This window comes from Oncorhynchus kisutch, linkage group LG6 (genome assembly GCF_002021735.2).
Source record: "Oncorhynchus kisutch isolate 150728-3 linkage group LG6, Okis_V2, whole genome shotgun sequence".
NCBI classification, from domain to species: domain Eukaryota; kingdom Metazoa; phylum Chordata; class Actinopteri; order Salmoniformes; family Salmonidae; genus Oncorhynchus; species Oncorhynchus kisutch.
Window position 1 is genome coordinate 45,242,942 of NC_034179.2, and position 576,716 is coordinate 45,819,657.

Genomic DNA, 576,716 nt, shown 5'->3' on the forward strand with positions numbered 1-576,716 from the left:
AAGTTAGAGGTGCGCTATTTGATAGATTTCCCCCGCTTGGGCTTCCAGTGGGGAGACCTGAGGTCAACATGCCCCCGTCCCCCTCCCCATCTTGTACTTCTGAGTGGGAGACCGTCCCAGGCAGTAGCCTGCCTAGCTCACAAACTAGAATAAAGGTGCCCACTCCGACAAGGTTAATTTACCCACAGTCCCACACGGTGACATGATATCCGTGACTTGTCATGCAAATGAGCGATAGAAAAACAATCACACAAATGTCACCATTCCACATTTTTTTGTGCAGGCGCACCATGGGCGTGCGCCCATGTCGCCCATGTACCTAAATCCGCCACTGGTTAGGCTACTATGGTGAGCAAGCGTTGCTCCTTTTTCTTTTTTAAGAAGTATCATTTACCCATTTATTTGTCTCTGCTTACATATCGTCCTCCTAAAAGGTAAGCTATATCCTATAGGCCTATGCAAAACATAGCAAGTGTTGCTGTCCGGTGCATCATGACAGTGAAACCTATAACATTTGAGCGGTTTGTTACTGTATCACTGTGAAAAGTAGGGATTTAGTTAGGGAAACTGACAGATCAATAACGTTACATTGCCATACTGACCAATAAAACTCATATTGCACTGAAAAAACGTCAGAATATCTTCAAACGTTTGGCTGATGGTTTCATTGTTTGATTCAGGTCTAACGTTAGTGTGATTGAGGGGGTGGGTATCATTTGTGTAACGGTCCAACAGGAATCTGTTCCAAAAACATTGTAAATAACATCAATGCATACAAAGTTGTATAGCAGCAGAATAAGATACCGGGTGGGCTATTTAATTAAGTTTTTCACTCGCCACGTTTATTCCTAAAAGTCTGTCCTCACTCTGGTAGCCTATTCATTCACCTCAGCCGAGAATTGAAACATTAGACAACATTACATGTCAGTTATAATACTAACTCAGCACTACAAGTAAACACTTGTTAAGTTTTTTTTCTTCCTGTTAAGTTAAACAGCCGTTACCTTCCCAGCTACATCAGTCAACTGAAGAGTAGCCACTTTCTGCTATGCTCTCTTCAACAACTTGGTGAAAAAGAACAACACATACACACTGAACTATGCTCAACTCTCCTGTGCTAGTCCAGCCAGGCTTCCAGAAGCTTTGCCTTCACACAGCCTACCCAACCGCATTGTCCGAAAGCACTTTTACATTTTTTTTTTACAAATTGCAATGATAAAACTGGGAGGGCCAAAAATCTTAATCACATAAAGCCTATTATTTGGCAGAGAATACTATTTGTAGATCAGTGATTTTACTCCTCACTTTGCTCAAGCTGATCCTCTCCAACGGACTCAGAAATTGCAGCTAAAAAATGGTGCAGTTAAAGGGGTCAATTAAACCAATTTAAGTATATTCTAGAACATTCGTGGGGGTAGCCTCGACCGGGACTTGAGCCCTGATCCAGCGACTGTCAATCCAACATCTTAACTCATATTTCCCAAACTCGGTCCTCAGGACACCAATGGTGCGCATTTTGTTTTCCCCCAACACTACACAACATATTCAAATGATCAAACCTTGATTAGTGAATCAGCAGTGTAGTGCCAAAACGTGTTTGTGAATCCCTGCCTTGACAGTATGGAAATAGGTTTGGACCACACAAACCCAACAGTTGCTAGCCAGCTAATACAATCCAACTTTGTTCCGTTGTTGTTGAGTTCGTTCTTGGGCAGGGGTGGGCAATTCCATCCTCGAGGGCCTGATTGGTGTCAGTTTTGCCCCAGTTTACACACCTGACTCCAATAATCACCTAATCATGTTTAGTTTAGAATGCAATTTGATTAATCAGCTGTGTTTGCTAGGGATGGAGAAAACGTGTCACACCAGTCCCCGAGGGCCTTATTGGAGTTGCCCACGACTGTTCTAGTGGCATGCTAACGTCTGCATGTTAGCTAACATTTGTGTCTTCCTTTCAAAGTAAACACACCTTAAGCGTGTGTTTAGGTAGAATAGCTTAAATACCTACAAAATGTAATTGATCTGGAATGTTATACCAATCTATTTATTTCCGTCAAGTAGTGTACGTTTTAGTTTGTCAGTTTTAGCTTTGTTGTTTAAAAAATATATACTTTCAGCTGTGTTTGAATCTGTTGTGTAGTGTTGGGGCAAAAACCAAAGACAACAGAGCTAAAACAAACGGACAAACTAAAACGTACACTACTTGACGGAAATAGAATTGTATAACATTCCAGATCAATTACATTGTGTACGTATTTCAGCTATTCTACCTAACGCAGTGACGAATCTGGGAATGTGCATGCGTTTAAATGAAAACAATAGCATATGGTTATTTCCGGGAAGCAGGAACAGTCTTTCCGGTCTATGACACGTCCAAAGATGGCAGTGCAAATATCTAAGAAGAGGAAGGTTCGTACCGATGTATCTTTAGTTTTAATGTTTTCAGTTCACATATAGAAAACACCCTTATAGTTAAGAAGTTAGTTACTGCGGTAACATGTCCTGTGATTAGATGTACAATTTTCCTTCGTTTAAATTTTTTTTTAAAGCTACGGCTGGTGACCTAGCATGCTGGGCAGCACGCGCACATGATCCCATACTGTAGTGTTTAAATCTATTCTTCATTGACCAGTGTAGTTTTCTAAAGATGTTAACTAACTAGTTACTTTGCTAACCCACTGGTACCTTTCTTATCTACAGCTTCAAAATGTCAATCAATCCCCAACCTGCAGGGTATTCTCCTGGCCATGCAAGTTTAGTTCGTACAATATTACTATGCCAATTTTCCATAAATCAACAACATGCCACCGTGATGCCAGATAATGTGTGCGTCGGTAAAATAAGTTGCCTCCGGATAGATGGGGTTTTCTCGGTTCGACCCCAGGAGAGTTAAACTGTATTTTCTAATGTGATCGAAGTGTACATGTTACATTCCAATCTTTACTTTGGTTAGAAGTGTCCTTGGTAAGTCTACTGATTGTTGTAATGAGCAGCTAGGATGCTGTATTTCAAACGGGCCCTGCTAAATTACTTGCTGATTACCTCACTCACACTCCTCCTGTCTTCATATTTTTACAGTTTGTCGCTGATGGCATCTTCAAAGCTGAACTGAACGAGTTCCTCACCAGAGAGCTCGCTGAGGATGGCTACTCCGGTGTGGAGGTTCGTGTCACCCCAACCAGGACCGAAATCATCATCCTGGCTACCAGGTGAGATCAAAACCACAGGACTAGTGGTGTACTTGCACAGTCTACTCCAAATCAATGCCTGTCAGATGTTTTGACTTCAAAAGTAGTCTGTCAAGATGAATCCACACTTGGTTGTGCATGTCCAGCTACATGCCCCCCCCCCCACTGCTGTTGAGAGCCAGTGAATTGACTCAAACTGTTGAGGTGCCAACATACCAAATACTCTTTCTCCAGGACACAAAACGTTCTTGGTGAGAAGGGGCGTCGTATCCGTGAGCTGACTGCAGTGGTGCAGAAGAGGTTTGGCTTCCCAGAAGGCAGTGTTGAGGTAAGGGAGGCTTGGTTTCAGACACCCATTGTCATGTTATGGGCATGATAGATCTCTATATTTTAGTTTTCATTGCTTCAGGATCATATTTTAGGGGTGGTGGATGACTATAAAGTTAATATTTGCTTGTGGCTCATTTCTTGTCAAATACTACCAGAAATTCTATCATTGTCATCTGGTACCCTAAACACTTTCTACTCTGTGAAAGTTTGCAACATACTGTGAGTGTGGTTATATAACTCTCCTTGTCTGTTTTTCTTGCCATCAGCTGTATGCTGAGAAGGTTGCTACTCGTGGTCTGTGCGCCATCGCCCAGGCAGAGTCCCTGCGCTACAAGCTTCTTGGTGGTCTGGCTGTCCGTAGGTGAGGATTTTTGCCCTGTGTTTTCTCGTACTAACTATGGTTAGTACTTAATTAAAGGTTTGTATTAGTTACTTTTTTATTTAACTAGGCAAGTCAGTTGAGAACAAATTATTATTTAGAATGACGACCTACCAAAAGGCAAAAAGCCTCCTGCGGGGACGGGGGCTGGGATTAAAAATAAAGTAAATAAAAAAATATAGGACAAAACACACATCATGAAAAGAGACAACACTACATAAAGAGACCTAAGACGACAACATCGCATAGCAGCAACACAACATTGTACAAACATTATTGGGCACAGACAACGGTACAAGGACAAGAAGGTAAAGACAATACATCATGCAAAGTAGCCACAACTGTCAGTTAGTGTTAATGATTGAGTATTTTTCTCTCTCAAGCTTTAAAGCAATTTTCCTGCAATTCTACACATTTTGCCATGGAGCTGAGAGAAAATGTTGCACTTTTAAAGATGTCCTGCAATTCTATGCTTTTTTCTACGGCTAATGCTGTGTTCTTTTGATCAAACATAATTAACCAGATCAATACTGCTAAATTACCTGTTTTTGGAATGTTCAATTCTCCCTGACTAGTTTTGTATTTTGTTGATTGTTAGTTTCCAAAGATTATTTATATATATTTTTAAATGGTCCATTTATCTTTCCTACATGCTCAGTCTGGTTTTAAGTTTACACTGAAAGTGTTTTTCATCCTGAGAAGTTGTGTTTTTAAAGTCTTTTTTTTTATTTAATAATTTTTTTAAACTAAATTTAATCGATTTTTTTTTTTAAACTAAATTTGGAGATGCAACTATACTGGCCCTCCCAAATATTTCAATGGCAAATCTCTGCTATATATTTTTTAAATGCAACTATTTAGCGGGTAAAATGTATAAGCACGGGCAACATTTCAAACTCAGATGTTTGTGGAGTATGTCAAGTGCTGTGAAAATGTTACCTTATGTTTCCAGTTGTGTACTGTAAGCTTTTTGGTTTAAGCCCTTTTTCACTTTTTAAAACACGAATGAATATTTTTCCTGTACTTGAACGGACATTCTTAATACCCATCCTGTCAAACCTTGAAAAGATAGTGAAGTGATGCAGTGGTATGGCATACCTCTTGTGACTTCAGTTATTCTTTTAGGTGTTAGTTGAAACTGGAAGATCCCAGTGTTTGAGCGCAATCTCATCTTTTACAATATTTTACACACTACTCTAAAGGGTGGGATGAATAGAGTTTAGGAGATCAAGACTGCGATTATCTGTTGTATATTATTTTTCATGCCACTGTCTGGCATAGTTGAAGACCTGGGACTTGTAAGAATATATGGTGTTTTAATTCTGCTTGTTTTGGTGTTGCAGAGCCTGCTATGGTGTCCTGCGCTTCATCATGGAGAGTGGATCCAAGGGTTGTGAGGTGGTGGTCTCTGGAAAGCTCAGGGGTCAGAGGGCCAAATCTATGAAGTTCGTGGATGGCCTCATGATCCACAGCGGAGACCCCGTTAACTACTACGTCGATACTGCTGTCCGCCATGTGCTGCTCCGTCAAGGTGAGGTCACCCTGGGGTTTTATGCCTGATTCACACTATAGGCCCAAGCTGTCTGGACTGGCCTCTTTACTCATCCACCATGGTTGCTGTCCATTCCAGCAGTTCCAATGTGGCAATGTCCCAAAGTGTGTAATGCTTGCTTGTTTACTTCCCTTAACTGATTTGAAAGGAAATGACTGCTATAAGACATGGTGGAAACTCCCTCTTCTGTATTTATTTATTTTATTTTTTATTTTTTTTGGAAGTATGCAATGAATGCACACTTCAAGAGGCGATTATTATTGGGATGCACACAGTGAGAAGAAATGACCCAAGCTATCTCCATATGGTTCGGATCGGCCCTATAGTGTGGATCGGGCATTAGATGGGCCAGGTCAAGACTAGTGTTGCACAGTATACCGGTACCACAGTTGTAGCATGATACCAAAATGCCATGATACTTGTGTTACCAAAATTTTAGAATACCGTAGTACCGTTTCATGATACTACCACATTTTTCAGCCCTACCGATTTAAAGAACCTGCTGGCGTCGGTTATAAACATGTTATCAAGTCAGCACCTCAGAAGTAAATGTCAGTTGGCTTTTCATAGCCGATCATTAAGAGTATCTCTACCACTCCTGCTGTCTCTAGAGAGTTGAAAACAGCAGGTCTGGGACAGGTAGCACGTCCGGTGAACAGGTCAGCATTCCATAGCCGCAGGCAGAACAGTTGAAACTGGAGCAGCAGCACGACCAGGTGGACTGGGGACAGCAAGGAATCATCATGCCAGGTAGTCCTGAGGCATGGTCCTAGTGCTCAGGTCCTCCGAGAGAAAGAGAGAATTAGAGAGAGCATACTTAAATTCACACAGGACACCGGATAAGACAGGAGAAGTCCTCCAGATTTAACAAACTGACCCCAGCCCCCCGACACATAAACTACTGCAGCATAAATACTGGAGGCTGAGACAGGAGGGGTCAGGAGACACTGTGGCCCCATCCGATGATACCCCCGGACAGGGACAAACAGGAAGAATATAACCCCACCCACTTTGCCAAAGCACAGCCCCCACACCACCAGAGGGATATCTTCAACCACCAACTTACCATCCTGAGACAAGGCCGAGTATAGCCCACAAGGATCTCCGCCACGGCACAAACCAAGGCGGGGTGCCAACCCAGACAGGAAGATCACGTCAGTGACTCAACCCACTCAAGTGACGCACCCCTCCCAGGGACAGCATGAAAGTGCACAAGTAAGCCAGTGACTCGGCCCCTGTAATAGGGTTAGAGGCAGAGAAACCCAGTGGAAAGAGGGGAACCGGACAGGCAGAGACAGCAAGGGCGGTTTGTTGCTCCAGAGCCTTTCCGTTCACCTTCACACTCCTGGGCCAGACTACACTCAATCATATGACCCACTGAAGAGAAGTCTTTAGTAAAGACTTAAAGGTTGAGACCGAGTCTGTGTCTCTCACTTGGGTAGGCAGACCATTCCATAAAAATGGCACTCTATAGGAGAAAGCCCTGCCTCCGGCTGTTTGCTTAGAAATTCTAGGGACAATTAGGAGGCCTGCGTCTTGTGACCGTAGCGTATGTGTAGGTATGTACAGCAGGACCAAATCAGAAAGATAGGTAGGAGCAAGCCCATGGCTCTAGTCTCTTGTATGTTCATGTGCAATAATATCCACATCACTTTCATGCGCATATCACGTGTGGCGGCTGTAATCAGCCAGCCGCATCCTCTACCAGTCCTCACTCACCTGCTGCCCTCTGCCTGCTCTCATCTATTCCTCCATCAGTTTTTAAAATATAATTTTGCCTTGATGGCAAATGGGGATGCAGACCCTGAGTCTTGATTTGTTACATTGGAGCAGCAGTTAGAGCAAGCAATGTTGACACATTGTATAAATTTATCACCTGTTATAACCAAGAGCACAGGCCAGTCTGAATAGATTTTATAATTTCACTGTCATGCAGCATCTGAGTGCCAGAGAGGGCATAGAAAATGGCTTGTCTCTCACCAAAAAGGTTAAAAAACATGACCCTTATTACCGGAGATGCCTTTAGTGCTTTCCATTGTGATTCACGTGATATTTAATTTCACAAACCATGTAGCAGGCTGTTTTAAACTAATCCTGGGTCGCAAATTATTGGTTTGATAACCAACGTTCAGTCAGTTTACCTAGCTAGCTAACAACCTGGTAACTTAACAGCAAATTTGATTAGCACAGGAAGAAAAGGGTCGGAAACTCATGAGATGTGCTTCAAAGGCAGATTTCATATAGGGCTAATGTAAGCCTAAACTACAGTGGGGCAAAAAAGTATTTAGTCAGCCACCAATTGTGCACTTAATTCTCCCACTTAAAAAGATGAGGCCTGTGATGTTCATCATAGGTACACTTCAACTATGACAGACAAAATTAGAAAAAAATCCAGAAAATCACATTGTAGGATTTTTTAAAATGAATTTATTTGCAAATTATGGTGGAAAATAAGTATTTAGTCACCTACAAACAAGCAAGATTTCTGGCTCTCACAGACCTGTAACTTCTTTAAAAGGCTCCTCTGTCCTCCACTCATTACCTGTATTAATGGCACCTGTTTGAACTTATCGGTATAAAAGACACCTGTCCAACCTCAAACAGTCACACTCCAAACTCCACTATGGCCAAGGGCCCACTAGGACACCAGAAACAAAATTGTAGACCTGCACCAGGCTGGGAAGACTGAATCTACAATAGGTAAGCAGCTTGGTTTGAAGAAATCAACTGTGGGAGGATTATTAGGAAATGGAAGACATACAAGACCACTGATAATCTCCCTCGATCTGGGGCTCCACGCAAGATCTCACCCCGTGGGGTCAAAATGATCACAAGAACGGTGAGCAAAAATCCCAGAACCACACGGGGAGCCCTAGTGAATGACCTGCAGAGAGCTGGGACCAAAGTAACAAAGCCTACCATCAGTAACACACTACGCTGCCAGGGACTCAAATCCTGCAGTGCCAGATGTGTCCCCCTGCTTAAGCCAGTACATGTCCAGGCCCGTCTGAAGTTTGCTAGAGAGCATTTGGATGATCCAGAAGAAGATTAGGATAATGTCATATGGTCAGATCTTTTTGGTAAACTCAACTCGTTGTGTTTGGAGGACAAGGAATGCTGAGTTGCATCCAAAGCACACCATACCTACTGTGAAGCATGGGGGTGGAAACATCATGCTTTGGGGTTGTTTTTCTGCAAAGGGACCAGGACGACTGATCCGTGTAAAGGAAGGAATGAATGGGGCCATGTATCGTGAGATTTTGAGTGAAAACCTCCTTCCATCAGCAAGGGCATTAAAGATGAAATGTGGCTGGGTCTTTCAGCATGACAATGATCCAGGACCTTGAAGCATTTCAAGGTCCTGGAGTGGCCTAGCCAGTCTCCAGATCTCAACCCCATAGAAAATCTTTGGAGGGAGTTGAACGTCCGTGTTGCCCAGCAACAGCCCCAAAACATCACTGCTCTAGAGGAGATCTGCATGGAGGAATGGGCCAAAATACCAGCAACAGTGTGTGAGAACCTTGTGAAGACTTACAGAAAACATTGCCAACAAAGGGTATTTAACAAATTATTGAGAAACTTTTATTGACCAAATACTTATTTTCCACCATAATTTGCAAATAAATTCATTAAAAATCCTACAATGTGATTTTCTGGATTTTCTTTTTCATTTTGTCTGTCATAGTTGAAGTGTACCTAATGATGAACATCACAGGCCTCATCTTTTGTGGGAGAACATGCACAATTGGTGGCTGACTAAATACTTTTTTGCCCCACTGTATATACAAAATCAATCTTTCTTTTGCTCAAATTCTGTTTGGTGCCTAATGTTTTAAGCTGTGAGCAATGTGCGTGTGTTTGTGGGAGAGGGTCTGTGTTAACTGAAGAGTAAAGAACGTTTCATGCAGTGTTTTACCCTTACTGCCACAATGGCATGCAGCTCATTATGCATGTATATTCCTCCAACCAAATCACAGGTAGTCCTTTGCAAATATGAGCAAATCAGCCATTCTATTATACAGTGAAGTTAAATTGAATATGTTGTATTGAATAGGTGTGACTTTGACCGCTTTTTGCATAGCACATACGTAGAACGTTTAGAAAACCACAGGGTTTGCACAAGGTGCTTAAAGTACTTGAATTTGGAACTCAAAGTATTGGAATAGCTTAAAACAGACATTTTCACAAGTTGTTACTTAAAGTACTTGGATTAAAATATATGTTCATGAAAAATATTAGAAAAATGTATTTGTTTTACAAATTAATTTCCAGGCAGACTACTGAGTTTTATTTCCTCACGTGTTTCATGCTGTGGTTGCCAGGTGAGCTCCCTCATCCCATCCACTCAGCCAGGCAGGTACAGAACTGACTGTACCTGCCTGGCAACGTCACATCGATAGCTAAAATGCTAGGCAAATGTAGATATAATCCTACCTTTTGTGGGTGTGGAACATTTCTGGGATCTCTAATTTCAGCTCTGAAAACAACATTGGACCAACACTTTACACGTTGCGTCTTATATTTTTGTTCCGTATAGTTTACCCACCTTTTTTTACAACCCCATACATCACTGGACCCAATCTCCCCACACTTCTCTGCAACAACCTCCAGCTTTGTTGCCAATAGCCCCATTTATAAAGCGATATTCTGCTTTATCAAGCGGCGGCCATGTGCCTGCTGTTCTGGTGGCCGTTCGCATGCCATTTTCCCCTCACACAAGCCACCCGCTCTTTCCCAACTAGCAACACTAAAGCTGCAGTCGGACGCAATATGTTTTTCTGTAACTATTAATTGGTAGATTCCCAAATACCCAATAAAAACAGTCATTTAGCTGGAATTGTGAATAGGAAATGTGTTCACCAGTAGGCATGTCTCAACTCTGCTCTTCACTACTCAAATTACAATCATTAGTACTGACTTAACACTCATATGTAGTGAAACATCGTATTATTTAGTAGAACTTGTAAGGTAGTGATGAATACTGTTTTTCCCCCCATGAGGTTGTGGCAATATATTGCCACCTGGTGGCAACTAGAAACAATTGCATAATATTAACTGTTACAAATTGATGGTCCTTGAAAATAGATATTAGTACTTGAAAGTCCTTGACTTTCCACTGTCTGTACGAATCCTGAAAACGGGAACACGTGTCTGTGGGGGGTGAACAGGACACTAGGCTGCTGATTTCCCCCTATGGTATCAATAATGCTTGGTATCGTGATAATTGGCCTGGTATCGTTAGTACAAGGTTTGTATAGTGACAACACTAATCAAGACTAATTGTCATCTTATGGAACAGGACCAGAAATGATAAGTGGTGAACTGGTGTCAAATATTTGAGGTGCAATCTGTTCTGCCTGTCCAAAGGTGTCCTGGGGATCAAGGTGAAGATCATGCTGCCCTGGGATCCCAGTGGTAAGATCGGCCCCAAGAAGCCTCTCCCCGACCACGTGAGCATCGTGGAACCCAAGGACGAGCAGGTCCCTTCAACCCCCATCTCAGAGCAGAAGGGAGCCAAGCCGGAGGCCGCTGCCGTCGCACCTGCGACACCCGTCCCTACAGCATAACCATGAGGGAGCCCCAAACCAGAGTCACAATTTTCCCTGTGTAAGGCAGGTTTAGCGACGTGTTAAAGAGGCAGGATAAGTTCCAGTACAAGTTCCAGTACAGCTTGCACAGTGCTGCTTTGTCGTTCCCCCTGAACACAACCCTGTTTCCTACTATCTCGGTCTGTCTGCATCCCACAGCTGGCAGGGACGCTTGGTTTCAGACACCACTTCGCCCGTTGACATAAATCTATGCATTTTGTTAGCATAGCCTAAAGGGAGTGCTAAAAATGTTAAGGTAGCAAAATGTCTGATCTAATTTTCCCTATTAAAAAAAATAAAAATATTGAACAGGTCATCATGAGTCATCTGGAAATTCTCCAAATACCTTTTTTCAATTGTTGATAAAAATAATTTTAAAAATAGTAAGTGTCTGTAAATGTTTTCGTTACACAATGCTTACTTTAAAACGGAGCCTTTGCCTTTTTAAAGTCACTTTGGGTATCTTGATACACACCCCAGAGCATCTAGAATGTAGTTGCAACCTATTGCCAAACTGTTACTTTTACTTCATTTGTCATAATGGTGGTTAAAAAGTTAGCAATTTACAAGTGGCTGTGTGAATTACAATGCATGAGTAATGTATAATTTTTTTTTTATCTGGAACATTTTGTATGACAAAGTATGGACAACTGCTCATGCCAAAATCATGGGTATTATTATGGAGTTGGTCCCCCCTTTTGCTGCTACAACAGCCTTCACTCTTCTGGGAAGGCTTTCCACTAGATGTGGGGACTTGCTTCCATTCAGCAACAAGAGCATTAGTGAGGTCAGGCACTAATGTTGTTCGATTAGGCCTTTCTCGCGGTCGGCGTTCCAATTCATCCCAAAGGTGCTCGATGGGGTTGAGTTCAGGGCTCTGTGCAGACCAGTCAAGTTCTTCTACACTGAGCTCAACAAACCATTTCTGTATGGACCTCGCTTTGTGCATGGGAGCTGTGTCATGCTGCAACAGGAAAGGGCCTTCCCCAAACTGTTGCCAAGAAGTTGTAAGCACAGAATAATCTAGTATGTATGAATGTATACTGTAGCATTAAGATTTCCCTTCACTGGAAGTAAGGGGCCTAGCCCGAACCATGAATAAACAGCCCCAGACCATTATGCCTCCGATCAGGTAGCGTTCTCATGGCATCAACCAAACCTAGATTGGTCCGTCGGGACTGCCGGATGGTGAAACGTGATTCATAACTCCAGAGAACTCGTTTCCACTGCTCCAGAGTCCAATGGAGGCGAACTTGATAACACTCCAGCCGACGCTTGGCATTGTGCATGGTGATCTTAGGCTTGTGTGCGGCTGCTCTCCCATGGAAGCTCCCGACGAACAATTCTTGTGCTGACGTTGCTTCCAGAGGCAGTTTCGAACTCGGTAGTGAGTGTTGCAACTGAGGACAGACTATTTTTATGCATTTCAACACTTGGCGGTTCAGTTCCTATACATTTCCACTTCACAATAGCAGCACTTACAGTTGAAGGGGGCAGGGCAGATATTTTACAAACTGACTTGTTGGAAAGGTGGCATCCTATGACTGCCATATTGAAAGTCACTAAGCTATTCAGTAAGGCCATTCTACTGCCAATGTTTGTCAATAGAGTGTGTGGTTGTGCTGCATTTTATACACCTGTCAGCAACGGGTGTGGCTGAAGTGGCAGAATCCACTCATTTTGAAGGGATGTCCACATACTTATTACCTGTGTCAGTATTTACCATTACTCATTGCATTCGAAAAATCAGGGTAATTGACTTCTAACTCATGTTTTAGTTGGGTGAAAGACAGCTTTGCATGGTGGTTAAGCTTTGAATCTATAATTCTATAGTTTTCCCAAAATGATATTTTTCCTGTGGATACAAATAAGTTTAAAAAAATACTTCGTTTTTTGGGATATCTGTACTTCACTGTTTATTTTTGACAACTTTTACTTAACCACATTCCTAAAGAAAATAATGTACTTTTTGCTCCATACATTTTCCCTGACACCCAAAAGTACTCGTTGAATTTTGAATGCTTAGCAGGTCAGGAAAATTGCCTAAATCACACATTTATCAAGATAACATCCCTACTGCCCCTGATCTCACTAAAAACATACTTTGTTTTTCAATTATTCCTGAGTGTTGGAGCAAGCCCCTGGCTATCTGGGGAAAAAAGACGGTGCTATCTATCTGGTGTGCTTTTTATAAGGAATTTGAAATCATTTATACGTTTACTTTTGATACATAAGTATATTTAAAAGCAAATACTTTTAGACTAACTCAAGTAGTATTTTACTGGGTGACTTTCATTTTTTGAGCCATTTTCTATGGTGCTCCGGTACTTTTATCCCCACTGATTGTTCGTGGCGTTATAAGTGGATGAATTGATACACTGCCTGCCTATTGACAAGTGTATCACATTGTAGAAGTTATTCAAGCTACAAAATGGCAGCTGCGTCCGAGCCACTGTATGGCAGATTTACCATGTATTTCTTTGGGGCTAAATTGCCTAACTATGGAAGAATGTGAAACTGTTAACACCTTCATCAGTGCCTAAATTATCACTGAAGGATCATTCCCCGCGCATACTCTTTACATTAGTAATTTTACTTTTTACCGCAAAGACCTCTGGGCTGCTATTTTCTTTTTCGCGGTGAATTGTGGGCAATCATTGGTCCTCCGAGCTTTTCGAGTCTGCTGCTCCACCATTGGAAAAGATGGCTGCCTCGGCTCCATCGGCGGGTTTCTCCGATTTGTGCCCAAGCTACGCCGTGATATGCTCTTTTCTAGAGCGTTATGGAGCTTTGCTGGATCTACCGGAGCTCACATTTCCGCAGTTGGAGAGATATCTCCAAGACACATCTTCAGGTACAGTTTGAAAAGCGCGAGCTACTGTGGGGGACGTGCGACTCCACACCATTGCATAGTGTTCTGTGTCGTTTGTCCCAGCTAGCTAGTTGTTATTGTGTGTTTTCCAAACGTTTTCTATGCATTTTTGCTGTCCCAAATTCATACGAAAGATCCCTGGTGAGTCAGATACTTTGTTTTTGCACTGTTTAACTCCGAACTTTTCAAAGACTGAAAGACTTCGGTGTAATTTTTTGATTTTAAAATGATAGAATTTATTTTCCAGCCTTTATCTGCCATGGACCGAATTGCACGATATCACATCCTACAGAAACTGCTTTGAGCCTTTGCACAAATATTAATTGCTGTTAACATTTGAAAGTATGGGGCACACCTGTCCTTCGGGTTATGACGTATGTTGTGATAAGGGCAATTGTCCATTTGTATTTACCGTTAAGTAATATTTTTGCTGTGGTTAGCTCGCGCTGAATTGCGCACGCGCACACCTGGTCTTCCTGCTCAATGGACTCCTTCAGTAATTAAGTTCCAATTAGCTTGTATAGTAGCCACAAAGTCCAAATTGTCAACAAATCTTAATGGTTAGGTATAAAATAAATTATGATTTCGATGCATCAAATAAAAAAAACATATTTGGGTGAGATGTAGTGATTTGGAGGTCCCAGGCAGAGCACCCCTGGGAAGAGTAATTTAACTGTAAAAATGTATTACCTTTTAATGTGCCGTGAACATTCACTTTTTGAAGTTATTTGCTGAGAGAGAATTTTTTACCATCGTACATTAATCCCAAAATAATTCTAGCATCTGAACAGTGCACTGTTCAACTGCCAACTTTCCTTCAATTCACAATTGACTGAAACTATCTCATTGGAGAAAGCATCAGAGTGATCGAAACATTGCCACTCTGTCTTACTGTATGTAGCCCATGTATCTGATGCAAAAATCTTTTTGGGCAGTCTATTTCTTCATTTGATTGTTACAAAGTGGAATTCAAATGGATTTAATTGTATTTTGGCAATGATCTACACATTACTCTAAGTAAAACAATTCTCTCTATTTTTTTAAAGGTTAATGAATAAAATAAACTACACTGCTCAAAAAAATAAAGGGAACACTAAAATAACACATCCTAGATCTGAATGAATGAAATATTCTTATTAAATACTTTTTTCTTTACATAGTTGAATGTGCTGACAACAGAATCTCACACAAATTATCAATGGAAATGAAATGTATCAACCCATGGAGGTCTGGCTTTGGAGTCACTCAAAATTAAAGTGGAAAACCACACTATAGGCTGATCCAACTTTGATGCAATGTCCTTAAAACAAGTCAAAATGAGGCTCATTAGTGTGTGTGGCCTCCACGTGCCTGTATGACCTCCCTACAACGCCTGGGCATGCTCCTGATGAGGTGGCGGATGGTCTCCTGAGGGATCTCCTCCCAGACCTGGACTAGAGCATCCGCCAACTCCTGGACAGTCTGTGGTGCAACGTGGCGTTGGTGGATGGAGCGAGACATGATGTGCTCAATTGGATTCAGGTCTGGGGAACGGGCGGGCCAGTCCATAGCATCAATGCCTTCCTCTTGCAGGAACTGCTGACACATTCCAGCCACATGAGGTCTAGCATTGTTTTGCATTAGGAGGATCCCAGGGCCAACTGCACCAGCATATGGTCTCACAAGGGGTCTGAGGATCTCATCTCGGTACCTAATGGCAGTCAGGCTACCTCTGGCGAGCACACGGGGGGCGGTGCGGCCCCCCAAAGAAATGCCACCCCACACCATGACTAGACCACCGCCAAACCAGTCATGCTGGAGGATGTTGCAGGCAGCAGAACATTCTCCACGGCGTCTCCAGACTGTCACGTCTGTCCCGTGCTCAGTGTGAACCTGCTTTCATCTGTGAAGAGCAAAGGGTGCCAGTGGGGAATTTGCCAAACGTCCTGCACTGTGTTGGGCTTTAAGCACAACCCCCACCTGTGGATGTCGGGCCCTCATACCACCCTCGTGGAGTCTGTTTCTGACCGTTTGAGCAGACACATGCACATTTGTGGCCTGCTGGAGGTCATTTTGCAGGGCTCTGGCAGTGCCTCTCCTGCTCCTCCTTGCACAAAGGCGGAGGTAGCGGTCCTGCTGCTGGGTTGTTTCCCTCCTACGGCCTCCTCCACGTCTCCTGATGTACTGGCCTGTCTCCTGGTAGAACCTCCATGCTCTGGACACTACGCTGACAGACACAGCAAACCTTCTTGCCACAGCTCGCATTGATGTGCCATCCTGGATGAGCTGCACTACCTGAGCCACTTATGTGTGTTGTAGACTCCGTCTCATGCTACCACTAGAGTGAAAGCACCGCCAGCATTCAAAAGTGACCAAAACATCAGTCAGGAAGCATATGAACTGAGATGTGGTCTGTGGTCCCCACCTGCAGAACCAGTCCTTTATTGGGGGTGTCTTTCTAATTGCCTATAATTTCCACCTGTTGTCTATTCCATTTGCACAACAGCATGTGAAATGTATTCTCAATCAGTGTTGCTTCCTAAGTGGACAGTTTGATTTCACAGAAGAGTGATTGACTTGGAGTTACATTATCTTGTTTAAGTGTTTCTTTCATTTTTTTGAGCAGTGTATATACCTTGATTAGCTAAGTACTCACCCCCATGAGTCCGTACATGGCAGAAACACCTTTTGGCAGCAATTACAGCTGTGAGTCTTCTTGGGTCTCATAACAGCTTTGCACACCTATGATCGACCGGCTTGATTCGGTCTTGAAATGGTGTGTTTTACATTGGATAGAAGTAGAGAATCAGCTAGAAAATGTTCTCATACACCACAGTTGAACAATGGGAAAGTAATTCTGCATTGAAAGTTGATAAACTTGTAACCTCACTTTTGACAAAATGGCACATTTCCTATGTGCGGCTATGTACTAAACAACCAAAGATTTCAACACTAAAGGCTAGTTTATACTACGTGTGTGTTCGTAAATTTAATCTGGAGTAGAGGTCGACTGATTATGAATTTTCAACGTCGATTATTGGAGGACCAAAAAAAGCAGATTCCGATTAATCGGACGATTTTAAAAATAATAATTTATTTGTAATAATGACAATTACAACAATACTGAATGAACACTTATTTTAACTTAATATAATACATCAATAAAAATCAATTTTGCCTCAAATAAATAATGAAACATGTTCAATCTGGTTTAAATAATGCCAAAACAAAGTGTTGGAGAAGAAAGTGGAAGTGCAATATGTGCCATGTAAGAAAGCTAACGTTTAAGTTCCTTGCTCAGAACATGAGAACATATGAAAGCTGGTGGTTCCTTTTAACATGAATCTTCAATATTCTCAGGGAAGATGTTTTTTAGGTTGTAGTTATTATAGGACTATTTCTCTCTATACCATTTGTATTTCATTAACCTGTGACTATTGGATGTTCTAATAGGCACTTTAATATTGCCAGTGTAACAGTATAGCTTCCGTCCCTCTCCTCGCTCAAACCAGGAACACAACGACAACAGCCACACTCGAAGCAGCGTTACCCATGCAGAGCAAGGGGAACAACCACTCCCAAGTCTCAGAGCGAGTGACGTTTGAAACGCTATTAGAGCGCACCCCACTAATTAGCTAATCATTTCACATCGGTTACACCAGCCTAATCTCGGGAGTTGATAGGCTTGAAGTCATAAACAGCTGCTGGCAAACTCACGAAAGTGCTGTTTGAATGAATGCTTACGAGCCTGCTGCTGCCTACCATCGCTAAGTCAGACTGCTCTTATCAAATCATAGACTAAATTATAACATAACACACAGAAATGTTAGCCTTCAGTCATTAATATGTTTGAATATGGAAACTATCATCCTAAAAACAAGACATTTATTCTTTCAGTGATATACGGAACCATTCTGTATTTTATCTAATGGGTGGCATCCATTAGTCTAAATATTCCTGTTACATTGCACAACCTTCAATGTTATGTCATAATTACGTAAAATTCTGGCAAATTTGGTGGCCCAAACTGTTGCATATACACTGACTCTCCGTGCAATGAACGCAAGAGAAGTGACACAATTTCACCTGGTTAATATTGCCTGCTAACCTGGATTTCTTTTAGCTAAATATGCAGGTTTAAAAATATATACTTCTGTGTATTAATTTTAACTTCTTGCGTCGAGCAATCCCGTATCCGGGAGCGTAATCATAGCCTCAAGCTCATTACCATAACGCAACGTTAACTATTCAAATGAAATGAAAGAAATATATTCACTCACAAGCTTAGCCTTTTGTTAACAACACTGTCATCTCAGATTTTCAAAATATGCTTTTCAACCATAGCTACACAAGCATTTGTGTAAGAGTATTGATAGCTAGCATTGCATTAAGCCTAGCATTCAGCAGGCAACATTTTCACAAAAACAAGAAAAACATTCAAATAAAATAATTTACCTTTGAAGAACTTCGGATGTTTTCAATGAGGAGACTCTCAGTTAGATTGCAAATGTTCAGTTTTTCCAAAAAGATTACTTGTGTAGGAGAAATCGCTCCATTATGTTCATCACGTTTGGCTAAGAAAAAATGAAAATTCAGTCATTACAACGCCTAACTTTTTTCCAAATTAAAAAGTGTAGGCTCATTCCTGGCGCATTCACAGCCATATAAGGAGACATTGGAACACAGCGCCTTCAAAATCTGGGCATTTCCTGTTTGAAATTTCATCTTGGTTTCGCCTGTAGCATCAGTTCTGTGGCACTCACAGACAATATATTTGCCATTTTGGAAACGTCAGAGTGTTTTCTTTCCAAAGCTGTCAATTATATGCATAGTCGAGCATCTTTTCGTGACAAAATATCTTGTTTAAAACAGGAACGTTTTTTTATCCAAAAATTAAAAGAGCGCCCCCTATATCGAAGAAGTTAAGTAAAGCATTGATGTTTATGGTTAGGTACACATTGGAGCAACGATACGCACTGCATGGATAGATAAACTAGTAATATCATCAACCATGTGTAGTTAACTAGTGATTATGATAGTTTTTTTATAAGAAGTTTAATGCTAGCTAGCAACTTACCTTGGCTTACTGCATTCGCGTAACAGGCAGTCTCCTCGTGGAGTGCAATGTAATCAGGTGGTTAGAGCGCTGGACTTGTTAACTGTAAGGTCGCAAGATTGAATCCCCCGAGCTGACAAGGTAAAAATCTGTCATTCTGCCCCTGAACGAGGTAGTTAACCCACCGTTCCTAGGCCGTCAGTGAAAATAAGAATGTGTTCTTAACTGAATTGCCTAGTTAAATAAAGATTAGAGGTGTAAAAAAAAAGTGTCCAAAAATGCCGATTTCCGATTATGAAAACTTAATCGGCCCTAATTAATCGGCCATTCCGATTTAATCGGTCGACCTCTACTGATGTGCAATATTTTGCTCTGGGTGTAAATAAACTGTTGTCAGATTGTCCATTCGTAAATTTAGTGTTTTGCTCTCGGCGTGCACACTGGATGCTCTGGCCGAAAAGTAGGTCAGAACGCTTGGATCAACCCTAACAGCAGTCAAGCTAACATTGACTAGCTTGCTAGCTAAACTCAGCAAAAAAAGAAACGTCCCTTTTTCAGGACCGTCTTTCAAAGATAATTCAAAAAAATCCACACACAAAAACATGCAGTGAAATTGCAGAGAGCCACATGAATTCACAGAAATACTCATAAATGTTGATGAAAATTCAAGTGTTATGCATGGAACTTTAGATACACTTCTCCTTAATGCAACCGCTGTGTCAGATTTCAAAGAAACTTTAAGGAAAAAGCATCATTTGAGTTTGGCGCTCAGAGCCCAAACCAGCCAAAATAAATATCCGCCATGTTGCACAGTGAACATTAGTCATAAATAGCATTATAAATATTCACTTACCTTTTGATCTTCATCAGAATGCACTCCCAGGAATCGCAGATCCACAATAAATGTTTGCTTTGTTCGATAATGTCCATCATTTATGTCCAAACAGCTTCTTTTGTTAGGGCGTTTGGTAAACAAATCCAAAAGCGTTTTCAGGTCCAGTCGGACAAAGCTCAAAATGTTATATTACAGGTTGAAGAAACTTGTCAATCTTTAGGATGTTTTTATCATAAATGTTCAATAATGTCCCAACCGGAGAATTCCATTGTCTGTAGAAAAGCAATGGAATGAGAGATACCTCTCATGTGAAATGCGCGTGACTGAGAACGAGGCTGCTGGCAGTCCCCTTAGTCAAACAGCTCCCATCCGGCCCCCCTTCACAGGAGAAGCCTGAAACAACGTTCTAAAGACGGTTGACATCTAGTGGAAGCCTTAGGAAGTGCAACATAACCCATATCCCACTGTGAATTCGATAGGGGCCGAGTTCAAAAACTACAAGCCTCACATTTCCCACTTCTTGTTTGGATTTTTTTCTCAGATTTTTGCCTGCCATATGAGTTCTGTTATACTCACAGACATCATTCAAATAGTTTTAGAAACTTCAGTGTTTTCTATACAATACTACTAATAATATGCATATATTAGCATCTGGGACTGAGTAGGAGGCAGTTTACTCTGGGCACGCTATTCATCCAAAACTGAAAATGCTGCCCCCTGTCCCAAAGAAGTTAACCTGTTATGGCTAGACGTTCTGCTAGCGGACAATTGCATTACACCAAAATAAAGCTTAACTTCTTGTTAATCCAGCTACCGTGTCAGATTTCAAAAAGGCTTTATAGCGAAAGCAAACCATGCAATTATCTGAGGACAGCACTCCACCATACAAACACATGAAAATCATATTTCATTCAACCAAGCAGGTGCGACACGAAAGTCAGAAATAACGATGTAATTCATGCCTTACCTTTGAAGATCTTCTGTTGGCACTCCAATATGTCCCAGAAACATCACAAACGGTCCTTTTGTTCAATAAACTCTTTTTTTTAATCCCCAAAATGTCTATTTATTTGGCGCGTTTGATTCAGAAAAACACAGGTTCCAACTCGCCCAACATGACTACAAATGATCTAACAAGTTACCTGTAAACTTGGTCCAAACATTTCGAACAACTTTCCTAATCCAACTTTAGGTGTACTAAACGTAAATAATCGATACAATTTAAGACGGAATATACTGTGTTCAATAGTGGATAAAATCAACGTGGAGCGCACACCAAACAAAAGAGTACACTTGGCTTGACATTCATTCTGAACAGCCGTACTTCTTAATTTCTCAAAGGAAAAACGTCAACCAATTTCTAAAGACTATTGACATCTAGTGGAAGCCATAGGAACTGTAGGTGCCTCATAAGCTAGTTCCCCATAGCAAACCAATAGAAAACAGTCACCTCAAGTGTTTGTTTTTTCCGGGATGGTTTGTCCTCGGGGGTTTGCCTGCCAAATAAGTTATGTTATACTCACAAACATTATTTGAACAGTTTTAGAAACGTTAGAAAACACTATCCACATTTTAAAATGATATGCATATCCTAGCTTCTGGGCCTGAGTAGCAGGCAGTTTACTTTGGGCACGCTCTTCATCCAGACTTGAAAATACTGCCCCCTGTCGCAAACAGGTTAATGCAGCTGGTGGCCACACCAGAGACTGACTGTTACTTTTGATTTTTGACCCTCTCCCCCTCTCTGTTCAGGGACACATCACTCCATTTTCTGTTAGTTACATGTCTGTGGGACTTGTTCAGTTCGTCTCATTTGTTGTTGAATCTTATGTTCATACAAATATTTACACATGTTAAGTTAGCTGAAAATAAACGTAGTTGACAGTGAGAGGATGTTTCTTTTTTTTGCAGAGTTTACATCCAGACACAAATGAAAGATCTGCTCACTCTGACAATTTTACTCACCCTGGCAGAGCTGGTTAGGCTGATTTTTATGTTGTCCAGAGCATTGGTGACTGCAACTGTGCTGCTGGCAACAATCTAATTATGCTTTTAATTGCCAATATTTACTGATACTGGCCATATTCAATGGGTGTTGAGCGTTTGTAAATTTTTCAGCCAGCTAACATTAGCTAGCTAGCTAACAGTTTCACTTTAACTTGAAATGAAAATGAATTTGACTAAATTAGAAATGTGTAAAATCTGACAATGTAGCTAACTAGATTCTCTTAGCCATATACATGGATGGACACTTCTCCCTCTTTGTCACCGATACCATGTTTGCCCTTAGTTTGAAGATGTCGTCCGGAGCCTTCTGTGTGTTCTCTTTTCGACTCCGTCTGCATGTTTGCAATCAAACGCCAGAATATTCTCCAGCTTTCTAGCTATCATAATCTTATTCCACTGATTTCAAAACTCGGTCCTCCAGATGGTGGAGAACAACACTTATGCAGTTTTACTACTTGATATCTTTCAAAAAAGCCACGTTAGAAAGGATTACCTACACATACTTGGCCAGCTCATATTATAGAGAGAAACATGCTACATGGCAGATCAATCCGAGCTCATCTCTCTGCATTGTTAGCCCACTCATTAGCTCAACATATTATGGCTAGCGGGAAGGTTGATGTTTTTTTCCATGGCTAAATCAACTTGGCTCATCATTTTAACTTTTATTCGTATTTACAGATTGCATACAAGTTTGTTAAGGCACATGTAATTTCACATTCGAGAATATATTTCTGCCCCAAATTTTTTGTTGATTTAAATTGTTTAAGTTCAAATGGAGCTCCTGTGAAGTAGTGACGCGCCACATATGCCTAGTTTCCTGAAACGGTTCACAATTGTGCAGTATTTGCCCATCATTATTTTTAAAAAATGTTCATGCTCTGTCAAGGTGTTGGGGATTATGGCTAGACAGCAATTTTCAAATCTTGCCATAGATTTTCAAGCAGATTTAAGTCAAAACGTTAACTTAGCCACTCAGGAACATTCAATGTCTTCTTTGTAAGCAAACTCCAGTGTAGACTTGGCTTCGTGTTGTAGGTTTATTGTCCTGCTGAAAGGTGAATTCATCTCCCAGTGTCTGGTGGAAAGCACACTGAAGCAGGTTTTCCTCCATAATTTTGCCTGTGCTTAGCTCCATCCTGTTTTTTTCCATGAAAACCTTCCAGTCTTTGCCAATGTCAAGTATACCTATACCATGATGCAGCCACTACCATGCTTGAAAATCAGTGTTGTTGGAATTCACCCAAACATAATGCTTTGGATTTATGCCAAGAAGTGTGTTCTTTTGCTGTTTTTTTCCTCAGTATTACTTTACACATGCATGTTTTGGAATATTTTTATTATGTGTATTTTCTCTAATTTAGGTAATTATTGTAGAGTTACTACAATGTTGTTGATCCATCCTCAGTTGTCTCCCATCACAGCCATTGAATTCTGTAGTTGGCCTCAGAGTGACATCCCTAAGCAGTTTCCTTCCTGTCCTGCAGCTCAAGGACAACTACATCTTTGAAGTGTCTGGGTGTTTCAATACATCATCCATAGCATAATTATGAACTTGTCCATGCTTAAAGATCTGTTCAATGTCAGTTAATAAATCAATCTACCAATCACTGCCCTGCTTTGAGGCTTTTATAAAGCACCTCGTCTTTTGTAGTTGAATCTGTGCTTAAAAATCAGTACTTGATGGACCTTAGATGTATGTATATGGGACAGAGGAAGGTGTAGTCATACAAAAATCATGTCAACCACCAATTATTTCAAACAGTGAATCCGTATAACCCATGTGATTTGTTACGCCAAATTCGACTTCTGAACTAACTTATGCTTGCCTAAACAAAAGGGGTGAATACTTATGCAACTACTTTTTATTAATCACATTTTATTAATAGAATTTTCTTTTCACTTTGACATTATGGAATATTTTGTGTAGATCGATGACTGTAAAATGAATATCCATTTAAATCCTTTTTTGTAACGCAACAAAATGTGAAAAAAATTCAAGGGGGTGTAGACTTTCTATAGGCACCGTACATGGGCTACACATGTCCGTTGCCTCGGTGTCGGTGGCACTCTTATCAGCAGCACCTGAAATGTGTTATTTAACAGTATAATTACCCCAAAATATTTTCCATGGAAGTGAACAGGGCATTTCCATTTCTTTTTCGTATGTTATCAGGTTACCTTCAGACGAGTCCCGTGGCTCTTGTGTGGGTAGAGCAAAATGGAGAACATCGTGTTCGTGAGGTTCTCATCTTTCCATAGAGGGGTCATAATAGTGTGCTCTGACGCTACAGAGGTTTTCGTGAGAAGACCCGTATTCTGGATGTCTCCTGGTCTGACAAACACTGCTCTAGCTCGGTCGCCTTCCACCTCAGATGTGGAAGGTCAGCATTGCCAGATTTGATGGATTGAGACGGAGCCCATGCAAAAAAACTTATCTCAAGCTTAAACCGATGGATTTAGTTTTTTAAATTTATTATGCTTCGAGTGGTACATACAACATACAGTGGGGCAAAAAAGTATTTAGTCAGCCACCAATTGTGCAAGTTCTCCCACTTAAAGATGAGAGGCCTGTAATTTTCATCATAGGTACACTTCAACTACGACAGACAAAATTAGGAAAAAAATCCAGAAAATCACATTGTAGGATTTTTTATGAATTTATTTGCAAATTATGGTGGAAAATAAGTATTTGGTCACCTACAAAAAAGCAAGATTTCTGGCTCTCACAGACCTGTAACTTCTTCTTTAAGAGGCTCCCCTGTCCTCCACTCATTACCTGTATTAATGGCACCTGTTTGAACTTGTTATCAGTATAAAAGACACCTGTCCACAACCTCAACCTCAGTCACACTCCAAACTCCACTATGGCCAAGACCAAAGAGCTGTCAAAGGACACCAGAAACAAAATTGTAGACCTGCACCAGGCTGGGAAAACTGAATCTGCAATAGGTAAGCAGCTTGGTTTGAAGAAATCAACTGTGGGAGCAATTATTAGGAAATGGAAGACATACAAGACCACTGATAATCTCCCTCGATCTGGGGCTCCACGCAAGATCTCACCCTGTGGGGTCAAAATGATCACAAGAACGGCGAGAAAAAATCCCAGAACCACACGGGGAGACCTAGTGAATGACCTGCAGAGAGCTGGGACCAAAGTAATAAAGCCTACCATCAGTAACACACTACGCCGCCAGGGACTCAAATCCTGCAGTGCCAGACGTGTCCCCCTGCTTAAGCCAGTACATGTCCAGGCCCGTCTGAAGTTTGCTAGAGAGCATTTGGATGATCCAGAAGAAGATTGGGAGAATGTCAAATGAAACCAAAATATAACTTTTTGGTTAAAACTCAACTTGTCGTGTTTGGAGGACAAAGAATGCTGAGTTGCATCAAAAGAACACCATAGCTACTGTGAAGCATGTGGGTGGAAACATCATGCTTCGGGGCTGTTTTTCTGCAAAGGGACCAGGACGACTGATCCGTGTAAAGGAAAGAATGAATGGGGCCATGTATCATGAGATTTTGAGTGAAAACCTCCTTCCATCAGCAAGGGCATTGAAGATGAAACGTGGCTGGGTCTTTCAGCGTGACAATGATCCCAAACGCACTGCCCGGGCAACGAAGGAGTGGCTTCGTAAGAAGCATTTCAAGGTCCTGGAGTGGCCTAGCGAGTCTCCAGATCTCAACCCCATAGAAAATCTTTGGGGGGAGTTGAAAGTCCGTGTTGCCCAGCAACAGCCCCAAAACATCACTGCTCTAGAGGAGATCTGCATGGAGGAATGGGCCAAAATACCAGCAACCGTGTGTGAGAACCTTGTGAAGACTTACAGAAAACGTTTGACCTCTGTCATTGCCAACAAAGGGTATATAATTATATAACAAAGTATTGAGAAACTTTTGTTATTTACCAAATACTTATTTACCACCATAATTTGCAAATAAAATCATAAAAAATCCTACAATGTGATTTTCTGGATTTTTTTTCAAATTTTGTCTGTCATAGTTGAAGTGTACCTATGATGAACATCACAGGCCTCATCTTTTTAAGTGGGAGAACTTGCACAATTGGTGGCTGACTAAATACATTTTTTGCCCCACTGTATGTTGTTGTGACCACACCACGTCTCGTTAACCATAAGGCATACGCCCCCGCCCCTCTTCTTACCAGAAAGATGTTTGTTTCTGTCGGCGCTATGCGTGAAGAAACCAGCTGGCTGCACCGATTCCGTTAGCGTCTCTCGAGTGAACCATGTTTCCGTGAAGCAAAGAACATTAGTCTCTGATGTCTCTCTGGAATGCTACCCTTGCTCGGATTTCATCAACCTTGTTGTCAAGAGACTGGACATTGGTGAGAAGTATGCTAGGGAGTGGTGCGCGATGTGCCCGTCTCCGGAGCCTTACGAGAAGACAGCTTCGTTTCCCTCTTTTACGACGTCTTTGTTTTGGGTCGCAGGCTGGGATCCATTCCGTTGTTCTGGGTGAAAGTCATATTCCTGGTCGTACTGATGGTGAATTGACGTTGCTCTTATATTCAGTAGTTCTTCCCGACTGTATGTAATGAAACCTAAGATTAAATCAAATCAAATCAAATCAAATGTATTTGTCACATACACATGGTTAGCAGATGTTAATGCGAGTGTAGCGAAATGCTTGTGCTTCTAGTTCCGACAATGCAGTAATAACGAACAAGTGATCTAACTAACAATTCCAAAAAAAACTACTGTCTTATACACAGTGTAAGGGGATAAAGAATATGTACATAAAGATATATGAATGAGTGATGGTACAGAGCAGCATAGGCAAGATACAGTAGATGATATCGAGTACAGTATATACATATGAGATGAGTATGTAAACCAAGTGGCATAGTTAAAGTGGCTAGTGATACATGTATTACATAAGGATGCAGTCGATGATATAGAGTACAGTATCTACGTATGCATATGAGATTAATAATGTAGGGTAAGTAACATTATATAAGGTAGCATTGTTTAAAGTGGCTAGTGATATATTTACATCATTTACCATCAATTCCCATGATTAAAGTGGCTGGAGTAGAGTCAGTGGCATTGACAGTGTGTTGGCAGTAGCCACTCAATGTTAGTGGTGGCTGTTTAACAGTCTGATGGCCTTGAGATAGAAGCTGTTTTTCAGTCTCTCGGTCCCAGCTTTGATGCACCTGTACTGACCTCGCCTTCTGGATGACAGCGGGGTGAACAGGCAGTGGCTCGGGTGGTTGATGTCCTTGATGATCTTTATGGCCTTCCTGTAGCATCGGGTGGTGTAGGTGTCCTGGAGGGCAGGTAGTTTGCCCCCGGTGATGCGTTGTGCAGACCTCACTACCCTCTGGAGAGCCTTACGGTTGAGGGCGGTGCAGTTGCCATACCAGGCGGTGATACAGCCCGCCAGGATGCTCTCGATTGTGCATCTGTAGAAGTTTGTGAGTGCTTTTGGTGACAAGCCGAATTTCTTCAGCCTCCTGAGGTTGAAGAGGCGCTGCTGCGCCTTCCTCACGATGCTGTCTGTGTGAGTGGACCAATTCAGTTTGTCTGTGATGTGTATGCCGAGGAACTTAAAACTGACTGGTATAGGGATTGGTTGAATATGTCCGTAAACACACCGGCCAGCTCGTCTGCGCATGCTCTGAGGGCGCGGCTGGGGATGCCGTCTGGGCCTGCAGCCTTGCGAGGGTTAACACGTTTAAATGTCTTACTCACTTCGGCTGCAGTGAAGGAGAGACCGCATGTTTTCGTTGCAGGCCGTGTCAGTGGCACTGTATTGTCCTCAAAGCGGGCAAAAAAGTTTAGTCTGCCTGGGAGCAAGACAACCTGGTCCGTGACTGGGCTGGGTTTCTTCCTGTAGTCCGTGATTGACTGTAGACCCTGCCACATGCCTCTTGTGTCTGAGCCGTTGAATTGAGATTCTACTTTGTCTCTGTACTGGCGCTTAGCTTGTTTGATAGCCTTGCGGAGGGAATAGCTGCGCTGTTTGTATTCAGTCATGTTACCAGACACCTTGCCCTGATTAAAAGCAGTGGTTCGCGCCTTCAGTTCCACACGAATGCTGCCATCAATCCATGGTTTCTGGTTGGGGAATGTTTTAATCGTTGCTATGGGAACGACATCTTCAACGCACGTTCTAATGAACTCGCACACCGAATCAGCGTATTCGTCAATGTTGTTGGCTGACGCAATACGAAACATCTCCCAGTCCACGTGATGGAAGCAGTCTTGGAGTGTGGAGTCAGCTTGGTCGGACCAGCGTTGGACAGACCTCAGCGTGGGAGCTTCTTGTTTTAGTTTCTGTCTGTAGGCAGGGATCAACAAAATGGAGTCGTGGTCAGCTTTTCCGAAAGGGGGGCAGGGCAGGGCCTTATATGCGTCGCGGAAGTTAGAGTAACAATGATCCAGGGTCTTTCCACCCCTGGTTGCGCAATCGATATGCTGATAAAATTTAGGGAGTCTTGTTTTCAGATTAGCCTTGTTAAAATCCCCAGCTACAATGAATGCAGCCTCCGGATAAATCGTTTCCAGTTTGCAGAGAGTTAAATAAAGTTCGTTCAGAGCCATCGATGTGTCTGCTTGGGGGGGGATATATACGGCTGTGATTATAATCGAAGAGAATTCTCTTGGTAGATAATGCGGTCTACATTTGATTGTGAGGAATTCTAAATCAGGTGAACAGAAGGATTTGAGTTCCTGTATGTTTCTTTCATCACACCATGTCACGTTGGCCATAAGGCATACGCCCCCGCCCCTCTTCTTACCAGAAAGATGTTCGTTTCTGTCCGCGCGATGCGTGGAGAAACCCGCTGGCTGCACCGCTTTTTCTGAGTCGTTTTTTTGGGTCGCTGCATGGGAACCATCCCGTGGCGCTGGTTGTAAGGCAGAACACAGGATCCGCATCGCGAAAAACATATTCTTGGTCGTACTGGTGGTGAGTTGACGCTGATCTTATATTCAGTAGTTCTTCTCGGCTGTATGTGATGAAACCTAAGATGACCTGGGGTACTAGTGTAAGAAATAACACGTAAAAAAAACAAAAAACTGCATAGTTTCCTAGGAACGCGAAGCGAGGCGGCCATCTCTGTCGGCGCCGGACAGCCATAGGGTTACCTGGGTTACCAATGTAAGAAATAACACGTTTAAAAAAACTTTAAAAACGGCATAGTTTCCTAGGAACGTGAAGCGAGGCGGCCATCTCTGTCGGCGCTGGAAGTACTTACAAAGCATGTAGAGGTCAAATTTTTATCATAGGTACACTTCAACTGTGAGAGACGGAATCTAAAACAAAAATCCAGAAAATCACATTGTATGAAGTAATTAATTTGCATTTTATTGCATGACATAAGTATTTGATCACCTACCAACCAGTAAGAATTCTGGCTATCACAGACCTGTTAGGAGGGCTTCTTAAAGAAAAACTGTTCTCCACTCATTACTTGTATTAACTGCACCTGTTTGAACTTGTTACCTGTATAAAAGACACCTGTCCACACACTTAATCAAACAGACTCCAACCTCTCCACAATGGCCAAGACCAGAGAGCTGTGTAAGGACATTAGGTTTAAAATTGTAGACCTGCACAAGGCTGGGATGGGCTACAGGACAATGGGCAAGCAGCTTGGTGAGAAGGCAACAACTGTTGGCGCAATTATTCGAAAATGGAAGAAGTTCAAGATGACGGTCAATCACCCTCGGTCTGGGGCTCCATGCAAGATCTCACCTCGTGGGGCATCAATGATCATGAGGAAGGTGAGAGATCAGCCCAGAACTACACGGCAGGACCTGGTCAATGACCTGAAGAGAGCTGGGACCACAGTCTCAAAGAAAACCATTAGTAACACACTACGCCGTCATGGATTAAAATCCTGCAGTGCACGCAAGGTCCCCCTGCTCAAGCCGGCGCGTGTCCAGGCCCATCTGAGGTTTGCAAATGACCATCTGGATGATCCAGAGGAGGAATAGGAGAAGGTCATGTGGTCTGATGAGACAAAAATAGAGCTTTTTGGTCTGAACTCCACTCGCTGTGTTTGGAGGAAGAAGGATGAGTACAACCCCAAGAACACCATCCCAACTGTGAAGCATGGAGGTGGAAACATCATTCTTTGGGGATGCTTTTCTGCAAAAGGGACAGGACGACTGCACCGTATTGAGGGGAGGATGGATGGGGCCATGTATCGCGAGATCTTGGCCAACAACCTCCTTCCCTCAGTAAGAGCATTGAAGATGGGTCGTGGCTGGGTCTTCCAGCATGACAATGACCCGAAACACACAGCCAGGGAAACTAAGGAGTGGCTCCGTAAGAAGCATCTCAAGGTCCTGGAGTAGTCTAGCCAGTCTCCATGCCTGAACCCAATAGAAAATATTTGGAGGGAGCTGAAAGTCTGCATTGCCCATCGACAGAAAGGTTTCTGTACCAAATATTAAGTTCTGCTTTTCTGATGTATCAAATACTTATGTCATGCAGTAAAATGCAAATTAATTACTTAAAAATCATACAATGTGATTTTCTGGATTTTTGTTGTAGATTCTGTCTCTCACAGTTGAAGTGTACAGACCTCTACATGCTTTGTAAGTAGGAAAACCTGCAAAATCGGCAGTGTATCAAATACTTGTTCTCCCCACTGTAGACTTGGCATTGATAGGGGCTCCCCTTTAGCACCTCGGACTCAGTGCCCGCCTGCAGGGAGAAACTTTGTAGCGGGGCAGGGGAAAAAGAGGGTGTTTGGGCTAGTCACATTAGAAGGGGTAGGAGATAAGGAAATGTTGGACAGGCAATGAGGCATGGCTGAAAACCTGCAACATCGGCAGTGCATCAAATACTTGTTCTCCCCACTGTGTGTGTGTGTGTGTGTGTGTGTATATATATATATATATATATATATAGATATAGATATAGATATAGATATAGATATAGATACTTGTTCTCCCCACTGTGTGTGTGTGTGTGTGTATATATATATATATATATATAGATATAGATATAGATATATAATATATAGATATATATATATAGATATATATAGATAGATATAGAGATATAGATATAGATAGATAGAGATATAGATATAGATAGATAGAGATAGATAGAGATATAGAGATAGATATGTATATATCCCAATCTGATCTTCCTTCCTGTTTTTTTTGTGTTTTTTCTCTACTTATTGGTTTGGTGTAGGTTTTAATTTTGTTTATCTTTTCTTGGGCAAGTATAGTGGGTGCTCTTGGTGGGTGTCTTTTTGGTCCCAGTTGTTGTTGCTAGTCAATTTAGTGGACAACCCCATACGTGTTTTTCAGAACCCCTCTTAGAACCCCACCTGTAATTTTTTACAAATTAATAAAAAATGAAAAGCGGAAATAGAGCACAAAACAGAGATTAATGACAGTGATAAGAGAGACATGAGGATGGATCAACAACATTGTAGTTACTCCAAATACTAACCTAGACTAAACAAAAATAATTGCAATGTGAAGTGTTGGTCCCATGTTTCATGAGCTAAAATAAAAGATCCCAGAAATGCTCCAATCTTTTCAGCATTTTTACTTAATTGGTTTACATTTGTTAGTGAGCATTGCTCCTTTGCCAAGACAATCCATTCAACTGACAGTTGTAGCATATCAGGAAGCTGATTAAACAGCATGATCATTACAGGTGCACCTTGTGCTGGTGACAAAAGGCCATACTAAATGTACATTTTTGTCACAATGCCACAGATGTCTCAAGTTTTGAGGTAGCACGCAATTTTGCAGTACATCCAACCGGCCTCACAACCGCAGACCATGTGTAATGGCGCCAGCCCAGGACATCCACATCCGGCTTCTTCACCTGCGGGATCGTCTGAGACCAGCCACCCGGACAGTTGGTGAAACTGGGTTTGCACAACTGAAGAATTTCTGCACAAACTGTCAGAAACCTTCTCAGGGAAGCTCATCTGTATGCTCGTCATCCCCACCAGGGTCTTGACCTGTGCAGTTCGGCTTCATAACCAACTTCAGTGGGAAAATATTAATCTTCGATGGCCACTGGCTTGCTGGAGAAGTGTGCTCTTCACGGATTAATTCTGGTTTCAACTGTACCGGGCAGATTGCAGACAGTGGCGTCGTGTGGGTGAGTGGTTTGCTGATGTCAATATTGTAAACCCCACCATGGGGCACTCTGTTATGGTATGGGCAGGCATAAGCTATGGACAACTAACATTAATTGCATTTTATTGATGGAAATTTAAATGCGCAAAGAAACAGTGCTGAGATCCTGAGGCCCATTCTCGTGCCATTCATTCACCTCAATCACCTAATGTTTCAGCATGATAATGCACAGCCCAATTTCGCACGGATCTGAACACAATTCCTGCAAGCTGAAAATGTCCCAGTTCTTCCATGGCCTGCATACTCACCAGATGTCTCACCAATTGAGCTTGTTTGGGATGCTCTGGATCAACATGTACGACAGCATGTTCCAGTTCCCGCCAACATCCAGCAACTTCGCACAGCCATTGAAGAGGAGTGGGACAACATTCCACAGGCCACAATCAACAGCCTGATCAACTCTGAGATGTCGCGCTGCATGTGGCAAATGGTGGTCACAGCAGATACTGACTGGTTTTCTGATCCACACCCCCACCTTTTTGTTTTTGGTATCTTTGACCAACCGATGCATATCTGTATTCCCAGTCGTGAAATTCATAGTTCAGTCAATTGAAATTAATTAATTCAGCCCTAATTTCCTTATATGAATTTTAACTAACTAAAATCTTTGAAATTGTTGCATATTTATATTTTAGTTTAGTTTAAAAGACAGTGAAAAGAAGGAAGCCTGTAGAGAATAAAAATGGTTATCCTTTTTTAGATAAAACCAATACTATATACACTGCTCAAAAAAATAAAGGGAACACTTAAACAACACAATGTAACTCCAAGTCAATCGCACTTCTGTGAAATCAAACTGTCCACTTAGGAAACAACACTGATTGACAATAAATTGCACAAGCTGTTGTGCAAATAGAATAGACAACAGGTGGAAAGTATAGGCAATTAGCAAGACACCCCCAATAAAGGACTGGTTCTGCAGGTGATGACAGTTCCTATGCTTCTCACTTCCTATGCTTCCTGGCTGATGTTTTGGTCACTTGACTGCTGGCGGTGCTTTCACTCTAGTGGTAGCATGAGATGGAGTCTACAACCCACACAAGTGGCTCAGGTAGTGCAGCTCATTCAGGATGGCACATCAATGCGAGCTGTGGCAAGGTTTGCTGTGTCTGTCAGCATAGTGTCCAGAGCATGGAGGCGCTACCAGGAGACAGGCCAGTACATCAGGAGACGTGGAGGAGGCCGTAGGAGGGCAACAACCCAGCAGCAGGACCGCTACCTCCGCCTTTGTGCAAGGAGGAGCAGGAGAGGCACTGCCAGAGCCCTGCAAAATGACCTCCAGCAGGCCACAAATGTGCATGTGTCTGCTCAAACGGTCAGAAACAGACTCCACGAGGGTGGTATGAGGGCCCGACGTCCACAGGTGGGGGTTGTGCTTACAGCCCAACACCGTGCAGTATGTTTGGCATTTGCCAGAGAACACCAAGATTGGCAAATTCGTCACTGGCGCCGCGCCCTGTGCTCTTCACAGATGAAAGCAGGTTCACACTGAGCACGTGACAGTCTGGAGACGCCGTGGAGAACTTTCTGCTGCCTACAAAATCCTCCAGCATGACCGGTTTGGCGGTGTGTCAGTCATGGTGTGGGGTGGTATTTCTTTGGGGGGCCGCACAGCCCTCCATGTGCTCGCCAGAGGTAGCCTGACTGCCATTAGGTACCGAGATGAGATCCTCAGACCCCTTGTGAGACCATATGCTGGTGCGGTTGGCCCTGGGTTCCTCCTAATGCAAGACAATGCTAGGCCTCATGTGGCTGGAGTGTGTCAGCAGTTCCTGCAAGAGGAAGGCATTGATGCTATGGACTGGCCCGCCCGTTCCCCAGACCTGAATCCAATTGAGCACATCTGGGACATCATGTCTCGCTCCATCCACCAACGCCACGTTGCACCACAGACTGTCCAGGAGTTGGCGGATGCTTTAGTCCAGGTCAGGGAGGAGATCCCTCAGGAGACCATCCGCCACCTCATCAGGAGCATGCCCAGGCGTTGTAGGGAGGTCATACAGGCACGTGGAGGCCACACACACTGCTGAGCCTCATTTTGACTTGTTTTAAGGACATTACATCAAAGTTGGATCAGCCTGTAGTGTGGTTTTCCACATTAATTTTGTGTGACTCCAAATCCAGACCTCCATGGGTTGATACATTTGATTTCCATTGATAATTTTTGTGTGATTCTGTTGTCAGCACATTCAACTATGTAAAGAAAAAAGTATTTAATAAGAATATTTAATTCATTCAGATCTAGGATGTGTTATTTTAGTGTTCCCTTTATTTTTTTGAGCAGTGTATATTCAGGGAACCAAATAATTTATTAAAACATACTGTTTTACTATGAAGGTCTACATTATTACAGGGATGCAAACTAGTCACCTTTTGGCAAAATTTCTCAGGCTACCTATTTTAGATTCAAAACTATGTGATTCGTGTAGATCGGATGAGAAGTTTGGTGGGGCACTTGGATCACTACTGGCTGTATCCAAGGCTCAGACAATCGTTCATATAACAGAATGCAGCACGCGACTGAAGAGACAACCAATTTGACGATTTCCGCATCACCGTGCGCTTTGGAAAGACAGCGTGTGAAGTCAGTTTTCCGGTTACAGCAGCTCGTCCCCTGAACAATAACACAAAGTTAGATGAGAAGCCTGCCCACGGAGACCGGTGCGAGAAGGTGATGGCGCATACTTCATGAGCTGTAAACGAAAAACAACTGGCATTTGGAAAGTTTGAGATGAGGGAGAAAGTGTGGTGGAACAAGCATTGTTAAGTATCTTGCTAGCTGGATCGAATTCTCCGTTAGTTAGCCAGAGAAATGTTGAACAACATTAGCCAACTTCACGGATCAAGTAATTGAGTTTATGGTGTGAAAATTAGCTGGCTAATGAAGGCAGACAGCTAACGTTACAACATCAGGTGAGGTAACATTAGTAACCTAACCAATTCGCTATAGTATTAACTGGTATATGACTCCTTGCCGTTCCTCAAGTTATAACGCATTAGGTGCTTACTGGACCCTGGCAATCTGTGAAATGTTAACTAGCTAACAAACTAACTACTATCAGTGAACTTCTGTTTTCCCTCAAAAGTATGTGGTTAATTTTCAGAATGAGAGAATTAGGTGAAAATTATGCATTGCTTGCTAGGTCACGGAAATCAGAAAAGCAATCAAATTAATCGTTTACCTTTGATCTTCGGATGTTTTCACTCATGAGACTCCCAGTTACACAACAAATGTTCCTTTTGTTCCATAAAGATTATTTTTATACCCAAAATACCTCCGTTTGTTTGCCGCGTTATGTTCAGAAATCCACAGGAAAGAGCGGTCACGACAACGCAGACGTATATTCCAAATAATATCCATAATGTCTACAAACATATCAAATGTTTTTTATAATCAATCCTCAGGTTGTTTTTAAAATATATATTCAATAATATATCAAACGGGTGTGTAGGTTTTTCAATAACACCGGGAGAAACAATGGCCGCTTTACTCTAGCGCAAAACTCACTCTGAGAGCCCCCACCTATCCACTTACGCAATGTGATCTTTCGCGCTCATTTTTTCAAAATACAAGCCTGAAACTGTCTAAAGACTGACACCTTAGAGAAGCCATAGAAAAAGGAATCTGGTTGATATCCCTTTAAATGGAGGATAGGCATGCATAGGAACAGAGAGGTTTCAAAATAAGAGGCACTTCCTGATTGGATTTTACTCAGGTTTTCGCCTGCAATATCAGTTCTATTATACTCACAGACAATATTTTTACAGTTTAGGAAAATTTGGAGTGTTTTCTATCCTAATATGACAATTATATGCATATTCTAGTTTCTGGGGCTGAGAAATAGGCTGTTTTAAATGGGTATATTTTTTTTGCCAAAAACAAAAATACTGCACGCAAAAGGTTAATAAGCAAGTGGATTCGGGGATAACGTGTAGCTGGACCTGGCTTAAGCTGGATGCAACTATAGAGTTGAATGCAACACTACAAACCTTCCCTCGTTCACACTTTTTCAATACAGTGGATAAAAATGGGTATGCCTGAAAGAGATCAATTATGCCAACAAAGGGTATCATGCTCTGCTGGCACGTTGTAAAACAGATGTCCACAGGCAGAATGTGTAATGTAATAATGTGTAGCCCAAAGATATTGCTTTTGTTGTGTTGAACATGACAGTAACACTTTTGTGTGTGAGTGAGGTGATACTCTTTTTTTTTTTTATACTCAACGTTATTTCTGCACACATGTAGCCTTGTGCACTTGATCGATGTCTACTGTAGTGGCCACTGTAATAGAGCAAATATAGAATGCCTGTTTTGTTTCATTCTATTTCTACTTTGTTCCCCAAGTGCAATATTTCTATAATAAAGGCTGTCATGGTAACTGCAATATTAGTTTATTGTTTTTTTCTCAAGACTGGAGTGTCATTCGCAGTAAAGTCTAGGCAACAAATAACATTGGATTGCTTTCTTACATTTTTTTTGCAGTTTGTTAGGTTCACTTTAACCTCCCTTATTTATTTATTTTTACACAGAATGATCATGTAGTTCATAATATTTTGTTTTAATTAGTTAACCTGCATTTCTCCCTAGCAGAGATTTTTTTTGTAGGTTTCAGTGTAAAAAAAAAAAAGTGTCACCAGTTTGCATCCCTGACATTAACCTTAACAACACTCTGTAGGTTAGCACCATGGTGTAGCTGGAGGACAGCTAGTTTCCGTCTGTCCTCTGGGTACATTTTAATCCAAAACCGAGTAGGCTCATGGTTCCTTCCCCCTTCAATAGACTTGCACAGTAATTATGACAACTTCCAGAGGATGTCCTCCAACCTATCAGAGCTCTTGCAGCCTGAACTGTTGTCCACCCCATCAAAGGATCAGAGAATGCGCATAAGCTACAGCTAGATAGCACCGTAGTTCATCAAAACTGGTGAGTAGTTGACTCTGAGCGAGACAATAGTTTAACAGTTTTGAACATATTCATTTATTGAAAAATGAAGGAGAAGTGCGAGGGAGAGAGATCTCGCTAAATGTATCTTATTTAGCTAGCGAATGCAGCTAGCTAGTTTAGCCTACTCAAACACCCGGCTCAGAGAGGGATGCCATGTTAGCTAGCTGTCTATAGATGTCTAACACTGGAACTCTTTCAAGTTAAGAACCTTTTTGTTTTATTCATTTATTGCCACCGGGCCTGCCGGTGTAACTGCTAAATGGCTTGCTTGTAGCGGGTTTACTAACATATCAGGTCAAGTAGCTATGTTGACTATGATGTTCTCTAATATGGTGACGACAATGTAGGCTGTGTGCAGCAATTATGATATGAAGGTTTGGCTTGGAAAGTCTTGTTTTTATTTTGCCTGGTCACAGACAACTGATGTGTTGTGCACTGAAGTCCCCAAGCATAGGGAAAAGGTGAGAGCGCATAGATGCGAGAAGGAATACAACGAGCATAGTGATCATGCTGTTTATATGTGGCTGCTATGGAAGTAAACAGTGTTTGCATGTGATCAGGGGTGTATTCATTCATCCAATTCTTCTGTTGAAAGATATTTCTTCAACGGGTATAAACACACCTGAATTTGTCCAATAGAAACTATTGGACTAATCAGCTAGATGTATGCAAGACAATTTTAAATGGGTCACTGTCTAAGGTGTAGTAGCCTAAATATGTTGGTGTTATATTGAGCTGGGTGAATGGAATATGAATGACAGTCATCCAATATGCTGTAATAGAAATAAGGCCATGCTCATAAAAACTAAATTGTCCTCCCTCATCTTAAACAATACCGACTGCCACTGATTCCAAAACCTGCATTTTGTTTGCAAGAAGGCACAAAAGTTCAACTGCAAAAAATGTGGTAAAGAAGTGAACTTCATGTCCTGAATAGAATGTGTTAGGTTTGGGGCAAACACATCACTGGTACCACTCAATATTTTAAAGTATGGTGGTTGCTGCATCATGTTATGAGTATATTTGTCATCGGCAAGGACTACAGAGGTAGTTTTTTTTTAGGATAAAAGAATGAATAGAGCTAAGAATAGGCTAAATCCTTGATGGGAAAACCTGTTTCCGTTTGCTTTCCAACAGACGCTGGGAGACCTTTCACCTTTCAGCAGGACAATAACCTAAAACACAAGGCCAAATCTACGCTGGAGTTGCTTACCAAGAAGACGGTGAATGTTCCTGAGTGGCCTAGTTACAGTTTTGACTTAAATTGTCTTGAAAATCTATGGCACAACTTGAAAATGGCTGTCTAGCAATGATCAACAACCAACTTGACAGAGCTTGATTAATTTAAAAAGAATAGTGCAAATATTGTACAATCCAGGTGTGAAAAGCTCTTAGACTTACTAGAAAGACTCACAGCTGTAATCACTGCCAAATGTGATTCTAACACCTGGAGGTGTGCGAAACCTATGTAAATGAGATTTCTGTATTTCATTTTCAATACATTTTCTTAATCTAAAAACATGTTTTCTCTTTGCCGTTATGGGGTATTGTGTGTGTGTGTGTGTGTGGGGTGGGGGGGGATAATATACCACTGAAAAATTATCCGTTTCTCTGGTTACTATTTATAGGTATGTGTTTGGGTACAACAATGTTTTTCTTGTTTATTTTCTATAAACTACTGAAAACATTTCTCCCAAATTCCAAATTAAAGTATTGTAATTTAGAGCATTTATTTGCAGAAAATGACAACTGGTCAAAATAACAAAACATATGCATTGTCAGACCTTGAATAATGCGAAGAAAATAAGTTGATATTCATTTTTAAACACAATACTAATGATTTAATGTAGGACGAGTTCAGAAATAAATATTTGGTAGAATAACCCAGATTTTCAATGACTACTTTCATTGGGAGAAATGTTTTCAGTAGTTTATAGAAATAAACAAAAATGTTCATTTTACCCAAACACATAGTGGGGCAAAAAAGTATTTAGTCAGCCACCAATTGTGCAAGTTCTCCCACTAAAAAAGATGAGGCCTGTAATTTATCATAGGTGTACACTTCAACTATGAAAGACAAAATGAGAAAAAAAATCCTGAAAATCACATTGTAGGATTTTTTTAAATGAATTTATTTGTAAATTATGGTGGAAAATAAGTATTTTGGTCACCTACAAACAAGCAAGATTTCTGGCTCTCACAGACCTGTAACTTCTTCTTTAAGAGGCTTCTCTGTCCTCCACCCGTTACCTGTATTAATTTAGGCACCTGTGGGTGCAATTATTAGGAAATGGAAGACATACAAGACCACTGATAATCTCCCTCGATCTGGGGCACCACACAGGATCTCACCCCATGGGGTCAAAATGATCACAAGAACGGTGAGCAAAAATCCCAGAACACACCTAGTGAATGACCTGCAGAGAGCTGGGACCAAATTAACAAAGCCTACCATCAGTAACACACTACACCGCAAGGGACTCAAATCCTGCAGTGCCAGACGTTCATTGCACAAAGCCTATTATTTGGCAGGGAATACTATTTGTAGATTCTACAGAAATAGGTCAATTAAGGGCAGTTCAAGGGGAGAGTCTGACCATGGAATTATGTTGTAGTGAACTCTGGGTAGCCCCGACCAGGTCTCACTATGTGTTGGCTTAAGATTGCTTCTTCACGTTTCTCTATATCAAGTCCCTCGTGTTTACCCACCTCTTCATTGGCCTTACTGGCGGCATCCCACTTCTGACGCAACTGTCAAGCCAACACCTTAACCATTATGCCAAGTAATCCAAACCTCTTGGCGTAATGGTCAGTGTGTTGGCTTAACAATCACGTCAGATCCCGTTTGCCCCAGAAGGCTACATTAGTGCTCACCAGAATGTCAAACATCGATAAAATGAATGCATAAGTAAGCTATTTACCACTGGTAAAGTTGTATGTTCCGTTTAGGGACCGGGGAGAGAAACTAATAACTCCCAACAGTGGGAAGTTTGGTCCTGTGCAAAATGTCCTAATGTCATCAGTTTGACCAGTTTTAAGAAATGAAAGCTGAGAAAACGAGTGAACACGTTTCTGGTAAATGAACACGTTTGTCTTGGAGGCATATTTTATGTGGTTGAAATACTGTCTGCTTGCGTACAGTGCATTCGGAAAGTATTCAGCCCCCTTCACTTTTTCCACATTGTTACGTTACAAACTTATTCTAAAATTCATTAAATAGCCCCCCCCCATCAAACTACACACACATAATGAGGAAGAATAAACTGTTTTTAGACATTTTTGCAAATTTATTCAAAGTAAAAAACTGATCACCTATAAGTATTGAGACTCTTTACTCAGTACTTTGTTGAAGCCCCTTTGGCAGCGATTACAGCCTCGGGTCTCTTTGGGTATGACGCTGCAAGCTTGGCACACCTGTATTTGGGGAGTTTCTCTCATTCTTCTCTGCAAATCCTCTCAAGCTCTGTCAGGTTGGATGGGGAGCGTCGCTGCATAGCTATTTTCAGGTCTCTCCAGAGATGTACGATCTGGTTCAAGTCCGTGCTCTGGCTGGGCCACTCAAGGACATTCAGAGACTTATCCCGAAGCCACTCCTATATTGTCTTGGCTGTGTGCTTAGGGTTGTTGTCCTGTTGGAAGGTTAACCTTCGCCCCAGTCTGAGGTCCTGTGCACTCTGGAGCAGGTTTTCATCAAGCATCTCTCTGTACTTTGCTCCGTTCGTCTTTCCATCGATCCGGACTAGTCACTAAGTCTCTGCCGCTGAAAAAATCTTCACAGCATGTTGCTGCCAGCACCATGCTTCACCGTAGGAATGGTGCCAGGTTTCCTCCAGATGTGATGCTTTGCATTCAGGCCAAAGAGTTCAATCTTGGTTTCATCAGACCAGATTATCTATTTTCTTATGGTATTTCGGGCCTTTAGGTGCCTTTTAGCAAACTAAGCGGACTGTCATGTGCATTTTACTAAGGAGTGGCTTCCGTCTGGCTACTCCACCATAAAGACCTGATTGGTGGAGTGCTGTAGAGATGGTTTTCCTTCTGGAACGTTCTCCCATCTCCACAGAAGAACTCTAGAGCTCTGTCAGAGTGACCATTGGGTTCTTGGTCACCTCCCCCGATTGCTCAGTTTGGCCAGGCGGCCAGCTCTAGGAGGAGTCTTGGTGGTTCCAAACTTCTTCCATTTTAAGAATGGAGGCCACTGTGTTCTTGGGGACCTTCAATGCTGCAGACATTTTTGGTACCCTTCCCCAGATCTGTGCCTCTACACAATCCTGTCTCAATTCCTTCAACCTCATGGCTTCATTTTTTTTATCTCTGATATGCACTGTCAACTTTGACCTTTTTATATAGACAAGTGTGTGCCTTTCCAAGTCATGTCCAATCATTTGAATTTACCACAGGTGGACTCCAAGTAGTTGAAACATCTCAAGGATGATCAATGGAAACAGGTTGCACCTCTGCTCAGTTTCGAGTCTCATAGCAAAGGGTCTGAATACTTATGTAAATAAGGTATATCTGTTGTCTTATTTGTAAATCTGTTTTTGCTTTGTCATTATGGGTATTGTGTGTAGATTGAGGGAAATAATTTTATAATATGCCTGTAAAGTAACAAAAAAGGGAAGAGATCTGAATACTTTCTGAATGCACCATAAGTGTCAAAGATAATACATTACGCGTTCACATTTTCTCAAGAAATGCTTAAAGAAATGTAATATTTCTTAACTCCTGTTCCTGAGACAAAATGAACATTTGTTGTGTAATTTCACTGCAAGAATTGCATCATTCTGCAGGAGTTAATATTATATTAGCTACATGTGAAAGGTTACAGACCTACAGTCAGTGTCCGTATTTCAGTTACTATTACATTTAACCCATATGAACATAAATATTCTGTTTATTCGTGGATACAGGGATACTCATGAGCAGGATATCAAAGGTGTATGTAAACAGCTTATCCCAAATAAGACCTTAAGAGGGATATGAGCTACTACCCACAATACTGTGCACATGTAAACTACCCCTAATTTACCCATTTACCCAAGTCTGCTTGAGCAAAGTGAGGTTTATAATCACTGATCTTCAAATGGTATTCTCTGTCAAATAATTAGTAGGGCTCCGCCTTATACTATGACAACATTTATTAAGTTTGTTTTGGTGTTCAGCGGTTTTTTTCCCCTGTTTTTTTCGTCTGTTCGAGCTAAACAAAAATCTTAAGGGCTTGTTGAAGTTCGGTAGCCGAAGCCTACGCCCCTTCGTCGGTGATTGATCAACATTAGGGATTCTTGAAATGTGGGTTGTCATTCAATGACAGACGACTAGTTTTTATTACATTTTTTTCACTCGAAATACTGCACCAAACATCTTTAACTTCTTGCGTCGAGCAATCCCGTATCCGGGAGCGTAATCATAGCCTCAAGCTCATTACAATAACGCAACGTTAACTATTCATGAAAATCGCAACAAGAAATGAAAGAAATATATTCACTCACAAGCTTAGCCTTTTGTTACAACACTGTCATCTCAGATTTTCAAAATATGCTTTTCAACCATAGCTACACAAGCATTTGTGTAAGAGTATTGATAGCTAGCATTGCATTAAGCCTAGCATTCAGCAGGCAACATTTTCACAAAAACAAGAAAAGCATTCAAATAAAATAATTTACCTTTGAAGAACTTCGGATATTTTCAATGAGGAGACTCAGTTAGATAGCAAATGTTCAGTTTTTCCAAAAATATTATTTGTGTAGGAGAAATCGCTCTGTTTTGTTCATCACGTTTGGCTAAGAAAAAACCCCAAATTCAGTCATTACAACGCCAAACTTTTTCCCAAATTAACTCCATAATATCGACAGAAACATGGCAAACGTTGTTTAGAATCAATCCTCAAGGTGTTTTTCACATATCTATTCGATGATAAATCATTCGTGGCAGTTGGGTTTCTCCTCGGAAGCAAATGGAAAAATACATGCAGCTGGAGATTACGCAATAATTTAGACGGAGGACACCAAGCGAGCACCTGGTAAATGTAGTCTCTTATGGTCAATCTTCCAATGATATGCCTACAAATACGTCACAATGCTGCAGACACCTTGGGGAAACGACAAAGTGTAAGCTCATTCCTGGCGCATTCACAGCCATATAAGGAGACATTGGAACACAGCGCCTTCAAAATCTGGGGCATTTCCTGTTTGAAATTTCATCTTGGTTTCGCCTGTAGCATCAGTTCTGTGGCACTCACAGATAATATCTTTGCAGTTTTGGAAACGTCAGTGTTTTCTTTCCAAAGCTGTCAATTATATGCATAGTCAAGCATCTTTTCGTGACAAAATATCTTGTTTAAAACGGGAACGTTTTTTTTAATCCAAAAATGAAAAGAGCGCCCCCTATATCGAAGAAGTTAAGTAAAAATAGCCTTTGATCAAAACATCACCCATAGTATTTTTACATTATTAAAATGCATACTGCACCAAACATCTTCAAGTAAAAATAGCCTTTGAATGATCAAAACGTCACCCATAGTAATTTTATGTTATTAAAATGCTCTGATTTTTTTATTGTACCCTTTCTCTCTAACTATCAGAAAGCCTGAAAGAACAGGCTGAGCTTATGTTAATGAGCTTGCCTTGACTGAAAGCTCTTTGAAATGCCCTTGTGGTCGTTGCCAGGTAACAATGTAAACAATGGGCCACATGTCATTGATGACAAGGTAAACAATGGACCACATGTCATTCTTATCCTAAATAGTATGCCTCAACCCATTTTTTTTTGTGTAAAATGCTCTCATGTTCAGCAGGGTGGATCATAGACTGTTGGATATCAGACAAACCGCAGCAATACACAATTGCATTATTGTGTTTTGTAACTAATTACAGAATACAGTTAGTTCACTGATACACTTCAATAATTAGTAAAGTCTCAGTCACCTTAGACGCTTTGATATGAATGTACTCAAAAACAGCATACAATAAGTGTACTGGACAATTTATTGGTGCTGCTGCATTAGCATTTTACAAATGGCCATATGTTCAGAATTGTGTGTATTGATCAGACCTTTTATTATTTGATCATTTACAATTGGCCAGCATAGCCAAAATATTGATCAACATGAACACTCATGAGAAATATACTTTTTTTTCTTACAACCATAAGCCTAATATAGGCACCTGGCTGCCATGCAGTGTGCAGGACCTATTGATTCTTACAATTTTTAACACTCATCTCCCATCTGAAATCTTGAAAGAAAAATGACAAAGCAACAAAATGTGATTATCATATTACGTAAAAGTGAATTACTTAGTCCTTAGGAAATGCAACCAATTACAGAGATTGATCAAGCGAGGAAGGGGAACCATGTACCTTGCTTCAATTAAGTATGCTTCAGTCAGCCACTTTGCTTCAGTCACCTCCAAGGTTGAAGCGGGATACTAATCCAGCTATGGCGTCCTTGTCAGGGTTCTCACACTGGGCAGACGAGTCCTGAGATGGACAGCCCGCACAGCTTCCCCACATACGACGATGGATCAAGGGTGACCTCATTGAAGAGGAGATCCAGGAGCCTGTCCACGTAGCCTGTCATGTTTTTGAAAAGAGAAATGTTTGTTAAATGGGTAGTACATTTAACTTCCTTTTATTTAATGTTCTGAGTTACTGTTGTAGTGGTCTACTCATTCGATAATGTATTTTTGAAGTACTCAATTTGAAATATGCAATATTTGGTTGTGCACTTTTTTTTAAAACTTCTCAATGTTTGTATTTGGAAATGTTGGTATGCTCAATTGATGCAGATTTGAAATGAATAACTATGTTGGGTCTTTCTGCACAGGCTTCACAGCATATCCCCCCCTTTGCCTTTGGGAAAGCTGATTTTGTACCACGGCATTCCTGTTGCGGTGGTTGCCTGAGAAGCTGTGCAGACAGATGTTGAATTCTCTAAAATGCCTATCATTACTGCTTGATGATAGTGGAAAGACAAAAGGTGATAGAAAGTGAAATGACTGTTGGCTTGCTAGCTAAGTCACACCACAGATGAAAGGTTACCGGGGCGGCAGGGTAGCCTAGTGGTTAGAGCGTTGGACTAGTAACCGGAAGGTTGCAAGTCAGTTAACCCCCAAGCTGACAAGGTACAAATCTGTCGTTCTGCCCCTGAACAGGCCGTCATTGAAAATAAGAATTTGTTCTTAACTGACTTGCCTAGTTAAATAAAGTTAAAAAATACCAGTATCTTTGGTCTTACACTAGTAGCTATCTTACGGTCTGTAAACAAAACCAAAGCAAGGTATATATGTGATGACGTTTTTTAGGCGGTACATATTTAAATTAGTAAAGATAAGATGCTACCAAAGCCGGAAGTAAATCCTTGATAATGCCTGCCTCCTATATCTAAGTTTTGGACACTGGGGGAGGGGACCGGTAACTTTATGATCAAACTTTATCTTTTATTTTTAAAAGCTGCAGTCACTTTTCATACTTGGGCACCTTACTTTGAACTGGATTCATCCAAATATTGTCAACCTAGAAGAAAATAACATGATTTTGATTGTTTGGGAACAAAACACTCATGCGCAACCAGACGATTGATTGGAGACCGCTTGAGTCAATTAAAAAAAAAAATCTAGGATTTTCTACCTGCAGCAAACCTAGTGGATAATGCTGGATATACCGGTCACACAAAACAAAAACACTAAAAACAACTGGCCTTACCTATACAATATCTGAATGTGATGTGTTGTTGAGAAATTGTGCCATTATCCCACCTCTCCCCTCAGTTCCAAAGCTCTTGGTGGACCTTCATGTGAAGTTGCTGAGGAAGATTGGCAAGTCGGTGTCCGCAGACAGATGGGAGAAGTACATTGTGAAGGTAAATAGAGCTCAACAAGGCTGGTCATTTTTCTGCACACTCCGATACAGTTAGGCTTAACTTTATAGATGATTAAGCTGTACCCCTGCACACTGACTCAGTACCAGTACCCCCTGTATATAGCCTCGTATTATTATTTTATTGTTACTTTTTATTCTTTTTTACTTTAGTTTATTTGGTAAATATTTTTTAAACTCTTCTTGAACTGCACTGTTGGTTAAGGCTTGTAAGCTCTGCACTTGTTGTATTCGGTGCATGTGACAAAGTTTGATTTGATTCAACTATCAATATTTAATTTGAATAACAATACAGGCAGCAGCATAACTCTGGGCATTCTGAAAGATGGTTCTGTATATTTTAGAGGTTAACCAATGGCTGATGGAATGTGTTTCCTTACAGGTGTGCCATGAGTTCAACAGTACCTGGGCATGGGAACTTGAAAATAAAGGATACAAAGACATGTCTGTGGAGTGTAAGACTGGAATCCTCAAAGTAAGTGGCCAGTCTTTGTAATTAGTAGGCCTAACCTCTAGGGATGCACTGTTTATTTTCTATCAAAATCTCAATATTGACATGTCCGTTATATTGCAAGAGTTTGCCATATACAGTGCATTCGGAAAGTATTCAGATCCCTTGACCTTTTCCACATTTTGTTACATTACAGCCTTATTCTAAAATTGTTTTAATTTTTAGCTACACAAAATACCCCATAATGTCAAAGCGAAAACAGGTTTCTAGAATGTTTTTTCAAATGTATATTTTTTTTATTAAAAACATACATTATTTTCATAAGTATTCAGACCCTTTTCTACGAGACTCGAAATTGAGCTCGGGTACATCCTTTTTACTTGATCATCCTTGACATGTTTCTACAACTTGATTGGAGTCCACCTGTGGTAAATTCAATTGACTGGACATGATTTGGAAAGGCACACACCTGTCTGTATAAGGTCCCACAGTTTACAGTGGATGTCAGAGAAAAAAACAAGCTATGAGGTCGAAGGAATTGTCTGTAGAGCTCCGAGAAAGGAATGTGTCGAAGCAAAGATCTGGGAAGGGTACCAAAAATGTCTGCAGCATTGAAGGTCCCCAAGAACACAGTAGCCTCCATCATTCTTAAATGGAAGAATTTTGGGAACACCAATACTCTTCCTATAGCTGGCCAAACTGGGTAATCGGGAGAGAAGGGCCTTGATCAGGGAGGTGACCGAGAACCCGATGATCACTCTGACAGAGCTCCAGAGTTCCTCTGTGGAGATGGTTGTCCTTCTGGAAGGAAGGTTCTTCCATCTCTGCAGCACTCCACCAATCAGGACTTTATGGTGGAGTGGCCAGATGGAAGCATAAAAAAGGGCATCTGAAGGACTCTCAGACCATGAGAAACTAGATTCTCTGGTCTGATGAAACCAAGATTAAGCTCTTTGGCCTGATTACCAAGCATCTGGAGGAAACCCAGCACCATCCCTATGTTTGAAGCGTGGTGGCAGCATCATGCTGTGGGGATGTTTTTCAGTGGCAGGGACTGGGAGACTAGTCAGGATTGTAGAAAGATGAATGGAGCAAAGCACAGAGATCCTTGATGAAAACCTGCTCTGCTCAGGACCTCGGACTGGGGTGAAGGTTCACCTTCCAACAAGACAACGACCCTAAGCACACAGCCAAGATATAGCAGTAGTGGCTTCTTGACAAGTCTGAATGTCTTTGAGTGACCCAGCCAGAGCCCAGACTTCAACCCGATTAAACATTAAACAGGAGAGACCTGAAAATAGCTGTGCTGCAACACTCCCCATCCAACCTGACAGAGCTTGAGAGGATCTGCAGAGAAGAATGTGAGAAACTCCCCAAATACAGGTATGTCAAGCTTGTAGTGTCATGCCCAAAACGACTCAAGGCTGTATTCGCTACCAAAAGTTCTTCAGGCCTTTTACTCAGTACTTTGTTGAATACTTATGTAAATGTTGTATTTCTGTTTTTGTATTTATTTTTGCTAAATAAAAATAAATGTTTTTGCTTTGTCATTGTGGGGTATTGTGTGTAGATTGAGGTGAAAAAAAAAACAATTAACATAACAGGCTGTAACGTAACAAAATGTGGAAAAGGTCAAAGGCTTGAATACATTCCGAATGCACTGTAGCTACAATTAGGCTAGTTCTGCATGCAAACATTTCAACATATATTTCCAAACAAGATGCAGGTGGTAAAAAGCACCCCTCTATTCACCTAAATAAATCTACATATTTTATGTGTGATACAAAAGTTTTCTCTGAAAATAGTGGTTACCAGTGGTGTTGGTGGCGGCACAGATCTTGTTCAGTTCACTCAAGTGTGTTGTGTTGCTAGTCATATCGCAATATTCCATTTAAAAAAAAATTCCATATCTTGCAGCCCTACTAACATCGGATTTTTGTTTTTGCCAAAGGAAACCTTTCTCATACTTTTTATTTCTCTGTCCAGCACTTATGTGAGTGCCAGTTTGATGACAATGTCAAGTTCAAGACTGCAATTAATGAGGAGGATCCTGATAAGATGCGGCTCCATCCCATTGGCAAGGACAAGGATGGCCTAATGTACTGGTTCCAACTTGACCAGGATAACAATGTGAGGGTCTATGTGGAGGAGCAGGACGACCTGGACGGGTCCTCCTGGAAGTGCATTGTCAGGTACTATGGAACTTTTGGGGGGGGGCCTTAGGGGATGAAAGAGGCATACTGTTGTACTGCAGAGCCTAAATGTCAAGTCTTATATTCCATGTGGATTATAGATTACTTGGTTCATATGTAATTTTACCACAAGACTTCTGAGAATGTCTGTCTGCTAAACTGGAAAGATTGAATTGAATTATCCATCTCTATGTAGAGACAGAAACAGCTTGGCTGAGATCCTGGCACAGCTGAAGACTCAAATCGACCCAGCACTGTTGACAAAGAAAGAAGGAGAGGAGGAAGATGAGAACAAGAAGACTGGGGGAGAAGGTAAAGTTATATGGACAAGGCTTGTTATGTCAATAATGTCATATGCCATCTGTTTTTTGCTGTTTACTCAGACATATTTATGATATGGCATGAGTGCAGTCATTTGCCTTGAATCTATTTTATCCATGTATTTCCCTGACAGATGCAGTTATAAATGTTGTACTTGTATTTTCTATTTATAATACCTTCGTCCATTAGGGGAAATTAAAAAGACAGAGGATACCTCCGGGGATGAAGAGGACAAACTCTCCAAGGATACAGCTTCTTTAGTGTCCCCAAAAACAGAGAATACAGAAAGAAAATCCCCAAAAGAGGAATCAAAGCTGGACGATTCAGATGCCAAATCCCCATCGAATGGCCTCAAAGACAACCAAGTCGAGTCAGAGTCAACAAGACAATCTGAGAAGCCAATGGTGGATGACAAGGCCACCATTAACACCCAGGCCATCAAAGAAGAGCTGATGGAGGTGTCAGAATCCAAGGAGAGCACAGCCACAAGTGCTACAGAGCCTCTTGCGGAGAAACATTGTGTGACGCCACAGACAGAACAGACTGAGGAAGCCAAGAGGAAGACTGCAGAGGAACTCCAAAGGGTGATGAAGAATGACCAGCAGGCCAAAATCCCCTTGAAAAAGAGAGAGATGAAACTTAGTGAAGATTTTGATAATAGTAGTGGCGGTGGCAGTAGAATCATTGTGCGTAACCCATCTGTTGCTCCTGTCAAAGATGCTCCTAAAGTTGAGGAGACAAGTAAAGAGGTCTCTGTTGCCCTGGTGGGGACGATGGAGACTAAAAGTGATCAAGTGAATGGTGATGCTCAGCCTGTCACAGAAAAAAGTGTCAATAAGGGAATGAGAGAATCTCCTAAAGAGATGGGAATACAGAGAGAATCTGCTGATAGCAAAGAACAGCAAACAAAAGCTGTTGCTAGGGAAGAATGTGAAGCAGCAGAAGCTAGTGAAAAAGAGAAAACAAATCTGTCCCTGGACATGGACAAAAAGGAAAGGGAGATGGCAAGCAATGCTGAGGAGCCCATGGAGGTGGCCATGGCCGATGAAACGAACCTACAGAAAATTGTTCCAGCCCCAAAGGCAGAGAAGGAAAGCAATGAAGCACTGAAAAAATCATCCCTAAAAGAGGCTAAATGTTCATCCCCTCTGACAAAGCCATTGACTTCATCTAAGGATGCAACAAGCACACCGGAAAAGTCTTCTGATCTTAAAGAAGAACAAAAAGTCAAGGTATCCAAGTGGGATGTGAAAGTGCGTCGTACAGAACACAAGACATCCACATCAATAGAAACAGATAAAACCCCTTTATCTAGTAAGTCACAGAAACCAGATGAAACTAAAGGAACAGATTCATACATTGCATTTCAAGAGGTAAATTTGGCTGCCTTTAAGGAAACAGTTGTCCCTAAAGACAGTTGTCCCCTTTCTGTAGTGAAAGAGATGGAAAAAACATCCATCATAAAAGCCACAGAAAAGTTGTTGAACCCTAAAATCCCAGAAACAGTCATCACTAAACAAACCGAGAGACCTGATCCCATTACAGATAAACCAGAAAGCTCAAAACGCCCTGAGTCGCCAGCAGTCATAAAAAATACAGAGAATCCATCTAACAAAGAGAGCGCAGAGAAATGTGATGGTTCTAATGATATCAAAACATCTTCTGTCATTAAAAAGACAGAGATTTCAGAAAAGAGTAAAGATGCCAAGAACCTGGCCAGCTCTAAAGAGACCAATACGTCCTCATTACTTAAAAAGGCAGACAAACCAGTTCCCAATAAAGAAGCAGAGAAACTGGAGAGCACTAAAGAGACTAATAAATCGTTGGTCATTAAAATGACAGTGAAACCAGAGGCATCTAAACATACAGAGAAATGTGATACCCCTAAAGACATTATGTCAGCTCTCACCAAGGAGAAACCTGCTGTCAGTGCTGTAAGCACAAATACAAATGTTGCCCCTGAGGTGAAGAAAAAAAACGTCCTGGAGAAAAACTCTAAGAAAACAGCCATCTGTAAAGATGAGACGAGAGCTGTTGCAGCAGTGACTGAGACACAATCTGGCCCTAAAGACGTGGAGATGGCAGACATCTTTGAGAAATCAAACCAATCCCAACTGGAAGGACCCAAAAAGGTAGAGAAATTGGGTATCCCTAAAGACACGTTGAAATCGACAATGCCTAAATACGCAGAGAAATCTGCTAAACTGGCTACGCCTAAAGACGCAGAGAAATTGGCTACGCCTAAAGACGCAGAGAAATTGGCTACGCCTAAAGACGCAGAGAAATTGGCTACGCCTAAAGACGCAGAGAAATTGGCTACGCCTAAAGACGCAGAGAAATTGGCTACGCCTAAAGACGCGGAGAAATTGGCTACGCCTAAAGACGCAGAGAAATTGGCTACGCCTAAAGACGCGGAGAAATTGGCTACGCCTAAAGACGCGGAGATATTGGCTACGCCTAAAGGCGCAGAGATATTGGCTACCCCTAAAGGCGCAGAGATATTGGCTACCCCTAAAGACGCTGAGAAATTGGCTACCCCTAAAGACGCGGAGAAATTGGCTACGCCTAAAGAAGCAGAGAAATTGGCTACGCCTAAAGACGCGGAGAAATTGCCTAAATCGGCTATGTCTGAAAATGCTGGGAAATCTGCTACCACTACAGACCCTGAGAATTCAGCTAAATCAGCTACACCTATCCCTGAAGACACAGAGATATTGGCTACTCCTGAAGAAGCGGAGAAATCGGTTAACACTAAAGACACTGAGAAATCGGCTACCCTTAAAAACACAGAGACTGCTTCTAAAAAGATTGAAGATTTCACAATCTGTGAAGGACAGAAACCAGATGCCTCTAAAGAAACTGAGAAACTGGCAGACATAATGCCAGCTGCAGCAAAAGGAGAGAAACATGTCGCCTTTGAGGATTCTAAGCAATTACCTTCTCTCAAAGAGTCTGTCCCAGTGGGGAGGAAACAGGAAGAGCCTATGGAAATAAGTTCGGAAAAGTCAACAGATGACAATGTAATTATTAGGGGACATGCCGATAAAGGCTGGACAAAGAACTCTGTTAAAAGTGGAGAGAATTCTGAGAGCGAGCCTATCAAAGACTCAAACCGCATGGACTGTAATGCACCATCAGAAAAACAGGCTACCAGCAAGAAGGCATCATCTCTCACTGATGCTGAAGGTGAGACCGACAAAAGCCAGGTCAAAGTAATCAAGGAAGATGCCACAACCCAGGGATGCCCTAAAGAGGATGAGAAGGAAGATGATCAGGCTAAGAAAAACGACCAAAAGGAGGATGATGGTGCTGAGAAAGATAACTCAACTGCAGCAGAGAAACTGGGTGAGGCAAAAGCAAGTATAGGTTCTGAGAATAAAGAGGATGAAAAAAAGGATGCAGGAACAACATCAGAGATTCAAGAGGAGGGGATTCGCCTGAAAATACGTGGAATTACTCATCGAAGGAGAGCTGAGCTCCAGAGAACGGAGAGGGACTCGGGGTCCGATACTGGTGAGACTGGGAGATCCCTGCGGAGGTCACCCAGGATTTGCAGGCCAACCGCTAAGGGGGTGGAGTTCCAGGACAGGAGGCTGGAGAAAAAAGAGACCACGCCCCCTGAGGAGGAAGAGGACGAGGAGGAGGAAACTGTTCAGAGGAAACCAAGAGAAAAGGTTGATCAAGATGGACAGTCCAAATCTAAGGTAAGTTCTTTCAGTAACTGCAGATATTTCTACATTAATATTACAGGTGGATTGTGAATGCATGTTTTTGGATCAACAGTATCTTTTAAATCAGGGATCCACAGTGTCAGGTCAGCCTTCAGTAACTTATGCGTATGCTGTGCTACATTAGCCTCATGAAATCCAAAAATGAGGTGAGCTCTTCTTTTGTTTTCAGGGGCGACGGAGGAGAAAGACCCGGTGGTCCAACACTCGAACACGACGGCGCAAAAAGAATGGTTCTGGTGATGACAATGAAAGCGAATCAAGCGAAGAGGAGAGTGAGGAGGATGACAGTGATGAGAGCTTTAAGGTGGAGAAGGGCAAGAGGAGGTGGAGGAACCGGAACAGAGAAAGGCACAGCGACGACTCTGACACATCCTCGGATGATGACCTCCCTCCTAACGAAGACCCCTGCAAACACTGCGGCCTCCCCAACCATCCCGAGCTGGTGGGTCCTCATTGAAAAGCATTTAATTGAAATGGAATTGACCCCAACCCTGGTGGGCTGTAATCACGGTTATACTAGGCTGTATCACGGTCTCATAGGGCGGCGCACAATTGGCCCAAGCGCCGCCGGTGTAGGCCATCATTGTAAATAAGAATTTGTTCTGAACTGATTTGCCTAGTTAAATAAAGGTTGAATAATTATATATTTTTTTAAATATACTATATTCATAATATTTATCTCCACTGACAGATAAGACTACCATATAATGTGTTCCAGCTAATCCCCCTCCGTGTTTCCTCCACAGATCTTGCTATGTGACTCGTGTGACAGTGGCTACCACACGGCCTGCCTCAGACCCCCTCTCATGATCATCCCAGATGGGGAGTGGTTCTGTTCACCCTGCCAACATGTAAGTAACATCCAGATGCTAAACAATCGGTACTCACACTACAGTTTGGATGCTAGCCACATCACTATGTTTTTAACTAATGGCTTAATTATGCACTCCCCTACATATTTATTTGGACAGTGAAGCTAATACTTTTAATTTGCCTCTACTCCAGCCTTTTGGATTTGAGATCAAATTTTTATGAGGCGACAGTACAGAATGTCACCTTTTATTTGAGGGTATTTTCATACATGCAGTCAGGTCCATACTGGCACCCTTGATAAATATGAGCAAGAAAATACTGTATAAAATAAATAATACAAATACTGCGCTACAGTATATTGTATGCTCCCAAAAATTGGGAGAGATTATAAATGTATTTTTTACCAAGTAATAAATTTAAAAAACCTCAGATGGCACCCCTGTTTTCAATACTCTAGCACTCCCCTTGCGAAGATAACGACACAGCCTTTTTCTGAGATTGTCATGTCATTTTTATTGTAAATAAGAATCAAATATATTTCTGAACATTTCTACATTAATGTGGATGCTACCATGATTACGGATAATCATGAATGAATCGTGAATAATGATGAATGAGAAAGTTACAGATGCACAAAGATCATGGCCCCAAAACATGCTAACCTCTCACCATTACCAATGGTGAATAATGATGAGTGACAAAGTTAGAGGCATAAATATCATACCCCTAAAAAATGCTCATGTTATTGGTAATGGTGAGAGGTTAGCATGTTTTGGGGCCCTGATCTTTGTGCATCTAACTTTCTCACTCATCATTATTCACGATTCATTCGTGATTATCCGTAATCATGGTATGTGTTCAGAAACATATTCTATTCTTATTTACAATAAAAGTGACTTGTAAATGACAAAACAAGCTGAAATTGCATCCAACAAGTATGTAGAGTCACTTGATGTCAACATTGCGTGTTAGGAATATGGGACCAAATACTCAAATTTTGAATAAATGTTATACACTATCAGTGAATTTGTCCAAATACTTAGGACATCTTCAAATTGGGGGATTAGATCAATAAAGTGCTTTAATTTCTAAATGGTAAAACAGATAGTGCCTAAAGAAAGTATTCACACCCCTTGACCTTTTCCAAATGTTCTTCTGTTATGCTTTAGTCAAATAATAAGTTACATGGACTCACACTGTGTGCAATAATAGTGTTTAAAATGATTTGTTTATGACTAGCTCATCTCTGTACCCCACACATACAATTATCTGTAAGGTACCTCAGTTAAGCAGTGACTTTCAAACACAGATTCAGCAACAAACACCAGGGACGGTTTACAATGCCTTGCAAAGAAGGACACCTAATGGTAGATGGTCAAAATAAAATAGAAAGCACACATTGAATATCCCTTTGAGCATGGTGAAGTTATGAATTACACTTTGGATGGCGTATCAATACACCAGGTCACTACAAAGATACAGGTGTCCTTCCTAACTCAGTTGCCGGAGAGGAAGGAAACCGCTCAGGGATTACTCCACAATTTTATCATGAGGCCAAAGGTGACTTTTTAAAACAGTTGCAGAGTTCAATGGCTGTGATAGGATAACTGAGGATGGATCAACAACATTGCAGTTACTCCACAATACTTGCATAATTGAGAGTGAAAAGAAGGACACCTGAACAGAATATAAAATATTTCAAAGAACGTGTCCTGTTAGTAACAAGACAGACACTAAAGTAATACTACTAAAAATGTGACCAAGCAATTATCTTTTTGTCCTGGATACAAAATGTTTTTGTCCTGGATACAACACACTGCTGAGTACCATATTTTCAAGCATAGTGGTGGCTGCATCATGGGTATGGGAGGACAGGGGACTTTTCCAGGATAAAAATGAAATGGAGATAAGCACAGGCAAAATCCTATGGGAAACCCTGGTTCAGGCTGCTTTCCACCAGACACTGGAAGACAAATTCACCTTTCAGTAGGACAATAATCTAAAACACAAGGCCAAATCTACACTAGAGTTGTTTACCAAGAAGAATATTTAGGTTCCGGACTGGCTGAGTTACAGTTTTGACTTAAATCTACTTGAAAATATATACCAGACCTGAAAATCGTTGTCTAGCAATGATCAACAACCTTGAAGAATTTTGAAAAGAATTATGGGCAAATGTTGCACAATCCAGGAGTGAAAACGTCTTTGACTTAACCAGAAAGACTCACTGCTGTAATCGCTGTCAAAAGGTGCTTCTACAAACAGTTGGATGTGAATACTTATGTAAAATAGATTTCTGTGTTTGATTTTCAATAAATGTGCAAAAAAAAATCTCAACATGTTTTCACTCTGTCATTATTGGGGTATTGTGTGTGTGTAGATGGGTGAGGGGAAAAATAATATTTTAATCCCTTTTTCAATTCAGGCTACAACACAACAAAATGTGGAATAAGTCGAGGGGTATGAATACTTTCTGTATGTATGAAAATAAACTCAAATTAAAGGTGGCATTCTGTACTGTCGCTTCTAAAACCCAAAATGCTGGAGTATAGAGCCAAATTAAAAGGTTTAGATTCACTGTCCAAATAAATATGTAGGGGAGTGTATGTGTGGTGTTCTGTCATTCTTACCCATCTCCTGGTGACCCCCTGCAGAAGCTACTCTGTGACAAGCTTGAGGAGCAGCTTGCTAATCTCGATGCTGCCCTGAAAAAGAGGGATCGCGCTGAGCGAAGGTGAGAACCTCTGAACCATGACCCTTGGTGTAAAACAGCAAATGACAACAGGAAGATAAATACATTTAGTTGGGTGGTTCTTATTAAATAATATGAGGCTCAGTCCACAACGCATGCAATTCTACACTGAATTGCATTGGTTCGACAATAGAATAGGTACAATCACCCTGATCTGTGTATCGATCTCAAACATTTAATGGAGCTTACATTGCTTGACATTTCTTGTTGTACAATGGCAGTGGGCCTCTGATAATGGGAAAACTGTTTTGTTTGTTTATTCTATCATAAGTTGTTTTAAATAAAATTATTGTATTTTTTCCCTCCAGAAAAGAACGTTTGGTCTATGTTGGAATAAGTGTCGAAAACATCATCACTCCCTCTGTAAGTAGCATTTGGTTGTTATGGTTATATACCATCTTGAAAGTCCATTGCAAAACATCCAGAATTCAGTGTGTGTTGGACGTCCTTGTAAAATGGTCTGTCACACTGTTCACTGCCCTGCCTAGACTGATTGCTTCCTATAGTGTACTGACACGTTGCCTATTCTCATTTCAGTTGGAGGTAGAGGAAGAAAAAGAGGAAGAAAAGGAGGAAGAAGTGAAGAAGGAGAAGAAAGAGAAGAAAGAGAAAAGCAAGAGCTGGGGTCGAAGGTCGACAAGGGCAAAGAAAAGCATAAGTTACAGGTATGAAGTCTGTACTAAACTCAGGGTTATTAGAAAAGTCTGGTGTGTGTGTGTGTGTGTGGTTGGTCTTTATTGTTTCAGTATGGTGGCTGTTAAACCCCTGAATAATTTCGACATCTTGTTTGCAGGTTTGATGAATTTGATGAGGCTATCGAGGAGGCAATTGAAGAAGACATCAGAGAGGCTGATGGTGGAGGTACAGTTGGACATTATGGAATCTGGCAACAAAGTCACAGAATTATGAATTTAATTCAATGTCTATTAGTTTTGTTCTGAAATGACTTCTGGCTGTAGCATTTCACCTGTGCGCCCCCTGGTAATTGTGCATTGTTCAAGCTTTAAGAAGGGTTATGAAGAGTCAAGTGGCTGCGAGGCTGCGTGAGGCTGCGTTTCATTTTAGATCTGTCAAGGAGCGTGAACGAGGGCAAAGGAGGGAACATCTACCCTGAATGAAACACAGCCTGAGAGCCTTTTTAACTCATGTCGCCTGCAAACAATCTTTCATTCTTTAGTCTTGGGGGGGGGGGTGCTAAGCTGACATTTGGAATTGTTTTAAGATTGTCATACTATGTATAATTTAGCTATTTGAATTAAGGATCCCTTTAGGAATAGAAACATACACTACTGTTCAAAAGTGTGGGGTCACTTGTTTTTGAAAAAAAGCTTTTTTTTGTCATTAAAAATAAAACAATTATCTGAGATACAGTCTAGACATTGATAATGTTGTAAATAACTATTGTAGCTGGAAACGGCTGATTTGTAATGGAATATCTACATAGGCGTACAGAGGCCCATTATCAGCAACCATTACTCTAGATGGAATAGCTTTTTATTTTAACACATTTAACCCCTTTTATGGGGGGGGGGGGGGGGTAGGCACTTCCATTCTTTAAAAAAAACTGTACCGGATACGTTGACGTGCTGCGTGACACGTGTGGGAGTCGAAGAGCAAAACAAAGAACACCATAGTGTTCATGAGTCTCTCCTTTCCATAGAATAGTTTCGGGATGTCTCATGGTCTGACAAACACCTCTCTAGCTCTGCTACCTTTCACCCAGATGTGGAAGTACGATCTCTAGCTTAAACTGACAGATTTTGATGGGAATTCTTTTGTTATGTAACTTTGATTGATGCACCGGTTTGTCAATTGACTAGGAGGTTAATGTATGCCTGTTGGATTGTCTAAATGTTGACGTATGCTGCCCTCTACAGGAGCTGGTCGGGGCAAGGACATGGCCAACATCACAGGCCATAGCAGAGGGAAGGACATGTCCACCATCCTGGCAGCAGGCGAGGTTGGTGAGGGCAAGGAGAATGGACGCCCGCCACGGCCCAACGCCGGCCAGCGCAGGAAGAAGCGCCGGCGTCTCAACGACCTGGACAGCGACAGCACTGTGGAGGAGGAGGAGAGCGAGGATGAGTTCCGTCTCAGTGACAGGTAGGGTCATCAGGTGGGTGGGAGGTAAGGGTGCATAAGTCAGGACAAGGACGACAGGGTTGTGTTCATAAGGCACCAAATGGAAGACGACAGACTGAAACACGGAGTGACTACGTTGACTTTTAAAAAATGTTTTCTGTTGGGTGCCATAATGAACACAACCCAAGGTACCACTTTATTGACAGCTATTACAGCCAGAAAGGTGTGACACAAAGAGGTGTTGAAATAATTGATAATTTTCTCCTCTCCCCCTGCACACTTATGCGTAGTACGGAGGAAGAGGAGTTTGTGGCTTCAGACAAGAGCGACGCAGAGAGTGAAGCGGCAGTCGACTCTAACGACGACAGTGACTTCGGCAGCACGCGACGCAGAACTGCCAGGACAAGGAGGCCGGCCAAATGTCAAAGGAGCACTCGGCCGCGAAGGCGCCGCAGAGCGAGAGGGTACTCAGACGATGAAGAGGAGGAGACGAGTGATGAAGATGAGGACGAAATGAGTACGTTGGTGTCATCAATTCCTCTTTGTTGTTTGAAGGGACATCGCTCTCCAGAATTAGACTTTGTTAGATGTTTTCAGATCTCAAGTGGTCTTTTCCTGAGACAAGTTCCAGTCCATCTGTTTTGTGGATTCTGTTTTATGCCACAACCCAAAATAATTTGAAAAGGTCCTTTGTGGCGCTTATGTTTTACACTAATTTGTGGTTTAGGCCTTCGTTACAGTGGTTAGACAGCTGTTTGGGTGGGACATGATGGATCATCTTGATATTATAAAAATCTTATGGTCTGAAAACATATGACATTAAGTATTGATTTTGTAATTGTCCTTTTAAAGACCAATAGGTATGTGTTGGCGGCCCTGTGACGTGGCTCTCTGTGTTGACTGGATCTCTCTCTTTGCTGACCTTTTTAACTAGTCTCAGAGGGTTCCAGCGAGTTCAGCGACAGCGACCTGGACTGTAGCCAACGCCGATCCCGCCGTAGTCATACAAAGAGGCAGGTCAACTACTGCGAGTCGTCCGGCGACTCCGATGGCTCAAAGGCCGGCACCAACCGGGACAAAGTCAAACCGCGGAGGCGCCTCACCAGCTCCGACAGCGAAGGTCAGCCAGACTATTTTTTCTAGACACGCAGTCTTTGCCTCACTGCCACTGCTATTAGCGTATGTTTTCTGTAGTGTGTCTGTAAGTCATATGAATTAGATTCTTAAGCAAGTCCTCACTGGCCATTACTTTAACTGATATTAACAATATGGTTTTACCTAACCACCGTTTCATGCCTTGCTCTTTCAGCAAGCTCCTCCAGAGGCTCGGACGACGGCAAGAGGGAGAGGACTAGGTTGAAGAGGAGGGCTGACTCGTCTGAGGAAGAGTCCCAGCAGCGCCGCAGACGCCTCTCGCTGAAACGGAGGCGAGCCTCCGAGGAGGACGATGACGATTCCGATGAATCATCGGAGGGAGAGCGTCCGGTCCGCAAGCGTGTGAACCGCATCGACTCGGACGACTCTGACAAGGAGGAGGAGAAGGAAGAAACAAAGGAAGAGGAGGAAGGGGGGGTGCTGGGGAAGGGAGCCAGCCCATTGGACTACAACCTGGTGGAACTGCACCCCCCTACCAACGGACAGAGTCCCATCAAGGCCCTGGAGGGCCTGGCTCACATTGGGCCCCAAAAACCTGGAGCCACAGCCGTCACCATAGCGCCCAACGGACTGGAGTTGGCGCCACAGGACGATGATGAAGATGACCTGCTGGGGGTCACAGACCTAGTGGACTTTGTCTGCAATAGTGATGTGTTGTAAAACAAAGTTGTATGTTTGTTCATTTCTGTAGTATTGTATTTTTTTATATATTTTTTTCTCCACTGAAGTCGTCCACCGTTTATTCCTGTCCTCTCCTCTTGTGTTTTTTTTGTTTGTTGTTTTTTTCAATTCATCCTCCTTGTCCCCTCCTCAGTGTGGCCCCATCCATCCATATGAACTGGATGCCTTACGGGGAGAAGTTAATTCTCTTCACTCTTCGCACCTCTCGCAGTTGGATTGTACAGTCATTGAGAGCACTAACTCTAAAGGTTGTTTTGTGGTACGTGAATTAGCCTTGTCTTATCCTCTGTACTCCGTCACCGATGGACATGCGGGTCAGATACTTGACTACAAATGAACCTACCTGTTTCTCCAGCCAACTTCCAGGGTTTCCTACTCAGGGGTATGTCCACTACCCCACATGACCCCACCATACAAAGAATCCATCTCTCAACTTCATGGTTTTGTTCATTAGGCCCCAAACGGAAGAAAGCAGACAAACTGGGAGGGACTAACTAGACTTGTCCAATAAACACTCATTTTTGTTTTCTGTTGTGTGACTTAATGAACACGACCCATGAAAACCTGTTCTCTTGAGAAGCTCCTCAGTGTTCCGGCCTGGGAAAGAGGATGTCTTATTGTAGGATATAATTAATTGTTTGTAGGAAGTAGATGTGTTTTAGCTCAGGTGGGCCTAAGCTTCAGCAGACAAAGGAATGGAGGGGTGCTCAACAGCGACAAAAGTCACGAGAATGGCTGACCAAATTTTTTTTTAAATTGGTAAGCCATTCTCGTAGATTTGTATTGTTTAATCTGTATACCTCTTTTAAGATTTCTAAATTTGTATATGAGAATAGAAGATGGCAGAGGTAAGGGGTCAAACTGCTTCCATTTACAACTTAAATTTACGTTTGTTTTGTGGATCAGCTGCTGGAAACCAATCATTGTTTTTATCCCCCACTCTTTTCCCCAAACATTTAATATCAATGTCTTTCACTTTTTTTGATATTTGAATTCTACATTTTAATCCTCAAACTATTTATTTGTTTTGGTGTGTTAAATTCTATTAGTCAGTTGTTTGACTAAACCCTTAAACAGGTTTCCCACCCACCTTAAGACCATATACAACTTGCATTGGATGAAAAGCATGAGTGCAACAGAGTTTCCCTTGAGAAAACCGGACACAGAACCATCATGCTAGAAACAGCTTTTTTTAATGGACAGATTGGGTGACCAGAACCCACAACCATTCCCATACTTTCTTGTAATTACAATCTCCAAAAGAGTATTTGTCACAGATTTGTTAAATTGTTTTTACCCAAAGTATTGTACTGTTCTACTGTCACGTAGAGTTTAAGTTGGAAGTTTACATACACTAACAGGCTGATTACACCGCTCGTGTCGCGTGTGCTGCAAAATATATTTAGAAACCTGTTTTTCAATTATTGCACCCACACTGCTCGCTCGCGCCAACAGATCGCACTGCAAGTACTGCCCATCTCATTGGTTTATATAAGCAGGTACCCACGTGGGATCTCCTAATTGGTTATACCCACGTAGGTAACTGACTGACAAACGAGGTCAGTGTTGTTAATGCATCTGATTTATGAAAGTTGCCAATCGCAATATAACATAAAGAGAAGGAAAGGCCTGGAAGGAGGAGAGATGACTAGAAATGATTCGGTTGACTGTTTTACATGTGGATTAATTGGAGGAGTAGAGGACCTTGTGCATTTCAGGTCAAATAACTATGTTTATATCCCAGGACAAATTAGCTAGCAACAGCAAGCTAGCTAAATAGGACAAATTAGCTAGCAAATGCAAGCTAGCTAGCTAAATTGACATAAATGTTTAATGCTTTTCGACCCGTCTCCAAATTAATATAATTGGTTCAGAGTTTGTTTTGATATTTTAACCTGCGTGTCGTGATAGCATTTGGTGTGGGTGTACAAAATACATTTATGCACGATGGCGCACGCGCACAGCCGGTTTGGGTCATTAAAACTCATTTTTCAACCACTCCACAAATGTTTTGTTCACAAACTATAGTTTTGGCAAGTCGGTTAGCACATCTACTTTTGTGCATGACGCAAGTCATTTTTCCCACAATTGTTTAGACAGATTATTTCACTTATTCACTGTATCACAATTCCAGTGGGTCAGAAGTTTACATACACTAAGTTGACTGTGCCTTTAAACAGCTTGGAAAATACCAGAAAATGATGACATGGCTTTAGAAGCTTCTGATAGGCTAATTGACGACATTTGAGTCAATTGGAGGCGTACCTGTGGATGTATTTCAAGGCCTGCCTTCAAACTCAGTGCCTCTTTGCTTGATATCATGGGAAAATCAAAAGAAATCAGCCAAGACCTCAGAAAAAAATGTGTAGACCTCCACAAGTCTGGTTCATCCTTGAGAGCAATTTCCAAACGCCTGAAGGTACCACGTTCAACTGTACAAACAATAGTACACAAGTATGAACACCATGGGACCACGCAGCCGTCATACCGCTCAGGAAGGACACACGTTCTGTCTCCTTGAGATGAACGTACTTTGGTGCGAAAAGTGCAAATCAATCCCAGAACAACAGCAAAGGACCCTGTGAAGATGCTGGAGGAAACCAGTACAAAAGTATCTATATCCACAGTAAAACGAGTCCTATATCGACATAACCTGAAAGGCCGCTCAGCAAGGAAGAAGCCACAGGTCCAAAACCGCCATAAAAAAGATCGACTACTGTTTGCTACTGCACATGGGGACAAAGATCATACTTTTTGGAGAAATGTCCTCTGGTCTGATGAAACAAAAATAGAACTGTTTGGCCATAATGACCATCGTTATGTTTGGAGGAAAAAGGGGGATGCTTGCAAGCCGAAGAAAACCATCCCAACCGTGAAGCGTGGGGGTGGCAGCATCATGTTGTGGGTGTTCTTTGCTGCAGGAGGGACTGGTGAACTTCACAAAATAGATGGCATCATGAGGGAGGAAATTTATGTGGATATATTGTAGCAACATCTCAAGACATCAGTCAGAAAGTTAAAGCTTGGTTGCAAATGGGTCTTCCAGATGGACAGTGACCCCAAGCATACTTCCAAAGTTGAGGCAAAATGGCTTAAGGACAACATTGTCAAGGTATTGGAGTGGCCATCACAAAGCTCTGACATTAAGCATATAAAGAAAATTGTGGGCAGAACTGAAAAGGTGTGTGTGTGTTTGAGCAAGGAGGCCTACCAACCTGACTCAGTTACACCAGCTCCGTCAGGAGGAGTGGGCCAACATTCACCTAACTTATTGTGGGAAGCTTGTGGAAGGCTACCTGAAACGTTTGACCCAAGTTAAACCATTTAAAGGCAATGCTACCAAATGCTAATTGAGTGTATGTAAACTTCTGACCCACTGGGAATGTGATGAAAGAAATAAAAGCTGAAACAAATCTTTCTCTCTATTATTCTGACATTTCACATTCTTAAAGGAATTTTTACTAGGATTAAATGTCAGGAATTATGAAACTGAGTTTAAATGTATTTGGCAAAGGGTATGTAAAACTTCCAACTTCAACTGTATATCCTGTTTGTTTGTTTATAATCAAATGTTTTCATGAAGTGGTATTGACTGTTCAATTAATTCATTATTGATACGAAACAATATTAAGGCAGCTCCTCAGTGCATCATGCCAAATTACAGGTGTCATTTAGTCAACATTCAAATCTGTTCACCACCACATTTACAAGACTTTCCTTTTTAAATAAAAGTTTGATTGTATATAATGTGACCAACTAGAGTAGACCAATCCTGGTCTTCTCACATCTAATGTGTGCGCATGCACCTGTTTCTAAAAACCCTAGTTTAGTTTTTGTATACTGTATACATATATAAATATTATTTTAAAGTGTGTGCTGCCAACACTATAAATGGATTAAATGCCCATGTTTTAGACAAATGTTTTAATATGCTAATATTTAAAGGGATTTGTTATGTGTGAAATCACTGAGTATTTACAGAAAACTCTGCCTATTTTCTTTGTCCATCAAATCATGAGACTTTAGTTTAATATAACCATGTCAGCATTTTAACCATTATCTTGCGTTGCATTTTTATAATGTTTGTCTTTCTATATCAAACCCTCCTTCACGTGTATTGTTTTCCTCCTTAGCAAACCATCAAGTGGCATAATGTTTCCTATGTACCTTCTAGTCAATACTGTGTGTAGGTTCAAAACCTGGAAACTAGATGTACTTACTGATTACTACCTGTCGTTGTTCATCAGACTATTTTGAAGTAATTCTTTTTTGTCTTTCTTCCCTGGTCTTTTCGTAACCCTCTGCCACCACCAGTGTGCAGTGTTGATTGTAGAGAACACTACGCTTGTTCTAGTCTCCCCTCTACATCTTACTGAATCAACTAAATAAACCTCTCTCTGATCTCAGAAAGCCTACCCTTTTGTCTGTTCTGAAATATGAGCTCATTTTGGTTTTAAGGTTACATTTTGAGGTCAGTTTTTAAATTACTGACTTTCTGGGCCCATATAGGAGTGCTGTCCATATCTTATTCATTATTATCTACAAGGTAAAACTGATCCTATATTAGCACTACTATTCTGAGACTGAATACAGGCCCTCGCCTCAAATCAAGAGCATTATGAATTAAAGGCATGCTGGATTGATCTTTGTTTGGAAAATGGTCTAGAAAAACCTCAGTAGGAACTAAATTGACGTGTCTGTGTGTAGTTTTTACTGTAATAGGCCTAGATATTTAGAGGCATTTTTTTTTATAATTGAAAAAACAATTTGGCAATTTTTTGCAATTCTGTCTCTTTATAATTGTTTTCCTTGTAGAGGAGTTGTGATATTGGCACAACTGTTTCGTAATGAATTAATCGGAGACCTGGCATGTTTTGTTGGATATCATTTTGTTATGTGCGGACCTATGCGCCGACCGCCCTACGGATTTGCGAGGTTCAATAACCACAGACCTCTAAATTCCTTTGCTCAGCAGTGTTCATTGAGTCCTGCTACTGGACAGGAGAGCATAAACCAACCATTGGAGGCATGGACAATACCTGGGAGGACTGCTGGGTTGTGTTCAGTAGGCACAAAATGGAAGAAAATGTGGTGAATTGGGGAGATACGAACTGAACTTGTCCAATAAGAAACGCTTGTTTTTGTTTTCTGTTGTGCCCCAATAAAGAAGACCCTCGTCAGAATCCTAGGAACAGTTCAAGATAAATGCGCTCCAATTAAGAAATTAGGCCTATTTTGTAAATTTGTGTTTTGTAAAATAGTTTTGGCATGTGTTCTTCACTGATGGTAAACTCATCTTATTATTTTTGGTTGATCACAATGTTTGATACAGTTTGAAGTAAAGGATGATTTCCAAGGCTAAATGCTATTTCTGTGCTTCCTGCAATGCACTCAACTAACATGGTAATATTGACTACAGTTACCACAAGATTAGTTGGTCTGCTTCTACTGGCAGTTAAATTGTGTGAATTTGACAAAAAATTACTAGGGTTGGTTTACCATTGTTTTGGGATGAAGAAATGTACGATTTCTGATATGATGTTCCCAAGATATGAAATTTCTTAGCTGTATGCATGAGTTTGACATAGTTAGTGGGAATTTTTTTTATCAATGGTAGAAGACAGTCGTTGGGAGGGGCAGTGTCAGTCAGCCACTACAGGCTGTCCTCTGCCTGGGGGTTGGTGCCAATGATTCAAAAGTGTTTGTTCATTATTGTCTATTACGGGTAGATATGGAGGACTGAGGATGCCACTACAGGTCCGGTGTATAAATATAAGCCCCTCGAGTGGTCGCCTATGTTTTCTGTTCCTCTTCAAGACCTTTTTGTTAACTGTCCTGTATTTTCTTTCATAAATACGATCTTGTACATTTGTCATAATAAAAAGGGTTTTACCTGGTATGGTAGGCGTACTTGTTTTCTGTCGGCGAAAGGGAGAGGACATCATTGTGGTGTGAAATATTGTTCAAATTTATGTGAAATTATTAGCTTTATGACTAATGCAGGCGTATCCACATAAACCTCTGGAAAAAGTGATGAGGCATGTCCTTAAAGATGCATTCATGGAAGTTGAATTGCTTCTTTTTTTTCAGAAATGTTGACTCGTGTTGACTGTATGGTTTATTTACATATTATATATTGATATCTTAAATCATATTCAGTCTCTTTTTTCGAATGGGTGTGGAGATTTTTATGTCTATTTAGGGGATCCTTTTCGGCTCAAGGGCACGCCTAGTTGTAAATGTTCAGTATAGTTTTTTTTATAACCCACCAATTGCAGAGCTCAGAGGATAAATGGGATGCCCGTCCAGGTAACCTCAATTTGGCTACACTCTGTCACCTGCAGAAACTGGTTTGGAAGGTAAGGCGAGGTAGGACTAGAAGGCTGTGTTAAAGCCGTGTTCACATTGGCAGTTTGAAGTAACTCAAATCCTATTTATTTGCATATTTGAATCTGTTCTTTTTCCTGCAGCCTGAACAGCCAAAAAGCGCATGGAATCTGATATTTCGCGTCACATTTCAAACCACCTACATATCTGATTCCTGGCCATGTGACTTGTCTGTATGGTCAAATATGATACATTTGCAACCAGTTTTAGCGTATATTGTTGCTTGCTAGCTACTCTGTTGACAGTTTGACAAGAACATGTGGTAGTTAACTAGCCTGTTAATTGTTTACAAACAAATTAGTGAATGTGCTCAGTGTTGCCATGTTCGCTGTTTTCCTGAAAATTAGGCTTTTTTGAAAGTTACACCGTGGCAGCCATGGCATTTGCCTTAAATATTTATTTCACTGTGACCTGCTGACTGTGAGGCAGGCTGTTGCTGAGTGAGTGGTGGGGAGGGCTGTGTATGGGGGGTGATACATGCCAGAATTAAGCCTAGGCAACCGTACCAACGCGTGGCTGTCGTCTACCATTGAACACCTGACTGACATGACACCAAAGCCTTACTAACGTCTGCGTGTAACTAACATGTCATACTAACGTTTGCATGTTAGTTTATATGAATTAAATCGCAACCATAAATGTTAGAAACATACCGTTTTTCTCCATGCAAAACAACATTCTGAAGTAGCCACCTTGAGCTATAGTGTAGCCTTAGGCTTGTGTATTTCCTGTTATCGCTAATTGCAGTGAAAATATGTCCAGTCTAATAGGTAATCTGTCTTTCCCTTAACACCTCATGGAACGGTATGGTATCTTATCTCGCTGTATACAGATCTAAATGTTGTTAGCCAATCACAGACTGTGTTTCCAGTTCCCAGTAGCCTACACCAGACAACCAATAAGAGTTGTGTCTGTGCTATTCGGAATCCTTGATGTCCCTACCTCAATTAAGTATAAATATAAAATGGTTAAGTTTACTGTTAAGGGTTATAGTTCAGGGTAGTGACGTCCCAAGGAATCAGGATAGCAGTGACTGTTCATAGAGTGAGGGACGGGCACGGTATTTGAGAGCTTGGCGGCGACACAGACATTTATTTGTTTTGTTTTTTACAAGCGGCAGACACATTTTCGAGAGTGTCTGCCCCAGATAGTTTCCTTAGAAACTATGAAAACAATTACCAAGATGTCCTTGATCCGATTGAGGAGTAAGTAGGCTATATTTAAGTGATATTGTTAGGAAGTATTTAGGCCTACTGTGTGATAAGGCAAATTTGGTTTATTTGAAAATAATTATTTTTTGTTGAATGTTTTTATTTTATTTAAGTCAGTTAAGAAAAATGTCTTAACTTAATTCTACACCAGCCAAACCCAGACAACACTGGGACAATTGTGCGCCGCCCTATGGGACTCCCAATCACGGCCAGTTGTGATACAGCCTTGATTCGAACCAGGGTGTCTATAGTGATGCCTCTAGCACTGAGATGCAGTGCCTTAGACCACTGCGCCACTCGGGAGCCCACTCATAAAGCATGTAGGCAATATTATTTACTGTGTCGATAGGGGAGTAGGCTAGTTTACAATAATGTAATTTGATGTGCTTGTATTTCTTTCATGGATGAATTATATTGTAAATGAAAATATACATGTGGTGCTATAGGATATATAGATATTTTACATTGTAATAGACTACCCCTACATGCCATTGTGTGCTGGAGTTATGGGTTTATTTTTCCACTGTCACTAGTCCTACACATTCACATTCAAACTGAATTGAATGGGGGATGCATAACTACTTTTCACTGAAGAAGGGAACGAGGTACGACGTACAACTTCGATTGAAGAGCTTAACAACGTAAAACTTCGATCGAAGAGCTTAAGAGCGAAAGATAACGTGTCTAACTTGCAGCATTTTGCAATTATTAGGAGACTAGATACAAATAGCTAATAGTGGCTACCAATGTTCTAGCATTCATTTATTGAGGCAAGCAGATCAGTGATATCAAGGTGGTACCCAAGCATATGCCATGTGTATACGTGACACACAAATATTTATGGTCATATTTTTTATGTTTTATTTTGTTATTTCATGGAGCCATCCATTGTATCATTTTCTAGGCCTCCCAGGTATTTACATTTAATGTATGTAAATGATTACTGCCGCTAGGGGGAGCTGTGATGTCAATGGAGTGTGTTAGTGAGATCTTGGAGAATGACTACTACTGAAAACTTAACGTTGCTCCGCCTCATCATTTTACCCTATTAATTCAGGTATGTAATGTGCAAAACTGCAATATGACTCTCAAAATATTGAGGTAACATGGTTTATTACATAGTCTGAGTTTAGTGATGTTTGAAGGCAATTGACGGGAGTTTTAATCAAGATAAAAACAGGTTGGTATTTTCCCCATTGTAACTAATGGAGTTTGGCTAGGTTGCTAATGGTTTACATGTAAGAGAAGGGATTAAGATGGCATCCGAACATTCTGTACTTTTATTCAACAACGTTTTAGATCCAATTTGTTTTATTTTGTATGAACAATGGCTCAGTTTACTTAAGGTAATATATGTAAATATGTGATGTCACAATCAAATTTGTTAGTGTGAATATTTGTACGAAAATAGCTTTTAACAGTTCTCTAGCTTGATGGTAACCAATTTTAGTTTGGCTAAGCACTAGGCTAGTTGATTTCAGGTCAATGTTAGCTTATATATTAGTGGTTAATAATGTAATGGTTGTAGCATTATTTCACATAGGCCTCCAGTAATTGACACTGATAGTATAGTGAGTTCATATATACTATGAATACGTAGATGTTTGGATGAATGGACCAACTGGACTGCCACAGGCAAGTCCCTTGACGGGTATCAGGAATTGTGGGAGGACAATCTGAAGGTAATTATCTTTGCACACAAAAGCAGCATCCAGGCCTCCAGAGTACTCCCCCTATCGCCTGCTGTATATGACATGTGACGTGTCAGTGCCACATTACATGACGTGAACACTACGTCTACATGATGTGTACGTGTCACGTGGCGTAAATGCGTCGTCAGTTTGACGCCTTAGAAAAAAACTTCTCTCCATTGACAGTCCATGTTAATTCATGGCAGTATTTTATGGCGCTAGAAAGACGTTAGGTGACTTGGTAAGAATTATCAGTAGCTTCACGATGTGTAATTCTGGCACTTATCACCCCATTTATCTGTTCACCGTCTGCCCTGGTCCGTCTCCCCTATTCGGGACAGGTACCCCCACCACACTCCCCCCTCTCTCCCGAGCTTTCTCTTGCCTCCAGCACACATGCACTGTTGTGGCAAGTGACACATATTTTATTTTATTGTGCATTTAGCTATTTGCCTCAACTCCTGCATGCTTTGTTGACTGAACTTTCTTGTTTACCCAACCATGGGACAGACTGTTTGTTCCCACACTCGGAACTCTGACTCTCTATTGGTTACACAGACTTTTGGCCTCCCATCCTATTCTAATCCACCTCTCGCTGGCTTTGTATTCATGTTACCTGATGAAATTGCTGTACAATATGATCTTGTTGCCATCTAACGCACATTCCAATGTCATAAATCAACACTGCAGAGCTCTCCCTGTCCTCTGGTTTGTATTGATTGTATTACAGCTAATGATATCTGGAAATGTGCATGTACACCCATCTACTGTTGCTAGCCCCAATACTGACTTGTGCTCTGATATCTGCTTTATTGATTTCTGCTCTTGTGAAAGCCAGGGTTTTCTGCACGTTAACACTAGAAGCTTATTACCTAAAATGCATCAATTGAAAGCGTAGGTTAACAGCTCCAATCCAGATGTGTTGGTCATTACTGAGACGTGGTTAAGGAAGTGTTTTGAATACTTATGTTACCTTTCTGGTTATAACCTTTTTCGGCAAGACAGATCTTCCAATGGTTGGGAAATGGCAATCTTTACCTAGGATCTCCTTCAGTGCTTGGTTGTCTCCATCAAGTCTGTCCCATAACAATTTGATTTGCTAGATTTAAGCATTACACTTTCAATTAGCTCTTTGATGTTGCTCCGGCCTGTACCCTACCTGCCCTAAGTTCTCTCCTGGCCCCTTAGACTAAGTCTGAATTTATCCTGCTAGGTGACCTAAACTGGGATATGCTTAAACACCCTGACCAACTCCTAAAGCAATGGGACTCTCTAAATCTTTCTCAGATTATTACCAATCCCACAAGGTATGACTCCACCCCAGAAAAGGCTACTCTCCTCGATGTTATCCTCACAAATAATCCTGATAGGTATCAGTCTGGTGTTTTCTGTAATGACCTTAGTGATCACTGTTTTACAGCCTGTGTTTGTAATGGCTGCTCAGTGAAATGACCTGTCCTGATTTGTCATAGATGCTTGCTAAAAAAACTTTAATGAGCAAGCCTTCCTTCATGAAATGTAAAATGGTATTGAATCAGCTTGAACTCTTCTGTCGAAGACGCTTAGACTTTATTTCTTTTGAACTTTTCAGGGGTATTGTTACCAAACATGCCCCCATAAAGAAAATGAGAATTAAAACGGGTTCAGCCCCTGGTTCGACAAATGATCTTGCTGAGTTACTCCACCTCAAGAATTCCATCAGGCAAAAGGCTCGGCACACTTGGACTGACTGGCTCTCATTCAGGCAAATGAGAAATAAGTGCACGCAGGCTATCTAGAAGGCCAAAGTTAGTTACTTTAAGGAGCAGTTCTCTCTCTTTGGGTCTAACGCAAAGAAGTTAAACAAAACATTTAAAGATCTGGAGAATAAACCCTCCTCACAGCTGCCCATGTCCCTTAATGTTGATGTGGTTGTTACTGACAAGAAGCACATGGCTGAGCTATTTAATCACCACTTAATCAAGTCAGGATTCCTATTTGACTCAGCCATGCCTCCTTGCCTGTCCAAAATGTCCTTATCTCCCACCCCTTCTAATGTGACTAGCCCCAATACCTCTTTTTCCCCTGCCCCACTACAAAGTTTCTCCCTGCAGGCGGGCACTGAGTCCAAGGTGCTAAAGGGGAGCCCCTATCAATTCCAAGTCTATCTCTGACCTTTTAAACCTGTCTCTCCTCTCTGGAGAGGTTCCCATTGCTTGGAAGGCAGCCATGGTTTGACCTTTATTTAAAGGGGAGATCAAGCTGATCCTAACTGTTAATCAAATCAAAGTTTATTTGTCACGTGCGCTGAATACAACTTGTGTAGAAATGCTTACTTACAGGCTCTAACCAATAGTGCAAAAAAATGTGTTAGGTGAACAATAGATAGGTAAAGAAATAAAAAGACAGGCAATATACAGTAGCGAGGCTATAAAATTAGCCAGGCTACATACAGACACCGGTTAGTCAGGCTGATTTGAGGTAGTATGTACATGTAGATAAGGTTAAAGTGACTGCATATATGATGAACAGAGAGTAGCAGTAGCGTAAAAAGAGGGGTTGGGGGGAGGCACACAATGCAAATAGTGTGGGTAGCCATTTGATTACCTGTTCAGGAGTCTTATGCCTTGGGGGTAAAAACTGTTGAGAAGCCTTTTTGTCCTAGATTTGGCACTCCGGTACCGCTTGCCATGCGGTAGTAGAGAGAACAGTCTGACTGGGGTGGCTGGGGTTTTTGACCATTTTTAGGGCCTTCCTCTGACACCGCCTGGTGTAGAGGTCCTGGATGGCAGGCAACTCAGCCCCAGTGATGTACTGGGCCGTACACACTACCCTCTGTAGTGCCTTGCGGTCAGAGGCCGAGCAGTTGCCGTACCAGGCAGTGATGCTCTCGATGTTGCAGCTGTAGAACCTTTTGAGGTTCTCAGGACCCATGCCAATTATTTTTAATTTCCTGAGGGGGAATAGGCTTTGTTGTGCCCTCTTCACGACTGTCTTGGTGTGTGTGTTTGGACCATTCTAGTTTGTTGTTGATGTGGACACCAAGGAACTTGAAGCTCTCAACCTGCTCCACTACAGCCCCGTCGATGAGAATGGGGGCGTGCTCAGCCCTCCTTTTCCTGTAGTCCACAATAATCTCCTTTGTCTTGGTTACGTTGAGGGATAGGTTGTTATTCTGGCACCACCCGGCCAGGTCTCTGACTTCCTCCCTATAGGCTGTTTCGTCGTTGTCGGTGATCAGGCCTACCACTGTTGTGTCATCAGCAAACTTAATGATGGTGTTGGAGTCGTGCCTGGCCATGCAGTCGTGGGTGAACAGGAAGTACAGGAGGGGACTGAACACGCACCCCTGGGGAGCTCCAGTGTTGAGGATCAGCATGGCAGATGTGTTGCTACCTACCCTCACCACCTGGAGGTGCCCCGTCAGGAAGTCCAGGATCCAGTTGCAGAGGGAGGTGTTTAGTCCCAGGATCCTTAGTTTAGTGATGAGCTTTGAGGGTACTATGGTGTTGAACGCTGAGCTGTAGTCAATTAATATTATTCTCACATAAGTGTTCCTTTTGTCCAGGTGGGAAAAGGGCAGTGTGGAGTGCAATAGCGATCGCATCATCTGTGGATCTGTTTGGGCGGTATGCAAATTGGATTGGGTCTAGGGTTTCTGGGAAAATGGTGTTGATGTGAGCCATTACCAACCTTTCAAAGCACTTCATGACTATGGACGTGAGTGCTACGGGTCTGTAGTCATTTAGGCATGTTGCCTTTGTGTTCTTGGGCACAGGGACTATGTTGGTCTCCTTGAAACATGTTGGTATTAGACTTAATCGGGGACAGGGATATGTTGAAAATGTCATTGAAGACACCTGCCAGTTGGTCAGCACATGCCCAGAGCACACGTCCTGGTAATCCGTCTGGCCCCGCAGCCTTACTCATGTCGGCTACGTGATCACACAGTCACCTGGCCACTAGGAGCGCCGCCTCTGGGTGAGTGGTTTGCTTATTTCCTTATACAGCTGACTGAGTGCGGTCGTAGTGCCAGCATCTGTCTGTGGTGGTAAATTAAACAGCCACGAAAAGTATAGCTGAAACTCTCTAGGCAAGTAGTGTGGCCTGCAATTTATCACAATATACTCTACTTCAGGTGAGCAAAATCTAGAGACTTCCTTAGATTTCGTGCACAAATAGATTTTGTTTACAAATATTCACAGACCGCCCTCCCTCGTGCTGTTCTATCTTGCCGGTGCAGCGTGCATCCCGCTAGCCGAATATACATGTCGTCATTCAGCCGCGATTCCGTGAAACATAGGATATTACAGTTTTTGATGTCCCGCTGGTAGGATATTCGTGATCGTACCTTGTCTAGTTTATTGTCTAATGATTGCACATTGGCGAGTAGTATTGACGGTAACGGCAGCTTTCACACTCACATTTGTCGGGTCCTGACAAGGCATCTGGCTTTTTGTCCTCTGTACCTGCGTCACTTCCTCTTGCAAAAAATGTGGATGTCAGCCCTGCCGGGTGTTTGGAGAATGTCTTGTGCATCTTGTTTGTTGAAGAAAAAAATCTGTCTAATCTGAGGTGAGTGATCGCTGTCCTGATATCCAGAAGCTCTTTTTTTGCCGTAAGATACGGTTGCGGAAACATTATGTACAAAATAAGTTACAAATAACGTGAAAAAAAACACATAATAGCACAATTGGTTGGGCGTCCGTAAAACTGCTGCCATTTTTTCCGCCGCCATTTTGAACTATAGGCCTATTTCTATTTTGCCCTGTTTATCAAAAGTGTTGAAAAAACTTGTCAATAATCAACTGACTGCCTTTCTTGAAGTCTGTAGTATTCTCTCTGGTATGCAATCTGGTTTACGCTCAGGTTATGGATGTGTCACTGCAACCTTAAAGGTCCTCAATGTCACCATTACCCTTGATTCTAAGCAATGTTGTTCTGCTATTTTTATGGACTTGGCCAATGCTTTTTATACGGTAGACCATTTCCTTCTTGTGGGCCGGCTAAGGAGTATTGGTGTCTCTGAGGGGTCTTTGGCCTGGTTTGCTAACTACCTCTCTCAAAGAGCGCACTGTATTAAGTCAGAGCATCTGCTGTCTCAGCCACTGCCTTTCACCAAGGGAGTACCCCAAGGCTCGATCCTAGGCCCCACGCTCTTCTCAATTTACATCAACAACAACAGCTCATATAGTAGGAAGCTCTCTCAACCATTTATATGCAGATGACCGTCTTATACTCAGCTGGCTCCTCCCCGGTGTCATGACGTGACTGTCATTAATGTGATGACGGCTATTTTTTTCAAATCAATTATCTATGTTTAATTATTAAGTGATTAAATTAATCATGTAACAATTAACTCATTGTAACTTGGGGCACCACGGAAAAGTTAATGAGTTACACTGAATTACACTAACAAATGAATATATCTCAATCAGGTAAATATAAATCATAAAGGTACCTAATATTTCATCATTAATTCATCCATTAATATTTAATATATTTACACAAATATACATGGAACTCAAATATGTCCAAATCGGCTCTAACAAAATATATTTATTAACTAAACTAAATACAATTAACAATGGTGTGTGTGTAATCATTAGTGTAAGTGAGTGGTTTCATGCATAAATGTGATAATGAGGGGTGTTGAAAGGTGCCAACGTAAACAAACAAAAACAGCCGAGCCCAGGTGTGTCCCATTTCGCTGATGACCCTCCCGGCTCCACTCACCGACACCCTATTAAAAACCTTGAGTGTAGGGGGCAGTATTTTGATGTTTGGATGAAAAACATACCCAAATTAAACTGCCTATTTCTCAGGCACAGAATCTAGAATATGCATACAATTGTCAGATTAGGATAGAATACACTCTAAAGTTTCCAAAACTGTCAAAATATTGTCTGAGTATAACAGAACTGATATTGCAGGCAAAAACATGAGGAAAATCAAACCAGGAAGTGGCTTCTATTTTGAAAGCTCCATGTTCCATAGCCTGCCTTCACTCCATTTAAAGGGATATCAACCAGATTCCCCATGGCCTGAACAGTCTTTAGACATAGTTTCAGGCTTTTATTTTGAAAAATGAGCGAGAAAGCTCATATGGCTGGGTGCCAGCATCGTTTTGTATGCGCAACAGCTTGGTGCAGCCATTTTCTCTCTCTTTATTCAAAACGCTACATTCCCGGGTTGATATATTATCGAATATATTTTGTAAAAACAACCTGAGGATTGATTATAAAAAAACGTTTGAAATGTTTCTACGAACATTACGGATACTATTTGGAATTTTCGTCTGCGATGTCGTGACCGCTCGAGCCTGTGGATTTCTGAACATAACGCGCCAACCAAATGGAGGTATAAATCATCTTTATGGAACAAAAGGAACATTTTATTGTGTAACGGGGAGTCTCGTGAGTGCAAACATCCGAAGATCATCAAAGGTAAGCGATTTCATTTATTGCTTTTCTGACTTCCGTGACCAATTTACTTGGCTGCTAGCTGTTTGTAATATTTTGTCTACTGAGCGAGATGTGCTTACATAAACGCTTGGTATGCTTTCGCCGAAAAGCTTGATTGAAATCTGACACTCCAGGTGGATTAACAACAAGCTAAACTGTGTTTTGCTATATTGCACTTGTGATTTCTTGAAAATGTCATATTGTTTTGTAATTTAATTTGTATTTGGCGCTCTGCAATTCAGCAGTGGTTGACGAAAATGATCCCGCTAACGGGATGGGTGCATCAAGAAGTTAAGGAAAACGAGCAAAGAGAGCGAATTCGGCAGACAGAGTGGGAGGGTCGTCACATTTCAGAATATATCGTTATCGTACCAGTCATCCATTAATCATTATTACCTTATATCATTCTCATTCTGAACGTTGCAAAATTCTTGGATATCTGCATGAACTCTAGTCTAAATGATGATTCAGCAATACACTAATTGGCTTATTTATTTATTTTTCTAACTAAATAACCACACAGAAATACATAAACACACACACGGTATACGTTGAATTGATTACTAACATAATTAAAGTCCCTAGTGGACTAACTCGATATGATGGCTTGTTACAACAATGGAAGGGGAGGGGTAAGATAAAGAGTGGGCTGGTACATACATGTGGAAGCTATGCTTATGAAAATTAGTACTTTGTACATGAACAACCGCTGATTTGAAAAGAAATGCAACACATATATTTGCGCTTGTATGCCTTTGTCTTCTCTCTGAAACCACTTGTCCATCTATGGTGAGTAGTTTGATGTAAGTCTCTGGTTATGTAAGTCTCATGTTGTCCACCAGAGGTCACAATGTCCTCAGTTGTAGTATCTCATTTAGAAGGCTAAAATAACCTTGCTTTCTTTTCCCAAGTAGTTTTGTATTTAATCATATGTTTTACAACATTTAGATGTAAACAGATTTACAGTTATTTAGAGTTACAGTTATTCAGTTATACCAGCTATACTCCTCTGTAAACTGGTCATCTCTGTATACCTGTCGCAAGACCCACTGGTTGATGCTTATTTATAAAAACCCTCTTAGGCCTCACTCCCCCCTGAGATATCTACTGCAGCCCTCATCCTCCACATACAACACCCGTTCTGCTAGTCACATTCTGTTAAAGGTCCCCAACGTGCACATACCCCTGGGTCGCTCATCTTTTCAGTTCGCTGCAGCTAGAGACTGGAACGAGCTGCAACAAACACTCAAACTGGACAGTTTTATCTCAATCTCTTCAAGACTCAGTCGTGGACACTTACTGACAGTTGTAGCTGCTTTGCATGATGTATTGTTGTCTCTACCTTCTTGCCCTTTGTGCTGTTCTCTGTGCCCAATAATGTTTGTACCATGTTTTGTGCTGCTGCCATGTTGATTTGGTACCATGTTGTCGTTATGTTGTGTAGCTACCATGCTGTGTTGTCATGTGTTGCTGACTTGTCTCTCCTGTCATGATGTGTGTTTTGTCCTATATTTTAATTTTTTATTTTTAATCCCAGCCCCCTTCCTCGCAGGAGGCCTTTTGGTAGGCCGTCAATTGTAAATAAGAATTTGTTCTTAACTGACTTGCCTGGTTAAATAAAATAAATATGTGTGTTAAGAGAGCAATACAGCTATTGACTGAGTCATGTTAGCGAGAGGCAGCAGCATGCGCACATGGTGACAACTTTAGACCAGTTGTAGGTAGGCTACTTGGATTGTCATTATGGAGGCAACTATTTCTAACTCTTTTTTTTCTTCCATAAAACATTAATATTCTAGAAAATATGAACATCAATATTAATGGAGACAAAGCACTGGAAATGACTTTGGGCACACTAGAGTACATTACATAAATTTGCTCAGTGGTGGTTTAAACTGCATTCTAATGTTGACTTTGATTAAAGAAAGTGGTGTCAAGTAAATTACTTTATACATGCTCAGTTCTTGGCTCACTGGGGCTCCCCGTGAGGAAATAGGTTTTGGATCTCCCGCGCTGGTTCTTTTTATGAGAAAGTCCTCAATGAAACTGACAAATGTGGAGAATCAAGTAGCCTATTAATGTATACGCCATTGTAGGCTACCAATTTTATACAATAAACATGTTGAAATGATATCACTGGAGTCATTACAAATCAATGTGCCACTTGTGTAGCCTACCTGGAGCTGGCAAACCAATGTAATAAATAGCCTATAAATTCAGTTTATTGTAGTTTTTATGTAAATAATATGTTTTTAGTTGATTAAATTGTAAATTAACAAAGCTCTATCGCAATTGCCAATCAATTGTTAGAACGCATTAGGTTGCCGGTAACAGTAGTCAGATTAGGATACTGTTATGCTCCTCGTTTGTAGAATGACCGGACCAAGGTGCAACGTGGTAGGAGTACATTTTCTTTATTAATGTTCCACCCAAATAATTATAAACACAATGAACGTAAAGCTTCGTAGTGCAAAAACATGCAACAAACAGAAACAAGATCCCACTGAAGGTGGGAAAAAGGGCTTCCTAAGTATGATCCCCAATCAGAGACAATGATAGACAGCTGCCTCTGATTGGGAACCATACCCGGCCAACAAAGAAATATACAAACAAGAGTGCCCACCGAAATCACACCCTGACCTAACCAAATAGAGAAATAAAAAGGCTCTCTAAGGTCAGGGCGTGACAGATACAGGTAAAACAAAGAAAAATCTACAAAATAAACACTGGCTGTTGTCAACAAGCATATCTACATATTATTAATATTTAATTCAGTGATTGAAATTACAACCCCATCCTCAGTAGCCTATTCCAGCAGGCTATTGGGCAACACAAGCACTTTACCTCAATCACCTTGCTATTCATGTTGAATAAATGTCTCTCTTAATTTTTAGCGAAGCAAACTAAATTGTTGAGTTTACCTCTTGCCTACTACACATTGTCTGGGCTACTGCCCAGATTTTAGTATGTAGACTATGCCTATTGAAATGACAAGTCAATCCTGTGGTAAATTCAATTGATTGTACATGATTTGGAAATGTACACACCTTTCTATATAACGTCCCACAGTTGACAGTGCATATCAGAGCAAAAAACCAAGCCATGAGGTCAGAGGAATTGTCCGTAGTTCTCCGAGACAGGATTGTGTCTAGGCACAGATCTGGGGAAGGGTATCAAAAAATGTCTGCAGCATTGAAGGTCCCCAAGAACACAGTGGTCTCCCTCATTCTTAAATGGAAGAAGTTTGGAACCACCAAGACTGTTCCTAGAGCCGGCCGGCCAAACTGAGCAATCGGGGAGAAGGGCATTGGTCAGGGAGGTGACCAAGAACCCGATGGTCACTCTAACAGAGTTCCCGAGTTTCTGTGTGGAGATGGTTGTCCTTCTGGAAAGATTTTCCATCTCTGCAGCACTCCACCCATCAGGTCTTAATGGTAGAGTGGCCAGACGGAAGCCACTCCTCAGTAAAATGCAAGACAGCCCGCTTGGATTTTTCCAAAAGGACTCTGACTCGCACCTCACAAAAGTGAACAGTTTAAACACTGTTTAGTCATCTTTAGGACCAGAGTTTAAGCTAACAAGTTCTACAGTGAAGGATGTTTTCCTGTGTTGTTTATTTAGTTAATCATGCTCAATTATGGAGATGGGATCTGTAAGGCCAACTGTACTGGACGGACAATCCATACAGTTTACCGCCTCCCCCAGAGACTATAATACTGATTTTAGGCTAACATGTTACATTTTCTCTGGTGGAAGAATTGCCCAGTAGAGGTTAAACATTTGTATTTTCTCATTATTCCTTTTGGGTGTTACGAATATGTGCTATGTGGGAATATTGTGATGTTGTTTTCTGAGCTATTCTCTATATTTCAGATAATTTGATTTAAATTGCGAAACATTTACATTGAATGGGCCAACTCTTCACATGGAATGTTTATTTTCAAAATTTTTAACATGATTCAATCCTTTAACTTAATATAAGCTTCTGTGCAGCTAAAGCATCAAAAAGGTATATTTGTCTCAAATGACTGTACCTACAAGCAGAAATATGTTTTGTAGATGCATTCAATGTACCGTTCACCCATCTTAATAGCGGCAGTGATCAGTTAGGACCATTCGAGATCAGGTGGGACCATTCTAGCCAATGAGAGAGCAGATATGCATATGAAGAACAGGCAATAGAGAGAGAAGACTCATCGTTGTGCCTTATAGCATCTGTGACAGCATGTGCAACGCCATTGAGGCTACCTCCATTTTAAAGTTAACATTTTCTTATTCATTGGCTGATTGCTCTCAACTCAGGAATCCCCACCCAGTTGACTACTTTAAAATGGTGGAAGCCCTCAATGGCAATGTACATCCTAAAACTGGTTATATCCATGATGAGTCCTCTAGCTCTATGACAACAGGCACAACTGATATATAAATCCCTTTCTTTCAAAGTTGCTGAAATACCACATATGCGGCAACATGCATCCACTTGACAACAGTGCATTAATAAAAACCTAACCATTACAAAAATTAGATCAAATAAGCCTGATATAGCAAATTAGCAATTTTATTTAAAAAAAATTACCCCTTTTTTTCTCCCCAATTGGTAGTAGTTACAGTCGTCTCGTCGCTGCAACTCCCATACAGACTCGGGAGAGGTGAAGGTTGACAGCCATGTGTCCTCTGAAACACAACTCAACCTAGCCGCACTGCTTCTTGACAACGCACATCCAACCCGGAAGCCAGCAACACCAATGTGTCAGAGGAAACACCGTACACCTGGCGACCTGGTCAGTGTGCACTGTTTGGTCCGCCACAGGAGTCGCTAGTGCGCGATGAGACAAGGATATCCTTGCTGGCCAAACCCTCCCTATCCCGGACAACACTGGGCCAGTTGTGCGTCGCCCCATGGACCTCCCGGTCGCGGCCGGCTGCGACAGAGCCAGGGCTCGAACCCAGAATCTCTGGTGGCACAGCTAGCACTGCGATGCAGTGCCTTAGACCACTGCGGCACCCGGGAGGCCCAGTAGTGACATTTTTGATGACCAAATTTGACACTTTCATTGACCTCCATACAAACATTCCTCACTTTGTGGGCTTATGTTCACGGACACATGTTGGGCGGAGTAAAACCTCACTTCGCCACTTCCCCTCTGCCTATGGCAACTTAAACAGGACAGTTGAAGCACTGCCAAAACCAGCACACAAGCAAAGATTATGGTACTCCATCATATGGTACAGAACCTTTTCGGGTGCTGCAAACGCCTGGCTCCAAATTTGCTTCACAGAGATATAATTATTTTTACTTTAAGGAACAGTATGTCACACTGCCTTATTGAGGCATGTATCAATGACTGATGGCATAAGGGACATGTCTGGTCATCCTTTCAAGTCTGCTCAGTCCCGCCAGTCATCTTGAGTATGTTGTATTGATGTAGTAACTGAAGGTTAATCTCAGTTCATACTGCAACAACATGGTATGCCAATGCTGTGGTCATCTAGAGTACAAGGTTCATTTCAGTTCATGTGCTCATGACAGCTTTGGAAAAGGTTATTTCAGTGACTAAAATGAATGCTTTTGCGTAATGAGGAAAAGTCCAGGAACACTTTTCCCATATTAAAAGCTTTGATAGGACGCAATCATTCACAAAACCACTCATAATGAACATTTCCAGCACACAGTCCCATATCAAAAGCTTCCATGAGGTACATTAATTTGCGTTCTTGTCCTAAATTGTTTTCAACCACTGGAAATAACTAATACTATGGCCCGTTTTAGGGCGTCAATATAAAAACATTTGTAGAAACTGTTTCAATTGCATGGGCGACATGTAGCCCTTAGTACAGACAGAATGCTGGGTTTGGTTAGCTTTTTTTAAATATTTTTTAAGTGGTGGGCACTAATATCAAGAATTCAATAGATAAGATATAGATTTTTCATATTGGTGCCCCTTACTAGTTTTTTGGGTTGAGTAAAATTCTCACAAAGTTAAGACTTAGTATGTGTGAAAGCCCTTAGACCTAGTCAGGCTAAGGTGACCATACTATGACCAAATACTAATGGCCGCCCCAGAACCCACATAGAAAGAGGGCCAAATCCACAATCTCAGGTATCTGTGTTACTGAACATTTTTCTTCTGGACAACAGGGATGTCAAGGCCCATTGTGCTTTTCCCAGACAGGAGTGGGATGACTTTGTCAAAGAGCAGGATGCACATTGCCCTGCCTGTAAATACAGAGAGATTACAGGGTCCACTTAGGAGCAAGTTTTTCTCTATAGACCAACCCTGTCCTGAGCCCCAGGGCAGGGTGAAACTCAATTATCTTACCCCCCCTAAAAAAATTTTTTGCCTGGTCCAAGATTGTCATGCCAATGACAATAGCCGTTGGCTATGCAGCACAAACCAATCTGGAACCAGGCTACCATTTCTTTATCCTAGTGGAACCAGACTGATCTCGCGATAGCTCACATTCTCTTTCACTTCATGTAATTTAAAGTATGACGAAGTGAGGTAAAATGAAGTCCAGGCTACCATTTTCCTACAAACAGTAGGCAAAATAGCACCTATGACTGGTCCCAGCCAGTAGACAAAAGCGTATTCCAGGAAGGTGTGTCCACTGCAGGGGAACTAGATGGAGAAGGCCATGATTGGGCTGAAAACAGACCCTGAAATATGACCCCTGAGATGTGGGGGAAAACAGCAAAGGCTGAAGGTTGACATCTCAGTAGGCTAGTTCTTCTCACATTCATATCATTTGTAGACTAAAAATGAACGCAAGAAGTCCAAACGGATATATTTCACTAAAACATGATCCTTTCAAACCTTGCTTACATTTGTATACGATCACATACAGTGGCTTGCGAAAGTATTCACCCCCCTTGGCATTTTTCCTATTGTGTTGCCTTACAACCTGGAATTAAAATAGATTTTGGGGGGGGTTGGTATCATTTGATGTACACCACTTTGAAGATGCAAAATATTTTTTATTGTGAAACAAACCAGAAATAAGAAAAAAAAACAGAACTTGAGCGTGCATAACTATTCACTTCCCCAAGCCACCTTTTGCAGCAATTACAACTGCAGGTCTCTTGGGGTATGTCTCTATAATCTTGGCACATCTAGCCACTGGGATTTTTGCCCATTCTTCAAGGCAAAACTTCTCCAGCTTCTTCAAGTTGGATCGGTTCCACTGGTGTACAGCAATCTTTAAGTCATACCACAGATTCTCAATTGGATTGAGTTCTAGGCTTTCACTAGGCCATTCCAAGACATTTTAAATGTTTCCCCTTAAACCACTCGAGTGTTGCTTTAGCAGTATGCTTAGGGTCATTGTCCTGCTGGAAGGTGAACCTCTGTCCCAGTCTCAAATCTCTGGAAGACTGAAACAGGTTTCCCTCAAGTATTTCCCTGTATTTAGCACCATCCATCCTTCCTTCAATTCTGACCAGTTTCCCAGTCCCTGCTGATGGAAAAACATCCCCACAGCATGATACTGCCACCACCATGCTTCACCGTGGGGATCTTGTTCTCGGGGTGATGAGAGGTGTTGGGTTTGCGCCAGGCATAGCGTTTTCCTTAATGGACAAAAAGCTCAATTTTAGTCTCATCTGACCAGAGTACCTTCTTCCATATGTTTGTGGAGTCTCCCACATGCCTTTTGGCGAACACCAAACGTGTTTGCTTATTCTTTTCTTTAAGCAATTGCTTTTTTCCTGCCACTCTCCCATAAAGCCCAGCTCTGTGGAGTGTACGGATTAAAGTGGTTCTATGGACAGATACTCCAATCTCCGCTGTGGAGCTTTGCAGCTCCTTCAGGGTTGTCTTTGGTCTCTTTGTTGCCTCTCTGATTAATTCCCCCCTTGCCTGGTCCGTAAGTTTTGGTGGGCGGCCATTTCTTGGCAGGTTTATTGTGGTGCCATATTCTTTCCATTTTTTAATAAAAGATTTAATGGTGCCCTGTGGGATGTTCAAAGTTTCTGATATTTTTTTAGAACCCAACCCTGATCTGTACTTCTCCACAACTTTGTCTCTGACCTGTTTGGAGACCTCCTTGGTCTTCTTGGTGCCGCTTGCTTGGTGGTACCCTTTGTTTAGTGGTGTTGCGGACTCTGGGGCCTTTCAGAACAGGTGTATATTTCCTGAGATCATGTGGCAGATCATGTGAGACTTGGATGGCACACAGGTGGACTTTATTTAACTAATTATGTGACTTCTGAAGGTAATTGGTTGCACCAGATCTTATGTAGGGGCTTCATAGCAAAGGGGGTGAAAAAATATGCACGCACCACTTTTCAGTTCATTTATTTTTTTCATTTCACTTCACCAATTTGGACTATTTTGTGTATTTCCGTTTACTGAAATCCAAGTAAAAATCCATTTATGTTACATGTTGTAATGCAACAAATTAGGAAAACCCCAAGGGGATGAATACTTTTGCAAGGCACTGTATGTATATCTCTCTAATATGCATGGAAATAGTTTGGAACAAATTTCCAAAATTAAAATTACTTGGAGCTAATTTGTTGGTGTTTTTACAGTCTTTTATTTACAACAAAAAGTTTTATAAAAACATGGTGTTTTTTGCTCAGAACTTGGGGGGCCAAATCAAATCACCTGCGGGCTAAAACTAGACCCATTTATAGTGTAATCTAGTTATGAAAATTTGATCAGTAAGGCTGGTCTGAATGGATCTTTATATTCTTTTTGTAAACTCATAATTCACATCGCTTCCTATCTCACTCTTCAGCATTAGCAGGTATTTATAGGGTAGTGTCATAATGTTACGCCATCACCTTAGCATCACGTCTCTTCCTCTGTTCTTATTAGCAAGGGTGAGGAATGTCATACCCCTGTTAATTTCAGGCTATGAGCATGGCACATCGCATTTCTGTGTGGGAATTGTTGCTCATTTCGATAGCTTATTTTAGAATTCATTGTTGCTGAGCCGGTAACTGTAGAATTATTTGCGCAAATCGATGCAAGGGGTGGACCCCGGATACTCGGACTGATCATCATTGTCTGTTGTATTTCAATTAGCTGGGGATAGGTCTCATCTCCCAGCTTACTCAAGCACAAGACTGTTGGCTCCTTGCCCAGTCGACGTTTGCCACTTAAGTATCACTCGTCCCTGGCGGCATATTGATTCCCTCATCATGCTGGCCGCATGTCTAAGCCTTCATCCAAAGTTAATATAAATTAATTCACTTCAACTATCAGATCCAGATGGAGCATTGTAAATGCATGTTCACAAATAGTCTGAGGCATTTTTAGACCCACTAGGACAGTCTGATAAACAATATGTTGTCTTGTGTCACATTGCATATTGAAGGAAGTGCACAGAGATATCCAAATCTATCAGGGCTTACATGGGTCTTTCTATCAATAAAGGGCCCAATGTGTGACACCAGGGTCACATTTTAAAAATGGTTTGATATGGTTTTCCTGCAGCTTCACATGTTAAGTTACAGGAATAAGTGTCTAGATAGGCACAATGAGACAATAACTCTGAGCAACAACAAAACATCTACACGTCATTCAAAATGTCAAATGAAACATGGACACTGTATCTTTCTTTGTCATGCCTAGTAGCCAGGTCGGTTTATGTGTGAAAACTATATGTCACATTCTTGCTTACACTGTCCTTGTTTCCTCCACTCCTTGCCTCTCCTTGAAAGTGCATTGGACCCCGAAGGGGTGGAACCTTCCCTCTTCTCCCCCAATGTGCTTTGAGAGGGAGGTGAGGAAACAAGGGGAGAATCACAATTGCATTTCTTCATTCCTCACGTCCTCTCTCCTCACCTCCTTCTCAAACCCCATTGAATAAGGTGAGGGGGGAGGGACCTCTGACCTTTCTCATCATGCTGTTCACAGCTATATGATTGGATATGAGTGGACTCGGAGCAAAGGAGCGACAGTAAAGGCCATTACAATTAACAAGTGTGCCCTCTGCGGTCAAGGCGGGAAATATCAACACCATTACAACAAATATCTTAAAGGTGCAATATGCAGAAATTGCTCTGCCATTTCCTGGTTGCTAAAATTCTAATAGTACGCCAAATTTGATTTTGTGACAAAGCAAGCAATTTGTAGAGAATCATTGTACCATCTAAACCGCTGTAAAGTATCTCTTCAGCTTGTGTTCAAAACCGAAAGTAAAAGACGCAAAAACAAAAATAGTGCACATAGAACAGATCTACCACTTCTTAGACTTGCTTTCAATGAGAGTGACAGAAATATGAGTTATAGATCTATGTGAATTTGGTCTGGCAGCCCAAATAAACTGATATTCCAGCCTTAATGTGGCTGTTTGCTAAACAACATATTTTCTTGTGTCAAACATTATTTTGCAATTTAGCTATCCTCTATAGGGAAAAGGGTGCATCTCTGCTGTTGGTAGTGGCTCAACGTATGGAATGTCATGTAACACTGGCATGTCATCAATGGTTGTGCCCTGCCGGGCGTGAGAACTCATGTGCACTGATCTACACAGGATGAGTGCTGTTTAGAGCTACTTGGTTGCATAGGACTGGACTGGACTTTTATTTCATTTATTAGGATCCCCATGAGCCGACACCAATGGTGACAGCAAGTCTTACTGTGGTCCGACACAAAACGAAATTACAGACATTAGACAAAATACTTTACATACATTTACAAACATGAACATGTAGTGTGCGTGTGTGCACATCTATCAGTTACACATACATTTCAGTACATACACAACAACAAGTAGGTCACATGAGGGAGAAGCGTTGTGCCGTGAGGTGTTTTTTGTTTACTTGTGCTATATAAGATGAAAGGGAGTTCCATGCACTCATGGCTCTGTATAATACTGTACATTCCCTTGAATTTTTGTGTGAAAAGATCCCTGGTGGAATGTCTGGTGGGGTAAGTATGTGTCAGTGCTGTGTGTAAGTTGACTATTCAAAAAACATTTTTTTTTTACATAAAAACAAGAAGTGATGCAGCCAGTCTGTCGTCAATTCTTAGCCAAGAGAGACTGGCATGCATAGTATTAATATTAGCCCTCTGATTCCAATGAAGAGCAAGATGTGCCACTCTTTTCTGGGCCAGCTGCAGCTTAACTAGGTCTTTCTTTGCAGCACTTGACCGTATGACTGGACAATAATTAAGATAAGATGAAACTAGAGCCTGCAGAACTTGCTTTTTGGAATGTGGTGTCAAGAAAGCAGAGCATCTCTTTATTCCTGACAGACCTCTCCCCATCTTTACAACCCTTGAATCTATATGTTTTGACCATGACAGTTTACAATCTAAGGTAGCACCAAGTAGTTTAGTCTCTTGAACTTGTTCAACAACCACACCATTCATTACCAGATTCAGCTGAGGTCTAGAACTTAGGAAATGACTTGAACCAACTATTTTGGTTAATTTAAGAGATTCTTCACCTGTTATAGAGAGACACCACTGTTCTCAACGCTACTCCCACCGGCTTTGGTCTTTGTCAAGGTAAAAATGTAGGCTATGCTGTTCCTCGCAGTTCCAGACAGGGCAGGTCACAGGCAAGTAGTGGTGATAAGGGTGAAGCAGCACCCACTGAAAAATCAGAATAATAAAAAATAAATAATTATTTCATTATTTATTTCTTCACAAAAGTAGTGTACTGGGCCTTAGACTAGACTCGTATTAGCAGACCGATATAGCCATCTGTAGTGTGAGCAACCCCCCCCCCCCCCCCCCCCCCCCTCAATTTTATGGTTTGGTTATCATTGGAACAATTTGTTCTTGTTACAGGTGTCACCCATTCCAAAGAATGGGTGACACCTTGCTGAACTGATCCGAGCAAATGCTTCTTCCGTGTAAGCTTCAAACATCCTACCCTACAAACAACGGTTTGGTCCCGTCGCCACTAGTGACGTGTTTTCATGGATGCCAAGGGAAGCCAGGCTTCCCCAAAACATTTGCCAACAAAGAAAAACCTATACAATCATTTATCTTTTCATGGTAAAAAAGTAAATGATATATTTGGCTTCTCACCCATCACATCACATCAAAACCAAACGTCATTGACAGAAAAAAAATGTAATTGTTGCATCTCGTTATGTTGTAGCAAGCTAAATTAGCCATGGATGGCGTTAGGGATTTGGACATGTGGTTTTTCTTAATTCTTCATACTGGCCAATGATTTTAACTGTAATTTTGGCAAGTATTCTTGCCTGAGAGGATGGAAGTTCAATATATACAGTTGAAGTCATTAAAACTAATTTTTCAACCACTCCACAAATTTCTTGTTAACAAACTATAGTTTTGGCAAGTCAGTTAGGACATCTACTTTGTGCATGACACAAGTCATTTTTCCAACCATTGTTTACAGACAGATTATTTATCTTATAATTCACGGTATCACAAGTTCAGTGGGTCAGAAGTTTACATACACTAAGTTGACACTGCCTTTAACTTCTTGGATATAGGGGGTGCTCTTTTAATTTATGGATAAAAAAACGTGCCCGTTTTAAGCGCAATATTTTGTCACGAAAAGATGCTCAACTATGCATATAATTGGCAGCTTTGGAAAGAAAACACTCTAAGGTTTCCAAAACTGCAAAGATATTATCTGTGAGTGCCACAGAACTCATGCTACAGGCGAAACCAAGATGAAACTTCAACCAGGAAATGGGCAGAATTTTTGAAGCTCTGTTTTCCATTGTCTCCTTATATGGCTGTGAATGCACCGGGAATGAGCCTGCCCTTCCTATCGTTTCTCCAAGGTGTCTGCAGCATTGTGACATATTTGTAGGCATATCATTGGAAGATTGGCCATAAGAGACTACATTTACCAGGGGTCCGCCCGGTGTCCTTTGTCTAAATTGGTGCGTAATCTACAAGCTGCACGCAGTCATCCACTGATTGAGAGGAGAGAGGAGGCTTTCAACGAACAATATATCATGAAGAGATATGTGAAAAACACCTTGAGGATTAATTCTAAACAACGTTTACCATGTTTCAGTCGATATTATGGAGTTAATTTGGAAAAAAGTTCTGCGTTTTGAAGACTGAATTTTCGGGGTTTTTTGGTAGCCAAACGTGACGCACCAAACTGAGCAATTTCTCCTAAACAAATAATCTTTCAGGAAAAACTGAGCATTTGCTATCTAACTGAGTTTCTCCTCATTGAAAACATCTGAAGTTCTTCAAAGGTAATGATTTTATTTGAATGATTTTCTGGTTTTTGTGAAAATGTTGCCTGCTAACGCTAAATGCTACGCTAGGTGCGCTAGCTGTTACACAAATGCTTGTTTTTCTATGGTTGAGAAGCATATTTCGAAAATCTAAGATGACAGTGTTGTTAACAAAAGGCTAAGCTTGAGAGCTAGCATATTAATTTCATTTCATTTGCGATTTTCATGAATAGTTAACGTTGCGTTATGGTAATGAGCTTGAGGCTGTATTCACGATCCCGGATCCGGGATGGCTCGACGCAAGAAGTTAAACAGTTTGGAAAATTCCAGAAAATTATGTCATGGCTTTAGAAGCTTCTGATAGGCTAATTGACATCATTTGAGTCAATTGGAGGTGTACCTGTGGATGTATTTCATGGCCTACCTTCAAACTCAGTGCCTCTTTGCTTGACATCATGCGAAAATCAAAAGAAATTAGCCAAGAACTCAGAAAAAATTGTAGACCTCCACAAGTCTGGTTCATCCTTGAGAGCAATTTCCAAACGCCTGAAGGTACCACGTTCATCTGTACAAACAATAGTACGCAAGTATGAACACCATGGGACCACACAGACGTCATACCGCTCAGGATGGAGACGCGTTCTGTCTCCTAGAGATGAACGTACTTTGGTGTGAAAAGTGCAAATCAATCCCAGAACAACATCAAAAGACCTTGTGAAGATGTTGGAGGAAATGAGTACAAAAGTATTTATATTCACAGTAAAATGAGTCCTAGATCGACATAACCTGAAAGGCTGCTCAGCAAGGAAGAAGCCACTGGTCCAAAACCGCCATAAAAAAAGACCTCTGTTTGGCCATAATGACCATCATTATGTTTGGAGGAAAAAGGGGGATGCTTGCAAGCCGAAGGACACCATCCCAACCGTGAAGCGTGGGGGTGCTTTGCTGCAGGAGTGACTGGTGCACTTTGCAAAATAGATGGCATCATGAGGTAGGAAATTTGTGTGGATATATTGAAGCAACATCTCAAGACATCGGTCAGGAAGTTAAAGCTTAGTCGCAGATAGGAAATGTAGATTTTGGCCACTAGATGGCAGCTGTGTATGTGCAAAGTTTTAGACTGATCCAATGAACCATTGCATTTCTGTTCAAAATGTTGTATCAAGACTGCCCAAATGTGCCTAATTGGTTTATTAATACATTTTCAAGTTAATTGTGCACTCTCCTCAAACAATAGCATGGTATTCTTTCACTGTAAAAACTACTGTAAATTGGACAGTGCAGTTAGATGAACAGTCATTTAAGATTTCTTCCCATATCAGAGATATCTATGTCCTGAGAATTTATTTTGTTACTTACAACCTCATGCTAATCACATTAGCCTACATTGACTCAACCGTCCCGCGGGGGGACACCGATCCCGCTTAATATAACTATTTTTTCAGCACTTTTGAAATGTACATCGGCAGAATTGGAACATGGGCCGTTCCTACAATGTTCTCCCTGTACATCAAGTCAGAATCGTAGGATAAATAAACGGGCATATAAGCAGACAATACATTCCCAGGACATAGCCCTTGTAATTTTCAATGATTACATTTCTCTAAAACCAATTCAGAACAGTAGGCTAAATTAAGGGGGGAAAATAGACCAAATTATTAGGGTGAGGCACATGGGCTACTAACAGCTTACTACACAACATATACTTCTTATTACTTTTTTAGCGACAGTATACATATCTCCCTAGCATATTACATAATTTATGCAGCAGCATACAATACATGTTTGGACTCACCTTGTTGTGCTGTGCTCACTTGAACAGGAAGGAGGGGCAAATTTTGTCATCAAACTATGTCATCAAAGTCTGGCATTCTCTGGATTGATGGTGCTTTCAAGACAACTGGGAACTCGGAATATTCCCAGTCGATTCATGATGACGCCAGTGATCTTCAGGTCGTAGCTCAATAAAGAGGCTTGAGTTCCGAACTTACATTTCCGAGTTGGACGACCGTTCAAAACGTATTTTCCCATTCGGAGCTCATTTTTTTCCCTGAGTTCCCAGTTGTCTTGAACTCACGGAAGTCAGATTTCCCAGTTCTGAGTTAAGTTGTTTTGAGGTGCGGCAGAAATCATGCTGGATTGATAGCATGGCCAATGTTGAATATTTATTATTTGTGTCCACATGAGTAACAGAGAACTGAGCCAATCACGGCACAATTAGAGAACGTGACCAACCCCTATGCTCCGTTTTTTTACTCTGGCTGCCCTACCACCACAGAAAGCACTGAGCTAGGCTGAAAACCCTGCATTTTGGAGCTGCCTTAATAAAGAAAGCAAAAAAGAGGCCATGTTTTTTTTGTACAGAGGCTTTATTAAATTTATTTTTTATTTTTTACATTGTTTGCAAACTGGTATGTGACACGTGTTTGTGCCAAAATAATATGGAAAACAGGCAACCCCCCCCCCCCCCCAAAATACATATATAAAAACGTACCGGCAGGTAGCCTGGTGGTTAGAGTGTTGGGCCAGTAACCGAAAGGTTGCTGGATTGATTCCCTGAGTTGACAAGGTAAAATCTGGCGTTCTGCCCCTGAGCAAGGCAGTTAACCCACTGTTCCCTGGGTGCCAAAGACGTGGATGTCAATTAAGGCAGCCCCCCACACCTCACTGATTCAAAGGGGTTGGGTTAAATGCGGAAGACACATTTCATGCATTCAGTTGTACAACTGACTTGTGTCATGACTGGCCTGTTTGGGTCAGGTTACCGTGGATCACACTACAAGAGACATATCTTTCTCTCTTTTTATGACACCTCACACCCATTGTAAATCTTAAAGCAGCAGACAAAATCCCTTTGTCCTCTTACTGTGGAGGAATGGCATGTATGATGGGCCTATGGCAAACCTACCTCACAATAGTAACATGCAATAAATGGACTTCGGGACAATATGTTTCGTCAGCCAAAATGGTAGTAATGACGATAGATGGAACATGAAAATGAATGTCATTTTTGTTATGTTATTAAAAATTAAATAAACCATTATAACAAAAACATCGTAACTTTTTCGCAATATGTACCTGATGTTTGCGTAATGTACGTTGTGTGGAAAATGTTCAGATCAAAGAACGTTTTTGTCAAGATGAAATGTGAAGTTAGTTGTCTAAATTGGATCTGAGTCAAATCCAGCCTCGCCTCGTAACTAGCTATGCCCAGATAACTTGCCCTAAAGGCGGAAACGCCCTTTTCTGACCCAAGAGTATAAAACATTTAAGTTAAGAGTAAACATTATGACTAGGGACCACGAGCTGCAGCCAAGGTCCGATTTAGTTGTAACCCCAAAACGCAACATGAGGTTGAAGAAGACAAAGGAACCTTTTAACAATCTATGCTATATAAGTAAGTAGCTGTGTCTAAGAGGGTGAATTCAGGCAGGACCACCCGGTTACCACTCTCCAAGGAATTGTGTGTCTACACTGCTTTCAATCCCACGCTGGAACCATCTATATGGCTGATTAGCCGTCCTCAGAAGACCCCTCTTCCAGAACAACTGCGAGGAAACAGAACGCTAAGAGAAAGGACACGGACATTGTGTGGACAATCCGAACGTTACATCCGGAAACAACAGAAGTGTCGCCATCAGAGGAGACGTTTGAACTCTGTCCATGAGGAAATACCCCCATCGGAGACCTTCGACACGTAATTACATCATTATATCCTGACCCATAAGAACGGCAGTTCGGGGCAAGGTTAGGGCTAAACTAAGCATAGTTTACAAATTTACCCAAGTGTGCTTTTCCCTCCTGCACTCTCTCTTTCTCCCTGAAATCCCCATTTTGTGTAACACCTGTCATATTGTGTTGGCCCGCAAGGAACCTGTTTCATTGTACTAAGTTCTAATCAATAGCCCAGGCTGTGTGTATGAGTATCTTATATTATCATTGTAGCTTGTTAGTAAATTAATAATAATCTCAATTGGTGTGATATGGATTTATTTTGTGAAACTCTGGTTTGTGCAGATTCCCGGATTATGCGACGTTCACAATGAGACTGTAGAGGAAATTTATTTATTTTATTTCACCTTTATTTAACCAGGTAGGCTAGTTGAGAACAAGTTCTCATTTGCAACTGCGACCTGGCCAAGATAAAGCATAGCAGTGTGAGCATACAACAAAGAGTTACACATGGAGTAAACAATTAACAAGTCAATAAACAGTAGAAACAAAGGGGGGGTCTATATACAATGTGTGCAAAAGGCATGAGGAGGTAGGCAAATAATTACAATTTTGCAGATTAACACTGGAGTGATAAATGATCAGATGGTCATGTACAGGTAGAGATATTGGTGTGCAGAAGAGCAGAAAAGTAAATAAATAAAAACAGTATGGGGATGAGGTAGGTGAAAAGGGTGGGCTATTTACCAATAGACTATGTACAGCTGCAGCGATCGGTTAGCTGCTCAGATAGCTGATGTTTGAAGTTGGTGAGGGAGATAAAAGTCTCCAACTTCAGCGATTTTTGCAATTCGTTCCAGTCACAGGCAGCAGAGTACTGGAACGAAAGGCGGCCAAATGAGGTGTTGGCTTTAGGGATGATCAGTGAGATACACCTGCTGGAGCGCGTGCTACGGATGGGTGTTGCCATCGTGACCAGTGAGCTGAGATAAGGCGGAGCTTTACCTAGCATAGACTTGTAGATGACCTGGAGCCAGTGGGTCTGGCGACGAATATGTAGCGAGGGCCAGCCGACTAGAGCATACAAGTCGCAGTGGTGGGTGGTATAAGTTGCTTTAGTGACAAAACGGATGGCACTGTGATAGACTGCATCCAGTTTGCTGAGTAGAGTGTTGGAAGCCATTTTGTAGATGACATCGCCGAAGTCGAGGATCGGTAGGATAGTCAGTTTTACTAGGGTAAGCTTGGCGGCGTGAGTGAAGGAGGCTTTGTTGCGGAATAGAAAGCCGACTCTTGATTTGATTTTCGATTGGAGATGTTTGATATGAGTCTGGAAGGAGAGTTTGCAGTCTAGCCAGACACCTAGGTACTTATAGACGTCCACATATTCTAGGTCGGAACCATCCAGGGTGGTGATGCTAGTCGGGCATGCAGGTGCAGGCAGCGACCGGTTGAAAAGCATGCATTTGGTTTTACTAGCGTTTAAGAGCAGTTGGAGGCCACGGAAGGAGTGTTGTATGGCATTGAAGCTTGTTTGGAGGTTAGATAGCACAGTGTCCAAAGACGGGCCGAAAGTATATAGAATGGTGTCGTCTGCGTAGAGGTGGATCAGGGAATCGCCCGCAGCAAGAGCAACATCATTGATATACACAGAGAAAAGAGTCGGCCCGAGAATTGAACCCTGTGGCACCCCCATAGAGACTGCCAGAGGACCGGACAGCATGCCCTCCGATTTGACACACTGAACTCTGTCTGCAAAGTAATTGGTGAACCAGGCAAGGCAGTCATCCGAAAAACCGAGGCTACTGAGTCTGCCGATAAGAATATGGTGATTGACAGAGTCGAAAGCCTTGGCAAGGTCGATGAAGACGGCTGCACAGTACTGTCTTTTATCGATGGCGGTTATGATATCGTTTAGTACCTTGAGTGTGGCTGAGGTGCACCCATGACCGGCTCGGAAACCAGATTGCGCAGCGGAGAAGGTACGGTGGGATTCGAGATGGTCAGTGACCTGTTTGTTGACTTGGCTTTCGAAGACCTTAGATAGGCAGGGCAGGATGGATATAGGTCTGTAACAGTTTGGGTCCAGGGTGTCTCCCCCTTTGAAGAGGGGGATGACTGCGGCAGCTTTCCAATCCTTGGGGATCTCAGACGAGATGAAAGAGAGGTTGAACAGGCTGGTAATAGGGGTTGCGACAATGGTGGCAGATAGTTTCAGAAATAGAGGGTCCAGATTGTCAAGCCCAGCTGATTTGTACGGGTCCAGGTTTTGCAGCTCTTTCAGAACATCTGCTATCTGGATTTGGGTAAAGGAGAACCTGGAGAGGCTTGGGCGAGGAGCTGCGGGGGGGGGCGGAGCTGTTGGCCGAGGTTGAAGTAGCCAGGCGGAAGGCATGGCCAGTCGTTGAGAAATGCTTATTGAAGTTTTCGATAATCATGGATTTATCAGTGGTGACCGTGTTACCTAGCCTCAGTGCAGTGGGCAGCTAATTAGCGACGGTGGTAAAATCGATATTCTGATGTTCTTTTAGTTAATTTGGGAAATAGAAACTCAATAAAACCACACTTTTCCTTGGTGCCCCAGGTTACTGAGTTAATAATTACCTGATTAATTTAATCACGTAATTATAAACAGTTAACCATTCGATGAACAGCAGTCACATTACTCAATCCAACGTTACGACACTAGGTATCCCCCTTTCCCTGAATGACAGGTCGCCACTGGCTGTATGAGACAGACCGCATTGGCAACATGAAAGTGGGGAGGGTGACATTCGCATTCACACTACTTTCTTTTTCTGCATCAGACCTGCCTAATTCTCAATTGAAACATATTTTTTTGTTTATTAGGATAAATTACACATTTTGTTAACATATGACCCCAAAGTGATCTGTTCTTGCAATTTGTAGTCTGACATTTCATATTTACACATGATCATTTTTTGTATCTCACATACACACTTTCCCAGAACTTTCCTTCACAAATGATTCCTCACTTTCAGAAGAATGTCACTGAACATAATTGACCAAGAGGCCTAATACACAAAGCAGAGAAAAGCATTGGTGAGGGACTTGATGTTCCTGCAGTCACTGTTGTCATGACGTTGTCCTCTTTGAGTACAGCGAGCACCATCCCCCGCTCTCTGCTTCTACAACCAGACTGCTGTGGTCAGAGGTCATAAATTCATGAGAAGACCTCATGGACGCACAGTTATAGAGTCGTTTTTCATGGAGACAAAGGAAATCCTTCCACCTCACAGAACTTGAGGTACGAACACATTTCATGTTCCAGAGAAAGTGTAAAAGATTGAAGAATCCAGCTACGAACTGGTCCGTTTGGCACAACTTGGGAAGCTCAAGAGAGACGGTGTGGCCACATTACCATAACGCTGTTTATATAATAGCCTCAGATATGAGGTTTACATCTAATTGTTGTATAAGATGAGTGAGTATGATACTGTTTGTATAATTGTGTAATATGATTGTGGACTGTTGAATGAAGAAAAATACAATTCCCTTTTGATTTGAACTAAATCAGAGGACTGCCCCTGAGCCCAGTTAGGGTCAGACATCCTGGGACAGCCCTCTTCTGCCATTCTGAATAAAACCCAACTTTGAGAAATTATCAGCAGACCAAGCTTACCTCAATTACGAGAGGGCTAAAGGTGTAGACCATTGCTGAATTGTTTTAACCATACCACGTGGTTAAACTCTTAGACTATCGATACTGACAGAATAAAAACAAGTCTTTGATATTGATTACTAGTCTGCAGCTAGGAATTCTGCATCATTGAACGCGAAGAACGACAACCGCCGAAACATCCATTCTATAACGAACGTCACTTTGAACTAACCCCTCTAACCAAAACAGAGAGGGAGAGCGAGACGGACAATTCTACAAAACAAAGACTTCACCAGCGATCAAGACGACACACTGAGCGTGAATATATATATATTGATTGCAATTGTTCCCGAATGAGTGAGCGTTCATGTGTAAAGGATTAGCATTTTAATTGTTATCATTAACTCTGTTGTGACTTCTTGGTAAAACCCCCACTCCCCTTTTGTCAAACAAGCCGCCATGCTGGGTCAGCCCACTAGGGCACATTCTATCATTTCATGTAACCATATTTACTGTTTGTTTATGCATTTCTGTGAATTACTTAGTTTGTAATAAATAAATGATTTAAGACAATTGATGTATGGATGACTCATAGTGAAGACTGGGTTCGTGCAAATAACCAACAATTTACAATGTTTGGAATGAGACTAACGTGAGGTAAAATAAATAAATCATTAATCAGAAGACTATTGATCAGATATGAAAATATCTGAAAGGTTATGTTGGGAAAATATAACTTTGTAATCTGAATACTTTCCTTGGTGCCCCAACTTCCTAGTTAATTAAAGTTACATAATTATTCAGTTTAATCGAGTAACTAATTACAGAGAACCTTTGATAAAAACGAAGTCTTCAGTTTAATGATAGTAAAGACACAACACTGTGTATCAGGCTGAGCTGTGAGCAAGCAGCAGTTGTGTCCCAGTCAGACTCCCTGTGAAGAAGACAGTTTCTCAACCACCCTGTGGAGCAATTCATTGCATGGGCACCACCACTATTAACTCTGACAGGATGTTACTGTTGAAAATGCTAATCATGGGCTGTCATGTGCCTTTTACTGATGAGTGGCTTCCGTCGGGCCACACTACCATAAAGGCCTGGAGTGCTGGTTATTGCTCTGACGTGCACTGTCAACTACGGGACCTTATATAGACTGGTGTGTGCCTTATCAAATAATGTCCAATCAATTGAATTTATTACAGGTGGACTCCAATTAAGTTGTAGAAACATCTCAAGGATGATCAATGGAAACAGGATGCATCTGAGCTCAATTTCGAGTCTCGTAGCAAAGGGTCTGAATACTTATACGGTATTTGTTTTTTTATTTTTAATACATTTGCTAACATTTCTAAAAACCTGTTTTCACTTTGTCATTATGGGGTATTGTGTGTAGATTGCGGAGGATTTATTTTTATTTAACCGTAACAAAGATTTGGTTGCTCAACTGTTTCTGCAAAGCAGCATTTGTCAAAAGGGTATTATGAGTGTGTGGTTACAATAAAGATAGCTCATTATCCTACTTCTATCAGGTATACTCTTCTTAATTCTAATGTTTCTCTGCATCCAGGTGTTGGTGTAGTGTGCTGTTGTGGATCAAACGGAGTAGGCAGAAGTTGCCCCTAGATGCTGATCTTGGGCCAGTGTCAAGATGGCGCCGACAGACATTACATCTCTGCTTGTAGCTACTAAGCAACTTTGCAGCATTTTTTTTTTTTTTGTGTGTGTTATTTCTTACATCATTAGCATTCTACCCACTAATGGTTAAGGTTAGGATTGAGGGAGGGGTTAACTTCATCCCGGTGAGGATCAAATGGTCCATGTGCATGGAACAGGTGCCTGCTGGTGTCACACAGGTCTTACTGGGTTACCTCTGGAGCAGCTTCAAACAACTTCAAACGCACCTCATGTACTTCAAAGACTAGCAGAGAACAGACAGATTTCCAACAGGGTTTTCTGTGAGACTTGGCAGTAGACTCCTATGTCACTGTCTAAAATGACATATTTCATTGTTAGAGTCTTAATTAACCACTGTTGGCTACATAATTATGTAGCCTTCTAATGGATCCATTTCAGCTAGGTAGGACACCGTAAATAACAATGATTGGCTAATCAACAATAAACCATATACATAGTGTACAAAACATTAGGAACACCTGCTCTTTCCGTGAATAGACTGACCAGGTGAAAGCTTTGATAGTTTATTGATGTCACTTAAATCCACTTCAATCAGTGTAGATGAAGAGGAGACGGGTTAAGGAAGGATTTTTAAGCCTTGAGACAATAGTGGAGGTGTCATAATACCCATAAAACAAAGAGGTCAAACAGGGAAATGGTTCAAATCGTTTTTCCACCATACAGTACATTTTTCCCATAGGGGATTTTAGAAACACTTAAAATAAGGGTTGTGCTTTGTGTATGCTTACCCTGGCGTGACATTTTTATAACCATGTAAATCTTTCTTGGACAAGGTGACTTTTATCAACATATTTACCTTAATTTACTCTTAGATTTGAAAATGCTTTTAAGCATCAAAGTAGACATCATGCAAAACTACAAATCCCTGCAAGCTCCTGCACATCATCTCTAGCTGACACCTTTGCTAACAGGTATTGTGCCAATTAAAAACTTGCACAAGACAGTTCACAAACTTGTCAATTTAAATACATTTTTATTCTTTACTACATTTAGATAATTAATCCAGAGATTTACATTTTCGCAGACACTCTTATCCAGAGCAATTTACAGGAGTGAAATCATGCATTTTTGCACTGGTCCCCAAATTGTAACCAAACCCACAACCCTGGTGTTGCAAGTGCTACGCTCTACCAACTGAGCCACATGGGACATATGAAATGTTTTACCCCGGAGCGGATAAAATGGGCCATGTACATGGAACAGGTGACTGACTGATTCTTACCTTTGCCTTGATTCGTCAGTCCCATCCAGATCATCATGGCATTTGTAGTTATTGATGATAGCCACATTAGTAGATAATTAGCATTTTATTTGTTGGGGGAAAATACAGGTGAATATATTGAGAAAAGTCACATTGTCTTAGAGAGATTCACACAGTTATCAAAACGTCACGCCAGGGTAAGCCTACATTAAACACAGCATGTTTCTAAAATCCCCTATGGGAAAAATGAATGGTGGAAAAATTATTGGAACCATTTCCCCACTAGGTTTTATGGGTATTATGACTGATACTGTAGTACTCAACTGTGACATGGATTGTGTATGTGTGCCATTCAGAGGGTGAATGGCCAAGACAAAAGATTTAAGTGCCTGGAGTCCATGCCCTGACGAATTGAGGCTGTTCCGAGTGCAAAAGGGGGTGCAACTCAATATTGGGAAGGTGTTCCTAATGTTTTGTACACTGTGTATGTTAAATTTGCAAATGTATTTTGCTGAACTTCCAACAGAATGTGCATGTTTGTCAGCAAGTCAGCATGTGTTTGCATGCTTTATTCATGGCCAAATCCATTTAACTGGTTGATTTTAAATGTGCGCACACATACACCATCCACATCTTTGTTTGATCGAGCGGTTAATTAATTGATTGCCTTGTCGGGTCCTTACTTCAGGCCTGTCCCTCATGCCCATGAATGGAGATCTCTCTCATAATGTAACTGTAATTGCTCCTGGCCTGGCAGTGGTCTTATTGATGTGTTCATATCAACTCAAAAAAAAAATCATGGGATGATGGCTACTCTTTGAGTGAACAAACTGTCTTGTAAGAGTTGATCAAACACATTGTTACTATTTCAGTGTGGTCCCGACTTGGCCTCTGTGCAGCCCACACCCATTGAGAGTTGAGACAAAAATGTTTCTCAATAGTCTTCCCAGTGTCTGTGACCTTTGTCATCGTACATATAGTACAGTGGGAGAGGTTCCGTTCCTCCCTGTAGTGTCCGGGGATTGTTCTGGGCTCATATTCATCAAGCGTCTCAAAGTAGGAGTGCTGATCTCTAATCAGTTTGCCTTAATACATCATAATGAATCAGATTTATTATGGACAGGGAGGGCCTGATCCTAGATCAGCACTCCTACTCTGAGACACTTGAAAAATATGGGCCCTGTACTCTAACAATTGTTTACAGACAGATTATTTCACTTACAATTCACTGTATCACAATTCCAGTGGGTCAGAAGTTTACATACACTAAGTTGACTGTGCCTTTAAACAGCTTGGAAAATACCAGAAAATGATGTCATGACTTTAGAAGCTTCTGATAGGCTTATTGACATAATTCGAGCCAATTGGAGGTGTACCTGAGGATGTATTTCAAGGCCTACCTTCAAACTCAGTGCCTCTTTGCTTGACATCATGGGAAAATCAAAAGAAATTAGCCAAGAACTCAGAAAAAAATTGTAGACCTCCACAAGTCTGGTTCATCCTTGGGAGCAATTTCCAAACGCCTGAAGGTACCACGTTCATCTGTACAAACAATAGTACGCAAGTATGAACACCATGGGACCACACAGACGTCATACCGCTCAGGATGGAGACGCGTTCTGTCTCCTAGAGATGAACGTACTTTGGTGCGAAAAGTGCAAATCAATCCCAGAACAACAGCAAAGGACCTTGTGAAGATGCTGGAGGAAACCGGTACAAAAGTATCTATATCCACAGTAAAACAAGTCCTATATCAACATAACCTGAAAGGCCGCTCAGCAAGGAAGAAGCCACTGCTCCAAAACTACCATTAAAAAAGCCAGACCGGTTTGCAACTACACATGGGGACAAAGATTATACTTTTTGGAGAAATGCCCTCTGGTCTGATGAAACAAAAATAGCCATGCTGGCTAAGTGTGCCTTGAAATTTAAATAAATCACAGACGGTGTCACCAGAAAAGCACCATCACTCCTCCTCCAAAATCTCATATTTGGACTCATCAGGCCAAAGGACAGATTTCCACCAGTCTAATGTCCAGTGCTCGTGTTTCTTGGCCCAAGCAAGTCTCTTATTATTATTGGTGTCCTTTAGTAGTAGTTTCTTTGCAGTAATTCGACCATGAAGGCCTAATTCACGCAGTCTCCTCTGAACAGTTGATGTTGAGATGTGTCTCTTACTTGAAGTCTGTGAAGCATTTATTTGGACTGCAATTTCTGAGGCTGGTAACTCTAATGAACTTATTCTCTGCAGCAGAGGTAACTCTGGGTCTTCCTTTCCTGTGGTGGTCCTCATGAGAGCCAGTGTGATCATAGAGCTTGATGGTTTTTATGACTGCACTTGAAGAAACGTTCAAAGTTCTTGAAATGTTCCGTATTGACTGACCTTCATGTCTTAAAGTAATGATGGACTGTCGTTTCTCTTTGCTTATTTGAGCTGTTGCCATAATATGGACTTGGTCTTTTACCAAATAGGGCTATCTTCTGTATACTACCTCTACCTTGTCACAACACAACTGATTGGCTCAAATGCATTAAGAAGGACAGACTTTTCACAAATGAACTTTTAACAAGGTACACCTGTTAATTGAAATGCATTCCAGGTGACTACCTCATGAAGCTGGTTGAGAGAATGTCAAGAGTGTGCAAAGCTGTCATCAAAACAAAGGGTGGCTACTTTGAAGAATCTCAAATATAACACACTTTGATTTGTTTTTTGGTTACAACATGATTCCATATGTGTTATTTCATAGTTTTGATGTCTTTACTATTATTCTACAATGTAGAAAATAGTAACAGTAAAGAAAAAACCCTGGAATGAGTAGGTATGTCCAAACTTTTGACTGGTATTGTACATTTGTATAGACTACCCCTAGGCATTTGAATTCACTGAATTCAATTCTCTTCCCTTTAATTCAAATTCGAATTGTAACTCCGTATCATGTTTACTACTTCAATTCAAATTTAAGAATTTAATTGGAATTCATGAGGCATTCTCAATTGAATTCTGAGCCCAACCCTGGTGTCCACTGAATTAACTAGGTCCATGACATCTCTGAGTTGAATCTTCAACTCTTATCTCACTATTGGCATAGCTGCCATCACCATTATTTCCAATCTCTATTAAACATGCCCAGCATATGCTTTGCAATGGAGAAATCAGTTATGAGATTATGGACTATAATCTCGGATTATCTGGGTAATCCGCCCAGTAAATGGCATCTTTCAAAGCACGGCTCTCTTTATATTTTCATGTACAGTGCCTTAGGAAAGTATTCAGACCCCTTGACTTCATCCACATTCTGTTACATTACAGCCTTATTCTAAAATAGATTAAATAAAACATTTTCCTCATCCATCTACATACAATACTACAAAATTAAATCTGTTTTTTAGACATTTTTGCAAATGTATTAAAAATAAAAAACAGATACCTTATTTACTTAAGTATTCAGACCCTTTGCTATGAGACTCGACATTGAGCTCAGGTGCATCCTGTTTCTATTGATGATCCTTGAGATTTTTCTACAACTTGAAATGAGTCCATCGGTGGTAAATTCAATTGATTGGACATGATTTGGAAAGGCACACACTTGTCTATGCAAGGTCCCACAGTTGACAGTGCATGTCAGAGCAAAAACCAAGCCATGAGGTTGAAGGAATTGTCCATAGAGCTTCGAGAAAGGATTGTGTCGAGGCACAGATCTGGGGAAGGGTGCCACAAAATGTCTGCAGCATTGAAGGTCCCCAAGAACACAGTGGCCTCCATCATTCTTAAATAGAAGAAGTTAAGAACCACCAAGACTCTTCCTAGAGCAGGCCGCCCGGCCAAACTGAGCAATCGGGGGAGAAGGGCCTTGGTCAGGGAGGTGACCAAGATCCCGATGGTCACTCTGACAGAGCTCTAGAGTTCCTCTTTAGAGATGGAAGAACCTTCCATAAGGACTACCATTGATGCAGCACTACCATTGATGCTGCCTTTACGGTAGAGTGACCAAACAGAAGCCACTCCTCAGTAAAAGGCACACAACAGCCCTCTTAGAGTTTGTCAAAGGGCACCTAAGTACTCTCAGACCATGAGAAACTAGATTCTCTGGTCTGATGAAACCAAGATTGAACTCTTTGGCCCGAATGCCAAGCGTCACATCTGCAGATCGAAATGTAAAGGTAATTTCTGATTGAGCTGACATATTTAGCATTTACCATGAAGGCAGTCTCAACTAACACTGCAACATTGCCTTTACATTTCAATCATCCTTTAACGCTAAACTTCAGCAATACAGATTAGATCCAGCCCTAAATATTAGGTGTAAAAATGTTACTATGTTTCAGTAGACATGCTTGGCCTATTGTAGTATAACGAACCTTGCCTAGGTAGGCCAGCTTTGATTCAAATTATCAAAGCTAGATGATTAGTTGATTAATTGAATGAGCTGTGTAGTGCTAGGGCAAAAACCAAAACGTGCACCCCTTGGGGTCCCGAGGAAACCCTGGGTTAACCCTTTTAGGGGGGATTGTAACAGGTTAGGCAAGGTTTGTTACATTATCCACTCCGTTTGAGCAGTGTGGTCTGCCTATGGTGGAGACCTGCAATGCGGGCTATACTGTCATTAGCAGAAATGGCTACAATTTCATGGTTTAATTTATTTTGTAAACTAGCCTATTGTTCTGAATTGATAGTGCCAATAAACAAAAAGACGCACTGAAACCTGCTTTTGGTGTGGTGTGTGTCCACCTTTTCACTAATGTTGCAGAGTTTGTAATACTCCCTAGGGACCCTTATTTTGAAAGTTGATTATGCCACAGAGTAAAGCTGTAACTTTGCAGCTGTAACCCTTATGTAAGACAAGACTGAAAAGCTCGATTACAATTTCATTCCATAACCCCTGCCACCCCAATACAGCTTGAACGCACTCACACACTCTACGTTTTTTTCATACGAAATATAGTCAATTAATATTGAGACTCGCATTGTTGTCCGTAATTAAGAGTCTATAATACTCGACACACTGTCAAGAGATGAGTACAGAGTCGGGAAATTGCAATATTGTATCCAACACCCGTCATTGTATCCATTATTATTCAACATCGAAGGACAGTGAGCGTGAAGGTCCAGAAGAAAGGAATTGCCTTCGACTGTACACGAAAGAATATCTCCATTGGCAACAGTTGGCAGTCGATTACTATTAGACATAACAGGATATCCTAAGTGTTCGTCGTGTGCGTTCGTTAACCGCGAAGAGGAACTGCGCACTGCGGCTTCCCCGGGAGTGAAAATCAAGCCAAGGATTTGGGGGAAATCAAACGGAACCCTTTGCTGGGGTAGGCTATTTAAACGTATACAGTGTCAGATAAAGGATTTCGATAGGGAATAATATCTGCATGCATGTGTGTCATTTATGAGAACTGAATATAACCTATGGACTTTCATAAGATACGAACTTCAGTTACATAGGATACACGCTGTTATCTCTGGCTCGTTCCTTGAACAGACACTGCAATTCGTCAATATGTTAGAGGATTTCCGATTTTCTGCAAGTCTTGGCGTGTTATAGACCGAGGTAAAGTTGTTTTTATATTCACACATTCGGACATTCAGTAGACATTCAAGACATTCGCCAAAATCCATTTAAAAAAAAAATGTAAAAGTCAATAACTAATTCACAGTTTGTTTTGAGTAGAAATTACAGCTTTGACTTGATAGAAATACATCAAATCAATAAAATGCATTTAAAGCGGTATAAACAATAAATAATTCACCGTTTATCACATAAATATCAAACTAGGTATTATTTATTTTATAAATGGCTAGCATACTGTTACAACCTTTGTTTTGGGGAAAAATACCAGTTTAGATTTGATAGAAATACATACAATCAATAAAATGCCGTCTGAAGTGGTTTAAATCAATAACTAATTCACCGTTTTGTCACAGAAACATCAAACTATATATGATTTATTCTATAAATGTCTAGAATACTTTTACAACATTTGTTTTGAGGAAAAATTCCAGTTTTGATTTTATAGAAATGCATAACATCTATAAAATGCCATTTAAAGCTATATAAATCAGTAACGTTTTCACTGATTATGACAGAATCATCAAACTAGGTATGATTTATTCTATAAATGTATAGTATACTTTTAAAACCTTTGAGTAGCAATTCCAGTTTTGATTTGATAGACACAAAAAATCTCAAATATTGCTTTTAAAGATGAAGAAATCTAATTCAGTGATTGTCTCAGAAAAAAAGTGAAAATATTAATTTATTTGCAATATCTTTAAAGAAATGCACTTGAAAGTGACAATTTGTTCTATATGAAATTAGACAATGTTTACAATCTTAAATTGTATTTCAAATCAATGTTTGCATTTTTAGTGCAACAAATAAAATCACATTTTATTGGTCACAAACACATGGTTAGCAGATGTTAATGCGAGTGTAGCGAAATGTAGCGAAATGCTTGTGCTTCTAGTTCCAACAGTTCAGTAATATCTAACAATTCCCCAACAACTACCTAATACACACATATCTAAAGGGGTGAATGAGAATATGTACATATAAGTATACGGATGAGCGATGGCTGAGCGGCATAGGCAGGGTGCAGTAGATGGTATAAATTACAGTATATACATGTGATATGAGTAATGTAAGATATGTAAACATTATTAAAGTGGCATTATTTAAAGTGGCATTGTTTAACATGACTAGTGATTAATTTATTAAAGTGTCCAGTGATTGGATCTCAATACAGTATATACATGTGATATGAGTAATGTAAGATATGTAACATTATTAAAGTGATCAATTTATTAAAATGTCCAGTGATTGGGTCTCAGTGTAGGAAGCAGGTTCACTGAGTTAGTGATTGCTATTTAACATTCTGATGGCCTTGAGATAGAAGCTGTTTTTCAGTCTCTCGGTCCCAGCATTGATGCACCTGTACTGACCTCGCCTTCTGGATGGTAGCGGTGTGAACAGGCAGTGGCTCGGGTGGTTGTTGTCCTTGATGATATTTTTGGCCTTCCTGTGACATCGGGTGCTATAGGTTTCATGGAGGGCATGTAGTTTGCCCCCGGTGATGCGTTGTGCAGACAGCACCACCCTCTGAAGATCCTTGCGGTTGAGGGCAGTGCAGTTGCCGTACCAGGCTGTGATACAGCCCGACAGGATGCTCTCCATTGTGCATCTGTAAAAGTGTGTCAGGGTTTTGGGTGACAGGCCAAATTCCTTCAGCTTCCTGAGGTTGAAGAGGCGCTGTTGCGCCTTCTTCACCACACTGTCTGTGTGGGTGGACCACTTCAGTTTGTCGGTGATGCGTATGCCCAGTAACTTAAAACTTTCCACCTTCTCCACTGCTGTCCCTTCGATGTGGATAGGGAGGTGCTCCCTCTGCTGTTTCCTGAAGTCCACGATCATCTCCTTTTGTTTTATTTATGTTAAGTGAGAGGTTGTTTTCCTGACACCACACTCCGAGTGCCCTCACCTCCTCCCTGTTGGCTGTCTCGTTGTTGTTGTTGGTGATCAAGCCCACTACTGTTGTGTCATCTGCAAACTTCATCATTGAGTTGGAGGCGTGCATGGCCACGCAGTCGTGAGTGAACAGGGAGTACAGGAGAGGGCTGAGCACACCCTTGTGGGTCCCCAGTGTTGATGGTCAGCGAAGTGGAGATGTTGTTTCCTACCTTCACCACCTGGGGACGGCCCGTCAGAAAGTCCAGGACCCAGTTGCACAGGAAAGGGTTGAGACCCAGGGACTCCAGCTTGATGATGAGCCTGGTGGGTACTATGGGGTTGAATGTTGAGCTGTAGTCAATGAACAGCATTCTTGCATAGGTATTATTTTTGTCCAGATGGGATAGGGCAGTGTGAAGGGTAATGGCATTTGCATCATTTGTGGACTTGTTGGGGCGATATGAAAACTGAAGTGGTTCTAGGGTGGCCGGTAAGGTGGTGGTGATATGATCCTTGACTAGCCTCTCAAAGCACTTCATGATGACAGAAGTGAGTGCTATGGGGCGGTAGTCATTTAGTTCAGTTATCTTTGCCTTCTTGGGTACAGGAACAATGGTAGCCATCTTGAAGCATGTGGGGACAACAGACTGAGATAGAGAGCGATTAAATATGTTTGTAAACACACCAGCCAGCTGGTCTGCTCAAGCTCTGAGGACACGGCTAGGGATGCTGTTTGTGACAGCAGCCTTGCTAGGGTTAACAAGTTTAAATGTTTTACTCACGTCAGCCACTGAGAAGGAGAGGGGGGGGGCTTAGTACGTTATTTTCTGTAGACCCTGCCACATACGTCTCGTGTCTGAGTCGTTGAATTGTGACTCCACCTTGTCCCTGTACCGGTATTTTGCTTGTTTGATTGCCTTGCGGAGCGAATAACTACAGTCAAAGTCTGAAGTTTACATAGACTTAGGTTGGAGTTATTAAAACTCGTTTTTCAACCACTCCACAAATTTCTTGTTAACAAACTATAGTCGGTTAGGATATCTACTTTGTGCATGTCACAAGTAATTTTTCCAACAATTATTTACAGAAAGATTATTTAACTTATATCACAATTCCAGTGGGTCAGAAGTTAACATACATTAAGTTGACTGTGCCTTTAAACAGCTTGGAAAATTCCAGACAATTATGTCATGGCTATAGAAGCTTCTGATAGGCTAATTGACATAATTTGTGTCAATTGGAGGTGTACATGTGGATGTATTTCAAGGCCTACCTTCAAACTCAGTGCCTCTTTGCTTGACATCATGGGAAAATCAAAACAAATCAACCAAGACCTCAGAAAAAAATGGTAGACATCCACAAGTCTGGTTCATCCTTGGGAGCAATTTCCGAACGCCTGAAGGTACCACGTTCATCTGTACAAACAATGGTACGCAAGTATAAACTCCATTGGACCATGCAGCCGTCATACCGCTCAAGAAGGAGATGCGTTCTGTCTCCTAGAGATGAACCTACTTTGATGCGAAAAGTGCAAATCAATCCCAGAACAACAGCAAAAGACCTTGTGAAGATGCTGGAGGAAACGGGTACAAAATTATTCATATCCACAGTAAAACGAGTCCTATATCGACATAACATGAAAGGCCGCTCAGCAAAGAAGCCACTGCTCCAAAACCCCCATTAAAAAGCCAGGCTATGGTTTGCAACTACACATGGGGACAAATATCGTACTTTTTGGAGAAATGTCCTCTGCTCTGATGAAGCAAAAATAAAACTCTTTGGCCATAATGACCATCGTTCTGTTTGGAGGGAAAAGTGGGAGGCTTGCAAGCCGTAGAACACTATCCCAACGATGAAGCCCGGGGGTGGCAGCATCATGTTGTGGGGGTGCTTTGCTGCATGATGTACTGGTGCACTTCACAAAATAGATGGCATCATGAGAAGGAAAATTGTGGATATATTGAAGCAACATCTCAAGACATCAGTCAGGAAGTTAAAGCTTGGTCGCAAATGGGTCTTCCAAATGGACAGTGACCCCAGGCATACTTCCAAGTTGTGGAAAAATGGCTTAAGGACAGCAAAGTCAAGCTATTGGAGTGGCCATCACAAATCCTTAACCTGTCTAGGACATACATCCCGCTAGGGGAACGTTTGGCCGGAAATTGCCTGATATGTCATTATTAAAAGTAGGGGGGTAGCCTTAATAGGTTTTAACCTAAATCCTGTAGAAAATTTGTGGGCAGAACTGAAAAAGCGTGTGCGAGCAAGGAGGCCTACAAACCTGACTCAGCTACACCAGCTCTGTCAGGAGGAATGGGCCAAAATTCACCCAACTTATTGTGGGAAGCTTGTGGAAGGCTACCCAAAACGTTTGACCCAAGTTAAACAATTTAAAGGCAATGCTACCAAATACTAATTGAGTGTATGTAAACTTATGACCCACTGGGAATGGGATGAAAGAAACAAAAGCTGAAATAAATCATTCTCTACTATGACTCTGAAATGTCACATTCTGAAAATTAAGTGGTGATCCTAACTGCCCTAAGACTTGACATTTTTACCAGGATTAAATGTCAGCAATTGTACAAATCTGAGTGTACCAGCAATCTACCTCACCAAGAAAAGTGAGAAGAATAAGAGCACTATATTGAAGCTGCCCAGCAACACCCGTTGGGGTCTCCTGGACGGGAAGGAGTCTCTCCAAGAAATGGCCATATCACAGTCTGCTGATATGGACAGCCCCATCAAGAGCATCCTCCTGGATGATGTATTTTGGGAGAGAGTGGTAAGCAGCCTGAAACTACTGAAACCTATAGCAGTAGCCATTGTACGAATTGAGGGAGACAATGCCATCCGTTCTGATGTTCAGACACTGCTTGCAGATGTAAGAGAAGAAATGCTAGACTTCTCAGCAGAGTTGCAAAGGAAAAGCCATGTCTCAGACTGGCCAATAAAAATATAGGATTAAGATGGGCAAAAGTTCACATACATTGGACAGAGATATGGCGTTTTCTTTGCAACTCTGCCTAGAAGACCAGCATCCCAGAGTCGCCTCTTCACTGTTGACTTTGAGACTGGTGTTTTGCGGGTACTATTTAATGGAGCTGCCAGTTGAGGACTTGTGAGGCGTCTGTTTCCCAAACCAGACACTCTAATGTACTTGTCCTCTTACTCAGTTGTGCACCGGGGCCTCCCACTCCTCTTTCTATTAGAGCCAGTTTGCGTTGTTCTGTGAAGGGAGTATTATACAGCGTTGTACGAGATCTTCAGTTTCTTGGAAATTTCTCGCATGGAATAGCATTCATTTCTCAGAACAAGAACAGACTGACGATTTTCAGAAGAAATTTCTTTGTTTTTGGCCATTTTGAGCCTGTAATCGAACCCACAAATGCTGATGCTCCAGATACTCAACTAGTCTAAAGAATGCCATTTTTATTGCTTCTTTAATCAGGACAACAGTTTTCAGCTGTGCTAACATAATTGCAAAAGTGTTTTCTAAGAATCAATTAGCCTTTAAAAAGTATAAACTTGGATTAGCTATCACAACATGCCATTGGAACACAGGAGTGATGTTTTTTTGATAATGGGCCTCTGTACGCCTATGTAGATATTCAATAAAAAATATGCTGCTTCCAGCTACAATAGTCATTTACAACATAAACAATGTCTACACTGTATCTTTGATCAATTAGATGTTATTTTAATGGACAAAATGTGCTTTTCTTTCAAAAGCAAGGAGATGTCGGTAGTGTACAGTCGTGGCCAAAGGTTTTGAGAATGACACAAATATTAATTTTCACAAAGTTTGCTGCTTCAGTGTCTTTAGATATTTTTGTCAGATGTTACTATGGAATACTGAAGTATAATTACAAGCATTTAGTCAGTGTCAAAGGCTTTTATTGACAATTACATTAAGTTGACGCAAAAAGTCAATATTTGCAGTGTTGACCCTTCTTTTTCAAGACCTCTGCAATCCGCCCTGGCATGCTGTCAATTAACTTCTGGGCCACATCCTGACTGATGGCAGCCCATTCTTGCATAGTCAATGCTTGGAGTTTGTCAGAATTTGTAGGGTTTTGTTTGTCCACCCATCTTTTGAGGATTGACCACAAGTTCTCAATGGGATTAAGGTCTGGGGAGTTTCCTGGCCATGGACTCAAAACATCTATGTTTATATATCGACTTAGTTATCACTTTTGCCTTATGGCAAGGTGCTCCATCATGCTGGAAAAGGCATTGTTCGTCACCAAACTGTTCCTGGGTGGTTGGGAGAAGTTGCTCTTGGAGGATGTGTTGGTACCGTTCTTTATTCATGGCTGTGTTCTTAGTCAAAATTGTGAGTGAGCCAACTCCCTTGGCTGAGAAGTAACCCCACACATGAATGGTCTCAGGATGCTTTACTGTTGGCATGACACAGGACTGATGGTAGCACTCACCTTGTCTTCTCCGGACAAGCTTTTCGCCAGATGCTCCAAACAATCGGAAAGGGGATTCATCAGAGAAAATGACTTTACCCCAGTCCTCAGCAGTCCAATCCCTGTGCCTTTTGCAGAATATCAGTCTTTCCCTGATGTTTTTCTTGGAGAGAAGTGGCTTCTTTGCTGCCCTTCTTGACACCAGGCCATTCTCCAAAAGTTTTCGCCTCACTGTGCATGCAGATGCACTCACACCTGCCTGCTGCCATTCCTGAGCAAGCTCTATACTGGTGGTGCCCCGATCCCGCAGCTGAATCAACTTTAGGAGAAAGTACTGGCGCTTGCTGGACTTTCTTGGGTGCCCTGAAGCTTTCTTCACAACAATTGAACCCCTCTCCTTGAAGTTCTTGATGATCCGCTAAATGGTTGATTTAGGTGCAATCTTACTGGCAGCAATATCCTTTCCTGTGAAGGCATTTTTGTGCAAAGCAATGATGACGGCATGTGTTTCCTTGCAGGTAACCGTAGTTGACAGAGAACAACAATAATTCCAAGCACCACCCTCCGTTTGAAGCTTCCAGTCTGTTATTTGAACTCAATCAGCATGACAGAGTGATCTCCAGCCTTGTCCTCGTCAACACTGACACCTGTGTTAACGAGAGAATCACTGACATGATGTCAGCTGGTCCTTTTGTGGCAGTGCTGAAATGCAGTGGAATTTTTCGGGGGGGATTCAGTTCATTTTCATGGCAAAGAGGGACTTTGCAATTAATTGCAATTCATCTGATCACTCTTCATAACATTCTGGAGTATATGCAAATTGCCATCATACAAACTGAGGCCAGACTTTGTGAAAATGAATTTGTGTCATTCTCAAAACATTTAGCCACCACTGTATGTTATGGTTCACTCTTAGTTTTCCTTATCTTCACTGTGGAATGTTGAATATTGACTGTGGAATATTGATCTTGATCCTCTTGGTCCTCTTGATCCATCCACCTGTCTTCTTTGTTAGTCAGGCCTGACCCCTTCATCCCATAGTTTTTTCCTGCAATCTAATTTAATATGACTGAAGATGCAGAATTTTCTGCCAGGCCCTTTCTAACAAGGTATAACATACTCGTTAGAACTTTGACCACCCGTGCTCTGGACGGACTACATGCCCTCTATAAAATCATAACTGGAATCTTTCCTAAAAACAAAGGTTTTAAAACTATGCTAGACATTTATTGAATAATCATAACTAGTTTATTGAATAATCATAACTAGTTTGATGTTTCTGTGACAAACAGTGAATTAGTTATTGATTTTCCGCTTTAAATGGCATCTTATAGATTTGATGTATTTCTATCAAGTTAAACTTGAATTTCTCCTCAAATCAAAGGTTGTAAAAGTTTTCTAGACATTTATAGAATAAATCATATCTAGTTTGACGATTCTGTGACAAACAGTGAATTAGTTATTGATTTTTACATTTTTAAATGTCGTTTGGTGAATGTCTGTTGAATGTCCAAATGTGTGAATATAAAACCAACTTTACCTTGGTGTATTATAGGTGCTTTTTTGAGGGACTTGAACAGCCGTCCATGTAGACTATTTTACTGTATCAGGTAAACATTATTGTTCCCTGATGTAAAATCCGTGCCATAGGGCAGGCTATACATTGGCTATACATACAGTGGGGCAAAAAAGTATTTAGTCAGCCACCAATTGTGCAAGTTCTCCCACTTAAAAAGATGAGAGGCCTGTAATTTTCATCATAGGTACACTTCAACTATGACAGACAAAATGAGAAAAAAAATTCCAGAAAATCACATTGTAGGATTTTTAATGAATTTATTTGCAAATTATGGTGGAAAATAAACTTTTGTTATTGATCAAATACTTATCTTAATACTTTGTTATATACCCTTTATTGGCAGAGGTCAAACGTTTTCTGTAAGTCTTCACAAGGTTCTCACACACTGTTGCTGGTATTTTGGCCCATTCCTCCATGCAGATCTCCTCTAGAGCAGTGATGTTTTGGGGCTGTTGCTGGGCAACACGGACTTTCAACTCCCCCCAAAGATTTTCTATGGGGTTGAGATCTGGAGACTCGCTAGGCCACTCCAGGACCTTGAAATGCTTCTTACGAAGCCACTCCTTCATTGCCCGGGCGGTGTGTTTGGGATCATTGTCATTCTGAAAGACCCAGCCACGTTTCATCTTCAATGCCCTTGCTGATGGAAGGATGTTTTCACTCAAAATCTCACGATATATGGCCCCATTCATTCTTTCCTTTACACGGATCAGTCGTCCTGGTCCCTTTGCAGAAAAACAGCCCCAAAGCATGATGTTTCCTCCCCCATGCTTCACAGTAGGTATGGTGTTCTTTGGATGCAACTCAGAAGAGTTGAGTTTTTACCAAAAAGTTATATTTTGGTTTCATCTGACCATATGACATTCTCCCAATCTTCTTCTGGATCATCCAAATGCTCTCTAGCAAACTTCAGACGGGCCTGGACATGTACTGGCTTAAGCAGGGGGACACGTCTGGCACTGCAGGATTTGAGTCCCTGGTGGCGTAGTGTGTTACTGATGGTAGGCTTTGTTACTTTGGTCCCAGCTCTCTGCAGGTCATTCACTAGGTCCCCCTGTGTGGTACAATTTTGTTTCTGGTGTCCTTTGACAGCTCTTTGGTCTTGGCCATAGTGGAGGTTGGAGTGTGACTGTTTGAGGTTGTGGACAGGTGTCTTTTATACTGATAACAAGTTCAAGCAGGTGCCATTAATACAGGTAACGAGTGGAGGACAGAGGAGCCTCTTAAAGAAGAGGTCTGTGAGAGCCAGAAATCTTGCTTGTTTGTAGGTGACCAAATACTTATTTTCCACCATAATTTGCAAATAAATTCATAAAAAATCCTACAATGTGATTTTCTGGAGAGAAAAATTATAATTTTGACTGTCATAGTTGAAGTGTATCTATGATGATAATTACAGGCCTCTCTCATCTTTTTAAGTGGGAGAACTTGCACAATTGGTGGCTGACTAAATACTTTTTTTGCCCCACTGTAGGTGCCTTCAGGAAATATTCACATCCCTTGACTTAAAAAATATGTTGTCTTACGTACAGCTTAAATTTAGATTTTTTTGTCACTGGCCCACAGACAATACCCCATTCGAAATGTTTACAAATTAATACAAAAAATTCAAAGCTGAAATGTCTTTGATGCCTAAATAACTTCAGGAGTAAAAATGTGCTTAACAAGTAACACTGTGTGCAATAATAGTGTTTAGCATTATTTTTGAATGACTACCTTATCTACTTGAAAATCTGGTGCAAGACCCAGAAATGGTTGACTAGCAATGTTCAACAACCAATTTGACAGAGCTTGAAGATCTTTTTTACTTTTAAACTTTTTACCCCATTTCTCCCCAATTGGTAGTTACAGTCTTGTCCCATCGCTGCAACTACTGTATGGACTTGGGAGAAGCGAAGGTCGAGAACCATGCCCCCTACGAAACACGACCCTGCCAAGCTGCACTGCTTACTTAACCTGGAAGACAGCCGCACCAATGTGTGTGAGGAAACACTGTATAGTTGGCGAACGTTGTCAGATTTCATGCGCCCGGCCCGCCATTAAGAGTCTCTAGAGCTGGGACGAGGATCTCCCGGCTGGCCAAACCCTCCCCTATCCCGGACAACGCTGGGCCAATTGTGCGCTGCGTCATGCGTCTCCTGGTCGCGGCCAGCTGCGACACAGCCTGGGATCGAACTGTCGTGATGCCTCAAGCAATGCAATGCCTAAGACCGCTGCACTACTTGGAGCCCCGAGCTTGAATAATCTTTAATAGAATAGTTGGTAAATGTTGCACAATTCAGTTGTGGAGAGCTCTTGGAGACTTGCCTGGAAAGACTGTTGTAATCCCTGACAATGGTGCTTCTTCAAAGTATTGGCTCAGGGGTGTGAGTACTTATGTCCATTAGATATTCCTGTATTTAATTTTCAATAGATTTAAACATTTAAAAAATCTATTTTATCCATTTTGCATTCAGGCTGTACCACAACAAAATGTGGAATAAGTCTAGGGGTATGAATACTTTCTGAAGGCACTGTACATCAAGGCGGCTACAGCCTACAGGCAAAGAGCATAGAAAATGTTCAGTAATTTTCATCGTAGTGTATAATGTCATTGGTTGTCAGATAATGATCACCTTATGTAGGCTAGGCATACAGTGCATTCGGGAAAGTATTCAGACCTCTTGACTTTTTCCACATTTTGTTACATTACAGCCTTATTCTAAAATGGATTAAATAATATAATTTTCCTCATGAATCGACACACAATACCCCATTAATGACAAAGTGAAAAGAGGTTTTTAGACATTTTTGAAAATGTATTAAAAATAAACAACAGATACCTTATTTACACAAGTATTCAGACCGTTTGGTAGGAGACTCGAAATTGAGCTCAGGTGCATCATGTTTCCATTAATAATCCTTGCAATGTTTCTACACATGGATTGGATTCCACCTGTGGTAACTTAAATTGAATGGACATGATTTGAAACGGCACACACCTGTCTATATAAGGTCCCACAGTCAGAGCAAAAACCAGCCATGAGGTTGAATGATTGTGTCAAGGCACAGATCTGGGGAAAGGTTCCAAAAGGTTTCTACAGCATTGAATGTCCCTAATGTCCCCAATACAGTCGCCTTCATCATTCTTAAATGGAAGAAGTTGGGAACCACCAAGACTCTTCCTAGAGCTGGCTGCCTGGCCGAACTGAAAAATCGGAAGAGAAGGGCCTCATTCAGGGAGGTGACCAAGGACCTGATGGTCACTCTGGTAGAGCTGCAGAGTTCCTCTATGGAGATGGGAGAACCTTCCAGAAGGACCACCATCTCTGCAGCACTCCACCAATCAGGCCTTTATGGTAGTGGCCAGAAGGAAGCCACTGGGGCGAAGGTTCACACTGCAACAGGACAACAACCCTAAGCACACAGCCAAGACAACATAGGTGTGGCTTCGGGACAAGTCTCTGTATGTTCTTGATTGGCCCAGCCAGAGCCCGGACTTGAACCCGATCGAATATCTCTGGAGAGACCTGAAAATAGCTGTGCAGCGACGCTCCTCATCCAACCTGACAGAGCATAAGAGGATCTGCAGAGAAGAATGGGAGAAACTCCCCAAATACAGGTGTGCTAAGCTTGTAGCGTTATACCCAAGAAGACTCAAGCTGTAATCACTGCCAAAGGTGCTTCAACAAAGTACTGAGTAAGGGGTCTGAATACTTATGTAAATGTGATTTGTTTTTTTATTTGAAATAAATGTGCAAAAAATCTAAACCTGTTTTTGCATTGTCATAATGGGGTATTGTGTGTAGATTGAGAAGAGCAAAAAAAATTGTTTAATCATTTTTAGAACAAGGCTGTAACGTAACAAAATGTGGAAAAATTCCTGTAGAAGCCCACTAGCCCACCAATCAAGATAGAAGTTAGCGAGTAGGGAATCCCTCATAGAGAAATCCCATATTCGGAGACTGTCGCTGTAGTGTCTTAACCCCTATTACTAATGGATATAATAAGAAAGACTCTGAATACATGGAAGTGAAATGGAGCCTCACATTTACTAAAGCTAGTTAGTTTTTATAATTCATTATCTAGGCCTAGAGCAGTTGTGTAATGTTTGGGGGCCAGGGTTAAGGTTAGACTTGACTTCCTTTTACCTATTGTCCTTCTCCACTATCTTTACCTTTTGTGATGAAGTTATGCGATAGTTCTAACCGGGACTTGAACCCAGGACTTTGTGAAATCCTAACCCTTTGACAAAATCTCTATGTGGGCTTGGGTTAAGGCCACTACAATATTAACACTATTTCTCCATTTACTCTCTCCCTTCCCTTCCCATTCCAAGCTCCTTACGCTCCTCTCACCCATCCACTTCTTCTACCTCTTCCTCCTCTCTCTCTCTCTCTGGTGTGTGATGGCGCTGTGTGTGTGAGCCATGGGCCCCTCTCCGACCACCCTGTCTAAGCTCAAGCTGGGGAAGCTGCGTGTGGTGCGCCGGCGGCTGCTACAGCGCTACGAGCACCAGCCCTATGTCTCGTGCCTGGCCGGCCTCTATGGCTGTCAATGGAGACGTTACCAGAGGACCCGCGCCACACCGGGAGACTGCTGCTGCAGCAAGGTTAGAGAAGTCAGGGACTGTGGTTTTACAGGATGGTTAAATAACCTTGACAGTGCAGAGACTATACTCACACACACACACGCACTACAACAATGTACTCTCTCTCACACACACCCAGCCTCACAACGTGAGTCAAACACACACTCTCTTTCTTTATCTCCCTCACTATCGATATCTCTCTCTAGCATTGCTTACATCATTTGTACTGTCATGGTTTTACAATCATTGTTAAGCCAATGGGGAGCTTTTTCCTCGCATTCCTCCCTCTCCTCAGAGTTCAAAGGGCACGCCGTAAACTGTATGGAAAGAATTCTAGGGTATAAATACATACGGTGAGTGCGGAAAGTATTCAGAACCCTTCCCTTTTTCCACATTTTGTTACGTGATATCCTTATTCTAACATGGATTACATTTTTAAAAATCTGAAGGGGTCTGAATACCTTCGAATGCACATTCACACGTTTTGAATTTCCCAGCCCTGTGAAAGACTGGCACGCTTCTATGTTTTGTAAGATTATTCAATGCTGCAAAACAACAACTTGCTGTGTGACATTCTAATCATTGAATAATGGTAGCCCAGACTTGAGTTGTTTACCTCGTGTTGGGGTCAAACATACAAAGAGAAGTGATCAGTGTGGAGGAGGTTTTGGCTCTGTCCTAAATCGCTGCCTTGCAACCAAAATGTTGTCGGTCCAATCCCAATCTCTGTTCATTTCTTGGTATTGTACATTTTCATGCCAACAGTATATATATGGGTTATGAATTTGATATGAAGTCTGTGGGACTTATTGTGTTTCTCTATCCTGCAGTTGGAGTGTGTCAGCTTTGCTCTCCTCATCATGACTTTCTGTCTCACGCTGGTCTTCCTCTACTTCTGGAGTGAAGCTCAGAATGACTACAATGATTTTGACTGGTAGGTGTGCTAGTATGTATTTGTAATGTGTACACACATCTAAGTACTTTATTAACAAGCACGCAAATATATAAATACTCAAGGGCACACACACAGACATTATACACACACAGACTAACAACATTACCATACTGTATAGTCACGACTAGTGTCTCTGGTGCTGACTGTTCGCTCTCTAACTGCTGCACTCTCTGCTTTCTTTCTGTGTGGCTCCTGCTCTCGCACTCACATGTGACACACACACACACACACACACACACATTGTCTCTCTCAACTCTTGTCATCCTCTTTCTCCCCCTCTCGCTCTTGCTTTCTTCCCCTTTTCTCACCTTTCCAGGTTTAACTTTGGGAACCTAGGATTCTGGTTCCCCTGGTCTGTGGTGTTGCTGGTCATTGCTGCTGCTTTCTTCAGCTATGTCACTCTGCTGCTGGTGAGGGGTGTATTTGTGTGTTTTTTGTTTGTTTGAGGGGTGTATTTGTGTGTTTTTATTTGTTTGAGGGGTGTATTTATGTGTTTTTTTGTTTGAGGGGTGTGTTTTTTGTTTGAGGGGTGTATTTGTGTGTTTTTTTGTTTGAGGGGTGTATTCGTGTGTTTTTATGTTTGAGGGGTGGTTGGCATCTGTCTGATATGAGGTGTGTGTGGTTTGAGTTGTAGCTGTTGGCTGTGTGTCTGCTGTCAGAGGGACAGAAGCTGTACCTACACTGGGGCCACAAGGTAACGTCCGCGCTCCTTTGAACTTCCTGCCTACTTCTCTACCTCATGTGTCCTATCCATCACTTTGTCCTTATGGCCCATAAGTTGTATAATCATCCCATCCATTCTTCTGTGACAAGATGAAATTAATGATTTTACCTAGAAGAAATTGCTGACTGCCTTGTAGAAGAAAAGTTCAAATAAATGCTGAATGCTGCAGATTTATGGATAGATCCTGAAAAAAGAAGTGAACATTAATTGTGCTCAGCTCAGTTCAAAGTTAGGTGAATGAAGTGCTCAGTAGTGTGAGTATGGTATGGTGCTAATGGTTGTATGTTATTCTAACTCTGGGTGTGTTGCCAGATTGGCATCCTGGTGACTCTAGCCTTCTCCATTGTGGCCACAGCAGTTCTGTCTGACCTATGGAGCAAAGAGTGGACCACTCTCCTCCTCTCTTTCCAGGTGGGGCCTCCCTTCTTTCATCTATATAGTCATCACTATCTCTTTATTCTCTGTCTTTCCCCCACCTTCTGCAATTTGTTTATGTTTTGAATAGGTGACGGCGCCATATTTGCATGTGGGAGGAGTCTTGTTGATGACACTGCTATCTTGGCCAATAGCCTTACATTTCTTCCGCATCAATAAGAAAGGTGAGACTGAGTAGGTGGGGCATGTTTGAGCAGCTGTATAAATAATATGCAAATTACAGAGTAGAATTAGGCAAATACTGACATCATACCTTGGGCAAGGACGGAAACTTCAGGGAGGTTTTCTATCTAAATCAGAGGAGGCTGGGAGGAGCTATAGGAGGATGGGCTCATTGTAATGGCTCGAATTAAATCAATGAAATGGTACCTATAGCTCCTTCCACCAGCCTCCTCTGATCTCAAATGTATAATATGTCTGCATATAGTCAATACGGCGGTAGATATTCATGTTTTGTTCGATTTGAATGATTTGTTTTACAAAATGTGTAGTCTGGTGTAATTTCTTTGGTCTTAAGGAAATTAATCAACCAGAAATGGATATCTGTATCCCATAATAAATAGTGTGTGTGTGTTCCAGTAGGGCGGACGCTCATCATGGGGCTGTACCTGGCGGTTCTGTGTGCCCTCTACTTAGTGCCCCTGGGCATGTACTCACCCTGCCTCAAAAAAGAGGGTGCTCTGGGCCCCGCTCCAGCCCTCATTGGGCACAGAGGGGCACCCATGGTGGGTAGGCCTTGTCAGCAATAACATTAATGCCAACCCATTCTTATCAACTATTTTCAAAACTGACTGGAAACGACTATTTATACAAGTTATAAATAGTATACTATACTATATTGGTAGTAGTAGTTGAAAAAGAGAGAGGTCTCCGATAGAGGTGTCGGGTTTCGATTATAGGTGCAATTGTCCCAGAGTCCTGGTAAGAGGACTGATAATGCCTAGTCGGAGACAGGGATACAACTCACACTTTAATGCCACACCGAACAGACAGTCACACAGCAAGCAAGAAGAGGAGACTAGCTGTAATGATAGTGTATAGTGGTTTTCTGTACGACAGAAGGAACAGCGAATACTGTATATATTACAACAGAGTGATGGCAGTATTGGCTATGCAATAGTAATAGCAGTGATGCAATATATACAAATCAGCAATGGCATAGCAATGGGTTAGCACACAATAGTAATGGTTGTAATAGCGTTAGCAAGGTAATATTATTGGCTGGTAATAAATATACAGTAATACACAGGGGTTAGTAAGCTAACATGCTACAAAGCTGTAATGCAGGCAAACAGGCTACATAGCAGAAATGGTAGCATACTGTAGTGATGGCTAGAATAGCATAGGCAGTATACAACAGGATGATATTAGTGACTAGTATAGTATACAACATGTACGGGGGAGCTAGCATGCTAGGCTAGCAGGCCACGGGCTAGTAGGCCTAAGGCTGTAGATAATAACACACAGTAGGTTGGACAGTAAGGGCAAGTTAGCATCAGCGTTAAAACTACAAAGGCTAACATGCGGCCATGTTGAATGTGGCTATGACCATATCAGGAAGTGACCGGGTCACTAGTTTGCTGAACTGATGTTTATGCCTGCTATTTATCATCTGTGCTGGTAGCGCCTCTGTTTGGGATAACTATGTTAGAATCATGTTTATGTGTATTAAATCTCAGCTTGCTCCAGAGAACACTCTCATGTCCTTTGAGAAGGCAGTGGAGGCTGGTGGGGAAGGTCTGGAGACTGATGTCACCATCAGGTCAGTGGTGGTTGTCAACCCTCCTCACACCCTGTCCATCTTGTGTACCGAAGACTAATGTTGGGACATGCTATCTCACCAGTCGTGGGTATTATGAAACAAGCTTGCTATGTAAGGTTAACTCAACATACTTGTAGCTGGTGAGCTCATATCATCAACAAGCCATTGCCATCAGGTTCTTTCCCATTTCTTTCCTGGGCATTTTTATTGGAGTAAAACATTTGTTGAAGGAGACTGACATACCTGAATAAATTATAGACAGATCGATAAAGTACCTGGGTCTCTTTGACGGAGTTATCGTGATGCACTTCAGTCAACTCTGTAACTGTCAACTCCATAACCATCAACTCAGTAACTGTCATGTCCTCCTCTCGTTGTCATAGCTACGACGGGGTGCCCTTCCTGATGCACGACCACACCCTGAGGAGGACTACCAACGTGCAGAAGGTGTTCCCCAACCGGACGGATGCCCCTGCGGCCATGTTCACCTGGGGAGAGCTGGAGACCCTCAACGCCGGGGACTGGTTCCTCTATGTGAGTCACCAACCGCCGCTGTGGTAGTACCTCAGTAAGACTCAGGGTCACGTAAAATAAGCCTAGTCTTGAACTGCTTTTTAATTAAGATCATGATCATTTCACTTCATGGACATGGTATGATGGGATACCAATGGAAGTAGTTACGACAATATAGTAAGATGATGGATAGTGAAGGTAGACATTTTGTCACTACACCAAAGTACTATTGATGGGGGTCAGGAGGTTATTGATTGCTCAACTCCAATTGGACAACCAACGACTTTATGGAATACAATGTGATATTACATTGTCTCCTGCATTGCGCCATGAAATATGATTTGCCATGATGCCAAAGCATTCCGTATACTGATTGTCTCTCTCCCCCTGGTGGTTCTGCAGCGCGACCCGTTCGGCACTGCCTGGTCTATGGGCGCCGAGGACCGGGCGCAGGCACAGAACCAGTCTGTGTGCACCCTCAGGGACTTCCTGGAACTGGCAGCCCAGAGGGGCAAACAGGTGATATTTGACCTATACCGCCCCCCTCGGGGCCACCCCTACAGGGACACCTGGATCACACGCACCCTCGAGGTCATCCAGAACGAGTCCTCCATCCACTCACACCAGGTGAGGGCACTGTGGGACGATGTTATAAAGAGAAGTAAGGTGAAGTTGCCCCTAGGTGCTGATCTTGGGTCAGTTTAGCATTTTCCTCACTAATGGTTAAGGTTAGGATTGGGGGAAGGGAAGCTGATCCTAGATCTGCACCTACGGGAATCTTATTCACTTTGTGTCTGTGTTAGGGCCTTCATGGTCCAAAAAGTTGGACCCATTCCAAAATGGACCTGGGGCTTTCCCATCTGGACCCGATATGCATAAATAAATGTTGACAATATAGAGACCCGGTCCAAACAAACTCGAGGACAACTAGAACCATTCAGTATAGACTTTTATATAACTTTTGCCCCACATGGAGGCTCTATGACTGTAGCCTATTGCCTCTTTGACTTATGATTGGCCAACAACAAGCTACAAGCGGCACTCTCGTGAAAAGCAAAGAGCAGTTGCATAAATTATACAATTTCTCTCTCTCTCTACTGCAGCAGTCACGTTCTGATCTATATGGGTCCTTCCAGGATAGTCAGTTAAAATTACACCTACTCGAGACCTGTGACAATCACAGGAGATTTGACCCAGACCCGTGAAATGTTTTCTAATTCTAGATCCGACCCCGCTCGGGTCTCGGATCGGGTCTCAGGTATTCGGGTACAGGTGGATCCGTAAAGACCTCTGTGTGTGTGTGTTCTCTGTGTGAATGTGTGTGTCAGGTGCTGTGGCTGCCCCCAGACCTGCGGAGCCTGGTCCAGAAGATGGACCCTGACCTCCAGCAGACCTCTGGGTCCTGGAGTCCAGTGGAGGAGCTGCAGCAGAACCACATCGTCCAACTCAACCTGCACTACAGCTCCATGTCTACAGAGATGATCAGGTGTGTCTGTGTTTGTGTGTGTATGTCTGTGCGTTAACTGGCTATGTGTTTGTTCATTATCTGTCTGTGATGCCTCCCCCAGTGAGTATGCGGCGGCTAACATCAGCACCAACCTGTATGTGATCAGCCAGCCGTGGCTCTACTCTCTGGCCTGGTGCTCCGGGGCTCAGTCTGTCACCACCAATTCCCCACAGCTCCTCTACAAACTCACCAGACCCCTTTTCCTCATGGTGAGAAAAACAACCTGGGACAAATATTTCTGCATCCCAATAATCTATCTTTTCACAAGAAGTGTGCACTTGTTCACTACTCTCCACAAATGTAAAAACATTGTATTTTGGTGTAGGTATGAGCTAGAGGGAGTTTCCATCATACTGGTATTTTATACTGGTAATTTTCTTCCATATCCATGAAGGGAAGTGAACACGTGCACACTTTGAGTGAAAGGACTGATTATTGGGATAAAGGGCCCAAATGCAGCCTATATTCTACCTTCCTTGAAGTATCACAGATCTAAAATTATTTGGATTGGTGAAAGTAATACACCTAGAGACAATGGTTGTCTGTCTTTCTCAGACTCCAGATGAGTACAATCTGATGTGGGTCCTCACCGATGTGGTGTCCTTCATCCTCATCCTCTTCATCTTCATCTTCCACTGGTGAGTGAGCCCACCAGAATACAGAGAGCAAGGGTTGTCATAAGGTGCCTTTTTAATATGCCTACATAAAAAAACATAGATTGGTTATGTGATTGAAATTTAAGCTTCGGATGAAGGTAGGTCTGTTTTGGATATAACGGTGATGTCACTTCCTGTAGTGTTCCTTCCTGTCGTCACTGCTTATAGTGATGACTGTAACTGTGTTTGGTGACAGGTGGCGAGAACGAGGCTTGGCTTTCTATTCGGGCAGCAAACCCACTCTAGAACACGGCACCTACAGCAAGTTCAGGACAGGTGAGTTAGAGGGTGTCAGTAGGAGTAGGAGACCCAGTCTTTACTCCATGGCTAGCTTTGGTAACATATGAGATACATGTACACACACACGCACGCACTAACCCTATATAGCAGGGGACATGAATTATATTCAGCCGCCGGCTGATTTTTGTCTTGAGCGGATGGTCAGGGGGCTGGAACATAATTACAAATCATTTGTAGACTGGGCTTCTTGCGGTCAATTTGCAAACATATATAATAACACATAATACTTTTAAACCTTGCTTACATGTGTATATGATCACATAGCTTATATCTCTCTATGATGCGTGGGAATTCAAATCACTTGGAGTTGATTTGCTGGTGATTTTACAGCCTTTTATGTCCATCGATAAAAATAAATAAATGAATATTATTATTTTTGCTCAGAAAACTTAGAGGGGCACAAATAAAAATCACTCGTGGGCCAAATTCCGCCTGCGGGTCGCCAGTTGGGGAACCCTGCTATATAGGCTTATAACAGAGATGGGTTGAAATGAAAATGACAATGTATTACATGTATTACTTAATCATTATTACATATGAATGATAATGACCATTGCCAACCCCTAACCCGCTAACCTCATCCCCCTGACAGAGATGAGTGATGTGTGGTCCATCTCCAGTGTCAACATCCTGGGAGAGCCTGCTGGAAGCCCTCTAGCCACTGAGCCTAACCTGGCGACCGTTTCAGAGCACTGAGAACCAACCAACCAATCTCCTCTGTGAGGCTCAGTTCAAACAAACCATTCCTCCCCCTCACTCTCACAACACCCCTGGGCCCAACCTGGCATCTCACCAGGACCCAACCTGGTAACCCGGAGCTCAACCTGTCAACCCCTGTAACTTTTAGTGAGAATGAGAAATAGTTCAATGATGTGAGGCCTATCTGAGCTATAAGTGGCGCTGATGTTGTCACTTGCAGAAAGGATTTCATTGCATAGAAATGAATCCGTAAATCCCAGATTAAAGCCCACACAGCCTCAAGGACCATAACCAACTCTTCACACTACAGACACCCTCTGATGCTGGGAAGAGATGACTACACTATTGAACCAGGCCCATGGAAATGGATTACTCACTGCATTAATATCAGAAAAAAAGAGACCTTCCGCAGTAGATATTCTCAATTTATTTTGCCCTCCATGGGTTCCTTTCCATTTCAGCAGCCACTGCAGTGTTGAGTTACGTGAATTACAAACACTTTACCATTTCCTTACTGTGTGAGAGTAGTGGTCGATAAGATGTGTGCATATGACCAGACTGGAGTTCAATTAGTACGTGTTTGTTTTCTTTCGAATACTTATGCTGTGCTTGATTGAGCTTTCCTGGCATTTAGAGAACTAATGAAGTAGTCACAAAAGTGCAAACTCCACCCATCTGGAATCTGGCACTCCAATCAAATGGTCAAAGTATTGCAAAGAAAAATGAATACTATTAGAACCCAGGTTTGAATATGACACAATGATTCTGTTTATTTCTCGAGATAAATTAATGTGTTTGATTGTAGTCTGTTTTATAAGCACTTTTAGAGCATTAGGCGGCGTAATGAGGTGACACCCAGAGAACCTTGCAACATACTGTATAATCACTGCAACAACATAACAGTGACCTACTGAGAACAAGTAGACTATGTGTATTTCCATGGTCCATATTGAGTTCATTGTTTTTAACAAATTTGTTTTGTCTTTTCAACACAAATTAAAATCCTTCTGGCAAGGATAAAAAACTAAAAAAATGTTATACAATGTTTAGTCCTTTTGGCCAGATTATAGTAGAACTCTTACATCTCCCTACAGTTGATTCTGCCTCAGCATTACTGTGCCAAGTCAATGTGAATAATGCCAACTTCAGCTCTGGTAGCTGAGAGAATGATTATTATTCTATAATTACTATTGAACCTGTTAGATTCCTTTATGACTGAGGACATATTGATGAGTAACTCATCACAAAGCTACGGTGGTCCGAAAGGGCAAAGTAGCTTCTAAAAGCCACCGTACAAAGCCTTAGGAATACCTACAAAAGAAAAGTATGTTCTGCCAAAGAATCACAGTATAGATACAGTACAATTCTGATTTGTCATCTACGTACGACACCTGTAGTGTCTCTTGGTTGTAAGATCGTCTTCGTTCTACTACGACATTTAAGAGCTGTATGTTGTTTTAGTTACTCTCTTGATTGTAACAGGATGTTATATCATATTAAAAGACCATTTTCAAACATGCCAATTTGTAATTTTGTCTCAACGTTTCAATGGTGTCATTTTGTTCATTTCCCATTCTGTGATAGACATTTTTGTGTTCCATAGTGTGTGATTTGCAAAGTTTCTAACAATTGTCATGTAAGAAAATAAAGAGGCCCTGCTAATCCAGAGTTAGAAGACCGGCAACAAATGTCCAAAATTAAGCTGAGAGGAAAACACTCAGTTGGCAGTGATAGCCATTGTATTTAGTATGAGCCTATTTCACTATGAAGTCATTTTAAACAATGTCGTTATTGAGAGGGGAGAACGCGACTTCTTGCGTTAACATGATCAAAAATGAACTGAACATTTTGTTTCGTTTAAGTTGGTTTGATTGTTTTCTTATTAAATGGCATAATACTGAAATAGGCTCATTAATCTTTTGGGGTGCTGAACATTAGGCATTAAAGGAAATATTTGTAATTTCTACAAAACAAGAACAGTTTGAGCTAATTGAATATCCACTATACAGAACGGCACACAATGTAAATGAGGGCTCTATTCAATCAGATCTCCTTTAGCCCACATCTGCATAGCAGTTGTTTTGCCGGTGGAACTGCATTAGAACTGTCAAATCCACAAGCGGCTCGTGGCATCATACCTAAAGTGGACATTGCCATTGGCTGCACGGAGTCGCATTAACAGAAATCCCATGCCTGCCTTGTTTACAACGTCTAACACTGGAATGTGAGATGTAATCTACACCTCCATTAGGATGATAGAAATCCTCATTATTTTATTTTAATGATTTTTACATTGGAGCGTAATAATTTCTATATAGCCTACACTTTCTCGGTCTGAACTTCTAATGCGAGTGGGGTGGGTGTGACTCCGTGACAAAGGTCGCAAGAGCAGTTGCTCACCGATTTGATGGCTCCAATGCAGTTCCACCTCCAACACCGCTAAAATCTCTGCTATGCGGTAGTCTGCTATCGCTGATTAAGACTTGATCTGATTGAATCTAGGTCTAAGATTACTTTTAAAGGTAGACTAAGCAATATGTTTCACTATACATAGTGGGGTGACCAGTGACGTAGCACATTTTCACCCGCAAGGTTTGACCATCACCCAAAATGAATGTTGTTTTAGGATTTTTGCCATGGAGCAGAGAGATAAATTAGCAATTGTATAGCTAATCTCAAACTATTTTACACATTTTGCCATGAGGCTGAGAGAAAATGTTGCTGTCGTTGATTTTTGGATTCTTGAAAGACTGGACTACTAACAGATACTAAAAACAGACATATTTTTGCCTCTAAAAACAAAAGTTCTATCCAAATATTTGTAAAATATAGAAAAGAATTCATTTGAAAATCCTTCCCAAAAACATAACTTTGCAGACCATGTAGTGCAACAAGACCATGTTTTTTTGCACTACATGTAATGAGAACATGAATAAGGGGACCTTATGGTGTAGTTGACCCTGCTCATTCCTGAATCATTTAGGAAATCTGACGGAGTTCACCAAATCTCCGGACACATCTCTTCTAGTAATCACAGTTTTGAGAGAAATACTCTTTAAAGTTTACAGAGGGCTATTGCAAGAAACTACATTAGAAAATGTATCAGGTAATATCCATTATTGCCTGTTTTTAGAATTGTAAATCGTTTTTGGGAGTTTTGAAATTAGGATCCTTTGCTCCGTACAAGGGCATAGAGCCATTGTATTGAAAGTATTTAGAAAATTCTAAAACAAATATTTTCCTTAGGTAATTTGGCTCAAATAATGCAACAAAATCAATTGGTTTCAAATATTTTAAAAAATAAGTTTCCCTGCTGGGCAAGGATAGTCCCGACTGTCAGCAATCCCTGAGCTAATTTCCTGATATTCTACACATTTTGCCATGAGGCTGAGAAATAATTTTGCAATTTTAAAGCTACACTGAACAAAAATACAAATGCAACTTGTAGTGTGTTGGTCCCATGTTTCATGAGCTGAAATAAAAAGATCTGAGATATTAACCACACACAAAAAGCTTATTTCTGTCTGTAATAAAGCCCTTTTGTGGGAAAAACTAATTCTGATTGGCTGGGCCTGGCTCCCCAGTGGGTGGGCCTATGCCCTCCCAGACCCACCCATGGATGCACCCCTGCCCAGTCATGTGAAATCCATTGATTAGGGACTAATAATTCATTTCAATTGACGGATTTCCTAATTCTGTATGAACTGTAACTCAGGAAAAGCTTTGAAATTGTTGCATGTTGCGTTAATATTTTTGTTCAGTATTATTCTAAAAATGTTTTTCATGGCTTATGATGTAAGCGCGGGAGTGTGTGCGATGCCTGTGGGGGTGGCATCCTGCTAACGGACATCAACACTAACATAACTTTAATATGCCAAAACTGGCAGTCTTGACACATTTCTGTTGTTGATATCTGTATGTATATGATACTGTATTTTGTCATTTACCGGAGTTCACCTTCAACACTTAAAAATCATTGACTGCTCCACAATTATAAAAAGCAGAGTCATATGATACAGAATTTATTTACAGAATAAAAATTTGCTTCAATAATTAATTAGGCAAACAGCTAAATCTGTGCTCGTTAGAAATATCACATGATTAAATATTGTCACATGATTAAATAAGGTTTTTACAGTGATGTGGTATACACACTGTATGCAAAGTCCTAGAGACAGCTAATGTCCAGAGGTCAATCTGACTGTACTCATCAAATGTACTTCATCAGTACATGAAGTGTACTAATAACACTGATTACTGTAGGTATGAATAGATATTGAAAGAAACTATTTAGCCTGCCTATGACAATAAGGGAAATGTTGAATTAAACTCTAAACCAAAATAGAATAGCGATCATAGTATATATAGTATGGACAAGCCTTAGTTGTAATCTCAAAATTGGACTTAGACATTTTATAAACAAAGCTCCTGATTAGTTGCCATGTAACAAGTTGTAATTTAATTGTTGTTTGTGCATTTGAGTATAGGTCAAGTAAAGGCAATTTGGTGATTGTTAATTAAGACAGGACCCAAGATATAAAACAACATCGGACAATCAGCCAAAACATTGTCATGGCCAAAACGTCAATCGTCACAATTCCCACTGAAAATACAAAAAGAGAATTCTAGTCACACCGCCGCCGTCTTGTCTCCATCCCCTTAACCAACGATCCATGTACATTTCTTTAACACAAGTGCGTGGAGATGCATTATATTCATTCAATGTCTCAGACATTGCATTCAGACGACGTAGCAACATTGTGCCTGTAGTCTTGAGATGAGCGGTATCAGTAGAACAGACTCATAGACCAGAGATTCCCAAGCTTTTGCACTTCCCACTCTCTTTCATCCACAATATTTGGGAGAAAATCAGTCAAGTGAATCTATGTGTGTATGTGTGTGTGTGCATGTCATTGATTTGACATGTTATGGCGGAAAGGTTGTATGTAACCCTCTCTGTTTTAATGAGACACGTGTAATAGATCTGAGATCCCCTGAAGCCTACTACGGTCAACAGCGGGATCAATCACTTTACAGCTCACTTGCTGTTTCCACGGGAACCGCGCTGTTTGGTCATGGTGGTCAGCATCTGGCTGATGTAAGAGGTCAGGAGGTCGTCCATCTTGTAGCCCTGTGGTCACACAGACAAACAAGGTCAAAGGTACATTCATGTTTTTCCATATTTCATGGTTGCCTTATGAATCAGACCTGTGTTCAAATAGGTGTATCTGTAAAATACTATTGCATGCACTTGATTGAGCTTGCCTGGCGCAATGGAGCCAACAGAATAGTCTCAAAAGTGAAAACCTGGTCAACTGTCACTCCAAGCTGGCCTTATCAAACACTCAGCATTTAAACCCAGGTCTTCTATGCATTCATCATTTCAAGTTCCACAAAGCTACAGAACCTCAGATGTACACCATAAAAAGGCTTTTCTATCTGCATACAGGCCAATTTCAGGCTAAGACAATTACTATGATTTTTGGGCACATGACACCTACAGTCTAGTCAAGTGTGATTTAAATGAAACCCTATTTTTCACTTCAGCATCTTGAGAAGACTTTGGTTAATAGACGGGTTGGTTGTTTAGCAACAAAGCCGATTCGTGTGCAACTATGGGGCAAACAGATATAGACAGGTGTGTGCCTTTCCAAATCATGTCCAATCAATTGAATTTACCACAGGTGGACAAGTTGTAGAAACATCTCAAGGATGATCAATGGAAACAGGATGTACCTGAGCTCCATTTCAAGTCTCATAGCAAAGGGCTACTAAATAAGGTATTTCTGTTTTTATTTATTTTTAAAATATTTTTTTCACTTTGTCAATATGGGTTATTGTGTGTAGATTGATGAGGTTAAAAAATAATGTTATACATTTTAGAATAAGGCTGTAACATAAACTGTGGACAAAGTCAAGGGGTCTGAATACTTTCTGAAGGCACTGTTTGTGTAGAGGGTGAGGAATCTAAAATAGGCTAGCCCTAAATACTGTATACCAACACTGCCTGAGAGCCATTGACATCTCATGTCATAATAATTTCATAATGTCCAGTAGCTCACCAGTGAGGTCTCACACAGCAGCTTGGTGCCTCGGACCATGTTGCCGATGGTGATGTGGAAGTAGGTGTTTCCACTACTCCAGTTAGAGATCTTAGTGAACGCGTGAGTCATTAAGATGTCCTGTTCAGGTGGGAATTGGAGAAATACACGTTTAGCACACACACAACTTCCATGACACACACACACACACGCACACACACACACACACCTTTGACTTGGGGTCGATCAGGCTGACACCATGTTTGTTTATTGCTATCAAGAGGGTCTCTGGGAAGTTTGGATCAGTGGTTTGCTGTTGAATAGGAGAACATCTGTTAAGTGGTATCTTATAAATCTATAACGAACAACTTGAGTTTGTGAACTATTTTTTCTTAATCATATAAATAAATACTGTGATTGAGGCAGACAATAGGTAAATGTACTGTATACACAGACAAAGATAATACATAAAGAAAACAACAACACATCAAAAGAAAGCAGCAAGGAATTCACAGCAACTCTCTGAGCAGGTCAATAGCAATAGTCCATGACCTGAGATAGAGTTGAGTTTTCTGACCATTGATCAAGAAAAGTTAGTTGAACATTGGAACAAAAACCTCCTAAAGTAACAAACAGCACTCAAATGCACACGGTAACTCTAATGCGGCAGGGTAGCCTAGTGGTTAGAGCGTTGGACTAGTAACCGGAAGGTTGCAAGTTCAAATCCCCGAGCTGACAAGGTACAAATCTGTAGTTCTGCCCCTGAACAGGCAGTTAACCCACTGTTCCTAGGCCGTCATTGAAAATAAGAATTTGTTCTTAACTGACTTGCCTAGTAAAATAAAGGTACAATTAAATGCACTAAAGAATAACCCCACAAACAAAGATTATTCTGCCCCGGTTCTGCACAATAACCTGAATTCATACGGAAATCTATACAGCATTCCTGTATACATCTTTACCTTGACTTCAAAGAAGGCCGAGCCAAATGTAGGCCACTTGAAGATGACTTTGAGGAATGATAGCTTGGCCTCCTCTCGAGTCTTCCCCGACTGCTTGTTGAAGAACGCCACTATAGACTGTGAGACAGAAAAACAAGCAGCAGCAGAGTTTGCGACCAAATCTGATTTAAACCCTGGTTTCTTATGCACTCCCACTGACCTAAAGCTTAGGCATTTATTTGAGAAGCTAGAGCAAGTCTTTAGGTCTCGGGCAAGGTTACACTTCACGCAAGCGTAGTTCACTAAACTACTGTACCTATGCTAAATTAGCACAAAATCCTTGCTCAGACAATTTAATTAGCATGTTGTTTATATATTTTTGATGGCACAATGACTAGAACCATGGTCCCGATACAAAAATGTATTTGTTGCTGCGAACTTCCCGCAAGTAAATAGTGTGCAACAAAATCAAGTTTCAAGTTTTATTAGTCGTATGTACGGGATACAAATGATATACACCGTCCAACGAAATGCTTACTTGTAGGTTCCTTCAAATGCAACAACAATAAGAAATAATACAAGATACGAATATGAACATAAAGTAAATGGCTCAGTAGAATAGAATAAACATTTTAAGCATAAGTATAGTACCGAAAGGGACAATTATAGTCTAATATTTAAACGTGTTTTGGGGAAGGGGGGATTGTGGGGCAAGTGTTTAAATTGTGCAGTATTTAGCAATCATACGATTCTGGTAGCAGCAGTTGTGATGTGTGTGTAGCATGAATGTATATGTGTATGTGTGTGTGTGTGTGTGTGTGTGTGTGTGTGTGTGTGTGTGTGTGTGTGTGTGTGTGTGTGTGTGGATGCATGCATGTGTGCTAAATTAACGAGAATCAGAGCAGGTGGTCAGTCCAGTTCAGTGCTCAGCAGTTTGATGACTTGTAGATAGAAACTGTCTCAGAGCCTGTTGGTATCAGACCTCATGCTCCGATACCGGTGTGTGTAGGCTTCTTGATGATGTTGCAGGCTTTCCTCATGCGCAGTTTTGAGTAGATGTTCTGATGGGTGGGAGCATGGTCCCAGTGATGTACTGGGACATCTTCACCACCCGCTGGAGGGCCTTGCAATCCTGGCACCACAATGCAAGTTCACCTACCTCCTCCGTATAGGCTGACTCGTCATTGTTGGTTATCAGGCCTATAACCATGGTGTTGTCAGCAAATTTGATGCAGTTGTGGGGGAACAGGGAGTACAGCAGAGGGCTGAGGACATACCCCTGGGGGGTCCCTGTGTTAAGAGTCAGTGTGGAGGTGTGGTTGCCAATCCTCACAGCCAGTGTTCTGCCCGTCAGTAAGTCCAGGATCCAGTTGCAGAGAGTGGTGTCCAGACCAGGGCTCTGAGCTAGGTGTCGAGCTTGGAGGGAACAATAGTGCTGAATGCTGAACTGTAGTCAATGAACAGCATTCTCACATAAGTGTTCCTCTTGTCCAGATGGGTTATTGGCCGTGTGAATAGCGATGGAAATGGCATCTTCTGTGGATGTGTTAGAGCAGTAGGCAAATTGGAGTGGGTCCAGTGTGCCTGGCATGCTGTCCTTGATGTGGGTCATGACCAGCCTATCGAAGCACCATTTGATGACGGGGCGATATTAATTTTGGTATGTCACCTTGTTTTTCTTGGACACTGGGACGATGGTGGTGTCCTTGAAGCAGGTGGGGACTACTGCCTGGGACAGGTTGAAGATGTCCAAGAAGACGCCTGCCAGCTGGTCAGCAGACACTCTGAGGACGAGGCCAGGAATGCCATCTGGGCTGGCAGCTTCATGACTATTCACTGTTTTGAGAGTTCCTCACGTCAGCCTCGGAGAGTGAAAGCACCTGGTCCGGAGCAGCGAGAGTCTTCCCCGATGGCTCGGTATTGTCTGCCTCCAAACGAGCATAGAATGTATTAAGCTCGTCTGGGAGCTATAAATAGTGCCAGAAGTTTTCCACTAGTGGTGAATCTGCCGCAATAATAATACTTATTGCCACTAGTGGACTCCAGCAAAAATTTGATTTTTTCTCTCACTACTTTCATTTATCTGCATGTCCAGCCCTTATATTTTGCCTCACAATTAAGTGTTTTAACATTTTCTTTTCAGGACAACCAGGGTTAAAAGCAGAACACAAAAAAATTATGTTCACCAAGCAAACATCTGATAAAAAAGAATTAAGTAAGTACAGAAATTGTTTGCTCAGCGTGAAATTAATATCCAACTAGTTAGTGACAACCGTGTAGTTTGTGACAGAAACAATGTGAGCTTATTAGAGTATTATAGACACTATGTCCTGGGATTTCCTGCGATTGTCTATGTAGAAGAACTCCTTACCTTCTATCTACTCATGTGTGGCTTATGAGCGTCACAGACCAAAACAGCATTACATGTTCGTGAGTCTCTCAGCTTTTCATAGATGAGCTCAAACCATTCAGACTTTACAGACGTTTTTGTGAGAAGAACTGGATCCGGACCCCTTCGGGATCCACCCTCACAAACACCACTCTGGCTCAGGCACACAATGTTTAAAACGGGTTAGAAGTCCAAATCGTGGAGATGAGTCAACATCCCTATGGTGTTCACATTTCTCTCATGTAAATGTCGTAACTACATACAAATATTTAAAAATATTTATTTATTTAGCATTCTGATGATTTCATGTTGTATTGGATTTATTTTTATCTGTTAAGAAATTGAATACATGTTGTTTAGTGTATTTTCAAAATGTTGTATGTTGAGTTTTGTTTTCTCTGTGAGAAGCAAGTTAATTTAAAATTATGTGATTTGGTTTATGTAGATAAAACATTTAAATGTTTTTAATACATAAAGTAACCAAAAACTTGATGTAATTTCCATAATCAGTAGAATGTTTCCTAGAATTGTTTGCCAGAAGTTCACAAGTCACCGCATATTTGCCGTAATAGTTTGCCACAAAACCAATTTGCATGTGGAAATTTGAGCTTGCTGCATATTTGCGGCAAATTGGACAAATATTTGCCACAACTGTTTGCCAGAAGCGGTAAGGGTATTCACAAAGAATGGGATCTACATTCAGGGTCCCCCTCTTATTCTTTATGACCTAAAATGCAAAACTGATCCTAGATCAGCACTCATATAGTTTTTCTCGGTCAGGTCATGCGGTCCAGATAAACTAGTCCTATCAGAATTCTGATTTTACAACTCACCCGTTTCCAGACCTCAGGCGAGAGGTGTCTAATCTGGTCCTGAGGGATCAGCTCCTTCAGCATCTTGGGAACGTTGGGAAACTGGGATTTGTCTTCCTCGAACTTCACCCTGTAGATCAGAGCTCCCAGCTGGAAAACCTCTTCTCGGGAACACTTGTGGTAACCACGGAGATATTTGGGAAGCTCCTGAAGAGAGAGCAGTGAGTAGGGTCAATACACTTAAACAAATATGCAGACAGTCTAGCACATATGAGCACACACACAATAATGCTCTCATGCACTGTGGGTAAAGTACTTATGTAAACATATTTTAAAGTACTAAGTCATTTTTTAGGGGTATTTGTACTCTGATCTGGCAGACTCACTAAACACAAAAGCTTCTTATGTAAATTCTGTCTGAGTGTTGGACTGTGCCCGTGGTTATACGTAAATAAAAAATTCATTAAAAAATGATGCCGTCTGGTTGAAGGAATTTTACTTTTGATACTTAAAGGTGTTTTATGTCACATGATCTGTGAAGACTTCAAGCATTAATTCATGAATTATGGACAACTCATGAACTACAGTGCCTTGCAAAATTATCATCCCCCTTGGTGTTTTTCCTATTTTGTTGCATTACAACCTGTAATTTAAAATTATTTTTATTTGGATTTCATGTAAATGGACATACACAAAATAGTCAAAATTCGTGAAGTGAAATTTAAAAAATAACTTGTTTCAAAAAATGTAAAAAGGAAAAGTGGTGCGTGTATATGTATTCACCACCTTTGCTATGAAGCCCCTAAATAAGATCTGGTGCAACCAATTACCTTCAGAAGTCACATAATTAGTTAAATAAAGTCCACCTGTGTGCAATCTAAGTGTCACATGATCTGTCACATGATCTCAGTATATATATATACAAACACCTGTTCTGAAAGTCCCCAGAGTCTGCAACACCACTAAGCAAGGGGTATCACCAAGCAAGCGACACCATGAAGACCAAGGAGCTCTCCAAAGAGGTCAGGTACAAAGTTGTGGAGAAGTATAGACCAGGATTGGGTTATAAAAAAAATATCTGAAACTTTAAACATCCCACAGTGCACCATTAAATACATTATTAAAAAAATGGAAAGAATATGGCACCACAACAAACCTGCCAAGAGAGGGCCATCCACCAAAACTCACGGACCAAGCAAAGAGGGCATTAACCAGAGAGGCAACAAAGAGACCACTGATAACACTGAAGAAGCTGCAAAGCTCCACAGTGGAGATTGGAGTAACTGTCCATAGGACCACTTTAAGCCACACACTCCACAGAGCTGGGCTTTACGGAAGAGTGACCAGAAAAAAGCCATTGCTGAAAGAAAGAAATTAGCAAACACGTTTGGTGTTCACCAAAAGGCATGTGGGAGACTCCCCAAACATACGGAAGAAGGTACTCTGGTCAGATGAGACTAAAATTGAGAAATTTGGCCATCAAGGAAAACGCTATGTCTGGAGCAAACCCAACACCTCTCATCATCCTGAGAACACCATCCCCACAGTGAAGCATGGTGGTGGCAGCATAATGCTGTGGGGATGTTATTACATCGGCAGGAACTGGGAAACTGGACAGAATTGAAGGAATGATGGATGGTGCTAAATACAGGGAAATTCTTGAGGGAAACCTGTTTCAGTCTTCCAGAGATTTGAGACTGGGACGGAGGTTCACCTCCCAGCAGGACAACGATCCTAAGCATACTGCTAAAGCAACACTTGAGCGGTTTAAGGGGGAACATTTAAATGTCTTGGAATGGCCATTTAAATGTCTTGGAAAGCCCAGACCTCAATCCAATTGGGAATCTGTGGCATGACTTAAAGATTGCTGTACACCAGCGGAACCCATCCAACTTGAAGGAGCTGGAGCAGTTTTGCCTTGAAGAATGGGCTAAATCCCAGTGGCTAGATGTGCCACGCTTATAGAGACATACCCCAAGAGGCTTCCAGCTGTAATTGCTGCAAAAGGTGGTTCTACAAAGTATTGACTTTGGGAGGGGTGAATAGTTATGCACGCTCAAGTTTTCAGTTTTTTTGTCGTATTTATCTTCAAAGTGGTAGGCATGTTGTGGAAAACAAATGATACAACCCCCCACCCCCCCCATTTTTTAAAATTTAATTCCAGGTTGTAAGGCAACAAAATAGAAAAAATGCCAAGTGGGGTGAATACTTTCGCAAGCCACTGTAGGGAGTAAAACATATTTTGATTGAAGTCATGTATTATATTGAATGTAGGCTACCTGTTCTGCATGTGTTCATATTGTGTAGAACTACCTTGGCTGAGAGGGTATGCTATTGGCAGTGGTGTAGGCCTAGTGGAGAGTAAATGCAAATAAACGCTGTTTACCCACTTTTTTTTTAATACATTGAAATTAAATGGGAGCATTACTTTTTTTTACTGTGACCGCCAATCAGAGTTTACCCACCTTTTTATTTGACTACTAGGCCTACATCACTGGCCTATTTGAAGTTCATGGCAATACACATAGCCTAGTCTAGTAAGTTGACCGTGTGTGGAAGGGTGACCATCCCACTTTTCCTGGGACAGTTTCAGCCTCATTTCAAGTGTTCCGACTTTTCATCTTTCAAAAAAGGTCAATTTGTCAGCAAGACCATCAATTAATCTAGGCCTAATCATTGGCAATTACTGAATGTCATTAGGCACACTTTCTGGTGTTTTGTAACAGATGTATATTTCCATTCATCAAATGGCACGAGTATACATGAAGTTTGGATGCTGGAATTATTTTGGAGTGGATAAACAACTTTTTGAAGTGATTTGTTCGACAATCAGATGAAAATATCCTGACTGGTTGTGTTCATGCCACATTAAAAGATTATTTATTTATTTTGACCATTTAAATGACTCTGCGCACACACACACACACACACACACACACACACACACACACACACACACACACACACACACACACACCTGGTAGTAGTGAAAGATGGAGTCGGCCATGGAGTCTTTCCCTGGCATGGTATTGGTCCACAGTTTCTTCATGAAGAACACCTGATAGCTCAGTGAAGGCACTATACCTACAGATGGACGAGAGAGAGAGATTCAGGACATACTTCTCATTTTAATACATCTACATAGATGGCAAGTTCCCAAACCCAGAAAGGAGAGCCACACACTCTAGGAGCTCAGATGCAAAAATGTAATATCCAACGTTTCGACAGCCAGGCTGTCTTCACCAGGGTATAATGAAGACAGCCTGACTGTCGAAACGTTGGATATTACATTTTTGAACCTCCTAGAGTGTGTGGCTCTCCTTTATTTTCAGGTTTTCTACTCCGCTGGCCAGCACCTCGCCTAAATAGGTGTGCGTTTCTTTTTCTTCTAGAAAGTTCCCAAACCCAAGCTTAACCTTCACCGAGCATTAACCCTTGCCACAACGTGTTGACATGACACACCATGTTTGATGAAATGTTTATGTGGCTAAACCCTGAAGGCCGCACTGGGTGCTGAAAGTTGGATCATCAATTCATCCTTAGGATTAATAGGATGGTTGACTTTCTGTCTTTCTTTCTTGTGGACCAAGCAAATGTCAGATGCCTACAGGAAAGTTGAAAGGAAGCTTCTTTGAGGCTTTAGAGAACTCATATTTTGATCAGAGTGACACAGATCTAAGATTAAATATGGTTGTTTCTCTGAGAAAATACCACAAATATCTTGTTGTTATTGAATAAAGCACATTTTTGTCTTGGAGATTTAAAGGTGATAAAGAACAGATCTAATCATGGATAAAAAACATTTTTACCTTTACTTAACTGGGCAAGTCAGTTAAGAACAAATTCTTATTTTCAAGGAACAGTGGGTTAACTGCCTTGTTCAGGGGCAGAACAACAGACTTGTACCTTGTCAGCTAGGGGATTTGAACTTGCAACCTTTCGGTTGCTAGTTCACCACTAACACTCTAACCACTAGGCTACGCTACCTTTCTACTGAATCTAGGGCCCTCTACAGTCAAGACATGTCTTTACCGTCCTTTGCGGGTCTAGCTTTTTTGATCCAGTCGGTCAGATGCCTTACAAAGTCAAAGAAGAAATCCCCCTCAGGCACACTGATGACCTGGAAACAACCAGCAAAGGTTAAAGGTCAAACATAAATATTGATACAGTTTATCTAGAATTTGAATCACCCTCACATTCAGACAGTAGTGAAATCTTACAAAAATAAAATTGGTGTAAACTCCTAGTGGAGGTAGAGAGAGGTATAGAATCTTTCAAAACAGCCCTGTTTTGAATGATTAAGATCTGTGACTCATACTGTAATATACTGTATATAATTTGGATAAATATTATGAAATTATATATATTATTTGGGTGTATTTTTGTATGTTATAAGAACACAGTCTTGTACTGATCCAGAGGGCAAACTTTTGCATGGGTCATAATGACGTAATTTTCTGGTTATAAAGTTGTTTTCTAGTTGTGGAAACATCAGATTACAACCAGACATGACCAGATTGCAAACAGGAGAAGTCTTTTTTCATGAAGTCATCAAGAAGTCAGGGAAATATGTTATATGTTGGTTGTTATCTGGTCATATAAACAGATTACAACCAGTTAAATACGTCATGTTTAAAAAACATAATTTTACAACCAGTATACAACCTGACCACAAAGTTTTAAAAAACACGTCCTAATGATGCATTCTTTGTTTGAAGTCGTTTCTTTGTGGCTGTAATATCACAAAAGGACGTGGCAGTTTCACCACTGTGGATTTCAGATGTAATATCGGTCATATACTAGTAGTGTACCTTGTCAGTGATCTTGACAAACAGGCTGAAGCCCTCAGAAGACTTGAGCAGCAGTCTGCCTGAGATGTTCAGAGAGAACTCTTTGGCCTTGGTGCTCGACTCCACCTTGAAAGCCTGTAAAAACAAAGCTACATTTACACTATTTGCAATAAAATTGACCACACAATACGTTCCAGGTTAGAATAAGTCAGCATGTGTGCTGTATTTGTCTCTGTTACCCAGCAAACACACAACATTGTCTCAATGTTGACTTCACATTTTGGGCTTCATTCACAATCAACAACATTGATGAGGTTGACCTCTCACCTCATCTGTGTTATCGGGGAAGAACACTTTGTGAAAGATCTGGGTGGTCTTGTGCTGGATGGCCTCCACCTCCACCAGGTGAGGCGGGTACTTCCTGGATCCATTACTGTATTAGTAAGGAGAGAGCATTATGGGTACAGAGCAGTATGGGTACTGTAGTACATCATGCTACAATTAGTTGGACTGTTAGTTCACCCAGAGGAAGACAATAGAAAGACAAAGGAAGGAATATGAGTAAGATGGCATGGATCTTGAGTGGCTCTCGAGTTAAGAGCCGAATCCTTACTTGAGATCCACACACATAACTCAAATGCTTTTGTAAATCTTGCATGGATCTCAAATTAGGATTGGTCCCTTGCGTAAATACATCAGTCTTGTTCTCCTCTGTTTACATAGCTGAGAAACTCAATTAAATAAAATGATACTTTTGCCAAAATGGTTGAGCCTGTAATGTGTGTATATGTCAAAACACTTAAAGTAAATATACTTTACAAGCGGGTAAGATATACCGTAAGGCCTTCTGGAGTCTCTGCATGCAGTCGGGGGCGAGGTGATGGTGCTTCTTAGCCTGGAGGAACTTCTGGACGTGGGGTAGCAGAATGTTACTGGGGGGGAACAGACCTGTACAAAGCCACAGCAGCTCCCAGCCCTTCTCCTCACTGTACCTACACACCCGCCCACACACACACACAGGCAGGCAGACAAACACATGCATGCAGGCAGACATGCCACAGCCACATACGCACCATGGTCAATCCCCATATGACAACAACATCCCTGAGAAAGTACATGTGTGTGTAGACTGCACAGTCAGACATACTTGATGTGGTTCTCTGTGATCTGTTTGAGGATCTGACAGTAGATCTCGTCTTTGAGTGGCTCTGCCTTCAGCGCTCCCTCAAAGATCTGGTCGGTCAGCTCGTTGACCGAACGCGCTCGCTTGGACGGGTAGTCACCCATATACTTCATCAGGGGTGCAGGGGAGCGGTCAAGGACCATGACAAAACATTGACCACAAGGCTACACACGCTAAACACAGACATAAAACCATGATGCATTACTACATAATGTACAGTGCCTTCGGAAAGTATTGAGACACCTTGACTTTTTTATCAGTTTGTTAAGTTACAGCTTTATTTTAAAATGGATTCAATTGTTTTTTTCCTCATCAATCTACACACAATAGCTCATAATTAAAAAACTGAAATATCATATGTACATAAGTATTCAGACCCTTTACTCAGTACTTTGTTGAAGCACCTTTGGCGGTGATTACAGCATCAAGTCTTCTTGGGTATGACGCTACAAGCTTGGCACACCTGTATTTGAGAAGTTTCTCCCATTCTTCTCTGCAGATACTCTCAAGCTCTGTCAGGTTGGATGGGGAGTGATGCTTCACAGCTATTTTAAGGTCTCTCCAGAGTTGTTCTGTACACAGCCAATCTGTAAATAGCACACCCAACTACCTCATCCCCATAATGTTGTTTATCCTCTTGCTCTTTTGGACCCCAGTATCTCTACTTGCACATCATCATCCTCACATCTATCATTCCAGCGTTAATGCTAAATTGTAATTATTTAGCCTCTATGGCCTATTTATTGCCTTACCTCCCTAATCTTCTACATTTGCACACACAGTACACAGATATCTCTACTGTGTTATTGACTGTACGTTTGTTTATGTGTAACTCTGTGTTGTTGTTTTTGTCACACATCTTTGCTTTATCTTGGCCAGGTCACAGTTGTAAATGAGAAAATGTTCTCAACTGGCCTACCTGATTAAATAAAGGTGAAATAAAAATAAAATAAACATGTATTTAAAATGGATTGTGTAGATCAATAAAGTTACTTTAAGATGATTTGGGTATGAAGTATAAAAAAGTTTTCGATACACAATGGCTGCAAGGCAGTAAGGATATCAACGAAGGCCAGTTGAGCCTCCTGGGAGAGCTCTTCCTGGGCCAGCACCTTCTTCAGCAGAGGCTGTTTGAGGGGCTCCCTGGTGCAACACCACAGACGCTCCTTCCCCCGGCCCTTAGTGATCATCACCCTGCTCAGAGTGCTCTTAGGAGGGGGTCTAGAGGGGGGGAGGAGAAGAGTGAGTGTGTAAGAGGTGAGTGAGTGTGCGTGAGTGTGCATGTGCGTGTGAGTGTGCATGTGAGTGTGGCTACCTGAAGTAGTCGTAGGAGAACTCCTCTAGGGTGTAAGGCTTGACCTTGTCTTCACTCTCAGCCAGGGCCGTCTGGGACAGGTTGATGGACTCTCTTCTCTGGTCTGGAGTCATAGTTACCAGAGCCTAGCAAAGAGAGAGAGGGGGGAGAGAGATGCAGAGGGAAGGGAGCAAGAGAGAGAGGAAGAGTGAGATGGAGAAAAAAGGGACGAGAGATGGAGAGGAGAGGGAGCAGAAGAAAGAGAAAGAGAGAGGTGGAGAGGGAAGGGAGCAGAGAGGAAAAGAGAGAGAAAGAAAAACTTCAAAAGAGAAACTACAGAATAGGAGCTGTAAAGGCAGTATGGAGCTTGGCAATTCCTGAGGTCATAATCACCATAACGTCACATTGCGGTATAAATCCCCCAAGTTTCCATAGATTTCCAAAAAGACCCATCAGTACAGTTTCTAGAAGTTCCTGTAAATTTGGAAAATGACAGGGAATTTTGCAACCCTAGTCATGAGGTCACTCACCACGATGTCATACTGCGGCCGGGTGACGGTGGGAAGGACGTAGACGCAGTCGGCCGGAAAGTCCCCCCGCTGCTTGGTCCTGTCGTTGACCCCGTGAGCCCACCCCGAGGTCATGACCTGCTCGCCACAGTGCTCGTCCAATAGGATCAGGTCGCCCTTGGAAAAACTGAGGAAGGTGGAGTCCTCTCCGCCCGCTAAGGGAACACAACATTCAATACAATGGAAATTCCATTCAAATAACTTCATTATTCCCTGTGATGGAACATCATGTGTGGTGGTGCTGAAAAACAGGCCTCTGTACAAGAAAACACCAACAAAACCACAGTAATTTACCCCACTTTCCCTTGTTTGCTTTGAAAATCATGACCTGTTCTTAAAAAGTCTTTCCAATGTTGATCAATGTGCATTGCCCCTGGGTAATAAACCTAATAAGTAAATAACGTACAGGCAAATAACGTCTCCTTTGATAGTAGGTTACTTACAGGGGTTGGGGCAGTCCAGCAGCGCCACCACAAACTTTGACCTCTTCCTGAGACCTTCCAAAAAGGTCACAATAAGCTCACAGATGTCCTCTGCATTGTTTGAGGTGAACGTGTACTCGTCTCCTTTGATGGTGGCCAGCGAGAAACTCTGGCCCTGGAGCTTACCCCCTCTGTCAAGGGAAATTATTCTTACAATATCAAAACAATGATACAGATTATAATATTGTTGTACTTATATTTTATATGGGTCTAAACATGTGAAAATACAATTTTTTTCCATATTTTTGTTTGTTGTATAAAATCACAAGCTTTGTATATTACAAAAAATACATATTTTTTATCATTACAATCCTTACTGCGAGCATGCGCTGACCAACTAGCAAGTGTTTTCACTGACATTTTTAACCTCTCCCTGTCTGAGTCTGTAATAGCAACATGTTTCAAGCAGACCACCATAGTGCCTCTGCCCAAGAACACTAAGGTAACCTGCCTAAATGACTACCGACCCGTAGCACTCACGTCTGTAGCCATGAAGCACTTTGAATGGCTGGTCAGGGCTCACATCAACACCATCATCCCAGAAACCCTAGACCCACTCCCATTTGCATACCGCCCCAACAGATCCAAAGATAATGCAGTCCACACTGTACTTTCCCACCTGGACAAAAGGAACACCTATTTGAGAATGATATTGATTGACTACAGCTCAGCGTTCAACACCATAGTGCCCTCAAAGCTCATCAATAAGCTAAGGACCCTGGGACTAAACACCTCCCTCTGCAACTGGATCCTGGAAATCCTGACCGGGAAGGGTAGGTAACAACACATCCGCCACCCTGATCCTCAACACAGGGTCCCTCAGGGTTGTGTGCTCAGCCCCCTTCTGTACTCCCTGTTCACTCATGACTACACGTCCAGGCACGACTCCAACAGCATCATTAAATTTGCCAATGACACAACAGTGGTAGGCCTGATCACCGACAACAACGAGACAGCCTATAGGAAGGAGGTCAGAGACCTGGCCGTGTGGTGCCAGGTCAACAACCTCTCCCTCAACGTGATCAAGACAAAGGAGATGATTGTGGACTACAGGAAAAAGAGGACCGTGCACGCCCCCATTCTCATTGACGGGACTGCAGTGGAACAGGTTGAGAGCTTCAAGTTCCTTGGTGTCTACATCACCAACAATCTAACATGGTCCAAGCACACCATGACAGTCGTGAAGCGGGCACGACAAAACCTATTCCTCATCAGGAGACTGAATTTATTTGGCATGGGTCCTCAGATCCTCAAAAGGTTCTACAGCTGCACCATCGAGAGCATCCTGACTGGTTGCATCACTGCCTGGTATGGCAACTGCTAAGCCTTTGACCGTAAGGAACCTCAGAGGGTAGTGCGAACAGCCCAGTACATCACTGGGGCCAAGCTTCCTGCCATCCAGGACTTCTATACCAGGTGGTGTCAGAGGAAAGCCCTAAAAATGGTCAAAGACTCCAGCCACCCTAGTCAAAGACTGTTCTCTCTGCTACCACACGTCAAGCGGTACTGGAGCAACAAGTCTAGGTCCAAGAAGCTTCTAAACTGCTTCTACCCCCAAGCCATAAGTCTCCTGAACATCTAGTCAAATGGCTACCCAGACTATTTGCATTACGCCTCCCCCCAACCAACTGAATGAAAACATATCTAATTATCATTGACGAATAATGACTACAGTCTATTGAGAGACAGGAATAGTAGCAGCAATACCTGCTACTGGACACAGCAGTGATCTCTGGGAAAGAGAGTTCCAAAAGGACCTGCTCCTGCTCATCCACAAAGTAGACCCCGGTCCAGTTCACTGCTACAATGACATCATTCTTAGGCAGGCTGGGACCTGAGGGGTTCAAAGTTTACTTAGAGGTAATTTCAACCTACGTTTAGTCATGATATCATGGATACGATACAGGTCTTTCTCAGAAATATCATTAGTGTTACATCCCTTGTATTAAATTGGCCAAAACTCCCATAAATATCAACAGTAGACTTACCTGAAAACTTGAAGGCCTCGTAGAAGCGTGAGAAGAGTAAAGGCCACTTGAAACGAGCAAAGTCAACCACGTCCTCTTTCACCTTCTGAGTGTCCAACCTCTTCTGGGTGTAAACTCCCTGAGGCAGAGGAGGGGTTAGAGAGACTGTTTGAAAACTGGGTGTGTGAACATATGTACTGTTCATAGGACAATATAGTCAAGTTGTAGTGGTAAAAACAAAGGTGGATAAACACTGAACGCTGATTGATATGATGGCGACGATTAACAAATGCTAATTCAGAAAACAATAATTTGGCGTAGTAGACGCTTAAACGCTATTCACTAAAGCATAAGCAGTGGAAAAAGTGCTTACATGTGTTTACCTACGACATCCCTGATTATAGTGACAAATAGTTCAAAGGACAAATCCTGTTGTAAGAGCATGAGAAACAGATTTGGGGACAGAAAGTGAAGAGCACGGAGACTGATCCTTGGGGGACACCTACCTTTTTGTGGGAAGAGACAACTAGCTGGGCCCACTTGTCAGTGGTCTTGGCTGAGCTGATTTCACGGTCAGGGATGTAGGAGGGGATGAGGTTGAGGAGGCGCTCTTGGAGGATCTCTGAGCCATATTCTACGTAGTACTGCTGAGACGCCAGCTCCGCCAGATCCTCGTCCTGAGCAAGAGAGAGGGAGATTGAGAGCGGATAGATGGAGTGAGAGATAAGGGGAAGCTTCAACACTTTCATATTTGACAAAAAAAACATCAGGCATGAATGTGCATTCACATATACACTGAACAAAAATAAAAAGATAACATGCACAATTTCAAAGATGCAGTTCATATAAGGAAATTAGTCAATTAAAATAAATTCATTAGGCCCTAATCTGTGGATTTCACATGACTGGGAATACAGAAATGTATATGTTGGTCACAGACACCTTAAAAAAAAAGAAAGTAGGAGCGTGGATCAGAAAACCAGTCAGAATGTGGTGTGACCACCATTTGCCTCATGCAGCAAGACACATGTCCTTCACATAGTTGATCAGGCTGTTGATTGTGGCCTGTGGAATGTTGTCCCACTGTGCGAAGTTGCTGAATATTGGCAGGAACTGGAACACGCTGTCGTACACATCCCAAACATGCTCAATGGGTGACCTGTCTGGTGAGTATGCAGGCCATGGAAGAACTGGGACATTTTCAGTTTCCCGGAGTTGTGTACAAACCTTTGCGACATGGGGCCGTGCAATATCATGCTGAAATATGAGGTGATGGCGGAAGATGAATGGCACGACAATGGGCCTCAGGATCTTGTGCATTCAAATTGCCATCAATTACATGCAATTGTGTTTATTGTCTGTAGCTTATGCCTGCCCATACCATAACCCCACCGCTACCATGGGGCACTGTGTTCACAACGTTGACATCAGCAAACCGCTTGCCCACACGACGGCATACACGCTGTCTGCCATCGGCCTGGTACAGATGAAACCGGAATTCATCCGTGAAGAGCACACTTCTCCAGCATTCCAGTGGTCATCGAAGGTGAGCATTTGCCCACTGAAGTCGGTTACGACGCCGAACTGCAGTCAGGTCAAGACCCTGGTGAGGATGACGAGCACTGTCAGACGGTTTCTGACAGTTTGTGCAGAAATCCTTTGGTTGTGCAAGCCCACAGTTTCATCAGCTGTCCGGATGGCTGGTCTCAGACGATCCCGCAGGTGAAGAAGCCAGATGTCGAGGTCCTGGGCTGGCGTGGTTATACATGGTCTGCGGATGTGTGACCAGTTGGACGTACTGCCAAATTCTCTAAAAGGTTGTTGGAGGTGATTTATGGCAGAGCAATTAATATTACATTCTCTGGCAACAGCTCTGTTGGACATTCCTGCAGTCAGTATGCCACACTCCCTGAAAACTTGAGACATCTGTGGTAGTGTGTTGTGTTACAAAACTGCACATTTGAGTATGGCCTTTTATTGTCCCCAGCACAAGGTGCACCTGTTTAATGATTATGCTTATGATTATGATTATGTTTAAATCAGCTTCTTGATATGCCACACCTCAGGTGGATCGATTATCTTGGCAAATGAGAAATGCTTACTAACAGGGATGAAAACAAATTTGTACACAGAATTAAGGGAAACATATATTTTTTTGTTCATATGGAACATTTCTGGGATCTTTTATTTCAGCTCATGAAACATGGGACCAACACTTTACATGTTTAGACATTTTTGTTCAATGAACATCAGCATGAACTAAATTCAACATAAAAACGCCATCTCACATCATTCATCAACCTGTAAAAGAGCAAGGAAGAGTGGAAAAGACAATCAAAGAGCAATTCCCCAAATCTCTCACCTCTAACCTCCCTCATCATACATGCCTTCATCCCTCTGCCCTCATTCCCCACTCACCCTCTCGCAGCGGTACTCGCCGAACTTGACTCCCCGGACAGTCTGCTGGTAGATGAGGTTGGTGGCCACACTGTCGTCGCCAGGATTGTGCCAGGGCGTGAAGATCTCCTTCCTGAAGAAAAGGCGCCAGGGAGCATTCCTCTCCTGGGCACCCTGCTCCTTGGCATACTGCTCGCACTGCGACACGGCATCCATCACATGGTCGCTGCCGCTGCCCAATGAGGATACCTGGGGGGAGAGGGGGAAGAATGGACATTCAACATTGTTAATAAACGTGGACTCGATAGCATCTCAAACAAGTTTGTGAGACCGTAAGCTTGAGTGAGTTATTGAGTAAGCAAGAGTGAGTGTGTCCCTGCTTGTATACATGCGTGTGTGTGTGCACATCTACACAAGTCTCTCGCTCAGATGAAGCGAGTGAGGTCCAGTCCAGTACCTTGTCAAACAGGGCGATGAAGAGGGAGAAACCGAAGCGGTCTTGGAGGCTGATCTTGTCGGCCAGGGAATTACACAGCTCATTGGCTGTGGTGGCTGAGTCAGTCAGCAGGGTCTTAGTGGTGCCATCCATGAAGGTCACTGGCAGCATGATGGGTTTCTTCGACTTAGTGGCCTGGGGGGTGGTGAGTATTTTTGATTAAAAAATAACTCCAGGCTACGCTTGAATGTCTAAAACCAGATTGTAAAAATATGGGCACCCTTGCACTTTTCTTAAATAATTCTACATTTTTACATAATTTGGTTTAAATTGATATGATGTTTTATTGAATGTAACCTTTTTTTAACTAGGCAAGTCAGTTAAGAACAAATTGTTATTTACAATGATGGCCTACACCGGCCAAACCCAGACGACGCTGAGCCAATTATGTGCCGCCCTATGGGACTCCCAATCACAGCCGGTTGTGATACAGCCTGGATGTAGGGTGTCTGTAGTGACGGCTCCAGCACTGAGACGCAGTGCCTTAAAACGCTGCGTCACTTTTCAACATTGCAGAACCAATTATATATTTGTTAACTTAAGTTTACAATTTTCATGTAGAAAATAAAGACAAACGGCATAGACAAGTTGATTTTCACCCCGGAGCTAGTACTTAGTTGCACCGCATTTGGCAAATATAACTACCAACAAATGCTTCTTGTAGCCATCAATAAGCTTGCTGCACGTTACTACTGACAATTTGTCCCACTCTTCAGCAGCAAACCGAATGATAATAACACCCTCCCTACAATCAAAGACGTGGGAGGTTTGAGAATGCTGTGAGATTGATTTGCTGCCTCTGGTACTGGGGGACTTGAACACGTGCAAGGCATCGTGAAATCAGAAGATTATCAGGTGTCGAATGTTCAACCCAGCATCCAAAAACTGGGTCTCCATTGAATGTTGTGTGTCTTCCAGCAGCACATCAAAAAGCACCCAGGAATGGTTCAAGAAGCGATGCTGAACTGTTCTTGAATGGCCAGCGAAGAGTCCAGATCTGAATCATATCTAAAAACCTATGGAGAGATCTGAGCACAGCAGTTGGCGGAGGGCACCCCTCAAACATTGAAGAATTAGAGCAGTTTGCTGCTGAAAAGTCGGTGTTTGTCAGCAGCACACTTCGCCAAAGGCTGTGCAACCAAGTCCTAGCTCCGGGGTGCAAATAATTTAATCTTTGCCATTTGTCTTTATTTTCTCAATTAAAATTCTATACTTAGGTAACAAAATTGTATTGGTTCTGCAATTCAGAAAATCCCATAACAAGGTGTGGTGACCAAAAGTTGAATTTAAATTTCAACACATTTTTTTAGAAATAGGAAATCATTTAATTGCAAGGGTGGCAATATATTTGCAGTGGTGTAAAGTACTTAAGTAAAAATACTTGAACGTACTGTCACGCCCTGGTCTTAGTATTTTGTGTTTATATATTTATTTGGTCAGGCCAGGGTGTGACATGGGGTTATTTTGTGTTGTGTTGTGGTATTGGGGGTTTTAGTAGGTATTGGGATTGTGGCTGAGTAGGGGTGTCTAGCATAGTCTATGGCTGCCTGAGGTTCTCAATCAGAGTCAGGTGATTCTCGTTGTCTCTGATTGGGAACCATATTTAGGTAGCCTGGGTTTCACTGTGCGTTTGTGGGTGATTGTTCCTGTCTCAGTGTGTTTGTATTCACCAGACAGGCTGTATTAGGTTTTCACTTTTACTTTTGTTCGTATTTTTATCCATTAAACATGTATCGAACTAACCACGCTGCATTTTGGTGTGGTAGATTTGGTGTGTAGTACTCTCCTTCAACGGAAGAAAGCCGTAACACGTACTAATTAAGTATTTTAGGGGGGTATCTGTACTTTACTATTTATATTTTTGATTACTTTTACTCCACTACATTCCTAAAGCAAACAATGTACTTTCTACTCCATACATTTTCCCTGACACCCAAAAGTACTCATTACATTTTGAATGCTTAGCAGGACAGGAAAATGGTCTAATTCAAGCACTTAAAGAGAAAATCCCTGGTCATCCTTACTGCATCTGATCTGGCGGACTCAATAAACACAAATGCTTTGTTTGTAAATGATGTCTGAATGTTGGAGTGTGCTCCTGGCTATCCATACATTTTAAAAACAAGAACATCGTGCCGTCTGGTTTGCTTAATATAAGGTATTTGAAAAGATTTATACTTCTACTTTGGATACCTAAGTATATTTTAGCAATAACATTTACTTTTGAAAACCAAATACTTTTTTACTCAAGTAGTATTTTACTGGCTAACGTTCACTTTTACTTGAGTAATTTTATATTAAGGTATCTTTACTTTTAGTATGACAATTGGACACTGATCTCAATGTAGCATTTTCCACCTAATAATATGGTTCAGAACTTCCCCCATGATTCACTGATCTTAGACCTGTGCGTACCTGCAGCTCGAGCCAAGATGGTGGCTGGGTCCTGGTGCAGTTCACAAAGGTCCTCCTCAACCTCTCCTCGCAGTATGGAGCGTAGCCTGGCGGACCACTGATCATGAACGTACGCAAATACTGATGGAGGGAGAAGGGGGGGGGGTCTCAGGGGTTAAAGACCAATGAGACATCCTGGGGCACATTCAGTGGATCCACTTTCAATTCATCAGGAGTAGACCAAGACAAACGAGACGTGTGTGTGTGTGTGTGTGTTCGCACCCATATATGCATACATGTGTATATACGCTGTGTGTGTGTTATCGTCGTAAGACGAGGGTCTTACTTTGACAAACTTCTCAGAGGGAGCGAAGCAGCCAGCGCAGAGAGAGAGCAGGATCCAGCCACGTGCATGGCTACTCTTAGATGGGTTCTGGGTCAGCTGCTTACAGATCTGACAGTAGATCTCATCCCTGGTAATAGACACAACAGCCAGCCAATAACAGTGATGGTTAGGGCTCCCCATATTCAAACTAGCATACCACCTAGAATACACGTCCAATATATTACTTAATAATTTCTTCGTGACAGGTGCAAACAATTACATTTACGTAATTTAACAGATGCTCTTATCCAGAGCGACTAACAATTGGTGCATTCATCTTAAAATACTGTAGCTAGTTGAGACAATAACATATTACAATTGTAGTACATTTTCCCTCAACAAAGTATTTATCAGCTAAGTCTGTGATACTAGCAAAAAACTCAGTGGGAGTTATTTAAGATAGTGTACTCTTTAAAGAGGTAGTGTTTCAGACATTTTCGGAAGATGGGCAGGGACTCCGCTGTCCTGAATATTGGGGTACCAGAACAGAGAAGAGCTTTGACTGGGCTGAGTGGGAGCTGCCTTCCTGTAGCGGTGGGAGGGCCAAGCGACCAGAGGTAGCAGAACGGAGTGTTCGGGTTGGGGTGTAGGGTTTGAGCATAGCCTGAAGGTAGGGAGGGGCAGTTCTCTTGTTGGTCCGTAGGCAAGCACCAGGGTCTTGAAGATGATGCGAGCTTCGAATCGAAGCCAATGGAGTGTGGGGAGGAGCCAGGTGACATGGGTTGAACAGGTGGGATGCGGCATTCTGGATAAGTTGCAGCGGTTTTATGGCACAAGCGGGGAGTCAACAGAGAGTTGCATTAGTCTAGATGGGAGATGACAAGTGCATGGATTAGGACCTGGCCGCTTCCTGTGTGAGGAAAGGTCGTACTTTACGGATGTTGTAGCGGATGAACCTGCAGAAGCGACTATCTGCTTTGATGTATGAAGAGAACGACAGGGTGTTGTCCAGGGTCACGCCAAGGGGCACCGTGGAGTTATCAACTGTGATGGAAAGGTCTCAGAGCGGGCAGGCCTTCCCCGGGAAGAAGAGCAGCTCCATTTTGTCGAGGTTGCACTTAAGGTGGTGACAAACATCCAATCACTATGGTGGAAGCTCAGATCATCAATGAAGGAGGGGAGGCATGGAAAGAACAGATTAAGAATGCAGAGTAATTGGTAGAATAAGTCAAAGGGTCGTAGGTCACCTGAGGACGGGCCTTAGGATGCCGTTGCCGATGATGAAGTGCAGCTTCTCCAGGTTGGAGGTGGGCCGGTCCTCCAACATGCTGTTTCCCTGTAGGCTGTAATCACCGTCCATCAAACGCCGGGTCACCTATAGGGGAGAAGAGGAGGCGGTGCCAACAGGGAACATTGGTATTGGTAAATGCTGAGTTGGCAACGGGGGGGATTTGGATTACAGGGGTACCCACAGATGCTGAACACCCCCATAACAAATCAGAGTACCCATATAATCTGTCAAATATTAACATGGGAATATCTATAAGCAGCAACAAGAATGTTGATCCAACCCACTATTTTTGGGATTGTGTGGCTCAGTTGGTAAGAGCACGGTAATGCTAACTGCCATATACTATCATTATGATGTTTTTTTACTATTATTATTATGAAAGCTATAATGAGACACAAACCTCCTCAGTGATCTTGGACTTCCTCTTCAGTGTGAGAGAGACCAGCTTGTGTCTCACACTGTTCTTCTTTTGCCCACCACCACCGTCATTCGAGCTGTTCTGTAAGAGGGAGAGAGAGGGGCGTAGTTGAGCTTTATGTTGTCTGTAAGTCTGTCTGTGTCCTGGATGACATACACAAAAAAATCCACCCATTCTACCAACGTCCTCCTTCTCATCTCCTCAATAATCATTATGAAATACTAGCAGCCTATGACTGAAGGCAAACAAGAGTCGTCTTGGGTGTGGGGTTTGATGTGGGTCTTTGCCATTCAATTACAACAAACAAGTGCAGTAGTGAGTACAGCGAGGTAAGCTATGCTAGCGTTGCTATGGATAGAACAAAGATTTGAAGTTGAGGACTTCTCCCCTCCTGACTGACACACCATCTCAAGATGGTCAGCTAATTTAGTTCTATGTGTAGGCTAAAGCCTGACCTAGCTAGCATAGCTTGTTGATAGCTGCAGCTGGCTATCATATCTAGCTGATATTTCTCTGCCAAATCAGTTATAGCAAGATAGCAAGAGCCTGGAATGTGTTTCATAAGTAACTCATTCTACAGCACCTTGCTACGAAAGTAGCTTGCAACTTAGTTTCAACGTTTCATCACGTACTGTAAATTTACACGTAATGTAAATATAAGCGCAACATGTAAAGTGTTGATCCCATGTTTCATGAGCTGAAATAAAAGATCCCAGAAATGTTCCATACACACAAAAAGCTTATTTCTCTCAAAATGTTGTGCATAAATTTGCTTACATCCCTATTAGTGAGCATTTCTCCTTTGCCAAGATAATCCAGCCACCTGACAGATGTGGCATATCAAGAAGCTGATTAAACAGCATGATCATTACACAGGAGTATTTCTGTCTGATTGGCGCCCACCCATGGCTGCACCCCGCCCAGTCATGTGAAACCCATAGACTAAGGCCTAATTAATTCATTTCAATGGACTGATTTCCTTATATGAACTCTAAATTGTTGCATGTTGCATTTATATTTTTATTCAGTATAGTACTGGGTTGGACCCCCTTTGCCTCCAGAAAAGCCAGAATTTTTTATGAGCATGGATTCTACAAGGTGACAGAAACGTTCCACAGGGGTGTTGGTCCTTGCTGACACGATGGCATCACACAGTTGCTGCAGATTGGACAGAGGTACATTCGTGCTGTGAACAGCTCGTTCCATCTTATCCCAAAGATGCTCTATTGGATTTGGTCAGCAACAATGTTCAAATATACTGTGGCGTTCAATCTTTGCTCAATTGGTATTAAAGGGTCTAACATGTGACAGGAAAACATTCCCCACACCAGTACACCACGGCCATCAGCCTGTACTGTTGACACCAGGCAGGATGGGACCATGGGCTTACACCAAATCCTGACTCTGCCATCAGCATGAAGCAACAGGAACTGTGATTCGACGGACCAAGCAATGTTTTTCCACTCCTCAATTGTCCAGTGTTTGTGATCGCATGCCCACTGTAGCAGCAGCTTCTTGTTAATTTTAGCTGATAGGAGTGGAACCTGGTGTGGTCGTCTGCTGCAATAACCCATTCATGACAAGGATCGACGAGTTGTGCACGATTCTTGCCATTCTCCTTCCACCTCTCTCATCAACAAGCTGTTTTCGCCCTCAGGACTGCCGCTGATTGGATGTTTTTTGTTTGTCGCACCATTCGCGGTAAACTCGAGAAATCATTATGCATTAAAAGCCCAGGAGGGCCGGCCGTTTCTTAGATAATGAATCCCGACGCTCAAAGTTGCTTAGGTCACTCGTTTTTCCCATTCTAACGTTAAATCGAACAGTAACTGAATGTCAAATCTGTCGTTCTGCCCCTGAACAGGCAGTTAACCCACTGTTCCCAGGCCGTCATTGAAAATAAGAATTTGTTCTTAACTGACTTGCCTAGTTAAATAAAGGTAAAAAAATAATATATATATATATATATATATAGCAAGCCACAGCCACGTGACTCACTGACTGTAGGAGCAATCTATTCTCGTGAATGGGATGTACCTAATAAACTGGCCACTGTGAGTGGAAACGATTTAAACTACTGTGAGTTGAATGACCTCAGTCTTCAGTCAGCTCAGCTGTTCTACAACATAATATTCTATAGCTGGCTCATTGTGTCTCGTCTCAAGTCCGCTGATAGATCTTTCCCGGGAGACAAATCCCAGAACTAATATCCCTACAGGTGTAAACTACATGTGGACATGGCACAAACGTCGCCCACCTTGAGTGTTGATACATCAACCATTTATTTTAGTTGGGTTACAAAGACAAAATATTTTTTTGCTGTAGATCTCATATTGATGTGCTTATAAAGACAGTATGCCTCCACTTTACCAAACAAATCTAAATCAGTTGTGTGTAGAGTACAACTTCAGCTGTCTAACCAGAACTAGAATGGCATTTGTATTTCTTTTTGCCCTAATCTAAGGATTTGGCTGTCTAACACATTGACATGCACAGCTCTCTGGGTGAGGTTCTGTCTTCAGTGGGTGAATAAGTCCCTTTGTCTATATCATGTGGTGAAATGTCATTCAGGAGCAGAGCCCCACCTGTTTTGCATGTTATTTTGGCATTAATATGTGTCACATATCAGTTTACATCAATGTAAAAATATATAATCATAAAAACTTATTTGGGATTGTTGTCCCTTCCACAAGACGGTTGAGCTAACATAGGCTAATGCAATTAGCATGAGTTTGTAAGTAACAAGAACATTTCCCAGGACATAGACATATCTAATATTGGCAGAAAGCTTAAATTCTTGTTAGTCTAACTGCACTGTCCAATTTACAGTAGTTATTACAGTGAAATAATACCATGCTACTGTTTGAGGAGAGTGCATAATTTTGAACATGAAAAGTTATTAATAAACAAATTAGGCACATTTGGGCAGTCTTGATACAAAATTTTGAACAGAAATATGATGGTTCATTGGATTGGATTAATATATAACTGCTGCCATCTAGTGGCCAAAATATAGACTGCACCCGGCTGGAATAGTACATTATCACCTTTCTCTTGCATTTCAAAGATGATGGTACAAAAAAATACAATATGGTTGATTTTTTTTCTTTGTATTATCTTTTACCAGATCTAATGTGTTATATTCTCCTACATTCCTTTCACATTTCCACAAACCTCAAAGTGTTTCCTTTCCAATGGTACCAATAATATGCATATCCTTGCTTCAGGGCCTAAGCTACAGGCAGTTAGATTTGTGTATGTAATTTGAGAAAATTGGGGGGGGAAGGGGCGGATCCTTAATAAAGCCTCTAAAAAACTGTGTCACAGCCTGCTGTGACCGGGTGGCCCAGCGTCCTCCGGGCTAGGGGAGGGTTTGGATGTCCTTGTTTCATCGTGCTCTAGCGACTCCTTGTGGTGGGCCGGGCGGCTGCAAGCTGACTCCGGTCGTCAATTCGATAGTGTCCTCCGACACATTGGTGAGGCTGGCTTCCGGGTTAAGCGAGCAGTGTGTCAAAAAGTAGTGTGGCTTGGCTCTCGACCTTCGCCGAGTCCGTGAGGGAGTTGCAGCGATGAGACAAAATCGTAACAACAAATTGGATATCACCAAAAAGTGGATAACGCCATGAGCCAGAAAGGTTTTAATACATTGGTCATGCTGTCAATCCAGCATGACTTCTGCCACGTTCAAAACAACTGGAAACTCGGAACTGGGAAACCTAAGACTTCAGTGAGTTCAAGACAACTGGGAACTGGGTAAATACAGAAAATAATTTTGAACTGTCATCCAACTTGGAATTTGGGCCTCTATCTAGAGCTCACAAGAAGGACCGTCGCACCACTTTCCTATTCAGGGGAACACAGCACAGCAAGGTGAGTCCAAAAATGTAATGTATGCTGCTGCATAAATTATGTAATATCCCTGCTGTTGGGACAGCTTTATGTAGGCCAAAACAGTTTGTGGGCACCGTTTGTCACGTTATAGTGCAATGAATGTATTCTTTAGTGTTGTGTAGCGGCTTCCATAAAAAAAAATATGTTTAGTTAGCCCCTGCAAGATTTACATGCTAAAATCACCCCTGAATGTTATGGACATGTGCAGTCAGGTGGCAGAAGTGGTGGAGTGCATGACACTCCATCCTGGATGTGACAGAGTTTGCCTTATGGGTCCAGCAGGCAGAGTTCAATAAATACAATCAGATGTGAGATGCAGGAGGGCCCTCTTCTCAAACTGAGTAGCATACAGAGTAATATAAGAAGATTGCAATTGCTGAACTTCTGTAGATATTCTAAACAAAGTGTAACAGTGTGATATAGAATAAACCATCCATCACATAATACTGTACAAGCAGTGTTCTGCTAATACAGTGCATTCGGAAAGTATCAGACCCCTTTTCTTTTTCCACATTTTGTTAAACCCATTTTTAGAATAAGGCTGTAATTGTCGTCGTCCCCCCCCCCATCAATCTACACATATACTTATACTTTACTTATTTTCCACCATAATTTGTAAATAAATGTATTAAAAATCCTACAATGTGATTTTCTGGATTTATTTTCTCATTTTGTCTGTCATAGTTGAAGTGTACCTATGATGAAAATTACAGGCTTCTCTCGTCTTTTTAAGTGGGAAAACTTGTACAATTGGTGGCTGACTAAATACTTTTTTGCCCCACTGTATATCTATTATTTTTTATACATTGTTTGCCAACTGATATGTGACATGCAAAACTTTTTTATATATTTTTTTTGCTAAAAATGTAGGGATCAAAACAGGTAAGGCTTAGCCCCACCTGACCTGAATGACGGGTGCCACTGTTCACAAGTAATACAACAACTGATCTATTACCTGTGTGATCATATAGCCTACCTCAAATTTGGAAATATATATATATTTTTATCCTGAACAACAATTTATTGGCAGGGCAATTCAAGCAAAACCAATATGCGGTAATAATGATTTGGGCCTATAGCCTACTTTACAAACATCATTGCTACAGTACTGTTTTTAATTGGTTAATGCTGCATTTGGCGTATGTTTTTAAGTCATTGTAAAAAAAATCTGAGTTGTAGATCTCGACTTGCACTTTGACTCAAACGGATTTTGACTCAAAAGGTTTGTGACCACTGTTCTAGTGTTTTCCCAGTTAAGACTATCAACTTTTCCCTCTACTGTGGCAATTGTGATCGAATCAACGCAATATTAACCACTTTCAATGTAACATACAGAAACAAAACAAACTACTGTAGGCAAGAGATTTGTTGTAGGCAGAAAGCATCAGAGTAGGATTCTATTGTATTGGCACGCACTACTCAACACGTACTCTATACAGACCAGTGCGGCATAAACAATCAGAGCTGCAGTAGGCCAATATGCACATTTTGTTCATATACTTTGTTAGTTAGTGAGTTATTAGCCCAGTTATAGATCATTTGTAGTCAGAAATAGGGGAGTAATTGCTTCCTACAAGAGCACAAAACGTGTACATTTCTAGACATCTTTGAAAAGCAAGTCAGGTATAGATCTTTTTTTTCTTTCTTAAAGGTGGCAGTGTTGTATTTTGAGACAGACTTGAATAAGCTAAGTAGCCAATAGGCAGAGAGTAGCATAATTTGTCTGATTCTGTGTAATAATGGTATGGGAATAATAATGCATTTTATTTTGCAAAGTGGTTTCTTGCATCAAATAACCCAACAGCGGAGCAGGTTGAGAGTTTAAAGTTCCTTGGTGTCCACATCACCAACAAACTATCATGGTCCAAACACACCAACAGTCGTGAAGAGGGCACGACAACACAGTTTCCCCCTCAGCAGACTGAAAAGATTTGGCATGGGTCCCCATATCCTCAAAAAGTTCTACAACTGCACCATTGAGAGCATCCTGACCTGTTGCATCACCGCCTGGTATGGCAACTGCTCGGCATCCGACCGTAAGGCACTACAGAGGGTAGTGCGTATGGCCCAGTACATCACTTGGGCCAAGCTTCCTGCCATCCAGGACCTACATACTAGGCGGTATTAGAGGAAAGCTCAAAACATGTTAAAAGATCGCAGTCACCCATGTCATATACTGTTCTCTCTGCTACCGCACAGCAAGCGATACCGGAGTGCCAAGTCTAGGTCCAAAAGGCTTCTTAACAGCTTCTACCATCAAGCCATAAGACTGCTAATCACTCTACCCCTACCTACATGTACAAATTATCTCGACTAACCTGTACCCCCGCACATTGACTCCGTACCGGTACCCCTCATATATAGCCTCGTTATTGTTATTTTATTGTGTTATTTTTTATCTTATTTTTTACTTTAGTTTATTTAAGAAATATTTTCTCAACTCTATTTCTTGAACTGCATTGTTGGTTAAGGACTTGTAAGTAAGCATTTCATGGTAAGGTCTACACCTGTATTCGGCACATGTGACAAATAACATTTGATTAGAACATCATTTTCAGTTACCTCCTTGTCTGAAGGACAAGTGGATAAACAGGTTAATGTCAAGCCCTGTGTTCAATACAGCCCTCATGGAATGTAGGCCTATATTGAAAATCACACTTTGGATGCTACTGTAGGCTGAATGATAGAACAGCTATTTCCATGTTAAAATTTAATGGGCTGCATTTTCTCCATTGTTTCTGATGGAAGGCCACTCTGGTAGGCCTGCAGTATGATCAAATAGCCACCGTAGTCTACTTGACCACTGTTAAAACTGTAACTTAAAGCGAGTACAACCTTAGTGTTCACAGTAAACGCGCGCTAGAAGTTGCAAAGACTTTTCACAACATTCAAATTTGGGCCCAAAAAAAATCACAAACACCTTTTTGCACACCTCCCCCAGACTCCTCAACCCCACATTTTCTTGCGTCCTCCCTTTCATCCCTTCTCTACCCACCCCACCACACTCTCTCTCCTCTTCTCACTCATTTATCTCCCCTTTACCCCCTCCCCCACTCTTCCCACCCACATTCTATCCCTTGTCTCAACTATCTTTAGGAGAGGGGAAGCTGATCCTGAATCTGTACCTAGGGGAGGCTTCACTTCGGCGCTCACCCTCACCTCTCCCTCCACAGTCTGGAGCTCCTGCAGCTCTCTCTTGTAGGTCCTCTTGCTCAGCGTCTCGTAGATCTTGGTCATGACGGGGATCTTCTCTGAGCCGTCACTGATGGCGGTGTGGTACTTCGGTTCAGGCAGGTCCCCCATGAACCTCAGCACCGTGATCCATACCGCAAGGGCTGCCTGGGGGATGGGGGGATTGGGATTGGTTTTCAAGAGATTGTTTGGCCAAATTGCTCAATTATAGTGCATTCGGAAAGTATTTAGACCCCTTCCCTTTTTACACATTTTGTTACGTTACAGCCTTATTCTAAAATTGATTAAATTAATGTTTTTGCTCATCACTCTACACACAATACCCTATAATAACACAGAGAAAACAGTTTCTGACATTTATGATAAATGTTGATATTTTTTAAACAGAAATATTTGTATTTTATTTACATAAGTATTCAGACACTTTTCTATGAAACTAGCATTTTAGTTCAGGTGCATCCTGTTTCCATTGATCATCCTTGAGATGTTTCTACAAATTGATTGGAGTCCACCTGTGGTAAATGAAATTGATTGGACGTGATTTGGAAAGGCACACATCTGTCTATACAAGGTCCCACAGTTGACAGTGTATGTCAGAGAAAAAAACAAGCCATGAGGTCGAATGAATTGTCCGTAGAGCTCAGAGACAGGATTGCGTCTAGGCTCAGATCTTGGGATGGGTACCAAAACATTTCTGCAACATCGAAGGTCCCCAAGAACACAGTGGCCTCCATATTTCTTAAAAGGAAGAAGTTTGGCCACTCAGCCAAACTGAGCAATCGTAGGAGAAGGACCTTGGTCAGGGAGGTGACCAAGAACCCGATGGTCACTCTGACAGAGCTCCAGAGTTCATCTGTGGAGATGGGAGAACCTTCCAGAAGGACAACCATCTTTGCAGCACTCCACCAATCAGGCCTTCATGATAGGGTGGTCAGAAGGAAGCCAATCCTCAGTAAAAGGCACATGACAGCCCACTTGGAGTTTGCCAAAAGGTACCTAGAGAACTCTGGCCTGAATGCCAAGAGTCACATCCGGAGGAAACCTGGCACCATCCCTACGGTGAAGCGATGGTGGTGGCAGCATTATGCTGTGGGGATGTTTTTCAGCTGCAGGGACTGGGAGACTAGTCAGGATCGAGGGAAAGATGAACGGAGCAAAGTACAGAGTGATCCTTGATGAAAACCTGCTCCAAAGCGCTCAGGATCACAGACTGGAAGGAAGGATTACCTTCCAACCAAACAACGACCCTAAGGACACAGCCAAGACAATGCAGGAGTGGCATCTGGACAAGTCTCTTATTGTCATTGAGTGGCCCAGCCAGAGCTCGGACTTGAACCTTATCGAACATCTGTAAAGAGACCTGAAAATAACTGTGCAGCTACGCTCCCCATCCAACCTGACAGAAAGGATCTGTTGAGAAGAATGGGAGAAATTCTCCAAAAGCAAGTGTGCCAAGCTTGCAGCGTTATACCCAAGAAGACTTGAGGCTGTAATCGCTGCCAAAGATGCTTTAACAAAGTACTGAGTAAAGGGTCTGAATACTTATACTCATTTTTTATTTTTTGTATATATTTGCAAAAAATTCTAAAAACCTATCTTGCTTGTTTGTAGGTGACCAAATACTTATTTTCCGCCATAATTTGCAAATAATTTCATAAAAAATCCTACAATGTGATTTTCTGGATTTTTTTCTCTCCATTTTGTCTGTCATAGTTGAAGTGTACCTATGATGAAAATTTACAGGCCTCTCTCATCTTTTTAAGTGGGAGAACTTGCACAATTGGTGGCTGACTAAATACTTTTTTGCCCGACTGTACATATATGTATATATATATTACACACATATATATATATAATATATATATATACATACATATATTATATACATATAGTATACATATATTATATACATATTATAGTATTTTGCTCCCTGAGTCAATACATACTAGTCACAACTTTGGCATCGATTACAGCTGTTGAGTCTTCTTGGGTAAGTCTATAAGAACTTTGCACACCTGCATTGTGCAATATTTGCCCATTATTATTTTCAAAATTCTTCAAGCTCTGTCAGATGTTGGTGATCATGGATGGATAGCAATTTTCAAGTCTTGCCATAGATATTCAAGCAGATTTAAGTAAAAGGTGTAAATTGGCCCCTCAGGAGCAATTCACTGTCTTCTTGGTAAGCAACTCCAGTGTAAGTTTGGCCTTGTGTGTGTTGTAGGTTATTGTCGTGCTGAAAGGTGAATTCCTCTCCCAGTCTCTGGTGTAAAGCCGACAGATTTTTTTTTTTTTTTGCCTGTGCTTAGCTCCATCCCGTTTCTTTTCATCCTGACAACCCAGTATCTGCTGATGTCAAGCATACCCATACCATGATGCAGACACCACCATGCTTGAAAATAAGGAAGCAGTTAGTGCCTTGTTGCATACAAAATGTATGTTTTCAAATATTTGTATTCTGTATATTTGTTTTTTTGTTTTCACTCCGTTAGGTCATTATTGTGGAGACACTACAATGTTGTTGATCCGTCCTCAGTTTTCTCCCATTACAGCCATTAAACTCTGTAGCCATTTTTAAATCACCAATGGCCATCCCTGAGCAGTTTCATTCCTGTTCTGCAGCTCAATTCATCTTTGATGTGTATTGGTAGTTTAATACAGGGATTCCCAAACTTTTTCCACTCGGGCCCTCCTTCCAGCATTGGGGAACAAGAGGTCTGAATAATTGTGTAAGGCACTGTCTGTATTGGATTCCTGACCCAGTAAGCAGTATTTGGACAGACAGCCATCTTTGGTTTGGTTTAACTGGCTGCAGTCACCAAATGTTAACTTTAGTATGTTTGCCCCCCCCCCTCCACACACAAAAGTTCAGTTAGGTATTAGCATGTTCTTAATTTCGTGCCCAAATGATCTGAAATTGATTGTGTGTGTGGGGGGGGTAGCCTTAGTGGGGTTAAGGTAATATTCAGTTAGACACTCATGACTCAGGGCTCATTTGCAAAGCTGTAGGACCACAATGGCGAACACACACACGATTGGTAAAAGGTCAGAAATAAGAGGTCAACTCACCAGCTGGTCACCCTCATCCTCATGGAAGAGCAGAGGCTGCTTGAGCGGGCGCCGCACGTATTTGTGTGTGGTGGTGCCCTGGAAGTACATGGTGGCGAACTTGGAGAACTTGTACTCAGACAGGTCCTCTTTCTCGTCGTCAGGCAGAGGGAGAGCTTCGTCTAAATCCTCCTCCTCCTCGGCCCGCAGAGCCACTTCCAGGTCCTACAACACACCCATGTAAACAGACACAGAGACATGCACAGAGGGAGGGTCGCAGGCACGCAAAGAGGCACATGTGCGCACACACACACACAGGCACACCAGTGGCATAGTGCAGTTTTACACTGATACAATTTTTTTGAGGTCTGAGAAAAGGATCTTGTTTTGCCATGGGGGAGAGAAATGTACATTTTATAGCTAATCTCATGTTATTTTACATATTGTGCCGTGAGCTGGAGAGAAAATGTTGCTCTTTTAGAGCTCAGGGATTCTGGAAAGATGAGAAAATCTCAACATTTTCCACAAAAATATGGACAACATTTTAAATATATATTTTGATAGACCAAAGTATCAGCCTCCTAATTATACTTTTTTTAAATCGTAAAGTGCAACTAACTGGATTTATGTCAACTCTGCCAGACACCATAAGGCATTTCATTTTTACAATTATTCTCCAACAAGTGTTTAAAGGCCTTTGCTGTTTAATTTGAACAAATCTGTAATACAAATCTCAAAACTTATTTTTGTTTTGGTTTATAGCACTATTAAGAGTTCCAGCATTTTTCTATATTTTTTCTAGAAATACTTCCATTGTTTAAACATATGTAGCAGAACAGAGGTCTTGTGGTCTTGTGGCACTACATGTAATGAGGACATGAATAAGGGTGTAGTTGACCCTGATGAGAGCTGTTTGGGGGGGGGGGGTCCTTGCGGAGGCTGCGGGTGTGTGTGCCAGTGAGCCAGTGAGGCACACATGGAGGCAGGGATACAGGCTGGTGCATCCCCCGACCCACCCACGCACACAGACAGACATATACATCAAGGCACACAGACACACACATCCTACATCTAAACCCATACCCATTACATCTATACCCCTACCCCTTGCACATACTCCACTGTACCTACACAGACAGTATCTACTGCCCTACTCCCCACCACCCCCCCTAACCCCCCATCTCACCTCGAAGCCGGCCGGCCCCTGTCCCTCCAAATTGGGCAGTGCCCCTGTGTTCCCCAGGAAGCCAAACATCTGGTCCACCATGTCTGAGTGGTCCACCGGCTGCTGCCTCTCTCGCTCCACCTGTTGGGTTGAGGTTGAGTTATAGGCACAGAGTAAAAACAAAGGACAACATCAAACATATACAATGGGGCAAAAAAAGTATTTAGTCAGCCACCAATTGTGCAAGTTATCCTACTTAAAAAGATGAGAGAGGCCTGTAATGTTCATCATAGGTACACTTCAACTATGACAGACAAAATTAGAAGAAAAAAAATCACATTGTAGGATTTTTAATGAATTTATTTGCAAATTATGGTGGAAAATAAGTATTTGGTCACCTACAAACAAGCAAGATTTCTGTAACTTCTTCTTTAAGAGGCTCCTCTGTCCTCCACTCGTTACCTGTATTAATGGTACCTGTTTGAACTTATCAGTATAAAAGACACCTGTCCACAACCTCAAGCAGTCACACTCCAAACTCCACTATGGCTAAGACCAAAGAGCTGTCAAAAGGACACCAGAAACAAAATTGTAGACCTGCACCAGGCTGGGAAGACTGAATCTGCAATAGGTAAGCAGCTTGGTTTGAAGAAATCAACTGTGGGAGCAATTATTAGGAAATGGAAGACATACAAGACCACTGATAATCTCCCTCGATCTGGGGTCAAAATGATCACAAGAATGGTGAGCAAAAATCCCAGAACCACACGGGGGGACCTAGTGAATGACCTGCAGAGAGCTGGGACCAAAGTAACAAAGCCTACCATCAGTAGTAACACACTACGCCGCCAGGGACTCAAATCCTGCAGTGCCAGATGTGTCCCCCTGCTTAAGCCAGTACATGTCCAGGCCCGTCTGAAGTTTGCTAGAGAGCATTTGGATGATCAAGAAGAAGATTGGGAGAATGTCATATGGTCAGATGAAACCAAAATATAACTTTTTGGTAAAAACTCAACTCGTCATGTTTGGAGGACAAAGAGTGCTGAATTGCATCCAAAGAACACCATACCTACTGTGAAGCATGGGGGTGGAAACATCATGCTTTGGGGCTGGTTTTTCTGCAAAGGGACCAGGACGACTGGTCCGTGTAAAGGAAAGAATGAATGGGGCCATGTATCGTGAGATTTTGAGTGTAAACCTCCTTCCATCAGCAAGGGCATTGAAGATGAAACGTGGCTGGGTCTTTCAGCATGACAATGATCCCAAACACACCGCCCGCGCAACGAAGGAGTGCCTTCGTAAGAAGCATTTCAAGGTCCTGGAGTGGCCTAGCCAGTCTCCAGATCTCAACACCATAGAAAATATTTGGAGGGAGTTGAAAGTCTGTGTTGCCCAGCAACAGCCCCAAAACATCACTGCTCTAGAGGAGATCTGCATGGAGGAATGGGCCAAAATACCAGCAACAGTGTGTGAAAACCTTGTGAAGACTTACAGAAAACGTTTGACCTCTGTCATTGCCAACAAAGAGTATATAACAAAGTATTGAGATAAACTTTTGTTATTGACCAAATACTTATTTTCCACCATAATTTGCAAATAAATTCATTAAAAATCCTACAATGTGATTTTCAGGAATCTTCTTTCTCATTTTGTCCGTCATAGTTGAAGTGTACCTATGATGAAAATTACAGGCCTCTCTCATCTTTTTAAGTGGGAGAACTTGCACAATTGGTGGCTGACTAAATACTTTTTTGTCCCACTGTAACACAGGGTACTCTATGTGTAGCTTGGACAGCATGAACCGATCTGGGACTGACTATTGCATATGCAGGTGAGGAAGAGAACCAAAATGGGTAATACATTGATCATGTCAATAGTAAAAACGTAAGTCAACAGAGTACGATATGAAAGTTTACCAGATAAACTAAACTAAAGACAAGATATTGGGTAGTAGTAATATTGAATAGGTTAATTAACATCTCTGGGATATGTTGGACGCTAGCGTCCCACCTCGCCAACAGCCAGTGAAATTGCAGGGCGCCAAATTCAAAACAACAGAAATACCATAATTAAAATTCCTCAAAAATATAAGTATTTTACACCATTTTAAAGATAAACTTATTGTAAATCCAGCCACAGTGTCCAATTTCAAATAGGCTTTACGGCAAAAGCACATCAAACGATTATGTTAGGCCAGCACCTAGTCACAGAAAACCATATACCGTAATTTCCGGACTATAAGCCGCTACTTTATTCCCACACTTTGAACCTTGCGGTTTATACAATGACGTGGCTAATTTATGGATTTTTCCCGCTTTCACAAGATTCATGCCGCCAAAAAACGGAGCACCGTCACATAATGTGACGTAAATCGAGCGCGCTCAAACTTCCCATCATTCTGATTACGGTAGTAATTTTGTCACCCTCATCATGGCAAAGACACGGAGAAATACATATGATGCAGCTTTCCAGTTGAAGGCGATCGATCTGGCTGTTGGAAAAGGAAATAGAGCTGCTGCACGGGAGCTTGGCCTTAATGAGTCGATGATAAGACGTTGGAAACAGCAGCGTGAGGAACTGACTCAGTGCAAAAAGAAAACAAAAGCTTTCAGAGGGAAGAAAAGCAGATGGCCCAAAGTATTTGCAGCCACTCGACATCAGTGTAAATCGTGCATTTAAGGTGGCGCTCCTTGTTCAGTGGGAGGCTTGGATGACAAGTGGGGAGAAATCCTTCACTAAAACGGGCCGCAGGCGAAGAGCAACTTATGGTCAAGTCTGCCAGTGGGTCCTGACAGCGTGGAGCATTGTCAAAAAATCCACTATCATCAACGGGTTTCGAAAGGCTGGACTGCTGCGTGTTGAAGGGGCAGCATGAGCTCAGCGGGGTATTTGCCTCCGGATGAAAGTGACGAGAGCGACAATGAAAACGATCCAACATCGGATGAAGCAATTCTGAGGCTATTCAACTCCGACACCGAAGGAGATGACTTCAGTGGTTTCAGTGCACAGGAGGAGGAAGATAGTGACCAATGACTTTCTTGGTAGGCTACTGTTTTAATTTTTGTTACAAGCCGTGTTTCGTTAAAGCCTATTTATTTTTGTTACAACGCCGTGTTTCGTTTAAAGGCTGTGTAAAGTTAATTTGTTTCAATGTACCGGTAGGCACCTGCGGCTTATAGACATGTGCGGCTTATTTATGTACACAATACATATTTTTTAATAATTCAGTGCGTGCGGTTTATATTCAGGTGCGCTTAATAGTCCAGCAATTACGGTAGCCTTTTTCCAGCCAAGGAGAGCCCTCACAAAAGTCAGAAATAGCGATTAAATGAATCACTAACCTTTGAAGATCTTCATCAGATGGCACTCACAGGACTTCATGTTACACAATAAATGTGTGTTTTGTTCGATAAAGTTCATCTTTATGTCCAAAAACCTCATTTGAAATTGGTGTTTTATGTTCAGAAATGCATTGTCATCCAGTGAAAGTGCAGAGAGCCACATCAAATTACAGAAATAATCATAATAAACATTGATAAAAGATACAAGTGTTTTACATGGAAATTTAAGATAAACCTCTCCTTAATGCAACCGCTGTGTCAGATTTCCAAAAAACTTTATGGAAAAAGCACACCATGCAATAATCTGAGTGCAGCGCTCAGACACAAAAACAAGCCATACAGGTACCCGCCATTGTTGTGGAGTCAACAGAAGTCAGAAATAGCATTATAAATATTCACTTACCTTTGATGATCTTCATCAGAATGCACTCCCAGGAATCCCAGTTCCACAATAAAGTCCATAATTTATGTCCAAATACCTCCTTTTTGTTCGCGCATTTAGTTCACAAATCCAAACTCATGAAAAGTCCAAAAAGTTATATTACAGTTCGTAGAAACATGTCAAACGATGTATATAATCTATCTTTAGGATGTTTTTATCATAAATCTTCAATGTTTCAACCCGGACAATTCCTTTGTCTATGGAAATGCAATAGAACGCAGCTAACTCTCACGGGTGTGCGCGAGACAGAGCCCATGGCACTCTGCCAGACACCTGGTTGAAACAGCTCTCATTCTTCCCCCCCTTCACAATAGAAGCCTCAAACAAGGTTTTAAAGACTCTTGACATTTAGTGGAAGCCTTGGGGAGTGCAATATGACCCCATATGCAATGACTTGAAAACTACAAACCTCAGATTTCCCACTTCCTGGTTGGATTTTTTGTCAGGTTTTTGCCTGCCATATGAGTTCTGTTATACTCATAGACATCCTTCAAACAGTTTTAGAAACTTCAGAGTGTCATCTATCCAAATCTACTAATTAAATGCATATTCCAGCTTTTGAGCCTGAGTAGTTTACTCTAGGCATCTTATTATCCAAACTACTCAATACTGCCCCCCAGTCCCAAAGAAGTTAATAGGCTATTTTAGCTTGTGAGCGCTACTTCTGGTTGAAATCTTTCAAAACCTCCACATAACCTCTTTATGGAACAAATCATAACTTACATTTAAGTCAAATTTGTGACTTAACATCAATTCATGACGAAGTGAAAATTTGACTAAAGTGGAAGTTAAGATTTGCCCCTAAGTAAACCATTAGGTGCTTCAGGAACCTGTTCCACCATCTCCTTCTTTCGCCGTGCCTCCTCCCGTGCCTCCATCTCCCTCTCCTCCTCCTGACGGGTCAGCTCGGCCAGGCGCTCCTTGTGACTCCTCTCGGCCTCGGCCCGCGCTCGTCGCACCGTCATCTGGTTCCTCAGGCGCTCCTCCTCGACCAGACGCTGGCCTTCTGCCTTTTGGCGCCGCCGGTGCTAAGAAATGGGGGAGAGAGTTGTTTAATCACTTACAAATTCTCATAAATGTTCTTAAATGTTACTAGAAGCTGGTAAGACGAGGGGTGGGGATGCGTGTCTTTTTCGCAATAACAGCTGGTGCACGATGTCTAATATTAAAGAAGTCTCAAGGTATTGCTCACCTGAGGGAGAGTACCTTATGATAAGCTGTAGACCACACTATCTACCTAGAGAATTCTCATCTATATTATCCGTAGCCGTCTATTTACCACCACAAACCGATGCTGGCACTAATGCCACACTCAACCAACTATATAAGGCCATAAGAAAACAAGAAAAGGCTTATCCAGAAGTGGCACTCCTAGTGGCCGGGGACTTTAATGCAGGCATACTTAAATAAGTTTTACCAAAGTTTTTACCAGCATGTCACATGTGCAACCAGAGGGGAAAAAAACTCTAGACCACCTTTACTCCACACACAGAGTTGTATACAAAGCTCTCCTCCGCCCTCCATTTGGCAAATCTGACCATAATTCTATTCTCCTGATTCCTGCTTATAATCAAAAACTAAAGCAGGAAGTACCAGAGACTCACTCAATACGGAAGAGGTCAGATGACGCGGATGCTACGCTACAGAACTGTTTTGCTAGCACAAACTGGAATATGTTCCGGGATTCATCCAATGGCATTGAGGAGAATAGTCATCAGCTTCATCAATAAGTGCATCGACGATGTCGCCTCCCCAGTGACTGTATGTACATATCCAAACCAGAAGCCATGGACTACATGCAACATCCGCATCGAGCTAAAGGCTAGAACTGTCGCTTTCAAGGAGCAGGACACTAATCCGGATGCTTAGAAGAAATCCTGCTATGCCCTCAGACGAACCATCAAACAAGCAAAGCGTCAATACAGGATTAAGATTGAATCCTACTACACCGGCTCTGACGCCCGTCGGATGGGGCAGGGCTTGAAAACTATTACGGACTACAAAGGGAAACCCAGACGCGAGCTGCCCAGTGACGCGAGCCTACCAGACGAGCGAAATGCCTTTTATGCTCGCTTCGAGGCAAGCAACACCGAAGCATGCACGAGAGCACCAGCTGTTCTGGGTGACTGTGTGGTAACGCTCTCGGTAGCTGATGTGAGCAACATAAAGCTGCAGGGCCAGACGGATTGCATACCACCCCAAAAGATCCACAGATGACGCAATCTCAATCGCACTCCACAATGCCCTTTCCCATCTGGAAAAAAGGAACACTTATGTGAGAATGTTGTTCATTGACTACAGCTCAGCGTTCAACACCATAGTGCCCACGAAGTGCATCACTAAGCAAAGGACCCCGGGACTAAACACCTCCCTCCGCAACTGGATCCTGAACTTCCTGACGGGTCACCCCCAGGTGTTAAGGGTAGGCAACAACACATCTGCCACGCTGATCTTCAACACTGGGGCCCCTCATGGGTTTGTACTTAGACCCTTCCTGTACTCCCTGTTCACCCACGACTGCGTGGCCAAACACGACTCCAACACCATCATTAAGTTTGCTGACGACACAACAGTGGTTGGTCTGATCACCGACAACGATGAGACAGCCTAAAGAGGGGAGGTCAGAGAACTGGCAGTCTGGTGCCAGGACAACAACCTCTCCCTCAATGTGATCAAGACAAAGGAGCTGATCGTGGACTACAGGAAAGAGGTGGCCGAACAGGCCCCCATTAACATCGACAGGGTTGTAGTGCAGCGGGTCGAGAGTTTCAAGTTCCTTGGTGTCCACATCACCAGCAAACCATCATGGTCCAAACAAACCAAGACGCTTGTGAAGAGGGCACGACAAAACCCCTCAGTAGATTGAAAACATTTGGCATGGGTCCCCAGATCTTCAAAATGTTATACAGCTGCACCATCGAGAGCATCCTGACCTGTTGCATCACCGCCTGGTATGGCAACTGCTCAGCATCTGACCGTAAGGTCCTGCAGAGGGTAGTGTGTACGGCCCAGTACATCACGTGGGCCAAGCTTCCTGCCATCCAGTACCTATATAATAGGCGGAAAGCCCATAAAATTGTCAGAGACTCCAGTCACTCAAGTCATAGACTGTTTTCTCTGCTACTGCACGGCAAGCGGCACCGGGGTGCCAAGTCTAGGACCAAAAGGCTCCTTAACTGCTTCTACCCCCAAGCCATAAGACTGCTGAACAATTAATCAAATGGCTAATGGACTATTTACATTGACACCCCCCCCCCCCCCCATTTGTTTTGTACACTGCTCCTACTTACTGTTTATCTGTGCACAGTCACTTCACCCCTACCTAGATGTACAAATGACTTCAACTATCCCCGCACACTGACTCTGTACCGGTACCCCCTGTTTATAGCCTCGTTATTGTTATGTTATTGTGTTACTTTTTATTATTTTTTACATTAGTTTATTTGGTAATATTTTCTTAACTCTTCTTGAACTGCACTGTTGGATAAAGATTGATTTGATCAGATTTAAATGGCCTTACTTTAGGCCCGTTGCCTTGCTTTGTGTCTATCTCTGTGTGTATGCATATGCCTATAAGTAGTGTAGCATCCTACCTCTGCCCTGAGTCTCTGGGTAACCCTCCGTGCGATCATGCCCCGGGCGTATGCCTGGATGGTGATCACCGCATGCAGCTGCCTCCAAAAAGACCGCCTCACCATGAAACCACGGCAACGGGCCTGTATTTGAGTGACGCAAGTCCTGGCCAATTGGTAGGTGACAAAGAGTTTTCTTGCTCTATAGAGGGCTTGTAGGCGCAGGAAGCCGACCCTCATCTGAAGAGGAGACACCAACAAAACTCTCAAACACCAATAAAACATTCTAACAAAATAACTACACCAATATAACACAACTATAACGTTATAGCAACATAACTACAACCCACAATTCAATAACTGTGGGACGGTCTTTTAAGGTGTGTTCATTAAGGGACTAAACGTCATTCCTGCCCAGGGATATGTCCAAGTGAACCATCCAAGAAATGGACAGTTGTGAAATGTCAGTAATCATGGATATAGAAGAACTCACCGCACTGTAGTCCTTCCTGCACCGATAGCCGCGCCACATCTTCTGAATGAGTGTCACTGACCTCCTCATCCTCAGGAAGTTAGTCCTGGAAAAGACACAGGGGGAGGGAGGGGTGGGGAGAGGTGCATATGGAAACATATTATATAATACTGAAGCTCTCAAACTAAATATTTGTGAATTGAAATGTCAAGACAATTCAACGGTAGTATCTGAATTCGATCTATGAGGGACAAGTTAAACGTTGTCCCTAAGTACAATATGGATAAACAAAACAAAGATCGTAACTTAAAGAGGATCCTTCAAGGAATCCCCACCCCTCCAACACCGCATGTCCCCTTTCCCCCCCTTCTCACCCTCCCTCGTGCCCCTCCTCTTTCCTCTCCCCCTTTCTCCGTCCCTTCCAGGCTCACCCTCCCCTCTACTCCCTCCTTCCTCACCTCTCCTTCATTCCTCTAACAGCCTTTTGGATGAGGATGGCCTTGTCAGTGATGGTCTTGTCCCTGTCTATCTCCAGCTGCATGTCATGGTGGTCCTGAGAAGGAGAGGGAGAGCGGTGGGAGTGAGAGAGAGAGAGTGCACTTTATTTGATCGTAATATGTGTAACAATGTAGGTGAAAATATGATATGTCGATTTGCAATCAATTAAATCTAGTCACCTTAAGAAAGATCTTGGTCTTCCCAATCTCCCAGTCGTCATCTCGTCCAAGAACAGCCTCCACTATCTTCTGACACGTCCCTCTCAGGTCATCCTATGAGAAAACACCAGGGAATGAATGACACCTAAATGAACTAATAGCCATCCTGAAGTAGAGTAACAGAACATAGTAATATAATCGAAAGTGACAGCAGGGTTGTGTTCATTAGGACAGAAAACAGATGTTCTAAAACGTTTTTTAACAGAAAACAAGTGTTTCTTATTGGAGGCCCTTGTTTCATTCTGTTTTTTTTTCTCTCGTTTAGTGCCTAATGGACAGGGCCCAGCTCTGCTAACCTGTCTGTTGGCAGGTTTGACTCCGGGCATGAGAACACGGTAGCGGTCTACGAACTCTCCGAAGGTGTATCTGATGGGGTAACCAGCGCGTCTGATACGAATGGTCTCCATCATCCCAGAGTACCTCAGCTGACGCACACACAGCTCCCTGTCAAACAGCTAGATGGACAGACACACAGACAGATTAAAGAGAACAGCTGTAAGGGAATGGTAAACGAACATCGTGACACACACACAGGCACGCACGCAATCACACACACAATCACACGCACACACACAGGCATGTACACACACATGTACGCACACACACAGGCAAATACACCCCCACCCACACTCTTTTATACTAGTGTCAGGTTGGACTCACCATGGGTTTCTTGAGCTCGTTGGGTTTGATGCAGCGGACAAAGAAAGGCTGACATACATTGAGGGTTCTCATCAGCAGCTCCAGAGAAAGCTTGAACTGGCTACTCAGAGTAGGGGATCGCTTCCTGGTCTCCATACCCTGGCAACACACACACACACAGAGAGCAATGCATTTGTAATTTTAACAACCTGACCCTGACACTTTGTTTGCTAATCTGAGGGATGGGGCTGGGAAAATTCAAACACTCTAAAATTCATAGACCGAGCTATGGATGAAAGGATTGCCATGTATAAGTCATATTCTTCAAGAATCAATATGTATACCACAAATTGAATGACAATGACAATTGAACAACAGCACCCGCAAATTGGCTACCAGTGCGGCAAGTGCCACTGGTTGCTGGTAAGCTTTTTTGACTTGGACATACATTTTTTTCCAACACATGCTAACCTTTGTTTAACCAGCTAACAGCTGCTCTTAGCAAAAATGTGTTTGGAGTTACCTTTTTAATAGGCTATGCTAGAGATTACACTTCCAATTCTAATGTGGGGAGGTCAAAATAATGAAAAACTCTCTACCAAATGTATTCATTTTAAAAATGTTGATTTTATTTTTGAACCTTTATTTAACTAGGCGAGTCAGTTAAGAACAAATTATTATTCATAATGATGGCCTACCAAAAGGCAAAAGGACTCCTGTGGGAACGGGGACTTAAAAATGAAAAATATAGGACAAAACACACATCACGACAAGAGAGACACCACAACACTGCATAAAGAGACACCTAAGATGACAACATAGAATAGCAGCAACACATGACAACACAGCATGGTAGCAACACCACATGACAACAACATAGTAGCAGCACAAAACATGGTACAAACATTATTGGGCACAGAAAACAGCACAAAGGCAAGAAGGTAGAGACAACAATACATCACGCGAAGCTGCCACATCTGTCAGTAAAAGTGTCCATCATTGAGTCTTTGACTGAAGAGATTTGTGTGCTTTGGGGACATTTAACAGAATGTGACAGGCAGAACGGGTGTTGTATGTGGAGGATAAGGGCTGCAGTAGGTATCTCAGATAGGGGGAATGAGACCTAAGAGGGTTTTATAAATAAGCATCAACCAGTGGGTCTTGCGATGGGTATACAGAGATGACCAGTTTACAGAGGAGTATAGAGTGCAGTGATGTGTCCTATAAGGAGCATTGGTGGCAAATCTGATGGCCGAATGGTAAAGAATGTCTAGCCACTCTAGAGCACCCTTACCTACCAATCTATAAATGATATCTCCGTAATCTAGCATGGGTAGGATGGTCATCTGACTCAGGGTTAGTTTGGCAGCTGGGGTGAAAGAGGAGCGATTACGATAGAGGAAACCAAGTCTAGATTTAACCTTAGCCTGCAGCTTTGATATGTGTTGAGAGAAGGACAGTACACCCTCTAGCCATACTCCCAAGTACTTGTATGAGGTGACTTCCTCAAGCTCCAAACCCTCAGAGGGGCATTCTTCTTACCAAACCACATGACCTTTGTTTTGGAGGTGTTCAGAAGAAGGTTAAGGGCAGAGAAAGCTTGTTGGACACTAAGAAAGCTTTATTGTAGAGCGTTTAACAGAAAATACAGGGAGGAGCCAGCTGACTATAAGACTATCATCTGTATATAAATGGATGAGAGATTCCTACTGCCTGAGCTGTTGTTGTTGATGTAAATTGAGAAGCGCGTGTGGCCTAGGATCAAGCCCGGGGGTAATCCCTTGGTTACAGGCAGTGGCTAAGACAGCAGATGTTCTGACTTTATACACTGCACTCTTTGAGAGAGGTAGTTAGCAAACCAGGCCAAAGACCCCTCAGAGACACCAATACTCCTTTGTCGGCCCACAAGAATGGAATGGTCTACCGTATCAAAAGCTTTGGCCAAGTCAATAAAAATAGCAGCACAACATTGCTTAGCTTCAAGGGCAATGGTGACATCATTTAGGACCTTTAAGGTTGCAGTGACATATCCATAACCTGAGCGGAAACCAGATTTCATACCAGAGAGAGAGAGAATACTATAGACATCAAGAAAGCCAGTCAGTTGATCATTTATTTGTTTTTCCAAAACTTGATAAAAAGGGCAAAATAGAAATTGGCCTATAACAGTTAAGATCAGCTTGATCTTCCCCTATATAAAGAATCCACAGTGGCTGCCTTCCAAGCTATAGGAACCTCCCCAGATAGGAGAGACAGGTTAAAAAGGTCAGAGATAGGCGTGACGATGATAGGGGCTGCAACCTTAAATAAGAAAGGATCTAAACCATCTGACCCAGATGTTTTTGGGGTCAAATTTAAGGAGCTCCTTTAGCACCTCTGACTCAGTGACTGCCTGAAGGGAGAGGTGAAAAAGAGGGAGGAGCATCGGGACTAGTCGCATTAGAAGGGGTGGGAGATGAGGAAATGTTGGACGGCTTCCGGATAGCTTGAGTGCACTCCTTTCTCATTTTGCCTGAATGAGAGCCAGTCAGTCCGAGTATGCATGCGCCGAGCTTTTCGCGAAATGGGATTCTTGAGGTGGAGTAACTCTGCCAGATCACGGTCGAACCAGGGACTGAACCTGTTTTTTAATTCTCATTTTCTTAATGGGGGTGTTTTTGATAACAATACGACTGAAAATATTTTTTAAAAGAAGGTCCAAGCTGATTCTATACCATTTTACAGGGGTCAGTTCATGAAGGACGGCTTGATCTCATTGCCATTATCTGATAAGACAAGACATGCACATTTAGTTTTTTGATAACATATGATGGGGGTCCCTGGGTTGCTGGGACGGGGTCACTGGGCAAGAAAAGGTTGAAGACCCCTGGTGTAAACTCTAAACACAACTCTAAATCACAGTATTTCTCAAATAGTGGTTTCGGACCTCCTGCTGGGTTGTGGCCAGTTCCTGCAAGGTCGCAGTGACAAATGACGTGGTCAGATTAAGAAAAACATATTTGAGAATCACTGTGTTAATATTAGTACCACTGGGGTGAAGACTGAAAAGAAAGAGGGACAGAAACAGGTTTGAGTTCCAGAGGATGGATGGATGGATGGATAGAGAGGAGTTTGGGGAGAAACACAAGATACACAAGGTGTGTTGGTAGCAGTGAGATCTGGGTTTACCCAGGGATGTGAATAAACTCTGGATGACTGACAGGGTGCGTAGCCATCTTGGTACTCCTCTTCCATAGCAAAAAAAAGTTTTTGGAAGCAATATACAGTGGGGAGACAAGTATTTGATAACCTGCTAAATCGGCAGTGTTTCCTACTTACAAAGCATGTAGAGGTCTGTCATTTTTATCATAGGTACACTTCAACTGTGAGAGGCGGAATCTAAAACAAAAATCCAGAAAATCACATTGTATGATTTTTAAGTAATTAATTTGCATTTTATTGCATGACATAAGTAATTGATACATCAGAAAAGCAGAACTTAATATTTGGTACAGAAACCTTTGTTTGCAATTACAGAGATCATACGTTTCCTGCTGCCAGGGCAACTAAGGAGTGGCTCCGTAAGAAGCATCTTAAGGTCCTGGAGTGGCCTAGCCAGTCTCCAGACCTGAACCCAATAGAACATCTTTGGAGGGAGCTGAAAGTCCATATTGCCCATCGACAGCCCCGAAACCTGAAGGATCTGGAGGTCTGTATGGAGGAGTGAGCCAAAATCCCTGCTGCAGTGTGTGCAAACCTGGTCAAGAACTACAGGAAACGTATGATCTCTTTAATTGCAAACAAAGGTTTCTGTACCAAATATTAAGTTCTGATTTTTTGATGTATCAAATACTTATGTCATGCAATACAATGCAAATTAATTACTTAAAAATCATACAATGTGATTTTCTGGATTTTTGTTTTAGATTCCGTCTCTCACAGTTGAAGTGTACCTATGATACAAATTACAGACCTCTACATGCTTTGTAAGTAGGAAAACCTGTAAAATCGGCAGTTTATGTAAATGCATTTATTAATGTCTACATTCGGTTTTGACACTTATTCTGTTAGACACCTTAATGCATATTTTTAAAATTATATGTGAGCTAAATAAATAAATAAATATATATATTTTGAAGATGACTACTAATGTTACTGTCCCCACTACAACAGAAAAAAATACTTAAATACATGTTATTTTGTTCTTGAAACATTTAATTGAAATGCTATATAATTCCATTCGTTCCTATGGAGGACTGCTATTTCTTGGGAGTGCCAATATGGCCAACCGGTTGCTTCAAAGCCTATCAATGGCCAATGCATAGCATCAGCAATCCAGGGTTTATATACAGAATTGTTTTACCACAGAAAGAATGGCCATTGTTTACCTTCGGAGAAGGAGTGGTGGGAGGCAGATAGCCACACAGAAACTGGGGTCAGACAGAACAAGAGAACACAACCAAAATGAGAGAAAGAGATGAAGATAGGCATGGCTAACACCACCGCTCCCCTAATGCTAAGGGACACAATAGTAGTAGGAATAGTAAAGAAAAGTAAGAATTGAGAGAAAACTTCGGACTATAGGTCACAAAAGATGTCATAACCATAGAAAAATAAGTGGGTACACTTTTAAAATGGCTACCGGTTCACCCATTACAGACCTGTTGACTTGAATGGGGAGGCACGTTCTAGTTATTGTATTTATATAGTCTAAACCCTCTCTGGAATTCCACCATCGTGACCTACTCTAAGCCTTTCGTCCTTATGCTTAGTGGACACAGCCTGGTGGAGTGAGTAGGAAAAATACATTCAAGGTGTCATCGTAACATCCTCACTATGTGACCACCAGACACGTCATCTCTCACCATGGTGACGTCAGCCTGGAAGATCTGCTTGATGAACTTGTTCTTGGAGGAGTGGACCAGCTGGATAATGTCAGTGTGGAGGCTGTCACGATTCTTCTCCAGGAAGCCTGAAACACACAGGAGTCAGCCATGTCCAATCCCAAACAAACCCCTAGCCCCGGCCCCTTAACTATGCACTTGTGGAGATATGATAGATGTAAGTCATCAGAGGGCAAGGTGGAGCCATTACCACATTGCTTACACATGGCATATCCTCTCTGATCTTCACAAGTGCCTAGGGTGTAGGGGCTAGGAGTTGATTTGATATGGAGCATATGAACAACTAATAGACTTGCTGGAGTTCAATACCTGGTCTTCTGACCATGAATCTACCTATAGAATCCAACCAAGTCCTACTACATGGAGCATCAGGGACTTCATTATGTGATAGCAATGAATTGGGTTGAGTGTGAAGCCAATGCCTTACAATAGGCCTACCTCTGGTCTCGTAGTGGACCACCCCAGCAAAGTGCTGGATGCCAAACTGGGTCTCGTAGGTGTTCTTAGGGGGGTGGTAGTTGGTGTTGAGTTTGTGCTGGGAGTTGAGTTTATACAGCATGGTGGACTCTGTTCCCTGTGAGACACAAACAGAGAAAAAACATTTAGGCTGTGTCTGAAATTATACCCTTCACTATATGGTCCGCTGTAGCTTAGTTGGTTGAGCATGGTGCTTGCAACGGCAAGATAGTGGGTTCAATTCCCGGGACCACCAGTACATAAATTGTATGCATGCATGACTAAGTTACTTTGGGTAAAAGCAGCTGCTAAATGGCATATACAGTATTATAATAAAGGGGCATAGGATTAGGGTGCAAATTCGGATCAAAAACAATTCTATGGCACTTTTTTAACCCACTCAGGGGCAAAGGCATATTTGTTGCGCCATGGTATTGGTGTGCAATACGGGGATCCTCTCTGCATGTCTCTTAGATAATTTGTCACAAAAACCGGTCCCTCAGTACAGAGTTGTAAATAACAAACATTCAGTTCCTCCAACTGTCCATCCGCTCTCACAAAACCTAAACACAAATATGCATATTGATTTACATAAAATTTTAATTTGCCAAATTGGTACTGTACCTTGGGGAACTTGCTCTCCTCGTCTATGAGAGATATGATGTTCATGGGTTTATTGCCGATCATGTCCAGGGCATCCTGGTTGTCAGTGAACTCGATGTGCTGCCAGTTGATGTCCTCTAGGTTGTACTCCTCCTGCTCCAGCTTGAACACATGCCTCACAAAGAACTGCTGCAGGTTCTCATTGGCAAAGTTTATGCACAGCTGCTCAAAGCTTCAGGGAAGAAGAAACGTAGCCGGTTACTCAACAGCCAATCAATTTAGGGGTGTGGCTATCCTTACTTTGATGGTCAAATTTGTCCAGTTTGTGTGTGGTTATTTGTGTGTATGTCTGTGATTCTCGCTGGCAAAATGTATGGACAGCTGCTCAAATCAACAGGGAAGAAATGTAGCGAGAGCCAGTCCCTAGACAGCCATTAGAGTATAAAGCCCTTCAGTGAGCATGTCAACCGCACAAATCAACAAAAGAGGCTGTCTCTATTGTCTGACTTTAGTCGGGCACATACCATTGTCATCCAATTTTCCAATAGAGAATGGAAATCATAACAATTATGTAATTTCATGTTCCACATACAACGTCCCCTAAACAGAAAACAAAGCTTTTAGACCTTTGAATTTGAACCAAATGGCTACAACATCCCCAAAGCTTGGGTCAGTCAGAGGTCTCACCTGTTGACAATGAAGTTCTCGAAGCCAAAGATGTCGAGCAGGCCAATGGACCTCCTTATGATCTTACTCTCACAGGACGGAGGTCTGAAGATGGCCGCGTTGATCTTGTCCACAATCCACACAAACAGCCTCCCATAGATACCCTGGGACAGGAGGGACAACGTTCATTTACACCATGAGTGGGTGTCGTAGATGCTCTCGGAGGAACAGCTTTCATTAGACAGAAGGGAACTTTGACCTTCTGTGAGGAATCCGATTTAGGAGTGTGTGTGTGTGTCCTCACTTTGATAATAAAAGGTGTCTGTGTTCACACGCATGTATGTATGTATGTATGTATGTGAGGGTCCTGACCTTGACGAAGGCGTCCCTGACATCCAGGCCCTGTTCCATGCTGAGGGGGGTGGACACATTTTCGCCCCGGGTGATCAGGGTACGAGTGGTTAGACATGACATCACGTCCTTAATGTCCACCTCAACAACAACACAACAACATACTGTAGTAGAGTACAACAACAACACAATACACAAACACCATACAGAGTGACGCAGTCTACAGTACAAGCCCAACATAGAGATCTTGTACAGGTAAGCATCTACTACCCACCTCCATCAGAGATGCGGCAGTGGACAGGTCTGGAGATCGCACTACCACGCAGGCATCCAGGTTGTCATAGCAACGGGCTGTTGGAGTGTATGTGTTATAAAGGAGGATGAAAGGGGGAAAGCAAGTCAATTAGCCAAGAAATGTTGCTAAGTGCATTTATAACTTCTAACTCAATATCTAACGTGTAGTCAGGTGCCAGTTTAGGAAGACTACCCCTCAATAAACCTCTCGCAAAATTCACTAGGTGAGAACAAGACAGGGCTTAAACAACTAACACAAACATTCCAATGACTCTTTGGCATCACTTCTCTAGATAGACACTGTACTATCGATGTCAGGGATGGGCAACTGGCGGCCCCCGGACGCCCTCAGATCCATTAAAAAAACAAGAATTAGTCGGGGTCTCAACTTACTGTTTCAAGTTAGAATAGTAAAATACACAAGGTGCAATTTCAACATTTTCTCTACACAACATGGCAAAATCTGTAGAATTGCAGGAAATTAGCTGTAAAACAGAAAACGTTCCTCTCTGCCCCATGGCAAAATGTGTAGAATGGAACGAAATTAACTCTAAAAGTTCAAAGATTTATCTCAACTGTCAAGAGGTGTACACACGTAGGTACGCAGATCAACTGAGTTCACATTTTTTGTGGCTCCCACCCACATCAAAGGCCCTTCCCTGATCTATGTAGTGTGTGTTCATGCCAGTGTTGGTTACTCAGCGGTAATATCGCCTCAGTTTGCTTCTCCCACAAGTAATCGTCAATAACACTTTTAGGTATATCTTTTTAAATCACTTGTGGGCAGGGCACCAAATTAACATGTGTAATTGGTGGCACTGGCGCTCCCAAGTATAAAAAGTTAGGATCACCATATCAAATTTATGAGCACAAGAAAATTAGATTTTTGGAATTCATTGAGATACAGCATATTTTGGGCCTAAATGAATTCTTGCTACTTTTTAAGCACATGCTGTGCCCTAGAACCTAATATGTAACACTATAAATACATTAGCTTATTATAAAAGTAAAAATGTTGATACGAATACCTGTCATTGAAATTTCAAAGTAATTTGTGGAATATTAGGTTTCTACATTGTGTAAAAACACAATTTTCCTATTGAGATGCATTACATTTAAAATTGTGCACTGTCTCTTTAAAAACGTCAGGTTTGTGATGACAATATACAAGAGATCTGTTATTCATTCATTGCTATGATCGTTGATCTCCTGATTGTTTTCATAATTGCACAACGCCCCCAAAATAAAACTCCTGGCCTAACAAGCAAAATATTTTGTTGCATATTAGTCACACTTTAGGGCCCTGCTTGTGGGAGCAGCAAACAGTGCCATGAACATAATCCTTTTTTCCCCTACAGTTGATCTTCTCTGTCTAGCTCCTGTGCCAAATTGAAAGTCATTGTAATTGTGCAACAACACTCTCTTTCCAAAATGGCCGCCTCAGCTCACCCTCGTAGCGCAATTTGCCCATGTGCAGGATGGCCGCCAGTAGTTTGGATATCTCCCAGTTCTCCGTCTCTGTGAACATCAGCACCTTCATGGCCGACAGGATGCTTGAGTACTCCTTCAGGTCGTCACGGCTGTCACACTTCGTACAGTTCCCCTGGATAGGGACACACACATAAGCATAGGGCTGTTGCGGTGACCATTTTACTGCCACAATAGCAGCCACGACTCCAGTAAAATTTCACAAGACCGTTGAGTCAGGTAATCTCCTCGTATGTACTCTGGACATGCTTAGTGGTACCCAACTCGCTTAACGACCATCAGGTCGCTAAAGGCCTGGTACTCAGGGCTCAATTGTCACTAACCACTCTGATATCAATGCAAATGCAATCGAAAATCACATCCAACACTTAACATCACCTCGCTGTGATTGACCAATTTGAAAAAGAAGTTCAACAGGAGGTTGAAATTGCGTGGAAAACATGGTCGTTGTGAATGTTGTTTCAAAGCCTAACACAATGAAATGGACAGCGCTTTATAAGGTGATAATTAAAACATATGAATATTAGGGCTTATACATATGCATAGGCCTATATACTGTATGAGACCAAGCCTGAAAAGAAATCTGAATTAATATAATGATTGTGTATTATAGTAATCGCCTTTGAGTGTGGACTTATTTTGCGTACTGGATGGACTGGTTACCTTGTGCTACGCGCCAAACTTTCTATCCACGAGTCTGGGAGAGAACGTACAGAGTTGGCCTAAAATGATTGTGAATTTGTATTGATTTTGAATAGCCAAGTAATAGGAAATGCTGTATATTTTCATAATAAATAGGCTGACCATTACCTTTAACAACAGAATATCTCACCACTGTGCATTTCCATCTCCACTCCTCTCCTTCATTATTTTCTCGAGCAAGCAGAGGGAGGGGCTGTCAATAACAGTTTATTCATTAAATGTGTTTCGTTGTGTAAACATGTTACTATCGATGTTCCCAAACAGATTTCACTTGGTTTCTCAAATTAAGCACGGGGTAGTTGCAGGAACAGGGTTGGAGAACCCATGGCATACAGAGTTTGGGCGAGAGGCTGCATGCTCATCAAACAGTGGTTGATGTGTGGAGTGAAATAACCAGAGTAGTCTACCCGGCATGAGTGATCCAGCGGGAAAGCAGCCTCTATTCGCTATTGGAGTGCATACGGATGACATATATTTTTTCCCCTGCACCTGTTACTGCCCATTTGATAATGGGCCATTCTAAAGCGAAACTAATTTGACATATTAGTTCAAACAAGATTCAAAAGAGAATACTCTGATGGTTGAAAATATGATCACTTGATAAGAGAACAGAGTGTGCAGCCTGTGGCAAGGAACCGACCGCAAGCTTTTTTTTGTTGCGACTTTCTCAAATAATCAATAGCTTGTAGTCGCATCATGCAGCCCATATATGTTTAGATTTCTAAGACATTCTAAAGGTCATTCACAACTAATGTTGGCAAATAACTCTAGATTTAGCATATAGGACCTGTTTCAAATGATCACTTTTATGCTCAACATAACCACTTCATTTGCTCACTCGCTTCGGAATGGAGTTATAAAATCATACAATAATGGCACAGGATTTATAAACAAGCATATCTTGTCTGCTAAATGAACAAGCCTACAGCCTATGGCATTGACGCATAGTCAGATAACATATATTATGCCAACTCAAATTGTTCATCTGAAATATATTTCAGAATATATGTTAAATAAATAAATACAATTAATTCAAAATAAATAAATAAATAATACATTAAATAAATAACATAAATATATGTTTCTTTAGACCTTAAATAATTGATTGGTTGTGAGGGTGTATATTAAATTGATTTATCAGACGTGTTTAAATGTAGATGTTTCGAAGACCTGGAGATGTTTGTGGAGACCTGGAGATGCTAAACATGATTATGTTAATTAGAGTAAATTACCTTGAGACCAGCAGTCGTTTGCATGACAATAACCGGCTGACAAAATGTCATGACCACCACAGCCCTAGATGCACACAAACTTGCGTACACACAGAGTGTATGCACATGTACACTGGGAGTTATAGACATGCACACAGGACTTCGATACAGTACCAGGAGGTGTTAGAGGAAGGCCCTAAACATTGTCAAAGGCTCCAGCCACCCAAGTCATAGATTGTTCTCTCTGCTACTGCACGGCAAGCTGTACCTGAGCGCTAAGTCCCTCAAGCAATAAGACTGCTAAATATTTAACCAAATAGCTACCCAGACTATCTACATTGACCCTTTTTGCTCCTTTTGACTCCATGCACAGACTGGACTCTAACCACACACTCACACATAGTTACACTGACACTCCAACACACACACAGCACATACACACAGGCACACATTCGCCACACACATACTGGCACACTTCCACACTCATCACATACGCTGCTGCTACTGATGGTTATCTATCCTGTTGCCTAGTCACATGACCCCTACCTATATGTACATATCTACCTCAATTTCCTCTTCCCCCTGCACATAGACCCAGTACTGTTACCCCATGTATATAGCCAAGCTATCATTGCTCATTGTGTATTTTTTCCTCATATTACACTTTTTTTTCTATATCTTTTTTAATGTTATAATTGTCCCTATTCTGCATTGTTTGGAAGGGCCCGTATGTAAGCATTTCATTGTTCATCTACACCTGTTTTTTTTAAAAGAATGTGACAATTAAAACTTGATTTGACACACACACACACACACACAAAGATGTGTGCATGCACATACTGTAGCACACGCACGCTCACACACACACTACTCACCATGGTGAGGTAGGGGTAGTCAGTGGCGAGTCCCAGGCCAAGCTTTTTCTTCAGCTCTGGGGACATGCCCCTCAGCATACAGTAGAAAATATGGTAGTTCCTCTCATCCGCAGCCTTTCGGAAGAGAAACAGCAGGTTCATGTTCATTCGGTACAAAGTTGAAGAAAATGGGAATCTGTCTGAAAACTTGAGACGTCTCCATTATGTACTGTTATATTCTGGCCCCTATATATCCCCTCCCCCTGGACCCTTACCTGTCTGCAGACTCGGGACTTCTCCAGAAGGTACTGTTCTATCTTGGCCCCCTCAATGGCCCCTCTCTTGTTAAAGTGAATGTCGATGTATTTCCCAAAGCGACTGGAGTTGTCGTTCCGAATAGTCTTAGCGTTCCCGAATGCTGCATGGATGAAAGAATAAAGGTTTGAGTTAGCGTAACAGATGCAGTTCAGTGAACCATGCGCGCGTGATAAATAACCTTGCCTGAGACCCTGAAGACTTGTGTTGGTGGGACCCCAAGCGAATGCCTAGGGCTTTAGCACACCGTGCTAACAGTATTGTGGCATGCAGTATACCCGGGTTTCGAACCCTGGTCAGTCACATTAGCTAAGAGAGATATAGACTGGATGTATACTGTAGGGCGATGCATCCTTTTCCCAGTCCACATGTAGAGTACCCAGATAGAAACTTTAGAAGGACATTAGACCTGGATAAGAGGCTCAGTTGTTGTGTTAATTCTGGGTCACACTAGATGTCATAGAAAGGTGAATTACTGCCCTGCGTGGCTTAAGCTATACACCAAACTGTAGGATCACTACTCATGGCCTGGAAGGTGTTTACTTCACCCCTGTACTAGTTCAGGGGAAGGCACGCACATCCTACATCTGTCTATCTGTCTTTGAAGAACGCATTCCAAGTTCAGCTTTTCCTACACAGCTTCTGTGATTCTAGCCTTGTTACAAACCATAAACAAACCCTAAAACTGCCTCTGGGGCAGTTTGGAGCGAGTGTATCTCTAACCGGAAGGTTGCGAGTTCAAACCCCCGAGCTGACATGGTACAAATCTGTCGTTCTGCCCCTGAACAGGCAGTTAACCCACTGTTCCCAGGCCGTCATTGAAAATAAGAATGTGTTCTTAACTGACTTGCCTGGTTAAATAAAGGTAAAATAAAAATTAAAAATAAAAATAAATAAACATAACATTTACCTTGCCATGTAACACTAGGACAAGTTGGCCTAGGCAGAGACAGACAGCAAGCACCCTAGCTATTAAATGTAAGTGCATGTAGTGAGTCTCACAGAATTCAATAGAACACTAGAATGGACATTGGCATCCAAGAAACACAACTACAAGACAGCAATCTTGGTCTGTTTTTTTTCTCTCAATTCGACTGGTTTGTAATTTGACCAAGATGGCTGCCATTAATATCCCATTCTAGTGTCTCATCTCTATGTTGAGTCTGACCTTCCAGTATGGGGTTGGCCTCCAGGACCTGTTGCTCTATCCAGGAGTGTTGTCCACTGATTGCTGCCAGGAACTGCAGGATCAACTTGGTGCTCTCTGTCTTACCGGCCCCAGACTCACCACTGAGGAACACAGGAGGAGATACAATATTTTTCTGTACAGAGGCAGACAAGCAGACAGACAGGCAAACACCCATGCAGGCACGCAGGTGCTTGCGTGCACACACACACACACACACACACACACACACACACACACACACACACACACACACACACACACACACACACACACACACACACACACACACACACACACACACACAGAAACTCAAACACACACACAGAAACTCAAACACATATACACTCAAATAGAGGAACACAACACACACACATCAATACAATACACTAACCTGATGATACAGCACTGGTCCTTGTTGTTCCTTTGCATGTTGAAGTAACAGTTGTCTGCAATGGCAAAGATGTGAGGTGGCATCTCCCCAATCTTCTTATTGGTGTACAGGCGGATATGGTCCGGTGTGTAGATGGGCAGCAGCTGGTAAGGGTTTACTGCCACCAGAATTGACCCTGTGTAAGTCTGCAGGCAAAGGTCAAAGTCAAAATGTGAAATGGTCAAGGGTCATGCCAAGATCAGGGCAACGATGTCATCCGTGAGGCTTTAGTGATCGCTTGATTTGTTGCTAGTGATAGTACGATTTGTTGCTAGCGATGCCATGATTTATCGCTTTCTTTCACTGTGATTGTGATTAGGGTAGTCACTAGGATTTTGATCACTGAGATAGTGTGTTGTAAGCCTGATGACAACTGATTGTTAAATTAGAGCTACAAAATCATTGGAAGTTTAAGTTCTTGAACTGAATTTAGGTTGAAAATCACCTTAATGTGCAAAATGTATAATAGCCCATGATTTGTTGCACCTCCAAGTCCAGGCCAAAGCTCTGTTGCGTTCTAAAGGCCCTAAAGGCTCATGTGTGTTTGACATTTACGCTTCAGTGGTCAAAGCACACTTAACAAGCTGGATCAAAGGTTAAGCCTGAAGCAGAGGCCAGCCTTCAGCCCAGCAGAGATTATAGCCATTCATTGATGCTAGCAGGAGTGCTAGCATTAATGAAATGGGCTAGCTTGTTAGCAGGTTTTCTTCTGTAGTTTGTACTCACCCTTCCCCCACAATTTGTCTATGTAGAGAAATAGGGAGGGAGATGAAGAGGAAGAGTGAGAGGAAAGAACCATAATAGTTGATGAGGGACCGACTGGGGGACACACACAGGGGCTGGGTCTCAATACTCTATAACAGCTTCCTTAAAAACCTCTTGGAACTAGGGGGCACTATTTTCATTTTTGGAAAAATAACGTTCCCAAAGTAAATGGGCTATTTTGTCAGGACAAGATGCTAGAATATGCATATAATTGACAGCTTATGATAGAAAACACTCTAAATTTCCAAAACTGTAAAAATATTGTCTGTGAGTATAACAGAACTGATATTACAGGCGAAAGCCTGAGAAAAATCCAATCAGGAAAGGACTCTTATTTAGAAAGCTCTGCGTTCCTATGCGTCACCTATTGAGCAGTGAATGGGATATCAACCATATTCCTTCTTCTATGGCTTCCCTAATGTGTCTAGTGTCACAATACATAGTTACAGGCTTTTATTTTGAAAAATGAGCCTGAACGACAACATTATGTCAGTGGTCAGCTGGAGGCTCTCAGAGTGATTTGTGCGTAATAGACAAATGCGACCATTGTTTCTCTCTTTCCTACTAAGAAGTTCCCTGTCCCAGTTGATATATTATCGAATAGATATTTGAAAAACACCTTGAGGATTGATTATAAAAAACATTTGCCATGTTTCTATCGATATTATGGATCTAATTTGGAATATTTTTCGGCGTTGTCGTGACCTCAGTTTCCAGTGGATTTCTCAACCAAACGTGAAGTACAAACAGGTATTTCGGCTATAAAAATCATCTTTATGGGACAAAATGAACATTTGCTGTCTAACTGGGAGTCTCGTGAGTGAAAACATCCAAAGCTCATCAAAGGTAAACAATTTAATTTGATTGCTTTTCTGATTTTCATGACCAAGCTGCCTGCTGCTAGCTAGGCATAATGCTATGCTAGGCTATCGATAAATTTACACAAATGCTTGTCTTGCTTTGGCTGTAAAGCATAATTTCAAAATCTGAGATGGCAGGGTGATTAACAAAAGGCTAAGCTGTGTTTCAATATATTTCACTTGTGATTTCATATATGAATATTTTCTAGTAATATTTTTTGTCCGTTGCGTTATGCTAATTGGTGTCAGTTGATGACAATTCTCCCGGATCCAGGAGAGGGAGTTCCAAGAACCCCCAGTACCATAATGGACTGGACACGTTTTCATCATGTGTCCTGCCAGAGCAGTGATACTGGAGGAAAGAACATGAGGAGAGGAAATTGTTTCAAACTGTTGAGACACAACCAGGCAGGTAAGCTAAGGAACCAGTGGGGGGTTGTGGCCAGGGGAAGAGTGGAAGAACATAACCAATATGCTAGCATAACCATTTAAGAAAGTAAGTCAAATAACCAAGCAGACAAATCCTATAACAGTTTATCATACATTAACAACATGAGCTACACATCACTAAACAAGGTCACTATGTTTTATAGAATACGTTCTATACCACACTTCCTTGTTGTTTGAAGGACTCATACAATATAAAATGGTGGTCCTGTAGTGGTACCAAAAGCGAGCAGACAGTGTTGCAGGGGTGACTCACATAGATGACACACTCGTTGTAGCGGATGAGCAGATTGCGCAGGATCCCGGCCTCGTTTAGGTCCCCCAGGCGGATCATGTCCTCCACCCCGTGGATGGAAGTGGGATGCATGGGCTTAATGTTGGTGGCATTCTGGGGCAAGATCCAGTGCTCCTAATGGGGGAACAGTCACAGCCATTGAGGAACTATGGTGTCATAGGCTACTGTGTGTCCATGTCGGTTTGTTAGATCAAGTAAAGGCCCTGTTTGAATCCTTCCTTCATTGGAGTAATCACTGATATAACATGACTGGATAGGTGTAAGCAAGCTTTCCATGGCATTACCTTCAATTATGTCATGTAATGATAACTTCAAGGAAAGGAGGAATGAGATGTATTTCAGGAGTATTCGAACAAGGCCAAAGTCTTGTTTCATCAACGTCGCGTCAATGTTTTGTCAAAGTATTGTCACCATCTTGTAACGTCTTGTCAATGTCTCATCATGTCTTGTCATTGTCAACTTTTTTGTGGACTCACCCTCCCCTCGTCGTCCAGCACCTGGATCTGTCCCGAGTCACAGAGCTTGACCACGGCTCCCACCGGAACGACGAACTCCCGGCCCGTCTTGAGGTCCAACCAGACATAGTCTCCCTGGAACGCAACCACAAATACAACCAGTGATCAGGAAGGAATTGTCAGAAAACTCATTCAGCAATTGAATCTGCTAGATCTTTTCGAGGGCTGCAAGTCCCATACAGAGATTTTGACACAAGTTGAATACATTACATTTGCCATTCCAATATGTTAAGAACATGATTTCAATATATTGTCTAATAGGGGTGGGTCTAGCTCTGTTCCAGGATGTGATTTTCATGTTTTTTTAATCCCCACGTTACACCCTGGACTTGTTGTCAATATACTTTCAAATTCAAATGCATTTCAAAACACATTTGTTTGTATTTACTGAAGTACATACATACTTGATGAGAATGTGATTACATTACAATAGTTATATAGTTATTACAATAGTTATATAATAAAATCCACTAGTAACATCTCACTCTGCCAACAGACTCAAAAGTCTGGTCTAAGGTCACAAGAGTGGAGCAATATCACACTTAATCAAATCAAATTGTATTAGTCACATGCGCCGAATACAACAGCTGTAGACCTTACAGTGAAATGCTTACTTACGAGCCCCCTAACCAACAATGCAGCTTAAAAAAAATATGGATAAGAATAACAAATAATAGTAACAAGTAATTAAAGAGCAGCAGTAAAAAAACAATAGTGAGACTATATACAGGGAGGGGAGGGGGGGGGGGGGGGGTACCGGTACAGAGTCAATGCACCTCATAATCCCTCCTGACACATTGGTATTTTTATTACATCAAAGCTATTTTCTGTGCACTTCCTAAAATAACCAAGAAGTTCAATCCAAATAAAATAAAGTATGTTTTAGTCTTGCGTATTGTTCTGCATGGAATACGTTGGCTAATTTGAAGACTGCCAATTTCCAATAAGGGAAATTAGGTTGATGTAGGCTTAGCCTCGTCCAAATGCAGACTTTATAGGAAGTGATGTAACATATCACTTGTTGCTAGGAGGAGGTGGGGCTGTTTCGAGAAGGTTTGAATATTTTGAAAATGCATCCTTCCCTCCTTCAGTCCTTGTTATCACTACTCTAAATTATGATTGGTGAAAACAAGGCCTATGCCACAAACCTCCCATGCCATATCAGTGATTACTTCAATGTTTGAGAGGCACAGTAAACAGATAAACAGAACCTTATAAAAGGGCTATGTTGAGCAGCCTACTATAAATCCCTGCTGTTGATCAAGGTGAGATTAAGAAATCAGCCCCAGTCAGAGAATGGGTTTGGTCACATTTTAGTGTTAAGCTGCCATGTTGTTTTATTGTCCCCCACATTGAAATCGAAGAGGGGACTGTGGATCTGTCTCCGTCCGTTAGTACGTTAGTGACATATGATATCTCAGACAGCACCGGCCTGATTTTGACAAAACTTGGGCGAATGATACCATAGAGATCTGGCATTTACAAAATAACCCTGATTGGCCCAAGGCGGGAGCAATAGTCATTAACAGAAATGTGTTAGTCACACGCAATATTTCAATTGGGCCAAGGAGGCATTGTGGGTGGGTGATGACTTTATTTACTGTTGTTCTGTTTTAACATGCTGGACACACACTGACCGTGCTGTTATTCCATCTCTCACAAACCACCCAACCACGTGTAGATCCAATGAACCGGAAAACAACAACACATTTAGTACCGAATCAATCAAGAAAGCACCATTCATTTGGTCAAAGTTTCATTGAGTAAATGAAACCAAATGTGCATTGCTTTAAGAATTACTTTGACTCCCCAAAACCTGGTTACCAGCTTTGCTAGAAAAAGATGCCGTTAGCACTAAAAAACATAAAATATTGCATTGCAAAACCAAATTGAGGTGAAACGTCCATGTCACCATCCCTCCGTCTGGACATCACAGATGTCTTACTGAGGGCATGAGATGCATGATTCATGGCTAGGCTATTGACATTGAGGTAGCCTACTCAGGATAGTTCAGAGATTTGACATATTTTAATAATTTAATTTTGTATCCTTACCTTGAAAGCAGTCTATGGACAACAAGTGACAGCAATCCACACTTTATTTTTGTTAAACTTTATTTTTGTCAAACAAAAAATGTAATCAATGAACTATCCCTTTAAAAACCTGGATAAAGTGATGTTTAAAGTTCCACAAACCCTGTCTGACTAATGATGGGAGACTGAGGGTGCCTGTTAGCTCATGCTATGTTTGGTATTTTAACGTGTCACAACAGATATCACTGTGTCCTCTGGTGGGCCAGCTGATAACACAACATAGCCCCTATCCTTTTAGCATTTAAATTAAGTCTCGCCTGCAAAGGTCGTCCACAGGGTGTGTGTGTGTGTGTGTGTGTGTGTGTGTGTGTGTGTGTGTGTGTGTGTGTGCATGTGTTTGAAAGAGAGAACGAGTGAGAAATAAGGAATTCTACTCTGTACCTGTTGCAGAATGACCATGGTTCAGCTTCCGGTTTATTCCAGGACATTAGAAGTCACCATGTGAGGCTCCTGGAATAGAAGAAAAAAAATGATAGACATGCATATCAGACCTACAGGACATATGCACACGTAGAAACTGGCCCAGAGGGGATTTGAACTACCACTGCTGGGGGGCATATGTAGTCCATACGCAGTTGTGTTGACCACTGGCACAGTCTAACTAATGGTAAAGATTCACCACAGGGTTCTCTCTATACTGTGGTTCTCACGGGATAGATGGCTAGAGTCTATTGTCCTGTGGTGATTGGTGGACCAGACCCCACACTGTCTATGGTTAGAGGAATACCACTTTAATCAATTGGAATTAATGTGTATAAAACGATAAACCTTTCTGCTCACGGAGAGCGAGGGTACACACATATGCTTGTTGTCAGACCCTCCATTACATTGCAAGATTAAAGACATGACTCTACATTAATTAATATGTCCCCAAAGCAGTTGTCATTGGATGTAATGTGTAGTATGGCTATCAAATGAACCCGTATTGGTCACATAACCATGTTTAGCAGATGTTGTTGCGCATGTAGCAAAATGCTTGTGTTCCTAGCTCCAACAGTGCAGTAATATCTAACAATTCACAACAATACACACAAATCTAAAGTAAAAGAATGGAGTTAAGAAATATATACATATTAGGACGGCAATGTCGGAGTGGCATTTACTAAAAATACTGCAGAATAGAATACAGTATATACATATGAAAATGAGTAAAGCAGTATGTAAACATTACTAAAGTGACAAGTGTTCCATTATTAAAGTGACCAGTGATTCCATGTCTATGTATATACTGTAGAGCAGTAGCCTCTAAGGTGCAGGAATGAGTAACCGGGTGGTAGCCGGCTTGTGATGGCTATTTAACAGTCTGATGGCCTTGAGATAGAAGCTGATTTTCAGTCTCTCGGTCCTAGTTTTGATGCATCTGTGCTGACCTAGCCTTCTGGATGGTAACAGGGTGAACAAGCTGTGGCTCGGGTGGTATGGCTGTCTGAAATTGCATGGCACCATATTCCCGATATAGTGAATTACTTATAGCCATAGCCATTGAGGTAGTGCACTAAATAGGGAATAGGGTGCCATTTCAGGCTATGACTTCTGCAGTTTTCTTCTGGACTGATCATCCATTGCACAGGGGCTTTCTGACCTGTGCTCTGGTCCGATTCACTTCCCTTCTTTTAAATGTGCACTCGTTCGCTCCTTATTAGGGATTTAAAAGCATTTCATACAACGGGTGGTTAGGAATTCAATTGTTAGTCTATCCTGCCCATGATATACTACACAACATACACATGGCCACATAAAAAGTGGCATTGTTTACATCGCTACCTAGCACCAAACTACTACTGCTACTACTTTTACAGATCCACTGTCTCATCTGCCAATTTGTAAACTTGATCTCCACTGTAAAAAGCATCTAGACATTATCTCTGACATTTGCAACATTGTGTCCCATTATAATGTCTCGTCAGGACGAGACAGACAGGCAGCTTTTCTTAGCCAGTCCAAATCATGAATCAGCATAATTTGTACGGATATATACAAAGAAATGTCAATGGAAAAACAGGTCAAATGAAATGCAGCTAGTTTGCTGCCTATCCAGCATCAGTCTAAAGTGATTGTGTTAGCTGTGTAGTTGGCTAGCAAGCAAGATGGGAAGAGCCTCCATAGCATCCATTTTGTTTGTCATAGCAACCTGCAAAGCACTGGAACGATCAACCAGCGCTTGGATAGTTTTGCTTTACATGGCAGTCAAGACGAATAGAACTAGCGACCATAGAACATCTGAAATTGCACTTGACAACCAGTGTTTGAAAGTAGCATCACATTTTTTTTTTTATGTATGGATTAGGAAATAATCTTTCTTTTAAATGCTGGTAACCCATTGTATAAAAGCAATAATACACTCAAGTCCATGTGTTATGACATGTTTATCATGGCTTCGCATCGTGGCTATGACCAAGTCACAGCCAAGATAAAAAATGTCACATAGCCTATAACACACAGCCTATAACACACAGCCTATAACTAGTACTGTTTAAATGTGCAACACATAGGAAGTTGTATTTTTTTGCAATGTAATTTCAGAAAATATCCATAACATATATGCAGTAACAGTGGAATGACAGTGTTTCACAGTAGTATTTACATACCAGTGTTGTGATTGGCTGTGATATTTGCCTATTGACTTCTCCTGCCAGAGCGGCATCTGTTTTCAAAATGGGAAAGCTGTTCTTACTTTGTGGCTATGTTATCTAGTGGATATCACTTTGCCATTTCCTAGTTGCTAGAATTCTACACTGTTACCTCCACGGGCACAATGGAGTTTCCACCATATATCTTACACCTGTGACCTTAAAGTCCATGTGGACGAGTGAACAAGTGCACATCATGGAGAAGGCAAGAGAATCGGAACAAAAACCAGTTCCCTGATCTCACACACGCACAGCCAAACAAACACACACCATGATTGTAATCCACAAGTAAACCGTCTAATGAAATTAGGCTCTGGCTGAGAAAGCTTAATCAGGCAGCTATTATTTCAGATCTCCATGACTACAGTTAGTTGTCTGAATGAAAAGACTCCCTCTCTCTCTGATCCCAGTGAGCATAACTCCGACCTGTCACCTGACTAACACACACACACCAAAGACGTTGACGCTAACCTTTCAAAGACCCTAGTAGTAGTACGGACTTCCTCCAATTGTGGTTATTATGGTTCTAACAAAGAAGGAATGACGCACCCACTAAGAAATAATTAACAAACACGCCAATCTACATGCAGTGGATTGTCCAAAATGGGATACATTTCAAGCAATCACAATTTAAAACCTGTCCTTCACTGTATAGTCAATGCAAATAGTTATAAATAAATAGGAGGCAGCTGAATGCAAGTGTTTACTTTAGTATTCAAAGAAGAGACGCATTAGCCTCGTCCTAATGTGTGTTGGCATGGCAAGTACAAACAGATCTGGGACCAGGCTAGAGACACATCGACACTCAAAAGGCTCATGAATAAAGAGACAGAGTGAGATGACTGTATTTGGCTGTCAGACAGCACAGTAGCTTTGTGCCTGTATTCATAAATGTTCTCAGAACAGGAGTGGCTATATAGGATCTGTACATATAATATTATTCATGTTGATATAAAATGCTAAACTGATCTTAGATCAGCACTTTTACTCTAAGATGCTTTGTAGATACAGACCCTGTACCAGATCATCACACCTACTCTGAGACGCTTCAACTTTGGACCCTGGGCATTCTGGTCATGTCATTTCAAGTGTCAGTTGCTGCTGTTCGGGAGACCAGGGTGGTGTCTATCTATATAGCTCATAATGAAACCCCCTTTATACATGAAAACATTTACATTAAAGATACATGAAGTATGTGTGTCTGAAATTGCATTGAAGCAACTGTGCCGTGAGGCACCATTCACATGCAGTTGAAGTCGGACATTTACATGCACTTAGGTTGGAGTCATTTAAACTTGTTTTTCAACCACTCCACAAATTTCTTGTTAACAAACTATAGTTTTGGCAAGTCGGTTAGGACATCTACTTTGTGCATGACACAAGTCATTTTTCCAACAATTGTTTACAGACAGATTATTTCACTTATAATTCACTGTATCACAATTCCAGTGGGTCAGAAGTTTACATACACAAAGTTGACTGTGCCTTTAAACAGCTTCGAAAATTCCAGAAAATTATGTCATGGCTTTAGAAGCTTCTGATAGGCTAATTTACATAATTTGAGTCATTTGGAGGTGTACCTGTGGATGTATTTCAAGGCCTACCTTCAAACTCAGAGTCTCTTTGCTTGACATCATGGGAAAATCTAAAGAAATCAGCCAAGACCTCAGAAAAGAAATGGTAGACCTCCACAAGTTTAGTTCATCCTTGGGAGCAATTTTTAAAGGCCTGAGGGTACCACGTTCATCTTTACAAACAATAGTATGCAAGTATAAACACCATGGGTCCACGCAGCCGTCATACCGCTCAGGAAGGAGACGCGTTCTGTCTCCTAGAGGTGAACGTACTTTGGTGTGAAAAGTGCAAATCAATCCCAGAACAACAGCAAAAGACCTTGTGAAGATGCTGGAGAAAACAGGTACAAAAGTATCTATATTCACAGTAAAACGAGTCCTATATCAACATAACCTGAAAGGCAGCTCAGCAAAGAAGAAGCCGCCATAAAAAACCCAGGCTACGGTTTGCAACTGCACATGAGGACAAATATCTTACTTTTTGGAGAAATGGCCTCTGGTCTGATGAAACAGAAATAGAACCGTTTGGCCATAATGACCATCGTTATATTTGGAGGAAAAGAGGGATGCTTGCAAGCCGAAGAACACCATCCCAACCGTGAAGCACTGGGGTGGCAGCATCATGTTGTGGGGGGTGCTTTGCTGCAGGAGGGACTGGTGCACTTCACAAAATAGATCACATCATGAGAAAGGAAAATCATGTGGATATATTTAGGCAACATCTCAAGACATCAGTCAGGAAGTTAAAGCTTGGTCGCAAATGGGTCTTCCAAATGGACAATGACCCCAAGCATACTTCCAAAGTTGTGGCAAAATGGCTTAAGGACAACAAAGTCAAGGTATTGGAGTGGCCACCACAAAGCCCTGACCTCAAACCTATAAAAAATGTGTGAGCAGAACTGAAAAAGAGTGTACGAGCAAGGAGGCCTACAAACATGACTCAGTTTCATCAGCTCTGTCAGGAGGAATGGGCCAACATTCACCCAACTTATTGTGGGAAGCTTGTGGAAGGCTACCCAAAACGTTTGACCCAAGTTAAACCATTTAAAGGCAATGCTACCAAATACTAATTGAGTGTATGTAAACTTCTGACCCACTGGGAATGTGATGAAAGTAATAAAAGCTGAAATGAATCATTCTCTCTACTATTATTCTGACATTTCACATTCTTAAAATAAAGTGGTGATCTTAACTTACCTAAGACAGGGATTTTTTACTCTGATTAAATGTCAGGAATTGTGAAAAACTGAGTTTAAATGTGTTTGGCTAAGGTGTACGTAAACATCAGACTTCAACTGTATGTGTAATTACCATGACCTGTACAGGTATGGTACAGGTGTTTAATTGCTATATTGTAATTATTTTGCCACTATGGCCTATTTATTGCCTTACCTCCCTTATCCTATTTCATTTGCACACACTGTATATAGACTTTTTTTCCTATTGTATTATTGACTGTATGTTTGTTTATTCCATGTGCAACTCTGTGTTGTTTGTGTTGCACTGCTTTGCTTTATCTTGGCCAGGTCGCAGTTGTAAATGAGAACTTGTTCTCAACTAGCCTACCTGGTTAAATAAAGGTGAAATAAAAAATAATAATAATAAAAATAAATGGAAATGTTAAGGAAGTCTATACAGGTACTTATATACAAGAATGTCACATCTTGCTCTTGTGTAATACCAGTGCAAATAATCGTCCTCATACAGGGAACACTTTCATTGGACATCTTTACGCTTGTTATTAGTGTCGCAGTTGCATCTGGGTTGAGCACAGTGTCATGCCGTAGCCATGTGGATCAGCTGGTAACGTAGTCAGGGGCAGGAGGAAAAGAGGGGATGAAACGAGGAGGAGGTAAGAAGTCTAGAGGTTGGGGTAGGGTCAGGCCTTTAAGGGATTAATCAGATTCCTGGGGCTAATCTCAGTGCTTATACAAACAATAATTTAATATTGACTGCTGAATCATAGGCTGCCTTGGGATCAAAGCCTGGCTCCATAGCCACCTACAGTGGGCACAGGGGGCATGGCCTGGGTCCATTTCAGTACCTTGCTCCTTTCCCTAGGCTCTACCCTTTTTAATTTCTACGGAATGTGAAGGACGAGATAAGTGAAAGAGATAATCTGGGCTCAGATATTATTTTACAAATAGGAGAGGAAGTGCTTTGTGACACCCAGCAGCTGTCTGTGCCTGACCCTGTTGTTGGTGGGTGAAAGCTTCACATTTGGGCACATGCTGGAATGGGTTGCCAGATTGGTCCCTTGTGGTGCTGGATAAGAGGCTCTGTCTTGGCATGTGTGGTGTGAGGAGCAGTACTTCCATCCAGATGTACTATAAAGATAGTGATACACAAAGGGCTAATATATACAGTACAAGTCAAAAGTTTGGACACATCTACTCATTCAAGGGGTTTTCTTTATTTTTACTTTTTCCTCCATTGTAGAATAATAGTGAAGACATCAAAATGATGAAATAACACATACGTAATCATGGAGTAACCAAAAAAAGTGTGAAACAAATCAACATATATTTTAGATTTGAGATTCTTCAAAGTAGCCAACCTTTGCCTTGATGACAGCTTTGCACACGCTTGACATTCTCTCAACCAGGTGAAATTGTGTCACTTCTCTTGCATTCGTTGCACGCAGAGTCAGTGTATATGCAACAGTTTGGCCCGCCTAATTTGCCAGAATTTTACGTAATTATGACATAACATTGAAGGTTGTGCAATGTAACAGGAATATTTAGACTAATGGATGCCACCCCTTAGATAAAATACGGAACAGTTCCATATTTCACTGAAAGAATAAACGTCTAGCTTTCGAGATGATAGTTTCCGGATTCGACCATATTAATGACCTAAGGTTCGTATTTCTGTGTGTTATTATGTTATAACTAAGTCTATGATTTGATAGAGCAGTCTGACTGAGCGGTGGTAGGCAGCAGCAGGCTCATAAGAATTCATTCAAACAGCACTTTCGTGCGTTTTGCCAGCAGCTCTTCGTTGTGCGTCAAGCATTGCGCTGTTTATGACTGCAAGCCTATCAACTCCCGAGATTAGGCTGGTATAACCGATGTGAAATGGCTAGCTAGTTAGCGGGGTGAGCGCTAATAGCGTTTCAAACGTCACTCGCTCTGAGACTTGGAGTATTTGTTCCCCTTGCTCTGCATGGGTAACGCTGCTTCGATTGTGGCTGTTGTCGATGTGTTCCTGGTTTGAGCCCAGGTAGGGATGAGGAGAGGGACGGAAGCTATACTGTTACACTGGCAATATTAAAGTGCCTATAAGAATATCCAATAGTCAAAGGTTAATGAAATACAAATGGTATAGAGAGAAATAGTCCTATAATTCCTATAGTAACTACAATTTAAAACTTCTTACCTGGGAATATTGAAGACTCATGTTAAAAGGAACCACCAGCTTTCATATGTTCTCATGTTCTGAGCACGTATCTTAAACCTTAGCTTTTTTACATGGCACATATTGCACTTCTACCTTCTTCTCCGACACTTTGTTTTGGCATTATTTAAACCAGATTGAACATATTTCATTATTTATTTGTGTAACGGTTCTCTTGTGGTGAAGGAGAGTCTGACCAAAATGCGGCGTGTAGATTGCGATCCATGTTTAATCAACAAACGTAAAACACGAATCAATACAAAAACTACAAAAAACAACAAACGTGGAAACATAACGAAAACGGAAACAGCCCTATTTGGTGAAAACACAGAGACAGGAACGATCACCCACAAACACACAGTGAAACTCCTAGCCACGGCAACCCTACTTAATAACACGGGACAGAGGGGCAGCTCGGGACAGAGGGGCAGCTCGGGACAGAGGGGCAGCTCGGGACAGAGGGGCTCTTCAGACTCCGGCAGCACAGGAGAGGAGGAAGGCTCTGACAGATCCTGGCTGACTGGCCGATCTGGAAGAGTCTGGTTGACTGGCGGATCTGGAAGAGTCTGGCAGACTGGCGGATCTGGAAGAGTCTGGCAGACTGGCGGATCTGGAAGAGTTTGGCAGACTGGCAGATCTAGAAGAGTCTGGCTGACTGGCGGATCCTGGCTGACTGGCGGATCTGGAAGAGTCTGGCTGACTGGCGGATCTGGAAGAGTCTGTCTGACTGGTGGATCTGGAAGAGTCTGGCTGACTGGCGGATCTGGAAGAGTCTGGCTGACTGGCGGATCTGGAAGAGTCTGGCTGACTGGCGGATCTGGAAGAGTCTGGCTGACTGGCGGATCCTGGCAGATTGATGGCTCTGGCTGCTCCATGCTGACTGGCGGCTCTGGCTGCTCCATGCTGACTGGCGGCTCTGGCTGCTCCATGCTGACTGGCAGCTCTGGCTGCTCCATGCAGACTGGCAGCTCTGGCTGCTCCATGCAGACTGACAGCTCTGGCTGCTCCATGAAGACTGGCAGCTCTGGCAGCTCCTTGCAGACTGGCAGCTCCTTGCAGACTGGCAGCTCCTTGCAGACTGGCAGCTCTGGCTGCTCCATGCAGACTGGCATCTCCGGCTGCTCCATGCAGACTGGCAGCTCTGGCTGTTCCATGAAGACTGACAGCTCTGGCTGCTCCATGCAGACGGACAGCTCTGGCTGCTCCATGCAGACTGGCAGCTCTGGCTGCTCCATGCAGACTGGCAGCTCCATGCAGACTGACATCTCTGGCTGCTCCATGCAGACTGACAGCTCTGGCTGCTCCATGCAGGCTGGCAGCTCTGGCTGCGCTAAACAGGCAGGAGACTCCGGCAACGCTGTAGAGGCGGAAGGCTCTGGCAGCGCTAAACAGGCGGGAGACTCCGGCAGCGCAGGAGAGGAGGAAGGCTCTGGTAGCGCTGAACAGGCGGGAGACTCCGACAGCGCAGGAGAGGCTAGGCGCACTGTAGGCCTGATGCGTGGTGCAGGCACTGGTGGTACTGGACCGAGAACACGCACAGGAAGCCTGGTGCGGGGAGCTGCTACCGGAGGGCTGGGTTGTGGAGGTGGTACTGGATAGACCGGACCGTGCAGGCGCACTGGAGCTCTTGAGCACCGAGCCTGCCCAACCTTACCTGGTTGAATGCTCTCGGTCGCCCTGCCAGTGCGGCGAGGTGGAATTAGCCCGCACTGGGCTATGCAGGTGAACCGGAGACACCGAGCGCAAGGCTGGTGCCATGTAAGCCGGCCCAAGGAGACGCACTGGGGACCAGATGCGTAGAGCCGGCTTCATGGCATTTGGCTCAACGCTCAATCTAGCCCGGCCGATACGCAGAGCTGGAATATACCGCACCGGGCTATGCACCCGCACTGGGGACACCATGCGCACCACTGCATAACACGGTGCCTGCCTGGTCTCTCTAGCCCCCCGGTAAGCACAGGGAGTTTGCGCAGGTCTCCTACCTGGCGTAGCCATACTCCCTGTGAGCCCCCCCCCAGAAGATGAATGTGCAAGTAGAGATACTGGGGTGCAAAGGAGCAAGATAAAATAAATAAATACAGTATGGGGATGAGGTAGAAAGATGGGCTGTTTACAGATGGGCTATGTACAGGTGCAGTGATCTGTGAGCTGCTCTGACAGCTGGTGCTTAAAGCTAGCGAGGGAGATGAGTCTCCAGCTTCAGTGATTTTTGCAGTTCGTTCCAGTCATTGGCAGCAGAGAACTGGAAGGAAAGGCGAACAAAGGAGGAATTGGCTTTGGGGGTGACCAGTGAGATATACCTGCAGGAGCGCGTGCTACGAGTGGGTGCTGCTATGGTGACCAGTGAGCAGAGATAAGGCGGGGCTTTACCTAGCAGAGACTTGTAGATAACCTGTAACCAGTCGGTTTGGCGACGAGTATGAAGCGAGGGCCAACCAACGAGAGCATACAGGTCGCAGTGGTGGGTAGTGTATGGGTCTTTGGTGACAAAATGGATGGCACTGTGATAGACTGCATCCAATTAGTTGAGTAGAGTATTGGAGGCTATTTTATAGATGACATCGCCGAAGTCGAGGATCGGTAGGATGGTCAGTTTTACGAGGGTATGTTTGGCAGCATGAGTGAAGGATGCTTTGTTGTGATATAGGAAGCTGATTCTAGATTTAATTTTGGATTGGAGATGCTTAATGTGAGTCTGGAATGATAGTTTACAGTCTGACCAGACACCTAGGTATTTGTGTTTTTGAATTTGGTGGTCATCCAACATAAATATGTTGTGTTTTCGCTGTAAAACATTTTTAAAATCGGACACGATGGGTAGATTAACAAGATGTTTATCTTTCATTTGCTGTATTGGACTTGTTAATGTGTGAAAGTTCAATATTTCTAAATATTTTTTTCAGCTGAATTTTTTCACCCTGGCCCCAACAGGTTACCTGCTGATCCACTTGTCCTTCAGTCAAGGAGGTGACTGAAAATGTTGTGATGCTTGATGCAAGAAACCACTTTACAATATAAAATGCATTATTATTCACATACCATTATTACAGAGAATCAGACAAATTATGCTACCCTCTGCCTATTGGCTAGTTAGTTTATTCCAGCCAGTCTCAAAATACAACACTGCCCCTTTAAGACAAGAAAAACCTTGTTACCTGACTCACTTTTCAAAGATGTTCAGAAACGTTTTGTGTTCTTGTTGGAAGCAATCACTCCCGTATTGCCGACTACAAATGATCTATATTCGGGCTAATAGCTCACTAACTAGCAAAGGAAATGAACAAAATGTGCCCACGTGGCTACATGCAGGTCTCGCTTTGATCTCAAAACAAGCATACTCACTACCGCTTATGCTGTAAACACAGTCCAGTTCAAAGTAAATGGCACAGATCCATAGAGTGCATTCAGAAAGTATTCAGAGCTCTTAACTTTTTCCACATTTTGTTACATTAAAACCTTATTCTAAAATGGATTAAATAGTTTTCCCCCTCATCAATTTACACACAATACCCCATAATGACATTTTTATTTTTGCAAATGTATATATATATATATATATATATATATATATATATATATATAAATAAAAATGGAAATATCACATTTATATAAGTATTTAGACCCTTTACACAGTACTTTGTTGAAGCACCTTTGACAGCGATAACAGCCTTGAGTCTTGGGTATGATACTACAAGCTTGGCACACCTGTATTTGGGGAGTTTTCCCCATTCCTCTCTGTAGATCCTCTCAAGCTCTGTCAGGTTGGATGGGGAGCGTCGCTGCACAGCTATTTTCAGGTCTCTCCAGAGATGTTTGATCCGGTTCAAGTCCGAGCTCTGGCTGGGCCACTCAAGGACATTCATAGATTTGTACCGAAGCCACTCCCGTGTTGTCTTGGCTGTGTGTGTAGGGTTGTTGTCCTGTTGGAAGGTGAACCGTTGCCATAGTCTGAGGTCCTGAGCGCCCTGGAGCAGGTTTTCATCAAGGATCTCTCTGTACTTTATTCTGTTCATCTTTCCCTCGATCCTGACTAGTCTCCCAGTTCCTTCCTCTGATTAAACATCCCCACAGCCTGAAGCTGCCATCACCATGCTTCACCGTTGGGATGATGCCAGGTTTCCTCCAGACGTGACGCTTGGCATTCAGACCAAAGAGTTCAATCTTCGTTTCATCAGACCAGAGTCATTTAGGTGTCTTTTGGCAAACTTCAAGCGGGCCGTCATGTGGCTTCCGTCTGGCAACTCTACCATAAAGGCCTGATTGGTGGAGTGCTGCAGAGATGGTCTCTGTGGGCTAATAATTCTTCAGTCCCAGGGGAGCTGTGCCACAGTCTAGGGGCTACTGCGTGCCTGAGCACGCATGCAGCTTAGAGGGAACATTGATTACGATGGTATTTGTTTTTGTTGTTGAACCGTTTCTGGATAGCATTTACTATAACTGGCCCCTGGATAAAGAACTAAGATGGCAATGTAAATCAGTCAACTACACCAGGGCTTTCCTCCTATTCATGGACTAGAGGGTTACTGAGGTTGGAACCAGGCCTCTTTGACTATGTCAGAGACCGTCACAATATCACAGTATAAATCAAAACAAAACCAGTCTACTTTTAACATTTTGTGATCCTTCCTTCCTCGATAGATTCAGGACAGATCCAGTGAGTTTAAAACAGCTATTTTAAACAATGTTAAACAGCTAGCTTGGTCTTAGGTCCATAAGATTCAGCAGTTTCACTGAACAATGTGGGCTAAATCAACAAAGCCACACTTGTTCCACTTAGTCATAATCATTTAGCTTTTTCAACGTGATCCCAGTTTGGTTCGTTTTCCTGTACTCTGACATGGGAAGGACATTCTGCCCAACTACCGTCACTGAGTGTGTCCAAAATTAGTTTAAGAGCTAGGTTGGAACAAAAGCCTTCACAACCACATCCACAGTCCTCCAGAACCAGGGTTGGTGGCCACTGGGTTAATAAATATGGCAGAAAAAACAAGAAGAAGAATAGATTGAGTTCCTATTGCTGATGGCTATTGAATTCTTTCATATCGGCAAGGGTAGAGGTTAGGCAACTGCATTGACTAAGCTTTTTTTGTCTGACATAATTGGCATGACCAAAACAAGTTGTGAATACCGTAGATTTGTGCAAAAAGATGTTTGTAAGGAAATGCTGCTACAATTGTGGTTTTATTCAAAAAGCATCTCAGAGTTCCGGTGATGCAACTTAGGAAATGGCTGCCTAGTTTTTCGTACTGCACAACGGTTAGGTATTTCCGCCCCTAAATTCAAGTATTTACTCTGAGTATTATAATAACTTATGGAAAAGGAGAATATAGGAAAAGGTCACGGAGCTACAACAACAGCCCGTAACAAGACAGCAGAAGATATAATTGTCGATGAACCCGAAATGGCTAATGCTAGCGCAAATAAGATAGCAGCAGCAAAAGAACCCTCATTTCGTGAGGTGATAAAGGAGGAATTGCGCGAGGCGCTCAAAGGCTTACAAGAGGAACTTCGAGAAGATGTAAGAAAATACCTAAATTAGTTCAAGAAGGACATTAACCAGAAACTGGAAGAAAACAAATTAGAACTTCACAGCATGTCTACAAGAATGGCAGACGCAGAACAGCACATTGGGGAAACGGACACATGGATCTCCGCAGTCAAAGAAATACTTGAACAGTCACTGTAGTGCCAACACGCACTACAGACAAAAGTGACAGAACTCAAAGGTTTCTCACGTCGAAACAACATTAGACTTTATAACGTAGTAGAGGGCGCAGAAAAAGACTCTATGCCCAACTTCGTGGAGGGTCTATTCAAGGGCATACTTGAAGACGACGACCTGGGAATCGAGAGAGCACACCGAGCTCTGGCCTCAAAACCCCCCAGCGGCACCCCACCAAGATCCATAGTAGTACGGTTCCTAAAATTCTCAGTCAAAGAGAAAGTCTTACCTGCAACCTGGAAAAAGCCTGTTAACTTCCAAGGCCAATTGAGTGTTCTTTGATCATGACTACGCGGGAGAGATACTGAAAAGGAAAGAAAGAATACACCCCCATTAATGTCAAACTGCATTTTTTTAAAGTGTCATGCAGGCCTACACTGAACACCACACATTGGCTGCTACTATAGGCTGAATGATAGAACAGCATGTTAAAATGTTATGGGATGCATTTTCTCCATTGTTTTTGATGGTAGGGCACTCTGGTAGGCTTACATTATGATCGAATAGCCACAGTAGCTTACTTGGTCACTGTTAAAAAATGTACTTATCGCCTCAGTTAATGTTTACGTTAATGTTTATCGCCTCAGTTAATGTTTTACTTATCGCCTCAGTTTATGTATCGCCTCAGTTAATGCATGCTGGAAGTTGCACAGATTTTTCACAATGTTGAAGTTTGCGCTCAGCATTACTGAAATTAGAGGGAGCATTGATCCTAATCGAACATTTCATGATGCAGAAATCATTGGAAGAACCAGAGAGCAGGACCTTAAAACCTGTCCCACCCACACTAACAAAGTTCTGTCAAATTAGACATCTCAGTACATGTCCCTTTTTCAGGCACATAATCCAAAAATAAAGGAAACACGAACAGGTCTTAATAGGGCCACCATGAGCCAGAAAAGCTATTGGAGGGTTGCGATACCATTCTTCCACGAGAAATTCCATCATTTGGTGTTTCTTGGGGGCCACTCCAGAATCTTCCATAATAATTCAATTGGGTTGAGATCTGGTGACTGAGACTGCCATGTCGTATGGTTTACATCGTTTTCATGCTCATCAAACCATTCAGTGACCACTAGTGCCCTATGGATGGGGGCATAGCCATGTTAGCAAAAATAATGGCCAAAATAATGGTCTGCCCAGCATTGTTGTACAGTGCCTCCAGCAAGTATTCACACCTCTTGGCTTTTTCAAAAATGTTGTTATGTTACAGCCTGAAATTAAAATGGATTCAATTGAGATTTTGCATCAATGCCCTACACACAATACCTCATAGTGGAATTATGTTTTTAGAAATATTAAATAACATTTTAAAGATGAAATGTATTGAGTCAATAAGTATTCAACTCCTTTGTTATGGCAAGTCTAAATAAAAATTTGCTTAACAAGTCACATAATAAGTTGCATGGACTCTGTGTGCAATAACAGTGTTTAACATGATTTTTGAATGACTACCTCGTCTCTGTACTCCACACATACAATTATCTGTAAGGTCCCTCAGTCTAGCAGTGAATGTCAAACACGGATTCAACCACAAAGACCAGGGAGACTTTCCAATGCCTCGCAAATAAGGACACCTATTGGTAGATTTGTTTAAAAAAAGCACACATTGAATATCCCTTTAGCATTGTGAAGTTACTAATTACACTTTGGATTGTGTATCAATACACCCAGTTACTACATAGATACAGGCGTCCTTCCTTACTCAGTTGCCGGAGAGGAAGGAAACTGCTCAGGCATTTCACCATGAGGCCAATGGTGACTTTAAAACAGTTATAGAGCTTAATGGCTGTGATAGGAGAAAAACAAAGATAGATCAACAACATTACTCTGCAATACTAACCTAAATGACAGAGTGAAAAGAAGGAAGCCTGTATAGAATACAAATATTCCAAAACATGCATCCTGTTTGCAATAAGGCACTAAAGTAAAACTTTTTTTAAAATGTGGCAAAGAAATTCACTTTATGTTCTAAATACAAAGTGTTATGTTTGGGACAAATACAACACATCACTAAGTACCATTCTTCATATATTCAAGCATAGTGTTAGCTGCATCATGTTATGGGTATGCTTGTCATCGGCAAGGACTGGGGAGCTTTTTAGGATAAAAATAAATGAAATAAGGCTTAGCACAGGCAAAACCCTTAAGGGTTTTATCCTTCCTGTTTGGCCCTGTCCGGGGGTGTCCTCGGATGGGGCCACAGTGTCTCCTGACCCCTCCTGTCTCAGCCTCCAGTATTTATGCTGCAGTAGTTTATGTGTCGGGGGGCTAGGGTCAGTTTGTTATATCTGGAGTACTTCTCCTGTCCTTTTCGGTGTCCTGTGTGAATCTAAGTGTGCGTTCTCTAATTCTATCCTTTTCTCTTTCTTTCTCTCTCTCGGAGGACCTGAGCCCTAGGACCATGCCCCAGGACTACCTGACATGATGACTCCTTGCCAGTCCACCTGGCCGTGCTGCTGCTCCAGTTTCAACTGTTCTGCCTTATTATTATACGACCATGCTGGTCATTTATGAACATTTGAACATCTTGGCCATGTTCTGTTATAATCTTCACCCGGCACAGCCAGAAGAGGACTGGCCACCCCACATATGCTCTCTCTAATTCTCTCTTTCTTTCTCTCTCTCGGAGGACCTGAGCCCTAGGACCATGCCCCAGGACTACCTGACATGATGACTCCTTGCTGTCCCCAGTCCATCTGACCGTGCTGCTGCTCCAGTTTCAACTGTTCTGCCTTATTATTATACGACCATGCTGGTCATTTATGAACATTTGAACATCTTGGCCATGTTCTGTTATAATCTTCACCCGGCACAGCCAGAAGAGGACTGGCCACCCCACATAGCCTGGTTCCTCTCTAGGTTTCTTCCTAGGTTTTGGCCTTTCTAGGGAGTTTTTCCTAGCCACCTTGCTTCTACACCTGCATTGCTTGCTGTTTGGGGTTTTAGGCTGGGTTTCTGTACAGCACTTTGAGATATCAGCTGATGTACGAAGGGCTATATAAATACATTTGATTTGATTTGATTTAAGGAAAACCTGGTTCAGTCAGCTTTCCACCAGACACTGGGAGACAAAATAATCTTTCAGCAGGACATAAACACTGGAGTTGCTTACCAAGATGACATTGTATGTCCCTGAGTGGCCTAGTTACAGTTTTTACTTAAATCGGCTTGAAAATATTTGGAAAGACTTGAAAATGGCTGTCTAGCAATGATCAACAATCAACTTGACAGCTGTTGAATATTTTTAAAGCAAATATTGTACAATCCAGGTGTGCAAAGCTCTTAGAGACTTACCAAGTAAGACGCACAGCTGTAATCTCTACCAAAGGTTATTCTAATACGTATTTTTTTAAACCTTTATTTAACTAGGCAAGTCAGTTAAGAACAAATTCTTATTTTCAATGACAGCCTAGGAACAGTGGGTTAACTGCCTGTTCAGGGGCAGAACGACAGATTTGTACCATGTCAGCTCGGGGGTTTGAACTTGCAACCTTCCGGTTACTAGTCCAGCGCTCTAACCACTAGGCTACAGTGTACGGTGTAAATGAAATATTTCTGTATTTCATTTTTAATACATTTGCCAACATTTCTAGAAATTTGTTTTCACTTTGTCATTGTGGGGTATTGTGTGAAGATGGGTGAGAGAGAAAATCCATTTTGAATTCAGGCTGTAACACAACAAAATGTGGAATAATTCAAGTGGTATGAATACTTTCTGAAGACACTGTACAGTGGGGTCTGAAACTGGATGGTGGACCATTCTTGACACACACGGTAAACTGTCAAGCGTGAAAAACCCAGCAGCTTTGCAGTTCTTCACACCCTCTAACCGGTGCGCCTGGCACCTACTACCATACCCCATTCAATGGCACTTAAATATTTTGTCTTGCCCATTCAACATCTGAATAGTACACAAACACAATCCAATTGTCTCAAGGCTTAAGAATCCTTCTTTAAACACTATGGGATCGGTGTCCCCCCCGCTGGACGGTTGAGCTAATGTAGGCTAATGTCCAATTTACAGTAGCTATTACAGTGAAAGAATACCATGCTGTTGTTTGAACAGATATGCAATGGTTGATTGGATCAGTCTAAAACTTTGCACATACACTGCTGCCATCTATTGGCCAACATCTAAATTGCGCCTGGGCTGGAATAATACATTATGGCCTTTCTCTTGAGTTTGAGTTTATTTTTATTTTTACAGGGACAGTGCACATTAATCAACATTTCAGTAAAAGTGCCAGTTTTAGCCAACCGGCTAATTTTCAACCGCAGTCCCTGGGCAGGTTATTAAAAACAATTACAATATAGACAATAGCAACATAGAACAAGCAAGACATAGCATACAGACAGAGCAACATAGGACAAGCAAGACGTAGCATACAGACAGAGCAGCATAAAACAAAAAGCAGCAAGACAAAATTCATAAAAGCAACAAAGTGTTTCCACACCTCACAAGCTACAGACAACAGACAACATGGAGTGGCAACACACAGCTAGGGACCATGTTCACAAATCTGATCTCATCTTTGCATTTCAAAGATGTTACAAAAAAAAATTCCCTGATCAATGGCCGATGTCCTCCTTAATAAGGATTTTTCAATTTTTTCAATTTTTGATACCATTTGAAAGTAAACACTGAAGTTTGTGGAAATTTGAAATTAATGTAGAAGAATATAACACATTAGATCTGGTAAAATATATTACAAACAAAAAGTGGTTCAAACTGTAGAACCAAGTTCCTACATTTGAATATAAAATTGATTTCATCAAACAAAACTATGCTACAATTTATCTCTGGGACCCTCAGGATGACAAATAAGAGCAAGATTACTGAATACAAGTACATTATTGACATTCAGAGGTGAATGTATCAAACCAGTTTCTGTGATGTGTTTTGTTGTTGTGCACTCTCCTCAAACAATAGCATGGTATGTTTTTACTGTAATAGCTACTGTAAATTAGACACTGCAGTTAGATAAAAAATAAATAAAGCTTTCTGCCCATATAAGACATGTCTATGTCCTGGAAAGTTGGCTGTTGTTTACAACGTTATTCTAGTCACATTGGTGCACATTAGCAACAACCGTCCCGGTTTAGGGACACGGATCTGTAGAGGTTAAAAAACAACATGCACAAGGAAATCTAGAATTTAGATACCTCTAAGCACCAACGTCAAACGCCTTTTCTCATTCTCACTCACAATCCTACCAGTTCTTTACTAGGGTCATTTAATCATATTTTACCAACTTGATTTAATAAAAAAAGTACAACTCCACTTGAACACACATTCTGGCAACATACACACTCCCGACCACCACACACACACGCACAGAAAGATTCATGTTCTGTTTCTCTAAGTCAGAGTATAAATGGTCCCCTTTGAGGCCTGGTACGGAGGGAGGATGCAGTGGGCTTGAGCTGGCTGAGCGGCGAGCAAGCCGTAAGAGGATTTGGGTAACTAATGCCTGAAGAAAGGCGCCAACACCGTGCCCTGGGACAGCTAAGCCCTCAGCCCTGACTGCCTTACGTCATTTACTTCCTTACTTACCACTCAAGACACTCCAGTTCCTCTGTCTCCTCGCTTCGTTACTCTTTCCTTGTCCCTCTCTTCCACTCTGGTAAGTCCAGGTAACTGGTTACAGCCAGATAGCAGATGAATCAATGGGAAGAAGCAGGGTGACCAAAAGAAAAACTCTCTTGAAATCTTTCCACTTGCTGCAGTCTCGGTCTCTGTTTGTCCTCTCTCACGCTGTCACATGCTTTCCCCTTTTCCTTCTCTCTCTCTCTGATGTACCTGTTGCTGTCTGGTAGAAGAGTGACTACAGCCCCTCTCTCGCTCATTCAGTTAGACCGCTGATCTCCATTAGCAGGGAGGCGGGCTTAGTGCGCCACACAGGCACAGTGACCAGTCGGTCGGAAGGGAGAAGGGGGAAGGAGGGGGGAAGAGGAAGAGGCTGGGGACTGAGATGTCATGGGGTGGCAGACGGTGCCAGACTGGTCAGGGTTGCAACAGACAGGGCTGGCCACTTGGCTGCTTAGACGCAGGGCTAGATGCAAGATACATATCTGCTCTCCTCCGCCCAATACCTTCCTCCATCCTGCACCTATTGTCCCACAAAACACATTGTAATGTAATATATAGTGCCCTCAGAAAGTATTCATACCATTTGATTTATAGCCTGAATTCAAAATGAATTTAAATAGAAGGGTGAAAAATAACATCTACACACAATACCCCATAATGACCAAGTGAAAACATGTTTTTAGAATATATATATTGTATATTGTAAATGAAATACAGACCTATCTCATTTAGAGATATGTAGTAGAAACTATACCTTGATGTCCAAGGAATTGTCAGTAGATCTCCGAGAGATTTGTGAGGAGGCATACATTGCATTCGGAAAGTATTCAGACCCCTTCACTCTTTCCACATTGTTACGTTACAGCCTTATTCTAAAACGGATTAAATACATTTTTTCCACATCAATCTACACACAATGCCCCATAATGACAAAGTGAAAACAGTTGTTTAGACATTTTTGCTCATTTATTAAAAAGATGAAACACGAATACCTTATTTACATAAATATTCAGACCCTTTGCCTTGAACCGAAATTTAACTCGGGTGCATCCTGTTTCCATTTATCATCCTTGAGATGTTTCAACAACTTGATAGGAGTCCACCTGTGGTAAATGAAATGTATTGGACATGATTTGGAAAGGCACACACCTGTCTATATAAAGTCCCACAGTTGACAGTGCATGTCAAAGCAAAAACCAAGCCATGAGATCGAAGGAATTGTCCGTAGAGCTCTGAGATAGGATTGTGTCGAGGCACAGATCTGGGGAAGGGTACAAAAGATATTCTCTAGCATTGAAGGTCCCCAAGAACACAGCGGCCTCCATCATTCTTAAATGGAAGAAGTTTGAAACCACCAAGACTTCCTAGAGCTGGCCCCCCGGCCGAGAAGGGTCTTGGTCAGGGAGGTGACCAAGAATCTGATGGTCACTCTGACAGATCTCCAGAGTTCCTCTGTGGAGATGAGAAAACCTTCCAGTAGGACAACCATCTCTGCAGCACTCCATCAATCAGGTCGTTATGGTAGAGTGTCCAGACAGAAGCTGCCCCTCAGTAAAAGGCACATGACAGCCTGCTTGGAGTTTGCCAAAAGGCACTTAAAGGACTCTCCGACCACGAGAAACAAGATTCTCTGGTCTGATGAAACCAAGATTGAACTCTTTGGCCTGAATGCACATCTGGAGGAAACCAGGCACCGCTCATCACCTGGCATAGTGATAGCAACATCATGCTGTGGGGATGTTTTTCAGGTGCAGGGAATGGGAGACTGGCATGATTGAGGGAAAGATGAACGAGCAAAGTACAGAGAGATCCTTGATGAAATCCTCCAGAGTGCTCGGGACCACAGACTGGGGCGAAGGTTCACCTTCCAACAGGACAACGACCCTAAGCACAAAGAAGTGGCTTCGGGACACGTATCTGAATGTCCTTGAGTGACCCTGCAAGAGCCCCAAATTGAACCTGATTGAACATCTCTGGAGACCTGAAAATAGCTATACGGCGACGCTCCCCATCCAACCGAGCTGGAGAGGGTCTGCAGAGAGGAATAGGAGAAACTCCCAAAATACACGTGTGCCAAACCTGTTTTTGCTTCATCATTATGGGGTATTGTGTGTAGATTGTTGGAAGAAAAAAAACAATGTAATCCATTTTAAAATAAGGCTGTAACACAGACCCGGGTTTGATCCCAGGCTGTGTCACAACCGGCCATGATCGGGAGTCCCATAGGGCGGTACATAAATGGCCCAGCGTCGTCCGGGTTAGGCCGGCGGGACATTACTTGGCTCATCACACTCTAGCGACTCCTTGTGGCAGGCCGGGCACCTGCAGACTGACCTCGGTCTTCAGTTGAACGGTTGAACGTTTCCTCCGACACATTGGTGCGGCTGGCTTCCGGGTTAAGCGGGCGGGTGTTAAGGAGCACGGTTTGGCGGGTCATGTTTTCGGAGGACGCATGACTCGACCTTCACCTCTCCCGAACCCGTTTGGGAGTTGCAGCCATGAGACAAGATCGTAATTGGATATGACAAGCAAAAAAGACTCTTCCTAGAGCTGGCCGTCCAACCAAACTGAGCAACTGGGCAAGAAGGACCTTTGTCAGGGAGGTGACCAAGAACCAAATTACCAATCTGACAAAACTACTGAGCGACTTAGCTGAGATGGGAGAACCTGCCAGAAGGACCAGTCTCGTGACGTGACAGCACGTCACCATCCTGGGATTTGTGGGAGAGTGGCCAGATGAAAGCCAATCCTGAGAAAAAGGCACATGACAGCACGTCTGGAGTTTGCAGAAAGGCGCATGAAAGACTGAGCATAAGGCAATGGTCTGATGAGACCACAATTTTACTCTTTGGCCTAAGTGCAAAGCGCAATGTCAGGAGAAAACCAGGCACAGCTCATCACCAGTCTAACAACATTCTTAATGTGAAGTATGGTAGGGACTAGGGGAACAGGGTCTAGGGGAATGGTAAGGTTAGCAGGAGCAATGAATGGAGCCAAATACAGGCAAATCCTTGATGAAGACCTGCTTTAGAGTTTAAATGCCCTTAGACTGGGGGGGAGAATTTACATTCCAACAGGACAATGACCCCAAGCATACAGCAAAAGCAATGCTGGAATGCCTAAAGAAAAATAATGTGAAAGTCCTTGAGTGGCCCAGCCAAAGCCCAGACTTGAATTCCATTTTAAATCTGTGGAAAGACCTGAAGATTGCTGTAAACTGCCGCTCCTCATCTAATTTACCATAGTTTTAGAAAATCTGCAAAGGTAGAATGGGAGAAAATCCCCAAATCAAGATGTCAAAGACGATACAGTAATACCAAGACCACTCAAAGCTGTAATCGCGGCCAAAGGTGCTTCTACAAATTATTGACCCAGGGGTGTGAATACTTACGTAAGTTAGATACTTATCTACTTCATTTTTTATTTTTTTTATCACTTTGTCATTATGGGGTATTTTGTGAAGATGGCTTAGAAAAAAAATATTTTTAATCAATTTTGAATTCAGGCTGTAAAAACAAAATGTGGAATAATTCAAGGGGTATGAATACTTTTTGAAGACACGTTACAGTGGGGTTTGAAATGATTGACACCCTTGATAAAAATGTGCAAGGGTGTCAATAATTTTGGACCCCACTATGTATAAGGAGGAGAAGGAGGGTTAACACAGTTGTGTAAATCCTGGCTTATAAATAGGGTGGGTTTGGGGACTATGTGTATGTGCCAGTTGATAATGCCATGTGAAGACTGAGGGTCTTGTTTTTTTAAACGACAACTACTAACCGTATAATGAGACAGACGTAATTACACCAAAGTTAGATTCAATTTACTTACTGAATTTAATGGAATTGACCCCAACCCTGAACCACACATTGGCAGCCATTTCTGACAGATAAAATTGAAAATAAAATCAGGTTTAATGTTTTATTTGAAAGTCATGCCACAAGTTGACATAAAATACAAAATGAAAATAAATGATTTCCAGATCATAACTATAAAATAACCACAGTGTAACCGATAATGAAATCAAACAAACATGCACGGTAACAAAAAAAGACAGCGTAAGAACACTCAGATAAGCATACAGTACATAAGATACAGCCTTCTGATATCTAGCTATCAGTAAACATATCAGTGTTAAGCGTAAAGAACACAAGGTTAATTGGATATATAAAATTAACAAGAGTATAAAATATTGATAAAAGATAGGCTACTCGTTATAAAGACCTTAGTATCTTCTATAAGTGTCACCATGCAGTATATTCCAGCCTCGAGTTAATAAACATCCTCAGAAAAGTACAAGAGAATCACAAGCTCCTTCGTCAAACGTATCAGACTCCATTTTGGAAACATGGCCACCACAGAAGGTGTCTCATGACTTGGCAAATTTGAGTGAGCAATGTCATATAATCTACATAATGCTATCGTAAAGATGACGTAACACCTAGCATAAACATGTATGACGTTTCATGACCAATGTCCTTTAAAGTTCACATGCAGCGGTATGCAGGCTAACAAACTCCAGGTAGCTCCGAGGCTAAATGAGCTAACATAGGTAAATCATTGCACCATGGTGATGTCTGTGTTCAACTGAAACATAGAAAGTACTGTTTGGCCATTACACAGGCTTTAATAAAACACATAATCCAAATAAATTGTAAACACAACACAAACACTCTCTGCAATCAATTATTTTCGGTATTCCTCACATTTTTTATGTTGTTTTTTTTGCTTTCAAATTTAACTGGATAAGTATCTGACAAGTATTCTTGCGGACCATTGCTTTAAAATGTCTCTCAACTATTATATGCTCTTGCGTCTGAAATGTAAAGAATATATTGTAATGACCCTGGACTTGATAAGCACAGTACAATCCCTCCCAACTGGGATAGCCCTATTGTAATTGTGGATAGGGTGTTCATCTTTAGGCTAGGCAACTGGTGTTCACAGCCCACTACAGACTTAGCACAACTTCCACATTTATTAGGAAGTGGGATAGTGATCGTGGCTTTCGAAGGTAAGTCCTGTAAACGGAGGGGGTAATGATGAACTTAAGAGTGTAACGATCCTATCCTTGAAAGGTGCCTAACAATCTCTTCCAGTGGGGATATCCTTATTGGGATCGGGGGGGTAGGAGGTTTGTGTCACGATCAGGCGACTGGGGTTTGCGGCCCACGAGGGACCTTGTGCTACTTCCTTGTTCGTCACCATATATCTACATTTGTCACAATAGGAGTCCTGCGGTAGTGGACAAACACTTTGGCTGCTGCCACTTTTCATATACAGTACATACTGTTTGGGATGCTGAATTCAAATGTTCAGAATCTGTAAAATACATGCAAGTATGCAACAGAATCCTTCAATATATGAAAGTAGTAACACTGTTTACAACACTGAATAAAAAATATAATATCTTTGTAAATCAAACTGTGCAAGCTGATTTGAAGTAATTTGCTTCATGCATTGGTGTTATTGGTTTGATATAAAACTGGCCAAAGTTCTGAACATTCTTATGCGTTTTGTGTCCTTAAAACATTTGCCATGGACCATCAGAAAAATATATACAGAGCCAGAAAAATCAGATCACCGAATTGACACTCCGCTCACCAAGGGTAAACCAATCGTACCTTGAGTAAGTGATGCTTCTGGCAAATGACAAGAACGTGCAATGTTAACGTAATGAGATCTCAACCAGCACGCGTGTTTGACAAAGACACACAAAAAAAGCATATTGGAACGAGAAAGGCTTGACAATTCCCACAATGTTTAACTAGTTATTGTATGTCCACAAGAGCGACAAACAAAGCTAATCTACTGCAGAACCTGAACCAACAGTACACTGCAGTACAATGGTCTTTTCCTCCCGTCCATTTTGGCACCGTTGTGGCACATATTTGTCTGGAGTTAAAAAGACGAGCGATGGTCTACCACAATGTGATACAACCCCTTGGTCCTGTTGACTATTATTGGTTCAGATATGGTCAGAACAGACGCTGTAATACTACAACTAGCAATAACTAACGATAAGGACTTGGGCAAACTACCTAACTGAAGACATTGTTTGTCTGTGGGGGTCACAACAAGATTGTGAAACTGAGTCGTATAAATAGCTAAAATGGCTGCTGCTAACCTGCCAGCCTGCCCACCACGGGTGCCCCTGGTCAGAGTAGAGCCGAGCACCAGTCTGGCTGAATGGACACACATGGCTACATCCTGGCAACAGAAAACCAACCAATCCCCTTATTGACAGGAGGACCTCTTCTTCACCTGGCATGGAAGATTAATCTGCTTGGTATATCATATTTTAACCCTGTGACACCTGTATGCACTCTATGGTACTCTATTGCCTTTACCATGACCCTTCTCTCCATAGCGTTATATTCTCTGTAACACTTTACTTAGAGGATAAACAGAACGTTAGCTTTTGGGGGTGATCTTGAGGCTCGACTTCGTCTCGGGCCTAACGACACCCGCGCCAATATATCCCCCAAACACCGGCTTCTCAGGCATTATCACTTCATTATCATCTCAAAATGATCCTGACTAAATTACAGCCATTATGAGTAACTTGAACGTTTCCTTCATAGAGACAAAACATCTAGGTTATTATAGTTGTGATTTAGTTTTCGTTTATAGATTTTTATTTCAAATTCAGTTTAGTTTCAGCTCGTCTTCAGACAAATGTACTATTTTTTTTTTAAATTTACTTTGAGTTGGATAAAATAATTTCTATATCATTTGATATTATTTCATGTCAGTTTAAATGTGTGTGTTAGGGACAGAAAGTAGCATTATGCATGCGTGGCAGGTCTATAGTTTCTATTCTGGGGGGGGGGGGTCCCTTCTTGTCACTGGGGGACAATAATACATAAGGTGATGGGTCAGGTCATAGGTTTGTTTCGGTTTAAATTCTAAATGAATCTTAATGTGACTTGGATTTAAAAGGATAATCGTCTGTGTCTAACTCAGATTCAGACATTCCTACCACACCGTTCAAAGCTATGGCCAGCTCTGATTGTTGTTGATCATTCTCTTGCCAGTTCTGTAATAGCTCGATAGCCTTGACTATGTTCACCCCGTTGTCAGTTACGACAAGTAGGATCTTCTCCTCTGGTATGTCACTTGCAGTCAATTACCTCTCCGGTGTATGGATGCTAAATCCGATGGAGGTTGGAGCAACGCATGCTGTGCCTTGTTGGAGGAGGGGTGATAGAAGCAGGCTGATATACCCATAAATGAAGTAGTCATTCCTTTCTTGCTCCATCCGTTTACACACGGTCATTTTGTCATGCCTCTTTCAGAATCTCCTTAACTTTCTGGGTTGCTGTATCCATTTGCAAAGCAATCCACCTGTTTACTCTAGCAGCGCCAGGTTTTACATTTGGGATCAGGTGGTTGGTTGAATTATCTGAAGGCTCGTGGACTTGCCAGACTGGATGAATAAATGAACAAGCGCTTCTTCTCTTTTTTTAAACTTGTATTAGGTTCTGATGTTTCTATTCTTTTCATGCTAAAGTTGGTTGCTGTTGACGAGCAGATACTAATAAGCCGGTGGCTGGCTTTATAATGAAAGTGTATGATTCTTTGTGGGCACAGTTCAGATGAACGTTGAGGTTCTTTGGGTGTTCTCTTTAATCTCTGTCCCACACGTGCTGCCATCTTCTGACACTCCAATACATTTTCTTTTGTCCTTTCTAGCAATGTACTCAAAACAACGGATGCCGCCATTGTTCACGCCTATGGTTCACATTCAAGCTCGGATTTCTTCCCTGTTAGCTACAGGCTTGACGGTTGCCAGTAGAACGCTACCTGCCCGAATGCATAGTGCCAACTGTAAACTGATTGATTTGATGATTTGATTTGAAACTTTGGTGGAGGAGGAATAATGGTCTGGTTAGGCCCCTTAGTTCCAGTGAAATCTTAACGCTACAGCATGCAATGACATTCTAGACGATTCTGTGCTTACAATTTTGTGGCAACAGTTTTTTTATTTTCTTATTTTACCTTTATTTAACTAGGCAAGTCAATTAAGGACAAATTCTTATTTTCAATGACGGCCTAGGAACAGTAGGTTAACTACCTGTTCAGGGGCAGAACGACAGATTTGTACCTTGTCAGCTCGGGGGTTTGAACTTGCAACCTTCCGGTTACTAGTCCAACGCTCTAACCACTAGGCTACCCTGCCGCCCCGAGGAAGCCCCGTTCCTGTTCCAGCATGACAATGCCCGCGTGCACAAAGCGAGGTCCATACAGAAAGGGTTTGTCGAGAACGGTGTGGAAAAACTCGACTGGCCTGCACAGAGCCCTGACCGCAACCACATTGAATTGGAACGCTGACTTCGGGCCAGGCATGATCGCCCGACATTAGTGCCCGACCTTACTAATGCTCTTGTGGCTGAATGGAAGCAAGTCCCCCCAGCAAAGTTCCAACATCTAGTGGAAAGTCTTCCCAGAAGAGTGGAGGCTGTTATAGCAGCAAAGGGGCACCAACTCCATATTAATGTCCATGATTTGGAATGAGAGGTTCAACGAGCGGGTATCCACATACTTTTGGTATAAAATGTTTTTCTGAATTATTTTATTTCAGTTTACTAAATTGTTTGTCTAATTTTCTATATTTTCTATTTTTTGTTTCAGTTTTTGTTAAATTATGTTACTTGTATAACATATTGCCTTATAACAAGACAGTTTGAAGTTTCTGCTTGCAAAGCAGCTCTGCCAATATCGGCACCGCTGTTTACATGAATGAATTTGGACGATTCTAATTATGCTAACTACTGGCAGATACTGTCGCTATGGGCCTTCAGACACAAAAATAGATTTAGCATGAACTATCCCTTTCAGAGTTTTTTTTTTAGCAACCAGTTTAGTCTCTCTGTCTTAGTCTGCAACTGAACAGCATAGAAGGAAATACATATGTCACACAGCACCTGAATGACATTTTCGTCATTTGAAGCAACGAATGACAGTAAATAGTAAAAACATATTGTTATGAATGGTGGATGTCACTGATCAGTACCTTAAAAAGTGACCCTTTTAAACATCTTGATATGACATTGATATGAGGTGCAATAGTGTAAACATGCTGATTCTTAAACACGACCATTTGTTTCCCACACTGAAGATGGAAAGAAAATATAAAATAGTAACAATGGAAGAACAATACAAGGCCATGTACATATCATTAAAAATGATCTATGTGAGACACATTAATTCAATAAATATATAAATATATAAACTGTGATAATGCAATAAATAAATCAAATGCAATAAATGCCATTGTTCGAGGAATGCAAAAAAAGAAAAGGCATTGAAACAAGCACATAAACAAGTAAACAGGATTGATGGTTCGATAAAGAGAAAGCGAGAGATCGGTCGGTCGAAAGCTCTCCGCATTACATTCAAAAAAATAAAATGTCTCTGGAATGATTCTTAACGTACGTGGGATCCCACGTCAGATCCTACTCTAGAAAAGTCTCTGCAATCATATTGCACTTTTGTATCTCCTTTCTCTGCCGCTTGCCACTGTCAAAGGGAGATAAATAGCCTGTGGAAAGCAGGTCAAAAGAGAAAGCGCGACATCATCTACGTGAGAAGAGATGCTAAAGGTTTTGGGGGCTGTATCAGTGATGCTTCTGAATGATGTGATAGTCTCTGTCTTGGCCAGACAAAAACCCACTCTTTTCACACTACAATTTCAAATAGTTTAAAATGATGCTAATCCAAACTGTGTTCCGGTCGGGAATAGCGGTATCGAGTCACAACAGAGTCAGAGCCAGGAACAAGGCTATGGCACGCTGTTTTTGGCAGGAGTCGACTGATGGATTTCCTGCCTCTTCTCTCTCTTCTTCCGCTCATCCCTCCATCCAGCCGTGTCCGTGAGCCTGTCAGAGCCAGGCGAGGTGCATGATGTTCAAAGGCGCAGGCATAACACATACGAATGCATGCACACACACACACACACACACACACACACACACACACACACACACACACACACACACACACACACACACACACACACACACACACACACACACACACGGACAACAGCTGCTGTGTCTCTCAGTTCACGCGATTCAGGTCAATTGACAGGAGTCCCATGACTTAGGAAGCGTTAGGCAGTGGCGTTGCCATAGAGATGACCGACTGACGTGGCACAGTGGCAACTGCCGCCGGCAAAAGAGAGAGGGAGGGAGGGCCTGGTCCGTCTTTGGTCCCGTAAAGCACTTGAACATGGCACTCCACTGGAGCATATTAAAAGCGCCGGTTGCTAAGCTAAGAGTGTGATGCCTACTTAAATAAAGGTAAATTAAATCAAACATTTGTGTGTAAACGGGGCGTGTGCAATGCAGGCAGAATCTTTTTGCCGTGCTAAACTCTATTTTGTCCATGGCAACCTGTAGAAGCGAAGGGTAGCGTATTCTGAGGGGATGGGAGTGGGAAGAGGGGAAAGATGTGATGGAGGGGGGAGGAGGCAAGGCTACACCCAGTGTACCACCCAATACAATGACCCCCCTCCCACCCGACATATGGCTGGTCACAGGCTCCTAAAGGGACCCACTCAGCCTTAAGGCGATGTATAGCCCTTAGAGACGCTGGCAGATGCATGAGGGGTGCAGGAGCATGTTAAAAGTGTGTGTGTGTGTCTGTGTGTGTGAGAGAGAGAGTTGAAGGCATGTAGAGAGTAGTCTTGCCTACTACTTACTAAAACGATATACATACTGTGTACTAGTCATACTTCATACTATTTAGAATGTACTGTTTAGTATATGTAGGCAGTAAGCTTAAAAAAACAAAACATACCAGGCTCACCCCATACTGAGAATGTGACATCTAACGCACAATTGCTTTGTTTCCCACCATTCTTTCATTTTGGTAGCTGATTATCAGCGGTTTATCGGCTGCTGTCACACCTACGAGGGTCTGAAAAGACACTTCTCTTCCTCAATAGTGTGCAGGGAATTCTACTAGATGGAAATATTGAATGAGTATGACATCCTGGCATTTAAAGCAAACAAAACGTTCAATATTTCACATACTATAAAACTTGATATTTTCGCATACCCAATCAGCCTACTATTTGGACATGGCCTGTGTGTTTGTGTGTGTGTGTGTGTAACAGTGAGAGTGAGAGAAAGAGTCAGAAAGAAAGAAAGCTGTGTGTATATGTTGAAGGGGGTGTTGGGTTGGGTGGAGCAGGGGTGGGGGGGGGATTAACCGTTGAACTGACATGCTCGGTTTAGGGGGGCGAAAGGTCGTCAAGATGACAAAGGTCAAACTCCTTTGACATCTCATGGCGAGAGCGGCGACGGCGGTGGTTGTGACGTCATATGTTGATGAGTGTGATGCAGGTGATGAGGCGCACGGTGACCGTGCCCGGGAGGTCGTTGTCTTGGCGATTGCCCTTGTCGCGCAGGTGGAGTGTGTGCTGCTCCTGCCGGTCGTTTGGGTCACTGGACAGGGTCACCTGACCCAGGAAGGTATCCACAATTACGTTCTTATTGTAGATCTATTATGGTATGGCCCAAGGTCCAAGGAGAGCAGAGAAGAAAGAGACAAAGCGGGAGATAGGGGAAGCATAGGAAAAGTGATTTTCAAAAAGTTAAGAGTAAAACATATTCAAGAGAGGGATACATACTGTATGAACACAGACAGACAGATACAAAAAAAAGAGTTCCTCCTCTCCGTCTGTGCTTACCTCAATGTGGATGCCTTCCTTGGGCTTCTTGCGGTAGAACAGGCCTTTGACATCGAAGTTGGGGCTCCGCGTGTCCTTGTGCACCGGCGAGCGCACTCTCTCTCCCTCACAGGTGATGATGACGTACGGGTCCGAGGCTGGGAGGGAGCGGGAAGGAAGGATGAGGGACAGCTGTCAATCTCTGTATCGGCATGGGAAGTGTAAACGTGTGTGTGCATGTGTACTCAACTATGCAGGCCAAAACCAACTCGAGGTCTAAATGAATCCAATCCTTATTTGGACATCAGACCAACCAGCAAGCAGACAGGTCTCCGACAGGTAGGTGGAGAAGGGCTTTAGTTGCTTGTGCTACTAGGTAGGTAGAGGATATGCAGCCATATGGAAAAAGGTATTCCTAGACCTAGCCCTTTGTGGAACTACTACCATTTTGCTTATATCTATCCAATCCTCTTCGATCTACATGCAGCTAGGGGTTAAGGGTTGCCCTACGAAGTCCAGAGGCTGCTGGTTTTCTGTTCTACCTGATAATTAATTGAACACACCTGGTGTCCCAGGTCTAAATCATTCCCTGATTAGAGGGGAACAATGTAAAAAAGTAGTGGAACTGGCTTTGAGGTCCAGGGTTGAGTTTGAAGGGGTTTAGGGGCTAGGGGCTGTTTCTGGGCTGAGCCAAAGCCTATTGGACTATTAACTGTGCGATATGTCTAGTTGTAGCTAAGCCGCTAGCCACTAGGTGATGCTGATGTACCTCCTTGTGTTTTGGCTGGGTGCCTCTTCTCGTTGGGAATGAGACAGTGCAGCTCTGTGTATGACCAGAAGAGTTCACCTCGCAACACATGCTGGGGCACGGAAAAACACATACACACTCGCACAAAATGTACAGTACACACTTAAACTCAAGTTACCCATCGGCAGAAGAGTTTATTGTGTCGACCAGAACCTTTCCCCTCCAAATATCCCCCATCCTTTCCAGCATGGTCCAGTAACAATGGTGGAGATACAACCGGGCCATCCTAGTATAGCTCGTGTGAAAATGGTCTATGCAAGTCAGCTCCCAAAGCCTCCCTTCGACATGGGTGCATACTGTAGCTTACTTTACTGTAGGCCTACTATTTCCTACTGCAGCCTTACTAGCTTACCTCCATTAGAGTCCTGGCCCTGGAGTCCCTCAGCACTCAGAACGTGGACCTGGGTGACCAGCTGGGGGTAACCACACATGCCCGTCCAACACGTCTGTGGGGGCTCATCTAGGTTCAACTCTCTGTTGGGTAGGGAAAGAAAGTGAATATGGGTGTCATTCATTTTGGTGAGAGTAATGGCAGTGGATGACAAATTACGTGAAAAGGGTTCTGGGTCCACTTAGAGAATCAATTCAACTTTATCAACAAGCTAAAAATCATTTTATAGAAACCCATACAATTCAACTGGTGTGCATGTTAAAGGGATGGGCCACATTTTTGAAGTAAGTAGTAAACTGCAAAAAATACTTGAGCCCCAAGTGTTGTAAAATACCAAAATGTAATATCCCTTTAACATACACACCAGTTGAATTTGATGAGTTTCTATAAAATGAGGTTTGTTATTTGATCAATTTTAACTGATTCAAATTAGGCAATCCCTATCATAGAAGTACAAAACAATACTGTTCTATTCAATTCTATGATCCCAGTGAACTATCCCTTTGTAAAGGTAAGGAGGTTAAACGGAAGGGGGGTGGGTCTGTATGTCGGCCGGCTGGTTTACTTGCAGTCTGAAGGCACGTCGGTGAAGACCCGCAACAGGAAGTCGCCCTGCTGCCCGGGGTCAAAAGTTGTGGGGATGATGACGTAGCGACCCTCCTTGAGCTCCTTCCTGAGGAAGACGCAGCGCGAGTTGATGTAGATGGAGCCCGCCACCTTCTGCTGGGCCGTGTGCATGCGGTACTTTCTGTTCAGCTCCACCTAGAGGACGGGTGGGGACATGACATCAGGGTCACATTTTAAAGGGAGACGTTCAAGGTAGACATGGCATCATCAGGCAGAGCAAGGATAGAGGCAGAAGCAGGGAGACAGATATAGGAGGTGGAAAGATGGCATATGCAGGGACTGAACCAGGATCCGTACGTCTTATACGTACGTCTTATCTTTTATGTCATGAGTAGCAAGGAAGTAAAGAGATGGCAATACCATGAAGTAAAGCATGAAGAGGCAAAAGGAAAAATTCATGTGGAGCGACAGAGTGTGTTCATCTTCCTGTGTATCCATCTGTGTGTGTTAACATCTGCGTATGTGTCTCTTAAACTCGGTGAGTCTGTTCTCGTGTGTGTGTCTTCATCTCTGTGTGTGTGTGTGTGTGCCCGCATACCCGGTGAATGTCGAAGCCTATGGCCAGGTTATCTCCTTTGCCCTCTTTGGTGGTGGCTCTTCTCTCCTTCTGCTGCAGGGCTATCAACACCTCATCCTCTACCTTATTCACATCAAACACATACTGCAGAGAGACATAAACACACTAATTAGAACAATCTCCTCAAATCAAATACAGAATATGCAGTACATGCAAAGACAACAACAGAAAAACACAAATAAACTCACACAGTACAAAACACACTCCTACCCAGCCTCCCACCATCCACCCACTTCCACACATCCTCCACCATCATGCACCCCACCTGTGGGTTCTGGAGGAAGGTGGCCTTGTGGTTGATGCATCCCCCAGAGCGGTTCCTCAGAGGGTCTTGGCGGGGGACCCAGGAGCCCCTCATCACTTCCTCCTCCCATGTTTTGTGGATGCTCAGATAAGAGGTGTTGATGAGGCGGCACAGGATCAGGTCCGTGAAGTACTGGCAGAAGTCATCAAACGTCATCCTAGGGTGGAAGGGAGGGAGGGCAAGAGGGAGGGAGGGTATATTTAGGAAAGTGCCACTCAATCAGTTAATAAAATACAGATGAATTAACTAGGGCTGGTTTCGCGGATACAGATTAAGCATAGTCCGGAGCATGCTTTTTAGTCCAGGCCTAGGCTTAATCTGTGTGTGGGTAAATGGCCCCTAATGTTTTAATGGGGTGTGTATGGTGGTCCCTCTCACCAGAATTCTCCGTCATCCTGCACGGTGACGCCCAGCTTCTCTCTCTCACTCTTGCTCACCTTCTTCCACTCCTCTGAGCTGGGGGCACAGACATGAAATTACCTCATGTTCGACAGTATGACACAAAGGAAATTACAGAGCAAACACACCACTGAAAACCCCTTTGGATTGGAGATTCCCGAAGTTCAGCACCACATGACAACGGACAGCAATTTTCTCAGGAGCAGTCATAGATTAAAACAGGAAGACTTACCCCAGGAAGTAAGAATTGTAGGTATTGGCAATACATAGCAATTGTGTGTGTGCCTACGTGCATATGAAAATAAACCTCTCTTCTGTTTCTATGAAATTACTGCCAGTTCCACAACCTCTGTGGGACTCTGTGACAAACTTCCACATTAAACAATAAAATTACATTTCTCCAATTGTGATCAAACCCCAGATATATTATACATGCATTCCTATGACTATATGAATGAAAGGAGACGACTCCTTTAATAACACCACTCAGTCACTTCCCCTTTAAGATGTAACATCTCTCTCCTTTACCTACTCAATAATTCAGCTGCCTTCATGAGCGAGCCCTACAATCTCTGCTATGTCATACAACCTAGCGATAAACAATAGGACACAACAGGAGGAGGAAGAGAGAAGCTCTTAGTCTTCTCCCCATCCTATTACATGATAAATGCCATAAATTAACTGTTGAGTGTGTGATTTGATTTATTAGGTTAGATATTTTTGGGATTCTATATATTTAAAAAAAAACTTTAAGGTGACTTAAACGTGTGAACGTGTGCACGTGTGCCTTCAAAAATAATAACTGTATTATTATTCTTCTTTACATTTTTTTACCATTCAACCAAGTTTATGTATAAACAATACGACTCGTACACATCTGATTAACTCAGTTCCAAACAGTTGAGTTAATGGAATTCACTCCACAATATAATAGTCACTGTACTAACAGCACCCCCGCAGATCTCGGAATGACAGTGTAATGGCTTTCACTTTTTGTGTCTCCTTCTTCTGCATTATTACTGAAATGTAAAAAACAAACAAATGTAGAGCCTACCCTTAATTTCCCCTCCACATTGTTGTTTTTCTTAAAATAAATAAATAAAACAGAAACACACATTCACACGTATACATGTACAACAGTTAATTTATGGCATTTATCACCTCCCCCCTCCTCCATTTCAGAAGATGGAGGACACCTCTTTCTCCACCTCATTACTCCTACACGGTCTAGTCGTTTCGAGGCAGTAAAGGCACTCTGAATAGGAGAAGCTTTCATTAAGCAGTGTTGTGTACATCGAATTAAAATAAGAATTCTAAATCTAATACTATGGTTGTGTAGTACCACTTCCAGGCCTGAGGAGGCAGTGTTGTGTATTTACCTGTCGCTCCAGGGCCCGCTCCACTCCTTCTCTCCCCAGGGGTTCCTCATGCGGATCATATTGAGCTTCTCTGACTTGAAGAATGCCAGCAGGCCCTGGCCCAGACGCACCTTCTTCACGTCCGTCACTGCGTATGCGTGGCCCTTGACCAGGCCACAGTCTAGCCGTGCCTCCATGTCCTCCACTGTGGTCGCCTATGAGACAATTAAATCAATTAATTAATTTAGAAATATTTATTTGTGCAGCACATGTCATACACAGAATGTAGCTCAAAGTGCTTGAGTTGTGACAAGGGTTGTGTTCATTAGGGCGTGCGACATGCGACAAAATGAAAATGTGCATTCAGACATTTTTTTGTATGATGAACAAGGCCCAGTCAAGTTGAACTGAGAATTGGTTTGTTTGAATTGAGCTTGCGGCCTAGACGGCTGGTGCTGTCCCTTGCTACTTGATCATCAAAGTATCATTGAGCACAAGGCCCAGATGTAATGAGCCCGTTTCACAAACAAAGTGTGATGCAACGACAGCAAGGGAGCAACTACTAAGGAGACAGAAGGGGAAAAAAGGATAAAGAAGACAGGAAGGTAATGAGGGAAACCAGGGTCATATTCATTAGTGCACAACATAACAAAATGTTTTGCAACGGAAAACGTTTTTTATTGGGAAAGGGGAATACCTAGTCAATTGTACAAATGAATGTATTCAACTGAAATGTGTCTTCCACGTTTAACCCAACCCCTCTGAATCAGAGAGGTGCGGGGGCTGCCTTAATTGACATCCATGTCAGATGAGATCATTTAGTCCCTCCCCGTTTCAGTCCATTTTCTTCCATTTGGTGCCTACTAAATATGACCCAGGGGATCCTACATAAAAAACCATACATGACTGTTCCTGCATGCACAAACCCTTCTCATAGACCTCGCTTCTCAACTTAAGCATACTTAATTGCGTGCTGATGGGCCATCAACTGTGTATGGGCTTCCCATTGTATTCAAATTGGTTGAGTAGGTTGGCTACCAGAACATTCACACCTGGCCAAATAGGAAAGCAGTTGTCTGGATTTCAGAGAGCTAGGCTTTTGCTTAGTATGAAAACAATATTTGAGGTAGATTAATAATATGAATAATAATTTACAAACATACTGTACATATCTTAGCTATCATATTACACATTGTAAGTTTCTAGGACATACCAGTTGTTCACAATTCAACCGAAAGTGGTGGAAGTGAAATGTCTGTCTCCAATGGTAAAAATGAAAGGCAATTCTATTTTACTAGGCAAGTCAGTTAAGAACAAATTCTTATTTTCAATGACAGCCTAGTTAACAGTGGGTTAACTGCCTTGTTCAGGGGCAGAACAACAGATTTTTACCTTGTCAGCTCAGGGATTCGATCTTGCAACCTTTCGGTTACTAGTCCAACACTAACCACTAGGCTACCCGCTGCCCCATAAATTGAAAACATTTCTGACTTGAAACTGATAGTTGGATGAAAATATACTAAATTGACAAAAATATTTTCATTTTAGATTTTAGCCATGTCATATTGAAAAGCAGAGTAAACAAAATGCATATATTTTATATGATACTTTTAGCAATCAAAGGAATGAATGACTCTTTTCATTTCTCTAAGATATTATCTTGTTTGTACTTGATGTAAAGAAGTGACATTTCATATCACTATGTGAATGTGTGTAAATACCATATAAAATACCACAACATTTTAGGTAAGGGGTTAATTGTAGCAAATGTTACGATTAACCCCCTTTACAAATCAGAGTCTAATCTGAGTCTAATGAGAAAAAACAACTAACGATTGTCATCAATTAAATCAATCAAAATACCTCTTCTTACTGATAAAAATGATGTCTAGATAAATGGGGAATGTTCGGCAGGTCAATAATCAAGAAAGAGAGGTGGCAAGAATATTTAGACATCATTTAAAATAAAAAAAATAGGCCACTACCTTATTCTGCCTCGGTCCATAGGCTCTGTGGAAGACGTGCTTTGAGTATTTGCTACCACACACACATCATTTTTCAAACCATGCTTACAAAAAACAGCGAAGGTGGGGAGAAGACAAAAAGCAATTAGGCTTGGAGTCTGGGGAGAGATGCACGAGTGTGGCTTTTAAGATGCCTTTGTTGCATTCCTAAATCAGACCTCCTCACAACAAAAAGCCTGTGCGTAGTCAAGCATTTTTATAATGTTGCCAGGACGTTACAACCATAACCAAACAACAACCAAAAAGTCATGGGTCATGTCCGAGGAATTAAGGACTACGGTTTTCGGTGCGGTCAGGGCCGTTCGTCTAGCCGACGCGTTTGTTTAGCCATTATATTTTTTTCCGTGTCCGTGTCCATTCGGTTGTTATTGTTCCGTAATAGAGCCTAATGAAAACTCATGAATATAAAACGCCTATCGCTGCCAGTTGAGCTAGTGTACTTGATTCGGAATCACACAACGTTGGACTGTAAATGAGTTCTAGTGCAGGAGTGGACGAGCGCAGACAATCAAAAGGGGGGACTCAGTGCCTGTGTTCCAAATGTGCAACTTATTACCTTTACAGAGTACTACTTTCAACAAGGGCCCATAGGGTTCTGGTCAAAAGTAGTGCACTTTTTAGGGAGTAGGGTGCCATATGGGACGCAGTCAGTGGCTGCCCGGAGGAGAGTGGAACTCGTACAAATGGAGCTCCCAACAGCAGATGTTGCGTATTGATGAATAGACGGACTGACGGATAGACAGATAAACAACAAGCAGATTGAGGATGACAGGTAGATGGATGGATAGAGAAGAGGACGGTATTTGCATTCTGAAAGTGTATATGCACTTCAAGTCCCATCAGCAGAGAGAAAGCCTTGTATGATTACATTGATATATGATAGATAGATGGATAATCACAAAGGATTACATTTTCCTCTTGCAAATGTAGACTTTGCATGAGCCAACTAACCACAACTTTCGAAATAGACGGGATGGCACATTATCATGGTGATTGCCAAACCCTGTAATTTGCGATTTATGTTGCAATTTTTTGGTGTTCCAAATAGCACAAGGCAGAAAAAAAAAATTGCAATGGAAAACAGGAAGTACGGGCAGTACCTCCCTTTTTTCAAAGCATTTTTTCTCATGTTTTGTATTGAACATGACCTAGATCTCCTAACTGACCCCCTGGCTGCCCCTGATCCAAAATGGCTGCCTAGTACAGCTCTTCCCCCTGAGTGACTCACCCGGATGGAGCAGCTGATGAGGCCGTCCCGGTTGTGGACCTTCAGCACCCTCTCAAACAGCTGGTTGCGGGCCACCTCGTCAGTGGCCATCTGGCCCTCCAGCAGGTCCATGGGCTCCGAAACGCCCCCTGTGAAGTCCACCAGGGCATCCGCCGTGTTCCCGCCATCCAGGGCCTCGTAGCAGCCGTACACTCTGCAGAGACAGGTCGAGGAAGAGGAATACATGTATGAGTTAATCTGTAGTCAAATATCTCTCTATCTACAGTGCACATTTGACAACAGAATGACAACTGAACCTCTTGTTTGACTCCACATCTCAAATCATAAAGACAGTGGCTAGTAGATACAGTATCTTGAATCAGTTAAAATAGTGACAGACAATAATAAGCCTAATTCTAAGACATTAAAGGCTTATGCATGCTTATAAGATGTTATAAAGCATTATACCTACAGGCGTTAAGTAAAGCGTTACCAATTGAAAATATTTATTTACCTGAGTGTGTGAGTGCATCCTCGTTCTAAAGATTTTTTCTGCATTCCTCAAATACTGGGAGAGTAAAACATACAGTAGCATTTTATCCTATTCTAGATGATATTCCCCAGGGCTACTGGGGCTGCTACAGTACTGTATCTCTTTATCCCTGCCCCTAGGTGTTCATTACATTTTAATGTTGTATTTTACCATGGCTGTATTACACATTGTCCAATTGGGACAACAAATTGATTGATTGCTTGATGGATGGATTGAACATTTAAAACATTTTCCAACCAGACTGTATTACACATTTCCCAATTTGGACAATAAAGCCATTGACAGATTGATTGATTAATTGACTAACTTGGCATAGGCCTTCTCCACCAGTGCGCTCCAGAACTCGTTGCTGTCATCCGAGTGGCAGTAGACCAGCTGGTTGTCCACCGTGGGAAGCCGGTCGTCGATCACCACATCCACCCACTCTCCGAAGCGCCAGAAGCGGAAGTGGAAGATCCCGGCGTACGACTCGGGTGTCTCAGTGTCCCACTCCTGCTCTTTCCAGTCTGGGATGACCTGAAGGGAGGGAGGGAGGGGGGTGGAGCAGAGGGAGAGGTCGGAGAAGGAGGGGGTGGATGGAGATGAAAGTGGGAAAGAGAGAGGGAAAGGTTGGGAAAAGGGCGGAGGGGGTGAAAGAGGGAGTGGGTGTGGGTAGGCAGGACGCGTAGAGGGAGGAGGGGGAGGAAAAAGAGAGTCAGAGTTATGCAAGCCGAACGAACAAGCCGCGTGGTGGCCTAACTCGTAAATACCACACCCTCTTGTGAGTGAGCCTGTGATCCCTGCTGGACATACCTCGTCTCAAACTTGTCACCCCCGGCTGGCCCGCTGCGTTCCGGAGGATTAAGGGAATAAATGTAGTGTATCACCTGGGCTCTGGCAAGTATACATCCAGATGAGGAAGAATACATGGAACAGGACAGAGGGACGGGGAATGATTAGAGCTGCAATGAAGTACTAGCCAGTCATCCCCTTCCCGGGGGCTCCCCCTCGGACTGCGATGGGCTGGCTGGGGGGCAAACAAGACCGCACTTAGCCCCCTCGCCCACCCACCCGAAATACCCATCAGCCATCAGGGCTAAACAGGAAGTGTAGTAATGAGACGCCACATAATGAAGGTGTACTGCGGAGTACAGAGGGCTAAACTTGGAAACGAACCACTGTTCCTCCACTGCCCTTGGAGATACATGCTGGGGAGTGGTGGACTAAGAGCCCTGGTCGGTGGGTCAGTTCTGGCAGGGTGGTTCTGATGGAACCTTTGTTCTGCAGATCAAGGGGCTGTTCTGTGTGTGTGTGTGTGTGTAGCAGCTCCTTTAAGAGGAGAGGATAAAAAACAATACTGCACCATAGAAACCCCAAGTCATGTGAGAGCCCTTAGGAAGCCAGTGACATAGAGAGAAAGAGAGGGGGGTGAAGGAAAGAGAGAGAGAGTGAGAACGAGGGAGGGGGGTATCTATCTAGGGTTTCATCCAGAACATAATAAAGCTCTATAATAACTTTACTCTCCCTGCAAAGGATGGACTGGACTCTGGCCAGAAACAGCAGAAACCCCATCCTCCCTCTGCCTAATGTTCTGAACATTGCAGATAGAAATATATCAGGTAGAACATAGTCGTATGAAAAAGTTTGGGCACCCCTCTGAGGCTGCATAATAATGGACTCTGTCGTCACAGAAAATGATCACAGTGGCATGCCATTCATTTTCTAATAAAAGTTGAGTACTGAAGAATTGTCCAGACAAAGATTTTTAGTGTAGCAATATTAAGTTGTATGAAATTAAATCAGATGTGAAAAATAGGCTATGCAAAAATGTGGGCACCCTTGTCATTCTGTTGATTTGAATACCTGTAACTACTTAGCACTGATTAATTGGAACACACAATTGGTTTGGTGAGCTCATTAAGCCTTGAACTTCATAGACAAGTGCATCCAATCATGAGAAACGGTATTTAAGGTGGCCAATTGCAAGTTGTTCTTCTCTTTGACTCTCCTTTGAAGAGTGGCAACATGGGGGCCTCAAAACAACTCTCAAATGACCTGAAAACAAAGATTGTTCAACATTATGGTTTAGAGGAAGGCTACAAAAAGCTATCGCAGAGATTTAAGCTGTCAGTGTCCACTGTGAGGAACATAGTGAGGCAATGGAAGACCACAGGCACAGTTCTTGTGCAGGCCAAGTAAAATATCGGAGAGGCAAAGGCGAAGGATGGTGAGAACGGTCAAAAACAGCCCACAGACCACCTCCAAAGACCTACATTATCATCTCGCTGCAGATGGTGTCACTGTGCATCGTTCAACAATTCAGCGCACTTTGCACAAGGAGAAGCTGTATGGGAGAGTGATGCGGAAGAAGCCTTTTCTGCACACACGCCAAAAACAGAGTCGCTTGAGGTATGCAAACGCACATTTGGACAAGCCAGCTTCATTTTGGAATAAGGTGCTGTGGACTGATGAAACAAAGATTGAGTTATTTGGTCATAACAAGGGACGTTATGCATGGCGGCAAAAGAACACAGCGTTCCAAGAAAAACACTTGCTACCCACAGTAAAATTTGGTGGGGGTTCCATCATGCTGTGGGGCTGTGTGGCCAGTGCCGGTACTGGGAATCTTGTTCAAGTTGAGGGTCGCATGGATTCCACTCAATATCAGCAGATTCTTGGGAATAATGTTGAAGAATCAGTCACAAAGTTGAAGTTACGCCGGGGCTGGATATTTCAACAAGACAACGACCCAAAACACTGTTCAAAATCTACACGGGCATTTATGCAGAGGAACAAGTACAATGTTCTGGAATGGCCATCTCAGTCCCCAGGCCTGAATATCATTGAGAATCTGTGGGATGATTTGAAGCGGGCTGTCCATGCTCGGGCAACCATCAAACCTAACTGAACTGGAGATGTTTTGTAAGGAGGAATGGTCCAAAATACCTTCATCCAGAATCCAGACACTCATTAGAGGCTATGGGAAGCGTCTAGAGGCCGTTATTTTAGCAAAAGGAGGCTCTACTAAATATTGATGTGATTTTTCTATTGGGGTGCCCAAATTTATGCACCTGTCTAATTTTGTTTTGATGCATATTGCACATTTTCTGTTAATCCAATAAACCTCATTTCACTACTGAAATACACTGCTCAAAAAAATAAAGGGAACACTTAAACAACACAATGTAACTCCAAGTCAATCACACTTCTGTGAAATCAAACTGTCCACTTAGGAAGCAACACTGATTGACAATACATTTCACATGCTGTTGTGCAAATGGAATAGACAACAGGTGGAAAGTATAGGCAATTAGCAAGACACCCCCAATAAAGGAGTGGTTCTGCAGGTGGTGACCACAGACCACTTCTCAGTTCCTATGCTTCCTGGCTGATGTTTTGATCACTTTTGAATGCTGGCGGTGATTTCACTCTAGTGGTAGCATGAGACGGAGTCTACAACCCACACAAGTGGCTCAGGTAGTGCAGCTCATCCAGGATGGCACATCAATGTGAGCTGTGGCAAGAAGGTTTGCTGTGTCTGTCAGCGTAGTGTCCAGAGCATGGAGGTGCTACCAGGAGACAGGCCAGTACATCAGGAGACGTGGAGGAGGCCGTAGCAGGTCAACAACCCAGCAGCAGGACCGCTACCTCCGCCTTTGTGCAAGAAGGAGCAGGAGGAGCACTGCCAGAGCCCTGCAAAATGACCTCCAGTAGGCCACAGATGTGCTTGTGTCTGCTCAAACGGTCAGAAACAGACTCCATGAGGGTGGTGTGAGGGCCCGACATCCACAGGTGGGGGTTGTGCTTACAGCCCAACACCGTGCAGGACGTTTGGCATTTGCCAGAGAACACCAAGATTGGCAAATTCGCCACTGGTGCCCTGTGCACTTCACAGATGAAAGCAGGTTCACACTGAGCACATGTGACAGACGTGACAGAGTCTGGAGACGCCGTGGAGAACGTTATGCTGCCTGCAACATCCTCCAGCATGACCGGTTTGGCGGTGGGTCAGTCATGGTGTGGGGTGGCATTTATTTGGGGGGCCGCACAGCCCTCCATGTGCTCGCCAGAGGTAGCCTGACTGCCATTAGGTACCGAGATGAGATCCTCAGACCCCTTGTGAGACCATATGCTGGTGCGGTTGGCCCTGGGTTCCTCCTAATGCAAGACAATGCTAGACCTCATGTGGCTGGAGTGTGTCAGCAGTTCCTGCAAGAGGAAGGCATTGATGCTATGGACTGGCCCGCCCGTTCCCCAGACCTGAATCCAATTGAGCACATCTGGGACATCATGTCTCGCTCCATCCACCAACGCCACGTTGCACCACAGACTGTCCAGGAGTTGGCGGATGCTTTAGTCCAGGTCAGGGAGGAGATCCCTCAGGAGACCATCCTCCACCTCATCAGGAGCATGCCCAAGCGTTGTAGGGAGGTCATACAGGCACGTGGGAGGCCACACACACTACTGAGCCTCATTTTGACGTGTTTTAAGGACATTACATCAAAGTTGGATCAGCCTGTAGTGTGGTTTTCCACTTTAATTTTGAGTGTGACTCCAAAGCCAGACCTCCATGGGTTGATAAATTTGATTGCCATTGATAATTTGTGTGTGATTTTGTTGTCAGCACTTTCAACTATGTGAAGAAAAAAGTATTTAATAAGAATATTTCATTCATTCAGATCTAGGATGTGTTATTTTAGTGTTCCCTTTATTTTTTTGAGCAGTGTATTATTGTGTCCATCAGTTATTTGATAGATCAAAATGAAATTGCTGATCCAAACACCCAATTACTTATAAATGGAAATCATGGAAATTGTCAGGGGTGCCCAAACCTTTTCATACGACTGTATATGTTTTTCCTTCAGATTGAATAAAGCTGACACAATTTCCTATTCTTTCTATTTCTATCTGAAGTTAAAGTTGAGCAGTGGAAGCTGGTGGTGGGAGAAGTCAGAAGACGGGGTTATTGTAATGGCTGTAATGGAATAGGTATCAAACACATTAAACACATTCCATGTGTTTGATACCGTTCCATTCCAGTGACACCAGCCTGCACTGGTTACTTGGCAGATTGACAAAGAAAATCTCTGATTTCGGTCACACTTAGTTAAGTAAAGTATGCGAGAGAGGCAAGCCTACGCTAGCCGAGCACAACGACGGGTACAAATGTGAGACAAAACAAATATGTGACAAACACACAGCTGTCCCCTGTTCCTCCAAGGGCAATCCCCGCGTCGCTACTGCAGATGTCATTAGCTCAGGTTGCCTAGAGCTCATCTTGCCAACCAAGAACGACAAGACGGCAAGGCCCGCCCCTCATCTCAGGGTGCTGTGGGTGTGCACAAGTGTCTTCCACTCACACATACTGCACTCAATAAAGAAAGAGGTAGAAAGAGATAGGAGGAAGAGGCCACAGTCCAAAGAAGAGCTGCATGCGTGTGCCTACCTGACCCGGTGACAGAGAAGGAAAAGAGAAAGAAAAGAGAGAGAGAGAGAGAGAGAGAGAGAGAGAGAACGTGACCAAGAGAGAGTGAGGATTCCTGAGGACTCACCCAGTCAAAGCGTTTCCCCCTATCGACCCATCACAATCTTGAACCTAAACCAACATGGCCTCCCAAGTCACTCTGGATCTGCCCTTCAGGCCCGACGCCCATCTGACCGAGGTGATGCGTCAGCGGGCTCAGTCGCTGCAGCAGCGTGGCGGGAAGAGGCAGGACGGCGAGCGCCTCCTCCGACCACACGAGGCCATCTACCGCCTGGACTTCTCCCAGCAGGCATTGCGTTTTGCCCACTGGGGAGTGAGGCTGGTACGCTCAGGCCGCCTCACCGTGACTGCCACCTCACAGCTCTGGACGCCCGACCTCACCCACCTGATGAACCGCCAACTGCTGGAGCCGGCGGGGGTGTTTTGGCGAGCTGAGAGCGACGGCGATGACACACCCGTGCACCAGTATGAGGCAGACGCCCAGGAGTTTGGTGAGCGGATCGCCGAGATGGCGAAGGTGCGGAAGACAATGTACTTCCTGCTGGCATTTGAGGAGGGTGTTGGTCCGGACGCTGTTGAATGCTCCATCAGCTTCCAGGTGGACCAGAAGTGAAGACTGTAGGAGGAAATGGCAGACAGAGGGCAAGGTACTAGGCGGACATTTTGTTGTTTTATTTCATTTGACTATCCTCTGGCCTTATGAGCAAGTATGTTTGCCATTTCTCTTTTTGTTGCCTTTCTTCATGTTTTTCCACCTCCACCAGTCCTCGTCGGAGAACAACTTTGTTTTTCGTTTAGAATTTCAGTCATTTTCTACATATGCTACTTCTTCTTAGAGTTAGAGGTAAAGTTAGGGTTAGAGCACGGGTCTCAAAATGACGACCTGTGATCCAAATCTGGGCGATTTAATGTGGCCTGCAGCAGTTGTTAGAATGCTGTACCACAGGGGACAGGACAGACAAATCGACCGACCGGAGAGACCACAACCACTCACGTCCTCTGGGGTAGAGGAAGGATAACACCTCAACACCCTCCACTCCCTTGACTCAATCGCTTCCTTTCTAACACTCTCTTCCATCTCTTCATCTTCCCGTCTTCCATTTTAGCATAGAACGACCGGCCTCAAACAAAACACAAAACCTTTTTGGATTGCAATATGCCCTTTCTACTGTAGGTAGACTTTCTGTAGGGATTCAGATAATACTAGTCTAGTGTATCAAAAGACTGGAGCATTTCTGATGTTGAAATTACTATTAAAGATGCAGTAAGTGCTTCACCTGTGAGTGGACTTTTAAACCCGAGTCTTCAATCATGTTTCCTTCAAATCTTTGTAGAGCATTCAGAGCTGTACTGTAGCTACAGTCAGTCGAGTCTAGATATGTGATTATTCATTACTTGTAAGGTTTGTTTGATACCATAACGTGACTAATTAGAGAATGACTACTTGTGTGTAATTGATGTGCATTTGAATAAATCGTAACAAAAAGACAAAACGGTTCTCTCTGTGGCATTTCTAACAGACTAGCTACACAACGTCAGCTCTGATGTTTTTCAATTTCAATGTGTGTGTGTACGCACGGATGCACATGTTTATGTGTTGGGTGTCTGCCTGCCTGTGTCTGCGTGTGTGTGTACTTACGGATCTAATTTTTTCTACTGGCGTCTGACAAAAACAGCCTGGACTCGTCCAAGAAGAAACACTTGTTTTACATTTTCCTGTGATGTTTTTTTGCTATGGTGTGCCCTAATGAACACGACACAGACTGGCTTCCTATTACCTCATCCATCTCCGTCTGGCCCCGGCCCGAATGACAAACGTCAGAGAAGGGGATTATATCTCCACAGCAACCGGCACTTAAACTCCCTCCCTCCCAAAGGTCACCCCGTATTCATAAACATGTCAGAACAGAAGTGCTGATCTACAATCAGTTCAGCCTTTTAGATCATTATGAATAAGATACATGGACGAGGGGGGGGACCTGATCTTAAATCAAAGCTCTGAAAGGCTTTATGAATATGGACCGAGGCCACCACAAAGACAGCGCTGAGGAGTGGAGAGGGAGAGATGGAGGGGAAAGGAAAGAGAGAATATGTTGGTGTGTAGGAGAGACAGAAAGAAAAAAAGAAAACAGAAGGAGAGATGGGCACCACAAGCTTGTGCACATCCCCCCCCCCCCACACCTAGTCACCCACCCACACCTAGTCACCCACTCATTCACCACAGAGGCATAAATCAATGCCTGAAATCACAACCAGCCACCTGTTAGATTGACTGTCTCTCACATTGTATTGGTCACATACACATATTTAGAACTAGATTGACTCTCTCTCTTTGCGGTTGACCACTTTTCTCCCAAATTATTCTCAAACGCCATTCCTTTTGTCAGTAATGGAAAAGCAATAGCAGCAGAGTACACTGACAGTCTCCCGAGTCTCAATTAAGAGAATGGCCTGCAGTCTAAGAGTGTAATTATTAATCTGACGTCGTCTCCATTGTCCTTTTCTTCCTTATTCAATAACATCAGCTCACAATCACACTTCTTCCCTCTCATACTTACCAGTTGCCGGTCACACACACACACACACACACGACAGACAGACACTATACATACACACACCGCACCAATGCTAATTAGTCATTTGCACATACCAGCTTCCTGGGGGATCTACCTCTTGGTTGTTGTATGTTCTGCTGCCCCATGCCTGGTGTAACTAAACCATCACTGCACTGCTTCCATCACGGAAATGCATGGTCACACACGCATCAAGTTCATCTTGTTGTACTGTTGGACAACATGCCTTTATCTTCAATAGGTCAAAGTTGATTGGGTTGTATTTCTATGTAAAATAGTTCTATGTAAATCATTAATTCCTCATCCTCACTCTGGTGATAGAAGTAGTTGTGGTCCTGAAAACAAAATAGCTGAAGTAGCGCAAGCTTTCCAAATCTGTTAACACATCTTTATGTACAGTACATTGTAAATAAAAAAACTAAAAGCTAATTACCGAGTTGTAACACTTTCCTTAAAGCATGCAGGTATAATGCTTTCTAAATTGTTATAAGCATGTACAAGCCTTTATAATGTCTTATAACAAAGCTTAAGTCCTATTTGGACGGGATTCGTTTTACTGGGGGAGCTCAGGTAATGTAATTATGGGCACGAGCACAAATGACCACATCTGTCATTTTAGTCTCGTCCGAATCTGCTATGTCAGTCATTTTTAATTTGCAGGAAGGTTATTATCCCATGCCTCAAGGCCGATACGTAAAGCTTAATGAAGACCAGTGATACTTGCAAGAGCAGTGTGCACGTTTCTTATTTTTTCTCATATTATCCCAGCCCTAAAAACCTACTGTTTTTGGCAAACTCCCAGCTCCTCTAATAACACTTATCTCATGCAAATAGTCATCACTGTGTTTTGAGGGATATTGCAGGGTTTAACAGGCTAAGAACATGACAGCAAATGTATGTTTAAAACCAAGTGTTATGCAGGCAAGAGCGTCATTTTATGTTGCATATGAGGGGTGGGGGTCAATGGGTTCACTCTCGGGGGGTCCGAGGGCATATAATCAGAATACAGGCAAAAACATTTGTTATAGCATGTGGTCAGCAAAGATTATGAGTTGAACTGATAGTGCCTTATAACTTAAATTGCCTTATAACCACCGTGGGGCGGCAGGTAGCTTAGTGGTTAGAGAGCTGGGCCAGTAACCGAAAGGTTGCAAGATCGAATCCCAAAGCTGACAAGGTCAAAATCTGTCATTCTGCCCCTAAACAAGGCAGTTAACCCACTGTTCCTAGGCCGTCATTGAAAATAAGAATTTGATCTTAACTGACTTGCCTAGTTAAAAAAAACATTTTTAAATCAATAAATTCTCACCTAATGACCTGTTCGTCTTCTCCCTGCCTCAACATCAGCGGTGCTCTCTTTCTCACGCTCTCTACTGCCTGTCGTTGACCCCTGTCATAATCATATGACCAAATACCATTATCATATGACAAAAATTACTGGCCTTAGCAATGATGGGGTTAGCTTATTAATACGAATTAGACTGCTTTTATTACCTAAATTATTTATAGCTACCAATCTATTATGAATTGTACAGTGTGCTTAGCTAGCTAGCTATGTAAACATTCATTCATTTACTTACAGTCCTCTCCACTCCACAAAATAATCTTATTTCCTGCACTTTTCTCCTCTTTGGGGTTGGCACCTCCATTAAGGGCACTAGCTACCTTTACACCAGGGTGAACACTAACTCACTGAGTGCTGCTCATCTGAAAATGCTGTTGAAAAGGAAAAGGATTGGCCTCCCGAGTGGCGCAGTGGTCTAAGGCACTGCATCGCAATTGCTAGCTGTGTCACTAGAGATCCTTGTCCCATCCAGCTCTAGCGACTCCTGTGGCGGGCTGGGCGCATGCACGCTGACACGGTCGCCAGCTGTACGGTTTTTCCTCCGACACAATGGTGTGGCTGTTTTCCTGGTTAAGTGGGCATTGTGTCAAGAAGTAGAGCGGCTTGGTTGCGTCGTGTTTCGGATGACACATGGCTCTCGACCTTCACCTCTCCTGAGTCCGTACGGGAGTTGCAGCGATGAGACAAGACTGTGAGTACCAATTGGATACCACGAAATTGGGGAGAAAAAGGGGTAAAAGTAAAAAATTAATTTAAACAAAAAATAAGGAAAAGATCCAGATAGTGTGCTAGCTTTGGTGCTGGTTTAGCTAGCTAGATAGCTAACGTTAGCTAACGTTATACGGTTTTACTCTGTATAAAACTATTTTTACACAATATTATATCTTCACCAATGGGTCGCTAGTTACACACAACAGGAATACATTTATGAAATGTTCATTAACTTTTCCTAGTTTTAAACTTTAAAAAAATGTTTACATTGTAGTGCTTGTGAATACATGTCCTCAGCAAACACCACAAAGAGAAAGAGAGAGAGTGGGTTGTGCGTGCTGCTGAACTGTTACTGCAGGCCAAACCAATGCATCGCAGACCAATGAAAAGGTTAAGAGGAGAAATTGTGTGTTTCTCTAATCTCCTTACAAGCCGTTCTCAACTCTTTTCCCATTTAACACCAACGGGCCGGCTGCCTCTTGGGATCGGGCACATTTGGCAGCAGGGGGATCCAATCATAAAATTGGGAGTACCAGTACTGTGGTGCAAAGCCACATAAATCCAGTAGCTGCCTGGAGCTTTACAGTGCAGAATGTCTTTCAAATCAATCAAACTCCACATGGTATATTATTGGGGGGGGGGGGGGGGTCAAATGTACCAATTTCTAATATTTGGGGTCATGACCCCCCCTGTCTATGATCCACCGTCAAGTTGTGTCTAATGCAAGTAGCCTACAAATCAATTTACAGTTTTGTCACATATCAACTTTTCCCGTGCCTAATTCTCTTTCAAAAGAATAAGAGGGCGATATTGTGCCAATTAATTCATAAAATGCCAATACGTCAGTTAATTAAATATCTGCATAGACTACAATTCATGGTTCTTATTGATACGCATTATTATTTAGGCATTCTCAGAACTGTAGGCCATTAAGCCAATATTAGGCTTTCCCTAGACAAGCTGAAACATCTTTACACTAGGAACATGACATTTTGAAATATAATCATTTTCTTCGTTCGGTAAAACTAATCCCGTCCGAATGGTCCACTGGAAAAAACGGACATGCTGGGATAATAATTTCATAACCGACATATAGTAATACCAGTCCTGAACTAATAGGGCTTTAGACCTACAACATGGTACACACATCCAGTAACTTGAAGGTGTCATGAAAGAATGCTAGACATTCATTCTTTCAAAACAACCAGGTGGACCGGAATAGTCTGCTTTGATACTTTACCTAAACACCAGACTGAGTTCTAAGCTTGAAGGATGCCACAAAGGACCATGGCAGTGTACTTCAACTCTACTGAGAGTGTTAGAGATAGGTGTTGATTTATCCTAATGATGCTTCTGGTGAGAGGAGCTTTCCCCTGTTTATCCCTTCACCACCAGGTAATGGGGCCTAATGGGTATTGTGTGTGTGTGTGTGTTATAGTTAAGAGTGTGCATCTCTCGTTTAAGATCACATGTCACACACGTGCGCACATGACCCTCCCCACCCACAGACACACTTACTTTAGACCACAGGGACTCTCTGGAGGCCAGGCTGGAGCACGCTGCCACAAACCAGCAGTTTCCCAGCTGGCCCTGGTGCAGGTCGTGCGCACTGATCCCATCCACAAACAGGTGAGGGTCCTCAGAGAGCTCCTACACAGAGAAAAGGAGGGAGAGTGAGAGAGAAGGAAGAAGGGGGAGGCAGGGGAGAGGGAAAGGGAGGGAGAGAGAGTTAGAAAGGTTACATGAGGCCTATCAACCCCAAAAAGATGTGAGGTTCGTCAGTGCGAAAGGGAAGAACGGAAAAAAGGGATTGATAGACAGGTGAAGATGAAGAGAAAGAGTGAGAGCGCGAGAAAGAGAGAGTCAGTGAGAGAAGGAGAAAAAAAGAGGGAATGATATATAAGAAAAAGAGAGAGAAATATGGATAGATGGAGAGAAAAAGGGAGAGGGGAAAAAAAGAGAAAGGGAGGGTGGAAAGAAAGAGAGAAGACAGATGGATGGAGTGAGTTGCCAGGCCAGGCCAGGCATGGCCGGGACTCTTTAATTACGGCTCCTAATCGATGGGAATTTAGATGAGGCTCTGCAAAACACTCCACTTCTATCCATCACACACACACACACACACAACATGCCTCTACTGACAGATAGGAGAGAGGGGGAAAGAAAGAGGGCGAGAGAGAGTTCCAGTGAGTGAGCGGAATGAGGTTAAGAGAGTGAGAAAGAAAGTATAGAGTGAGAGAGAGTTCCAGTGAGTGAGCGGAATGAGGTTAAGAGAGTGAGAGAGAGAAAGAAAGTATAGAGAGAGAGAGAGAGAGAGAGAGAGAGAGAGAGAGAGAGAGAGAGAGAGAGAGAGAGAGAGAGAGCAAGAGAGAGCAAGAGAGAGCCCCCGACCCTGATAAGTCTGTCTCAGGTCTGAGAGGTGTTGTGGTGAATTATGTGACGACACAAGAGGATCTACAGGGTCACGGATTTATCTGGGCCGCACTAACTTGAGCCCCACCAGAACAACCTCACACCAGACAGCACCAGTAGCAACAACTACCCCAGACCTACAACACAGACAGCACTAAAAACAAACCCAGACCAACAACATAGACAAACAGCATTAAACTACCCCACATAGAGCTACAACTACCCCCGACCTACAACACAGAGACAGGCAGCACTCAAACTAACCCAAGGTACAAGACTGGTTCTGCTTTAGCTGTGATAACAGTTGCATGGTTGAAGAGCAGACCCTTAAGCCATATTGCTAACTATTAACTAGAAAATACTGTAGATTTCTTAATTTGGGTCCTGGAATCCAGGCAAATACAGGAGTGGGCTAAAGCAGAGAAGACTTGAGTATTGACATGCAGGCTACTAAAATTCCTTAGAGGATCCCAATAAGGATCTGCAGTCAATAGTAATAGGTGGGAGACTGCATGAATGATATCTTTGAGGCTGCGTCCAAAATGGTACCCTATTCCCTATATAGTGAACTACTTTTGACCAGGGCACAGAGCTCTCGTCTGCCTTAGTGCACTATATAGGGGACAGGGAGCCTTTCAGACACACCCCGAGTCTATGTGGACACTGATAAGTGTGACGTGCGTGTGTGTTATTATCTACCTCTCCCTTCGGGGGTGGGGGGGGGCATGTGGTTTCTCACCCACCAGGTGTGAGGCAATATTTTCAGCCGGTGTGTGTGTGTTTGTGTGTAGGGACTTTCCTTACCAACAATGTGCGAACAGATCCCTGGTGCCGTGCTTAGTTAGATTGCACACAGGTGGACTTTATTTTTTTATGGACTTTATTCTCCTAGCATCTCTTTCTCCCCCCCGACCCTCCTCCTCCCTCTGCCTCTCTCTCTCTCGCTCCCTCCATCCCGCTCTCCTGTGGGGTGCGATAATGAAAGCAGGAAATAGATCAATGTCTGATAGTAGGGCAACAGTGATGTCATCACTGGCTTCTCTGACTAATAGATCTGTCCACAGCCCACTGATAGATTGCCACGGAGGTGACTGCCTCACCTGGGGGGGGGGGGGGGAATACTAAAGTTACCACATAAACAGTCATATCTGACATCACTATGACAATGTGCTAGCAATGTTATTCTGAGTATCCCAAATTGAATAATATTGTAATAATTATTAAATGGGCAATTCCAGAGTTATGGATGTTAAATTAGCAAAATCACATTTGCACTCAAACTTTAATGTCTCACAGACTGGACAAAGAAAATAGATATAACACTTTTGATGTGGGTGCCTATAGCACCCCTTGGGGGAGCGGATACCCAAAAATGCAGACTTCTAAATATTGGCATATTGGAGAAATAAGGCAAATGAAAAGCGTTATGTTACATGAAATGGACAAGCTTTTTGGGGAGACTGAACATACAGTGGCTTGCGAAAGTATTTGATTTACACAACATGCCTTCCACTTTGAAGATGCAAAATATGTTTTTTATTGTGAAACAAAGAATAAGACAAAAAAACAGAAAACTTAACTATAAAGTCAATACTTTGTAGAGCCTCCCTTTGCAACAATTACAGCTGCAAGTCTCTTGGGGTTTGTCTCTATAAGCTTGGCACATCTAGCAACTGGGATTTTTGTCCATTCTTCAAGGTAAAACTGCTCCAGCTCCTTCAAATTGGATGGGTTCCGCTGGTGTACAGCAATCTTTAAGTCATACCACAGATTCTCAATTGGATTGAGGTCTGGGCTTTGACTAGGCCATTCCAAGACATTTAAATGTTTCCTCATAAACCAGTTGAGTGTTGGTTTAGCAGTATGCTTAGGGTCATTGTCCTGCTGGAAGGTGAAACTCAGTCTCAAATCTCTGGAAGACAAACAGGTTTCCCTCAAGAATTTCCCTGTGTTTAGCGCCATACATCATTCCTTCAATTCTGACCAGTTATCCCACCCCTGCTGATAAAAAACATTCCCATGGCATGATGCTGCCACCACCATGCTTCATTGTGGGGATGGTGTGCTCAGGCATAGCGTTTTCCTTAATGGACAAAAAGCAAAATTTTAGTCTCATCTGACCAGAGTACCTTCTTCCATATGTTTGGGGAGACTCCCACGCGCTTTTTAGCGAACACCAAATGTGTTCGCTTATTTTTTTCTTTAAGCAAAGGCTTTTTTTCTGGCCACTCTTCCATAAAGCCCAGCTCTGTGGAATGTACGGCTTAAAGTGGTCCTATGGACAGATACTCCAATCTCCACTGTGGAGCTTTGCAGCTCCTTCAGGGTTATCTTTGGTCTCTTTGTTGCCTCTATGATTAATGCCCTCCTTGCCTGGTCCATGAGTTTTGGTGGGCGGCCCTCTCTTGGCAGGTTTGTTGTGGTGCCATATTTATTTTTATATAATGGATTTAATGGTGTTCCGTGGGATGTTCAAAGTGTTCTGATCTTTTTTTATAACTCAACCCTGATCTGTACTTCTCCACAACGTTGTCCCTGACCTGTTTGGAAAGCTCCTTGGTCTTCATGGTGCCGCTTGCTTAGTGGTGTTGTAGACTCTGGGGCCTTTCAGAACAGGTGTGTATATATACACTGAGATCATGTGACACTTAAATAAAGTCCACCTGCGTGCAATCTAACTAATTATGTGACTTCTGAAGGTAATTGGTTGCACCAGATCTCATTTAGGGCCTTCATAGCAAAGTGGGTGAAGACATATGCAGGCACCACCTTTCATTTTTTTAAACAAGTTTTTTTTTCTTCACTTCACCAATTTGGACTATTTTGTGTATGTCCATTACATGGAATCCAAATAAAAAAAATCGATTTATATTACAGGTTGTAATGCAACAAAATAGGAAAAACACCAAGGGGAATTAATACTTTTGCAAGGCACTGTATTAGCAAAAGTCTGGGAGTTTGTCATTCTTAGGTAACCCTCCGTTATGGATGCTGAAATAAACATTTAAATCATAAAGATGTGTTCATGGCAATCTATCATAACACATTTGTTGTCATTTGGAATGCTTTAAAATGTCAGCAGAAGGCATAGTACCTTAGGATTGCATAATCATTAGGTAGGCTGAATAGTATACACAGCCAGGCACCACACCCTAATAGACACTTTATCTTAATATATACACTAAGTATACCAAACATTAGGAGCACCTTCCTAATATTACGACATGAGGCCGTGCAGTATCATGCTCAAAACATGAGGTGATCGCGGCAGATGAATGGCACAACAATGGGCCTCAGGATCTCGTCACGCTATTGCTGTGCGTTCAAATTGCCATCGATAAAATGCAATTGTGTTCATTGTCTGTAGTTTATGCCTGCCCATACCATAACCCCACCGCCACCATGGGGCACTCTGTTCACAACGTTGACATCAGCAAACCGCTCACCCACACTACTCCATACACGTGGTTTGCGGTTGTGAGACCAGTTGGACGTACTGCCAAATTCTCTAAAACGTTGGAGGCGGCTTATGGTATAGAAATTAACATTAAATTATCCTGCATCAGGTGGACTGGTGGACATTCCTGTCTGGTGGACATTCCTGCAGTCAGCATACCAATCACAAGCTCCCTCAACTTGAGACATCTGTGGCATTGTGTTGTGTGGCAAAACTGCACATTTTAGAGTGGCCTTTTATTGTGCCCAGTACAAGTTGCACTTATATAATGATCATGCTGTTTAATCAGCTTCTTGATGTGCCACACCTGTCAGGTGGATGGATCTTATCTTGGCAAAGGAGAAATGCTCACGAACAGGGATGTAAACTAATTTGTACACAACATGAGAGAAAAATGCCCTTTGTGTGTATGGAAAATGTCTCAGATCTTTTTATTTCAGCTCATGAAACCAACACTTTACATGTTGCATTTATATTTTTTGTTTAGTATAGTACTGCCATATATGACAAATGCATTTCAGCATATATTTTCCAAGAGAATCTTAGCTAGAGCACCTCATTTTCCAGATATCAACAATTGCACCAGTACAGGTCTGAAGAATACATCTCATAGCAAGCACACACAATATGGTGAATGCATCCGTTATAGATGTTACACATACCATAACGCTGACGATGAAAAGGTGAGAAACCAATTGCAGACCATATAAAACCTTGATGAAAGTTAGCTTTACAGAGAACGTTTCAAGATGATCCGATGTAAGGTGCACGTTTCATAACAAAACGTTACGGATGTTCCATTGCCTGTTCCAGTCACCCCCATATCTTTACAAGACTGTCGATCAATACAGCTCAATACCGCTGTACTGAAAGGGGTTTAGATGAGGTCGTAAATACAGTTCAACATCGACTCTGAAGTGTCGGCTGGTGGTGAGAGATGGATGGAGAAATGCACTGAAGATGAGAGAGGGGGAGAAAGACGGAATGTTTGTGAAAAAAAGTGTGTGTGTGCATTGCATGCATGTGTGCACGTGTGTGTCTGTGTCCACACCACACCCAAGGTCAGTAATCTGCTGCTGCAGATGAAAGCAGGTTGCTGCAAAAGCCAACTTTTCATCAGCGGAGAGGAGAAGCCCACCACTGCACTGCCACTGCAGAGTCCCCTGGAGACCTCTCCACCATCCCTCTCACCACTCCTGTTACTCAAAGGCCACTATGGAAGTAATAACCGTTCGATGCACATTTTCTCTACATGTGCTGCCATAGAAATATAATGAATAGAACGGGAGTCCCCATTCAAGTCGATGACGGCATAATGGGTGGACTGGCAACCATTGCGTGTGTACCCATAGGAGCAAAGCAGGAAGTAAAAACAGGAAGCGTACCTACCCATCAACATGGGCTGTGATTTGTTGATTCAACTGACATTACAAAAAAGACATTCCATTGCATTAGCCACCCCAGCTAGCACATTTGGTTCTTTGGAAGCTGTGGGAACGTCCATTTTGGTTTCCTATTGGTTCAGGGAACGAAACCATACATTTCCTGACCGGCAAAACTGAACTTTCTTTAAAAAACATTCTGAGAACGTAAGAGAAAATGTCACCTGTTCTGGGAACATACATTTTTGGGTTGCAGGGAGCTTCTAAAACCATTTTACTATGATTCCCTGAAAGCTTTCTGCTAGCTTATTTTGGGTTAAATGTTTTGAATTCCAAGCACAGATAGAACACATGGAAATGTATTTGCTTAGGCATTAATCATGCAAACACATATGTTTTTTTTTATTATAAACTGTGTGGTTCGAGCTCTAAATGCTGATTGGCTGACAACCGTGGTATATCAGACCTTATACAACGGGTATGACAAAACATGTATTTTTACTGCTCTAATGGCATTGGTAAATAGTTTATAATAGCAATAAGGCACCTCGGGGGTTTGTGATATATTGCCAATTTACAACGGTTAAGGGCTGTATGAAGGCACCTCACGTTGCGTCTTGCCTAAGAACAGCTCTTAGCTGTGGTACATTGGCCATATAGCACACCCCCTGGGGCCTTATTGCTTAATTGTGGCATGGCGTCAGTGGTGTTCGAACCTATCATTTTCTGTTCTCTATCTATGGAATTAGTTCACTGCGCCTCCAGCATGTCATGTTTTTTTTTAAACTCATACAAAGCTGTTCATTTCAGTCTACGCAAACAAACCCCATTTGAAAAGAAAATAAGCACTCATTAAGATCAGATGTGGCCAATTAGTGGGCGCGGCCAACACACGGTACATATACATTTTTAATAACATTCTCTGACCGTTACTACATTCTTGTGGTTTATAATGGAAATGTTTTAACATTGAGAATGGAATGTATTATTTTTTATAAATTACATCCTCAGAACGTTCCCTGAACATTACAAAACAATTAGAGACCATGACTTTAAATAGAACCATGAGGAAACGTTATGCTGATGTACTGAAATTCGCACAGAACATTGTTTAACGTTCTCTGAACAATTCCCAATGTCGAAGCAGCTGAAGAACGTTCCTAGAACATGACCAAAATGTTAATTAAATGTAACCATGTTTGAACTTTAAGGAAACGTTCTGTTAAAATAATGAAGTAATGTTTTTTTGTCAAGTTCCTTAAATGTGCTGAGAATGTATCAAAGCAACTATCCTACATCATTCCCAGAAAGTTGTATGCAAAATAACCATAGGACAACCACACTCTAACCTAGCTCTCTGAAACATATGGTTCTCAGAACGTTATGTGCTAGCTGGAACAGGCTATTTTACAGAGCAGTATGTTCACTTCCAATATTCACTCCCAATATCTGTTGGGTGGATTGGCCCGGCTGTAAAAAAAAATTATTGCCTACTGATCTGTGTCTCTCTACAGGGTAAGAAATAAGTGTCATGGCTAACCAAATAATTGACCTCGTACTGAAGAGCCGCCACAGTACCTATGCGACCAAATCAGTCGCCGCCCAGCAGCCAGAGTCATAGCACCAGGCTAGTCGATGACGGTCAGACAAGATCAATAAAACTGCCACAACGATCAGGGAGCTCATTTAGCCCAGATTGGCTTGGGAGGACAGCAAAGCGAGCCCAGATAGGTTTGGCTTGGGAGGACAGCAAAGCGAGCCCAGATAAATGGGCACTGTCTTTTTATTGCTCGTCAGTAATGTCATAGATAAACACAACTAATCTATAGTCCAGAGTGGATGTAGTAGGGAGAGAAGGCTGAGAGGGATTGCAGTAGAGAGCCGAGAGAGACAGAGAACCGAGAGGGGAGAGAGAGAGAAGGGAGAGAGAGAGGAGCATTTTATAGAGGCCTCTTATTTATGCCTGCATGCTCCACTGTCTTGACTTGTGGTCATAAACATACCCAAGTGCCGTTTAAAAAACGTAGCACTAAATGCTGTTTGTACTTTAATATATTTTTTGTGACCATCTTTTTATTTAGTTTTGTCATTTATCAGAGGGGGTGTTTACAGGTACAAAACAATCAAAGACATGCATACAAAGATAACCCCAACCCATCCCACCCAGCAACCGAAGAAGCTTATCAGTCACCCTCCCACGCTTCCATCCATCCATCTGAGTCTCCCCATACATTCCCCCCAATCCCCCCGCCCTTCCAATCCTCTAGCCCTCCCCATGCTAGCAGATACCCATAGACTTAGAGGTCATTGCTAGCGTTAGCGTTGGCTCACAAAACTAACTTCCTTCATACTTGACACACAAACATAAAAATGGTATCCACGAGTTCCTCTGACTCTTGGGAAGTTCCATCTGACTAATTGCCAAAAATCACGAAGTATCCCTTCAAATACAGATTGTAAACAAACTGAAAAAGTATAAGTTGATGTTTCAGATGTGTACTCTAATAACTCACCTCTTCTCACTATCTGTTACACATTAAAACCGTGAAATTTCAACTGCTTGAAGTATTGGGGAAGACATATTTCAGACCATTAGCATCTTGCCTTAATACCTGAATACTGAAATACCTCAAGTGAAATTGCCTGAAATTGACCCCGGAAAACAAGAAACACAAAGAAGCATCAAAACCATCAAAAGAAAAACAACCACCATAAAAGAGAAAAAAAAAGAATGAGAAATGTGATGACAACAAAAGAAGATTGTGAATGGAACGGCTATTGCCATAGCTAATGGATGCCGTGCCGCACCACACTTCCCATTTCTAGCTGCTCAGAGACTCTGGAATAAGCGGCGCTCTGGTCAGGAAGAGAGGGGAGAAGAAGGGGAGAAGGTTTTGGGTAGGGGAGGGATAATTGACTTGGACACTTCCTAACACTTTGTCTGGCAATAGGCACCAGCAATTAGCCGCTACAAGACGGTGCTTCTCTTTAGCATGTGTTGGTTTGGTACCTCTGTGGGAAAGTCTGAGTGTGTGTGTGTGAAGATGTATACACACACACACTAGTAGACTACAGTCAGTGTTCTTGGCAAGCCAGGTGTCTTTGGTCTTCTGAGTGACTGCTACTATATAATCGGTGCCGAGGACTGGTCTAGTGGTAGTGCTGCCGGCCCCAGACCACACATTACACCTAGAGGCAGGGGTTTGATCCACAACTGCGCCACTTTCTGAGTTGTATCCCTCTCCTTCATGTCCCGATCTCAGTTTACATCTACCCAGTATCAATCTATAAAAACAAAAACAACAAACCTTCACAAAAACCACTATAATTGGTTGTCATATTTCAGCAGCTTTCTTCTCCTTTTTCACAATTCTAGTGTGTGGTTTCATACAGGAAGTGATGGTGTGTGTGTGTTTGTGTCTTAAGCGGTAAAAAATTTGCGTGAGCTAAACAAACTAATGTGCAACGCATTGGAAAGATGTTTATTCAATGTACAGTACCAGTCAAAAGTTTGAACACACCAACTCATTCCAGAATTGTTCTTTATTTTTACTATTTTCTACATTGTAGAATAATAGTGAAGACATCAAAACGATTAAATAACACACATGGAATCATGTAGTAACCAAATCAAAAGAGATTTAAAATTCTTTAAAGTAGCCACCCTTTGCCTTGATGGAATGTTTTTCCAACATTCTTGAATGAGTTCCCACCTATTTTTTTATTCAACTAGGCAAGTCAGTTAAGAGCAAATTCTTATTTACAATGACATCCTACCACAGCAAAATCCGGTCAACGCTGGGCCAAGTGTGCGCCGCCATATGGGACTCCCAATCACCGCCGGATGTGATGCAGCCTGGATTTGAACCAGGTACTGCAGTGACGCCTCTTGTACTGAGATGCAGTGTCTTAGACCACTGCGCCACTCGGGAGCCCTTAGTGCTCAGCAGTTCACATTTACTGAGCACTTGTTGGCTGCTTTTCCTTCACTCTGTGGTCCAACTCATCCCAAACCATCTCAATTGGGTTGAGGTCAGGTGATTGTGAAGGCCAGGTCTGATGCCTCCATCCATGAGGTCTCCATCACACTTCCACAGCCTGGAGGTGTGTTGGGTCATTGTCCTGTTGAAAAACAAATGATAGTGGGACTAAGCGCAAACCAGATGGGATGGTGTATCGCTGCAGAATGCTGTGGTAGCCATGCTGGTTAAGTGTTCTCTGAATTCTAAATAAATCACAGACTGTGTCACTAACAAAGGACCCCCACACCATCACACCTCCTCCTCTGTGCTTCAAGGTGGGAACTACACATGCGGAGACCATCCATTCCACTTCTCTGCGTCTCACAAAGACACGGCGGTTAGAACCAAAAAAAAAACTAATTGGACTCATCAGACGAATGGACAGATTTCCACCGGTCCATTGCTCGTGTTTCTTGGCCCAAGAAAGTCTCTCCTTCTTTTTGGTGTCCTTTAGTAGTGGTTTATTTGCAGCAATTCGACCATGAAAGCCAAGAGAATGCCAAGAGTGTGCAAAGCTGTCATCTGTAAATCGGATAGATTTATTGATGGGACAAACAAACAAACGGCTTACATTTCGGCATAAATCGCCTTCATCAAAGCCTTGAGTCCTGTCATCAGATCCTTGAATGTCCCTTACCAAATAAACCATGAATGAAATGTTAAAAAGGACGTTTGCTAAAAAAATATATATATATTAGTGTAAGAAGTAGTAGTAGTATTAGTGTGTGTGATAGCCAGAAAGCTCCCTCACCTGGGGTCTTTTCCAGTGCACGCGTCCAATCCTGTTGCCCTGGTAGAAGAGGGTGTCGTCCAAGGCGGGGAAGTGTGGGTCTTCAAACAGAAGGCCACTGGCAAGGCATTGCCTCTTCAGGGTGGAGTATTGCTGCCCCTCAAAGGCCTTCACTGACGAGAACATCCTACAGCCTGTACGGACCAGACACAAAAAAACAGGGGGCTCTGTTAGTGACGTGAACTGACCTCCTACCAACAAGTCTCTGATATCCTTGAAGATTACCATGTGTCAGTTTTATAAAATGGTACCTTATTTGGGTAGGCTACACTATTGACAAATACTATTGGACAATCAATTCAGAATTGGGTGTTTCTACCAAATGTCTGTGGTTGGAAAAAGTGTATTCAACTTCCACCATTGCTTTAAGCTCAGAGCAAACTAAAAGTACAATACAATTTAGCCTACTATACAGTGCATTTGGAAAGTATTCAGACCCTTCACTTTTTCCACATTGTTACGTTACAGCCTTATTCTAAAATGGATTAAGTCATTTTTTCCCTCCTCATCGATCTACACACAACACCCCATAATGACAAAGCAAAAACAGGTTTTTAGAAATACTTGCAAATTAATAAAAAATAGAAAGACCATGTACTCAGCAATTTGTTGAAGCACCTTTGGCAGCAATTACAGCCTTGAGTGTTCTTGGGTATGAAGCTACAAGCTTGGCACACCTGTATTTGGGGAGTTTCTCCCATTCTTCTCTGCAGATCCTCTCAAAATCTGTCAGGTTGAATGGGGAGCGTTGCTGAACAGCTATTTTCAGGTCTCTCCAGAGATGTTCGATCGGGCTCTGGCTGGTAAAGTCAGGGACATTCAGAGACTTGTCCCGAAGCCTCTCCTGCGTTGTCTTGGATGTGTGCTTAGGGTTGTTGTCATGTAGGAAAAGTGAATCTTCACCCCAGTCTGAGGTCCTGAGTGCTCTGGAGCAGGTTTCATCAAGGATCTTTCTGTACTTTGCTCCGTTCAGCTTTCCCTCGATCCTGACTAGTCTCCCAGTCCCTGCCTCTGCAAAAACATCCCCACAGCATGATGCTGCCCCCACCATGCTTCACCGTAGGGATGGTGCCAGGTTTCCTCCAGATGTGACGCTTGGCATTCAGGTCAAAGAGTTCAGTCTTGGTTTCATCAGACCAGAAAATCTTGTTTTTTGGCAAAGTCCAAACGGGATGTCATGTGCCTTTTACTGAGGAGTGGCTTCCGTCTGGAAACTCCTGATTGGTGGAGTACTGCAGAGATGGTTGTCCTTTTGGAAGGTTCTCCCATCCCCACAGAGGAACTCTGGAGCTCTGTCAGAGTGACCATGGGGTACTTGGTCACCTCCCTGACCAAGGCCCTTCTCCCCCGATTTCTCAATTTGGCCAGGGGGGGGGGGCAGCTCTAGGTGGTTCCAAACTACTTCCATTTAAGAATGATGGAGGCCACTGTGTTCTTGGGGACCTTCAATGCTGTAGAAATGTTTTGGTAGCCTTCCCCAGATCTGTGCCTAGACACAATCCTGTCTGGGCGCTCTACGGACAATTCCTTCGACCTCGCGGCTTGGTTTTTGCTCTGACATACACTGTCAACTGTGGGACCTTATATAGACAGCTGTGTGTCTTTCCAAATCATGTCCAATCAATTGTATTTACCACAGGTGGACTACAAATCAAGTTGTAGAAACATCTTAAGGACCATCAATGGAAATAAGATGCACCTGACCTCAATTTGGAGTCTCATAGTAAAAAGGTCTGAATACATATGTAAGTAAGGTATTTGTTTTTTTTTGTCAATAAACTTGCCAAAATGTAAAACAAAAATGTTTTTCTTCGTCATTATGGTGTATTGTTTTTAAGATAGATTTTATTTCATCATTTTAGAACAAGGCGGTAACATAAGAAAATTTGGAAAAAGTCAAGGGGTCTGAAAACTTTCCGAATGCACTGTATATCACAAACCACAAACGGATTCTCAACCTGACTGACAGCTGTGCCTCAAGCACCATTGTAAACAGAGTCCATTAAAACAGAGCAGAAATATCTTTGCAGCTACAAAAGAATGGTGTTGGGTAGAAAACATTAGCAAATATTAAGTCCTTTGAGGTCAATTAGGAACAATTAGAAACAAAACTTCAGACAGACAGACACACACACAGAGTGAGAGGGAGAGAGCCAGACAAACCAATAATTCACTAATAGCACAAACACCCAATTGAGACTGTACGCACAATTCTGCAAAAATATACTTTGTGTACAACGCAAAACCCCAAACAATGCATGCAGAGCAGAATTAGGACTATAACCGCTACTTATCCAAACCAGAATAGAGCAGTTAAATTTTACAACCACCTAAAAAGGGAGTGATGCCCACACATTCAACCACAAGGCCCTCACCTACAGAGAGATTAACATAGAGAAGAGTCCCCTCAGCCAGCTGGTTCTTTGTTCACAAACACAAACAGACCCCACAGAGCCCCGGGACAGCAACACAATTAGATCCAACCAAATGAGAAAGCAAAAAGATAACTATTTGACACAATGGAATGAATCAACCAAAACACAGAGAAAATAGGAACGCTATCTGGCCCCAAACAGAGAGTACACAGTGGCAGAAATACCTGACCACCGTGACTGACCCAAAATTAAGAAAATCCTTGACTATTGTTGGAAAATGAGATTGACTTGAGCAAGTTTTCGTATGTTTATAATTAAATACTGTAAGTAGCCTAGAAGTAGTGATGAACGTTTTATGGGTTAGATGGAATGATCTGCAGTACCAGTCAAAAGTTCAGGCACACCTACTCATTCAAGGGTTTTTCTTTATTTTTTAAACTATTTTCTACATTTTAGAATAGTGACGACATCAAAACGATGAAATATCACATATGGAAATATGTATTAAACAAAAAAATGTTAAACAAATCTAAATATATTTTATATTTGAGATTCTTCAAAAGTAGCCACCCTTTGCCTTGACGACAGCTTTGCATATTCTTGGCATTCTCTCAACCAGCTTCATGAGGTAGTCAACTGTAATCCATATCAATTAACAGGTGTGCCTTGTTAAAAGTTAATTTGTGGAATTTATTTCCTTCTGAATGTGTTTGAGCCAATCAATTGTGTTGTGCCAAAGTAGGAGTGGTATACAGAAGATAGCCCTATTTGGTAAAAGACCAAGACCATATTATGGCAAAAACAGCTCAAATAAGCAAAGAGAAACGACAGTCCATCGTTGCTTTAAGTCATGAAAGGCCAGTTAAAAGTTCTTGAAATGTTTCGTATTAACGTTTCTTCAAGTGCAGTTGCAAAAACCATCAAGCACTATGAAGAAACTGTCTCTCATGAGGACCGCCACAGGAAAGGAAGACCCAGAGTTACCTCTGCTGCAGAGAATAAGTTCATTAGAGTTACTAGCCTCAGAAATTGCAGCCCAAATAAATGCTTCAGAGTTCAAGTAACAGACACAACAGACTCAACACACAGACTCAACATCAACTGTTCAGAGGAGACTGCGTGAATCAGGCTTTCATGGTTGGATTGCTGCAAAGAAACCACTACTAAAAGGACTCCAATAAGAAGAGACTTGCTTGAGTCAAGAAACACGAGCAATGGACATTAGACCGTTGGAAATCTGTCCTTTGGTCTTTGTTAGACGCAGAGTAGGTGAACGAATGATCTCCGCATGTGTGGTTCCCACCGAGAAGCATGGAGGAGGTGTGATGGTGCTTTGCTGGTGATACCGTCAGTGATTTATTTTAGAATTCAAGGCACACTTAATCAGCATGGCTACCACAGCATTCTGCAGCGATACACCATCCCATCTAGTTTGCGCTTAGTGGGACTATCATTTGTTTTTCCAGCAGGACAATGACCCAACACACATCCAGGCTGTGTAGGGGTTATTTGACCAAGAAGAAAAGTGATGGAGTGGTGCATCAGGTGACCTGGCCTCCACAATTCCCCGACCTCAACCAAATTAAGATGGTTTGGGATGAGTTGGACCACAGAGTGAAGGAAAAGCAGCCAACAAGTGCTCAGCATATGTGGGAACGCCTTCAAGACTGTTGGAAAAGCATTCCGGGTGAAGCTGGTTGAGAGAATGCCAAGAGTGTGCAAAGCTGTCAAGGCAAAGGCTGGCTACTTTGAAGAATCTCAAATCTATTTTGATTTGTTAAACACTTTTGTTTACTACATGATTCCATATGTGTTCACAGTTTTGATGTCTTCATTATTATTCTACAATGTAGAAAATAGTAAAAATAAAGAAAAACCCTGGAATGAGTTGGTGTGTCTAAAGTTTTGACTGGTACTGTATGTGCAATGGTATTTGGTCAGCGGGAAAGTAAACAGGGGGCCTGTACATAAGGGTGGGATAGGAGCTATGTGTTCGAGCTGATAAATCATATTTTAGTGTCCTATAGCACTGTCTTATATTTTAATATGGTTTCATCATATTTTCTCAATATGTTTCATATCATTATATTATCTTAGTATGAATAGAAATATGTGTTTTCCCTGTGTATGAGAAGAGCAATTATGTAGTGGACTGACTCCCTAATCTCAAGGTCTCTGCTGACTGATAAGAAGACCGGTGAGATACGTGAAGGAGTACCAAGGTTCCAGACTCAAGCTGGGACGATAACACCATCTGCCCAGCCACAGAGATGAATTGTTCATCCTAGACACAGAGTCTGTTTGGGAAGAATTACGGTGGGGGGGGGGGGCAGGTCTGCCTATGGGCCCCAAGCTGCACTTCTTAACCTCCTGCCAAATGGATGACCACATTAGAGATACATATTTCCCACAGATCACACAGACCCACAAAGAATTTGAAGAAAAATCAAACATTGATAAACTCAATATCTGTTAGGCAAAATACCGCAGTGTGCAATCACAGCAGCAAGATTTGTGGCTCGTTGCCATGAGAAAAGGGCAACCAGTGGAGCACAAACAACTTTGTAAATACCACTAATATATAACTGTTTATCTATCTTCCCTTACTATTTGTACTACTACTTGCACATTGCTAACACTGTACATAGCTAATAATATAACACTTTAAATGTGCATATTGTTTAAACCTTTTTGAGTGCAATATTTACTGTTCAATTCTAATTGTTGTTAAGTGTTCTCACTTTTGTATATTGTTTATTTCACTTGCTTTTGCACATGTTTTTTTATGCCAATAAAGCCCAGTTGAACTGAATTGAGAGAGAGAGCGAGAGAGAGGGATTGAGCTGTTGAGGGAACAAGCCAATGTCTTTGGAGCTACAAATTGACAAGCTGTTGTTAAGTTCTTGGTCTCCTGTCACAAATCTCCATAACCATAGACACCAAGCAGGATGTTTTGTTCTAGGTTAATTTGAAACGTATGATTTTCTACTGGCCTGTGATGACACAAAATGGCTGCCAAATTGCCTACAAAGTACACACAGGTCCAACAGGCTTACATAGAATGAGTTGACTAATCAAAAGGCAAATCTATCAAGGCTGAGGTCAATTCAGGAAGTGATTTTAAATCACAATTTGAAATAAACTTTTGAAATAAATAGCTTCTACTCCTCAGTTCATTGACAACTCATTGAAAGAAGGTATTTTTTCATATTATTTAAAAAAATAGTTATTTAAAGTTAACTTCCTGAATTTACTGTTTCAATTCGAATTGACCCCAGCCGTAATATCTATTAGCTACACAGCTGGTTTCTTTATCTTTTTAAATCAGCTTTAAATCATACAACAACAAAATCTAAAGGCCATTGGGAAATAAACCAATGGGAAGGATTTTCTGCATGGCAACTAGGTTAAAGAAAACACTGTTCTTTTGCCTGTGGGGAAAAAGACAAGTAATGAGATCGTATGGAGGGCCAGAATGGGAAGAGGAGGAGTGTGTGTGTGTAGTTAGGCTACTTGTCTTTTTAAGCATGTAACACTGTCTCTGTCTGATGTTGACTGTCAGTCTCAAATGTGCCAGGAATACACAAGAAAAACTGAATCACAGACAGATCGTTCTCCACAGGAGCATGGAAAAGATGGATGGCAGAAGCCTTTTAGAGGCAAACTTCAGACCAAACACACCACACACTTCAATAACTGCCAGAAATGAACCAGAAACACAAACCGCAAGATTAAAAGACCCACGATGAGAAGAATGGAAGTAGAATACAGAAGCACATAGACCAAACGGTATACTTCCCCCTATCCTTTAGGTTTTTAGCCTCAAATGTTGCTCCAAGGTGAAGATTCCCCTAGATACTGACTCAGGATCAGCTTCCTATCTCCCAATTCTAACCATAACCATTAGTGGGGAAATGCTAAACTTACCTAAGATCAGCATCAAGGGGGCAACTTTACCCTTCTCCTCTAAGCCCAGTCTGACCTGCTGTGACATATTCAAAAGCAAATACATAACATTTGGTCTTTCAACATTTTTTTTTCCTGACATGGACATGTAATGCAACAGAAGCACATGAAAGTCAACACTGAATCAAAATTAAATAAAACATTTAATCAAAGGAAATACGGCCGTTAAAACAAAATTCTTTACACCTTATGGCATTTTATTTGTAAAAAAAAGTTCTTGAAGTGGTCTCCGGCAACATGGGATCACAGAAAATGGAGGAATGCCAAATCAAAATCAAAATGCCAAATCAAAATCACAACACCTAAGCTGCTGGCTGTCAATCAAAGCTCCCAACTTCGAGCTCCGACCGTTAAACCAGTGAATTATTCATGTCCACATTCTGCTTTTCTCCATTTATTAATATGGACTCACAGGGTGCATAATAAATGGCTCACTATTTTCTATAGTTCCTATGGGCCCTGGTCAAAAGTAGTACACTTTATAGGGAATCGTGTGCCACTTGGGACACAACCACAGCCTATGGACTTATAGTGCCATATGCTCACAGAGCTGGGGACCTTTCCAAAAGCCTACCACCTACTAGGAATGGGCCCGTATTTATCAAGCACTTCCAGAGTAGGAGTGCTGATTTAGGATACGTTTTGGCTTTTAAATCACAGTTAATAAGATCACATGCACAGGGGGAGCCGTATCCTAGATCAACACTTCTACTCTCTCAAAATCAACTTCGCTTTACAGAGGTGTTTTCATCTGGTACAAATCTACTTCAAATGGAGGCCATCACCACCATTTGAGAGGCTAACTATTCGGTTTGCCCTCAATAGCTGCCATCAATAGCCTATTCACAGATGGATAAATACGACATTTGATATTGTCATAATAAAATAAATAGCCTACCCCTAATATTGACGAAGGCAGCTGATTCAATTCAGACTCACTGATTGCATTTATCAGCTGAATACATGGGGAAATAAAGAGGTTGCAGTTGGAGCCAAAACATGACACAGATGGTGCAGACCAGTGTGGATCGAGACTGCAGCGGGAAAAACCCCATGCGGGCACACGCCCACTCTTTTCCATGCAAGACGAGCACAAATGGGTCGATGGCCAGAGCTCGGGGGTGAGGTTTAAGAACATACACGGTCATGTATTTGGTTTAGCAGCAATCAACAGCTAATAGGCCAAATGCTAATATGTAATTGATTGGAGAGAAGTTTATGAATTTGAATAATAGGTCTACAGGCTAATGGTAGGCATAATAAACATGTTTCTATTAAAAAATATTAGCATCATTAGCTTTACTTCGTAGCCTATTGTAACAAGTGTGGTTTTACTGGATAGCCTACAAGGTATTGTCAGACACTACCAATGGAGCAGGTCATTAGTGTGCCAACTACTATAAAAAACATGTTGACAACTAAAGAAAGCACACATTTTCTTCAGGAAATATTTTCTAGTTCTGTGTGTGAATTAGAGGTCTAGTCACCTTAACAAATCTATTATAATCCCCAATACATTTGTATTCACTCTTTAAATGAGACTAACAAGATGCAAGTTGGGTTAGATCCTGCTATTATGAATCCTTAGATCTTTCTTTCTTCTTCTGATCCTATAGAGACTTGTCCCAGTCTCCACACCTGCCTGTCTGTGTTGTGTGACCTCGTCACCTGAAGCATTTACATCAATGAAATGGTTAGTTTACCTTGTCATTGGATAAAAATAATATATTCATCACATCATTTACTTCATCATTAATTAATCAACACGTTTTACATAAATGTCATCATTGGAAATGTCCAGGTGGATAATAGAAAAGCAAGTTATTTTTCTGAAATGACTCATTTTCAATTTATTACATTTTCTAAAAGGTCACCAATGCTCCTCCTCATGACAATTTGATCAATTATACTTTAATTATTTCATCATGACATTTGCTGTAAAATACAGTGTTCTCAGAAAGTATTCAGACCCCTTGATTTTTTCCAAATTTTATTACGTTACAGCCTTATTCTAAAATGGATTAATCTATACACAACACCCCATAATGACAAAGCATAAACAACTTTTATATAAAAAAATATTTAAAAAAATAAAAACTGATATCACATTCACATAACTATTCATGACCCTTTACTCAGTACTTTGTTGAAGCACCTTTGGCAGCGATTACAGCCTTGATTATTTTTGGGTATGACGCTACAAGCTTGGCACACCTATATTTGGGGAGTTTCTCCCATTCTTCTCTGCAGATCCTCTCAAGCTCTGTCAGGTTAGATGGGGAGCGTCGCTGCACAGCTATTATCAGGTCTCGGGTTCAAGTCCGGGTTCTGGAAGGGTCACACAAGGACATTCACAGACTTGTCCCGAAGCCACTCCTGTGCTGTCTTGGCAGCATGCTTAGGGTCATTGTCCTGTTGGAAGGTGAAACTTTGCCCCAATCTGAGGTCTTGAGCGCTCTGGAGAAGGTTTTCCTCAAGCATCTCTTTGTACTTTGCTCCATTCATCTTTGCCTCAATCCTGACTAGTCTTCCATTCCCTGCCGATGAAGAACATTCCCACAGCATGATGCTGCCACCACCACGCTTCACCATAGGGATGGTGCCAGACGTGAAGCTTGGCATTCAGGCCAAAGAGTTCAATCTTGGTTTCATCAGACCAGAGAATCTTGTGTCTCATAGTCTTTAGGTGCCTTTTGTCAAACTCCAAGCGGACTGTCATGTGCCTTTTACTGGGGAGTGGCTTCCGTCTGGCCACTATACCATAAAGGCCTGATTGGTGGAGAGCAGCAGAGATGGTTGTCCTTCTGAGAGTGTTCTCCCATCTCCACAGAGGAACTCTAGAGCTCTGTCAGAGTGACCATGGGGTACTTGGTCACCTCCCTGACCAAGGCCCTTCTCCCCCGATTGCTCAGTTTGGCTGGGCGGCCAGCACTAGGAAGAGTTCTTGGTGGTTTCAAACTTCTTCCATTTAAAAATGATGGAGGCCACTGTGTTCTTGGGGACCTTCAATGCTGCAGACATTTTATGGTACTCTTCCCCAGATCTGTGTCTCGACACAATCCTGTCTCGGAACTCTACAGACAATTCCTTCGACCTTATGGCTTGTTTTTTTCTGTGACATGCATTTATATGCGTTTATATGCGTTTATAGACAGTTGTGTGCCTTTCCAAATCATGTCCAATCAATTGAATTTACCACAGGTGGACTCCAATCAAATTGTAGAAACATCTCAATGATGATTAATGGAAACAGGATGCACCTGAGCTCAGTCTTGTAGTTCATATACAATTACCATCTACACTGAACAAAAATATAAAAACGCAACATGCAAGAATTTCAAAGAATATAAGGAACTCACAATTGAAATAAATAAATTAGGCCCTTAATCTATGGACATCACATGACTGGGAATACAGATATGCATCTGTTTGTCACACACACAAAAAGTAGGGGCTTGGATGAGAAAACCAGTCAGTAACTGGTGTGACCACCATTTGCCTCCTGCAGTGCGACACATCTCCTTCGTATAGAGTTGATCAGGATGTTGATTGTGGCTTGTAGAATGTTGTCCCACTCCCCTTCAATGGCTGTGCAAAGTTGCTGGAAATTGGCAGAAACTGGAACCCGTTGTCATACAAGTCTATGACGAGCATCCCAAACATGCTCAATGGTTGACATGTCTGGTGAGTATGCAGGCCATGGAAGAACTGGGACATTTTCAGCTTCCAGGAAATGTATACAAATCCTTCCGACATGGAGACGCACATTATCATGCTGAAACACGAGGTGATGGAGGCGGATGAATACCACGACAATGGACCTCAGAATCTCGTCACGGTATCTCTGAGCATTGAAATTGCCATCGATAAAATGCAATGGTGTTCGTTGTCCGTAGCTTATGCCTGCCCATACCATAACCCCACCATGGGGCACTCTGTTCATAACATTGACATCAGCAAACCGCTGTCTGCAATCTGCCCGGTACAGTTGAAACCAGGATACATCTGTGAAGAGCACACTTCTCCAGCATGCCAGTGGCCATTGAAGGTTACGACACTCAACTGCAGTCAGGTCAATGATGGATGGATTATCTTGGCAAAGCAGAAATGCTAACTAACAGGGATGTAAACAAATCTGTGCAAGTTATTTTGGAGAACTAATGTGCATATGGAACATTTCTGGGATGTTTTATTTCAGCTCATGAAACATTGGACAAACACTTTACATTTGCGTTTATATTTTTGTTCAGTGTAGTTCCAATCCATCTCACTCAGAACAAGCTACATGACAATGAATCAGTGCACAAAATGTGATGATCAACGATTGACGCCATATTTGTTGTCTCAAATCAAATGCATACCAGCAGTTCTGGAGAACTGGTCACCATCTCTAAGTCAGACAGTACCATCCTCTCACCTCCATGATGACGAGACCTGCTTGGCGACACTACTATGAGAATGAAATGTCTTTATTACATATACAGTCAGGTCCATAATTATTGGCACCCTTGATAAAGATGAGCAAAAAAGACTGTATAAAATAATTACAAATATTATATATTGTATGCTAAAAGAAAATCGGGAAATTATATTATTTTATACTAATACAAATGTTAATTGAAAGACATTTTGTTTAACAAGTAAGAAAAAAAAGTGGGGGGAGGAGAGGTCAAACTTATTGGCACCACTGTATTCAATACTGTATTACCCTCCCCTTGCCAGGATTACGACACAGCCTTTTAATAACATGTTTTATGAAACTGGAATCCACGATGGGAGGGCTCAGACCATTCCTCCATACAGAAGACATCGAGATCCTTGATATCCTTTGTCTGCCCTCCCCAATTCAAACCACAGGTTTTCAATGGGGTTAAAGTCCGGAGACAGATGGTCATTGTAAAATGTTGATTTTGTGGTCAATTAACAATTTATTTTGATTAGTGCTTGGGGTTATTGTCTTGCTGGAAGGTCCACTTGCAACCAGGTTTTTGGCTAAAATGTCCAGGATCTTGGTAAAGTTCATGATGCCATTGAACTTAACAAGGGCCCCAGGAGCAGTGGAAGCAAAATAACCCAATAACATCTAAGATCCACCACCATATTTTACCATAGGTCTGAGATACTTTGTATATGCTTCTGTTTTTTTTATGCCAAACCCACCACTGGCATGTGTAGCTAAAGAGTTTTATTTTCATATCATTTGACCACAACATTGGTTCCACGTGCCAATGCTGTTTATCTAACTCCAGGTAAGCTATGGTCAGATTACATTAAAATAGATATCTTAAACCACGCACAAAAGTGGTGGGTTTGGGGTATTAAAAAAATATGCATATTCAGAAAAGTACCTCATACCTACGGTAAAATATGCTTTAAGGGCATCCCAGATGGCGCAGAGGCCTAAGGCACTGCATCACAGTTCTGAGGCGCCACTACAGCCTCGGGTTCGTTCCCAGGCAATGTCACAGCCGGCAGTGACCGGGAGCCCCATAGGGCAGCACACAATTGGCCCAGCGTCGTGGGGGGTTTGGCTGGGGTTATTTTATTAGGATCCCCATTAGCTGTTGCAACACTTCCTGGGGTTCACACAAAACATGAAACATGACATAATACATTAATAGACAGGAACAGCTTAAGGACACATTTTTTAAAGGGGTTTGCTGTTCTTGTAATAATGTCTCTATATAATACTGTACGCTTTCTTGAATTTGTTCTGGTTTTGGAGACTGTGAAAAGACCCCTGGTGGCATGTCTGGTGGCGTGTGTGTAAGTTACTATGCAAACAATTTGGGGTATTCAACTCATTAATGGTTCTTATAAAAATAAGTGATGCAGTCATTCTCTCCTCAACTCTCAGCCAAGAGAGACTGGCATGCATAGTATTTATATCAGCCCTCTGATTACAATAAAGAGCATAACATGGCACTCTGTTCTGGGCCAGCTGCAGCTTAACTAGGTATTTCCTTGCAGCACTCGACCACAAGATTGGACAATAACTAAGATAAGACAAAACTAGCTTTTTGGAGTGTGGTGTCAAAAAAGCAGAGAATCTCTTTATTACGGACAGACCTCTCCCCATCTTTACAACCATTGAATCTACATGTTTTGACCATGACAGTTTATCTAAGGTAGCTTAGTAGTTTAGTCTCTTGAACTTGTGCAACAGCCACTCCATTCATTACCAGATTCAGCTGAAATCTAGAATTTAGGGAATGATTTGTACCAAATACAATGCTCTTAGTTTTAGAGGTGTTCAGGACCAGTTTATTACTGGCCACCTATTCCAAAAGACTGCAACTCTTTGTTAACGGTTTCAGTGACTTCATTAGTTGTGGTTGCTGATGCATACATGGTTGAATCATCAGCATACATGGACACAAATGCTTTGTTTAATGCCAGTGGCAGGTCATTGGTAAAAATAGAAAAGCGTAGAGGGCCTAGAGAGCTGCCCTGCGGTACACCACATTTTATATGTTTATCATTAGAGAAGCTTCCATTAAAGAAAACCCTTTGAGTGCTATTAGATAAATAGCTCTGAATCCATGAGGTTGAAAAGCCATAACACATACATTTTTTTCAACAACAGCTTAGGGTCAATAAAATCAAAGGCTGCACTGAAATCTAACAGTACAGCTCCCACAATATTCTTATTGTCCATTTCTTTAAACTTTTAGGCTCTAAATATCAGAGTAAGAAATTGACGGACACTATGAAAGCTCCAACCAAGTTTATTTACACATTGGATCAATACAGCGGCATAAGACAAAAACGTGGTTCCACCAGTGGTAGTACATATACACCACAATTTGGGTTGGTATTTCCTCCTCTTTGTTGCTAGGCAGGAAATTAAGTGACACTGTTCCTTCTTCCTTAACCTGACCTGGGCCCCTTCCTTACTAAACCACATCTCTCCACCCTTATCTGTGCCTGCCAAAATGTGATCGTCTTTCCTTCTTTCCTTCACTCAGTACATTCCAAGCCTTATTGCCTCTACCATATACATTCCTCTTACAGATACCCATCAACTTCTTAAACCAGACTATGACACTCCTCATGTCTCTAGTATAACTAATGATTAATAATATAAGTTTAGAAATCCGAACCCATCACAACCAATCATCAGTCATTTGTGTCAGTGCAGTACATGTTGAGTGCCCTTCTCTATAAGCATGCTGAAAGTCCGTTGTTAATTTGTTTACAGAGAAATAGCATTGGATTTGCTCAAACACCAGTTTTCCAACAGTTTGCTAAGAACTGGCAGAAAGCTGATAGGTCTGCTGTTAGTAACAGTAAAGGCCGCTTTACCACTCTTGGTTAGCGGAATTACTTTGGCTTCCCTCCAGGCCCGAAGACAAAGACTTTCCTCTAGGCTCAGATTAACAATATGACAGATAGGAGTGGCTATAGAGTCAGCTACCATGCTCAGTAGCTTTCCATCGAAGTTGTCAATGCCAGGTTTGTCCTTAATGATCGATTACAATTTTTCCACCTTCTCCCACACTAACCACACAAAATTAAAACTTGCAACACTTTTCTTTCATTATTTGTTTTTTTATGCATGAATATTATTATTATTTTATTTTTTCACCATTATTTAACCAGGTAGGCTAGTTGAGAACAAGTTCTCATTTGCAACTGCGACCTGGCCAAGATAAAGCATAGCCGTGTGAACAGACAACAACAGAGTTACACATGGAGTAAACAATAAACAAGTCAATAACATAGTAGAAAATCTATATACATTGTGTGCAAAAGGCATGAGGAGGTAGGCAATAAATAGGCCATAGGAGTGAATAATTACAATTTAGCAGATTAACACTGGGATGATAAATGATCAGATGAACATGTGCAGGTAGAGATACTAGTGTGCAAAAGAGCAGAAAAGTAAATAAATAAAAACAGTATGAGGATGAGGTAGGTAAATTGGGTGGTGTAACGGTTTTCTTTTGGTGAAGGAGAGGCGGACCAAAACGCAGCGGTGGTTATTCGTGTTTTTTAATAAAGACACTAGACATGAATAAACTAACAAAACAATAAACGTGGAAAACCAAAAACAGCCCTATCTGGTGCAAAACACAGAGACAGGAACAATCACCCACAAACACACAGTGAAACCCAGGCTACCTAAATATGGTTCCCAATCAGAGACAATGACTAACACCTGCCTCTGATTGAGGACCATATCAGGCCAGACATAGAAATAGACAAACAAGACACCCAACATAGAATGCCCACTCAGATCACACCCTGACCAACCAAAACATACAAACATACAAAGCAAACTATGGTCAGGGTGTGACAGTACCCCCCCCCCCCCCCCCAAGGTGCGGACTCCGGCCGCAAAACCTGAACCTATTGGAGGGTCTGGGTGGGCATCTGTCCGCGGTAGCGGCTCTGGTGCTGGACGTGGCCCCCACTTCACCGTAGTCTTAGTCCCCCACCTTGTCCGCTTCCGTGGCCTCCTAGCCACGGCGACCCTACTTAATGACCCCACTGGACTGAGGGGCAGCTCGGGACAGAGGGGCGGAAGCTCGGGACAGAGGGTCTCTGGCGCCTCTGGGCTGAGGGGCTCTGGCGCCTCTGGGCTGAGGGGCTCTGGCGCCTCTGGGCTGAGGGGCTCTGGCGCCTCTGGGCTGAGGGGCTCTGGCGCCTCTGGGCTGAGGGGCTCTGGCGCCTCTGGGCTGACTGGCGGCACTGGCAGCCCCTGGCTGACTGGCGGCACCTGGCTGACTGGCGGCACCTGGCTGACTGGCGGCACCTGGCTGACTGGCGGCCCCTGGCTGACTGGCGGCCCCTGGCTGACTGGCGGCCCCTGGCTGACTGGCGGCCCCTGGCTGACTGGCGGCCCCTGGCGGCACTGGCGGCCCCTGGCTGACTGGCGGCACTGGCGGCCCCTGGCTGACTGGCGGCACCTGGCTGACTGGTGGCACCTGGCTGACTGGCGGCACTGGCGGCCCCTGGATGACTGGCGGCCCCTGGCTGACTGGCGGCACTGGCGGCCCCTGGCAGACTGGCGGCCCCTGGCAGACTGGCGGCGCTGGGCAGACGGGTGGCTCAGGCGGCGCTGGGCAGACGGGTGGCTCAGGCGGCGCTGGGCAGACGGGTGGCTCAGGCGGCGCTGGGCAGACGGGTGGCTCAGGCGGCGCTGGGCAGACGGGTGGCTCAGGCGGCGCTGGGCAGACTGGTGGCTCAGGCGGCGCTGGGCAGACGGGTGGCTCAGGCGGCGCTGGGCAGACGGGTGGCTCAGGCGGCGCTGGGCAGACGGGTGGCTCAGGCGGCGCTGGGCAGACGGGTGGCTCAGGCGGCGCTGGGCAGACGGGTGGCTCAGATGGCGCTGGGCAGACGGGTGGCTCAGGCGGCGCTGGGCAGACGGGTGGCTCAGGCGGCGCTGGGCAAACGGGTGGCTCAGGCGGCGCTGGGCAAACGGGTAGCTCAGATGGCGCTGGGCAGACGGGAGGCTCAGATGGCGCTGGGCAGACGGGAAGCTCTGGCAACGCTGGAGAGGAAGGCTCTGGCAGCACTGGACTGAGTACCTCTGGCGCCTCTGGACTGAGGGGCAGGAGCTCTGGTAGCGCCGAACAGGCGGGAGACTCCGGCTGCGCTGGAGAGGAGGAAGGCTCTGGCAGCGCTGGAGAGGCGGGAGCCTCTGTAAGGATGAGCCGGAGAGACAGCCTGGTGCGGGGGGCTTCCACCGGAGGGCTGGTGCGTGGAGGTGGTGACGGATAGACCGGACCGCGCAGGCGCACTGGAGCTCTTGAACACCGAGCCTGCCCAACCTTACCCGGTTGAATGGTCCCGGTCGCCCTGCCAGTGCGGCGAGGTGGAATAGCCCGCACTGGGCTATGCAGGCGAACCGGGGACACCGTGCGCAAGGCTGGTGCCATGTAAGCCGGCCCAAGGAGACGCACTGGAGACCAGATGCATAGAGCCGGCTTCATGGCACTTGGCTCGATGCCCACTCTAGCCCGGCCGATACGCGGAGCTGGAATGTACCGCACCGGGCTATGCACCCGCACTGGGGACACCGTGCGGGTGCTTCATAGCATAACACGGTGCCTGCCCGGTCTCTCCAGTCCCCCGGTAAGCACAGGAAGTTGGCGCAGGTCTCCTACCTGGCTTCGCCACACTTCCTGTGTGCCCCCCCCAATAAATATTTGGGGTTTACTCTCGGGCTTCCATCCACGCCGCCATAATGCCTCCTCATATCAGCGCCTCTCCGCCTTCTTCGCCTCCAGCTCTTCTTTGGGGCGGCGATATTCTCCAGGCTGTGCCCAGGGTCCTTTACCGTCCAATTCTTCCTCCCATGTCCATTCCTCCTCACGCTGCTCCTGCTGCCACTTCTCCTGCCGCACCTTGGGACGGCGACACTCCCCTGGTTTTGCCCAGGGTCCTCTCCCATCGAGGATTTCTTCCCAAGTCCAGACATTTTTATCGCGCTGCTCCTGCTGCTGCCCGTTACCACGCCGCTTGGTCCTGTTGTGGTTGGGTGATTCTGTGACGGTTTTCTTTTGGTGAAGGAGAGGCAGACCAAAACGCAGCGTGGTGGTTATTCATGTTTTTTAATAAAGACACTAGACATGAATAAACTAACAAAACAATAAACGTGGAAAACCAAAAACAGCCCTATCTGGTGCAAAACACAGAGACAGGAACAATCACCCACAAACACACAGTGAAACCCAGGCTACCTAAATATGGTTCCCAATCAGAGACAAGAACTAACACCTGCCTCTGATTGAGAACCATATCAGGCTAGACATAGAAATAGACAAACAAGACATCCAACATAGAATGCCCACTCAGATCACACCCTGACCAACCAAAACATAGAAACATACAAAGCAAACTGTGGTCAGGGTGTGACAGGTGGGCTATATACCGAGGGACTATGTACAGCTGCAGCGATTGGTTAGCTGCTCAGATAGCAGATGTTTAAAGTTGGTGCGGGGGAGAAAAGTCTCCAACTTCAGAGATTTTTGCAATTTGTTCCAGCCGCAGGCAGCAGAGAACTGGAAGACAAGGCGGCCAAATTAGGTTTTGGCTTTAGGGATGATCAGTGAGATATACCCGCTGGAGCGCGTGCTACGGGTGGGTGTTGCCATCGTGACCAGTGAACTGAGATAAGGCGGAGCTTTACCTAGCATAGACTTGTAGATGACCTGGAGCCAGTGGGTCTGGCGACGAACATGTAGCGAGGGCCAGCCGACTAGAGCATACAGGTCGCAGTTGTGGGTGGTATAAGGTGCTTTAGTAACAAAACGGATGGCACTGTGATAAACTGCATCCAGTTTGCTGAGTAAAGTATTGGAAGCTATTTTGTAGATGACATCGCCAAAGTCAAGGATCGGTAGGATAGACAGTTTTACTAAGGTAAGTTTTGCGGCGTGAGTGGAGGCTTCGTTGCAAAATAGAAAGCCGACTCTAGATTTGATTTTGAATTGGAGATGTTTGATATGAGTCTGGAAGGAGAGTTTGCAGTCTAGCCAGACACCTAGGTACTTATAGATGTCCACATATTCTAGGTCGGAACCATCCAGGGTGGTGATGCTAGTCGGGCGTGTGGGTGCAGGCAGCGAACGGTTGAAAAGCATGCATTTGATTTTACTAGCGTTTAAAGAGCATTTGGAGGCCACGGAAGGAGTGTTGTATGGCATTGAAGCTTGTTTGGAGGTTAGATAGCACAGTGGCCAAGGAAGGGCCAGAAGTATACAGAATGATGTCGTCTGCGTAGAGGTGGATCAGGGAATCGCCCGCAGCGAGAGCAACATCATTGATATATACAGAGAAAAGAGTCGGCCCGAGAATTGAACCCTGTGGTACCCCCATAGTTGGCTTACTGTTCATTGTTTGCCCACTTTGCCAATGTAGTGATCTAAAACAATAGGCAACATCAAATAGTTTTGTGATGAATAAGCCATTTGATTCAAAGTTGGAGTTGAATGTCTTTCTGCCCATCATTTTATTTAAAGCGCTCCAAAGTTTTTTCCATCATTCTTTATACCATTGATCTTGGCTTCATAATACAGTTTCTTCTCCTTTTTGTTGAGTTTAGTCACATATTTTCTCAATTTGCAGTAAGTCAACCAGTCAGATGTGCAGCCAGATTTATTAGCCACTCCTTTTGCCCCATCTATTTCAAACAACGTTTTTCAATTCCTCATCAATCCATGAAGCCTTTAAAGTTCAAAAGGTCAGTTTCTTAACAGGTGCATGTTTATCAATAATTGGTAGAAGCAATTTCATAAATTCATCAAGTGCATCGTCTGGATGCTCCTTATTAATCACATCAGACCAATAAATATTTTTATTTGGGGGATTTCTTAAGCTCATTGTGCTCTAGCGACTCCTTGTGGCGGGTCGGGCGCCTGCAAGCTGACCTCAGTTGTGAGTTAAACGGTGTTTCCTCCGAGACATTTGTGCGGTTGGCTTCCGGGTTTAGCAAGCATTGTGTTAAGAAGCAGCGCAGCTTTGCAGCGATGAGACAAGATTGTAACTACCAATTGAATATCACAAAATTGGGGAGAAAAGGGGCAAGTTTTTTTTTTTATAAAATGCTTCAAAACTGCAACATTTTCTCTACACCCAATGGCAAAATCTCACTCAGGGCCTCCAAAAGGCTAATTAGCTAATACTAAAACTATTCATACAGAAAAACATTGCTTTTCAAAGCACCATTTAAGCCTTGCAACAGAGAACCATATACTGTAGGCCTGTCTCAGTTTTGGAAATGTTGGTGATACACTATACTATATATAAAATAAGTGTGTGTATATTCCTTCAAATTAGTGGATTCTGCTATTTCAACCACACCCGTTGCTGACAGCTGTATAAAATGGAGCACACAGCCATGCGATCTCCATAGACAAACATTGGCAGTGGAATGGCCCATACTGAAGAGCTCAGTGACTTTCAACGTGGCACCGTCATAGGATGCCACCCTTCAAACAAGTCAATTCGTCAAATTTCTGCCCTGCTAGAATTCAACAGTAAGTGCTGTTATTGTGAAGCGGAAACGTCTAGGAGCAACATCGGCTCAGCCGCAAAGTGGTAGGACACACAAGCTCACAGAACGGGACCACCGAGTGCTGAAGCACGTAGCACGTAAAAATAATCTGCAACACTCACTACCGAGATCCAAATGTGCCTCTGGAAGCAACGTCAGCACAAGAACTGTTCGTCGGTAGCTTCATGAAATTGGCTTCCATGGCCAAGCAGCCGCACACAAGCCTAAGATCACCATGTGCAATGCCAAGTGTCAGCTGGAGTGGTTTAGAGCTCACCACCATTGGACTCTGGAGCAGTGGAAATGCGTTCTCTGGAGTGATGAATCACGCTTCACCATCTGGTAGTCCGACAGATGAATCTGGGCTTGGTGGATGCCAGGAGAATGCTACCTGCCCCAATGCATAGTACCAACTGTAAAGTTTGGTGGAGGAGTAATAATGGTCTGGGGCTGTTTTTCATTGGAAGGGGAAATCAAGGGAAAGGGAAATCTTAATGCTACAGTATACATTCATACACACATACTAGACAATTCTGTGCTTACAACTTCTTGGCAACAGTTTGGGGAAGGCCCTTTCCTGTTTCAGCATGACAATGCCCCTGTGCACAAAGCGAGGTCCATACAGAAATGGTTTGTCGAGATCGGTGTGGAAGAACTTGACTGGACTGCACAGAGCCCTGACCTCAACCCCATCAAACAACTTTGGGATGAATTGGAACGCAGACTGCGAGCAAGGCCTAATCGCCAAACATCAGTGCCTGTCCTCACTAATGCTCTTGTTGCTGACTGCAAACAAGTTCCCGCAGCTCCAACATCGAGTGGAAAGCCTTCCCAGAAGAGTGGAGGCTTTTATTGCAGCAAAGGGCGGTACAAAGTCAGTATATGGTTTGTCATTGCTAGGGTTCATTTAATGAGACTACTAGAGTATCAAATAATATAATATAATTCAGACATTTTGACCAGGGCCCTTAAATGTAGTACAGTAAATAAGGAGCCATTTGGGACATATGTCTGGTCTTCTGATAGGACACAGACAAAGTGATTGTCTCGAGGATGAGGACTGCCAACATCCTGATTACACCCATGGATCTGGAGGAACAATACTGTACACACACACACACACACACACACGCACACACACACAGAGAGAGAGAGAGACTCCATCTTTCTCTTGGTGGTGTGGTAGTGCAGAGAAAGACAAAGAAGAGAGCGTGAGAGAAAGAGATCCTCTTTTTCTTTGTTGGTGTGGTAGTGCAGAAGTGCAAAAGAATGTGCAAAAGAGAGAGATACGCCTCTCTCCATCTCCCTGTGTGGTAGTGCAGAGAAAAAACTGAAAGAGGGGATACCTGCACTGGTTGGCTGGTGGAGGGGTGCACCACAGGCAGGCAGGGCCTTCCCTCTCTCCCTCACCCCCTCCTGAATGTGTTATGAGGAGGGCTATCCCAGCCAGCAGCATTATGCCATACTTTCTGCAGTCTCCTCTAGCAAGCTAGAAGTTGGCCGATCCATGCATCTGACATCAGTGGTGTATTCATGAACCTGAAATGTTCAGGCCCTGGTTTCCCGATAGCGAAGGAACTTAGGCTTACGAGTGTTTTAACAATACATCTGTCCTGCAACGCGGAATATTTAAACAGTGTTTCCCAAAACACCACACAGAGAGAACATTTGCTAAGTGTGTGTGTTGAGGAACGCATCGATACCGATTAGATTGATAACAGCTAGGATCGAAAGAAAGCTGATTGCAGCGCTGCCTTTCTCCATTCAAATCTTACCTTAACATTAGAACTATTCCACAATAATGACAACGGATCAGCTCCTACAGAGATATTATCACCTATGGCTGAAAATATTAACTAGACCCTATAATAATGCATACAATTAAGATCTGGCACATCATTGCGCACCTGTCAGGCTACACAAAAGTTACAGACAGTAGCCAACTAGAAAAAGAAATGGAATGAACATGAAATTGATTTTAATATTAATATGAAGCATATACTGTAGGTAAGCTATTTATCTTTAACTGCAGTCATCTCAGTTTTTATTTGGAGCATATTTTTGTCCTTTAATTGTTTGTTACAATTGCAAAGACATTGGCAACTTTGTATTTGTAGTCAACTTCGTTGTGAAGTTATCGGCGCTCACAGAGAGACAGATAGAATCAACATTTTATGTTTAGCGGTAATGCACATAAAGTGAAGCAGTAGGGAAAAAACTAATCTAACGACGAACTTAGCTGTTCTACGAGTGGTCTGAGGAAGTTGGTAAATAACAAGTGTTTTCATGTGCAACTTTAGTAAGGATGATTTTGGGAAAGAGCTCTGAGATTCAGCGATGTTCCTATGAAGGTTCTAACGATTAACTTAGCCTTAAAGCTAGGAGGGATCCAGCTTTTGTCAAATTAACGTCAGATAGGATAACTTACGCAGCAGGATAATAGCGTAACAGGTTAGGAGAATTAAGTTAAAGTTAGAAAAGGGATACGGTTAGCAAAAAAAAAATATATATATAATTATGATGTACAATTGGTAAAAGATGGATCCGTCTAGTTATGACCTTAAGATGCTTTTGGGAAACCGGGCCCTGAATGTTGCATATAGAAATAGAATGAATAGAGACGACACGATTTCCTATTTCTATCTGACAGACAATCATTTGCGCTCTATACAATTCATTTCCATAGGAACGTTCCGTTTCGTCATCCTCCGTCACTCTCTTAACCTATCAGCCAACATGCATCATAATTTGCTATAACTAATAGGCTGGCCTTTATAGGCCAGATGCATTAGTCATAACAAAAGATGAGTGCATTATGGCGGTGTTTCCCAACCTCGGTGCCTGAGTACCCCCAAGAGCACAATTGTAACCCCAGACAAAAACACCTGATACAACTTGTCAAGGTATGCTTGTCCAGGGCCACAACAAAAATATGTAGCCTACTGTTGGGTGTACTCGATGACTGGAGTTGGGAAGCTGGAGTTGGGGGACAAATAGGCAAGGCTTCTTACAGGAGAGAGAGAGAGCTAGCATCCAGTAGGCTATATTAGTTGTGTCACATGGACCTACATTTAAGAATCACCAAGGGAGTTCAGATTACATATAGTTTTACAAATGGCTTGCATATGACATAATTTAAGGCAATCAGGCCTATTGTAGACCTTTCTTATTTCGCAATGGACTGTTCGTGTTCTGACCTAGATCTATCTGACCATTTGTCTGCCTTTAACAATAGGCTATTTACTCAAGTCTGTGTAACTGTTTAGGTGAAAGATTGAAGGTTTAGACGGTCGTAACGGTAATAATAAGAGCCTATAATTTGGACACAGCTGCGCCTGGTAGCTATGGGAGACAATTTGTCTAGCTACCTATCCATCCACATCGCTCCGGCCAACTAGCAGTCGATAGAGCAACGGAATTAAATGCAGGGTCGTCGGGCAAGGAGAGGACAGTATCCTCGTGGGTGTTGGTCTTAAAACCAGACAATTATCAACTTGGTCCTCGCATATCAGAAGGAGCAAGTTAGCAATGCATTCTCCTGAAATATCAAAATGATCAAATAAGCACCACTCTACTGCAAGCCCTTCTGGAAGGCATAAATAAGAAAATAGGGTTATAGCAATAGTGGCAAACTGTAGCTAGAAATCAAGGTTGCAGCGGTAGTCTATTGTTTGGTGGGATAATATGTTGTTATTCTGTTGCCAATTGTGGAAAGAGCAGATCCTAGCTAATAACCACATATTGAAAGACTTCCTTCGCGCGTGGTATCCCACAGCAGTGCACGCGACGGGTCAAACAATGCTCCCAACGGACGGCGAGGCATAGGCTAACTCCGTTGGTAATGGATCATGTCTCGTATATGCACCCTACTTTGAGCACAACACAAGCCCCGGCAGCAGCTCGCATGACTAGCCTACTGTATTTTCCTTCCAACTACTGTTCCCGCCTCCCATCACCTCCTCAACCACAGTCACTCGTATTGCACGGATTACAAAAGCGGCATCTGCAGCGAGGTCCCTAATGCAAATGAGGCGGTGTTGTTTTACTGTTACCTGAACAGAGCTCCTCTCCCTTGGGCGACGTGTTCTCTCTGTTCCTCCGGGGATCCAGCGGGTCGGGTATGGCAGTCCCAGCCGGGGCTGCTGTGATTCCTCCTCGGTCCTGCCTGAGCAACGCACCCCCCTCCGAACCGCTTGCAATCTCGCTCTCCCCTATGGAAAGCCAAAAGGTTCAAATCGTTTTACTCGGAACATGTCTACACTTTGTCATTATCATGTTTCACTTGCTTTTTAAAAAGTGTCAAATGTAGATTTTCTTAACATGTGTTTTTTCCCACTTGTTCAGTGTGCGTTTATAGGTGATTTGAACGCTCGTAATTATCATTTTTCACGTGTTTTTTTCAAGTGTCAAATGTCATTGTTACACGTGTTCTAAACACCTGTCCAGTGCACATTTACAGGTAGCATTTTTTATTATTATTCATGGGTGACTAATAAGCCCAAGCAGTAAGCTAGGCCATTATATACGTTATAAAATATTGAAAATGTATAAATAAACTCAGCAAAAAAAAGAAACGGCCCTTTTTCAGGACCCTGTCTTTCAAAGATAATTCATAAAATCCAAATAACTTCACAGATCTTCATTCTAAAGGGTTTAAACCACTGTTTCCCATGCTTGTCAATGAACCATAAACAATTAATGAACATGCACCTGTGGAACTGTCATTAAGGCACTAACAGCTTACAGAGGGTAGGCAATTAAGGTCACAGCTCTGAAAACTTAGGACACTAAATTGGCCTTTCTACTGATTCTGAAAAACACCAAAAGAAAGATGCCCAGGGTCCCTGCTCATCTGTGTTAGCGTGCCTTAGGCACGAGGACTGCAGATGTGGCCAGGGCAATAAATTGCAATGTCCGCACTGTGAAATGCCTATGACAGCTCTACAGGGAGACAGGATGGGCAGCTGTTCGTCCTCACAGTGGCAGACCACGTGTAACAACACCTGCACAGGATCGATACATCCGAACATCACACCTGCGGGACAGGTACAGGATGGCAACAACAACTGCCAGAGTTACACCAGGAATGCACAATTCCTCCATCAGTGCTCAGACTGACTGCAACAGGCTGAGAGAGGCTGGTCTGAGGGCTTGTAGGCCTGTTGAAAGGCAGGTCCTCACCAGACATCACTGGCAACAACGTCGCCTATGGGCAAAACCCACCGTTGCTGGACCAGACAGGACTGGCACAAAGTGCTCTTCACTGACGAATCACAGTTTTGTCTCACCAGGGGTGATGTTCGGATTCACCTTTACTGTCGAAGGAATGAGCATTACACCGAGGCCTGTACTCTGGAGTGGGATCGATGTGGAGGTGGAGGGTCTGTCATGGTCTGGGGCGGTGTGTCACAGCATCATTGGACTGAGCTTGTTGTCATTGCAGGCATTCTCAACGCTGTGCGTTACAGGGAAGACATCCTTCTCCCTCATGTGGTTACCGTGATTTCCTGAAAGGCAGGAATGTCAGTGTTCTGCCATGGCCAGGGAAGAGCCCGGATCTCAATCCCATTGAGCACATCTGGGACCTGTTGGATCGGAGGGTGAGGGCTTGGGCCATTCCCCCCAGAAATGTCCGGGAACTTGCCTTGGTGGAAGAGTGGGGTAACATCTCACAGCAAGAACTGGCAAATCTGGTGCAGTCCATGAGGAGATGCACTGCAGTACTTAATGCAGTACTTAATGACTGTTACTTTTGATTTTGACCCCCCCTTTGTTCAGGGACACATTATTCCATTTCTGTTAGTCACATGTCTGTGGAACTTGTTCAGTTTATGTCTCAGTTGTTGAACCTTGTTATGCTCATACAAATATTTACACATGTTAAGTTTGCTGAAAATAAACACAGTTGACAGTGAGAAGATGTTTATTTCTTTGATGAGTTTATTAAAAAGAAATCACTATATTGGGGAAAATAGTAGTGTGTACACTTTGTCACTGGTGTAAAATTCCAAATGCTCTTTGACGTACAAAACTGTGTATGCGACCAATACACTTTTATTTTATTTGATCACTATTTGAAGTCCTCATTGCCACAACAATTGAAGTGTAATTTAAATTTAGAACTGACATAAAATTCCTTTTTTATATGCAGTCAGACACCTTGCATACATCATTCACAAATGTAAAAAAAAGTAATAGCAATTTAAAATATCCCAATCCCAATCCAGGAAAGGAAACACAAACAATAGGAAAGGAAACGAGGAAAGGAAGCTAGGAAAAGTAGTAGTAGAGGAAAGGGAGTTAAGAACAAAATGGAACTGAACAGCATCGGCAGTAAACGTTTTCTGTTACAAAACGTTTTGTGAAAGACTAAACGTTTTGCAATAGATTTTGTGTAATGATTACACCCCTGATTGTACCACTCGATTTCCTGGGGCACTTTCAGTAGGCAAATGTTGCCAATAGAAATGTTATAAATAGAGCTGACATGATTTGTTATTCTACAGTCAGTGAGGCTTGTTTGTTCCACACAATACATTTCTATCTAAAGGTTCCAAAAAAAGTGTCAGGATAAGGTAAGGAAAATGGATTTCAAGACAAAGCAATTCATAATGACAGACTATTGCTGAATCTGATACAGAATATGGTCGTGACTGGATACCACAGTTTCACTCGAAAAGTGTTGTCTTGTGTGAACAGCCCATTTGTGTTTCCCAGTTGAGGCTGCTTCCCAACTTCAGACATACTGCATGGTGACTATTCGTGCATTTCCCTGTGAAAAAAAAAGCAACACAGAAAACACAGGAAAGTTTAGAATAATTCCTGTTTTTCAGTAGTAGTTGATGTTAATTGCGTAATGTAAAACAAATCATTCGTCATACACTACATTCATACTTGAATGTCCCTGCAGATGTTTCTATACACTCGACCCTGGCCAGTATTTATCTTCATTTTATATTACTGAATGGCATGTTAGTGGGAAGACAAATAAGCCATATTAAACAACTGTGTGTGTGGCACCATTGGTCGAGCTTAAGGCTGCAGGGAAAACTCACTGCTGGACTATGCTGACCACTGTCTCCCTTCCCATTTACCAGAATTGTGCTTTTGTGCTTACATTTTTTTTATTCAAAAAAACACATTGTAGCACTCTGGTGCACTGCAAAACATGACTCATTCTGTATCTTACACACTGTCAAATGCAATGGAGTGTGTTGAATGGTTGGTGTCCATACAAGGACAAGTATACAACTAGACATTACCATCTCAATGACCAGATAGCCATTGAGGTGAGAAATGTAGCCTCACCAACAGCAAACACACCTCCATAAACATTATTATGTAAGCGGAAGCTCATAGATGATGATGATGAGGAGGTTTCCTCATCATCAGGGGGGGGGGGCTGCACTGCTATTTCACTGTTAAATGGATCAGGCCTTTGCTGACAAGCATCTGAAATAAGATAATCTTGTATCATGCTCGGACTGCCTTGGATATAAGTGCAAGTGGATACCGTCTTGGCCACGTACATAGGCTTACGGTATGTGTCCTCCAGATTGAAGGCCTGTCTAAGAGTAGAGCAAAGCAACTGGTGAAGTACAGCTCTGTTTTAGCTGTTATGGGCAGCCTAGTTGTGTAGAGAAAAGTGATTTAATGTAATGTAATTTATGATTTCAAATAAAGTACCGGCATATAATGTAATCTTCAATCAAATGTTTGTATGTGTGTGTGGTTTAAGTGAGGGATCAACAGCGTGGCCACTTTTGTTGGGTTGTATTGCAGAAATCTCAAAATGAAAGCAGTGTGTTCCCTCCGATACAGTATGTCAGAGGTTGGCAATCCTGGTCCTGGAGTGCTGCAGGCACATTGTTTTTGATTTAAATGACCTTGGAAGACCAGGTGTGTTGAATTAAGTCAATAACTGAATTGATCAATTAGCTCAGTAGCTCATGGTTTGGGGTACAAAAATGGGGATAGAGGAAAGAGAAAGAAGGTTTAGGGGAGAGACTGGCGAGCAGAGGCAAGTAGGCCAAACCATTTATACAAAGAGATGTGTGGCATGTTGTGATGCCTTGAGGAAGCTTCAGTCTTCCTTTTACACTCAACAATGTCTATGTGTTTATGCATATACATGAACAGCTTGTCGTGGTATTCATATAATTACCTGAAACTCGTCTGTCCAACAAGATCCCACACTTGGAACTTCAGGTTCTTGCAAGTTACAGTCTCGATTGCTGTACAACACAATGACAGAGATGAAATACCTTGAGCTATAAGCACATGTCAAGAAATAAGAAAGGAATGCCCTGTAACAATCCACTGTATTTATGACATGTGAAAAGACAATTTATTATAGTGGAGCACACAACAACATAACAATCTATTCTCCCTGTATGAACCTGGAACTTTCCAAGTAGAAATAAATGAAAAACAAAAGTGTAACGTACTGGGAATTAAATAGATAACAAAGTCAGTTACAGTAACATAACGATGGCGCCATACATTTCTATCACAAGTTGCTGGGCTGACAGATGGCATGAAATGGCAAATAACTTGTCAAAAAAGGGCGAAATCTTTACTATGAAATTAGTAAACAAACTAGGTACAACATCCTCTTGGCTAGTCAGTACAAAAGAAAGATAACCGGCTAGCTAGCTAACATACAATATAATGGTAAGAGAAGCTAGTTAGCACAACATGCTAGCAGACTTATAGAAGAGAAAAACACATTCATAAACGCTATACAGTACTAGTTGTAAACCGCGATGGAATGTATAAAATTATATCTAAAATCTGGAAATAAAATAGCACACTTACAGATAGGTAGCGAAAGAGCACCTCCATCGATGTTTTTCGATCTTAAGCTTGCTTGAAGGAATCAATCAGTGGGCTTCTATATTTATATATACTGTATATTAAAACAATTATATTTTTCTAAATATAAAGGCTTTACGAAAAGCTTTATGGCTTTTGGAAAAGAGAAAATCAACCATATAATTGTCCTTCAACTGGGAAATTCCTACTTTGAAAAGTAACTTCACAGAAGACACGCGTTTCCTACACTTGGAAATGCAAACACAACAGGTGAAAAAAATCTAGGGTAAAAATGCTCACAATGTGTGAAATTAAGAAGACGTGTTTTATTCACCTGTTCATGCAAAAAGGACATGCGGAAGAATTAAGTTTAAAAATGTACACCAATCGGTTAGAAAGCATGAATGTTGTACTTTCAGATGCATGAAATTGTGCTACAGCACACGTTTTGAACGTCTATGTAGTAACTAGCACAATTTCAAGGGTCTGAAAGTACCACTTTGTAGCCCCTCCCTTGTCAATTTCCAGGAGTTTGACTTTGTTTGATATCCGTCTGGTCAGGGTGAATTGCTTACTCGGGGGGTGGGAGATGTTGCTAAATATGGATCAAATTGTTAAAATTAGTCAATTACATTTACTAATGTAAACAATACAGCAAGGCGAAATTTTTAAAAGCGTTTCCATGTTGCATTACAACTACAAAGTTGACGCTCACTAGCTATCTTATTTTCATTGAAATAGCATAGCTGGTTAGCTAGCTAGCAATAGTCTTCTGTCTTGCTAAATGAGCTGCTTTTCCTGAAAATGTATATCTGATAAAGTTGTTAGTTCTAGTTGTTGTTGTACTTATGCAATGTCCAGGAAATGTTACAGCCACAACATCATAATCAAGTACTCATGCACCTGCAGACTAGCAAGGAGGAAAGCCTATAGAACAATAACTACTAGCTATTTATATCCGATAGACATTTTATGCGCTTGCTAAATGAGCTGCTTTTCCTAAAAATGTCTCTGATAAAACTATACTCTTAGAAAAAAGGTGCTGTCTAGACCCTAAAAGGGTTATTCGGCTGTCCCCATAGGATAACTTTTTGAAGAACCCTTGTTGGTTCCAGGTAGAACCTTTTTTGTTCCAAGTAGAACCATTTTGGGTTCCATGTAGAACCCTTTCCACAGATGGGTCTACATGGAACCCAAAAGGGTTATACTAATGGGACAGCCGAAGAACGCTTTGGAACCTTTTTCTCTAAGAGTGTATCTAGTGGTTGTTCTAATGCAATGTCTGCTAAAATGATGTATGTTTTGTATGGTTACTTTTTACATTCTGAAACATTGTCATTAGTTTTGGACTAGACTATGATATGGAAATGTCTACTGTAAATACAACAATTTTTAAAAGGTTGAATGAAATTAGTACCGTTTCTAATAGTTTGTTGCTACTGTATGGTGAGGAAGTGGGAAATATGGAATACATCAGAGGAGAAGGGGAGAATTAATGAGCTCCCTGCACCATAGAAATGGGGGAGAGGGCAGGAATGGGGGGCCAACCCCTGGGGGAGAGTTCCAGAGAGGGATGGGCCCTATCCAGGAAGGGGGGCCATCACCCCGAGAGGGGGGCCATCCCTGGCTGGATGAAGTGGAAGTGAGCGGGGGTCGGCCCCCCCTGTCTGGAGATCAGCTCCTGCTCTCTGGGTCAGCCCCAGCTTTCTCCGGGTGTATTTAGGTGGTGACCCTGGTGACCACGGGCAGTGGTCGGGCCCTCTCTCCAAGGTCAGCCCCTCCTCCCTGGGTTGGCCCATCTCTCTCTGGCAGTCTCCCATACTCTCTTCCTGGTGCAGAGAGCAGGGCCGATGTAGTGGCTACACCTGGTGGTTGGGGGCAGGAGGATGGCCACCCTCTCCGGGTGTTGGCCCCCCTCTCATTGGATAGGGCCCATCCCTCTCTGGAACTCTCCCCCGGGGGTTGGCCCCCCATTTTCGTCCCTCTCCCCCCTTTCTCTGGTGCAGGGAGCTGGGTGGATCTAGTGGCGCCCCTGGTGGCCGCGAGCAGGGGTTGGCCCCCCCTCCCTGAGTCGGCCCCAGCCCTCTCCGTCCGTCTCTCCCCCTATTTCCCTGATTCAGGGAGCTCGGTGGAGGTAGTGGCGCCCCCTGGTGGCTGTGGGCGGGGGTCAGCCCCCCTCTCCCTGGGATGGCCCCATCCCTCTCTGGCCTTCTCCACCAATATCCCTAGTGCAGGGAGATAGGTGGATGTAGTGTCGCCCCCGATGGCCCTGGGCAGGGGTCGGTCCCCCCTCCCTGAGATGGCCTCAGCTTTCTCTGGCCCTCACCCCCGATATCCCTGGGCAGGGAGCTGTCTGGATGTATTGGCGCCCTCTGTTTGCCGTTGGCGGGGTTTGGCCCCACTCTCTGGGGGGTGGCCCCCTCTCCCTCGGTCGACCTCAGCCCTCTCCCCTCATCTCCCTGGCCTGCTGCAGGGGGCTGGCTAGATATACTGGTGCCCCCTGGTGGCCATGGGAGGGGGTAAGCACCCCTCTACGGGGGTCTGGGCCCCATCCCTGGGAAAGCCTCAGTCCTCTCTGGCCCTCTCCCCATATCACTGGGGAAGGGAGCTGGCTGTATTTGGGCCCTCTGGTGGCCTTCAGGGTGTCATCCCACCCAGTAACTAGAGCGCGAGTCTCTAGACAAGAGTCTCTGGGTTAGAGCGTTAACATCGCCTGTAAATGCACACTGGACAGGTGTAATAAACACGTGCGAAAATTGACCAAAACAAGCGTTCTCATCACCTGCAAATGCACACTGGACAGGTGTAATAAACATGTGTAAAATTTGACCATAACGATCGTTCAAATCACCTGTAAATGCACACAGGACAGGTGAAAAAAAATCACATGCACAAATTACATTTGACACTTGAAAAAAGCAAGAGAAAATGATAATTACAAGCGTTCAAATCACCTGTAAAAGCACACTGGACAAGTGGAAAATGCACATGTAAAGAAAATTACATTTGACACTTGAAAAAAAATACTAATCACAAGTGTTGCATGTTTCTGGTAAAGACGATTTGAACCTTTTGGCTTTCCATATGTCCCTCTCCAAGTGCACGCCAGGGAGGAGCCTACAAGGAGCTGCGGACTGAGCATGTGCGGTGTCGGTGTTGACACCAAACGTACACTTAAAGCAAGTGCAAATCTTATTAAACGTGCTAATTTTGTGATGGCCTACTCAGACTTTAAAAACATTATGAGCGAAATGTCTTCAATACGCTATTAATGTTGTCTGATAAATGCAATGGATGAGTGTTGGTAAGAAATCACATCACTGAATTGAAAAATTGTTGGCTGCACTCTGCCCCACTCGTGTGGTCAAGATGTGCAACAGATAAGAATACTGTGTAAAAAGATTAACCCATGGACTGGAATGAACCTATAGCGCAAGGGACCAGGTGTGTGTCCCAATTAGCACTACTGTTTTCCGAAGAGTATACTTGTTCTCTTTCCTTCATGGACTTCGAAATTACTGCTATACGGAAACTCTGTCTAGCCCATGCCAACAATAATTAAATGCGTCTACATTTGTGGGGAGTAGTGAATGAGAGCAAACTTCTGGAGGAAAAAGAGATTATAAAGGACGCATCCCGACCATAGGCTTCTTGTCTAGAGTTAGGCTATAAACCATATTGCACACACGGGATTCGAAGTGGGTATTGCAGCAGGCAGTTTTTCAGTTCACAAAGCAAACCCTGAATCATTAGACTAACTGTTTGTAGTTATACATGTGCTGCGTTAATAAGCAATTCGAAATTTCAGAGTTTCTTAGTTCCGACTAGCATGCGAACACTGCATTAAAACGTGACGTCGTTCCTGGACCCAGACTAACATTAGTTCTAGATTGTTTTAAAAATATTCTCAATGGAGAATCTTCATTGAAAGTGCACTTTATTCCAGAACTAGGTTTAATCTGGGGTGGGGAAATTGGCTCCACATGAGTTAACAATAACTTTCAAAAATCTTTTCAAAAGGACTCCATTTGACAAATTCCTAAATATATAAACTTGCAATGAGCATGACACAATTTATTTGATTCGTTCACCCACCAGGCCATACTCAACATCAGCATTCTTTACAAACCAGCTGTAACCGCAACAGAGATTTAGCACCATTTAAAATGACAGCGACGGAATCAGAATTCCCGAAGTTTAATGCCGCCTAGCAATGGACATATGCTAGAAAATGTAGTTACTTGCACCTTTTTCCTGCTTTGGGAAGTAGCCCAGGGTCGAATGACAACGTTGATTTTGACGGTCATATTTTTTTTATAAGGTGCTGTTTATTTCATCATTTCATTACATTTCTGTACACTCCTTTAGCTCTGTACTGTAGTAGTTACCATCAGAACCATGTATAGAGAAGGTTATATACAGTATTTTGACATTGACATGTTTTGGATCTGTACTCCAGCATTTGAAATGATACAATGACTGAGGTTAAAGTGCAGACTATCAGATTTAATTTGAGGGTAATTTCATCCATATTGGGTAAACCGCTCAGAAATTACAGCACTTTTTGTACATAGTCACCACATTACAGAGAACAAAAAGTATTTGGACAAATAATTGTGCCTCTTTCTCAATTATTATTTACGATTCATTCATTATTATCTGCATCCACGTTAAATGTATAAGTGTTTGGAAACATTCACAAAAAAAGTGACTCCAAAATGACAATGCATGGTATTGTGCCCTTTCTATTGGGCACAATATAATCAAAAACACAAAGAAAACAAACTGCAATTGCATCCAACAATTTGTAGTCACAGTGTGCTAAAAATATGGGACCAAATACTGTTGACTACTTTAATGTATTTTCTAAATGGTTCACCCAATATGGATGAACATACCCTCAAATTAAAGCAAACAGTCTGCACTTTAAAATCAGTCAAAACAGAAAATGTGTGTCAGTCTCTCTTGTGAACATTTCTGAATTACAATATATACTGTGGAGCCAGTTTCCCCACCCCAGATTAAACCTAGTTCTGGAATAAAGTGCACTTTCAATGAAGATTCTCCATTGAGAATATTTAAAAAAAATCTGGGACTAATGTTAGTCTAGGTCCGGGAAAGTCCAGGAACGACGTCACGTTTTAATGCAGTGTTCACATGCTAGTCGGAACTAAGAAACTCTGAAATTGACTTGTTGAACGCAGCACATGTATAACTACAGTTAGTCGAATGATTCAGGGTTTCCTAGTTCCGACTAGCACGTGAATGCGGCATTCATTCTTTGTTCTTCACCACAAACAAAAACATGGCCGACAGCTTGGCTCAGACAGTTGCCAGAGGACACAGCTTGTTCTGTTGAAGAGGTCCGGCGACTAGTGTTGGTCAGGCACAAAACTTGGGACTGTAGATAGAGGAAAACAGACCTCCTACCGTTCTTCCTTCCATGTCATTAGAGAGACCTAACAACCATCGCCACTCCAATAGTGGTGGGGTGTCTATGGATGGTGTCGGGGAGGTGGTGCAGTCTGTGTGGTGGTTGGTTGACAGTAAGGCGAACGCCACATTAACAGAGACAAACCTTCACAACCACCATCCACATCCCGTCTACAGACAAGGAAATGCCTCTTAGACAAAAACGATGACTGACACTCGGTGGGTGTGGACTCCTGCTGAGAAGCTCAAACTCATTTCTTTTTTACCTTTTCATTTTCCCCACACAAACTCCTCCTTTTATACATTTCTGTAACTCTGTCCTAAGTCAAGTCTTTATTTCCCCACATGAATAGATAAACAAATTATCAAAGGTCAACATGAAAATATTGTTATTGTCCATCAGGGTTGAACCCCCACGATACAAAGATGTTATTTTTCTCTAAGACAGTCAGGCCTGGAAATATTTTATTGTCCATCAGGCCTGAAGAACCACCGTTATGCCATGTAGATGAAGGTGTTGAGATCCGTCTCGTCCCGCTTGATGTACTTGTGCTCAATGAGCCACTCCATCTGCTCCTTGATCATCTTCTTTTGAGGTAGGAACATGTTTTTGAGGATCTCGACCAGCTCTGTCTGCAGCTGGGCGTTGGTGATCCGCTTGCGCATCTTCATGATTTGGATGATGGCCTCCTGGAAAGGGAGAGACCAGGAGAAGAAAGAGAGGGTGAATCTCAATTGTACGGTATTCCCTTGATACCTTGCATCCTCCATCCTTGCCGCTTTCTCAAAATGCATTGTAGGAGAAGAGCCAAGGGGAGAAACCGCAGATCTTCTGCCTCAATGTGCTTTGAGAAAGAGACAAGGATGTGAAATCAAAAAATCTTATTTGCAATGACCTTTAAATGGGGAAGCCCTTATACAGTACCTGTGTTCTCAATATCCTGAGCTGGACGATTCCCTCGTTCTCCTCCTCCCTCATTCGCTCTGTGGTGAGCTGAAGCCGGCCAATTAGGTTCATCTTCCCCCTTTTTTGGACCTTGGAGTTTTTTCTGGACACACACACACAACATTTAGAGGTGGTACTAGTGGGTCTTTTTTGTGCCACATACTAAACTCGGCAAAAAAAGAAACGTCCTCTCACTGTCAACTGTTTATTTTCAGCAAACTTTTTAAAAATATTTGTATGAACATAAGAAGGTTCAACTGAGACAAACTGAACAAGTTCCACAGACATGTGACTAACAGAAATGGAATAATGTGTCCCTGAATAAAGGGGGGGGGGAATGAAAAGTAACAGTCAGTATCTGGTGTGGCCACCAGCTGCATTAAGTACTGCAGTGCATCTCCTCCTCATGGACTGCACCAGATTTGCCAGTTCTTGCTGTGAGATGTTACCCCACTCTTGAAAGGCACCTGCAAGTTCCCGGACACATCTGGGGGGGGGGGGGGGGGATGGCCCTAGCCCTCACCCACCGATCCTACAGGTCCTACAGGTCCCAGACGTGGAGGTCCCAGACGTTGAGATCCGGGCTCTTCACTGGCCATGGCAGAACACTGACATTCCTGCCTTGCAGGAAATCATGTACAGAACGAGCAGTATGGCTGGTGGCATTGTCATGCTGGAGGGTCATGTCAGGATGAGCCTGCAGGAAGGGTACCACATGAGGGAGGAGGATGTCTTCCCTGTAACGCACAGCGTTGAGATTGCCTGCAATGACAACAAGCTCAGTACAATGGTGCTGTGACACACCGCCTCAGACCATGACTCTCCACCTCCAAATCGATCCCACTCCAGAGTACAGGCCTCGGTGTAACGCTCATTCCTTCGACGATAAACGCGAATCCGACCATCACCCCATGTGAGACAAAACTGTGACTCGCCAGTGAAGAGCACTTTTTGCCAGTCCTGTCTGGTCCAGCGATGGTGGGTTCGTGCCCATAGGCGACGTTGTTGCCGGTGATGTCTGGTGAGGACCTGCCTTACAACAGGCCTACAAGCCCCCAGTCCAGCCTTTCTCAACCTATTGCGGACAGTCTGAGCACTGATGGAGGGATTGTGTGTTCCTGTTGTAACTCGGGCAGTTGTTGTTGCCATCCTGTACCTGTCCCGCAGGTGTGATGTTCGGATGTACCGATCCTGTGCAGGTGTTGTTACAGGTGGGTCTGCCACTGCGAGGACGATCAGCTGTCCATCCTGTAGCGCTGTCTTAGCCGTCTCACAGTACGGACATCGCAATTTATTGCCCTGGTCACATCTGCAGTCCTCATGCCTCCTTGCAGCATGCCTAAGGCACGTTCACGCAGATGAGCAGGGACCTTGGGCATCTTTCTTTTGGTGTTTTTCCAAGTCAGTAGAAAGGCCTCTTTAGTGTCCTAAGTTTTCATAACTGTGACCTTAGTTGCCTGCCATCTGTAAGCGTCTTAACGACCGTTTTACAGGTGCATGTTCATTAATTGTTTATGCTTCATTGAACAAGCATGGGAAACAGTGTTTAAACCCTTTACAATGAAGATCTGTGAAGTTATTTGGATTTTTACGAATTAAAAGGGACATTCTTTTTTTGCTGAGTTAGATGATACAGGACAACCTCCAAGTCTAGAAATTCAACCTGTAAGATACAGCGCATTCAGGAAGTATTCACACCCCTTGACTTTTCCACATGGTTGAGTAACGGAATTTCTAAATGATTCTAATTAGATTGTGTGTCACTGGCCTACAGATAAAACCCAATAATGTCAAAGTGGAATTATGTACTTAGAAAAATGGTGTTGAATCAATTAGTATTCATATTGTTATGGCAAGCCTAAACTTCAGGAGTAAAAATGTACTTAACAGGTCACATAATAAGTTGCATGGACCCACTGTTTGATTTTTCAATGTCTACTTCATCTCTGTACCACACACATACAATTATCTGTTAAGTCCCTCAGTTGAGCAGTGAATTTCAAACAGATTCAACCACAAAGATCAGGGAGGTTTATCCAATGCCTCGCAAATGTCACCTATTCGTAGATGGGTAAAAATAAAAAAGCAGACATTGAATATCCCTTTGAGCATGGTGAAGTTATTAAATCACACTTTGGATGGTGTATCAAAACACCTAGTCACTAGAATGATACAGGCATCCTTACTAACTCAGCTGCCAGAGAGGAAGGAAACCGCTCAGTGATTTCACCATGACACACACACACCTGTGCTTTATAAAGGGTGGCATAAGAAACACTTAAAAAGGCCTTATAATTTGTTAGATACTACTGCACTGTTGGAGCTAGGAAAACAAGCGTTCCCCTACACCCGCAATAACATATGCTAAATATGTGACCAATAAAATGTGATGAGGCTAATGGTGACTAATGTGTGATATAAAACTGAGGATGGATCAACATTGTAGTTAGTGCACAAGACTAACATAAATCAAGAGTGAAAAGGAAGTCTATAGAAAACAAATATTCCGAAACATGCATCCTGTTTCCAATAAGTCACTGAAGTAAAACTGTAAAGAATATTCATATTTTCAAGCATGGTGGTGGCTGCATCATGTTATGGAAGGCTTATCCTTCCTGTTTGGCCCTGTCCGGGGGTGTCCTCGGATGGGGCCACAGTGTCTCCTGACCCCTCCTGTCTCAGCCTCCAGTATTTATGCTGCAGTAGTTTATGTGTCGGGGGGCTGGGGTCAGTTTGTTATATCTGGAGTACTTCTCCTGTCCTATTCGGTGTCCTGTGTGAATCTAAGTGTGCGTTCTCTAATTCTCTCCTTCTCTCTTTCTTTCTCTCTCTCGGAGGACCTGAGCCCTAGGACCATGCCCCAGGACTACCTGACATGATGACTCCTTGCTGTCCCCAGTCTACCTGGCCATGCTGCTGCTCCAGTTTCAACTTCCACCTGACTGTGCTGCTGCTCTAGTTTCAACTGTTCTGCCTTATTATTATTCGACCATGCTGGTCATTTATGAACATTGAACATCTTGGCCATGTTCTGTTATAATCTCCACCCGGCACAGCCAGAAGAGGACTGGCCACCCCACATAGCCTGGTTCCTCTCTAGGTTTCTTCCTAGGTATTGGCCTTTCTAGGGAGTTTTTCCTAGCCACCGTGCTTCTACACCTGCATTGCTTGCTGTTTGGGGTTTTAGGCTGGGTTTCTGTACAGCACTTTGAGATATCAGCTGATGTACGAAGGGCTATATAAATAAATTTGATTTGATTTGATTTTGATTTGTCATCGGCAAGGACTAAGGAGTTTTTTAGGATTAAAAGAAACGGAATAGAGCTAAGCACAGGCAAAATCCTAGAAGAAAACCTGGTTGTCGGCTTTCCAAAAGACACTCAGACAAATTCACCCTTCAGCAGGACAATAACCTAAACCACAAGGCCAAATCTACACTGGAGTTGCTTACCAAGACAATATTGAATGCTCCTGAGTTTCCTAGTTACAGTTCTAACTTAAAATCGTCTGGAAAGTCTATGGCAAGTATTGAAAATGGCTGTCTAGCAATGATCAACAACCAAATTGACAGAGCTTGAAGCATTTAGAAAAACAAATGTGCAAATATTGTACAATAAAGGTGTGCAAAGCTCTTAGACTTACCCAAAAAGACTCACAGCTGTAGTCGCTGCCAAAGATGATTCTAACAATTGACTCAGGGGTGTGAATACTTATGTAAATGAGATCTGTATTTAATTTGCAGTTAATGTACTGACATTTCTAAAAAATATTTTTAATTTAGCAATTATGGGGTATATTTAATCCATTTTGAATTCAGGATGTAACAACAAAATGTACAATAAGTCAACGGGTATGAATACTTCCTGAAGGCAATGTAAGTAAAGCTAGACCAGAGAGCCAACTCTGTGGCGGTGGAGAGCCCGGTTGCAAACCCCATCTGGTCACACATTAGGGAACACTTACATTAGTGAAAACTCCTGATTGACATAGAAGAGGGTGCCCTCTGCAAAGTCTTTGGGCGAACCCACCACTGGGTCGTAGGACAACACCTGCCGCTTTAGCTTGGGGAACGCTACCAGGGACTGAAGGAAAAGGAGAGAGAGAGGGAGAAGAAAAAGGGAGAAAAAAGGAGAGTGATGGAAGGAAGGAGAGAAGGAGAGACTAGAGTAAACTTAAATGAGTGGATATTTGTTTTGTAGCTGTGAGGAGCAGAGAGATTGAGAGTTAACAGGATCCCGCTTAAAATGAAGTGCACATTTTAAAGGCTTCATCTATGCTTTAAAAAGGATTCATAAATGTGGCATAACTACCGATTTCAAATGTGACAACCCACTGTCAAATATGACAAACCTGTGCTTTATAAAAGGGTGGAATAAGAACCGATTAAAGGCCTTATAAAATCATATCAAATTGAGGCTTCACAAAGCATTTATAACCCTGCCATGTATCTTGGTAGAGCATTGCAATGCCAGGATAGTGGGATCGATTCCCAGGACCACCCATCCGTAGAAATGTATTCACACATTATTATTTGTTACTTTTATTTATTTTTAGGCATTACTCTTAATTGCATTGTTGGTTAGGGGCTTATAAGTAAGCATTTCACTGTAAGGTCTACACCTGTTGTATTCGGCGCATGTGACCAATTTAAAAACAAATAATTGTATTTGTTATTAATGTTGCAAAGGCTTTTGTTTTTCAAGTCATGTTAAAAAAAAATCTGAGGTATATCAGTTTGTTTTCCCTGCTAACACTATCTTTCATTTCCATTTACTATAGCAATTGTGATCGAATCAACACAATATTAGCCACTTTCAATGCAACATACCGAAACAAAGAACTATGTAAGAGATTTTGTTGTAGCCAGAACCCATCAGAGTAGGATTCTATTGCATTGACACGCACTACTCAGTCCGTACTCTATACAGACCAGTGCAGCCTAAACAATCAGAGCTGCAGTAGACCCATATCCAAATAGACCATTGCCATATATGGATATGTGCCATTTACTTTTAACTGGACTGTGTTTACAACATGAGCGGTTGTGAGTAGATGCGCTTGTTTTGAGATAAGCGCAAGAGCTCCATGTAGCCACGTGTGCACATTTTGTTCATGTCCTTTGCTAGTTATTGAGCTACTAGCCCAATTATAGATACTTAGTAGTCAGCAATAGGTAAGTGATTGCTTCCTACAAGAGCACAAAATATGTACATTTTCTAGAAAAGCAAATCAGGTAAAGATAATTTTTTGTGTCTTAAAGGGGCAGTGTTGTATTTTGAGACAAACTTCATTAAGCTAAGTAGCCAATAGGCAGAGGGTAGCATAATTTGTCTGATTCTCTGTAATAAATGGTATGAATAATATTGCATTTTATTTTGTAAAGTGGTTTCTTGCATCAAACACCACAACATTGTCAGTCACCTCCTTGTCTGAAGGACAAGAAGATTAACCTGTTTATGTCAAGCCCTCCATGTTTTATTTTTCCCCCCAAAAGTCTCACGGAATGTAGGCCTACATTAAACACTACACATTGGCTGCAACTGTAGACTGAATGATAGAACAGCTATTTCCATGTGAAAATGTTACGGGATGCATTTATGGTAGGCCTATAATACACTGCTCAAAAAAATAAAGGGAACACTAAAATAACACATCCTAGATCTGAATGAATGAAATATTCTTATTAAATACTTTTTACTTTACATAGTTGAATGTGCGGACAACAAAATCACACAGAAATTATCAATGGAAATCAAATTTATCAACCCATGGAGGTTTGGATTTAAAGTCACCACAGACTGTGGTGGAGGGCTGTGCGGCCCCCCAAACAAATGCCACCCCACACCATGACTGACCCACCGCCAAACCGGTCATGCTGGAGGATGCTTCAGGCAGCAGAACGTTCTCCACGGCGTCTCCAGACTCTGTCACGTGCTCAGTGTGAACCTGCTTTCATCTGTGAAAAGCACAGGGCGCCAGTGGCGAATTTGCCAATCTTGGTGTTCTCTGGCAAATGCCAAACGTCCTGCACGGTGTTGGGCTGTAAGCACAACCCCCACTTGTGGGCGTCGGGCCCTCATACCACCCTCATGGAGTCTGTTTCTGACCGTTTGAGCAGACACATGCACATTTGTGGCCTGCTGGAGGTCATTTTGCAGGGCTCTGGCAGTGCTCCTCCTTGCACAAAAGGAGGAGGTAGCAGTCCTGCTGCTGGGTTGTTGCCCTCCTACGCCTCCTCCACGTCTCCTGGTGTACTGGCCTGTCTCCTGGTAGCGCCTCCATGCTCTGGACACTACACTGACAGACACAGCAAACCTTCTTGCCACACCTCGCATTGATGTGCCATCCTGGATGAGCTGCACTACCTGAGCCACTTATGTGTGTTTTAGACTCCGTCTCATGCTACCACTAGAGTGAAAGCACCGCCAGCATTCAAAAGTGATCAAAACATCACCCAGGAAGCATAGGAACTGAGATGTGGTCTGTGGTCACCACCTGCAGAACCACTCCTTTATTGGGGGTGTCTTGCTAATTGCCTATACTTTCCACCTGTTGTCTATTCCATTTGCACAACAGCATGTGAAATGTATTTTCAATCAGTGTTGCTTCCTAAGTGGACAGTTTGATTTCACAGAAGTGTGATTGACTTGGAGTTACATTGTGTTGTTTAAGTGTTCGGCCGTGCATTATCATGCGGTAATGGCAGCGGATGAATGGCACGACAATGGGCCTCAGGATCTCGTCACTATCTTTGTGCATTCAAATTGCCATTGATAAAATGCAATGGTGTTTGATGTCCATAGCTTATGCCTTCCCATACCATAACCTTACTGCCACCATGGGGCACTCCGTTCACATCAGCAAACCGCTCGCCCACATCGCCATACACGCAGTCTGCCCGGTACAGTTGAAACCAGAATGAATCCGTGAAAAACACATTTCTCCAGCTTGCCAGTGGCCATCCAAGGTGGGAATTTGCCAACTTAAGTCGGTTACAACGCCGAACTGCAGTCAGGTCAAGACCCTGGTGAGGACGACGAGTACGCAGATGAGCTTCCCTGAGACGGTTTGTTACAGTTTGTGCAGAAATTCTTAGTTTGTGCAAAACCACAATTTCGTCAGCTGTCCGGGTGGCTGGTCTCAGACCATCCCGCAGGTGAAGAAGCCGGATGTGGAGGTCCTGGGCTGTTGTAGTTACACGTGGTCTGCGGTTGTGAGGCCAGTTAGACATACTGCCAAATTCTTGAAAACGTGGGAGGTGGCTTATGGTAGAGAAATAAACATGCAATTCTCTGGCAACAGCTCTGGTGGACATTCCTGCAGTCAGCATGCCAATTGCACACTCCCTCAAGACATCTGTGACATTGTGTTGTGTGACAAAACCACACATTTTAGAGTGGCCTTTTATTGTACCCAGCACAAGGTGCACCTGTGTAATGATCATGCGGTTTAATCAGCTTCTTAATATGCTACAACTGTCAGGTGGATGGATTATCTTGACAAAGGACTAATGCTCAATAACAGGGATGTAAACAAATTTGTGCACAACATTTTAGATTAGTAAGCTTTTTGTGCATAGGGAACATTCCTGGAATCTTTTATTTCAGCTCATGAAACCAACCCATTACATGTTGCGTTTATATTTTTGTTCAGTATAGGATGGCCTAACCGCTTTGGTGCAAAGTCAATATTGGACCAAAACACTCTGAAGTGCAGTCATGCACTGCAAAAAAACATAGTAGTTAGTAATTTTTTGCCTACTTTGGTTTTTGTTTGGGGTGTAGTTGCCCTTAATTCAGTGAGCATGCCCTTCCCTGTTTGGTTAGCAGGTTTTCTGTAGTGCAGTAAGCCACGTGATGATTATGTATTCCAAATACAGGGATTCGCATTGTGGCAGCCAATGGAATGTGTGGGGTAAAAGGCCAGCAACGCGCTGTATTATTCAGAGCCCCGTGAAATTACACCATATACACATTCTACAGACCGTACTCAGTATTACATACAATACTTTTACAGCAGCACACAGAATAGTTCTTGCTCTTCACCGGACAGATGTTGCTTTCCGGTTTTGTGATGAAACAAACGTATTTGAATGTATTCCTCCACTGTGTGTATATCACGGTGGTGTATGAATGAATGGGTTATAGAGCAAACCGGCAACCTTCCCGCTAACCATAATTGGCTGAGATAATGAGTGGGCTGGACATGTCGAGATGAGTTTGGATTGGTCTGCCATGTAGCACGCTTCGGTCTATAATATGAGCAGGTCAGTATGTGTAGGTAATCCTTTCTAACGCTGCTTTTTTGAAAGATATAACGTAGTAGAACTGCATAAGTGTTGCTCTTTACTTTTATTTAACTTGGTCAGTCTTATTTACAATGACGGCCTACACCGGCCAAACCCGGACGAAGCTGGGCCAATTGTGTGCAGTCCTATGAGACTCCCAATCACGTCCGGTTGTGATACAGCCTGGATTCGAACCAGGGTGTCTGTAGTGACACCTCAAGCACTGGGATGCAGTGCCTTAGACTGCTGCGCCACTTGGGAGTTTCTGGAGGACCGAGTATTGAAATCAGTGGAATTAGAGTGTATGAGAGCTGGAGAAAATTCTGGCATTTGATTGCAAATATGCAGCCAGAGTTGAAAACAGAACACACAGAAGTCTCCAGATTACATCTTCAAACTAAGGGCAACCATGGCATCTGTGACAGAGAGGGAGAAGTGTTCATCCATGTATAAGGGTAAGAGAGTCTAGCTAGCAAATTTTTTAGATATTAAACATTTCTAATTTTGTCAGAAAGTCAAGTTAAAGTGTACTGTTAGCTAACTAGCTAACATTAGCTGGCTGGCTGGCTGGCTAACATCACGTGTGTGATCTGTGTTGTAATATTATTTGTATCTCAGAGCTATTTGCATTGCTAGTTATCGCCCAATGTTCGCTACCTGCAGATTCAAGCAGGGTAGTAAAGCTATGAGTTGGGATTATGCTTCATTGTTTAGCTAGCTAGGTCTAAACAAGACTCCACTTTGCAATGAACTATTTCAATAGAACACTTATGTCACTGTGATAGACGTAGCTGGTAAATTCGCTCTGGCCATCTACCCCGATTTCAGAGAACTCTAGTCTTAGTGTGCCAGAGTGTAGAATAATTACGAACTCTCAAAACCCGCTGAATATGGCCGGTGTCAGTAAACGTTCGCAAAAAAAAACAAAAGCAACATTACATTTTTTTTGCCAGCAGCACAGTTGCAGTTACCATCGCTTTGGATAACATACAGCCTAACCAGCTCTGCTAGGGTGAGTAAAATGGTCAGACTGGTTCTCTCATTTGTCTGGTAGCTAGCCAATGTTAGCCAGTTAGCTTGGGTGTTTGACTGCTGTTAGGTCAGAACGCTCGGATCAACTCTACTCCTCGGCCAGAGCGTCCAGTGTGCACTCTGAACGCTCAGAGCGAAGCACTCTGAATTTACGAACGGACAGTCTGACAACGCCCAGAGCACACTATGGCACTCCAAACTATATTCAAAGCCAGTATAAGCCAGCCTTTAGTGTTGAAATATTAGATTATTTAGTACATAGCCTCACATGTGAATTCTTAAAGAGATGGGCAGGGCTAAAGATTAAGAGGGTGTGAACGATGTTGAATGGTTGTAGACAAAGAAGAGCTCTCCAGTAGGCATCAAAACATTCAAGGGCCATTTTCTCAAAAAAGTGAGGTTTACAAGTTAATCAACTTTCAAAGCAAAATGACTTTCCCATTGTTCCTCAACTGCACTATATAAAATACAATTTTATATAGTCTCTACTTTTATCCAATGTATGAAACACCATTTCAAATTTTGCAACATAAGACCGAATCAAGCCGGTCAGTAAACATATGTACTCCATATACAGTGATTCGCACTGGGGGTATTTGTGTGACCTTGGAACATGTTTTAAAACCCAAATTTAATGCAAATGTCACTTAAAGATGAACAAATATGAATCATTGGTCATTTTTAGACAATTATTTTTCATATATCATGAATAAATACAGGTTGACACTTTACTATTACGTGGGGGACATTTATTTTCGAAATTCTTAGAAATTCCGTGACCCAGAATAACTTTTTTAGTGTTGTTGACGAGATGCTGATCATGCGATGATCAGTGCCCACTTGTGGTGCCACTGGACAGTGAAAATCATAACCTTTATTTATTGTCATTTGTAGTAGTTGAGTTAGCTACTGTACAGTATGCAATCTAACGGTCATTATTTTAAATAAATAGCAGGCTCGGCGAATTAAAAATCCTCTTAGATCCAGCCACATCTCCGTCGCATTAGATTTTTAAGTGAAAGTGGAATATAAAAATACAAAATCGGATGGAGTTTCCCCTCCGCATTTAAAGTTTGTGTTGCAGCACAGTCTTATCCAGATGGTGTGACAAAGGCATTTCCTAACAGACCTGCTAACTTTGTTTGTAGTTATGTTTAAGGTTGGAACCAACATGCAGTATCTCCAGCAGGCAGAGGCGCAATAATTACTGTCTGCCAGCTCAGGGACAAGCTACACTATTCACAGCCCTGTGTAATGTTGAATGTGATTGCATTGCTGGACTTTTCGAAACTTAATGTATTTGTAGCTTTTTTTTTTTATGTACAAATAGGAAAAGTATGGCTTACATATGTCTTTAATGTTTTAGCTGTTAGGGATGTAAACTCAAATTATCACTAAGCCTTTATGTATGTGTTATGAATGACCAAAGGTACCTCACTTCAAACAAAGTATTGCAGGATACTACATAAAATGTTATGCTGAGTTATGAAGGTTTTCATGATCCACAGGTTACTGTAAGTATTTAAATGGGTTAATAGACCTGCAAAGCTTGCGTTTGTGTCAGAACCAAAATGTTTGAGTAATCTGACCTGAGACTAACTACTGCACCAGGTATTCCTCTTCTGTTCCCATGCTGGAGACGGGGCTTGATGACAACCTGATATGAATTGTAGCAACATTTTGCGGCTGATCTTTCAGCAAGGGAGCGGGTGAATGTGTCAAAGACATGGCTGGGCCCAATACCGCACGGTATGGCTCATTTAGGTTGTGTGCACTGAGGAACATCTAACTTCGTTCCAGAAGAAAGTCATGTTCAAGTTCTTTAGGTTGTGGGCTTTCGTCACGGTATGGCTCGTTTAGGTTGTGTGTACTGAGGAACATCTAACTTAGTTCCAGAAGAAAGCCACGTTCAAGTTCTTTAGGTTGTGGGCTTTCATCACGGTAAGTGTTTCTTGGTGTAATGTCATCCCCAGGCTATTGCACACAGCACATATAAGCCTGGGATATCAACCATTCAAAGTTGGCCTTAGTGCGAGTGACCTGGGTAAAGTATGTCATTTTTTGACTGTGTTGTGACAGTCAAAATTATGGCTAAACCCTCCACATTTCCATAATTTGTATTTTAAACCTAACCAATAATGAAGACCCAAGTTCGATGTGTTGGTCCACCAGACCTCTGCACTTTAGAGCATATGCCATCCATCAGCACAATATGCCCCCTCTTTATAAAGCACATTTATATCATATTTGACATATTGGGTTATGTCACATGGGTGATTATGTAAGTTATGCCACATTTATGAAGCATGCCATACAGTTATAGCTTTGTAACACATATAGTGCTTATGAAGACTTCATAAGCTGAACGTCATTTAAAGCGGAACCGATAAGGTCAAACCATCACAGCTAGACGTCAATCAAAAAACATTTTAGAAAGTACTAATGGTTTTGGTCACATGGAAACTGCAGGGAGGTTTCAGTGTTTGTAGCATATCAAATCAATTAAAAAAATGGTTTTCCTGAAATCCCGGATGGAAAACACCCGGAATAGAGCAAGGATATGCCACCAATCCAGAAACCATCCTACTTGGATTTCGGGAAAACATGGTCATTTTGAAAATGTTACAGCAATCTTGCAACCCTAGTCCTTACGATAGATAACCCTTTGACATCCATCTACCCTTTGACACCGTGCATTACCCAGAGGGTGCGTCGGAGCTCGGCATCAGGCAGCTCCGTGGCCAGCTTAAGGTTTTCAAAGCTGATCCTCTCCCGAGGCCTCTGGTTCCAGGCAAACAGCACAGCCAGTTGGAATGTGGTCACCTCCAGGTCGTACTGGCCCACCTCATTCTTAAATGTGATCTGGATAGAATTACATAGGATCTCTATTAGAGGTCGACCAACTAGGATTTTTCAACGCCGATACCGATTATTGGAGGACCAAAAAAAAGTTGATACTGATTAATCGGGCGATGTTTTTTTAATATATATGACAATTACAACAATACTGAATGAACACTTATTTTAGCTTAATATAATACATCAATAAAATCAATTTAGTCTCTAATAAATAATGAAACATGTTCAATTTGGTTTATATAATGCAAAACCAAAGTGTTGGAGAAGAAAGTAAAAGTGCAATATTTGCCATGTAAAAAAGCTAACGTTTAAGTTCCTTTTAACATTAGTCTTCAATATTCCCAGGTAAGAAGTTTTAGGTTGTAGTTATTATAGGACTATTTCTCTCTATACCATTTGTATTTCATATACCTTTGATTATTGGATGTTCTTATAAGCACTACAGTATTGCCAGCCTAATCTCGGGAGTTGATTGGCTTGAAGTCATAAACAGCACAATGCTTGAAGCACAGCGAAGAGCTGCTGGCAAACGCAGGAAAGTGCTGTTTGAATGAATGCTTACGAGCCTGCTGCTGCCTACCACCGCTCAGTCAGTCAGACTGCTCTATCAAATCATAGACTTAATTGTAATATAATAACACACAGAAATACAAGCCGTAATTAATATGGTCAAAATTGGAAACTAGCATTTTGAAAACAAAACGTTTATTCTTTCAGTGAAATACAGAACCGTTCAGTATTTTATCTAGCGGGTGGCATCCCTAAGTCTAAATATTGCACAAGCATCAATGTTATGTCATAATTATGTACAATTCTGGCAAATCCATTATAGTCTTTGTTAGGAAGAAATGGTCTTCACAAAGCTCGCAACGAGCCAGGCAACCCAAACTGCTGCATATTTCCTGACTCTGCTTGCACAGAACGCAAGAGAAGTGACACAATTTCCCTCGTTAAAAGAAATTCATGTTAGCAGGCAATATTAAATATGCAGGTTTAAAAATATATACTTGTGTATTGATTTTAAGAAAGGCATTGATGTTTATGGTTAGGTACACATTGGTGCAACGACAGTGCTTTATTTGCGAATGCGCTTGTTAAATCATCACCCGTTTGGCGAAGTAGGCTGTGATTCGATGATAAATTAACAGGCACCGCATCGAATATATGCAATGCAGGACAAGCTAGATAAACTAGTAATATCAACCATGTGTAGTTAACTAGTGATTATGTTAAGATTGATTGTTTTTTATAAGATAAGTTTAATGCTAGCTAGCAACTTACCTTGGCTCCTGGCTGCACTCACGTAAAAGGTAGTCAGCCTGCCACGCAGTCTCCTCGTGGAGTGCAATGTAATCGGCCATAATCGGTGTCCAAAAATGCCAGTTACCGATTGTTATGAAAACTTGAAAATCAGCCCTAATTTTAAAAAAAATCTGCCATTCCGATTAAATGGTCGACCTCTAATCTCTATGGTCTGGACAGAGAGGAGGCTGGAGGGGTGAAGGTGCAAGAGGCTGACCCACCCCCTAGGCACTCCTGTGTTTGTGTGTGTGTGTGGGGGGTGGTGCTTTATACTCACAATGCCATTGGACATGAGGTGATGCCAGTGCAGTTTCCTGCCACTGTGGTTCTTCTTGTAAAAGTCCTCTACCTCGGGGATCAGGTCCTCCAGCTCGGTGGGCAGTGACACAAACACCTTCTCGGAGCTCCGCGACCACGCCCCCGCATTCAGGATCTTGATGTTGACAGAGTCCGCTGCACAAGAGGGCGAAGGGGATTACATTTCACACACACACACACTAGTATAACTACTAATTCATTGTTTTATACAATATATTTGCCACATTTGATCAGTTTCTAGAACGAAAGATTCCCTGATCAAGATATGTCATTTTTCGATACGTTGATGAAAAGCCCATGTCCATTCCAGTGTTCTATTTAATTATATAATATACACACTTTCAAGTACTTGAGCTGTGCTTTTTTTGGGGTACTGGTAGTAGAGCCAGTGGAATAGTGCAAACTCCAAGCAAAATTCCCAAAACATTAAGGACTGTATCAATAGTAGTTTAATTGCTTTTCACTAGGTCTCATCCAGCCTCATACATCACACATTATACCCCCAAAATGTACAGGTACACAGGTTTGATTCCTGCCTGAACCAGAAATACAAGACCTTCCCACCTCAGTAGATGGATGGTCTGACATTCTTCTGTAGAATTCTGATACAGAGCAGAATTCATGGTTCCTTCTATTAAGGCAAGTCGTCCAGGTCCTGAGGTAGCAAAGCATCCCAAAACCATCATCATCCTTGACCGTTGGTATGAGGTTCTTACTGTGGAATGCAGTGTTTGGTCTTCGCCAGGCATAATGGGACCCATGTCATCCAAAAAGTAGACTCAAATTAGCCAAAAAGCACCTGGATGATCATCAAGATTCTTGGAAGAATGTTCTATAGACAGATAAGTCAAAAGTATAACTTTCTGGAGGACATGAATTTTGCTCTGTATCAGAGAATTCTAAAGGACAATGTCAGGCCATCGGTCTGTGAGCTATAGCTGAAGTGAAGCATGCAGCAAGAATGATCCAAAATACACAATCAAGTCTACATGAAAATTGATAAAAAGCATGGCCTTGTCAAAGTCCAAACCTAATCTCAATTGAGATGTGGCAGGACTTGAAACGAGCAGTTAATGCTTGAAAAATGAAAAATGTTGCCGAGTTACAACAGTTCTGCATGGAAGAGGGGGCCAAATTCCTACACAGCAACATGAGTGTTCAACAACTACAGGAAATGTTTGGTTGGAGTCATTGCACCTAAAAGTAGCACAACCAGTTAGAGTGTAAGGGGGCAGGTACTTTTGAATGTGAAATTTGTGTGATTCTGAGATATGGGATAAGCTGGAAGATTGATATTTGGATAATAAGAGGATGTAGCACAAACGCATAATAGGTTACTAGAGATAAAGTAACATAATATTGAGTATAATGGGTTATTATGATCATGAGAAGCATGAATAGAAACTCCTACAACCTGCACCCCCAAACGTAGACATACTAAGTGGAGTAAAAAGTATTCTGTTCAGTGGTCCTTTGAACATGATTTTCTGTTAACTAAACTTAAGGCTACAATTTATTGTGCTCCCGATGGAGTTTAGACATCCCAAATGACGGTCTAAACTAATTAGTGTACGCAAAATGGAGACGGCATGTTTCCCTGTTATCTCAGATGCCAGACTTATTATGGACGGAGCACGACTCGGGACTAAAACAGTGCCAATCCAGTTAATACATAATGATCCCTCCAAAGCTTTGCGTATGAATCTTAAAATAGACATTTAATAAATATTGGAGCAGAAAGTGAATATCCAGAGATATTTATTACCAGAGTAACTTCTGTAAAAAGGTATACTAAAAAGAAAATTGCCTTCCAATATGGAGAAAGTCATTTGTTTTGCTTTAAACCTTGCAGTAGAGGGAAAAGCAGAAGATTGATCCGTGTGTATTAGGAGCAGTGATTGAAAATTTGTTTTTTCAGCTTTAAAGAGAAGGATTTTATTGAAGGAAACAGATTATGGAGATTAGTGAAAGTAACAAGTGAATGGTAATTGGCTTTCAGATAGCAATCCAATAATAGCAATCCAATAATGCAATATTTTAGTAATTTGAAAGAGTAAGAGAAGAATTGAGCATTGGGACTGATGTTAGATTAGAGGCTGCTCACTCTTCCAAGGCCTGGTCCACTGCTCTCGTGTTTAAGTCATCTGTTGTTTGGATTAGAGATAACCTTCCTGTGGAACAATAGATAGCCGCCAGTACACACTGAACTCGAACAGGCTGTGAGACACACGCAGTGGGGAAATTTGGGACAGTTCGTACAGAATTGTATGTCAAAAAGAGCACAATTACGAGAGTTGTTTACTTTAGAAGGTGCCCAATTCATCCATACAGGACACCATATCATCAGATGTGTCTAAAGTATAATTCTGTACACGCATGGGTTTGAGACTTCCTGCCCAAGATGCAGTAAACTCGATTAAGAATTTTTAGGACTGATTAAAATGGAGCATAGTGAAAAGTATGTTTATTTTCTTTCTTCCAAGACCAATGGAATGTGCGCTACAAGTTTTTTTCTTCTTCATGTTTATCAATGATTCTGTAGCTCTCCCTTTGAAAGGCTTCCTGAGGCAGGTGCCTAACTCGAACCCGGAACAGCTGTTAACCTCTTGGGCAGGGGGCAGTATTTTCACCTCCGGATGAAAAGCGTGCCCAAATTAAACTGCCTGCTACTCAAGCCCATAAACTAGGATATGCATATAATTAGTAATAGATTTTTTTATTTTTATTCTAAAGTTCCCAAAACTGTTTAAAAAATGTCTGAGTATAACAGAACTGATATGGAAGGCGAAAATCCAACCAGGAAGTACTATTATTTTGAAAGGCTGTTTTTCCATTGAAAGCCTAATCCACCATTCAAAGACTTAGGACCCAGTTCACAATCTCTATGGCTTCTTCTACATGTGGCCAGTCTTTAGGCATTGTTTCAGGCTTTTACGCTGAAAAATGAGGGAGATACAGCACTTTCAATCAGTGGCCAGTGGAAATGTCCAGACATCAGCCATGCACCTGATCGGGAACGTGCCTTTCTTGTTTCTCCTTTCCTATTGACGAAGCTTTTGGTCCGGTTGAAATAGTATTGATATTTATGACAAACAACCAGAGGATTGATTTTAAACATCGTTTGGCATGTTTCTACTAACTTTTATTGTACTTTTAAAAAACTTTTCATCTGGACTTAGTGCCCATGCATTTGGATTACTGGACAAAACGCGAAAAAAAAAGGGGGTTTTTGGTCATAAAGAGGAATATTATCAAACAAAACAAAAATGTATCGTCTAAGATGGAGACCTGGGAGTGGCACCAGATGAAGATCAAAGGTAAGTGATTCATTTTAATGCTATTTCTGACTTTTGTTTTGGAAAATGGCTGTATGGGTTTGTGGCTAGGCGTCGACCTAACAATCACAAAGTGTGCTTTCGCCGTAAAGCCTTTTTGAAATCTGACACAGCAGTTGCATTAAGGAGAAGTTTCTTTATTCATATGTTTACACTTGTATCTTTTATCAAATGTTTATGAGTATTTCTGTTATTTGATGTGGCTCAGCACTTTCACCGGATGTTTGTTTGAGACCGTGCATTTCTGAACATAACGCGCCAATGTAAACAGATTTTTGGATATAAATATTAACTTTATCGAACAAAACACACATGTATTGTGTAACATGAAAGCCTATGATTGCCATCTGATGAAGATCAAAGGTTAGTGATTAATTTAAAATCACTATGACTTTTGTGAGCACTCTACTTGGCTGGAAAATGGCTATATGGTTTATTGTGACTTGGCGCTGACATAATCCCATGGTGTGCTTTCACAGTAAAGCCTTTTTGAAATCGGACACTGTGGTTGGATTTACAAGACGTTTATCTTTTAAAATGGTGTATAATACTTGTATGTTTGAGGAATTTTAATTATGGGATTTCTGTTGTTTTGAATTTGACGCCCTGCAACTTCACTGGCTGTTGTCGAGGTGGGACGCTACCGTCCCACTTGTACCAGAGAGGTTAAGCGACCTCCCAAATTAAGCAAGGCATTTACCCTACAATTTTTGCCACCGAATGGGGCAACAAAAAGTAGTCAGTCTGCCACCAATTGTGCAAGTTCACCCACTTAAAAAGATGAGAGAGGCCTGTAATTTTCATCATAGGTACACTTCAACTATGACAGACAAAATGAGAAACAAAATCCAGAAAAACACATTGTAGGATTTTTAATGAATTTATTTGGTCACCTACAAACAAGCAAGGTTTCTGGCTCTCACAGACCTGTAACAACTTCTTTAAGATGCGTCTCTGTCCTCCACTCTTTACCTGTATTAATTCCACCTGTTTGAACTTGTTATCAGTATAAAAGACACCTGTCCACAACCTCAAACAGTCACACTCCAAACTCCACTATGGGCAAGACCAAAGAGCTGTCAAAGGACACCAGAAACAAAATTGTAGACCTGCAACAGGCTGGGAAGACTGAATCTGCAATAGGTAAGCAGCTTGGTTTGAAGAAATCAACTGTGGGAGCAATTATTAGGAAATGGAAGACATACAAGACCACTGATAATCTCCCTCGATCTGGGGCTCCACGCAAGATCTCACCCCGTGGGGTCAAAATGATCACAAGAACGGTGAGCAAAAATCCCAGAACCACACGGGGGGACCTAGTGAATGACCTGCAGAGAGCTGGGACCAAAGTAACAAAGCCTACCATCAGTAACCCACTACGCCGCCAGGGACTCAAATCCTGCAGTGCCAGACGTGTCCCCCTGCTTAAGCCAGTACATGTCCAGGCCCGTCTGAAGTTTGCTAGAGAGCATTTGGATGATCCAGAAGATTGGGAGAATGTCATATGGTCAGATGAAACCAAAATTTAACATTTTGGTAAAACTCAACTCATCGTGTTTGGAGGACAAAGAATGCTGAGTTGCATCCAAAGAACACCATACCTACTGTGAAGCATGGGGGTGGAAACATCATGCTTTGGGGCTGTTTTTCTGCAAAGGGACCAGGACGACTGATCCGTGTAAAGGAAAGAATGAATGGGGCCATGTATCGTGAGATTGAGTGAAAGCCTCCTTCCATCAGCAAGGGCATTGAAGATGAAACGTGGCTGGGTCTTTCAGCATGACAATGATCCCAAACACACCGCCCGGGCAACGAAGGAGTGGCTTCGTAAGAAGCATTTCAAGGTCCTGGAGTGGCCTAGCCAGTCTCCAGATCTCAACCCCAAGACTTACAGAAAACATTTGACCTCTGTCATTGCCAAAAAGGGTATATAAAAGTATTGAGAAACTTTTGTTATTGACCAAATACTTATTTTCCACCATAATTTGCAAATTCATTAAAAATCCTACAATGTGAATTTCTGGATTTTTTTTCCTTCACATTTTGTCTGTCATAGTTGAAGTGTACCTATGATGAAAATTACAGGCCTCTCATCTTTTTAAGTGGGAGAACTTGCACAATTGGTGGCTGACAATACTTTTTTGCCCCACTGTACATGCCAGCACCCACACAGAACCCACCTATTAATGAATATTTGTTAGTGGTTAATACTCTGATTTAGAAGTGTGGGGTCTTTTTATTTGGTTTTTCATGGGTTGGAAAGGATGTTGTCCACAATTGAACATTTCTATTGTCAGAGTTTTGGTTGCACACATGTAATTTCTATTGATTCAAATAAATGTTCTGAAAAACCCAAGGTAAACCTGATAAGACAAAATGTTTGAAATGTCTAAAAATAATGGTTGAGGTACAGGAAAACAAACTCACTTAATAGGGCTGACTGACCTCTGTTCTGACCTCAGTCTTCCTGGTGAGGCCTGATCACCTTCACGAGGAAAACAGGAGACATTTTTTTATGGGCTATGTAAAAACAAATAATTTAGAAGTTCATCAATAGTCCTATCCGAGTCGGACCACGAGAAGGACAGAGAGCTGACTAGTCTATTTTACCATTATCTTATGGGATTCATCAAGAGATAAATCAAAAATAATCTGATTTGGTACTTTAATTTAACAGGCAGCAGTTCTTTTTGGATGCATGAATCACGATGCGAGTCAAGTGTCCAAAAGGGGGAATTACCAGTCCCCTGGGGCCCTTCGGTAAATATGCAAATTGATTTTTCTTCACATGCTTGCCTGTAAAAGAGAAAAAGAGATGTTGGTAATGGATGACATTTACTTCAAATGCATTGAAGTTTTCCCCACGTCGAGGGATGTGTATTGCGGTTGATTTTTCTTTCTTCATTTTTGTCCTACTTCAATAACAAATCTCTCCATTTCTCCATAAGGCTTAGCCCTCTGACTCCCTGACCTGTAATGCCGCAGTGAGATCACCAAGATGATAGGGAAGTATAAGACAACAAAAAATGTTGGGGGGGGGGTTCAACTGTGTGTTGTCATTCTAAACTAAACGGTTGTTCTGGTTTGTCCTCTCTCAAGGTTATGGTGAAGGTGACCACAGATGGGATCTAGATGCATGGAAGATAATTAGGCTGAGAACAGTGTGAACCTCAACATCCCCTTTAACCGGCTGAGTCCAAGCCAGCAACCTGTACACAGCAGCCGAAGCTATCAACTGCCTTCTTCTCATGCTTTTTCTCTCAGGAGTGCGACATGGGTCCATGTGGAGTGAGCATGGAGAGAGATCCAGTCCAAACTACACTTATGCTGCTGGTGTACTAGTCGGAAAATGGACAAAGACCATGACTGTAAAGGACAGTGGCGTTTATCAGGTGAGAGACATTATCAAGGGGCATCCACTTTGAACATGTGCCATTAAAAGGAATGAGATCCATGAAGAGGGGTGGTCAACCATGCCCGTAATTGATTTAGACTTGTCCAAAATTGTCAGGTTGATTGTGGAGGTCTGCACACTGCAAAATGTATAGTAATTTATCTCAATGCATTTTTAGCCTAATCAGTCATTACAAGTGATGAGAAAAGTGAGGATCTTAAATGAAAAAGTGATCGAACCTACATGAAGCACTGTCGTTATAAATGTGTTTTTCATAATATATCAATAATTATGGATTTAGAAAAAGGCAAGGCCCCTAGAGACAGAGCTGTGCCCTAACAAAAAAAAACAAGAGACAGGATTGTAGCTTGGGCTAACCTCGCCCCAATCTCATTCTTATCAAGGTTGGTGTGAAACTGTTATAACAAGTGTTCTCTCGCTTCCCTGTGAAATTGTATTAACTTGCTGTAAGGGGGTCTGTGCCTCTGGCTGATGAGATTAACAGCTATCATGTTTTCTGTTCCTCCAGAGGATGGTGAAACCGATGGCAACTCTGGATGAGCCCCCATTTCCCACTGTAGATAGGGACGATGAGTAATGATTGAAGGTTCTCTTAACAAGTTGAGGGTAAGGTCATCTAAACCTTTAACCTGTTTACCTTATGTGGAACACTGCGCTGATGAGCAAGCACCAATCTTTTGAAGATCGTAGCATAATTATGATAAACAAAAAAAGGTAAATGCAACCCGAATGTGGTAAGAAAAATTTAAACAATGGTTAACATTGAGAGATTTATTCACCTCAATCTACAGATCCGCTGTGCACGCATGCACATTTTTGATACTCACTCCTACTTTATTAATGGAACCTTTCCTATGATTATAGTATTACCATACTAACTGGATTGTAGAACCCAGAATGAAGGGTTTGAAATGTCTTTTTTTCCCCTTACTTTAGAGTGTAAAATATTTTGATATAGAAGCTCAAATCTAAATGCTTACATTAAAATGTAATGGTTATCACACACGAGAAGAGGATGGAATGTAATGGAACAGTTTGTTTGCGCTTTTCTTATAACACATTTCTGTGTTCTATTCATGTGCTGTTCTATAATTTGTTTTTTTGTTTTCATGCAAGTGGCTGACTGTACAAATCCTCACTATCAGTAGCTGCAATTTGGCAGTACGCACAGACCTTGTTTTGAGAACAAACGAAAGATCTCAGTTTCAAGGTCTCAGCTTAGAGAGAAGAAGCCTCGTGAGATAGTGGTCTGTCACATGTTATGAAACAGTATTGGTCTGTCACATGGATGAAGAAAACAGTAATAATGAATGAATTACGCAAATATAACTACTTGTCTGTGTATTGCCGTATACAATACAACTGCACTGCCCAGGCAGAGCTCTTGATTGACATGTGCACTACGGTGTATTGAGTTGGAACCTCTCCAACATGCTGAGAAACTATGATTTATTTAATATTGACTTTCAGTGTCCCTGTGTAAGAATTCACACAACATATTCAATATGCCTCGTCAATGGTGAACCGACTGTCACATCATTAGCAGACTACTGTTGACATTCAGCTACAGTGCTTTCAGAAAGTATTCAGACCCCACATTTTGTTATGTCACATCCCAATTCCAAAAAGGATTCAATTGTTTTTCCTTAATCTACACACAATACTCCATAATGACCAAGGGAAAACAGGTTTAAAGAATATTTTGCAAATGTATAAAAAATGATCTGAAATACTTTTACATAAGTATTCAGACCCTTTGTTATGACTCAATTGAGCTCCTGTTCCCATTGATCCTTGAGATGTTTCTCCAACTTGATTGGAGTCCACATGTGGTAAATTCAATTGATTGGAAATTATTTGGAAAAAAGCACACTTGTCTATCAAAAGTTCCCCACAGTTGACAGTGAATGTCAGACAAAAACCAAGCCATGATGTCAAAGGAATTGGCCATCGAGCTCCGAGACAGGATTATGTCGAGGCACAGATCTGTGCAGCAAAAAAGTGTGCAGCATTGAAGGTCCCCAAGAACAGCGGCCTCCATCATTCTTAAATGGAAGAAGTTTGGAACCACCAAGAATCTTTCAAGAGCTGGCCGCCACGGCCAAACTGAGCAATCGGGAGAGAAGGGCCTTGGTCAGGGAGGTGACCAAGAACCTGATGGTCACTGACAGAGCTCCTCTGTGGAGATGGGAGAACATACCATAAGGACGACCATCGATGCAGCACTCCACCAAATCAGGCCTTTATGGTCGAGTGGCCAGATGGAAGGCATTCTTCAGTAAAAAGCACAACAGCCCACTTGGAGTTTGCCAAAAGGCACTTATAGACTCAGACCAAGAGAAACAAGATCTTCTGGTCTGATGAAACCAAGACTGAACTCTTTGGCCTGAATGCAGACGTGACGCTTGGCAGGTAACCTGAAACCATCCCTATGGTGAAGCATGGCTGTGGCAGCATAATGCTGTGGGGATGTTTTTCAGTGGCAGGGACTGGGAGACTAGTCAGGATCGAGGGAAAGATGAACAGAGCAAAGCCCAAAGTGATCCTTGATGAAGTCCTGAGTGCTCTGGAGCAGGTTCAGTCTGGGGCGACGGTTCACTTTCCTACAGGACAACGACCCTAAGCACACAGCCAACACAACACAGGAGTAGCTTCAGGACAAGTCTTTGAATGTCCTCGAGTGGCCCTTCCAGAGCCCGGACTTGAACCCGATTGAACATCTCTGGAGAGACCTGAAAATAGCAAACCCACTGATGACGCTGGACCAATTGTGCGCCGCTTCATGGGTCTCCCAGTGAAAACAGCCTGGGATCGAACCCGGGGCTGTAGTGATGTCTCAAGCACTGCGATGCAGTGCCACTTTGAAGACCCTGTTAGAAATAACCTTAGGCAGCGAATACAGCTGTGAGTCTTTCTGGGCAAGAGCTTTCCACATCTGGATTGTGCAACATTTGCCCATTGTTATTTTCAAAATTCTTCAAGCTCTATCAAATTGATTGTAGCCATAGATTTAAGTCAAAACTAACTCGGCCACTCAGGAACATTCACCGTCTTCTTGCGTTTTAGATGATTGCCCTGCTGAAACGTGAATTAATCTCCCAGTGTCACGTGGAACAAGAACTGAACCAGGCTTTCCTCTAGGATTTTGCCTGTACTTAGCTCCATTCCGTTTAGTGCTGACCCTGAAAAACTCCCATCCTTAACAATTACAATCCTACCCATAACATTATGCAGCCACCACTATGCTTGAAAATATGGAGTGGTACTCCGTAATGTGTTGTATTTGCCCCAAACACAGCAGTTTGTATTCACATTTTTGCAGTATTACTTTAATCCTTGTTGCAAAAAGGATACTTTTAATTTTATTTTTTTATTCTGTACAAGCTCTATCAATTAGGTTAGTATTGTGGAGTAACTACAATGTCGATCCAGTGTCAGTTTTTTCACCACCACAGCCATTTAACACTAACTGGTTGAATTTTTTATATTTTTTATTTTTTTAACTCCCCATTTGCCTCATGGGGAAATCCCTGAGCACTTTCCTTCGTATCTGGCAACGGAGTTAGGAAGGACGCCTGTATCATTCTAGTGACTGGATGTATTGATACACCATCCAAAGTGTAATTAGTAACTTCTCCATGCTCAAAGGAATATTCAATGTCAGATTTTTTACCCATCTACCAAATGGTGCCCTTCTTTGCGAGGTATTGGAAAATCTCCCTTGTCTTTGTGGTTGAATCTGTGGGCTTGCCATAACAAAAGAGGTTTAATACTTACTGACATGACATGCCCACTTTTTCATTACATTTGTAAAAGTTTCTAAAAACCTAATTCCATTTTGACATTATGGGGGTAGTGGGTGTAGGACAGTGACAAAAACACTAAATTGAATCCATTTTAAATTCAGGCTGCAACAACAAAATGTGGAAAAGTCAAGGGGTGTGAATACTTTCTGGAGGCACTGTACAATTTTAGAAAATGTATTTGGCAAACAGTTCATTTTCCCTACCTTTTTCCCCTAACATCAGTGGTATCAGCGGACGAAGGGGAGTGGTGGGGTGAAATAATTACGCTGATTCGGTTGCAAAAATCTTCTAAAAATGGTAGCAAATGGAATGGGGGGGGAACCTACCTGAATTTGACCAAGAGAAACCCTTATTTTACTCAGTTTGCTTCTGTTCATTATGGTAAAAGGTTTCCGTAATAAATAAGCTCCTGCCATGCAGCTAGATGGAGGAAAATAGTACGAGGGCCGGAGTGGGGAGCTAAGGATTGTCTCCTCTCCTAAGTCGTCTGATTGGTTCAGCTCCAAATTCAGACGGTTGAGTCAAACACAATGTGCCAAATAGAAACCTATTTGAGTATTTTAAAAGGGTAGTTTTCGTACCATCTTACTTTGACCTCAAATTGCGTGCATGGTACGCAACATGTGTGCAGATTGGCAATACGAAAACGTATGCAAGGGATCATCAGAAAACTTGGGGGGGGGGGGGCAATTAAACCACCCGCGGGCCAAAATTGGTACACGGGGCGCGCCAATTGGGGAACCCTGATGTAAGCACTCAATGTTATAAGTCGGTTTGGATAAAAAGCATTTGCTAAATGGCATAATAATTATAGATCTTATATTAGTTACATACAGCTACCTGGTTTACCTGATAGGGCCAGCTTGTTGTGTTTGTGACACTCTTTGAAGTTCTGGTTGAGGTCCTCGGACACCTTGATGTCCTGGAACATCCGAGCCAGCTTATTCACGTAGTCAGCGGGCATGCCTACCTCCTGCAATCAAGGGTAGGGGACATTGGCGACGTGGTATAATTTTAAGTACGTGAGGTGGAACAAATGCACAAATAGGCAGCATGTGCAAACACACAGTATCTCCCTTCTCATAAGACACCGGCACATATGCAAGTACCCGTCTAGGGCTGTGGTAGGCTATGCCATATGGATGTGCGCTACACTCATTTAGCAGACAAGATTTGCTTAGAATTCCGTGGCATTATAGTATGAAGAATACAATTGAACATAGCTGAATAAAATAGGACATTTTCTCCCCAAAATTTGTGAGGGAGTGCGCACATGCGGCTATTCAGTGTTGAGCGGTTAACAAAGAAACAGGTCCTCCTATATGCTTAATTTAGAGTTATTTATGTAACTTCAAAACATTAGAATGTGTTAAAGAGCAGACTATATAGCCTAATGATGATTTGAAAAAAGTTGCATGAAAGGCATGGTTACTCGGTTTCCTGTGCACAAATGTGTGGAATTAGTTGATTAGTGGCCCACAAAATATGTAATCCGTAGCCTGCACTCAAATAGCGAACGCAGTAACGTTAATATGCAAGCATAGGCGGCGCGACCATAAGGCTAGGGGAAGCTTTCCCTAATTATATTGCCTAATTAGCCTTCACTTGTATACACACAGAATAAATCAAATAGATATTTTTTACAGTCACTACTAAAGCATGATTTGGTCAGAGTATTTAGCTTATTTTTATTTTGTATTAAATTGTTTTGGCTATAGGTCAGAAGGAAAGGCAATTTGAGCAGACTATTGTCGAGTTGCGACTGTCCGAAAAGTAGAGGCCAAGCCAGGCATATCGCAATATTTAAAAAAATACAAATTGTGGGAAAACAGTTTGGAAAACAAATGGTTTTCCTTCTTTGATGGGTCAGTGCTAGTTAAGTTTGTTTTTGGACAATCATTTCCACCTCCAGTTTGGATGGAGGTCATATTCTATTTGTGTCTCCCCTTCTCGTAGGCCTATTATAAAATGGACAAAGTTGTTTTTATTGAGCTTTTTGTTAGTCGGTAGAGTAGCCTACCCTTTAAATTTGTCCTATTAAAAAAAAGATTCTGCTAAAGTGGAGTAAAACTGCATGAAATGCGTTTGAAAAAAGGCCAATTTTTTTCCTATGCAAAGAAATACACGTATCTGATAAAGCCTAGGCCTAACTCTATGTAATGCACTCAGCCAGGCATTTAACAGTTTGAGAACAGTGGAGTTATATTATAACTATCCAATCTACTCATGACCTTATGAATAGTAGGCCATCTTACATAAAATCAGCAAAGATTATGCATGTGATGCTTTATTGTAAAGGTTCATTTATGGTGAAAATGCACATCCCCAAACTTGAAACTTACGCACCACCTATGTCTACCAGTTATGCTGCACCGGTTGTAAAGAAGATTCATGCCCTATTTTAAATAGTGGTCAGTCAAAGCTCTTTTCACACAGAATTGCGCAATGACTGGGTTTATAAGAAGACGTTTCACTAGGATCTGGGCTCTCACCGTGTTCCAGGGGTCCTAGGCCTATAGGCTACGCTTGCAGTTATTTGGCCACTTTAGTTGATACAAACCATATAGGCCTATGGGCTAGGCTACATGACTTGTGCGACTATAATTTAGGAACAGGAATGCGCTGTTTCTTGCCTTAGTGCACATGCTGGGCATCATTCACAAGTGATAATATTGTCACCCAGCAGACTATTCTTAACTTAATCTGGTCTTTATATATACTAAATGTGTGAAATTAGTTTGATTTATCGGAACAGGGGCAAGGGAGAAAAAAAATACATGTCATTTCTGCACTTAAAACAGCAAATGGAGGACACTTTTCCAGTGGTTCATTTTCATGCCAGCCAGGTAGGCTATACTCCTGTTGTAAAGTAAAGCAATGTGCTTAATATTAAGAATGTTTAGAAATAGATAGTAGGCCTAGCCTATAGAAAGCGGATGGAACACTCTTTTAAGAGGACATCAATTCTGTTGTCACGCAATTGCACAGCCTATAGAAATGTTGCACAACATGAGCTCTCATTAAGTATTTGATTTGAATACATTTGCATTGATATCAGTGATTAGAGGGACAATAGTTGCAGAGTACCAGGCCATTAGTGACTGGCAATTAGCAAGTGAGGTAGGCTAATAATGACCATCAGAGCAGCCTAGTTACAATGACTAAGCGGTCACATGGAATTTGACTAGGATCATGACTGGTGACCGCCGGTAATATGGTCACCGTAACAGCCCTACACCCACCCACAGGTCGTACCCGGAGCCACTCCACCATGTTCTCCTCGATTTCGCTGTCAGCGGAGATGTCCAGGATAAGGCGTCGGGTCAGATGGGCTTTGTGGTAGCGCATGAACACGTCTTTGTTCTGCACGTACTTCAACACCAGCAACTGCAGGAGAACATAGAACACCACCGTGCAATCAGGGTCATATTATAATATATGACATTAAGCAGACGCTTATCCAAAGCACACATTTGACATATGGATGGTCCCGGGAATTGAACCCACTAACCTGGCGTTACAAGCGCCATGTTCTACCAACTGAGCTACAAAGGACCACATTCATTAGTGCATACAGTAGCACAAAATGTTTTGCAATGAAAAACTAAAACAAGAGTTTATTGGACAAGTTCAGGTAGTCTCTCCCGGTATGTCTGTTTTCCTCTTTGGTGTCTAATGAACATGACCCAGCTAAGATTGTCCCGTCCAAACAAGAAACAAGTGTTTGCAGATCTGAAAAGAATAGATCCCTCAGTACCTGTTAAAACAAAGTTAGGAATACAGCGTATAAAGCAACGACCACGCTAAAACTTAAAGACGAACGGGGGGGGGGGGGGGGGGGTGAGCGAGGCATTGTATGTGAACGGATGTCATCTCTCATGTCCTTTCCTACTGCTCAGCTAAAAACCACTCCACGCTCACGAAAAAATAAGCTGCTCCAAATTTGCTTCTTCCATTAAAATCACATTAACAAACACCCATCTATTTTTGTGACTACCTGGACCTACCATATGTTTTGAAATGTATTGAGTTGAAACATGGATTTGAATGAAAAGTATTTGAATAAACATCGATGTAAGAAGCGAACAGTTTCAAATATGTCATATTAAACATCAAACACTAAATAGGTCAGGAGCCAGACAGAAGGAACAATTACAGCTACATTATTTCAATTTTTTCCAGGCTATAGCCTACAAAGAAATGCATTGTGAAGCTTTTGCGAGTGCGACACAATTGTCTGGTAGGGACATAAAAGCGTGCAGCATTTAGAGTTAATTAGGAAAGTATTCAGACCCCTTCACTTTTTCCACATTGTTACGTTACAGCCTTATTCATTATTTCCACCTCATTATTTCCACCTCAATCTACACACAATACCCCATAAATGATACAGCAAAACGTTTTAGAAATGGTCGCTAAATCATTTTAAAAGAAAAACTCATACCACATTTACACATCAGACCAGAGAATCTTGTTTCTCATGGTCAGAGTCTATAGGTGCCTTTAGGCAAAGTCCAAGCGGGCGGTTATGTGCCTTTTACTGAGGAGTGGCTTCCGTCTGGCCACACTACCATAAAGGCCTGATTGGTGGAGTGCTGCAGAGATGGTTATCCTTCTGGAAGTTTCTCCGATCTCCACGGAGGAGCTCTGTCCGAGTAACCATCAGGTTCTTGGTCACCTCCCTGACCAAGGCCCTTCTCCCCCAATTGCTCAGTTTGGCTGGGCAGCCAGCTCTAGTGTGTGATTTCAAACTTAATTCATTTAAGAATGATGGAGGCCACTGTTCTTGGGGACCTTCAATGCTGCACACATTTTTTGGTATCTTTCCCCAGATCTGTGCTTTGGTACAATCCCGTCTCAGCGCTCTACGGACAATTCCGTAGATTCCATAGCTTGTTTTTGGCTCTGACATGCACTGTCAACTGAGGGACCTTACATAGACAGGTATAAATTCATCTAAATTTGCCACAGATGGACACCAATCAAGTTGTACAAACATCAAGGATGCTCAATGGAAACAGGGTTTCACCGGCGCTCAAATGCCTCATAGCAAAGGGTCTGAAGACTGTTTTTATTTGTACCTTTATTTTACTTGGCAAGTCAGTTAGGAACAAATTCTTATTTTCAATGGCGGCCTAGGAACAGTGGGTTAACTGCCTTGTTCAGGGGCAGAAAGACAGATTTGTACCTTGTCAGCTCGGGGATTCGATCTTGCAACCTGGACTAGTAACCTTGCAACCTTTCGGTTACTAGTCCAACGCTTTGTCATTATGGGGTATTGTGTAGATTGATGAGGGGAAACAATTATTTAATACATTTTAGAACAAGGCTGTAAGGTAACATGCGGAAAAAAGGGGTCTGAATAATTTCCGAATGCACTGTAAACATTATTAAAATCATTAGTCTATAAATTGCACAAATAGGCGGTGACTTACAATTAAACACATATGAAATGAAAAATTACTTAGTGTCTTTGAACTCATTTTTAGAAACAACGGTTTGGCCAGTCTGGGACTTCAGGCTCATACCCGATGGTTCCTGTAGAGCCGGACAGCAGCGGAGAATATCCTCTCCACACTTGCAGAACCACTTGGGATGCTAAACACCTCTTTTTGGCCACTCTTGCCAGGTTGGGCAGAGTTATTTTTTTATATAGGCAGACAAAGGTTTTAGGCAAAATAACCTAATCAAAACGGAAAGCTGCTTGAAAGTGGGAATATGGCCTATTGTATAGATAATAGAACAAAATGTTTATAAACACTTTGCTACAATGATCGTTATTTCAGCATGAGCACATACTTTTGGGAGAAGTGTCTTTTCAGACTCCACAATGATTCTTTAGCTGTTTCATGTAGCCAGCGTGTAACTGCCGCCATATCTTGCGAAGAACAATGCCATCCAGTCAATAACCTAACAGTTTAGCACCGTGGCATCCAAGCCTTACACATAACAGCAGACACTACATCACCGCACTCCCTCTCTTGGTTCTCATCTTTGTAAGTCACGTTGATTTAGCACCTGTGTGTTTTATCAGTTTCTTTGTGAAAATATTTAGCCAACTCCATGACAGTATCTAAAGCAAGGGTCTATTAGCAGCACACAAGTAGACTACAAATGCATGCTGGGCCGGGCATGCCCTGAGCTCCTGAAGTGAGCGCAACGGGAGAGAAATTGGAGCGGGTGAGAAGGAGGACGCTCCAGCCTTTGGGAATCTCGCTTCAGTCAAATTGGGCTTCGCTCACATACTCGTGATGGAAAGGTGAAAGCAACCCGCTGTCCTCAGCCCAAGGCTGCTTGCACACCGATTGGATCAATGCTTTTTTTAACGGGAGTCATCTGTTGCTGGATGAATGACAAGAGATGATGATTGTCTGACAAAAAAAACTGAAAATGGTTGACTTGAGATATACTTCTGAGGGACAATAAACAATGATGTACGTCACATACGATTTCATCCGAGTACGCACGTGTGGCCGAAGCCTTAAGGACAGCTTGCTGGAGTCATCAAATCATTACGCGCACACACACACGTACCACTTCCTTGAGCTTGGCCTCGATCTCCTCAGATGCAAGTTTCTTGCTCAGCGGGGTTTTCCTCAGCAGCATATCACAGTAGTTGGCCAGCAACTCTGGACACTTGGACTCTGGCTGAGTCTTCAGCCCCACTCTGACAGACAGACAGTACAGAGAAAGTAGAACTTGTAAACTCACACGTTCAGTCATTCACTAATTAAGCAATTAACAGTTCAGAAGTGGGGCTTTTGTTTTAAGTATTTAAGAAAAACACGAAAGATCTACCCCCCACCCTGTTGAATGCTCCCACAGGTTTATCAAGTGCAACATCAATAAATACTGTAGCAGCCTTCAACAGTATGCCGGTATCAATTTTGAATTCAGTGAAGCAATTAAAGCATACAGTAGAACTCTTACCCTTTCTGCTTCAGCGGAAGTTCCAATTTAAAAATAGTAGCGTCATTCACAACTGCTTTGTAAGCCTAAGAAGAGAAGGGGAAAAAAGTGTTACATATACAGTGACAACTGCAAATACAGCGCATAAATTCATTGACAACGTTGTGTCAATGTTGGAAAAACGTTGACGGAACGTTGCGCTTACATTCATTGGCCATGTTGAATCGATGCTGGAAAAACATTGTGCTGACCTTGTCTCGGGCTGTGAGGAAGCGAGGGTCGTCCTGAAAGGCATCTTTAACCAGCTTACTGAAGCGGTTGAACAGGGTGAGGAGCTGCTCCACGTACTTCTCAGAGTCCTGCGCGCGCACACAGAGAAAAATACAAAGACTAGTGGATTGTTCCCGTCACCCTTCAGTAAATACGTCACAAAAGTAATATGTATTTAATATCTCTGTTAGTGTAACATATCTGTGCGCGTGTGTGTAAGCAGCTTATGTATGTGTAGCACTCACCGAGGTGATGGTCTCGGCGGAGGCCACCATGTCGGCCAGCCCAGCAGACATGATGTGTTCCTCTAAGTCCTTCAGCATGGGCTCGATGCCACTAGGCACCTTGTCCATCAGAGAGAACATGAGATGGAGCTCTATAAGGTGGAGGAAAGCTAGTCAAACACTGTCCATGGTAAGATACTGCGGCTAGACTCTATAGATTCTAGTTTTCTACTTCTAGATTATAGTATCAAACAAAGGGTACGCAGCGGCAATTGATGGCCAGATTTGAATAACCAGTATTTAGAGGTTGGTTTCCGTTGACTGATTCTCCAGTCAACATGTTTTTTAGTTCAGGACTATGCTTCATCTATGTACAGTATACCAGCCCTTAAAGTTATAAACATCACAGTGGTGGTATATTGTCAGTTAGACTTTACAGTCAAAGGCCTAGTTCTAGATCTTACTGCTATACACCAAACAAACAGATGCTCCACAAAGGCACACATTGGTTAATAGTGACACATAAGTAGGTAGACACCTGGTTAAAACTATCAGGACATACACAATACAGGGTAGGGTTTATGGTCAGACACTGATGTTTGAGGGGGGTGATGATGACAACGTGTTGAATGACACACGGAATGGGCAAAGGCAGTGTTTGGTTGGTTGACGAGGACAAATTGAAACAGGAAGTGGAGGATAGTGAGGTCATTTCCTGGTTTGCAAACCTGAGCTGGCCGAGCCTTTGGTGCCGGGAGCGCTCCGGCCGTACTCACTCTCTGTCTCGTTTCGCCTAATCATGCCTGGACACTCGGCCAAGATGGTCTCCTTGAAGGACGTCACCAGGGCGTTCACGCAACACTCCATCAGCTGAGGGGGAATAGAAAAAACCATGGGTCGCTCAGCTCTTCATCACATATTTCAAAATCTAATTGATTTGAGGCCTTTTTTTATGTTTAATATCAGCAGTTGTCAAAGTGGTTTTACAGTAACCCGGCCTAGAACCCAAAGAGCAAGGATAAGGAGAATGTCAAGAAAAACCTAGAGAAGAAACCTAGAGGGGAACCAGGCTCAATCATATCAATAGCAGGGAGGTAATGTTTTTTCACGGAACGGAAACGTCTGTAGTGTCCGAACGGTTTAGGCTACAAACTTATACGAGACTCAAACTCAGTGTTCTCCATTTCGCTCTATGACCGCCACAAGTGTCACGGGGCTCGTCTGACGGTAACCCAGTACCGGGCCGAAAAATACATTTCCACATCAAAGGTATACTGGTGATTCCCCCGGAGCTCTCTCTCAGATATAGGACACAGTCAAAGGAAGCATGTTTTGAAGTATCTTAAATTCAATGCGTTTCCACAAGCTAATAGCAGTAAGGCCAAATTCAATGTTTAATCAAATCTTTTTTAAATTTTATATACACTATCGTTCAAAAGTTTGGGGTCACTTAGCAATGTCCTTGTTTTTGAAAGAAAAGCACATTTCTGGTCCATTAAAATATCAAATTGATCAGAAATACAGTGTAGACATTGTTAATGTTGTATTGTAGCTGAAAACTGCAGATTTGATGGAATATCTATATAGGCGTACAGGGGCCCATTATCAGCAACCATCACTCCTGTGTCCCAACGGAACGTTGTGTTAACTAATCCAAGTTTATCATTTAAAAAAAGCTAATTGATCATTAGAAAACACTTCTACAATTGTTAGCACAGCTGAAAACTGTTGTTCTGATTAAAGCAATAAAACTGTCCTTTAGACTAGTTGAGTATCTGGAGCATCAGCATTTGTGGGTTCGATTACAGGCTCAAAATGACAGAATCAGAACGTTCTAACACCCATCACTCTATTCTTGTTCTGAGAAATTAAGGCTATTCCACGCGAGAAATTGCCAAGAAACTGAAAATCTCATACAACGCTGTGTACTACCTTCACAGAACAGCGCAAACTGGCCCTAACCAGAATAGAAAGAGTGGGAGGCCCCGGTGCACAACTGAGAAAGAGGACAAGTACATTATTGAGTCTACTTTAAGAAACAGACACCTCACAAGTCCTCAACTGGCAGCTTCATTAAATAGTATCCGCAAAACACCAGTCTCAATGTCAACAGTGAAGAGGCGACTCCAAGATGCTGGCCTTCTAGGCAGAGTTGAAGAAAAAGCCATATCTCAGACTGGCCAATAAAAAGAAAAGATTAAGATGGACAAAAGAACACAGACACTGGACAGAGAAACTCTGCCTTGAAGGCCAGCATCCCGGAGTCGCCTCTTCACTATTGACATTGAGACTGGTGTTTTGCGGGTACCACTTAATGAAGCTGCCAGTTGAGGACTTGTGAGGCATCGGTTTCTCAAACTAGACACTAATGTACTTGTCCTTTTGCTCAGTTGTGCACCGGGGCCTCCCACGCTTTCTATTCTGGTTAGAGCCAGTTTGCACGGTTCTGTGAAGTGAGTCTTCACTGACATTTACAACCTCTCCCTGACCGAGTCTGTAATAACTATATGTTTCAAGAAGACCCTAGTCCCTGTGCCCAAGAACACTAAGTTAACCTGCCTAAATGATTCCGCCCCGTAGCACTCACGTTAGTAGCCATGAAGGGGTTTGAAAGGCTGGTTACGACTCACAACACCATCATCCCGGAAACCCTACACCAACTCCAATTCGCATACCGCCCCAACAGATGATTCAGTCACACTCCACACTGTCCTTTCCAACCTGGACAAAATAAACACGTATGTGAGAATGCTGTTCACTGACTACAACACAATAATGCCCACAAAGCTCATCACTAAGGGAATAAACCCTTCCCTCCGCAACTGGTCCTGGACATCCTGACGAGCCGCCCCCAGGTGGAAAGGGTAGGCAACAACACATCTGCCACGCTGATCCTCAACACTGGGGCCCCTCAGGGGTGCGTGATTAGTCCCCTCCTGCACACCCTGTTAACCCACGACGCCATAGCCAAACACGACTCCAACACCATCATTAAGTTTGCTGACGACACAGTGGTAGGCCTGATCAGTGACAACGATGAGACAGCCTATAGGGAGGTCAGAGACCTACCAGTGTGGTGCCAGCACAATAACCCCTACCTCAATGTGAGCAAGACAAAGGGGCTGATCATGGACTAGAGGAAAAGGCGGGCCGAACAGGCCCCCATTAACATCGACAGGGCTCAAGTGGAGCGGGTCGAGAGCTTCAAGTCCCTTGGTGTCCACATAACCAACGAGCTATCATGGTCTGAACACACCAACACCTTCACCCCTCAGCAGACTGAAAAGGTTTGGCATGGGTCCCCAGATTCCCAAAAAGTTCTACAGCTGCACCATCGAGCATCCTGACCAGTTGTATCACCGCATGGTATGGCAACTCCTCGGCATCTGACTGTTAGGCACTTCAGAGGGTAGTGTGTACGGCCCAGTACGTTGCTGGGGCCAAGCTTCCTACAACCCAGGACCTAAACTCGGCAAAAAAAGAAACGTCCTCGAACTGTCATCTGTGTTTCTTTTAAGCAAACTTAACGTAAATATTTGTATGAACATAACAAGGTTCAACAACTGAGACAAACTGAACATGCTCCACAGACATGTGACTAACAGAAATGGAATAACGTGTCCCTGAACAAAGGGTGGGTCAAAATCAAAAGTAACAGTTAGTATCTGGTGTGGCCACCACCTGCCTTAAGTTCTATAGTGCATCTCCTCCTCATGGACTGCACCAGATTTGCCAGTTCTTGCTGTGAGATGTTACCCCACTCTTCCACCAAGGCACCTGTAAGTTCCCAGACATTTCTGGGGGAGAGGGGGGGGGGGGGGCACAGAACGAGCAGTATGGTTGGTGGCATTGTCATGCTGGAAGGTCATGTCAGGATGAGCCTGCAGGAAGGGTACCACATGAGGGAGGAGGATGTCTTCCCTGTACCACACAGCGTTGAGATTGCCTGCAATGACAACAAGCTCAGACCAATGATGCTGTGACACACCGCCCCAGACCATGACGGACTCTCCGCCTCCAAATCAATCCCGCTCCAGAGTACAGGTCTCGGTGTAACGCCCATTCCTTCGACGATTAACGTGAATCCGACCATCACCCCTGGTGAGATGAAAATCAAGACTCGTCAGTGAAGAGCACTTTTTGCCAGTCCTGTCTGGTCCAGCGATGGTGGGTTTGTGCCCATAGGCGACATTGTTTCCGGTGATGTCTGGCGAGGACCTGCCTTACAACAGGCCTACAAGCCCTCAGTCCAGCCTCTCTCAGCCAATTGTGGACGGTATGAGCACTGATGGAGGGATTGTGCATTCCTGGTGTAACTCGGGCAATTGTTGCCATCCTGTACCTGTCCCGCAGGTGTGATGTACCGATCCTGTGCAGGTGTTGTTACACGTGGTCTGCCACTGCGAGGACGATCAGCTGTCTGTCCTGTAGCGCTGTCTTAGGCGTCTCACAGTACGGACATCTCACTTTATTGCCCTGGCCACATCTGGCTCCTTGCAGCATGCTGAAGGTACGTTCACGCAGATGAGCAGGGACCCTGGGCATCTTTCTTTTGGTGTTTTTCAGAGTCAGTAGAAATGCCTCTTTAGTGTCCTAAGTTTTCATAACTGTGACCTTAATTGCCTACCGTCTGTAAGCTGTAAGTGTCTTAACGACCATTTTACAGGTGCATATTTAATTGTTTATGGTTCATTGAACAAGCACGGGAAACAGTGTTTAAACCCTTTACAATGAAGATTTGTGAAGTTATTTGGATTTTTAGAGTTTAGTTTACTCACTGCTTGTACAGAGTTACATTCACGTCTCGTCTCCAAATAGCGCAACGCCCGTTTCTCCTCCTCTCTCAACTTAGTGTCTGCCTGTTAGAACACACAGAGATACACATGTTGGTTCCCCCTCAGATGGATAGCCTACATAACAGACAGTTGCTGAGAAATAGAGTTGCAAAATTCCAGTCACTTTCTCCAAATTCTCAGCTCTTCAAGAAATCACAGTTGGAAGATTGCTGAATTTCCTGTTTATTCCCTCCTGATGCCAAATATTATTTTGTAACCCTACTGAGAAACCACAACGGAACTGCAGAAACAGTACTTGTCTCATACATATTATTTTCAACCTCTGATCTCTGTAATCCAAAACAAACCCTAGCCACTCACGTAGACCTGAAAGGATCGGATATGTTAAAGCAGTGTGGTCATTCGTTCACCTTGCCATCTGATAGGCAGCATGAGATTTGTGCCATATGGCTTACACCTATGCAAATGTTTCAAATATACATGAGCATCTGAGGGGTTTGGACTTGACATGTCCATTTGGAATTCTGCTTATAACTTGACGTGTGGTGTATGATCAAGGGGCCTTTTTAGGTTGGCAAAATTAGAGTAAATTTACAAAAATTCCCAGGTTTTCCAGAAATCCCAGTTGGAAAATTCCTGGAAAAGGGAGAGAATAAGCAGGAAGTCCAGGAGTCCTTTAACTATAGAGTTTCCAGAAAACCATCTGGGAATTTTGGAAAAGTTAAAGGATCCTAGTACTACTCACGTATTTCATGTAGTTCTGTACTCCGTTCTGCTGCAGGTAGGAGGGGGCCTGTGTTCTGTAGAATCTCTCAGTGGAGTCCATGTAAGCCTTCTCAAAGTTATCCCTGTAGATCTGCAACTTATTGTCTGGGTTTGAGCACAGGTTCACTGCAGAGGGAAAACAGGGATGGAGGTGCCCAGGGGCCAAGGTCATTAGCATGAAACGTTTTAGAAATTAGCATTTCTTAAAGGATGAGTCCAATCAGTCCCTTCCGGTTTCAGTAGGTTCTCTTCCGTTTGGTGAGTTATGAACACAACCCAGGAGAATTACAGGCATCTTTGTGGAATGGGGTTAAGAGTACATTTTTGTCATTCACACTACATAGCTAAATTCTAAAATGTTAGTACCTCACATTTTCATGTACAGCCTGCATTTGTCATTGGGGGTTTCACACCAAAATTCACATTGAAGGTAAATCCAATTTGGCACAGGGATTTGGTGAATCAATCCATTGGTATGGTTTACATACACCAAAGATCTGGCTCGCGTTCATTACACACCATTCTCTCAGAGCTAAAGACGACAGTGATGTTTTGCTCACCGTAGGACTCCCTGACGCCGATGACCAGCTGAGAGTCGAAGGCCTCCCCCAGGCGCTCGGCGTGCACCAGCTTCATGGCACTGTCCTGCAGCCTGTTCTTGATGTTGGAGAAGATGGACTCATTCCACGTGTCCAGCATGAGCTGAGGGCATATAAAATGAAGTTTAGAAGAACATTACTTTGTCCATATATCTCAAAATGTACATTTGTCTTTTTGCTTAATCTAGTGCCTTGCTCAAGGGTACAACTGCAGGCGATGGCATGATTTAACAGCATCCCTCCTGTTACGACATTCTGTCCAAGTCAATCTCGGGATTTGAACCGACAATCCTCCGGATGTTACCAAATCTCACTACATTCTACTCCCCTTGCCACCCCAAAGCTACAAGGTAATAGAAGATACAGTACATTATACATGAGCAGGGAAAGAGGGAATCTATAGGCGGCAACATTTTCTCATGCCAACTGGAAATTCTCTTATATCATTACAAATACAACCAAATACTGCTGCTGCCCTGTTTGCAATGTGATCTTTTTCCCTCAACTTCTTGTTGCTACCCAGTTAGCACGTGATCATCTCTCGCATTCCCATCCCATTTCTTCCTCCCCATTTCCTCACCTTCCGTACGATGCTGTCCTCTACGTTAGACTTCTTGTTGCTGCCCTGCTTGCCCATGAGCGTGATCTCCAGCTGGCAGAAGGGTTTGGGCAGGATGTCGCACTGTGTGAAGAACTTCCTCCACTCCACGATGTAGGCCTTCAGCAGTGCCGTGTCATCCTGGTGACTCAACACCCGCTGTGGGGGAGAGCGCAGGGCCCTGTTATGGACTTTATGGCGTTGAAAAACTGGGGGTAATAGACAGTCTGCTTGGTTACTCAACACATGAGAGCAGTTGAGGGCATTGTTATGGATTATATAGCATTGAAAATGTTGGTTCTCAGGGGTAGGCTAGTAGACTGCATGGTTATTCGGTAGCCTACTGTCACAGCTAGCTTGATAGCTAGCTAGCATTAGTGGTACTCAGCGAGGGAATAAATAGCACAGTCCATTCAATCGTAGCAAGACCAAGCAGGCCTACCTACCACTTGTGCTTGCTTGATGAAGTCTAAGATGTCCGCCTTCAGGGCCTGGTGGATCTTGGCCGGTCCCTTGTCATCCCATAGGCATACTGCATGGACGTCTCTATGGAAACCAAGAGATCGGATGAGGGAATTGGAGGAGAGGGACATGTAGTTCAAATCATCTGTCAGTCTAACAGTTGAGACAGGCATTAACGGAAACGCCTGGAGTTAACAAAATGACAGGATTTTCTCTTGGGGTATAGTCTATTAAGTGATGCAAAACATTCAGAATGTTGAAGATCGAAAAAGAATGGATAGAGCAGACACCACAATTCCTTAATATATCTGTCAGTAAGGCAATCTGTTCTACACCATACATTTGTTTTTGAACGTTTTGCAACAGGCTCTTGGGTCATATTCACTAGGAACCAAACAGAAGCAAACTGCCTGGACTTGTCAAATAAGAAACACTTGTTTACAATAGCAGTTGCAAAACTTGGTGTGCACTAATGAATACAACTTCTGTATGACAGAGCACATGAACATGGACTGCGTGGCCATACTCACGAGAAGAGGTCAAACCACTGCTGCTTGGTGACTGACTCCTGACGGAGCAGCTTCAGAACGATGGGACGCATCAAATCCCACTTGTCCTCGAACTGGAGGGAGCCTTTGTTCTGGGTGAGAAGGGTAGTAGTGTCACCTCTGACTATAGGCTGCCTAGCAGTTATGACAACACCAGAGTGAACCGCAATTGTATTTACTTGATCCTCCTTCTCAAAACGGAATATCATATGTCAAGAACCTCAGATGTTCTGCTCCAATGTGCTTTGAGAAGCACATGAGAAGGGAGGATGTGAGAAATCAAGGACATACAATTGATATCATTGACATCCCAATGGTTGCTTTTATGTTTAGGCACTAGGCAAGTTGGCCTACTTTAACATTAGAAACAACATGTGCCGTTTGACAAGCCATGCCATCAGTTATCAACCCACTATCTGAAAGGTGCTTCAACCCTGATTTACTAGCATCTGTTTTTCCAGGATGTGTAACTGCATCCAGTCTACAGTAGGCTCTTATATGTGAGGGAATGTTGTATGTAGTAGTAGACGTGACTAGTTATAGGTCCTCATCAAATAGGCCTACATTGTATCACATATCAGTAAGCTAGCCCCACAAAAATATATGTAGAATCAATTTTGCGCCAGTGTGTCCTGATATATAATGTTAACGTAGCTAGGTAGCAATCGGATGTTGCTGGCAAGCAGCTTTAGCCTACCGTTGGTGTCTCGAAAAATCAAATCTAGGCAGTGATTCAGTGTTTTATCAGACATAACCACAGTACTGTAGCTCGCTAGCTAGACTGATACAGTAGAGTTAACGCTAGCGGGGGGGAAATGAGCAGACACCAAGTTAACGTAGCTAGTTACTGTGCCATCAGTGCCAGATGTCTTGCTAGCTAGCAGCAAACTAATGTGTTTTCATGAAAAAGACGACCATTTGTGAATACGTTAACTAATGAGTTCCTTAGTAAACCATAGTCATGTAAAGTTAAATGATAGCTAACTAACTGTTACGAATCTAGTTATGTGTGGACTACTGGTACGTGTGGACTACTGGTGCAGCTAAATAGCACCAGGCTAACGAACGTCAATGAGAGGTGTACACAGCAGTCTTTCATTGCTAGCAAGGCAAACAACTTCATATCACCTATATTGCAAGGCCATCTTCAGGTATGTGCGCTTAGCAACGTGGAGTAAGATATCCACAACTATGCAACAGACAATGATTCATGTAACGTTAATCAAATGTATTGAATTGAGCAGCCTCCTACCTTTAGCAAATTAGACGTCGCCATGTTCAGGAATACGAACATGAACTTATTCCCTCGAACAATCTCGCGATATTTACGGTGTTGTAGTTGCTAAAAGGATTTTAACAAAATCTGGAGAAAAAAATGCATGTTTCCTGATTGATGGTTTATCATCATATTCCGTTTTTCTGTTTTTTTAGCTAGACTAAACAAAATCCATACGTGTAATTAAAATGAATGTTGAAATAGTCTAATAATATACACTTATCAAAAAAGAATGTCACCCACTAAAAACTATGAAACACTGGAAAATAAGTAATAATATATTGTGTGCAGTGAAATGTGTCTAAACATTCATTAAAACATTTAATTTAAAATAGCTCGAAAAATCACCAGGTGATCTCTCCCTGTGCGCTGCGACCGAGGAAATTAGATCATTTTGGAGTCCTAGTCTCGCTCGGCACTGACGCATTCGAAATAGCATACCAACTTTACTTTTGGACAAACAGAAAAAATACAACAGGCTAACGCAGGTAAGGATCTTTACTATGCTATGCGAGAGTTATGGTATCATACCTAAAAGGGCATGAACGTTAATAAATATTTTTTTTACATTTTACATTTTTACATATGCTCATTTCAAAAGTATGACAAAGTGTCTTAGTTCTACAGGCCTATGCCAATAACTCATATATACACTTGCCATTTGGTTTCTTAATGTTATAGGCTAATGGAAAAGCAGTGATACAATTCATATATAGGTCTACACTACAGTATATTGCATGACAATTCAACTTCCATCAATTCTTAATTATCAAATATTAACTTTCTGGAGTATTCACTCATAAGGATGATAACCTATAGTCAAATTGTTATATATATATATATATATATATATATATATAGTACCAGTCAAAAGTTTGGACACAGCTACTCATTCCAGGGTTTTTCTTTATTTTTACAATTTTCTGCATTGTAGAATAGTAGTGAAGATGTCAAAACCATGAAATAACACGCATGGAATCATGTAGTAACCAAAAAAAGTGTTAAATATATTTGAGATTCTTCAAAGTAGCCACCCTTTGCCTTGATGACAGCATTGCACACTCTTGTCATTCTCTCAACCAGCTTCATGAAGTAGTCACATGGAATGCATTTCAATTAACAGGTGTGCCTTGTTAAAAGTTAATTTGTGTAATTTCTTTCCTTCGTAATGAGTTTGAGTTGGTATACAGAAGATAGCCCTATTTGGTAAAATACCAAGTTCATATTATGGCAAGAACAGGTCAAATAAGCAAAGGGAAACGACACTCCATCATTACTTTAAGACATAACGTTCAGTCAATCTGGAAAATTTCAAGAACTTTGAATGTTTCTTCAAGTGTAGTCGCAAAAACCATCAAGCGCTATGATGGTACTGGCTCTCATGAGGACCGCCACAGGAAAGGAATACCCAGAGTTACCTTAGATGCAGAAGATAAGTTAATTAGTTACCAGCCTCAGAAATTGCATCCCAAGTAAATGCTTCACAGAGTTCAAGTAACAGACACATCTCAACATCAACTGTTCAGAGGAGACTAGTAGTGGTTTCTTTGCAGCAATTTGACCATGAAGGCTCGATTCAAGCCAAGGACACCAATAAAGAAGACTTTCTTGGGCCAAGAAACACGGCCATTGGACATTAGACCGGTGGAAATATGTCCTTTGGTCTGATGAGTCCAAATTTGAGATTTTTGGTTCCAACCGATGTGTCTTTGTGAGATGCAGAGTATGTAAACGGATAATATCTGCATGTGTGGATCCCACCGTGAAGCATGGAGGAGGAGGTGTGATGTTGTGGGGGTGCTTTGCTGGTGACACTGTCTGTGATTTATTTAGAATTGAAGGCACACTTAACCAGCATGGCTACCACAGCATTCTGCAGCGATACGCCATCCCATCTGGTTTGCGCGTAGTGGGACTATCATTTGACCAAGAAGGAGAGTGATGTAGTGCTGCATCAGATGACCTGGCCTCCACAATCACCAGACCTCAACCCAATTGAGATGGTTTGGGATGAGTTGGACCACAGTGTGAAGGAAAAGCAGCCAACATGTGCTCAGCATATGTGGGAACTCCTTCAAGACTGTTGGAAAATGCCAGGTGAAGCTGGTTGAGAGAATGCCAAGAGTGTGCAAAGCTGTTAGCAAGGCAAATGGTGGTTACATACTGAAGAATCTAAAATATATTTTGATTTGTTTTACACTTTTTTGGTTACTACATGATTCCATGTGTTATTTCATCTGGGTTTTTTCTACAAGGTAGAAAATAGTACAAATTAAGAAAAACCCTTGAATGTGTAGGCGTCCAAAGTTGACTGGTACTGTATATATAATACAGTATAGGAGGAAAGAAATTATCTTATTAAACCCTAGGTCTAGCCTACTGATCACATAGTGGGCTAACAGGCAACAGTGGGTTAAAAACGACGCAACAGGCGCAGAGAACTGCAGGAGAGTGAAATCGACACAAGACAAAGTTTTGAATGCTTCAAGGACGGCAAGATATCAGTTTCTACACAATAACATAGGCGTTCTTATCATTCCACCATGGGATATCATTTTGTTTATATATATATATGTCTCTCTCAGGCCAGGGCAGGTCCGAACTCCCAAACTACTTTTTTTATTTGTTAATATTTTGTATTAGTTCTTATATCTCACGAAGTTGATGGATGTTGCAGTCTAGCTTTCATGGGTGTTGTCTAAACTCTAAATATTGCAACATTCTGGTCAAATAAAAATAAAATGGTATATGTCACGTTAGCCGAATACAACAGGTACAACCTTACTGTGAAATGCTTACTTACAAGCCCACAACCAACAATGCCGTTTAAAAAAAAATACCTACAAAAATATATTATATAATCTGGTGGTGATGATGAGGTGCTGAAGTGCCTTATCAAATATCAAAACTGTCTGCATCATTCCGCTGTCGCCCGAAAGGAGTCCCTTCAGCACCACATCATAGTTTGGTTGCAAGCTCATGGGCTTGATCAAGAGATTGACGTGACACAACAGCCTCTTGGCCAATCTCAGAAGAGGAGGCGGTCCTTTGGGCCTGTCGTAAAAAACAGTGGGTTAGATTTACCCATTGAGGTGCCTGCTGATGTATTTGGCCACGAGAGTTATGCTATGTCTTTTGAGCGCTCGATTTTAACCGTAGCTTCAAATGAACGCCGAGGAGACTTTAACCTATGCAGGTAGATGACCTACCATATTCTATTTAATGTCTAGATATTTAGCCTGTGGCGCGCGTGACAATGCCTCGCAAGATTTGGTCGCGAGTGTATGGTGTTATATGATTGTAATTTTGTGTCATTGTAGTCGCGTTACATTTGTAGTCTAAAATGTTGTAGTGGCTGAAAGTCTTAGTATTGTGTGTTCGGTACTTGTTACTTTATTTGGCCACGTGTTTTAATAGGAAGGTGTGACCGTAACTAGGTTTCCATCCAATTTGCGACAGACAATCTTTGGAATATTTGAAAGTCTGTATTAAACAATATGCACATTTTCCCACCAGATATGTTTCCATCAAACTGCCCTTTGCGGATAAAAGGCTGCGCGTGATGCTGTAGTACACACATAGCTTTTGCAGGTCTGGGCACATGCGCTCTAGCCAACAGCTCACAGGTACAGTCTATTTACATTGAGATTTTTATGGATAAGGGCGATATTATTTGTATTTGTCAAACGGCATCGATCATCATGTCAGCAGAATAAGACCCTCGAAATGTATTGCATAGGGGTATGAAGCTCATCACCTTGCACATTCATCACCCTGTGAAGTTAATCAATTTCATCTGTAGCCTAACAAACTGCAAGCTTTCCCGTGTCGTAGTGGGAGGACCACACAACATATCGCGTGACTCTAAATTTACTTCGATATGATGGCTATAATAACCTTTTCCGCTAAAATCTAAGTAGTAAGTGAACGTGCCTAAGGTGCTCTGTTCTTCTCTTGAAGTATTTACTCATAAATGCGTTTCCACCGCCATTTCTATATTATTACATTTTACACACACAAACAGATCCCACTACGTCGAACGAACAAATTGTATGTTGGCAATTTATACAATTTTTTTTACAGGCATTTCATGTTTCCATCAGCCTGATCGTGACTTTTTTTTTCAAGTATCAGGTAAATCATTCGCATGAAATGGTTGGATGGAAACGTGGTCAACATATTGTGACAGGATGTTGATGAATGTTTCAGATTGTGACAGCCCCTGTTTTTAGTTTAATTAAATGTTTATCATCTACAGAGGAGCAATTGCACACCATGCACAATAGTATTTGTGTTGTTGTCATCCACAAATCTAAATGTTTTCCATTAATAAAAACATTAAAATCAGATTTAAATATCTGATTTGGGCTATTGAAACAAGCAAGGCCCGCTCACTTTATCACACCACCAGGGCTACTGCATGAAATGTCTTCCTTGATTAAAAACCTTTCGTATTAAAGGGCTGGGAATAGTTGAGAGCTGTAGGCTATAAAAACGTAGGCCTAATCTCCTTTTCAAAAAGTACTAATCTGGCATGAAAAAGATTGACACATAAAAACATAATTAGCAGTGTTACCTTCCTTGGAGTGCCTAGTTGAGCAAAATATAATGAGGCCTAAATTCCAGGGGAGATTACTGCACAGTGCTTGTCTGGGTCTTTGATGCAGACATTGTTAATAAAACTGTTCAGTTCCCTCTATCGCTGTTTCATCTCTCTCTCATTCCCTAATCTGTCCCCTCCTTCTGTTTTGTTGGGGTTCTCAGGGATACCTCAGAAGGAAATGGATGGTTCTGAGCCTGCAGAGAGCTCTGACTGTGGACATGGAAAGAGCTGTTGGACAGCCTGTGCCAGGCTGCGCAGCTACAAGCTGAAGGGCATCTTCACATGGTGAGCACAACAAGACAAACAATGCACAGACGCAACAGGCCATGCACAGACACAAAATGGGCATATTATTCTACAGTACATACATTTAAGTGATTTATTGATTGATGTTAACATGACCTTGGCAGGCGTCTGCTGAAGACCATCGCCATGGGCCAGGCCCTGTCCATGCTGATTTGCGGTACGGCGGTCAGCTGCCAGTACCTAGCGGAAGCGGGTGTGGAGACGCCCATGCTCCAGAGCTTCCTCAACTACGTCCTGCTGCTGCTCACCTACACGGCCTCGCTCAGCCTCAGAAAAGGTCAGAAACCGCCGCCCTGAATTCTACACATGCTAATGCTAAAGTACATTGACGGAGTACATTGACTTGCATTCGTTTTTGGTTCAAAAATGCCAATATTAGTGAGAATCATTACCTTTGTCATTATTTGCAGGGGCCAGTTAGAATATTTTAGAAATGCATCCTTCCTACAGTTGATTCCTTGAGGATATCATATTTGTATGCATACTTTGAAAGGTGAAAGCAAGGTTACGCCACCTTATTACTTTCACCAATTCAACCAATTAAGATCAGAAATTACTTCATGGAAAAGAGCATGGAACGGAGAATGCAGGATGGAGGTATTCAAACAGGCCCTGGTCTTCCTGACCATACACTAGCAGTAGAGTTTGAAGCCACATAGTTCTGAATCTAATTGGTGATATTTGGGAATCCCACCTACTGGGATAAAAAAATAGTGATTATTATATGGGTTGTGTTTATTACGGCATGCAAGGGAAATGAAAATGGGTGTTTTTAAGTCCTTGTAGTCTATTCATGTTTTAGACTGTTTTCATCCGTGGCCTACACAGAGAGACTAAAACAACAGTCCTGCTAACTCATAAAATATTACATTTTTTGTCTCACTCTGGATTCTTGCTTTGCTTTTTTAACAGGTGATGGGAATATATTACAGATTTTAAAAACAAAATGGTGGCGGTATTTACTTATGGGACTGACGGACGTGGAGGCAAACTACACAGTGGTGAAGGCATACCAGTTTACAACGTTGACCAGCATACAGGTAAGAAATTGCTAATACCATTGCTTACTGTGTTTTTTGGGTGAAGAATGACTCACTAATCAATGTATCTAGGACCTAGGTGGTACATTGAGTCACCTGACTGGTTTTTCCAGGTGCGCCACAAATGAATATTTAAGTGCCTTTAGGGCTTGGAGGTATACCATATTTTACAATGTACCACAGTGGAGGCTGGTGGGGGGAGCTACAGGCTCATTGTAATGGCTGGAATGGAAAAAAATGGAATGGTATCAAACATATGGAAACCACACATTTGACTCTGTTCCATTAATTCCATTCCAGCCATTACAATAAGTCAGTCTTCCTATAGCTCCTCCCACCATCCTCCACTGATGTACCGGTATTGATGCACAGACCAGTTTGGGTTTTTACTTTGCCTTCTATAACGGTATTTTAATGTTTTGTTTTGTTAAATGTGACATGCCGTGTATAACCTCAATTTTTATACGCTACTTGAGTCATTCCTCTTTTTCTCTCTGTCTCTCGCTCTCTTCCTTCTCCCCTCATGCCACTTTCCACACAGACCTAGCCCCGTCCCCTGTCACTTATGGAGTGCATATGTTGTTGCTTGACCACGAGACACTTACATTCAGTCAACGATATTGTTTCCACTTAGCTTCTTAATATAAACCCTCAAGCGTTCTATAATTAATCTTAGTTTGTTTCTTACATCTGTAAACAGCTAGCTAGTTTGTAGTTTCTTAGTAAGTTTTAGCTAAATTGTTTTAGCCACTAATGCTAATAGCTAGTTAGTTGTCTAGCTAGCTAATAAATGTACTGAGTCAGCGCAAACGTAGCTAGCTAATACAACCTGATACCACTGATGGTATAAGCCTAAATCAGCATATTTGTGCAACAGTAACTTCTAAATCAGTGGAATAGGCTTAGCGTGACTATATTGGCTACATGAAGAAACGTTTTAATGTAGCCAAAGATTATAGGGTCCCCTAGGAAACACTGACCAATGCTTTGGTTTCAACCCTGTCACAATAACTCCCTGGCATTTTCATTCGTTGACATGTCAAACAACACTGTATTCAATGTGTTATTTATTCTAACTATAGAATTAGAACAAACATTATATTTCCAAGATTCCAACAGTGCACCCAATTGTTTTGATCTAAATCGCAAGTCAAATCACAAATGCAACATTTGGTTAAAAATAAGGGCAAGATTTTTTGCCCATAATTTCCACACTAGGGCTGCACAATATCTAAAATGAGTGCAGGAAATTTGGAAATGTTATGAGGAAAATATTTTGGGTTGAATTGAACAGTATAAAACCATCAGAATGGAGAAAGACCCATAGAAATGACTTAGAATGTATGTGTTGCCACCCTAGGGTCATGCATTACTCACAAAGCAAATGTAGAACTTTTATTATTAGAAATAATAAAATACGGTTAAAAATGTTTTTAAAGGCCTCCCGGGTGGCGCAGTGGTTAAGGGCAAGGTACTGCAGCGCCAGCTGTGCCACCAGAGATTCTGGGTTCGCGCTCAGGCTCTGTCGTAACCGGCCGCGACCGGGAGGTCCGTGGGGCAACGCACAATTGGCCTAGCGTCGTCCGGGTTAGGGATGGTTTGGCCTGTAGGGATATTCTTGTCTCATCGCGCACCAGTGACTCCTGTGGCGGGCCGAGCGCATTGCGCGCTAACCAGGTGCACAGTGTTTCCTCTGACACATTGGTGTGGCTGGCGTCCAGGTTGGATGCGCGCTGTGTTAAGAAGCAGTGCGGCTTGGTTGGGGTGTATCGGAGGACGCATGACTTCCAACCTTCGTCTCTCCTGAGCCTGTGTGGGAGTTGTAGCGATGAGACAAGATAGTAGCTACTAAACAAGTGGATACCATGAAATTGGGGAGAAAAGGGGGGTAAAATTCAACAAAAAAAAGTTGTTAAAAATAGTGATCATATTTTGGCCATATCACCCAGCCCTAAGTGTCTTTTTTTACACCTGAAAAATACTATGTGGTTCTGGTTGCAGCTGCTGGACTGCTTTGTGATCCCGGTGCTGATGGTGCTCTCCTGGTTCTTCCTGAAGACACGCTATCGCCTGGTGCACTTTGTGGCTGTGGCCGTTTGTCTGCTGGGGGTGGGTGCCATGGTTGGGGCTGACCTACTGGCTGGGAGAGACCAGGGATCCAGTAAGAACACTACTCATGATATTTAAGTAATAAGGCCTGAGGAGGTGTGCAATATGACCAATATACATGTACTACGGCTGAGGGCTGTTCTTAAACACGATGCAACGCGGAGGTGCCTTATTGCTATTATAAACTGGTTACCAACATAATTAGAACAGTAAACACACAATTTAGCTTCATTTAAAAAAAAATGTTTTATGTGTATACTTTTTTTGGGTGTTGTAGTTTTGCTTCCTACCTGTGTTTATATTTAAGCAATAAGGCCCGAGGGTGTGTGGTATATGGCCAATATACCACGGCTAAGGGTTGTTCTTATGCACAACGCAATGCCTTAGCCGTGGTTTATTGGTCATATATCACAAACCCCAGAGGTGCCTTATTACCATTATAAACTGGTTACCAATGTAATTAGAGCAGTAAAAATACGTGTTTTGTCATACCTGTGGTATACAGTCTGATATACCACGGCTGTCAGCCAATCAGCGTTCAGAGCTTGAACTGCCCAGTTTATAATGTCTGTTATACACTGGATGGTTCAAGCCCTGAATGCTAATTGGCTGACAGCCGTGATATATCAGACGGTATACCACGGGTATGAAAAAACACACATTTTTACTGCTCTAATTACATTGGTAAACAGTTTATAATAGCAATAAGGCACCTCTGGAGGTTGTGATATATGGCCAATGTACCACGGCTAAGGGCTGTATCCAGGCACTCCGCGTTGTGTCGTGCTTAAGAACAGCCCTTAGCCGTGCTATATTGGCCACAACCCTCCCCCGGCTTTTATAGCTTCAATATTCCACGGCTTTCAGCCAATCAATCTCCAGGACCCAAACTACCCGGTTTATAAGTGAGGGATAAACACTGACGTTCTGTACATTACATGTTCCATGTTTGATCTGCTTTTGAAAGCAAAAGTCGAATTGAAAACATTGTCATTATTGAATTCGATAATGCTAGGACTGATGGTTTTGTTCGCTAGCTAGCAAGTCTTTGTTTGGTTACCAAGCCAATTACTGTAGCTGTCTAGTAAACTTGCTAGCTACTTCAAAGGCTGTTGAACACATTTCTACCTGCAAATGAACACATTTTTGGCATCAAATGTGTTTAATTATAGCCAAGGGATAATAAACTCTGGAAAATAATGCAACTCCGTGGAAGGTTAGTTCCACCAGCGTGTCGTGGAACACACAATCCACGTCCGTTCAATATTTTCCATAGAACGCATAGACCCTCATTGATTATCCCTTACGTAATGTACAGAATGTTGGCGTTTATAGATCGTCACTAGTTACCACACCCACAAAGTCATAAACCCAGCCTATTTCTACTATTTCTCTTCTTAAAATCTGATTTTAAACCTAACCTTAACCACACTGCTAACCTTATGCCTAACTCTAACCTTACATTAAGACCAAACATTTCATACATTTGTACAATATAGCTAATTTTGGCCGTGGTAACTAGGGACAACTGCGTATATCCCTTACATATTATATATGTTATTATTGTCAGGGTCTACACAGGAATATATATTATACCCTGAGTGTCTCCTGGGAGTGGGGGTCAACCTACTGGCTGGGAGACCTTTGATCCAGTGAGAACACTACCTATTGTAATTTATTGTTATAACACTTTGGGCTTGTTTTCCAGACAGTTTAATCTCCAATAAATATGCTTTATAGTCCAGGACAAGGCTTTTCTCTACTTCTTTTGATGTAGAAGACATACCTTTTTATACTTAGTCAGGCATATACATAGAGGAATAACAGCTTTAAATGTACCTCAGTGTCTTTTCTCGGGACATAAACAGTTCCATACATTTTGATCCGGAGAGGCCTTAGGGTTCACTGCACGGGAAAAGATAAACAGGCATTATTAAACTCTCATCACAAACCCTTAGAGCTGATTCCTCATATTATTAGCTCTGCAAATTACCCTAACTAACATGTCAAAGACTGTTTGACTAAAATAACATTAGTCTTCTCGCTCGCTCTCCCTTCATCCCTCTCTCTCTCCCTCCTTCCCTCTCTCCGTCTAGCCAGTGATGTGTTGCTGGGGGACGGTCTGGTGCTGGTGAGTGCTGCACTGTATGCAGTGTCAAATGTTTGTCAGGAGTACACGGTGAAGAACCTGAGCCGTGGGGAGTTCCTGGGTATGATGGGCCTGTTTGGCACCCTGATCAGCGGCGTACAGCTGTAAGACATTCCCTCTCCTCTCTTCAGGGTTGAACCGGTTCAAAGACGGTCTTTCCTGCCTTTCTCCCCCTCAGTATTAAAGGGATAGTTCACTTTCACAAATGTAAGCTTACTTAGCTTTCCTTTCATTTTAGGCCAAGATTCAATTTGAACCCAAGTTTGTTGACAATGCAGCTTTTAAAGGCAATGTTACTGTGTTCACTGAGAATGCATTCACGGTAAATGCTGCAGATGTCGGCTCAATTGGAAATGACCTCTGCCTCATTGTCGACACCCCGCGATCAGATTGAATCCTGGCACTAGCTTATCTTCAAAAAGCAAACTATCCATTTAACTTTTTGTTTGGTGCACTACATCAGTCAGTACATATTGTATTTATTATGGTACTTTCCCCCACAGCATCCAGACATCACATTTTCATCACTTGACTAGTTATTTTAGGCAAAATCTACCCATCAGAATGGTCTTGAAGGTGCTTTGTAAGTCTGTCGACCGACACAGTTCCTATTTGCAATCTTACCTTCTGTTGTCCTGTGTTGCAGAGCCATATTGGAAACCAGTGCAGTAGCAGCTATTAAATGGAACTGGAAAATTAGTAAGAATTAATTTTCTCCCCATATTTGATAACCCCCTAACTCAATTGTCAGAATCATATACAGTCAGGTCCATAATTATTAGCAACCCTGATAAAGATGAGCAAAAAATACTATAAAATAAATAATAAGAATACTAATCTATATTGTATTATCCCAAAAATGTGTAAATTATATTTTATACTAATACAATTGATCAGAGGAATACATAATAAAACAAAGTAATACAAATCTCAAAAAGATGGGGGTGAAAGTTATTGGCACCCCTGTTTTCAATACTCTACCACTCTCCCCTTGTAAAAAATAATGACAGATGTTTTCTAAATTGTTTGAGATTAGAGAACACATTGGAAAGGATCTTAGACTATTCCTCCATACAGAATCTTTCTAGATCCTTGATATCATTCGCCTGTTCTTATAAACTGCCCTCTTCAATTCAAACCACAGGTTTTCAATGGGGTTCAAGTCCGGAGACCGATATGGCCATTGCAAAATGTTGATATTGTAACCATTCCTTTGTGGATTTTGATTAGTGTTTAGGGTTCTTGTGTTGCTGGAAGATTCACTTGCAGCCAAGTGTCAGCATCCTGGCAGGGGCAACCAGGTTTTTGGCAAACATTTCCTGCAACTTGGTCAAGTTCATGATGCCGTTGACCTTAACAAGAGCCTCAGGACCAGTGGAAGCAAAATAGCCCATAACATATCAAATCAAAGTTTATTTGTCACGTGCGCCTAATACAACAGGAAATGGTTACTTACAAGCTCTAAACAATGGTGAAAAAAAAGGTATTAGGTGAATAATGGGTAAGTAAAGAAATAAAACCGGTGCTATGGTCAGATGACACACGCACGCACACACGTGATGGGTTTGACGGTAAAAAACAGAAGCATATCTAGATTTGAACCCCATTGAAAACCTTTTTGAGCATGCAATATAGCTCAGTATTTGCATTATTTATTTATTTTTGCTCATCTTTGAGGGTGCAAATCATTTTGTACATGACGGTATGTCAATTATGCTCTTTTTTTTCATTTGGGTAATAATCTAATTTACTCTAGTTACAGGTAACTACTAAAATAATGGAAACCCTAGAATAAATTAGGGATACAAAGTACTGTATATGGAAAGCAGGTGCTTCCACACAGCTGTAGTTCCTGAGTTCATTAAGCATTTAACATCTCATCATGCTTAGGGTCATGTGTACAAATTCTGGGCATGCCATTATTTTGGTTACCTTGGCAATGCCCCCATCCACAGGGTACGAATGGTTTGATTAGCATTTGCCATGGCCGTCTCAGTCACCAGATCTCAACCCAATTGAACACTTATGGGAGATTCTGGAGCGGGTCCTGAGACTGCTTTTTCCACCGCCATCAGCAAAACACCAAATTATTGAGTTTCTCGTGGAAGAATGGTGTTGCATCCCTCCAAAATTGTTGCAGACACTTGTAGAATCTATGCCAAGGTGAATTGAAGCTGTTCTGGCTTGTGGTGGCCCAACGCCCTATTAAGACACTTTGTGGATGTTTCCATTATTCTTGACATTTACCTGTATATGCTCTGTATAAAGCTATTTTGCTCTGTGCAATAGTTTTACAGAAAGTGCTTTGTTTGTCCGGTAGAATTCCCTTCTGAGATTCTGGGCCTTATTCAGTAGGGCACATATTGCAGAACATTTTGAAACGGAAAACAAAACTTTGAATTTCTTATTGAGGAAGTCCAATCTCCATTTCAATCTGTTGCAAATGTTTTCTCCTCTTTGTTTCTTTACTGGACACATGTTCAGTAATACACAATGTTGCAAAATGCTTTGAAAAGGAAAACACTAAATAAGCGTTTCATGATTGGACCAGACAAGTCCAGGCAGTCCCTCCCCACTTCTTTGTTTCAGACCATTTTCTTCCATTTGGTGCCTAATGAACACGAACCCTGGTGTTTCCCTCCACAGTTGTACTGTTTGCGGCCTACGCCTTCTGCATGTATGCCCTGTACAGTTTCATGCCCCTGGTGGTCAAGATGACCAGTGCCACTGCAGTGAATCTCTCCCTGCTCACCGCTGACCTCTTCAGCCTCTTCTGTGGCATCTTCCTCTTCCACTTTGTTGTGAGTTAAATATACCATTTGTCTATGGGTTTGCTCTTGAGCCAGAGGAGGTGCCCAAAATTGTTATCCAGAAATGCATTTATTGGACAGAAAGGGGCCCACGCCCATGAGCAAAAGCATATATCGTAAGCCTAAGGTGGATTCTGTTTAATGAGAAGGATTCTGTGGTTTGATTAGATAAATAAATGTACATTGTCATGTGTATATGAAACATACAGCCAACTCTCAAGCCAATCTTTGAGGTAAATACTGACTTCCATAATGTTTAATCAATCAAAACGTCTACCTCTGCCCCACAGTTCTCAAGCCTGTACATTGTGTCGTTTGTGGTGATCACCGTGGGCTTCGTCATGTTCAACGCTGTGCCCACCTACACGCCCGTTCCTGAGTCGGACTCCGCTGGTGAGGAGGACGACAGAGTTTGACGACCCTGCTGCCTTTGTTGAGGGAGAAAAAGACCCCCAGAAAGGAGAGACCACCACAGACCTGCACCAAGCGGGAGCAGAGGGGAGGGGGGCCAAGGAAGAGGAGACCGAGACGAGCAACAGGCGTGCAGTGACATACGTTACAGAAGAACACAGCACGAAGATGTAGCCAACTAGATTGTTTAAGTTATTCTTTCAACAACTACGTAGATGATGGGGTTTTCTGTAGTTGTATAGAAGCCTAGGTGCTGCCAAGTACCCTGGTGCGACAGACTGCATGGTACAAAGCGAGCTACCCGCTACTATGTACCCAACAATATGGCTCATTAGTTTGCTTTATTAGACAAGCTACTATGCAACCTCACAATATTTTTCTGCTATTGGGTTGACAATCTATATATTTTAGATGATATTTTATCAAAGGCTTACATTGTGTTCTGCCTCCTTTTTAAACTAATCAGTGTATGGTGTGTTGATTACTATATTTCTTCCCCATGAGGACAATGTATTTGCAAAGCACATTCAACAAGACAGTTCCTCCAAACAGTATTTATTTGTGCGATTCCAGGTTGCTATAGTAGCCTACTAATACACAATTGTCAATGTATTTTTTAATGTTTTTTTTGCAGCAGGTCTTCTGAAAACTAATAGGTAAATTAAACATTTGCGGTGTTTGTGTCTGCCGAAATTATGCCTTTGCCAAAATGTTGTTGTATATTGATGATAAAGTTTTATATTCTCTTGTTTCTGGTTACATCTGTCATGGCTCTTCTTTTCTATGTGGATGTTGTGTTATCATTATTGTGCTAGATCCCTCAGTTGATTATTTTAATTTCTTTAATTTCTAGTTTATGGAGACAGCCTAGAGAACAAACCAGAATTAATACTAGGCTAAAATTGGAGAGAGCCTGCATCATAAACAAGTTCTCTTGAAACTACAGATCAATATCCTAGTTGTCCAATCAAGTCTACACAGTGCAGTAGATGTTGGATTTAAATAACAGATCTCGGTGCCTATACACCACATGACCAGATACTATTGATAGATCCTTTAGAACCTTGAGGTGCGTGCTCAAGCACCCAAGAGGTAAATATAGCCTTATGAATGGCCCCTATTATCTTATTATATTGTCACTCATGTCTCATTTATACGTGGTGCTAACATGCATACCTTGTTTCTGATCCTATCCACATTCTGATTATGGCCACATTATAGCTGTTGCATCTACACATGGTAAAATGTGTCTTATCCGTCCACATTGTGAACAGATTAGCTGGTGCCTCCCTTTATTCAAATTCATTTACAGATATTGTAAAAAGAAATGTGTGCACAATTAGAATTTGGACAAGATAAGGACAAAAGCTGCATGTTTGCAATGATGTAAAGTACTTAAGTAAAAATGCTTTAAAGTACTAAAGTAGTTTTTTGGGCTATCTGAACTTTACCATTTATATTTTTTACCTAATTTTACTTCACTACATTCCAACAGAAAATGTACTTTTTACTCCATACATTTTCCCTGACACCCAAATGTAGTTACATTTTGACAGGAAAATGGTCCCATTCACACACTTATCAAGAGAACATCCCTGGTCATCTCTATTGCCTCTGATCTGGCGGACTCACTAAACACAAATGCGTTTGTAAATGATGTCTGAGTGTTGGAGTATGCCCCTGGCAATCCGTCAATAAAAATACATTTGTGCCGTCTGGTTTGCTTAACATAAGGAACTTTAAATTTTTTATACTTTTCCTTCTGATACTTAAGTACATTTTAGAAATTCCATTTACCTTTGTATATTTAAATCCAAATACTTTTTTACTTTTATTAAAGTGATAATTTACTGGGTGACCCACTTTAACTTGAGTCATTTTATATAAAGATTTTGACATTTTATTTTGAGTACTTTTAGCCTATAAAATGCTAAATATAGGCATAGGTCAAGGAGAGAAATCATACTGGTAAAATTTGTTTTATATTGGATATTAGGTTTTAGCGATTAGTGATTGAACCAAGCATGCCATAGCTATAAACGGTATATTCTGAATCGGGTGGATAGAGAACAATCCACACCTTTTTGTTGTTGAAAATATGATTTGGGATTTCAATCTTCAATAGCTCTTACAAAAAGTGTGCCATGACTATGCAAATGATATATTCTGAAGAATCGGGAGGATGCAGAAAATACACAGCTTTTGTATAGTTGAATTATTTTACTTTTTTTTGTTTAAATTTTCAATAGCTCTTACACAAAGTGTGCCATGACTATGAAAATTATATATTCTGAATCAAGGGCAGATGGAGAACAATTCACATATTTTATGTTGTTTATATATATATATATCAATATATAAAAATAACCAATTGCTTTAGGGATTGTCTCTTTCAGGGTTAAAGATGTTCTCCAGCTATTTTTTTAAAACTTTTACTGTTAAAAAGCAATATCCCAAGTATACATACAGTAGAGTACACACACTAAAGGGTAAAACAATATATATGTTTTCAGCAAAAGTATTTTTAGACACAACTGCAAAGTTCAAGAATCAGGGCATTCAGGGAGTTGGTCTGATGGGAAGTTGTGATGTCATCAGTTCCTCCCTTGCTTGAGGAACAATAGAGAACAGAAGAGGAAAGCTTGTGCTATATAATGACTTACCTGGACCACCTATTGAGATGTGCCTTTTGTTAAGTAAATCAATTAAATGAGGTGAAAATGAGACTTGAGTGCTACATTAAAGTGTTAAATTGCAGGTTGTTGGGGTGGGAGGAGGAGGAGGGTGATTAATGGACGGACCCATTCACTCTGGCTGCAACAGCACATGTGATTGAGTCCACCTGCAAATCAGCATTTAGAACTAGGACACGAGGAAAAGTATGTGTGTGATTCAGTGAGTGAGTACCTCTCCTGTGCTGAGAGAAAACAAGAATATGGCTTTAAAAAATATCTCCCTATTGATAACCACAATGTTGTTGATCCATCCTCAGTTTTGCCCTATTACAGCCATTAAAACCTACAACTGTTGTAAAGTCACAATTGGCCTCATAGTGAAATCCCTGAGCGGTTTACTTCCTCTCCGGCAACTGAGTAAGGACACCTGTATCTTTGTAATGACTGGGTGTATTTATATACCATCCGAAGTGTAATGAATAACTTCACCATGCTCAAAGCGGCCCCAGGTGGTAAGAGTAGGCAACAACGTATTGCGTATGCATGCGTATGCCACGCTGATCCTTAATACTGGGTCACCTCAGATGTGTGTACTTAGTCCCCTCCAAGAATTTCCTGTTCACCCACGACTGCGTGGCCAAACACGACTCCAACACCATCATTAAGTTTGCTGACGACACAACAGTGGTTGGCCTGATCACTGACAACAATGGCCTATAGGGAGGAGGTCAGAAAACTGGCAGTGTGGTGCCAGGACAACAACCTCTCCCTCAATGTGAGCAAGACAAAGGAGGTGATAGTGGACTACAGGAAAAGGTGGGCCGAACTGGCCCCCATTAACATCGACCGGGTTGTAGTGGAGTGGGTCGAGAGTTTCAAGTTCCTTGGTCTCCACATCACCAAAACACTATCATGGTCCAAACATACCAAGACAGCCGTGAAGAGGGCACGACAAAACCTTTTCCCCCTCAGGAGACTGAAAAGATTTGGCATGGGTCCCCAGATCCTCAAAAGGTTCTACAGCTGTACCATCAAGAGCATCCTGATCGGTTGTATCACCGCCTGGTATGGCAACTGCTCGGCATCTGACCGTAAGGTGCTACAGAGGGTAGTGAGAACGGCCCAGTACATCACTGGGGCCAAGGTTCCTGCCATCCAGGACCTATATAATAGGCGGTGTCAGAGGTACATAAAATTGGCAGAGACTCCAGTCACCCAAGTTATAGACTGTTTTCTCTTCTACCGCACCGCATGGCAAGCGGTGCCGGAGCGCCAAGTCTAGGACCAAAAGGCTCCTCAACAGCTTCTACCCCCAAGCCATTAGACTGTTGAACAATTAATAAAAATCACCACCGGACAATTTATATTTACCCCCACTTGTACACTGCTGCTACTCGTTGTTTATTATCTATGCATAGTCACTTTGTCCCCACCTACATGTACAGATTACCTCAACTACCCCTGCACACTGACTCGGCACCGGTGCCCCCTGTATACGGCCTCGTTATTGTCCTTATTGTGTTACTTTTTATTTTTTGCCTACTTGGTGAATATTTTCTTCTTGAACTGCACTGTTGGTTAGGGGCTTGTAAGTAAGCATTTCACGGTAAAGTCTGCACTTGTTGTATTTGGCGCATGTGGCAAATAAAGTCTGATTTGATTTTCAATGTCTGCTTTTTTTTTACCCATCTACCAATAGGTGACCTTCTTTGCAAGGATTATACAACAGATGGGTTTAATCCTGAATGCTGGTTAGTTAAAACTGCATTCCAGCAGGTGTCTATGACGTTAAATTGCCTATTTACTCTGTTTCATCTGACTGAGCAATCCATTGTCTCATGAGCCCAGCCAAGCAATTTATGAACTTGATCTACACTATAAAAGTATCTAGACATTCTCACATTTCTTTTAGACTAACATTTCGTTTTCAACAGCAGAGATTTGTATCCTCCTTGCTTATCTATGGACGCAACCCAGTCATTTGTTCTAAATCTTCCATTGCCATACTGGCTGGCAACATTCTTATCCCTTGCATGTTAGCTAGCCAACTACGGCTAACTTACAGTCACGCTGGCATCATTTTTATGAATAAATACAAAAAAAGGTAAACTGAAAAAATTGTAAAAATAAACACAGCTTATTTGCAGTCTTTCCAGCTTCAGTTTGAAGTTATTGTGTGACTGTAGCTGTGTTGCTAGCTAGCTCCTCTGAACACGTGTCCTGACGAGTGAGCACATTTTCTATGTCGGGTAAAATCGCGCCACATTAGCTTGTTATGGATGTATCCAAATAAATGTCACTAGAAAACAGCTTAAACAAATTAAAATGCAGCTACTTTGCTGTTATTCTGGCTGCACTTTCTGACGTGACTGTAAGTTAGCCATAGTTGGCTAGCTAACATGCAAGGGATAAGAATGTTGCCAGCCAGTATGGCAATGGAACATTTAGAACAAATGACTGGGTTGCGTCCATATATACAGAACAAAAAGACTGAACAACTTGGTCGCGTCTCTAGCAACCCTAGATTTGTGTCAGGACTATATCTTGTGAAATAGTATGAATAAATTAATCAAAATAACATTGAAGGAAAATATGTCAATCATTATTTGAAAATGTTGGAAACGCATTGTATAAAATTAATAATGCCCTTGAAGCCATTTTTGGAGGATATATTGTGGGCATTGTCACTTAATTGGAAAACCTCCCTGGTCTTTGTTGTTAAATCTGTGTTTGTAATTCACTGCTTGACTGATTGACCTTACAGATAATTGTATGTACAGAGATGACGTTGTTGTCATTTAAAAATCATGTTAAACACTATTATTGCACACAGAGTGAGTCCATGTAACTTGTGACTTGTTAAGCAAATTCTTACTCCTGAACTTATTTAGGCTTGCCGTAACAAAAGGTGTTGAATACTTATTGACATTTCAGCTTTTCATTTTTAATTAATGTGTAAAAATGTCTAAAAACATTATTTCACTTTGACATTATGGGGTAGTGTTTGTAGGCCAGTGACAAAATCTCAATCTAATCCATTTTAAATTCAGGTTGTAACACATCAAAATGTGGAAAAAGTCAAGGGGTGTGAATACTTTCTGAAGGCACTGAATGTATTGGGTCCCTCAGTCTATGATATTACAGTTTAATTTCAAAATTATGTTAAGTGTCAAAGAATTGCTGGTTATAAAGGAAAGATAAAATGAGGTCCTCACTTACAGTGCTAACACAATCATTACTTCTGTTAAAAAATCATTCTGACAAGTAGTGGATGAGGATTACATCAGCCATGATTCAACAGTAACTTTTGCAGGAGGGGACTAGTGTGTCAAGGGGTTGAAGTGTGTCCATGTAAATCTGTCATATCTATTGTGTGAGCCTGGGAGTCTATTAAAATATTTTCACACCAGGCCACGCTAACCACAAAAAACAGTCACACATTCGCAGTATTAAAAATAACCAAAAAGATTTATGTCATGTAAGCAAACACTCATGCTCACACAGTTGTGTTGTTTGTTGCAGCCTAAATCAATCACAAAAAAAGCTGTGGATTTTTCTCCATCATCCCCTGATTCAAAATATATCAGTTTGATAGTCATGGCACGCTTTGTGTAAGCGCTATTGAAGAATGAAAGCAGGATGAAAAACAAATCAACATTTTACCACAACAAAAAAAGCAGTGGATTTTCTCCATCCCCCTTATGCAGAATATTCAGTATAATTTTCATAATCATGGCACGTCTTGTGTAAGAGCTATTGAAGATTGAAAGCCCCTCACTCACAAAAAAATACATCTACATTTCAACAACAAAAAAGCCATGAATGTTTCTCTATCCTTCCCTTTCATAGTCATGGCATGCTTTGTTTAAAAGCTATTGAAGATTGAAATATGGATTTTTACATTTTTATTAGGATTTATTTTTATTACAAATACAAAAATGTTCTAAGCCATGGATTTCTCTACATCCTCTACTGATTAAGAATATATAATTTTCATAGTCATGACATGTTTTGTTTAAAAGCTATTGCGATTGAAAGTCTGAAAAGTTTTTTTTCTTAAAAAAAATAACTATTTAAAAAACATGGATTTTTCTCCAGCCTCCCGTGATTCAGAGTATATAATTTTTCATAGTCATGATGGCATGCTTTGTTCAAAAGCTATTGAAGGACGGAAAATGTTTTTTTTTCTCCCCAAGAAAAAAATGCTGTGGATTTTTCTCCATCCTCCCCTAATTCAGAATATAAAGTGCATTAGGAAAGTAATTCTGACCCCTTGACTTTTTCCACATTTTGTTACGTTACAGCTTTATTCTGAAATGGTTTAAATTGTCCCCCCCCCCTCATCAATCTACACACAATACCCCATAATGACATAGCATAAACAGGTTTTTAGATTTTTTTTTGCAAATGTATTAAAAATACAAAACAGTACTTTGTTGAAGAACCTTTGGCAGTGATTACAGTCTCGAGTTCATGGGTATGACGCTACAAGCTTGGCACACCTGTATTTGGGGAGTTTCCCCCATTTTTCTCTGGAGATCCTCTCAGGCTCTGTTTGGTTGGATAGGGAGTGTCGCTGCACAGCTATTTTCAGGTCTCCCCAGAGATGTCGATCGGGTTCAAGTCCAGTCTCTGAATGGGCCACTGAAGGACATTGAGACTTGTCCTGAAGCCACTCCTACATTGTCTTGGCTGTGTGCTTACGGTCGTTGTCCTGTTGGAAGGTGAACCTTTGCCCCAGTCTGATGTCCTGAGTGCTTTGGAGCAGGTTTCATCAAGGATCTCTCTGTACTTTGCTCTGTTCATCTTTCCCTCAATCCTGACTAGTTTTAAAGTCCTTGCAAATGAAAACATCCCCACTGCATGATGCTGCCACACCATGTTTCACCGTAGGGATAGTGACAGATTTCCTCCAGACGTGACACTTGGCATTCAGGCCAAAGAGTTCAATCTTAGTTTAATCAGACCAGAGAATCTTGTGGTCTGATAGTCTTTAGGTGCCCCCAAGCGGGCTGTCATGTGCCTTTTACTGAGGAGTGGCTTCTGTCTGGCCACTCTACCATAAAGGCCTGATTGGTGGAATGCTGCAGAGATGGTTGTCCTTCTGGAAGGTTCTCCCATTTCCACAGAAGAACTATGAAGCTCTGTGAGGGTGACTATTGAGTTCTTGGTCACCTCCCTGACCAAGGCCCTTCTCCCCCAATTTCTCATTTTGGCCAGGCAGCCAGCTCTAGGAAGACTCTTGGTCATTCCAAACTTCATCCATTTAAGAATGATGGAGGCCACTGTGTTCTTGGGGACCTTCAATGCTAAATAAATGTTTTGTTACTCTTCCCCAGATCTGTGCCTTGACACAACCCAGTCTTGGAGCTCAACGGACAATTCCTTTGACCTCATGGCTTGGTTTTTGTTCTGACATGCACTGTCAGTGGGCTGTCAGATTTACAAAAACATTGCGTGGGATTTACTCAAACATGCTTTGTTTCTCCTCTCAACGAGATTTCATTGCTTCCAATCAATGCGACTTGAAGCAAAATCAGATCTACTAGTTTGAATCATGTATGGGGTACGTGAACCAATAAAGTGAATTCATGATGAGTAATGAGGAACAATTCAAACCGCACGAGAGAAGACTCTTCCAGAAAGAACGCTGCCGCGTTAGCGGTGAGGACAGTACCTAGAATCTTGGTCAAGTTAAGCATGGTGGTTGATTTTATTCAACATTTGTCAGTGTGGTTGTAGTCAGAATTGTAAGCAGTAACGTTATTAGTGATTGCTCCATATTCTCATTTTGTGCTCTTGAGTCTGAAACATAGTGGCTTGGCAGCTAAAGGTAAAAGACGATGTTGCTAGCTGGCTTCTATGAACAGTAAAACAGGACTAGGTCAAGATTAACATTTTGCAAAGCGGTAAAGTTAGTTGGCGAAACACCATGACATTTACCTATTGTTCAAGAACTTTGAATTTACCTAGCCAAGACCTAATTAAGGTTTGCTGAGGAGTGCACACCGCTTGAGATAGCTAACATGCTAGCTAACTAATGCTTTGGTGTTTGTGCACGACATCGTCTGCAATCACTTTGCAGCAGCATTTAGTGTGCCAATTTTTTTTCTTGTGAGGTAAAAGTATTTTTTGAAAGAATGTATTTGCATTAAAACAGACGGAAAAAAAATATATTTTTTATTACATATTTAAGATCTAGTGATTATACACCTGATCCTATGAGATTGGTGTTTTCATGCAGTTTAACAGTTTGCCCATGGCTGCCTCCATTTGTAAAACGTGGTGCAAAGGTGACATACTTATTGAAATGGGATGTGGAGTTCATTTTAGCAGTTGAACAGTGTTACTTTATATTATGGGTGTCCATTTATCAATACATTTAAAATGATTTGAAATAATTCAACGTACTACACATACCTACCTCATTCTTGGTCTGTTATTTCTTATGAAAAATAACTACCTAATTTTGAAGAAAAAAAATGCATTAGAGACAGAGTGCCCAATTATTGTTAGGACAACTCTTTTTTTATACAGATATATAGCCTACATTACTGTGATTTAGACCTGTGCAATTCATTGAACAATGAATGTCAGTGAATGGACATTTGTCATTCCAAAGAGCTGAACCATTACAAGACATACATGCCTTTTGCCTTCTTTGTCACTGATGCAGATGGTCTCTTGCTCCTTAGTTACACATCTTTAGCATGTACTTTTTATTTCCCTATTAATTTGTGTAAATACAAACACTAAGGTAGAAAATGGCAGCATTTCATCTTGTGCTTACATTAATAATTCTGTATAACCTTGTCCATAATATAAATTATGGACAAAGTTCTACATAATTATGAGTAATATCATCAATAAAATAATGTTAATTATTAAGTAGTGATCAGGTTTAGGGAACATGATCAAATCCATTTGAAGCTACACATTTCATTCAAATAAAATGTGCTTTACCAAATCATATTAAATTGATTCTATCCCATTACAATGCATTTACTTGAAAATATATATATTAGCTTGACAAAAATAAAATAAGTAAACTGAAAAATAAAGAATTGTGTTTATCTAACATGTTTCATTAATGTGGAACTGGTGTACACATTTAAATTGAGTAAATTCAAAGTACAATTTTTTCTTAAATGTGTGTGACCTTATATAGACAGGTGTGTGCCTTTCCAAATCATGTCCAATCGATTGAATTTACCACAGGTGGACGCCAAATCAAGTTGTAGAAAGATCTCAAGGATGATCAATGGAAATAGGATGTACCGGAGCTCACTTTCGAGTCTCATAGCAAAGGGTCTGTATACTTATGTAAGGTATTTCATTATTTTTACTTTTAATGCATTTGCAAATGCTTTGTCATTATGGGGTATTGAGTGTACAGTGGGGCAAAAAAAGTATTTAGTCAGCCACCAATTGTGCAAGTTCTCTCACTTAAAAAGATGAGTTAATTTCTTCAAACCAAGCTGCTTACCTATTGCAGATTCAGTCTTCCCAGCCTGGTGCAGGTCTACAATTTTGTTTCTGGTGTCCTTTGACAGCTCTTTGGTCTTGGCCATAGTGGAGTTTGGAGTGTGACTGTTTGAGGTTGTGGAGAGGTGTCTTTTATACTGATAACAAGTTCAAACAGGTGCCATTAATACAGGTAATGAGTGGAGGACAGAGGAGCCTCTTAAAGAAGAAGTTACAGGTCTGTCAGAGACAGAAATCTTGCTTGTTTGTAGGTGACCAAATACATATTTTCCACCATAATTTGCAAATAAATTCATAAAAAATCCTACAATGTGATTTTCTGGATTTGTTTTCTCATTTTGTCTGTCATGGTTGAAGTGTACCTATGATGAAAATTACAGGCCTCTCTCATCTTTTTAAGTGGGAGAACTTGCACAATTGGTGGCTGACTAAATACTTTTTTTGCCCCACTGTATGTGAATGCTTTCAGTGAAGAGGGACTGTTAATTACCATAGAGTGAGGGTGAATTTTGGCCCAAACCCCTGACAGAGCTGTTGTAACTGAGTCAGATTTGTTGGCCTCCTTGCTTGCACAACCTTGTTCAGTTCTGCCCACAAATTTTCTATGGGATTGAGGTCAGGGCTTTGTGATGGCCACTCCATTACCTTGACTTTGTTGCCATTTTTCACATCTATTTTATGTGCACCAGTCCATCCTGCAGTGTGCACACCCACAACATGATGCTGTGCTTCACGGTTGGGATGGTGTTCAATGGCTTGCTTCAATGGCTTGCAAGCCTCCACCTTTTTCCTCCAAACATAACGATGGTCATTATGGCCAAACAGTTCTATTTTTGTTTCATCAGACCAGAGGACATTTAACCCAAAAGTATGATCTATGATGTCCCCATGTGCAGTTGTAAACTGTAATCTTGCTTTTTTTATGGCGGTTTTGGAGCAGTGGCTTCTTCCTTGCTGAGCGGCCTATCAGGTTATGTCGATATAGGACTCGTTTTACTGTGGATATAGATACTTTTGTAGTTGTTTCCCCCAGCACCTTCACAAGGTCCTTTGCTGTTGTTCTGGGATCGATTTGCACTTTTCACACCAAAGTACGTTCATCTCTAGGAGACAGAACGCATCTCCTTCCTGAGCGTTATGGAGGCTGCGTGGTCCCATTGTGTTTAGACTTGCATACTATTCTTTGTACAGATGAATGTGGTACCTTCAGGCATTTGGAAATTGCTCCCAAGGAGGTCTACATTGTTTTTTTCTGAGGCCTTGGCTGATTTCTTTTGATTTTCCCATGATGTCAAGCAAAGAGGCACTGAGTTTGATGGTAGGCCTTGAAATACATCCACAGGTACACCTCCAATTGACTCAAATGATGTCAATGAGCCTATCAAAAGCTTCTAAAGCCATGACATCATTGTCTGGAATTTTCCAAGCTGTTTAATGGCACAGTCAATTTAGTGTATGCAAACTTCTGACCCACTGGAATTTTGATGCAGTGAGTTATAAGTGAAATAATCTGTCTGTAAACAATTGTTGGAAAAATTACTTGTGTCATGCACAAAGTAGATGTCCTAACTGACTTGCCAAAACTATAGTTCATTAACAAGAAATTTGTGGAGTGGTTGAAAAACGAGTTTTAATGACTCCAACCTAAGTGTATGTAAACTTCCGACTTCAACTGTATCATACGAAATGGGTGATGGACATCCACAAATTAATATATACACGAAATGTAACATATCATACCATAGTAAGTTAAGCCTCTCGATTTAGATACAGAATAATACGAAATGCCCCGAGACCAGGTTTCAGCGCGAAGGTCTGTCTGGCGCGCGAGGCTAGGACTGGGCTGTCCCCCTCTCCGCCACCGCGCGGCAGCAGCGACTCTGTATTGCTATGCTTTTCTATCGCTCGGTGTCCTCATCCCCTCTGTGATGCGATCATCATGGAGGAAGAACAGGTACCTGCTATCGAGTGAAGAGGACAACCGCACCACAAAAGCGCAGCTGCTACCTGCGGGAATCTATTGCGTCTTTGGCCGCCTACTCTTATTCCCTTTTCTTGCCTGTGAGTGCTTATTATTGATCCATTTGTAAATATGTGCATGTTCCTTTTCAGGAAGCGCGATTGATTTTTGTTACTCCAGAGCTCGGATTATGCATGTTGTGATTGGGTGCTGATTATTAGCTTCGAGACATAAGGCTGTAGCAAACAACACAACTCTGTGATTGATTTGCATTATAATGAGATTAATCATGTTAATTCCAGCATATTGCAGGAAGCCTAACCAGAAGAACTGGTAGGTTAAGGCTATATCGATTCAATGCGGTTTACATTTCTCACAGCAACGTATTTATTTATAGCCTATATAATCTGACAGCACAGCAGCACCATGGAAATTGTCCCGACAAAAATAAGACGAGCCATTCACCAGATATTAAACCGTGTAGGCCTATGTTTCGTTTCAACAATGTAAAAAAAAAAATCCCCTTCCCGCTCGTTTTTTTTGTACAGGAATACGTTGTGTCACTGGCCGTGAGTCAATTCTAAAGAGTAGAAGAGGAACGAGGCAAAACCATCAAAATGAAACATTTTTTGAGGTAGGCAAATACAGGCTCTTTCTGCAAGGGATGTTTTCATTTGTTTTAAGTGATTATCAGAACTTCTTTTAATGAGGCCTTGCCTGTCAACTCACGTTGGCGAAGCCAAAAATGTTGTTTGCTCTCACTCATGTGGAGTGAAATTTAGGCTATAGCTCAAATGGTCCTTGAAGTCCTCCAAGTGTACATATTTCCATAAAGACTATGGATTAGAAGCAATTGATAAGCATCTTACATTTAAAAAGACTAATGTTATATAAATAATCTAATATCAAGCATTACTAGCAGGCCAACGCTCTGGTTAAACCGGATGCCCTCAGATAACTCTGGGCCCAGTGTCCTCAGTCAAGTTTAGAGCCTAAGTGCAATAACATGATTATCCGAAGGACACACAGCTGCTATCACGCAAATATACTCCCTTGTAAACTACAAAGAACATCCTGCAACACTAACGAGCTTAGAGTGCCAAACTATCTCACTGACATTGACCCTTGCATGCACTCCTGCAAAGACAGGAAACACCTGAGCCTAAAGCAGACATTGCCAGTCCCTATATCCACGCTTCCTTGACACACAAACATGTCATGAGCACTGTACACTCCACCCCCCCTATTGGTCGGGTGCCAAGAGCAGAGGACTCTGCTGTGCACCAATGGGGCCCCTGCTCTGGCTAGAGCAGGCCCGCCTCCAACTCTTCAGGACCAGTCAGAAGACCAACACGACGAGACTCCACCTACATTATTCTGTGTATACATTCTGCTGTAAACTTTGGCTGAGCAGCCTAATTTAGCTGACTCCTCACAGAGTCATATTGCTTAGGTCCGTGCACGCTGTAGGACAAGATATCTCTGACTTTGAATAAACTTCCTTTTTGCTACACCTGATTCCACTCTGTCCAGCGTCGTTGTTTTGCACTCCCTCTCCTATATGTGATCACCAACACTAACAAACCCAATTAAATTTACACCACATTAAGTAGATCGCCCTTTCTATGAGACAAGCAGCCCTTGTCAGTGTGAGTGTGTGTGGTGCTAAAAGGACAGCTAAGCCAAATCAGTCAGGTCAGCCTGGCCTCAGAGCCATACAAATCAAATTGTATTTGTCATGCGCCGAATGCAATAGGTGTAGGTAGACCTTACTGTGAAATGATTACTTACAAGCCCTTAACCAAAATGCAGTTCAAGAAATTGAGTTAAGAAAATATTTACTAAAGAAACTAAAAGGGGAAAAAAAGAAGGAAAAAAGGAACACAAGAAACGTACATAACAATAACGAGGCTTTATACAGGGGGTACCGGTACCGAGTCAACGTGCGGAGGTACAGGTTAGTCAAGGTCAATTGTAAAGTGACCATGAATAGATAATAAAACAGCGAGTAGCAGCAGTGTAAAAATACATGTAAATAGTCCTGGTGGCCATTTAATTAATTGTTCAGCAGTTCTAGACTTGGCGTACTGGTATCGCTTGCCGTGCGGTAGCAAAGAGAGCAGTCTATGGCTTGGGTGACTGGAGTCTTTGACAATTTTTTGGGCCTTCCTCTGACACCGCCTAGTATATACACTACCGTTCAAAAGTTTAGGGTCACTTAGAAATGTCCTTGTTTTTGAAAGAAAAGCAATTTTTTGTCCATTAAAATAACATCAAATTGATCAGAAATACAGTGTAGACATTGTTAATGTTGTAAATTACTATTGTATGTGGAAAAGTCTGATTATTTATGGAATATCTACATAGGTGTACAGAGGCCCATTATCAGCAACCATCACTCCTGTGTTCCAATGGCACATTGTGTTAGCTAATCCAAGTTTATCATTTTATTATGCTAATTGATCATTAGAAAACCCTTTTGCTATTATGTTAACACAGCTGAGAACTGTTGTTCTGATTAAAGAAGCAATAAAAATGTCCTTCTTTAGACTAGTTGAGCATCTGGAGCATCAGCATTTGTGGGTTCGAATACAGGCTCAAAATGGCCAGGAACAAAGACCTTCTGAAACTCATCAGTCTATTCTTGTTCTGAGAAACGAAGGCTATTCCATGCGAGAAATTGCCAAGAAACTTAAGATCTCATACAACGCTGTGTACTACTCTACCAAAATAGAAAGAGAAGTGGGAGGCCTCGGTGCACAACTTAGCAAGAGGATAAGTACATTAGAGTTTCTACTTTGAGAAACAGATGCCTCACAAGTCCTCAACTGGCAGCTTCATTAAATAGTACCCGCAAAACACCAGTCTCAACGTCAACAGTGAAGAGGCAACTCCGGGATGCTGGCTTTCTAGGCAGAGTTCCTCTGTCCAGTGTCTGTGTTCTTTTGCCCATCTTAATCTTTTTATTGGCCAGTCTGAGAAATGGCTTTTGAGAAATGTATTTTTCTTTGCAACTCTGCCTGACACAGTTGTGTTCTCACCTTTGGTCTATTTATTTCCCCATAATCTCCAAAGTGTTCTCTTTCAATTGCTACCATGGTCATGCATATGCTTTTTATAGTTCTTCTGTTTGAAACATTTACATTTGGCCCTGTACATATAGGCACATTTCCACAAATGTAAGGGGATAACCAAATTCACCTAACCTGCTATGTAAATTCTCCTAACCTTTGTTGTTAGTTCTCCTAACTACCAACGTAAATTCTCCCCATAATTGTCCTTTGTTGTTACAACGCAACCTGGTGTCAGATAAATGAAATCATCCAATTTGTATTATATTGTATGACCGGGTAAGAAATATGATACTACACATCCTCTAACTCGTGTGATATTGTATGACCGCTATTCCAGTAACAATGTAACCTAACGTAATATATCACACTAAATGGAGGGAACAAATGTACATACCAAATCCTACAAATTGCCCTGAGACCGGGTTGGCCAGGTATAGGAGAATAGACATACTGTATCTTTACTTTTAGTGAAGTATAACAATTGAATTGGGTGTTAGGGGTCAAAATGAAACTGTGGTTCTGGTGTAATATTTTGTATTCCATTTTATAGAGAAGCTTTACAGGAGCACATAACACTTTATTTCATGAGGATATGACTTACCATTGTTGAGATATTTTATTTTCAAGTGATTGAAAAAGGTCGCGGACTGGTCAATGTTAATCCCTAGTCAATAATGGCACCAAATCACCTGTCTAGATTCTTAAATTCAACACGTTTTGTCCAAGATAGGGTGGTCATATTGTTTTGACATTTTCAGGGCTGATGTAGATGATTCTATTGAAAGTACCATTTATGAAAAGCATTATTATGCAAAAGTTGCACTTAATATGAAAATGAGGCAGCACGGAATACATAATTACAGTAATTTATGACCAATAATTTCAGGTAGGGTGGTCATATTATTAGCAAATCATAATGCTTTATGCAAAACTGAGAGTTGGTAATAATTTGAAGCAATTTATGAAATTAGAATGCTACTTTTTATACTTATTTACTTAATATGGCTAATTGCTATTACAGAATGTTAAGCCCATTAATTTAAAGTAAGGTGGCACCTATTAGCATTTTGTTAACATACTGTATATTGATGTTTTATGCAGAACTGAGAGGTTGTAACAATTGAATAAATTAATATCAAATAAAATATGAATTATGCAAATTAGTTGGTGAATTACAATGTTCCATTTACTTCAATGGGATAATTCTTTACGGTTCTGCTCATACACCTTTTAAGCTAGACACATCAAATAAACTATTTTTTTAAAGTTACATTTGCAGCACAAAACTGACCGTCTTGTCTGTGAAGTGTGAATGTGGGTGTGCCTGCATGCATATTTGTGTATATGTGAAAGATATGTGACATTTTAGACACAAAAAAGGGGAGGAGATTACATGAATCATTATTAGGCCACCTATATGCATTTTAAAATGAAACAGACACACACACAGCCTAACTCAGACACAAATTTCTCAATTAGTCTGAACTGTAACACAGAAGGCTACGCTACTAGTTTGATAACATAGCTTACTTCAAAGGTAGACCTACACTTGAGTTGGTTTACACTGTAATGTTACGTTTGGTGTTGAATAGTTACTCTAGTGATGGGACGATGAACTGCAGTGCAGCCTGCTATCCACCTGCACAGCAAGATAGACGGGACACATTTTCAATTCACTGGTATTTAGCTATGTTTTTATGTAGGGCTTCAGCCACTGAATTCTGGTAGATTACAATTCAAATAATAAAATCACTCACAAAATTCGCAGCTGGCACAATACCTCAGTGAACGGCGTTAAGCCAACAAACAGCCCCTCACACAGCTAACTAGCATCTCATCATGAAAACGGGTGGGGACACGTGAATTTAGACCAATCCCCGACGAACCATACACCAAAATGTAGCTATGAAGCTCTACTTTGTAACCTGTTTTTTTCATGTCTCTGAAAACATTTGAATGACAGCAGCAAAGGAAACACTTTTTACCTTATATTTCAGTCCAAGGATGTCTGATGACCGTAAAACACCCTCAGGACTTTCCCATACTTGTTGGCAATACAATGTCACATCGAGCGTACTCTGGTCCCAAAGAGCAAATATGAACAGGGTTTCAGAAAAAAGTCTGTCCCACAGAATCGAACGTTCTAAGCACATATCTTACTTTACATTTGGGCTCATATTGCATAAATGTTATAATGTACAGTATTGAGATTTTTAGACATGGTTAATAACTTCCACATTCATGTCTTTAAGTTATTTATTATCCATTTTGATGACCACATTGACATTTAGTGAAAATTGATTTGATCACTGCTGTTTTTTGTAGAACTCTCACTTAGCATCCATTGTTTGTCACGTCACCTAACACCCTAATAAAACTGCACATTTTCTCTCAGCCTCATGGAAAAATGTGTAAAATTGCAGGAAGTTAGCTGCTTCCCACCCACCAACGAATGTATGGCTATGCCGCTGTGTTCAACACCATAGTGCCCTTCAAGCTCGTCACCAAGCTTGGGACCCTGTGACTGAACACTTCCCTCTGTGACTGGATCCTGGACTTCCTTATGGGCCGACCCCAGGTGGAGTAGGCAACAACACCTCTGCCACACTGACCTTCAAAACGAGGCCTCCCAGGGATGTGTGCTTAGCCCCCTCCTGTACACCCTGTTCACCCATGACTGTGTGGCAATGCACGACTTCAAGTTCATCATCAAGTTTGCTGATGACCAGTGTTGTGGGGGTAACATGTTAGAAGTAATCAGATTAGTTTTATGAGTACAGTAACGCGTTACTTTTTCAAATTGGGTAATATTATTACAGATACTTTGTCAAAAAACGTGTGAGTTAGAATAATTTCTCTACTGGGCGAGTTTTTCCATGATCGGATCTCGACTTGTTTCCTCATTTAGTTGTTTGGAGAAATGTCATGACAGCTGCTGTCCATAGAATTGTATAGAGGGTGCACCTCTGATCTTTGCCATTGATCGCTTTTGTGATAGGGCTTTCCCGTTAGCCCATATAGGGCTTTCCCGTTAGTGGCAAGTGTGCCCTCTATACATCTATGGTTCCGTGTACATGCGGTCTTTAAAACAGAACTGGCGGTTTGAGAGAAAGATTTTGATTGAAAAGATAGGAAATCTGTACAGATGTTTGGCTTACAGTATATATGGCTAATTAAGCAGCCCATATATAGAGCAGCACTTGTAGACTAGCACAGGAAAGCAGCGCCACAGGTGAAACTAGTGATCGAACCTGAGTTAGTAGAGGACACGCGGCTCGCCTTGCTCTCTCTGACAGTCAAACAAAAGGTGAGATTTAAATATTTTTTTTCATGAAAGTAATGCAAAGTAATATAACTATTAATAAAAGGAGTTACTTTCCACAACAAATGTAATATTGTAAAGTAATACCTTTCAAGTAACCCATTCCAACACTGCTGACAACACGACAGTGGTAGGCCTGATCACCAACGGTGGGATCATCTAAAGATAGGAGGTCAGAGACCTGGCAGTGTGGTGGCAGCACAACAGCCTCTCCCTCAATGTCAGCAAGAGCAAGAAGCTGAATATGGACTACAGGAAACAGGGGCAGGTGCACACCCCCATCCACATCAACAGGGCCTCAGTGGAGAGGGTCAAAAGAGTTCCTCTGTCCAGTGTCTGTGTTCTTTTGCCCATCTTAATCATTTATTTTTAATGGCCAGTCTGAAATATGGCTTATTCTTTGCAACCCTGCCTAGAAGGCCAGCATCCCAGAGTCGCCTCTTCACTGTTGACGTTGAGACTGGTGTTTTGAGGGTATTATTTAATGAAGCTGCCAGTTGAGGACTTGTGAGGCGTCTGTTTCTCCTCTGGCGGACCATTGCAAAGTCTAGGGGCCCTTTCATTTTCAACCTAGACTTTGGAATGGTGAGTAATGTAGAGAAGCTATTAGGTGTGATATGGTCAAATGTTCTAAAAGTTGAGCTGCAGCATTTTGAACTAACTGTAGACAATGGAGGGATTTCTGAGATGTGTACATAGAGTTATAGTAATCTAGGCGTGAGGAAATGAAAGCATGTATAACTTTCTCCAGATCGTGACTGAAATAAAAGACTTCACTTATATATTTCTTAGATGATAAAAGCAGGTGAGATAGATAGTGTATATAGAGAGTGTAGAAAGCTAAATAGGTACAGTAGAACACACATGCAGACACACTTGAAAAGGACATACACTCACACTGTCATCTTCTCTCATCTCCATGGAAAAGGAGTGACAGTGGTCCTGTAGTTCTAGCATACATTAGGACGCACGCTCACTCAGACGGACAGATAGAAAGACCACACACACACAGCCTGAGGTGGAGAGGGAGGGAGTGGAGGTAGTCTGTTTTTGAACAACAACACAAATGAAGAGCTGTGACAGACTATGGGATTCAGACATTTTAAAAAGTACCCTTACTTTAAGCTGGTGGGAAATGTGAATTTGCTGGGGTATGGGGTGTGAGGGGGACACTTTGGGTGAATTGTGCCATTAAAGATGCAAAAAAACTTGCACTCTTCGACTCTCCTTCCCTCTCTCCTTGCTGTGGGGTGGTGACAGAGTTCTTTGTGTTCCTGTACTGTAAATGTCTGTGGCGAGGCCAAAAGTTTGTGATCAGGAAGGTCACGGGGTGGTGTGAACTGCAGCGGATTTGCTACAACATCCTCCTCTCCTTCCTCTCCAGCTGTGCCAGGACACTTAAGATTGGTATGCCTACTTATTGCCTGAGAGGAATTGTTTAATGCAGGTCCTATTTATTGCCTGAAATTAAATGTTTAATGTGTTTAATATGTAATTTAGTCTTATTGATTTGGATTTAGTGTGAGACATATGTACACTATGATAATGGTAAAAAAAAGTGTTGGGTTTGAAAAAGGTTTGTGAGCATTTCCTTTTGAACTTACCAATTGGAAATTCTCCTCTTGTTTTTCCCATTCAGAGTCCTCTCTCAGGTACTCAAAGAACGAGGTGAGTGGCATACATTTGAGGGGTAAAATTATTATTTTTTTACTTACAGATTTATACAGAACTGTGATGATGCATTGTGCTCACCTCCTTATCCTCTTCCTCCTCTCCTTCCTCTCCAGCTGTGCCAGTCTGCCCTCAGTGCTCACCCAGACAGTGTGGAGAAAACCATCGATAACATCATGACCCTGAAGAAGATCAACGCGGACACTAACCCACAGTAATATCATGTTTAGCACTGGACCTGTTTGTCACTGTGCGTAATTGGCACAGTCAGAATTAACCACTATAATAAAGTACTGAGTTCCACCAAGCAGTCTTTTAAGGTTCTAAACATGCCTGTCCAAACTATTTGAATTGATTTGTACTCTATTCTACTGACCAGGATTGAAACACCTAACAGTAGGCCGGGATTTAATCCAAGGTGCGTTATAGGTCACAGGTCACTATACAGCCGACAATCACTTTTAAAAGACATTTTACCAGAAATGTTCAGAGATTTCATTTTTGGCAAACTCTGCGCTTTGTCTCAAACGCAAATTAACTTGAAGAGACTGTTAAAGTGTCCTGCCCTATTGAATCCTGGCCCTACAGTGTTTACTAAAGGAGCCTCCAAGGCTCATCCAGGCTAAGCCATAGGAGAAGCACTGGGTCGTGTTCATTAGGGTACACCATAGCTTAACGTCTCAGAATTCTGTATAAGAAAATACCAGAACAGTCCCTCCCCATTTTATTCAATTATCTTCTGTTGAACATGACCCTGTAGCAGTACGTCACCTCCAGACTAACCTTGTCATGGCTGTATCTTTCCCCAGGCTGGGCATCTCCCTCCATAATGCAAAGTTGTTGTTTGCTATGTTTCAAAGTGCCAGGTACTAAATATCAGGGCCCGTATTCATTGCTGGTCTAGGATCAGTTTAGCCTTTTAAATCATAATGAATAAGAATATATTGACAGAGGGAACTTGATCCTAGCACTTTATGATTACGGGATCTGGATTAATTTACTGAGTAAGTAGTCAGTAGTCTCTCCCTGATTAAACGTCTGTGTTTGTCCTTTTGTAGCTGTGGAAGACGCTGCGTCCTGATTCGTCACTCACCGGGCGGATCTCCAAGCAGCGGTGTGAGATCGGTTTCCAAGGCAATGACCCCAAGACCGACTTCAGGGGAATGGGTTTACTGGGTCTACACAACCTTCTGTGAGTGTGTGTGTGTGTGTGTGAGAGAGTGTGTGTGTGTGTGTGAGAGAGTGTGTGTGTGTGAGTAATATGATTCACTCTACTGTACAAATGTTATCCTCTGCAGACAAGGACCAGACAGTAGTACATGACTGATTAATAATCCATGTTGTTATGACCAGTAATATTGTGAAGGGACATAGAGGCAATCCTGTACAATACTGGTTTATGTTTCCCTTGTGTTTTATCTTCCTCTACCATAGATATTTTGCTGAGCATGACAAGGCCACCGCTCTCCAGGTGCTTTATGACTCCCTGCAGCCCAAACACAAGTGGGTCCGTCCCCCTTTACCCCTCCTTGACCCGCCCCTGACCTATGGCATAGAGATTGGCGCTTGATTTCTCTCAACCACTTACAACACACTATGAAGAATGATCTGTCCAGGATCCACCAATGACTGCTAGATATTTTGTAGGATTTGTATTTTGTACCCATCATGCTTGTTTGTCAGCTCACCATCTCATCCCTCGTTCCAGGCCGACTACATTGCAGACACCTCCCAGATTTCACTACGCACTGGATAGGTGTTTAACATATTATCTAGCCACATCATATGATAAAGCAATCGGAAGCCCGCCTGTGCAGTCGATGAAGTGGCACTTGAATGTCTGCAATTTAGTTGGCCTGGAACGAGACCTATAGGAGTATGCACTGGAGTCACACAAACTCTCAACATAACAAAGCCCCATTATTGAAACCTGATTGGAGTAAATCTTTAAAAAAGGGAAATCCCTATCAGAAGTCTTGAACTCTATTTCCCATCAGACCTCTATTAGACCAAACTGGTTAGGCTAGACTGTGGCTGTGTCAATCTATAGCTGCAATTTGTAGTACGCACTTGGATGACTGCAGTTATGTATAGCGTTGATTGCTTTATTTGCGTTGACCTACCTCTCACTGGGCACATTCACGATCAGTCTTTCTCCGCTGCCATTCTCTCCATCCCTCTCACCCCGGAGTAGCATTCCCAAAGAGGCAAGGTACTACTTCACCATTTCACTTTCATACTGACCAATTCATCTGCAATGTTTTTTAATTGTTATTTCTATTTGTACACACTTGTTATTGCTATGCATTCCATTCATTCATTCCAATGAGCTATAGGCTCTAGATAGTAAAGGATGTTGTCATATGAAACCAGATCGTGGCACGGTCTTTGCACAACTCATCTTGTTTTATTAGCTGATGTAGCGCAGAAGTACTGTAGCCTGGTTCCAGTTCTGTTTGTGCCGTCTTGCCACCAGTGTCAGTGGGTTTGAAAAAGGCCACTGTCTTTACTGCTGCTGGGTGAGTCATCAGCCTTCAACCTGACTTAAATTTGATAAGCACCATGGCTTCAGTGTGTGTGAAGTACACAGACAGAAATGTACACGGTCTACACTACAATAGTCCATGTTGTGGATTTTAAATCTGAACAAGACCATTCATTATTTTCACCCAATAAAATCCTGTGAGATCCTTAAGATGACTCCACATTCCAAGCGTAAGACTGTAAACAGTTCCATTTAGTCCATTCGCGCTAGTGCCTACTGCCTACTCAAGTCATGTGAAACAAGCAAGTGCAGAGGGAAGCACAGAGGCGTATGTACAGCTAAAAAGATGGACTTTGTTCCAGCTTCAGATAAAAGGTGATATACTGTACAGGTAACTGTCAAAATAATGGAAACCACTTGAGAGTAAATGAGGAATTCAAAGTATATCGAATTCAGGTTCTTCCACGCATGGTTCCTGAGTTAATTAAGCAATTAACATCCCATCATGCTTAGGGTCATGTATAAAAATGCTGGGCATGCCATTATTTTTTGCTAACATGGCTATGCCCCCATAGGATGACAATCCCCCCATCCACAGGGCATGAGTGGTCGCTGAATGGTTTGAAGAGCATGAAAACGTTGTAAGCCATATGCCATGGCCGTCTCAGTCACCAGATCTCAATCCGATTGAACACTTATGGGAGATTCTCGAGCGGCGCCTGAGACAGCGTTTTCTACCACCATCAACAAAACAGTGTTTTCCACCACCATATTTCTTGTGGAAGAATGCTGTCGCATCCCTCCAGTAGAGTTCCAGACACTTGTAGAATCTATGCCAAGGTGCATTGAAGATGTTCTGGCTCATGGTGGCCCAACGCCCTATGAAGACACTTTATGTTGGTGTTTCCTTTATTTTGTCAGTTACCTGTAAATCTATATGTTTATAACTGTTTGTTCTAGATACTCCTTTGTCATCGTGGGCATCAACATCACAGACCTGGCCTACTCTCTGCTGGTGAGCGGAGCCCTGAAGACCCACCTGTACAATGTAGCCCCGGAGATGCCCAGCCTCAGTCACTTCCAGCAGACCTTCTGTGAGTAGAAACCATTGTGCCCAAAATGGCACCCTATTCCCTATGTAGTGTACTACATCTGAGCAGAGCACAACAGGGTGCCATTTCAGATGCAGTCTTTGAGTGTTAAATCTGCTAGCATGGGCGGCAGGGTAGCCTAGTGGTTAGAGTGTTGGGCTAGTAACCGAAAGGTTGCAAGTTCAAATCCCAGAGCTGACATGGTACAAATCTGTCGTTCTGCCCCTGAACAGGCAGTTAACCCACTGTTCCTAGGCTGTCATTGAAAATAAGAATTTGTTCTTAACTGACTTGCCTAGTTAAATAAAGGTAAAAAATAAAATGTGTGACGATAATGATGTGATGTGTGATGATAATGTATATAACTTGATGTCAGAATGGCACACTTAGTATCAGTCATGACATCATCCCTTTTTTCACACTACTATTGATCTGCATTCCTTCGACTTGTTAAACATAAAATACTGTGAGAATCCCTAGTATCTTCCCCTGCAATATCATTTTATCCCAATATCAGATTATCTGATTTTTTGTAGAATCTTTCCCTAAAATATGATAACGTCGTCCCACCCGTACCTACTACCTTGCCGGTTTTATTCTGGTCCTTCTCTGTGGTCCTTGCCCCAGATCTGGTTGTATTGTATAGATAACTATGAGCATAGGAATTGTCAAGACAACACAAACAGATCAAGGACCAGGCTACTGTGATTCGGTCCTGGCTAACGGTCCTCCCCCTCCTCTCCCAGGTTACCTAATGCAGGAGTTCCATCGGTTCTGGATCGAGAACGACCTCTGTGACATCACGGAGTTCAACCGTGTGCGCTCCAAGCTCCACCGACGGGTGCTGCGACAGCTCAAGAACCCCGACATGGCACTGTGCCCCCACTTCGCCGCCTCTGACCTCCACCTGGTCAACCTCTAAACACACTCCCATTGACTAACCACCGACCTCTAACCCCTGACCTGTAACCTCCTCAACCCTTCCTCCACCCTCCCAGTTACATCATGTCACTGCCAACTGCTCACCCAGCCAGTGCTCACACACATTCTCTCTCACACACACACCCACTCCTCCACACCCTGCCTATAATTCCCACAGCGACTTCAGAACAACCAGCACCACACTGACGACCATGGTGATTGTAGCAGTCTAATCACTAGAAATAGACGCCGATTTTGGATGTTTGAAAAGATCCTGAGAACGCCTTCCTCGGCTCACACAAAAAATAAATCGATGATAGATGGAAACAGTGTGTTTTTAATTATTTTGTTTAAGCCTAACACAAACCATAGCCTTAACCACTCGGAATGAATACCTAAACTTAACTGACTTGTTTCTGTTTCAACCCAGTAACCACACGGAATTAATGAGTCAAATAGGATGTTCATCCATAATAAGTCAAATTTCAAAGGGAGACTATGAGATCTTGTTGATTGTAGGGGTGCATGATGAGACTGCACCACAGTAATTCACTGACTCATTGTTTTTCCTTGCTTTAACGATTTGTGATTGTACGAAAGCCATTCGTTGCCGGTTATGTATTATTATTCTACATTTTTAAAGAGATAGTTTACCCAAATTACCAAATAGGAAATGAATATGTCATTTGGTATTTTGGGTGAACTATCCCTTTAATTTAATCATCACGAAACAAGTGCTTTGTTTTCTTCAGCCTTGAATACATGTTGTAATGAATGTTCGGCCAGGAGGCAATGCTTCTTCTTTACTATTACAGGGGGCAATAACAGTAGGTCTACACTGCACTGTCAGAAGTCAAACTGAAAATGCCTCATAAGCTTATGCTTATGTAGGGAATTGTGCCGATCTACTGTACCTGAGCCATGTATTTATTCTATATATAGACGTAATTAATTTGATCACTAATTTGTTGCTGACAATTTCCCTGCAAATCAGGAAATGTAAACGTGTAGTGTATTTGATTTTTAAAAAGGCTTCTAAAGTTTGTAATTTCCACTTTTCAATTTTCAGACTTGCATCAACCCCTACAAAAATGTCCATTAATTATAATCCACATAATAATTCACATTGCCTGTTGCTACAGGATTATTTTCCTGCTGAAGCAAACTGGCTCTGAAGCAAACGGCTCTGTACTGCACTGTAATGTACTGTATAAGGAAGTCAGAGATACTGTCCAATCTTATATTGCCTACCGTATTTATACAGAAGTGTTGAAGCAGCAAGGCTTTGTGTTACCATGTGCGGACAGACAATTATTGATCGGTTGAGGAGGAGGATATGAGGCCATCATCTCAGCCAATCATGCGATGCAAGGCAGTTTCTTTCTAAATCATTTGTCCAATATTTATCAATTGTTATAGATTGTATTTATATACACTACCGTTCAAAAGTTTGGGATCACTTAGAAATGTCCTTGTTTTTGAAAGAAAAGCAAATTTTTTGTCCATTAAAATAACATCAAATTGATCTGAAATATAGTGTAGACATTATTATTGTTGTAAATGACTACTGTACCTGGAAACTGCTGATTTTTTATGGAATATCTACATAGGCGTACAGAGGCCCATTATCAGCAACCATCGCTCCTGTGTTCCAATGGCACGTTGTGTTAGCTAATCCAAGTTTAGCATTTTAAAAGGCTAATTGATCATTAGAAAACCCTTTTGCAATTATGTTAGCACAGCTGGGAACTGTTGTTCGAATTAAAGAAGCAATACAACTGGCCTTCTTTAGACTAGTTGAGTATCTGGAGCGTCAGCATTTGTGGATTCGATTGCAGGCTCAAAATAGCCAGAAACAAAGGGCTTTCTTCTGAAACTCGTCAGTCTATTCTTGTTCTGAGAAATGAAGGCTATCCCATGCGAGAAATTGACAAGAAACTGAAGATCCCATACAGCGCTGTGTACTACTACTTTCACAGAACAGCACAAACTGGCTTTAACCAGAGTAGAAAGAGGAGTGGGAGGCCCCGGTGTATAACTGAGCAAGAGGACAAGTACATTAGAGTGGCTACTTTGAGAAACAGACGCCTCACAAGTCCTCAACTGGCAGCTTCATTAAATAGTACCCGCAAAACACCAGTCTCAATGTCAACAGTGAAGAGGCGACTCCGGGATGCTGGCTTTCTAGGCAGAGTTGGAAAATGTTGAAAATGCCATATCTCAGACTGGCCAATAGAAAGAAAATATTAAGATGGGCAAAAGAACACAGACACTGGACAGAGGAACTCTGCCTAGAAGGCCAGCATCCCGGAGTCGCCTCTTCATTGTTGACGTTGACTGGTGTTTTGCGGGTACTATTTATTGAAGCTCCAGTTGAGGACTTATGAGGCGTCTGTTTCTCCTTGTTGACAAAATGTAGACTAATGTGGAGAATTCACATTAATCAGAATAAGCAGTTTGAAAACATTGTAATTTATTTTATGAATGTTATTCAGCTATGTCCACGATTGTTTGATTTGTAAATCTTTATTCAACTCTGTCGACGAATGCTTGATTTGATTGTTTTGACTGAATCTTTTATTATTTATTGAAAAAAAGATACACTAATATAATGTTTGTTTGCTCCAGTGCTGCCTGCGTGTCGTTGTTTTACTCACTGTATGGCATAATCAGTGAAAACCATAAGGTTACTTCATGTAACCAAGGTTTTTGGAAGGAAGACACGGCTCATACAGCTGGTCAAAAAAGTATTTAGCCAGCCACCAATTGTGCAAGTTCTCCCACTTAAAAAGATGAGAGGCCTGTAATTTTCATCATAGGTACACTTCAACTATGACAGACAAAACGAGAAAAAAACATCTAGAAAATCACAATGTAGGATTTTTTATGAATTTATTTGCAAAGTATGGTGGAAAATATGTATTTGGTCAATAACAAAAGTTTCTCAATACTTTGTTATATACCCTTTGTTGGCAATGACAGAGGTCAAATGTTTTCTGTAAGTCTTCACAAGGTTTTCAAACACTGTTGCTGGTATTTTGGCCCATTCCTCCATGCAGATCTCCTCTAGAGCAGTGATGTTTTGGGGCTGTTGCTGGGCAACACGGACTTTCAACTCCTTCCAAAGATTTTCTATGGGGTTGAGATCTGGAGACTGGCTAGGCCACTCCAGGACCTTGAAATGCTTCTTACGAAGCCACTCCTTTGTTGCCTGGGCGGTGTGTTTGGGATCATTGTCATGCTGAAAGACCCAGCCACATTTCATCTTCAATGCCCTTGCTGATGGATGTTTTCACTCAAAATCTCACGATACATGGCCCCATTCATTCTTTCCTTTACACAGATCAGTCGTCCTGATCCCTTTGCAGAAAAACAACCCCAAAGCATGATGTTTCCACCCCCATGCTTCACAGTAGGTATGGTGTTCTTTGGATGCAACTCAGCATTCTTTGTCCTCCAAACACGACGAGTTGAGTTTTACCAAAAAGTTATATTTTGGTTTCATCTGACCATATGACATTCTCCCAATCTTCTGGATCATCCAAATGCTCTCTAGCAAACTTCAGACGGGCCTGGACATGTACTGGCTTAAGCAGGGGGACACGTCTGGCACTGCAGGATTTGAGTCCCTGGCGGCGTAGTGGGTTACTGATGGTAGGCTTTGTTACTTTGGTCCCAGCTCTCTGCAGGTCATTCACTAGGTCCCCCCGTGTGGTTCTGGGATTTTTGCTCACCGTTCTTGTGATTATTATTTTAATTTTAATTTATTTTATTTTATTATTTTTAGATCTTGCGTGGAGCCCCAGATCGAGGGAGATTATCAGTGGTCTTGTATGTCTTCCATTTCCTAATAATTGCTCCCACAGTTGATTTCTTCAAACCAAGCTGCTTACCTATTGCAGATTCAGTCTTCCCAGCCTGGTGCAGGTCTACAATTTTGTTTCTGGTGTCCTTTGACAGCTCTTTGGTCTTGGCCATAGTGGAGTTTGGAGTGTGACTGTTTGAGGTTGTGGACAGGTGTCTTTTATACTGATAACAAGTTCAAACAGGTGCCATTAATACAGGTAACAAGTGGAGGACAGAGGAGCCTCTTAAAGAAGAAGTTACAGGTCTGTGAGAACCAGAAATCTTGCTTGTTTGTAGGTGACCAAATACTTATTTTCCACCATAATTTGCAAATAAATTCATTAAAAATCCTACAATGTGATTTTCTGGATTTTTTCCCTCTCATTTTGTCTGTCATGGTTGAAGTGTACCTATGATGAAAATTACAGGCCTCTCTCATCTTTTTAAGTGGGAGAACTTGAACAATTGGTGGCTGACTAAATACTTTTTTGCCCCACTGTATGTGAACGCTTTCAGTGAAGAGGGACTGTTAATTACCATAGAGCGAGCAGTGTTGAGTGACTGACAAGAAAGACTTACTCATACATATGAACCTACACCGATGCCTCTACTATACTGAATTCACATTTTGCTGTGTTGTATCGTTTTCATTGTGACTAATTCATATTACAGTGACTGAAATATTACTCCAGGTGCGCATGTTTTGTACTTTTGGTGAGCCAGGTAAAGACCACTGATGTCTAATGGTTATTTAAAAAGGGACATATTACACACTCATGAAAGCTTGTCAGATGTTTTAAGACATCAACTACGTCGTGGGATGGAGTTTCACCTTGACGCCAGTCTACTTTTGAGGTCTGAAAACATCTGCCAAACTTTGATTTGGAAGTGTAATACCCCTCTAAGACGTTTTTGATTCAGATAGTTCACTGCATGTTATTGTCAGCAAGGGATTTCAGTGAACATCACAAATGTAATTAGCATAGGCCTTCTTTAAAAAAAAGACTTGTCTGGTTTAAATGCCACACTTGCACAGTTACCTTCTTTGGAATAGTATTTCATGAACAGGTGTGTAACCTTTTAAATGAATGTCAATGCTTTCCAAAGTTTTGCAGCAGTTTACTTCAGTGAATGTCAACATGTGGTTTTAGTCCTGCTCGCACCTTTGCTCTTTCTTTCACTTTGCTGTCGTCAACAGTGCCCTATTGTAAATACATACAATTTCCTATCGCTGAAGTACACTTTAGTGCAACAGTAATGTATGTGTTATTTGAGTGTATTTGGGATTAATGCTCAATAAAGATGTACATGAAGTTATATATAAGCTGTTGTACATACTGCTTGAAGAAAGGCTACTAAAAAGATCTTGAGACCAATATGCATGATCAAACCCACAATGTCACTGCTCTTCCTGCATCTTGTGCTGCTTCTGTTTAAGCCTAGATCACCAGAAGATGCATTGTAGACAATTAGGAACTTCTTTATGCTTCAATTCTTTGTGCTGTGCAACAGGTGCTTTTTGAGATCACAATAAAAGCTAAATATCGTTAAAGGATCAATGCATTTGTATTTCTTCTGTGTCCATATAGTATCATAATAGTATTTATGGGGTGTGTGTGTTTAGGGATATTGTTGGTTATTAATTATTGACCATGTTACCTGGGTATAACAATGGTCAGGTCATCTCCTTTTGTACTTCCCTTTCTTTTTATTAAAGCACATTTGTGAAATTATTTATAAATGCCTATAGGACTTGCAACAAGGGATTTCGCTGCCTAGCAACAGCTCCTGATTGGTCTAGTAACGTTTAGAAAAAACAGAACTAGTTTAAACGAACAAACGATTGCCACAGTTATTAATTGTACTGCACAAGTGTTCATTTTTAATTTTATTATAGTTTTCATTTAGTATTCTTTCAAATTCTTATTTGTATTATTATTCTTAAAAAAATGTTGACGATGAGTATGACGTGTCTCCTCTCTAACGCCAAGGAAGCTCCTACTCAAATCACAATGTTTGAATTTTTTATTTGACCTTTATTTAACTAGGCAAGTCAGTCATGAACAAATTCTTATTTACAATGACAGCCTAGACAGTGGGTTAACTGCCTTGTTCAGGGGCAGAACGACAGATTTTTTACCTTGTCAGCTCGGGGATTCGATCCAGCAACCTTTTAGGTTACTGGCACAACCCTCTAACAACGAGGCTACCTGCGAGCATTATAATGTTAAAATACATTCATCACTCACCAAATATGGAGTTTCGCTGAGCAACTATCTTCATTTACTCCGGTTACGGCCAGTATGTAGACCTCCTTACAAAATAGGTATAATAAATGTTTTACAATTACCCCAAAAAATGCATATTTACACTACTGGTACATTGTAGAATATTAGTGAAGACATCAAAACTATGAAATAACACATATGGAATCATGTAGTAACAAATAAAGTGTTAAACAATTCAAAATATATTTTATATTTGAGATCCTTCAAATAGCCACCCTTTGCCTTGATGACAGCTTTTCACACTCTTGACATTCTCTTAACCAGATTCATGAGGTAGTCACCTGGCATGCATTTACATCAACAGGTGTGCCTTGTTAAAAGTTAATTTGTGAAATGTATTTCCTTCTTAATGTGTTTGAGCCAATCAGTTGTGTTTAAACAAGGTAGAGGGGGGTATACAGAAGATAGCCTTATTTGGTAAAAGACCAAGTTCATATTATGGCAAGAACTGCTCAAATAAGCAAAGAGAAACGACAGTCCATCATTACTTTAAGACATGAAGGTCAGTCAATACGGAACATTTCAAGAACTTTGAACGTTTCTTCAAGTGCAGTCGCAAAAACCATCAAGCGTTATGATGAAACTGACTCTCATGAGGACCGCCACAGGAATGGAAGACCCAGAGTTACCTCTGCTGCAGAGAACAGTCTACGTTAGCTTAACCATCCCATGGGGGACACACCAGCATGGCTACCACAGCATTCTGCAGCGATACGCCATCCCATCTGGTTTGCACTTAGTGGGACTATCATTTGTTTTTCAACAGGACAATTTTGCACGCCCAATTTTTCAGTTTTTGATTTGTTAAAAAAGTTTGAAATATCCAATAAATGTCGTTCCACTTCATGATTGTGTCCCACTTGTTGTTGATTCTTCACAAAAATACAGTTTTATATCTTTATGTTTGAAGCCTGAAATGTGGCAAAAGGTCGCAAAGTTCAAGGGGGGGCGAATACTTTCGCAAGGCACTGTACATCAGGAACGCACAATCCCTCCATCAGTGTTCAGACTGTCCGCAATAGGCTGAAAGAGGCTGGACTGAGGGTTTGTAGGCCTGTTGTAAGGCAGGTCCTCACCAGAGATCACCGTCAACAACGTCAGCTATAGGCACAAACCCACCGTTGCTGGATCAGACAGGACTGGCACAAAGTACTCTTCACTGATGAGTCACGGTTTTGTCTCACCAGAGGTGATGGTTGGATTCGCGTTTATCGTCGAAGGAATGAGCGCTACACTGAGGCCTATACTCTGGAGTGGGATCGATTTGGAGGTGGAGGGTCCGTGATGGTCTGGGTCGGTGTGTCACAGCATCATCGGACTGAGCTTGTTGTCATTGCAGGCAATCTCAATGCTGTGCATTATAGGGAAGACATCCTCCTCCCTCATGTGGTACCCTTCCTGCAGGCTCATCCTGACATGACCCTCCAGCATGACAATTCCACCAGCCATACTGCTCGTTCTGTGCGTGATTACCTGCCAGACAGAAATGTCAGTGTTCTGCCATGGCCAGCGAAGAGCCCGAATCTCAATCCCATTGCCCACATCTGGGATCTGTTGGATCGGAGGCTGAGGGCTAGGGCCATTCCCCCCAGAAATGTCCGGGAACTTGCAGGTGCCTTGGTGGAAGAGCTGGGTAACATCTCACAGCAAGAACTGGCAAATCTGGTGCAGTCCATGAGGAGGAGATGCACTGCAGTACATAATGCAGCTGGTGATCACACCAGATACTGAATGTTACTTTCGATTTTGACCCCCCTTTGTTCAGGGACACATTATTCAATTTCTGTTCGTCACATGTCTGTGGAACTTGTTCAGTTTATGTCTCAGTTGTTGAATCTTGTTATGTTCATACAAATACTTACATGTTACGTTTGCTGAAAATAAACGCAGTTGACAGTGAGAAGACGTCTCTTTTTCTGCGGAGTTTATAAGCACCACTGTCGCAACAGTCGGGAACGTGGGTAGAATTGGGTCAGCAGCAGGGGAAATGGGGGCACGAACAGTGGTAGTTGGGGGAGGACGTGGAGCAGGGGCTGTCAGCGCCATAGTTCTTGGAGCAAATGCTGGGGGCGATTCTCGTCACCGTCAGGGCTGTAGGAGGGGGAATAAAGGGAGCCCAAGCTTCAGAGATATAGGATTCTCCAAACGAGGCAGCGAAGAACGCAGCTCAGTCTGTAGCCAAGGATCATGCAAAAGTAACAAGACAATTGGATTCAAAAGTGTCAGTAACAGAATTGCTGGTCTACTTTAAAATGTAACCTTTTTTTATTAAAATGATTTTGACAATATTATTTGCTAAGACCAGCAAATTGAATGAGGAGAGCTGTAACAATGCACAGATTGGCATAATATAATCATACAATTTATTTGATTGAGCAACAACATTTGATGGTCTTGTAATAAAAAAATGAGGAAATTAAGATGATTACATTGCTATTGGCTTGATGTTGTTCCTGTGTTGTGATGTTTTGTCTATGTTTTCCTGTTATTGTTATCCTGCCATTCACACGCTGTAGCCAAACACTACGAGGTCAACGCCAAAATGATCAGGAAAATAATTATCGTTATAGATACAGCAGGGGTTTATGACATGGACATACCCGAAAAGGAAATCAGAAAGGAAAATGTGTCTGGACTAGAGCGCTGCTGCGCCCCTTGACCTCTTGCCTCCCTGATGGTGTTGCGAATCGGACGGTTCACCAAACAGAAGTCTGTGGTGAAGTACATAAGAAGCTGGTTAGGAGACACTGTGTTGAACCATACTGTCCATGGTAACGACCTAGAATACGGCATGACCATAAGGGACTATATCCAGGGGAACACTGATCCGAAAGAACTGGTCGACGTTTGTAGAGATCAGGTTCACCTCATCGACAACAAGTGCTGGACCTCGACACCTGATGCGATCGCGGCTGCTCTGCTCCAGAGAATCTGACAGTCAGAGAGAGAACAGGAGTGACAATAACATTACCACTGGTCTCAGTCTTGAGTCTGGTCTCGAGATCACATAGAGTGTGTCAGTCTCATCTCAGTGTCAGATACATTTGTACTTGATCTGGACTCCATCTCAGACAGTGAGGACTCATAATTTCTTCCTGAGGCCAGCAGAGTAAAAAACGAATAATTATCAGCTTCGTCAGGCCGAATACATCCACTCCTTTCTTGAAACATGAAGATCTTAAAAGCCTTTATATCTATTATAGACATGTTTTCACAGTGTAGAACCTACAGGCCTTCAGTGTGTGACAGGTTAGTACAGTGGTGAACCTACAGGCCTTCAGTGTGTGACAGGTTCGTGATTCTGAAAGGACAGCAACCGTAATACCGGCGCATTTGTGTAGGAAAGTGCACTTTTTGTATAACACAAAGGGCCAGTGGTGTAGGGGAGGATATAAGCAGGTATAAACCGTATACCCACTTTTTGTTCAGTGGGTATTGCGTATACTCACTTCTTAATACCTACTGATGCGTATCAAAGTGGTGTAGTGGAGGTATACGACTTATCAATTATGTAGTACAATAGAGAAATCATGCACCAAGTAGCCTATACAATCACAAAGCACATTAAATATATTCACATGCGCTCCGAACACACAGCCTAGTTTCAGCGGAATATCATCTGCAGGCAGCAAGAGTGTACAGCTCTCAACTGGGTTTTGGCATGGAGCATCTCACAGAAGAAAGACATCGGTAGCCGGTAGGGTAGGAAAGACGTTTCAATTTATGATATCTACCAGTAAATGCTAACTAAGACAACAATGGGTATGCAAACCAGGTATTGAAAACGTTAGTCCGAAGTGTTGGTTACCATAGACATCACCAGAACCAGGCTTTTGCCCCAAATGAGTCTTTTGCCCTGCTGGGATAGTGTAAAACAAGCTAGGCTACACTGGATTACACACTGCAATGAATACTCCAAACATGAGCCTTCTTCTTCTCCATCGATGGGGTTTAACGGCAGTTGGCATCTAATGTTAATGGTACATTACTGCCACCAGCTGGATGGGGTATTGAATAATAAAAAATATTTTAAAAAACATTCCATAAAATGGGGAAAACGACATCACACAAAATTAATCATGTCAACTAAACAAATTAAAACATCATACTTCTTCAACCACAGTCCACTCCAAAATACATCCCTACACAAGCTTAGGGGCCCGTGATGGGGCTACAAGACCCCAAAAGCATTAAGCAGCATTCAAAATGATTCCAATGTTCTTAAACTTCTTCTCCACTTGTGCTGTAAAGTTTATGACCGATGCAATAAATAATACAAAGTCCACCTTTTTAACATGTAGCATTTCATTATCCCTCGGTTGATGAGACACCTTCACCGGTGGTGGTGGCTCTACTACTGGTGCTTCTGCCCCGCCACTCGTTCTTTCCAATTTTCTCACCACCTCCAGATAGGAGACATACTGGACACTCTTTACCCTTGCCACCTCATTCTCCCTCACCCTAACAGGGCACTCCAAGAATTCAGGCGCATGTTCACCTCCACAGTTGCAGCATTTCCCTTCATCTGGCATACGATATTCTTCCCTTCCGCACACACTTGACACATTACCACATTACCATCTTTTACATGTATGACACTGAAGGGGCTTGTGCACAAAAGCTCGTACAGGGTATCTCACGAATCCTAACTTGATATGAGAAGGGAGGGACTCTTCATCAAAGAGCAGTAGCATGGATGAAGTGAACTTCTTTTCTCCGCCCACCAGACAGGTCCTCTGCCTTTGTTTCTTGCGCCACCCCAGAAATAACCCCCTTGATAGGCGCCCTGCTACGAGAATCCATACAGGAAACATTCCACTCCGACATCTTGTTGAGTCTTAACACATGCTTCTTCTGATCCGCAGACGCACAAAAAAAAGACCACTTCTTGCGACTCTCACCGACTCCACACTTTCTTCCAACACGTTCCAGATTTTCCTGGAGACGTTAAACGGATTTCCCAAGTAGCATTGATCCAAAACCCTAGTGGTTTCCTATTTTCCACCACAGCTTTTACTTCTCTTGTTTCCCTTTTTCTTCGCCACTGTAACCCACTCATTTTCACTTTCTGTACTATTAGGTTCACTCGACTCACTTAACAGTTTAAAACAAATCTTCGGTTTCCGTCATCTTCAGTCCCCGATATACGTTACGTCCGACCTCAAACTCCTAGGCTGCGTTCCTTCCCAAACATGAGCCCTGGCCTGCCCTGTGTTTTTAGTGTTGCCTAAAACCAGCATTTCTCTGTACGGTGGCCAAATATTTGGCGAAATATACCAGCACGCCTCTCCATAGGAAAACAATGGGGGGAGCTCAGCGTTCCAAGTGCAAAAGGTATTTCTGGGCTAGTGTTTGATGACAACAGAGTACGCTGCCCAGCCTTACATAATTAGAAAGAGGGGATTCTCATGATTAAAATGGTGTCCAATTGAAAAACAATCCAGTTATACACATTGCGAGATATTTGGCAAAATAAAAGACATACCTGTATTTCCCTATAGTAAACAATGGGACGACCTTAGGAGTTCCATGAGTAATTTTTTGTTGTTTACATTTTTAACTATAAAACATCGTGAGCAGGTCTCGATGCCAACAATAGGGAAGCAGACATTGTGACGTAGAACAATAAACTGGGAATAGAACGTTTGGAAGGTGATTTGGTGCCACGGTGCTCAATAGAACAAACATGAGCTGGCAGGGTGAAAAATGCCCTAAAATGAGGCCTGTTTTTTTCGTGATTACTTCAAAACTACGGTAAGCAGCTGTGACATATGGTAATATTTTGAAACTGGGCTCCACGGCGGATGCAATAAACTAGTTTTTGGTATTGAATCGGTCTCGCTTTAGGTGGACTCGAACACAACACAGCCAAAAATAGAGAATAAGTCAAGGCCCTGTAAACAGCAGAGGACCTTGTCCCAGGTGCTGACTCTGGTTGGAACAACTGAGTATTCAAACACATAAAAAATTATATATTATTTGAAAAACAATGATCAGGCTTGATTATTTTATTCCTCCCCCCAAAAAAGTACATAGACAAGGTAAATTGTTGTTTCTCCAAGTGTGTAGTTTTTATATGTTTTGGATAGTAGGTAAACACACTGTATTAGATTCCATCAGTAGAGTCCATTCAATCAAATTTTCCAAAGTATAATGAGGTGTTATGTCTCTGAATGTAAATGGTGAATAGTTATTTTGCCACCTTGTAAAATGACCTCCGACGTACAGGCGATTTGTTCTCACAGTATTTTGCACTAAATACACTAAACAAAGTCTGTAAAGTCACTGCGATACTGGCAGGCCTATAAGACTTGGCCTCCTGCCTCGGATGTAATGTTTCATAATACCACAAGAGGGCGATGTGGTCCTTGCAGAATCTCATACTCTATCCACTCCCAGGCAGGCCACTCCTGGAGATGTTTTCACTGCTACCTTTTCACTGGTGAAGAAGAGACCAAGAATGTGCTACAACCAGTATAGCATACACCTTCAGCTGGTTCTTGTACTTCTGTCTGTATACTGCCTGACAAAGTATATGCACAAGTATGTACTGTAGGCTATCCCATATGGAAAATGGTCTGTATCAGGGGTGGGCAAACTCTTTGGCTCGAGGGCCACATCAGGATTTTGAAATTCAACGGAGGGCTGCATTTTTGGGGGGACCAATTGTTTGTCAAAATCAATTTGTGGGAGCCTCCCGAGTGTCGCAGCGATCGAAGGCACTGCATGGCAGTGCTCGAGGCATCACTACAGACCCGGGTTCAATCCCAGGCTGTGTCACAGCTGGCCGTTACTGGGAGACCCATGAGGCAACGCACAATTAGCCCAGCGTCGTCCGGGTTACGAGAGGGTTTGGCAGGCCGAGATTTCTATGTCCCATCACGCTCTAGCGACCCCTGTGGCGGGCTGGGCGCATGCATGCTGACACGGTTGTCAGGTGTATGGTGTTTCCTCCAACACATTGGTGCGGCTGGCTTCCAAGTTGTGGCTCCCGATTGGCGCAGCGGTCTAAGGCACTGCATCTCAGTGCAAGAGGTGTCACTGCAGTCCCTGGTTCAAATCCAGGCTGCATTACATTCGGCCGTGATTGAGAGTCCCATAGGGCGGTGCACAATTGGCCGGGGTAGGCCGCCATTGTAAATATGAATTTGTTCTCAACTGACTTGCCTAGTGAAATAAAAAAAATGAAGCAGGCAGTGTGGCTTGGCTGGCTTGTGTTTCGGAGGATGCACGGCTCTCGACCTTCGCCTCTCCAGAGTCCATACGGGAGTTGCAACAATGGGACAATTGGATACCATGAAATTGGGGGATAAAAATAAATAAATAGTTTTTGTTAGTTTTTTTCATGTCTCGCGCACCGGATTGAAGTGCCCGGCGGGTCGAACTTTGGTCTATATGAATCATCCACAATGTCTAGAGAAGTTGGATTTCTTCAGTTTTTATTGTGTTACATAGTGGGATTAAAATGGATTTAATTGTCATTTTTGTCAAGAAAATTTATATTTTTACCTAAGAAAAATGAAAAATAAAAAATGCATATAAGGAAAAGGGGATACCTAGTCAGTTGTACAACTGAATGCATTCAACTGAAACGTGTCTTCCGCATTGAACCCAACCCCTCTGAATGAGGGAAGTGCGGGGGGCTGCCTTAATCGACATCCCAGATTAGATAAATATGTCACCCCCCTGAGTCAATACATGTTAGAAACACCTTTGGCAGCGATTACAGCTGTGAGTCTTCTTGAGTAAGTGTCACAAGAGCTTTGCACCCTCAAGTTGATTTAATTTACAGTCAGCCAGGGGCACACTCAAACACTCAGACATAATTTACCAACACAGTCCGCCAGATCAGAGGCAGAAGGGATGACAACGTACGCTAATTGGACCATGTTGCTGTCCTGCCTGAGCATTCAAAATGTAATGAGTACTTTTTGGTGCCAGTGAAAATGTATGAGAGTAAAAGGTACATATATTCTTTAGTAATGTAATGGAGTAAAGTTGTCAAAAATATCAGTAATAAAGTAAGTACAGATACCCCAAAAAACAACTTAAGTATTTTTCCATAGATCATTTACAACACTGCATATCTGTAAGAAACACATACGTTACTGTATATACAAATTGTGCATTTGTCTGTTTTCTTAGGAATTAGGCCATTTATAATTCACTTTATAACTTGGTATAAATCCTGTCCATATGGGAAATAGTCAGTACCGGCTGTAGCCTTTTGGGGGCCCTAAGTGAGATTTGATCAGTGGCCCCCACACCTCACGGGCTAAAACGTCTTAGTGCAGTGGATTATTATATATATTTTTGCAGTGTAGAGTTAATTTCCTCCAATTCTACACATTTTCCATGGGGTTGTAGGGTAGTGTGTACACGTATTACTATCAAAGTATTATCATGGTACCTGTCCAGTTATTGGACAAAAATGGTCCTCTAAGAAGCCATTATTTTAATAATAACTCTATACGACTACACCTATGATAACAGTAACACATTGATTAATCTGAAGGTATGAATTATTTGATTTATACAATCAACATTTAATAACTCTCATCAAAATATTTACTAACATAATGAGAACGATCATAAAATAGGAAATATAATGAAAGATAAGAAGTGAAGACCTCGAAATCCTGAACTTTAAATGATTTTATACTCAGGGTACTCAGTCTGATGATCAAAGTCTGTCTTGGCTTCTTGATTGTTCAGGATGCATGGAGTAGAACAAAGGAAGAAGATGGCTGTGTATCCTTTCTGGTTGAGTTGGGGTTCCTTCTTTATGTTGCTCCTTCGCAAAGGCTGTGCTCGAATTGTCTTCTAGCTTAAGTGTACCGTTCAGGCTACACTAGCTCTTTTAAGTCTTATGTCTTCATCCGAGACTAAGTCTTCTTTTGAGGCTGTTTAGTGCATGGGCACTTCCGTCCCAACTTCTGTACTGGATTACAGGTACTATTCCCTAAAACAGGGGTGGGGAACCTTTTTGCCATCAAGGGCCATTTGGATATTTATAAATTCATTTGGGGGCCATATTATTAAAATGGGCTATTTTCTGCTTTATTCATATTTTAATGTGACTTTAACCACGGACATTGGTTTACTAGTTTAAATATGACTTGCATGTTTCTTGTGTCCTTGAGAACTTGCTAACTTGCTAGTAAATAATGTTGTTCAAACTCACCTCTAATGCGATGGCTGAAACTGCTGTTCTTTGACGAGGCGTTTGATGTCAGCTGGCGGTGAAGATGATGCTACTCCCATCTGGTTTTCCAGGTTTGTGTCAGTCAGTCCTGAGCGGAATCGAGTCTTTGCAAGAGTCAGTTTGGAAAAGAACTGCTCACAGTAGTAGGTCGTCCCGAACACAGATGCACATTTAAGTGCATGTCTCATCAGAACAGGAAAATGCTCAGCGCTAAATTTTGTAGAACTCAAGCAGAGGGCGGTTGTTGTACCTGGCTTTGAGCTCGTCATTGCTTTGCAGCTCAATGACTTCATGTTGTAGGCTATCCGGCACATCCTCTGGTTCGACATTAAAACGGGGATGCAAATATGTTCAACTCCAGTTGTTTACTTTTCACATCCTTAAACCGCACACAAACTGCTTTCCCGAGCTTTCCACACTCATCGGCATATGCCAACGTAATCTCAGGCTCTTGTCCTTGCAGAGTAGGAAAATGAATTGTTACCCCTTTCTAGTTGGACTTGCTAGAGCTTTAATTTAGCTTCGAACGATTTCACGTTTGACAGCAGATCGCTGAGAAGCTGGTTCGGCCCTTGGAGCTTGACGTTCAAGTCAGACAGATACATGGTTATGTCCACCATGAAGGCCAAATCACACATCCACTTGTCATCACTTAGTTCCGCGTCAGGTTTCCCCTTCATCTCCATGAATTGTTTGACTTCCTCCTTCAGTCCGAACTTGTTCTCAACTGGCCTACCTGGTTAAATAAAGGTGTTCTCAACTGGCCTACCTGGTTAAATAAAGGTGTTCTCAACTGGCCTACCTGGTTAAATAAAGGTGTTCTCAACTGGCCTACCTGGTTAAATAAAGGTGTTCTCAACTGGCCTACCTGGTTAAATAAAGGTGTTCTCAACTGGCCTACCTGGTTAAATAAAGGTGTTCTCAACTGGCCTACCTGGTTAAATAAAGGTGTTCTCAACTGGCCTACCTGGTTAAATAAAGGTGTTCTCAACTGGCCTACCTGGTTAAATAAAGGTGTTCTCAACTGGCCTACCTGGTTAAATAAAGGTGTTCTCAACTGGCCTACCTGGTTAAATAAAGGTGTTCTCAACTGGCCTACCTGGTTAAATAAAGGTGTTCTCAACTGGCCTACCTGGTTAAATAAAGAAGATATAGATATAAGATAAAATACAATAAAATAAAAAACAGATACTGTTGTTAGAGTACTGACTGTGATTAAAAGTAATGCTATAGATTCTTAATTCCCAAAAATGTTTAATTTGTAACAATGTAAAGATATTAAAGCACATTTGATTACTATGCTAGTAGTTATTGCATAAGCAAATGTTGTGGGGTTCCCATAGTTGAATATAGTAAAAGCACTTTCAGTAGTGCATCTTTCAGCCCATATGCTGCCTGACACCTAGTCATTTACCACTTTATTTAGGCTACTCAATATCTTATAGCTACATCTATCATGCAAACAAACATTTCTTAATCATTATGTTTCTACAAATGCACAACTTTCAATCAATCATTTACTGGTGTGTCATCACTATAATTTCCATTCCGACATTACATCCATCGCTATTACCATCAATGTCATTCTATATCAAAATACAGCTCGAGGTCACTGAATATACCATTTGTATATCACATGGACTTCATCCACAACGATTCCGACAATATTGGAGCTGTATACGATTGGGGCCAACACATCTTTTCCGGTCATCTCCAATCATCTTTCTGGACTTCCAAAGACAAAGTTGCATGAATCCTCCCATATAGTGTTCTTGTCTTCCTACACAACCACCGCTCTAAGACCCGGGGCTGTTGCCTCGTGGATTTGGTCCTCCGTCCACCTCAGACTTTAGCTGGGACACGACTGGCAGAATTGGAGGCTGTTTTTGTAGTTTCTTGAAGACGAGAACTAGCTAGCTGGTAAATTAGTCTTTTCCCAAAGCCTGTTGGCACAACCGCCTCATCCTCCCCTCGCACGAAGGCTCAAAACACTTCAAGTTGCTCATATTTGAATTCAATCCCTAAATCATTTGTTACTAGGTGGTAGTGTCATCTCTATCTCCTTTTCAGAAAGCTCCATGGCCTTCACTGAGTTTCTCCCCACAGTTTCAGCTATCTGACATTGAGTAACTAACAAAACAAGTGGAACATTTGGTAGTGCATCACTGCAAATATGTCCCAAGACACTGTCTGCCCTGGGCCGGGTTTCCCCAAAACATTCCATTGTTAGAACCATTGGAGGACCATCTTTGAATCTTAAATATTTTTCAGTAAAACCATTGCCAGTGACGTTGCACTTGAAAACGCTCTTAATTTAACAACTGCCTCAGACTACTCATAGAACAGTTAAGTGCGTCATTAGATATTTTGCCCTCGTCCTTGCTTCGCTTGTTTATAAAATTGTAATCTTGGTATTTATTTGAGGTCACAGAGAGACGATAAACTTTTTGATTCGATGTTTAGCTGAGATCTAATGTGTGCAAGTGACACAGGAGGGCACGAAGCACTTACCTGTTCTATGAGTGGTCTGAGGCAGTCGTTTACTTACCAGTGTTTTCAAGTACAACTTTAGTAACGATGGCTTTGGGGAAACAACTCAGAGATATAACTATGCTCCTACAAAGGGTTTAACTTTGAATTTAGCCTTAAAGCGCCAATCAGCAATTAAAACAAAGCGTACTCCCCGCAACTATATCAGTAAAAAGATGAGGGATGGGTCTATAGAAAAATAACCATGCTCAAATTCATATACTGTAACTTCTGCTTCCAACTCACACCCTCAAACACGTAGATCCCCTGAACGCAGCTCACTCTCCAGATCCCAATCACCTGAATTCTAATCACCTGTTCACACACCTGTATGTCATTATCACACACTATTTAGTTTAGTTCTTTGCACCCATCACTGTGAGGTATTGTTTGTTTTTGACACACGGCTTTCTGAGCACTGTTTTTCCTGTAATTTAACCCCCCTGTCTATGATAGTTTTTGACTGCCTCACTAACAATGTCTTTTGCCTATTCCCTGCCTGTACTTTAGCCTATCGGATTTCCTATTATCTACCTATTGCCTGATCTCATGGACTACGTTCCTAGCCTTTTCCCTGCCTGTACTGTTGCCCTTTTGGACCCCCTGTGTATGACCTCTGCCTGCCCTTGGACCCAGCTACCTGCCTCCTCCTGTGGTCCTTTGCAATAATCACCTGTTGCGCCCTGCACTTGAAACCAGCTCTCTCCCCTCGTGTTCATTACATAGACAGAACTATGGCTGCAAGATCTGACCATCCATGATATTAAAATGATAGTTTTAACCCTGTTTTTTAAATATTTTTTTTACATTGATTTTGTTTACAAACATTGGAGTGAAACAAGCTTTTATTTCGGGATCTGGTGGGATACCACAGTTGAACTCAGATCATGAGGCATTTATAAGTTATATTCTTCATAAAAAAATCAATGGGTACATACAGTATCATATATTTATATACATACAGTATGTATATGTCCAAAATGTAGCAACCTCAGATTGCCCCTTTAAAATGATTATGGGAAACAGGTTGTCTTGTTTCTAATCTCGTACCCAGCCATCTCTCTCTCTCAAACCGAATATGCAGTAGCAATTGAGCCTGGGGACAAGGTTAACTTGTTCCATGTAATAGCATAGATATTGACTTAATGTATGATATATCATATTTGCCTAAGAGCTGGCGCAGTTTAAGGTTGACGTTGTCTTGTTCAAGTGGGTATACACCGTACAATGGGTTATTGTGACAGTGAGACACCTGCTGTTCTCTGTACATTTGAGTAATTCAGACACCGTTATCCAGAGCAATTAGGGTTAACTGCCTTGCTCAGGGGAACGTCAACATATTTTTCTGGTCACCAGACAATGGCAATGGTACCATAAAACCATGATAGTGTTAACATGCTTCTAAACGGTAAAGTAATATGATTGATGATGATTAGATAATAATAATAGGAGGCTGCTACAGCCAGAGACAACATGACATACAGTGTTATGCTAGAAAGTGGGATTGAAATAGATTCAATTGTAATTTGTCATTGATCGACAAACATTAAATAACTGAAATATAGTTGTTGCATAAGTATTCACCCCCCCTTTCTTTAGGCAAGCCTTTGGCTTAACAAATCACGTAAGTTATATGGACTCACTCTGTGAAATAATAGGGGTTGACATTATTTTTGAATGATTACCCCTTCCTCTGGAAATAACTACACCTTCCTCTGGAAATAACTACACCTTCCTCTGAAAATAACTATACCTTCCTCTGGAAATAACTACCCCTTCCTCTGGAAATAACTACACCTTCCTCTGGAAATAACTACCCCTTCCTCTGGAAATAACTACACCTTCCTCTGGAAATAACTACCCCTTCTTCTGGAAATAACTACACCTTCCTATGGAAATAACTACCCCTTCCTCTGGAAGTAACTACACCTTCCTCTGGAAATAACTACACCTTCCTCTGGAAATAACTGCACCTTCCAATACTGCAACTAAACACAGCCTTATGTTTAGGGCAAACACCACACATGCCTGATTAACTGTCTCCTTATTTTCAAGGATGGTGGTGGCTGCATCATGGTATGAGTATGCTTGTAATCAGCAAAACTAGGGAGTTTTTCAGGATGAAAAGAAACAGGATGGAGCTAAGCACAGGCAAAAGCCTAGAGGAACACCTGCTTCAGTCTGCTTTACGCCAGACACTACGAGAGGAATTCACAGGACAATAACCGACAACACAAAGCCAAACAATGAATGTTGCTGAGTGGCCAAGATACAGTTTAGACTTAAATCTGCTTGAAATCTATGCAAAACTTCAAAATTGCTGTCTAGCCATGATCCCAAACACACTGGCAGAGCTTGGATAATTTTTTAAATAGTAATATTGCACAATACATGTGCAAAGCTCTTATGAGACTTACCTCATAAATGTACAGCTGTAATGGCTGCCAAAGGTGTTGTAAAAGCAGGGAATCAGGAAGCAGGTGCAGTCGATGAGTTTAATAAGAACAAACAGAGGGGATACAGGAACAAGAGTATCGTCTGAACATAACACAGAAACAATAATGCCTGATGGGTGACAACAACGGAGTGCTAGATAAAGGGGGAGTAATCAGGGAAGTGATGAAGTTCTACAGCTGCACCATCGAGAGCATCACTGCCTGGTATGACAACTGCTCAGCCTCTGACCGCAAGGCACTACAGAGGGTAGTGCGAATGGCCCAGTTATAGACTGTCCTCTCTGCAACCACAAGGCAAGTGGTACGGGAGCGCCAAGTCCAAGAGGCTTCTAAACAGCTTCTACCCCATAAGCCATAAGACTCCTGAACACCTAATCAAATGGCTACCCAGACTGTTTGCATTGCCCCCCCTCTCCGCCTCTGCTACTCTTTGTTGTTATCATCTATGCATAGTCACTTTAATAACTCTAACTTCATCTACATATTACCTATTAAATAAACCGGTGCCCCCACACATTGACTCTGTACCGGTACCCCCTGTATATAGGCTCGCTATTGTTATTTTACTGCTGCTCTTTAATTACTTGTTACTTTTATTTCTTATTCTTATTTGTATTTTTTAAAACTGCATTGTCGGTTAGGGGCTCGTAAAGTAAGCATTTCACTGTAAGGTGTACACCTGTTGTATTCGGCGCATGTGACTAATAAAATGTGATTGATTTGAACAGTGCCTCAGTGACATGGAGAGCAGTACGGAGACAAGATAGATGGATACAACTGTAGGATTTGGAGAATCTGTCCACAACAACCATAAGTGGTGAAACCATTAGACAGGGGAAGATCAGTAACAAAATCTACAGACAGATGGGACAAGGCCGCTAAGGCACAGGGAGGGGAAGGAGTTTCTCTGCAGGAGCATGTTGGGGAGACTCAGTTTGAGCACATATGGAGCTGGAGTTCACGCAGCGGGGGATATCCTGCTCCAAGGTGGGCAGTATTTAACGGAGATGATACCTGGGTGTCCAGCGGCAAGGGATGTGTGAGCCCAGGTCAATAGCCGATCCCTTACCTCCTTGGGAACGGAGGACAGGTAGCAGGCGCGGTTCCCACTCCAGAGCCTGGCAGATGTCCACATCTATATCCCAAAGCACGGGGCAAGGATTCAGGAGGGCGGTATGATGGGTGCACTCAGGACTGGAACCTTTCCCAAATCATGGAGACGGGCAGGACATCGGCTTTGATGTTCTTTGAACCTTGGCGGTATGATAGGGTGATGTTGAATCTAGTAAAGGGCACACCTTGATTGGCGCAAGTTCGTTGTCCATATGTACTCCAGGTTCTGATGGTCGGTGAGGATGAGAAACGGATCCATGGCGCTCTCCAGCCAGTGTCTCCACTCCTCTAATGCTAACTTCACCGCCAGGTTCCTTTCTGCAGGAGACACTTTTTTTAGAGTAGTATGCACATGGATAACATTTTTGTGGATTACCTTGACGTTGTGACAGGATGGCCCCCACACCCACTTCTGAGGCGTCTACCTACACCATGAAGGCAGTGTAGGATCTGGGTGTTTCAGCAATGGGGAGGAGGTGAAACACCCCTTCAGTAAGCGGAAGGCCTCATCGGCTGCGGGATTCCACACTAACTTAGGGGATCACCTTTGAGGAGAGAGAAGAGGTGATGGAGATGAAGTTTCTAATGAAGCGGCGGTAAAAGTTGTCAAGCCCCACAAATCGTTGTAGTCCCTTTATGGTGGTTGGGACTGGCCATGACCTGACTGCATCTACCTTCCTCTCCTCCATAACCACTCCCTGCATGCTGACCCGATATCCCAAGAAGGAGACAGCGGCCTGATGGAACTAGCACTCCACTTTGACGTACAGATGGTTCTCCAGGAGGGGCTACAGAATTACCCGGACGTGGGCAACGTGCTCCGTCAAGGTGGCCGAGTAGATCAGGATGTCGTTGATATACACAACCACCTGACGCCCAAGCATTTCCCGAAACACTTTGTTCACAAATGCCTGGAACACAGACGGAGCATTGCTTAATCCATAAGGCATCCCCAAGTACTCATAGTGCCCAGACATCGTGCTGAAGGCTGTCTTCCATTCATCCCCCTCCTATATCAAATTGTAGGCACTCCGCAGGTCCAGCTTAGTAAAAAACCGGGCCCCGCGGAGCTGTTCAATGGCGGCTGGCACCAAGGGGAGGGGGTAGTGGTACTTGGTGGGGATAGCATTGAGACCTCTGTAGTCAATACATGGATGAAGACCCCCCTCCTTCTTGGCCCCAATGGAAGAAACCTGCCGATGCAGGGGAGGTGGATGGGCGGATGAAACCCTTTCGGGGGTTCACAGATGACTAGCCTTTTTATACTCAAAGGACTCATCCCTGCCAAATCAATGTCTGCCTAACAGCATCCCTCTTGCACTTTACCCCCCCCCCCCTTCCCTACTCCTGTTGACTCTCAGTGAGGATGTGACCACGGTCGGGCAGCTCGATCAGGCTGATCTGATGTTGGTTTCCTCTGGAGGTCAGAACCCTGCTGTCTTCCCTTTCTGACATGTGTTGTCACATCTGTCTTACAGCAGACATCCTGTCCCCTTGGCTCCGTATGTCTTGGTTCCTCAGCTCAGCTGTTTACAGCCACCACAGCCTGCGTCCCTGTTTACATCGCTAGTAGCTATAGTATAGCAGTACACAGTGTTTTGGTGCAAGCACGACCATGGTTTACCGTGATATGGAGGGGAAGGTCAAGGCTGAACATGAACAGGGTTGGTCTGCTTCAGTTATATCTACAACACAAGAACGCAATGAGCTTCACAAAATGGCAAAAAATCACCAAATCTGTAACTCTACACAACTACACAGGGTCGCCATTGTGCGTAGACATAGGCTTTATTGCCACTGTTCGGTCACTGCAGCGTCAACCTGATTGGATGGTTTCATCTCTGTGTCTTGGACCATCTGTTATGTTTGTAGTTGGGTTGTAGCTTCCAATAGAATACTGCCATTCTTTGATACTGTGGCACTCCTACATTAGGAGGATATCAAATGTAAGGCCCCGTACACACTCAGGTTGTACAACAGATCATTTAACAATCAGTTAACAAGTAGTTGTAATACAACGGATATTTTGGTGACACAAAACTGATAACAGATATTTTTGTGATCCGTTGTATAACCCGATGTGTGATGTACATCCGTTGAACAGCTTGCGTGTGTATGGGGCCTAATGCTCACGTAAACACGGTGGCATTTTGCATCATCATGATACTGTGGCCGGTGACACTTCTTCTTGAATGTCCAAAATCTTGAAAACTCGATTGCTGACATGCAAAACATTTTGGGACTCTGTCAACAGTGGAAAATGAAAAAAAAGATGAAAAAAAAAAGATTGTTTTAGAGTGGTCTTCCCTCTAAAAATCAGATACAAATGACATATAGCCTTTACATAAGACATTAGACTTATTGTCAGTTAAACACAAAATAGTTTTGTATTCTTATTGTAAAAACACAATTCATGATGCAGATATGACTTTTAAATATGCTCTCCCAGCAGTCGACAATGCACCTTTGATTGAATCTCACCCTATGAGTGTGTTACAGGGTTATATAAAACATTTTTCACATACACACTCAAGTACATTCATCCATTTAACACAGAACCCTCTCACCCTGTCCACAATGAAGACACAGTGACAACGCCTTTGGATTTCCTTTTTTTTACCCAAAAAAGATCAAAATAAAGATTTGAATGGTTTAATTTAAATTTGACAGACATATGGCAGGACCAAAACAGATGGCCTGAAATATTTTAGCTGGTTTATTCTCACGCAATAAGGTCCCTCCAGTCTATGTGTGTGTGTGTGTGTGTGCTTGTGTGTATACATGTTGTGTATATGTGTCAGTGGAGGCTGCTGAGGGGAGGACGGCTCATAATAATGACTGGAATGGAGTCAATAGAATGATACCAACCACATGGAAACCACGTGTTTGATGGTTGATGCCATTCCAACCATTATAATGAGCTGTACTCCCCTTAGCAACCTCCACTGATGTGCGTGTGTACGGACTGGATGAATGTATATATGTGCAGCAAATGAAAACATTGAAAACATTGCACACATTTGTCCGACAATAACAATAGCAGAAGCAGGTTTTGGGGAAAAAGTTGAAAATGAAATAGACAAAAGGACGACTTAATAAAAGTCAGTGTCCTATTGTGGCCCATGGGCCCAGAGATTGTCCCTCCATCAGCCATGAGTTGAGACCTCTGCAAACAATGCATTAATAACTTCAATGAGAGGGAGGGGATCACATGTTCTGCTATAGTGTCCAGCCTGCTACGGAGGATCCACAGTGTTGAGGGCCAAAGCTTTGACCATGGCTCAATAATACAAACAGTGTCTTCTTCTTCTTCATGATTTTTTATTAATAAATACTGTATAGGAAATAGCTTTGACTCTCAAAATAATATAGCAATGAGAACATTTTTTTTTTCTCATTTCACATTTCATTTTTGCGTTATACTCTCCACACACAATAATCTAAAATATCTACCCAGATAAGAGACGTTCAACAGCCATGAACGTTGAAAAGACGCTGAAAAACCAGGAGATGGACAGTTTGTGTATTTGTTCGTTACAAAAAAAAAATGATCGAACGATATATAGTTCGATTTTGACAGCGGAAACGCAAGTAAAGGGCTTAAATGTAAAGTTTGGTCTATGAGAGACACTTTCTGGTCTACGACTGCACAGTGAGGAGGTGTGGCTAGAGGATGGGGTGGGGCTAGAGGATTGGGTGGGGCTAGTTAACATTCATCGCTGAATATATTAATATGTAGGGAACAGGTATCTGGATGGGCAGAGTTGATACTATACCCATGGAACATTGAGCAAGAATGTTCAGCACTCTGTCTTCTGAACACAGTACTCTGTGTACTGAACATCGAAGAAATAAAACACTGTCTCAATGTCTCTCCTCAAACGTCTTATCCATTATTGCGATGAATTATTTCTTTAAAGATGTTTACAAAAAGAGAACAGTCCTCTGTCCACTACCGAATCAGCTATTTACATCTGTTGAAAAAGCAAGCATGTTATGCAGTCTCCTCTATGTACCGCAAATATTTTTTCTTTAGCTTTGTCTTCACAGAATATACATATTTACTAAATCTTCACAGTTTATTTATCATATATTAATTGTCAATAGAGTTACTGTAGTTCGTTAATAATTATAGTTTATCTCCATGGTGACACCGGGGGACACTCCGCCTCATGATGTCAGGGATTTATATTTAGTGAATTGTTGACTGACAGTTGTCTTTCAAACACTGTTCTCAACTGGTAATAAATATTGTCCACTTTTTGATTGTGATTCTGTTTGCCAATTCACAGTCAGCAACCCAGAGATACACAGTTACACGTTTAAAGTTTACAGTTTTCTGGTCATTTACTTTTAATTTTCACTTGACTCTCGTTTCTCCTCCTCTTCCTTCGCCAGTGCGAGGTATGGTAAGTTGGTACAGGGTCTTGAGTGGAACATGTCAGACGCAATCTCCACCTCTCCACCGAGAAACGCCACCGTGATTACAATAAGCCCCAGCGTGACCATAGTGAAAATCCAGATTGTACTTTTCCACAGAAATCCTTCTAAAATGACCACCAATTCACTAGAGTCCCCATCTCTGCTACATTAGAAAATGTCCACAACGTTAGATAGTCCTTCTCTTCCCAGACAATAGTGGTGTCCGGTTAGGGTGGTGCTTGTCCTGTGTCTTTGTGGTATATGGTGGTTGTGGGTAGGTAGTTTTTTAAGGCACTTTGAAGGTTTTTGGTTTTCACGGGAGCTCGGAGGAGACCAAGGCCAGGCCGGAGCTCTGGCGGAGTGAGGGGCCCGAGTGGACCGCTTTGGGACAGTCAGGCGTCAGGACACGTCCGTTTTCCCCCACGCTGCCTGTGATCGACAGGCGTGCCTTGTTCCTCATGGCCTCTGTGAAGGTCAGCTGGGAGGTGGTGGGGGGGGCATAAAGAGAGGGACATGGGTGGGGGGAGGAAGGGTAATGAGAGAGAAAGGGGAGATAGAGACAGAGAGAGGGGAGAGGTAGTGAGAAGTGGAGAGGGAGGTAGGGAGAAGAGATTAAAATTAGACGAAGATGGGGGGAACAGATAGAGAAAGAGGGGGGGGAAAGAACGAGGGGGAGGCAAAGAGTGAGCAAGGGGGAAAGAAAGAGAGAAAAAAGAGGTGAGAGAGGGACAGATAAAACATGTCAGCTCATATCGACATTGGCCATGTCCGAATACTCATACTAGCGTACTACATACCTAAACTGCATAAAATGTACTCATCGTCGCATACTATTTGTGACGTAATGTTTAGTAAAAAGTATGCAGTATGCCATGGCCGTAGCTTGATATTTTCTCGTCTTATTTCCAATCTTCAATTCGTTTTTTTGTTTACTTTCAGAGAACTATCAAACATCGAAGCTCTCCTTTTAATCCGGTTTGAATGCATTGTGGGGATGAAATTCCTGAAAAGGTTACAACTCATTCATACTACATGAGAAGCCGAAATTAGTATGACGTCCGGGCATTTAAAGCATACTCAATTTTCTAAATGTCACATACTATAAAACTGTATTTTTTCACAAACTCAAACGGCCTACTATTTAGGGTGCTAGTATGGGTTTTCGGACCCTGCCACACTACAAAATCACAACAAAAAGCTCTAAGATCAGGAATCATCATGAAGATGGGTAACGTCGGGGATGAATATCGTACAGAAACTACATCCAACGTCACACCACATAATTACAGGACATCCATCAGGGCCATTCAATAATAATTTCTTATTACGTCGCTTTATGTGTACATTTAATACATTGACTACTATGGTTATTAGACAATGGATGATTCATGTGTGGGTGAGGGACCACAGGGCAGCTGACCAAGCAACAGTAAAGGGAATAAAGAGGGAGTCGAGAGAGCACCAACAGGGGACACATAACCACGTCAGACACATACTGAGACTGAGACTGTAGATCTGCAAGTCTAATATCTCTGGACCCGAGGGAAATATCTTAGAGATAGGAGTTCAAATCAATATAACTCTTAGAGGGGCAGTTATCTTCCACTTACTTTAGGCTTTAACTCCCCAATAATGTACAGTGTTATATTGCTTTATCTAGCTTTATGTGTGCATGGGGCTGTTTTCTCATTAAAACCTGTGGTTCTCCCTTCTGGTTTAGATAGAGGAGCAAGTGCCTGGGTGTCATAGTTAGGGTTGTGAAATTACAGAAACTTTCCCCAAACAATCCAGTTTGGAAGATTCCCGGAATCAGGAGGAAATACAGTAAGCAGGGAGGAAATCCTCCAACTAGCATTACCAGAAAACCTGAAAACCTGAGAATTCTCAGAAATTCTGTTTGGAGGATTCATGGAAGGAATAAGCAGGGAGGGAATACTCCAACAGGAAATCCTCAAACTGGGATACCTGGAAAGCCTGGGAAACTACCCTGATATTCCCAGATTTCCAGAAATCCCGGTAGGAGCATTCCCAGAATCAGGGTGGAATAAGCGGGGAGGGATTCCTGCATCTGTGATTCTTATCAAATCTGGGAATTTGGAGAAAGTTTCTGGAAATTTGTAACACTTGTCAGTCAACAGCATGAGACATTGGGCTCTATTTTTGGCTGGCGCTAAAGAGACGCAAGTGTCAAATGAACATTAGTTTGCAATTTCATCATGTAAAAACGGGCATTTTCCAGCCCTAATGCCAGGTTTGGCAATTTACCTGCATGTCTAACGTTGAGCTCGCTTGCGCAGAGGGAGAGGGGTGGCAATATTTGAGGCGTGTCTGTAGCCCTTTACACTCGTACCTGTATACGGGTTGAAAATGTCCTATTTGGATACGTTTAAGTACCTAAATTAGAACACAGTGGCTGTACAGTAACATGCTATACATGCTATACTTCACAGCTCTGTATGGGTGTGTCCCCCCCACATTCTGCATTTGCATTTTTGTCTCCCCCCAGTTGTATCATTGCAATGTGACACAAAATACGGCAAGGCTGTGTTTTAGGACCACACGGACACCACAGAGCGGACTGACAGGCTGTGTGAAGGCAAAGCTTCTGGAAGGCTGGCTGGACTAGCACAGGAGAGTTGAGCATAGTTCAGTGTGTATGTGTTGTGCTTTTTCACCAAGTTGTAAAAGAGAGCAGAAACTGGCTACTCTTTAGTTGACTGATGTAGCTGGGAAGGTAACGGCTGTTTAACGTAACAGAAAAAAACGAAACTAGTGTTTATTTGCAGTGCTCAGTAGTATTGTAACTGACATGTAATGTTAGCTAATGTTTCATCCCGTCTCGGCTGAGGTGAATGAATAAGCTACGCTAGCTAGTAGCAACCACAGCCAGATCAGCTCTAGCCTCTAGTTAATCTAGATCAGCTCTAGCCTCTAGCAGCCAGATAGCAATATAAGGTGGCTATTATTACTATCGGACAGCTGTTGTTTGTATGGAAATGTTTTGTAGCCTTTTGTTTTGTCCCATTTCAGAACAGAAGTAAATTGACTTGGCTAGCTTTCGCCAGTTGATATACTGTTAGAGAGAGAGAGAGCTGGCCAAAAGTTGGCTAATGTTAGCTAGACATGAATCAAACAATGAAACCATCGGTTAAACGTTTGAAGACTGCACTGAAAAAATGTCAGAACATCAATGTGAGTTTTGTTGGTCAGTATGGCAATGTAACGTTATTGATCGGTCAGTTTCCCTAACTAAATCCCTACTTTTCACAGTGATACAGTAATAAACAGCTCCCACATTACAGGCTTCACTGTCATGGTAAACAGTAGTAGAGGTCAGCCAGGACCGATTTCTTCATCCCCACCTGCTGGCTTTCTGTTCGACTCGCACCCGCTACCACCAGAACTGGTCCAACTGCAGTCCCGCAGTGTTATTTTAGGCTTATGTGTGACACAGCTCACTTGGCAGCCATGGTCCCAGCACTTTTTGTGGCCTACAGCCAATATCAAATGCACAAAAATAACTTAAGAAATAGGTTACCAGAGATTCTCACATGGCCCTTATATTGTATTACTGGGCTCTATCAGCCAATATGCTAGATGTAGTTTGAAGAGAGCAGAGTTGGAGAGACTTAAACTTTCTCTTGAGCTATTTTTATAGCCTACCTTTTAGGAGTGGGAAGATTTTCAGACGGGAGAAATAAGGGTGATCAATATGTAGGCCTATTCCGAGGCAATGTAGTAAACTATAGCCTAATCATGGGCCTATTTAGCAAGTACATTTATTTGGAAAGATAACTGCTCCGTGCTTCAACGCCCATGTATACATACGCTATAGCCTACTACTCTATTTAATTGAGACCACATGCGCACCTGATCTCACAGGTATGGCTACTGAACTGGAAACAGCAAGAATGACGATAGCAACACTTGCTTCGTTTTGCATAGTCCTATAGGATACAGCTTCCCTTTTCGAAGGACGATTTTCAGGCAGAGACAAATAAATGGGTTACGTATTGAAAATGAAAAGGTGTAATGCTCGCTCACCATAGTAGCCTAACCTATGTGCGCATTGTGCCTTTTCAATGATGATTACATTTTTTGATTGAACTTCGACTCACGTTGGTTGAGCGCCCTCCACTTCTTTCCATTATCAATATTTATATACAGACACTATAGTAAACTAACTGCCCATTCGCGATTCTCTGCCCATGTAGTCAACCTACTCTATTTCAATGAGACCACACATACTAGGCGCACTTGAACTCTCACGCCCAACTAGGAGAGGTAGGAGACAATGAGAGCTACTGAAGTTGAATTTTGAGTGTATAAATAATGCGAAAAATACGTGCTTTTAAGACAATAGGTAGGCTAACGCATACAAAGCAGAAGGATGACAGTTTCCAAATACTCTGTGGGACAACACAAATATTTTCATCCCGAAGTCATCTGTCTAACCACCCGCTCCTGCCTGCAGCAATTTTTTTTTTGTTGAAAAAAAAACAACTGCAAGGCATCCTGCAGGAATGCAGCCCTCTAGTGCAGTCAGTACACAACATTTTACTCATCATGTCTAGCAGGATCAGATGGTGACAGGGGTCACAGCAGGGTCAGACAGCCAGGGAAGACCAGAGCTCGGATGAATTTTTTAACAATATCAGTGAATGATAAAAAGATGGGTAGACCTACAGTAGCAACAGGACAGCAGCTAAAGCTACAGTCTGGGATCTGGGAATAATGGTCATTTCAATTATTGAACCATTGATTCAATTCTTGGATAATATAGTGTATAAATATACACCAAGATAATTCTTTGTCATGTCTCATTTTAGGACCAGATGGTGACAGGGGTCTCAGCAGGGTCAGATTTCCAAACTGTATTAAGGATTGATAGAGGAAGACCTGGTATAGTGGCTTGCAAATGTATTCATCCCCCTTGGCGATTTTCCTATTTTGTTGCATTACAACCTGTAATTTAGATAGATTTTTATTTGGATTTCATGTAATGAACATACACAAAATAGTCCAAATTGGTGAAGTGAAAGGAAAAATAAATAAAGGGAAAGTGGTGTGTGCATATGTATTCAGCCCCTTTGCTTTGAAGCCCCTAAATAGGATCTGGTGCAACCTATTACCTTCAGAAGTCACATAATTAGTTAAATAACGTCCACCTGTGTGCATCTAAGTGTCACATGATCTGTCACACATACATATATATATACACATATATATATACATATATACACATCTGTTCTGAAAGGCCCCAGAATCTGCAACACCACTAAGCAAGGGGCACCAAGATCCTAAAGCTGAGTGGGGTGTGTTGAGGCGCTGTAGGATGGTGGACCCCTAGAGACAGGACGGGTCGACCCAGCTATATTGTAAAAATAGTAAAAAGAGCTCTACAGTCCTAGTAGTCCAATGAGATTAATTATATGAATGATTTGTTTTTACTGTGTGTTAATGTACAGTTGAAGTCGGAAGTTTACATACACTTGGATTGGAGTCATTAAAACTCGTTTATCAACCACTCCACAAATTTCTTGTTAACAAACTATAGTTTTGGCAAGTCAGTTAGGACATCTACTTTGTGAATGACAAGTAATCTTTCTAACAATTGTTTACAGACAGATTATTTCACTTATAATTCACTGTATCACAATTCCAGTGGGTCAGAAGTTTGCATACACTAAGTTGACTGTGCCTTTAAACAGCTTGGAAAATTCCAGACAATGATGTCATGGCTTTAGAAGCTTCTGATAGGCTAATTGACATAATTTGAGGTGTATCTGTGGATGTATTTCAAGGCCTTCCTTCAAACTCAGTGCCTCTTTGCTTAACATCATGGGAAAATCAAAAGAAATCAGCCAATACCTCAGAAAAAAAATTGTAGACCTCCACAAGTCTGGTTCATCCTTGAGAACAATTTCCAAACGCCTGAAGGTACCACGTTCATCTTTACATACAATGGTACGCAAGTATAAACACCATGGGACCACGCAGCCATCATACCTCTCAGGAAAGAGACACATTCTGTCTCCTAGAGATGAACGTACTTTGGTGTGAAAAGTGCAAATCAAACCCAGAACAACAGCAAAGGACCTTGTGAAGATGCTGGAGGAAACAGGTACAAAAGTATCTATATCCACAGTAAAACGAGTCCTATATCAATATAACCTGAAAGGCTGCTCAGCAAGGAAGAAGCCACTGCTCCAAAACCGCCATAAAAAAGCCAGACTACGGATTGCAACTGCACATGGAGACAAATATCATGATTTTTGGAGAAATGTCCTCTCGTCTGATGAAACAAAAATAGAACTGTTTGCCATAATGACCATCGTTATGTTTGGAGGAAAAAGGGGGAGGCTTGCAAACCTAAGGACACCATCCCAACCGTGAGGCACGGGGGTGGCAGTATCATTTTGGGGGATGATTTGCTGCAGGAGGGACTGGTGCACTTCACAAAATAGATGGCTTCATGAGAAAGGAAAATTACGTGGCTATATGGAAGCAACATCTCAAGACATCAGTCAGGAAGTTAAAGCTTGGTCTCAAATGGGTCTGCCAAATGGACAATGACTCCAAGGATACTTCCGAAGTTGTGGCAAAATGGCTTAATAAGGACAACAAAGTCAAGGTATTGGAGTGGCCATCACAAAGCCCTGACCTCAATCCCATAGAAATGTTGTGGGCAGAACTGAAAAAGCATGTGCAAACAAGGAGGCCTACAAACCTGACTCAGTTACAACAGCTCTGTCAGGAGGAATTTTTTGCCTAATTTTTGTTCCAAATAGAGTCTGCATATTGGGTTGTGCAAAAACGCAGGAAATTAGCTTTACATGCCACAAAAACATTTTCGGGGAGTACCCCCAGCCAGGTTATGTCCCCACCACTTATGAAACCAAAGTGACACCCCTGTATTTTGAAAGATGAAACGTTTTTAAAGATTTTAACAATAATAAATATCGCTTTGATGTCACAAGCCAAACACCCATTAGTCCAAATGTGCACTTCACATTTCCATATTATAAATCTCATGTAATATACAGGGTCAATGTTTATGATCACTATGTTGATCAGTACAGTAACAAGATGGCATGGCGTTATACCCTGGGTTGTCTTGAACATAATGAGCCTGTGTTTGTTGTATTGCGAAGAAAATTTGCCTTGGACCACATCTGAAGACACTCATTACTCCATTCTATGCGCTCCAAAATTACTGTCTACTTCTCTGAATTGCCTAGTGAAAGCTTAACACTGTACGATCATATTTTATAATTTAGCTAGTCGTGTTGGCAATAGCACAAGCTTTCAAATTATGCCCACTTGACACAGATTGTGATTTATAATGGACAGTTTTTGGATTGCGTAAACAAGCACAGTAGTGGTGTAAAGGCAAGGGTGCAGGGCTGTGTTCCAAAGAAAACAACTACAAGTTTGCTTGCTCTAGTTCCTCAGCTGGGAGAGCTCCATAAAGCACCTTATAGTTGAAGACTCTTCCTTTAGTCATAAAAGGGCATTGAAATGACTTAGGAACTGTGCACACTTTGGAGAGGTGTGTGGCCACTTGGACACTCTAGTTAGACCACTCACTCAAACCCTTGCCAGGTTTTTTTCTTATGTTGCACCTACCCCCAAATGTTTCAAGAATATTCTTATCATGTTACTGAATGTATCCAGAGTATTTTCAGATTTTGTTGTCAACAAATGCGGTGAAAAGTACAGTAAATGTAAAACGCACATAAAATCAACAGCGTAATATTTGGATCTAGTCTTGTGTCAGGAAAACTGTTGTGTTCTCACCTTTAGTCTAACATTTCCCATAATCTCCAAATTGTACATTTTTAATTGCTACCATGGTTATGCATATGCTTTCCATATTTTTCTTGAAGAAACATTTCAATGTAACCCTATCCATATATGCCAATTTCCACAAGAGTAAAGGGTTAAAAACAAGTGCAAAAGTGACAATTTCATGCAGCTCTAATGGGTAGTTGGAAGACCTATAAAAAGCAGTTCTTAATGGCAAATCAGTTGATAATGGCATGGAATTTGAGAGAGGAAGCGCAGCCTATCTAGCCATGACTCACAGTGCCCATGGAAGAAAAGATGTGCCTTTTGTGCCGGTGAATCTCGTATTAGAAATATAAGAAACGATTGGCTCCCCCCATTTTGTTTAATTTGATTAAAAACCAAGCATAACCTACCTTCCCCTTGGTCAAGGCTGGTTAAGCAGCATTGTTTTTCTTTAAACCTAATGCCTTTTCATTGTTCACAATTTACATACCTGCATTTTGCTTGTTCAAGAAGGTTACCCATCCCCATTTTCAAAGAGTGCCCCTCCGAAAACCAAAGACAAGCTCCTCTAAACTATTGTATTAATTTGTCCTATAATGCCATATCAAAGGCCGCAAACATATTTAACTAGGCTATAAGGGACTAACATTTGAATTGGAGTTGATGACAATGCAACACATAAAAGACCATAAATACACAACTTGAAGCAACCACATATGGAGCCTGTTCTAATTGGTAAGTGAGGGGCCAAGCCTTGAAACACCGACAACTGGTTTATTCATCACAATCTAGGCTTTTGCCACCACCAGCTACTGTGTCCATTATTAATTTGTGAAAATAGCAAAACTATTTCTGGCACAACCCCGAACCTATAACGCTACCGCCAGCGCTAAGATTTACCATTGTGTTAGGTTTGTTAAAATAGAGCCCATTGTCTGCAGCCAAACAGACAATAGCGGCTGCGGCCATATTAAAGCCCCCACTGGGAAGCCAGGAGACAGACAAGGACGTCACATGACCACAAACAAGCTAATCACAAAGCAGAAGAATTAGAGGAAGCATTGCCACACAGTCAATCAGCAGCAAGGCAAGCTAGCTAGTGGCCAATAAGGGAGGTTCAACTTACAGTACCATAGAAGGGGGGCCTAGAGGGGTGGGTGGGGGATGGAAGGGGCTATTCCTGTACCAGCATTATATCTTAACATCCTCATTGCTTCCGTAACCGTCGAAAACCTCACTACACATGGCTAAGTTTTGGGTGCTTGGGGAAGGGCTGGGGCTGTGGCCGGGACTATAGCCAGGACTGTAGCCTGGACTGTGACTGGGTTGAGGGCTTGTTCTGGGGTTGGAGCAGCTGGGATGGGGGCTGCTAGGGGTTAGGTGGTGGGGGAGGTGGTGTTGGTTTGGGTGGTGGTGTTCAGACGTCGGTGCCTCCACCTTCATTCGCTTGGCCTCGTTCCGGGACTTGTAGCAGAACTCAATGAGGGCCACCAGCATGGCCAGGCCCAGGCCCCCCACGAGGATATAGAAGACCCCCGCCACGTTGCTCAACGACAGGGCTTGAGACGACTTGTCCTGGGGCGGTTGGAGGAGAGACACAGGGCAGACAGGAAATCAGAGACGTGGCTGTGGTGGGGGGCTGAGAACACACACACATGCAAACATACTCACATATCTACTCATATATACAGTGCCTTCGGAAAGTATTCAGACCCCTTGACTTTTTCCATATTTTGTTATGTTACAGCCTTATTCTAAAATGGATGAAATAAAACAATTTCCTCATCAATCTACACACAATACCCCATAATGAAAATGTGAATACAGATTTCTATAAATGTTTGCAAATTTATAAAAAACAAAAAACAGATATACCTTATTTTCATCACTATTCAGACCCTTTGCTATGAGACTCGAAATTCACACTTCTCAGTAAAAGGCACTTCTCAGTAAAAGGCACGACAGCCCGCCAAAAGGCCCCTAAAGTACCCAGGCCATAAGAAACAAGATTCAACTGGTCTGATGAAACCAAGATTGAACTCTTTGGCCTGAATGCCAAGCGACACATCTGGAGGAAACCTGGCACCATCCCTTCGGTGAAGCATGGTGGGGGCAGCATCATGTTGTGGGGATATTTTTCAGTGGCAGGAACTGGGAGACTAGTCAGGATCGAGGCAAAGATGAACGGAGCAAAGTAGAGGTCCTTGATGAAAATCTGCTCCAGAGCGCTCAGGACTTCAGACTGGGGCGAAGGTTCACCTTCCAACAGGACAACGACCCTAAGCACACAGCCAAGGCAATGCAGGAGTGGCTTCAGGTCAAGTCTCTGAATGTCCTTGAGTGGCCCAGCTAGAGCCCAGACTTGAATCTCTGGAGAGACCTGAAATTAGCTGCGCAGCAATGCTCCACATCCAACCTGACAGAGCTTGAGAGGATCTGCAAAGAAGAATGGGAGAAACTCCCCAAATACAGGTATGCCAAGCTTGAAGCGCCATACACATGAAGACTCAAGGCTGTAATTGCTGCCAAAGGTGATTCAACAAAGTACTGAGTGTAGGGTCTGCATACTTACATAAATCTGATATTTCAGTAAAAAAATATATATAAATTGGAAAACAAATCTAAACTGTTTCTGGGGTATTGTGGGGTATTGTGTGTAGATTGTTGAAGGAAAATAATGATTTAATCAATTTTAGAATAAGGCTAACAAAATGTGAAAAATGTCAAGTGGTCTGAATACTTTCCGAATTCACTGCACCAGGCAATTATATTACACATTACAACACACGTGCACAAATACATAGTTGACAAATCTAAAACACACACAAACACACTTTGCCAAACTCACACACACATATATATACACTTTCCAGTTCAGACCTGCTCTTGCTTTCAGCTCTGTGGCTACTGCTACAGCTGATATCACCATGATGTTCCCATGCCAACCAATCTAATGATGTCTTGATAAAGTGTGACTATGACATTTTTACAGCAATTAAGGAGGAAAACAATTATTCTAAATTCACTAGCTGCCTAAATGACTCAGTTAGAAATGTCCTTGGTCTCCACTCTCAAGTAGCTCCCTAGCCCTCTGTTATCTCTGCTTATAGTCATTGTGTAATTAGACGCTGTGATTTAAGACAAAGGGTGCAGCTCTTTCACGTTTCTTATATCCCACTTTTCAGGTTAGTCGCCTGCTCCTAAAGGGGAGGCTTCCTTGTCAAAAGGAATCTGTTTAGGTTTGAGATTTTACGAAATGCTGCCTTGCATCTTATCTACTGCTGATTGGAGTGTTGGAGAGAACTTTCAAACAAATCTTCAAAACCTGAGATCTACTTTTTAATTATACATGACAAGGAAATACACTTGACAAGTACTTTTGACCCTAAGGTGTTTACATGCTGCTTTGTTGAGGCAGGAGTTCTCTTTACATGATTGAGTATTGCCCAATGGATAAACGTACTAGAACCAATGGGCTAGAATGACTGGCATACTATTCATGGAAATATAATAGAGTTTACCAGTCAAGGTAAGAGGTTCCATGCCTGTTCCACTCATTCTACTTCTATGATACTAATAATCTGCCGTGACATTACAACTGCACAACTTTAATACATGCACTGCTAAGTGCACTACTAAGTATACACTACTAAGTGTGGCACAGATACAGGTGACAACCATATCAATGTGATCCTGCAGGTTTCACCATTTCATTTCACCATTGCTGTGATGTTGCTACCGCTGAATTGTGAGCATGCCTTCTAGTGGGATGTATTGTATCCCTCAGGCTACGCCTTAAGTCTCTCTCTGTCCTATCTTTGTGTGTGTATGTGTGTGTGTCAGCCAGCCTGCCTGCTCTCCTGCCTCCCTATCCGTCTGCCTGGCTACCTGCCTGCCTCTCTGTCTGCCTGCCTCTATCTGCCTGTGTCTGTCTGCCTTTCTACCTGCCTGCCTCCATGCTTGTCTGCCTATCTTCCTATCTGTCTGTTTGCGGTGGGGTTCATCAGTGTGACAGAACAGTCAGTGAGGAGGTGTGGTCCCAGGACTTGCAGGAGACTGACCTTACTTCCTGAGGCCGTGGGTCCACACTCGCCCTTATCGTACCACCATTTGTTTTTCAGCTTGTCTAAGACGCCTGATTCACTCAGTTTCAACACGGCTAGGTTTACTGGAGTTCTTCGAAACCGCACGTGTGAGGTCGAGGGGTCGGGGAGGGGTCAGGGGGGGAAATAACATAAATAACATCATAGGACATGTTATTTTATGTTATTCAGTCAAAAATGTAAAGAGCCCATACAGAGCACTTAACAGCTGAAAGTGACAGAGACAGGGGCCCCATTGGTTTACATGTCTCTATGCTCGTGGTAGTGGAGAGGGGGCTAGGGGGTTGGTTTATGGGTGCCTGAGGGGCTGAGCACTACAGAAATATACATGGGGCCCCCACTGCATCGCTTTCTGGAACGGGCACATACTGCCGAGGCCTATCTCACAACAACCAATCAGAGGCTATTACTGTGAAGCTACAACTATTGGCAGAATTTTGTACCAAAGTCAACAACAATAAAAATTTAAAAAATAATTAAAAATATATATATTTATCAATTTTTTAACTATGGAAGTCATATTGAGATGTACATCTCTTTTTCAAGTGAAGCCCCGTGAAGGACAACTTCACGTTTCGCCATAAGATACTGTACATTTATGGCAGGCACAATGTAGTGTTTAGTGGGACTACACAATGTGACTGACTTCAAGGTATCTTCAAAAATTATTCATTTAAGCTTTAGGTTACAAATAGGTGAACAATATTAACATCTACCAAAAGCGAATATTTGTGGTTTGACAGTAATCGCTCTCAACACGTCCAGAACTATAGTATGTGCCACTGGGGCACTGTTGGTCACACGATGGGTGTCGCCCCGGCAGATGCACCTGTTACCACGAGAACAGTTTTACCCAATCGGCATGGGGCTGACACAAGGATGGCTAACCTTCTCGCCACCTCCGCCGCTGCCACACTCTCCCTTGTCGTACCACCACTTGTTTTTCAATTTGTCCAACAGGCCTTGTTCATTCAGTTTTAACACTGCCAGGTTAACTGCGCTTCTTGAAAATGATAAAACATATTTGGGTGAGTGAAGGTGAGTCGATAGCATCCAATTGGGGATAGGAGGGGGAAAGGGGGGATTATAAAGGGGGGACAGGGTGGAAATAGGGGTGTGTTAATGCTCTGTCTGTAACAAATAACCCTCACTCCCTCTCCCACCCTCCCTCCATACACAAACAGGTGAACAATAACTTCCACTTAAGACACTTTGAGACGGTATCATTTTGACTTAAGTGGAAGTTAGTATTTGCCTCACAGATAGGACCCTCATTTACAGAACGGACAAACCTCTCGTTGGGACTTGGTTCACTTCAAAGTTTGATCCAAGGAAACTAAATTGAAGTAAATTAAACTTAAATCTCTATGTTTCCTTGGTTGTATCCCTGTGGCCTTTGTTTTTCTGTACATTACCTGATTGATGGTTAAACTCCATTACACATATTGTGTATCCAAAATAGCACCCTATTCCCCATGTAGTGCCCATAGGGAAAAGATTGTGTAGTAACATCATTTTGATATATATTTTGATTCAGAGGAGTAAAACTTGCATCAAGAGAGATTTGTCCACGTGCATTCAGTGCATTTCAACTGTACTTTTCAGGAATATCAGGTACACATTGACAATGAGAGACAGAAATGTAGCTTAACTGACAGCAACATTATTAAAATAAATATTTCAGTAAAAGCTGATGAGAAAAAAGAAAAATGTAATTAAACGTCACCTTGTTTAACCTTTTAGGGTCACTTTAGGGTTAATGCCTTGTGAAATAGCTGCTTAGTCTGACATAGCCGCTCTGCATGCTGATTTGTGAGTTTCCATGGTGACAACCACAGAAGTGACTGACAGAAGATAGGGGGCGGGTTCCTCTGCCCAGGCATTGCTGATGCATGCCGATCTTACAACGCCTGGATAGCAATGTTCCTTCTAAACTGCGGGAGTGCGTGGCCACGCACTTCCTCCAGGACTGCCGCGCAGAGACACAAGAGACTGAACTTCACTGAGTTCGCCCCATTAGTTTGCACGATATAGATCAACGTTTTTTCTGTGATCGAATCACCATTATATCAGCCCCTTTTCAATGCCACAAAACAAAACAAATCTAACTTTGTAAGAACGAGTTTGTGATTTTTTTGTAGACAGAGCCACCCGTGAGTGAATGTGCTTTTCAGATCAATTCAGATCAGAGCACAGGGCCACACCTGTGCACATTTGTTCATATTCTTTGCTAGTTAGCGAGTTATTAGCTCATTTATAGATAAGTATGGGTCAGCAATGGGGAGTTGCTGCTTCCTACATGAGCACAAAATGTGTAGGCTACATTTCATTCTTGTGTTTGATAAACTAGTCAGGTAAAAAAATGTATGTCTTAATTAAAGGGGCAGTGTTGTATTTTGAGACAGGCTTGAATATGTAAATAAGCCCACGGGCAGAGGGGTAGCCTACATGGTCTTATTCTCTGTATGATAATAATAACACATTTTATTTTGTATTATTATACAACACAAGACAATGCCATGTACAGTCACCTATTTGGCCCACAGTCTTGCAGACCAAGTAAAAAATCATGAATTAATGGCATGCCCTTCATAATGTAAAAACGTTTTTAAAAGTCTCATGCAATAGGCCTGCATTGAACACCATATGGAGGCTACTGTTGGCAACATCAAAAAAATCAAAACCTATTTCCAGGTGAAAATATTATGGGATTCGCTCCATTGATTTTGTTGGTAGGCCTACATTATGCTCAAATAGCCGATAGGCTATTGTCTAAAACTGTAAGGGTACAGTCTCAGTGTTCACTGTAAACGCACGCCGGAAGTTCCACAACATTTTCGCTCACAAGACCTAACAGTTGCTCAGTGCCCCAAAAGATTTTGGGGAACATTGATGGATAGGTATTTTAAAGTATCAGCGAACCACATCGTATGTTAGAGCAATCTGTCTGTTGATGACGTGACACGCAATCATTGGTTGATGCATGCAATGTCCGAGCCGGGGGAACGCGACTGATAATTTAACTAAATAAAAATGGCCGCCATCTGGAACTACTGTGATCTGTCAGTGACTCCTCTTGCTGAAAACAGTCGGTAAATCCAGTACCAGTCGCTGTTTACATTGCAAACCCATGTCGTTGCCTTCTAGAGAAGCTCGTCAGTGGAATTTACAGGATTGGAGTTGGATTCAGATGAGTTTAGTGGCAATAGTGTGTGTGTGCGCGCACATATGTTCCAAGCAAAGTGCATGCCCAGCCCACCTCAGTATTCCCCACTTTCCAGACATTATTTTCCTGTTTTTGTGGGGTGTTCACTTGTCACATAATTGTTGCTAGATCAATTTATTTAAAAAGAAAACCAATGCACAGTCTCTTGCTTGTATAAAGCACATTTTCCTGTTGATGTTATGATGGCTGAAACACATTGCTATAATCCAGTGGATTTAGATCTGGTTTATCCTAATAGCGTTGAGTATCTCACTCCATTATGCAGCTGTTACATTTATCAGAACCGTGTTTATGACCTTTTATCAATTTTGACAACCGTTGCTACTGTGCGCACACACAGACACACACACACTCAATCTAGGCTCTATTACATTTTTCAATTCCTTTCAGTATGAGCTTGCTCCCATTCTTTTGATAGATGAGAGTTTCTAGTTTTGGCGAATTGAAACTAACTCCCCGTGGTGAGTGGGAATGACATTGTATTTTTCGGCAGGCCTGTAAATTCCACTGTGTATAAATCAGCTCTAGAGTCCAGCCAAGTCAGACAGGACTGAGCATTCACATCACTGATATCCCACCATCTCATATGAAACTTACTATGTCTGCATCCCAAATAGCACTCTATTGCCTATGTAATGCAGTTATGGTTGCAACATTCCGGTAATTTTCCCCAAATTCCCAGGTTTTCCAGAAATTCCAGTTCGTGATATTCACAGATTCCAGGGGGAATAAGCAGGAAATCCAGGAATTTGGGGAAAGTTAACAGAATTCTGCAACATTGGTCATAGTAATACTTAAGAATAATATTAAGGCTTATCAACATGCTGTTTTGTCTCCTACTGGCACACCAACGTAAAGCAGCACAAACATTACCTGGCAACAAGGAAGTAGAGCTGCAACAACACCAACTGTTGCCATGACCGCATGCCACGGCACACCAAACACAAATGTAAAAGCCACTACACCTATACCTTCATGAACATGAAAAAATTGTCCCAAACCAAACTCACCATAACTCAAACTTAACAAAAAAAGAAGTGTTAGATGAGCGTTATATGAGCGTTACTATACATATTCAGGCAGCACGCCAGGGAAGGTGGAATAACATAACAACACGCACAGCTTGGACATATTGTTATACCACTCCACCCACCTTAACAGTGAACCCTTGGGGGTGGCCACTCCGTATCCTTTGGAGTCCAGGTTTCCGCCGACCTTCATGGTGTCGCAGGGCTTCCGCTGTTCCGTGTACTCATTCATGGTTGACTCCAATAGGAAAGCGTACTTCCCTTTGCTCTTCCGCACACGTACAACCCCCTCCTGGGTGTTCTTGGTAAACACAGTCGGCTCGGCCGACTTCATGTAGCCCCACATCTTCTCGTAGACTGCGATCTTTGACCTCTATGGTTGGTTTGGGGCAGATCAGGGGAGGGGTGGAGGAAGAGTAGAGGTGGAGGAGGGTGGAGAGAGCATAGAGAGAGCACAGCCAAGTAGAGACGAGGACATGGAGGGGTTAACGTATAGTACAGAGTCACTGGTGGAGGAGCGAGTGTCGACTGAAAACAGTTGCTGTATAAACACACTCCTCCCTGAGTGAACGAGTGTGCTTGAATGATCTGACCAGTATGGTGTCATGCGTGTGTTTGTGTGTGTGTGTCAGAGCTGATCAGTCCAGTACCCTGAATTCTCATACTATATTTTTCTTTCTAGTAACTGGGTCGTTCCACCAATTCGGAGCCTTTTCAGAAGTGTAACTTGGTCAAAAGAAACTTTGTGTCATAAAGAGCACATGTTCAACTTCATAACAAAAACATGTTTTCCCATCTCAAGACGGTAGCCCTTTTACAGGTTGAACATTTCCGGTTTGGGCACTAATAAGTGTCTGTACAGTAACATGCTGTACATGACGTCAGAGCTCTGGCTCTGCATTTCACAGCGCTGTATTGGTTGTGACTGACAACTGTTCTGAACTTGAGCACCGCGCGCGTGACTAGAAGATTACCCCATCCTTCCCGGTAATTGCACATTTGTTGTTGTCTGAGTGAGGGAAATGCTGTAAATGAAGATGACTCAATGTATTTTGAAAGATGAGATGTTGAGGATTATAATCAACACAGCTTTGATGTCATACAATCTTACAGTGTTAGGCTTTCACAAGGCAATTCAAAGAAGCGGATCGTAATTTTGGTGTGCATAGAAAGGAGGCATGAGTGCATTCAGGTGCGTGTGCATTCTGCCCTATAAACAAACACTGGCTCATTCTGTTCAGAACAACCCAGGGTATGATGCCATGTCATCTTGCATGTCATACAAACGAGCCAAACACCCGTGAGTCCAAATGTGCACTTCACGTTCCCGTATCATAAAACTCAGGTCGTATACAGTGTCAACGTTTATGATCAGTGTTTGGTGTACAGTTACAAGATGACATGGCGCCGTAACCTGGGTTGTTCTGAACAGATTGAGCCTATGTTTGTTTATAGAGAAGAACATTTGCAGGGCACATGCACCTGAATGCACTCATGCTACCCTTCTATGCACACCAAAATTACCATCTGTTTCTTTGAATTGCCTTGTGAAAGCCTAACACTGAACGATTGTATTTAATAACTTAGCTAGTCACGTTGGCAATAGAACAAGCACTCAAATCATGCCCACCTGACCCAGAATGCGATTTATAATGTACCGTTTTTTTAAACTGCGTAAACAATACCAGTAATTGTGTGACGTTGGGAATGCAGGATTGCATTCCAATTGAAACAACTACAAGTGTGCTGGCTCTAGTTCCTCAATGGCACAGCTAGGAGAGTTCAAAAAAAGTGCCTTCTAGTTGAAGACACTTCTTTGAGTCATAAAATTGCATTGAAATTGTTTAGGAACTGTGGAGAGTTGAAATTTATAAAACATTTCTAGCCGGTCTATCGATGGTTAAGAGGGTTGACATGTTATGCATATTAAACATCTCCAATCCAAAATTAAACCTAGAATCAGCTTTCTATTTTGCAACAAAGCCTCCTTCACTCACGCCGCCAAACATACCCAAGTAAAACTGACTATCCTACCGATCCTTGACTTCGGCGATGTCATTTACAAAATAAACTCCAACACTCTACTCAGCAAACTGTATGCAGTCTATCACAGTGCCATCCGTTTTCTCACCATAGCCCCATATACCACCCACCACTGCGACCTGTTTGCTCTAGTCGGCTGGCCCTCGCTACATATTCGTCGCCAGACCCACTGGCTCCAGATCATCTATAAGCCTTTGCTCGGTAAAGCTCCGCCTTATCTCAGCTCACTGGTCATGATAACAACACCCACCCGTAGCATGTGCTCCAGTAGGTGTATCTCACTGGTCACCCCCAAAGCCAACACCTCCTTTGGCCGCCTTTCCTTCCAGTTCTCTGCTGCCAATGACTGGAACAAATTGCAAAAATCGATGAAGCTGGAGACTTATATTTAAACATTAACTTTAAACATCAGCTATCTGAGCAGCTAACCGATCACTGCAGCTGTACATAGCCCATCTGTAAATAGCCCATCCAATCTACCTACCTCATCCCCATATTGTTTTTATTTACTTTTCTGCTCTTTTGCACACCAGTATTTCTACTTGCACATCATCATCTGCACATTTATCACTCCAGTGTCAATTTGCTAAATAGTTTTTACTTCGCTACTATGGCCTATTTATTACCTTACCTCCTCACGCCATTTGCACACACACACTGCATATAGACTTTAAAAAATATATATATTGTGTTATTGACTGTACGCTTGTTTATGCCATGTGTAACTCTGTGTTGTTGTTTTTGTCGCACTGCTTTGCTTTATCTTGGCCAGGTCGCAGTTGTAAATGAGAACTTGCTTACCTGGTTAAATAAAGGTGAAATAATACTACTTTTTGTTATTAAAAGAAATGCTCGACCCTCTCAGTTTCCCACCTGAAAATTGCCAAAAAGAGTAGAACCATGTTTTGAAATAAATATTTTAAAAGGAAGAGTTTCACCATATTAATAAAAGAGTTAAATTCACATAACAGGGTTGACCTTAAAATGAGGGACAGACGTAAATGAATCACTAATCTGCAGAAATTACTGCCAAAGCAACAAAATAACTCGTACTTTTAAATGATGGTGAAACTTAGATACATTGTGGGATTAAGTGGTTGAAATCTTCCTAGAAGTGACACAGGGTTGACGGAGGGACATGTCAAAATGCAGAATTTTGGAACTTCAGATATCCTTTATTTAAATTAAAAATCAGATGAATTGAATTCTCCATGTGGTCTATATTAAAGTCACTTAATTCAATATAACAGGCTTTTAAAATGCAATATTGGTGCACAATTATATCTTAAAATATCAAAGGCACTTTTCGTGGAACGACGCAGCTACTAGCTAAAACATTTTATTCCTACATACACAAATAGTCTATGAAATAGGACAAGGCCATAATATGAGAATTCAGAAACAGCTTGTATCCAGTCCAGTACTATACTCACCCTGAAAAACTCTTTAGTGGAGCCGGAGTCTAGGGTGCCGTAGGCTATGTCTGTCTGTTTAGCCAGGTCTTCAGCACTCTCTATGGGCGACACCATCCTCTCTACAGTGAGGAAAGCAGCCAGGTTGGCCGTGTAGGAGGAGATGATGATGAGGGTGAAGAACCACCACACACCACCCACGATACGCCCAGATAGAGACCTGTGGATAAGAGAGGGAGGAAGAGGAGGAAGGAGAGGAAAGAGAGGGAGAGGAGGGGAGAAGGGAGAGGACGGGTAGGAGGAGGGAGGATAGGATGGAGAGGAATAAGGGTGCCATAGCAGGAGGTGAGAATGAGAAGGAGTGAAGGAATAGGAGAAGAGTGAGCATGGCGAGGAAAAGAGAAGAGTGAGAAGAGTAGGGGGGTGTGATAGAGCGCAGAGTCCATCAATAACAAAAAATAATGATGAATCAACACAAATCCACAAACTATATCAAGTAGTGAGAGTGAATTACAGACAACGTTATAGGTGACCTGTGTGGTAAACCAGTTAGAGCTGCTGACCCTGCCACATGTATTCCAAAGTTGGCATGGGTTCAAATCCAGTCCACTGCCCTTCTGACTCGCAATCTTTATTGCCTCCCCTTAACTGTCCTTTCTCAATAAATAAAAACCCACAAAAATTATAGATCTAAAAAAAGAAGAACTTATACAATGGAACAGGCTCTGAGAGGACACTGACTGCACACTGCACAGCATCATCCAACCCATTTTCAAATCCACCTTAAGGCAGAGTGGCTCATTAAAACCCAATGCATTTGTGTGTCAACCAGGTAGTGTGCTGTGGTCCCTCTTTCTTTCTTTCTTTCTTTCTTTCTTTCTTTCTTTCTTTCTTTCTTTCTTTCTTTCTTTCTTTCTTTCTTTCTTTCTTTCTTTCTTTCTTTCTTTCTTTCTCTCTTTTTATTGGTGGGATGAAAAGAGCTGACGACATCACACAGAGCTCCCTCTGTTCAGCTCTGTTCTCGTCTTGTTTGTTGGCTCAAGGGAGACAGATAACTCACCGACTCTCGAGTGAGCAGGGGAAGGTCGTGAGGAGAATCTCAAACAAAATGGTGCATTGGAGTGAACAAACAACATTCTCTCTCCCCCCTTGGCGTGAACCAAACACAGAGAGAGAGGCTCTATGAAAACCCTTCAGTTCCTGTTGTTTTATCAAACTAATTGCCTTTTCACACTATTTCACGCATGCAGACCTGAACCAAACCGGCACTACCGTGCCGACCTGAACCTTTCATTCCCGCATGCAGCGACTATGGTGGATGTTCCCCCAGGCCAGCTCTGCTCAGTAATGTGAAAAGGGTAAAAAAGGGGAGATGCTAGCTATAGTGTCTCCACATCACTTACCCCTGTTCCCCTTGTCGCTTAGGACAGGGCACACTGTGTCCCCTTCTAGTCTTATCCCTAGCACCTGCCACCAACTTGCCACCCAATGTCTCAGTCACAATCTCACACATGCATGCACACACACACACCCCCTGCACAACACACAGCAAAGATCTCACCAACCCGAGAGCCGCAGCAGCAAAGCATGTTTAACTGTACACAGAAGGCTATGCTGCAGAATAGTTCACGCATAAACTCTGTTAACTCTGCCTCTGGATTTGAATGTAGATTACGAGCCTCTCCCCCTACATCATATTCTCCTTCTCTCTGGTTCTCTCCCTCCCTCAGGCTCTCCCCCTCTCTCGTAATCTCCCTCTCCACCTTCAACATTCTCTCGCTCCTTTATTTCTCTCTCTAGTTTTCCTCCCATTATGTCCCTTACTCACTCTCTCTCTCTCTCTCACTCTCTCTCTCTCTCTCTCTCTCTCTCTCTCTCTCTCTCTCTCTCTCTCTCTCTCTCTCTCTCTCTTTTGCTTCTGTAATCCTGGGACTATCATCCACAGCTTCAGTGTGAAAGACTGGAAAAGGTAGAAGGAGAAGGGCAGGGCTTCACCTTTTCCTTCGCTCGCTCTCTGTCTCCTGTTCTTTCTCTCTCTGTCTCTTATCCTCCCTTTATTTTTTGTTATCTCATCCTTTTTCTTTCTGTCTCCCTGTTTCTTTCTCTCCTTATCTCCTGCTCCATTCTCTCGTTCTCTCCTCCTCCCTCTCGTAAGGTTTGCTCCCGTTGGCAGCGAGAGGCCAGCAGCTGTGTCTGAGGACAGAGAGCTAGGGGACTTTCTCCATCTCTCTCCCTATCCCCAGTCTGCGTTGATCTGAGGTGACTCCAGTGACTTTCATCCATGGTGACAGACGTGGTGATACCCTGATGGGCCAGAGCCAACAGGGGGAAGGAGCGGGGGATAGAAAGGGTCATGTGGCAGCACCAGTATGACCCTGGTTTAACATCCTTGTTACATGGATGTGCGTGAGCGTGTGGCGTGCGGCGTGCGTGCGTGTGACTCACCATACACATACTTTTCATTATTTGATGTCTGCATGAGTTGTGTGTTTGTGGACAGGTAATTAAGATTAAAGTATGTGATGTACAATATAAAATAATAGCAGAGCTACAGTTGAAGTCGGAAGTTTACATACACCTTAGCCAAATACATTTAAACTTAGTTTCACAATTCCTGACATTTAATCCTAGTAAAAATTCCCTGTTTTAGGTCATTTAGGAGCACCACTTTATTTTGAGAATGTGAAATGTCAGAATAATAGAGAATTATTTATTTCAGCTTTTATTTTTTTTCATCACATTCCCAGTGGGTCAGAAGTTTACATACACTCAATTAGTATTTGGTACCATTGCCTTTAAATTGTTTAACTTGGGTCAAACGTTTCAGGTAGCCTTCCACAAGCTTCCCACAATAAGTTGGGTGAATGTTGGCCCATTCCTCCTGACAGAGCTGATGTAACTGAGTCAGGTTTGTAGGCCTCCTTGCTCGCACACGCTTTTCTGTTCTGCCCACAAATGTTCTATAGGATTGAGGTCAGGGCTTTGTGATGGCCACTCCAATACCTTGACTTTGCTGTCCTTAAGCCATTTTGCCACAACTTTGGAAGTATGCTTGGGGTCATTGTCCATTTGGAAGACCCATTTTCGACCAAGCTTTAACTTCCTGACTGATGTCTTGAGATGTTGCTTCAATATATTTACATACATTTCCATTCCTCATGATGCCATCTATTTTGTGAAATGCACCAGTCCCTCCTGCAGCAAAGCACCCCCACAACATGATGCTGCCACCCCCGTGCTTCACGGTTGGGACGGTGTTCTTCGGCTTGCAAGCCTCCCCCTTTTACCTCCAAACATAACGATGGTCATTATGGCCAAACAGTTCTATTTTTGTTTCATCAGACCAGAGAAAATTTCTCCAAAAAGTACGATCTTTGTCCCCATGTGCAGTTGCTATCCATAGTATGGCTTTTTTTATGGCAGTTTTGGAGAAGTGGCTTCTTCCTTGCTGAGTGGCCGCTTATGTTGACAAAGGACTTGTTTTACTGTGGATATACATGCTTTTGTATCTGTTTCCTCCAGCATCTTCACAAGGTCTTTTGCTGTTGTTCTAGGATTGATTTGCACTTTTTGCTCCAAAGTACATTCATCTCTGAGACAGAACGCGTCTCCTTCGTGAGTGGTATGACGGCTGCGTGGTCCCATGGTTTTATACTTGTGTACCTATTGTTTGTACAGTTGAACGTGGTACCTTCAGGCGTTTGGAAATTGCTCTCAAGTATGAACCAGACTTGTGGAGGTCTACAATTCTTTGGGGCTGATTTCTTTTGATTTTCCCATGATGTCAAGCAAAGAGGCACTGAGTTTGAAGGTAGGCCTTGAAATACATCCACAGGTACTCAAATGATGTCAATTAGCCTATCGGAAGCTTCTAAAGCCATGACATCATTTTCTGGAATTTTCCAAGCTGTTTAAAGGCACAGTCAACTTAGTGTATTTAAACTTCTGACCCGCTGGAATTGTGATACAGTGAATTATAAGTGAAATAATCTATCTGTAAACAATTGTTGGAAAAATTACTTGTGTCATGCACAAAGTAGACGTCCTAACCGACAGAGAGAGAAGACAGGGAGATTGTCAGCACCTTGTGTATAGGTGGCAGGGAAGTCAGGTGCAGGAGAGTCAAAATGGAGTGTAAATGGAGTCTTTTAATAAATGTCCACGGAACATGCTCCATAACACTAAAAGTACAGACATGAACAAACATGGGTACGAGGACCCGTCGCGCACCAACACAACAAATAAACAACACTGACAATAAAACAATCTCTGACAAAGACATGAGGGAAAACAGAGGGTTAAATACACAACAGGTAATGAATGGGATTGAAAACAGGTGTGTGGGAAAACAAGACAAAACCAATGGAAAATGAAAAATGGATCAATGATGGCTAGAAGACCGGTGACGTCGAACGCCGAGCACCGCCCAAACAGGGAGAGGCAACGACTTCGGCAGAAGTCGTGACAGAGATATAGAGATTGATACAGAGACAGGGAGAGAAAGAGAGAGAGGAGAGCCACAGTGAGGTTGACCTTGAGAGGAGCCTAAATAAATGAAGATGTGTTGTCTGCTCCCAGCATGATACACCCCCAGGCTAGCCCCTAGTGCTTTAGTTAGTCATGCTATCCCTCTCTCCCGCTCTCTTCCGTCCTTCTCTCTCTCCCTCCCTGTCCTCTCCATTGCAGCCCTGATTAAGAATTTATTTCCTGAAATCAATTTGACCCTACAGAGCCTGTAAAAATTCAGCCTCACTTCTCTCATATTCTCGCTCAAGTGATGCAGTCTGGCAAATATGATTTTCATATGCATGGTAGGGCAGACTGAAGCAATCAGCACTGACCAAACATGCCAAACCAATCGCACCTGTTAAATTCGACTAGACTAGAGGAAGGCGGCCTTCAAGAACAGACCAAACCAATCGCACCCCATCCAATCAGGCCAACCGGTGAGCACAGTGTAGACCAATCACACCCAGATCAAACTGTCCGTGGATATTTCTGGGGATGATCGGATAGCGTGTTAACCAACACGAGTCAAGGTGTACCCAGGTTGTTATTGTCAATATAATTTGTTCTTACCTGGCTGAAAAAAGGTTTAAACATAGAAAGTAGCCAGAAGTTATAAACATACACAGAAAATGACAGAAAGTACTATCCTTGCTGGTCTAACAAAATCGTTGACATACTGCCTTCAGCATCCACAAAGATTTCTGAATATTATTATGGTATTGTGCATATCTTAATAGTGTAAATAATTAAGTGTCTGTCTGTCTCCTGAGTCTATAACAGCGTGGTGCGTCGCAAATGGCATTGGACTCAGGTCAAAGGTAGTGCAATATATAGGGAATAGGCAGCCATTTGGGATGCAGCCTGCATCTTTAGTTACTCTAAACTGGGATTTGTTCTCAATTAGGGAGATCCCATGTCACCACTTCACCCACAAACACTCCCCTCTCTGTTGCCACGGAGACCCGGCATTACCATCGGAGACGAGCACACAGGGATATGAATTACTGCATTAATTATTATGGGGTGCCTTGGGGAGACGTGTGTGTGTGTGAGAGTGTCTGTATGTGTGTGAGAGAAGCGGAATTAACATTCATTAAGGTAAAAGGGAACTTCAGTAGCGAATAACCTTTAGACCTGTCAATCATCTCACCACTGGGTCATCGTCTCTGATTGGACTGTGTATGTTATCAGTGTGAGATGGATTCCTGTATGTGCCTTACACGTACGCCAGCTTCCTTTCCTTATCATCACTACAGATGAGTGGTGTGGCATAGCCTCAAACCCATCACTAAAACAGTGCCCTTGTCATTCCCTCATTTCCTCCACACTCCCAAAGTCACCTAATCCCTCGGTGGAGGGGATTTACATGTCCCCTTGTCAAGGTAAACTTTAGTCAACCCCTCCAGAGTGAACAAGGGCTCTTTTGGTGACAGATTGGGACAGGGCCCGTGAGATTACTTTAACTGCATCTGTGACAGATGTGGGACAGACAGGCACAGTAGGCAGGCCACACTGTGGAGAGACAAAAGGACAATGTAGACAAAATGTATCAATTCTAAATGTTTCAATACTAAATAATAAATGCTGACTAAATTACTAAACAGTAGCAGGTCATAAAATTCCAGAAAAACATCCCAAAATTCCCAGGTTTTCCAGAAATTCCCAGTTGGAGGAATCCCAGTTGGATGATACTTTTCTTGCGTATTCCCTCTTGATTGCGAGAATCCCGAACTGGGATTACTGGAAAACCTGAGGATTTTGGGAAAGTTTATGGAATTATATACAGTATTTGGTGGATGAGGATCCCTTCTCAAGTGGACTACTTAAAATGAAGTGGACTTAAGTCAAAATCATAGGCCCACTATAGCTCCCTCAAGGTAGAGGTGCTATAGGATGTTTTAGGATGCTACGTAACGGGCACTATAATTTTGACGGTGCTCTCTTCTAATGTACCTTAGTGTTCTCCATCTTGTGTATGCCTCTGCTCTGGTCCTGTGTAGGAGGGCTGAAAAATACAGGCTGGTTTTGGTCCCTCCTCTCAGTCTTATTCCATTCTTAATCTTAAAGACTATGATCTACAGTATATAGGAACCTTAGCGGTGCTAAGAGATATATAGGAACCATTAAAGACTAGAAGAGCTGAAACTAAAACTCAGCTATATGATGTGACCACGAGCAGCAGTATGAACCAATGATAATGCAGGGGAGATCAACCTTTTGCTTTCGGCTGTCTTTGTGTGTTTTGCGGAAGTCCCCACAACTGATAATGTAATGCTAACTTCATATCGCTGAGTCTACCTTTAAAATAACTCCTGGGATCATAAAGCAGGCTTAGGACCTATTTGACACATGTCAAATACATACCTCAAGTACTTTCAAATACTTTGAGCTGTGCTTGTTTTAGTTTTCCTGGTATCACAGAGCAAATAGTCCTAAAAGTGCAAACTTCAAACTAGACAAAGCACACTTCAAATGCATTTAAGTATTTGACACAGGATATTATGTAGGCTATTTGACCCAGGTCTGTCATGAAATTACTATAAAAAGAACTACACAAACCATAAAGATCCTTATCACGACTACAGGACAGCAAGCAGATGCTGAGTGGGCAGAAAAGTATGTCACAGACAGGAAGCTTGACCCGGAAGCAAATGACACCCAGCACTGAATGGTTACGGAATAGTTTTTTTGTGGTTCATGATTGTACGAGAGGTAGCTAATAGTAAGTAATGAATGATATACCCTTTGACTTCTCGTGCCTGTTGAACGCAGAAATACAGTGTATGAAACATAGCACAGATACACACCAGACACATCAAAGACAATGGGACAGCAGTGCAATTTCCCTCTAAAGCAGATGATAAATGCTGAAACAGACAGATCACACACACACAGTAAAGCATAGCAGTGACAGTGACTACAAACGAAAAGCCGAGATAAGACATACTTATTACAAATCTACAGGCCAATGACATTTAGTTATTTTCACTTATGTGACATAAAGCGGCGATTTTGGTGTGAATATCCATGAAGAAAACTAGGGTGCAAATTGCAATTGTACAGAGTGGAGTAACTATGTTTGTTCTGCAACAGACAGTGAAGAGACTAATAGTTAGCCAGCGAATGAAACCTGTATCCTGTATGATTCATAGCATCCCGAGGCAGTTATCAATGTCAACAAGCCTTTAACACTTAACCCAATAAAGAAAAGGACATTGAGGGAACATTTGGATGTAACACAGTATTATGTGTGTAATGTATGTGTGTGTGTTTGTCTCTCACCTAAGGAATGTTTGGGTGTAATGTATGTGTGTGTGTGTTTGTCTCTCACCTAAGGAATGTTTGGGTGTAATGTATGTGTGTGTGTGTGTTTGTCTCTCACCTAAGGAATGTTTGGGTGTAATGTAATAGGATGTATTTCATGTAGTAGTAGTAGTAGTAATATTTATCTCCCAGCTGGGGGATGTTTCGGTATAATGTATCAGAATATATTGCTGTAGTAGTAAGTGTGTATTGTAGTAGTATGCATGTCCTGTAGTAGTAGTATATCATGCAGTCTAAGTAGTAATGCATCTATCTCTCACCTGGGGGAGATGTCACAGCCCTGCTGCATGAAGGCGCCCAGGGAGAACCAGAGGGAGTTGAAGATGCCAAACTCGTTGGGGGGCTGGTCGCTGGGCGGACCGTCGGTGCCCTCCTCGGGCTCCTCGGTGTGCCACTCATACGGGCTGAAGCGGCTGACCAGGAAGAGCACCACGCTCACGCCGATGTAGGCAAACACAATGCACATCCAGATCTCGTAGGCCAGCGGGTCCAGGAAGGAGAACACCCCAGGTTTGGACTTCTGGGGCTTCTTGATCATGATGGAGATGCCCAGTGACATGAAGGGCTTGGAAAAGTCGATCACCTCCTCCCGGACCAGCGTGATTGTCAATGGGGCCACAGCGATTTCCGCTTTCTGTTAATGGGTGGGGGAAGAGAAGGGGGAAAGGGTTAGCGTTGGGACTGGAGAGTCATCTAAGCTGCTAATGAAACTGCTGCCAAAAATGGTAGACAACAGTAGAAACAACTATGGGTTACGACAAGGTTCCCCAACTAGTGCCCCGAATTTGGCCCGTGGGTTATTTTATTTGGCCGCCTAAGTTTTCTGATCCAATTTGTATTTTCTGGAAGCCTCAGCGTTGCACCTGGGGGTCCTGGTGGTATACTCAGCAAGATTTCTCAATTCCATTAACTTCTGCCGGTCGACGGTGCCACTGTGCTCCTTAGCCTGCACCGCCTGAGCTGCAGCTCGGTAGATCCTCTCATACACGGTTGCAGTGAAGCTGTCATTGGAATGAGCGAGTTTAGGGGCAGAGGAAGAGGAGCTTGAAGGGCTGATGAGCTCAGCCAGGGAAGGCTCCACAGGGGGTGGGCTGAACCATCCCGATGACTCCATGCCATGCATATCATGTGGGGGTAAGTGGCCCCTCCCAGGAAAACTCCAAAGCACCACACAGTCTTGGAAGGCTGGTACATGTTGTGGGACGGATGTGGAATTACCCTGAGAGGTGATTCCATCCATCCTAATCTTCTTGCAAGGCAAAGGAGGAATAGGACACTCAAAATCCAGTTTGGTGGCAGCACGTCTGATTGCCTCGAAGAAGGGGAGGTCAGCCATAGTCTCCTGCCAAACTTCCTCAGTTTTGCTGGCCTGCACAAGCTGAGCAGAGGAGAATAAAGCTTCCTCAGGGGTGTAATCCATCTCCTGGTCAAAGGGGGTGCTGCCTGATGCGGCAAGAGACATGCCATCGTTCTCACTTCTGGATCCATCTGAAAGGATGGGCAACCTATGAATTTGCTGGGAGCTCGAGTGGAGGGGAAGACTGGTAGAGCTTATCCCTCCTGTGGAACTTTGTTATCAACAGTCATCCTTGAACAAGAGTGAGTCCTGGCCAATACTTTGCTCTACGTTTAATGACGCCGGGTCCCAATTTAGCACAATGCACACACCTAGCGGGGTCAACGAGAGCTGCCTATGCATGGTCGATGCCGAGGCATGTAGCACAGAGCTGATGGGAATCAGGCCGGGACATGCCGTTGCAGCAATTGCCAGGGCAAGCCTTGTTTGGCTTGCGCCGCTTTCTCTCCCCCTTGGTTGGTACACTCGAGGATATCGTTTCGAATGGATGGACGGAAACAGATGGAATTACCGGGGAGGAGGCTAGCAAGCTCACTACTCGACACACTACTATTCGATGGGGAAGTCGGACGAGAAATGGAAGTAACGGGAGACTATCAGGGTAACGATAGCTGGAAGTCAGATAAGCAGAAGCAGTCTAAATACTTTCAGAAACAGTACCACTCGGGTTTAGTCACGTAGACCGAGCGGGGGTTAGCCCAAAGGCTTCTAGTTTAAAACCACATGCAGCGCTGGTAGCCAACTAGTGAGCTAAGAGACCATAAAGCTAGCTAACTCTGAACGATGGAGACCGACGAAGAGCTAGAAAATCAGGAGTAGAAGTGGTTAAAACTACACTGTAAAACAAATGTAGTTGTTTCAACTAAATATTATGAAGTAACTTTTCAATCAAAGTTTTACCAGAATGTAACATTTTTTGTTGGCCCAACCTTAGCTCCAACATAAGAAAACATAGGCAAAAATTCAGACCACTTAAAATGGTGTTATTTAAACAGAGTAATATGCCCAACAAACACTAGACAATTATGCAGAAAAACATACAATTGCTTAAGTAAGTAAATCAAATCAATGATGAGAGAATAGTCAGAATAAAAGATCAATGATACAGGCATGGTGGCATAGCAGGAAGATCGGAATGTGGTTGAAGAGGTTCAAATCCCAGGTAAGGACAAGTTGAATAATAATGACAGTATACAGTGCATTCGGAAAGTATTCAGACCCCTTGACTTTTCCCACATTTTGTTATGTTACAGCCTTATTCTAAAATGGATTAAATGAAACATGTTCCTCATCAATTTACACAATATACCCCATAATGACAAAGCAAAAACAGGTTTTTAGAAATCTTTGCAAATGTATAAAAAAACAACAACATAAATACCTTATTTACACAAGTATTCAGACACTTAGCCATGAGACTCAAAATTGAGCTCAGGTGCATCCTGTTTCCATTGATCATCCTTGAGATGTTTCTACAACTTGATTGGAGTCCACTTGTGGTAAATTCAATTGATTGGACATGATTTGGAAATGTACACACGTGTCTATATAAGGTTCAACTGTTGACAGTGAATGTCAGAGCAAAAATCAAACCATGAGGTCGAAGGAATTGTCCGTAGAGCTCCGAGACATAATTGTGGTCAAGGCACAGATCTGGGGAAGGGTACCAAAAAAATTATGCAGCATTGAAGGACCCCAATATTTCCTCCATATTTCTTAAATGGAAGAAGTTTGGAACCCCCAAGACTCTTTCTAGAGCTGGCTGCCCGGCCAAACGGAGCAATCAGGGGAGAAGAGCCTTGGTCAGGGAGGTGACCAAGATCCCGATGGTCACTCTGACAGAGCTCCAGAGTTCCTCCGTGGAGATGGGAAAACCTTTCAGAAGGACAACCATCTCTGCAGCACTCCACCAATCAGGCCTTTATGATAGAGTGGCCAGATGGAAGCCACTTCTCATTAAAAGGCACATGACAGCCCGCTTGGAGTTTGCCAAAAGGCACCTAAAGGACTCTCAGACCATTGATTTATTTGATTTATTTTTATTTAACCTTTATTTAACCTACATCACAACAAGAGAGACAACACTACATAAAGAGAGACCTAAGACAACAACATAGCATGGTAGCAACACAACATGACAACAACATGACAAACACGATTCTCTGGTCTGATGAAACCAAGATTGAACTCTTTGGCCCAAATTCCAAGGATGACGTCTGGAGGAAACCTGGCACCATCCCTATGGTGAAGCATGGTGGTGGCAGCATCATGCTGTGGGGATGTTTTTCAGTGGCAGGGACTGGGAGACTAGTCAGGATTGAGGAAAAGATGAACGGAGCAAAGTACAGAGTTCCTTGATTAAAAACCTGCTCCAGATCGCTCAGCACCTCAGACTGGGGCGAAGGTTCACCTTCCAACAGGACAACGACTCTAACCACACAGCCAAGACCAAGCAGGAGTGGTTTTGGGACAAGTCTGTGAATGTCCTTGAGTGGTCCACCCAGAGCCTGGACTTGAACCTGGAGAGACCTGAAAATAACTGTGCAGCAACGCTCCCCATCCAACATGACAGAGTTTGAGAGGATCTGCAAAGAAGAATGGGAGAAACTTCCCAAATACAGGTGTGCCGAGGTTGTAGCATCATACCCAGGAAGACTCAATGCTGTAATCGCTGCCAAAGCTGCTTCATCAAAGTACTGAGGAAAAGATCTGAATACTTATGTAGATATAATATATCTCTTTTTAAAATGTGTAATACATTGGCAAAAATGTCTAAAAACCTGTTTTTGCTTTGTCATTAATGGGGTGTTGTGTGTTGATTGATGAGGGAAAAATGACTTTCATCCATTTTAGAATAAGGCTGTAGCGTTTAAAAAATCTGGAAAAAGTCAAGGGGTCTGAATACTTTCTGAATGCACTGTAACTGAACATTTACAATGTAGTTATGTATGTCATCGTGTGTCAAATATGTACATAGAAAATGTTATATGTTCAAAGCGCTGTGAGTGGGTGTGTAACTAGTTCCAGAGCCTTTTTTAGGTAAAATGCCCAAAATAATAATTTCTAGTTAAACATATGAGACAAGTTGAGCAAACACATCATTTTAAGTTGACAGAATTTTTGCTTACGTTTTCTCATGCTGGAGCTAAGTTTGAGCCAAATAAAAATGTTATGTTCAGGTTACACTTTGACCGAAAAGTTGAATAAACAAAAAAAGGCTGTGGAACCCGTTACTTAATAATAGTTAGTGGATGCGAGCTTCGACTGAAAGCCATTGGGGTGTACGGAAGAGTGGGGTGACATGAGTGAACTTGGGAAGGTTGAACACCAGAGTCTGCAGCATTCTGGATAAGTTGCAGAGGTTTGATGGCACAAGCGGGGAGCCCATCCAACAGAGAGTTGCAGTAGTTCAGACAGGATATGACGAGTTGGACCTGAGGTCACTTCCTGTGTGAGGAAAAGTTGTACTCTACAGATGTTGTAGAGCATGAACCTGCAGGAGTGAGTCACTGCTTTGATGTTTGCAAAGAACAACAGGGTCACGTTGCCCAGGGTCACGCCAAGGTTTTTTGCACTCTGGGAGGGGAACACTGTGGAGTTTCCGACCATGATGGAGAGGTCTTGGAGCAGGCAGCCCTTCCTGGGATAAAGAGCAGCTCTGTCTTGTCGAGTTTTAGCTTGAAGGGGTGGGCCAACATTCAAACTGAAATATCTGCCAGGCATGCAGAGATGTGTGTCGCCACCTGGGTGTCAGAAGGGGTGAATGAGAGTGTCATCCACACAGCAATGATAGAAGAGCTCATGAGAGGATATGATGGCGCCAAGTGACTTGGTTTATAGAGAGGAGAAGGCCTAGAACCGAGCGATGGATGACACCAGTAGTGAGAGCATGTGGTGCAGACACAGATCCACTCCACACCACCTGGTAGGAGCGACCTGCAATCCAGGAGTGTGCAGAGCCTGAGACGTCCAGCCCTGAGAGGATGAAGAGGAGGATCTGATGATTCACGGTGTCGAAGGCAGCGGATAGATCTAGGAGGATGAGGAGGAGTCAGCTTTGGCAGAGCGGAGAGCCTCTGTGATACAGAGAAGAGCAGTCTCAGTTGAGTGATCCATCTTGGTTAGGTTCAAGAAAATCGCTCTGAGAAAGATAACAAGAGAGTCGGTCAGCTACAGTTCGTCAGAGCCAAAGAAGACAGGGGCTTATGTATCAAGCGTCTCAGAGCCGGAGTGCTGATCTAGGATCAGGTTCCTTCTGTCTGTGTAATCTTAATCATTGTGATCTAAAAGGCAATATGTACCCGAAAACAGCACTCCTATATTAAGAACTGTTTTCCTAGTCGACCCCGTCTATCAAATTTGGCTATCCTTCTATCTGTCACAATCACTAAGCATGTCAATCACAAGCCGAACAACAACAACAATCACGCGTCTTCTCCCCCCATCCAGCTATTTTTTATTTAATTTCGCTACTTTTTCTGATGAAAGACATCTTACAATGATCAAGTTTGGAATAGAAAAAGATAGAGAGTCGCTCTAATCCTAGTGGCTTAATTCAAAAGGCTGCAGATCGGGAGAAGGGGATGAAATAACTCGGTTGGAGAAAAATGCTAACAACAAAAGAAATGGAACATCCTGCGAGAGCAAATCCACAAACCAGATTATTGTTAGTGATTTAGCAACACTTCTGACCTTGCCTGCCTGGGCATCGGCTGTCGGGAATTCGGGAATCATCAACAAAAAATGAATTCAAGTTTTATATATTACAACAAGCCGACACATTGCATGGAGGGAACGAGGGAGAAAGAAAAAAACAGAGATACAATTTCCTTCCTCTTCAGCATAAATGTACTAAAATAACAGGTCGGCTTGCATTGAGGATGCATTAAAATACATGACAGGGCTGACATGGGGGGAGACCTTTTGCGGTGACACAGGCTTTGAAAGTGAATGGTCACCAGGCAAGGTCTTAGAGACAGTAAAGTGCTGACGGGCTAAGCTCTGGGCTCATAGCTTCCCTCTGCACCGTAAGAGCTCTGCAAGCTCCTTAAGCCTGTATGTGTGCGCGCACACACACAAACACGCACAGCACTCACCTCTGTCACCATGAAGTGCTTTGAGAGGCTAGTCAAGGACCATATCACCTCCACCATATCACCTAGGAACCCATTACAATTTGCAAACGAATACACTGCACACTGCCTTATCTCACCTGGACAAGAGGAATACGTATGTGAGAATGCTGTTCATCGACTACAGCTCTGCTTCCAAACACCATAGTGCCCTCCAAGTATGTCACTATGCTCAGGGCCCTGGATCTGAACCCCTCCCTGTGCAATTGTGTCCTAGACTTCCTGACGGGCTGACCCCAGGTGGTGAGGCTAGGCAACAACACCTCCGCCACACTGATCTTTAACACGGGGGTGTGTACTCAGCCCCCTCCAGTACTCCCTGTTAACCCATGACTGTGTGGCTACTCATGACTCCTACTCAATCATCAAGTTTGCTGAGGACATGACAGTGGTAGGCCTGATTACCAACAATGAAGAGACAGCTTACAGGGAGGAGGTTAGAGACCTGCCAGTGGTACCAGGAAAATAACCTCTCCCTCAATGGAAAAAAAAGGAGCTGATCGTGAACTACAGGAGACAGAGGGAGCATGCCCCCATCTACATGAATGGGGCCGGAGTGGAGAGGGTCAAAAGCTTCAAGTTCCTTGACCTGAAATGGTCCCACCACACCGACACCGTTGTGAAGAAGGCGCAACAGCGCCTCTACAACCTCAGGCGGCTGAATAAATTCAGCACAGCCACTAAGACCCTCATGAAAATCTACAGATGCACCATTGAGAGCATTCTCTCGGGCTACATCACCACCTGGTACGGCAACTGCACCACCCTCAACTGAATGGCTCTCGCGGTCAGCCCATCCAGGATATTTACAGCACATTTGCAACACACGCACATACTGTATATAAACACTTGCAAACATGATGATGGCCCATGTTGACTTCAATGCTTCCCACAGTTGTTTCAAGTTGGCTGGAAGTCCTTTGTGTGGTGGACCATTCTTAATAAACACAGGAAACTGTTGAGCGTTGCAGTTCATGACACACTCAAACCGGTGCGCCTGGCACCTACTACCATACTTTGTTCAAAGGCACTTTTATCTTTTGTCCTGCCCATTCACCCGCGGAATGGCACACATACACAATCCTGGTATTAATTATCTCAAGATTAAAAAATCCTTCTTTAACCTGTCTCCTTCCCTTCATCTATACTGATTGAAGTGGTTTTAACAGGTGACTTCCATACGGGATCATAGCTTCCACCTGGATTCACCTGGTCAGTCTGTCATGGAAATGTTTTGTACATTCAGAACACATTAAACATGGGACCGTTTCTTGTATACTGTTTTTCACATGGTGTATTAATTTACTGTGTTCTTCACATAGCTCATTGTAATATATCTACTGATGTACATATCATTCTTAGTTGACCTTTTTGGTGTATCTACACATATTGAATTTGGGTTAATGATACAGTGTTATTGTGGTTGTTAACTGGATTCGTTCTGAAATTTGTGATTTCTTGGTTCTAGTCTTTTATTATTATTTGTGTACTTGTTCGTACACAAATGGTCCTTCAAGATAATGCAATACGACTCAGAGAAATCCAGGAACGAGTGATACAAGACATCACACACTTCCAGGGAATCGACAGTGTGAGCATTTCCACAATTGACCGTGTACCCGTTGCATTTCGCTGCACCTGCTATAAAATCTTCTAAACTAAACACACACACACACACACACACACACACACACACACACACACACACACACACACACACACACACACACACACACACACACACACACACACACACACACACACACACACACACACACACACACACACACACACACACACACAGGCACCCTACACCCTACACCTGTACATTAACCCTGTTATCTCTCAGAAACACACAAGGTAGCTAAGCACCAGTAAGACCCCTTAACCCCTTTTAGCACACACAATTTAACCCTCTCACCTCTTACAATTAAAACATCACACACAAAACACTCTTTGACCCCTATCTATCGCACTTGACACATTACACTGGTCCCAGCTCTAGCCCCTAGCACCAGGAACTTGTAAGAGTCTATATGAGCACCAGGATTGCTCAATTCCGGTAACTTTACCAGAATTCCCAATTTTTTCAGAAGTCCCGGTTGCAAGATTTTCAGGAATCAAAAGGGAATCCAACCCGGTTTTGTGATTTTTGGAAAAGTTTACCAGAAAAGTCCACCCTAATAGGCATCCCCCATGCCAAGTTTTAGTTTGGTCAAGATCTACAGTACCAGTCAAAAGTTTGGACACACCTACTCATTCAAGGGTTTTTCTTTATTTGTACTATTTTCTACATTGTAGACTAATAGTGAAGACATCAAAACTATGAAATAACACATATGGAATCTTTTTTTCATTTTTTTCATTTTTATTTGAGATTCTTCAAAGTAGACACTCTTTGCCTTGATGACAGTTTTGCGCACTCTTGGCATTCTCTCAACCAGGTTCATGAGGTAATCACCTGAAATACATTTGAATTAAACAGGTGTGCCTTGTTAAAAGTTCATTTGTGGAATTTCTTTCCTTCTTAATGCATATGAGCCAATCAGTTGTGTTGTGACAAGGTAGGGGTGGTATACAGAAGATAGCCCTATTTGGTAAAGTTTTATTTGGCAAGAACAGCTAAAATAAGCAAAGAGAAATGACAGTCCATCATTACTTTTAATACATGAAGGTCAGCCAATCTGGAAATTTCAAGAACGTTGAAAGTTTCTTCAAGTGCAGTCGCAAAAACTATTAAAGCGCAATGATGAAACTGGCTCTCATGAGGACCGCCACAGGAAATGAAGCCCCAGAGTTACCTCTGCTGCAGAGGATAAGTTCATTATAGTTACCAGCCTCAGAAAGTTCAGCCCAAATAAATGTTTCACAGAGTTGAAGTAGCAGACACATCTCAACATCAACTGTTCAGAGGAGAATGCGTGAATCAGGCCTTCGTGGTCGAATTGCTGCAAAGAAACCACTACTAAAGGACTCCAATAAGAATGAGAGACTTAGGCCAAGAAACACGAGCAATGGACATTAGACCGGTGGAAATGTGTCCTTTGGTCTGATGAGTCCAAATTTGAGATTTTCAGTTCCAGCTGCCGTGTCTTTGTGAGATGCAGAGTAGGTGAACGGATGATCTCAGCATGTGTGGTTCCCACCGTGAAGCATGGAGAAGTTGGTGTGATGGTGCTTTGCTGGTGACACTGATTTATTTAGAATTCAAAGCACACTTAACCAGCATGGCTACCACAGCATTCTGCAGCGATATGGCATCCCATCTGGTTTGCACTTAGTGAGACTATCATTTGTTTTTCAACAGGACAATGACCCAACACACCTCCAGGCTGTGTAAAGGCTATTTTACCAAGAAGGAGAGTGATGGAGTGCTGCATCAGATGACCTGGCCTCCACAATCACCAACCTCAGCCCAATTGAGATGGTTTGGGATGAGTTAGACCGCAGAGTGAATGAAAAGCAGCCAACAAGTGCTCAGAATATGTGGGAGCTCATTCAAGGCTGTTGGAAAAGCATTCCAGGTGAAGCTGGTTGAGAGAATGCCAAGAGTGTGCAAAGTTGTCATCAAGGCAATCGGAGGCTACTTTCAAGAAACTCAAATATAAAATATATTTTATTTGTTTAACATGTTTTGGTTACTACATGATTCCATATGTGTCATTTCATCGTTTTGATGTCTTCACTATTATTCTGCAATGTAGAAAATATTTAAAAAATAAGAACAACCCTGGAAAGAGTAGGTGTGTCAAAACCTTTGACTGGTACTGTAGCTTTTGAAGTAGTCTGGGTAACTTAAACAGATTTTAAGCCGTCTTTGTTTTCTGACAAACCCTGCATGTTTACGGTAACTGATTCTGCTACTTTCAGATAACTAAATAGATGTACAAATGGATGTCAAGTGGGAGTGAAACCCAACAAAAAAAAGAGGCTCAACAAAATCAAGGTGTGCACGCACCCACCCACCCACCCACACACACACACCCACACCCCTTTCCCCTGTCCCCTGTCCCTCTTACCCCGTACACCAGCTCCCCGACCATTCCATTCCAAATCTTGGTCTCCGGGTCCCGGGCGCCGTACTTTCCGTCAGGAACGATAGCGATCTTATACTTGATGCCGATGTGTTTGGCTATCTCCGAGGCCAGGTCCACGCAGTAGCCTTCATACTGGTCGTTGCCCTCGTACAGCTCCCAGTTCTTCTTCAACATGACATAGGGACCCTCCTACAAAGTGACACAGGGACCACAGGGTCAAACTGGCAAACAGGTCCGCCACTTACAGACAGTCACTTACCCAGCAAGCATAACTGGTTCAAATCAGGTCATAATGAGTGACGTTATAATGACGTCAATTCAACCAGTTTAAAGAAATTGGTTGAATTATAAGGTCACTCATTATGACCTGTTGATGACATCATTTCAACCAGTTTTGCCTGCTGGATTATCATTGTTCTTTCACTCAAAAACAGACATATAGCAGACAAGTGTGCACACACACATACATAGATATGGAAGATAAAAAAGCCATTGAACACTACACTGGCTATTATTTAAAATGTTACTGTGTGTGTAATACAATTAATACAAAACTTGACACTTGTATGTACGGGATACGCACGGAATATAACGTCCAACGAAAGGCAACAACAACAACAAGGCAACAACAACAACAAATAATAATAAAAGATAAGAACACGAAGATCAAGTAAATGGCGCAGTAGAATAGAATAAACATTTTAGCATAAGTATAATACAGGAGGCACAATGTATAGTCTAATATTTACACGTGTATTGGGGAAGGGGGGATGGGGTGCAGTGTTACAGTTTTTCTCAATTGCTAAAACACTAAAACCCATTGGCTGAACTGAAGTTCTCAGTTGCCTGGACTCATTTAGCTAATTATGCAGTCTGTTGTACTTTAAACCATTTCACATGGTAAAACACAATTTGCAGATCTCACTTAGACTTTTCAGCAAAACTCTAAACACATTCTCATTCTCAAAACACATTCTGCACTCTAATGCACATGTCATCCATACTGATAAACACAAGTGGCAACAATCAAATACAAATAGACAAGACATGTCATCAAAATGGATTTAACCTGTTTCAAATGATGCGACACAACCAATATACGCCAGTTCAGAGAGCAAACAGGTTGTTGAAGGTGGGAAGGAGAAAGTCTGAAAATGGATAGAAGAAACAATGTGAGAGGACGAGTGCGTATGCGAGGTGGGCCACGAGGAGGAAGAGGAGGAGGAGGGCAAGAAAGAGGAAGAGGAGGACGAAGAGGAAGACAAAGAGTGGAAATATCTGATGAAATTCAAGCAACAGTTATAGACCATGTGCTTGTCCATGGACTGACATTGAGGGAAGCAGGACTTAGAGTGCAACCCAATTTGAGCCGATTTTCTGTGTCCACCATAGTAAGGACATTCAGAGAAGAGAACAGGTACAGTATACTACTGTATTTTTGTAATTGCAAATTTACTGTACTACACTATATGCAGCTGTTTCAATAGACATTTGTAAAGTTAATCACTGTATGTATTGTACTGCATGACTATGTTTTGGAACTGCACAACTCCTTTTTGTAGATTTGCAAGGCTGCCATATGCAGGTAGAAGGACAGCTATATTCACTCGGGAGCAAGAGGCCGTTATAGTTGGCATGGTCCTTCAAGATAATGCAATACGACTCAGAGAAATCCAGGAACGAGTGATACAAGACATCACACACTTCCAGGGAATCGACAGTGTGAGCATTTCCACAATTGACCGTGTACCCTTTGAGTGCAACTCACCAAGGGTGAAAGAACTGCGAGCTCAGTATGTGCAAGTAAGTGTACATTCAGAAACATTTACTGTAATCCAGATTGTCTACAGTACTAACACATACTATGTGAATGACATTACTCTTCAGTACATACAATATATGTGAATCAGAAGCCGAATTGTACTCTACAGTATAGCACTGTCTCTGTACGACTTACAAAATCCTACATATAGTTTATTGTATTTCTACACAGACAATATTTGACTTGGAATCCTTGGACAGACCCCATGAGTTCATCTTTGTCGATGAAGCAGGCTTCAATCTAACAAAGAGGAGAAGGAGAGGCCGAAACATGATTGGACAGCGGGCCATTGTTGAAGTCCCTGGTCAACGAGGTGGCAATGTCACAATCTGTGCTGCTATCAGCAACCATGGTGTTCTACATCACCATGTTACACTCGGGCCATATAACACCCAGCACCTTCTAAGATTTATTGCCAATCTAAGAGATATTTTATTTGAGCAGCAGGTTCAAGAGCAGGGTCAAGAGCTAAATGAGAATCCCATTCCCACCTATGTAATAGTGTGGGACAATGTCAGTTTACACCGAGCTGCTCAGGTAAGGGAATGGTTTAACATCAATGGGCAGTTTATGAACTTGTACCACCCTCCATACTCGCCTTTCCTGAATCCGATTGAGGAGTTTTTCTCCTCTTGGAGATGGAAAGTGTATGATAGACAACCCTACACCAGAGTAAATCTGCTGCAAGCCATGGATTTAGCCTGTGGTGATATAGGTGAGGAATCATGTCAGGGCTGGATACGGCACACAAGAGGCTTTTTCCCCTGTTGCCTTAGGAGGGCCAATATTGCTGGTGATGTCGACTAAGTGCTCTGGCCTGACCCAGCCCAAAGACAAGAAGAAGCACATTGATCACGTTTACTCCTTTGATTTTTGTCCCCTTTAGTATTGTATACTGCAGTACAGTGCATTGTAGACTGTATACTGTACAATGGACAAATTGGATGGCCCTAAACATTGTGCTTTCCATTGATTAACAGTACTGACTGCTCAATAGATTTTGACTGGTTGCAGGTTCATATCAACAAAGAACAAGAATTACAGTATCACAGAGACAAAGGACAAGTTTGTGAGATGCAGGGTACAGTGCTGTAAAAATAGGGGTACAAGGAGGAGGAAGAACAAGAAACAAAATTGGGAAGAGCAAAGCAGAGTAGTAATTTCTGATCAATTTTGAGCTACTATGATAGAACTTGTTTTCGTTCATCAAAAGACAATGACGGAAAAATATGAATATTTTTTTAGATTCACTGAGAATTGTATGTTTTGAACAATATGTTTTCTATTTTTCGGTGTATTGTTTACTGACTGCTTGAGAGTGTATATAATTTTGATCACTTTGTTTATGATTTGAGAGCAGTGTTTGATTTTGAACACAGGTAAAACTGTTTTGAGGCGAATGAGTCAGAGGTTATGTAAATAGTGCTTGAAGATGAGGTTTTGTGTTGAATGTTTTCAGGAAATGGAGCAAGGTTTCAGAAATGGTGTTTTAGCAATTGAGAAAAACTGTAAACTGAGCCGTATAATAAGAGTCTGGTAGCAGCAGTTGTGATGCGTGTGTAGCATGAATGCATATGTGTGTGTGTGTGTGTGTGTGTGTGTGTGTGTGTGTGTGTGTGTTGTGTGTGTGTGTGGTAAGGTACGGTATGATAAAGAGAGAGAGAGAGACAGAGAACGAAAGAAAGAAAGAAAAAGAGAGGGAGTATAAGGGAGAGAAAGAAAGTGAGAACACAGAGGGTCAGAGATATAGACAGACAGAAAGAGAGAGGGACGTGTAGTGAGGATGAACGGTGTACATTCTCTTGCCTCCTGTACTCAATGTAAAAAATAACCTTCCATAAGGAACTGCTAAAGCTGCCCGTTCCTTTACTAAGGGCAGGAAATCAATCATCTGATTTGCTGATGACGAAAAAAATAATCTAGATAAAAAAACTCCCTCGGTTGACAGTTCATAGTTTCTTAAAAATTACGTCTTGGTGGAAGGTGGCCAAATGTATATTGAGAACAAGCAATATATTCTGGGGTTCTGCTCGACATCACACTGCCCCAGGGCATTTGAAGCAATAGTAAACCAAAAGCTGAGGCATTTTTCAAGACATTGGAGAGATACATTTACATTAAATGGTTTTCTTTTCACAGAAGCTTTTTTCAGGGCAAATATCAGAAAATAGTCATGGTGTCATGGTGCAAGAAAAAATGGTTACAGTAAAATATGTAGATAAAATACTATGTAACAGGAAAAAAAGGTAGAAAAATACATAAAGAAAGATGAAAGAACATTGAAAGAACACTAAAAAGAGAGTATTTTCAAGACTCTTCACGTCCAAGTTGATCATGGCTGACAAGCTGGCCAATACTCTCCCACACCACATCAGTGGATAATGAACACAAGTAGACATGGCGTTACACACGCACACACACACACACACACACACACACACACACACACACACACACACACACACACACACACACACACATTATTTTAGAGGGGCCAAGAGAGGTGAAGATAGAAGGGGGTTGAATTTCACATTTTTCAAACACCTGAAACAGCTTTTTCCTGCAATCTAGTGCTATAATCATTATGCCTAATTCTGTCAAAACATACAGTATGTCTATTTTTATGCATAGCTCTTTGCTCGTTCAAATGTAATTATGAGAGTGTCCTTCTGACTGTTGTAAATCACACATCTAAATATACTGCACTATGATGCTCCCCTGTCCTATGCCAGCAAGCATGAAGGTTCAGAGCATAGTCACTTTTATACCTCCTGAATCAACCCCGCTCTTTAAGTTAACCAGCGCAAACCCAAAGGAAGACGAGGTGGGCTCGACGGGGACGAAATCCACCCCCAGCCCACCTGAGGAGGTTGAGTTGGAACCACAACAAGAACTTTTGGTGATCAACATATCACCAGGGCCTCTAACGGATGCCCAAGGGTCAGTCCTGTGTAAAGGACTTTCTTTCTCCCCTTCTAATAGGATGGACCCCTTAGCATTGAAAGTTGACACTTTCAAATTTGTTTGACAAATACATTTAAATAATTTATTATTGTCTAACAGGCAACCATTGTGTAATGGCAATGGGGTGTTTAGACACTACAATGCATCTGGTATTTCTGATGTGAGAAAACAAACAACTTTCAAAAAGAAGTCGAGTTTTGTACGACCAATTCGAAAGTGTTTTACCACCCGAGAACAGGTAAAGAATACAACATCCAAAGCTTCATTAATTGTAGCACCACAAATGTCATATACACTACATGGCCAAAAGTATGAGTGGATTTGGCCATTTCAGCCACACCAGTTGCTGACAGGTGTATAAAATCGAGCACATAGCCATGCAATCTCCATAGACAAACATTGGTGGTAGAATGGTCCGTGCTGAAGAGCTCAGTGACTTTCAACGTGACACCGTCATAGGATGCCACCTTTCCATAAGTCAGTTGGTCAAATTTCTGCCCTGCTAGAGCTGCCCTGGTCAACAGCAAGTGCTGTTATTGTGAAGTGGAAACTTCTGAGAGCAACAATGGCTCATCCGCGAAGTGGTAGGCCACACAAAGTCACAGAACAGGACTGCCGAGTGCTGAAATGCGTAGTGCAAAATAATCGTCTGTCCTCGGTTGCAACACTCACTACCGAGTTCCAAAGTGCCTCTGGAAGCAAAGTCAGCACAATAACTGTTCCCGGGAGCTTCATGAAATGGGTTTTCATGGCCTAGCATCAGCACACAAGCCTAAGATCACCAGTCAGCTGGGGTGGTGTAAAGCCATCTTTGTTTGGCGGATGCCAGGAGAACGCTACCTGCCCCAATGCATACTGCCAACTGTAATTTTGGTGGAGGAGGAATAATGGTCTGGGGCTGAGCCTCTTAGTTCCAGTGAATGGAAACCTTAACGATACAGCATACAATGACATTCTACACGTTTCTGTGCTTCCAACTTTGTGGGGAAGGCCCTTTCCTGTTTCAGCATGACACTGCCCCCATGCACAAAGCGAGATCCATACGGAAATGGTTTGTTGAGATCGGTGTGGGAGAACTCGACTGGCCTGCACAGAGCCCTGACCTCAACCCCATCAAACACCTTTGGGATGAATTGGAACGCCGACTGCAAGCCAGGCCTAAGGAGGCTGTTATAGAAGCAAAAGCGGGACCAACATCATATTAATGCCCATAATTTTGGAATGAGATGGTCGACCATTAGGTGTCCTCATACTTTTGGCCATGTAGTGTACATGCTCAAATCCATCTGTGGAGCTGCTTATATTGGTCAAACTAAACGAGCATTGAAACTTCGCATTGCAGAACACAAGGCTGCTATTCTAAATAAAAACACGGACTATGCTGTTGCTTGCCACTGCATTGAAGCCAATCATGGCTCACCTTCCTCCCTGCGCTTTGTAGCAATAGAACGATTCAAATTTCACCCAAATGAGATGATATTGTACGTAAACTCAAACAAAGAGAGGCATTTTGACAGTACTTCTTAGACACTGTGGTTCCAAAGGGGCTAAATTATGTCTTAATTTCGATATATAATGTTGCCTTGATTTTTGGGGTCTCCGGTTCACAGACACCCAAATATCACCTATGTATATTTTCACTTGGCCTATTGATTAAAAAGACACACTATTTATGTTTTTATTTTGTGCTATAATTTGCCATTTAGCTTGAAACATATTATTATTATCATTTTTGTGTCAGTGAGCCACTAGGCAATACATAGGAGCTAAGTGCAATGATCAGGTCACTCTGAGGAAAACGTCAGCTTGACAATGGATTAAAGTGAAAAATCAATCTCTGCCTTTTTTTTGTTGAGTGCTCCAACTCCTTTTTACCTCAAATTAGTCCGTTTGGAAGTTTTTCTTGGTAAGCCTGCATACTCACCGGACATGTCACCCATTGAGCATGGGATTATATTTTTAAAGAAAATAAATATGCTTCCTGCATCTCTCCTAAACTCTGGGAACAAAAATTAAAATAATGTGAGTCTTATTCAGTACACATAGTAAATGTTTGTTTTTCTAAAGCCTAGCAACCTTGCCAGCAGGCATGCCAGCTAATATGGTTAAATAAGCTACTCTAACTTGATCGATAGCCTGAAATGGCTTTGTGGCTCGTTATGAGGTTAGGAGATTGGGAATCTATCTAGCTGGCTAGCTAAAGCCAACAGTGGCAACCCACCATTCAGGGCATGTTTTGAGCCCCACCTGTTGCATGTTATTTTGGCATTAAAACGTGTAACATATCAGTCTGCAAACAATGTAAACAAAAACATTGAGTTAATAAAGCCACATCCAAACTTGGTCTCTTTTTTGCTTTCTGGGGTAATAAGGCAGCTCCAAAATGCAGGTGTTTCAGCCAGCTCAGTGCTTTTTGTGGTGGTGGGACAGCCAGCGGAAAATGCGGTGTGTAGGGGTTGGTAATGTTCTCTAGTTGTGCCGTGATTGGTTCAGTGTTCTGTCACTCATGGGGACACTACATCACAGCAAAATCTAAGGGTAGAGCTTGAAAATCCAATCCCCAGGGTGTCTGTAGTGACGCATCTAGGACTGAGATGCAGTGCCTTAGACCGCTTAGACCGCTTAGACAGAGGTCTAAGGCACCTCACCTCAGTGCTAGAGGTGTCAATACAGACACCCTGGTTTGAATCCAGGCTGTATCACAACCGGCTGTGATTGGGAGTCCCATAGGGCAGCGCACAATTGGCCCAGTGTAGGCCATCATTGTAAATAAGAATTTGTTCTTAACTGACTTGCCTAGTTAAATAAAAGGTTAAACAAATAAAATACGTGTCCATCCAAGAAGGCTCAAGGTCATTGGCCACAGATAAAATTATTTCAAATCACGTTATATATCTACAGTAGCTTTGATTGGACTGATACTTTCAAAATCTTAGCTAGCAGTCATCAAGTCGACAATCTACGGGCAAATTATTTTAAATTCTTGTCATATGTGACTTGTTTCAGGAAACTAGGTGTATGTCGTGGGACACTACTTCCCAGGAGAGCCATTTGAACATTAAAAATAGTTTTTGGGCAGAAATGCCTTCTCGAACATGTGAACTTTCATAACAAACTTGTATGCCATCTGTAAATACGAATAAAATGGTTAAATTACAAGTCTAGTTGGTTTATCCACAGAAAAAGACATTCCCGCTAGCCATGGTTGGCTGAGATAATGAGTGGGCTGGACATGCCGAGAGATGAGTTTGGATTGGTCTGCCAGCTGGTCAGTATGTCTTGGTAATCCCGTCTAACACTGCTTTTAAAAAAAAATGGGTGTGGCAGGAAACGTAGTGGTTAGAGTGTTGGGCCAGTAACTGAAAGGTTGTTAGGTCGAATCCCCGAGCTGACAAGGTAAAAATCTGTCATTCTTCCCCTGAACAAGGCAGTTAACCCACTGTTCCCAGGATGTAATTGTAAATAAGAATTTGTTCTTAACTGATAACAGTAATTAAATTGTTGCCAGCAGCACAGTTACAGTCACCAACTCTCTGGATAACATGAAAACAGCCTAACCAGCTCTGCTAGGGTGAGTAAAATGATCAGAGAGGGTTGTTTTCTCATTTGTGTCTGGAAGTAGCTAGCAAGTTAGCCAATGTTAGCCAGTTAGCTTGGGTGCTTGACTGCTGCTGTGAGGTCAGAACGTTCGTATCAACCCTACTCATCGGCCAGAGTTTCCAGAGTGCACTCTGAACGCTCAGAGAGCGAAACGCTCTGAATATACAACAATCTGACAGCACAGTTGCAGTCACCAACGCTCTGGATAACATAACAGCCTAATCAGCTCTGCTAGGGCGAGTCATGTTCAGTGAGCTGTTCTCTCATTTGTGCCTGGAAGCAGCTTGCAAGTTATCTTGGGTTCTTGACTTCTGTTGTTAGTACAGAACGCTCGGATCAACCATTAAAGAGATGGGTGGGGCTAAAGCTTAAGAGGGTGTGAATGATGCTGAATGGGTGTAGACAACGAAGGGCTCTCCAGTAATAGTACCAAAACATTCAAAGGCCATTTTCTCAAAAGTGAATTTACAAGTTTCAATGCGGAATTACTTTCCTATTGTTCCTCAACTGTAGTGCATGATATATCATTCCGTAGCTCGAAGTATCTACATTTAACTAATGTAAAAAACACAATTTCAAATTTTGACCGATTTGAGCCGGTAGGTCACATATGAAGAGAAATAATAGATGAAACGTATTGGTGCTCATCGGCCATTGGACATAAACATTACACAAGTTGGAAATCGCAAATTCAGCAATGAGTTGTTTGGGAGGAATCAGTGGCTAACTGCAAGCATTGCAATGCAATCACTAGCCTGCTATTCAGTGGAGTGGGTCCCAAGTCTGGATTTAAGGGTCTCATTTCCAAGCTTAAAAGGATAAACATTCAATATTGGCCATGCTGTCAATCCAGCATGACTTCTGTCGCGTTCAAAACTGGAATCTTGGAATTGGGAAATCTCTGACTTCAGTGAGTTCCTGTTCAAGTGAGCACAGCACAAGATGAGTCCAAAAATGTATTGTATGCTGCTGCAACATACCAGGGAGATATGTATGTATACTGTAGCTAAGAAAACAATACTAAGTGTATGTTTTGTAGTAAAATGTTAGTTGCCCATGTGCCTCACCCTAATAATGTGGTCCCTTTCCCCCTCATAACTTAGCCTACTGTTCTGACTTGGTGGTGCACATGTAGCCCATAGCCTGTTTTAGATAAATGTTATCATCAAATATTTTAAGAGCTTTCATTGTCTGCTTATATGCCCCCTTTATTTATCCTACGGTTCTGACTTGGTGTTTGTGAATTGTGTCGCTGGACATTTCAAATGTTCTGAATTCTGTATATATATATATATATTTATCTATATATATATATCTATATCTATATATATATATATATATATATATATATATATATATATATATATATATATATATATATATATATAGGTCCATCCTAGCTCGTTCATGAATGCCTCTTATCCACTCGCCGTCCCCTTATGCCATAGTTTGAATATCTCAATTGTCAGTAGAAACCACTTTTGTTTAAGCAAGTCCGCCATATCATCTATGTTTTTTTTATAAGGCAGTAAAAGAGGCTGAATTAACTGTTTCGCTGCCTGACAAGGCTCTGCTGATAGCTATCAGTGGTAAGGTGTTGGGACTGCTGTTGGGACAGCTTTATCTAACAGTTTGTGGGCACAGTTTGTCACCGTTATAGTGCAATTAATGTATTGTTTAGTGTTGTGTTGTGTAGTGTAGTGGCTTTGCTGGCATGCATCTAAAAAAAAGTGGGGAGTTTGCCCCACCAAGATTCACATGCTAAAATTGCCACAGAAAGCCAACATCATAAACTTGCTTGGTGGCTAGTGTTAGAAAAACAACAAAGCATTTTTGTTTTATTTATTCATCAAGAAAGTATCCATAGGCTACATAGCTTGATCAAATAGATGTACAAACATACCTCCTGGGAGTCCTGCCCATCACTATACACTCTCTCCTCCTCCTCTACGCTGCACCCTGGAAGGAACCATTTACAAGGGAGAATGGGGGGGGGGGGGGTACTCTTTGCCTGGTCCAGTCAGTGTGACCCCTCTGCAAAATACCGCTGATAAATATTTTTTTATAAATAATTATGTCGAACTTGGGCATAAATATGTAGTTGAGTAATTAATTAAACAACTGAAATGTTTTAAAAGAGGACAAATCTGAGGGGGCACGTGCCCTTGTGCCCTGTATGAGCATGATACATCTGCACACACACGTACAGTGCCTTGCGAAAGTATTCGGCCCCCTTGAACTTTGCGAACTTTCAGGCTTCAAACATAAAGATATAAAACTGTATTTTTTTGTGAAGAGTCAACAACAAGTGGGACACAATCATGAAGTGGAACGACATTTATTGGATATTTCAAACTTTTTTAACAAATCAAAAACGGAAAAATTGGGCGTGCAAAATTATTCAGCCCCTTTACTTTCAGTGCAGCAAACTCTCTCCAGAAGTTCAGTGAGGATCTCTGAATGATCCAATGTTGACCTAAATGACTAATGATGATAAATACAATCCACCTGTGTGTAATCAAGTCTCCGTATAAATGCACCTGCACTCTGATAGTCTCAGAGGTCCGTTAAAAGCGCAGAGAGCATCATGAAGAACAAGGAACACACCAGGCAGGTCCGAGATACTGTTGTGAAGAAGTTTAAAGCCGGATTTGGATACAAAAAGATTTCCCAAGCTTTAAACATCCCAAGGAGCACTGTGCAAGCGATAATATTGTATCAGACCACTGCAAATCTACCAAGACCTGGCCGTCCCTCCAATGAACTTTCAGCTCATACAAGGAGAAGACTGATCAGAGATGCAGCCAAGAGGCCCATGATCACTCTGGATGAACTGCAGAGATCTACAGCTGAGGTGGGAGACTCTGTCCATAGGACAACAATCAGTCGTATATTGCACAAATCTGGCCTTTATGGAAGAGTGGCAAGAAGAAAGCCATTTCTTAAAGATATCCATAAAAAGTGTTGTTTAAAGTTTTCCACAAGCCACCTGGGAGACACACCAAACATGTGGAAGAAGGTGCTCTGGTCAGATGAAACCAAAATTGAACTTTTTGGCAACAATGCAAAACGTTATGTTTGGCGTAAAAGCAACACAGCTCATCACCCTGAACACACCATCCCCACTGTCAAACATGGTGGTGGCAGCATCATGGTTTGGGCCTGCTTTTCTTCAGCAGGGACAGGGAAGATGGTTAAAATTGATGGGAAGATGGATGGAGCCAAATACAGTACCATTCTGGAAGAATTCTGCAAAAGACCTGAGACTGGGAAGGAGATTTGTCTTCCAACAAGACAATGATCCAAAACATAAAGCAAAATCTACAATGGAATGGTTCAAAAATAAACATATCCAGGTGTTAGAATGGCCAAGTCAAAGTCCAGACCTGAATCCAATCGAGAATCTGTGGAAAGAACTGAAAACTGCTGTTCACAAATGCTCTCCATCCAACCTCACTGAGCTCGAGCTGTTTTGCAAGGAGGAATGGGAAATAAATTCAGTCTCTCGATGTGCAAAACTGATAGAGACATACCCCAAGCGACTTACAGCTGTAATCGCAGCAAAAGGTGGCGCTACAAAGTATTAACTTAAGGGGGCTGAATAATTTTGCACGCCCAATTTTTCAGTTTTTGATTTGTTAAAAAAGTTTGAAATATCCAATAAATGTCGTTCCACTTCATGATTGTGTCCCACTTGTTGTTGATTCTTCACAAAAAAATAGTTTTATATCTTTATGTTTGAAGCCTGAAATGTGGCAAAAGGTCCCAAAGTTCAAGGGGGCCGAATACTTTCGCAAGGCACTGTATATATTGAAGACAATAAATGCATGTGAGTTGACATTCAAATTGACAGATACAGTCTGTCTGATAGATGATGAGTACATACAACAAGAAGCATCATAATGATGGCTCTAGACTATATACTTGGCTATGTATTGACCTTAAACATCCAATCACACTAGGGTTATATACACCAAACAAAGCACTCCATGTCTCTTTCTCTCTAACCCCTAACCTTAATTCTAACCCTAATTCTAACCCTAACCCTAACCACTAAGCTTAAAATATAAACGAAACATGTAAAGTGTTGGTCCCATGTTTCATGAGCTGAAATAAAAGATCCCCAAAAAGTATTATGCACCAAAAGCTTATTTCTCTCAAATTCTGTGCACAATTTTTTTTCATCCCTTTTAGTGAACATTTTTCCTTTGCCAAGATAATTCATCCACCTGACAGTTGTGGAATATCAAGAAGCTGATTAAATAGCATGATCATTACATAGATACACCTTGTGCTAGGGACAATAAAAGGCTGCTCTAAAATGTGCAGTTTTGTTACAGTACACAATGCCACAGATGTCTCATGTTTTGAGGGAGTGTGCAATTGGCATGCTGACTGCAGGAATGTCCACCAGAGCTGTTGCCAGAGAATTTAATGTTCATTTCTCTATCATAAGCCACCTCAACATTATTTTAGAGAATTTGGCAGGATGTCCAACCGGCCTCACAAATGCAGACAATGTGTAATCACGTCAGCCCAGAACCTCCACATCTGGCTTCTTCACCTGCGGGATGGTCTGAGATCAGCCACCCGGACAGGTGATGAAACTGTGGGTTTGCACAAGAATTTCTGCACAAACTGTCAGAAAACATCTCAGGGAAGCTGATCTGCATGCTCGTCGTACTCACCAATGTCTTGACCTGACTGCAGTTCGCCATCGTATCCGACTTCAGTGGGCAAATGCTCACCTTTGATGGCTACTGGCACGCTGGAGATGTGTGCTCTTCATGGATGAATCCCGATTTCAACTGTACCGGGGACATGGCAGATGTGCGTCATGAGGGCGAGCGGTTTGCTGATGTCAACGCTGAGAACAAAGTGCCCCATGGTGGCGGTGGGATTATGGTATGGGCAGGCATAAGCTACGGACAATGAACAAAATTGCATTTTATCGATGGCAATTTGAATGCAAAGCGATACCGTGACAAGATTCTGAGGCCCATTGTCGTGCCATTCATCCACCGCCTCATGTTTTAGCATGATAATGCACAGCCCCAAGGCCCCAAATGTCCCAGTTATTCTATGGCCTGCATACTCACCGGACATGTCACCCATTGAGCATGTTCGGAATGCTCTGGATCCACTTGTACGAAGATGGTGTTCCAGACAATATCCAGCAACTTCACACAACCATTGAAGAGGTGTGGGACAACATTCCACAGGCCACAGTCAACAGCCTGATCAGCTCTATGCGAAGGAGATGTGTCGCGCTGCATGAGACAAATGGTGGTCACACCAGATACTGACTGGTTTTCTGATCCACGCCCCTACCTTATTTTGTAAGGTAACTGTGACCAACAGATGCATATCTGTATTCCCAGTCATGTGAAATTCATAGATTAGGACCTTATGAAAGTATTTCAATTGACTGATTTCCTTATGAACTATAACTCAGGAAAATCTTAGAAATTGTTGCGTGTTGTGTTTCAATTTTTGTTCAGTGTAGCTTGTTTTCCATGTGGGGGCTGGCGAAATATTCCAGAATCCCTGGAATTGTTCTTGTTTTACTAGCCTTTGAGGATTCTAGTCCCCTTAAGGATATTAAAACCACTGGAGACTCCTTTGGTGTCTTCAGAGTTAGGTACTGTAAATCGGCCTTTAGTTTTTCTCCAAAAACAATACACATAGGGCCTTATTGTCCCTGGGCCAATTTAGAGAGTGGACAGAGGAATGTTATAATGAAGAATGAGTTTGTTTTAGTTGATTGTGTTTTTATGTATATTTATGTTTGTCTGTGCTGAATTTGAGTTGTTTCTATTGTATTCGATTTTTTTGAAATTGTATGTGCATGGCTCCCTTGAAAAAGAGACACTGGTCTCAATGGTGACTCCCTGCTAAAATTCCACACACACACACACACACACACACACACACACACACACACACACACACACACACACACACACACACACACACACACACACACACACACACACACACACACACACACACACACACACACACACACACACACACACACACACACACTCTCACTCTCACTCTCACTCTCACTCTCTCAAAACAGCTCCGCTGTGTCCCAGTCATAACCAACCACTTATTGCACAATTCAAACCTTTATTTTTCACTTGGCTGCATGACATTTAATAAATTGAGCACATTTCAAGAATTATGTAGAAAAAGCTATATGAAAACGTCCAAGGAGCTTTCTCAGCTGAGGTTCAAGTGCTATCAGTAAGTCCCCTCCAGCTGCTGTGGTTGGGATAAAACACCATTCTGTTGCCTTGAGGGTGAAATGGGTATTTGATTTCTGACATACCCTCATTTCTAGTTCTCAAATACCTTTCTGATTCTGACATACCAATCAGCAAACAGGAGACGTCCTAAAGACATTAGGAAATGTTTCCCTTTGGTCCCTTGTAGGGTTTGGCACAATTTTGTCCCATGTACGCTCTGAGAAGGTTAAAACATGACATTTACCTCGCTACCATAAGGAGACATTCAGTTCTGTAGGCCCAAAAAGGTGTGCAGCTCCAAGCCAAAATACATTCAGTCAGAGTGCCATTGTGATAAAGTATTTTAATTATCTGACTTAACACCAATTTTAATGGCTTTTTTGTGTGAAACGCTTTGAAGAATATAGCCTATGAATCGGGCGAGCGACGGACAAAGGAATTTACTATCAGTCTCGAGATGAGCCATATTCAGAGCTACCACGGTGGATGAAGGATTACTATACCAGTCCAAATGAAGGCTTGTCATCAGAAATAATTGCATATTTACATGACAAACAGCTGAACAGACGCTACCCGGCTCTTTTCAAAGTTTAGTGTGAATGACACTTCACTATAGGTGAATCAAGGGGGAGCTCCTAGACGGCATACATATTAGGAAGTATAACAACTGATGATGCCCTACTCCTGATATCTCATCCATCCTCTCCCAAAACTTTATCGATAAACTTTGTATCTGACAATAACAAACTTCTGTACAGTTGAGGTTCAATGCATTACCAAACCAGGTTTGAGTTACAGTTTCAGCTTATCATAGTTGGCAAAGAATGTAATACGGAAGTAAAAGCTTAATTGGTGTGTATTACAGTAAACAAACATTATCAAGTGCATTATCAAGCGCATTATCAAGCGCAAACACACATTACAGATGCTATCCCAGACAGCCAGCATAGTTAAACACTGATATTATCATGCTCTATGGAAGCGTGGTGATGTGGTTTGTATGAGCTGAAATTAGGCAGTGCTTTAGAAGGTATAAAGCTCTTATATACAAAAGCTGAATGGAAACTCACAGATTCAGAGCAGCCTCAGAGCATTTTTCAAGTTAGTTCGTTTTAAAATCATCTTAACATCCATTTCAATATAAAATACTGTATCAACCATAATCACCTGGAATATGCCAGGCATGGAAATTCATGCAATAAGAACATTTGTATCCTAGAGTTGTTTGAGACACACGCACGCAAGCACACACACAGTTAAGTACAACCATGTTGATGTGATGTTTGATAAGAAGAACAAGTATTCTCGTGGCCTTAGGCAGGACGAAGGGTCCATTGTGGCTCCTATCTCTCTCCTTCTAAAAAAACACATAATTTGTTCAGACTGTGTCCATTTTGTGTCTTCTTGAGGGGGTTCATTTTGGCTCTGGATAGATCCATCCCTTGGGTCAGTTAACTAATAAGGTGTGCATTAGAAGTCATGACGCAGCTCTCTGTTGCATCAGTCTGTTTCTTTAGGGGGTTCACTCTGGCTCTGGTTACGTCCAATACCGTCCATCAGTTTCCCAATATGGGCTTTCATTTGGGCTCTGCTTGTGTCCAGTTTCTCAGTTTCTTAAAATGGGTTTCCTCACCAGGGGCTGAAAAGAGGAGGATTCTGCTGAGGTATGACTCTCCAATTTTCTTACCCTGTTCTCTCCATCTCCTCTTATCTAGTCAGCCACCTTCACTCTCAGAAACACAGCACATCTTCACCGTTTTCACAATATCATGCCGACCCAAACCAAACTGTGCCAAACTGTGGAAATGATCTTTAAACATTGTCCTTTTCAGCTCAGTTCCAGCAACTATGATGGATGCGTAACCAGGCCAGCTCAGCACAGCTTGCTTTGGCTCGGCTCGGTTCGGCTCAGTAGTATGAAAAGCCTTCTCATTTAGTACCCTTAGTTAACATTCCAAGCAACCGTTGTTTTGAATTGTGGTACAGACAGGGTTACAGTATTAGTCCAAATTTAACTAACAGAAACCAAGAAAACAGGTATCAGTTGGGTCCTGTAGGCCTACTAGTAAGTAAACAATGAGTGCTGTGGAAGAGAGAGTTGGTCCCAGAGAGTTGTGTGTATGTTTCTGTGTGCACACGTATGTTTCTGGGTTTGAGAGTACATGTGTGTGTGTGTGTGTGCGCGCGCACGCAAGCGCGCGCATATGAGTGTCCGTGTGTTTGAGTAATAGAATCTGACTTTGTCTGGCCACATGGACTGACAGCTGTTAAAATGCGTGTGTAGCAGTCTCTGGCAAGGATACAGAATGCAGCTCATGCATTTTACAAAGGGGACTAGACGAGTCATGGCAGGTACTGCACTTTGTGACATTTTTACAATCTACATCACACCTAGTGGAACAACATCTCAAAAGCACCTGCAGTGCCAGTGTTGATGTTTTGGATAAGGTGTGTGTTTGTGTGACTGAAGGAAAGTAGAGTAAAGCTCTTCCGGGGAGAACACTAAGACTTAAGAGCGCTAGACCTCTAGTACGCTCAACCGAAAGGATACCGTTCGTTTACATTATACTAAAATGAACTAATAGTATATAGCATATACTCATTAAGTATGTAGTATTTTTACCTTTATTTTACTAGGCAAGTCAGTTAAGAACAAATTCTTATTTTCAATGATGGCCTAGGAACAGTGGGTTAACTGCCTGTTCAAGGGCAGAACGACAGATTTTGTACCTTGTCAGCTCGGGGATTTGAACTTGCAACCTTTCGGTTACTAGTTCAATGCTCTAACCACTAGGCTACACTGCCGCCCCATACCGTTTGTTAGTATGGTTATTCGAACACAGCTTAAGACTTGAGAGTGCTAGAGGAGGTATGTGTGTCTGTGTCTCTTTCGTGTGTAGGCGCACACGTATGTCTCTGTTTGTGGTGTGTACACATGCGCTTGTGTGTTAGTAGGGTTGTAGTGCGTCTTACCATGATAGTGGTGACCACGACAGTTCGGTTCTCCATGATTTCGTTGGGATTGAGGGCTTCATTCTGGATCAGAACCAGCTTGTCTGAATCCGTCCAGTAACCCATCTGGAGACAATGAGAGGACAGTGAGTGAAATGGCCAGGGTGTGTGTGTGTGTGTGTGTGTGCGTACGTGCGTGCGTGGTATGATTTCTTCGTTGTTTGAATGCGTTTGTCGTGATTACTCACCGTAGAGTATGTGTCTTTCCAGTATTTTTGTGTTAATATGTGGTGTTAAGATCTATGAGACTATCTGAGATATTCTGTGTATACAAGCAAAGGAGAAGAGTCACACAAATTGTATGCTTGGTTGTGCCATGTATAAAAATGCACATTGTTTTGTTTTTTATTATACAGTATATGAATCTGAGTCATATCATAGGTGAGTCAAGCTAAGGAAGTGAAAATGTCTGCCAAATAAATGGTTATATACTGTTTTATACATGGTATATAATAAACCTAGACAGGGTTTTATTTAATCCTGCTGGTGTCTGCCATTGAGCAGGATGAAGGGAGGGGAGAGAGAAAGGGATGGCATGTATGCATAGGTGTATTTAACCCTAAGCATGCAGAGCCAGCCTGTGGGTAGGCCCAACCACCCCTCCAATTCATCCCCCTCTCCCTCCTCCATCACTCTCTGCTGCTCCACCTCTCTCTATTCACGTACCGTAGTTGGCTGGAGTCCTGCACGCACACACACACACACAGCACTGTAAATAATATACAGGACACGGCAAAATACACACACACACATTCTCGAAGCCTGAGTATACTGTTCACGCTACTGTTCATCACTAATACACAATACCCAGGTTCTACAGACACACAGACAATAATAAGATGATAAACAGATGTTCACTCTCTTCTGGCATTTTAAACCATGGAAATTGAAAATCAAATGAAACAAAGTTATTTGTTATTCAAAGTATTATGGTGTGGTGGTATAATGGTGTAGTTATTATGGTGATAGCTAGAAAGCATGGGCAGTGATGTAAATTGAGAATAAAATGAAACATATGGTAAATAGACATTTAAACATATAGTTATTATGTTTTCAAATGACGGGGTTAGGTGGGTGGACCAGTAGTCATCTTACTCGTCTGGGTCCGTTGTTCTTCAGCTCAAACACGTCCATGGTGTAGTTGACCCTGCGTCCATAGTGGTCAAACTGGACATTACCTGTTAATCCCTGCAGCCAGACCTGTACACAGGACAAAACGCTATCATCAGAGTCACATAGAATGCAGGTATACCTTCGTTCAATTTGAAATAAGAGAACATTTCATAGGAAACAGTTTGTAGTGTTGACAGTTTGTCCTTTGTGGACATCATAGAGTTAGCAGAAATGAGGTAATTCATGAACCGACATGGCTTTGAGGTGCAGTGCTTGATACCTGTTTGAGGGTGCGCTCCATGTCAATGCCCTGACTCCAGGGGGCGGCGGGGTTAGCCAGACAGTCCCCAGCGTTGCCCCGGCGAGAGATGTCAACCTTCTGCCTACGCAGGTTCCTGAAGGCCTCTGCCATCACCATCACGCCGTCGTACGTCAGAGCCGATGTGTACTGGGGGAACAGGAGAGAATCATCAGGCGTGTGTGTGGTAGGGGGATGAAAAGAGGGAAAGGTTTCTGTGTGTGTGCACTGGGCATAAAACACATGATTTGCGGCAAGGAAGATTGTTGCAATGTGACAAACTCGGCTTGTGACCCCAAACAGATAACAATAACCTATGCTATTAAGCACAAGTTATTTTCCACATTCTGTTGTGTTTCAAAGTGGAATTAAAATGTATTTAATTGAGAGAGAAAAAATGGTCAACGATCTATACAAAATATTTTAACTGTGTGTCTTTCTGGGTAAGTCTCTAAGAGCTTTCCACTCTGGGATTGTGCAACATTTGCCTATCATTCTTTTCAAAATTAATAAAGCTCTGTCAAATTGGTTGTTGATCATTGACTCTGGAGCATTCGCTGTCTTCTTAGTAAGCAACTCCAGTGTAGATTTGATGTGTTGTAGGTTATTGTCCTGCTGAAAGGTGAATTCATCTCCTAGTGTTTGGTGGAAAGCAGACTAATCCAGGTGTTCCTGAAGGATTTTGCCTGTGTTTATCGCTATTCCGTTTATTTAAAAAAAACTATTCCCTAGTCCTTTCCGATGACAAGCATACCCATAACATGATGCAGCCACCACCATGCTTGAAAATATGAAGAGTGGTACTCAGTGATGTGTTGTGTTCGATTTGAACTTATTTTGGCTTGCCATAACAAAGGGGTTGAATACTTATTGACTCAAGCCATTTCAGCTTTTCATTTTTTTATTCATTTGTAACTTCCAAAAACATAATTCCACTTTGACATTATGGGGTATTGTGTGTAGGCCAGTGACACAAATGTTTTATTTAATCTACTTTCGATTTTGTCTGTAACACAACAAAATGTGGAAAAAGTCAAAGGGTGTGAATACTTTTTGAAGGCATTGTAACTTTGCCTCTGGCCTCGGGGAATCCTACTCATTAACCCAGCTCTCCCTCATCCCTCCCTCACTCATTACATATCTCTGTGGGGGGTGCAGTGTGTGTGTGTGTGTGTGTGTGTGTGTGTGTGTGTGTGTGTGTGTGTGTGTGTGTGTGTGTGTGTGTGTGTGTGTGTGTGTGTGTGTGTGTGTGTGGAGGGTGGGGGGCACAGGGTGCGTGCGTCTTCTGTGTGTATATGTCTGTGGACCATCAACCCCCTGTCGGGGCAGACATGCTTCCTATATCAATGTGGGGCAAGGGGGGTGATAAACAGTTTGATAACCCCGGCTGATGCCAGCACCCTGGGCACGAAGGTTAGCACCAACTGGCACAGGCAGGCCATCAATAAGAGTCTGGGAACTTGAAGAGATAAGAGGGACAATCCTGCCAAGGAGTTATGAGGGTGTTGTGGCTGTTTGGTTGACCTCCATCTAGACTGTGACCAGGACATAGTGGTGCTCCACTCAATACAGCAATGATGAATGGTGCTACTGTACAGCAGAGACTGAGAGGCTGTTTGGTCGGGAGAACATTGAAATGGTGATAAGGGATCAAAAACACACTCTTACACACACACACACACACACACAAACACACACACACCTCCAACTCAATCATCAAGTTTGCAGACGACACTACAGTGGTAGGCTTGAATGCTAACAACGACGAGACGGCCTACAGGGAGGAGGTGAGGGCCCTCGGAGTGTGGTGTCAGGAAAATAACCTCAACATCAACAAAACAAAGGTGATGATTGTGGACTTCAGGAAACAGCAGAGGGAGCACCCCCCTGTCCACATCGACGCGACAGTAGTAGAGAAGGTGGAAAGGTAAGTTCTCGGCGTACACATCACGGACAAACTGAAATGGTCCAATGGTTTTTCTCTCTCTTCTCCCAGTCTCTCACCCTCTCTCCATCCATTCCCTCTCTCTTCTACCTCCTACCACTCTCCCTCCCTCCATCACTCCCTGCATCCTTCTCCCCTCTATCCCATGCAGCGGAGCTCAGCTCATGATGCGGGTGGAGGGTGACTGCTGGTCACCGAGACCCTTAAAGGGAGAGTTATTTATTGAACTTTTAGCTTATTTTCAACTTCTTTGTTGTTGTTTAATCCAAACCGTTTTTAAGTTCCTTTGCTGGATATTTAACAACAACCAGAATCTCATGGCTAGCATTTTTGGAGCTTGAAGCCATGCTGGTGAAAATTAATTGATCCAGTTAGCAGTACATTTAAAAGCATGGGGAAAGCAAACGGGCTCCTCTCTGAGTTAGGCAGAGCTATTTCCCAAGGCTTTTTTGATCCGTTTCCCCTGAAATCGCTACACTCTGGGTGTTGTTAAGGAACCAGCAAACAAGCTTAAGAAATGGTTTGGATGAAATGACGACACCCTCAGTATGTCAAAAATGAGCTAGAATTCAAAAAAAGTGAACTGTCCCTTTAACCCACTGTAGTCCACCCAAGCCCACCATAGCTGAGCCAAGCCAAGCCTGATAGAGTGCAGTCAAGTGCAGTCAAGTGCAGCAGGCCAGCTAAAGTTAGCTAAAGCACCAGTGCCCATGGCCATGGCCCCCTAGCAAGAGTGGAGCTCCCTCAGGCATTGGGCTCTACTATTCCAACACTGAGAAAGTCCACAGGTGTGAGACAGAGAGAGGATTGAGATACAATCGCATTGCTTGGCACTGGAGGAGATGGCTGCCATTTTACGGTCTCCTAAACAATTGTGCTATTGTGTGTGTTATTTCGCATTATTTGTAACTTATTTTGTACTTGAATGTTTCTGCCGAAAAGAGCTTCTAGATATCAGGACAGCGATTACTCACCTTGTACTGGATAAAGATTTCTTCTTTAACGATTCGGATGCAAAGGATTTACTTCAGACACCCGACAAGGCCCAAATCCCTGTGATTCGCATGAGAAAGAGATATCGGGGATGTAGGTCGGGGTGCCTTGTAAAGATCAGACGACGTGTAGGTAATCTGCCTTGACCATCAGTCCTATTAGCCAACGTACAATCATTGGATAACAAAATAGACGAGCTACGATCACTAATATCCTATCCACGGGACATTAAAAACTGAAATATCTTATGTTTCACAGAGTCGTGGCTGAACGACGACATGAATAACATACAGCTGGCGGGTTTACGCTGCATCGGCAGGATAGAACAGTCGCCACCGGTAAGACAAGGGGTGGCATTCTGTGTCTATTTGTAAACAACAGCTGGTGCAAGAAATCTAATCGTAAGAAAGTCTTGAGGCTTTGCTCGTCTGAGGTAGAGTATCTCATGATAAGCTGTAGACCACACTATTTCCCAAGAGAGTTTTCATCTATATTTTTTGTAGCTGTCTATTTACCACCACAAACTGATGCTGGCGCTAAGACCACACTCAATGAGCTGTATAAGGCCATAAGCAAACAGGAAAATGCTCATCCAGAGGTGGCACTTCTAGTGGCCGGGGATTTTAATGCAGGGAAACTTAAATCCGTTTTACCTAATTTCTACCAGCATGTTAAATGTCCAACAAGAGGAAATATAACTCCAAACCACCTTTACTCCACACACAGAAACGTGTAAAAAGCTCTCCCCCGCCCTCCATTTGGCAAATCTGGCCATAATTCTATCCGCTTGATTCCTGCTTACAAGCAAAAACTAAAGCAGGACGCACCAGTGACTCGGTCAATAAAGAAGATGATGCAGATGCTAAGCTACAGGACTGTTTTGCTAGCACAGACTGGAATATGTTCGGGGATTCTTCCGATGGCATTGAGGAGTAGAACACATCGGTCACTGGCTTCTAAGGCACTGCATCTCAGTGGTAGAGGCGTCACTACAGACACCTTGGTTCGAATCCAAGCTGTATCACAACCGGCCGTGATTGGGAGTCCCATAGGGAGGCGCACAATTGGCCCAGAGTCGTCCGGGTTTGGCCGGTGTAGGCCATCATTGTAAATAAGAATTTGTTCTTAACTGACTTGCCTAGTTAAATAAAGGTTAAATAAAAATAAATAAGTGCATCGATTACGTCATCTTCATAGTGACTGAAAGTACATAGCCCAAACAGAAGCCATGGATTACAAGAAACATCCACACTAAGCTAAAGGCTAGAGCTTCCGCTTTCAAGGTGCGGGACTCTAACCCGAACGCTTATAAGAAATCCCGCTATGCCCTCCGACAAACCATTAAACATGCAAAGATTAAACAGGCAAAGATTGAATTAAACAGAACAAAGATTGAATCAGACTACACGGGATCTGATGCTCGTAAGATGTGTCAGGGCTTGCAAACTATTTCACATCTTGGCCATGTTCTGTTATAATCTCCACCCGGCACAGCCAGAAGAGGACTGGCCACCCCACATAGCCTGGTTCCTCTCTAGGTTTCTTCCTAGGTTTTGGCCTTTCTAGGGAGTTTTTCATGGCCACCTTGCTTCTACACCTGCATTGCTTGCTGTTTGGGGTTTTAGGTGGGGTTTCTGTACAGCACTTTGAGATATCAGCTGATGTACGAAGGGCTATATAAATCAATTTGATTTGATTACAGACTACAAAGGGAAGCACAGCCGTGACCTTCCCAGTGACAAGCCTACCAGACGAGCTAAATTACATCTATGCTCACTTTGAGGAAAGCTACACTGAAGCATGCATGAGAGCATCAGCTGTTCTGGACTACTGCGTGATCACGCTCTCCGTAGCCGATGTGAGTAAGTCCTTTAAACAGGTCAACATTCACAAGGCCGCAGGACCAGACGGATTAACAAGACGTGTACTCCGAGCATGCGCTGACCCGTAGCAAACACGTCTGTAGCCATGAAGTGCTTTGAAAGGCTGGTCATGGCTCACAACACCATTATCCCAGAAACCCTAGACCCACTCCAATTTGCATACCGCCCAAAAAGATCCACAGATGATGCAATCTCTATTTCACTCCACACTGCCCTTTCCCACCTGGACAAAAGGGACATCTACGTGAGAATGTCATTCATTGATTACAGCTCAGCGTTCAACACCATAGTGCCCTCAAAGCTCATCACTAAGCTAAGGACCCTGGGACTAAACACCTCCTTCTGCAACATCCTATCGGGAGGTCAGAGACCTGGCCATGTGCTGCTAGGATAACAACCTCTCCCTCAACATGATCAAGACAAAGGAGATGTTTGTGGACTACAAGAAAAGGAGGACAGACCATGCCCCCATTCTCATCGACGGGGCTGTAGTGGAGCAGGTTGAGAGTTTCAAGTTCCTTGGTGTCCACATCAACAACAAACTATCATGGTCCAAACACAGCAAGACAGTCGTGAAGAGGGCACGACAAAGCCTATTCCCCCTCAGGAGATTGAACAGATTTGGCATGGGTCCTCAGAGCCTCAAAAAGTTCTACAGCTGCACCATCGAGAGCATCCTAACCAGTTGTATCACTGCCTGTTATGGCAACTGCTCGGCCTCTGACCGCAAGGCACTACATAGGGTAGTGCTTACGGCCCAGTACATCACTGGGGCCAATGTTCCTGCCATCCAGGACCTCTATACCAGGCGATGTCAGAGGAAGGTCCAAAAAACTGCAGCCACCCTAGTCATAGACTGTTCTCTCTGCTACCGCACAGCAAGTGGTACCGGAGCACCAAGTTTAGGACCAAAAGAATGCTGTTCATTGACTACAGCTCAGCATTCGACACCATAGTACCCTCCAAGCTCATCATTAAGCCTGAGGCCCTGGGTCTCAACCTCGCCCTGTGCGATTGGGTGCTGGAATTCCTGACGGGCCACCCCCAGGTGGTGAAGGTAGGAAACAACATCTCCACTTCGCTGATCCTCAACACTGGGGCCTCACAATGGTGTGTGCTCAGCCCCCTCCTGTACTCCCTGTTCACCCATGACTGCGTGGTCATGCATGCCTCCAACTTGATTATCAAGTTTGCAGACGACACAACAGTAGTAGGCTTGATCACCATCAACGACGAGACCACCTACAGGGAGGAGGTGTGGTGTCAGAAAAACAACTTCTCTCTCTCAAAGTCAACAAAAGGAGATGATCGTGGATTTCAGGAAACAGCAGAGGGAGCACCCCCCTTATCCACATCGACGGGACAGTAGTGGAGAAGGTGGAAGGTTTTAAGTTCCTTGGAGTACACATCACCAACAAACTGAAATGGTCCACCCACACAGACAGTGTGGTGAAATAGCGCCTCTTCAACCTCAGGAGGCTGAAGAAATTTGGCTTGTCAACCAAAACCCTCACAAACTTTTACAGATGCACAATTGAGAGAATCCTGTCGGGCTGTATCACCGTCTGGTACGGCAACTGCACCGCCCACAACTGCAGGGCTCTCCAGAGGGTGGTGTGGTCTGCACAACGCATCACCACTACCTGCCCTCCAGCACACCTACAGCACCCGATTTCACAGGAAGGCCAACAAGATCATCAAAGACAACAACTACCCGAGCCACTGCCTGTTCACCCCGCTATCATCCAGAAGGCGAGGTCTGTACAGGTGCATCAAAGCTGGGACCGAGAGACTGAAAAATAGCTTCTATCTCACGGCCATCAGACTGTTAAACAGCCATCAATAAGACAGAGAGGCTGCTCCCTACATACAGACTTGAAATCATTGGCCACTAATAAATGGATTACTAGTCACTTTATTAATGCCACTTTAATAATGATGTTTACATATCTTGCATTACTCATCCCATATGTATATACTGTATTTTATACCATCTATTGCATCTTGCCTATGCCGCTCGGTCATCGCTCATCCATATATTTATATGTACATATTCTTATTCCATCCCTTAGATTTGTGTGTATAAGGTAGCTGTTGGGGAATTGTAAGATTACTTGTTGATATTGCTGCACTGTTGGAACTAGAAGCACCAGAATGTTGCTGCATGGTGATATTGCTGCACTGCATGTTGAAATGCTTACTTACAAGACCTTAACCAACAATGCAGTTTTAAGAAAAATAATCAAATCTGCTAACCATTTGAATGTGACCAATACAATTTTATTCGATTTTTATTTCATTGCTGCTCTTTAATTATTTGTTATTTTTATTTTCTATTGTCTATTTTTTACTTAACACTTATTTTTCTTAAAACTGCATTGTTGGTTAAGGGCTTGTAAAGTAAGCATTTCACTGTAAGGTCTACACCTGTTATATTCAGCGCATGTGACAAATACAATTTGACCTGCACCTGGCCCTTGACAGTGCAGATGAGACTGCACAAAAGTTAGCAGGTATGGCAAGGTATTTTAAGTGTGTGTGCATGTGTGTGAACGTCTCCATGCCCTAGCTAACCCTGCACCTCTGCAGTTGGTCTTGTAGAATCTTAAAGCCACATAAAGTGAGCACAGAAGGACAGGCATGGCATTGGAAAAGGTCTCCGGTCTGATCCTGATTGACTCAGCTCTGTCAAATCCTCCCTGGGTGCTATCCTCCAAACCTTAGAGGAGAGATACACCAGAAAACCCCCAGGCATAGTGTACCATGGAAGGGAGCTGTCCCTCTTCAGGGGATGGGGGAGAAGGCAAGACATTAGTGAAGATGAAAGAGGACTTATTAACCCCCAGGTAGGGTGTTACCTTCGGGGGGCTGTCGGAGCCTGGGTACTCCCTCTGGTCCAGCTTGTTCCAGCGCTGCATCAGCTTGATGACCATGGGGTTGCTGAAATCCACCAGCTGAAAGCCCGACACGTTGGCCCCTCCGTGCATGAAGCGCTCTAGGTTGATGTCCTTAAACCCCTGGGAGAGAGAGTTGGGGGAAGGGGGGCGAGTTGGAGCATTTGGTACGGATGGAGGCAGAGGGCAGAGAAGAAGAGAGAGAGGGAGAGAATGACATTTATAGATAGAGGTAAGGAGAGTGATGGAGGTAGGCAAAAGGTAAATAAAAAAAGGGATAGAAATAAAGTGAGATATGGGGAGAGAGAGAAGAAGAAGAAGGGGAAGAGAAAGACGGAGTGGGAGAGAGGCAAAGAGAGCGAGAAAGGGAGAGAAACAGAGACAGGACCCTGTACAGTATGGGATACCACAACATAAAAGGAAACCAAACACTTTTCTAAGATCACCGGCTGAGTCTGAATTCTGTCGACGCCCTGCTTCTATAGCAGAGACTCTGGTAAGAAGGATTGTGCCAACAGTAATCTCTCTCAGCCCAGTGCTCTGATGCCTCCAATGCTGTGTCACATACACACACACACACACACACACACACACACACACACACACACACACACACACACACACACACACACACACACACACACACACACACACACACACACACACACACACACACACACACACACACACACACACAGCTGTCCTGCTCTGGACATCATTAATACACTGTCACTGTGGAAATGGGCTGCATACTAATTACATAGATGAGAAGAGGGGGGGGAGGGAGAGAAAGAGAGAGAGAGAAAGAGAGACAGAGAGAAGAAGGAGACATGCCAGGATTTTTTCCCTCACCAAGTTAGCCATGATGTAATGGTAGCCTTTGACATGTTTTCCGACGCTGACAATCTGCGAGAGAAGGGGAGGAGAAACGTTAGAGCAACGTTAAGTCAACCCGACTGGAAAGGGACAAACATTCGACAGATTTTAAGTGAACCTGACTGAATTAGCATTAGCATGCTTAATTGGCTGTCAGTTGAATGACACCCCAGTGTGTGCGGCTTGTCACCGCGTGAACATTGTCTTTCATGGGGAGAAATCAGACGTGCCGACTGTCTAAACAAATGAGTAGGCATCCGGATGAGTGCCACACAGGGAAAAAGACAGACAGACACTTTGAGGCGAGGCAAGACATGACAATGTTCCCGGCATGGAGAGAGAGATAGAGAGAGAATGTTCATTGAATCATTGTCATCATCATCATTGAACACAAGCAGATTTCAAATAGTTAAACAGACTTTGAACTCAAGACAGCTGCCGCTTACGTCGCCTCGTAGTATGACTCTGCTTATAGGTGATTTGTGAGGTACAGTATCTACGAACTGATCATTAAGAATTTATGAATGCTCTGTAAATCATCCATTGTTGCGTCTTTAAAGTTTTAGCCTAATGTGTTTGAATGTCCCGCTTACAAATACAGTCTGTTTCCACTAGCATAGCTCCATTGTCTTAAAATGCAAGCTACATTATTCTGGACATCGCTAAATAACCAGGTAACAAAATGAAAAACAATAACACCTGAGGGAAGTTAAAAATAAGAAACACTTTTTTAAAAATTATCCTTTAAAAAGGGACCCATGCAGAGGTAAAAAAAGAAGAAGATTTGAGCTGCTAATTTAGATGTTGTGTGTACTGAGGCCTACAGAGATATGACGGGTACTGTTGGTTGTGAATCCAGGGATCAAACACACACACACACACACACACACACACTGAGTTGTTAACACAGTGACATGCCGGAGCGGAAATTTACTGAATAATTGAAATGTGAGATAGAGACACTGGTTGCCTGGGGGCGGCGGAGGAGTACACTATGAAACAGAGAAGGGGGTTATTTGGTTAATTCAACTCTGACTACATACAGTACAGGCAACAGAGTGGCGCATAGCTGCAGGAAGTAGTTTGTGGGTATGGGTGCTGCGATTCTTTTATCGACATGGGGGGGGGGGGGGGGGGGCTGCTGGAAAACATTTTTTTGCCCGCACTGCAGTTGGCTATATTGATCCACGACTACAAGACAATTAAAGCTCCAGTACCTATGTGGAAAAGTATTTAGTTAATTTAAAAAATATACACTACCGTTCAAAAGTTTGGGATCACTTAGAAATGTCCTTGTTTTTGAAAGAAAAGCACATTTTTGTCCATTAAAATAACATCAAATTGATCAGAAATACAGTGTAGACATTGTTAATGTCGTAAATGGCTATTGTAGCTGGAAACGGCAGATTTTTTTATGGAATATTTACATAGGCGTACAGAGGCCCATTATCAGCAACCATCACTCCTGTGTTCCATTGGCACGTTGTGTTAGCTAATCCAAGTTAATCATTTTAAAAGGCTAATTGATCATTAGAAAACCCTTTTGCAACGATGTTAGCACAGCTGAAAACTGTCGTCCTGATTAAAGAAGCAATAAAAATGTCCTTCTTTAGACTAGTTGATTATCTGGAGCATCAGCATTTGTGGGTTCGATTACAGGCTCAAAATAGCCAGAAACAAAGGACTTTCTTCTGAAACTCATCAGTCTATTCTTGTTCTGAGAAATGAAGGCAATTCCATGTGAGAAATTGTCAAGAAACTGAAGATCTAGTACAACGCTGTGTACTACTCCCTTCACAGAACAGCACAAACTGGCCCTAACCAGATTAGGGAGAGGAGTGGGAGGCCCCGGTGCACAACTGAGCAAGAGGACAAGTACATTAGAGTGTCTACTTTGAGAAACAGACGCCTCACAAGTCCTCAACTGGCAGCTTCATTAAATAGTACCCGCAAAACACCAGTCTCAACGCCAACAGTGAAGAGGCGAATCCACGATGCTAGCCTTCTAGGCAGAGTTCCTCTGTCCAGTGTCTGTGCTCTTTTGCCCATCTTAATCTTTTCTTTTATTGGCCAGTCTGAGATATGGCTTTTCCTTTGCAACTCTGCTTAGAAGGCCAGCATCCCAGATTCGCCGCTTCACTGTTGACGTTGAGACTGGTGTTTTGCGGGTACTATTTAATAAAGCTGCCAGTTGAGGACTTGTAAAATTGCGTTTAGTTGCATGGTTTGCTAGATTGACATATAATTCATAAATTTTTTAATTGATGGGTTTATTGGTGTTAAAATACACCAGTTAAGCTATTTTGGACCACCAGGCTGCTGATGTCATGCAGCCTGTCGTTTTTTGTGTTTATACTTTTTTATAACGATAACGACAAGTTTGATGTCGGACAACAATAGAATGTCCATGATGTCACTGTGACAACTGTCTACAGACATGTTGATAGACGTAGTATAAACCATCCTTAAGTCTTGAAATCTTTGGTTGTTTACTACACTACCATATCCATTCTGTTTAGCACATGGCCTCACATGTGAATCGTTAAAGAGATGGGTGGGTATAAGGCTTAAGTGGGTTTGAACGATGCTGAATGGGTGTAGTCAAAGAGCTCTCCAGTAGGTGTACCAAAAACATTTAAGAGCCATTTTCTCAAAAGTGGGGTTACAACTTTATCAACTTTCAAAGCAGAATTACTTTCCCATTCTACTCGACTGTAGTGTATGATATATCCAATTTTCTAGCTCTGAGTCTCTACTTTTTTTCCAATGTAAAAAACACCATTTCAAATTTTGCTACTTGAGACCGATTGGTCACAATTGATTGATTCACCTACTCCAGCCTGTTGGTGAGCCTCTCAAAATCCTGTCTGACTGCCTAACTGCCTGTCTTCCTTCCTTCCACTCTGCCTGTTGTCTGGCAAATTGCAAGATTATGTTATAATACTTGTATTGCATTATAATGGTTGTTTTATTCGACATAATAGAGTATACTGTTACAGTTTTTTTCGATTGCTAAACAACAGTGGACACGTCTGAAGTCACATGTGCAAAACTCTAACTACAGTCTGCACAGCAGCAGTTCATGTGGACCAAACTCTAGTTCGTTTTTCATTGCTTGAACACAGTTTTCAAAACTCTACACACTTATCCCATGACTTTAACCACAACCTGCACAACACTGTGGATTTACAGCACTTTGTTCAAATGCTAACACACTGCTGTCAAAACTGTGAACCACACATTCAAAACGGAAGTAGATTCAGCCTTGTGCCTTTCAAACACTGCTGATTGCAATTTCAGCTGAAAGGCTAAGCAGGTGTCTTGTTTTAGACTTGTTAGTGAACACACACACATATTACAGTATATATAGGTAGAGCTCAGAAAGACTCATTTTGGAAATGGAACAAGGAATATGGGTTCGTGGAGGGAGAAGGGTGGCAGAGAGAGGGCGTGGAGGAAGACAAAGAAGACAAAGAACTGTTATTTCAGATGAAATAAGGGCTACACTTATAGACCATGTCGTGAACCAGTGAGAGAGGCAGGGTTGAGGGTGCAACCCAATCTGCAAAGATCCACAGTGGCATCTGTAATGCGAATTTTCCATCATGCAAACAGGTGAGAGTTACATCCTTACAGTAAATGAAAACATTACAGGAATCTATTTTGTATTGCAATTATAGAATATTTACACAGATATATATTACAGTAAGTTTGACTGTAAAATATATTTTTACAACAGGACCCAAAGGCTGCCCACAACAGGGGGAAGAGGAAAAATATTTTCAGATGCGCAGGAAAATGCTATTGTTGACATGGTTGTTGTCAACAATGCAATAAAACTGCGGGAGATTCAAGATAGAGTGCTGGCTGATAATGATATATTTGAAAATGTTAATTCTATCAGCACAACAACTATTGCTCGAGTCCTAAAGAAACACCAAGTTACAATGAAACAGTTATACACTGTACCGTTCGAGAGAAACAGTGAACGGGTAAAAGAGCAAAGATACCAATATGTCCAGGTAAGACGTCTGAGGTTACGTACACAGCTATACAAAATATTTACAGTAAAAAAAAACACTAGCATTTCTACAGTAAAACTGTGCACTTACTGTTTTTCAGAGAGTAATGGAGGTGGAAGCACTGGAAAGACCACATTCATTTGTATTTATCGATGAAGCTGGATTTAACCTTGCCAAAACACGGCGCAGAGGAAGGAATGTTATAGGTCAAAGGGCCACTGTGGAGGTTCCAGGCCAAAGGGGGGGAAATATCACCATGTGTGCTGAACTCCTTGCTGTCCCCAGTCCACCTGGCCATGCTGCTGTTCCAGTTTCAACTGACCTGAGCCCTAGGACCATGCCCCAGGACTACCTGACATGATGACTCCTTGCTGTCCCCAGTCTACCTGGCCATGCTGCTGCTCCAGTTTCAACTTCCACCTGACTGTGCTGCTGCTCTAGTTTCAACTGTTCTGCCTTATTATTATTCGACCATGCTGGTCATTTATGAACATTGAACATCTTGACCATGTTCTGTTATAATCTCCACCCGGCACAGCCAGAAGAGGACTGGCCACCCCACATAGCCTGGTTCCTCTCTAGGTTTCTTCCTAGGTATTGGCCTTTCTAGGGAGTTTTTCCTAGCCACCGTGCTTCTACACCTGCATTGCTTGCTGTTTGGGGTTTTAGGCTGGGTTTCTGTACAGCACTTTGAGATATCAGCTGATGTACGAAGGGCTATATAAATACATTTGATTTGATTTGATTTGATTTGCTGCAATGGCCAATGATGGTTTGCTTCTCAACACACCACTCATTGGCCCATACAACACAGAAAGGCTTATAGCTTTCCTAGAACAGCTCTATGCTCAGCTAGTGCCAGCAGAACAGGGGGAGCCAGTAAGAAACCCCCAAGTTTTTGTCATAGTTTGCGATAACGTTGCTTTTCACCACTCTGCAGCTGTCACAGATTAGTTTGCAGCACATCACAGATTTATGGTTTTGTACCTGCCTGCATATTCACCCTTCCTCAACCCAATAGAGGAGTTTTTCTCTGCCTGGAGGTAGAAAGTGTTTGGTCACCACCCACATGACCAAATGTCTCTTTTGGAAGCCATGCGTGCCGGATGTGAGGACACGAGTCCAGAGGACTGCCAGGGATGGATAAGGCACTCCAGAAGGTTCTTCCCCAGGTGCATGGCAAGAGAAAACATTAGATGTGATGTTGAAGAAAACCTGTGGCCTGATGCTAGAGAGAGGCAGGATTAGCCCCTCAATTATTTGTTCGAATTACAGTATGTACTTTTAGTTTCTACCTTTTTTTTCTCATTACTGTAATTCCGTAAATTACTACAGAATATTGAAGCAAACTGCTAATTTTCATTTACCTTAAAGAATTGTTATGTTCTAAAAAAATATATAAATCATGTGAAAGAATGTCACTCTTTTCTTTGAAGAAAATATTACTTTGTATGAAGTCACTGAAATTGTTCAAACTGTAAAGATGAAAAGTTAGTATTTTCTGTATTGGTGTTTGATGTGTTTTTACTCTCAGTGTGTTCTGAGTGACAGTGTGTGTTATCTCAGTGAGGGTTGTGCATAGTGTTTGGCTGCACTGAGCGTGTTTTGAGCCATGTGTTAAGAGTTGTGTTGCTTGGAATGAGTTTTGCAGGTGATGTGAACTGTTTAGCTCAGGTGACTGTTGGTAGTGCAGACTGTAGTTAGAGTTTTGCACATGTGACTCCAGTTGTGCCCACTGTCGTTTAGCAATCGAAAAAAACTGTAACTATTGTGTGTGTGTTTTACTGAGGATGGGCCTGTATGAGATAACACTGACAGGGGAGATTTACAATGTCTTTGGGTAATAAAGCCTAAAGAGCATTCCAGAGAACATGAGCTAATGGTTCTGTTCTATACCTTACCAGGGAGAGATGGTTCCAGTTTGGAGTAGGAGGGCCAGACACTGGTCTATACAATGAAAACTGTTGACACAGCAGTAACTGTCTGCTATGTTTTATAGATATATTTCATACAAATCTTAACCTTGTGACCATTCTATGTATCTGTTGTTCATCATATAGGTTGAGAGGGGTGTGTGTATCTTGGCTATAATCTTTGTACTTTTGTGTTGTCACTTTCAATGGTTCATTAGAACTGGCGCATCATTGAAAGTCATTGCTAATGCAAAGCTCTTATTATTAAAGATGTAGTTTAAGTATAACTCTGACTGGTGTGTGAAGTTTGTAACTCTCCTCATTTGGTAATGCAGAAATTAGCCACCATACTGCCTGCCTTGACTGACTGACTAATCTCACCTGCTCCAGCATGTTGGTGAGCCTCTCGGCCTCCAGGTCGATGACAAATTTCTTCTCCTGCCGTCGGTCCAGGTCCTCCAGGAGGCGCCGGTAGGCCGCGTCGTTGAATTTCTCCACACAGATGGCGCTCACCTGCCAGCTGTTCTGGCCCGCCTTCTCCATGATGGCTTGCAGTATGGCATAACCTGAGGGGCCAACAGCCAATCAGATCACAGCATGTCATTCCAATACTTTATTTACATAGGAACAATTAAAACATTGACATACTGAATGTATAACAGTCAGATGCATTGCACCATCACATCTGATCTTACACTAATTTACAGTGCCGAAATGTTGAGGCACAGAAGGTTTCAAATGGAACGAATGAACCATGTTGCTGATTATTACTGATATCATCAAGCTGACGCCACAATCTAAAAACCCTGGCTTTACAAAAACAGCAAGCATGTGCTCCCCCAAGAAGCCCTGCATCCAATTAGACCTCTTTATCTGTGTTGAGTTAAGGGTTCTAACCCTTTGCTACTAGGCAGATTCTTAATACTAACAAGTCCAGTAACAAAAACCCCATAATTGAGTAGATGGCATTGTCTCTTTGATCAGCGATTGATGGAGTGGTAGGAACCATTGGTGCTCTAGAGGGGGACCCTGGACTGCCGGGGCCAGACGGGGCCTTGTATATATAGAGGGATGAGAGGAAGTCAGGGGAGCCCCACACGGTGCTTCTTGTCTCCTCTCCAACAGGAACAGATGTCCCCCTTAAACGTCCCTTCCTGGTGGCCATCACAATCTGGCAACCTTTCTCCCTCTGCTCCCAATTAGTAGATTAACCTGTGAGTATCCACGTCTGGCAACCCAACCCCCCTTTCTCACTCTCTTTTCCTGTGCACCCTATTAGAGTGGTGTCTCTCTGTGTCTGTGCCAGGAGGACAAGGACGATGGTCGGTCACACACACACACACACACACACACACACACACACACACACACACACACACACACAACCACTGCCTCAGTTCTAAAGAAAGCTATATTTTATTGAATATTAAAACATACAATCTACCTGCAGTGAAGCCGCTCAACATTTACATTACATACAGTCATCTAACAGACTCCCATCCAGAGCGACTCATAGGAGCAACCAGGGCCAAGCGCCCCGCCCAAGGATCACACCGACAGATCTCCCACCAAGTCAAGACGGGTACCCGAACCTGCAATCTATTGGCCACCGGCCCAAGCTCCCAACAGCCAGGCCACCAACCATCCAAGATCCTCCCACAGTTCCCCAAGAGCTTCCCCTAAACCATCCGAGATCTCCCCACTCCCCCCAAAAAACTTTCCCTCCATTCCAAGCCCCAAGCCACCAACAGCCAACAAAATGAGCAAAAGAGAAAAAAGAGATAGACAAAGGAAAACAACAAGGCAAAATCAAAAGACATCAAGGACAACAAAAATGAAAACAGCAACTGTATAGGTTTGAGTGCACGTGTGGCACTATTTACATGTGTGTATGTCCATGTGTGTGCGTTTAAATGCGAGTGTGTATATACATGTGGGGCGGCAGGTAGTCTAGTGGTTAGAGCGTTGGACTAGTAACCGAAAGATTGCAAGATCGAATCCCCGAGCTGACAAGGTATAAATATGTCGTTCTGTCCCTGAACAAGGCAGTTAACCCACTGTTCCTAGGCCATCATTGAAAATAAGAATTTGTTCTTAACTGACTTACCACACAACTGTGTTAGGTGACAGAGGAGTGGAAGACCTGTGCTGTGTTCATTAGGCATCAAAAGGAATAAAACTGGTGGAAACAGGGCTAGGACTACCTGCATTTGTCCAATAAGAAATGGCAACTTTTGATTTCCGTTGCAAAACTTTTTTCTGAAATGCACAGACCACATTGACATAAATAACACCACAAGATCAAAAGATACATTTTAAAAATCCTGTCGATTTTGTAGAGTTCACAAGAGTGAGTTTTTTAAATCCACCCTTGGGTTGTGTTCATTAGTAGCCTGACCACTCGTCCACATCGATCCAGCAAAAAGCTACGCCCACTAGCGATTCTACTCCGCAATGAATGTAAGGAGCAATCGATACAGCAGCGGAATTAAATTCAGGAACAATTTAATAGAACCTAAAACATTTTAAATTCCCTTGCAACGGAAAATATAATGATGGGTCAGGTCCATAGTTTCAGTTCCAGTCCGTTTTCTCCCATTTGGTGCCTAATGAACATGACCCAGATGATAACAACCCCAAGAGGACAATTCTGAAAATATACTAGGTTTGTGCTTTGTAAAAGTCCTATAGACTAGAGCAAACTGACATTTCCTGGCTAGGGTCCTATTGGATATAGACAGAGCTAATGACTAGATGGCTAGTGGCCCTTATATCTACAGTGGGGCAAAAAAGTATTTAGTCAGCCACCAATTGTGCAAGTTCTCCCACTTAAAAATGTCATCATTCATTTTCATCATAGGTACACTTCAACTATGACAGACAAAATGAGAAAAAAATTCCAGAAAATCACATTGTAGGATGTTTTATGAATTTATTTGCAAATTATGGTGGAAAATAAGTATTTGGTCACCTACAAACAAGCAAGATTTCTGGCTCTCACAGACCTGTAACTTCTTCTTTAAGAGGCTCCTCTGTCCTCCACTCGTTACCTGTATTAATGGCACCTGTTTGAACTTGTTATCAGTATAAAAGACACCTGTCCACAACCTCAAACAGTCACACTCCAAACTCCACTATGGCCAAGACCAAAGAGCTGTCAAAGGACACCAGAAACAAAATTGTAGACCTGCACCAGGCTGGGAAGACTGAATCTGCAATAGGTAAGCAGCTTGGTTTGAAGAAATCAACTGTGGAAGCAATTATTAGGAAATGGAAGACATACAAGACCACTGATAATCTCCCTCGATCTGGGGCTCCACGCAAGATCTCACCCCGTGGGGTCAAAATTATCACAAGAACGGTGAGCAAAAATCCCAGAACCACACGGGGGGACCTAGGGAATGATATGCAGAGAGCTGGGACTAAAGTAACAAAGCCTACCATCAGTAGCACACTACGCCGCCAGGGACTCAAATCCTGCAGTGCCAGACGTGTCCCCCTGCTTCAGCCAGTACATGTCCAGGCCCGTCTGAAGTTTGCTAGAGAGCATTTGGATGATCCAGAAGAAGATTGGGAGAATGTCATATGGTCAGATGAAACCAAAATATAACTCAACTCGTCGTGTTTGGAGGACAAAGAATGCTGAGTTGCATCCAAAGAACACCATATCTACTGTGAAGCATGGGGGTGGAAACATCATGCTTTGGGGCTGTTTTTCTGCAAAGGGACCTGGACGACTGATCCGTGTAAAGGAAAGAATGAATGGGGCCATGTATCGTGAGATTTTGAGTGAAAACCTCCTTCCATCAGCAAGGGCATTGAAGATGAAACATGGCTGGGTCTTTCAGCATGATCCCAAACACACTGCCCGGGCAACGAAGGAGTGGCTTCGTAAGAAGCATTTCAAAGTCCTGGAGTGGCCTAGCTAGTCTCCAGATCTCAACCCCATAGAAACTCTTTGGAGGGAGTTGAAAGTTCGTGTTGCCCAGCAACAGCCCCCAAACATCACTGCTCTAGAGGAGATCTGCATGGAGGAATGGGCCAAAATACCAGCAACAGTGTGTGAAAACCTTGTGAAGACTTACAGAAAGTTATTGTTATTGTTATTGCCAACAAAGGGTATATAACAAAGTATTGAGATAAACGTTTGTTATTGACCAAATACTTATTTTCCACCATAATCTGCAAATAAATTCATAAAAAATCCTACAATGTGATTTTCTGGAGAAAAAAAATCTCATTTTGTCTGTCATAGTTGAAGTGTACCTATAATGAAAATTACAGGCCTCTCTCATCTTTTTTTAAGTGGGAGAACTTGCACAATTGGTGGCTGACTAAATACTTTTTTGCACCACTGTATATGGCTCTGATTACAGTGTTTCAGTCAGAGAACCAGGTGCAACTTCCCTTCTCATGTCAGTGATATCAATGCAATTACACAGTGGAGATGAAAGCAAAGCCCATAATAGGCCCTGTCAACAAAGAATCTAAGTGCAACCATTAAGGCTTATAGAGTATAGACGAGGCTCAGAAACACACACACACACGAACAAACACACATGTAAACACACACGAACAGAAAATCACACACACACACACACACACACACACACACACACACACACACACACACACACACACACACACACACACACACACACACACACACACACACACACACACACACACACACACACACACAAAGACCTCCCCACACACAGACTCTCCCTCTCTCCTTAAAGTGAGGCCTACGGCAGACACATAACAGCCCACTGCAGCAACAATAATTTGTTTCTATGTAATGATACAAAATCCTATATTGTTCTATTTGCAATCACATGCCTCAGTCCCCTTATACCAGCCCCACCAACCAGAGATGAGCGCTAAGGCCTGCCTTCATCCTTGTCCGCCCACCTTTCTATCCGCCTGCCTGCCTTTCTACACACCTTTTTTTCTGCCTTCCTGCCACTGATTACCAACTGATGAATCTGTAGCCCGGGGCTGTGTGTAGAGCAGCAGCTAACCACAATCAGCGTCATCGCACTAGCTGCCTGCCTGCACCACAGAACAGCACAGAGTACAGCCTCCCCTCCCCCATTTCCTTCTCCTGCTCCTCGTTGCACACTGCCATTCACTGCCACTAGGAGGCAGTGGTTATATGAAATTAATGACTTTCAATGAGCGCTGGTCTACTGCAGTAAACTACAGGGAGATGGAGAGTGATGGAGAGGGTCCGATAGTAGTCCGGGTAGAGAGAGAGAGCACAATACTCCTGAGAGACCTAACCTTTTAAACTGAGTCCTTCATCCTGACTTGGAGACCCTGCTGTTTGGTACACATCTGTCTATTGGAGAAAGTTAGACAGACACAGAGAGATAGACAGACACAGGGAGAGAGACAGAGAGGGAAGGAGAGAGAGAGAGAGAGAGAGAGAGAGAGAGAGAGAGAGAGAACGAGGGCCTCCCCCCTCGCACAGCCACAGCTGAGCACATGACTATGATATTAAACTTACAGGGATCTTTTCCACTATATTGCAAGGAGAAGGAGAATTCTACTCCGAGTAGATACAAAAAAATATATCAAATGTTTAAAGCCAGATTCACTACTTCCAAAGCCGAGTGGTAATTATATCTCCACTGATCTGCAGTTAACGCAGTTAAGACAGGAGCAGATTGGAAAAGGTTGCTGAGTAGAGTACTGCTGGTACAGGAGAAGTCTAGAGCAACTTATTCCATGCCTTACCGGGTCATAGATAGGAAGGTGGATAACAGTTATTATTATTATCATCTCAATGGGCAGTTCTGGTAAGGTGGTTGGAATGATGTCATTTTAACCAGCTTTGTCCACAGGGATGAAAGTGACGCAGAAAATGTAAAGGAAGAAATGCACGAGGAAAATACATTCCTCTGAAATGGTTTGACGGGGTCTACGAGGGTGCGGGATACGTCAGTGCTCCACGCTGGTCGGTGACACCTTGACAGCTGCAGTGTCAGTACAGACATCGATGCATGTGGTGAAGCCGCTGCCTTTTCTCACCGTGCTACAACAGTCCATGTTTAGGGCTTCAGTAGAGCTAGGCACCTGGCGTTGTGACAGAAACAGTAGAAACAGCAATAGCAGGAGTAGTATAATGCCACTTTAATAATGTTTACATATAGTTGAAGTCGGAAGTTTACATGCACTTATGTTGGAGTCATTAAAACTCATTTTTCAACCACTCCACAAATGTCTTGTAAACAAACTATAGTTTTGGCAAGTTGGTTAGGACATCTACTTTGTGCATGACACAAGTCATTTTTCCAACAATTGTTTACAGACAGATTATTTCACTTATAATTCCCTATTCCAGTGGGTCAGAAGTTTACATACACTAAGTTGACTGTGCCTTTAAACAGCTTGGAAAATTCCAGAAAATGATGTTATGGGTTTAGAAGCTTCTGTACATACTATACTGTATGCTTTGGGAATATGTATTGACTGTTTGAACTGAAGATGTTATTAAAGGCTATTTGTGTCATGTTCAACTGATATGAGGTACGCGGTATACTGTAGCTACAGCCCTTCTGGGTTGAAACACATCTGAGAACAGGGTGAGCCATTATTGATAGTTTAGAGAGAGAGAAAGAGAGAGAGAGAGTGAGAGAGCGAGAGAGCGAGAGAGTGAGAGAGCGAGCGAGAGAGCAAGCGAGAAAGAAAGACATCTAGACCAAGAGAGAAGGATGCGGTGCGTTTCTTGGTTCTGGCGTTGCTCATTAGTGGAATAGGAACCTCAGTACCTCTGCCCAGTCCTCCGAGACAACGAGACACAGAGGAAGAGAGAGGGAGAGAGAGTGTGTGTGAGTGAGTGAGTGAGTGAGAAAGAGAGAGAGAGAGAGAGAAAGAGAAAGAGAGAACTGAACATGTTTTTAAGGGCTATTTTCATTATGTTCAACTGATATGAGGTATGTGGTAAAGTGTAGCTTACAGCCCTTCTGGGTTGAAACACATCTGATAATAGGTGAGCCATTATTGATAGTTGTAAGAGAAGGAGAGAGGGGGGGAGAGAGAGAGGGAAGGAGAGAGAGAGGGGGGGGGGGGAGAAAGAAGGGAGAGAAAGAAAGGAGAGAACGAGGGGAGAGAGAGAGAGAGGGCAAGAGAAAGAAGGAAAGTTGAGAATGGGGGGGGGGAGATAGACATTGTAAGAAAGTGAGTGAGAAAGAATGAGATGGAAAGAGAGAGAGAGAGAGAGCTCTAGACCAGGGGTTCTTAACCTTTTTCAGCCTGGGACCCAAATGAGAAATTCTGTGTTTTTCTGGGACCCAAGCTTAGGAAAATATGCAACTATACATACATACACACATATATATCGGTACATTTCATTGCCCTTATGCCTAAAACAAATGCAATATAGACAAAAACAAATAATTAAATTAAATATCCATATAAATATCTATTAATGTTTATTTTCCACATTAAAAACACTCTTACATATCTGTCTAGGTTGGAACTGTTGCTGTTAAAATACAATCAATATTTTTCATTCTGAACTGTAATAAACTGACTGATCACGTCACACAGATGAATAACAGAACACACACACAGGCTTGTTGATAGTGCAACCCTAAGTAACAGTACATATTAAAAATGATCAGGCCTACAGTACATCTTACTGTAGAAATGATTGTTTGAAAGAAAGTCTAGGTTGAAACTGTTGATGTTAAAATACATTACAGATTTTTTTATTCTGAACTGGAATAAACTGATTGATCACATCACACAGATGTAGACCAGAAAACCCCCACACAGTCCTAATGAGAGCATGTCTATTCTGGGCTCCGTTTTTGACAGTACAACACTGAGGTTATGCTCAGCCTTGAAACTGTTTCTGTACTTATTCTTTTTAAACTATGTCAGAGTTGAGAACCCTGACTCGCATAGGTATGTGGTGCCAAACTGGGCCAGAACATCTACTGCTTTCTCAGTCAGGCAGGAGATCACTTCCTCCTGCTGTAGATGAGCAACCTAGAACTGTGTTTGCCTCGCTTCAGTTTATTCCAGTTAAGAATAACAATTATTGTATTTTAACAGCAACAGTTCCAACCTAGACTTGTTTTCAACAATAATTTATACAGTAAGATGTACAGTAGGTCTGATCATTTTTCATATTCATCTGTACTGTTCCTAGGGTTGCACTATCAGTAGCTAGCTTGCTTTGGCGAACGTTAGCTATTAACTGTGTACAATGAGGCCAGGGGATTGTTTGAAAGTGAAACTCACGTCTACTTTTATGAGAGGTAGTACTCCCTTATTTCTGCTTATCATCACCTGTTATAAAATGCCAACAATGCCTTGCTAGTTGACTCACTTTCCACTGTCAAAGCACTGTTTCATTAAGCATTCTGCCCTGTTCTGAATGAACTCCCTGGGTTAACCATCAGGCTGTTGCTGTTTAGTCAGGACGTGTCGTTTTATTCATTTGTTCGTTATGTGACACATTACTAAGCACTTCCCCGCACAAAACACATTGTGGGCGCTCCTCATAAGTTTGTATAAAAGAGAGAGAAACTCATCACAGTATACACGTTTCATTATAATTCATGGCTTGAACTACATGTGTGTCGCGGAGTGATCTTCAGGAAAACTGCAGAAAAAAAGATCTGGTAAACCGTGAAGCACACAGAGCATCTCCCCCTCACACAGCTGCCAAACTGAGCAGAGATTGCTGTTATGCATAGAGCGCAGATGCACTTGGCCAAATCAATTCCAGTAATTCATGAAATAATTAGACATTTACTCTGACACGTCGCGACCCACCATTAACAAGTCCGCAACCCACTTTGGGTCGCAACCCCATACTTTCAGAAAGGCTGCTCTAGACCAAGAGAGAAAGATGCGCTGTGGACCCTGGTTCTGACGTTGCTCATTAGTGGAACAAGAACCTCAGTACCTCTACCCAGAGAGGGAGAGAGTAAGAGTGAGAGAAAAAAACACATTTCTATTAATACTACAGCGACGCTAGCGGCTTCCTGGAAAGACACTGCCGTCCATGGAGAATTCCCGTTATCTCCGGTTCTCACTTGGTCTGCATTCCAAATGGCACCCTAATCCCTTTATAGTGCACATCTTTTGGCCAGGCTCCATTTGCATCCAACAAGGCTCTGGTCAATAGTAGTGCACTAAATAGGGAATATGGTGCCATTTGGAACAGATCCTTTCCTTTGTTTCATTACCCCCCAGCGCGGTTCCCTATTCCACTTCCCTGACAGGACACCTCCCTGCACCCGACATCGCTGCACTTGCCTATCGATTGGTAGATTTGGTCTGTAGCCCCCTTTGGCCCCAAGACATGCCCATCCACCAGATAGCACAGACAGCCATTATTTTAGGACAGCATCCATTCACACTTCCACTGTATGTGTTTCCACATAGAGCAGGGGTAATTGAGATAGATCAGAGTAGGCAATGCAGGGTTCTGGACCATAATTACCAATAATCTCTGATTCTAGACATTCTATTTCTAAGGACTGTAGTTGATGTCCTGAATACAAAGAGCCATAGATACACATTACACTGACACATTATTAATGACTAAATGCAGATCGTGTACATCTTTGTAATATATATGACCTTTGGAGCTAAACATATGAATGCTCACACTTACACCAAGACCTGTAAAGAAAAGCCTTTGCTGTGTCTTGGCCCCAGCTCCTAACACACTACTACTGTACAGTTACTGCAGCAGGCTGGAGTCCCATTTAGAGGTGGCACTTGTCACTGTGTTATGTGTTAACAATAAAGACTACAGTTCCCATAATGCAACGCACCATGCACAAAGTGATTGTTAGAATGCCTTGCATAGCTACACACCAATGTAGTTAGCCAGCTCAATCATCTTGTTATTAAACGTAGCTAAACCTATGCCCCCAGCTTGTCAATTCATCAAGGAACAAACATAACATGGGGTGTTTCTCAATATGCATACTACGAGCACGCAATATGCATACTACGAGCACGCAATATGCATACTACGAGCACGCAATATGCATACTACGAGCACGCAATATGCATACTACGAGCACGCAATATGCATACTACGAGCACGCAATATGCATACTACGAGCACGCAATATGCATACTACGAGCACGAGCACGCAATATGCATACTACGAGCACGCAATATGCATACTACGAGCACGCAATATGCATACTACGAGCACGCAATATGCATACTACGAGCACGCAATATGCATACTACGAGCACGCAATATGCATACTACGAGCACGCAATATGCATACTACGAGCACGCAATATGCATACTACGAGCACGCAATATGCATACTACGAGCACGAGCACGCAATATGCATACTACGAGCACGCAATATGCATACTACGAGCACGCAATATGCATACTACGAGCACGAGCACGCAATATGCATACTACGAGCACGCAATATGCATACTACGAGCACGCAATATGCATACTACGAGCACGCAATATGCATACTACGAGCACGAGCACGCAATATGCATACTACGAGCACGAGCACACAATATGCATACTACGAGCACGCAATATGCATACTACGAGCACGCAATATGCATACTACGAGCACGCAATATGCATACTACGAGCACGCAATATGCATACTACGAGCACGCAATATGCATACTACGAGCACGCAATATGCATACTACGAGCACGCAATCTGGAGCCATGGGAGCGTCGGAGCACGAGTCCAAATCAAAGTATGCGAAACGGATGCGTACTCCGCTTGTACACATTTCAAAGCATGTATCGATGCAAGCTTCAATAAAAAGTATGGACAGAAATATGACGTAACCAAGTAAAAAAATGACACTAAATTTATTGAAACCATAATTTGAGCTGAAGCAAGAGAAAATAAACTCAGACTTCAGAATGAAATGTCCCCCATTCACATCTTATATTTTGCCTGACTACAATATTGCATCTTGAAAACGTTAATAAATACATTATGTGTTAATTTTGGCATGTTTACCTACCTACAATACCCACTGCAGTCTGTGTAGATTGCAAGCCCATAGTAAGTCAATAGGGCGTACTGGCTAACTACTACTGTTAGCTAACTAGCTAGCCACAAATAATTAGTAGCTAACTACCCACGAAGAATTGACATCTACCTTGCATAGTTTTAGGTCATTTTTAAACTATCTGGTTAGCTGTAATATTACAATTCATATATAGCTAGCTGATAGTTATGAAATAAAACTTTGTGCATATCTTGTTTTGTCTCTTGCCATTGTCCTGGCTGGAAGAAGGTTCAGTGAATGGGTATGTCCATAGTAAGGCAAGAGGGTCAACTGGCTAGCTAGCTAGCCATTAAGAAGTGGTAGCTAGCTACCCACAAAAAATTGACATCTACCTGGCATAACATTAGTTTAAGGTCCTTTGGTCGTTTAGCTAGTTAGACCATTACAATTCACATGTAGCTAGCTGATAATTATGAAGTTAAACAATATGCTTTGTGTATATCTTGTTTCGTCTCTATTGTCATTGTCCTGGCTGGAAGAAAGTTCAGTAGGGGGAGTGCGAGTGCTTCTCAAATGTAATGTTTTATGCGCTCTCCATACTCTTGTCCTCACAAGAACGGACTCAAGAAAACATCTTCGGAGAATGCACTCGGTGCAGGAGAGTGTGGAGTACGGTAGTATAAATATTGAGAAACACCCATGGTGTCAGAAGTGGGATTCAAACCCACGCCTCCACTGGAAGCAAAGGCACCTTATCCACTGTCTCTTAGCCTCTCATTCCTATGTGACAACATAAGTGCTGTTATTCACTCTAAATCTCTAAGTCTATTATAACTCCCTTCTAATCAATATAAGCACAGCCTCCATTTCTCCTTCCAATGGCCCTTTACGGCGTGAGAATCTGAAAGAATTGGACCGCTATAAGTAATATGGTTGTGACTTTACTATGGCCTCTGAATTGCACCTATTCACTCTTTTCCGATTTACAAGTGCCTATGGGACAGTGACCTGCAACACCCGGTGCCCTTGGCAAATCCTTCCCACAAGTCAATTTAATGTACCCCCCCCAAGGTTACGACATCAACATACACCTGTGACCTTTAAATATAATTTCCATCTCTCCATTTACTATGTATAGCACTTTGAGGTACTGGAAAAGCTTTGAAGCGCTATACATTGAGTGATATTGAGTTGCACCCCCCCAGAACAGCCTCAATTCATCAGGGCATGGACTCTACAAGGTGTTGAAAGCGTTCCACAGGGATGCTGGCCCATGTTGACCCCAGTGCTTCAGTTGTGTCAAGTTGGCTGGATGTCCTTTGGGCGGTGGACCATTCTTGATACACACAGGAAACTGTTGAGTGTGAAAAACCCAGCAGGGTTGCAGTTCTTGACAAACTTAAGTCACTTAAATCTTTTCTCTTGCCTATTCCCCCCTTGTACACACATACACAATTAATGTCTCAATTGTCTCAAGGCTTAAAATTCCTTCTTTAACCTGTCTCCTCCCCTTCATCTGCACTGATTGAAGTGGATTTAACAGGTGACATCAGTAAGGGATCATAGCTTTCACCTGGATTCAATTGGTCAGTCTTTGTCGGGGAATTTATATATTTTTATTTTTTTATATATTTTTTATTTAACTAGGTAAGTCAGTTAAGAACAAATTCTTATTTACAATGACGGTGAAAAGAGCAGTGTTTGTATGGTTTTGTACAATCAGTGTATAAATCCAATAAATTATTAAGTATCATTACAATGACTGTCAGTGACAAACTAAAAGGTCAATTCAGTAGTATGATGTAATCATACACAGTGGAGCAACTTCCTGATTGCATTAAGACTTAAAAGGTACACGTCAGGGGCCTGCATCGCAGCACCAGCTGTGCCACCAGAGACTCTGGGTTCGCGCCTAGGCTCTGTCGCAGCCAGCCACGACTGGGAGGTCCGTGGGGCGACGCACAATTGACCTAGCGTTAGGGAGGTTAGGGAGGACTTGACCGGTAGGGATATCCTTGTCTCATCACGCACCAGCGACTCCTGTGGCGGTCCGGGCGCAGTGCATGCTAACCAAGGTCACCAGGTGCACAGTGTTTCCTCCGACACAATGGTGCGGCTGGCTTCCGGGTTGGATGCGCGCTGTGTTAAGAAGCAGGTTGGCTTGGTTTGGTTGTGTTTCGGAGGATGCAAGATTTTCGACCTAAGTCTCTCCCGAGCCCGTACGGGAGTTGTAGCGATGAGACAAGATAGTAACTACTAATAATTGGATACTACGAAATTGGGGAGAAAAAGGGGGTAAAAATTCCAAAAAAGAAAAAAAAGGTCAACGTCATCATACACATCAACACACACAAATGTAAGTACTTACCCCGGTCCGTATCGTAGAGGAAGACAAACTTGTTCCAGTCGTAGTGATCGAGTAGCGAGAGCAGCGCTCCGCGGATGGAGGGCCGAAGCTGCAGCGTGAACTGGCTCTCTCCCTCGGTGGGGAAGCTGGGCGTGATGAGGGAGATGTGCAGCGCCCCGCAGAACGACGTCAGCGTGTGCACCGAGCGCTTGTCGTACAGGCCAAAGATGGCGAATACGCCCCGCGAGTACTGCGAGCAGACTGTGGAGGAGGTATGGAAGGGAGGAAGAGAGAGAGAGAGAAATAGAAATAAGTTAGTTACTAAATTAGTTTACTAAACATTTGAATCTCTTAAAGGGAGAAATGGTGCATGTAAGAATAGAAGGCGAGTACAGAAAGCAGACAGTGGTAGAGAGAGAGAGAGACATTACAGATAGTTCACCAACGCATTCAAATCCCTACAAGAGAAGCCCTTTGTTGCCTATGGAATAACAACTACCCAAAACATCCACAAAATATCAAATTTCCATCTTAAAACATGATTTCTAGTTTAATGAGTCTCTCTACCTCCTTTCGTCACCTCTCTCTCTCTCTATCTGCTAATAAACCAGTGGGTATTGTGATAAGATATGACCTGTAGGAGACAAACACACCGGCTTTAATATAAAAAGCTATGTGTTTATAAGTCTTTACATTCACACTGTAGTTTCTGCTTAAGGCGCCTTGGTGTCTCGAGCCCTGATGCTATAATTGCTTGTGCCTTGTGGTGTGTGTGTGTTTGTGTGTGCTTAAAAAACACACCATAATGAACGGTTATGCTGACGTCTTCGTGCACGGCGAGTGCCTAAATGAAAGAATGGCACATGGGTAAAAAGTGTGTTCAAAGCGTTTGAACTGTTCCATTATAAAGGGAACAGATAAACATGTTTTTTTTTTGGCGGTTCTTTTATTGTTGCTACGCTGGGTTTGACAGCCCTAATTTTTTCGTAGAGTTCCAGTGTTGTTGGGAGTCCCTCTTTTGCAGCTTGTGAACACCTAGGGCTGAAGAAGAAGATGTAGAGGAGAGGGAGAGAGGGACAAGAAGAAAGTGAGATAGAAAGAGCAGAGAGAGAGAAAACCCCGGCTTTGATGCCTTCTGAGTTTCTTGCTCCATTTGTTCTACAAACTGTTAGTCATAACATGACGTGTAGATGTGTCAACACGCTAGACGAAAAACACGCTAAAACCAACCACTACTGTCTCGCCACTCTATGCAACTCTCATTCTCCATCTCTCCTGAAGCAGAGAGTGATTTGCACACCATCAAGGCTTTCATGTCCCAGTCATGTAGGAGAAATTGAGCACCAACATACACTGTGCCAGCGCACTGTGTTGCGTTGCATCAATTTGTAGCCTAACACTCATCATGTAACATTGTGTGCTGCATCCAGTGGAGGGTAAACACACCTAAACGCCACATACAGTACCAGTCAAAAGTTTGGACACTCAAGGGTTTTTCTTTATTTGTACTATTTTCTACATTGTAGAATAATAATAAAGACATCAAAACTGTGAAATAACACATATGGAATCATGTAGTAAACAAAAAAGTGTTAAACAAATCAAAATATATTTTTATTTTAGATTCTTCAAAGTAGTCACCATTTGCCTTGATGACAGCTTTGCACACTTTTGTCATTCTCTCAACCAGCTTTGCCTGGAATGTTTTTCCAACAGTCTTGAATGAGTTCCTACATATGCTGAACACTTGTTGGCTGCTTTTCCTTCACTCTGCCGTCCAACTCATCCCAAACCATCTCACTTGGGTTGAGTTCGGGTGATTGTGGAGGCCAGGTCATCTGATGCAGCATTCCATCACTCTCCTTCTTGGTCAAATAACCCTCACACAGCCTGGAGGTGTGCATTGTCCTGTTGAAAAACAAATGATAGTCCCACTAAGCGCAAACTAGATGGGATGGCGTATCGCTGCAGAATGCTGTGGTTGTCACACACTGATCTGTTTCACCATTCTTTGTGAATGTCTCCATCCACCTCCAGGTGTCACTGGTTTTTCCCATTAGTCCCTGGGTATTTATTCCGGTGTTCCCTGTTTGTCTGTTGGCAGTTCGTCTCATCTTGTCAAGTCAACCAGCGTGTGTTTCTGTGCTCCTGCCTTTTCTTATCTCTTTTGCTAGTCCTCCCGGTTTTGACCCTTGCCTGCCTTGACTCTGAACCCGCCTGCCTGACCATAGTGCCTGCCCTGACCTCAAGCCTGCCTGCCACTCTGTACCTCTTGAACTCTGACCTTATGATTTTTTGCCTGTCCACGACCATTCTCTTGCCTGCCCGTTGGATTATAATAAATATCAGTGACTCGAACCATCTGCCTCCCATGTCTGCATCTGGGACTCGCCCTGTGCCCTTATAGTGGTAGCAATGCTGGTTAGGTGTGCCTTCAAATGAAAATAAATCACTGACAGTGTCACCAGCAAAGCACCCGTCTCACCATCACACCTCCTCCTCCATGCTTCATGGTGGGAAACACGAACGGTGATCATCCATTCACCTACTCTGCATCTCACAAAGACACGGCGGTTGGAACCAAAAATCTCAAATTTCGACTCTTCAGAACAAAGGACAGATTTCCACCTGTCTAAATGTCCATTGCTTGTGTTTCTTGGCCCAAGCAATTTCATTTTCTTATTAGTGTCCTTTAGTAGTGGTTTCTTTGCAGCAATTCGACCGTGGAGGCCTGATTCACACAGTGTCCTCAGAACAGTTGATGTTGAGATCTGTCTGTTACTTGAACTCTGTGAAGCAGTTATTTGGGCTGCAATCTGAGGTGCAGTTAACTGTAATGAACCTATCCTCTGCAGCAGATGTAACTCTGGGTCTTCCTTTCCTGTGGAGGTCCTCATGAGAGAGCCAGTTTCATCACGGCGCTGGATGGTTTTTGCGACTGCACTTGAAGAAACTTTAAAAGTTCTTGGCATATTGACTGAACTTCATGTCTTAAAGTAATGATGGACTGTCATTTCTCTTTGTTTATTTGAGCTGTTCTTGCCATAATATGAACTTGGTCTTTTACCAAATAGGGCTATCTTCTGTATACCACTCCTACCTTGTCCCAACATAACTGATTGGCTGAAACGCATGAAGAAGTAAAGAAAAAACAGTCCAATTCGTGGCCACATGTCCAGCAGTGTCACACCCTGATCTGGTTCACCTGTCCTTGTGACTGTCTCCACCCCCTCTAGGTGTCGCTTATTATCCCCAGTGTATATATCCCTGTGTTTCCTGTCTCTCCCCAGTGTATATATCCCTGTGTTTCCTTTCTCTCCCCAGTGTATATATCCCTGTGTTTCCTGTCTCTCCCCAGTGTATATATCCCTGTGCCAGTTTGTCTTGTTTGCCAAGTCAACCAGCGGTTTTCCTTGCTCCTTTCTTTCCCAGTCTCTGTTTGTTTCTAGTCCTCCTGGTTTCGACCCTTGCCTGTACTGACTCCGAACCCGCCTGCCTGACCACTCTGCCTGTTCTGACTACCAGCCTGCCTATCCCCTTGTCCTGTTTTGGACTCGTATCTGGTTTCTGACCCCTGCCTGGCCTGACCTTGAGACTGCCTAATGTCTGGTACTGTTTGAACTCTGACCTGGTTTATGAACTCTCGCCTGTCCACGACCTGCCTTTGCCTACTTCCCTTGTCATAATAAATATAGGAGCTCTACCATCTGCCTCCTGTGTCTGCATTTGGGTCTCGCCTTGTGCCCTTATAAGCAGAGATTAGCACTTAGCAAACATAAATACTGTACATCATTCATCACGCTGTCTCTGTCTATTCTTTCATTCTCTCTGTCCCCTGCTCTCTCTCGCTCCCCCTCTTTCTCTGTCTTTCCCCCCTCTCTCTACAGTTAAATGTCTGTAGTTATGTCTAAGCTGCAGTGACAAACATGTTGTTGCTGACTAACACAGGGCTCAGACTGTCCAGTTGTCCTGTCTCTCTGTTTCTCCCTCTCCAGCTCTCTCTCGCTTTCTCTCCCTCCCCGGAAATGAACAGAACCACTAACGAGCAGCCTGCTGTTATTTCCAATAAAAAAAGACGAGCTACAATATCAACAACATCTCACACAACACACACACAGCCACCATCGTATCATTATATCAGAACTCCATGTGTGCGTCCCAAATGGCACCCTATTCTCTGGTCAAATGTAGCGAGACAAAGGCAATAGGGTGCCAATTGGGACACAACCCACATTGGCTATGGAGCGAGATGAGGGATATGCCTTTTAGGTGGAGATAGATCTCTCTGTATTCTGTGAGGGATATGCCTTTAGGTGGAGATAGATCTCTCTGTATTCTGTGAGGGATATGCCTTTAGGTGGATGTCGATCTCTTGCATTCCTGTGAGGGATAATCAAATCAAAATCTAATCAAATGTTATTGGTCACATACACATGGTTAACAGATGTCAATGCGAGTGTAGTGAAATGCTTGTGCTTCTAGTTCCGACCATGCAGTAATATCTAACAAGTAATCTAACAATTTCACAACTACCTTACACACACAAGTGTAAAGGAATTAATAAGAATATGTACATATAAATATATGGATGAGCGATGGCCAAACGTCATAGGCAAGATGCAGTAGATGGTATAGAGTACAGTATATACATATGAGATGAGTAATGTAGGGTATGTAAACATTATATAAAGTTGATTGTGTAAAGTGACTAGTGATACATTTATTACATCCAATTTTTTATTATTAAAGTGGCTAGAGATTTGAGTCAGTATGTTGGCAGCAGCCACTCAATGTTAGTGATGGCTGTTTAACAGTCTGATGGCCTTGAAGCTGTTTTGAGATGGAAGCTGTTTTTCAGTCTCTTGGTCCCAGCTTTGATGCACCTGTACTGACCTCACCTTCTGGATGATAACGGGGTGAACAAGCAGTGGTTGTTGTCATTGATTATCTTTTTGGTCTTCCTGTGACATCGGGTGGTGTAGATGTCCTGGAGGACAGGTAATTTCCCCTGGTGATGCGTTGTGCAGACATCACTACCCTCTGGAGAACCTTACGGTTGTGGGCAGAGCAGTTGCCGTACCGGGCGGTGATACAGCCCGACAGGATGCTCTCGATTGTGCATCTGTGAAAGTTTGTGAGTGTTTTTGGTGACAAGCCAAATTTCTTCAGCCTCCTGAGGTTGTTGCGCCTTCTTCACCACGCTGTCTGTGTGGGTGGACCATTTCAGTTTGTCCGTGATGTGTACGCTGAGGAAGATGAAACTTTGCACCTTCTCCACTACTGTCCTGTCGATGTGGATAAGGGGGTGCTCCCTCTGCTGTTTCCTGAAGTCCATGATCATCTCCTTTGTTTTGTTGATGTTGAGTGAGAGGTTGTTTTCCTGACACCACACTGAGGGCCCTCACCTCCTCCCTGTAGGCCGTGTCGTTGTTGTTGGTAATCAAGCCTACCACTGTAGTGTCGTCTGCAAACTTGATGATTGTGTTGGAGGCGTGCATCGCCGGGCAGTCATGGGTGAACAGAGAGTACAGGAGGGGGCTGAAAACGCACCCTTGTGGGGGCCCAGTGTTTTAGGATCAGTGGAGATGTTGTTTCCTACCTTCACCACCTGGGGGCAGCTCATCAGAAAGTCCAGGACCTAGTTGCACAGGGCGGGGTCGAGACCCAGGGTCTCGAGCTTAATGACGAGTTTGGAGGGTACTAAGGTGTTAAATGCTGAGCTGTAATCGATGAACAGCATTCTTACATAGGTATTCATCTTGTCCAGATGGGTTAGGGCAGTGTGCAGTGTGATTCCTATGCGTCATCTGTGGACCTATTGGGGCGGTAAGCAAATTGGAGTGGGTTTAGGGTGTCAGGTAGGGTGGAGGTGATAAGATCCTTGACTAGTCCCTCAAAGCACTTCATAATGACGGAAGTGAGTGCTACGGGGCGATAGTAATTTAGCTCAGTTACCTTAGCTTTCTTGGGAACAGGAACAATAGTGGCCCTCTTGAAGCATGTGGGATCAGCAGACTGGGATAGGGACTGATTTAATATGTCCGTAAACACCAGCTTGTCTGCGCATGCTCTGAGGACGCTTGTGGGATGCCGTCTGGGCCGGCAGCCTTGCAAGGGTTAACACGTTTAAATGTTTTACTCACGTTGACTGCGGTGAAGGAGAGCCCGCAGGTTTTGGTAGTTGGCCATGTCAGTGGCACTGTATTGTCCTCAAAGCGAGCAAAGAAGTTGTTTAGTTTGTCTGGGAGCAAGACATCGGGGTCCGCGACGGGGCTGGTTTTCTTTTTGTAGTCCGTGATTGACTGTAGACCCTGCCACATACCTCTCATATCTAAGCCGTTGAATTGAGACTCCACTTTGTCTCTATACTGACGATTAGCTTGTTTGATTGCCTTGCAGAGGGAATAGCTACACTGTTTGTATTCTGTCATGTTTCCAGTCGCCTTGCCATGATTAAAAGCAGTGGTTTGCGTTTTCAGTTTTGCGCAAATGCTGCCATCAATCCACAGTTTCTGGTTGGGGAAGGTTTTAATTGTTACCGTGGGTACAAAATCACTGATGCACTTGCGAATAAACTCGCTCACGGAATCAGCGTATACATCAATGTTGTTGTCGGAGGCTATCCGGAACATATCCCAGTCCATGTGATCGAAGCAATCTTGGAGTGTGGAATCACATTGGTCAGACCAGGGTTGAACAGACCTGAGCATGGGCGTTTCCTGTTTTAATTTCTGTCTATAGGCTGGGAGCAACAAAATGATCCAGAATTTTGCCAGCCCGGGCCGTGCATTCGATATGCTGATAAAATTTATGGAGCCTTGTTTTCAGATTAGCCTTGTTAAAATCCCCAGCTACAATACAGACTCAGGATATGTGGTTTCCAGTTTACATAGAGTCCAATGAAGTTCTTTCAGGGCCGTCGAGGTGTCTGCTTGGGGGGGATACACAATACTGTGATTATAATCTAAGATTGGTAGATAATGCGGTCGACATTTGATTGTAAGGAATTCTAGGTCAGGTGAACTAAAGGATTTGAGTTACTGCATGTTTTTACGATCACACCGCGACTCGTTAATCATAAGGAAACACCCCCGCCCTTCTTCTTACCGGAGAGATGTTTGTTTCTGTCGGCACAATGCGTGAAGAAACCGGGCTGTACCGAGTGAGCATTGTTTCCGTGAAACAGAGAATGTTACAATCTCTGATGTCTCTCTGGAAGGCAACCCTTGCTCGAATTTCATCTACCTTGTTGTCAAGAGACTGGACATTGTCGAGTAGTGTACTCGGGAGCGGTGAACGTTGTGACCGTCTACGGAGCCTGACCAGAAGACTGTTCTGTCTGCCCCTTCTGCGACTCAGTTGTTTTGCGTCGCCTACTGGGATCCGATCCATTGTCCTGGGTGGTGGTCCAAACAGAGGATCCGCTTCGGGAAAGTCATATTCCTGGTTGTAATGTTGGTAAGTTGACGTTGCTCTTACATCCAATAGTTCTTCCCGGCTGTATGTAATAAGACTTAAGATTTCCTGGGCTAACAGTGTAAGAAATAATGCATACATAAAAAATATAAAAAATACTGCATAGTTTCCTAAGAACGTGAAGCGAGGCGACCATCTCTGTCGGCGCAATCCCTGCTCACCATCCCTGCTCCACCTAAAGGATATGTCTTTAGGTGGAGATAGATCTCTGTATTCCTGTGAATGATATGGCACCGTTGGACACCGTGTAAACAGAGCTGTCTGTCCCTGTGGCCATTGGTTTATAACTAGACTGGGCTGCAATGAATTCAATGAAAGGAAGCCAGTGTGAAACATACACACACAGAGGGAGAAAGCACACAAACACACAGAACACACATACAAGAAGACCCTAAAAGGAGAGGACTGTGTGGAACACAATGAACAGGTAAGGCTCAATCTGCTTTCTGTTCTCCCACTTTCTCTATCTCTAATGCTGTTTCTCTCCTTTTGTCTACCCGAAGAAAAGGACAGAGAGTGAATTGACTACACAGCCCAGACAAGCTCTGGAGAAAGAGAGAGGAAGAGGGGGGAGAAGGAGGGAAAGTGTCACAAAGCAGAGGGGGGTGTTTATAGCAATCAACTTCACCTTAGAGAGAAACACTAGCAATAACACACACACACACACATACACACACACACACACACAGTCAGACTGACCTCCTTAAAGGGGCTAAATCAAACCTACCCTGGGAGAGTATACAGTGGAGGCACTACACTCTACTCCACACTCTCCATTATACAGTACCAGTCAAAAGTTTGAGAGCTTTGCACACCTTTGGCATTCTCTCAACCAGCATCATGAGGTAATCACCTGGAATGCATTTCAATTAACAGGTGTGCATTGTTAAAAGTTAACTTGTGGAATTTAATTCCTTCTTAATGTGTTTAAGCCAAACAGTTGTGTTGTGACAAGGTAGGGGTGATATACAGAAGATAGCCCTATTTGGTAAAAGACCAAGTCCATAATATGTCAAGAACTGCTCAAATAAGCAAAGAGAAACGACAGTCCATTATTACTTTAAGACATGAAGGTCAGTCAATACGGAACATTTCAAGAACTTTGAAAGTTTCTTCAAGTGCAGTCGCAAAAACCATCAAGCTGTAGCTGTATGTCTATGCTACAGTTATAAGTCTGTAGATATGTCTGAACTGCAGTGGCATACATGTTGTTGCTGACTGACATACAGGGCTCAGGCTGTCCAGATTGAAAGGTCCATTTTGTACCGTCCCACACCAGCAGTGACCCTGAAACAGCATCCGTCAGCCTTCTAGTCCACTGCACAAACAGGTCAGCAGCCCCAGCCACAGCTAACACTGCACCTCACATAATCAATGGGCCCATGTGAGAGAGAGTGTGCAGTGTCTGTGCATGCATAGGCGGGGTGGGGAGGGTGTGTGTGTGTGTGTGTGTGTGTGTGTCTGTGGTACACCCTGTCCAGGTTCATTGGTCTCTGTTTTGGTGATATTGATGAATAGACTTTACTCCCATGTACAAATCCACCCACCCACACAGCTGCATCACAATTAGTGAATCCCTCACTAAAACCAATGCACCAACTCAGTGGCCTTGTGGTTAGTTTGTTCACCCTGAGATTGGAAGGTTGGGGTTTGGATCCCTGGTTGAGTCAGACTCCAACAACGGTACTCAATGCCTCTGCTTGGCACTCAGCATTAGAGATGGATTAGGGATAAGGTCTTGTGATAGACTAGCATCCTGTCCAGGGTGTGTACTTGTATACCAAACTGCCTCATGCTACAGAATAAGGACATAGGCTCCTTCCCCATGGTCCGTTCTGGACAAGGCTTACTTACTTCACTTAAACCAATGCCACCAACACTTACATCCTAGCTGAATTGTATTGTTACTATGCTGCACACATTTCCACAGTGTTGTGTCCCACAGGTGTTGAGCACTACACCTAACACAACATAGCAGCTGACTGCCTTTCAGCTACCAATTTACTGATTTGACCACACAGCACAAGCCACCATCATTCACCACTCGTTTCAGACCGTACATACAGTGCCTTTGGGAAAGTATTCCGACCCCTTGACTTTTTCCACATTTTGTTACAGCCTTAATCTAAAATGGATTACATTTAGTTTTTTATTCGTCATCAATCTACACGCAATACCCCATAATGACAAAGCAAAAACAGGTAATATAATTTTTTCCCCTAATTTATAAACAAAATGAACTGAAATATCACATTTACATAAGTATTCAGATCCTTTACTCAGTACTTCACCTTTGGCAGCGATTACAGTATCGCGTCTTCTTGGTTATGACGCTACAATCTTAGCACACCTGCATTTTGAGAGTTTCTCCCATTCTTCGCTGCAGATCCTCTCAATCTCAGGTTGGATGGGGAGCTTCGCTGCACAGCTATTTTCAGGTCTCTCCAGAAATATTAGATCGGGTTCAAGTCCGGGCTCTGGCTGGGCCACTCCAGGACATTCAGAGACTTGTCCCGAAGCCACTCCTGCATTATCTTGGCTGTGTGCTTACGATCGCTGTTCATTTGGAAGGTGAACCATTGTCCCATTCTGATGTCCTGAGCACTCTGGAGCAGGTTTTCATCAAGGATCTCTCTGCTCTGTTAATCTTTGCCTCAATCCTGACTCGTCTCAAAGTCCCTGCCGCTGAAAAACATCCCCACAGCATGATGCTGCCACAACCATGCTTCGCTGAAGGGATGGTGCCAGGTTTCCTCCAAATGTGACACTTGGCATTCAGGCCAAATAGTTCAACTTGGTTTCAGACCAGAGAATCTTGTGTATCATGGTCTGAGAATCTTTAGGTGCCTTTTGGCAAATGCCAAGCAGGCTGACATGTGCCTTTTACTGAGGAGTGGCTTCCTTCTGGCCACTTTACCATAAAGGCCTGATTGGTGGAGTGCTGCAGAGATGGTTGTCCTTCTGGAAGGTTCTCCCATCTACACAGATGAACTCTAGAGAACACATCTCTATTTGGCCAGAGAGAGAGTGAGAGAAAGCAAGAGAGAGAGAGAGAGAGAGAGAGAGCAAGAGAGAGAGTGAGCGAGAGCGAGAGACCAAACCTCTTCAACATATATATCAACGAATTGGAGAGGGCATTAGAACAGTCTGTAGCACCCAACCTCACCTTACTATGAAGTCAAACGTCTACTGTTTGCTGATGATCTGGTGCTTCTGTCCTCAACCAAGTAGGGCCTACAGCAGCACCTACAGTTGAAGTCAGAAGTTCACATACACTTAGGTTGGAGTCATTAAAACTTGTTTTTCAACCACTCCACAAATGCATTGTTAACAAACTATAGTTTTGGCAAGTCGGTTATGTAACGGTTTTCTTCCGTTGAAGGAGAGGAGGACCAAAATGTAGCGTGGTTAGAGTTCAACATTTTTAATAAAGACCATACACAAGAACACAATAACAAATGTGAAAACCAAAACAGTCCTATCTGGTGCAAAGACACAAAGACAGAAGACAACCACCCACAAAATACCCAAAGAACATGGCTGCCTAAATATGGTTCCCAATCAGAGACAACGATAAACACCTGCCTCTAATTGAGAACCAATCTAGGCAACCATAGACTTAAATAAACACCTAGACTAGAAAACACCCCATAAACATTCAAAACCCCGAGATCAGACAAAACACATAAATCCCCCATATCACACCCTGACCTAACCAAAATAATAAAGAAAACAAAGGTAACTAAGGCCAGGGCTTGACAGTAGCCCCCCCCCAAAGGTGCGGACTCCCGGCCGCACACCTAAATCCATAGGGGAGGGTCTGGGTGGGCGTCTGTCCACGGTGGCGGCTCTGGCGCAGGATGTAGACCCCACCCCACCATAGTCTTTGTCCGCTTTAGTCTCCTCCTAGGAATGGCGACCCTCGCCGCCGACCTAGGATTGGCAACTCTACTAAAGGGCCCTACTGGACTAAACAAACTCCTCCGGACTGAAGGGCAGCTCCGGACTGAGGTCTAGCTCAGGACTGAGGGGGTAGCTCAGGACCGAGGGGTAGCTCAGGACCGAGAGATAGCTCAGGCTGGTTGACGGCTCTGGCGGCTCCTTGCGGACTGGCGGGAGACTCTGGCGGCTCCTTGCGGACTGGCGGGAGACTCTGGCGGCTCCTTGCGGACAGGCGGGAGACTCTGGCGGCTCTGGATAGGCGGGAGTCTCTGGCGGCTCCGGACAGGCGGGAGACTCTGGCGGCTCCGGACAGGCGGGAGACTCTGGCGGCTCCGGACAGGCGGGAGACTCTAGTGGCTCTGGACAGGCGAGGCGCACTGTAGTCCTGGCATGTGGTGCCAGCACTGGTGGTACTGGGCCGAGGACACGCACCTCAGGGCGAGTGCGGGGAGGAGAAACAGGGAGTACTGGGCTCTGGACATGCACAAGAAGCCTGGTGTGGGGGGCTGCCACCGGAGGGCTGGTGCGTGTAGGTGGCACTGGATAGACCGGACCGTGCAGGTGCACTGGAGCTCTTGAGCACCGAGCCTGCCCAACCTTACCTGGCGCGATGCCCACTCTAGTCCGGCCGATAAGAGGAGCTGGAATGTACCGCACCGGGCTATGCACCCGCACTGGAGACACTGTGCACTCCACAGCATAACACAGTGCCTGCCCGGTCCCTCTAGCTCTCCGGTAAGCACAGGAAGTTGGTGCAGGTCTCCTACCTGGCTTCGCCATATTCCCTGTGTGCCTCCCCCCCAATACATTTTTGGGGCTGACTCTCGGGCTTCCTACCGCGCCGCTGTGCTCGTTTCTCCAACTCCATTCTCCTGTAACCCTCCTCGCACTGCTCCAGCGAATCCCAGGCGGGCTCTGGCACTCTCCCTGGGTCGACCGCCCACCTGTCTATCTCTTCCCAAGTTGTATAGTCCAGTTTCTGCTCCCATGTCCAGAAATCCTGACATCGCTGCCTCTCCTGCTCCTGCCCGTTACCACGCTGCTTGGTCCTGTTGTGGTGGGTGGTTTTGTAACGGTTTTCTTCCGTTGAAGGAGAGGAGGACCAAAATGCAGCGTGGTTAGAGTTCAACATGTTTAATAAAGATCATACACGAGAACACTACAAATAACAAATGTAAAAACCGAAACAGTCCTATCTGGTGCAAAGACACAAAGACAGAAGACAACCACCCACAAAATACCCACAGAACATGGCTGCCTAAATATGGTTCCCAATCAGAGACAACAATAAACACCTGCCTCTAATTGAGAACTAATCTAGGCAACCATAGACTTACATAAACACCTAGACTAGAAAACACCCCATAAACATACAAAACCCTAGACCAGATAAAACACATAAATCCCCCATGTCACACCCTGACCTAACCAAAATAATAAAGAAAACAAAGATAACTAAGGTCAGGGCGTGACAGGTTAAGACATCTACTTTGTGCATGACACAAGTCATTCTTCCAACAATTGTTTACAGACAGATTATTTCACTTATAATTCACTGTATCAAGACCTGAAATTGTAGACCTCCACAAGTCTGGTTCATCCTTGGGAACAATTTCCAAATGCCTGAAGGTAACACGTTCATCTGTACAAACAATAGTACGCAAGTATAAACACCATGGGACCATGCAGCCGTCATACCGCTCAGGAAGGAGACGCGTTCGGTCTCCTAGAGCTAAACGTACTTTGGTGCGAAAAGTGCAAATCAACAGCAAAGGACATTGTGAAGATGCCGGAGGAAACAGGTACAAACGTATCTATATCCACAGTAAAACAAGTCCTATATCGACATAACCTGAAAGGCCGCTCAGCAAGGAAGAAGCCACTGCTCCAAAACCACCTTAAAACAGCCAGACTACAGTTTGCAACTACACATGGGGATAACGATCGTACTTTTTGTAGAAATTTCCTCTGGTCTGATGAAACAAAGCACACAAAAGCTATACATACAGGTACCTAGGCCTAAACATCAGCGCCACAGGTAACTTCCACAAAGCTGTGAACGATCTGAGAGACAAGGCAAGAAGGGCCTTCTATGCCATCAAAAGGAACATAAAATTCAACATGCCAATAAGGATCTGGCTAAAAATACTTGAATCAGTTATAGAACCCATTGCCCTTTATGGTTGTGAGGTCTGGGGTCTGTTAACCAACCAAAAATTCACAAAATGGGACCAAATTGAGACTCAGCATGCAGAATTCTGCAAATATATCCTCCATGTACAACTTAAAACACTAAATAATGAATTAGGCCGATTAATTAGGCCGATACCCTCTAATGATCAAAATCCAGAAAAGAGACGTTAAATTCTACAACCACCTAAAAGTAAGCGATTCCCAAACCTTCCATAACAAAGCCATCACCTACAGAGAGATGAACCTGGAGAAGAGTCCCCGAAGCAAGCTGGTCCTGGGGCTCTGTTCACAAACACAAACAGACCCCACAGAGCCCCAGGACAGCAACACAATTAGACCCAACCGAATCATGAGACAACAAAAAGATAATTACTTGGCACATTGGAAATAATTTTTAAAAACCCCAGAGCAAACCAGAATGCTATTTGGCCCTAAACGGAGAGTACACAGTGGCAGAATACCTGACCACTGTGACTGACCCAAAATTAAGGAAAGCTTTGACTTTGTACAGACTCAATGAGCATAGCTTTGCTATTGAGAAAGGCTGCCATAGTTAGACCTGGCTCTCAAGAGAAGACAGGGTGTGCGCACACTTCCCACAAAATGAGGTGGAAACTGAGCTGCACTTCCTAACCTCCTGCCAAATGTATGACCATATTAGAGGTACATATTTCCCTCAGATCACATAGACCCACAAAGAATTTGAAAACAAACCCAATTTTGATAAACTCCCATATCTATTGGGTGAAATACCACAGTTTGCCATCACAGCAGCAAGATTTGTGACCTGTTGCCACAAGAAAAGGGAAACCAGTGAAGAATAAACATCATTGTAAATTATGTTTATTTATCTTCTCTTCTGTACTTTTAACTATTTGCACATAATATTTGAAATGTTTTTATTCTTTTGGAACTTTTGTGAGTATAATGTTTACTGTTGATTTGTATTGTTAATTTCACTTTTGTTTATTATCTACTTTTTTTTTCATGTTTCCCATGCCAAAAAAGCCCTTAAAATGAATTGAGAGAGAGAGAAAGAGAGAGAGACTTGTGACTTTGTCATGCCCTGACCTTAAAGAGCCTTTTAATGTCTCTATTTTGGTTTGGTCAGGGTGTGATTTGGGTGGGAATTCTATGTTCTTTATTTCCTTGTTTCTGTCCGAGTGTGGTTCCCAATCAGAGGCAGCTGTCTATCGTTGTCTCTGATTGGGGACCATACTCAGGCAGCCCTTTCCCTCCTTCTGTGTGGGATCTTGTTCTTTGTTTGTGTGCAGGTAGTTTGCACAAAGAAGCTGTCCGGTCATTGTATTCTTTATTGTTTTGTCTTTTCTAAAGTTTAAAACATTAATAAATGATGTGGAACTCAAAGAACGCTGCGCCTTGGTCTCATCCTTCCGACGACACCCGTTAGACTTTTTGTCTTTCTTTAATGAAACATTCTCATTTTTATTAAAACCTCACCACCCTCCCCCCCTTATAATAAAACTCCATCTAAAACCCACCATACTCTCCTCCCTACATACCCCCTGCCAATGATGTGCCTTCACTCCTGTTATGCTCCTAATGTTCCTCACTTTAATGCAGAGGTTGTAGAGGGCTTTACCTCCCACCCCCTCAAACTCCCACTGGCTCGGAGTGTCAAAATCTAACTAGTCCTCCAGACCCCCATGCTAGTCCCCAGTCTCAGCCGTCACCTGCAGTGGCGGAAACATTGGTGGCCCCTCCCCATTTGGCCGCTCAAACACCACCCTTACCGGCTCAGACAGTGCCTCCTGGACCTTCTCCAGGAATCTCTCCAGCAGCCTAAGAGACATTATTACTGTTTGTTGTGCCAGGACTTTGGGTTTTTCCATCCCTCCTCTCCCAGCAGTTGCAGGTCACCCAGCCTTTGTAAACCCACTGCCATCAGTCGCCTATGCAAGGTAGCCGACTGAACCGATCTCAAAGGGATGGCTGGGTTGTGGAAGATAGGCTCCTCCCACACCCACAGCCCTGGCTCCACACCCCCTTCTCATGTGGGCCTTAGCAGCTGCCAGGCCCTCTGCACTGCAGAGTAAAATCAGAGAGATCTGTTGTACTCAGCCCCTCCAGCCTCATGAGGAATAGCTGCCGGTCCAACCCTAATCCGCCAGCTCTCCTCAGCAGCGTGCATGCTGGTTCCCTCCAGCCGACATCAGTATGGTACAGCAGTCTCTGCACCGCCTTTAGTCGAAAAGCAACCACCCTGCTCTCCAGATCCATCAGGGCCAGTCCTCCTTCATGGACGGTCATGTACAACACTGCCACCCTCAGCCAGTGATGGCCCGACCAGAGCGAGTCCACCAGCTTGCGTTGCAGGTCTACGAGCTTGCGTTGCAGGTCTGGGTTGAGGACAGCCAGTTTTTGACACAGGGAAGATGCCACCAGGTTGTTGATTATCAGCACCCTCCCTCTATATGTCACTTGGGACAGGAACCACCTCCATCTGGCCAATCTTGACACCAGTGCCTGTGACAGCCCCTCCCAGTTCTTCCTGACCCACCTCTCCGAGCCCAGGTACACCCCCAACATTTTAAGCCCTTCACAACCCCCCTGCAAACACCCCTGGAAGCAGAGGGGCGCTATCCCCTAAAAACAGAGCTTTGCTCTTGACCCAGTTTACCTTAGCTGATGAAGCTCCCTTGTCTCTAGTGCCTGCATATCCTGACCATCACAGAAACATCATCTGCATACACTGACACTGCTATGCCTGTCACCACACCCTTACCTGTCCAGCACACTCCCTGCAGTCTCCTGCGTAGCAGGCCCAAAAAAGGCTCAAGTGTATGTAACTGACCCAATAGAGGGCATCCTTCTCTAATGCCCCGTCTCACCCAGACTGGCCTACCGAGCCCACCTCCACAACATGACGCCCTAGCATACAACATCTTCAGAAAGGTCTAAAACCTTTCCACAAACCCAAAACCAGACATCACATTAAACAGATACTCATGGTCCACTCTATCAAAAGCCTTCTCTTGATCTAAAGAGACCAGTCCAAAGTTCACATTAGAACCTCTCAACAAGTCCAACATGTCCCTGATTAAGAACAAGTTGTCCATGATTGAGCATTCCAGTGCCTGGACTGGGCACCGGCGCAGAGGAAGTCTCCGGCCATGGAACGGGAGTGCGGGGAGCCTCTTCAGGGCGAGTGCGGGGAGCCTGCACAGGAAGTACTGGGCTGGGGAGGCACACTGGAGGCCTGGTGCGTGGAGCCGGCACAGGTTACACCGGGCTGATGACACGCTCTTCAGGGCAAGTGCGGGGAGCCGGCACAGGACATACCGGGCTGGGAGGTGCACTGGAGGCCTGGTGCGTGGAGCCGGCACAGGTTGCACCGGACTGATGACACGCTTCTCAAAATGCCTGCGCTGCAGCATACTCCTAGCCAACATCTCTCTTTGATATCTCTCCTCAAACTGCTCCATCGACTCCTAGGCAGTCTCTGGCTATCCCCCCCCCCCCCCCAAAAAAAAAAAACTTGGGGTTGCCCTTGGTCTGTTTGTGGCCGCGGACCCCGACGTTGTCGCACACACAGGATCACACATTTCTGCCCTATTCAACTCCACAGTTTGCTCCCGCACCCCCCCACCACAGAGGTCACCCGCCCATCAGACAGCCGTAGACAATGCATACCTTTGGCTTCACCGCTCTGTCTTTCCAAACCAAATAAGACGGAGCTGGGAGCATCCATCTCCTTGAGCATGGAGAACCTAGCTCTTACAAGTTCTCCCTTTTTCTTTAACCTGGAAAAAACTGCCCAGGCCCCTACGTAATTTAGCTAAATTAGCCTGGAGGACTACACTACCTTGCCCCATCATCTCTACCTCCATCTCACTAATACTACGCTCGAGTTCCCCCAATACTCTTCTAGCCTCTGAGGATGAGAGAGCTGTATACTGTTGACAGAAAAGTTGAATTTGGACTTTCCCCACATCCCACCATTGACATCCCACCATTGACTCAGAGACTCATACTCCTCTCTTCCTCTCTCCTCATTTCCATCTCCTATCCTGACCACCTGCCCTTCCTCTCTGGTCAGGGCCTCTCCCCCAGCACCAGGCACAGGTTCCTTGGTTCCTTTGACCGCACCAGCCTCTCCCACCTCCTTTCTTCTCCCCCTTTTTCCTTTTCCACTTGACACCCTCCTCCTCCCCCCTAGTCTCTTACACTTCCCCACTATACTCTCCTCATCCACTAGCATAACCTGACTAGACCCAGCCTCATCTGCACCACCCTCCATAGCATGACTAGGCCCAGCCTCAGCTACCCCACCATCCCTGGCATGACTAGGCCCAGCCTCATCTACCCCACCATCTCTGGCATGACTAGGCCCAGTCTCAGCTACCCCACCATCTCTGGCATGACTAGGCCCAGCCTCAGCTACCCCACCATCTCTGGCATGACTAGGCCCAGCCTCAGCTACCCCACCATCTCTGGCATGACTAGGCCCAGCCTCATCTACCCCACCATCTCTGGCATGACTAGGCCCAGCCTCAGCTACCCCACCATCTCTGGCATGACTAGGCCCAGCCTCATCTACACCACCATCCCTGGCATGACTAGGCCCAGCCTCTGCTGTCTGCGTCTCATTGCCCCCTGCACGTTGACCTCGATTTTCCCCACTGGCGCTTGTACCCTCACATTGTCTATGGCCTCTATGTGGGCACGCAAAGCTCTTATGCCCCAAATACTCACACTCAAAGCACCATCTGTGCTGACAAACCCTGCGTAGAGCCCCTCCCCATGCCTCACTTTTAAATGCACATTTAGCTGTTGCTCATTGTTATTCAGAAACATGAACACTTGCCTCCGGAACGGAACAACGTGCTTAACGGCATCTGCCTGAAAACCTGCCGACAGTACATGCAAACCGCTAGCAAACTTACCAAAACGACTCAGCTCTTTCCTGATTTAATCATCCGTAATAAACGGAGGCAAATTTGCAACTACCACCCTTGTCGAAGAGGTAGAAAGAGGCAAAATTGGCACCAACACACCCCTTACAAATATTCCACTAGCAATTAGCCTACCAACCAAATTAGCTCTTTTCATGAACACAACAACAGCTTTGTTCATTCTGGAAGCGGAATGTATAAATTCAGCTCCTACCTGTTCACCGACTGCGAGCAGAACCTCCTCCACCTTAGCTCCATTCTCAGGAACACACCTGAATCCATGCCGTAACGACAGCGTCTCCTCTGCGCTAGGCTGAGAAGCTATCTTCCAAACCCCAGGAAACTAACTCTGTCCTCTTCCACTCTACTTTGAAAAAACCTGTGGATACCGCTAAAACAAATGGTGCATTAACCCACCACCATAGAAAATTAAAATTGAAAGAAAAGACCAAGACAGAATCCAGAAAAAATTAGGACAGAGCCCTCCACACCAAACACTCAAACTCCAAAAAACTCCCAGCATGCACTGTGAGAGAGAGAGAAAGAGAGACCCCCATGTGTGTGTGAACAGATGTCAATAGGGAAATCAATACAGGTTAATAAAGAGCTCTTCCTTTGGCGTGTTGAAAATAAAGAGTGACTGTGTCTGTGATAAAGCAATCATAGTCAACCACCCAGAGCCACCAGCGATCAGTAATTGTAAAGAGGAATGTAGTAGAATAAAGTCGAATTTTGTAGAATGCAGATTGTAGTGGAATACAGTTGAATGTAGTAGAATGCATCAGAATGCTGTAAAATGCAGTAGAATGCAGTAGTAGAATACAGCAGAATATAGAACAGTAGAACACAGCAGAATGCTGTAGATTGCAGCAGGATCCTATAGAATGCAAAATAAATTCTGAGTATGCAGCAGGATGCAGAAGATAATGCAGTAGAATGCTTTATAGACTACATCATAATGCTGTACAGAATGCAGTAGAATACATCAGAGTACTTCATTTAATGCAGTAGAATACATCAGAATGGATTTGAGAAGGCTGTACAGAATGCAGTAGAATTCATCAGAAGGCTGTATAGAATGCAGTAGAATGCATCAGAAGGCTGTATAGAATGCAGTAGAATTCATCAGAAGGCTGTATAGAATGCAGTAGAATGCATCAGAAGGCTGTACAGAATGCAGTAGAATTCATCAGAAGGCTGTATAGAATGCAGTAGAATGCATCAGAAGGCTGTATAGAATGCATCAGAAGGATGTACAGAATGCAGTAGAATGCATCAGAGGGATGTATAGAATACAGTAGAATGCATCAGAAGGCTGTATAGAATGCAGTAGAATGCATCAGAAGTCTCTACAGAATGCAGTAGAATGCATCAGAAGGCTGTACAGAATGCAGTAGAATGCATCAGAAGGCTGTACAGAATGCAGTAGAATGCATCAGAAGGCTGTATAGCAGGGCTGCCTAACCCTCTTCCTGGAGATCTACCATCCTGTAAGGTAAGTAGAATTAAATTAGGGTTGGACTGAAAACCCACAGGACGGTAGATCTCCAGGAAGAGGGTTGGGCAACCCTGCTGTATAGAATGCAGTAGACTGCAGCCTCTTTCTGACCTTGTTCAATTAAAGCTGATCTAATACCATGCTGCTTCTGCATGCTGCATTCCCTAATTCCCAAAGAGTTCAGCTCCATGGTCTAGGAGGGTGTGTGTGTTTGTGTGTGAACGAGAGACAAAGAGAGAGACACAGAGAAAGACAGAGAGAGTGTACACGTGTAGGATCTTAATTTGAGCCAGTTTGCTACAGCAGGAAAATAATCCTGCAGAAACAGGAAATGTGAATTATTATGTGGATTGTATTTCATGAAAAAAATGTGTAGGGTGGACGGTAGTCTAGCGGTTAAGAACATTGGGCCAGTAACTGAAAGGTCGCTGGTTTGAATCCCAGAGCCGACTAGGTGAAAAATCTGTTGATGTGCCCTTGAGCAAGGCATTTAACCCTAGTCGCTCTGGATAAGAGTGTCTGTTAAATGCAAATAAGGTCTGACATTTTATAATTGTTTTTGCACCTTGAATACACTACAAGTTTGCATTTCGTGCTGCACAGGAACATTCTCATCAACAACAGAGTGATCAAATTAAGATAATCTGTGTGTCTGTGTGTGACGAAATGCACACACGCTGACTGCTCCTTATTTCGCCTTATTCCCTGTCTGAATGCAGAGATAGAATCCCGCTGGACGACAGCACAATGTTTCCACATCATGCATGACTGCCATCGACAGACTTCCACCCCACTCTTCCCTGTCCTCCCTCTACCCCACCTTACATGCCGTCTGCTCTGGTACATCTCCCACCGTGCCAATGGGTGTTCCCCCCCATGTCCTTTACCCCGTCATCCCTCCTCATCTCCACCTCCTCAATGTTCTCCTTTACAAATAGTAAAGAGTGTCATAAAAACAGTGTGTGTGTGTGTGTGTGTGTGTGTGTGTGTGTGTGTGTGTGTGTGTGTGTGTGTGTGTGTGTGTGTGTGTGTGTGTGTGTGTGTGTGCGGAGATTGGCATTTCTTAATGTCGAACCATTTGAAGTTACTTGAGTTCAAATAACCACAGATCTAGGATTAGATTAACAGATTTCCCCACCTTCAATCCTAACCTCAACCATTATCTTAATGAAAATAAATCTGACCTTGTGTCAGTGGTTAGATAGCAACTTCTACCTACTTGGCATGAGAAGAGAGGACCCAGGTAGGTCCTGTGATACAAATATTTTCAAGGAGGAACCAAGGCCATGATAAAAACACAAGTCATTCAAACTTGAGAATATACAGGCAAGTACACAATAACCTAAGTGCACGCTGTGAGCCGGCAGTGCATTCAGCTGTCAGCCAATGCTAGCTAGACAACTCACTCAGGCCTTCCTTATGGGACGAGCTATGACAGATGGTTAAAATACGGTCATGACCGTAACTTAACCTCACCATCACGAGAGGCAGACACTGTTCAGTATTCCACACAACAATCACAGAAAACGATCATGAGAAGACGTTAATAAAAAAAACTGCAAAAAAACTTTAAAATACCGTCATGACTGTAACTCAACATCACCATCATCATCACCAGAGGCAAATGTGCTTCAGTATGCCTCTAAAGCGCAATCACAAAAAACTACACCATGAAAAGTATTTTACACAAAAAAGCAATATCTTTTTGAAAAAATACATTCTGGTCATGACCATAGTTCAACCTCAACAACCACCCGAGGCTGTATATATACACTACCATTAAAAAGTTTGGGGTCACATAGAAATGTCTTTGTTTTTGAAAGAAAAGCACATTTTTGTCCATTCAAATAACATCAAATTGATCAGAAATACAGTGTAGGCATGGCAGCTTCATTAAATAATACCCGCAAAACACCAGTTTCAACGTCAACAGTGAAGAGGTGACTCTGGGATGCTGGCCTTCTAGGCAGAGTTGCAAAGAAAAAGCCATATCTCAGACTGGCCAATAAAAATAAAAGATTAAGATGGGCAAAAGAGCACAGACACTGGACAGAGGAACCGGAGTCGCCTCTTCACTGTTGGCGTTGAGACTGGTATTCAGCAGGTTCTATTTTATGAAGCTGCCAGTCGAGGACTTGTGAGGCATCTGTTTCTCAAAGTAGACACTCTAATGTACTTGTCCTCTTGCTCAGTTGTGCACCGGGGAATCCCACTCTTTTTAAAATTCTGGTTAGAGACAGTTTGCACTGTTCTGTGAAGGGAGTAGTACACAGCGTTGTACGAGATCTTCAGTTTCTTGGCAATTTCTCGCATGGAATAGCCTTCATTTCTCAGAACAAGAACAGACTGACGAGTTTCAGAAGAAAGTGCTTTGTTTCTGGCCATTTGAGCCTGTAATCAAACCCACAAATGCTGATGCTCCAGATACTCAACTAGTCCAAAGAAGTCCAGATGTATTGCTTCTTTAATCAGAACAATAGTTTTCAGTTATTCTAACATGATTGCAAAATATTTTTTGATGATCAATTACTCTTTTAAATGTATAAACTTGGATTAGCTAACACAACGTGCCATTGGAACACAGGAGTGATGGTTGCTGATAATGGGCCTCTGCACGCCTTTGTAGATATTCCATTAAAAAATCTGCGTTTCCAACTAAAATAGTCATTAACAACATTAACAATATCTACACTGTATTTCTGATCAATTTGATGTTATTCTAATGGACAAAGAAATTGCTTTTCTTTCAAAAGCAAGGACATTTCTAAATGACCCCACACTTTTGTGTTATATGTTATACTTTTACGCAAAAAGGCACATCGGGGGTTTGTGGTATATGGCCAATATACCACAGCTAAGGGCTGTTCTATGGAGTGCCTGGATACAGTTCTTAGCCGTGGTATATTGGCCATATACCACAAACCCCCAAGGTGCCTTATTGCTTTTATAAACTGGATAGCAACTAGAACAATTAGAGCAGTAAAAATAAATGTTTTGTCATACCCCTTTTATACGGTCTGAAATACCACGGCTGTCAGCCAATCAGCATTCAGTGCTCGAACCACCCAGTTTATAACTATGTATATATACCCCTCAGTACTTTACACTATAATCACAGACAACTATAATGAAAAGGAGTTTACAGACATAAGAAGAAAAATGCCTACCAGTAATGTAAAAATAAAAAAAATCCCTTTTCCCCATCTCAAATTTCTAGGGAACCTATAAGGGAACACAGAGAAGCATGAATGGAATTCGTAACACTCCTTACCAGGCGTATATTAAAATTGCTAAAATGTCCAGGCAGGACTTAACTAAACTCCCAGGAAATTCTTAACCACTTATCATCCATAAAACATGAGTCAGCTTGGGAGACGGTAAAGTGTGTGTGTGTGCACATTCATGTATATGCGTGTGGCAACTTCCTGCGATTGAGAGATAATGGTGGAAGTATGTAGAAAGACTCCACTTGAGTGACTTTGACACGCTACCGAGCGAGCAAATAACGTTCTGAGAACCATATGCATCTTAAAACTTGGTGAGAGCGTGGTTTTCCTATGGTTATTTTGCAGACAATCTTCCCAAAAATATCTGGGAATGATGTAGTAGTTGCCTGGCTTTGGAATACTCTCAGCACATTTAAGGAACATGGCAAAAAACTTATATTGGTATTTCATTACTTTAAAAGTACATTTCTTAAAAGTTCAAACATTGTTACATTCACATTTCATTAAACTGTTTATAATGTTCTAGGAATGTTCACCAAATAGCTAACATTGGGAATGTTCTCAAATAACTCTGAGAAGGTTAAGATCCAGCGTTCTTCTGTTTGAATTTCAGTACTTCAGCATAACGTTTCCTACAGGTTTCCTCGTGACTCTATATAAAGTAATGTTCTAAAATTGTTCCAAAAATGTTAAGAAATCATTCCATAAAAACCACAAGTAAACTTGAGTAACATTCAGAGAATGTTCCAAGAACGCTATTTAAAAACAAACATTCCGTTTTCAGCATCAACACAACATGATTGTCAATATTGTTAAGTGTGTTCAGCTGTGTTGGCATCCCCCACTAATTGTCTCCACCTGATCTTAATGAGCCCTTGTTTCCTTTGAAATGGTGTCTGTTTGAATAGACTAAAATGAAAAGCTAAAAATGTGTAAAAAAAAACATGGCATGCTAGCTCCGTCCTCGAGGCGCAGTGAACAAATTCCATAGATAGAGAACAGAAGATTATAGGTTCGAATCTAACTGATGTCATGTCATAATAAAAAAAAAATGTGTTTGCGTGATTTATGCCGAAGGAAATGCATTTCCATGTGTCCTAAATGTGCTTGGATTTCTAAAAAGTTAACCCCAAATAAGCTAGCAGTATTATTAAAAGTCTTATTGAAACATTCAGTGAAAGTTTTAAGGAAGTATTTCAAAAACCTCCAAATAACCTATAATTTACATTCTCAGAGCGTTAATAAATAAAACCTCCCACTGGATGACTTTCATGGAACCAGAGAGTAAAATGTTCACAGAACCTCCCTGCAACATAAAAATAAATATTCCCAGAACAGGCACAATTTTCATTTCTGTTCACAGAATGTTCAAAAAACGTTCAATTTTACCTGTCATGAAACTTAAGGCTTCGTTCCCAGAAGCAACGGGATACCAAAAAAGTATGTTTCCCACAACTTCCAAGGAACCAAATGTGAAAACTGGGTGTAACCTAAGAGGCACTAACAGCTAGCCCGTTTAGATGTGTGATTTACCACTCAGACAAGGCTTTTACTTTGAGTTCCAAATGGCACCATATTCCCTACGTAGTGTACTAGTTTTGACCAGGGCTAAACAAAAGTAGGGCACTACATAGGGAATTGGGTGCCATTTGGGATGCTCAAAGCCTTTGGGAAAACCAACGCCGGTGACTTAGACATGATAGCTTCATTCATGGTGCTGATGCTGCATTACTAAATGTATATGGTGATTGATAATATGATACTTTCTGCGCAGGAGACTAAAAGGTGATGTACTGCATGTGTGTGTGTGTGCAAGTGACAGTCTTCACTTCAACATCTTATGATTTCCATACAATTGACAAATGCAGAATGCAGACCCACAGCTATGGTTGAGTGACGTTTTATTTTCCTACATTTTCTAACACGTGTACCTAATTAATATTCATGATCAGCTTTAACTAGATGTGGGATAGAAACAGTGTAGGGAGTAGCCCAGGGTGACATGGGTGGACAATATTTATACTGTGACATTTCCTCACAGTCACTTCCTGTGAAGAGGCGGCCCGCTTCTCTCTCCTCCCCTACTCCGTCTGCTTTTTGCCACGGTGAAGCGGTCACAACATTCCCACAATGCCATCGCGACATTAAACAAACACTTTGGTAGAAGCACTCATTCCTTCCTTCTACCAAAAGTAGATCAGTGCGATGTGCCTCCCAGCCTGAGTTGCCCCATATCTCTCTTTACACCGTGTGCAACTATGTCTCTTTCTCTCTTGCTAGTTCTCTGTCTACCATAGGTACCTCCCTCTCAAACCACATTCTCTCTTCTTTTCCTGATATCGTTCTTTCTCTCTCTTCCCCTTTCTTTTCAGTATTTTTCCATTTCCTCTCTACCTGGTGTGCTCATTTCTTCGCTCCTCCTGTCTCCCGCTGTGCCTTTCTCCATCCCCTCCCCCTTCGTGTTTGTAGTATCTCCACTCCCATGAGAGAATTCTCTGTTTGTCCTGATTTATATATTTCATTTTCTCCTCTTTCTCTTTTCAACTGGTGCAGTGGAGCCTGAGAAAGAGGGAGAAAGAGAGGGAAAGAGAAAGGAGAGCATCCCCCCCAGGCTCAGTCCTTTATTTATACCTTCTCCTGGGTCTTTTTTAAAGACTCTCTTACAGCTCCTTTACTCTCCAGCCATAGAGGATAGTAGTGCCAGTCACACACACACACACACACACACACACACACACACACACACACACACACACACACACACACACACACACACACACACACACACACACACACACACAAACACACACACACACACACACACACACACACACACACACACACACACACACACACACACACACACACACACACACACACACACACACACACACACACAGTATGCACACATATACACACACACAAATGCAAGCAGATCCTAAATGTGTTACCTCCAATCTAGTACAGCCTTCCCTGCCCTACCACCAGTATCCCTCCAACTCATTCTGTAAGGGCTAAAGTATAAATGGCAAAGCAAAATGCTGCTCAGCGCTCAGTCGCTGAGAATGTGTTCTGATGTTTAGTTGTTTGCTAGTTAGTTGTGTTTGGGGGTGTGGTGGGGTGTGTATTGTATCAAAAGTTACTTCCTCCTATTTTCCTCTCTAAGGGGCATATTGCAATTTACCAGGGGGGAGGGGTGGTCCAAAATTGGAGAGGAATTGTGTGTGTTTTTATTGGGCGCAGGGTTTTTTCCCCCCTGGTTTCCATTCGTTCTTTTGCAGGTTTTACTTTATAATGTCTTCCATATATTCACATTTCCTCATCTGCTTGCGTCTCTCCTTTATCAAGGTGTTTTGCTTCCTCCCTTATGCACTACGATTTTCAGTGTGCTAACTTTCACTATGCCACAGGTCAGTATAGTCTACCAGTCTAACTGTCTATCATGCCCTCTATTCACCATTCATAGTGACAATAGCGGCAGGTGGAACATTTGTCCAGATCTGCAATAGGCTAACGAGCAGTCATACCATGCATAGAAACATTCAAAGCAGCATACATTTTTTTTAATATGAATTGACAAAAAAAAAATGGGAACAGTGAAGACATGACACACAGCACTAAAATCTCCCCTATTGATCTTGTTTAGGGACAATACAATTATCCTACCTAGACTAGTCTACACCCCCACAATGCAATGAATAGTTTAATTGTTTTTCCAGTGAGTACAACATTCTAGCCTACTCTAGGCTGCAGTGAAAATGTAATTTGAATAACTGTGCAATAACTGTGATTTGAACGTTTAATTCGATTTGGATTAGTTGTGGGTCTACTCGATAGTTTGTAAGGCCTAGAAAGGCACAGTAGCCAGTCTGGCTGTATTTTTACTTTTACTAGGCTATACCTGCACTGTATCGGCTAGAGCGCACGTGCCAATACCAGAGCGGGCACATTCGCTATGAATTAAAAGCTGATTAATACAACTATAGCAGGCCAAATTGTCTACACCCTGAATTCACACTTCAGCATCATTCTCTCACGTCTTGCACGCAGGTATGCCTGCTGCTGAGGAGAGACCTGCGCAACAGAGGAGCCTTGGCCTGTAAATTGCAATATTGTGGTGGACTGAGAGAAGAATACAGGCTACTGTGCACCTCCCTATTCGGGTTGGATGTTAATTCATAATCATTTGTTGTATCATTATTATTAATATTATTAGGTTATAAGTAGGTCTGTTGTGAAATAAATAACATTAGCTTATTTCTGTCACTTTTGGGGTGTGGTAGGTAGATTTGGTAGGTAGATTTCCTCCTCTTCGTCTGCAAGGATCGGACCAAAACGCAGCGTGGTAAGTGTCCATATCGTTTATTATAAAACAAACTGAACACTAAGAAATACAAAACAATAAATGTGAACATGAACGAAAAACAAACCGAAACAGTCCCGTGTGGTGACAAACACAGACACGGAAACAAACACCCACAAACCAACAGTGAAACCCAGGCTACCTAAGTATGATTCTCAATCAGAGACAACTAACGACACCTGCCTCTGATTGAGAACCATACTAGGCCGAAACAGAAACCGAAACATAGAAACACAAAACATAGACCATACTAAATAAAGACAAAACAAAGGAAAATAAAGGTCAGAACATGACAATATTAAAGATATTTCATGAGCCCAAGCCCATAGAAGCCCAGACTCTTTGCTATGAGACTCAATATTGAGCTCAGGTGCATCCTATTTTCACTGATCATCCTTGAGACATTTCTACAAATTGAGTCCATCTGTGGTAAATTCAATTGATTGGACATGATTTGGAAAGGCACACACCTGTCTATATAAGGTCCAACAGTTGACAGTGCATGTCAGAGCAAAAACCAAGCCATGAGGTCGAAGAAATTGTCTGTAGAGCTCCGAGACAGGATTGTGTCGAGGCACAGATCTGGGGAAGGGTACCAAAACATTTCTGCAGCATTGAAGGTCCCCAAGAAGGTCCCCAAGAACACAGTGGCCTCCATCATTCTTAAACGGAAGAAGTTTGGAACCACCAAGCATCTTCCTAGAGCTGGCTGCCTGGCCAAACTGAGAAATCAGAGGAGAATGGCCTTGGCCAGAGAGGAGACCAAGAACCTGATGGTCACCCTGACAGTGCTTCTCTGTGGAGATGGAAGAATCTACCAGAAGGACAGCCATCTCTGCAGCACTCCAACAATCAGACCTTTATGGAAGAGTGGCCAGACGGAAGCCACCTGTCAGTAAAAGGCACATGACAGCCCGCTTGGATTTTGCCAAAATGCAAAATCTTTGGTCTGAGTGTCAAGCGTGTGAGTGTCACACACACACACACACACACACACACACACACACACACACACACACACACACACACACACACACACACACACACACACACACACACACACACACACACACACACACACACACAGAGGTAGATCAGAAATGATCATGTAGAATGACATTTCCTCCAGACAGATTTCCCCTGAATCATACCATTAACCAGCAGAGACACATTCATCAACATTACCATATTATTGGTATCTCGCTCTGTCTCTCGCTGCATCTGTTTTACTCCTGCGAACCCTTCCACTGCATGGTGTCTCGTTCAATCACCCCTCCCTCTGTTATGTTATTCTTCTAAAGAGGTTGAGGCATATTTCAAAATCGAAAGACAATTAAGAGCTGAGATTTCTGTTGTCTTGTTGATGACTTAGAAGATGGGTTTCAGTCCTGCGGGACAATTGTAATTGACATCCACATTGGCAAACCAGAGCTCATTAAAACCAACAGGGAGTGATGTGATAGGCGAGATGTTTGTCTGACCAGACCCCTAGATACTGGGACCCCTACCCTATAAGACTTAACAGTGGGTGCAGGCTTTTGTTCCGGCCTAGCACTAAAACACCTGATTCTACTGATCAACTGCACTGGGACCTTGATTAGTGGGACCTTGATTAGTTTGATTAAGTGTGTCAGCACTGGACTGTAACAAAAGCCTGCACACCCAGGATTAAAGAACACTGCCAAGCAATGTACATAAAAGGTGAATTTTAATGTGTGAAATCATTCACAACTACCCAGTTCTCCTTTGGAATGAGGTGGCCCTATTTGTACCCTACTACTGTCCTAATCTGGACACCGTATACCACAATGATTGTTTTTATCACCTTTACTTTAAATATAAATCAAGAACACTGCCATGTATAACAAGCTGTGTTCTTAAAGCATAGGACATTTTAGAGATACAATATTTAAAAAAATAAAAAAATGTATCCTGTGCTTATAACGTAAACATGCACCACCCTCCTCCCTCTTCCCCTTGCTAGCTGTATAATGTTATTTTAGACACCACCAATAGCAGTTTGCAAAAGCCCCCCCCTCCCCCAAAAAAAAACATTTGAAAAAAGAGAGAACTAAATTATATTTACAGGGGCAATATACCCTGAGAGACAAGGAAGTGGAGTTGTTAGAGAAGATGATTTAAGAAGAGTCATTTACTTTGATACATGGGAATGCCAGGAGGCTCCATTCTAACAGTCTCAGCTGGCGCTAATCATGAATGAAAGGAGAGACGAAGACAAAAAACAAAATTGCCAAAGAGGATTAATTGAATGAATTCCTCATTAATTTCCAGTGTTTGCATCAGCGATTCCGATAAATCCATGACTGTGCATCGTTTTACCTCGCTAATTACCAACGGAGTGCAATGAGATCGGTATCGATACAAGTCAACACTGCAACAAGGTCAATATATCGCACAATAACGGCAATAAGGAGATTGAACGGCAATCACGTTATTGCACAATAACTTAATTGACACGAACAACAGAGTTGATCTCAGCTGTGTAAGAGTATATCTCTCTCTCTGTTCTTTGATGTTGATAGCACTTTGGGTTGTGACATGAATTTCCCCACCACACACTCTTTATATATTCTGAAAGAGAGAGAGAGAGAGAGACAAGAGATAAGAGAAAGAAAGACAGACAGACGGAGAGAGATAGAGAGACAGGTGCAGAAAGAGAGACAGAGAGAGAGAGAGAGAGAGAGAGACAGAGAGAGAGAGAAAGAGAGAGAGAGAAAGAGAGCAAGAGAGCGAGAGACAGACAGGGAGAGAGACAGAGAGAGACAAGAGATAAGAGAAAGAAAGACAGACAGACGGAGAGAGATAGAGAGACAGGCGCAGAGAGAGAGAAACAGAGAGAGAGACAGATAGAGAGAGAAAGAGAGCGAGATAGAGAAAGAGAGAAAGAGAGCAAGAGAGCGAGAGAGACAGGGAGAGAGACAGAGAGAGACAGAGGCAGAGAGAGACAGACAGACAGACAGACAGACAGACAGACAGACAGACAGACAGACAGACAACATAGAGAAATAGAGAAATAGAGAGCGAGAGGGGGGGGGCAGGCAGGCAGACAGGCCCCCTGCCCCCTACACTTGCAAGGTCATTAGTCAGACCCAGTGGATAGGAGCGGAGGAGGGGATACACACAGGGAGAGAAAGAGGAGTGAGAGAGTGAGCGAGCGAGGGAGTAGGGACAGTGGAGCATGTCAAACGGAGGCAGAGAACTGACACCAACCTTCTGATACCAGCAATAGAAAGAAAAAGACATGGAGAGAGAGAAAGAGCGATAGATCCGGATTGTGAAGATGAGTATTGGCTGAGTGCACACAGCTACAGACACCGTACTGTGAATAAAGGCAGCGGGCGTTAGAGCAGAACTGAGCGACTGTACGTGTCCATATTAGGAAGTACATCCGACATTAGACATCCAATGTCTGAAGTCACATATATGTTGTTATATGTGATCAGTACAAATCTGATGTTGCATGTTTATCCTAAAATGTACACTGTCTAATAAAAAGCATGAGTTAACCCACATCGATAATATGTACACCGTACAAATGTGAAGAAGCATGTATGTCCTAATATGTGCACCATACATATGTGAGGACGCATGTATGTCCTAATATGTGCAACATACATATGTGAGGACGCATGTATGTCCTAATATGTGTACTATACATAATGTGACGACGCGTGTACAGTTGAAGTCAGAGGTTTACATACACTAAGTTGGAGTCATTAAAACTCGTTTTCAACCACTCCACGAATTTCTTGTTAGCAACCTATAGTTTTGGCAAGTCGGTTAGGACATCTACTTTGTGCATGACACAAGTCCTTTTTCAAACAATTGTTTACAGACAATAATTCACTGTATTTATAATTCACTGTATCACAATTCCAGTGGGTCAGACGTTTACATTCACTAAGTTGACTGTGCCTTTAAACAGCTTGGAAAATTCCAGAAAATGATGTCATGGCTTTAGAAGCTTCTGATAGGCTAATTGATATAATTTGAGTCAATTGGAGGTGTACCTGTGCATGTATTTCAAGGCCTACCTTCAAATTCAGTGCCTCTTTGCTTGACATCATGGGAAAATCAAAATAAATCATCCAAGACCTCAGAAAGAAAATTGGAGACCTCCACAAGTCTGGTTTATCCTTGGGAGCAATTTCCAAATGCCTGAAGGTACCACATTCATCTGTACAAACAATACTACGCAAGTATAAACACCATGGGACCATGCAGCAGTCATACCGCTCAGGAAGGAGATGTGTTCAGTCTCCTAGAGATAAACGTGCAAATCAATCCCAGAATAACAGCAAAGGACCTTGTGAAGATGCTGGAGGAAACCTGAAAGGCCGCTCAGCAAGGAAGAAGCAACTGTTCCAAAACCGCCATAAAAAAGCCAGACTACGGTTTGCAACTGCACATGGGGACAAAGATCGTACTTCTGGTCTGATGAATCAAAAATAGAACTGTTTGGACATAATGACCATCGTTATTAGGAGGAAAAAGGGGGAGGCTTGCAAGCCGAAGAACAACATCCCAACCGTGAAGCACGGGAGTGGCAGCATCATGTTGTGGGGGTGCTTTGCTACAGGATGGACTGGTGCACCTCACAAAATAGATGGCATCATGAGGTAGGAAAATTATGTAGATATATTGAAGCAACATCTCAAGACATCAGTCAGGAAGTTAAAGCTTGATCGCATATGGCATTTCCAAATGGAAAATGACCCCAAGAATACTTTCAAAGTTGTGCCAAAATGGCTTAAGGACAACATAGTCAAGGTATTGGAGTGGCCATCACAAAGTCCTGACCTCAATCCCATAGACCATTTGTGCGAGCAAGGAGGCCTTCAAACCTGACTCTGTTACACTAGCTCTGTCAGGAGGAATGGGCCAAAATTCACAACAACTTATTGTGGAAGGCTACCCGAAACGTTTAACCCAAGTTACACAATTTAAAGGCAATGCTACAAAATACAAATTGGGTGTATGTAAACTTCTGACCCACTAGGAATGTGATGAAATAAATAAAAGCTGAAATAAATCAATCTCTCTGCTATTATTCTGACATTTCCCATTCTTAAAATAAAGTGGTGATCCTAACTGGGATTTACTAGGATTAAATGTCAGGAATTGTGAAACACTGAGCTTAAATCTATTTGGCTAAGGTGTATGGAAACTTCCGACTTCAACTGTATGTCCTAATATGTGCACCATACAAACACCCGGCCAACCTCAAGCAATGCTGCCAGTGATAAATCAGAGATGAGGAGGAGGAAGTGGTGTTTGAAGCACACGACCAAGGGAGCATGTTCCTGTTAAACAGTGACACACAAACATGCCAGCCGGGTACAGGACGTAATCATGCCTGAACACGTTGGTCCTGCGTTAGGGCAAGCAGCAAGGGAGCGCCATGCTCCCTGAACACCGCCACAGGGACATAGAGGCGGGGGAGGCGTTGAGGGGGAGAAGTCACAGGCAAATTAAGCAATCGCCATCTGGATGTTCAGAATGTTCAGATTACTGACTGAAGACTTCGCTAAGCACTGTTACAACACTGGGTTACACACGGGGACACGCAGAATACATACACATACTGTAAACAAATGCACACACACACACACACACACACACACACACACACACACACACACACACACACACACACACACACACACACCTACAGATATGGACGTATGTTACAATTCGTAGAAAGTTAGGAAAGCCTTTTAGCTATCCCTTTTCCTAACCTTATGTTAAAGTCACTTCTGTCCGTAGCTGTGTAACATCTAGTCAAAACACTCCTGTACTGACGTAACAGTGTTTCTGGATAATCCCCAGAAGGGGGGCTTCTATAGAGAATGATAGAGAAATCATCCCTATATAGTTTCCATTGAGGCAATCTCCATTTTGAAGTAGTCCATTGTCTTCATCACATTTCTATTTTTTTATTTCACCTTTATTTAACCAGTTAGGCCAGTTGAAAACTGTGTGCAACTGCGACCTGTCCAAGATAAAGCAAAGCAGTGCAACAGAGTTACACAAACAAACCTACAGTCAATAACACAAAAGAAAAGAGAAATTGAAAAATCTATATACAGTGTGTGCAAATGTATAAGAGTAGGGAGGTAGGCAATAAATACGTCATAGAGGTGAAAATAATTACAATTCAGCATTAATACTGGAGTGATAGATGTGCAGATGATGATGTGCAAGTAGAGATACTGGGGTGCAAAAGAGCAAGAGGATAAGTAATAATATGGGGATGAGGTGTGCTATTTACAGATTGGCTGTGTACAGGTACAGTAAGCTGCTCAGCCAGCTGATGCTTAAAGTTAGAGAGGGAGATACAAGACTCCAGCTTCAGAGATTTTTGCAATTTGTTCCAGTCATTGGCAGCAGAGAGCTGGAAGGAAAGGCGGCCAAAGGAAGTGTTGGCTTTGGGGATGACCAGTGCAATATACCTGCTGGAGCACGTGCTACGGGTGGGTGTTGCTATGGTGACCAGTGAACTGAGATAAAGCGGGGCCATATATAGCAAAGACTTATAGATGACCTGGAGCCAGTGGGTTTGGCGACGGATATGTAGTGAGGGCCAGCCAACGAGAGCATGCAGGTCGCAGTGGTGGGTATTATATGGGGCTTTGGTGATAAAATGGATGGCACTGTGATAGACTACATCCAGCTTGCTGAGTAGAGTGTTGGGGGCTATTTTGTAAACAACATCGCCAAAGTCAAGGATCGGTAGGCTAGTCAGTTTTACGAGGGTACGTTTGGCGGCATGAGTGAAGGAGGCTTTATTGCGAAATAGGAAGCCGATTCTAGATTTAATTTTGGATTGGAGAGGGAGCCAGGGAAGAGTGGTTATAAGGAGAGGAGAGGGAACCAGGGAAGAGCAGTTATAAGGATAGGAGAGGGAGCCAGGGAAGAGCAGTTATAATGAGAGGAGAGGGAACCAGGGAAGAGCAGTTATAAGGACAGGAGAGGGAGCCAGGGAAGAACAGTTATAAGGACAGGAGAGGGAACCAGGGAAGAGTGGTTATAAGGAGAGGAGAGGGAGCCAGGGAAGAGTGGTTATAAGGAGAGGAGAGGGAGCCAGGGAAGAGCAGTGAGTCTGGAAGGAGAGTTTAAAGTCAAACCAGACACCAAGGTATTTGTAGTTGTCCACATATTCTAGGTCAGAACCGTCCAGAGTAGTGATGCTAGTCGGGTGGTAGGGTGCGTGCAGCAATCGGTTGAAGAGCATGCACTCAGTTTGACCAGCATTTAAAAGCAGTTGGAGGCCACGGAAGGAGTGTTGTATGGCATTGAAGCTTGTTTGGACGTTTGTTAGCACAGTGTCCAAAGAAAGGCCAGATGTATACAGAATGGGGTTGTCTGCGTAGAGGTGGATCAGAGAATCACCAGCAGCAAGAGAGACATCATTGACATATACAGAGAAAAGAGTCAGGCCGAGAATTGAACCCTGTGGAACTCCCATAAAGACTGCCAGAGGTCCGGACAACAGGCCCTCTGATTTGACACACTGAATTGACACTCTGTCTGAGTAGTAGTTGGTGAACCAGGCGAGGCAGTCATTTGAGAAACCAAGGCTATTGAGTCTGCCGATAAGAATGTTGCTGCAGGGGGTGCTGAGATGTTGGCCAGGGTAGGGGTAGCCAGGTGGAAAGCACGGCCAGCCCTGGAAAAATGCTTGGCTGAAAAATGATTGGCTGATTCCTCTTGATGACCTGGTTGGACATGACTCCAGCAAGGTCATTAGTAGGGATCAGCCAATGAAGTTGGACATCCCACTCAGGTGACTACATTAATATGATGGAAGCCCTCAATGGATCTGTCCATGCTAACGCAGGCTTTTGGCCACTAGAGTCCTCTATCATTCTCTATGGAGGCTTCATGAAAGTGGAACCAATAAAGCACGCAAGCTGCAACACTGCTGCACCCATGTCACTGTGATGAGGAGCGACACCAAAGTCGAGATCACACTGATAACCACAGAGTTAAAGGGACTACATTAATAAAAACAAACAAACAGCAGCTAAAAGGAGGGCAGCCTGTAGTGGGTGTGTGTGGAACACTTCTCAGTTCAAAGTCAGCCGCGTGAATGAACACACTCCATGTTAGGGCTTTTTTTTTTTGCAAATTGGGACTTGTTTTTCAAGGTTACAGTTTAACTTCAGAAACATGCGCAGCAGTCGAGGCTGCCTAGGGAAGGACGCCTCATAATAATGGCTGGAACGGAGTGAATGGAATTGCATCAAACACATCCGTGTGAGCCATCCTCCCCTAGGCAGCCTCGACTGCTGCGCATGTCTCTAAAGTTTAACTGTAACCTTGAAAAATGACTTACAGCCATTACCACTCCAGCCATTACCACGAGCCCGTCCTCCCCAATTAAGGTGCCACCAACCTCTTGTGATGCGCAGTCCCGCAGGCACAAAGTACTTGTAAGGAATGTAGCGGGTGAGAGTAGAACACTAGTGGTGGAATATTAATGGTATGTTGAATGCTTTTGAATTCTGCATGTTTATGAAGATTTTATCCGACACTTATGCCACAGCAAACTGTGTATGAGTTCATGGGCGTGTGCATACTGTACAGTGTGTGTATATATGTGCGTTTGTGTGCCTTAAACCGTGCCTATGTCTGTATACGTATGTGTATTTGTGTGATTGTGCGCCTGCCTCACACACACAGCATATGCCCACTCCAGCAGTAGTCCCTCTATACTTTTACTACTACCCTACTTTGCTCCTCCAGGTCCGGGCAGGGTCCAGTACAATAGACTTCAGTGACTGTGCTGCAGTGCAATGACTTGGACCCTCTCCTCCTCTATCTCTCCATAAATCTTCATCATTGCCTGAGATAGTGTGTTTGTGACCTCATTATGGAAGGCAACGACACCGTCTGGGACCTGGATTTATCAACCGCTACCTCCGCTCTATTCTCTGCACTGCTTACTCTCTTTCTGTGTCTGTGTCTCTGTCGCTCTCTTTCTGTGTATTTGTCAGTCTGGCCCTCTGTGACTCTCTATCTGTGTCTCTCTCTCTCTCTCTCTCTCTCTCTCTCTCTGTGTCTCTCGCTATCTCTCTGCCATTACACCTCACCAGAGATGGCACAGGAGAATAGGCATTGGAGGAACTCTCCCCTTCCAATCGTTTATTTTGTCTATTCGTTTTTCCGCCTTATTATACAAGGAAAACGGCACCAATGTATGACGGCACCGACGGGGATGGCAACATCGCGACCAGCTCTTATGCAACTCTGCAGTATTTTGTTTATGTACTATTTTTTTAACGGTATTAGCTCAGGAATTGTTTTGTGTCATTACATACAGCCGGGAAGAACTCTTGGATATTAGAGCGGCGGTAACTTACGACCAGGATATCGATTTCCCTGGAGCGGATCCCTTGCTTGCTCTCCCCAGAGCAATTGAACTTATTCCAGAGGCTGACCCAAAACAACGCCGGCGAAGGGGAGGTACTTGAGGTGGTCTTCTGGCACAACTTAGGAAGCGTGCACACCACCCACCACTCCCAAGTATTTTACTCGCTAATGTCCAATCTCTGGATAATAAGATTGATGAGCTCAAGGCGAGAGTTGCTTTTCAGAGAGACACCAGGGATTGTAATATACTCTGCTTCATGGAAACATGGCTCTCTGGACATATACTGTCTGACTCTGTAAAGCCAGTTGGGTATTCAGTACATCACACCGACAGGAACAAACATTGCTCCGGGAAGCAGGAGGGTGGAGGTATATGTTTTATGATTAACGACTGATGGTGTGACTGTGATAACATACATGAACTCACCCGACCAAGAATACCTCACAATCAAATGCCGACCATACTCTTTCCCGAGATAATTTTCTTCAATAATAGCCACAGCGACGATGGCTCTCAAAGGATATGAAACAATTTCCACATTTCCACACTGCGCCCCCACAAGGGTGCGTTCTCAGCCCTCTCCTGTACTCCCTGTTCACCCATGACTGTGTGGCCATGCACGCCTCCAACTCAATCATAAAGTTTGTAGACGACACTACAGTGGTAGGCTTGATTACCAATAACGACGAGACGGCCTACAGGGAGGAAGTGAGGGCCGTTGGAGTGTGGTGTCAGGAAAATAACCTCTCACTCAACATCAACGAATCAAAGGAGATGATCGAGGACTTCAGGAAACAGCAGAGGGAGCACCCCCCTATCCACATCGACGGGACAGTAGCGGAGAAGGTTGAAAGCTTTAAGTTCCTCGGCTTACACATTACAGACAAACTGAAATGGTCCACCCACACAGACAGCGTGGTGAAGAAGGCGCAACAGCACCTCTTCAAACTCAGGAGGCTGAAGAAATTGGACTTGTCACCGAAAACACACACACTTTTACAGATGCACAATCGAGAGTATCCTGTCGGGCTGTATCACCACCTGGTACAGCAACTGCACCGCCCTCAACCGCAATGCTCTCCAGAGGGTAGTGCGGTCTGCCCAACTCATCACCGGGGGCAAACTACCTGTCCACCTGTCCTCTCAGGGGCATCAGACTGCTAAACAGTCATCACTAGCATATGAGAGGCAGCTGCCTGTAGACTTAGATTAGGAAACACTAGCCACTTTAATAGTGTTCCGTATCTAGCATTACTCATCTCATATGTATAAACTGCACTCCACACTACTCCACGGTATCTTAGTCACTTTTAAATTGTGTTTACATATTGCATCAGCCATCTCATATGTACATACTGTACTGTATTGTATTGTATCCTACACCACTGACTGTTAAACAGCCAGCTCCAGCACATCAGAGGCTGCTGCCTATAGACATAGATTAGGAATCACTGGCCACTTTAAGGAAATGAAACACTAGCCACTTTAAAATGTCTCTGTATCTTGCATTACTCATCTCATATGTATATACTGTACTCTATACTATGCCACTATCTTAGTCCAATGCCACTCTGACATATATGTATATATATTCTTAATCCATTCCATACTTAGATTGAGGTATATTTTGGGTATATGTTGTGAAACTGTTAGATATTACTTGTTAGATATTACTGCACTGTCGAGGGAGACCTCAGCAGGACACAATGTTGCTCACAGGCTACTTCCAGTCGGCCTACCAAGACACAGGCTGTGTTCCAATGTCCATGCTAGTAAACCATCACCATGCTAGTATGGATATTGGAACAGAACCACAGAAAGCACTACTGGTAAGGTGGGTCCTCTTCACTGTACTACGAGGGGGAACCTCAATCTGTCAGTATCCTGTCTGTCTGTCTTTCTGTCTGTCTTTCTGTCTTTCTGTCTGTCTTTCTGTCTTTCTGTCTTTCTGTCTGTCTGTCTGTCTGTCTGTCTGTCTGTCTGTCTGTCTGTCTGTCTGTCTGTCTGTCTGTCTGTCTGTCTGTCTGTCTGTCTGTCTGTCTGTCTGTCTGTCTGTCTGTCTGTCTGTCTGTCTGTCTGTCTGTCTGTCTGTCTTTCTGTCTGTCTTTCTGTCTGTCTGTCTTTCTGTCTGTCTTTCTGTCTGTCTTTCTGTCTGTCTGTCTGTCTGTCTGTCTGTCTGTCTGTCTGTCTGTCTGTCTGTCTGTCTGTCTGTCTGTCTGTCTGTCTGTCTGTCTGTCTGTCTGTCTGTCTGTCTGTCTGTCTGTCTGTCTGTCTGTCTGTCTGTCTCCTGATTTATAAACGTTTCAAAATGTAGCAGGAGTGCAACATAACCCTACAAAACAGAACAAAATGGGTCGTGTTCCTTACGGTATATCGCAGGAAAAACAGTACGCGACGGAAAACTAATTCAAGCGTTTCCAATTTGACAAGGTCAAATAGAATCTCTCAGTTCTAACGTTTTTCTTCCCATTTCATGCCTACTTAACACAACCCAGGGCTTTTTGCTGTGAGGAGATGTGCGACTGACCAAATATGGACACCTTACAAGTGGACAAGCATCTGAGGCTTTAGTGTGTTGTCGGGTACCTGCTATTTGACTATGTATTCTGGTGCTTTGGCCACACAACTCCCCTTAGACCAGAACATGAGCGGTTCTAGTGTGCATAAGATACTGTACACACACACATGCTGTAGGCCTATGTGTAGATGCATGCGGGCACACAAACAGACACACACACCAGCCCTGAGGCTCTTACAAGAAGGCTAGCGAGTGTAGCAAACGCAATCACCCTTTTAATGTAGGGCTGAGCAAACCACCACGCGTGGAATAGCTTAATCTATCCCCTCTACAGCCATCCTCCCTCCAGCCGGAGAGGGGAGAAAAGACACAGCGGGCCTGAGCTGTGTTCCTGTCGTATCCACTAGCCTCTTTGACTTGTCTCCTGTCTTTCATGCCCACTGCTGTAAGCACTGGTTAGGTTACAGGAATATGATGTATGTACAGTATATATCCAGGACAAAAGATAAGGAAAGGACACCATGTAAAGAGTGTTGAGCTACAGCCATACAGTTTTATAAACCTACACAGGTCGTAGCAGACTGCAGGACTAAAACAGAGGAGTTACTTACATCATTCATTAAAGCCACTATCCCTCTCTCACGGTTCGCTCACTGCACCTGTGGTCCTGTGTGGCTCAGTTGGTAGAGCATATGAAAAGGTATGCACGCGCTACTGTCACTTTGGATAAATGGTGTCTGCTAAATGTCATATATTATATATAGCCTCTCTATCTGTTCAGAACTATTGTCACCACAGTGAGACAGCCATACATCCAGGGCAGTCCATGGTCCAGTCCATGATGGATACTGTAGGCTACAGGCCTGTCCATGGTGGATCCACTGTCATGGTACCGCACACCGTGTTGACTCTAGGAGACTCTAGGATACAGACAGCGCAGGGACATCACTGAGGGGGGAGGGGTGTCAGGGAGTTGTCACTCCACATCAGGCCTCTCCTCCTCTCCTCTGTCCCTGGAGCGTTCTCTCTCTCTCTCTCTCTCTGTATCCCTTCCGCTCTCTCTCTCTCTCCCCCTCCCCCTCTCTCTATCTGTCCCTCTTTACCCCTCTCTCCCTCTCCCTCCCCCGTCCTCCCTCCCCCGTCCTCCCTCCCCACTCTTTCTCTCTCTGTGTCTATTAGTTCTCTCTTAGTTCAATCCCATGCTCACCCAAACAGAACACCAGCCATGTCCCATAGGAGTGCCACTTTACACCAAAACACACACCTTAACCCCGTTCCCTGTAGTCTCTGTACACCCTCAGTGCATGACAAAGCCTCCAGCCTTCTGATCTAACACGAAAGGAGCAGAGAATGGGAAGATAAATAGTTTTTTTGCTTGCAGAGTTCAATGCAGCAAAGCCAACGGTTTAAGTCAAGCGAAGACCCACAGTGGTCTAAACATAGAATTAAATACAGTGGTGGGAAAAGTACCCAATTGTCATACTTGAGTAAAAGAAAATGACTCAAGTAAAAGTGAAAGTCACCCAGTAAAATACTATTTGAGTAAAAGTAAAAAAGTATTTGGTTTTAAATATACTTAAGTATTAAAAGTAAATGTAAATCGCTAAAATATTGTTAAGTATCAAAAGTAAAAGTTTTAAGCAACCCAGAAGGCATGATTTTCTGTTTTTTTTTTATTTACGGACAGTCATAATTGACAAACAAAGCATTTCTGTTTAGTGAGTTTGCCAGATCAGAGGCAGTAGGGATGACCAGGGATGTTCTCTTGATAAGTAGGTGAATTAGACAATGTTCGTGTCCTACCTGGCATTCAAAATGTAACGAGTACTTTTGGCTGTCAGGGAAAATGACCGGAGTAAAAGTACCTTATTTTCTTTAGGAATGCAGTGGAGTAAAAGTAAAAGTTGTCCTGAATATAAATAGTAAAGTAAAGTACAGATACCCCCAAAAACTACTTAAGTAGTACTTTAAAGTATTTTTTACTTAAGTACTGTACACCACTGATTAAATAGAACAATATATATCTATATGGGTCTAAACTCATGTGTGTGTGTGTGCGTGTATGTGTGTGTGTGTCAATGTGTGAGTTTTCATTTAATTTCAAGTACTTTACACGTACACTACCGGTCAAAAGTTTTAGAGCACCTACTCATTCAAGGATTTTTCTTCATTTTTACTATTTTCTACATTGTAGAATAATAGTGAAGACATCAAACTACGAACACATATGGAATCATGTAGTAACCAAAAAAGTGTCAAACAAATCCAAATATATTTTATATTATATTCAAATAGCCACCCTTTGCCTTGATGACAGCTTTGCACACTCTTGGCATTCTCTCAACCAGCTTCACCTGGAATGCTTTATCAACAGTCTTGAAGGAGTTCCCACATATGCTGAGCACTTGTTGGCTGCTTTCCTGCTGCTTTTTCCATATGTGTTATTTCATAGTTTTGATGTCTTCACTATTATTTAAAAAAAATTGACCGGTAGTGTACATCTAAGAATGTACAACATTTTAAACTTAAATTAGCAAAATATCTATCAAGTTAAATACATTTGTTGTATGTTTGAAGCTATAAATTGAAGCTATACATTTTTTTACCCAAAATAGCTGGTTGATGTGAATATGGAACGTTTTGCACCCTTATTCCCTATTTAGTGCAGCCCTTTTTGTCAAAAGCAGTGCACTATATAGGGAAAATTTTGCTATTTGGGACTCAGCCTTAATGCTATTCAATACACAAAAAAACAGACTGACTGCTTTTTATGCATTAGATGCCGGAAATAAATAAAAGTTACTTGAGCTCATGATTCAGTTGCCACATTCTGCTGATTTATTTATTATATTTCACTAACAAACTGAGATTAATAGTTCCTGATTTGCATAAATGGTTCATAAGAAACCCATTACGACAGTTGGATTGCATATCTGAAAAATATGGGCCTTGGTACAGTATTGTAGAGTGTAAGTCAATCAGGGGAACGTTAGATCAGGCCTAGGTGCTGGTCCAGGGCATTAGTGTGTGTTCGTGCACTAACGTCCTGGTCGAGTACAAGACTCCATGAACAAAATGATTGAAAAATGTGTTCAGTGACTGGATTCAATATACCTGTGTTACTCACCAAAGTAAAGATGCGGCTTTCTTTGCCGCCGGATTGGCTGTGGTCCATGAGCATTCCGCTCATAGCAGCCAAATTCCCAATAAAAAAGATTATCCAGGGCGTCCTCTTGCACTCTCTATGCTCCAGCATGTCCTTGTCCTTACTGTAGGCCTTGCTCTCATTAGCCCTCTAACATTTAGTGGGCATCATGTCTCCAGATAGAGGATGGGTTGACTTTCAGGTCCTGTCCTTGGAAGTGTCACTCTATGCAGGTCCTCATTAGCCCCCAACTCTCTCTCTCTCTCGCTCAAAAAGAGAAGCTACAAAACTTTCAACATTCTTTACCAGGAAGGAAGGAGGGAAGGAAGGAAGGAGGGAAGGAAGGAAGGAAGCATTATCTGGTGTGTGTGCCTCATTAATCCACCCTTGGCTCCTCTTGGAGAGGAAAAGAAAAGAGAGAGGAGAGATGAAAGAAGGGGAGTGAGAGGAGGAGAACTGGAGAGAGAGAGGGGGGGGTTGAGGTGAGGGAGAGAGGAGTAGAGAGAAACAGGAAATCAAGAGGGGGATAGAGGATGGAATACGAGGTGGCATGCGACTGCAGAATACCTCTGTCTGTGTGTCTATCCGTCCGCCCCTCCATCTGCTTGCCTGCCTGTCTACCTGCCTGTCTACCTGCCTGCCTGTCTGTCTGTCTGTCTGTCTGTCTGTCTGTCTGTCTGTCTGTCTGCCTGCCTGCACCTGGTGCTCAGCTCAGCCTGCCTGTCCTGTGGTCGGTCGATTGGTATGTATGCAGAAAGACCGATCGGTATCCCCCCCGCGGGACGGTTGAGCTAACATGCGCTAATGTGATTAGCATAAGGTTGTAAGTAACAGGAACATTTCCCAGGACATAGACATATCTGATATGGGCAGAAAGCTTAAGATATTGTTAATCTAACTGCACTGTCCAATGTACAGTAGCCATTACAGTGAAATAATACCATGCTATTGTTTGGGGAGAGTGCACAGTTATGAACTTGAAAATGTATAACATTTTGAACAGAAATGCAATGGTTCATTGGATAAGCTTAAAACTTTGCACATACAATCGTTCATTGCACCTTAACTGATAATAATAAATTGTGGCTTTTATTTTCCATTTCAAAGATAATAAAAAATGTAATACATTTTTTCTTCTTCTTTGTATTATCTTTTCCCAGATCTAATGTGTTATATTCTCCTACATTAATTTCATATTTCCACAAACTTCAAGTGTTTCCTTTCAAATGGTATCAAGAATATGTATATCCTAGCTTCCGTTCCTGAGCTACAGGAAGTTAGATTTGGGTACGTCATTTTAGGCGAAAATGTAAAAAATTGCTCTCCGATCCTTAAGAGGTTTTAAACGCCATGGAACAAAACCACACCCCAGATGTTCCAAACAGATTTCTCACCCATCACACACCTCTGAGCTACTGTAAAAGAGGAGTCTCTCTCTCAAAATTTAATTCAAAGGGCTTTATTGGCATGGGAAACATATGTTTACATTGCCAAAGCAAGTGAAATAGATAATAAACAAAAGTGAAATAAAAAAAGTGAAATAAAACAATCAAAAATGAACAGCAAACATTACACTCACAACGGAATAGAGACATTTCAAATGTCATAATATGGCTACGTACAGTGTTATAACGATGCGCAAATAGTACAAAAGGGCAAATTTTACTCTTATTCCGCTAGTCTTCTGCTCCCTTTGTTTCTCCCTCCCTCCTTTCTTTCCCTCTCCCTCATTCCTCCCTTTCTCCCTCCCTCTTTCTCTGCAAATTGTAAACATGGTACTGGAACGGACCCTGTACACAGCTTCTTACTTTCCCTGTGTTCTTATTTTTAGTGCAACGTTGATATTGATTATTGCATTGTGGGGCTTTGAGTTTGCAAGAAAGGTATTTCACTGCACTTATGCACGTAACATTAAAACGTGAAACTCTCTCCTCTCCATCTCTCCCTCCCTCACTCTCTCTACTGTATCTTTTATACAGTATGTCATCCAACCCACTCCCCTCGGGATCTTCCAAAATGCCAAGGATTCCTGACCATTTGTTTCTGTTATTTCTCATTGGGAGAATTACTGTGCATCATCACAAGGCAGCACCCGGCGAATTAGCCGATTCAGCGGAATTACACCGAGCGCACGTTCCAAAAACACAGAGAGCGAGGGAAGGAGAGATGGAGAGAGGAAGGGCGAGGAAGAGGGAGAGAGAATTCTGCAAAAATATCCTACGTGTACAACGTAAAACACCAAATAATGCATGCAGAGCAGAATTAGACCGATACCCTCTAATTATCAAAATCCAGAAAAGAGACGTTAAATTCTACAACGACCTAAAAGGAAGCGATACCCAAACCTTCCATAACAAAGCCATCCCCTATAGTGTCACGACCGTCGTAAGAACATTCGGAACAAAGCGCAGCATGATATGGGTTCCACATATTTATTGAAGTGAAACGCACAAAACAATAACGCACAAACTAAACGTGCTGTCAATGACGTGCTCACAGGCAACTACACATAAACAAGATCCCACAAATCACAGTGGGGAAATGGCTGCCTCAATATGATCCCCAATCAGAGACAACGATAAACAGCTGCCTCTGATTGGGAACCATACCAGGCCAACATAGAAATAAACAACCTAGATTACCCACCCTAGTCACACCCCGACCTAACCAAAATAAAGAATAAAAAGGCTCTCTATGGTCAGGGCATGACATACAGAGAGAGGAACCTGGAGAAGAGTCCCCTAAGCTAGCTGGTCCTGGGGCTCTGCTCACAAAAACAAACAGACCCCACAGAGCCCCAGGATAGCAACACAATTAGACCCAACCGGATCATATGAAAACAAAAAGATAATTACTTGACAGATTGGAAAGAATTAACAAAAAAACTGAGAAAACTAGAATGCTATTTCGCACTAAACAGAGAGTACACAGAGGTAGAATACCTGACTACTGTGACTAACTTAAGGAAAGCTTTGGCTGTGTACAGACTCAGTCAGCATAGCCTTGCTATTGAGTTAGGCCGCCGTAGACAGACCTGGCTCTCAAGAGAAGACAGGCTATGTGCACTCTGCCCACAAAATGAGGTGGAAAATGAACTTCACTTTGTAACCTTCTGCCAAATGTGTGACCATAGAGACACATATTTCCCTCAGATTACACAGATCCACAAAGAATTTGAAAACAAACCCGATTTTGATAAACTCCCATATCTATTGGGTGAAATACCACAGTGTGCCATCACAGCCACAATATTTGTGACCTGTCACCACAAGAAAATTGCAACCAGTGAAGAACAAACACCATTGTAAATACAACTCATATTTATGTTTAGATCATTTCCCTTTTGTACTTTAACTATTTGCACATTGTTACAACACTGTATATAGACATAATATACATATTGTAAATGTCTTTATTCTTATGGAACTTCTGTGAGTGTAATGTTTACTGTTCATTTTTATTGTTTATTTCACTTCTGTTTATTATCTACTTCACTTGCTTTGGCATTGTTAACATATGTTCCCAATGCCAATAAATCCCTTAAAATGAAATTGAGAGGGAGAGAGAGAAGGAGTGAGTGGAATGGAGAGAGAGAGATAGAGTGAGGGAGGTTGGGAGAGGCAAAAATCCACCGTCTGGATTGAAGGGAAGTCCATCATCTCGAGAAAGAAGGAGAGGAAGAGGGGGGGGGGGGTGAAATAATAAGGTTTTATGCTCTTTGAGGGGAATTCATACCTAAGTTATATATGTGTAAATTGACTTCTCTATATGCATATTCTGACCTTACATTTAGGCATGGGGAGAAGCATGCCAGAACTTGTTGGGGGTCAGCGTGGCGGAGGTGTTGTTGCCTACTCTCACCACCTGGGGTTCAGTCCCAGGATCTCCAGCTTGGTGATGATCTTGGAGAGGACTATGGTGTCGAATGCTGAGCTGTAGTCTATGAGCAGCTGTTACGTTCCCCAGTTTCTGTGTTGTGGTTTGTGTATTTGTATGTGTGTGTTTCAGGATGGCTTCCTGAATTCCCCCAAGTATCTGATTGGTCGGCCCCCATTGCTAATTGGAGAGCTGACCGCGCCCCCTCGTCAGGATGCAGCTGTATCCCATTACCAACTCCTTCTCTAGCTATATAAGAGTTCTGTTGCTCAGAAGAGATGATTGCTGAGGGAAGAGAGATGAGGGTGATATCCTGTGTTGGTTGTTGTTAGGAGAGAGAAGATGAGTGTGTCTTATGTTGGTTGTTGCAGAGAGGGAGAGCTTATTAGTATGTCCCGTGTGTGTAAATAGGACGCAGTGTTTTGATTATTGAAATTGTTTTTGTTCTTCTGTTTTTGTTCCCAGGGGGGAAGGGGAAGGCACCTTGGGAGTGCTTAGGCAAGAGGCCTGCGAGCATACATATACCCGTAGTATATACACTAGGAAAGACCTGGGCGAACCACCCGCTGTATTTTGGTTAGTGCGCCAGGTGGTGCTAGTTAGGTAAGTTGTGGGTAGGCAGGTAAGGTAGGAGAGGGGGGCTTTGACATTTACTTTCTTTGCTTGGGTTCCATCCAGACCCTTTTCCCAAAAATTACCGTGTGACAGAAATAAATTCCCTGTAAACGGTAATTCTCTGCCTCTTGTCATCCTTACTCGCACTTACAGTCCCATACCGCTTTCACTCCACAGGGAGTTGAGTTGTAGCAGGGTGTTACGTTCCCTCTTCGTAGAGGCGTACGTAACAACCGCATTCTCAGTTATTTCCCCTCTTGTCCAGGTGGGAGAGGGCAGTGTGAAGTGCAATTGAGATTGTCATCTGTGGATCTGTTGGGGCGGTATGCGAATTGGAGTGGGTCTGGGATGATGGTGTTGATGTGTCATGACCAGCCTTTCAAAGCACTTCATAAATGCGGCTGTGAATGCAACAAGGCAATAGTCATTTAGGCAGGTTACCTTGGAGCTATTGGGAACAGGGATAATGGTGGTCAGCTTAAAACATGTTGGGATTACAGACTGGGACGAGGAGAGATTGAAAATGTCTGTGAAGACACTTGCCAGCTGGTCTGCACATGCTTTGAGAAGCGCCCTGGTATTCCATCTGGCCCGGCGGTCTTGTGATTGTTACCTTTTTAAAACATTTTTCCCACATCAGCCATGGAGAGCGAGATCAGTCATCGGGAAAAACAGGGGCTTTCCCGCAAGGCAGTGTTATATTCCTCGAAAGCGAGCATAAAAGGCATTTGGCTTGTTTGGGAGTTCTGCAACTCTTGGCTGGGTTTCCCTTCATAATCCGTTATCGTCTGCAAGCCCTGCCACATATGACACGCGTCGGAGACAGTGTAATAGGATTTGTGTTGGTAGGACGGTTTCTCCCCGCGTTAAAGTCTCCGCCCATCAGAAATGCTGCAGCATGGTGAGCGGTTTCTTCTTTGTTTATGGCCCCATACAGTTTGAGTGACAGATTGGTGTTGGCTTGGGCTGGGATGTAGACAGCCGTGATAATTAGAACTCTTGGTAGATAAAAGGGTCTGCAGCTTACCATGAGGTATTTTATATCAGGTGAACAAAAGTTTGCGATTTCCTTCACACTTGAATCAGCACACCAGTTGTTATTTTTCAAAAAACACTCCGCCTCCTTTCGACGTCGCCGACGCCGCTGAACAAACCTGCCGCTGCATAGAGAATATATAGCGTCATCCAGCCATGTTTCAGTAAGACGTAATATTGCAGCGCTCTGATTGGAGACTCTCGAATGAAGCTCATCCATCTTATTCTCGAGTGACTGGACATTTGCCAAATAAAACAGAGGGGAGCACCCTTTTCTTTGCCTCAATTTCACCAGGACACCTCATCTCCCGCATCTTCGCCTGCTAGGTTTGGTAGCCCATGGTACAAAGGAATAGGCCCTTGGCACATGTACAGTGGCTGGCAAAAGTATTCACCCCCTTGGCATTTTTTCTATTTTGTTGCCTTACAACCTGGAATTAAAATAGATTTTGTGGGGTTTGTATCATTTGATTTACACAACATGCCTACCACTTTGAAGATGCAAAATCTATTTTATTGTGAAACAAACAAATAAGACAAACTGAACTTGAGCGTGCATAACAATTCATCCCCTCAAAGTCGATACTTTGTAGAATCACCTTTTGCAGCAATTACAGCTGCAAGTCTCTTGGGGTTTGACTATAGAGAGAGAGTGTTTGTCTCTGTTCTCCTCTACCTTCCCTGCCTGGAAAAGTACCAGGATGTTGTCTCTGGTTTTAGATCTGAATTTAGAGAACTGAATTTGAATGTATCTGAGAAGTTGAATATATTAAACTTTGATAAACGTGTGTAAACTTCCTACACAGACAATACATGCAATATATACCATATTGAAACTGAATATATACACTGAGTGTACAAGACATTAAGGACACCTGCTCTTTTCATGACATAGACTGACCAGTTTGAAAGCTATGATCCCTTATTGATGACACTTGCTAAATCCAATTCAATCAGTGTAGATGAAAGGGAGGTGACAGGTTAAAGAAGGATTTTTAAGCCTTGAGACAATTGAGACATGGATTGTGTATGTATGCAGTGTGCCATTCAGAGATTGAATGGGCAAGACAAAACATTTAAGTGCCTTTGAACGGGGTATGGATGTAGGTGCCAAGCGCATCAGTTTGTGTCAAGAACTGCAACGATGTTGGGTTTGTCACACTCAACAGTTTACTGTGTGTCAAGAAAGGTCCACCACCCAAAGGACATCTACTGTGGGTAGCAATGGAGTCAACATGGGCCAGCAGCCTTGTGGAACGCTTTCAACACCTTGAGTCAATGCCACGATGAAATGAGGCTTTTCTGAGGGAAAAAGGGTAGTGTGCAACTTAATATTAGGAAGGTATCCTTAATGTTTTATACATTCAGTGTAAATATTGAATTGAATATTCAATTCAATTGAAACTGAATGTAAATATTCATTTAATTCAGCTTCAAATCATGAAATACAAGTTATTTTTATGAATTCAATGATTAAATTTGTTCATTACAAATAAAAAATATTACATTCAAATGCAATACCCTAATACAAATTCTGAATAATGGAATTCAAATACAATTTATGTTGGCACTGACATCACTCCATACTTTATTTAATTGATCCCTAATATTCTGAACCCGTTCTCTCGATATATTCTTGTGTGTGTTGACAAAATTCTAATTAAAGGTACACTGTTTTTAAAGGAATGGGTTAAGATAAATGTACTGAAAATCCTATTAAATTAAAACTCCACAACAAAATCTTGTGGAGTTTTCTGTGGTTAAATTAAATGTTATTCAGTGTGTGCAAGGGAGCCACACCTGCAAAGTGCGTTACCTGCATAAGGTAAATCTGAATACTAACTGCTGAGAAGTGCATAGGAAAGTCATACGTAGGAAAGGCGTACATTTATTAAGGCTGAATTGGCCTCTTACTGAGCCACCATGAGATGTCTGGAAATGTCAAGGGCATCTCACGGCGAATCAGCTTCTCAAGCCTCTCTCCATATCCACTTCAACCTGTCTGAGAAAATAACGATGTGTATGTGTGTGTAGTGTGTGATTTCTTATGACAGAGATACATTGAACAAGTAGGCCTCTGTCTCTGGCTAGTTGACTTACGGTATCTACAGTGTAGCATACAAAGTATGTAAGAGTGTCAGTTCAAAGCAACAGCAACATGCAACAGAATTGAACATCTTCAATTCTACCACATACAATTTATAACATCATCATCATGACCATAAGCACCATCACATGCATGACCATAGTCATCATCATGATTATAACTATCACCATCATCATCATGACCGTAACCCTCATCCCACCATATTTTCTCTGCAACAGCAGCTAAGATGGGGAGAATTCTGGCCATAATAAAGCATTGCTATGCCTCCTTAACAGCACTAACAAGGCAGGTCCTACAGGCCCTAGTTTTTTTGCACCTGGACTACTGTTCAGTCGTGTGGTCAAGTGCCACAAAAAGGGCCTTAGGAAAATTCCAATGGACAGGGCAGCACGGCTGGCCCTTGGATGTAAATAGAGAGCTAATATTAATAATATGCATGTCAATCTCTCCTTGCTCAAAGTGGAGGAGAGATTGACTTCATCACTACTTCTATTTATGGGAGGCATTGACATGTTGAATGCACCGAGCTGTCTGTTTGGACTACTGGTGCACAGCTCGGACAACCATGCATACCCCACAAGACATGCCACAAGAGGTCTCTTTCCCCAAGTCCAGAACAGACTATGGGAGGTGCACAGTACTACAGAGACATGACTACATGGAACTCTATTCCACATCAAGTAACTGATGCAACCAGTAACATTAGATGTTTTAAAAACAGATAAAAATACACCTTATGGAACAGCGGGGACTGTGAAGCAACACAAACACAGGCACAGACAGATGCATACACACACACGAAAACATCCGCACTATACACACACGTACACATGGATTTTGTACTGTAGATATGTGGTAGTGGTGGGCACACTGTGTTGTGAATTCTGTGAATGTATTGTAATGTTTTTTAATTGTATAAACTGCCTTAATTTTGCCGAACCCCAGGAAGAGTCCATAATAAATATAAATACAAATATCAGAACAGCGTTTACTCACCTCAAACTGGACAAAGATATTTTTTTTTGCGAGACGAATGCAAAGGATTTACTGATGATAGCAGACCAGGCCCAAATCCCCATCATTCGCATTAAAAACATACGCCGACACAGGGGACGCAGGTCCGGGTGCCTTGTGAGAATTGGTCCACGAGTGGGTAACCTGCCTCCACCATCCGTCCTATTGGCCAACGTGAAATCATTGCAGAATAAACTGTATGAGCTCCATTCAAGACCATCCTACCAATGGGACATTAAAAACTGTAGTATCTTATGTTTCACCAAGTCGTGGCTGAACGACGACATGGATAACATACAGCTGACTGGGTTTTCTGTGCATCGGCAAGATAGAACAGCTGCCTCCGGTAAGAAAAGGGGTGGCGGTCTGTGTCTATTTGTCAATAACAGCTGGTGCGCAAAATCAAATATTAAGGAAGTCTCAAGGTTTTGGTCACCTGAGGTAAAGTATCTCATAAGCTGTAGACCACACTATTTATCAAGAGAGTTTATCTATATTTTTTTGTAGCTGTCTATTTACCCCCACAAGCTGGCGATAACACCGGACTCAACGAGCTGTATAAGGCAATAGGCAAACAAGAAAATGCTAATCCAAAAACAGCGCTCCTGGTGGCCGGGGACTTTAATGCAGGGAAACTTAAATCCGTTTCAACAAATTTCTATCAGCATGTTACATGTGCAACCAGAGGGGGAAAAACTCTAGACCACATTTACCCCACACGCAGAGACGCGTACAAAGCTCTCCCTCGCCCTCCATTTGGCAAATCTGACCATAATTATATATCCGCCTGATTCCTGCTTCCAAGCAAATACTAAAGCAGGAAGTACCAGTGACTCGCTCAATACAGAAGTGGTCAGATGACGCGGATGCTAAGCCACAGTTGCAGTTGTAAATGAGTACGTGTTCTCAACTGCACTGGCTAAATAAAGGTGGAATACATTTTTTTTTTTTAAACATCAACGCCATCATCCCAAAAACCCTAGACCCACTCCAATTTGCATACCGCCCCAACATATCCACAGATGAAATCATTTCTATTGCACTCCATTCTGCCCTTTCCCACCTGGACAAAAGGAACACCTATGTGAGAATGCTGTTCATTGACTACAGCTCGGTGTTCAACACCATAATGCCCTCCAAGCTCATCACTAAGCTAAGTGCCCTAAACACCTCCCTCTGCAACTGGATCCTGGAATTCCTGATGGGCCACTTCCAGGTGGTAAGGGTAGGCAACAACACATCTGCCACGCTGATCCTCAACACAGGGGCCCCTCGTGGGTGCGTGCTTAGTCCCCTCTTATACTCCCTTTTCCCCCATGATTCGTGGGCAAGCACGACTCCAACACCATCATTCATTTTGACGACGACACAATGGTGGTAGGCTTGATCACCGACAATGATGAGACAGCCTATAGGAAGGAGTTCAGAGACATGGTAGTGGTGTCAGGACAACAACCTCCCTCTCAACGTGATCAAGACAAAAGAGATGATCGTGGACTACAGGAAAAGGACTGTCGAGCATACCCCATTCTCATCGATAGGGTTGTAGTGGAGCAGATTGAGAGCTTCAAGTTCCTTGGTGTCCACATCACCAACAAACTATCATGGTGTATTCCCCCTAAGGAGACTGAAAAGACTTGGCATGGGTCCTCAGAAACTCAAAAGGTTCTGCAGCTGCACCATTGAGAGCATCCTGGTTGCATCATCGCCTGGTATAGCAACTGCTCGGCCTCTGACAGCAAGATGCTACAGGGGGTAGTGCGTACAGCCCAGTACATCACTGGGGCCAAGCTTCCTGCCATCCAGAACCTCTATACCAGGCGGTGTCAGAGGAAGGCCCTAAAAATTGCCAAAGACTCCCGCCGCCCTGGTCAACCTAGTCATAGACTATTCTTGCAGGTCCAAAAGGCTTCTTAAGGTCTTCTACCCCCAAGCAATGAGACTGCTGAACAGCTAATGAAATGGCTACCCAGAATATTTGCATTGACCCCCCCCCCCTTTAAAAAAAGGCTTTGTTAATTATTTTATTTCAGTTTACTAAATTGTTATTTCATGATAGTTTTCATTTTAAGTATCAGTTTTTGTTTACTATAATAACCTTGTCTCACACGGTGCTACCTCGTCAGGAGAGTGATTCCAAATCCCCTCTGCTACAGTTGCACAGATACATTTGACCATTCCATAGACATCATATGGCCAAACTAGTACAAGCTCAATCCTCAATAAATTTGTCCAGTCACACACACACACAAACACACACAGACGCACACGCCCTGCAAACACTGAAAGGCTTCTGATCGGAAAGTGACTGGCCATTTGGAGCCGCACTATGGCAGCTGATCCAGACTGGGATTGGATGCATGGTCAGTGTGTGTGTGTGTGTGTGTGTGTGTGTGTGTGTGTGTGTGTGTGTGTGTGTGTGTGTGTGTGTGTGTGTGTGTGTGTGTGTGTGTAGGGGGAGGCTTTTCCCTCTGACAAGCATGGGATCAACGTGAACGGCTGAGGTCATTGTCCACCCTCACCTCCTGAGGCTCCTCATCACATGTCAGCTGCTGACACACACACATACACAGTCTCTCTTCCTGGTCCCGGTGTGGTGTACGGTGTAATGGGCGAAGGAGGTGAGAGGCTGATGGCCAGTAAAGATAGACTCTAATAATAGTCTGTTATCGTTACAGGCCAGGCAGAAAAGCTAAGGGTCAGGAGGTCAACTCAGATGGACGGAGGGAGGTTACACTTGTTCTTTCTCTCTCTCCCTCTGTCACTAGCTGTCTCTTTCATTATGGCCAGGGCTCAGGGAAAAGATGGAGATATAATTGCTGAGGTGGAATGTCATCACATTTCACAATAGCATGTACTGTATAGAGACTGTATTGTAGTGGACTGTATCATATGTCCATTTATTGGTGAGTTTTACAGTCAGGGTTGAACAGTGTCCAATGATTCACTAGCAAGGGTGAAACAGACTCGACCAAACGAAACAGACTTTATGAATCATTCATGTACGGAAGCAGACTAAATTAGTAACGTTGTATGTCCTATTATAGTTTGGTGGGTGGCTCATTTGGAAAGATCATGGTGTTAGCAATGCAAAGGTTGTGATTTGAATTCCCGAAGGGATCACATGCACACACAAACTCAAAAGTTATCCACTTACTGTACTGTAAGTCGCTTTGGATGGACGCGTCAAAGCATCTACAAAGTGGCATTATGGTGGATAGTGATATGGATACTGTAATGTATAATGATATCTGCTTATACCATAGCATATTTATTCACACATGAGTGCATTTAGTCAGATGTTTCATTCTATAAGAACACAGGTGTATAAAGACACAGACTGTGGTATTACTACGGTATTATTACAGCATTCAAACACTAATAACCACTTTTAAAAAAGAGAGAGAGAGAGAATAGAGGTCGTTCGCTCACAACCTCTACTATCCCCACAACGCCCACACACCTCCCAAAGGGGCACTTGCATAACCAGTCAACACACCAGGGAGGGGAGGGGCGTGGAGGGGGGGGGGGTGAGGGAACAAATTACAGCAGACTCATTAACCTCACCCCTGAGAGAGAGAGAGGGGTAGGACTGGGTGGTAAACCGTAAAAAACGATATACCAGTATTAATTTACAGACCGGTTTGGATTTTAACTTTACCTATAACGGTTTTTCATGTTTTATATGTTAAATTGACAAATTAAAGTGTCAATCAGAGAGCTGCATGTTGGCTTTTGACATAAACAAACAAATATGAGAAACAGACAATGAGTGAAAAATACATGGAGTATGAGGACAGTCATAAACCCCTTTTCCATAATGTTATTGGGCAAATTAAGGATGAATGTCAATGGAACTTGTAGAGACATAAGAAGCAAAATTCGGTTTCCATTAATAAAATGACTATTGCGAGTTAATGTGACGTACCAAAGTAATTTGCATATGTCAGAAGACAAAATATATTTTGTCATATTAATCTTGCCAGATAATTTCCATCAATGCATGTCGATTTAACTCGTTTTACTGTTATCGATTGTAAATGTGCAAAACTGTAGATTTGTTTTATTTCACCTTTATTTAACCAGGTAGGCAAGTTGAGATCAAGTTCTCATTTACAATTGCGACCTGGCCATGATAAAGCAAAGCTGTTCGACACATACAACGACACAGAGTTACACATGGAGTAAAACAAACATAGAGTCAATAATACAGTAGAAAAATAAGTCTATATACGATGTGAGCAAATGAGGTGAGATAAGGGAGGTAAAGGCAAAAGAAAGGCCATGGTGGCAAAGTAAATACAATATAGCAAGTAAAACACTGGAATGGTAGATTTGCAGTGGAAGAATGTGCAAAGTAGAAATAGAAATAACGGGGTGCAAAGGAGCAAAATAAATAAATACAGTAGGGGAAGATGTAGTTGTTTGGGCTAAATTATAGAAATATATATTATAGATGATATTATAGATATTATAGATAAATCCTATAGCGGTTTAAGTGGTTGAAATGTTGGACAGAAGATCTCAAAATCTCTGCACAATAAACACTGGGACGAACTACAAAAAACAAATGTTATTTTTGACCTTTGCCCGATGTTAAGACTAGAAACTGATATAAATGGATAATGCAAATAGCTAAGCCTATTCGTGTAATTGACATGCCATTTCAATAGGCCTAGGCTATTGAATTACATCTGGGTTTATGACTTTAATTAAACTTCGCCATAGTTTTCTTCGCAGATGCAGGTAGCCTATAGCGCCGATTAGGCCAACATCTCATTTCAGACAAGAAAGTTGTTGTGTTGCCCAATAGCTTATAGGCTAATATTGGAATATGCTACTGAGAATGGGTCACGACTTCCGCCGAAGTCGGTCCCTCTCTTGTTCGGGCGGTGTTCGGCGGTCGACGTCACCGGCCTGCTAGCCATCGCCGGTCCACTTTTCATTTTCCATTAGTTTTGTCTTTGTTTTACACACCTGGTTTCAATTCCCCAATTACATGTTCATTATTTAACCCTCTGTTTTCCCCATGGTTTTTGTGTGTGTTTGTTTTGTGTATTTCGGTCCTATTGTAACGCTCGTCTTCCTCCTCTTCTGAGGAGGAGTAGCAAGGATCGGAGGACCAATGTGCAGCGTGGTACGTGTTCATGATTAATTTATTAAACACAGAACACCAAAACAAAAATAACAAAGAGAATGACACGAAACGAAACAGTCCTGTCTGGTGACATATACAAAGACAGAAAACAATCACCCACGAAACACAGGTGGGAAAAGGCTACCTAAGTATGATTCTCAATCAGAGACAACTAACGACACCTGTCTCTGATTGAGAACCATACCAGGCCAAATGCAAAACACATCATAGAAAAATTAACATAGACAACCCACCCCAACTCATGCCCTGACCAACCTAAAACAAAGACATAACAAAAGAACTAAGGTCAGAACGTGACCCCCCCCAAAAGGTGTGGACTCCGGACGCAAAACTTGAACCTATAGCGGAGGGTCTGGGTGGGTGTCTGTCCGCGGTGGTGGCTCTGGCGCGGGACGTGGACCCCACTCCACCATAGTATTTCTCCGCCTCTTAACCCGCCTCCGTGGCGCCTTTCGAGCGGCGACCCTCGGACTGGGGACCCTAACCATGGGTTCCGAATGGACGGGAGATTCCGGCAGCACCGGACAGGCGAGAGACTCTGGCAGCTCCGGAGTAAAGGGCGATTCCGGCAGCGCCGGAGTGACGGAGTGACGGGCGATTCCGGCAGCTCCGGAGTAACTGACAGCTCTGTCAGCTGACTGACTGGCGGCTCTGGCAGCTCCTGACTGGCCGGCGGCTATGGCAGCTCCTGACTGGCAGGCAGCTCTGGCAGGGCAGGACAGACGGGCAACTCTGGCAGCTCAGGACAGACAGGCGACTCTGGCAGCTCAGGACAGACGGGCGACTCTGGCAGCTCAGGACAGACGGGAGACTCTGGCTGCTCAGGACAGACGGGAGACTCTGGCTGCTCAGGACAGACGGGAGACTCTGGCAGCTCAGGACAGACGGGAGTACCTGTAGGGAGGAGACAGAGAGACAGCCTGGTGCGGGGGGCTGCCACCGGAGGCCTGGTGCGTGGAGGAGGCCCCGGATAGACCGGACCGTGGAGGCGCACTGGAGGTCTTGAGCACCGAGCCTGCTCAACCCTACCTGGCTGGATACTCCCCGTAAACAGGCCAGTGCGGCGAGGTGGAATAGACCGCACTGGGCTGTGCTGGCGAACCGGGGACACCATGCGTAGGGCTGGTGCCATGTACCCCGGCCCGAGGACACGCACTGGAGACCAGATGTGCTGAGCCGGCTTCATGGCACCTGGCTTGATGCCCACTCTAGCCCGGCCGATACGAGGCGCTGCGATGTAACGCACCGGGCTATGCCTGCGCACCGGGGACACTATGCGCCTCACGGCATAACACGGTGCCTGCCCGGTCCACCTCTCTCCACAGTAAGCAGGGGGAGTTGGCTCAGGTCTCCTACCTGACTTAGCCACACTCCCCATGTGCCCCCCCAATAAATGTTTGGGGCTGCCTCTCGTCCCAGCCGCGCTGCCTCCTCATACCACCGCCGCTCAGCTTTCGATGCCTCCAGCTCTGCTTTGGGGCGCCGATATTCCCCAGCCTGTGCCCAGGGTCCCTTGCCGTCCAGAATCTCCTCCCATGTCCATGAGTCCCGAGATTTCTGCTGCTGCCCGATACCACGCTGCTTGGTCCTTTGGCGGTGGGTGATTCTGTAACGCTCGTCTTCCTCCTCTTCTGACGAGGAGTAGCAAGGATCGGAGGACCAATGCGAAGCGTTGTACGTGTTCATGATGAATTTATTTAACACAGAACACTAAAACAAAAATAACAAAGAGAATGACACGAAATGAAACAGTCCTGTCTGGTGACATACACAAAGACAGAAAACAATCACCCACGAAACACAAGTGGGAAAAGGCTACCGAAGTATGATTGTCAATCAGAGACAACTAACGACACCTGCCTCTGATTGAGAACCATACCAGGCCAAACGCAAAACACAACATAGAAAATCGAACATAGACAACCCACCCCAACTCACGCCCTGACCAACCTAAAACAAAGACATAACAAAAGAACTAAGGTCAGAACGTGACACCTATTGTGTGGGCTTGGTATTACTACATGTATTTTGGTAATTTTGAGTAAAGTTACTTTTATTACTCATCTCTGCTGTCCTGCGCCTGACTCCTCTGCACCAGCTACACCCAGACCTACTACAGATGGGGTCATCATTTCAATCACTGAATCAAATATTAATAATATAGATATGAGCTGAATATGCTTGTCAACAACAGCCTGTGTTTATTTATTTTTACCTGTAGCCTGACAGTTACCGTCAATTGAATGCATTCTAACAACTGATCGCCAATTGCGATAGAGCTGTGACCATGATCACAATCGCTAACTTCCAATTTAATTAACTAATCATGAGTATTAATAATTGCATAATAACACAAGGCTACAACAGCAATAAACTGAAGTTATAGGCTATTTCTTTTATCAGTTTGCAAGTCCTATTTAGGCTACACAAGTGGAATAAATTGATTTGCAATGACGCCAGTGATCTCTTCATTTCAACATTTATTGTATCAAATGGTAGCCTACAATGGCATAGAAATTAATACTTGATGGCCAAGATATCCAAAAGTCTCATTTTCCACATTTAATGTCAGTTGCATTGTGGACTTTTCCCCATAACAGAGGCATCCCTCTGTAAATGAGAACTTGTTCTCAACTAGCCTACCTGGTTAAATAAAAGTTAAATATTTATTTTTTTAAATCCCACTGGGCATAGATGTGAGTTTAATGTCTATTTGTCAACTAACGTGAAATCAACAAATAAATGCACCATGTCATTGGATTTAGGTTAAAAGTCAGGTGAAAAAAAGACAAAATTCCCGGACTTTTTTCAAATCCAATCAGTTTTCCACGTTGATTAAATTATTTGTGACATGACATGGAAACAATGTTGATTCAACCAGTTTTTACCCAGTGGTAGATTTCCACTCGTGCAGAGCTCAAGATCCAACAACTGAGCATGCATAAAACTTAACTCACGCGACACAGTTCTTCATATGCAAAGTCGACAATAGAATGGAGAGTTAAAACCAACTCTTCTGAGCAAATTTATCTAATGCGCTCAAGTGCAACATTAGGGTTTCTGGTGTGTTTGTTGCCTGGTTTTCTTGATGACCATCAGTTCTAGCAAGTTCATATTTTTTTATGGAAAATAGGTTATAGTGCTGCTGAAGGGACTCTTTGGTTTTAAGAAAACTGACACAGAACAGCAACCTTATTTAAGTTGTGCAAGGGGTATTTCACCACAAAAGTTGGAAACACAGTAAACTATTCAGCCACCTAAAAACCTGCCATTCCTGCATCCCCCGGTGCCAGGCCTAAAACGACTTCAAGCTTGAACCAAAGTACATTGGCTGCATTTTTTCCCAGGGAATGCCCTTGGTGGGACATTACAGAATCAATAACTAACGTTACACATGGTCCCCGTTCAGAAGGTGGAAAGAAGGGATTTAAAAGCATGTGCAAACATGTAGACATCAAAATACCTTATTACAGGGTTATACTGCCACCAAACCGGGACCTGTACTGAACATCCTCTTATGGTCCTGAGGTATACTTCATGTTTTAATATTCCTAGAACGTCAGTGGGGATAACATCTCCGAGCAAGGGTAGCATTCCAGAGAGACATCAGAGACTGTAACGTTTTTTGCTTCACGGAAACATGGTTCACTCAAGAGACGCTAACGGAGTCGGTGCAGCCATCTTCACGCATCGCGCCGACAGAAACAACCATCTTTCTGGTAAGAAGAGGGGTGGGGGGGGGGGTATGCCTTATGAATAACGAGACGTGGTGTGATCATAAAAACATACAGGAACTCAAGTCCGTCTGTTCACCTGACTTAGAATTCCTCACAATCAAATGTCGACCGCATTATCTACCAAGGGAATTCTCTTCGATTATAATCACAGCCGTATATATTCCCCTCCAAGTAGACACATCGATGGCCCTGAACAAACTTTATTTAACTCTATGAAACTGGAAACCACATATCCTGAGGCTGCATTCATTGTAGCTGGGGATTTTAACAAGGCTAATCTGAAAACAAGACTCCCTAAATTGTATCAGCATATCGATTGCGCAACCAGGGCTGGTAAAACCCTAGATCATTGTTATTCTAACTTCCGCAACGCATATAAGGCCCTCCCCCGCCCTCCTTTCAGAAAAGCTGACCACGACTCCATTTTGTTGCTCCCAGCCTACAGACAGAAACTAAAACAAGAAGCTCCCGCGCTCAGGACTGTTCAACGCTGGTCCGACCAATCTGATTCCACACTTCAATACTGCTTCGATCACGTGGATTGGGATATGTTCCGCATTGCGTCCAACAACAACATTGACGAATACCCTGATTCGGTGAGCGTGTTCATTAGAAAGTGCATTGACGATGTCGTACCCATAGCAACGATTAAAACACTCCCAAACCAGAAACCGTGGATTAATGGCAGCATTCGCGTGAAACTGAAAGCGCAAACCACTGTTTTTAACCAGGGCAAGGTGACCGGAAACATGACGGGAGCCCTCTCCTGTACTCCCTGTTCACCCACGACTGTGTGGCCATGCACGCCTCCAACTCAATCATCACGTTTGCAGACGACACTACAGTGGTAGGCATGATTACCAACAACGATGAGATGGCCCACAGGGAGGAGGTGAGGGCCCTCGGAGTGTGGAGTCAGGAAAATAACCTCACACTCAACGTAAACAAAACAAAGGAGATGAATGTGGACTTCAGGAAACAGCAGAGGGAGCACCCCCCTATCCACATCGACGGGACAGTAGTGTAGAGGGTAGTAAGTTTTAAGTTCCTTGGCGTACACATCACGGACAAACTGAATTGGTCCACCCACACAGACAGCGTCGTGAAGAAGGCGCAGGAGCGCCTCTTCAACCTCAGGAGGGTGAAGAAATTTGGCTTGTCACCAAAAGCACTCACAAACTTCTACAGATGCACAATCGAGAGCATCCTGTCGGGCTGTATCACCGCCTGGTACGGCAACTGCTCCGCCCATAACCGTAAGGCTCTCCAGAGGGTAGTGAGGTCTGCACAACGCATCACTGGGTGCAAACTACCTGCCCTCCAGGACACCTACACCACCCGATGTCACAGGAAGGCCACAAAGATCATCAAAGACAACAACCACCCGAGCCACTGCCTGTTCACCCTGCTATCATCCAGAAGGTGAGGTCAGTACAGGTGCATCAAAGCTGGGACCGAGAGACTGAAAAACAGCTTCTATCTCAAGGCCATCAGACTGTTAAACAGCCACCACTAACATTGAATGGCTGCTACCAACACACTGACTCAACTCCAGCCACTTTAATCATGGAAATTGATGGAAATTCATGTAAAAATATATCACTAGCCACTTTAAAACTTCTTGTGACTCCCAAACCCGCATGCGGGAGCGTAATCATCGCCTGAAACGAATTAGCACAACGTAATGGACATAAATATCCCTAGAAAATATTCCTATTCATGAAAATCACAAATGAAATATATTGAGACACAGCTTAGCCTTGTGTTAATCACCCTGTCATCTCAGATTTTCAAAATATGCTTTACAGCCAAAGCTAGACAAGCATTTGTGTAAGTTTATCGATAGCTTAGCATAGCATTATGCCTTGCTAGCAGCAGGCAACCTTGTCACGAAAATCAGAAAAGCAATCAAATTAAATCGTTTACCTTTGATGAACTTCGGATGTTTTCACTCACGAGACTCCCAGGTAGATAGCCAAAGTTAATTTTTTCCCCAAAATATTATTTTTGTAGGCGAAATAGCTCCGTTTGTTCTTCACGTTTGGCTGAGAAATCGCCCGGAAATTGCAGTCACGAAAACGGCGAAACGTATTCCAAATTAGCTCCATAATATCGACAGAAACATGGCAAACGTTATTTATAATCAATCCTCAAGGTGTTTTTCTAATATCTATTCGATAATATATCCGTCGGGACAATTAGATTTTCAGTAGGACCGATTGGAGTAATGGCTACCTCTGTATTTTACCGAGAATCTCTCTCGGAGCCACCATGTGACCACTTACGCAATGTAGCCGCCTACGGCTATTCTTCAACATAAATGCGTAAAACTACGTCACAATGCTGTAGACACCTTGGGGAATACGTAGAAAGCGTAAGCTCGTTGATGGCACATTCACAGCTCAATAGGGACTCATTGGAACGTAGCGCTTTCAAAACCTGGGGCACTTCCGGATTGGAAGTGCAACATCAGTTCTGTTATACTCACAGACAATATCTTTACAGTTTTGGAAACGTTAGAGTGTTTTATTTCCAAAGCTGTCAATTATATGCATATTCTAGCATCTTGTCCTGACAAAATATTCCGTTTAAAACTGGAACGTTTTTTTCCCAAAAATGAAAATACTGCCCCTAGAGTCGCAACAGGTTTTAAAAAATGCTATTAATATAATGTTTACATACCCTACATTACTCATCTCATATGTATATACTGTACTCTATCATCTACTGCATCTTTATGTAATGCATGTATCACTAGCCACTTTAAACTATGCCACTTTGTTTACATACCCTACATTACCCATCTCATATGTATATACTGTACTCTATACCATCTACTCCATCTTGCCTATGCCGTTCTGTACCATCACTCATTCATATATATTTATGTACATATTCTTTAAGGTAGTAGTTTTTGGAATTGTTAGGTTAGATTACTCGTTGGTTATTACTGCATTGTCGGAACTAGAAGCACAAGCATTTCGCTACTCTCGCATTAACATCTGCTAACCATGTGTATGTGACAAATACATTTGATTTGATTTTGAAACCCTTCGTGGGGCCTTATGGGAATGTTTAATGTCCCTAGGACTTCCCCTGTTTACTGGGGTGGAACAAATAGAGTACATTTACCTCACTACATCTCAATTTCAAAATAGTCTCTGTATTTGCCTTTCTCTGTAAGGCGCATTTAATAGATCATTCATATAGGCCTGTTTTCATAGTGTCTAAGAGCAGAAGTGCGGATCTAGGATATTTTCCCCCCTGTTCATATAATCTTATTCATGATGACGTAAAAGGCTAAACTGATCCTAGATCAGCGCTCCTACTCTGGTCCGTGAAGCATGCTTAATATCTGGATGATGCTCGGCAGAGGACAGAGGAGGGTTGGCTTGATTAGGATTGGGAGAGGGAAGTGGGTAGGCTGGGGATGGGGGAATGGTGAGGGGGTGTTAAAGGGCAACACCACCACTTTTAACATATGGTTGTTATTATGAAGTATTTAGTGATGTCCTACATAGTTTTAATGTAATTTTATGATTTTATGTCTATTAACTGTTTAGTGATGAGCATAACAAGAAATTGCTTCTCTATGACATTTTCAAGTATAATCCCTGATGACTAATAAAATAAATTATGGACAGTCATTTCCATCTATATAATCCCTCTGTAGTTTTCTAATCATATTTCAACTCCCTGCTATATGTTGCTCTGGTTTATTTCGTATAATAACATTGTAAAAATGTTAAATAGGCACTCAAACCTATATAATGATATGTATAGTCAGCTTACTCCAATATTTTTCTGTTGGTGGTGGGTAACTGGTGCAGTGAATCAGGCGCAGGAGAGTAGAGATGAGTGTACAACGTATTTAATTCCTTCACAGCACCAGTATACAGACAATACTCAAGGTGCGGAGAAATACCGGTCACTCGAAAATAAGAGGCGTAAAAACATAACCCGGCAAACAAAACCAACCGACAAGTACCGACATGAACAATCAATAAACACGCACACTAACATGTGGGAAACAGAGGGTTAAATAATGAACATGTAATTGGGGATGAAACCTGGTGCGTAGAAAACAAAGACAAAACAAATGGAAAATGAAAAAGGAATCGACGATGGCTAGAAGACCGGTGACGTCGACCACCGAACACCGCCCGAACAAGGAGAGGGACCGAATTCGGCAGAAGTTGTGACAAACTCCCATGATTCCATTCGGCAAAACCCCTTCCACCATCACTGATGAAGTTGCAGTGCCTACAGTGTTGTTAGATGGTTGCTTGGACAGTCGTTAAGGCTGTATTTGGCTGTTATGTTTGAAAACATATTGTTTTAGATGTAGCAGGGTTAGCTAGTTAGCGTTGCTAATGTTATTTCCAAAGAAACAAGCTTCAATTAGAAGAGACTAGGATTCTGTAGTGATTTTCCTGTAAATATCATAATACTGTAATAATGTAATAACTGTAATAATGTTGTGTTCTAACAGGCCTACATGTTATTTGGACTGTTGTTTAAGACAGTCGCTAAGATTAAACTAGGCTGTTATTGTTGCAAACACTATTTTTGGGGATATTGCAGTTGGGCTAACTAGCGTGCTAGCTAACCATTAGATGCAGTAACTTATGGTTATCATTCATTAGCATCTAAATTTGAATTGTGTTTTTATGTAATGCAGTTGATTGGTGACAATTACATTAACATATGGTTATAAAGTGGTGGAATTGTCCTTTAATGAAAAGTCAACCCATCCCAGTAAAGTCCTTGTGTTTTGACTGATCTCCAACCTCCCCCTCTCCCACTCCCTCTCCCTCTGTCCCCGCCCTCACCTGAAGTGATTCATCATAAAACAGAGAGCCCTGCTATCAGTCCAGTCTAACACACACACACACACAAGCACACACACACACACACACACACACACACACACACACACACACACACACACACACACACACACGCACACACACACACACACACACACACACACACACATACATACATACACTCTAGATCAGGCTGAATGACAGGTAGAGCAGAAGCAGGGGCACGACAAGAAGGTAATGTCCCACTGGGGGTGAACAGGGCCTGGCTGGGAATCAGGTTAAAAGGCTTTACACCATGAACAGGGGTGATTATGAGAAAGATGGGTAGTTTTCAGTTGGGCACACCAAAGAAAAACATTTTGCAATTGAAAACAAAAATCTGTGTTCTTATTGGACAAGGTCGGGTAGCACCTCTTAATTTCGACAAACTGAACTAGTGTACCACTACTGGGTGAACAAGGCCTGTCTGGGATTTAGGTTCAAAGGCTGTACATTAGGCTGGCAGCCAGGTGATTTTATTTGGTCCCCCAAGTTTTCTGAGCAATTTGTTTTTAAATGAATTCTTCCATCCCCCCCCTCCGCCTCGCCACATGAATCCACCATTCGAAGTGAAGGCCCAAATCAAATCAAATGTATTTATATAGCCCTTCGTACATGAGCTGATATCTCAAAGTGCTGTACAGAAACCCAGCCTAAAACCCCAAACAGCAAGCAACGCAGGTGTAGAAGCACGGTGGCTAGGAAAAACTCCCTAGAAAGGCCCCATCGTCTCTCCCTGGCCTCCTCCAACATCTCTCCATCCCCTCCTCTCTTCTAACACCACCCATTAACCCGCCTCCCAGAGCTCCACACATGCACACACATGCATGCACATACACAGGCACAAAAACATGCAAGCACAAACACACACAAACCAAGATTCCATTTGCCGGTAATAACCGGCAAATCCGACCATTTCTGCCGAAGTCGTTCCCTCTCCTTGTTCGTGGAGATTGATCAATTTTTCATTTTCCATTGGTTTTGTCTTGTCTTCCCACACACCTGTTTTCAATCCCATTCATTACCTGTTGTGTATTTAACCCTCTGTTTCCCCTCATGTCTTTGTCAAGTGTTGTTTTATGCTGTATAGGTGCGCTACGGGGCCTCGTACCAATGTTCGTTTACGTATTTAGTGTTTGGAGCATGTTAAGTGGACTTATATTAAAAGATTCCATTTACACTCCGTTTGACTCTCCTGCGCCTGACTTCCCTGCCACCTATACACACAACTCTGACAGTAGCCAAATGCACATTAGCGCATAGCCTACTGTCTTGTGCGCATTGCTGCACTAATAATGTTAAGACATAAGTTTATCGACATTTTAAGCTAATCTTTTTTTTATGTAGCCAAGGCCTACTGGTTGTATGAATTTGGGATCTTTCATATCTACAACTGTCCCAGAGTCTGTGCTATTTATTTCTCGACAAGCTGACCAATAGAATAGGGGGATAGGAGATTGACACAGGTTCATAGGCGGCGCGTCCATACAGCAAATGGCTATTGTTGTAAAGAGAACACAATGAAAGGACTCTAATATGTCTTTTAGTTATCAACATTCTCAACTTAATTGAGTGAACAACAATAGGCCTATAGTCTATCTTATTGGAACCAGCAGAGAGCATCCATCATATCCCCGGTGAGTGCACGCTGTGCATATTCACTAGCTATCATTATTGGGTCAGTGACACTTAAACGTTTTGTTTTTGGACAATCATTTTCTCCTTCAGTTGAAATGGATGTCATATCCTATTTGTGTCTCCCCTTATCGTAGGCTTATTATATGGACAACTTCGTTTTATTTGATCTGTTTGTCAGTGTCAGCAGAGTAGGCTACGCTGTAATTTGTAGTATTAAAAAAATATTATACTAATGTCTCCAGTCATATAAAGTGTAGTAGAATTGCATAAAATGTGTTTTTCCAGTGCAAAGAAAGAAGAAACGAATCTGATATAGCCTATAGCCCAGGCCTCTATGCGCTCAACAGTCTTTTTTTGCGAACAGTGATTTAGTTATATTGTAATGAAACAGGCAGGGAGCAGGTCACGTACCCTCGACATTCTAGCCCGAGGTCCGGCGAGCTATAGACTGTGCCGCAAAAGCATGCTCGTGCGACAGGGTCGATTTCCGCGCTTATAAACCCAGGGTCGTTACAATATTATTGGCCTAAATTATAACTATCCAACCTACTCAACACATTACGATTAGTAGGCTATCTTATATAAGACTGCAAATGCGATGCATGAAATGCTTTATTTTCAAGGTGCATTTGTATGGTGAGAAGTTGCTTCCTCAAACTTGAAACTCACGCACCGCATATGCATAGGCTAGTGATTTTGCTGTTCGTTTCTCATCTTGTTGGCTGAGGGAAAGTAAATGTGGACAGTTGTTCTAACATCTTCAAAGTGCTCAGCAAGGAGAAACATAATTGCATCCTCGACTTGCATGTTCTGTTAAAATGAATTAGTATAATCTAAATGTGATGTCTGTTTTCAGAGTACCGTGGGTGGACGCCCTAATCAGGTTACGCAATCAATGCATATTGATCTGTTAAATTTCTAAAGTGGCATGTAAAATTCAAATGCTGCCGCTCAAATGTCCAGCGACAACTTGTCATAACAAAAACCCGATGCAAACACATCATGGCCAACAAATTACCTCCATTTTCCCTGGGTACATTAGAAATCCTCAAAGACACATGGCCTAACACCCCCATCCCTCTCGAAAAACACAGGAAAGGGCTCCATTGAGTAGACTAATGGAGGGAAGGTGGCATATTCCCTGTGCATTTATATCTGTCTTTTCTGTTTGTCTGTTGCCAGCTCGTCTTGTCTCGTCAAGCGTACCAGCGTTTTTTCCGTACTCCTGTTTCGCTCTAGTTTTCCCAGTTTTGACCATTCTGCCTGACCTGATCATGCCTACTGTTCTGTACCTTGTGCCATTGCCCTGGATTACTGACCTCTGCCGGGCCCTTAACCCCGAGCCTGCCTGCCGTTCTGTACCTTTCGGATTCTGCATCTGGGTCTTATCCTGAGGTCTGATACATAGACACCTATAGAAACCCAAGTATACCCTTAAATATTATAGAAACATATAGATACCTGACTCCCTAATTTAGGGCTTGATTCAATCTGTATCGCCAAAGTTAAGATCTTTAGTACGCTTGAAATGTAAAGGTAATTTACGATTTGACCCTGAATACCATCTCTGTGAATGTGGAAACATTGCCTTAACATTTCAATCGCGCTATAGTGCTGAACTTCGGCGATAGGAATTGAATCGGGCCCCTACCAAATAACCCAAATTGGGTTGTTTTTAACCTAGAATGTTTTTGTGTAAACACACACAAACACGCACACACATACTGGTTGTGGAGGACTATATTAGAGTCTATGCATAGCTTTACAGTATGAGCCCAAAGCCCGAAAAAAATAACCTGAATTAAAATGATGATTGTGCCGTTATACAATACATAGCTACAGCATATTAGGCATGACAGAAAAACAGAAACCAAGATGTCTTTGGAACGTAATTGGTCTAGCCTCTGCTCCACAATTAAACCAATTCTAGTAATCACCTTTGAGTGTGGACTGTATTATTATGGATGCTGGATGGACTGGCTACCTCTTGCTGCACGAGCCTGGGAGAGAACGTATAGCCCCAGCAAAAGATGTTGCGTGAATTAATTGATTGCATGGCAGCTTACAGGTCGCCTACAATTAGTGAATTTGTATTTGATTTTTAATAGCCTAGTAATTGGGATTTTTTTTGTATTTTCATAATTAATTGGGGGACACCCTTGAGCTATACAGAATATCTCACCACCATGCGTTTCCATCTCCTCCTCGCTCTCCTTTACTCATTTATTGAGCGCGCAGACGGGCTGTCAACAGTTAACTGAAATATGTTTAGTTGCGAAAACATGTTACTATCCATGTTCCCAAACGGATTTCACTTCGATTCGCAAATTAAATACGGGGTAGCTGCAGGAACAAGGTTGGCGAGCCCATGGCATACCGAGTGGGTGGAATAACACCTGTCGGGGTGCGAGAGCATGCTCCTCAAATAGTGGTTGATGCGTGGAGTGAAATAAGTTGTTGTATTTATTTATCAGCTGCTCATATTAAGCACAGCTCCGTTAAATGAAACTGAAGTATACCTGCATTGGTTGCTGTTTGGGGTTTTAGGCTGGGTTTCTGTACAGCACTTTGTGACATCAGCTGATGTAAGAAGGGCTTTATAAATACATTTGATGGAAGTAGCCTACAAAACGGAACGGCGGGAAAGCGCGCGGACTCCGTTCTTTATTGGAGCACAAACAGATTAAACGTATTTTTCCCCCTGCCCCTGTTCCTGCCTATTTGATAATGGGCCATTATAAATCGAAACAAATGTTTACATATTAGTAAAGACAAGATTAAATTGAGAATAGTCTGATGGGTGGAAATATGATCACTTGATGAGAGAAGTGCTGTGCAGCCTGAGGCAAGGAACGGAGAGCAAGCTTTTTTTTTGCTACTTTCTCAAATCATCAATAAACTATAGTCGCACCATACAGCCCATATATGTTTTGATTTCTAATACATTGTAAGGTTTGTATCATACACAACTAAAGTTACCAAATAACTCAAAATCTAACATATAGGATCTGTTTCAAATGATCACTTTTAAGTTCAACATAGCCACTTCATTTGCGCACTCACTCTGTAATGGGGAAACATCCTTTCTATTTTATTCAGCTAAGTTAAATTATATTCTTCTTACTATAAATCATATAAAATAAAATAATGGAACGGGACTTACTGTGCATTTGGAAAGTATTCAAGCTCTGTCAGGTTGGATGGGGAGCATCACTGCAGCTATTTTCAGGTCTCTCCAGAGAAGTTTGATCTGGTTCAAGTCCGGGCTCTGGCTGGACCACTCACAGACATTAAGAAACTTGACCCGAAGTCAACCCTGCATTGTTTTGGCTGTGTGTTCAGGGTCGTTGTCCTTTTGGAAGGTGAACCCTCACCCCAGTCTGAGGTTCTGAGCGCTCTGGAGCAGGTTTTCATCAAGGATCTCTCTTTACTTTGCTCTGTTCATTTTTCCCTCGATCCTGAGTAGTCTCCCAGTCCCTTACATTAATTTATAAGACTTTTTAAGATGTAGATGTTCCAAAGGTGTACATCAGCGGCTTGTATGCCTGTAGGTCTGGAGATGCTAAACATGTTCATGTTAATTAACGGTCAATTCGTGTCTTTTGCATGACAATAACCGTCTGACAAAATTTCAGGAACGATAAGCAAATGATAATACTAGCATATGACAGCATCCATTCTCATCGTCACAGCAATGAGGCTTGTCAGCTTTGTAGACAGTCACAGACAGGATTCGTTGAATGGGGTCATCTTCGCCACAAATAAGTCCCTCTCTCAGTGTTTCTTTGGAAACATATGCCCTTGAACCAACGCTAAGGTCATAGGAGGGAGTTATAAGATTCAAAGAAAGGGGGGGTAAAATAAAGAGTGAGAGAAACGGGGGGAAGAGAGAGCGAGAGAGAGAGAGAGAGAGAGAGAGAGAGAGAGAGAGAGAGAGAGAGAGAGAGAGAAAAAGAAAGAAAGAGACAGCTCAGCAGGTCTGGTCTCGTTCAATGTCAGAGTCTCTCCTGCCCCTCAGCTATTGGAGCCACATTGATTTGCACATGTAATTCTGCTCTGATTTGGCTCGGCCAATCAATGGTTGCCCACTGACTTCCTGCGTGCCAGGCAGCCATTAGCCTGCGAGGAAAGGGAATCGGAATTCTCTTATCTTTCGGGTTGGAGTTTTTCACACTTAACTTCAGGAGAAAAATTGTTTGGCTCCACCTCAAGCCATATGTCAGTGGGCAAAAACGGCATGGACATCATAATAATGTTATTTTCTGGTTGTAAACTCGTTTTCTGTTTAAAGAAACATTAGATTACAACCAGATTACAAGAAGTTAAAAACGGATAAAATGCCATTAGAATAATGTTCTTGCATTGCATCCAGTAAGCCATCTTACTGGAAAAGTCTGAACCTGTTTCTGTTCCAGGTGACAATGCCATGGATATCAGAGGTATACATGTCAAAAACACACTAACAATGGCTGGTCAATAATTTTTACTGATGATGATTAAATGGAGCAGTAACACATTCAGGAGATTAAATTAAGTATATACAGTTTACAAAACATATAGCATACTCATAGTGTATAAAGGCATTTCAAGAGCTTCCATTACTTGGTATTGTTATTTTGCATCCCAAATGGCACCCTGTTCCCTACATAGTGCACTACTTTTGACCAGAGCCCTTTGTGGCCTGGTCAATAGCAGTACACTATGTAGGGAATAGTGTCGTTTGGCACGTAACCTTACGGTACTCCCCTGCAGGGCAATGTGAGAATGAACGCTGGTTGGTTGGAAAGTAATGATGTTGAACCACAGAGAGAGAGCCATAGTCCAGTCAACGCACTACTGCTACTCTCCAGCTAGCCAGCATGTTCTGAAGGTCACAGCACCCCTCTCTGTGTCTCCAGGCATCACTCACATACATGCAAAAAACATACACACAAAAAAACATGCACACTCACACACACACACACAGCCATACGTCTCAAACACAACTCTTCATTCTCTGCTTAATTTAGACATCGATCTTTGAATATTGCACCGAAATCCTCGTGGGCAAGAGGGATCATCAAAAGCCAAATCATCCGTCCTGGGTACCCGCCTCGGGTCAAACACAGCTGAGAGAAACACTGCTCCCCAGAGAACCAGAGAGCAACAAACCACTAACACACCGAATATGAAACATGGGTATTGGGGGGAAAGCAATAGAAATGATGAGATAGTGCATGCTGCTGCACAGTAGCAAAAGACAAAGGAACATACTGTATAGCTTATAGTAGATGAACACCAATTATGAGACATGGATTGGATGTTGCTGCTACACACACAGCAATAGCGAATGTATGGAACATAGCCTTTAGTTAGGAGGTAAACATCAAATGCTGGGATGAGACATGGGGGATTGATGGAAGAGAGAAATGGACTGCAGTGTACAGCAATAGAGAATGGATGGAACAGAATAGATGAACGTCCAATATACACCATGGGTATTGGGGATAGCATGGAACACACACAGCCAGAAAACTTGGAGTATAGCCCTGCCGGAGATAGCAGATGAACATCCAATATGAAACATGGGCATTGGGGATATAATTAAATCAACTAGGCACAATTATACAATGGTGAATGGTAGATTAGGGAATTGAGCATATTGGATGGAAATGAATTACAAATATGCATCTCAAATAGCACCCTATACCCTACATCTGGGTTTCCTGAACTTGGTCCTGTTCCCCCAGATGTACGTTTTGTTTTCTGCCCTAGCACTAAACAGCTGATTCAAAAAACAAACTCATTGTCAAGCTTTGATTATTCGAATCAGCTGTGTAGTGCTAAGGCAAAAACCAAAACGTTCACCCAAAGGGGACCCCAGGACCGAGTTTGGTAAACCCTGCCCTACGAAGTGCACTACTTTTGACCAGAGCCCTATGAGCACTAGTAACAAAAAGTAGTGCACTATTTGAATAAGGTTCATTTGGGATGCAGCCCAAAGACTGGAGCACAGAATGTAAACCATGGGGGGCTGGTAAGAATGCAGTGAATTGAAATGCCCCACTCGATGTGATATGCCATAGTATGCAATTCCATGCAACAACCCTCAACTTGATGCAAGTACAGTACGTGACACGATTCAATGTGACACCAACACTGGCTGTGATGCATCCATTTTCAATTTAAGACCAAATGGAATGGATTAATTGTTTACCAACAGTCAACCAATGCTCAATGTGACATCACTCTACTGTGTGACGCTAAATGTTAAGGCTATACTATACTATACTATACTAAACTATAGATATATACAAACCCCCAACAGGAGAGGAGAGACAGACTGAGCATGTGCAGACATTGACCTTAAAGGTGTAATACGCCATTTCCTGGTTGCTAAAATTCTATTAGTTCGCCTAATTTCAGTTTGTGACAATACAAGCACTCAAGTGTAGAGAACAATTGTACCATATAAACCACTATGAAATGTGTTTTCAGCTATTTGAAGCTGGTGTTCAAAACGGAAAGAAAAAGATGCAAAAACTAAACTAAGAACGGGAGGCATAGAAATAGCGCACATAGAAAAGATTTACCGCTTCTTATACTTGTTATACTTGCTTTCAATGAGAATAACAGACATATAACTCACATTTGTATGTGAATTTGGTCGGGTTGCCCAAAAAGTTACATATTATAGCTTTAACTAAGGGAGACAACCCTGTTGAGGGTGATGGGAAGGAATAAAAGCCTGACTGTGGAGAGAATGGTGTGTGTGTGTGTGTGTGTGTGTGTGTGTGTGTGTGTGTGTGTGTGTGTGTGTGTGTGTGTGTGTGTGTGTGCGCGCGCTAAAGCAGAGTAGATCAAATCAAAATCAAATCAAATGTATTTATATAGCCCTTCGTACATCAGCTGATATCTCAAAGTGAAACCCAGCCTAAAACCCCAAACAGCAAGCAATGCAGGTGTAGAAGCACGGATGAAGTCATGAAGTCATGTAGATGAAGATGAAGTCATGTCCAGTGCCAGACTGCCACAGTAACCCGGGGCAAGACAGGATAACCCTCTGTCATCAATAACACTGCTAGCTTACTCTAGGTAAACTTTTTTTTAACTCCAAAAACAATAAGGACAAATGGAAAGTGATTTCCTTAGGCATTAATCATTCAAACACATGTATTTTTTATCGTGACACGGCATCAGTGAGATTTGAACCTGTAATCTTCTGTTCTCTATCCATGGAACGAGGGGTGACCAGCAATAGTCCATTTAAACTGCGCGCGTGCGCGGACGCGCAACAACACCAGGACGCGCTGAAGAAATGCCATGCCGCTCAGAGACGCAAGAGATTGAATTTCACCGAAGTTCACTTTTTACCTGACTAGCTTTTCAAAGAAAGCTTGAAATGTAAAAACGTTGCTCTATATATAATAGGACGAACGTCCTATTAGTTTGCATTATATGGAGCAACGTTTTTTCTGTGATGGACTCAACATCATATCAGCCCATTTTCAATGCAACAAACCAAAGCAAATCTAACTTTGCAAAATTGAGTCTAGGCAGAGCCAGAGCGCAAGTGAATAGAATTATATTGGCGCGGTTAGCCCACATGCGGTCCTTTCAATCACCCGCGAATGAATGCGCTTTTCAGATTAGCTCAGATCAGTGCACATTTGTTCATATTCTTTGCTAGTTAGCGAGTTATTAGCTCATTTATAGATAAGTATGGGTCAGCAATGGGGAGTTACTACTTCCAACAAGAGCACAAAATGTGTAGGCTACATTTCAATCTGTGTTTGATAAACTAGTCAGGTAAAAAAACATACGTCTTAATTAAAGGGGCAGTGATGTATTTTGAGACAGGTTGGAATATGCAAATAATCCTATTGACAGAGGGGTAGCCTACATGGTCTAATTCTCTGTATGATAATATTAACACATTTTATTTTGTATTATTATACAACACAAGACAATGCCATGTACAGTCACCTATTTGGCCCACAGTCTTACAGACCAAGTAAAAAATCATGAATTAATGGCATGCCCTTCATAATGTAAAAACGTTTTTAAAAGTCTCATGCAATAGGCCTGCATTGAACACCATATGGAGGCTACTGTTGGCAACATCAAAAAAATCAAAACCTATTTCCAGGTGAAAATATTATGGGATTTGCTCCATTGGTTTTGTTGGTAGGCCTACATTTTGCTCAAATTGCCACAAAAGTCTATTGGCTTCTCTCAAACTGTAAGGGTACAGACTCAGTGTTCACCGTAAATGCATGCCAAAAGTTGCACAGAATTCTCAAACTTACAAGTTTATGCTCACAATACATAAAATTTGCTCAGTGCCCCCCCCCCCCAAAAATGATAGGAAACATTGGTGAGCAGTGTTTTATTACGCATACAAAGGTGGTCCTTAGTCTGTTCAAACAAACCTAATTTCAAACTAAACAAGCACTCATTAAGATCTGGTGTGGCCAATTAGTGGTGTGGCAAATCAGGTGTGGCCAACACACCTGAACTCACTTAACAAGATAGAGGAGAAGGAGACTTTTTTTGACACTGAAGCTGGAATGTATGTTTTTAAGATTACTAAAGATTTCTTGTGGTTTTTATGTGAGGTTTTTATGGAAAGTTTTCTTAACGTTCCCCCAAAAATGTAATAACATCTTTAAATAGAACCATGAGGAAACTTGTAGGAAACATGAAGTACTAAAATTACCACAGAATAACATATTTCTTTACATTCTCTTAACTATTTGAGAACATTCCCAATGTCAAACCAGTTGGAGAACGTTATTGAAACATTACCAAAAGTTAAATTAATTGTAAAACCATGTTTGATCTTTTCTGAAGCGTTCTGTTTAAGTATAGAAATACCAAGAAAATAACTTGTTTTTGTCAAGTTCCATAAAATGGGCTGAGAATATTCCAAAGCCAAGCAACTATCCTACATCATTCCTAGAAAGTTGTGGAATAGTTGTATGCAAAATAACCATAGGACAACCACACTTTCACCAAGCTCTAAGAAACATATGATTCTCAGACTGTTATGTGCTAGCTGGGATGTGTGGGGGTTTGCATGGGTTTATACATGCTTGAATGTATTCAAGGAGGATGCTCCAATAGGAGAGACTGCCTTCATGGAAAGGTATCACAGTCTGTCTCTCTCTCTCCCACCCCCCTGCAATATTCAAGTTATTTTTTGTCAATAAATCCTTTTTATACGGTGCATTTGGAATGTATTCAGACACCTTGACTTTTTCCACATTTTGTTACGTTACAGCCTTATTCTAAAATGTATTAAATTGTTTGTTTTTTCTCATCAATCTACCCACAATACCCCATAATGACAAAGCAAAAACAGATTTTTAGAAATGTTTGCAAATGCATAAAAAATTCTAACTGAAATATCACAATTACATAAGTATTCAGATCCTTTACTCAGTACTTTGTTGAAGCACCTTTGGCAGCGATTACAGACTCCAGTCTTCTTGGGTATGATGCTACAAGCTTGGCACATCTGTATTTGGGCAGTTTCTCCCATTCTTCTCTGCAGATCCTCTCAAGCTCTGTCAGGTTGGATGGGGAGCGTCGCTGCACAGCTATTTACAGGTATCTCCAGAGATGTTAGATCGGGTTCAAGTCCAAGCTCTGGCTGGGCCACTCAAGGACATTCAGAGACTTGTCCCGAAGCCACTCTTGTGTTGTCTTGGCTGTGTGCTCAGGGTCGTTGTCCTGTTGGAAGGTAAAACCTTTGCCTCAGTCTGAGGTCTCTGGAGCAGGTTTTCATCAAGGATCTCACTGTACATTGCTATGTTCATCTTCCCCCAATCCTGACCAGTTCCTGCCACTGAAAAACATCCCCACAGCATGATGCTGCCACCCCCATGCTTCACCGTAGGGATGGTGCCAGATTTCCTCCAGACATGATGCTTGATATTCCGTCCAAATAGTTAAATCTTGATGAACCAGATAATCTTGTTTTTCTTGTTCCGAGAGTCCTTTAGGTGCCTCCAAGTGGCTGTCAAGTGCCTTTTACTGAGGAGTGTCTTCATTCTGGCCACTTTACCATAAAGGTCTGATTGGTGGAGAGCCGCAGAGATAGTTTTCCTTCTGGAAGGTTATTCCATCTCCACAGAGGAACTCTAGAGCTCTGTCAGAGTGACCATCGAGTTCTCGTCACCTCCCTGACCAAGGCCCTTCTCCCCAGATTACTCAGTTTTGCCAGGCGGCCAGCTCTAGGAAGAGTATTGGTGGTTCCAAACTTATTCCACTTAGGAATGATGGAGGCCACTGTGTTCTTGGGCAACTTCAATGCTGCAGAAATGTTTTGTACCCTTCCACAGATCTGTGCCTCTACAAATTCCTGTCTCGGAGCTCTAAGGACAATTCATGTCAATGCACTGTCATCTGTGGGACCTTATATAGACAGGTGTGTGCCTTTCCAAATCATGAATACTTATGTAAATAAGGTATTTCTGTTTATTATTTGTAATAAATGTGCAACATTTTCTAAAAAGGAAAGTGGTCTGAATACTTTCCGAATGCACTGTAAGTGTGTGTGTGTGTTTGTTTCTGTGTGTGTGTGTATTTGTTTGTGTAGCTATCCATGCATGCATGTGTACATGTTTGTGACAGAGAAAGAGAGAAGCCAACACTCTGGCATCCAAACCTGGGTTTGACTTGACTGGTCAAATGAGAATAATAGCCATTAAAACATTACATCGGGCCATATCTGACCCGTATGCCACCAGTTTGAGACCCCTGAGGTAAAGCCAATTCCATTGAGCGTGGAAACAACCTTGATTTAACCAGTGTGTGCCTAGTGGGTTTGTACTCACAGGCATTGGTGACAGCAAAGCTGTTGGCCGTCTCGATGTTGTCCACATGAGGCACCAGGTTGAAGGGGGCCTCGGATGCGTTGGGGCTAGTATTGTGCAGGAAGATGGCCAGGCGAAACGCTGTGTATTCCTGATCCGTGTTTCTGATGAACAGGCCGCCTGCAGAGGCAGAGGCAGAGAGAGAGAGAGAGGCAGAGAGAGAGAGGCAGAGAGAGAGAGTGGCAGAGAGAGAGAGACAAAGAGAGAGAGCGGCAGAGAGAGAGAGGCAGAGAGAGAGAGTGGCAGAGAGAGAGAGAGAGAGGGAGAGTGGCAGAGAGAGAGAGAGAGAGAGAGAGAGAGAGAGAGAGAGAGAGAGAGAGAGAGAGAGAATTGGGCAATTGGGTCTCTGACACTGCGCATGTAGGAAATGCTTTTGATGGAAAAACAAGAGACACAGCCAATAACCTTAACACATTTTCCCTCCCAAAGGACCCTGCCTGGAAATCTTAAAATGCCCACCATCCTGAATAGAAATGTGATCCATTGGAGAATCCCTTTAAAAACACCCCAGACGTGTATTAAGTTCAACATTACTAGTCGACAGACAGAGATCATTCGACCCCGGTTGACATTTATTTGCGGTCAACTTGATTCGTTCGTACCGCCTATAAATCAGCCTGTTCGGTCAGTTTAGCAATTAAATGAAGGTGGTGTATTTATGGTTTCTTTTCGTCCACATTCAACACCGTAAGTTAAAGGCTGAAGGCAGGGGCACTTGGCAGTAGCAGAGATCCAGAGATCTCACCATGGCGCGGCTTTTAGGCTACAGACAGTCAGTGCTTTAGCTGGGTTTTGATAGAGATAGGCTCCTGCTTGAATAGGCGCACTTCTCTCGGTGGCAAAAAAAAAAGCAACCAGTCAGCCAAGTATGAAACGGTATGACTATGACAAACGGGTTTATGCAAAAGGGGAACGGAGTCTTCTGAATGTAACAGGGGCGAGTGTGCACTCTGCAGCAGGGCTACACACACTTTGAGAAAATTCCCGCTGCTGATCCATTCGCTCCAACCAAGCGAAGTATCCAGTCTCTGCAAAGAGCACTAGGCTAGGCTACTGCTGCAGTGGCGCTTTGAAAGAACACCGGCTGCTGAGGAACGCACTGGAACAGTTATGAATTACTATAAATACCTATTTTCCTTGTGCACATTAGAAAAAACATCGAATCATCTAGGAACACATACACATTGTCATGTTGGAATAGGTTTGTGTCGGCGCTTTTAAACGATCGGTCAATTCTACTTTTCAATGTCACAATGTTATGTGACCATGAATGACGAACATGTATTTCTTAACACTGTCACACACACTATAATGAAAAGCAAGATCTTATTCACGCTTCATAACCCAGTGGCTCTTTTCATGCCCTTTTGATTGGCAAACACTGCTGTACACTTACCGATCTGAACACTGCTCGGGAAAGCACCCATTGTGAGTCCCCAAAAGCCAGAAAATATCAATAAAAATTGGTCACAAGAAATCCACATTTTGTTTTGGTTAAAAACTGATAAGAGACATCGAGGAGGATGACAGTCGGGGGAAAAACAAGACTAAAAGAAAAAGAGAGGCTCCGTTCATTATCACTCCATTCTGGGTTGAATTTCCCCCGCAGTGCCCGCGGACGCTGGTACGGCTGTCCGGTGGTAGAGACGTTATACACACAAGATGGGGGGAGCTCGCCAGGAGTGGGCTGCCTGCATGGAGAGAGAGCGGAATCACACATGCGCTTTCTCTCGACCCTGTCTTCCTCTCTGCTGTCGTTCTCTTTGCACTGAACAGTGCGCACCCCTCCCGCACATATTCCCCTCAACGCCGCCCTGTTACTCGTTGAGTAGAAGTGTCCTATTCACCTAGTTTTGGTAGAAGGGCCATTGAATTTCAGCACACGGATATGATTAGACTGACACTGTAATATCGTTATATGAGTGCCATCGATATCCGTACCTGGCGGGTTATCTGCTGGTATTATTGGCACAGTTGCAGTTCCGTGACGCACTGTCGGTTATATCGTAGCTCTTGCAGCGCAAAGAGAGAAGCACGGGTGCGAGGTATTGCGAGCTAGGGGCCCATGTGGGATTTGCTACGATTATATAGCTATGCGCCAATGAGTGAATCTGTAAAATATTGTAAGATATTCTATGATGTCATTGTAAATAATGTAACTGTGGCAATTCAGTGACCTCAGGGCGACGCTATAAAAGTGTGAGAAATATGAGTGCCGCTGTTGTCATTCAGCTCACGCTTTGCTGATTTGAGATTTGTATTCGTAGGACTATACAAAGGAATAGGCCAACTCACACACAATGCAAACCTCGCTTCGGTATTCACTAGCCATACCTTTTATTTAGTTTTCTTCGTGGTCACATCACAAGATGAATGGCAAATACTCACAGGGACTATAACGACCTGCACACAGAAGACACACGCAGGCAGGCACGCACCATTACGAAAGAATCTTAACAGTAAGAGGCAAACTGTAAAATAGATTTAGTTTTTGTCAATGCGCTAATGACAAACAAAGTTGGTCACTTTCGCTCGTACTCCAATGGATTGAATTAGGCTTTATGTATGCAGACTCCTATTACCGTGATCGAGCTGCCCTTGCAACAAGGACTTATAGGGATATTAGATAGGAGACGTACCAGAATGTGATAATGCAGCAGAGTATACGTCAGCAGCACTATCTACCCTTTAAATTGAAATATTTCGACGTTTTCGATCCCCACAGTTACCTTGGTAGGCGTACTGTGCTGTGGGTTAGGCCGCTGTCCTGTGTGCTTACACTAAACTGTCGGTCCGTGGGTCCTGAAACTAGTAGATACAGTATACTGCGAATTTACTTGGTAATACTGTAAGTGGCGCGTTGTGGTTTAAGCCGCTGTCCATTCGCAGAATGTAACTTTTGTCTCCGGGTACTGAAAATATATAGATGGGTTGGTTGTTTTGCAACAAAACCGAAAAGTGCGCAACTATGGGGCAAAATAGACGGCGTTGGCTTAGATTGTTAATAACATGTAAGCTATATTTTGTCTCCAATGTTTATTTAAAAAACATGCAAAATGAGCACTTGTCTCTCAAATACATCTTTACAGTTGTTGGTTAGCTAGCTAGCACATTTTAGCCCTATTAGCATTGACATAAAATTATTCAAAACAACTCAAAACAAGACATGGTATCAAGAACAAGATGAAACGAGCTGAAACGAGCCACAATATTAATTCCCCACATGGCAGTTTCTTGTCATTCTTGCCATCCAGAATCACAACACGCTGACTTCTGCCCCATGGAAGCCAGCACATCGTTTTCGTGACCTTGTCAGCTATCCCATCTATACCTCTTTGATAAAACCGACCTTTACTATACCACTGTAGCCTACATACAAAACCAGCCTCTGTCGCTGTCCATGGTGCTGAAATGAAACTAAACTGTCAGTCCGTGGTTCTGAAACTATAGCACACTGATAAACTGAACTTTACTAGCTACTACTGTAGATCTACAAGTAAGGGCGAATCAGTATGAACACTCAACCATGTAAGCAACTCATGAACATATGGTGGTATTGGATGTTCATCAATCAACAAATAACTTGCATTGCTGGGGCGAAGGTTCACCTTCCAACAGTACAACGACCCTAAGCACACAGCCAGCTAAGCACACAGCCAAGTCAACGCAGGACTGGCTTCGATGACAAGTCTTTGAATGTCCTTGAGTGGCCCAGCCAGATCCCCAACTTGAACCCCATTGAACATCTCTGGAGAGACCTGAAAATAGCTGTGCAGATACTCTCCTCATCCAACCTAACAGAGCTTGAAAGGAGCTGCAGAGAAGAATGGGAGAAACTCCCCAAATACAGGTGTGCCAAGCTTGTAGCATCATACCCAAGAAGACTCGAGGCTGTAATCACTGCCAAAGGTGCTTCAACAAAGTACTGAGTAAAAGGTCTGAATACTTATGTGATGTGTAATATTTAAGGTTTTCTAAAAAACAGTTTTTGCTTAATCATTATGGGGTTGTAAGGTTCAGCTTTTCTTTTCTTAGTCAACCTTATGTTCTTTTTCTTTGAACGTAGCCCTGTCTTTCATTTTTGTTCATTGATTTCACCTGTTTTCATTTCTCACCTGGTCTCATCAGCTCCCTATTTAACGCAACATGTAAAGTGTTGGTCCCATATTTCATGAGCTGAAATAAAATACATTTTCCATAAGCACAAAAAGTAATTTTTTCTCAAATTTGGTGCACAAATTTGTTTACATCCCTGTTAGTGAGTATTTTTCATCTGCCATGATAATCCATCCACCTGACAGATGTGGCATATCAAAAAGCTTGTGCTGGGAACAATAGAAGGCCACTCTAAAACGTGCAGTTTCGTCACACAACACAATGCCAGAGATGTCTCAAGTTTTGAGGGAGCTTGTACTTGGCATGAATGTCCACCAGAGCTGTTGCCAGAGAATTTAATGTTAATTTCTCTACCATAAGCCACCTCCAACGTTGTTTTAGAGAATTTGTCAGTACATCCTACCTGCCTCACAACCACAGACCACATGTAAGCATGCTAGCCCAGGATCTCCACATCTGGGTTCTTCACCTGCGGGATCGTCTAAGACCAAACAAACCGAGTGGCTGATGAAACTGTGGGTTTACGAAACTGAACAATTTCTACACAAACTGTCAAAAACCGTCTCAGGGAAGCTTATTTTTTGTGCTCATCATCCTCAAAAGGATCTCGTAACTGACTTCAGTGGGCAAATGCTCACCTTCGATGGCCACTGACAAGCGTGCTCTTCACGGATGAATCCTGGTTTCAACTGTACTGGGCACATGGTGTTGTGTGGGTGAGCGGTTTGCTGATGTCAACGTTGTGAACAGAGTGCCCCATGGTGGCGGTGGGGTTATGGTATGGGCAGGCATAAGCTACGGACAACAAACACAATAACATTTTATCAATGGCAATTTTTTGCACAGAGATACCTTGACGAGATCCTGAGACCCATTGTCTTGCCATTCATTCGTCGCCATCACCTCATGTTTCAGCATGACAATGCACGTCCCCATGTCGCAAGGATCTGTACACAATTCCTGGAAGCTGAACATGTCCCAGCTCTTCCATGGCCTTCTTAATCACCAGACACATCACTCATTGAGCGTTTTTGGGATGCTCTGGGTCGAAGTGTACAGCAACCTGTTCCAGTTTCCACCAATATACAGCAACTTCGCACAGACATGGAAGTGGAGTGGGACAACATTCCACAGGCTACAATCAACAGCCTGATCAACTCTATGCGAAGGAGATGTGTCACGCTGAATGAGACAAAATGGTGATCACACCAGATACAGACTGGTTTTCTGATCCACTCCCATACCTTTTTTTAAAGGTATCTCTGACCAACAGAAGCATATCTTTATTCCCAGTCATGTGAAATCCATAAATTAGGACCTAATGAATTTATTTAAATTGACTGATTTCCTTATATGAACTGTAACTCCCTAAAATCATTGAAATGGTTTCATGTTGCATTTATATTTTTTCAGTGTATATCTATGTGGTATATAGGGCCCTAGAAGTTACTGAGAGTCCCAAAAGACAAAGCCATATAGATTAGACGTCGTGGTGATATATCCCAGACTCCAGATGGGCTAATAAGTGTTCGGAGCAGTCTTCCGAGCTGTCACCTCTTTAAATTCAAATAGCATTTTTCCTCCTCCGGAATGATTTCAATAGGTCTTGTGTTTCTGTCTGTCTGGCAACAAAACATATCTCTCATGGCTGACACATTATGTGACATTTCATTATAGTCAAGTGGTTAGGGTGCATCTCAAATGGCAACCTATTCCCTATGTAGTGCACTACGTTTGACCAGAGCCTATAGAAGCAGTGCACTATATAGGGAATAGGGTGCCTTTTTGGATACGGACTTAGAGAAGGAAAGGCTTGTCTGTTGTAACCCAGTCATTGATTCAGACAAAGGCTGTGTCCCAAATGGCATCCTACTCCCTATAAAGTGACTATTTTTGACCAGGGCCCCATAGTGCATTACTTTTGACTAGAGCTTATGTAGTGGCAAGGGTGCTATTTTGGATATAGACAAAAGACTATTAGGGTGAAAGCTAGCTACACTGTTTATGTCATTCAGCACATACTGTCTGTTCCTCTTTACTGGCAGTCAGCTTGTAAGGGATTGAATGTGCCAAGGTTTTGCGAATGAGAGTTTTATTTTCATTTTTATTTCACCTTTATTTAACCAGGTAGGCTAGTTGAGAACAAGTTCTCATTTACAACTACGACCTGGCCAATTAAACACTGGGGTGATAGATGTGCAGAAGATGAATGTGCAATTAGAGACTGGGGTGCAAAAGAGTAAAATAAATAAATAAATACAGTATGAGGATGAGGTAGTTGGATGGGCTATTTACAGATGGGCTATGTACAGGTGCAATGATTTGTGAGCTGCGCTGACAGCTGGTGCTTGAAGTTAGTGAGAAAGAGTCTCCAGATTCAGCGATTTTTGCAATTTGTTCCAGTCACTGGCAGCAGAGAACTGGAAGGAAATGCGGCCAAAGGAGGAATTGGCTTTGGGGGTGACCAGTGAAATATACCTGCTGGAGCGAGTGCTGCGGATGGGTGCTGCTATGGTGACCAGTGAGCTGAGACAAGGCAGTCTGGAGCAAGTGGGTTTGGCGACGAGTATGAAGCGAGGGCCAGCCAAAGAGAGCGTACAGGACAAAGTGGTGGGTAGTATATGGGGCTTTGGTGACAAAATGGATGGCACTGTGATAGACTACATCCAATTTGTTGAGTAGAGTGTTCGAAGCTATTTTGTAAAAGACATCGCCAAAGTCGAGGATCGGTAGGATAGTCAGTTTTATGAGGGTATGCTTGGCAGCATGAGTGAAGGATGCTTTGTTGCGAAATAGGAAGCCAATTCTAGATTTCATTTTGGATTGGAGATGCTTTAATGTGGGTCTGGAAGGAGAGTTTACAGTCTAACCAGACACCAAGGTATTTGTAGTTTTCCACATATTCTAGGTCAGAACTGTCCAGAGTAGTGATGCTGGATGTGCAGGCAGGTGCGGGCAGCGATCGGTTGAAGAGCATGTATTTAGTTATACTTGCATTTAAGGCCAGTTGGAGGCCACGGAAGGAGAGTTGTATGGCACTGAAGCTCGTCTGGCGGTTAGTTAGCATAGTTTCCAAAGAAGGGCCAGAAGTATACAGAATGGTGTCATCTGCGTAGGGGTGGATCAGAGAATCACCAGCAGCGAGAGCGACATCATTGATGTATACAGAGAAGAGAGTCGGCCCGAGAATTGAACCCTGTGGCACCCCTATAGAGACCGCCAGAGGTCCTGACAACAGACCCTCTGATTTGACAAACTGAACTCTATCAGAGAAGTAGTTGGTGAACCAGGCGAGGCATTCATTTGAGAAATCAAGGGTCTTGAGTCTGCCGATAATAATGTGGTGATTGACAGAGTCTAAAGCCTTGGCCAGGTTGATGAATACGGCTGCACAGTATTGTCTCTTATCGATTGCAGTTATGATATAATTTAGGACCTTGAGCGTGGGCTGGGGTGCACCCAGCACCCATGACCAGCTCGGAAGCCAGATTGCATAGCGGAGAAGGTACGGTGGGATTCGAAATCATCGGTGAACTTGGCTTTCGAAGACCTTAGAAAGGCAGGGTAGGATAGATATAGGTCTGTAGCAGTTTGGGTCTGGAGTGTCTCCCCCTTTGAAGAGGGGGATGAACGTGGCAGCTTTCCTATCTTTGGGAATCTCAGATGATATGAAAGAGAGGTTGAACAAGCTAGTAATAGGGGTTGCAACAATTTCGGCAGATCATTTTAGAAAGTTTATAGAGGGTCCAGATTGTTTAGCCCGGCTGATTTGTAGGGGTCCAGATTTTGCAGCTCTTTCAGAACATAAGCTATCTGGATTTGGGTAAAGGAGAAATCGGGGAGGCTTGGGCGAGTTGCTGTGGGGGTTGGAGGGCAGTTGACAGTGGTAGGGGTAGCCAGGTGGAAAGCATGGCCAGCCATAGAAAAATGCTTATTGAAATTCTCAATTATCGTGGATATATCGGTGATGACAGTGTTTCCTAGTCTCAGTGCAATGGGCAGTTGGGAGAAGGTGCTCTTATTCACCATGGACTTTACAGTGTCCCAGAACCTTTTTGAGTTTGTGCTACAGGATGCACATTTCTGTTTGAAAAAGCTAGCCTTAGCTTTCCTAACTGTTTGTGTATATTGGTTCCTAACATCCCTGAAAAAATGCATATCACGGGGGAAATTTGATGCTAATGCAGTACGCCACAGGATGTTTTTGTGCTGGTCAAGGGCAGTCAGGTCTGGAATGAACCAAGGGCTATATCTGTTCCTGGTTCTACATTTTTTGAATGGGGCATGCTTATTTAAGATGGTGAGAAAGACACTTTTAAAGAATAACCAGGCATCCTCCAGAGATCAATATCTTTCCAGGATACCCGGGCTAGGTCGATTAGAAAGGGCTGTTTGCTGAAGTGTTTCAGGGAGCTTTTGACAGTGATGAGGAGTGGTCGTTTGACCACAGACCCATTACGGATGCAGGCAACGAGGCAGTGATCGCTGAGATCTTGGTTGAAGACAGCAGAGGTGTATTTGGAGGGCAAGTTGGTTAGGATGATATCTATGAGGATGCCCGTGTTTATGAATTAGGGGTTGTACCCGGTAGGTTCATTGATAATTTGTGTGAGATTGAGGGCATCAAGCTTAGCTTGTAGGATGGCCGGGGTGTTAAGCATGTCCCAGTTTAGGTCACCTAGCAGCACGAGCTCTGAAGATAGATGGGGGGCAATCAATTCACATATGGTGTCCAGGGCACAGCTGGGGGCAGAGGGTGGTCTATAGCAAGCGGCAACGGTGATGTTACGGCTTTCTTCCGTCGAAGGAGAGTCGGACCAAAATGCAGCGTGGTTAGTTCGATACATGTTTAATGAATGAAAATACGAACAAATACAAAAACAACAAACGGAAATGTGAAAACCTAATACAGCCTGTCTGGTGAATACAAACACACTGAGACAGGAACAATCACCCACGAAAACACTCACAGAATATGGCTGCCTAAATATGGTTCCCAATCAGAGACAACGATAATCACCTGACTCTGATTGAGAACCGCCTCAGGCAGCCATAGACTACGTAGACACCCCACAAAAACCCCTAAGACAAAAACACACCACAATAACCCATGTCACACCCTGGCCTGACCAAATAATTAAAGAAAACACAAAATACTAAGACCAAGGCGTGACAGGTGAGAAGTAGAAGCTCGAATTGTTTGGGCACAGACCTGGATAGTATGACAGAATTCTGAAGGCTATCTCTGCAGTAGATTGCCAGCAAATGTTATAGTTAGGGATGAAAATGTCAGGGTTTTTAGTGGTCTTCCTAAGCCAGGATTCAGACACTGCTAGGACATCAGGGAGGGCAGAGTGTGCTAAGGCAGTGAATAAAACAAACTTGGGGAGAAGGCTTCTAATGTTAACATGCATGAAACCAAGGCTTTTACGGTTACAGAAGTCAACAAATGAGAGCGCCTGCGGAATGGGAGTGGAGCTAGGCACTGCTGGGCCTGGATTAACCTCTACATCAACAGAGGAACAGAGGAGGATTAGGATAGGGGTACAGCTAAAGGCTAGAAGAGCTGGTCGTCTAGTACGTTCGGAACAGAGAGTAAAATGAGCAGGTTTCTGGGCGTGATAGAATAGATTCAAGGCATAATGTACAGACAAAGGCATGGTAAGATGTGAATACAGTGGAGGTAAACCTAGGCATAGAGTGACGATGAGAGAGATATTGTCTCTAGAAATATAATTTAAAACAGGTGATGTCACCGCATGTGTGGGAGGTGGAACTGAAGGGTTAGCTAAGGCATATTGAGCAGGGCTATAGGCTCTACAGTGAAATAAGACAATAATCACTAACCAGAACAGCAATGGATAAGGCATATTGACATTAAGGAGAGGCATGCGTAGCCAAGTGATCATAGTGGTCCAGTGAGTAGTTAAGCTGGCTGGAGACACGGCGATTCAGAGAACTAGTGGGCTGGGGCTAGCAAGTTAGCAGAAGGGCCTTAGAGGTATGTCACGATGGAAGAAGTCTATTGTAGCCTCCTCGTGCGGTTCTTTTGGCAGACCAGCCGTGATAGATTAGTAGGGTTCCATGTAGTAAAGGTGCCCAGTCCAATTCTCAAAATAGGTATAGTGGCCCTAGAAATTGGCCGATGGACCTATTCAGTTAACAGTCCGATATGCTCTAGGCAGCTAGCGGGCTGTGGCTAGCAGGCTAGCAGATAGGCATTCAGGGGACGTTGCGACGGAGGGGCCTGTTGCAAAAAGAACCCTCGGGCAGATGACATCGTAGTCCAGTTGTGATGGATTAGCAGGCTAATTAGTGCTTGCTTCGGTACATAGACGTTAGCCAGTAGTAGCAACTCGGATTGGAGCTAGCTAGCTGCGATGATCCAGGTGAAAAGGTTCAGAGCTTGCGGTAGGAATCCGGGGATATGGAGAGAAAATAAGTCTGGTATGCTCTGGTTTGAATCGCGTTCTGCAAACTGGCGAGATATCTCTGAGCTAGAGGTTAGCTGATGACCGCTAGCAGTGGTTAGCTGACTACTAGCTAGTAGCGGGTTAGATGGCTAGCTTCTGTTGGGGGATTCTGGTTCGAAAGTAAAGAAAAATACTTTAGAAAATAGCAGATCCATACCACATTGGGTGAGGCGTGTTGCAAGAGAGTATATTGAAGTTGAGGTTTAGGAAAAATATTTTTAAAAGATATGCGCAGAAAAAAGATATAAAAGATATATATACGGGACACGGGACATGACGAGGACAAAGATGTCTGACTGCTACGCAATCTTGGACTACACAGAGTGAAGTGTGTGTACAGTCATGGTCAAAAGTTTTGAGAATGACACAAATATTCATTTCCACAAAGTTTGTTGCTTCAGTGTCTAGATATTTTTGTCAGATGTTACTATGGAATACTGAAGTATAATTACAAACATTTCATTTGTCAAAGGCTTTTATTAACAATTACATGAAGTTGATGCAAAGAGTCAATATTTGCAGTGTTGACCCTTCTTTTTCAAGACCTCATTGATGGCAGCCCATTCTTGCATAATCAATGCTTGGAGTTTGTCAGAATTTGTGGGTTTTTGTTTGTCCACCCGCCTCTTGAGGATTGAGCACATATTCTCAATGGGATTATGGTCTGGGGAGTTTCCTGGCCATGGACCCAAAATATAGATGTTTTGTTCCCCGAACCACTTAGTTATCAATTTTGCCTTATGGCAAGGGGCTCCATCATGCTGGAAAAGGCATTGTTCGTCACCAAACTGTTCCTGGATGGTTGGGAGAAGTTGCTCTCAGAGGATGTGTTGGTACCATTCTTTATTCATGGCTGTATTCTAAGGCAAAATTGTGAGTGAGTGAGCTCCCTTGGCTGAGAAGCAACCCCACACATGAATGGTCTCAGGATGCTTTAATGTTGGCATGACACAGGAATGATGGTAGCGTTCACCTTGTCTTCTCCGGACAAGCTTTTTTCCAGATGCCCCAAACAATCGGAAAGGGGATTCATCAGAGAAAATGACTTTACCCCAGTCCTCAGCAGGCCAATCCCTGTACCTTTTGCAGAATATCAGTCTGTCCCTAATGTTTTTCCTGGAGAGAAGTGGCTTCTTTTCTGCCCTTCTTGACACCAGGCCATCCTCCAAAGGTCTTTGCCTCACTGTGCGTGCAGATGCACTCACACCTGCTTGCTGCCATTCCTGAGCAAGCTCTATACTGATGGTGTCCCGATCCCGCAGCTGAAACAACTTTAGGAGACGTCCTGGCGCTTGCTGGACTTTCTTGGGTGCCCTGAAGCCTTCTTCACAACAATTGAACCGCTCTCCTTGAAGTTCTTGATGATCCGATAAATGGTTGATTTAGGTGCAATCTTACTGGCAACAATGTCCTTGCCTGTGAAGCCCTTTTTGTACAAATCAATGATGACGGCACGTGTTTCCTTGCAGGTAACCATGATTGACAGAGGAAGAACAATGATTCCAAGCACCACCCTCCTTTTGAAGATTCCAGTCTGTTATTCAAACTCAATCCGCATGACAGAGTGATCTTCAGCCTTGTCCTCGTCAACACTCACACCTGTGTTAACGAGAGAATGACTGACATGATGTCAGCTGGTCCTTTTGTGGCAGGGCTGAAATGCAGTGGAAATGTTTTTTTTGGGGAATTCAGTTCATTTGCATGGCAAAGAGGGACATTGCAATTAATTGCAATTCATCTGATCACTCTTCATAACATTCTGGAGTATATGCAAATTGCCATCCTACGAACTGAGGCAGGGGGTATAGGGTGGTGGAGGTGGGGGTATGTGTGTGTGTCAATGCAAGTGGATGTCTGCCATCATTGCAGAGTTAGACAGATGGGCAGTCAGCAGTAGGTTTTCCTAATGCGCATCAGGGGTGACTGTGTATGTGGTCAACTGCTGTTGGGGCATTCCACATGTTTTTTGTGTGCATGAGCTGGAGGGAGGGATGGGGAGAGAGAGAGAGAGAGAGAGAGAGAGAGAGAGAGATATGGTTTACTTTACACAGCCTTACCTAGCCTCATTCAATACAATATAATTTGATTAAAATAATTTGGAATGCAATTTACAACTTACTACTGGGTAATATGCTTATAATATCCCATAATAAATTACCATTGATCGAAAGTGGAGTTCCTTTCAGGACAGCAATTGGAAAGGGACTGCAAATAGCAATGCAGTACATCAACTTTGGTAAATCTGATTAGATTCTGAAAATAAGTTTATTGGAGATAAACATATAAATAAAATTGGACTGAACCCTGAATTAAAGTGACAATCTAGGTTTGGTACATCCATTTATGGACAATAAAATTGATGAAATATAGCCATTGATTCTTGAAAAATATAATTTCTAAATGCCTAATGAGCTTAGTTCAACTGTCACTCCATCACAACCCGCTGTTTAACAAATAAGTGGTGGGGTGGCGGTTTGTTGTTGTTAAATCCCAGATTGCCACATTAAAAAATTTGATTATTGGTTAGGTACCCGCCATTTTGTAAGTGACTGTATGTTTTTAAGGTGACCTTGAATTGGAGTGATTAGAAAAACAGGTGGTATGGATTTATGGTAGCATTGCGTTTTATGCATAACCCCCTATGTCATATATTGTACATCAGGGATTCTTAAAATTTGGGACCGGGACAACTTTTGTGATAGCAAATTCATCAGGGACCCCCTCCTCATAATCAGAACACCACTCAAGTGAGATAAAAAATAGCATACAAGTAGTTTTACTGTGACTTCGACAGTGCATGGCCGGACGAACCAAGTCTCGGACATAGGTCTTGGGCCACGGGAAGGAACATTTTAAAGGTCCGCCTCTCGGCATCAGAGAGAACATTATCATCATGGAGCAGAGAGATGTTTTGTTGTTGTTGCAGCTTTAAAACTACTATCCTGCAATTCTACCATTTTTTCATGAGGCAGAGAAAAAACATTGCCGTTTTTTTAGGTTAAACTGCAGTGCAGTTGGTAGAGTACTGTGGTAGAGTGCTGGTAGAGTACTGTGGATACCAATATCCCTCTGAGCCTCCCAGGCCTATGTTGCCCAGGGTTAACTGTAGATTAATAACAATAATAATATATATATATATTTTTTTTCTCACATGTTCACTCTCTTCTCAGAGACATGCACACACACACAGGCAGGCAGGCAGGCAGGCAGATAGACACTTGCATGCATGCACGCAGGCACACACACACACACACACAACACACACACACACACACACACACACACACACACACACACACACACACACACACACACACACACACACACACACACACACACACACACACACACACACACAGCATTGGGTCTTGTCCCTCTCACACTACGATGACCTTTCCTCCCTGATGACACCTGGGAGTCATATTTAGTAGCACCAGAGAGAGAACACGACAACTGAAATATGACATGGGGTTGTGTCCCATATGGCACCATATTCCTTATGTAAGTGCACTACTTTTGACCAGGGTCGATAGCGTTCTGGTCAAAAGTAGTACACCATATAGGGATTAGGGTGCCATTTGGGATGAGCACATGATCACAATGCTGCCTGACTCACCTCACCACTATGCTACTCCTAACAGCGGTGTGACTGGTAAAAAACATTTTCCATGCATCCCTAAAATCGGGAAAGACATGGAGATTCACAGCTGGCAACATTTTGGCAGCATCTCCAATTGTTGTAAATCGGCTCCTGTGGGCCTTTCTACAATGGTGTATCAAGGATGCTGGCTTACTTATGTAAGCACATACAGAAGGCCTGCGCTCCAAATTGCTCCATATTTCCTAAAAAGTGCACTACTTTTAACCAAGGTTGTGGTGAAAAAAAAATTGTGCTTGATAGGGAATAGGGTGCAGTTTGGGACGTATATTAGGCCTCCAGTGTCAACACAGCTCTCTGGAGCAGGGGGAAGGAGGGAGCAGAAAGAGAGGGAGAGAAGGAGAGTGAGAGAGACACATAGATAGAGACTGGAAGAGGGAGAGAAGGAGAGAGAGAGACACATAGATAGAGACTGAAAGAGAGAGAGAGAGAGAGAGAGGGAGGGAGGTGGGGTGGGGTGGTGGGGGGAGCATTTGTTTGTCTCCCATTGCACATAATGAACTCGCAATTGGATCAAATGTCAGATTGAATTGTCGAGGCGTGGAGAAGGTCTATTATTGATTTCCGAAGTGGGCCTGAAGATGGGTTGGAAATAGGAGTGAGGCGAGGATTGTGCATCCCAAATGGCACCCTATTCCCTATATAGTGCATGCGCTACATTTGACTAGGGACCATTAGGCAGGGGTTCTCAAACGTTTTTGCTTCAAAACCCACCAATTCAGGTGTCTTTTGAGTTGTGACCCACAATAAGGGTTGAGCAGTGAAAAAACATACACAGACCAAAGAAAAGTAAATAATAGATTACTAATACCCTCTAACTCAAAACATTTAACTGAATGTAGATTTGAAAAAATTGACAGTTGAACTGCGAAGAGAGAGATTCTGTATGGAAAATAAAATCTGTTGACGTAAAGCCCTGCAGGCCCTTCCAGTGGGAATCATAAACTGCATTCCAAATGGCAGCATATTTCCTATATAGTGCACTACTTTTGACCCAAGGCACATAGGACTCTTTTCAAAAGTGCACTACACAGGGAGTGCCCAGGGCTCCTGCCCAGGGCTATTACATTGCTCTCTCTATTTCTCTCTGTTCAGTAGGAAACAGTCATTGCCTTTTGATAAATACCCTTTTATTTTCGCCATAACATGCCATTAGCTCAGTGAACCAGGCTGGCTCTATCAGCCCTACATACATTACATTTTCTTTGGGTAAATTAATTTGTTTTTCCATTGCTATGCAGCCCTTGTCGTCGTCCCCCTCTCATGCTAGTGGTTTACTCCAAGGAGCCAGCTGACTCACTGGGGGGAGGACGGGAGGAGAGGGGGTATTTTTAGATGCCACTTGCCCCCCCGAGGGGGTAAAGCAAGCGCCAGATCCCTGAACTGAACGCTGAGGAGGGGCGGGAGGAAGAGGAGGAGGTAGGAGACAGAGGACAAACTGATCACTAGGTGGCTGGCTTATAGAGGGATCTACTGAGGGCATAATACGCCTGATCCCGAAACACTGAGAAAAATGAGGATGAGAAAGAAAAGGAAGAGGAGAAAAAAGAGGAAGAGGATGAGGAAGAAAAGGAAGAAGAGCAGACACAGATGAAATGACAAACTGATGCAGAGGACAAACTGATGACTGCCCAGTCAGCTTAGGTATCTATTGATTTGAAGTTTAAACTGGCGCTGGAGGCCCCTCTGCCCACCCTAAGGGCAAACAGTGTTACAGGCACCAATTGATCCATTGAACCAAACCTCGCACCCCAAAATGATTAGCTTCACTTTCCATGGCAACTGAGAGGCCCCTTTTGAAACACAAACGGGAATGATTACTTCCTCCCTCACCCTTATTCTCTTTCATCTCTTCTCTCTCTGATTTTGCTCTCGCTCTGTCTCTCTGCTCTCACTCTGTCACTCTGCTCTCTCTGTGTATTTGTTCTCTCCTCCCCATCTCTTCCCTCTCTCTCTTCTCGTTCTTCTCTCTCTACCGTCTCTTACCCTCTCTCTTTCTTTCTTCCCTCTGTCTTTTTCTCTCATGAATATGAAATGATATGGAGTCCCTTCAATGCGCTAGGCTGCCTGTACCACAGTCCCCTAGCAGAGAAGAGCCAAAGACGATAGACTCAGGGAGTCAAGCTCTAAACTTATACTTACATATATATACTCTGGTTGTGTCCCAAATGGCAGCCTTTTCCATATACAGTGAACTACTTTGACCAGCTCCCATAGGGGAATAGGGTGCCATTTGGAATGCAGCCTCTCTCTCATTTCAACAACAAGGGAGGGAGAAGAATAGTGATGACATCATTGGCTGGAGTATAACAGCCTGGATAACATGCTCTTTTTGTAATGTGACGCACAAGGAATGAGGAGTGAGTCACAATGTGTTGTTGTTGTTGAATTGCAGTGGGCCCCCTGACATAGCCTGGTTATACCAGCTTGAATGCTGCTTTCACGGAAAACAATAGCAATTGTTGTGTTCAGGCTGGTTTAACCAGGCTAGGTCATAATGCATCCCACCAATCAGAGGACATGAATCAAGGAGACCTGTAGGTGATCCTAGAACCCATCAGCATGTTCCAGTGAAGTGTGAAATGTCCTTCTCCCTGCTACAACATAACATATTACACACACACACACACACACACACACACACACACACACACACACACACACACACACACACACACACACACACACACACACACACACACATACACATACACATACACATACACATACACATACACACACACACACACACACACACACAACAAGAAAGGAAAATGAGAAATGCAGGGAGGGGAAAACACTGATAGAAAGTAGGACTTGTGTCAGTCTGAGGCTGTCCTAATATGGACACCGTAGACGGTAGAAGGCAAGGCAGACATATTATTAAGTTATGAAGATGTCATAATGTTAGTGCATGAGAGGAGAAAGGGAAAAATATAGTAGGGAACACATACCCATTTCCAGCTCTACAGCCGCTGTGGGTATTGTCTGTTTTGCAGCATCTCTCACCTTAACACATACACAAACACACAGGCGGTATGCATTCACACACATGTGCGTCACTATGACAGTATTTTTTCTGCTGACCGAAATAAAAGCATGTTCTTTTGTGATTAGCTACTATGGTTTGTTTTTCTACTCAGAGTCCCCTATCTCTCTCTCTCTCTCCCCCTCTCCTGCACTCCCTATGTCTCCCTGTGCCTCAGCCCCATTTGTGTCTGGAGCCTTCCCTGTCCCTGGAGAAATGTTTTCTTCTCCAATGTTGCTGCAACATTTTTCACAGCTAAAGGCCGGCGTCTTCACTGACATTTTCAACCTTTCCTTGTCTCAATCTGTAATCCCCATGTTTCAAGCTGACTACCATCATTCCTGTTCCAAAAAACTCTAAGACAAAGTGCCACAATGACTACCGCCCTGTAGCACCCACATCTGTAATAACGAAGTGCGTTGAAAGGCTGGTCATGGCACTCATCAACTACATCATCCCAGACATCCTGGACCCACTTCAACTTGCATACCATCCCAACAGATTCACGACGCAATCTCAACTGCACTCCACAATGCCCCCTGCCACCTAGACAAGAGGAATACACATGGGGAAATGCTGTTCATCAACTACAGCTCAGCGTTCAACAACATTGTGCCATCCAAGCTCTTCACCAAGCTCGGGACCCTGGGACTGAATACCTTCCTCTGCAATTGGATCCTTGACTTGCCGATGGGCCGACCCCAGGTGCTGAAGGTAGGAAACAACACCTTTGCCACGCTGACCCTCAACACGTGGGCCCCACAGGGGTGTGTGTTTAGCCCCCTCCTGTACTCCCTGTATACCCACGTCTGTGTGGCTACGCACGACTCCAACTCCATCACTCCAACTCCTAACCCAAGTCTGCTGAAGACACGACGGCGGTAAGCCTGATCACCGACGGCGATGAGACGGCCTACAGAGAGATCAGAGACCTGGCAGTGTGGTGCCAGGACAACAACCTCTTCCTCAACTCCAGCAAGATAAAGAAGCTGATCGTGGAGCACACTCCCATCCACATTGATGGGGCTATAGTGGAGCAGGTTGAGAGCTTCAAGTTCCTTGGCATCCACATCATTAAGGTATTAACATGGTCCACACAGATCCACAAAGTTGTGAAGAGGGCACGACAGTGCCTCTTCCGCCTCAGGAGGCTGAAAAGATTTGGCATGGGCCAACAGATTATGAAAAAGTTCTACAGCTGGACCATTTAGAGCATCTTGACTGGCTGCATCACCGCTTGGTATGGCAACTGCATGGCACCTGACCGCAAGGGGCTACTGAGGGTGGTGAGTATGGCCCAGTACATTACTAGGGCCGAGCTCCATGCAATCCAGGACCTCTATACCAGGCGGTGTCAGAGGAAGGCCCAAAATATTTTCAAAGACTCCAGCCACCCAAGCCATAGACATGGCCAGTAGTACCAGTGCACCAAGTCTGGAACCAACAAGACACTGAACAGTTTCTATCCCCAAGCCAAACAAGACTGCAAAATAGCTAATCAGATGGCTACTCGGACTATGTCCATTGACCCTTTTTTGCACCGACTCTCTTGCACTGACTCTATGCACATATACTGGACTCTACCCACACTCTAACACATACTTACACTGACACCCCAATACACACATACACACGACATACGCCAACACACACATAACACGCGCACACATGCATACCCCTCACACACACTTTCACACTCACCATATACGCTGCTGCTACTGTCTTTTATCTATATGTTGACAAGTCACTTTACCCCTAACTATATGTACATAGCTACCTCAATTACCTCGCACCCTTGCATATCGACTCACACAAACCACACTGCGTCGATGTTCGTGCTGCACTTGACTTTTAAAGGTAATTTACGCTCCAGCCACTTTCTGCTGGACATATCACGAACGGGATCTCAAGAAACATCAGGGACATTGCCTTTAAAAGTCAAGTGGAGTGTGATGCCGGCGCAGTGCATTAGTTTACATCCCAGTCTTAATCTGGGTCCCGACTACCGGGCGCAAAAGTAAAATGTGGGATGAGTGGGATAGTAACTACTCTCCAAGTAGGAGATGTATTTTGACATTAATTGATACCAGTGGAGGCTCCTCAGAGGAGGAAGGGGAAACATCCTACTCAGTGAACTGCAGAAAAGGTTATCTTTTTTATATAAAACTATACTAAATATATTTCACCAAATAACTGATTAAAACACACTGTTTTGCAATGAAGGTCTACAGTAGCCTCAACAACACTCTGTAGGGGTAGCACCATGGTGTACATGGAGGACAGCTATTTTCCATCCTCTTCTGGATACATTGACTTCAATACAAAACCTAGGAGTCTCATGGTTCTCACCCACTTCCATGGACTTACACAGTAATTATGACAACTCCGGAGCACGTCCTCAAACCTATCAGAGCTCTTGCTGCATGAACTGACATGTCATCCATCTAATCAAAGGTTCACATAATGAATCTGAAAGCATAAGCTAGCTAGCACTGCAGTGCATAAAATGCGGTGAGTAGTTGACTTAAAGAGAGAGAAAGAAAATAGTTGATCAGTTTTTAATGAACTAATTTCTTAGAAAATGAAGGAGAAGCAGCAGAGAGAGAGAGAGAAAGAGCTACAGTAGCTATATTTCATTTTTCCCACTTTCACTTTCACTTACTTAGCTAGTTAATGCAGGTAGCTAATTTAGCTGACTCAAACACCCGGCTCAAACAGAGAGGAAAGCTATTTGTGTTAGCTAACTGACTAAGGCTAACACCGGAACTCTTCCAAGTCAAGGTACAGTGCATTTGGAAAGTATTCAGACCCCTTCACTTTTTACACATTTTTTACGTTACAGCCTTATTGTAAAATGAATTAAAATGTTTTTTCCCCACTCATCAATCTACACACAATACCCAATAATTACAAAGCCAAAACTGTTTTTTTTTTAAATTTTTGTAAATGTATAAACAATAAAAAATTGAAAAATCATTTACATAAGTATTCAGACCCTTTACTCAGTACTTAGTTGAAGCACCTTTGGCAGCGATTACAGCATTGAGTCTTCTTGGGTATGACGCTACAAGCTTGTGAAATGATTGTCCACGAGAATCCAAATAGGTCAGATTAGGTTTGCAATGAAGAACTTCAATCAGACCCCCTTTCACCCGTAGAGGGGAAAGGAAAAAAACTAGTGGGGATTAACAACTCACGTCCTGTTGTAAATCAAGGGAGAAGATCCAGGCTTGCGATCTCCAAATTCACAAAAGGAATGTGCTTTGTCTCAACAGACTCTTTTCCTGCTGAAACTCTAACACGTTCAAAAGCGAATACTGGAATAAATATTTATAATGCGGAACGTGGGGAATGGTCAGAGGCGATCTATAGAACACTCATGTCATTATGTTTGTTATAATGTGGTGTCATTAAAAATATTATAAAGGAAATACTGTAACTTGGAAAGTATACCCACTACATATGACGTTTCCATATTATGCGTTGTGCATGGAATATAAAAAAGTATGAAAGTGTTTTTATTAAGAGAGGGATGTGATGTGAGAAGCTGTAAGATATAATTGTTTTCCATAACTTTGCACTGTGAGTAGTAACCCTCGCGAAGTGAGGTCAGAGAGCTTGTGAACTGCCCCTTTCGAGCAAAAGGTAGAAATGATGATTTAAGAAGAAAACACATTGGACCAGAAAAGCATGAAGGCCCACGTTTAAAATGGTTTGAACTTTGAATCTCCACACGAGGTGGAGACGATAAACTCACCCCCCGGACAATTACTGGTACAGCTGATTAGCTGTTCTATGTAAAGTATCTTCAAAAAACTAATTTAAGTAGGGCCATCCTGTTATTCTGCTCAAACCATCGTATTACGCTACTCTCATCACCCCATTGGGGAACCATCGATATGCTGGCTAAGGCTATTTTCAAAGAAGCATCTTTAAGAGCGAATGGAAGGAAACTCAACTCTAGTTCTGTTCAGGACTACACAACAAGTCACCGGATACCAGACAGCTATGAAGAAGGAAAGCGGGAGAATAATTGTTGGAACAATTTCGGACAATCAGAGCCTTACAAGCGTGCCGCGAATGGGCCCAACCCCCTTTCCAAGGTGAACCCAGTCATTTCACAAAAATACATCCATGATTTCTTACTCAAAGCGGTGGCGGTTCCTGTGCAAAGTAAATGGTTGCTGTAGGTGAGAGTAGTTTCTGAATGTACCAATGTTAAGTGTCCCCGTCCCTCTCTCTTTCCATCTCTTCTTTAACAAGCAGCCTTGTTGTCATTCTGCTGGGGACCTGTTTTCAGAGTATTAAGTCTCCAGTCAATAACCGGTGCAGACTGTGTATGTTTATCCTGTGTTCCCATTTAATTAGCTAGTTAATACATAATTAAACCAATTTATGTAGTACTGAATTATAAGTAAGGCTAGGGTTTTTTCAGATGCAAGGGGGTTATGACTGTTTAGAATGGTGATATGATACAAGGTTGTGATTAATACGTTGACTGTTTATAGATGTGATAGGTAAAGACCTTTAGAGTTTAATTTGGGAGATAGTAACTCTTTAAAGAAATGCTCTCGTGGTGCCCCAGATCCTAATGAGTTAATTGTTACATGATTAATTTAATTGGGTAACAATTAAACATGGTCAGTTAATTAGATAAATAACAGTCTTCATATTATTGTTAAAGTCAAGTCATAACACTTAGCACACCTGTATTTCGGGGGTTTCTACCATTTTTCTCTGCACATCCTCTCAAGCTCATTGGATGGGGAGCATCACTGCACAGCTATTTTCAGGTCTCTCCAGAGATGTTGGATTGGGTTCAAGTCCGGGCTCTGGCTGGGCCACTCAAGGACATTCAGAGACTTTTCCCAAAGCCACTCATGCGTTGTCTTGGCTCTGTGCTTAGGGTTGTTGTCCTGTTGGAAGGTGAACCCTTGCCCCAGTTTGAAGTCCTGAGTGCTCTGGAAAAGGTTTTTAATCAAGGATCTCACTGTACTTTGCTCCGTTCATCTTCTCCTCGATCCTGAATAGTCTCACTGTCCCTGTCGCTAAAAAACATCTCCACAGCATGATGCTACCACCCCCATGCTTCACCGTGTGGGGGTCACCTTCACCTTCCTCCAGACATGATGCTTGACATTCAGGCCAAATAGTTCAATCTTGGTTTCATCAGACCAGAGAATCATGTTTCTCATTGTCAGAGTCCTTTAGGTGCCTTTTGGCAAACTCCAAGCAGGCTGTCAAGTGTCTTTTACTGAGGAGTGGCTTCCATCTGGCCAGTGCTGCAGAGATAGTTGTCCTTCTGGAATGTTCTCCTATCTCCACAGAGGAACTCCAGAGCTCTGTCAGAGTGACCATTGGGTACTTGGTCACCTCCCTGACCAAGGCCCTTCTCCCCCAATTGCTCAGGCAGCCAGCTCTA

The 576,716-nt window shown here is 42.6% G+C and overlaps 10 protein-coding genes across 27 annotated transcripts; 6 read left to right on the forward strand and 4 right to left on the reverse strand.

The window, feature by feature from the left end:
- The first annotated feature begins 1,843 nt into the window (after positions 1–1,843).
- LOC109892898 (40S ribosomal protein S3) lies at positions 1,844–11,420 on the forward strand. The gene is made up of 6 exons (XM_020485765.2): positions 1,844–2,409; positions 3,079–3,209; positions 3,423–3,516; positions 3,785–3,879; positions 5,241–5,428; positions 10,817–11,420. Exons 1-6 carry the CDS (start codon positions 2,326–2,328, stop codon positions 11,014–11,016), a joined length of 792 nt encoding a protein of 263 aa, XP_020341354.1. The 5' UTR covers positions 1,844–2,325; the 3' UTR covers positions 11,017–11,420.
- A 2,275-nt stretch (positions 11,421–13,695) lies between these two features.
- Positions 13,696–61,200, forward strand: rsf1b.1 (remodeling and spacing factor 1b, tandem duplicate 1). The gene is made up of 16 exons (XM_020485758.2): positions 13,696–13,891; positions 45,647–45,738; positions 46,138–46,230; positions 48,193–48,398; positions 48,595–48,710; positions 48,909–52,423; positions 52,620–52,892; positions 53,197–53,301; positions 55,918–55,997; positions 56,324–56,378; positions 56,553–56,680; positions 56,809–56,876; positions 57,893–58,118; positions 58,388–58,614; positions 59,032–59,217; positions 59,407–61,200. The coding sequence occupies exons 1-16, from the start codon at positions 13,741–13,743 to the stop codon at positions 59,910–59,912; spliced, it is 6,027 nt and encodes a 2,008-aa protein (XP_020341347.2). The 5' UTR covers positions 13,696–13,740; the 3' UTR covers positions 59,913–61,200.
- A 42,622-nt stretch (positions 61,201–103,822) lies between these two features.
- LOC109892894 (glycerophosphodiester phosphodiesterase domain-containing protein 5-like) lies at positions 103,823–126,075 on the forward strand. 3 transcript variants are annotated; one of them, XM_031826793.1, is made up of 16 exons: positions 103,823–104,306; positions 116,754–117,026; positions 117,836–117,939; positions 118,277–118,370; positions 118,595–118,654; positions 118,997–119,095; positions 119,190–119,283; positions 119,702–119,844; positions 120,799–120,881; positions 121,265–121,415; positions 121,797–122,021; positions 122,723–122,880; positions 122,963–123,110; positions 123,457–123,539; positions 123,754–123,833; positions 124,450–126,075. In XM_031826793.1, the coding sequence occupies exons 2-16, from the start codon at positions 116,844–116,846 to the stop codon at positions 124,551–124,553; spliced, it is 1,809 nt and encodes a 602-aa protein (XP_031682653.1). In that variant the 5' UTR covers positions 103,823–104,306; positions 116,754–116,843; the 3' UTR covers positions 124,554–126,075. The 3 variants fall into 3 exon arrangements, with proteins under 3 accessions (XP_031682653.1, XP_020341349.1, XP_031682652.1); XM_020485760.2 differs by having other exon boundaries at positions 103,860–104,306; positions 119,699–119,844; XM_031826792.1 differs by lacking the exon at positions 103,823–104,306 and adding an exon at positions 114,104–114,801 and having other exon boundaries at positions 119,699–119,844.
- Positions 124,966–210,424, reverse strand: LOC109892904 (unconventional myosin-VIIa). 2 transcript variants are annotated; one of them, XM_031826790.1, is made up of 50 exons: positions 210,120–210,424; positions 191,622–191,690; positions 189,109–189,222; positions 188,594–188,746; positions 186,992–187,009; positions 186,227–186,411; positions 185,815–185,936; positions 184,607–184,749; positions 184,353–184,466; positions 181,526–181,679; positions 180,057–180,133; positions 179,804–179,923; positions 179,453–179,595; positions 178,787–178,997; positions 178,145–178,280; positions 177,668–177,774; positions 172,845–172,982; positions 172,481–172,639; positions 172,146–172,238; positions 171,927–172,021; positions 171,490–171,574; positions 171,018–171,236; positions 168,255–168,452; positions 163,663–163,782; positions 162,498–162,701; positions 159,396–159,575; positions 152,328–152,426; positions 151,884–152,011; positions 150,658–150,784; positions 150,333–150,452; positions 147,879–148,052; positions 147,443–147,670; positions 145,531–145,701; positions 145,046–145,163; positions 144,765–144,891; positions 143,019–143,188; positions 142,537–142,730; positions 142,028–142,152; positions 141,776–141,933; positions 140,677–140,830; positions 140,366–140,521; positions 139,857–139,962; positions 139,551–139,664; positions 138,772–138,859; positions 137,717–137,823; positions 134,761–134,946; positions 131,560–131,676; positions 130,827–130,910; positions 130,619–130,738; positions 124,966–129,687 (listed from the first exon to the last, which is right to left on the reverse strand). In XM_031826790.1, exons 2-50 carry the CDS (start codon positions 191,637–191,639, stop codon positions 129,595–129,597), a joined length of 6,570 nt encoding a protein of 2,189 aa, XP_031682650.1. In that variant the 5' UTR covers positions 191,640–191,690; positions 210,120–210,424; the 3' UTR covers positions 124,966–129,594. The 2 variants fall into 2 exon arrangements, with proteins under 2 accessions (XP_031682650.1, XP_020341359.1); XM_020485770.2 differs by lacking the exon at positions 186,992–187,009.
- A 3,638-nt stretch (positions 210,425–214,062) lies between these two features.
- LOC109892893 (calpain-5) lies at positions 214,063–275,883 on the reverse strand. The gene is made up of 13 exons (XM_020485759.2): positions 275,633–275,883; positions 252,198–252,370; positions 241,692–241,823; positions 230,388–230,596; positions 229,549–229,741; positions 226,318–226,511; positions 224,918–224,995; positions 224,501–224,696; positions 224,197–224,319; positions 223,597–223,793; positions 222,993–223,114; positions 221,854–221,990; positions 214,063–221,664 (listed from the first exon to the last, which is right to left on the reverse strand). The coding sequence occupies exons 2-13, from the start codon at positions 252,360–252,362 to the stop codon at positions 221,482–221,484; spliced, it is 1,929 nt and encodes a 642-aa protein (XP_020341348.1). The 5' UTR covers positions 252,363–252,370; positions 275,633–275,883; the 3' UTR covers positions 214,063–221,481.
- LOC109892902 (olfactory marker protein-like) lies at positions 235,403–237,032 on the forward strand. Its single transcript, XM_031826803.1, has one exon. It carries the CDS (start codon positions 235,666–235,668, stop codon positions 236,155–236,157), a length of 492 nt encoding a protein of 163 aa, XP_031682663.1. The 5' UTR covers positions 235,403–235,665; the 3' UTR covers positions 236,158–237,032.
- Positions 275,884–284,700: 8,817 nt separating the features above from the next.
- Positions 284,701–327,630, reverse strand: LOC109892906 (cullin-5). Of its 8 annotated transcripts, none has more exons than XR_004210324.1 (19): positions 327,551–327,630; positions 326,281–326,390; positions 325,735–325,834; positions 325,271–325,447; positions 324,652–324,793; positions 324,072–324,217; positions 323,309–323,389; positions 319,259–319,400; positions 318,552–318,682; positions 318,288–318,395; positions 318,058–318,122; positions 317,662–317,794; positions 314,383–314,514; positions 311,977–312,100; positions 300,531–300,706; positions 298,745–298,954; positions 290,737–290,855; positions 286,753–286,876; positions 284,701–286,517 (listed from the first exon to the last, which is right to left on the reverse strand). XR_004210324.1 is itself a non-coding variant. In XM_020485775.2 (19 exons), the coding sequence occupies exons 1-19, from the start codon at positions 327,590–327,592 to the stop codon at positions 286,323–286,325; spliced, it is 2,361 nt and encodes a 786-aa protein (XP_020341364.1). In that variant the 5' UTR covers positions 327,593–327,630; the 3' UTR covers positions 284,701–286,322. The 8 variants fall into 8 exon arrangements, 7 of the variants coding, with proteins under 7 accessions (XP_020341364.1, XP_020341363.1, XP_020341362.1 ...); XM_020485775.2 differs by having other exon boundaries at positions 298,793–298,954; positions 319,307–319,400; XM_020485774.2 differs by having other exon boundaries at positions 298,793–298,954; positions 311,968–312,100; positions 319,307–319,400.
- Positions 327,631–327,948: 318 nt separating this feature from the next.
- On the forward strand, positions 327,949–341,761 carry LOC109892907 (solute carrier family 35 member F2). Of its 4 annotated transcripts, XM_020485779.2 has the most exons (10): positions 330,579–330,770; positions 331,091–331,200; positions 332,339–332,462; positions 332,588–332,760; positions 333,396–333,523; positions 335,525–335,684; positions 337,729–337,885; positions 338,428–338,480; positions 340,428–340,582; positions 340,882–341,761. In XM_020485779.2, exons 2-10 carry the CDS (start codon positions 331,176–331,178, stop codon positions 341,005–341,007), a joined length of 1,101 nt encoding a protein of 366 aa, XP_020341368.1. In that variant the 5' UTR covers positions 330,579–330,770; positions 331,091–331,175; the 3' UTR covers positions 341,008–341,761. The 4 variants fall into 4 exon arrangements, with proteins under 4 accessions (XP_020341369.1, XP_020341368.1, XP_020341367.1 ...); XM_020485780.2 differs by lacking the exons at positions 330,579–330,770; positions 331,091–331,200 and adding an exon at positions 327,949–328,062 and having other exon boundaries at positions 340,882–341,752; XM_020485778.2 differs by lacking the exon at positions 331,091–331,200 and having other exon boundaries at positions 330,609–330,770.
- An 11,338-nt stretch (positions 341,762–353,099) lies between these two features.
- On the forward strand, positions 353,100–367,185 carry LOC109891834 (ELMO domain-containing protein 1-like). Its single transcript, XM_020484310.2, has 11 exons — positions 353,100–353,223; positions 353,671–353,756; positions 355,932–355,942; positions 360,779–360,925; positions 361,158–361,186; positions 361,306–361,403; positions 361,999–362,020; positions 362,248–362,381; positions 362,624–362,692; positions 364,635–364,768; positions 365,512–367,185. Exons 2-11 carry the CDS (start codon positions 353,740–353,742, stop codon positions 365,685–365,687), a joined length of 837 nt encoding a protein of 278 aa, XP_020339899.1. The 5' UTR covers positions 353,100–353,223; positions 353,671–353,739; the 3' UTR covers positions 365,688–367,185.
- A 23,472-nt stretch (positions 367,186–390,657) lies between these two features.
- On the reverse strand, positions 390,658–555,890 carry LOC109892910 (glutamate receptor 4). Of its 5 annotated transcripts, none has more exons than XM_020485781.2 (16): positions 555,416–555,890; positions 553,981–554,139; positions 476,459–476,698; positions 463,481–463,665; positions 457,141–457,194; positions 456,253–456,411; positions 448,556–448,723; positions 448,258–448,362; positions 447,124–447,228; positions 429,493–429,699; positions 419,245–419,618; positions 411,173–411,371; positions 407,822–408,069; positions 404,331–404,445; positions 400,777–400,914; positions 390,658–392,023 (listed from the first exon to the last, which is right to left on the reverse strand). In XM_020485781.2, exons 1-16 carry the CDS (start codon positions 555,501–555,503, stop codon positions 391,859–391,861), a joined length of 2,709 nt encoding a protein of 902 aa, XP_020341370.1. In that variant the 5' UTR covers positions 555,504–555,890; the 3' UTR covers positions 390,658–391,858. The 5 variants fall into 5 exon arrangements, with proteins under 5 accessions (XP_020341370.1, XP_020341371.1, XP_020341379.1 ...); XM_020485782.2 differs by lacking the exon at positions 404,331–404,445 and adding an exon at positions 403,401–403,515 and having other exon boundaries at positions 555,416–555,889; XM_020485790.2 differs by lacking the exons at positions 400,777–400,914; positions 404,331–404,445 and having other exon boundaries at positions 391,916–392,023; positions 555,416–555,889.
- Between the last annotated feature and the right edge of the window lie 20,826 nt (positions 555,891–576,716).

Excerpts from the sequence above, each read along its gene's own strand:
- LOC109892898 (XM_020485765.2), top strand. The coding sequence starts at position 2,326 with ATGGTTATTTCCGGGAAGCAGGAACAGTCTTTCCGGTCTATGACACGT. Across the intron at positions 2,410-3,078 it reads AAATATCTAAGAAGAGGAAG|TTTGTCGCTGATGGCATCTT; the intron begins GTTCGTACCGAT and ends ATATTTTTACAG. Across the intron at positions 3,517-3,784 it reads TCCCAGAAGGCAGTGTTGAG|CTGTATGCTGAGAAGGTTGC; the intron begins GTAAGGGAGGCT and ends TCTTGCCATCAG.
- rsf1b.1 (XM_020485758.2), top strand. The coding sequence starts at position 13,741 with ATGGCTGCCTCGGCTCCATCGGCGGGTTTCTCCGATTTGTGCCCAAGC. Across the intron at positions 46,231-48,192 it reads GTAAGACTGGAATCCTCAAA|CACTTATGTGAGTGCCAGTT; the intron begins GTAAGTGGCCAG and ends TTCTCTGTCCAG. Across the intron at positions 56,877-57,892 it reads CAGAGAGGCTGATGGTGGAG|GAGCTGGTCGGGGCAAGGAC; the intron begins GTACAGTTGGAC and ends TGCCCTCTACAG.
- LOC109892894 (XM_020485760.2), top strand. The coding sequence starts at position 116,844 with ATGGGCCCCTCTCCGACCACCCTGTCTAAGCTCAAGCTGGGGAAGCTG. Across the intron at positions 122,022-122,722 it reads CCTCCATCCACTCACACCAG|GTGCTGTGGCTGCCCCCAGA; the intron begins GTGAGGGCACTG and ends TGTGTGTGTCAG. Across the intron at positions 122,881-122,962 it reads ATGTCTACAGAGATGATCAG|TGAGTATGCGGCGGCTAACA; the intron begins GTGTGTCTGTGT and ends TGCCTCCCCCAG.
- LOC109892904 (XM_031826790.1), bottom strand. Across the intron at positions 178,281-178,786 it reads AGGAGAGCAAGTTCCCCAAG|GGAACAGAGTCCACCATGCT; the intron begins GTACAGTACCAA and ends TGTGTCTCACAG. Across the intron at positions 168,453-171,017 it reads CCCAGAGACTCAGGGCAGAG|CACCGGCGGCGCCAAAAGGC; the intron begins GTAGGATGCTAC and ends CCCATTTCTTAG.
- LOC109892902 (XM_031826803.1), top strand. The coding sequence starts at position 235,666 with ATGGCCTCCCAAGTCACTCTGGATCTGCCCTTCAGGCCCGACGCCCAT.
- LOC109892893 (XM_020485759.2), bottom strand. The coding sequence starts at position 252,362 with ATGTTCTCGTCAGTGAAGGCCTTTGAGGGGCAGCAATACTCCACCCTG. Across the intron at positions 221,991-222,992 it reads GGGCCAGGACTCTAATGGAG|CCTCGGACCCGTACGTCATC; the intron begins GTAAGCTAGTAA and ends GCTCCCTCCCAG. Across the intron at positions 221,665-221,853 it reads AGGAAGGCATCCACATTGAG|ATCTACAATAAGAACGTAAT; the intron begins GTAAGCACAGAC and ends ATACCATAATAG.
- LOC109892906 (XM_020485772.2), bottom strand. The coding sequence starts at position 327,592 with ATGTTCGTATTCCTGAACATGGCGACGTCTAATTTGCTAAAG. Across the intron at positions 318,683-319,258 it reads CAAAGGCTCGGCCAGCTCAG|AGCTCCATCTCATGTTCTCT; the intron begins GTTTGCAAACCA and ends TCCACCTTATAG. Across the intron at positions 298,955-300,530 it reads ACCTCATGTCCAATGGCATT|ATCACATTTAAGAATGAGGT; the intron begins GTGAGTATAAAG and ends AATTCTATCCAG.
- LOC109892907 (XM_020485778.2), top strand. The coding sequence starts at position 330,740 with ATGAACGCCGAGGAGACTTTAACCTATGCAG. Across the intron at positions 337,886-338,427 it reads CTGATCAGCGGCGTACAGCT|AGCCATATTGGAAACCAGTG; the intron begins GTAAGACATTCC and ends CCTGTGTTGCAG. Across the intron at positions 340,583-340,881 it reads TCTTCCTCTTCCACTTTGTT|TTCTCAAGCCTGTACATTGT; the intron begins GTGAGTTAAATA and ends TCTGCCCCACAG.
- LOC109891834 (XM_020484310.2), top strand. Across the intron at positions 361,404-361,998 it reads AACGCGGACACTAACCCACA|GCTGGGCATCTCCCTCCATA; the intron begins GTAATATCATGT and ends ATCTTTCCCCAG. Across the intron at positions 364,769-365,511 it reads TCACTTCCAGCAGACCTTCT|GTTACCTAATGCAGGAGTTC; the intron begins GTGAGTAGAAAC and ends CTCCTCTCCCAG.
- LOC109892910 (XM_020485781.2), bottom strand. The coding sequence starts at position 555,503 with ATGTGGATTTCTTGTGACCAATTTTTATTGATATTTTCTGGCTTTTGG. Across the intron at positions 463,666-476,458 it reads CCTCTACGATACGGACCGGG|GTTATGCCATACTGCAAGCC; the intron begins GTAAGTACTTAC and ends TTGGCCCCTCAG. Across the intron at positions 447,229-448,257 it reads AGAACAACGGACCCAGACGA|ATGGGTTACTGGACGGATTC; the intron begins GTAAGATGACTA and ends CATTGTCTCCAG.